Source organism: Ostrea edulis, chromosome 10, assembly GCF_947568905.1.
Source record: "Ostrea edulis chromosome 10, xbOstEdul1.1, whole genome shotgun sequence".
Lineage (NCBI taxonomy): Eukaryota > Metazoa > Mollusca > Bivalvia > Ostreida > Ostreidae > Ostrea > Ostrea edulis.
In genome coordinates this window covers 47,348,302-47,925,017 of record NC_079173.1, presented here as the reverse complement: position 1 = coordinate 47,925,017, position 576,716 = coordinate 47,348,302, and the positions used below count along the sequence as shown (strand labels likewise).

The 576,716-nt window shown below is 36.1% G+C and overlaps 7 protein-coding genes and 4 long non-coding RNA genes across 35 annotated transcripts; 8 read left to right on the top strand and 3 right to left on the bottom strand.

Annotated features, from left to right (window-relative positions):
- Window positions 1–31,817: 31,817 nt before the first annotated feature.
- LOC130050721 (kinase D-interacting substrate of 220 kDa-like) lies at window positions 31,818–33,465 on the top strand. The gene is made up of 3 exons (XM_056150967.1): window positions 31,818–32,130; window positions 32,214–32,458; window positions 33,289–33,465. Exons 1-3 carry the CDS (start codon window positions 31,818–31,820, stop codon window positions 33,463–33,465), a joined length of 735 nt encoding a protein of 244 aa, XP_056006942.1.
- A 708-nt stretch (window positions 33,466–34,173) lies between these two features.
- Window positions 34,174–56,367, top strand: LOC125665455 (uncharacterized). Its single transcript, XM_056151575.1, has 5 exons — window positions 34,174–34,494; window positions 43,828–44,438; window positions 47,202–47,555; window positions 47,907–47,939; window positions 49,319–56,367. The coding sequence occupies exons 1-5, from the start codon at window positions 34,451–34,453 to the stop codon at window positions 52,450–52,452; spliced, it is 4,176 nt and encodes a 1,391-aa protein (XP_056007550.1). The 5' UTR covers window positions 34,174–34,450; the 3' UTR covers window positions 52,453–56,367.
- A 7,034-nt stretch (window positions 56,368–63,401) lies between these two features.
- LOC125666237 (ceramide kinase-like protein) lies at window positions 63,402–94,950 on the top strand. The gene is made up of 13 exons (XM_048899379.2): window positions 63,402–63,786; window positions 66,294–66,560; window positions 67,235–67,366; window positions 69,853–69,916; window positions 72,043–72,185; window positions 72,824–72,898; window positions 74,043–74,226; window positions 75,855–75,932; window positions 78,176–78,282; window positions 80,096–80,310; window positions 82,543–82,830; window positions 84,240–84,496; window positions 88,634–94,950. Exons 1-13 carry the CDS (start codon window positions 63,606–63,608, stop codon window positions 88,722–88,724), a joined length of 2,082 nt encoding a protein of 693 aa, XP_048755336.2. The 5' UTR covers window positions 63,402–63,605; the 3' UTR covers window positions 88,725–94,950.
- A 4,517-nt stretch (window positions 94,951–99,467) lies between these two features.
- On the bottom strand, window positions 99,468–107,161 carry LOC125666263 (tomoregulin-2-like). The gene is made up of 4 exons (XM_048899469.2): window positions 106,926–107,161; window positions 101,953–102,151; window positions 100,432–100,749; window positions 99,468–99,601 (listed from the first exon to the last, which is right to left on the bottom strand). Exons 1-4 carry the CDS (start codon window positions 106,963–106,965, stop codon window positions 99,496–99,498), a joined length of 663 nt encoding a protein of 220 aa, XP_048755426.1. The 5' UTR covers window positions 106,966–107,161; the 3' UTR covers window positions 99,468–99,495.
- A 21,987-nt stretch (window positions 107,162–129,148) lies between these two features.
- Window positions 129,149–150,746, bottom strand: LOC130050827 (uncharacterized). Its single transcript, XR_008799100.1, has 2 exons — window positions 150,557–150,746; window positions 129,149–130,622 (listed from the first exon to the last, which is right to left on the bottom strand). It is a non-coding gene; the product is annotated as an uncharacterized LOC130050827 (long non-coding RNA).
- Window positions 150,747–151,803: 1,057 nt separating this feature from the next.
- On the top strand, window positions 151,804–208,131 carry LOC130050824 (uncharacterized). Its single transcript, XM_056151599.1, has 8 exons — window positions 151,804–152,165; window positions 158,131–158,316; window positions 167,119–167,298; window positions 183,152–185,914; window positions 187,917–187,977; window positions 192,866–194,675; window positions 207,036–207,183; window positions 207,467–208,131. Exons 6-7 carry the CDS (start codon window positions 192,899–192,901, stop codon window positions 207,179–207,181), a joined length of 1,923 nt encoding a protein of 640 aa, XP_056007574.1. The 5' UTR covers window positions 151,804–152,165; window positions 158,131–158,316; window positions 167,119–167,298; window positions 183,152–185,914; window positions 187,917–187,977; window positions 192,866–192,898; the 3' UTR covers window positions 207,182–207,183; window positions 207,467–208,131.
- Window positions 208,132–240,391: 32,260 nt separating this feature from the next.
- LOC130050823 (protein PFC0760c-like) lies at window positions 240,392–342,157 on the top strand. 19 transcript variants are annotated; one of them, XR_008799091.1, is made up of 8 exons: window positions 296,914–297,119; window positions 308,160–308,223; window positions 311,008–311,094; window positions 313,068–313,128; window positions 320,464–322,267; window positions 339,602–340,397; window positions 340,611–341,175; window positions 341,865–342,157. XR_008799091.1 is itself a non-coding variant. In XM_056151584.1 (7 exons), the coding sequence occupies exons 5-6, from the start codon at window positions 320,497–320,499 to the stop codon at window positions 340,372–340,374; spliced, it is 2,544 nt and encodes an 847-aa protein (XP_056007559.1). In that variant the 5' UTR covers window positions 290,383–290,562; window positions 308,160–308,223; window positions 311,008–311,094; window positions 313,068–313,128; window positions 320,464–320,496; the 3' UTR covers window positions 340,375–340,397; window positions 340,611–342,157. The 19 variants fall into 19 exon arrangements, 17 of the variants coding, with proteins under 17 accessions (XP_056007551.1, XP_056007559.1, XP_056007567.1 ...); XR_008799092.1 differs by having other exon boundaries at window positions 308,160–308,230; window positions 311,008–311,091; XM_056151584.1 differs by lacking the exon at window positions 296,914–297,119 and adding an exon at window positions 290,383–290,562 and having other exon boundaries at window positions 340,611–342,157.
- LOC130050825 (uncharacterized) lies at window positions 250,777–252,741 on the top strand. Its single transcript, XR_008799095.1, has 2 exons — window positions 250,777–251,521; window positions 251,929–252,741. It is a non-coding gene; the product is annotated as an uncharacterized LOC130050825 (long non-coding RNA).
- A 662-nt stretch (window positions 342,158–342,819) lies between the features above and the next one.
- Window positions 342,820–350,827, bottom strand: LOC130050826 (uncharacterized). Of its 2 annotated transcripts, none has more exons than XR_008799096.1 (3): window positions 350,558–350,827; window positions 344,734–346,187; window positions 342,820–344,571 (listed from the first exon to the last, which is right to left on the bottom strand). It is a non-coding gene; the product is annotated as an uncharacterized LOC130050826 (long non-coding RNA). The 2 variants fall into 2 exon arrangements; XR_008799097.1 differs by lacking the exon at window positions 350,558–350,827 and adding an exon at window positions 347,669–347,687.
- A 21,136-nt stretch (window positions 350,828–371,963) lies between these two features.
- LOC125666209 (uncharacterized) lies at window positions 371,964–509,276 on the top strand. 5 transcript variants are annotated; one of them, XM_056151597.1, is made up of 6 exons: window positions 371,964–372,407; window positions 379,820–382,570; window positions 384,743–384,803; window positions 392,478–394,113; window positions 501,773–502,106; window positions 508,445–509,276. In XM_056151597.1, exons 4-5 carry the CDS (start codon window positions 392,511–392,513, stop codon window positions 502,102–502,104), a joined length of 1,935 nt encoding a protein of 644 aa, XP_056007572.1. In that variant the 5' UTR covers window positions 371,964–372,407; window positions 379,820–382,570; window positions 384,743–384,803; window positions 392,478–392,510; the 3' UTR covers window positions 502,105–502,106; window positions 508,445–509,276. The 5 variants fall into 5 exon arrangements, with proteins under 5 accessions (XP_056007572.1, XP_056007573.1, XP_056007571.1 ...); XM_056151598.1 differs by lacking the exons at window positions 501,773–502,106; window positions 508,445–509,276 and adding exons at window positions 408,327–408,441; window positions 408,668–412,081 and having other exon boundaries at window positions 371,969–372,407; XM_056151596.1 differs by lacking the exons at window positions 371,964–372,407; window positions 379,820–382,570; window positions 384,743–384,803; window positions 392,478–394,113 and adding exons at window positions 478,651–479,076; window positions 482,200–482,260; window positions 487,963–489,775.
- LOC125666215 (uncharacterized) lies at window positions 437,852–477,138 on the top strand. Of its 2 annotated transcripts, none has more exons than XR_008799099.1 (6): window positions 437,852–437,894; window positions 443,552–443,656; window positions 444,365–444,468; window positions 451,152–451,256; window positions 451,964–452,067; window positions 476,698–477,138. It is a non-coding gene; the product is annotated as an uncharacterized LOC125666215 (long non-coding RNA). The 2 variants fall into 2 exon arrangements; XR_007366591.2 differs by lacking the exon at window positions 476,698–477,138 and adding an exon at window positions 452,826–453,114.
- Window positions 509,277–576,716: the final 67,440 nt, after the last annotated feature.

Here is a 576,716-nt window from a genome sequence, read left to right as displayed (position 1 = left end):
AAGAAAGTGGTTGTAGGAACTGCAAAGTCTAAGGACTTTCTGCTTCCCTATGGAGTGCCCCAAGGGTCAGTTCTGGGACCAAGACTTTATGAAATGCTTGCAAAACCGATTGGTGAAATCTGCCGCAGACATAATATCATGTATCATTACTATGCTGATGATACCCAGGCATACTTAGTTTTTAGACCTACAGATACATGGAATGCCATCTCATCGCGGCTACAGGAATGCTTAGCAGGTATAAAATCTTGGATGAACGTCAACCTGTTGAAATTAAACGAAGAAAAAACTGAATTTATAGTGTTTACTTCGAAACATTTAAACGTTTCACCATCTTTTCAACTGTCTTTTGTAAATACCATTATTTCCAATTTGGACTGTGTTCGAAACCTTGATGTTTTCTTCGACAGTGTATTTTCTTTTAAAAATCATATTAGTTCTATCTCTCGTTCTTGTTATTATCATCTACGGAATATTGCACGGATTCGTTCTTTCATCAATGATGACGCCTGCAAGACACTTGTATGTTCTCTTGTGTTATCACGCTTACACTATGGAAATGCTCTATTTAAAGGGCTACCCCAAACAGATCTGAGCAGGCTACAGACAATCCAAAACTCAGCAGCTCGACTTGTTGCCCGGGTCAGGAAGCATGACCATATATCACCGGTGCTTGTGTCCTTGCACTGGCTTCCGGTTGATTCCCGTGTTGAATACAAGATTTTACTACACACATACAAGGCAATAAACGGATTGGCACCGGCCTATATCAGCGACCTTACCACTGTGTACGAACCAAAACGATATCTGCGTTCATGCAATTCACAATTACTAGAAAAACCCCGCGTTCGTACAAAGACCTATGGAAATCAAAGGTTTGATATGACAGCTGCCACAATATGGAACAGTTTACCGATATACATCCGTTCGTGTGGCACTGTCAAAGGTTTAAAGACAAGCCTCAAAACACATATTTTTATGAAATCTTATAACCATATTTTGTAATATATATTTTTTTTAAAGTAAAGGCTGGTTTATCGCATGAACTCGTAATGTTTAAATTGTTTTATTTTATTTGGATGTTATATTTTGTGCTCTGGTTAATCTTATCATGTTTTACATTTTACATTGTTAAAACGCTTAGAGTAATTACAAATTATATAATGCTGCACATTATCATTATTATTATTAATAAATTCGTAAAGCAGATATCCCAACCAAATCCACAGCCTCACAAATACATGCAAATATTTAATTATGAAATACATATTTCATTGAGAAAAAAATCACTTGATGAAAAATTTACTTGATCCATCTCTCATTGCACACAAACTGTGCCAAATTTTAGGGTTTGCTCGGGGCATGAACCCAAAACCTTCCAATCATGGAGCAGCCACTCTATCCACTGTGCTACCATATCCTTCTACCCATGAAACCTTTTTAAACACCTTTTTGAAAAGCATGAGTTTCATTTTCTCTGATATTTTGGTTTGAACAACTTTTATCCAATAGCATGAACTGATATGATGTGAGTCAAATAAAGCTACACATTTTATTTTATGATTACTGTTACGATATTTGATTCCAGGCTGTACAATACCCTTGTGGAGTATTTATTAGTGTATGGAGTGTCACAAGATATATATTGGTGAAACTAAAACTACATCTAGTTTTCCCAATACATTTAATTTATCTTTTGTACAGAGTTTACTTACCTTTTTCTTTTTCGAAATTGGATCCGTCTTAATTTGCAGCATCTCCTTGATGTCTACTAAGAAAATTAGTGAAATTAGCCAAACTATGGCTGGGCAAGTACACATTCAAAAATGATTTTTTATTCATTTACAATCCCAAACAAATTCCATTTTTTTTTTGGTAAAGACATGGGTATAAAAGAGTGTCTGCTCTAGTTGAAGAGAATCAACAGCACCTTTTAAACAGTAATTGATACTGCCTTAACATGATTATGTTTAATATGCGTATGCCTGTTATTATATTAAAACTACAACCGTGTTTTCAATCGTACTGTTCAATCATACTAGTTTTAATTTGATTCTACATTCAAGTATAGCATACATGTACATGCTGTTAAAATATGTGAACTGTTCTGAAGATGTCAAAGATACTAAAAATAGAAATTTCAGGGTTGAATGACACTAAATGACTGAGTTATATGACGAACAGCATAGTGAATATATACTCTCAAGATTAGTCTGATGGTCAAATAAAAACAAAACTACCAATCTCAGAAAAAACAAAATCATTAGTCGAGTCCGAAATGCAATCAGTTATACCACTAAGTCCGGTAGCATCTGGAAAAACAATTGTTGATGGCATAAAAAGGAAAACTAAAACAATGTATTCATGACTATATTATATGTATATCATTGTAGCGGTCAGCCAGGTGCGATCGCCAGTGGCTAGATAGCTTAGTTGATAGAGCACCTGACTTGAGATTCAGGGGACCCTGGTTCGAATTCGAAAATATGCAAATTTGGATAAAAACATGATTTTCAAAAACAATATTTCAACACATATGAACAAAAGACTCTGGCAGATTTGAACTAGAGATCTGCGGTTCTCCAGTCCAATGCTTTAACCACCGAGCTATGATAATAGACAAACGAATCGATCGATACAAATAAATTTACAAAACATTTAAATCGTCATCTTGTGAGTAGTGTAATAAAGAGTATAAGCTTTAGTGTAGTGAGCTACCTTATGTCAGAGGAGTTGAATTGGGATCTTTAGTGTCAAAATTATGAAAAATCAACATTTTTGTGCATTGGGAATGGTACCATTTACTGGCACATGTACTAATAAGTTACATGAACAAAACAATCAAATATCGCATATTTAAGAAGAAGCTCTGGGCCACATCGCTCAACTGAGTCATCTTATCCCATTTTCGAAGACTATCCCTCCATATTTTAATCCTATTGTGACCCAAATTTACCCCGGGGAACATTATTTTTACAAACTTGAATCTGCACTATGTCAGAAAGCTTTCATATAAATGTCAACATTCATAGCGCAGTGGTTCTTGAGAAGAACATTTTTAATGATTTTCCCTATATACTTTGATCCCCTATTGTGGCCCCATCCTACCCCTAGGGCCAGGGTTTTAACAAACTTGAACCTGCACAATATCAGAAAGCTTTCATATGAATTTCTACTTTCCTGGCAAAGTGGTGCTTGAGGAATTTTTTCCCCCGATATACTTGTGCATAAAACTTTGATTCCCTAGTTGTGGCCCAATCCTACCCCAAGGGCCATGCTTTTTACAAACTTGAATCTGTACTATGTCAGGAAGCTTTTATGTAAATTCCTACTTTCCTGGCCCAGTGGTTCTTGAGATCTTGAAAGATTTTCCCTATATAATTGCATATAAAACTTTGATCCCCTGTTGTGACCTCATCCTACCACCATGGCCATGATGTCAACAAACTTGAATCTGCACAATGTCAGGAAGCTTTCATGTAAACTTCTTTTTCCTAGTCCAATGGTTCTAGAGAAGAATATTTTAACAGATTTTCTCTGTATATTTGTATCTAAAACTTTGATACCCCATAGTGGCCCATCCTACCCCCAGGGGCCATGATGTCAACAAACTTGAATCTGCACAATACCAGGAAGCTTTCAAGTAAATTTCTACTTTCCTGGCAAAATGGTTCTTTAGAAGAAATTAAAAAAAATGTCCCTATATATTTGCCTGTGAAACTTTGATTCCCTATTGTGGCCCCATCCTACCCCCGGGGGCCATCATTTAAACAAACTCAAATCTACATTATGTAAGGAAACTTTCATGTAAATTGCAGCTTTTCTGGCCCAGTGGTTCTTGAGAAGAAGTTTTTCAAAGATTTTCCCTATATATATGTATGTAAAACTTTGACCCCTATTGTGGCCACATCCTACCCCCAGGGGATATGATTTTAATAAACCTGAATTTCCACTATGTCAGGAAGCTTCCATACAAATTTCAGCTATTCGGGCCCAGTTCTTGAGAAGAGGATTTTTAAATGACCCCACCCTACTTTTGCATTTTTGTGACTATCTCCCCTTTCAAGGGGCACGACCCTTCATTTTAACAAACGTAAAAGCCCTTTACCCAAGGATGCTTGTTACCAAGTTTGGTTGAAATTGGCCCATTGGTTCTGGAGAAGAAGTCGGAAATGTAAAAGTTTACAGACAAACGACAGACAACCGGAAAAGCTCACGTGAGCTTTCAGGTCAGGTAAGCTAAAATTGTTAAACAGGAAAATATTGTAAGTTATGTAAACACTTGGAGGGATAATACGGAAATATATGGGGTTCTTATAAAATGCATATTGACCGAGATGTAAGATGAGCCAAATATGCAATATTTTCAAGGACCCCATATACTTCCATATAACCTCTCTGATTGTCTGCATACTGATATTTTCGATGAAGTAAGAATTGCTTAGTTACATTAAGATGTCATCTGATGCTTATGTGACGTCAGTTATTAGGGTCCTTGCGAGGTCAAACATGTCAAGTGAAAGCAACATCTAAAATTTGATATTAGTCAGTAGGGTATATAGGTAACGGTATATTGATTTGATATCGAGTTAGTTGGTCATGTGGAGGGGTCATATTAACAATGTCATGTTAGTAGGCAGCATAATGGTTTTAAAAAGTATTCTTCTGGACCCTGGTATATTTGTTTCTAATCTTAATTTTGTCAGCTCATGTCATAAAGATATTGATTATGACTCTTCTTACCATGGTTCCTGACCCTCATGACTGTAGAAGAAAAATCTCAGTTTTCCTTCTTTCCTCTGCCACTGCCTTTGTTATGTTCTCCCCAGCATACTAGAGGAGAAAATCTCATCTTGCATGTGCTGTAGTGCTAAGCACGTAAGACCCTGTATAAAAATTAATATAGAAATGCAATTTCCACAGTAGGTAATACTAAGGCACAACAATTTTGTGATACAGTACACTTAGTTTATACTGAGTGCAAATGTATACAGTTGCGTTTCCTTAACCTTCTTTTTTTTTCGTGTATCATTTTATTTTTTAAATATGAAATATATGTTTTGTGCAATATTTCATAATGCTACAGCCACATTGTATATAAATCAACATTTAAAAGAATGATTTTAAAAATTTGTATTTTATAAACCGTTACACCCCTTTATGTTCTTCTGTTTATATTCCTCAATATACAGTCAGCGTAAGTGACATAATAACAAATAGAACTAGTAATCCTAATTGTTCGCGAACAATTATAGGGCTTTCCACCTACAATGATATAAAAAAGATATTTAAGAATATTTAAGATGATGTACGAAACTCAACACGACCTTGAAAATTTAATTAATAATGTTCACGATGACCTTGACCTTTGACCTTGACCTCATTTTGAAGGTCAAAGGGCATCGCTCTTAATGCAAGTGATCCCATGTCTCTATCTATATTAATGTAAAAGCTATAAGCTTAAAACATGTTAATCAAGACATTCAGGGGCAATAATTTGTTTAGGGGTTTATGGTTACTTTCGGTTAGCTTCTCAATGCTAAAAATACTTTGAAAGACCTTGAAAATGGGGAAAAATAATTTTGATGATGACCTTGACCTTTGACCTTGACCTAATTTTATACCTATATTAATATAAAAGTTATAGGCTTAGATAATGATATTGGAGACTTTCAGGGGCAATAACTATGCTTAAGGGTTTTCGTATCCCTTTGATTATTTTTTCTTTGCAAGAGGGTTTTACTGTGAATTCATTAGCGAAGGGTTCATGTCTCTATGACTTTCCGGTAAGTGGGAGTAGCGATAACAAGGTTTTCGACGCGAGTCACCGAAATTCACATAAGGGTCAAAGTTCAAAGTTGTAATGCATACTATCAAAACCAATCGAGAAGTCAATACTTACCCATATAATATTTCAACGCTATCTTCAGCAGGAAAGAAAGTATAAAAAATGCTATTTTTTCCTCTTTTCTGATGACTTTGACCTTGACCTAATTTTCAAGGTCAAAGGTCACCGATCCTATTTCAGTTGGTCCCATGTCTCTACGACAAACCGTTCTCAAGTTCGACATGTTTTACGAATAAATCGAAAAACATAAAGAGGCATTAACTCCCTTTAGGGGACACCGAATCCCTTCATTTGAATTTCTTCGCTTTTACTAATTACCCTCTATGCTTTAGAAAAGGTTTCATCCTCCTATCATTTACGGTTTAATAGTAGAAGCGCTAACAATGATTTCTGCGAAAGGTCCAATAACTCCGTAAGGGGTCAAAGTTCAATTACGCAGGGTGAACTGTATTCGTTTCTCAAGAAGTACTATATGATGGACTATAAAGTTTTTCGATAAGTCTTAAGACGAAAATTTTTTTTGACGGCAGGAAAATAATAATAATAAACAGAACAACTAGTGATCCTAATTGTTTGCGAACAATTAGAGGGCTTCCCACCTTCTAGCGGTTTTTCAGTAGTGTTCAAATGCTAAAAGTCCCCCACCCCACCCCCACCCCCCCCCCCCCCCCCCCCCCCCCACCAAAAAAAAAAAAAGAAAAAAAATTGGATTTGGCTAGAAAAGAAATTCAAATTTGCCGCAAAATTTGAGTGTTGAGGTGTGTTCAATGTTTGGTTTCGCATTAAGTACCCGTCAAATTTGAGGGAGAAAAGGGATGTGGGTGTTGGGTAGCCAGCACATATGCACATATCAGGTAAAAGTGTAATGGGACTTGTGCAGGTGTTTGGGGTGACTTTGGACCTGTTAGATAGGATATTTGGAGGTGCAAAGAAACCGGATGTAACATTTTCCTAGATTGTAGTAACTGCTGGTGCATGCTGGGAGTCTACAAGCCTCATGTTGATGTTGTGAAGATGCACTGGATTTTACCGTGTGTGTTGTGGATTGTGGAATTGAATATACAGTTTGTAATTGCTCATCCTATGTGTTCTAATTCACGGAGACAATGTCTTTTAGTCATTTCACCCAAGGAGGCATGCATATACGGATTTATAGGCTTTGACAACAAACAACCAAAATGGCGGCCGGTGAATTAGAAAGTGTCTGAGTGCATGTAGGATATCTGAACGGAGAATAGGAGTACTGCATCCCATCTGATCCTGCAGGTAAGTGTTTATTTGTTTACAATGACAGTCAGGATGGAATGTCAATGAGTTCAACTGTCAAGTAAAGTTGCATCATCATTATAAAAAAAAAACTTAGTCTTTATGTTGATGCAGGCAGACAATTGAATCTGGTCTATGTCTTTTCATGAATGTAAATGGAATTCATGTTTGATTGACCAGACAGTCAAGAAATGGGTGTAGGTCAGATGTGTAGGTGTACGTCAGATTAGCTAGAATCCTGTAATTGTTGCATGGCATGAGACCGGTCAAAATAGTGTATTGAAACAGCTGATCACAGACAGATTACTTGAAGGGTGGGGAATTTCTTCCTTGGGGACGACAGGCGTGATGGGTGGGTTGGTCTTACTCGTGGAGACTGGCCCCTGGATGCGTGACCTTGACCTTTGACCTTGACCCACTTTCAAGGTCTAACCTCAAAAATCCTGTTGTTGGGCATGAGACGGGTCAAAATAGTGTATTATAAACAGCTGATCACAGACAGATCACTTGAAGGGTGGGGGATTTCTTCCTTGGGGACGACAGGCGTGATGGGTGGGTTGGTCTTACTCGTGGAGACTGGCCCCTGGATGCGTGACCTTGACCTTTGATATTGACCCACTTTCAAGGTCAAACATTAAAAACTCATGGGAGAGAAAATGTGACCTTGACCTTTGATCTTGACCTCATTTTGAAGGTCAGAGAGGTCACGGGGCTTCGTGCCAGTGGTCCCGCATCCCTATCTCCATCCGTGAAAAAGTTATGGGCTCGAACGACGACGTCGGACACTTTCGAGGGCGAGAACCGTGCTTCAGGGTTCTCGGTTTCCCTCGGTCAACTTCTCTGTGCGAGAGTGTTTTATCTTGAATTCGTCGGTCAAGGTTTTGGGTCTCCACGACTTACGGTCTAGCAGGAGTAACGATAACGGGGTTTTCGAACTTAAGTCGCCGCCATTCGCAGAGTGGTCAAAGTTCAGAGTTGACATTCGTGATGCCGAGACCGGTCCAGAATTCCTTGCTGACCCATGTGATATTTCGATGCTATCTGAAGCATGAAAGAGCGTATAAAAAGTCAAGGTCACCCAACCCGTTCCAGTGGATTCCGTCTCTCTACGACGAAGACTTTAGGAATCGTCAATTTGTAAGGGACAAATCGGAAAACATGAGGGGGCATTAACTCCCTTTAGGGGACACCGAATCCCTTCATTTGAAATTCTTCGCTTCTACTTATTGACCTCTATGCTTCAGCAAAGGTTTCATCCTCTTATCCTTTGCGGTTGAAAAGGAGTAGCGATAACAATGATTTCTGCTAAAAGGTCTGATAACTCTGTAAGGGGTCAAAGTTCCATGACGCAGGGTGAAATGTATTCGTTTCTCAAGAAGTGCTATAGGATGGACTCTAAAGTTTTTCGATAAGTCTTAAGACGAAAATTTTTTGGACGGCAGGAAAATAATAATAATAATAACTAGTAATCCTAATTGTTCGCGAACAATTAGAGGGCTTTCCACCTACAATGATTTAAAAAAAAGATATTTAAGAATATTTAAGATGATGTACGAAACTCAAAATGACCAAGAAAATTTAAATAATAATTTTCACGATGACCTTGACCTTTGACCTTGACCTCATTTTGAAGGTCAAGGGTCATCGGTCTTAATGCAAGTGATCCCATGTCTCTATCTATATTAATGTAAAAGCTATAAGCTTAAAAAATGTTAATCAAGACATTCAGGGACAATCATTTGTTTAGGGGTTTTCGGTTACTTTCTATTAGCTTATCAATGCTAAAAATACTTTGAAAGACCTTGAAAATGGAGAAAAAAATTATTTTGATGATGACCTTGACCTCATTTTGAAGGTCATCGGTCTTAATGTAAGTGGTCCCATGTCTCTATCTATATTAATATAAAAATTATAGGCTTAGATAATGATATTGGATACTTTCAGGGGCAATAACTATGCTTAAGGGTTTTCGTATCCCTTTGATTATTTTTTTCTTTGCAAGACGGTTTTACTGTGAATTCATTAGTTAAGGTTTCGTGTCACTATGACTTTCCATTAAGTAGGAGTAGCGATAACAAGGTTTTCGACGCGAGTCTCTGAAATTCACAAGGGGGTCAAAGTTCAAAGTTGAAATGCATACTATCAAAACCAATCAAGAAGTCAATACTTACCCATATAATATTTCAACGCTATTTAAAGCAGGAAAGAGAGTATAAAAAGTGCTATTTTTTCCTCTTTTCTGATGACCTTGACCATTGACCTTGACCTAATTTTCAAGGTTAAAGGCCACCGATTGTATTCCAGTTGATCCCATGTCTCTACGACAAACTGTTCTCAAGTTCGACATGTTTTACAAATAAATTGCAAAACATAAATAGGCATTAACTCCCCTTAGGGGACATTGAATCCCTTCGCTTCTACTAATTACCCTCTATGTTTTAGAAAAGGTTTTATCCTTCTATCATTTATGGTTACAAAGTAGAAGTGCTAACAATGATTTCTGCGAAAGGTCCAATAACTCCGTAAGGGGTCAAAGGTCAATTACGCAGGGTGAACTGTATTCGTTTCTCAAGAAGTACTATATGATGGACTATAAAGTTTTTCGATAAGTCTTAAGACGAAAATTTTTTTTGACGTCAGGAAAATAATAATAATAAACAGAACACTGAAAGGTGGAAAGCCCTAATAAACAGAACAATAACAATAGGACTTTCCACTGAAAGGTGGAAAGCCCTTATAACAATAGGACTTTCCACAGAAAGGTGGAAAGCCCTAATAAGAAACATCTCATGTTTGAGTTACAACAGGAAAGAATATAGTACCTTTAGGCTAGTCTGATAATTATATACTCGATATTAAACCGTCTTTGTCTATGCCTGCTTCGCAAAACAACTTTAGCCTCAGAATCTGGTGACATCCTTCTTTTCTAAATAAAATATCAATGTCAAAAAATATATGTTTGTGGGTATGTCATTTTCATGAAAAATTTTCCATTGTACAGTTTATCAAATTTTCTTCCATTGTACAGTTAAAATTATACTGTAAGGTCAGAATATTTGCTGACCATTCATTTTTCTAATATATTTACTATGTATAACACTTTGCTTATACAGTGAATGCACTTCTTAATCTTCTGTAAATCATTTTTTTAAAATATATACAGTACATTAATAGATAACAGGGATAAGAGCAACATGGTTAAAACATGATCCTTAAATAAAAATTGGAAGGTCCAACTTTAGCAAAAACATAGTCAAAATTCTAGCTCAAAGTTATGTTATCTTGCCCACATTTAAGGGCTGTCAGGTTCTTAAACATGACTAAAATCTTTGATTCAAGAACTTTTCAATTTTGTTTTTCCAAAATGATTTTCATGGATTTATTCAGTCTTAAATCAAAAGATGGCAAGGAAATCGAAGTGTGATTACACCTGATCTTCTTACATTACGACATAGCTAAAGACAAAACCATCACTGAAGAGTGTAATATGTCTGTAACAACTAAAACATTCAACTGGATTCACTTCATCCAAGCTAAAACACTTTTTTCAGCCTAAAGTGCTATAACTAGAAACCTTCTTTCTAGACTAGAGCCCTAGTGGAAGTATATGTCATTATGAAGAAAAGGTAGTTCTAAAGAACTGTATTTGAAGAGGACCATTTTGTATTCAGGTATTGAAATCAGATTGAGTCGGACAGCTAGACAGATGGATGGACAGAAAGGCTGATCACTAAAGGGGCTAATCATTAAGATCTTTGAGATGCAAGGTGAAGATAACGAACAGTGATCAATCTCATAACTCCTATAAGCAATACAAAATAGATAGTTGGGCAAACACGCACCCCTGGACACACCAGAGGTGGGATCATGTGAATAAGAGGAGTAAGCATCCCCTGTTGACCAGTCACACCAGCCGTGAGCCCTATATCCCGACCAGGTAAACGGAGTTATCCGCAGTCAAAATCAGTGTGCCAAGAACGGCTTAACAATCGGTATGAAACACGTCAGACAGCATTTGACCCAATGCGAGGTTGTACTAACGAACTAGATCGTTATAACGACCATAGAACTTGCGAAATACTGACTTCAGTCGAGACTGTTGAAACCCCTGTATCATCAATTTGTTTGTTAGTAGCTTACCTTATTTGAAAACTGACTAAACGCAGAACAAGGGATCCAACACCAATATAAACTATATATCATAGTCAGTGTTTTCATTTTAAAAGTGATTTTTTTAAATACCAAATGAAGTTTAATTCATGATTTTTTAAATGTTTTTAAAAGATTAAAAACTAAGACTTAAAATAACTTACCCCACTTGACCCAAATATTTTTACTGTGACAGAGCCATACCATATACTGTCAACAAATGATGTCTTATATCTCAAGAGACACTCAAGTCTACTACAAAATCCATCTTTATGAACAAGACTCATCAGTCAAAATAACTCTGATGATAAAGTTAACTTGCTGGCACTTATGCATGTATTTAGAGTATTTTGAGTTAACTCAATCTAATTACAAATGAGGACAGATGCAAGATGATTGATGCATTGTATTGTATCTTAATTGCTTAACGTCTCGCTCGAGAATTTTTCACTCATATGGAGACGTCACCAAGACCGGTGAAGGGCTTCAAATTTAGGCCTATGCTCGGCGATTACGGCCATTGAGCAGTGAGGGTTCTTTAGCGTGTCACACCTACTGTGACACGGGGCATCCGTTTTGGGGGTCATCTCCGAGGACCCGCGACATTCCCACCTGATGTCGAGCGTTTGGCGATGGAACTGTCACTACTTGAATTAACGACTTAGGTCTGTCGCTACCGGAATTCGAACCCCGGCCTTCCGCATGCGGGCGAACGCTCTAACCTCTCGGCAACCGCAGCGGTTTTCTCACCGATTACTTATTCGGCTGAGTGGTTTCGCCTCCCTTCCCTGTTCGAATGCTGGACAACTCGCTTCCCCTCAGGACAACTCGCCCTCTCGCAGGACAAGTCGCCCCTTCTCTTGAGACAACTCGCCCCCAATATCATATAAATATATGATCACATTTTATTTTCATTTTGTGTGTGCAATTGTACAAAAATTTACACTTTTAAACCCTATATAGATACGTCTTATTTCATAACAGGAATGGTAAATTCTAATAGAATTATACACATATTTAATTAGTTCATTTCAGACATTTTTCATAATTCAATCTGTTAGGAAAATTATATTTACTGATGTTTTTTTTGGGGGGGGGGTGGAAGGTGTGTGCGTTTTATCAATACAGTATGTATACTACATAAGTGTAAATGTGAAGCATGAATATTCTTATACATGTAATGTGTTTCGCAAATAATTCCTGTCATGGGGAGAATGCAACAATTTTTGAAGGGGGGGGGGGGGGGTCCAGGGTGATCCCACACTCATACATAGAATCATACACACAGGGAGAGAAAAATACTACATTTAATGATTTATTTAACATAGTTCCTTCGGAAAATGGCCCGAAAACGGCAAACGAAAGTTCGATGTAATCTTCTGATAATATCAAATTGAAACATCACAGGTGACTTATCGTATAAATTGAAGTAGAATATATTTCTTTCATTCACTCGTAAATGAACATGCTTTGTGATAGACTTTTTGTTTGTAAATTTGTAAGCATTGTTGTGTGGGTAGGTAAATAGTGAAGGTAAACAGATGAAAGCAAATGAGCGAGTCTCTATCTAGCGAGTAGAATCAGTGCAGAGATTGCCGAGTATTTTTCAACTACTTTTTTATTCAAACGCATTAGACATTTATTTCATAAATTACAGTAGACTCTCTCTCTCTCTCTCTCTCTCTCTCTCTCTCTCTCTCTCTCTCTCTCTCTCTCTCTCTCTCTGTACAAAAGTGGGGCAACCCATACCTACCCTCCTTGATGTATTGCACTAAACTAAGTTATCATCACTATGGTAACTATTCGAGGGTCAATTATGCTGAAAATTAGTACATTTCTGAGTCTTCAAGCTTTATCGGACTTCTCATTTGCGCCATGGATGTTGATCAATACTGTTTATAATAGTGATAGTATGATTAGACATTACAGCTGAGTTAATGGTTATGGTTGTGAACCTTTATAGATGTGGAAAAAATCATAATTATCCTATGCCGAGAAACAATAAAAATTGCTCCGTGTACTTAAATATTTAAGTTCTATCGGACGGCCGGAGCCTGCATGTAGAAAAGGCACAAAGTGTTGTGGGTGGGGGGGGGGTACATTTTGAATAACTGTCCATCCACTTTACTAGCCGATGTCTTTGATTTTTAATTGATATTACAAATACATGTATTATTCATTATTATGATTCGCTATTTTAATGAAAAGACATGGATTGACAACAAAATCTATAGAAACAACCTCACAAGATTCATTTGCAGACTTGCAGCTGAATAAATTGAAGTTCAGAATTTCCTCTAGGCCTATGTAATACCTATATTAACCACTACAGTCTTCATTCCAAAAAAAATCAATGAGGGAAACCCTATGCACGACATACAGTGTATAAAAGGTTGATATTGTGGTCTCTCTATGAATTGATGATATGAACAATTTATATAATTTGTACTTACATTCCACTGTTTTGCTTGACTTCTAAATGATGAATTTCAAGGATTCAAGGATATGGAGGACACCCGAAAACACTCGGAACGCATTGCGCATAATTTTGTGCTTTGAAGTTGGAACGAGAAATTCTGAACCACATTTTTTTTTCGAAAAAAGATTTATTGCAAGCAGAAAATTGTAACTACGAAAAATTATTGACAAAACAATATTAAAAACTAATTACAAAGAGAAATAACTGATATATAGCAGCTCTTTGTTGTTTTTTTTTAACAATTTTTTGCCGGTCTCCTTTATGATGATATTAAGCACTTTCGGAATATACGATGGTCGTACTTTAAGATGAAATATTTACATAATCATGATTGACTGGCATGGTTTGCGTATCTGGCAAACAACTCGAGAAAAAAAGAAAAAATTTTGTCAATTCATTATAAAAAAATTACTATTTTTTTAATTACATAGAGTCAAAATGTTAAGGCGACAGATCCGTGTCACCTTAATCCAGGAGGCCACTTAATTCCAATATATCAATATGATCGGTCTATTTAATGCCACAACTATATATATAATATACTATGCTATACTATAAAGACTATGCAAGGTGAAGATAGCGAACAGTGAGCAATCTCATAACTCCTACAAGCAATACAAATTAGATAGTTGGGCAAACACGGACCCCTGGACACACCAGAGGTGGGATCAGGTGCCTAGGAAGAGTAAGCATCCCCTGTTGACCGGTCACACCCGCCGTGAGCCCCATATCCTGATCAGGTAAACGGAGTTATCAGCAGTCAAAATCAGTGTGCCAAGAACGGCTTAACAATATATATATATATATATTATATTTAAAAAAATATGAAAAGAAAACACGGAAATCCTCCGTAAAGCTTTAGCGCTTTCCTATAATTATACCAACTTAACCGGTATGCCGGGCAAACTGGTGTCCTGACGTTCAGCGCCAATACCGAAAATCCCAAGTTATGACTTTATGATATTAAGAATTTCAAGTCATCTGTATGCCCCGTATCCCTGAGATTGAATTTGGTTGTTAGTACATTCCCATGTACTCCAGGACTAAGCCTTCCCTCCTGTGTGAAAATGTGTTGGAGTCGGCACCAGGGTTGACCGATTTTTTTTACCTCAATCAAGAACAACATAATTTCCAGACATATACTGTATGAATTGATTTGTTTACCAATCAAATCCCTCTGGTGGCAGATGGGGGAAACGATCAGGCCAGACAAGTAGAAAACTTCCCAATACATCCCCTCAGATCCGCCACAGACATTGGTATAATGTACCTCCATACCAACAACCATCAACACAACCCACCACAAGTCCAAATGTGGAAATGATACAATGCATATTTCTTTGAAATGGGGGATTATACAATTCTAATGCGCAATGTACTGTTGACAAACAGGTGATATCCAACTGCCTGCGTATTGAATCTCATCGTAGGGAATCCCTTATAATGCCAATCAGTAGCCCGCCAGCTTCTAAAACTATTTGCCAAAGTAACCTGATGTGCTTGACATTGAAATTGGTTTTATAATTCTGCAATAAACTGAAACCTCTTTGCAAACGAAAATGTGAGATGACAGTGTGGTAAGTCCCTAATGCTTTGCACAAGACACATGGGAGAATGCGTTTGCCCTTGAAAGATGAGAGTGTAGAAGTCACGATCAGTGACAGTGTTATGTATTGTGTAGAAGTTACTATTAGTGACAGTGTTTTTATGTACAAGTCACGATTAGGAAGCAAAATTCTGAAAAACTCAGTAGTTTGGCATTACACGTTACAGTGGTTGGAAGATTTTGACTTGATTCAACACGTGCATCATATAACAGTTAACGAAGCTCTTTATTCCAAAGCTTCATATTAACACACAGCAATCTCCATAGTTAGTTATGAATGTACACTCAAACTTGTCTCAGCGGCGACTTGAAATCAGCGGTGATTCTCGAACAAGGGCCACTCTCAATTCCTCCCGATGATTTTTCCTATAGACAGTCAAACCTATTTTAAGAGGCCACCTTGTCCTGTAAACAGCCAGTCAATCAATATATGAACAAGTTATAAACTTGATTACGCTTCACAGAGTAAAATGGGGGGGGGGGAGGGGATTCATAAAAATACTGATCATTCATATGTACAGTATAATGTCCATATAGAAAATATCACATACACACGTGTTACTAATTAAAAAGAAAATTGTTACTCTATTTTTCAAAAAAAGTCCCCGTTACATTTATTCTACGAGATAATGTATCCTTAAACCATTCCCAACATAAACCATTTATTTCTTCATTTCCCGGAATGTGTCGTCGCTGGGTTTTCTCTGGATCCACATTATTTTCAAAATATCTTAGATATCCAGCTTTTCTTTTTAAAACTGTGTTTATCTGAGTCTTGCCAGCATTTAATTATGTTGCAACATTGCGAGACGATATACTTCTTTTATCCAGATCAATCGCTTTGATTTTTTTCAGTCACAATTAAAACTTTCCGTTTTACAGTTAGCGAAGCTATTTCAACAATGTGTTGAAAATAACAAACAACGATAACAGAGTACATCATATTCAATTTGAACACAAATCTGTTTAATAGCTTCAGGTAAACTGATCTGTATTTAATTACCTAAGAGAATGCGTGTTTTGAAATCTTTCAAAACTCTCAACTAACGTCATTGCTGATTAAATCGTGTAAACTATCACGTGATAAAGCTGCGTCGTTGGACAAAATGACCGCTTATTACATTGTAATTAAGAGCCATTCTCTGTAACCACTTAAAAAAAATTCGGCACGCTTAGTCACCGATTTTCACGAAACTCACCTGAATGAAACATCTATATAACATATTCAAGAAAATATATTTTAAAATTAGATAGTGATCATGGTTGCTATGGAAACAGGTACAATTTTATCAAGTTTGGCTATTTTCTAGAATTTGGTAGTTTTTGCACCAAAGTTGAATATAAAAGATTTATGTGAAAATAACATCCGCTTAATTTTGTTTGCACACTAACCAAATATATGCAAGGAGGGAGTTTGATTCTATTATGTGTAGCAGTATCAGAATAAGATTTTTTAATTAATGAATTCGTTTCAAAGATGTTATGGAGTTAATGATGATAATTAAGGCATATTGAAATACACATAAGTCTAGATATTATTGTAATAAATGATCCGGATAGGAAACTAATGAAATTAGATAAATGGAACATATCTTACCTGATGATGAGTTCACGTGAACATTTTCTTAACCTAATGTAAAATAAATTACATGTATCTCCATATGGCTAAACTAAATGTTCATGTGTTATTCTGTACATGTACGGCTACTTTTGTAACAGCCCCCCCCCCCCCCCCACATCCCACCCCCACACACATCATAAACGTAACTCCCTATATAGCAAAACACAAAATAAAAGTGTGAAACATGGGATTAAAATGTTTACTCACTGTCCAAAGTTGTACATGTAGCAACGCGCGTCGTCTGAAATAACGCCGCTATCCGAAGCCTGGCTACTACTGTTTTCGGCGTGTTTACATGTACATGCGGGATAATAATAACACCCACAAACAAATAATAAAAATAACAATCCGCAAACTTATAAAAGATTGTTAAAAGAAGTGATCAATATGCAACATAAACTACATGTAATATTGAAACGCACATACATAAGTCAATAGATCTTATTCGTAAGTCAACGGTTGGATTCACCATTTTTTCGTGTACATTTTAAGACCCCCCACCCCCCCCCCCCCCCGGAAAACTACCGGTATGTGCATAAATGGTTATACAGTTAAAATACTGAGATTGGGTTTATCTTCATGTCATACTTAAATAACAAAGATAAGTAAAGAGGTACTGACTTAATATTTCTTTAAAACTGTTGAATGGTTGCATATAAATAAAAATAAAAAAAATATGAAGAGAGGGAAGGAGACAGTGAGAGGAGAAAGATATATACGAGTACACTATATAGGTGTTTGTTTTAATATAAAATTAGCATAGAAAGATTTAGATATTTACTATATTATAATCAAATTGCACTGAATAGTGTTTTTGTTTCACTTTTATACCTAGTGAACTTTCATGTAAATGTACATGAAACGTTGTAAAATTGTGACGTAACGTTGCAAAATAACGACGTCAATAACAATCTAGTCAAAACAATGGGTACTTTTGTAACGTATATACCTAACAAATGATCAGAAAATCAATGAGTTCGCTTAGGTTTCCTTCCTAAGAAATTAAGTTCAATTATAATACACTTACTGTCACGTATCTATCTTCGTTGCAGACGAACAGGAACAATAACATTAACGTTAATAAATAAACCAGGATAGGCTAACTGACTAAACCCCGGAATAATATTTTCCTTGGTCCTACTTGGATGATCATTAAACAAACCATGAGCTAATAGTAAAAAATAATCAGACTAATCGAAACGAGAAATCACAAATACATGTATAACTTAAGTAGCTACAGACTGAGTGGTATAACAAACAATTCTGTTGTTTCCCGACACAGTCTGCAGCCACCTAACCTAAGCTCTCTACCGTCCTATCACCTGGAAAAGTCACCGAGACACTATCCCTGAAACAAGTCACCAAGACAGAATTCTAAAGTCACAAAGACACAAAGGACCAAGTGTAGGAGCTGAATGGCCTAGCTAACAATTCTGTTGCTTTCCGACACAACCCCAAGCTTGTCCTGAATACCATCTCAATACTACCAGTCAAAAGACCTCAATCGAGTTCGAGTTCCAACAAACTAACTGAAGATGACAGGACGGCTCTATTTATACCCTTTGGTCTTAGGTTGATCAACAATGATTGGCTACTTATACTAAGATTATGATTGGATGGCTAAACAATGCTGATTGGATAAGAATTACACCATCTGAATGGTCTATCATAAAGTATGTTTCAATCCACCCTACAATACTTTCATCACATTTTGAACGTCAATAACTAAAAAAATTGAAAAGATATCGGAAAAGGGATAACATATTTGAAAAATAGATATTCTTCGCTTCTGTCCCCGAGAATAATATCATGTTCTGACTAAGGGCCATTTTTTGGTAATTCGTGGCTCTAGTTCTTTGATGCATTGCAATTATCACCCTGGGGTAACGACAATCAATGATCCATAGACGATAGATTGTTCTGTATGTAATCTGTAGTACTGGGTTAGATCATGAAGTGTAGAACAGGGTATGTATTACGAAACACCCTGTATCATTATCTCTATAAGGAACACTCTGGTGCGCCTTTATGTTGTGTAACTTGCGAGAAATAAGTTTCACAGCACAATGCAAACAGATGTATCATTATTAAATTTACATGAAGCAACAGTGATAGCAGTTTTCGCAATTTTACACACTTTAGTTTTACAACAGGAGAATTTATTCGTATTCCTCTTTTGCAGAAACATATGTATGAACTTTACCTTTACCATTAGGAAAACGCATGCCATATTGTAATACATCGACAGGCGACGTTTAACGGTACAAACTGACACCTGGTATTATGACATAAATTCTATATTTAACTTTATCAAAATGAACCACTAACAGCACAAACAGAAATATATATTTTAAACACCAACATAAATTTATATGCAAAGCGCTTTCCCATACCAACAAATTCAATGTAAGAACAGTTATTCAAGCGTCTTTTTGAACCTTTATGAATTAGAATTATGATTTAAAATTATTACCAAAAATTTATGAAATTTGAGTATTAGTAACAAATGGAAGGTAAGAAAACGAACAGTAATCAATATCATAACTTATATAAGGAATGCAAAATGGAAAGTTTGGCAAATACGTAGCCCTGGATATACCAGAGGTGGGATCAGGTGCATATTAGGACGAGTAATGTGGTTCATTTAGTTATTTTACTGAAACAAACCTCGAATGCACTTATTGTGTGAATATCTTTATGTTCAAATACACTCAATTTAAGTAACTGAATTAATCATTTCTTTCATATACTAAAACATACATTGCCTCTTATTAATTATTGACATTCATACAGAAATTAGACAGGCGTGTAGCAACTTGATTTAGTTTTTCACTTCTTTTAATTATTAAAGTATGTTGCAGTCCCATAAACTACCAGCCGTGAAATGAAAATGTTTTATTGCAAACATTTTAACAGGGAATTCAATACCCATTTGATTTTCAAAATACAGAACACCAAATCTAAACTATTGTTGCATGGCATATATAGAACAATCAATAAAATGTTTCAAACACCTTGAGTCTTTTTAAAGGTTTATTAAAGGTATCACACCGGTAATTATTTTCACTATATATTACTATAGAGGAAAAAAATCATTAAAAATCAGTTTACAGAATTGATGCCGAATAACGCAGTCAGAAATGTTCTATGTTACCCATCTCGTCTGCCGACACCAGAAAAATACCACCCTACGCGGCATTTTCGAAAATAAATTACCCGCAAACAAGACTACCCTCAAATCCACGTGTTTTTCCCATGTGTGTAAACAGCCGGAGTACACCTCAGGAAGTAGCCTCAGCTACTAACAGCAAATAGTTCCTTTGTATACACTTGGTTATTTCTACAAATTACACAAAATTTCCTAATCAGGGGTGCAAACATTAAGAGAAAAGAAGAAGAGGAAATGAGAAAAATCGCGCAAGGAAAAAAATATTTCTTTAAATATATGGAACTACAATTGACTAAGTTCATTTTGATTGGACAATTACCGGTGTGATACCTTAAAGAGACCAGTATTTGGTATTCAAAGAAGTACACGCACGAATACGGGTCCTGTATGAGGTTAATTAATTAAAGTCTAGAAGTTTAAACCAAAACATTCTCAAAACCGACCTGTGTCCAAACGTCTTTTGAGGATCATAAGATTTTTCATTACCTTCACACACTTTCCCCTAGGGTGTCTAAATATAAATATGGAATGGATACATTTACGTTTTAACATCATTTTAAAATCTTTATGTTCTAAGGTATATACTTTCAATATTTACGCGAACAGTTTAATTTTTTAAAAAGTCTTCATTTTTTATTAACAAAGTCTTCAATATACTTCTTTATAAAAAAGTATGAATTATGAATGTTATTTTTAATGATAAATAGAAGATGGTAGATAACATAGTGCATTGCTTGTAAAATCCATGATCCCCATTACTGATTGTGACGTTTGTTGTAGTTGTTCTTTTCGAGGAAGAAATTAACAAAGATCAGTAAAAAAAAAAAAACCATGAAAGGTGAAGATAACGAACAGTGATCAAGCTCATAACTCCTACAAGCAATACAAATAGAAAGGTGGGGATCAGACAAACACGCACTCCTGGATACACCAGAGGTGGGATCAGGTGCCATATATTAAGATAATTCAGCAGAATCGATTTTAACCGGGAAGATTAGGCTGAATAGAGGATGCTACTTATAATAATGATTTCATATCATTACTTATGCATACATGTATACATCTTATCAATCTCTTTATTTGGCACAATTTAGCAGCCTCAGGTAGCTTTGTCCTCTGCATCCTCGAACCACCATTGTCCTACATTGAGGGGGCATTAAGAACGCCTTCAGATTCCCAGTTTTTGTCTACACCTCAATGATTCCCTGCCCTTGACATTTCTACCGCTTTAGCATGATTTTTTAACATGTAATCGTAGACGACTGTACCTTTAGAAATATCCCATTATCACCTGCATATGGTGTTTATATATCTCAACTGATTCGATATGCAAGAGTTTGTTCTGCGTATAGTCAGCTTTTAAATCGAGGTAAGCTACTGACAAACAAGTTGATGGTACAAGGGTTTCAACAGTCTCGATTGAAGTCAGTATTTCGCAAATTCTATGGTCGTTAGCACAATCTAGTTCGTCAATACAACATCGCATTGGGTCAAATGACGTCTGACGTGTTTCATACCGATTGTTAAGCCGTTCTTAGCACACTGACTGTGGATAACTCCGTTTACCTGATCAAGATATAGGGCTCACGGCGGGTGTGACAGGTCAACAGGGGATGCTTACTCCTCCTAGGCACCTGATCCCACCTCTGGTGTGTCCAGGGTTCCGTGTTTGTCCAACTATCTATTTTGTATTGCTTATATGCCAAGTGGGGTCACCATTAAACAGTTTGACAAAAGTAAATATAAAATATCATGAACCAACAAGGCCAAGCTATACACTCGAATTATGAACCAAATGTAGATAATCTGATGAAATATATTAAAGGGGCTTCAGCCATACCAGATAAAAGACAACAAGCTTGAATAGATAATATGTAAAAATAGTTGTATGATTTGATTAAATGCATATTGTTTAGCATCATTCTCGAGAATTTTCACTAATATGGATAATTCGCCATCGCTGGTAAAAGGCTGCACATGTTAGGCCTATGTTCGGTGCTTGTGGGCCTTTAATCAGGGGTGGTTCTTTATCGTACCACGCCTGCTATGGCACGGGGCCTCGGTTTGTGCGGTTTAATCCGAAGGACCGTCCCATTTCGTCACCTCTTACGATAAGAAAAGGGGACTTCATACCTATACTATACTAAGCTGGATTCCCATGGGAGCTGTATGAGATGAATGCACCTATGCAAATAGTGTTAATCATTCCACATAGGAACAATTGATATAAATATCAGACTGAGTAATGCTAAATTATCTTGGTTACCAAACATTAAAAACGTTGATATAATCTAAATAACACACAAGTCTATTCTTTGTACACCGGTATTTTCCTTTTATATATCTAAGTTGGCATTTTGTCTGCAAAATTGCAATACACGATTTCATGAAAACTTCCTGATACAGTGCAAATTCAAGTTGGTTAAACTCGTGGTCCCCGGGGTTAGAATGGGATAGCCATCAGGGATTACACATTTGTATGTGGATAAATATGGTAACTCTGAATATATTCTTAAGAATAACTGCCAGCAAGGTTGAAATGTACATGAAAGGTTCCAGAAATGGTGCAAATCCAAGATTGTTTAAAGCACGGTCCCAAGACGTAAAATGGAACCACAGTAGTATCTACGATGTTTGATGAACTATTGTTACATTTGATAGTAGACAGTCTGCTTATTCCTACTGTATTTTCAAATCCTGTACTATCTAAATGATTACAATAATCCTTAAAGAGAACTACAATTAAACTGTCATCACATATGTTTCATTTAAGAATAACGATGGCGTGCTCCAAATACAAGTCAACAAAAGAAACAACACATGTTGCCCGTGTCTCAAGGTCTTTAGTGGACCCTTGTACCAACCTCTTCCGGGACCTTCTCAGAAACGATATTGCAGAAATAATTTTTCCGGGAATCCTCCGACAAAAGAAACAGGTGCCGAGTCCGATTCTTAAAAACGCACATAGAGAGTTATTGTATCCAATCAAAGGATTCTTCACCGGAACGTATAATGACTTTGACTTATCTTTATTGTATGTATTGTTGAGAAACACAACGGGTATTGCACCTCACAAAAAGGGATGGGCCAAACCACCGGATCCATCAGATTGATCCCTGTCTGCGAATATTGACCGTGTAAGGGAGATACGTAACACATACTGCGGTCATGCAGCCAAGGTCTCCCTATCTAACTCAGAGTTCCAAAAGGTCTGGCAGAATCTGACCGTTATAATCGGAGAACTCTAGGGCAGTCTTCCGGGAGGATGCACAACATACACAGATGCTGCGAACCAGATAGAAACAAATACTATGGATTCTGAGCAGGAGAAGAGATATCTGAATGAAATTAATAACCAACACCAAAATATAGAAGTCCTAAAAGGTATCATGTTCTGATTCTTAGCTCACCTGAGCGAAAGGTTCCAATTTTTCTGATAAAAACTTTCCGTTGTCTGACGTTTACGTTATGATCGTCAACATTTCACATTTTCATTTTTTCTCCTGACCAACGGCTCCAATTGCAATCGAATTTAGTTAGCTGTTCTTGTTACTCTTTGTGTACAGCTTCAATCCGTTCGTGTCCCGTGGGGATCCGGGTTGTAATAGGTCCCCAGTACCCCTTGCTTGTCGTAAATGGCGATTAAATGGGGCGGTCCTTCAGATGAGACCGCAAAAACCGAGGTCCCGTGTAACAGCAGGTGTGGCACGATAAAGATCCCTCCCTGCTCAAAAGCTGTAAGCACCGAGCATAGGCCTAAATTGTGTAGCCCTTCACCGCCGATGGTGACGTCTCCATACGAGTGAAATAATCTCGAGCGGGACGTTAAAAACATTCAATCAATCCGTTCGTCAGTCTATTAGTAATATTCGACTTCTTTCCCAGAACAACAGAGCTAATTCAGTCAAACTTGCCACAAAACATCCTTGGGTAAAGAGAATTCAAAGTTGGTTAAATGAAATATCACGACTTTTCGGATGGGGAGATATCAAGAATTAGTAATAATGTTGTGGCATCTTTTTTAAAACAACGTATCTTCGCGAATTTCAATCAAACTTGGCAAAATTACCTTTGGATTAAGGGGAAATCAAGTTTCTTCAAATGAAAAGACATGTCCCTCCAAATAGACATAAAGAAGAAAAGACAAGATATAAAGCGGTTATTTAAACATCACTAAAAACCACTGGGCCAGAAAAGATCAATCTTTTATCAATGCTTGTTGACATAATGTGGATTATCATGACCTTCGGGGGTAGGGTGTGATAACAATAGGGGATAAGATTTGACCAAACTTGGCAAAACTACCCTTGGATTAAGGGGAAATCTCATGCCCCTCCAAAAAGACATAAACAAGAAAAGACAAGATATAAAGCGGTCATTTAAACATCACTAAAAACCACTGGGCCAATGCTTGTTGACATAATGTGGATTAAATTTAGTTCAAATCATGACCTTCGGGGGTGGGGTTTGACAACAATAGGGGATAAGATTTGACCATGGAGATACATAGGATAAATCTTTTTCTCAGGAATAACAGAACAATGATTAATTCTGTTGATATACAAACATTGCCAGTTATTGCAAATTGAAGTTTGTTCAAACTGAAGTCCTTTGAGTGGGATAGGGTATCAAATATTCAGAAGGGAGTGAATAGGAAATATCTTTTAAAATCTTACAAAAGGGTCAATAATTCAATTATCCCCATGTAGTGCAGTTTATAGTTTATTCAATACATGGCCTCCGGAGGTGGGATGGGGCGACGAAATAAGATTAAAGTTTTAAATGGGGATATATATTATGTAGGATAAATCTTTAAAGGTACATGGAGACAATTTTGAAATAAAAAAAAAATTCCCCATTTGTAGTGTTTACAATGATTAATTTAGGTATTTTCTAATGCTCAGCAAAAATGTTATATTAGTTGTTGAGTTCAAAATGAAAAACAGCACATGCAATTCTTTGTTAAATAAACAAGGCTTATGTCACAAATGCAATTTCAAAACTTTAAGCTCAAAGAACAACAGGGCGATGATTACTTACAGTCATATGTAAGCATCCCAGGTAGTGAAGATCCAACATTGTGGTCCCCGTGGTACGGTAATCCCACATTTGGCCGTTCTTGGCACACTGATTTTGACTATGGATAGCTCCGTTTACCCGATCAGGATATAGGGCTCACGGCGGGTGTGACCGGCCAACAGGGGATGATTACTCCTCCTAGGCACCTGATCCCAACTCTGGTGTGTCCAGGGGTCCGTGTTTGCACAACTATCTATTTTGTATTGCTTGTAGGAGTTATGAGAGTGATCACTATTCGTTATCTTCACCTTGCATGTAAATGATTTCCAGACACATACCACACCTTAGTTACCTTTGCTGTTCCTGTGAAAAGAAAATGAACCCCTATTGTGGTTCCAACCTAGCCCCAAACCAAACTTGATGATTTGATAGCAATGAACCACGTGAACGACTTTTCAACAAGACGTTAAACAACATAGCTATATTAAGGATTCCCAGAGTTTGAAATGCGTTCGAATCCCGGCCGCGACAGACCTAAGTCGTTAAAACGGGTAGTGACAGTTCCATCGCCAAACGCTCGGCATCAGGTGTGAATGTCACGGGTCCTCGGAGATGACCTTAAAAACGGATGGCCCGTGTCACCGTAGGTGTGGCACGCTAAAGAATCCTCACTGCTCAATGGCCGTAAGCGTCGAGCATAGGCCTAAATTTGAAGCCCTTCACCGGTCTTGGTGACGTCTCCATATGAGTGAAACATTCTCGAGCGAGACATTAAGCAACATACAATCAATCAATCAATCGATAGCAATGTGACTTAATTAGCCTTGTTTTTGTGTGGATCCCAGTTAGAATAGGTCCTGCTTGCCGTAAGAGGCGACATATTCTAGAAATCGAGGTCCCATGTCACAGCAGGTGTTGTACGATAAAGACTTACCTGCACACATTTTGGTAGCACCGTGTATAGGCCTATATATTGCAGTCCTTCTTCGGCAATCTAAAGTATCCATGTGCGTGAACGACTTTTCAACAAGACGTTAAACAACGCAGCTATGTTAAGGCTTCCCAGAGTTTGAAATGCGTTCAAAACATACATTGGATTGCGAGGTCGGTTTTTGGTTTTCAATTGTAATTTATATACTTAAGTACAGACAATTTATAAAGAAAGTTCTCTCGGCTATATATTAACATATCTGTTATGATATCACATGACTTCGTTGATCACGTGACGGTCATTTATAATTGTTTGAAGAGTTTCACATAAACCGCTTCAGCGCAGCTCATTTAACGATTATTTTTAACTTTTTGTTTGATAAATGAACTCACCGAATCCTTGTGTACCCGAAATGTGCTTGGGAAAATGGTAGTATTACTTGCGTACAAAATACACGTATTTCATGAAGAGTTCAACTTACTGACACTCTTACCTACACATTTGAGGGTAATCTCTATTCAAACAAAGCCATCATACATTTAACCAAGCAAGATTCGGATAGAGAACAAACTCCTCTTACAATTTCCGTAATAGATCTCAAATGAATCCTCATAAATTACCTGCGCTAGACTCTTTTATAAACACATCATAAATTCTACCTCTTATCACTGGTATAAAACAGAGTACATTTCAAAAGTATATTTTTCGAAAGTAGTGTAAACACGCTGAATTTAAATCAAGGGTAATTAAACAAACTATTTTAAAATATTCGGACATATAAGATATTAAAATACAATTCAGACACGTGAATTTTGCAATAGCGTTCTGACATCTGATAGGCAGTTTGAAATAAGGTCTAGAGTTTTTGACACTCTCCCCGTCATAACAGCTCAAGTTTGCAGTTACTTGACGTCATTTCCATTATGACGTCATATTGGTAGTTCAGAGAAATAACGGCATAAAGTGCACTGTGATATTCTATAAGGGAATCCTTAACCTACCCGCGAATATAAAACCAACTAATTTAATTCTGAAGAAGGTTAAGGTTACGCGTTCAAAGGTCAAAGTGTGACATTTCTGAAGTGCAGTGAGGAAACAAACTGCATGTATGATAGTTTTAATAAAACAAATAATAATCAAATTATTCAATGAATTGATGACCGGTCTGGTCATAATTCATTCATTCAATAACTTTTATTATTGAATTTGTATTTTTACAGAAAAAACAACAAGAAAAGATCTCTGAAGTACATAAACAGGTCACTCCGTTCCTTGGCCTACGTTAAAGCGTGGAGTTTAGGTCCACGGAGCCCGTGTTTTTTCGGGGAATATTCGTGGTCTGTACCATAACTACAAACATGTTCACTATTGGTTATTTTACCTATTGACATACCTCTAACATTTGTAGGAATGGGATACTTTCTATCAAAAATAAAAGAAAGAAAATATTCTAATTTACTCAATACCTGAGAAATATTGACATGACTTACTGACACTCTTACCTACACATTTGAGGGTAATCTCTATTCAAACAAAGCCATCATACATTTAACCAAGCAAGATTCGGATAGAGAACAAACTCCTCTTACAATTTCCGTAATAGATCTCAAATGAATCCTCATAAATTACCTGCGCTAGACTCTTTTATAAACACATCATAAATTCTACCTCTTATCACTGGTATAAAACAGAGTACATTTCAAAAGTATATTTTTCGAAAGTAGTGTAAACACGCTGAATTTAAATCAAGGGTAATTAAACAAACTATTTTAAAATATTCGGACATATAAGATATTAAAATACAATTCAGACACGTGAATTTTGCAATAGCGTTCTGACATCTGATAGGCAGTTTGAAATAAGGTCTAGAGTTTTTGACACTCTCCCCGTCATAACAGCTCAAGTTTGCAGTTACTTGACGTCATTTCCATTATGACGTCATATTGGTAGTTCAGAGAAATAACGGCATAAAGTGCACTGTGATATTCTATAAGGGAATCCTTAACCTACCCGCGAATATAAAACCAACTAATTTAATTCTGAAGAAGGTTAAGGTTACGCGTTCAAAGGTCAAAGTGTGACATTTCTGAAGTGCAGTGAGGAAACAAACTGCATGTATGATAGTTTTAATAAAACAAATAATAATCAAATTATTCAATGAATTGATAACTTTTATTATTGAATTTGTATTTTTACAGAAAAAACAACAAGAAAAGATCTCTGAAGTACATAAACAGGTCACTGGTGTACAAGAACAAGTCACTGATGTACAAGAACAAGACTCTGATGTGTAAGAACAAGTATCTGATTTACAAGAGCAAGTCTATGATGTTCAGTAACAAATCTCTGATGTACAAGAACAAGTGATTGGGTTACAGACGACCGTAGATAAACTGAATAAACCAGATAGCCTAAACAAAGATAATTCATAATTTGAGCTGATGACTCTCAAACTTATTATGAATATATCCCATTGTATTTTATATGTACAATTTCTATTTAGGCACAATATAAAGGGTTGGGCAAACACAGACCCCTGGACACACCAGAGGTGGGGTAATGTGTCAAGGAGGAGTTAGCATCCACTGTTGACCGATCACATAAATATATGATTTATTTGATCATGATAAAAACCTGCTTTCATTTTTCCTACGGGACAAACATCATATAGCAGAGACATTAAGATAGTTTCCCATGCATGCGTTGTTGCATAAAAGGGTAATTGAAAACATTTAGATTATGTCAATATTTCTCAGGTATTGAGTAAATTAGAATATTTTCTTTCTTTTATTTTTGATAGAAAGTATCCCATTCCTACAAATGTTAGAGGTATGTCAATAGGTAAAATAACCAATAATGAACATGTTTGTAGTTATGGTACAGACCACGAATATTCCCCGAAAAAACACGGGCTCCGTGGACCTAAACTCCACGCTTTAACGTAGGCCAAGGAACGTCTAAGCCAACCTGGACTCTGAAAGCATTGATTGTGTTTAGGTACACTGCACAAGTATTATTAAACATTCATAGCTTTTCAACGGAGTACACGTCTCCATTTGAATGAAAATTGTTCGAGAGGAACGATAAATAAGAGACAATCAAAGCAGCAAACATCGGTATTTCAAATCTGTAGCATTCCTATCATTCAGAAACAGGCATTCCGACCAATGCAAGTGGCCAAGCATTGTTAGCATTAAAATCGGAAACCATTCAAACTAAACAAGTACTGCTACCAATTAAAATGTACAAACACTGTTGTCATTCAAAATTTGCTACTATTCACAAATGGTAAAACAAAAATGGTAGCATTCAAAATTAACAAGCACTACTAACATTTAGAAAATGCCAACAAACATTGTAGATTTGCAAGTATTGTTAATATTGCAAATCGGCAAGCAATCTAAAAGTATTATAGACATCATGAAATAGTTCACATAATTTGATCCTTGTATTGTTTATAATGTAGTTAGTATGGTTGTCCTGTATGTACCCTAACCCTAACCGACATTTAATGATCAGGATACATAATTTTACCCGTTCTCTCCACATTCCTCATATTTACATTGCTAACAATGTTTGTAGATACTGATCTGATAGTTAGTGTGTAGCTTTATGTTGCTAGGTAACGGGTGACGTGAATGATGCCTTGTTTGATTTCACTAACATGTCTAAAGTGTTGGAATATATGTATATAGCATGATATCTTCCTAGTAGAAATTCCTTATTGAATGCGTCCCGTTGGGAGTGGTTGCAATATTTTCTTTTATTATTATGATTTCAGAGTAATATGATATTGACATTCAGAAATGGAGAGAGAAAGACAAGTTTTACTGTGAAACCCACAACTTTCCGTCAATGATGCAAAGAGTGAGGGACCAACCTTACGTAACTTTTGTTGGTGTGCCTGGATCTGGCAAGTCTGCCACGGCTCACCACATCGCCCTCAAACTCCGGGAGGAAGGTTATGAGGTTCTACCAACCAAAGACATCAGGAAGATGGAGGACTATTGTGACCTAAGGAATCCGCAGGTTTTTGTTATTGATGGTGTGGTGGGTGTCTTTGGCCTCCAAAAACGAAATTAAAGGTGCTGAATAATTATGAACAGAAAATAACACAGTCTTGCATGGTTAAGTCCAGAACATTGATGGCATGTAGAGAGGCTGTGCTCAATGAAACACTGCATCAAAAAAACATTCCTTACCAAAGAAGAGACTCTGATTACGTTACACGCTTCTTATCATGCATTAAATGACAATGACAAGAAATAGATTTTGCAGAAGTATAATTTAAACGTAGATTTAATTTCGCCTGCATTGCTGACATCAACATCAACATCTTACATGTTTCCTCTTCTCTGTGAATTGCATTCTAAGGAAACAAAATTCCAAACTCTTGGTTCAAAGTTTTTCCTGAATCCAGTCCAATGTATCATTGGTGAACTTGATGATATGCAAAGACATACCAACTGAATTATGCAACACTTGTTTTGTGTATGCTAAATGTAAACAACCTCTTATACGACATTTTGAAAGATAGGGAACATGAACATGTCATAACTATGAAAACTGATACTTTGGAAAATTACAGATTAGAGCACTACAATGATACTTTCAAGTTTATAGATGCTTTGTCAGCAATGGAGGGGACGTACACAAAACAGTGTGGTGTATGTACAATATGAATTTATACATGACTCCATGTTTGAAATATGTGCTTATCAGTATGGCACACAGTTTCCTGAACAAATGTTATAGTATAGTAGTAGTAGTTATATTGCTAATTATGTCAAACCGCAGACAAGTGAACTAGGTATTGTAAACAAACTTAAAGAGAAACAGAGTTATTCTATTGAAGAGGGAGATAGTAGCAATGATAGTGAAGACAAGGACCAGGAGAACGATGATAAAAACAATGAGAGAGATGAATCGTTTGATCTGTGTATAAGGTTGCGTAAGGATCAGTATCCACTGTTAGCAGAGAGATTGTACAGAGACATACAGAACATGGAGCTGTATGATGTGTTCAGGAATGAGGTTATAAAACATTCCCATGTGTGTCAGGCTTTTATTGGTGTGTTAGAGACAAAGTCATACACGGAATTAAAATCTGCATTCCTGTCCACTCGGGAAAACTTAGGTAAGATAATAAATAAACAAGAATGTGTGGTGAAAGAGAGCGAGGAAAGGAGTGAGGGTGATGAGCGATAGAATGAGGGAGAGTGAGCGCTGGTGGATATGAGGTATGATCGAGATGATAAGAAGGAAACGGTATGGTTCCACTGCACGTACAATATGAGAGTGATCAGCTGGGTGATTTATTACGGACATCTCCAGATTTTAAAATACTTAGTACAACAGACCGAAATAAGTGAATGATTTAGGATAACAGGAAATACTCTACAAAGATCTAAAAGCTTTATGTTTGTGATTAATAACAGAGATCAAAAGGAGACAGAGAATTTACAAGGAAGAGGGGTGTTTAGAGAACAGTTTAGATTACTTCTCTTGAGTTGTTAAAGTGGTAATATACAAACAGTCAAAGTGATTCTTTCTCATGTATATAGGAAGTCAATTAATGAGATTCATCATATCAGTGAAGGTATTAATGAGTATAAAAATCCCACTCTTACTGTTGCATGTGAGGAAGGACATGTGAGAATACTGAAGGAGCTAGTAACGGCAGGTGCAGATGTCAATCTGCATGATGATAGGGGTATACACCATTGGTTATGGCATGTAAGGAAGGGCATGTGAGAATTGTGGCGGAGCTGGTGAAGGCAGGGGTTGATGTCAATCTACATGATGATGAGGGATATACACCATTGGTAACTACATGTGAGAGAGGACATGTGAGTATAGTGAAGGAGTTGGTGAAGGTAGGGGCTGATGGCAATCTACCGGATGAAAGGGGATATACACCTCTTGTAATTGCATGTGAGAAAGGACATGCGGGTATAATGGAGGAACTGGTGAAGGCAGGGGCTGATGTCAATCTACAGGATAAATGGACGAATACACCACTGATAGCAGCATGCAAGGGGGGCATGTGAGTGTAGTTGAGGAGCTGTTGAAGGCAGGGGCTGGTGTCAATCTACATGGTGATGGGAGGAATATACCATTAATAGTTGCATGTGAGAAAGGACATGTGAGTATAGTGAATGAGTTGGAGAAGACAGGGGCTGATGACAATCTTCAGGATAAAAGGGGATATACACATCTTGTAAATGCTCGTGAGATAGGACATGTCAGTATAGCGGAGGAGCTGGTGACGGCAGGGGTTGATGTTTATCATCATGATAAAGGGAGGAATACAATAATAATAGCTGTATGTAGCAGAGGATATGTGAATATAGTGGAAGAGTTGGTGAAGGTAGGAGCTGAAGTCAATATACAGGATATAAGAAGGCATACAGGATAAATGCGTGTTTACACCACTGGTAACTGGATGTAAGAAAGGACATGTGGGTATAGTAGAGGAGTTGGTGAAGGCAATGGTTGGTGTCAATTTACAGGATAAATGGGGATATACACCACTGGTAATTGCATGTTGGGGATGACATGGTGAAGTAATAAAGGAGCTGATGAAGGCAGGGGCTGATGTCAATCTACAGGGTAAGAAGGGTTATACACCACTCGTAATTTAGTGTCGGGATATACACCACTGGTAACTGCAGTAAGAAATGGATTTATATCAATTGTAAAGGCTTAATGGAACATGGAGTTGACTGGGTTACTCAGGTTGATATATGTTTGTCACCAGTATATGTTGCATTAATGCTGAACAAAATAGATGTCATGAAATATTGCATACATGAACAAAATAAAATAATTCCCGGTAACTTTGTTGGAAATGTCCATCTATTCAACTGTCTGGTGAGCATCAGACACGCTGGATTTAAAACAGAACGCATAAATGGTGTGATGATGACAGACATATCTGTGTGGTGCATTGGTAGTAAGGGAGATTTGTGGGAGATAATCAGACGTCAAGAGTGTGATGTACTGAGACGTGTGTTATGTCTGGGTCTGGATGTTAATCAACGAATACAGTTTACTAAGTCTCGTGTAAATTCACTGTTGTATTCATTGATAGATGAGTTGTATGTTAGTAATAGACTAGAGAAAGTGAGGAGTCTGCTGGAGGCAGTGGCAGATGTCAATGTTCTGATGTAGTATAGAGAATATCCCTTTGTGTTAAAGAGAATGAGGGATAGAAAGTATGACTCTGTGTTAAATATAAAGGGTGTGTCGGCTCTAGAGAGGATCAAGCGACTGCTGTGTGAGAACAGCGAGAGTAAATATCAGCAGTACAGAGTGTTAGAGTACAAAAGAGTGATGTGTGAAATAAAGAAACATGTCAGAATACACTCTGTATAGTCCCTGATAGAATTATAGAGATATATTGTTATTGAGTACAAGAGAGCGGGGTATGAGATAAAGAAACATGTCAGAAGACACTATGTATGGTCTCATTTGATATGCCAGAAATTGAACATTGGAATATATATATATATATATATATATATATATATAGTGGTATAATTCCAATGTTATTTATTACAAGTGTTTTGATTGGACAAAAATAAAGCTGAACAAGAGTTTATACATCAATAAATCCGAAAACGCGATGTATTCCTACACGCCTGAAAACAAATAACATAGTGCGGGGAAACTATTCAAATTTTTGCAATTGTTAATGAAGTGAATGAATAATTGAAATTATAAGAATCAAACATTCTTTTTGAAGAATTTATCGATGTGTAAACTCCGGCCATTTTACTCACAAACTTAACATAAAAGTGCTTCGCACTTTTATTCAGTTTGTGAGCAAAATGTCCGGAGTTTACACATCGATGAATTCTTCAAAAAGAATGTTTAATCCTATAATAAATATTGACAACATATCTGATAAATTAACAAATGCAAAATTACGCAAATTTACAACATTTTGATTAAGTTATCCTTTAGACATAAAAGTAGTGTCTGCCAAAAAACTGATTTGTCGAGCGCCAGATAAGATATCTTTCTCACCTGACATATTAAGAGCAGGGTAAACTTTGAATGTGATAATATCTATTTAAATGCATAGCTCACTGGGATTCAAAACATGACTGTCGATACAGGTGGATATTTACAAAGGCTGAAACTGGTTTTGGCTATATTTAGCTCTAAAACTTCATAGTTATTTCGGATTTCAAACATTTCGGTTGAGCATCACTGAAGAGACATTATTTGTCGAAATGCGCATCTGGTGCATCAAAATTGGTACCGTATAAGTTTTAAATTGAAACATATCTGAGAACTAGAAAGTATTAAGAATACGTTGTCACTTACTAAGGGATGGGACTACATATTGCAGCGAATGATTATCCTTAAAGGAAAGTTTTCTAATGGACATTTCATTTCGTAAGTAGTGTTCTATTATTTTCGTCTTTGGAGAAATTGGATTCTTAGAACAGTTTCATTTCTATCCCATACAAATTTTGTAGAATAGAAATCAAGACCTAAACGGTACACTTAGTCCAGGGATATTCGTTATTCATGTTCTTGTTTTGATTCAAAATTTTAGTGCCCTCTTAACATTGCACGAGTTTCCCTTTATGCACACAAAACCTTTAAACTGTTACCATGGCCATCGTAATTACATCAACCAACTTTAGTACGATGTTATCAATACTTAATACGTTTAAGCTGCAAACACATAAATCTATTAAAAATGATAGTTTATGCAGTTTAAATTTAACTAAGATTTTATCATTCAGTGGTGATTTCCTCAATAAACTTAAGACACTACATTAAATAGGGCGTGTGTGTTTATAGAACTGTACACAGACACGTTTAGTGCTTCTTAAACACTTGTATAACTCCATAGATTCCTTGTATCTCTTCCAAGTGGGCTACTGATGCAACGGAGGGAAAACCACACATACAATACAATATAACTGCTTTATGATCTAAACGACAATATGACTACATGACGAGTGTTCCGTTATTCATTTTGGCAATTGAACTATGTTCAATCCTACTAAGTTATTACGCAACCACCACGCAGTGATTTGTTTGGATTGTAAGGGTTCTGTGTGGCCTAATTTACCTCTGTGACAACCAACAATAAACATCCGCTATGAAAATCTACGCATCGATTAAATTTGAGAATTAATCTTAAATGACTATAATCACTTCATTTTGCTCGTTTTACTCGTTTTGTGTACCGGATTTAGATCAAATGAAATATCATTGATATCGAAACTCTCGGAACATTCTGCACCCAAAGTGACATGCATCGTTTGACGCGTAACGAACAAAATATAGTTAGAATGAAAGGCGAAGATAACGAACAGTGATCAATCTCAAAACTCCAACAATGCTTTTCATAAGATTCAAAGTTATCCGTATTTCTCTAGATTTCGATATTTCAGTTTATTTTATACAATAAACGGATTTTTTCACACGTTGTAATCTCTGGGAGAAAAGATTGAAGCTAGCCAAAAAGTGATTGATAACCATTAAATTTAGGCTTCTATGTGTATTTCTATATAAATATAGTTCACGGCGGATGTGACCAGTCGACAGGGGATGCTTACTACTCCTAGGCACATGATCCTACTTATTCTGTATCCAGGGTTTGTGTTAATCCCATTCTTAGTGTTTTATTCTTTATGAGATTCATGAGATTGATCACAGATCATTAGCCAAAGCAACAACAAACGTTACAAAATTCTAGGACTAGCTTGGTTGAAATAGGGGTTAACAATTCGGAATATTTCTTTAAATTCGAGAAACACGTGTCACACATTCTGACTTGCAGCTAAAGTGTTACGTACTTTCAGAAAGTGATTGTTTTCAAAGGCCCATATCATTTATATTGAATCTGACAAGGTTCTCTATTTCTCAGCGATTTAAAAAAAAAAAACAAGAAAATTTTTTAACCCCCCCCCCCAAAATTAGATATGTCCTCACATATTTCCTGCCACCAAACTTGATATTTAATCAAAGGTTTGCATACATTCACAAAATACTTCTTTGCATATGTCAATAACATCCATATTGGGTCTGAAGAGTAATGTTAGACAAGACTTAACACAAATAAAAACCATTTCTACAGGATTTTATGAATTTGTATACAAATAATGCATAACTAAACATTATATACAATATGTTGCTAAAAACAAGAACAACATACATTGTTAGTGCGTCATGAAAGACACCAACAGATCAGGAATTGTAGTTCGTAAAGCCATACTCATTGAAATCTTTATTACCTAAATATTCTGCATATAGACTAGGTCGTACATATATGTACATGCATGTACATGAGATACGTAGGAAAATCATTGAGAAATAAAATGATAAACATGCCCCAATATGGACCCTCCGATTACACATGTTATTTGGTTTTGATAAGACAGTTCATCATCGTGTACATTGTGGAATATTGGTAAAATACAACTGATACTCAAATGTTTTATGCACACTGCAATTCTTGGAGTTATAAATTATCCTAGAATATTTTATAGAAACGGCCAGTTCTTGCAAATTGATAAAGTAATATTTTCATCAATTTTAGTAGCAAAATACTTGTCCTGTGTATCAATAATCTTTTTTTTTTTTAAATCTTATCTTGCTAAATTTCCACTGCCAGGTCTAAAATTGAAGATTCTGTATATTCCAATGATGTCATGCCATATTTATCTTTTTCTGGAATTCCATTAAGGCAAAGTCAATTTATAATGTTTTTTCTTGTGATATTTTATAAGAAAAAACAAACGAAACATTACAACGTGAAATAAAGTTTGTAGCAGGGTTTTTTTTTTTTTTGCAAACTTTCTGTAAAAGCGTAATGATATCGACTATGTAAGGTGCTAGTTAATGAACGTTTATCGATTAAAAATTGCTTAAGTTAAAAAGAATGACGTAAAACTTGAAACCATTTGTTTTGATTTCATTTAACATGTAATCAATGTATTTTTAGTTACAATGGGAACATAAAAATGTTTCCTCCTAGTAACTCGTTTGTTCCTGCACAGGATATCAGTCACTAGCATAGTCGAATGTGGACTTCCTTCATATCTGATCAATATTAATATACTGTTTTGCACTTTATCTGTTTACAAACACCGTATTTGTCATTTTGTAGGATCTGCACTTTTCTTTTCTAAAGTGTATCTGTATTTGTAGGGAGAGTTCGTGTAGCGCAGCTATGGTTTTCATTAGATGTACTAGGTTCATCTCCCTGTGATTCAGTATCAACTTCCTTTCCTAGTACATGCATACCCAAACTGAGCGATTACCGTAATGTCATGTGGAACTATTGATTGATTGTTTTATAGGGACAGTTCATGGAATAGTTGTCATTAGATGTACTAGGTTCATCTCTCTGTGATTCAGTTTCAACTTCCTTTCCTGGTATATGTTTACCCAAACTGAGATATCACCGTAATGTGTGCCAGTCTTGATATCCCTGTCATGCGGAAATATTGATTGATTGTTTTACGTCCTGTCGAGAAGTTTTCACTCATATTGATGTTGATCCCTGGAGGGACTACTTTTGATTTGATCAAATTTAAATAACGTTTCACTGATGATTTTCAGCAAAGGGATTTTATTAATTCATTTAAACAAATGATTATTCTTAAACCCCCCCCCCCCCCAAGCAGAGTTTGCTTTGTCGTTGCAATGTTAATAATTGATACATGTTAACGTTTTGCATCCATAAGTTACTGATATGCATTCTTGTGTCACCATGTTCAATTTTGAACAAACCAGTCTTTAAGTAATGGTAGTAAATACATTGTAAATAATATCAAGTATCAAAACTTTTGGCGGGAGTAAAATCCTAAAATTGAAAGAAAGGGAAGCAAAAAAACATATTCAAAACATACTATTAATCAGTGCCTAGTTTATTAGCAACGTGATTCAATACCAATCAAATAGTAACTTAAATTTTAGTGCAACCCTTGTGTAACACGCTTGTTAACTTTCAAAACAGAAAATGTGATCGGATTATCCTTATGAAGTAAAAGCGCTCGTGTGATTCAGACTTACAGACACTAAAAGAGACATACTGGCGATGCATTCAATTGAGATTTGATTTGAGGGGGGTATAACATTGCCATTAGGCCATGACGTGAAAAAGAGACTTAAGGAAAATACGATTACCGTGTGAAACGTATGGTTAATTGTTTGTAGTACTTGTTCAAAACCCCACTCTAAAACCTTGATAAAGAACGTGTGAAAAAGTTTCCGCATGCGGAAGTGGACAATCAATTTAATTCCCTTTTTTATAAAATTCTGAATAACAATGAAAATCTTCGTTTAGCAATGGAAGATTATTTCATCAAACGTTTAAACCCAAACTTCATCGTAAATAGCTTTAAATTCTATGCACATCAATATCATCATACATGTTATACTATTGTTTTTGGCGCAATAAGTGCATAATTTTGACGTTAAATCCTCAACACCGTTACCCGACATTATGACGTCACAATGAACGTTTATATTTCAACGCTACTATAAACTAACACCTTCAAGACAAACTGCCTCAAGAGTTGTACGGCGAAAATACTAGCAGGAACTGATCGTTCATTATTATTCTTACAATTATATTCTTTTGAATTATTAAACAACTGTCCCGATTTCTTCGGTCATTTTTTGTTTTTCTGTTTTGGAAGTAGAATATAGTAAAAACTTTACAAAGTGTTTTAGAGTTATATATATATATATATATATTTATATATATATATATATATATATATATATATATATATATATATATATATATATATATATGAAAAGAATTCGAAACTTGCTGCCAAAGAACTCTGTGGGAACAATTTTAAGGTACAGAAGAAATTATGGTTATGTTTATGACAAAGGAGTAACACTTGAAACTTTGTTGGGATATGAAATCATGACGTTATAAAATCCGGTAAACCCAGTTTTAGGCTTCTGTGTAATCAAATAGCAAAAATAATTGCATGACTGTATCTTGCTTAACGTCTCTTTCGGGAATTTCTCACTCATGTGCAGATGTCACCAAAACTGGTGAAGGGCTTCAAATTTAGGCCTTTGCTCGGCGCTTATGTTTATTGAACAGTGGGGGTTATTTAGTGTGTCAAATTCACTGTGGCACGGGACATCCGTTTTTAAGGTCATATCTGAGGACTTGTGACATTCACACCTGATGTCGAGCGTTTGGCGATGAGACTGTCACTACCTAATGATTTAACCCTATTGCGGCCGGGATTAGAACCCCGGCCTTCCGGATGCATCCGGGACTAACGCATTAACCTCTAGACCATTGCAAAAACAAGAAATGGATAGCTTAGTTAAAAACGTGTATATCCTGATCAAATCCCTGAGGATGAAACTGTACAGTTATACTGTGTTCTTCATTTCTTGTAAAACATTTTTTTATCAATAATAAGACCTCGACAAATCGAGGTATCACATCTTTGACAACGTCTAATTATCTTGAATCATAGATCATATCTTGTCACATATCTATCAGCAAAATGATGTCATGTACACATGTATTCAGTACTTGTTTATCTGTGAAAAGGGGAGTTGCTTAAAAAATATAATTATTCACCATGTCGACATGGAACACCTGGGTGAACGACTGTGTATGGTATATAATGTTATATGCTCTTTGATGTATTCGTAAGTTTATATACTGAATTAACTTGTATTAATCATTTGTTTCACTAGCGCCATGCTTGGATTTATCTCCACAATATTGTCATAGAGTATTGCATACATGCCCCTGCCATCAATATTAGGCAGGGGTTAAACATGCACTGAATAGAGGGCTTTATGTTTTATATACAATTATTGAAAATAAGGACACGGTACAGATAAATTAATGCATTTTAGTCTATTTTGTATTATTTAGAAACGTTATGAGATTGATCACGGTTCGTTATCTTTGACTTTCATATGGTTGAAATGTCCCCATAACGGTGTTGGACAAGATAACATTAACATATAAGTTACTAACTTAAAAAAAAGGATGTATATTTAATTGATGTTATAAATTTTAGAAATTCATTTCAAAATTAAGTATTATCTCTCTCACGCATAGCTCTTATCCTTAGACGAATTTGACTTCACTTTTTAGCACTTTGTTTTTCCCCAAACTAGCTCTACAACTTCATTGTTATTTCGGATTTCAAACATTTCGGTTGAGCATCACTGAAGAGACATTATTTGTCGAAATACGCATCTGGTGCATCAAAATTGGTACCGTACAAGTTTCACAGAAGGGGAAAATGGTCAACGTGCATTGGAGTAAGTCGAAGCTTCTTGGGCCTTTCCACCGAGTGGAGAAACAATCCCGAATGCTTAACGAAAAAACAACATATTTCATAAATTTGATTTCAGCCATTTAAATTGATACAAAAGACCCATCTGTCGGTTATATTATCTGTATCCCTTATCTTGTATGAATTTCTAACACAAAGTGACTGAAAAGTATTATTTCCTCTTGCCTGGAAGGCGCAGGCAAATCGTGATTGCAAAGATGATTTTTGGACGCGTTATGTGCAGGCTTAGGAAGTAATAACAAAAGCAATCGTCCCAGAATATATCGTGGGAGTTATGAATAATTTACGATTACAATTTACTGGAAACGAAATTTAAGCACGTAAGGTAGCGACGGATATCAACCACGTGATCAGTAAAAATAGTATATTTTCACGTGAATTTATTTTCCGGAATTCCTTACTCATTCATAGAATAGTCGAAAAACAAAAAGGGGTTCCGAAAGTATTTTGTTGCTGTGACTGACTCGCCTAGAGAAAATCAGCACATACCACATAAGTATACGTCAATGTCTGAAATAATGGTAGATCAAATGTTTCATCTGTGTGAAACTTTTTGCCAAACGAAATGTTAAACAAACCACCAATCCATATACATAGATGCTCTACGTAAACAAACTTGTTGATTGATGCATGGTAATATCTGAGTGCTGCATGATGCGAGATTAAATACTGTTGATACAGTCATTGAGAGGCTAAAATTTTCTTGTAAGAAGAGGAATTTGGACAACGAAATCATAGTTTTGTTTGGTGAGTGGTTAGCTATCAGTAGCTACCTTAAGCATTGAAGAATGTCACACTGAGTCGAGTGAACAGACAATTTCTAAATATAATAGACGATCACTCAACCAGTGATAACTGATTTCTTCCACCTCTTATAGGTGTCTGTTCTGTAAAAGAACTAAAGCACAGGAGAAAACAGCACAGACTGCTAAAGTGTGTCACGAAATCAAAAGAGTAAGAACTCGCTGAGAACACAAGTGACTATGAAATAATACTTAAAGTTCAGTGTATCAGTTTGCTTGCTACTGAAACGATGTCTTATCCAGTCTTTAAAACAAAATTATGTCCCGCCCGATGGCCGAGCAAGTCAAACTAAAGATGATATGGATATTGAGTATCATCGAATGACATCTAACTTTTTCTGAATATATAAACATGACTATCGTGTATAATTACGTAAATAGCCAGAAAGAGAGGGAGAGAGGAAGAAAGGAGAGATAGGGGTTAGAGAAAAAAGAGATATAGACCTTGCATCAATACTTAACATTGATGAATATCTATTGTTTTAGCCATTTCTAAAGGGAATTTATGGATTGGTCCACGAATAATACATGGCGAAATGTAAAATAGAAGATATTCTGCCGCTTTATATTCGACAAGGACATTCGATATCGCCAGAGTGTCATAAAATATGACAGCAGATCAGCAATTGCATTACTGAAACCCCATGTTTCCGCAAAGTGTTAGCTCACAGAAACTACTCGTATGCATTTAGTTTCCATTAAGTTTCCGCAACGTTTAAATAGGTTCCCAAAATGTTTCAGTCAAGATTTGCTTTGCATATAACATCAGTATCAAATGGTTTATACCAATGGCTCGCAATGCATAAACTGAATGGAACTTTTATAAAACATTGTCATGATTTCGACCAAGGCATATTCCTTAATGTAATTAGTTGCAGATTTAGGATTTTGTAACGGAAGGTAGGCTATCTTACCTCGTTGATGTAAAATTTAGCTGTGAATATGGGAAATGCTAAAAATTTGAGTAGAAAGTATGGAAATTGCTATACAGTTAATTCTCGAATCATTGTCCCTTAATTCATAGCCATTTTCGTTATAACGTCGCATTTTCCTAAGAACGTTTTTCCTATTAATTATAATTTTCGTTAAAACGCCAATTTCGCTATGGCCATTTGCGATGCTGTTTTTATTACCAATATCTATAGCCAAGTGTTAATCATCTTGATAAACCGCCACGGGTACACGTGATCAGTGATGCGGGAAATTGGTCATTATTGATCCCCGGTGTACACCTGGGCAGAAGGTACCCAGTAGTAAATTAACAAGATAATTACTTACTATGAACTGTAGTCTTGTTGTTTTTACCATATATCAGTTTAGCTATAGCTTCGCCACGAAAGCGGTTTCTGTTGAATTTCTAAGAAAATAAGTACAATGTAAATCATTACATACCAGGGAAACCATCTGAAATGTACACTGATGGTAGGTTGGGGCACAATTCGGATCAAAGTTTTACATGAGAATATATAGAGAGGATCTTCAGATATGATCCAAGGAGACTCAGGTGAACGATGTTGCCAATGGGCCTCTTGTATTGAAAATAAAACCTACTTTGAATTCCATTAACCGAAAAGTCTTTGGAGGAAGTTCTTTCAATAAAAGGCGGAAATTTAAAATGTATCTGACGCACCATACGTTTTAATTTTTGAGAGCAAACAAGGAATTATCAGATGCGGGAAGAGGTTTCTCTTTGTGTTAGAAACACCGCCAGGTCCTTGTTATTAGATTTTCTTACAATGCCGTCATAATCAGGATCAGAGGATTTTGGCGCGATTTCAATCTAATAATATAACTTGAATATAACCTTCGAACAATCTATATATATTATTACTTGAGAGAGATTCGATGTGAAAAAGACATAATAGATGGTTATTTTGCAAGCATTTAACAAGATTTTTTTTCACGAATACAGCCTATAACTTTATAACAGTAATAAATAACGACACCATATTATGACACTTTCCCCGCAATACAACTATAGAAACCTATTTTTGTAACACTTTCAAACATTTCTGTGTCAACTTAGTGGACTGTCATTTCTTATTTTGCCACAAAGAAGCTAGTCAGAAGGAAATCTCAATGTTGAATTTTTAAATCTTGTTAACGTACTTTTTCATTGTGATGTGATATCGTGCAAGGTGTGTACAGGGACTGCAGCATTTATATACAGAACTGGAAATATTACCTAAATTGAATATTTTACTATACGTGTAAAGTGATGTAAATGGATTCTCTAAGTCAAGACCCTATATGTGTTATATGTGCAGATGTAAGTAAGAAAGAGTAATTAACTGAAGAAAATCCAGTTAAAATAGAAGATGACAAAAATTCTGGAAAAAAAAACTTGAATTAAGATGTCACAATTTGTAGTTTATTAAGTGATTAAAGATATACTACCTCCCGTTGAAAAAGAAACCAGTTTACATTTAAAACGAAAGTAAAGTTATGAGATTGTATCTAGTATCCTAGTCCGACGGACTATTGGCACTTTTTATATTAGTAGTCTTATAATGATTAGTGTGGGATTATCGTATTTTTCAAAACCTGTATTGTCTGAATTGACAAAAACCCATCCTAAAATTAGGATTATCATTTCTGTTCTATTCAAGGATAACAATGGCGTACTCCAAATACAAGTCGACAACAGAAACAACAAATACTGCCCGTGTATCAAGATTATTAGTGGACCCTTGTACAGACCTCTTCAGGGACCTTCTCAGGGACCATATTACAGAAATCAATTTCTCAGGTGTTCTCCGACAAAAGAAATTGTTGCTGAGTCCCATTCTCAATAAAGCCCAAAGAGATTTATTGTATCCCACCAAAGGTTCTTTCACTGGAACGTATAATGACTTTGACTTATCTTTATTGTATGTATTGTTGAGAAACACAACGGGTATTGCACCTCACAAAAAAGGATGGGCCAAACCGCCAGATCCATCAGATCGATCCCTGTCTGCGAATATTGATCGTGTAAGGGAGATAAGAAACACCTATTGTGGTCATACAGCCAGAGTATCCCTATCTGACTCAGAGTTCCAAAAGCTTTGGCAGGATCTGACCGTTATAATCGGGGAACTCGAGGGCAGTCTTTCGGGAGGAGGTACAACATACACAGACGCTGCGAACCAGATAGAAGTAGATACTATGGATCCTGAGCAGGAGAAGAGATATCTGGATGTTATTGATACCCAACACCAAGACATAGAAGCACTCAAAGGTATCACTCTGTGATCTTTTCAGCTGACTGGTTCAAGTAAACGTTTCTTATTGAAACTTTCTGTTGGCGTCGTTGTCTTGTCATAATAAACTTTTCACATTTTCATCTTATTCTCCAGAACCACTTGACCAATTTTAATTGAATCTAGTACAAATCATCATTGGGGGTATTCAAATTTGTTCAAATGGAGGGCCATGCAAAAACAGGGTCAGCTCATTCAAAAATCTTCTCAAGAACCACATGACCAGAAAAGTTTAAATTTACACGAAAACTTCCTTGGTTATTGCAGATTCACGTTTCTTAAAATAATGATCCCTGGGGTAGGTTGGGGCCACAATTGGGAATCAAAGTTTTACGTGCGAATTTATTATGTAGAAGACATTAAAAAATCTTTTCAAGAACCACTGGGCCAGAAAAGTTCAAATTTACTTGAAAGGTTTCTGGTATGGTGCAGATTCAATTTTGGCGAAATTATGGTTCCCGAGAGAAGGGTGAGGCTACAATAGGGGATCAAAATTGTACATGCAAATATCTAGGGGAGATCTTTAAAAATCTTCTCAACAACTACAGTGGGGGAAAAGTTGCAATATTTCTGAAACCTTCCCGATAGAGAGTAGATCCAAAATTGTGCAATTCATAGTACCCGGGGGTAGGGTTGGACCACATAAGGGATCAACGTGTTTTACGCTGATATAAAGCAAACATCTTTAAAAATATTTCTTGCACTTGTTTACCTAGGGTTCTCATATTTTGCATATACATTCTTTACAAAGGAATCTTTATTGTGATGCAGTGGAGTGGGATTCTGTGCCCTTGACCTGGACGTTTGACCTATTTTTAATAAAAACTCTTACCTATACTATATGTCATGGATTATTTGAGATAAATCTTTCATATCTTATAGATATATCTATTATAACAAGACCTTTTATTTCCTATATTGACCTTTGACCTCGAGCTTGGAGTTTGACCTACTTTTAAGAAAACATAACCTGTTGTATATCTTCAGAATGATTCAGGGTAGGACTTTCATATTTTCTTTAGATTCTTCATGACAAAACCTTGTGATATAATTAAATTTGATCTTGGGACCTTGACATGATTTCTTTTTTTTAAAAATGAACGTATCAATATCTCCTGAACATTGAATATAAAAGATCTCCGCAAGAAAAATGAAATGTGTGAAAAATGTTTTGAAAGCGATATCTAAATGTGGGTAAGAAAATATGGCAGGCTTGCGAAAACCTCGAAAAGTTTTTAACCTGGCCTTGATATCATGTTTATTGTAAAACAGTTTTTGTGTATTAGGTCCCTGCTAAATGTATGCTATATTCATATTTCATACCGACCAAGTGTTGCTTATATTTAGCTGTAAAAGTACAAACACACTTGTAGCTAGTTTGTTGATTTTATTCCAACATCTATATAAAAATAAAACAAAGTCATACCTCGTCTGAGTTGCCTTAATTGGATGTTGTGAATTTTCAAAGAATAATGAAATCTTTTTGTCTTTTATTCCTATAGAAAATTTTGACCCCATAGTGTGGGCCCTATCTAGCCCCAAAAATTGTGACGTAACGAAATTGAAATTCACACAACATGTGGATACCTCGATACCTATATTGTTAACTTCACCTTGTTATATGAGTTAATAAAGTGCACCGCCACGGCACATGATACGCCTATCACATATTGTTAACAGTATAGATTGTACCCATTAAAACATTTTTTTATATATCACCTTAATCAAATGTCACAGTGACCTTAAAGTAGGATGCGACACACCTATTACCTAAGATGCATTAGTTGACCAGTTTTGGTGATTCTAGGTCTAATAGTTTTCAAGTTATGAGCCGGACAAGTCTTTGCCATATATGGCCATATCTTTTTAATGAAAAGTCACAGTGACCTGGTAATGTGCAACACACCTTCTACCCAAGATGTATCTACAGTCAAAGTTTGATGATTCTAGGCCTTGTAGTATTTAAGTTACGGGTCGGACACGAAAAAGCTAACAGACGGTTGGACAGACGGATATCTTCTTAATGAAAAGTCACAGTGACCTGGTTTTAATGTGCGACACACCTTCTACCCAAGATGTATCTACAGACAAAGTTTGATGATTCTAGGCCTTGTAGTATTTAAGTTACGGGTCGGACACGAAAAAACAAACAGACGGACGGACAGACGGATATCTTCTTAATGAAAAGTCACAGTGACCTGGTTTTAATGTGCGACACACCTTCTACCCAAGATGTATCTACAGACAAAGTTTGATGATTCTAGGCCTTGTAGTATTTAAGTTACGGGTCGGACACGAAAAACCTAACAGACGGACGGACAGACGGACGGACATGAACGCCATACCATAATACGTCCCGTCTTAAGACGGGCGTATAAAAACGAGACATTAAACAATATACAGATACAACCAGACAAATTTGTTCTGAAAAAAGTCAAGGTTTAACGTGCGAATGTCAGAGTATGAAACAATAAAGCACAGCGAGAAAACAATTTAAGATATTTATCATCAGACAGGTCATTACTAGAACCTATCAAACATGCTTTGCCATGCACCATGGCTGAAAATGTAAGGTTGTAAAGTTGACATTGCATGTTTGTACTTAATTTAAATTTAAATAGATTTAAATTTAAATTCCTAATAGATTAAACAAATTGAAAAAGAAGTAGTTTTGAACCCCCTAAAACATTCCACTAATATACTAAATAAATTTGAATTCATGTACTGTTTTTTTTTTTTAGAAAGAACATTTAAAGTACAAGAACAAATTAATGGACTGAAGTCTGAGGTGAAAGGACAAGTCTCTAATGTTCAAGAACAAGTCACTGATGTACAAGAACAAGTCACTGATGTACAAGAACAAGTCTCTGATGTACAAGAACAAGTCTCTGATGTACAAGAACAACTCACTGATGTACAAGAACAAGTCACTGATGTACAAGAACAAGTCTCTGATGTACAAGAACAAGTCTCTGATGTACAAGAACAACTCACTGGTGTACAAGAACAAGTTACTGATGTACAAGAACAAGTTACTGGTGTACAAGAACAAGTCACTGGGATACAGACGACTGTTGAGAAACTGAATAAACCAGGTAGCTTAAACAAAGATTATTCATAATTTGAGCTGATGAGTCTCAAACGTATTATAAATTGACCTCATCATATTTGTAAATATACATTGCTATTTAAGAATAGCATAAAAAAAACTTAGGCAAACATCAGAGGTGGGCGCAGGTGTCTAGGAGGAGTAAGCACCCCTTGTCGACTGGTCACACAAATATATGCTATCATTTTTCTTACGGGTGAACCATCACATAACAGAGACGTGAAGACAGTTTACCATCAATGCAGTGTTACATAAAAGGGACCTAGGAAACATGTAGACCATGTCAATAGTTCATGTTTATTGATTAAATTGGAATATTTTATTTGTTTTGTTGTAGATGCAAAGTCTCCCATTCCTCCAAATGTTAGAGGTATGTCAGTAGATAAACCAATATTGAGCATGTTTGTAGTAACAGTACAGACCACGAGTATGTCCCGAACAAAACGGGTGCCGCGGACTTAAATCCACTTTTTAACATAGACCTATAAAAAGATTGTACCAGCTTAGACACTGAAAAGATAGATTGTGTTTAAGTGCACTATACAAGTCTAATCTAACATTGCTAGCTTTTAAAAACAGCAAACGTCTCCGTATGAGTGAAAATTTTTCGACAGAAACGAAAAATAAAATGCAATCAAAGTAGGAAACATTGGTATTTCAAATCAGAAACAAACACTGTTAGCTAACATTCAGAAACAAACACTGTTAGCTAACATTCAGAAACAAACACTGTTAGCTAACATTCAGAAACAAACACTGTTAGCTAACATTCAGAAAAAAACACTGTTAGCTAACATTCAGAAACAAACACTGTTAGCTAACATTCAGAAACAAACACTGTTAGATAACATTCAGAAACAAACACTGTTAGCTAACATTCAGAAACAAACACTGTTAGCTAACATTCAGAAACAAACACTGTTAGCTAACATTCAGAAACAAACACTGTTAGCAACGCATATGAGGAAACATTGTTAGCATTAAAAATCATAAATCATCCAAACTCAATAAGCACTGCTACCATTAAAAATGTACAAGCAATGTTGGCATTAAAAATCTGCTACTATTTACACATGTATAAAAAATGCAAGCATTCCAAAATCAGCAAACACTGCTAACATTTAGAAAATATCAAGTATTCTAGATTTGCAAGCATGGGTAATATTGCAAATCAGCAAGCCATCTGAAAGTGATCATGAAATATGCCGCAGAATCTGATCATTGTGCTGTTTATAAAGTAGTTGGTTTAATTGTCCTGTATGCAAGGTGAAGATAACGAACAGTGATCAATCTCATAAGTCCTACAAGCAATACAAAATAGATAGTTGGGCAAACACGAACATTTAATGATCAGGGTACATATTGTTTTCCGTCCTGTCCACATACCTTGTGTTCTCTCATATTTACACTTGTCTACTAACAGTTTACAATGTTTGCAGATGCTGATCTGATAGTTAGTGTATATCTTTATGATGAGAGGTAACGGGTTATGTGGGGGATGCTTTCTTTGATTGGTATAACATGGACTTTAAGCACAAATGGCCATGTTCAAAGTGTTGTAATATATATATATATATATATATATATATATATATATAGCATACTATCATCCCATTATATAATCCATATTGAATGTCTCCCATTTGGGTATTGGTTGCAAGAGGACATTCACGGTAGCCCATCTATTGGTTTACAAAAAGAAAAATGTGATCCATTGTATTCATTTCTTTCATTAACATATAATTTCAGGGCAATATGATATTGACATTCAGGAATGGAGAGAAGAAGACAAGCTTTACTGTGAAACCCACAGCTTTCCGTCAATGATGCAGAAAGTGAGGAACCAACCTTACGTAACGTTTGTCGGTGTGCCTGGATCTGGAAAGACTGCCACTGTTCATCACATCGCGCTCAAACTTCAGGAGGAAGGTTACGAGGTTGTGCCAACCAAAGATGTGAGGAAGATGGAGGACTATGGTGACCCCAAGAATCCACAGGTTTTTGTTATTGATGATGTGGTGGGTGTCTTTGGCCTCCAAAAAAATACATTAGATGTGATGACTAATTATGAACAGAAAATAAAACAGCCTTGCATGATTAAGTCTAGAACTTTGATGACATGTAGAGAGATTGTGTTCAATGAAACACTACCATACAAAACTTTCCTTTCCAAAGAAGAGACTGTGGTTAAATTGCACAGTTCTGACAATACATTAAATGACACTGACAAAAAACAGATTCTTCAGAAGTATGGTTTAAACGTAGATTTAATATCACCTGCATTGCTGACATCAACATCTCACATGTTTCCCCTTCTCTGTAGATTATATTCCAAGGACACACAATTACAAGCTCTTGGTTCAAAGTTTTTCCTGTATCCAGTCCAATGTATCATTAAAGAACTTCATAAGATGCAAAACAATCACAAACTGAATTATACAACACTTGCTTTGTGTATGCAAAATGAAAACAGCCTCTCAAAAGACATTCTAAAAGATGGGGAAAATGAAAAGTTCTTGAAAATGAAAATTGACACTTTGGAAAATTGCCAATTAGAGCACTCCACTGATACTTTCAAGTTTATGAATGCTTTGTCAGCAATGGAGGGGACATACACAAAACAGTGTGGTGCACAATACACATTTATACATGACTCCATGTTTGAAATATGTGCTTATCAGTATGGCAAACAGTTTCCTGATGAAATGTTGCTGTATATGAGTAGCAGTTATATTGCTAATTATGTCAAACCACAGAGTAGTGAAGAAGATATTGTTAACAAAGTGAAAGAGAAACAGGGTGATTCTCAATCTGTTGAAAAGGGAGAGAGTATCAATGATAGTGAAGGATTAAAGAAGGAGAGCGATGATAAAAACAATGAGAGAGAGGAATCGTTTGATCTGTGTATAAGGTTACGTGAGGATCAGTACCCACTGTTAGCAGAGAGATTGTACAGAGACATACAGAACATGGAGCTGTATGATGTGTTCAGGAATCAGGTTTTAAAACATCCTCAGGTGTGTCAAGCTTTTATTGGTGTGTTAGAGACAAAGTCGTATGCAGAAGTAAAAAACCTATTTCTTTCCACTAAGGAAAATGTAGATAAGATGGTGAGTAAACAAACATGTGTGATGAAGGAGAGTAGAGAGTGGGGTGAGTGGAGGAGGCAGAATATACTGGTGGATCGCAAGTATAAACGAGACAATAAAACAAAAATATTAAATGAATCACTCATGTACAATATAAGAGTGATCAGCTGGGTGATTTCTTACGGACATCCTCAGATTCTACAATACTTAGTACAACAGACTGAACAGCACAATGAAATAAATGAATTATTTAGGATAACAGGAAATCCTCTACACGGATCTGAAAGCATTATGCTTGTGAATGATAAAAGAGATCAAAAGGAGAGAGATATTGTGAGGTCACAAGGGAGAGGCGTGTTTCTTGAACAGCATAGGTTACTTGTTTTGAGTTGTTATAGTGGTGATGTACAGACAGTCAAAATTGTTCTGTTTCATGTCTGTAGGAAGTTGATTAATGGGCTAGATAAGGTCCATGGAGGTATGTTTGCTAGATCGCCTTCTGATTTTCCTCTGATAGTTGCATGTGAGGAAGGGCATGTGTCCATAGTGAAGGAACTAGTGAAGGCGGGGGCTGATGTTAATCTGCGTGATTTCAGAGGAAATACACCACTAAAAGCAGCAAGTGAGGAAGGACATGTAAGCATAGTGAAGGAGCTTGTAAAAAAAGGTGCTGATGTCAATATGCAAAATGAAAGCGGTGATACACCGCTGGTAATTGCATGCAGGAAAGGACATGTGAGCATAGTGAAGGAGCTTGTGAAGACAAGGGCTGGTGTCAATTTACAGGATTATAGGGGGAATACACCATTGATAAATGCATATAAGAAAGGACATGTGAGGATAGTGGAGGAGCTAGTGAAGGCAGGGGCTGACGTCAATGTAAAGGATGAAATGGAAAATACACCACTGATAACTGCATGTGTGTATGGACATGCGAATATAGTGGAAGAGCTTGTGAGGGCAGGGGCTGGTGTCAATGTGCAGGATTACAGGGGGGATGCACCATTGAAAATTGCATATAAGAAAGGACATGTGAGAATAGTGGAGGTGCTAGTGAAGGCAGGGGCTGAGGTCAATGTAAAGGATGAAATGGGGAATACACCACTGATAACTGCATGTTTGTATGGACATGTGAATATAGTAAAGGAACTAGTGAAGGCAGGGGCTGACGTCAATGTAGAGGATGAAATGGGATATACACCATTGCTAACTGCATGTATCTTTGGATGTGTCAATGTAAACGGTGAAATTTATCACTGTTGGTGGCCTTCACCTTTCATGTGGAATGCACCACTGAGGAATGAATGTTGTTATGGACATGTGAATATAGTGGAGGAACTTGTGAGAGCAGGGGTTTGTGTCAATCTACGGGATTACAGGGGGGATACATCACTTGTAACTACACGTGAAAAAGGGCACGTGAATATAGTGAAAGAGCTAGTGAAGGCAGGGGCTATAGTCAATGTAAAGGATGACATGGACAATACACCACTGCTAATTGCATCTGTGTGTGGACATGTGAATATAGTGAAGGAGCTTGTGAGGGCAGGGGCTGACGTCAATATAGGGAATTCCCATGGGATTACACCACTGAAAATTGCATGTAGGCACGGATATGTGAGAATAGTGAAGGAGCTTGTGAGGGCAGGGGCTGATGTCAATATAGGGAATTCCCATGGGATTACACCACTGAAAATTGCATGTAGGAACGGACATGTGAGAGTAGTGAAGGAGCTAGTGAAGGCGGGAGCTGTCGGCAATGTAAAGGATGAAATGGGGATACACCACTGGTAATTGCATGTTTGTATGGACATGTGGGTACAGTGAAGGAACTTGTGAAGGCAGGGTCTGATATAAATCTACAAAATAAAAGTGAGAATACACCACTGATATAACTGCAGCAAGAAACTGTCAACATATCAATGGAAAAAAATATTTAGTTGACCATGGAGCTGACTGGGTTGCTCAGGTTCATATCTGTTTGTCAACAATATATAGAGCATTACTACTAAACAAAGTAGATGTAACGCAACATTGCATACAATAACAGAATAAAATCATCCCTGGTTTTAACGGCCATGTATAGCTATTTATGGTGGACATCAGACATGCTTGAGTTAAAACCGACAGTAAGGATGATGTGGTGATGACATATACATCGATGTGGTGTATAGATAGAGAGAGGATAGCGAGGATAATGAGGGAAGGAGACTATGATTTACTAAGTCATCTGTTGTGTGTGGGTCTGGATGTTAGCCAACGGATACAGATTACTAAGTCTGATCCGAAACTTCTGTTGCATTCACTGATAGATGAGTTTGATGTTAGTTATAGACTAGAGAAAGTGAGGGTTCTGCTGGACTGATAGATGAGATTGATGTTAGTTATAGACTAGAGAAAGTGAGGGTTCTGCTGGACTGATAGATGAGTTTGATGTTAGTTATAGACTAGAGAAAGTGAGGGTTCTGCTGGACTGATAGATGAGTTTGATGTTAGTTATAGACTAGAGAAAGTGAGGGTTCTGCTGGATGTGGGGGTAGTTGTCAGTGTTCTGATTAAGTATAGGACGGATAGCTATGCTATGTTAGATAGGGAGGGTATGTCTACTCTGGAGGAGAGGAGGCAACTGCTTTGTAAGTACAGTAATAGTAAAGATTCGTTTGACATATACAGTCTGCAAGAGCACAGGAGAGTGATGCACTCGATACATAAACATGTCAGAGGACACTCTGTATAGTTTCTGGTAGAATGTTAGAGATAATTTGTGACTGCGTACAAAAGATGAATGTGTGAGATAAAGAAACATGTCAGAAGACACTCTATATAGTCCCTCATAGAATTGTAGTGATACATGGCAATACTGAGTACAAGAGAGATGTGTTAGATAAAGAAACAAGTCAGAAGACACTCTGTATAGGGTTCGATAGCTGTATGTGATGCAATATACTGCTTTATGACGTACTGTTATTTTTATCAGTAGATTTACTGACTATACAACCTTATAAGTTACTAAACATACATGTGTACATTCCACCTTTCAATAAATTGTTCTGCACCTCGTTATTATTGTGAAGTTTCTGTGGGATTTTTATTTTATTTTTTAAATTGTTGTGCTCTATTGAATTGTAGTGTAAACCATTGAAAGAATTGTAGTGTAAATCATTGATAGATTCTGAACATGGGTGTATTGTATTGATTGTATTTTGTTTAATGTCCCTCTCTAGAATGCTTTACTCTTGTGGAGACGTCATCATTGCTGGTGAAGGGCTGCAAAGTGTAGGCCAATATTTGGCGCTTATTGTGTATTGCTTAATGTTGTTTTAAGTCACCTGAGTCACACTTGATCAGCATGTGTTAACAATTGAACATTTTAATTTATTGATAACCATCCTTCCAATTCTTTCCAAATTCGGTACGAATTATATCCGGGGTAAGGGGCCATAAATTGTAATTTGCAGGACTCCTGCTTCCCTAGGAATTTAGGTGCGAAGCGAAAACTGCCAAACAATTTGAATTTTTCAAAAAATATTCCTTATTACAACCGCACATTTGTAATAAAAACTATATGCCTAGTCATTTAGTGGAGGATAGCCTCTACCAAAGTTTTTGATTTGGTAAATCCCGTGGTACAGGTTCTGTCTCCAAGGTGGTGCAAAACTTGGTGTATATTACTAATGTGTAAAATATTTGAATAAAATCTTCTTTATTGTTATTGGAACTAAAGTGAAAGTAAATTGATATATGAATTTAAAAGGAGTGGGAAGCTCTTTACCAAAACTATTATTCATGATCCCGGGGGTGCGGGTTAGAATTTATTATAGTGATTGTTATATCTTTGAATTACTGATAATGTCGCTGTATCAAAATAAATGCATTTTTGGGAAGACCAGAATAAACATACAAAAAATGCGATTTCATTTCACAAACACAATGTTCTGAATTTAGGGGTGGGTGCAAAATTGTCATATAGTGTTAATTTCAAATATTTCATGTGATCTTTCATCAATGTGAACAAGTTATGGGACACTTTTGTTTTGAAAACACATCTTTGTTTTATACTTCTGATGAATGTTAAGATTTAGCTCAGATATGCAGACCTGTATATATATATATATATATTGATTTCCTAGCCCCTGGAGCTAGAAATACTTTTGCATGCTCAGAAGACCGATTTTGTTCATGATAGTAAATTATGTTTAGGATTGTAAATTATGTTTAGGATTGTAAATTATGTTTAGGATTGTAAATTATGTTTAGGATTGTAAATCATGTTTAGGATTGTAAGTCATGTTTAGGATTGTAAATTTTGTTTATGATTGTAAATTATGTTTAGGATTGTAAATGTTACGTACTCATCTCAGTACTAACTAGGTATTTCTCTATATACTATTCTTTTTTGTGTGTATATAAACTGTACTATATTTGTTATCAAAGGAAATAATACCTGTATTTCGTACTTTTGTCAGATGTTAGTACATGTTATTAGTACTTTTTCATTAGTTAGTATGTGTATTTAGTATTTTTTTAACATCTTCTTACATGTATTTATTACTTTTGTCACAGGTCAGTACATGTATTTAGTACTTTTGTTCCCTTCTAGTACATGTATTTAGTACTTTGTCACCTGTTAGTACACGTATTTAGTACTTTGTCACCTGTTAGTACATGTATTTAGTACTTTTGTCACTTGTTAGTACATGTATTTAGTACTTTTGTTCTCTTTTATTACAGGTATTGAGTACTTTTGTCACTTGTTACAACATGTGTGTAGTACTTTTTGTCACCTGTTAGTACATGTATTTAGTACTTTGTTACCTGTTAGTACATGTATTTAGTGCTTTTGCCACCAGTAAGTACATGTATTAACTACTTTTGTTACCTGCTAGTACATGCATTTATTACTTTTGTCACAGGTCAGTACATAGTACTTTTGTCACAGGTCAGTACATAGTACTTTTGTCACCGGTTAGTACATGTATTTAGTACTTTGTTACCTGTTAGTACATGTATTTAGTGCTTTTGCCACCAGTAAGTACATGTATTAACTACTTTTGTTACATGCTAGTACATGTATTTAGTATTTTTGTTACCTGTTAGTATATGTATTTAGTACTTTTGTTTTTTGTTAGTATTTGTATTTAGTAATTTTGTATCCGGTTAATGCATGTAATTAGTACTTCTGTTACCTGTTAGTACATGTATTTAGTACTTTTTTTCTCTGTTAGTACATGTATATAGTACTTTTGTCACCTGTTAGTACATGTGTCTAGTATTTTTGTCCCCTATTAATGCATGTATTTAGTACTTTTGTCAATTGTTAGTACATGTATTTAGTACTTTTGTCACCTGTTAGTACACATATTTAGTACTTTTGTCACCTGTTAGTACATGTATTTAGTACCTTTGTCAATTGTTAGTACATGTATTTAGTACTTTTGTCACCTGTTAGTACACATATTTAGTACTTTTGTCACCTGCTAGTACATGATTTAGTACTTTTGTCACTTGGTACATATTATCTAGGGCAGTTGAAATAATTCATCATTAAAAGATTTTCCAGGAAAGTATTAAATCCTCGACCGTACGGATAATTAGATATGAATTGAATGTTCTGATAATACTGATACACTTGTGGTGTGACTTAAATTATTTTTTGTTGTTGATATGTTTGATGTTGAATATCACATATAATAAAGAAGGCGATACGTACTGCTCTCAAGGTTTGTTTGTACATGGCGTGGATCCAGATCATGTGAATGCTGGGACACTATGGAACTCTATTATTTGTGTGTCTATATTAGTCGAGCAAGTCTATCATATTTAGCTTCACCAGAGTTTAAAGCTCAAATGAGCTTTTCTGTTTACCGTTTGTCATTTCAAGAAGAACTGGGCCAGGAAAATTGAAATCTACATGAAAGCTTCCCGACATGAGATGAATCACATGTGTTTAGATCATGATCCCCAGGGATAGGGTGGGACCACAATAGGGGTAACAATGTTAAATTCAGATATAGAGAGAAATATCTTAGAATCATTTTTTTTTTCAAAAACCATGATTAATCAGGTTCATATGCAAGCATCCCTAGGGAGTCAGATTAAACTAAATTCAAATTATGGTCCCTGAAGTAGGATGGGGCCGGAAAAGGGGATGGGAATTTTGCATGAGAATTTATAGAGATGTATCGTTTAAAATCTTTATCTCCAAAATAGGTTCATGATTAGTCATACTGCTCTGATTTTGAAGTTCATTTCAGGTTCCTCAGGGGTAGGTGGGGCCACTATATGAGATTCAAGTTATATATGGAGAAATATAGGAACTTAGCTAAGATAAAATCCTTTCGAGAGTAGCAGGGTCATACTAAATCATATTGAAATGCAAATCTTTCCCACCTGTATGAATTGAAGTTCTTCATGCGGCTAAAATTAAAGGTTTTATTGCTCTGTTCTTATCTGTCTGTCGAAAAACATTGGTATTTCTCATAACGTTTGCATTGTCTGTGAGAACTCAGATTTCAAATGCATATTTCATGTGACAAGACATTTTCTTTTGTAACGAAGTTTTTAACCTTTTAACTTTTGAGCTTGACAACTTTAAAGAAGTTTAACTTACATGATGCCTTCTGTATTGCGGTATCCGTATGGGAGTAAGGACGTACAAACTTTCTGTATGACTCGATATACATAATGTATATATATTGGTTAACGATGTAGAAACGTTCTGTATGACGGTATATATGAGAGTGAGGGAGTAGAAACGTTCTGTATGACGGTATATATGAGAGTGAGGGAGTAGAAACGTTCTGTATGACGGTATATATGAGAGTGAGGGAGTAGAAACGTTCTGTATGACGGTATATATGAGAGTGAGGGAGTAGAAACGTTCTGTATAACGGTATATATGAGAGTGAGGGAGTAGAAACGTTCTGTATGACGGTATATATGAGAGTGAGGGAGTAGAAACGTTCTGTATGACGGTATATATGAAGTGAGGGAGTAGAAACGTTCTGTATGACGGTATATATGAGAGTGAGGGAGCAAAAACGTTCTGTATGACGGTATATATGAGAGTGAGGGAGTAGAAACGTTCTGTATGACGGTGTATATGAGAGTGAGGGAGTAGAAACGTTTTGTATGACGGTATATATGTGAGTAAGGGAGTAGGAACGTTCTGTATGATGGTAAAAATGAGGGTAAAAGAGTAGAAACGTTCTGTATGACGGTATATATGAGGGTGAGGGAGTAGAAACGTTCTATATGACGGTATATATGAGGGCGAGGGAGTAAAATCGCTCTGTATGACGGTCAACGTATGATTCAACGAAGGAACAATCTGAAGTTATTTTGACGTCTTAGGGAAATCCTAAGTACTCGGCTATTTCCGTAACCACAAATAAACCTCATACATGTATGTACATACTGCAGATTCCTCTGAATATTTTGCTTGGCTGTATCTGTTTGTGCTAAAAGCATATGTCTTATAGTGATCAGGCTGTGCGTTAGTGCAAACGTTTTTCCGAACTTTATAAGCTGCTGTCATTCCAGCTTTTAAATTTCAAATTTATGATTAATGAACGTACATCAGTTGGTACAGCTGTGCTTTGTTGGTTTATTTTTGATAAAGTTGTGAACCTTGAACTTTCCATATATCGCCGCATTGCGGGACCCTTCTCTGATGGTTGACATCACAATGATATCTACATGTAACTTTTATTATTCAGATAACGCTGCTATTTGTATGGTTTATTTAGTGTTTTTGTATTTATTCTCTTCTTATTTTGCTCTCCGTTGAGATTTTTTTAGTATTTATGTGTGTTTAAACTATAAACACTGCTATGTATATTTCCACGTAACAGTGTATATATATATATATATATATATATATATATATATATATATATATATGTGTGTGTGTGTGTGTGTGTTTCTTGTGTTGTATCCCATACGAGAATAGTCAACTCTTTTAGTGACGTCAGCAGCCGTAGAAATGCATTTAGTTCGTAAATTCCGAATGTATATGATCATTATCTGTGTGTATTTGTCATTATAGATTTTGATCATTACCTGTGTATATGTATCATCCACAATTACACATTTGTTTTCCATCGCATTGGGGCGTTGAATGTCGGTCTCGTGTTGGGCACCACGCCCCCGCGATAAAGTCCCCGTTGAGTTTTAAAAGGAATGGACCCACCGTGGCTGCTACCGAGACATTACGATTTCAAACCGGTCCGTTCCCAGGGGCGGATTCTGACAACTTTAAAAGAAGGGGGCGGAGTGACCAAAGTTTGTACCTTCTCCATCTTAAAAAGGGTGGAGTGGAGTAAAAAGTCCAAACGGATAAAACAAAATAATTCTAAAGATAGCTCCTATCGTATACCATCAGTGTATTAAATAGTTATTTGATTTTTTTTCTGTGGATATACCATTTTTTATAAGCATGGTCGTTTATCTATACTGTGTTCTTTATATATATGCAATAAGATATGTTTTAACCAAAACGATTTCATAAATGGTTACAGCTGATGTCATGCTTAAGATTCATTGATTGAATGAATATTGTTTAACTCCCGCTCGAGAATTTCTCACACAGTTTGTTATGCATATATCTGATTGTATTCTGTGTGTATCTTGTTATATCTGATTGTATTCTGTGTGTATCATGTTATATCTGATTGTATTCTGTGTGTATCATGTTATATCTGATTGTATTCTGTGTGTATCATGTTATATCTGATTGTATTCTGTGTGTATCTTGTTATATCTGATTGTATTCTGTGTGTATCATGTTATATCTGATTGTATTCTGTGTGTATCATGTTATATCTGATTGTATTCTGTGTGTATCTTGTTATATCTGATTGTATTCTGTGTGTATCATGTTATATCTTATTGTATTCTGTGTGTATCATGTTATATCTGATTGTATTCTGTGTGTATCATGTTATATCTGATTGTATTCTGTGTGTATCATGTTATATCTGATTGTATTCTGTGTGTATCTTGTTATATCTGATTGTATTCTGTGTGTATCTTGTTATATCTGATTGTATTCTGTGTGTATCATGTTATATCTGATTGTATTCTGTGTGTATCATGTTATATCTGATTGTATTCTGTGTGTATCTTGTTATATCTGATTGTATTCTGTGTGTATCTTGTTATATCTGATTGTATTCTGTGTGTATCTTGTTATATCTGATTGTATTCTGTGTGTATCTTGTTATATCTGATTGTATTCTGTGTGTATCATGTTATATCTGATTGTATTCTGTGTGTATCATGTTATATCTGATTGTATTCTGTGTGTATCTTGTTATATGATCATGGTGATCTATTTATAGTACGTGTTTTGTATATTCTGCAACAAAATATGTTTGAACCAAAAATTAATTTTGTAATTTTCTAGAGCTAATTGCTGTAGAAGATATTTATGGACGAGAAATGTTGCAGACCAACACAGATTTGAGAACCTGTTTAGTCTAAAGCATTACAGAAAATAGAAAGGGACGGTGCTATAGGATCTGAACAGCATATTCCTCAATGTAGATCTTTATCAAATTAAACTTTGCCCATGATAGAAATTTATCTTTCAAAGGAATTTGAATCACTGCATAAAATAAAAAAAATTGTAATCTATTGATACTGAAAAAGTTTATATTTTCCATAGATAATCAATTCTTTGTAATTAAAAAAATGTTGGCAAGGGCAATAACTCCTATGCTGGTATTTCTTTTACTGCATGTCTATTATACATGATTTCCCTATCATCCACAATTAATTTACATGTATGAATATCAATAAATCAACAGTTTTTTCTAAATTGTTGATATTTAAAATTTTTCATTTCAACAAGTTTTTGGTTTTTTCTTTTTTGGTTTTTTTTTTATCTATTTTAATTATGCTGTATAACGAAAATGTGTGATTTTCTGATGTTAACATATATTTTCATTTTGGTATGTCTGACATCTTTAAAAATGTGGCAACATACACATTTTCTTTCGTTATTGATTAAATTAACTACAGTGTATATTGAATGGAAAGTCATACATTTTTTATTTTTTTTTTTGCACTTTTAACCATTAATATTGATAAATCACACGAGGATCGATCCACCTTTAAGTTGTGATTTTTATCTTTACGTTTATTGGTGCATACGTTTAATAGAACAACTAATCAAATGAAAATGGGTTACATTCATTTCATAACTAATATTTTTGTAAACATGGAGGGTGAGGGGTTACATTCCTGTCTACAAGCACCCGTGGTCTAGGTTAGAGAAGTTATCATTATTTTAGTAATATTATTATCATTACGTTTATTGGTGCATGCGTGTAATAAAACGAGCAATTAAATGAAAATGGGTGATATTTATTTCATCACTAATATTTTTAATAAACGAAAGATGGGGGGGGGGGGGGTATATATAGCCACGCATGCCCACAGACACTTGCGGTCTGGATTATCAGCCGCGAAGCTAGCCCTGTTTGGAAGTACAAGCCCATACAGGCGAGGGGTCTGGGGCAGAGCCCTGGGGTGGGTTTTGAGGGGAGGAGGTGTTTCCTCCCCCCTCGACAGAAAACGATTTTAACAAAGCAGGGTCCCCTAAAATGCATTTACAAAGCTTCTTTTTAAACAAAATATATGTAATAATTGCCCTCCCCCCTCTTTTTTTTTTTTTTTTTTTTTTTTTTTTTTTTTTTTTACTAAGTATCGTTTTAAGAATCACTGAAGAGACATGCGTAATGGAAATTAGATTGCTCAATGTATCACACCGACGCTGGCGATGACCATCAATTTAATCATTGTCATCACATATCTGTGATATATCTGTAAGTTTATCTTTAATTTACATAAGGCCACCATATACGTGGCTTTCAAATAATTAATCTATTGCAGTCTCTCTCTCTCTCTCTCTCTCTCTCTCTCTCTCTCTCTCTCTCTCGCTCGCTCGCTCGCTCGCTCGCCAACGCATACCTACATGGTATGGACATTGTCTTTTCTTACCCATCTCTCACCGCCGCAACTTTTTCTCCCCCCCCCCTTTTTTTTAAAAATATTTTTTTGGTCACCGAATAGTGTGCACCGAATAGTGTGCAAGCCCGGGCTTACGGGCTTACAGAGCAGCTACGCGCTAGACTATATAATGAAAATTTAACTTATATTTGATTATATTACAAACGAAAATGAGTCAATTTTGAAAATGATACGTGGATTAATTCATATCCAAATACTTTGGGTACACTACGATAATACTGAATGTGTTTGTGTTGATTGATAGGTTTAAAAATGATCTACATGTATTTGAAAATTCAAATTACTTTGAAATTGTAGTACACATAATGGTACAAAATAGAACTTCAAAATTTATCATTGAAAGTTAATGTCTTTAGGGAATATTTTGACTTTTGACTTTGTTTTCTGAATTACCTCTTTTCCGAAGGTTAATTGTAGCGTGTAGTGCCATAAATGAATCGACTTAGAACTATCTATTCTACGTAGAAAAGTGGTTGTTTTCAGTGAATTTTATAGCACTATACAATTAATTGAAAACAGCCACTTTTCTAAATCATTTTCATATAAATTTATCAAGATTCAATTATATTGCAACCTTTACACCAATACCAGTGTAATATAACACACTGTGTCATTTTTATTGTGTGCAGCGCTTTAGAGTGGTTATTTATAGTCATATAGGGCGCTATATAAATAAATATTATTACACCAATACCAGCACACATGTCTGCATTTTATGGTCTCGGTGTCTTTTTCCCCTATCAACTGCCACCACATTGTGACTACAGGTAAGAACATCACACTCAAGGTTTTTGTCCCACTATTACAAATGCAATCTGCAGGGCCGTAAATTAACCCTCAATTTGGAGGAGGCAGGAAATTAGGCGGGGGTCTGGGGGCCGCCCAGGCCCCCAGACGCTGAGCACATTTTGTGCACACTGAACACGTTTCGTGCAAAATCCTTGATTCTAGGGCCTTCTAAGATGTTACTTGACTAACTCATTCTAAAAGAAAGATTTGGAATGCTTTTTAAGGGAGGTATCATGTTCTTAGTTATTGGAAACAACATAAATTCTAATGAACTTTAAATTTAAATTTTTTTTTGGCTCAAAAGTTGGAGGAGGCAGCTGCCTCCTCCGCCTCCATGTAATTTACGGCCCTGATCTGATTAAAATCAGCTCCTCGATCCGCTCCTTTATTTCTTTTGATTTGTCGCTACTCGAGTTGCGACAAATCAAAAGAAATAAAGGAGCGGATCGAGGAGCTGATTTTAATCAGATTGTTACAAATGATAAGTCCTATATAAGGGAATGGAATGCTACATGTAAAATTCAGCTGGACATCATTTAAAATTCTGCAAACATTTATATGATATATCCGGATGTTTTGTAAAAAAAAAAAAAAAAAAAAAAATGTTTTAGATTTCATAAAAGTTCAAGCAAAAATGAGTTTAGAACAAACAAAGACTATTTTTTAATAAAATAGGCCGGCCTAAAACACAAAATTAATCAATTAAGTTGACTCCTTCATAAATGGTACTGCGTAGAGAGTGCTTTTTTTTCATGAAGCTGGAGTAATCAATGGCATAGTTCAGAAGACCAGTAATTATGATTCATTTGTTTACAACTTCACGTTCTAAATATTATCGACCCGGGCTCCGGTGTTTACATCAGTCCCATGACGACGACGCTATTACCTATTTTTATCCAATCAGATCGCAAATAAATCACATCTCCGATAAATCGGGGCACCTGACTTCCTGTGTTTACAAAATTCACGGAACGCTGATTTAGTTGATGGTTTCGGGACAAAATATCGTTATGATTCAGCATGGTGTATTAGAAATAGTCGTGAAAACTTCGCAAGTGGAATAATTAAGGCAGATTCCGGACTTTACGAGGGTATATTTTTTGTGGTCTATAGATTCGGACAACATGGTGGATTACACCTATGACGTTGACGGTAACCCTGTCCGGCGTGTACAGGACTGTTATGAGGACGCGTTCTGTGACTATGAAGACCTCGTCAACCCTTTTGTTCTCAAGGGAGACGGATTTGACGTCACGCTATCTATGGCCCGGGGGATGCTCAGCTGGACTTCAGTCAGTCCCAAAGGTATATTGATGACACGGCCCGGGGGGTACCCCATAGGCAATTGTTTCATACATGGTCCCCCCCTACTTAATAATACTGGTATTTCTATTGTAGTGGATGGAGTACGAAGGGGGGGGGGGGGGTCATGTGTGGTTTATAATCTGTAGTTCATCCAATAATCTACAGATTAGGTATTCTCTTTAGAGAAGTCGAGAGGCATAGCCTTCATCGACTTCTCTTCGCAAGCATTCATATTTTGATTCTGGAAAATGTGTAAATGTCGGAGTCGGTGACGGTTTATGCTTTGACCGACGTTTCGACTCAGATGTGCCTGTCTCAGGTTTACGTTAACTGGTCTTGGGAGCTGTCACAATTTAATAGGGGACCAGTTATGAGAAAAGCAGGCTGACGTAATCAGAGTTGTGATTTAAACCTGGGACAGGGGCATGTTGAAAATAGATTAAAAGCAAGTAAGTGTTGATTTCTTTGTGACGGTTTTGTGCATTGCTGTTAAATGTTTGAAAACAACTTGTCTATTGCGTAAATCCAGGCACATCTGAGTCGAAACATTGGTTGAAGCATAAACAGTCACCGACTCCGGCATTTACATGTTTTCCAGAATCAAAACATGAATGCTTGCGAAGAGAAATCAATGAAGGCTATGTCTCTCGACTTCTCTAAAGAGAATACAGATTAGGGAGGGGCGCCCTATTTGTTCATGTTGTGTATACAGCCCTTTCTAAAAGTTGGGGGAGGGGGTTGTTGTTGTTAAACAATGAACCAGAGGTTAATAACAGACCCAACGTGAGTGTCGGGTGATCACGTGTGTTTTACTGTGAATACAAATAACAAAACCCAGCAGAATGAGAAGGGATGCCCCTCTGGTTGTTTATGATGCAGCAGTTTGTTGTCGTTGTTTATCAAAATAAGAAGGGATGCACCTCTGGTGGTTTATGATGTAGCAGTTTGTTGTGGTTGTATATCAGAATAAGAAGGGATGCCCCTCTGGTGGTTTATGATGCAGCAGTTCAGGGCTTGAAGCTAACTTTTTATGTCACCAGTCCAGTTGGACTGATGGGGTATAATTTCAACCAGTCCGCAGAAAATTTTACCAGTCCAACAGAGTTTTCCAGAAATAATTAAACATATTTCATTAATGTTATTAAAATGAAATTAAACTCAATATGTCTCAGATAATATTGTAACACTTAAATGTGGGATTTATATTTATGAATCAGATTCGTCTGATATCTACAGATCGAAGCATGCCAAATGTGTGTATAAAATTTCATAAGTATATTTTCCAAAATGATGCTTTAGAAAATTAACCAGTCCCATCGGACTGATTAGAACAAATGTCAGTCAGTCCGCCAGACTTTTAACCAGTCACAGACTGACGGGCATATGTTAATTTCGAGCCCTGGCAGTTTGTTGTGGTTATTTATGCTGCTGTAAAATTCGGCCCCTGGTCGCCAGTGCTAAAGAGCAGGTGTTTTTCCCAAAATGATGCCTTAAAATCCCCAAATGATCCCCATTGGATGCTTTGATGAGAATGTGCCATGAGGCGCCATCCAACCTTGCAGGTGCCACTTTGTTGCAAAACATTTTTGACAGTTTTTTCTCTGCCAAAGTACCGGAAATCAAAGCTTGTTTAAACCACATTAATAATGAAATATCAAATGATTAACTTTTTGCTTGTTTTTCTTATTTGTATGAAACAAATTTCCCAATTTCAATCAAATATCTTTATTTTTCCCAAACTTGAATGCCCTGGCCCCTGAATTCAAGGGATAAAAAAATCCCTGTAAGCTGAATATATCATGTCCGACAAATAATCAAAAATCTGTCATTCTTCCTACATATCTAACTTTCTTCTCTTTAAGCTCTTAAAATTTTTGACTATATTCTTAGATCTAAACCATCTATAGAATTGATATGCATCTTTGTCCAACTGTACCCAAACTATTCACATCAAACTTATTTTTCTAACAAACATGTTTTTGCCAGTTTATATTATTGAGAAAAGTGCAAGTTAAATTGAGCCGTTCCATAAAAAAAAAGACCCTCATCTTATCCAACAATGTTTTTCAGAAAACGTCATAATGAAAAAACATAACGTCATTTTTTTGCATACTTGTAAAGAAAAAGGTCATGATTACCAATGACAAGTTGGAAAATCATCTTTGATTGACTGTAATATTTTAACGACAATCAACATTGCTCTAATATTTTGAGGGATAATTGTTCATGTTTTAGCACTAAAATACTTAAGGGCACTTTTTGCTAGGAACGGCCCAATTGGTAATTTTTGGGAGGGGAAAGGGCCGATATTTGGATCTAGAATGGATCTTGAAAATAAATTGCTTTGAATTTTAACGTTTGTTTCCTAGCAATAATTGTTTTGAAAACTGTCTGCACAACCGCTTATGGCTGAAAGTGTTCGCAGTAATTAACTACCGGTGTAAAAGAAATCGTCAAAAGTTGTCGTATTTAGCCTGGCATCACACATTCTACTTTTTTATCTCCAGTGAAGAAGAGCAAATTCCCGATGCCGGGAACGGCCACATTATCCAAGGGAACAGTCGACCTGCCATTGAAGGACATCTATGGGGTCACGATTAAACGGAAACGGGCCAAAGGTCAGCTCGAGGGCGAGGGACTGTGCCAGGGTTTCTCGGTGTATACATACTATGAGTTTGGACCGAACTGTTGGAGGGACCTGACCCTCGACTTCGAACATCCGAGCGAGTCGCTCTGTAATAAATACTACGACAGGATCAGCGAATTCATTAAAGGTAAAGTTCCTACAAACATCCGAGCGAGTCGCTCTGTAATAAATACTACGACAGGATCAGCGAATTCATTAAAGATAAAGTTCCTACAAACATCCGAGCGAGTCGCTCTGTAATAAATACTACGACAGGATCAGCGAATTCATTAAAGGTAAAGGTCTGATCATTTACAGGGTTCACACAGACCTTGAAATGGGGTTGAATTTTAAACATCAGTCATGCTGGAAAAGTTCTAGAATTTTGAGCATCATATCTCTGTAATCCATATATCTCTCTCTGAGGTGTTTGAAATTATTAGCGTTGTGTCTTTGTAAATTTCATGAAATTCTGAGCAGAGCATCAATTATTTATATTTCTTTGTAAATTGCTTGAAGTATTGAGCAGAGCATCATGTCTGTGTATTAAATTGATCACATCTAGTTCTTTGATCTGATCCTTATTTTACAGATTTCCCGGGTCAACCTGTCGTTTAATCCGATTCTTATTTTACAGATTTCCCGAGTCGACCTCATTCGTTAATCAGATCCTTATTTTACAGATTCCCCGAGTCGACCTCATTCGTTAATCTGATTCTTATTTTACAGATTTCCCGGGTCGACCTCATTCGTTAATCTGATCCTTATTTTACAGATTTCCCGGGTCGACCTCATTCGTTTAATCTGATCCTTATTTTACAGATTTCCCGGGTCGACCTCATTCGTTAAAGTTTTTCATGCAGACACACGCAGGCGGTAGAACAGGAAGTCAGCTGTACCGAAACAAGATATTGCCAATGCTGAAGGCCGCCAATCTCAGCGTCGATTTCCTGGGTAATATACAGATTGTTGTTGTCGTTGTCGGTTCCTGGGTAATATACAGATTGTTGTTGTCGGTTCCTGGGTAATATACAGATTGTTGTTGTCGTTGTCGGTTCCTGGGTAATATACAGATTGTTGTTGTTGTCGTCAGTTCCTTTTTATTTCCGTGCAGAATTACGGGTATATGTCCACACTAGTGGGCCCCCTTCCAGGTATCTGGCTAGCTGCACGCATAGCAGATCTCGCCTCAGATCTCCATTTTTTCTGGTCATGAGGGTCGGCAGTAGAGAGCTTCCATTCTCTACAATATTTTTCCGTTATAACATTTCTCCATGATAATATTTCTCCATGATAACATTGAAAAATGTAAATAAATATATCTCAGCGTCGATTTCCTCTGTGAGTAATACAGCATCTGTTGACATAGTGAAGAAAAGTGTAAATAAATAAGTTTCAGCGTCGATTCCCTGGGTGTGCAATACAGCATCTCTTAACAATAGTGAAGAAAAATGTAAATAAATAAATATCAGCGTCGATTTCCTCGACAATATACAGATTTGTTAACGTTAGTGAAGAAAAATGTAAATAAATAAATATCAGCGTCGATTTCCTCGACAATATACAGATTTGTTAACAATAGTGAAGAAAAATGTAAGTAAATAAATCTCGGTCGATTTCCTCAGTGAGCAATACAGCATCTCTTAACAAGAGTGAAGAAGAATGTAAATAAATCTCAGGGTCGATTTCCTTGGCAATGTACAGATTGTAATAGTGAAGAAAAATGTAAGTAAATAAATCTCAGGGTCAATTTCCTCGGTGAGCAATACACAGTATCTGTAGCGTTAACAGTGCTAATTGGTGAAGAAAAACGTAAATGAATAAATATCAGTGTCGAAGAAAAATGTAAATAAATAAATATCAGCGTCTATTTCCTCGACAATATACAGATTTGTAGCATTAACAGTATGGTGACCTTATAGGGAAGATAAATGTAAATAAATAGACAGATGATGGAGGGAAGAAATTAGACAGAATTTGTAGTTCAATCATTTGAGATATAGATATTGCAGTTTTATTCAACTATTAAAAAATACTGGAAGGAATAGAAAAATAGATCATGAATATGAAATAGGGGTAAATATTACAAGAAAAAAGCATTCAAAAGTATTCACTACATAGAAGTATTGCAGGTTTAGAATCTTTACATCAATTAACACCTCAGTTACAATGTTAAGTTTCTAGAAAATAAATATATTATACAATAATTATAGGTTATAGACTTTGTATGGGAAAATATGACGACCGAGTTTTTTGGCGCGTAGATGGACCGAGCTTTTTATTATATACTTTCAAACTAACAATAATTTTATTTCTAACAATAACGTTATCAGTTTAACTGAGTAAAAGATGAAAAACACGAAAAATTTGAAAATTAACGGCGTAAAAATTTGATTGTGACATAATGTTTGCGGGCCGGAATGTTTCCGGGCATATATCATGTGATATATGCCCGCAAACTTTTAAAGAAAAAAGGAGAGATGAAATTGAAAGTATACAATAATACACAATACAATATACAAACTGAATTTCATTAGATAGCTGTACCGAGGAACCTTACTTAAACGGATTCTGATTGGATGCTTGTACTAAGGGATTTTTTAAAAAACTGATTCTGATTGGATACTAATTGTATAAGAGATTTAATTTAAACCGGCTAGTAGTGCTTAAGTAAGACGACTAATGCGTGACAGGGGTGTACAAACCGATCAGTGATTGCAGACTTCATGACGACATCAAATATCATTTCATTCCATAAAGTTATTATAATGATTTTCAGATAATTCGTAAGATTTACGGATCAGTCGATAAATTTCACAGACAGCACGATATACAAGTAGACGAAATTTATGATGCAGAACAGCACTATAAGGAAAGGAAACGAACTGAACCGTAGCTTATAGCGGTCAAACACAGTTTAGCTTATAGCAGTCAAACACAGTTTGCATTCTTTCAGTCCTCAGCCTATGTTTTTTTTTAGTTATTACTTTACACAATATTTTAGGAAAGCATATGAATATTTATATTGAGCATTTTTTTACTTTGATGAATGACGTATTTGATAAGTATGTTATATAATTTTTGAAAATATTGCAAATGAAATAATTGTATATATTTGTGTGTATACAGCATATTTCGAAAATTCTGTCTATAGATATGTTTATTTACATGCATTTGCGTATCATCTTTTCTCCCTAGCTTTGTTTCACAGTTTTAATAATTTAATCAACCCAAAATTACTTGATGCAAATTCTATAATATGTTAAATTAAAAGATGATTGTATTTCGTACTTAATTTTGTAGAGATTCAGCATTCAGAACATGTGATACAAATTCTATAATATGTTAAACTAAAACTATAAGATGATTGTATTTTACAAATTCTATAATATGTTAAACTAAAACTATAAGATGATTGTATTTCACAATTAATTTTGTAGAGATTCAGCATTCGGAACATGTGAAACAGGAAATGGTGCATATCAATATCGACGATTACGATTGGTGAGTTCCATAACTCAGTCTCCATGGCAATTCGTGTGACACTCACTGCTTTGATCAGTATTATTGTGATTTTGACCTGAAATCTGCTCAAATATTTTGGGATTCCAAAATTAAAGTTGGAAAAGCTAAGATTTACATCAGAAATTCCAAGATTAAAGTTGGAAAACTCAAGATTGAAGTTGGAATTTCCAGATCGAAGTTGGAAATTTCAAGATTTTAGTTGGAAAAGCAAATTTTAGGTTTGGAAAAGCCAAGATTAAAGTTGTAAATTCCAAGATTAAAGTTTGAAAAGCTAAGATTTAAGTTAGAAATTCCAAGATTAAAGTTAGAATTTCAAGATCTACATGTAATAAGTTAGAAAAGCCAAGCTTTAAGTTGGAAAAACTAAGATTTAAGTTAGAAATTCCAAGATTGAAGTTGGAAATTCCAAGATAATTATTCTAAGTTAGAAAAGCCAAGATTTAAGTTGGAACAGCTAAGATTTAAGTTAGAAATTCCAAGATTAAAGTTGGAAAAGCTAAAATTCCAAGATTAAAGTTGACCTTTTGAGAGAAAGATAAATGATGTGGCCCTTATATGTTTCCGCAGTTTTCAGTCGTCGCAGATTTAATCACGGTTAAGGTATAGTCATTAGACTCTGTGTTATACAGTCCTGAAAACCTTCACAATCAATAGTCTCATTGGTGTGTGTACGTTCTAGTCTCATGCATAATTAACGCAATCAGGTGATCCTCTACACTACAGAATGGAACACATGATCTGATGATGTAATCAACGCTACAGTGAAAAGGACAGCGTAGTACACACAAAATCAATGATGTGGTCATTTAATTAGGACAGCGTAGTACACAAAATCAATGATGTGGTCATTTAATTATGTTCTGATTGAAGTTGTCACTTATTGATTTTTTGCTGCAGGATTTCTGCGTTGTAACAGTTTGAGAATAGCCTGGCTGGGCCTTCAGATACTGGAATTAAATCCCACTAAAAATAAAATATATATATAGAACGAGTCAACACTGGCAAGCTTCAAGAGCTAGTCCTTTTTAGAGTCAGCATTTCACGAAATATGTCACATTTTTGCTAGTCAATGTGATTGGCTGAATTCAAGGATCATAATGTAATAGTGCAAGTGATTAGCTGAGATCTAGTAACAGTGCCTCTGATTGGCTGAAATAAAAAAAATAACTCTTGCAATTGGCTGAAATCAAGTGAAAGTGCTACTCTGATGACAGTAAGCGAATCAGACACTTGGCTAATAAAAATGAAACTGCCGTTGTTGATATTGTTTGCAGCAGGTCGATAAGTCGAATGTTGTCTGACACATTTCAGAAATTTCATGCCTATTGAGACTTTAACATCCAATGATGAAGTGTCTCTAGAGATCACTTAATGTTATAGTTACATGAATGGCTTGTTTAGGTTTATATTTCAGAGTTCATTATGAATTAGAACATCTTTAGATGGTGATGATTGGTTGATTATTGTTTAACGTCCCGTTCGAGAATATTTCACTCATATGGAGACGTCACCACTGCTGGTGAAGGGCTGCCAAATTTAGGCCTATGATGGCGCTTATGGCCATATTTTTTAGCAGGGAGGGATCTTTATCGTGCCACACCTGCTGTTACATGGGACCTCGGTTTTTGCGGTCTCATCCGAAGGACCGCCCCATTTAGTCACCTCTTATGACAAGCTAGGGGTACTGAGGACCTATTCTAACCCGGGTCCCCATGGGATGCCAAAAGCATCAAAATATAGACCACCAAAAATGTACACAAAACAGCAAACTGGGGAAATTGCTAAGATAATTTAGATATCATTTTAGTGTTCACTGTTAAGGATTTTGCCCAAAACTGGAAATTCATTGTGAATTTAAATCTGACAGTTAAATTTCAATTTTGTGTGAAAATTGATATGAAAACAAATCTGAGGTCTGTAAATTTTAAGATGAAATCAAATTTGAATATTTGTAAAACCTAAACTGGCTATATTGGTTGAAATTGAGTAATGTGATGCTTTTTTCATTGGTTGATAGTCAGAGTTATGTAATGCTATTTTTCATTGGTTGATATTGAGTATGTAATGCTATTTTTCATTGGTTGATAGTGCTTTTTCTTTTTCAGTATGGTCGCAATGGGAGGTGACGGAACAGCCTCGAAGGTTGTGTCAGGGTTGCTAATGGCAACACAGAACAGAAACGAGGTGGAGATTCGTCAGGGATTTACGCCAGTCCGCCCCACGATGCCTGTCGGAATCATCCCCACAGGTACAAACTCTAACTCAATATCCCGCGATGTCAGTCAGAATTATTCCCACAGGTACAAACTGCAACTCAATATTTCTTCTCCTTTACCTTTCTGTGGATGCAGTTTAGGGGAGGGTCACCAGTCCATGTCTGTCTGTATGTCTGTCTGTCATGTGTCATCTGCCAATATTTTTTGTCCAGTCTTGACCTTTGTAACAGAGGGTTAGTAGAAGCTTTTCTTGGCATGGAGGTCACGTGTGGACAAAGGATATTCCACAACCCTAAAGGAAAGGTCATGAGGTCAAGGTCATTATATGAAAGTTTGAAATATTTGTCCAGGTCAGGTTTTTGTAATGGAGATAGATTAGAAGTTTGTACTTGTCACTGCCATAACTCAAGTTCATTTTGTCAAGGTCACTGGAAAATTAAAAAATTGTCAAGGTCACATTAAACTTCGCAATGGAGAGACATCAAAATCACATTTTAGCACAGAGTTGCTTACAGCAGAATGTTGTGTCATGAACTTGAACAAAGGTCAAATGTTACTGGTAGATCAACATGGACACCCAGAAATGAAATTTGAAATGAGAAGTCATCAGAACCTCATGCTCAGCATCAAGCTTGCTTATAACCAGATGAAATGTTTTCTGTTTTCATAGGAACTACCAATCAAATTGCTCGTTCTGTTATTGGTTTGGCGGACCCCATCACAGCTGTTCTTTACATTTTACTGGGTGAGTTATCTTTGCATGCAATAAGTTGTTGAGTTGCCAGTCACGATAGGCTATTCGTTACTAGGGGGATCAATTTCGATTCTCGAAACCAATGCTGTCACAAATCTAGATTTTCAAATTCAGCAAACCATGCTTTATAACAAAGTGCAGTGGTCAATCAATTTCGATTTGCTATAAATGGATGTGTTTATATCCAGTAAATATGTGATTTCTTTTAAAACTACAGGTAATGAAAATCACTTTGCTTTAAGTGTGAATTTATCATAAGTGCGTGCTGTAACAGTGTTTGACTCCACAATACAAATTTCATGCTGTTTACACTGTTCTGCGAAATATTGATTGAATTCTGTAGATCGTCACTACGTTTGATTTAATTCTGTAGATCATCACGACGTTTGATTTAATTCTGTAGACCATCACTACGTTTGATTGAATTCTGTAGATCGTCACTACGTTTGATTTAATTATGTAGACCATCACTACGTTTGATTGAATTCTGACAATGATCACAAGTACTGGTGATAAATTGAACCAACCACCAGTACATGTACTTTTAATCACCAGTACTTTTAATCACCAGTACTTTTAACCACCAGTACTTTTAACCACCAGTACTTTTAACCACCAGTACTTTTAATCACTAGTACTTTTAATAGTCACAGGTAACCCATGTATTCATTGAATTCAGTTCATCACAAAAACTAACATTTCAATATGACCAATCACAAGTTCAGCATTTAGTACTTGAATTAAGCTGATCTCAAGCACTTTCACATGATTTCAGCCAACTGTAAGAGTTATTTTTTAATTTCAGCCAATCAGAGGCACTGTTACTACAACTCAGTTAATCACTTGCACTGTTACATTATGATCCATGAATTCAGCCAATCACATTGACTGATACATTTTGCAGGTTACAGTGTACCGGTGGATGTGTGCTCAATCTTCAGTGATGACAAGCTTATTCACATTGTCTGATACATTTTACAGATTACAGTGTACCGGTGGATGTGTGCTCAATCTTCAGTGATGACATGCTTATTCACATTGTCTGATACATTTTGCAGGTTACAGTGTACCGGTGGATGTGTGCTCAATCTTCAGTGATGACAGGCTTATTCATATTGTCTGATACATTTTACAGGTTACAGTGTACCGGTGGATGTGTGCTCAATCTTCAGTGATGACAAGCTTATTCAGTGGAATTTTGCCTGTCAGTATGGCTTTGGTGCAAACGCACTCCGATACGCCAACAACTTCAGAAACAATCTTCTGCCTAAAAGCATCGATGCTTCCATTTTTAAAGCTGCCTCTAAGAAAAAACTCAAGTAAGCGTTTAACTCTAGATAAAATAAGAAGAAGAAAATCATTATTATTATTACTATTCCAGCAAAAAAACATATGGGGGTGGGGGGGGGGGGGTCAGTTAATATTGTTTTGAATGGGTGGTGATGATTTGGAAAAGTGTATTTGTATGGGTAATGGTGAGTTGGGAAAATGTATTTGTATGGGTGGTTGTTTTCTAGGTTAAAAAAATATGGGTGCTAGTGAATTATGATAAAAATGAAGACATTGCAGAGTCTGTATCATGTTGCATTTCATTTATTTTGAAAGAAGAGGAAGAAAAGTCGAGCCATCCTACATTGTATATTACGTACGAAAAAAGATTGATAAATAGGCAGATAACTCTATTGAAAGTAAATGTTTCAGTTCGTGTAGAAATGACAACAATAATAAATGAATAAATGAAAACGAAATGTTTTCTGTTGGAGTGACATGATTAGGAGTAACATCATCTCCAGATATGATCTATTAAGTGATATTTTTAGCCAACCTGGAAGGGAATGAGAAGAAAATTATATACGAGTTAAGAAAGAAGTTGCAGCCATAAGCCCACCGAAACGTGTTTCCACATTTTTATCAGCCAATGACTTTGGCAATTAATGTCAGGTCTTTCAAGGTAATAATGATATCTGCATTCATGTAAAAAAAAATTAAAAATACCCGAATTTTCTCGGAATGTTGTGATGTGCCACACGTGTCTGAAACACCAACATGTACAACCTGTTATAACACATAGGCCTATGTCAAGGGCAAGGTTCGAACCTACAACACTGCTAGAAGACCAAATGCTAAACACTAGACCACTACGGTAGTGTAATAATTTGGTATGATTCTCTGTTAACGATTAAAATCAACATACTTAGGATGACATTACAGGTTTAGTTTGGCTTGAGAATGGATCACAAATTACAATATCAACATTTGAATATTTATTCACATTAATGTAGTCAAAATTCATTTAAATTCGGGTAATTTGTTCATATAAATCACCACAAATTCTGGCTTATCTGGAAAATAGTTGTATGCACATAGGATTAAGACAAATATGAACTTGTTGAAACTAAACTCTACCTTTAAAGGAAAATCTTGTTATACAGATGATTTCAGTATTGAATTCTTAATTTTATTTGTATGGGTGGTGATGGCAGGGGGGAATATAATTGTAGGGGTGGTGGTAGCAGAGGAAAATTTAATTGTATGGGTGGTTGTCTTAAAAATAAAGTGCCTTCCCTCCCCCCAGATTTTTTTTGCTGGAATAGCCCTAAGCGTTTAACTCTAAAATAACTGATTTAATATGATTGTTTAATTTATTTTTTTTCAAAACACAAAACAATTTTTTTAATAAATAAGTTTAGAATTTAATTTGCCTGTCAGTGATTATGATTAAAATTTAGTTTGCCTGATTATGATAATGCCACATTGTCGACATTCACAAGGAAATGGCTATCATTTAAAATGGTAAAGACATTGAAGGTAAAAACAATGGAAATAAAATGAAATTAAAAAGTTTTGGTCTCCATAGTTATGAGGCTAATTGTTGATTGTACTGAATGTAGGAATGAAGCATGATTCTTGAGTGTAGAAGTATTGATGTGAATTTTGAAATTTTCAGACCGTACGACTGCGACATTGAGTATATTCCGTCAGAAAACCCACCTAAACATGAACCGCCCACTGTGTGTTATAGAGGGTAAGGCTTAACATTATTTAGGGGAAATTTTTCCCAAATGAAAAGATGTCTATGATTATGTAAAGGATTTCGAATGGTAAATGGACATTTTAACCCATAAGATTCATTTGCAGATAATTCTTACAATGGATCAATTTTAAATGATGATTGGACTTTTCTGTCTACTGAATATTTTATAAAGTGTTGTTTGGTCTGTCCATCTGTCTGTGGTAACCTTAATATTGACATTTGATCTACTTTTAGATAATTCATTCACACATTTCCAGCAATACTTGATTTGTTGACCTTTTGACCCTGATAGTGACCTTTGATCTAGTTTTTTGAAAATTTCAAAAAAACTGTAACTGTGGTCATATCTTTTACAGCATAAAAGGTAGACCTTTCATATTTGGAATATGTATTCCTTGTGGCAATAGCTTTCCATTGATACCAAAGTCTTTGACCTGGTGACCTTTACATTGACCTCTGACCTACTTTTAGAAAATTTGAATATAAGCTGTATATTTCAAATCGTAAGAGGTTCTGTTTTTATCTCCTTTGAGAAAACCTTTTCAACGATGCCAGATTTGTTGACTTGAGACATTGATCATTGAATTAGTTATTAGAAGTGATAAGGAAAAAAAAGATGTCTGACATCTCCACTTTGTTGTAATCAGGGGGCATCAGTGTTTCACGAACACATCTTGTTTTTATATGATCTACATCCCTGGAGAATTTTTCACTTATATCAAGATGTCGCCAGCTGTAAGTGAAGAACCACACAAATTCAGACCTATTCTTTGTACTTAACAGTGTAGGTTCTTTATCCACTTGATTTAACACAATGCATCAGATTCATTTCAAAATTAAGGATTATCTCCCTCATGCATAGCTCTTATCCTTGGACGAATTTGGCTCCACTTTTTTGGCACGCTGTTTTTGGCTATATTTAGCTCTAAAACTTCATAGTTATTTCGGATTTCAAAGATTTCGGTTGAGCATCACTGAAGTGACATTATTTGTTGAAATGCGCATCTGGTGCATCAAAATTGGTACCGTATAAGTTTTACATTATGAATGAAGTTCCTATGCTTGAAAATATCTTGGTCTTTATGCATTTTGTTTTGTGATTTTGGTTTACCATTCCTTACACTGTGTAAATGAAGGAAAACTTGGTAAAGGGTGCAATTCTACATGCACCATACAATTAGTATACATGCATGTGTTGCAAAACAAAATGTACATGTAATAACCAGACATGTATCGTCATTTTTCATGGGGGGGGGGGGGGGGGGGGGGGGAGGGGGTACAACAGGGGGAAAAATACATCTAAGACATATAACATTATCAGTGACTGCTCCTTCACCAATTGTCTGGCATCAGAAGGAAAGACCTTTTAGGTATGATGGATTCAGCCTTAAAACAGGGGGTCTCATCACACAAGCACCGGCATGATAAAGAACCCTTACTGCTACAGTCCTGATAAAGAACCCTCACCGCTACGGCCCTGATAAAGAACTCTCACTGCTACAGCCCTGATAAAGAACCCTCACTGCTACAGCCCTGATAAAGAAACCTCACTGTTACAGCCCTGATAAGGAACCCTCACTGCTACAGCCCTGATAAAGAACCCTCATTGCTACAGCCCTGATAAAGAAACCTCACTGTTACGGCCCTGATAAAGAACCCTCACTGCTACAGTCCTGATAAGGAACCCTCACTGCTACAGCCCTGATAAAGAACCCTCACTGCTGCAGCCCTGATAAAGAGCCCTCACTGCTACGGCCCTGATAAAGAACCCTCACTGCTACGGCCCTGATAAAGAACCCTCACTGCTACAGCCCTGATAAAGAACCCTCACTGCTACAGCCCTGATAAAGAACTGTCACTGTTACGACCCTGATAAAGAACCCTCACTGCTACGGCCCTGATAAAGAACCCTCACTGCTACCTCCCTGATAAAGAGCCCTCACTGCTACAGCCCTGATAAGGAACCCTCACTGCTACGGCCCTGATAAAGAACCCTCACTGCTACAGCCCTGAGCATTCAGCATAGGTCGAAATATGTGGCACTTCGTCTAAATCTGGTGACTTCTTTACCTGAGTGAAAAACTCCCGAATGGGATATTTAAAAAAAGAAACGTAGAAATAAAACAAATGAAATCTTGTTTCTGTAACGGGACGTTAAAAACAATGTAGAAATGAAACAAACGAAAATTTGTTTATTTAATGGGACGTTATTTATTTGTTTATTTTTATCACAGATGTAATGTTTGTTGGACGGAGGAAGTTAAAGAGGAAGAACAAGAGGAGTGTATCGTGCAGCCATTTAATGCTCTCAACACTTCTAATAATAGCGATACATTTGTAGGTAAGAGGAGTGTATCGTACAGCCATTTAATGCTCTCAATACTTCCAATAATAGCGATACATTTGTAGGTAGATGACTTAATGCTCTCAATATATCCTAGTTAATTAATGATTTACTTAATAAATAATCCATTCAGTAAGATATGTACAATATGTAATATATATGATATCCTAGTTGCTTAATGATTTACTTAAAGTTTCCATTCAGTAAAATATGAATTAATGTGAAGGTATTGTCAGAAAATTAGAAAATTTTCCCAGGGTGCATAGTTCAATTACGATCATCAAGTGAAGATGTAGTACCAATTACTCCTGACTCAAGAAGAAAATATTTCAAATTTGCATGACACCACGTTTCAAATGGGAGACAACTCTATACAAAACTTTGATTTACATGGCGTATTATGTACCACTGGCGATACTCTTGTTAGATATCACTCCTAATCTTAGGCATTCGTTCACTTCCATTTAAATGTCTGCGGATGAGAAATATTGAAGACGACTATCTGCTATTGTAAAGTGGGTGGATACAGTGAATTTAAGCTATGATTCTTAGACTTTGTAATAGACAGAAAGCATTCACTGATTTCTTGATGTAAGTCTTTTTCAAGATGAGAATTCCTGTTGGGAGTGTACCTCTAATTTACTTACACTCTATATTGTTTTACCTTCGTTATCTTTACCAGCTGTAATGATCCATATAGCTAATGAGTCTGTGTTTAAGGATGATTAAACTGTTGAGACTGTAGCTTTACAACATTATGTAGGTCTGTGTGTAAGGATGATAAGACAGTAGCTCTACAACATTGTGTAGGTCTGTGTCTAAGGATGATTAGAGTGTTGAGACAGTAGCCCTACAACATTATGTAGGTCTGTGTGTAAGGATGATTAGAGTGTTGAGACTGTAGCTCTACAACATTATGTAGGTCTGTGTTTAAGAATGATTAGAGTGTTGAGACAGTAGCTCTACAACATTATGTAGGTCTGTGTGTAAGGATGATTAGAGTGTTGAAACAGTAGCTCTACAACATTATTTAGGTCTGTGTGTAAGGATGATTAGAGTGTTGAGACTGTAGCTCTACAACATTATGTAGGTCTGTGTGGTAGGATGATTAGAGTGTTGAGACAGTAGCTCTACAACATTATATAGGTCTGTGTCTAAGAATGATTAGAGTGTTGAGACTGTAGCCCCATAACATTATGTAGGTCTGTGTGTTAGGATGATTAGAGTGTTGTGACAGTAGCTCTACAACATTATGTAGGTCTGTGTGTTAGGATGATTAGAGTGTTGAGGCTGTAGCTCTACAACATTATGTAGGTCTGTGTCTAAGGATGATTAGAGTGTTGTGACAGTAGCTCTACAACATTATGTAGGTCTGTGTGTTAGGATGATTAGAGTGTTGTGACAGTAGCTCTACAACATTATGTAGGTCTGTGTGTTAGGATGATTAGAGTGTTGAGACTGTAGCTCTACAACATTATGTAGGTCTGTGTCTAAGGATGATTAGAGTGTTGAGACAGTAGCCCTACAACATTATGTAGGTCTGTGTGTAAGGATGATTAGAGTGTTGAGACAGTAGCCCTACAACATTATGTAGGTTTGTGTCTAGGATGATTAGAGTGTTGAGACAGTAGCCCTACAACATTATGTAGGTCTGTGTGTAAGGATGATTAGAGTGTTGAGACAGTAGCCCTACAACATTATGTAGGTCTGTGTGTAAGGATGATTATACTGCATTTAGTTTGGTGATTTGAATCTAAAGATAATTTGCTGTGTAGATTGTATTTCCACTGTCACCGTTTTCTTGTTGTAGATCTGTCGAAGGATGAAAGTCCGTGGAAAGTGTGTAAAGGTTCATTCCTACAGGTCGGACTTTTCTGCATCCCAGCACGAAGTGAAATAGCCCCAGAGGGACTACACAAGTTTTCTCATCTTAATGATGGGAATATGGAACTCGTGCTTGTGAAAAACACAAACAGGAAGGACTTTGTACGCTTCCTGAAGCGCCATGGCAACAGCAAAAACCAGGTATTTTAAACATTCAATCGAAAGGCTTGTTGTCTAGAGATCCATATTAGAATATATGTATGATCCTTTTTACATCAGATCAACTTTTGTCATCTTTTGGGGGAAAAATCATGTGGGTCGCTAAAGGAAATGGTAAAGATTTTGATGGAGGAAAGGGAAAAAACGAATAAAGAAAATCTAATTAAGAGTGTTGCTCGATTAATGACGATGAGATGGTCTGAGGTAATTTACTCAGCTTTGAGCTGTTGCCAGATGTTTAAGTGGTTTACAGGATTGATTCGGCCTTCCTGAACTTATCCTAACCGATGTTGAAAATGATGAAACAAGAGCAAATTTGATTAAGGATGTGTAACACATGGTAGGTAAGGATGTGTAACACACTTGAAGTTAAGGATGTGTAACACACTTAAAGTTAAGGATGTGTAACACACTTAAAGTTAAGGATGTGTAACACACTGGAAGTTAAGGATATGTAACACACTGGAAGTTAAGGATGTGTAACACACTTAAAGTTAAGGATGTGTAACACACTGGAAGTTAAGGATGTGTAACACACTGGAAGTTAAGGATGTGTAACACACTGGAAGTTAAGGATGTGTAACACACTGGAAGTTATGGATGTGTAACACACTGGAAGTTAAGGATGTGTAACACACTGGAAGTTATGGATGTGTAACACACTGGAAGTTATGGATGTGTAACACACTGGAAGTTATGGATGTGTAACACACTGGAAGTTAAGGATGTGTAACACACTGGAAGTTATGGATGTGTAACACACTGGAAGTTAAGGATGTGTAACACACTGGAAGTTATGGATGAAAAGTGAAGGATACGCAAAGTAATATTTTGAGAAAAAAAATAGTTTGTAATGAATAGAAAGGTCGCCAGAAAAAAATATAATCCTTACGAGACTCAATCTCATGATCTACAGACCGATTACCTCTGTCAAATATTAACTCACTGTCAGATGGGCAACATCACTGTCAGCTGGGCAACAACTAAATGTTAACTCACTGTCAGCTGTACAACAACAAATTGTTAACTCACTGTCATCTGTGCAACAACAAAATGTTAACTCACTGTCAGCTGGGTGACATCACTGTCAGCTGGGCAACAACACTGTCAGCTGGACAACATCACTGTCAGCTGGGCAACATCACTGTCAGCTGGGCAACAATATGTTACTCACTGTCAGCTGTGCAACAACAAAATGTTAACTCACTGTCAGCTGGGCAACAACAAAATGTTAACTCACTGTCAGCTGGACGACATCACTGTCAGCTGGGCAACAACAAAATGTTAACTCACTGTCAGCTGGGTGACATCACTGTCAGCTGGACAACATCACTGTCAGCTGGGCAACAATATGTTACTCACTGTCAGCTGGGCTACAGAATGTAAAACGACAAAGGGATATATTGCTGATATTAATGATTCCATTTGTGTTTTGAAATATAGGTAGCCATTTAAATCGTTTCTATGTCTCCCCTTCCCATCCCTCCCTCCTCGCCCCCTCCCCCCTCCCTCACCCCACTTGGAAAAAGGGGATATAATTGGCTTACACCTGTTAGTAGTTCAGTGTGTAAATCAGTCAGTTGGTTGATAGGGTTTTCATATTCCACATGTGTATTTCTCTTGACAAGACCTCTCTCTATATATTCCACATGTGTATTTCTCTTGACAAGACCTTTCTTTATATATTCCACATGTGTATTTCTTTTGACAAGACCTTTCTTTATATATTCCACATGTGTATTTCTCTTGACAAGACCTTTCTTTATATATTCCACATGTGTATTTCTCTTGACAAGACTTTTCTTTATAGTAAAGTTTTTAACCTTGTAATCTTTACCTTGGAGGTTGACCTACTTTTGAAAAACTTTAACCTTGCCATATTTTTTTTATGATTAATGCCAGGACTTTCATATTTCACATGTGTATTCTGTGTGACACGATCTTTATGTAGATAACAGAGTTACTCTATTGTCATACAGGGGCATCACTGACATTACATATTTCCGAAATACGGGGGCATCAGCGTTTCACAAATTTATTTTGTTCACTAACGTTACATATATCCTAATACGGGGGCATTGCATGATCAGCGTTTCACGAATTCATTTTGTTTACTAACATTACAATCATATCCTAAATTTAAAGTTCATTCTTTTCAATATCAAGAATATTGCCACATGTTTCTAAAACTTTTCTCGTTTAATTTTCAATCAGTTTGATTTTCCATTCGTGGACGTCATTCGGGTGAAGGAGGTCAAGTTCCGCCCACGTCTCCCCACCGGATGGAAACACACTGACCGTCAATTTCACGAGATCCAGTATCGCATGTCAAAGGTACAACGAGAGAGGTCGAAAGGGAGTCAGATTCTGGAGATCGATGATGTCGATGACAAAAGCGATGTGGGCGAATTTGGTAGTCCTCTAGATGATATGAGTGATGAGGAGGAGGAGGAGGAGGAGGAAGATGACACTAAAGATTCCAGTCTTAGTGGTAGTAGAAAGGTGAGGAAGGAGGCTATCAGAGAATTATGTCTCCCCTCTTTCAGGGGGATACATATCGTTTTTGTACATTCTGTTCGTCCGTCCGTTTGTGTGTTACAAAATCTTGTGAACGCTTCTCCTCCTATATGACTTGTTGGATAGACTTGAAACTTGATACAATGCTTCATTGCATTTATAGATGTGCATACTGTCAGGACAGGAGGATCCAATTATTTTCCTAAAAGTTATAGTGGATCTTAGAGGGGTGGAGGGGTGGATGTAAAATAGCTTATGAATGCTTTTCCTCCTATATGGCTTATCTGATAGATTTGAAACTTTGTTCAATGCTTCATTACCATTTGTAGATATGCATATTGGTAGGATGGGAGGATCCAATCATTTTCCTATAAGTTAAGTGGATCTAAGAGGGGTGGAGGATGTAAATAGCTTGTGAACACTTTTCCTATATGGCTTATCAGATAGATTTGAAACTTTGTACAATGCTTCATTGCCATTGTTAGATGTGCATTTTGTTGGGACAGGAGGATCCAATCATTTTTCTATAAGTTAAGTGGATCTAAGAGGGGTGGATGATGTAAAATAGCTTGTGAAGACTTCTCCTATATGGCTTATCCGATAGACTTGACATTTTGTACAATATTTCCATGCCATTTGCAGATGTGCATTTTGCAGGGACAGGAGGATCCAATTGTTGTCCTTAAAGTTATAGTGGATCTGAGGGCTGGGGGTTGTAAAATAGTTTGTGAACACTTCTCCTATGTGGCTTATCGGAATTCATAATGTCTATGTTCCTGCTCATGCTTTCTTCTCCGTACCATGCAGTACATTAAGGGGAAGAGATTTCATTTAGAACACTTCCAATTTGGGGAGCTGGGGAGACATTTGTTTTTTTCATGAAAACAATCTCTAGTTTCTACATTTTTGGGATATTCAGTTTTTTAGAAGGAGTGGGGTGTATTTAAGTTTTTTGGAAGGGAGATATTCAAGTTTCTTGGAAACAGGGTGTTCAGGTTTTGGAAGGGGGATATTCAAGTTTTTGAAATGGGTGGACTAAAATTTTTGAAATGGGGTATTCAAGTTTTTTGGAAGAGAATATCTAAGTTTTTTGGAAGGGGGATATTCAAGTTTTTGGAACAACAATGGAATAATTTCTGCATAATGAAAGGTGAAGATAACAAAAAGTGATCAATCTCATAACTCCTACAAGCAATACAAAATAGATAGTTGGGCAAACACGGACCCCTGGACACACCAGAGTTGGGATCAGTTGCCTAGGAGGAGTAAGCATCCCCTGTCAATAATCTACTTCCATTATCTTTAGAACCTGATGACACAAACTGAACATGTGATTGAAAAGAGTAAAAGTATATGGTAAAATCTTCCTTTTCCATTCAATTTGTATGATCCAGAGTTCGGCGGACAGCAACAGAAGTTCGGAGCCGAAGCAGTACATCAACAACAACAACGTCATCGTGAACTCCGCCCATCAAGATCGTGTTCTGATTGGCCCGCAGTATCGCATGACCTTCGCAGACATTGACCGAATGAAGCGTAAAAATAAACAAATAAAGAAAGAGGACAAAGCAAAGGCACGAGAAGAAAGACAACTCCGGACAAAGTGGAACTTGGATAATGAGCTCATTAATAAACATGAGCTGGACTTCAGGTAGGTTTTTGAATGAAATCTGCATATTTAGTTTATGAATACACATAAGCTGGACTTTTTTAGGTAGATTTGAATGAAATCTGCATAATTATATAGTTTATGAATACACATAAGTTGGAGTTTTTTTTAGGTAGATTTGAATGAAATCTGCATATTTAGGTTATGAATACACATAAGCTGGACTTTTTTTTAGGTAGATTTGAATGAAATCTGCATATTTAGGTTATGAATACACATAAGCTGGACTTTTTTTTAGGTAGATTTGAATGAAATCTGCATATTTAAACAATAAATGCTTTCTTTGTTGTTTCATCAGGGGATGAAGGTACATGTAGCTAGCAGTGCAGAAAAAGTGCATAGCCCACTTATGCGGGTTATGCACATATTTTTTACAATGATTGCTGCCTTCATCATCCGATGAAACAACAAAGAAAGATATTTCATTATTTATATTTTTATATATTTTTTTAAAATATGACCTGAATTATGTTCAAAGATATTGACATATGGTTGACCCATTTGTTACATTAAACGGAACAGCCAATGCACCCTTTTGACCTTGATGACGCTCCATATTTGGCAATGATTACGGAGACAGGTGGTACTAAAAACTGGATCGAACTAGTTTGCAACAAACATGTATTCATTGTATGATGAAAGCAATGTCAATTTCAAAAGAAATAAGAGAGAAAAGATTCAGTGAATGTAAATATAATAAAGAAACATAAGCTGGACTGTTTTTAGGTAGGTGTGAATGAAATCTGCATAAGTATGAATACATATGAGCTGGAGTTTTATGTAGGTTTGAGGTTGTTAGAGACATCAAAATGACAATTTGTCTTCCACAGAAGAAGGGCATATTGCTGCTTGGTCAATCTGTCTGTAGACCACATATTGTCGCTCGGTCTGTCTGTAGACCACATATTGTCACTCGGTCTGTCTGTTTGTCTGTCTGTCAACACATTGTTGCTCGGTCAGTCTGTCTGTAGACCATATATTGTCACTCGGTCAGTCTGTCTGTCTGTAGACCACATATTGTCGCTCGGTCTGTCTGTCTGTAGACCACATATTGTCGCTCGGTCAATCTGTCTGTAGACCACATATTGTCACTCGGTCTGTCTGTCTGTAGACCACATATTGTCACTCGGTCAGTCTGTCTGTCTGTAGACCACATATTTTCACTCGGTCAGTCTGTCTGTAGACCACATATTGTCACTCGGTCAGTCTGTCTGTCTGTCTGTAGACCACATATTGTCACTCGGTCAGTCTGTCTGTAGACCACATATTGTTGCTCGGTCTGTCTGTCTGTAGACCACATATTGTCGGTCGGTCACTCTGTCTGTCTGTAAACCAAATATTGTCGCTCGGTCTGTCTGTCTGTCTGTAGACACATGTTGTCGCTCGGTCAGTCTGTCTGTAGACCACATATTGTCCGCCTAATATCTTGAAAACGACACACTTGATTGTAATATTTCATATGCAGTTTGGTTATGTCCATATTGATTTTCAGGTTAAAAGGTCAAGGGTTATTCCATTCTTGACATAGGAAGATACTGTTCACTCAATATCTTGAGAACCCTTTCCTTGACAAACATTAAACTTGGTACGCTGGTACATCTTAAAAAGTTAATGACCCCTATCAATTTTTAGCTCACCTGAACCGAAGGTTCAAGTGAGCTTTTCTGATCACATTTTCTCCGTCGTCTGTCTGTCTGTCCGTCTTTCTGTCTGTCCGTCTGTAAACTTATCACATTTTCGACTTCTTCTCCAGAACCACTGGGCCAATTTCAACCAAACTTGGCCAAAAGCATCCTTAGGTGAAGGGCTTTCAAGTTTATTCAAATGAAGGGCCATGTCCCTTTCAAAGGGGGGGGAGGGATAATCACAAAAATAGGGTGGGGTCATTTAAAAATCTTCTTCTCAAGAACCACTGGGCCAGAAGAGCTGAAATTTACCTGAAAGCTTCCTGACATATTGCAGATTCAAGTTTGTTCAAATCATGGCCCCCGGGGGTAGGATGGGGCCACAAGGGGGATCAAAGTTTTACATACAAATATATAGGGAAAAACTTTAAAAATCTTCTTCTCAAGAACCACTAAGCCAGAAAAGCTGAAATTTACATGAAAGCTTCCTAACATAATGCAGATTCAAGTTTGTTCAAATCATGGCCCCCGGGGGTAGGATGGGGCCACAAGGGGGATCAAAGTTTTACATACAAATATATAGGAAAAATCTTTTAAAATCTTCTTCTCAAGAACCACTGATCCAGAAAAGCTGATTTTTACATGAAAACTTTCTGACATAGTGCAGATTCAAGTTTGTTCAAATCATGGCCCCCGGGGGTAGGATGGGGCCACAAGGGGGATCAAAGTTTTACATACAAATATATAGGAAAAATCTTTTAAAATCTTCTTCTCAAGAACCACTGATCCAGAAAAGCTGATTTTTACATGAAAACTTTCTGACATAGTGCAGATTCAAGTTTGTTCAAATCATGGCCCCCGGGGGTAGGATGGGGCCACAAGGGGGGATCAAAGTTTTACATATAAATATATAGGGAAAAACTCTAAAAATCTTCTTCTCAAGAACCACTAGGCCAGAAAAGCTGAGATTTACATGAAAGCTTCCTGACATAATGCAGATTGAAGTTTGTTCAAATCATGGGCCCCGGGGGTTGGATGGGGCCACAATAGGGGATCAAAGTTTTACATACAAATATATAGGAAAAATCTTTTAAAATCTTCTTCTCAAGAACCACTAAGCCAGAAAAGCGGATTTTTACATGAAAACTTTCTGACATAGTACAGATTCAAGTTTGTTCAAATCGTGGCCCCCGGGGGTAGGATGGGGCCACAAGGGGGGATCAAAGTTTTACATATAAATATATAGGGTAAAACTTTAAAAATCTTCTTCTCAAGAACCACTAAGCCAGAAAAGCTGAGATTTACATGAAAGCTTCCTGACATAATGCAGATTCAAGTTTGTTCAAATCATGGGCCCCGGGGGTTGGATGGGGCCACAATAGGGGATCAAAGTTTTACATACAAATATATAGGAAAAATCTTTAAAAATTTTCTTCTCAAGAACCACTGAGCCAGGAAAGCTGATTTTTACATGAAAACTTTCTGACATAGTGCAGATTCAAGTTTGTTCAAATCATGGCCCCCGGGGGTAGGATGGGGCCACAAGGGGGATCAAAGTTTTACATACAAATATATAGTTAAAATCTTCTTCTCAATAACCACTGAGTCAGAAAAGCTGATATTTACAAGAAAACTTTCTGACATAGTGCAGATTCAAGTTTGTTCAAATCATGGGCCCCAGGGGGGTAGGATGGGGCCACAAGTAGGGGGAGGGGTCAAAGTTTTACATACAAATATAGGAAAAATCTTCTTCTCAAGAACCATTGGGCCAAAGAAGTTGACATTTACATGAAAGCTTTCTGACGTAGTGTAGATTCAAGTTTGCAAAAATTGTGGCCTCCAGGGGTAGTTGGGGCCATAATAGGGACTAATGTTTTTACATGCAAATATATATGGAAAGTCTTCAAATATGGGCCAAAGTGACTCAGGTAAGCGATGTGGCCCATGGGTCTCTTGTTATGTCATATGGTCAAAAGTCAATGGTGAAACTGGACATAGAAATCTACTGATCACTCAATCTTGAGAATACTTTGCTTGACAGACACCAAACGTGGTACACTGGTGCATTCTTAGGACTAGAGGACCCCCTATTTATTTTAAGGTCACATGGTCAAAGGTCAAGAGTTAAAACTGGAGATATGAAGATACTGTCTACTCGATATCTTGGATTGATTTGACAATACTATCAATTAAATAATGCATGTGTATAATCCTTTTCACATTTGCACCATAGGGCCAGGGGCATATATATTTTACAAACATCTCTTGTTTTTAGCAGGGTTCATCACTGTCTATAATATCGCTTTTTATACCCCCCATCAAAGAAGAGGGGCATACTGCTTCAGGGTTGTTGGTTTTTTTTTTTTTTGTCCTTACAGAATTCATCACGATCTAATCTCGCTTTTTGTTTTTACAGAGTTCATCATGGTCTAATTTTCTATTTTTTTGTCTTTACAGAATTCATCACGGTTTAATCTCGCTTTTTATTTTACAGAGTTCATCACGGTCTAATCTCGCTTTATGGAAGAGGTGTAACCCCCAATTCTGTGTTCCAAGAGTACGGCTGCTTGCCAATAGCCAGATGATTGCCCTACCTACTCCAATCAGAAGCCTCATCGACTAGCTTGATCATTACCATAGCAACACTAATCAGATGCCATGGAAACCTCTTTGTCTTGGTTGTTTACAGCATTTTACAGTAACTGCATTTAAAAATCTGGGTCATTTGGAAGTTCGTAATAGAAGAGGCATGATGCATTAGAGCAAGTGTTAAAAAGACGATGTATGACAATTATAGCATTTTTTCTTGATGCCAGGGGAACCCAAGAATTCTGAAGCTTTAAAAACAGATGTTTTCTTTTCCTTTCGTAAATTCATGAATGGGTGCATGTGTACTGCATTTTTCACTGAATGTCTCTGATATTTATCATCATTTGGAGTACATGTAACATCATTAGTGACAGTATTTCTAATTTTTACTCAAATTTAGTTTCGATGCTAATTTTTGTGAAAAAATTTCTACAGAAAACATTGGACCACGGCTTTGTTTAAAAAAAAATGAATTCTGCATGTCTAGTGGTTAAACCTATCATGTCAATATAAAACTTGCCCAAACCAGCTTTTGTAGGGAAAAAAGAAACTGCGAAAAATAGCTCTTTCATCATATGTCAGAATACTGAAAATGTGTCATTTCCTATCAGATTTAGAATAATATCTGAATTACTTTGAGATTATTATGCAAAAAACAATTAATTCTGAAACAAGAGCATCTCTATCAAATTTGATGGGTAAATGAAGATTTTCATTTTGAATAAGGCTTTCGAAGGTTTCATGAGTTTCTGTCTCAATGTCTAGTTGTTTGCCCTACAAAACATTTGATCGCCCGCTGATCGTGAATAATGGAGATCATGTTCGTAGCTGAATCCACAGGCAATTGTACCCCTTGAGTTCGAATTTACCATTAAATGATAAATTCGAATTCCAGCGATATAATTGCCTGTGGCTAAATCCGTCCTTTATATGTTTCATAATCATTTTCATTTTGTAGCTGTTGAGCTGTTTTAACTAATCTTCACAGTGAAGACCAGCATTTAGATAGATTCAAAGCGATATTTGCTCAAGACAATACAAGTGTCAAAAAAAATATTTCAATGTCAAACAGTATTACATGTATGGAATATTCTACTGACCTGCTTAAATATTAGCTGACTTTAAACCTTAACACAGACTTAAACATTACTGAGTTAAACCTTAACACAGACTTAAACATTACTGAGTTAAACCTTAACACAGACTTAAACATTACTGAGTTAAACCTTAAAACATTTACTAAGTTAGATACTAGCACAGACTTCAACATTTACTGAGTTAGATACTAACGCCTTAAACATTTACTGAGTTAAACATACCGAATTAAACAGTTACTGAATTAAACATTCACTGAGTCAAACATGTACTGAATTAAACATTTTACTGAGTTATATTCTTACTAAGTTAAACATTTACCGAGTTAAATTCGTACTGAGTTAAACATTTACTGAGTTAAACATGCCGAATTAAACTAAATTAGATTTGCTTCAGAATGCGAATCTTACGCAATGATGCAACAAATGAAAGCCTCGATAATTTTGTTGATGGTAGATTTCATCATCCGTGCTGCTGAGTATTCTAGACTTTGATGACGTCTACTGGTTAATGCCAGAAACTTACAGCGTTTAGTAGCGTAGTGTTCTTCAGAAATGTGTAGCGTTTAGTGATGTTTACTGGCTAATTATCTTCAGAAACTTGTAGCGTTAGTGATGTTTACTGGCTAATTATATAAATGTGTAGCGTTTAGTGATGTTTACTGGCTAATTATCTAAATGTGTAGCGTTTAGTGATGTTTACTGGCTAATTATCTAAATGTGTAGCGTTTAGTGATGTTTACTGGCTAATTATCTTCAGAAACTTGTAGCGTTAGTGATATTTACTGGCTAATTATCTAAATGTGTAGCGTTTAGTGATGTTTACTGGCTAATTATCTTCAGAAACTTGTAGCGTTAGTGATGTTTACTGGCTAATTATCTAAATGTGTAGCGTTTAGTGATGTTTACTGGCTAATTATCTAAATGTGTAGCATTTAGTGATGTTTACTGGCTAATTATTTTCAGAAACTTACAGCGTTTGATAGTATTCCACTGGTTAATAATCTTCCGAAACGGGTAGCGTTTTGTAGTGTAGCGTTTACTGTTGATAATCATCTTCAGAAACATACAGCGTTTAGTAGCGTGTACTTGTTATAATTATCTTCAGAAACATGTAGCATTTGGTAGCGTCCATTGACTGCTTAATTATCTCAGAAACATGTAGCATTTGGTAGCGTCCATTGACTGCTTAATTATATCAGAAACATGTAGCGTTTGGTAGCGTCCATTGACTGCTTAATTATCTCAGAAACATGTAGCATAATAAACTTTTTTTCTTTGATCTGCATACAGCATTGATAGTTTAAAGAACCTGGGTGGCTTAACAGGAGAAATGCCCTATAGTTATGTTCATCTTTACTAGCCAGGGATCCCACGTTCTGTCATTGCTGATAGATAGGAAATTAGCCCACATATCTAGTAACTTGTAGGTTTGTTCCAGTTCTATACATGCGACATGTGTCATGTGTCGAGCTGTGTATTGAACTGGTTTCAATTGATGACGGTGCAATGAAGGAAAAGCAATGATTTGATTGGTACTCACTATGTAGTAAGGTTAGTGTTTAGAATGATAGATTAATTTAATAACATTTATAGTATTACACACTGCAGGTGCTAAATAGCGAAAAAGAACAGTGGGGGGGATATGTCAGGAGTTTAATTAAATTTTGTTGTTGTTGTTGCAAGTAGACCTTGAAACGCCCTTAGTTATAGCTCAGTTACACCCACAACATTCCACATGCTTGATTATGATATTTTTGGTTGATGCTGTTCATAGCTGAACAGATTGGACGGTCCAGGATGTTTGATTGTGCTGATGCCGTTGATGCATCATGTTATGAGGTCACAACTTACACGCCAAGTTATGATGTCACAACTTACACACCAAGTTATGATGTCACAACTTACACACCAAGTTATGATGTCACAACTTACTCAGACATCGAGTTATAACATCATAACTCGCATTGAATTAACAAGTCTTATATTTATACTAGGGTATTTCTGGATTTGAATGACATCTTGTTCAAGTTAAAAACTCATTTTTTGAATTCCCATTAATTTTTGGAATTTCATGTTGGTGCTTATTTACTATGATGTAAAGCATTTTCAGTTTTGATCATTTTTTTTTTTTTTTTTTTTTTTTTCAAGCGTTCTTGATATTTAAAATACAACCGTATAAAAGATCTGAAGGTTATAATATGTCAGATCATGCTTACATTGGAAAGTTTCAGATCTGATTAAAATCTTAAACACAAAAATGATATCTTCACCTTTCATAGTAGAGCTACTGTTTACCAATTATTATTTGTGGCAAAAATTTGTGATATTCAGAAGCACCGCTTTATCACAAACATTTCTTTCATTGTGAAATATTTCATACACAAGGTGTGTAGTTGTGAATATCATTAATCATTATTGATTCCAATCAGCAGTTCATAGATAAAAGAACTCATGAATGAAATTTGTTTTACAGTCAATACATTCCAAGAGTACAAGTGACCATGATTACTGAAATTTGTTTTACAGTCAATACATTCCAAGAGTACAAGTGACCATGATTACTGAAATTTGTTTTACAGTCAATACATTCCAAGAGTACAAGTGACCATGATTACTGAAATTTGTTTGACAGTCAAAACATTCCAAGTATAAGATTTATTATAATATTTACATTTTCAATGTTTTTGCCTTTGATATCTTTACCAATTGAAATGATTGCCATTTCCTCATGAATGTAAACAAGTGCGTATAAATATGTTATGACAATTGTGACGTGTAACGGCTGGGAATTTTAACAGAAATGAAAGTACAATGTAAATATTAAAAAAAAAATAATTTCATTTTTGAAAATACGTGAGGATAAATTTGAAAATAAATAGACATTTTTTGATACGCTGTGTGAAGTATGCTGGCATACAGCATCACTCGATCGTAGCTCATAAAATAGTCCAGCGTAAAGCAGTTCAGTTAATGCCATCATGTACTTTCAGAAACTGAAATTTATTTTTTAGATATATTTAGTAGACTTTGTTTGAATCTAAGACCATATTTAGTGTGAAATGTATTTGTAATAGTTATTGATAGGACTATGTGTTGCCGCGATGCCTGGCATCAATAGACTGTGTTGCCGCGAGGTCTGGCATCAATAGACTGTGTGTTGCCGCGAGGTCTGGCAAAAATACATGTACAAGCTGTGTTCGTTTGTTGCTTTTATACTGTCATTTACAGTTTGCAGATGTGCTGACGATGTATTTTATGGATGTAATCTGGTTTTTTTTATTTTTCACAGTAATTATGTATTACCCACAATCCGTCCTATAAATGTGATTTTCATTGTTTTATTATAATACATTTTTTCGGTTTTTTTTTTTTGTTTGGTTATTTGTTTACTATGCATACTATGCACGTAGTTAAGAGATATTACATATATATTGTACACTGTAACATCAATTGTACATTATCACTGTACATGATTATCATTATATTGGTATATATTGTAATAGTGTAACATCAATTGTACATTATCACTGTACATGACTATTATCATTATACTGGTATATATTGTACACTGAGTGTATTTGATTTTACATACATATGTATTTATATCCTGTGTGTATATTTGATGAATGTAGTAAATTTTAACCCTAAATTCCCTCCTCCTACTGAAGTGAAAATAGGAGATATTACTCTGTAGGTCTGTTCCGCTGTCTGTCGCAGATGCATGGTCAGCAACTCATGTTTTACTCGTAAAAGTATCGTATGTCAAAATAGCGATTGAACTCTATCTACTTTTGACACATATGCTTTTTGGGGTCAGGTTGAAATTTAAGGTCAGTAGGTCACATTATGACATGGGGGGGGAGTGGGTCTATTCCTTTTAATATTTCAAATTGAGACTGTTTGATAGTTTGTATCACTTAAGAATGACCCTCGTTTTTATTTATTTATTTTTTTCCTCTTCTTTAGGTCACAGGTCAGAATTACTAGGTCACTGGTGTAAGAAATGGATTGTAAGTTATCTCAAAAAAAATTTTTGTGAAATTTGGTATGAAGGCTGTTCACGACTTCTCGATCACTGTTATTGATTTGCGACAGACGTTCATAGTAATTTTACGCCCATCGGGTCTGGTGAAAAATGATTTGCAGATGATAATCTCAAACACTGCTTGTGAACTAAAGAATGGAATTTCGCATGACAATTTTGAGAAATTTCAGATGAGGAGGAGGGGGGGGGGGGGGGGGGGGTACTTCTGATATATACAGGGGGACAGAGTTTGATGAACCCTAAGTATACCAATAGGTATGTTTATTGTAACATAACTTTCAATTGGATGAAATTTTGTAAGTATTTAGAATGTTGGTGTATTTTTGTGGTGTTTCCCTCCTGAGTATGAAATTCCAACCCCTGCTGTATAGTTATGGTGATTATTAGCCATTCATAACGGAAGTTTAAATCAAAACTAATGAAAATGAAAGTCACCTCAAAATTTGATTCCTGTCAAACTTCTAGGAGATTTTAAGGAGGTATACTACATCATCATAATGGCTGACTTCCTCTTAAAACAGAATCCGCAATATTTGTGTATTCCATTTAAATTTGATATTCCCTACTTTGATTAACGTGTCAACTTCTGAAGTTTAAATACCGGGTTTTAGTCCATTAAGTTTTTTAGGTTTTTTTTTTTTTTTGTTGTTTTTTTTATCGGATGACTTTCTACTGAAATTGCATTTTTTGGAGGGGGGGGGGGTTACTAAATAAAGTAAATTTGAAAGATTTTAGTTTTGAAATATTGTACACCTCCACTTTTCATCCTGGATACCATATTCCTCTGGTGTATTATCCCTCCTTAATTTTTCTCTGTTATTCCTCCTTAACGTCAGCGGATCCTCATGATACTGGTAGTACGGAACAAGTGTGACTGTAAATTCTCTCATCATTAAGTTAATGCGACAGTGAATGCGGCACTGTTGTAAGATTATAAACTTCTGTTAATTTTCTGATTTGTTAATCTGATGTGATTCGTGTTTTTATTGTATGTATGAATGTAATTTAAACAGTATATGGAAGAACAAAATCATGTGAATTTGTATTGATTTGAAAATAAATGTGTATTCTATGCATGTATGGGCAGTCATTATAATTTATCATCTTGATGGTACAGGGGTTTCAACAGTCTCGATTGAAGTCAGCATTTCGCAAATTTTATGGTCATTATAACGATCTAGTTCGTCAATACAACCTCGCATTGGGTCAATTGCTGTCTGACGTGTTTCATATGGATTGTTAGGCTGTTTTTGGCACATTGATTTTGACTACGGATAACTCCGTTTACCTGATCAAGATATAGGGCTCACGGCGGGTGTGACCGGTCGACAGGGGATGCTTACTCCTCTTAGGCACCTGATTCCACCCCTGGTGTGTCCAGGTGTCCCTGTTTGCCCAACTTTCTATTTTGTATTGCTTATAAGATTTATGAGATTGATTACTGTTCATTGTCTTCATATTACTTGTAAATTCGTTATTTTGTGAAGGGATTGATGTAACATTTTTGGCAGGGCTAGTTTCCATACTGTATAAAGTCTAGCTGAGCCTAAATCTACATGTATGGTGACTGATTTGTGCCACTTCGTGTTTCGTTATTTCAAGGTGAATAAACTACCTAACTAAACGATGCCAAAACAATAATTTAGCGACTTTTCGCCCCGAAAAGATGACAACATAGTAATGATCGATCTTTCCCTTTTTTTTCCTTTTTTTTGTAATTTCGAGGCGAAAAGTCACTAATTATGATTTTGTCGTCATTTTAGCCAGGAAAAAAAAAACGAGCAGACGACAAATTATAAAATGACACAAGTCAGCCACCATACTTTAAAGAAAAGAGTTAAGTAGATAATTTTATCATCGTTTCGTTTCACCTGTGTTTACATATTATCAAAATATGAGTTTTCTTTATGGAACATCGGTGGTATTGACTGTTAGTGAAATGACATGGCTGTTGTTTATGGAACATCCGGTGGTATTGACTGTTAGTGAAATGATATGACTGGTGTTTATGGAACATCCAGTGGTGTTGACTGTTAGTTAAATGATGACATGACTGTTGTTTATGGAACACCCCGTAGTATTGACTGTTAGTGAAATGATGATATGACTTGTTTATGGTACATCAGGTGGTATTGACTGTTTGTGAAATGATGATATGATTGTTGTTTATGGAATATCCGGTGGTATTGACTGTGAAATGATATGACTGTTGTTTATGGAACATCCGGTAGTATTGACTGTTAGTGAAATGATGATATGATTGTTGTTTATGGAACATCCGGTAATATTGACTGTTAGTGAAATGATGATATGACTGTTGTTTATGGAACATCTGATATTATTGACTGTTAGTGAAATGATGATATGACTGTTGTTTATGGAACACCCCGTAGTATTGACTGTTAGTGAAATGATGATATGACTGTTGTTTACGGAACATCCGGTGGTATTGACTGTTAGTGAAATGATGATATGACTGTTGTTTATGGAACACCCCGTAGTATTGACTGTTAGTGAAATGATGATATGATTGTTGTTTATGGAACATCCGGTGGTATTGACTGTTAGTGAAATGATATGACTGGTGTTTATGGAACATCCGGTGGTATTGACTGTTAGTGAAATGACATGGCTGTTGTTTATGGAACATCCGGTGGTATTGACTGTTAGTGAAATGATATGACTGGTGTTTATGGAACATCCGGTGGTATTGACTGTTAGTGAAATGATGATATGACTGGTGTTTATGGAACATCCAGTGGTGTTGACTGTTAGTTAAATGATGATATGACTGTTGTTTATGGAACATCCGGTGGTATTGACTGTTAGCGAAATGATGATATGACTGTTGTTTACGGAACATCCGGTGGTATTGACTGTGAAATGATATGACTGGTGTTTATGGAACATCCGGTGGTATTGACTGTTAGTGAAATGATGATATGGCTGTTGTTTATGGTACATCAGGTGGTATTGACTGTTTGTGAAATGATGATATGATTGTTGTTTACGGAACATCTGGTGGTATTGACTGTTAGTGAAATGATGATATGATTGTTGTTTATGGAACATCCGGTGGTATTGACTGTTAGCGAAATGATGATATGACTGTTGTTTACGGAACATCCGGTGGTATTGACTGTGAAATGATATGACTGGTGTTTATGGAACATCCGGTGGTATTGACTGTTAGTGAAATGATGATATGGCTGTTGTTTATGGTACATCAGGTGGTATTGACTGTTTGTGAAATGATGATATGATTGTTGTTTATGGAATATCCGGTGGTATTGACTGTGAAATGATATGACTGTTGTTTATGGAACATCCGGTAGTATTGACTGTTAGTGAAATGATGATATGATTGTTGTTTATGGAACATCCGGTAATATTGACTGTTAGTGAAATGATGATATGACTGTTGTTTATGGAACATCTGATATTATTGACTGTTAGTGAAATGATGATATGACTGTTGTTTATGGAATATTCGGTGGTATTGACTGTTAGTGAAATGATGATATGACTGTTGTTTACGGAACATCCGGTGGTATTGACTGTTAGTGAAATGATGATATGACTGTTGTTTATGGAACACCCCGTAGTATTGACTGTTAGTGAAATGATGATATGATTGTTGTTTATGGAACATCCGGTGGTATTGACTGTTAGTGAAATGATATGACTGGTGTTTATGGAACACCCCATAGTATTGACTGTTAGTGAAATGATGATATGACTGTTGTTTATGGAACATCTGATAGTATTGACTGTTAATGAAATGATGATATGACTGTTTATGGAACACCCCGTAGTATTGACTGTTAGTGAAATGATGATATGACTGGTGTTTATGGAACATCTGGTGGTATTGACTGTTAGTGAAATGATGATTCGATTGTTGTTTATGGAACATCCGGTGGTATTGACTGTTAGTGAAATGATGCTATGACTGGTGTTTATGGAACATCCGGTAGTATTGACTGTTAGTGAAATGATGATATGATTGTTGTTTATGGAACATCCGGTGGTATTGACTGTTAGTGAAATGATGCTATGACTGGTGTTTATGGAACATTCGGTGGTATTGACTGTTAGTGAAATGATGATATGATTGTTGTTTATGGAACATCCGGTTGTGTTGACTGTTAGTTAAATGATGATATGACTGGTGTTTATGGAATATTCGGTGGTATTGACTGTTAGTGAAATGATGATATGATTGTTGTTTATGGAACATCCGGTGGTATTGACTGTTAGTGAAATGATGCTATGACTGGTGTTTATGGAACATTCGGTGGTATTGACTGTTAGTGAAATGATGATATGACTGGTGTTTATGGAACATTCGGTGGTATTGACTGTTAGTGAAATGATGATATGACTGTTGTTTATGGAACATCCGGTGGTGTTGACTGTTAGTTAAATGATGATATGACTGTTGTTTATGGAACACCCGGTGGTATTGGCTCTTAATCATAACGCAAGACAGGATATCCTCGATATTAGAGACAGGGTAGCATATAACACCTGATCAGCTGTTCATCACCAGCCAGACACAGGCACTCGACATTTTAATATCTATAATAAAAAAGAAATTGTCTTCCTGTAAACATAATTATGTTACAGGAAGACAATCTATTTATCATAGATATTTAAAACGTGGAGTGCCTGTGTCTGGCTGATAATCGAACGTTCATGTTTAACTTAGAGTAACAAATACACTCTACAGTTTAGACATTAACTTTTCTCCTCGGTTCGGATTTTAACGCTAAGGTTTCGTTGCTTTGAGGGGTGGGGGGGGTACACCTGTCCGATTGGGCGACTCCACTACTCACTCACGTACATCCGGATCGAACAGGTTTGAACCACTTTGCTACGAGGACATTCATAATACTGTCTTCTGACTGACGTTGACTAATAGAAGTAAAATGCATGGAATTTTCGCAGAAATCGATGAAGTTGAACGTTAACACCAATCTTGGTTACACTTAATTTTATTTTGATGGTAATTGAGTTCTATATTTCAAGATTTATGTTTTAACAATTATGCATAAAAGTAGAAATGAATACGTCAAAATAGAGAAATCCTCTTAAAACTGGCTGAAAAAATTAAAACGCAAGACACATTTAGGGTAGTGATGTTATCTTAAACCATGGAAGAGAAAATGAGGTTAGAGAAGAATGGTTCGGCTTTTCGTTTTCGCATTAAAATGTTGTACAATTGTTAAGTTGTACGTAAAGAAGATTAGCACCAAATCTCTCACTTGCAAATAACAGCATTTCCATCAATAATGATATTTAAAATTTTTTTACATCGTGTATTTTCCATCAAGTTGAATAATCCAAGGAAATGCACAGTATGTAGACAGACAAAAGATGTATTATATACAGTAAAACTCACTTGTAGCGAATTGCTTGGACGAAGAATTTTTATACGTATAAACGTACTTCGGATTCAATAAGTTTATCGTTTCTTAAAACTGCAGAAAATGGAAATCACTTCATTGTAAGCGTGAATTCAATATAAACATGTTCGCCATAACCGTGTTTTACTGTATAAGATCGTTTTCCACAGCATTAACAGGAAAAAGAGGTGGATATAAATCGGATGTTTTAATGAGTCTATCCTACAATAGGAGCCACAGAGACGGGCGTGGTCAGTCCACACGTGCTTCCGTCCACGGTGTGTAGGTCATGGTTATCACAGCGAGCCTTTGACAGGTGACAACTAGAGGAAGACACAAAAACATAGATAAAGTCGGCTTAATAAGGAGATGGTGGTAAAAGTATTATATATATAATGGCGAAAAGGACGGATCCATAAATTGTGGAGGGGGGAGGCGAAATGAAAGACCCCCCCCCCCCCCCTGAAAAAATCTGTCCCTGGAAAATGATAATAAAAACCAATGGCGCATTCAGATGATGATATACATGTATAATGACTGACACTAAAAACGTTATTGTTGACAGGTCCATCAGACCAACAGAGTGAAGCTATTACCTGATAGCGGGATTTTTTCCGTGGGTTTAAAATTTGGCATTTTGCTGGTTCAAAGGTGTGCTAAATTCTAGCGGAATGGACTTTGGTGTACAGAGAATTTTTATCGCTTACATACAAATAATGAAATCACAATTGAGTGCATATTTGGTGGGTGAAATTTTGGCGAAAAGTTATCTAATCCCTAACATAGACCAAATTTATCAAAAACCCGCTATATGATATCTGCTATTGTTAACTTTAGACGGACAGAGCGGCGCTACCACCTGTTATTGTAGACGGTTTCGTCAGATCAACTCAGAGGGTCACTACAGACAGACACGGCGGGGTCACTACAGACAGACAGACACAGTGGGGTCACTACAGACAGACACACAGAGGGTCACTACAGACACGGCGGGGTCACTACAGACAGACACACACACAGAGGGTCACTACAGACAGACGGACACACAGAGGGGTCCCTACAGACAGACACACATACACAGAGGGTCACTACAGACAGACAGACAGACACACATAGCGGGGTCACAGACAGACGGACAGAGCGGCGCTATTACCTGCTGTTATAAACGGTTCCGTCGGACCCACACAGAGGGGTCACTACGGAGGGACACATTATGGAATCCTTATTTCTGCAGAACACATTCTGGAAGGCAATGACCTCCGGACTTAAGGTGGTGGTGGGGGGTGAGGTGGGTTGAGTACTGCCAGCCATAGTGGTCTGTGCACCGGTGGCGGCACTCCCCATGTTGTTTCCGGCGGTGGTTCCTGCGGGGGCTGAGGTGGATCCTGCGGCGACGGTGGTGGAGGAACATGCCCCAGTGTGTGCGACTGTTAGATGAACGAACATACAGGCCGCATGGACGTACTTACAACTTGAAATAAAAAAAATATATAGTGTTTCAGACAAACAATTGAGAAATGAAACAGTTGCACTTAGATGAACGATCAACGGGGTCAAAATTTCATCCGTATGACTAAGCATCATTCGTTTAACGTAAATATAGAAACATTAAATGTGAATGTAGAAATGTTAAATGTAGAAATGTTAATTGTATAAATGTTTTGTTAAATGTAGAAATGTTAAATGTAGAAATGTTCATTGTAGAAATGTTAATATTATGTTAAATGTAGAAATGTTAATTGTAGAAATGTTAATTGTATAAATGTTATGTTAAATGTAGAAATGTTAAATGTAGAAATATTATGTTAAATGTAGAAATGTTAATTGTAGAAATGTTAAATGTAGAAATGTTAATTGTAGACATGTTAATATTATGTTAAATGTAGAAATGTTAATTGTAGAAATGTTAATTGTATAAATGTTATGTTAAATGTAGAAATGTTAAATGTAGAAATATTATGTTAAATGTAGAAATGTTAATTGTAGAAATGTTAAATGTAGAAATGTTCATTGTAGAAATGTTAATATTATGTTAAATGTAGAAATGTTAATTGTAGAAATGTTAATTGTATAAATGTTATGTTAAATGTAGAAATGTTAAATGTAGAAATATTATGTTAAATGTAGAAATGTTAATTGTAGAAATGTTAAATGTAGAAATGTTAATTGTAGACATGTTAAATGTAAAAATGGTAATTGTAGAAATGTTAAATGTAGAAATGTTAATTGTAGAAATGTTATGTTAAATGTAGAAATGTTAAATGTAGAAATGTTAAATGTAGAAATGTTAAATGTAAAAATGTTAAATGTAAAAATATAACTAGAAATGTTAGATATGGGATAATTAGACGTTAAATGTCAATGCAAAAATATTTAAGGTAAATGCAAAAATGTCCCGTGCCGTCTCCCCCCCCCCCTCCCCCCTTCCCATTTTTCTTTGCTCTCCGTCTCTCCATGTTAAATGTAGACGTAGAAATGTTAAATATGGGATAATTAGATGTTATATGTCAATGCAAAAGTATCCAATGTAAATGTAAAAATGTCCCATGTCGCCCCCCCCCCTCCCATTTTTCTTTGCTCCCCGTCTTTCCTGTTCTCTGTCTTCTCCCCCCCCCCCCTCCCCCCCCCTCTATTCGGCCCGTCTCTACGGTTTCATGTTGTTTCGTCTCCTTACTGGTTGTCATAGGTCACTCCATTACTGCCACAGATCATCTCGTCTCCATTTGTCACGTGATGCTGACAGTCCACTAAGAGGAGATCCAGACATTGATGCTTCCCGAAGTGGACGTTCATATTCTCAATCTCAGTGTCGATGTGAGTCTGCGAATCTGGATGATAACTTCCGCCATTATGTCCGTGTCCGTGCTGGGCACCTGTTATTAAAAAAATCAAAGTACTAAAAGTACTGACAGAGTAAACACGAGTTTTCAACTGTTACACGTTCTCTCTGGTGCTTCACCATCTTCTGATAGGTGAAATTTAAATTCATCGGTTACAAAAACACCGCAAAATCTTCCAAACCTGTTTTGTTCAGTTTATATTTTTTGACGTGCAAAATTTTCGAGAACTACTCACATGCATAGAGTCATTTTGACCTCTATATGACACTTAGCGTCGTTGCCATCATGGTATATTTACCGTGCGACACAGATCCATTGTTTTAATGTTTCAATTCAATGTTGAGGCTTGGTGAAAAATAGTCAATATGTAGTTTAAAAGTTTTATATTTCAAGCGATCGTTGGACTTAAATTTCTAACCCGTAACATTCAGTTGCGAAGCAAGCTCTCCAACCACTCTCTTACCGGAACCGGTTACTGTAATTCAAACGGAAAAAAACACCTGTTCACTCCTCAACATGTCATGGAAACCGGATATTGCAGAGTGATGATAGTGTTGCCACATCCTTGGAAATTGATAGAATCTAGGCGTTTCCACAGAGGAAACCTAATAGAAATTTGGTTTTACTTTTTATGTTTCGATCGTATTTTTACACTGTAGACACCTGCTTTTTAGCCATTGAGTCTTAGATCACGTGACACTCACGGTGAGACCTATAATGTGAGACTTAGATCAATATATGAAAGGTGAAGATAACGAACAGTGATCAATTTTGTAAATCCTACAAGCAATACACAATAGAGAGTCGGGCCCTGTTGACCGGTCACACCCGCCGTGAGCCCTATATCTTGAACAGGTAAACGGAGTTATCCGTAGTCAAATCAGTGTGCCAACAATCGGCATGAAACATGTCAGACAGCATTGGACCTAATGATTGGTTGCATCGGCGAACTAGATCGTTATAACGACCATAGAATTTGCGAAAAGCTGATTTTAAACGAGACTGTTTGAACCCCTGTACCATTAACTTGCTTGTTACTAGCCTGCTTTGATTTAAAAACTGACCATACGCAGAACAAGCTCTTGCGTACCGAATCAGTTGAGAGATGTAAACACCACATGCAGATGATAATGGATTATTACTACATAGATATGGGAAGTTGCCGATGGAGAAGCTGATATCATCCCGTTTGTCATACAGATGAGTCGTCAGTTTGCCGTTAATGTCTACCTTCAATAAAACATCCAAGTATGAAGCAGAAGTGGACGACCTTGTGATGTCTTTATTTGGAGCTCACAGGGATATATCGAATCGACATATGAATGAAAGTTATTGTTAATAGACAAAATTGTGCAGCCCTTCGCCAGCATTTATGATGTATCTGTGTTGGTGAGGGATTCTTGAGCAGGACGTAAAACTATATACAACCAACATCCACTAGAAAATCGCCCCCCCCCCCCTACATTGAGTAGACCAGTACTCCCCCACCCCCTTACATTGAGTAGACCAGTACCCCCCCTCTTACATTGAGTAGACCAGTACTCCCCCCTCTTACATTGAGTACACCAGTACTCCACCCCCCCCCTTACATTGAGTAGACCAGTACCCCTCCCCCTTACATTGAGTAGACCAGTACCCCCCCCCTTACATTGAGTACACCAGTACCCCCCCCCCCTTACATTGAGTAGACCAGTACTTTCCCCCCCCCCCTTACATTGAGTAGACCAGTACTCCCCCCCTCTTACATTGAGTAGACCAGTACTCCCCCCCTCTTACATTGAGTAGACCAGTACCCCCCCCCCCCTTACATTGAGTAGACCAGTACTTCCCCCCCCCCTTACATTGAGTAGACCAGTACTCCCCCCCTCTTACATTGAGTAGACCAGTACCCCCCCCCCCCCCCTTACATTGAGTAGACCAGTACCCCCCCCCCCCTCCTTACATTGAGTACACCAGTACTTCCCCCCCCTTACATTGAGTACACCAGTAACCCCCCCCCCCCTTACATTGAGTAGACCAGTACCCCCCCCCCCCCCCTTACATTGAGTAGACCAGTACCCCCCCCCTTACATTGAGTAGACCAGTACTCCCCCCCCCCCTTACATTGAGTAGACCAGTACTCCCCCCCCCCTTACATTGAGTAGACCAGTACCCCCCCCCTTACATTGAGTAGACCAGTACCCCCCCCCTTACATTGAGTAGACCAGTACTCCCCCCCTTACATTGAGTAGACCAGTACTCCCCCCCCCCTTACATTGAGTAGACCAGTACCCCCCCCCCCCCTTACATTGAGTAGACCAGTACTCCCCCCCCTCTTACATTGAGTAAACCAGTACCCACCCACCCCCCTTACATTGAGTAGACCAGTACCCCCCCCCCCCCTTACATTGAGTAGACCAGTACTCCCCCTCTTACATTGAGTAGACCAGTACTCCTATAATCATAAAAAATTACACGATCTGCTCTTCAACATCGAACAAAATACTGTTTAATACGGCACATATATACCTCTAAAATTCGTTCATTCGTTCCCTTTCTGCTTAGTGGCCATAAGTGCCGAGCATAGGCCTAAATTTTGCAGCCCTTCACCGGCAATGGTGACGTTTCCGTATGAATGAAAAGTTCTAGATCAGGACGTTAAACACTATACAACCAACCAATCAACCATCATCGGCTAATGATGTAGATAATAAATTATGAAGTACCAGTAACAGTTTATCAAGATAAATTTCATTTCTGAAAATTTACCGGCGTATGAACTTCTACACTTCACACCAGCACAATACAAAAAGCGGTTAACAGGCTAAAGGAAGTATGCTGGCGCGAAGCGTTGCTATTCACACACTCATGCATTTTCAAAACTGATATTCAGTTTTTGTATAATTATATTTTGCTTTCATTTCTGTAGGAATATCTCTCGCAATTTAAAACCGTCGTACTATATTTATCAAGATTCATACTCGCATTGTTCACATTGATTGGTGAAGATATCAAAAGCAAAAAGCATTGGAAAGGTAAATATCAAAGAATAAGACTGGGCCCTTAAATATATTAGTTCTAAAGTGTGAACTACAGAGAACATCTCTCAAAATATTACAGCAATGTCGATTGTTGTTAAAATATTTAAGTCAATCAAAGATGACAACCAACTCGTGATTGGTAATCGTGATCTTTGTCTTTACAAGTATGCAAAAAAAAAAAAAAAAAAAAAATACGTCACATTTTTTCATTATTACGTTTTTTGAAAAAAAAAAACATTTTTGGATAAGATAGGGGTCCATTTCGCTAGGAACAGTGATGAAATCGGTCGATAACAGGGCATGTCATTTATCTGTCTATTGAGAGCGTCCATCAGCAAGTAATATCCCACTGAACGCTCAGCATCAGGCGTGAATGTCACGAGTCCTCGGAGATGACCTTGAAAACGGATGTCCTTGTGTCACAGAAGGTGTGGCACGCTAAAGAACCCCCATTGCTCAATGGCAGTAAGCGCCGAGCAAAGGCCTAAATTTGAAACCTTTCATCGGTCTTGGTGACGTCTCCACATGAGTGAAAATTCCTCGAGAGAGACTTTAAACAAGATACAATCAATCAATCATTACGATAAAAATGACACGAAACGACAAATCTGCTGAAACCAGGTTCCATGACAATAAATTGAGAATAGGATTAAGGTAAATAATGTTTAACGACTACACTTCATATTTAGGTGATGGGATTTTTGTAATCATGTTATCATTTTATAAAGTTTGTCAAATAAAAATAATCCACCATAGGAAATTTCAAAATTTGGTTTACCGCTTGACTTATTTCACCTAGAATTTAACATTCAGGTTTATTGGAAGAACATGTTTTATTGAAATATTTTGAAAACAAATTATCATTGTTCATACAAATCTCTAGGTAGAAAGTTGCATACACTTTCTCTCTACGAAAATATATAATAAAATTAACCATTTACCAGACACATTTCTAGAAAATTAGTTTTATTTCATTTTTACAAAAGGCATGTAGCTCTTCAAAAGAAAAGTGCAAAAAGGTCAGGTTTTAATCCCTTACAAAATATGTGTACTTCAATTTCATCATCATTTACATGTAACAATAAACATTTATGCTGATTTAAAACATCCAAAAAATTTCAGTATTCTTTCATTATACATTGAATACCTTAAATCAAACATTAAATTTTGCATTTACCCTTGACTTGTTAAAATCACACAGATATTTCATTGACTTTTTGAATAATATTCAAAATCTAATTATGATTTTTGTTATCTTCAACGTGTTTATATTTTAATGGATCAGAACTAGTTGAAAATTAAAAGTTTTCAGTATATGATCGTGATGCTTGTTACTAAAATCATTAAATTTGTTCCATTTAGCCACCAAGGTCTTTCGGTATCCATCAGTTGGAAGCAATACTTTCCATTGTATGGAACTTTCAAAATGTAACAGAGGTTATTTACGCTGGGGGTCAGGTATGCATTTTCTTCCACGTCCAACATTGTACATGGGGAAAAGAATATAATATACATTATATCAAATATCTATAACTATCTGCGTGGGGTAAATTAACATGCTTATTCATAACTGCGTAATTAGTGCGAATTTTTCCCGCGCTTAATTTCTTTTTACTTGGATCAGTTATTGAAATCATCCAATTTCCGATCAAGGACTTTCGGTATCCGTCAGTTTCAGGCAAACAATATACCGGTACACTGTATACTATTCTATAAAACGTTCAAAAGAACATGAACAAAATGTTTTACTGAGATCAGTTATAGAAATGATTCAGTTTAATACTTACTGGCGAATCCGATACACAGAATAACGAGACAGATCTTCATAGCTGTATTACCGTGACTGGGGACTTGTTACGATGGGCTGGAATGAGGGCGCTTGATATCTTATCGCTGTTGAAGGACACGGCGTGATGAAAGATCATTCCTACAGCTCAAAGCCTGTATCGTGTTTTCTGTTCATATATTGAAGGGGGAAAAAACCTAGCCCGTTCATATTTCACAAGTTAAAAGCACACCTTTCACTTTATGGTCACGGCATACTCACTGAAATCAAAGTACGAAAAGTACTCCTGGTAGTGAACTTGGTCACGCATTCAAAGAAAAAATAATGTATATGTCAAAGCCATTGTGCTGGGTTTATTTCTATAATTCAATATTAATTTATTTTCCCTCTGTGTAGTTGACATTTATTTAATGAATTTTTATATTATATGCAGATATACTGGTCCGATGTAGTTATGTATACATTTATTTACTATATATAGAGGCTCTGATTAATTTATATATACATTTATTTACTATATGTAGAGACCGTGATTAATTTATATATTCATTTATTTACTATATATAGAGGCTGTGATCTGATTAATTTATATATACATTTATTTACTATATGTAGAGGCTGTGATCTGATTAATTTATATATACATTTATTTACTATATGTAGAGGATGTGTTTTGATTAATTTATGTAAGCATTTATTAACTATATGTAGATATTCAGACTTGGTGCGTATGCCTTAAACCTTGGACATACCAATGGCTGATAGAAATCAATAAGTTGCTGTCAGCAAAATTATCATAAAAAGGCGTTGCCGTTTTTGAGACGTTTGTGGACGATGTCGGATAAAAATCTTAATCTAAATAGTTGGGGGGGGGGGGGGGGTGTAAAGACTCCTACAAGTATCAGTCATCCGACATCGATTTTATAATACACGCGAATACGAATGATTTTGGTCCGATTTTAACTTTTCTAAGCGCTTACATTCTTCGTCAATAAAACGTTTTTGTCGCAGCTATCGCGTTGTGTACGATGTATACGCATTTTGTTAGGGGGTTGGGGGGAATGGGGGGGGGGGGGGGGACAGCTATCGCGTAATACACGCATTAATCAACATTGACTGAGTATATATATATAGAGTCACATTGATGGGAGGGGTGTCTTAATAGAAATTATGTGAACTAAGTGGGGTTTTTTCTATCAGACATTGAACTTCTGATCTCGCTCTTTAAACAATCGAATTTCCAGGGTGTCGTTTCATTTCTGTGTACGATAAGAGGTGGATGTGTTTGGGTTTATGGAGGAGTGGCTGCTTACCGAGGAATATCGCTGGTTGACATTGAAAGGAATCTCACGGGATTTCTCCAAATTTTATCCGCACACCATCCCTTGTATTCATAATACCCTTCAGTAAGACAACGCAAGGTCATAAGTACACATGTTGGTAACTTTTCCCCCAAGAACGTGATGTCATAACATTGTCTGAACAATCATCTGCTGGTTTTTTTTTGTTTTTTTTTTTTGTTTTTTTTTTTTTTATGAATAGAACACCTATAGAGTGAAATGGCGCAAGTTTTAAGTCTGAATTCTCATACAATGCTAAATGAGCGGTGCCGAGTACGTTAACGCATATGGCAGAAACATGGGTATTTCTTTCCTCTTCATTTGATCAACTCAGAACGTCGTTCTTGTCAATGTGTAGCATGTAATGTTAAAAATAGCAGATACAAAATACAGATGACGTGCAATAACTTAGAAACCTTCTCTCTCCATCCTGTCTGATTCTGACGTCAGTCACTTACAAGCCTTCTCTCTCCATCCTGTCTGAGTCTGACGTCAGTCACTTACAAACCTTCTCTCCCCATCCTGTCTGATTCTGACGTCAGTCACTTACAAACCTTCTCTCTCCATCCTGTCTGATTCTGGCATCAGTCACTTACAAACCTTCTCTCCCCATCCTGTCTGATTCTGACGTCAGTCACTTACAAACCTTCTCTCCCCATCCTGTCTGATTCTGGCGTCAGTCACTTACAAACCTTCTCTCCCCATCCCGTCTGACGTGATTCTGACGTCAGTCACTTACAAACCTTCTCTCCCCATCCTGTCTGATTCTGACGTCAGTCACTTACAAACCTTCTCTCCCCATCCTGTCTGATTCTGACGTCAGTCACTTACAAACCTTCTCTCCCCATCCTGTCTGATTCTGACGTCAGTCACTTACAAACCTTCTCTCCCCATCCTGTCTGATTCTGACGTCAGTCACTTACAAACCTTCTCTCCCCATCCTGTCTGATTCTGACGTCAGTCACTTACAAACCTTCTCTCCCCATCCTGTCTGATTCTGACATCAGTCACTTACAAACCTTCTCTCTCCATCCTGTCTGAATCTGACGTCAGTCACTTACAAACCTTCTCTCTCCATCCTGTCTGAATCTGACGTCAGTCACTTACAAACCTTCTCTCCCCGTCCTGTCTGATTCTGACGTCAGTCACTTACAAACCTTCTCTCCCCATCCTGTCTGATTCTGATGTCAGTCACTTACAAACCTTCTCTCCCCATCCTGTCTGACGTGATTTTGACTTCAGTCACTTACAAACCTTCTCTCCCCATCCTGTCTGATTCTGATGTCAGTCACTTACAAACCTTCTCTCCTCATCCTGTCTGACGTGATTCTGAAGTCAGTCACTTACAAACCTTCTCTCCCCATCCTGTCTGACGTGATTCTGACTTCAGTCACTTACAAACCTTCTCTCCCCATCCTGTCTGATTCTGACGTCAGTCACTTACAAACATTCTCTTCCCATCCTGTCTGATTCTGACGTCAGTCACTTACAAACCTTCTCTCCCCATCCTGTCTGATTCTGACGTCAGTCACTTACAAACATTCTCTCCCCATCCTGTCTGATTCTGACGTCAGTCACTTACAAACCTTTTCTCCCCATCCTGTCTGATTCTGACATCAGTCACTTACAAGCCTTCTCTCCCCATCCCGTCTGATTCTGACGTCAGTCACTTACAAACCTTCTCTCCCCATCCAATCTGACGTGATTCTGACGTCAGTCACTTACAAACCTTCTCTCCCCATCCTGTCTGACGTGATTCTGACGTCAGTCACTTACAAACCTTCTCTCCCCATCCTGTCTGACGTGATTCTGACGTCAGTCACTTACAAACCTTCTCTCCCCATCATGTCTGACGTGATTCTGACGTCAGTCACTTACAAACCTTCTCTCCCCATCATGTCTGACGTGATTCTGACGTCAGTCACTTACAAACCTTCTCTCCCCATCCTGTCTGATTCTGATGTCAGTCACTTACAAACCTTCTCTCCCCATCCTGTCTGACGTGATTTTGACTTCAGTCACTTACAAACCTTCTCTCCCCATCCTGTCTGATTCTGATGTCAGTCACTTACAAACCTTCTCTCCTCATCCTGTCTGACGTGATTCTGAAGTCAGTCACTTACAAACCTTCTCTCCCCATCCTGTCTGACGTGATTCTGACTTCAGTCACTTACAAACCTTCTCTCCCCATCCTGTCTGATTCTGACGTCAGTCACTTACAAACATTCTCTTCCCATCCTGTCTGATTCTGACGTCAGTCACTTACAAACCTTCTCTCCCCATCCTGTCTGATTCTGACGTCAGTCACTTACAAACCTTCTCTCCCCATCCTGTCTGATTCTGACGTCAGTCACTTACAAACCTTTTCTCCCCATCCTGTCTGATTCTGACATCAGTCACTTACAAGCCTTCTCTCCCCATCCCGTCTGATTCTGACGTCAGTCACTTACAAACCTTCTCTCCCCATCCAATCTGACGTGATTCTGACGTCAGTCACTTACAAACCTTCTCTCCCCATCCTGTCTGACGTGATTCTGACGTCAGTCACTTACAAACCTTCTCTCCCCATCCTGTCTGACGTGATTCTGACGTCAGTCACTTACAAACCTTCTCTCCCCATCATGTCTGACGTGATTCTGACGTCAGTCACTTACAAACCTTCTCTCCCCATCCTGTCTGATTCTGACGTCAGTCACTTACAAACCTTCTCTCTCCATCCTGTCTGATTCTGGCATCAGTCATTTACAAACCTTCTCTCCCCATCCTGTCTGATTCTGGCGTCAGTCACTTACAAACCTTCTCTCCCCATCCTGTCTGATTCTGACGTCAGTCACTTACAAACCTTCTCTCCCCATCCTGTCTGATTCTGACATCAGTCACTTATAAACCTTCTCTCTCCATCCTGTCTGAATCTGACGTCAGTCACTTACAAACCTTCTCTCTCCATCCTGTCTGAATCTGACGTCAGTCACTTACAAACCTTCTCTCCCCGTCCTGTCTGATTCTGACGTCAGTCACTTACAAACCTTCTCTCCCCATCCTGTCTGATTCTGATGTCAGTCACTTACAAACCTTCTCTCCTCATCCTGTCTGACGTGATTCTGAAGTCAGTCACTTACAAACCTTCTCTCCCCATCCTGTCTGATTCTGATGTCAGTCACTTACAAACCTTCTCTCCTCATCCTGTCTGACGTGATTCTGAAGTCAGTCACTTACAAACCTTCTCTCCCCATCCTGTCTGACGTGATTCTGACTTCAGTCACTTACAAACCTTCTCTCCCCATCCTGTCTGATTCTGACGTCAGTCACTTACAAACATTCTCTTCCCATCCTGTCTGATTCTGACGTCAGTCACTTACAAACCTTCTCTCCCCATCCTGTCTGATTCTGACGTCAGTCACTTACAAACCTTCTCTCCCCATCCTGTCTGATTCTGACGTCAGTCACTTACAAACCTTTTCTCCCCATCCTGTCTGATTCTGACATCAGTCACTTACAAGCCTTCTCTCCCCATCCCGTCTGATTCTGACGTCAGTCACTTACAAACCTTCTCTCCCCATCCAATCTGACGTGATTCTGACGTCAGTCACTTACAAACCTTCTCTCCCCATCCTGTCTGACGTGATTCTGACGTCAGTCACTTACAAACCTTCTCTCCCCATCCTGTCTGACGTGATTCTGACGTCAGTCACTTACAAACCTTCTCTCCCCATCATGTCTGACGTGATTCTGACGTCAGTCACTTACAAACCTTCTCTCCCCATCCTGTCTGATTCTGACGTCAGTCACTTACAAACCTTCTCTCTCCATCCTGTCTGATTCTGGCATCAGTCATTTACAAACCTTCTCTCCCCATCCTGTCTGATTCTGGCGTCAGTCACTTACAAACCTTCTCTCTCCATCCTGTCTGAATCTGACGTCAGTCACTTACAAACCTTCTCTCTCCATCCTGTCTGAATCTGACGTCAGTCACTTACAAACCTTCTCTCCCCGTCCTGTCTGATTCTGACGTCAGTCACTTACAAACCTTCTCTCCCCATCCTGTCTGATTCTGATGTCAGTCACTTACAAACCTTCTCTCCTCATCCTGTCTGACGTGATTCTGAAGTCAGTCACTTACAAACCTTCTCTCCCCATCCTGTCTGACGTGATTCTGACTTCAGTCACTTACAAACCTTCTCTCCCCATCCTGTCTGATTCTGACGTCAGTCACTTACAAACATTCTCTTCCCATCCTGTCTGATTCTGACGTCAGTCACTTACAAACCTTCTCTCCCCATCCTGTCTGATTCTGACGTCAGTCACTTACAAACCTTCTCTCCCCATCCTGTCTGATTCTGACGTCAGTCACTTACAAACCTTCTCTCCCCATCCTGTCTGATTCTGAGATCAGTCACTTACAAGCCTTCTCTCCCCATCCCGTCTGATTCTGACGTCAGTCACTTACAAACCTTCTCTCCCCATCCAATCTGACGTGATTCTGACGTCAGTCACTTACAAACCTTCTCTCCCCATCATGTCTGACGTGATTCTGACGTCAGTCACTTACAAACCTTCTCTCCCCATCCTGTCTGACGTGATTATGACGTCAGTCACTTACAAACCTTCTCTCCCCATCATGTCTGACGTGATTCTGACGTCAGTCACTTACAAACCTTCTCTCCCCATCCCGTCTGACGTGATTCTGACGTCAGTCACTTAAAAACCTTCTCTCCCCATCCTGTCTGATTCTGACGTCAGTCACTTACAAAACTTCTCTCCCCATCCTGTCTGATTCTGACGTCAGTCTTTTTATTATAATAATGCATTTCATTTTGTAGGCCTCATCAGTAACAATGATCACTCTCAGAATGCAAAATTAAGAATAGGGCTAACACAGACCCCTGGACATATCAGATGTGGGATAAGGTTCCCAGGGGAAGTAAACATTGCCTGTCGACCGGTTACACCCGCCGTTAGGTAAAGATACCAATCCGTAGTTAAAATCAATGTTTAAAAATTAATTTCAAAATTAAGGATCATCTCCCTCATGCATTGCTCGTACAAGTCTACTGTTATTTCAAGTTTCCAAAATTTCGGCTTGAGTATCACCGAAGAGACATTATTTGTCAAAATGCGCATCTGGTGAATCAAAATTGGTACTGTATACGTTTTACATGTAAAGAGCGAACTAACAATTCATAAGAAACAAATCAGACGCTCTTTCATTGGATAAAACGCATCACGTGATAGTCATTTGATATCACATTAAAATACAAGTAGTAAAATATTGCCGGCAAAACGGCGTCCGATCCAAACCGTCTGTTTAATGTTTAAGCAAATAGATAAATATATATCGTACCACGGATGTTTTTTACGATTAGAAATTTTGCAATTTGATCCGTAAATAGTAGATTCTGCATTTCCATTTTCTTGGTTGTATTATACCTATCTATATTTATAGGTAACGACGTACCGGGTATTTTTTGCAATAGTATATAGACTTTTCCTATCCGCAAAATTCCGCTAAAAGAAAAGGACAACGGAATAAAATAGCAGTTATACGGGAAATAGATACTTTTTTTCCGGAGAAGTGGCAAACATAATAAGTTATTACCTTACACTAGATATCGTTAAACCAATATACTAGCCAATCTAGTTATCTGTATTATCTTAGACCTTCTAATTAACAGTGTACTAACCACTCTAACTATGTGTGTTATCTTAGACCTTCTAATTAACAGTGTACTAACCACTCTAGTTCTGTGTGTTATCTCAGACCTTCTAATTAACAGTGTACTAACCACTCTAGTAATGTGTTTTAATTCAGACCTTCTAATTAACAATGTACTAACCACTCTAGTTCTGTGTGTTATCTCAGACCTTCTAATTAACAGTGTACTAACCACTCTAGTTCTGTGTGTTATCTCAGACCTTCTAATTAACAGTGTACTAACCAGTCTAATTATATGTGCTATTCTAGACCTTCTAATTAACAGTGTACTAACCACTCTAATTATATGCGCTATTCTAGACCTTCTAATTAACAATGTACTAACCACTCTAATTATATGTGCTATTCTAGACCTTCTAATTAACAATGTACTAACCACTCTAATTATATGTGCTATTCTAGACCTTCTAATTAACAATGTACTAACCACTCTAGTTCTGTGTGTTAAGTTACACCTTCTAATTTCTAAGATTAAAAAAACTTGCAATAGGTATAAAAAGTTTATTCTTTCATATTTCCGATAAAAAAAATCATTTTTCGAATCGGTATGATATTCAGTAATGACGTTTTGAAATAATGAGTGAAAAAATCTTTGAATTTGATACTTGTAATCCAATCTCTATCGCGGAACCTCCAAACTGTGACATCCCAATATAACACTTTCTACAAGTATGCGTCATGTCTGGCGCCTCTAAAACTCAGAGGAACCCGATCGCGAGCAACCACGCCTAATCCGTCTGAATCTTCTGTAAACTTTGGATCTCTGGTTTTCATTTATGCATATCAATAATTTTTAAATGACGAAAATGGAAGCATACCTTTAGAATTGGAAACTACATCAGAAATCAACAAGGGCGGAATATCTAGATACGGAATGTACATTGAGAGGATTATACTAAATAAGAAATCAGCGACAGCAGAATATTTAAATACGGAATATACACTGAGAGGCATATATTGAAATCAGTGAGGTCTGAATATCTAAATACGGATTACACCTTGAGAAATATATACTAAATCAGAAACCAAGAGGGACAGCATATCAAAATACGGAGCGTATAGACAACGCAAGCTACTGTCAGGTTAGTACTAATGTCATTATTTACAGGGGAAAGTGAAAAGAAAAAATATAAAGAGGTTTAACGGATTACATTACAACACTGTATGCCCGTACTTATTGTAGTTAAATACTCTGAAGGTTAGAGGACAATATTCTGAAGGTTAGAGGGAAATACTCTGGAGGTTAGAGGAAAATATTCTGAAGGTTAGAGGGAAATACTCTGAAGGTTAGAGGAAAATATTCTGAAGGTTAGAGGGAAATACTCTGAAGGTTAGAGGAAAATATTCTGAAGGTTAAAGGAAAATACTCTGAAGGTTAGAGGACAATATTCTGAAAGTTAGAGGGAAATACTCTGAAGGTTAGAGGGAAATATTCTGAAGGTTAGAGGGAAATACTCTGAAGGTTAGAGGACAAAAGGACAATATTCTGAAGGTTAAAGGAAAATATTTTGAAGGTTAGAGGAAAATATTCTGAAGGTTAAAGGAAAATATTCTGAAGGTTAGAGGAAAATATTCTGAAGGTTAGAGGGAAATACTCTGAAGGTTAGAGGACAATATTCTGAAGGTTAAAGGAAAATATTTTGAAGGTTAGAGGAAAATACTCCGAACGTTAGAGAAACCCCTGAAAGTTAGAGAAAACTATGAAAGTTAGAGGAAAATTATCTTAAGGTAAGAGGAAAAAACTTCTGAATGTTAGAGGAAAATATGCTGAAGAATAGAGGGAAATACTCTGAAGGTTGAATGGAAATACGTTGAAAGGTAGAGTGAAATACTCTGAAAGTTCATGGAAAAGTTAGAGGAAATTCTGAAGGTTAGAGCAAAATATACTCTGAAGGTTAGAGGAAATACGGTAAAAAGTAGAGGGAAATACTCTGAAAGTTAGAAGAAACTCTGAAGGTTAAAGGAAACTATACTCTGAAGGTTAGAGAAAATACTCTGAAGGTTACAGGAAAATACTCTGAATGTTACAGGAAAATACTCTGAAGTTTAGGTGGAAATACATGCACGATGAAAGTTAGAGGGAAATACTCTGAAGGTAAGAGGAAACTCGGGGAGTTAGAGGAAAATACTCTGAGGGTTAGAAGAAAATCGGGAAGTTAGAGGAAAATACGCGGAAGGTTTGAGGAGAGGCACAGGGTGATACTTCTGCACAATACGATCAACCAGAATAGTAAATGTATAATTACGTCATTTCTGATTTACTCTTTTCGTCGTTCATGAATTAATCATTGCAGGGTCACAACAGTTTCTTCTTCTTTTTCATCACCCTTTTTAAAAAAAATATCTTTGCACAATCAGTTAATCATTTACCTATTATCTCATTTTGATTTATCGTTGTATGGGAAAACACGGTTATAGCGAACCTCCAGGGCCATCAAAAACAATTCATTATAATCAAATCTCATTATACAATAAAACACGGTTATAGCGAGCCTCCAAGGCCAACACAAAAACCAGTTCATTATTATACAGTAAAACACGGTTATAGAGAGCGAAACTCTTCCTAAAGGTAACACCTATATATGAATGTTTAAAGGGAAAATCTAGAAAACTAATGAAAAATTAAACCATACCCATGGAACTTGAAAATTTTGGTCCAAATGGCGTCAATTCAAATACTAGCACATGGTCATGTGGTTCTCCATATTGAATCTCGTGCACTTAAGTTCACGTCGTCGATTAACGCGATTGTACCATGTGTCCTATGTCTGTGAATTTTGCTAAACACCGACATTGAATGTAATGTCACAATGCACTGTTTACATCAATTACGTTATGTTTCCCACGTCCAATGAATAGGCGGATCAAATGCGTATCAAAGTTAGGAGGATGTTTCGATAGAGGGTTATAGGTGCTAACTTCGGGATATGTTTTTGTTTCGGTAATGTACATAGATTCTATAGATGCCAACACTTTTTGTTTCGCCCTCAAAAAACGGTCACGCCGTGAGACATTATAGCGAACCTGCAGGACCAGAGGGAAAAGTTCGCTATAACTAAACTTTGTTACAGTAAACTTCGAATTTAGCGAACACGGATATATCGAATTTACGGATATAACGAAGTAAATTTCTATTCCCCTTGAATTAAAAATGAACGTACAATCACCTTTTATAACGATTTTTTTTTTTCATTTTAAACATTATATTCAATTCAGTTTTTGTCATTTTCCTTTCATAGAGGACTAGACATAACTTGGTAATAAGCCTGAATTCGTAATTAACGTGCTTTTCTGCACATGCATCATTACACTTTTATTATCTTTTCTCTGTCAGTAAGGATGTACATCACTACCTGTCAATCATTCCTACCCTGTCTACTCAAAGTGGTCAGTTTACACGCGGCCATCGGAAGTTCATCAAGACTACAACTTCTGCACAAAAGACACGACGAAGTTCGCAATAAGTGGTACTTCGAGAACTCCCACCCGAGCACGATGTTTTCATCACGCGATGATGCTGAATTTCCTCCTAACAAAGTGTCGCCTCGGTCTTATTTGTCTGTCGACATTGCTGTGAACGATCTCACCAGGATTTTGGAAGCATCACGTGACAACCGTGTTGCAGTTAATTGGATGTCATTTAAAAGGTCAGAGGCCATACCAAAGTTCGACAATCTTAAAAGGTCGGAGATCATACCAAAGTTCGACAACCTTGGAAGATCAAGGGTCATACCAAAGTTCGACAACCCTAGAGGAAAGGGCACGATGAGAGGTGAATATTCATTTTAGATGATCATTGTTTTGTAAACAGCAGCTGATGAGAAATAATGGATAATGGTCAATGAAATGAATCTTATATAAAGAATAGAAACATTGAATGTAGGAAATACATAGATCCCTGCAAATACCAAAGGTGGGAAACGTATAAAACGCTTTTGTTCAAGTAGTTTGGGCAAAACACCCAACCGAACAAACAGACAGACAGACAGACAAACAAACAAACAACAACCGGAATTTACTTGTACGTAACATAAATGTCAAGAATTAGATATGGTATTAAGGAGATATACTATTATATTATATTCTATTTTTCCATTTTCATTATTTACAATGCTTAATTATTTCTAATGGTCAACCAAAATTTGAATATCATGCAGTTGTTGAGTTACAAGTGAGATACAGCACTCACAATTCTTTGTTATGTAAAGAAGGTTCGTGCCATGTTTTTTTCACATTGTGCTTGAAATAATCTGCAATGTTCAACGAGATAAAGTAGATTTAAATGTCTTCAATCTAAAAATAGTATCGTATGTATCCTCTAACCAGCTGAAAATTTCACGGTTTCAAAAGGTTTTTCCAAAAAATAAATAATGCAGTTTTATATTATACGAATTATGGATTTCATCTTGGATCTCAATAAAATGCATGTAAAACTTTAATTTTTTTTCTTCTGTATTTTCCTTGAGAAAATGAAATTTCAAGGTGATATTATGATACCAAATCTAACAGTATAAAAGAAATAACAAAAATTGGTATCTTATTGAACAAAACTAAATAAGTAGATTATTATTCTGGACAGCTAGATTCTTAGGATTTTAAAATCTCAACACAATTTGTTAAGGTTCTATCGGGATTTCATTTCGTTTAAGGCATTCAATTTCTTTTCACTTTTTCGGAATCATAAGGGTAAGTATGGAGATTGTAGATAACAGAACACTGAACGTACCTCCATCAAAGAAGAGCTGGTATCTCGGAAGCTGCGTATCATTGATATTGTAGATAACAGTCTGTGTTTGTTCACATTTGATTTCGCCGAGTAAGAAGTCGAATTCAACAACTGTACTGTGGAAAAAAATAATCAATGTGGGAATTTTTATATACAAGTTACGTAAAAGACCGTGCATAGAAACGTTTTCACGCTGTGAAAGATAATGCTTTGCGATTCCCCATAAAAATAAGTTATTCTTCAGAGAAAATGTCTAGGTGGTCTAGTATTGATATAGACACTTTTAGATGCACACATGCATATCGTAGCTCATGAAAACTTGTTTTCGTTGAACGTGAAAAGACACATTACATTTGTACATGTATGTTAAAATATTTGGTTGTAATATTTTGATCTTTTACATCTATTCTTTTTAAATATTTCATTTGTATTTGTATAATTTTCATTTATATTGTACATTTGTATAATGTTTCGTTTGTATTGTAAAGGTTTACCTTGTATTTGTTTAATTTCTATTTGTATTTTATGTTTCCCGTTTCTATTGTATAATTTTTCTTATTTGCATTGTATCCGTGGGATGATATACAATTTTGTTTTCCTATGATGAATTTCATTGGTTCAGGTTTAACCTGTTCGTGTTAAAAATAAGTGAGGCGAGTTCTTCCGAATGCTCAAGTACATTGGTTGATTGTACATATTGTTTAAGGTTCCGATCGAGCATTTTCCACTCATATGGAGACGTCACCATTGTGGGTAAACGACTGCAAAATTTAAGCCTATGCTCGGGCGCTTAGGTCGCTTACGGCCTTTGAGTTTCACACCTGCTGTGGCACGGTGTCTCTATTTTTGTGGTCTCGTCCAAAGGACCACCCCCATTTAGTCGCCTCTTACGACAAGAAAGGGATACTGAGGACCTATCACAGCCCGGATTCCCTAAGGACGCTCAACTACAAGATAAACTGATCCCCTATCTCCGTACAGGGCTTGTTAAACGCGAGGTTGATGAGCTGGGGAGGCTCAGCAGAAACTACTTGTTTGTGAACAATAGTTATGAACAAGATATAGTCTATGGCGTGATAATCTAGTCATGGTTTAATCCAATGAAATCCTTTGTAACTAACCAAAATAGACAATCCCTCGAATTCAGTACAAATGAAAAAAAAAATGCAATGAAATTAAAAGTTTACGACAAACATGAAAATTACACAACACAAATGGAAACTTTCACAATGCAAATTAGAATTTTGGAATACAAATGAAAAATTATACACATTACACTAAAAATGGAAAAGATAAAATATTGCCGAGATTAACATGTCATACATTTTTCGATTTTCAGAGTTTACCGTCCTACTTGTCTGCATGGATGACGATTTCACAACACCGGAGAAAAATATCGACGTCAGTCATCACGTGACATGGGCACCGCACAGAAGCCATGCCTTTGGCGATACAGTACTATTTCGTCACAGGGTCCTGAGAAAGTAAACGAGGTTACAAATTCGCTTTATTTTGGAAGTGTAACCCCCCCCCCCCAAGTTGTGTAATGTTTAGGGCTAACTTCATGTTGAAAATCAGCACTTAATCACTCAGAGCTACGTACAGCATTGTTACATTAGTGTCCAATGCTATTCCACCATTGTTGTGGGAGTTATGAGATTGATCACTGTTCGTTATCTTCACCTTGCATATGTTTAGCTTGTATCCAAATCTCCATTTTCCGATCTCCACCTGTAGCCCAATGTCCACTTGTTTAATTAATATTCAACCTAGACATTTCCCAATATTCACTTGTTTACTCAATCTCCACTTATTTTTCAATATCCACATACATCCGAATTACCCTATCCTATGTACTCCACTGCTATCTCAATCTCCATTATCTCAATCTCCACTGCTATCTCAATCTCCACTGCTATCTCAATATCCACTATCTCAATCTTCACTGCTATCTCAATCTCCACTGCTATCTCAATCCCCACTGTTATCTTAATCTCCACTGCTATCTCAATCTCCACTGCTATCTCAATCTCCACTGTTATCTCAATCTCCACTATATCAATCCCCACTGCTATCTCAATCTCCACTGCTATCTCAATCTCCACTGTTATCTCAATCTCCATTATCTCAATCCTCACTGTTATCTCAATCTCCACTGCTATCTCAATCTCCACTGCTATCTCAATCTCCACTGCTATCTCAATCTCCATTATCTCAATCTCCACTGCTATCTCAATCTCCACTGCTATCTCAATCCCCACTGTTATCTCAATCTCCACTGCTATCTCAATCTCCACTGCTATCTCAATCTCCATTATCTCAATATCCACTGCTATCTCAATCTCCACTGCTATCTCAATCTCCACTGTTATCTCAATCTCCACTGTTATCTCAATCCCCACTGTTATCTCAATCTCCATTATCTGAATCTCCACTGCTATCTCAATCTCCACTGCTATCTCAATCCCCACTGTCATCTCAATCCCCACTGTTATCTCAATCTCCACTGCTATCTCAATATCCATTATCTCAATCTCCACTGCTATCTCAATCTCCACTGCTATCTCAATCTCCATTATCTCAATATCCACTGCTATCTCAATCTCCACTGCTATCTCAATCCCCACTGATATCTCAATCTCCACTGCTATCTCAATCTCCATTATCTCAATCTCCATTATCTCAATATCCACTGCTATCTCAATCCCCACTGCTATCTCAATCTCCACTGCTATCTCAATCTCCACTGCTATCTCAATCTCCACTGCTATCTCAATCCCCACTGCTATCTCAATCTCCATTTTTTCCAATAATCCGCTTATTTTTCAATCTCCACTTTTCTTCCGATCTCCATTTTCTTCCCAATCTACACAGACTTTTCCCCCTTTTTACTTATCTTCTTTATCTTTACTTATCTTCTTTATCTTTATTTGAAATTTATTGTCCATGTATTTTCCATTGTACACATGTGTATATTGTAATATGTTGATTTTTATGAAATAAATATCGTCTAAACTTGATTTTTTAAAAATATAGAAAGTTGATCAATTGATTGATTTATTTATTGTTTGCTGTTTTCTTTTCCGCCACACTCAACAATTTTTCAGTTATCTGGTGGCGCCCAGTTTTTATTGGTGAAAGAGAGAACCCAGATACAATGTACCTAGGAAGAGACCACCGACCTCCCGCAAGCAAACTGGGAAATTTTCACACTTACCGGGGCGAGCGGGATTTGAACCCGCGCCGAACAGAGGTGTGAGGTCGTGTAATGTTGAGCGCGATGATCTAACCACTCAGCCACGGAGGCCCATATACAAAGAAATCTAATATTGACAACACGGTATTGGTGTTACGAGACAAATATAACATCAGTGTTTATTCACCATAGTTTCGTATTTTTTCACGGAAGACAAATTTTCTTCTGTTTTTTTTTTGCGTGGAAGGCCGTGACACCACGTGATCATTGATTTTATTTGTAAATGAATAACACAGAGAAGCTTTCCTTGAAATGACGTATCAACAGAACTGTTTTTACAACTACACGACATCCAGTGCCTGTGAAAACTGACAGTGACCTGGGTCTAGTTCAGTCAGGGTAGATGTCTAGTCGACTTCCTAAACTCGCCTAGTTCAGTCATGGTAGATGTCTAGTGGACTTCCGAAACTCGCCTAGTTTGCTTCCGGACCTTCAATGCGCATGTCTGCTTACTAAAGTTTAATCATTCTGTAAGCATGGGTTGCTGTTTGGTAGACCAGATATGCGCAGTAACACCTTTTCCGGTTACGACCATAGGCAGTTCGAGCGTACTATGGTTCAACTTTAGTTACTATTGTTTATGACCGAACTAGGCCCTGCTAAATACTATGCAGGTCACTCATAGATTCAAACACTATCGTACCTGAATATCAGTTACCTTCAGTCGCATGGTAGATAACGCAATTTGTTATGCAAAAGATAACGTCCCTCTGAAAGGAAATATTAGTGTATATATATATATATATATATATATATATATATATATATATATATATAGTTTGTAAATAAAGAATTCGGTATTTGATACAGTAAATACATCCAATAATAAAAGTCAAAAAACACAAAACTCGAATAACATTTCACTGTTAGCGCTTTCGGCTTTAATGCCTCTTCAGACAGTTATAAAATGAAATAATATTGCTAAGTAACGTCAACATATCACGACGTAAGTAATTGTCCTTTGTGACGTCATAATAAATTACACTGGTAGCGGTATAATACACACAATATTAGACAAAACTGGGAATCAATTACAGATTTCAGTTCAATGTAGTTTCAATTTTACACAGTTATTTTCTATTAAGTTTGGGATTAAACAATTTTATAAAGTATTCCTCCTTTGTAACTCTGGAAATTTCGCAGTCATTATACATTTTATAAAATGGAAATATGTTGAAATCTCCATGACCACAATTGGCAAAATGTTCGGAACATGGCGAATTTCTGATACTTGGATCGCGAATTTGCTGCTTGTGGACGCGCACACGGGCGTTCAGTTTGTTGGTTTGTCCGATATAGTTTTCATTACAGGTAGGGCAGGTCATACAATATATTACATTTTCGGATTTGCATGTCATGTTAGAATTTGGTGTTAATTTTTTGCCGCATTTAAGAGTCATATAATTATAAGATCATTGATGACTGTATCACTAAGGATAAATAAAATTTCAGCATAAAACATTCATGCAGAATATTACGATCTACAGAGAAAATGTTTAATCCCCCGTAAATAATATCTGCAACAAAGTCGTCATCTGATATCTGTGAAGTCGGACTGAAATGTTATTCGAGTTTTGTGTTTCTTGACTTTTATTATTGGATATATATATATATATATATATATATATATACCTACAGTACACGACACGAGTTTTATGCGTGTTCCACGCAACGCGGTGGAACAAATTTGCCCCAAACACGGTGGACCTTTAAAATTGTCGGCACCTTTGAAGTCCTATTTTTCCGCGCGAGCTAGACATTGAAGTCCACGGAGGATCTCCGTGGATGTCACCTGTACCTCCGTCGATGACACCGTGTACCTCCGTGTGATAAAACAAAGAAATAATTTCCGAAATGATTCACCCAAAAAACCTTTTCGCTTGGCCAGCATACATGCCCTCACCCCATTACTTATTTAGAAATTAGCTATAAATCATTCAATTCTTGTAATTGTTGTTTAATGATACGTTGGTGTTTTCGGTTCATATCCGTATGTAGACTTCCCTGCAGACGTTCACACCTTTTTATGAAACGCCCAAATTCTCGACATCCTGTATATAAACACCTGTGTTATTCCTACCACTCATCGGTACATTGTTTCACGGCACGTGCAGCACAATTTCACCAAATAAAAGAAGGGTCATGAACAACGACAATCACATGCCAGTAATTTCAATTTGATAAACAGCAGTTCAAAGAAATGTGTACCATAAGCAATAGTTTATTTTTACGTAAGGTTTTCATTGTAATTAGGAATATGTGATTAAGGTCAGCTATATACATGTACATGTTTACATTGGATATGAATTTCATTGTGTACTCAACTGTGAAGCAATGTGAGCAAAGAATCAAATTTTTATCACTTAAACAAATAAATATTAAAACTATCTTTACTTTTAAACAAACCTTTAGAAAACTCCGTACTTTCATTAGGAAAATTTCATTAGAATGCCCATACTTCACATTAATAATAACACGTTTTTTTTTTAGGTTTTTTTTCTAACTCGATAAATACTTTATTACACGCATGTATTATTTACTAAATGTATATATAACAGCTTTTTGTCTTTATATTCTATATACCATTGCATAATGGTGATGAGATCCAATAAATTGAATTGAGTACATGTAGTCTTGAAATATCACAAAGTATAGAGTTGACAACGATTGAAATAAAAATGCAGACGTTTTCTCGTTTATTCAGTAACTCAATAACTTGCGCGTCTTCTGAATGAAAGTTGTAAAACAAACGTACTAGGTTTTGGTCAGTTATAACATATTACGGGGGTAAAATTCATCTAATCTCCGCTAGGGATGGGTTTTGAGTCAACTGTGCCTTCGTGCACGAATAATCTCGGCTAACGAAGGTGAAAAAAAAACAACTATTTTTTTTATGATTAGCAATGCTCTCTCTCTCTCTCTCTCTCTCTCTCTCTCTTGCTTTCATTATCTAATGCATCTAAAGATTAAATTAATGATTTTAATAATCGATAGCGTATATGAATAAAAGCAAATAATCGTTAAGTCATTTCTGTTTATATTTATATTAGTTTTTTTTTATGAACTAGTTGCATTTGACACCGAGGATTTACATCCTTAAATATTGATTACAAGCACGTAGAATCGGAGAGGGTGTACTTTGAAAACTTGAAAGGTTTTCGTAATCGGACAATTTAAGCACCATTTTTGTTGTTATTTCATTGCTTGTCAAGAAATTTACACAACTTAACCGGCAACATACCCCTTCTGATACATTGAAAAATATAAGTAATGTTAGCACGGGGCTCTATAAAGTTCAATCTGCTGTTTGGTCATACTTCGTCATTCAATAACTTATTCAAAATAAAAAAAATATGTTTGTCGGGTTAGCGGCACTATGATGTATGACTATAACAATGACCTGTGTATAACTTGTACATTCCATGCAAATTCGAAGGGGTTTTCGCCTCAGTAGAACAATGGGAGTCAGCTAATCCGTGTATTTGAAATCAACAGAAGTGCTTAGCTTCTTGCGGAAAGTGTGAAATATATTGGGTCGGCGTAAGATACCCGTGATCTTAGACTAGATCTGATATCGCGCCGACCCAATATATTTCACACTTTTCATGAGAAGTCAAAACCCAAACTAGCTAACCGTAATTTAGTTATACTGTGAGAAAGACCCTAGGAATTTGCATGGTATGTACTTATTATACAAAAATCATTGCATTATCCAGACACTCCCGATGAACATTTTTTTTTATAAAAACCTCTATCAAAGTACATCGAACATAAGTCTCGGTCAAATGTAATTAACTCGGGATTTTAAAAATAAATCATTCGATGGTTTGTATTTTTGCTTCTATTAATTACGTAATAAATTAATTCCAATTTGTTAATCATCGACAATGCTCTAATTTCTATATTGGATAAAGTTATATTTGTCAAGATGCATATCAACACAATATGATGGAGGTAATTATGTTAAACAGCGCATTTGTCACAGAGAGAGAGAGAGAGAGAGAGAGCACTCGGTAATTATTAAATATCCCTATCACATGTTGTACATGTATGTTTTTCATTTACTGAATATACTAATTCGCATTCAAAACAGGAATTGCCTGCAAGTACGCATTATTTAAACATAGAATTTAAGAATATTTTAATGAAGAAAGAAGACTAAAAGAAAAAAAGTCAAAACCAGGTTTTCTTAAAAACATAATATATAGTGTTTGGTATCGTTGGAATCGGCTCAATATGCTGAAAAACAATATAAGTATCAGGGGGGAAAATATTGACATTTTTTCTTTTCTTAAAATTCCACCCTTATCTTGATTATTTGGCCTGCGGCACATTTTCACATCTCCTGCAAGGCGCCCGGGCCGTGGCCAGAACAAAGCTCTTATCAGCTGTGTGTATTCGCAAATAACACACACCGTGGAACACGGAGGACACGGTGTCTCTCCGTGGATTTTCCTCCGTGGTCTTTCCACGGTGGGGTGTATAAAACTCGTGTCGTGTACTGTACCTATCTACATACATACATACCTACCTACATACATACCTACCTACCTACATACATACATACATATATACATACCTACCTACCTACCTACCTACCTACATACATATATACATACATACATAAATACCTACATACATACATATATACATACATACATACATACATACATGCATGCATACACATACATACATATATACATACATACATATATACATACATATATACATACCCACCTACCTACATACATACCTACCTACCTACATAAATAAACATGTAGATACATACATACAAACATACATACAGATATACATACCTACATACATACATACATGTATACATACCTACCTACCTACCTACCTACTTATCTACATACATATATACTTACATACATACAAATATATACATACATGATACCTGGCTTAAACGCCATTTGACTTGAAGTAACAATGGGGAATTGCTATACGCACTATTCCGGAATTACGCCATTTCAAAATGCATTTAAGTGTGCATTTCTTGCCGAAAGCATCTGCATACCTCCCACCCCCCATTGTAGCGTTATATGAAATAAATATATCTGACAAGATCACGTGGTGTGGGATAAAAGATTGGTGTATATACTGTACAGATGAGTCTTACGTCTTTCAGGAAGATTATTATTTAAATACACTCACCTTTCCGTCCTTATATATGCCGTCTGGTACTAAAACAAATCAAGGCTGGAGATCTATATAAACCCGGCCGTATCTATGTGTATACACGGGCGGTCATGGTTTCTGATATTCCGCAAAAATACCAGGAGTTGTAGAACTTTACTTAAGGTAGTATCAACCATCAACAAGCTGCGACACATGCTAACGTGATAACACGTGGTAACGTTTGTAATAAAAGAAGGTCAGCTAAATGAAGGTCAGCAATATGTTACCCGGTCATTTAGAAGTAACAGTTCACGCCTAGTCAGGGTAGTTTATTCGATAAACAGGTTAACCTATAATTAGGTGGATCATAGGGTTGAACATTTATTACACCATATTATATGGATGTAATATTATCTTTTTATCGTTTGTATCATGCATTTTTGGGGTTCTCTTAAACCCCTCTCAACAAGATATATATATATATATATATATATATATATATATATATATATATATATATCCAATAATAAAAGTCAAGAAACACAAAACTCGAATAACATTTCACTGTTAGCGCTTTCGGCATTAAAGCCGAAAGCGCTAACAGTGAAATGTTATTCGAGTTTTGTGTTTCTTGACTTTTATTATTGGATGCATTTACTGTATCAAATACCGAATTCTTTATTTACAAACTATATATATATATATATATATATATATATATATATATATATCACCCGCCATGAGCCCTATGTCCTTATCAGATAAACGGAGTTATCCGCAGTCAAAATCAGTGTGCCAAGAATGGCTTAACAATCGGTATGAAACTATGCAATGTTATTTAATTGTTATTTACCGCGCTTGTTAGTCTTCATCTAGTACCGGTATATTATACATGTATGTTCAGTTACAGCACCCCCCCCCCCCCCCCCCCACACACACACACACACGTAATGTTGGGCGTGAAAAAAGCGTACTTAACCCTCGGCGTAAATAACCACTTGTACTGTCCATGTCCATCTGATGGTAGAACTACATTTATCGTGACTGCTGAAGATCACTGGTACCTTGTTGCCCACTGCATCAACGCTGCATAAAACAACTCCAAGCAGCGGTGTTGAAAAAGCGACATGAAAGATGTGAAATTTGCATACTTTATTTAGGACTGAATCTGGTTTTTATATATACGCTTTCCATTCTTAGTATTCTATATTCCATCTTGTATTACCACCGCCTCGTTAGTTTTGGAGAACTTGGAAACTACACAGTGTCCCAATCTAATGTAGAAGAAAAAAAGGGTGGATTTGATACTACATAAAATGGGTTTAATCGATTAGAGAAAATATATAGATGAATAGATACATGAAGATGGAGAGAGAGAGAGAGAGAGAGAGAGAGAGAGAGAGAGCGATCAGAACAATATCTAGTCAATGTGAATAAATGAGTACAATCCAAAACACACATGCAAACCACATTCATTAAACACACACTGGGCGGATCCAGGAATTGTGGATATGGGGGGGGGGGCACTTTATGAGGCTTGGGGTCTTAGATTTTATAGGGCTTGAAATATGTCTCCTATTTAGTCAGTTGTACTATTTTATATCATTTCTAATAAGGTGAAAATAATAAAATGACGTAAATTCTAAGGGTTTTTTTGGGAAAAAATTAAGTTCTCCCAAAAAATTTTTAGTCATTTATTTCTCCAGGAGTGGAAGAAATTATTGCTTCTTTTATCGTTTAGTACATTTCTCTAAAGAAGATACCACAACTTACCTTAAATTTGAAAATTTTAGGGGGGGGGGGGTCGACTGCGTCCCCCTTTACATCCGCCACTGATACATGCAATTTTACAGCCATCATAAAAGTTTCGTTACATTGACGATGGTAGATGGTACAGGGATTGCGATTGGCTGAAATATTTTCGTTGATGCCTATATTACCTGACGTCATAGTGATGTTTAAAAGCAGCGTTACGTTATGGTAGCGCGTGCAGATCGTAATATTGTCATGTTACAGATCAATCGTTTAGAAATCAACTGAGAAAACCATGAAATGGAAAATATTTTATTTCATCCAAGTAAGGGCCTTCAAGTGACAGCATGAAAATACATGCAAATATTGTATATATATACATACATGACTGTAGAAAGAAGTGATTACATAATATATAGTTACATGTAAATACAATGTCATATATTGTTCAAATTAAATTTTCCAGTTATATTTAGAATAGATGGCTCTTCAGAACATAATTGTAATTGGATTTTTGTTCATCATTGATTTTCGCAAATATCTTTACTGTTTTTATCATAATATCACCCCAAAAAATTCTTTCATTTAACAAACTTTTCACATTTAGCAAAAAATTGAATACATTAAATTACCATTTACCATATCAATCAAACTGACGGACATCTTCTGCGCTACACGACTCGATGCAGTAATCCGCCGATCTTTCATTTTTCAGTTTTATTTTGTGACGAATCATCCGAAGATAAAAGGAAAACGGAGACATCCTGAGGTTTTCTTCAGCAGACGTTGTTTCTGTGGAACCATCATTGTTCGTGGGGGATTGATGTTCACGGATTTCGTGGGTCACTCTTACTCACGAATTCACGTGTCCTCGAACAATTTTTTTTAACCAAGTAGAGTTATCTCTCCTAGGGACATCGCATCGCTTACCCACGAAATAACGTCCCCACGAACCAGCACAATTTTGCTTACCCACGAAGATTGGTCCCCAAGAATTCATAAAATTGTTACCACAGTATTCTCCGCGCTGCAGATTCAGCACGAGAACATAATTATCGCTGCTTTATTTGCCAAGTTCGATCAACATGTTCGCTATTTTCGATTGATTGTAATCATTGTATTTCTGGCTAACACGCGCCTTGTAATCCGCCCCCGTCGAAGACATTGGTTTAGATCCATACAACGTTTTGATCCGCCTCTGTATATCCTTCAGCAATCTGAATCTAGGCGAAAAATGACATATTTTAGGAGAAAGTTTTCTGGATTTTTCCAGAATCTTCGATAGAATTTGAAGATCGTGGTTAATAGATAAACCTCGTTTTTGCTTTGAACTTTGAACTTTGATCAAAGGATCTACGTTTTGTTCCCTCATGAATCTTGTATTTGAACAGTCTGCATTGCAATCTAAAAGTTGTGCAGTTGTTTTTATATACGGTTTCGTCGACAGACCCTTTGTGGTTGAATGATGTTGTTTAGATTTTTCAAACTCAGTGAGAGAGTTTACGTCATCATGTCGTTCGCGCATTCCAGAGGAGCGCGGTAACCCGTATCGCAAAATCAGGAAATACGCCGAAAGTAGTCCCGCTTTCGTTAACATTAAAGGCTTTTCCGGCTGTGAACCGGCCTGCGATAAAGCTTTGATGTTCGTGTTTCTCCACAGATATTGGGTAGCCGGGTTGTTAGCGGGCAGCGGCGGTAGTGCAATCACGTGACTCTTCATGACCGACATAACCGCCATCCAAACGCAGATCATTACCTGTTTTCCCATTAGTCTGAAAATAGAAAAGTGAAAACAGAATGCGCAAAGTTTACATTTCTAATGTGTTTGCCTTTGATGTAGTTACCGGATGTAGTTACCGATTGTAATGGTACTATTTCTCCATGAATGCAGTACAGTTGTGAACAATGGGCGTATGAATCTTGGTATGTATAGTACGTTTCTTTTAACGGCTGGTAAAATGAAATTATAAAAAAATCTGAAGTGTAGAATTGATGGGTGGGGGTGGGTAAATTAATATGAGCTTACAGCTGGCCCTTTTCGGGATTCCACTGTCTATCCTATTTAGCGTTACATGTAACTGCTGTTCGTACAACCTATTTAATTCTAATAATGATAAGACCGCGCTCGTGAGTTGACTTACAAGTAGTTCATGTAAATTGACAGGTGTTTTTAATTCGTTGTTGCATGGGAGCGAGTAGAATACATGACGTCATGTGATAATTGATAAAAGATATACAGAGCTTTTGTTCCGGGTAGTAAGCGCATTTATATGGAATATTTGGTCTACGAAAAGTTAAAGATCATGTTTTATAAAATTGGCATGAACAGAAAAAAGCTGCTGATTTTTTCCATTCGTTCTTGAATGAAAAATGACGATAACATGCGTTGTCATTGATATTTTTACAACTACAACATCCCTACATTTGCGTAGCATAAGAGTCTCGTGACAATATATCCAAATATCATATACTTCAGAAAAGGTAACAGCAAATACGTTTTCTTTGAATATCGATTCATTTGTATTACATTGATTAAAAATTAGTAATATGTCTTTTTACTTTGAACCCATAAATACCGCGATTCACATAGTAAATTTTGAATTTACCGGTAGTAGTAAGTAGAACCTCTTGTCACATTGTAATTTACCGGGTAGTAGTAAATATAAACTCTTGTCACATTGTAATTTACCGGGTGATAGTAAATATAAACTCTTGTCACATTGTAATTTACCGGGTGATAGTAAATAGAAACTCTTGTCATATTGTGATTTACCGGGTAGTAGTAAATATAAACTCTTGTCACATTGTAATTTACCGGGTGATAGTAAATATAAACTCTTGTCACATTGTAATTTATCGGGTAGTAGTAAGTAGAACCTCTTGTCACATTGTAATTTACCGGGTGATAGTAAATAGAAACTCTTGTCACATTGTAATTTACCGGGTGATAGTAAATAGAAACTCTTGTCACATTGTGATTTACCGGGTGATAGTAAATAGAAACTCTTGTCACATTGTAATTTACCGGTAGTAGTAAGTAGAACCTCTTGTCACATTGTAATTTACCGGGTAGTAGTAAATATAAACTCTTGTCACATTGTAATTTACCGGGTGATAGTAAATAGAAACTCTTGCCACATTGTAATTTACCGGGTAGTAGTAAATATAAACTCTTGTCACATTGTAATTTACCGGGTGATAGTAAATAGAAACTCTTGTCACATTGTAATTTACCGGTAGTAGTAAGTAGAACCTCTTGTCACATTGTGATTTACCGGGTGATAGTAAATATAAACTCTTGTCACATTGTAATTTACCGGGTGATAGTAAATAGAAACTCTTGTCACATTGTGATTTACCGGGTAGTAGTAAATATAAACTCTTGTCACATTGTAATTTACCGGGTGATAGTAAATAGAAACTCTTGTCACATTGTGATTTACCGGGTGATAGTAAATAGAAACTCTTGTCACATTGTAATTTACCGGGTAGTAGTAAATATAAACTCTTGTCACATTGTAATTTACCGGGTGATAGTAAATAGAAACTCTTGTCACATTGTAATTTACCGGGTAGTAGTAAATATAAACTCTTGTCACATTGTAATTTACCGGGTGATAGTAAATAGAAACTCTTGTCACATTGTAATTTACCGGGTAGTAGTAAATAGAAACTCTTGTCACATTGTAATTTATCGGTGGTAGTAAATATAAACTCTTGTCACATTGTAATTTACCGGGTGATAGTAAATAGAAACTCTTGTCACATTGTAATTTACCGGGTAGTAGTAAATATAAACTCTTGTCACATTGTAATTTACCGGGTAGTAGTAAATAGAAACTCTTGTCACATTGTAATTTATCGGTGGTAGTAAATATAAACTCTTGTCACATTGTAATTTACCGGGTGATAGTAAATAGAAACTCTTGTCACATTGTAATTTCACGGGTAATAGTAAATATAAACACTTGTCACATTGTAATTTACCGGGTGATAGTAAATAGAAACTCTTGTCACATTGTAATTTACCAGGTAATAGTAAATATAAACACTTGTCACATTGTAATTTACCGGGTGATAGTAAATAGAAACTCTTGTCACATTGTAATTTCACGGGTAATAGTAAATATAAACACTTGTCACATTGTAATTTACCGGGTAGTAGTAAATAGAAACTCTTGTCACATTGTAATTTACCGGGTGATAGTAAATAGAAACTCTTGTCACATTGTAATTTACCGGGTGATAGTAAATAGAAACTCTTGTCATATTGTAATTTACCGGGTGATAGTAAATAGAAACTCTTGTCACATTGTAATTTACCGGGTAGTAGTAAATATAAACTCTTGTCACATTGTAATTTACCGGGTGATAGTAAATAGAAACTCTTGTCACATTGTAATTTCACGGGTAGTAGTAAATATAAACTCTTGTCACATTGTAATTTACCGGGTGATAGTAAATAGAAACTCTTGTCACATTGTAATTTACCGGGTGATAGTAAATAGAAACTCTTGTCACATTGTAATTTCGCTAGTAGTAGTGAGTAATACGAAATTGTTTTTCATACTGTAAATTTTGTGTTTATCAGGTGGCAGTAGATACGAAATTAATGTCACATTTTACATTCTCATTTTATCGGGTGGTAGTAGCTACGATATTGTTGTGAATAGCCACTCGATAGATTTAGTATGTACAACATGTCAATGGAATTTTACCTTAAGTAATCTCCGGGTTATAATGAATGTGTAGTCTCCCTTGCTCGTCGTAAGAGGCGACCAAAAGGGGCGGTCATTCGAACGAGACCGCAAAAAACCGAGGTCCCGTGTCGCAGCAGATGTGGCACGATAAAGATCCCTCCCAGCTTAAAGACCGTTAGCGCCGAGTATAGAACATAGGCGTAAATTTTACAGCCCTTCACTGGTAATGTTGACGTTTCCATATGTTTACATAGCGATCGTCTCCGGGGAGGAACTCACTTGATTCAGCTTCAAACAGTTTGCTACATGATGGGTATTTCACAGGCTAAAGTGGGTTACGTTAAAAGAGGCTCAAAAACCACACACAAGTATATTACTTTCCTGAGAGGAAACGGTAACTACCTTCCGAATTGCAAATATAGTTGAATAAATAATACTAAGTAAGAATCGTTACCTTTAGAGCATGGTGTCAATGTTAAACATTTATTTCTTGCACGATTTTATCAAATAATCATCTGATAATCTCTGTTGCTGATAAGGTATTTGAGAGATATGATAATAAAAATGTAATAATGTTCTAACGATTTTCCGTGATTTGGGGGGGGGGGGGGGGGGGGGGGGGCTCAGAGTGATCTGAATGATAGCAATAAATCTCATAACCCAAGATCTGAGAGCATGTAGTGGATATCCAGACAATTTCTAAAATTTGTTTGAATGCAATACCTTCAGGAATTAGTTGTTGTTTTTAAGTCGTTTTTATAAATTGTGATTTTCAAAACAAGGGTAAGTTTTTTTTTACAACACTAGTGTTCACATTTTATTGAAAAAGTACACAGTAAAAGTATAAAATAAATGTACAAAAATATTCTTTTCATTGATACTCCCTAATATTACAAAATAATATCTTTTGGGTATATTTTAATGTTCAACATACAGACTATGGGCCAACAATTACAATTTCGTGTTTTTGGTGGGGTATGTATACAAAAAAACGTAAATATTCTAAATCGCACCTGTTCCCGCAATGTCATCATGAATTTCCATTATCTAGAGATACCAGGGAAAGATTTTATCTGCATATGTATGAGGACAAATCGTTTACTTCGGGTCTGAGTACCCCCACCAAAGAGTGAGGCCTGCCGTTAGACTATACTACCGATATTATAGTAGAAACATACCGCCAGGGAAATATTGGCGACGAGAGCGACAACATTCCAGATGTAAATGTAACATACACTCAACCTCAACCTCAAAATAGTATTTGTAGATTGAAAAAAAAAAGGAATTACAAGTTATCAAAACTGAATTTGTTTTTCAAATAAATATATTAAGTGGACTAATACATTCAATTTCTGATATGGTCGACATTTCTGATTTCGCTTACCGGGTTATTTTTGAACGTCGGTTATATTGAAAAAGAAAACTCGGTCCCCTGAATACCAATATATCCGGAGGAAGCTGTACAACCCACCAACCTTAAGTAATCTAACGTCACACGGTAAACAAGATGAAATAACACATACCTTAAAGAATACCTCCGACAAACCCAAATAAACTTTTGCTCCGCTGATCTAGAAGAAAACCGTTTTTTAACTGAGTATTGGTATATCTTTCGCCTCGCCTATTGTTTGATTAAATATTTAATTCTAGAATAAGAAAAGAAAGACATGATGTGGTGGTTTTGATTCCTTTGACATTCATTAAAAACTAATCACGTACCGTTATCTCTCTAATTGTAAGGATGGAAACCATACATTTGATCTGAGTTTTATACACGCCAAGAAATAACCAATTAAAAATGTGTATAAAGGGTTTTATATGGTTTCCTAGCGACCAGTTCCAGACACGTCCAGCTCGTTATTCACTGTTAATCACGTGATATATGAGTGCATACAGGTTTCATTTTGTTTCACTCAAATCACGTGATAAATAAGGCAATGCCTTATAAAATACATTCAAAAGATCAAGCAGGATTTTTGTATGTACAGTATATGACACGAGTTTTATGTGTGTTCCACGCAACGCGATGGGGGAAAAAATGCCCCAAACACGGTGGACCTTTAAAATTGTCGGCACCTTTGAAGTCATATTTTTTCCGCGGGAGCTAGACATTGATGTTCACGGAGGATCTCCGTGGATGCCACCGCGCATCTCCGTGTATGTGACCTGCACCTCCGTTGATGTCACCGTGTACCTCCGTGTGATAAAACAAAGAAATGATAATATCGAAAATAAAATTTCCGAAATGATTCACAAAAAAAAAAAAGTTTCGCTTAGCCAGCATTCATTCCCCCACCTCATTCATTATTTAGAAATTAGGTATAAATCATTCAATTTCGTAATTGTTGTTGAATGAAACGTTGGTGTTTTCGGTACGGTATCAGGACAACTCGCCTCCAAGACAATTCGCCCTCAAGACAACTCATCCCATCTTCGGGACAACTCGCCCCTTCTCTTAAGATAACCCTCCCCTTCATATCACACATGTTTACAATTATTATTTTTGGTCTAAATCCAAGAGGTGTATCAGCAAAAATTGATAAATCTCTTATAGATAGTATATGCATCATAGACCAAAAAAGACATGTTCACATAAACACCGAACTTTTTTATGCGAGACGAAATATTTTAGTGAAAATCAAGTGTTTGGGTTCAAATTCCTCATCACTTTTATGTACATGTAAACTATGTAATTTCAGCAGAAGCAAGTAAGCGTTTGGTAGGGAGAGTATTAATTAGCTTGGTCTACGACTGACGTCCTATAATTATATATAATCTGCATCTGTTGTTAAATCTAATTGTTTGATGTTCCCGAAGCTGTTATCAATTTACTTTAAACGTTGAGGTACTCATCATCAGAGTACTTTTCACTTTGAAATCGCCGCGTAAAAAGAATCAGTAAAGTGAAGCCGTTATAAAATTTCTAACATGGGGATGTTATGATTTTTCAACGGGAATTAGTTGAGAAACGCATTAAAAGATTATTACATGTATCAGAATATTCATCCATCACATTTACACTTAAGTATATACTATATCGATATAACACACACACACACAATGAAAATATAATGTGATAATATATTTATATATAATATTGGGGGCGAGTTGTCTCAAGAAAAGGAGAGACTTATCCTGAGAGAGGGCGAGTTGTCCTGAGAGAGGTCGAGTAGTCCTAAGAGTGGGCGAGTTGTCTTGGGGACAAGTTGTCCAGCATTCTTTGATACATATCCGTATGTAGACTTCCCTGCAGACGTCCACACCTTTTAATGAAACGCCCTAATTCTCGACACCCTGTATATAAACACCTGTGTTATTCCCACCACTCGTCGGATGAAACGCCCTAATTCTCGACATCCTGTATATAAACACCTGTGTTATTCCCACCACTCGTCGGATGAAACGCCCTAATTCTCGACATCCTGTATATAAACACCTGTGTTATTCCCACCACTCGTCGGATGAAACGCCCTAATTCTCGACATCCTGTATATAAACACCTGTGTTATTCCCACCACTCGTCGGATGAAACGCCCTAATTCTCGACATCCTGTATATAAACACCTGTGTTATTCCCACCACTCGTCGGATGAAACGCCCTAATTCTCGACACCCTGTATATAAACACCTGTGTTATTCCCACCACTCGTCGGATGAAACGCCCTAATTCTCGACATCCTGTATATAAACACCTGTGTTATTCCCACCACTCGTCGGATGAAACGCCCTAATTCTCGACATCCTGTATATAAACAGCTGTGTTATTCCCACCACTCGTCGGATGAAACGCCCTAATACTCGACACCCTGTATATAAACACCTGTGTTATTCCCACCACTCGTCGGATGAAACGCCCTAATTCTCGACATCCTGTATATAAACACCTGTGTTATTCCCACCACTCGTCGGATGAAACGCCCTAATTCTCGACATCCTGTATATAAACACCTGTGTTATTCCCACCACTCGTCGGATGAAACGCCCTAATTCTCGACACCCTGTATATAAACACCTGTGTTATTCCCACCACTCGTCGGATGAAACGCCCTAATTCTTGACACCATGTATATAAACACCTGTGTTATTCCCACCACTCGTCGGATGAAGCGCCCTAATTCTCGACACCCTGTATATAAACACCTGTGTTATTCCCACCACTCGTCGGTATGTTGCCTCACGGCACGTGCAGACCAATTTCACCAAATAAAAGAAGGTTCGTGAACAACGACAATCACATGCTAGTAATTTCTATTTGATAAATAGCAGCTCAAAGAAATGTGTACCATAAGCAGTGGGTATTTTTTAAACGTAAGGTTCCCATTGTAATTGGGAATACGTGATTAAGATCTGCTATATACATATTTACAATGGAGATTAATTTCATTATGTACCATCTGTGATGCAATGTGAGGAAAGAATCAAATTTTTATCACCTAAACAAATAAAAAGTTAAAGATATCTTTATTTTTAAACAAACCATGTCTAACAACAAATGCTGGGTTTTTTGTTGGTTGTATGTTTGTTTTTGTTTTTTTTAGGGGGGGGGGGGTGTTTTTTGTTGTTGTTGTTTTTGTTTTTTATTTGTTTATTTTTAAAGAAAACTCTATACTTTTATTTAGAAAATAAATAAAATGTGTTGCCCTACCTAGAATGCCCATGCTTCACATTAACAGTTTTTTTTATAACTTGATATATACTTTATTACACGCATGTATTATCTACTAAATGTATATATAACAGCTGTTTGTCTTTATATCTCTGCATACTATTGCATAATGGTGATGAAATCCAATGAATTGAATTGAGTACAAGTAGTCTTCAAATATCACAAACTTTACAGTTGCCAATGATTGAAATAAAAATGCAGACGTTTTCTCGTTTATTCAGTGACTCGCAAACTCCTCTGTCTTCTGAATGAAAGTTGTAAAACAAACGTACTAGGTTTTGGTTAGTTACAACATAAAACGCGTCTGTACTAAAAGTAGGGAGTATGTCTATTGTTACAACGCGAAAACTGACCCAACCCAGGTTAAACTCGTATAATTTGCCCCATAATTAAAGTCATTCCTTATAATTTAATGCAAGAAACAAAGATACTAACCTTCGTTTATCAAAATGTACATAGACTCGGAAAAATACAAATCAACTGAGCTACGCAATGTTTCACTTAGCAATTAACAACGATGAAGCGTCTAGCTGTGAAGGTCGCCATCTTTATCATTAGTTCTAGGGAGCCTAGCCTATTTATCAAAATACTGTATCGAAGGTTGTCATGATAGAAACTATGTGTAGACTAATCATACAGTGCGTATTAGAGATAGAGATCGGCTATGAAATCGCTCATCTTCGACAGGTTGAGAAACTACGTGAAATTGCATCGATTAGGCCTACTCAAAGTAAATCTTCAAATGTTAGAAAATGCAATAATTTGCGGCTTTTAACTCTTTGGAAATTTCTACAACTTGAAAACTTAGCCTTGCATGCATACTATTCCCTAATAGTAAAATGTCTACAACTTGAAAACTTAGCCTTGCATGCACACTTGTCGCTAATAGTAAAATGTCTACAACTTGAAAACTTAGCCTTGCATGCACACTTGTCGCTAATAGTAAAATGTCTACAACATGAAAACTTAGCCTTGCATGCACACTTGTCGCTAATAGTAAATCCAACACAAGAAACATGTACGAGCAAGTGACAAATCCTGATCCATATGTCAATGTGACCGACGCCATGTGATAAAATGTGACGTATGAATTTGTGTTTGTCTGAAAGGCGGTTCAAGCAATGAAACACCCCCGCCCTTTCCCCAATGAGAAATGTATTTCAAAATTAACATGGTAAATCATTAATTCGAATATAACATATTTGTTTTAATATATTATTCGATCATCATGCAGAGAAAGATGTTTTACAACAGTGATTTGCGCACAAGTAGATGAAAGGTGAAGATACCGAACAGTGATTCATCTCATAACTTCTATAAGCAATACAAAATAGATAGTTGGGCAAACACGGACCCCTGGACACACCAGGTGGGATCAGGTGCCATGCATGCTTTTAATTTACTGAATATACTAATTCGCATTCAAAACAACACGAATCGTTCTGTATGTGGTATCGCACATTACAGAAGTGGCGGCTCCGGTATCGATCTTAAGTTAACGAGTGTGCCACAAATATTCAAATCCGCACTCCATGCTTCCTCATCACCGTTACATGTAACGGAGCCTAAAATCACAATTTTATCCGACTGACGGAGTTCATGTACACTGGGACGGTTGCAGCATACCGCAAGGTGATCGTATCCGTTACAACGACGACACTGGTTCCCTTTATTGACTCCCTTTAGCGAATCACCTACCCGGGTTATGACACAGGTTGCACTTATTAGAATTATCATGATTCTGTCCTCGACTACCGCCATGACATGGACTATGAGAATTGCAAGGCCCTCTCCTACGCTCCCCGGTTATTTACTGAAGCCCTTGGTAGGTTGTGACTCTGGGTCTGTGCTCCTGTACCATTCCTGCGAACTGCTTCCAAATGCGAATGTGACAAACTCTGATCTTTGATTTGTGACTTGACTATTTCTGCCTGATATGCCATCTTAACTGCCATTTCTAACGTAAAATCTGCTCTAAGTTGTAACTTCTGCGACATATCCCTGTCTATGATGCCAATTCTGTTCATTTGAATCTGAAAATCCATAATTCTCTACTATCTTGTGCAGGGATCGAACAAAAGTTTTAACACTTTCACCCGATTTCTGAGAACGCTTGTGAAATTTAGCCCTCTCGTGTATCTGATTTCTTTTTGCGACGAAATATCCATCACATTTCTCTAACACTTTGTCATAAACTTTCCCACCTCCCTCGCCAAATACAAAGCCTTTAGCGATTTCGTTTTGCAATTTCGTGGCGATCCTGAAACATGAAAAGCGTTGCTTCCAATCCGTCCATTCTGGTGGATTATTAAAATTAAAGTTCTCTGGTGGTTTGAATTTCGGTATTAGTGCTATCCTGACACTTCTGACACCATGCTAAGCCCGTACTAACTCATGAATAATGAGGGCGCTGTGAGCGCGGACAGATCACTGACGCACGTGTTAACTGAACGACATTTAACTCATCTACACAAAAATCAGTTACATCACAACCTACACTGAAAATGTCACATGATACACAAAACTGGTACACATGTACAAAGAGGGATAACTCTAACTGATTTCGTTAACAAGGTTGATCGATGCTGCATTCGTTCAGTTTCATTCATTACAAAAAAGTTTTCCATTTCGTTGCATCACAAAAAAATGTTCAACCCACAGTCAGAAGACACTGACGGCACCACAAAAGGCACACGCCATGGTGATACGGTAATCACGTGTGCTGTTTAGGACACTGTGAATGCTATACACATCTTAAGATGTTGTGAGAAAATATAGGAGATACAAATCTAGGGATATTGTGTGTTATATCTCACGTGTCCACGTTATCAGTGTGTTTCAGTATCAGTGCCGGGTGCTTGTCTTAGGGTCATACTTCTTTTATCAGTATAAAATAACTTAGTCACTCTCTTTGACTTTGATATACATTTACTTGTGGGACATATTGCTTGCATTTGGGTAGTTTAAATTTCCGCCCTTCTTTTATATAGACACGTTGATAATTAAAGAACTACTTTTCACCCAGTACTTAAATGTATATAATATAGCAGATGTGTCTCTGTCATTACGTATTTCTGAACTTGTTCACTCAAAATTACTGGTAAAATTACCTCAGTACAGGTCAATCACAAGTACCAATGAGAGTTTGATATTTGACCACATGACCACTAATTTTGTGGGGTGGATCTATAAATTAAAATTTGTATATTTGCATAACAGATTTTATCACAGTATATGATAAATTAGAATAAAAACACTTTACCACATAACGATAATGCTTGGTAATGGGGTATACCATGTGATTTGCAGATGTTCTTAAATATCGAAATATTTTCTGAAATTTGAAAATGATATAACCCCGGGAAGTGTCTCATTTCGGTCCACTCATTCACACACTATAGACATGAAAATCAGCGTTATATCAACGGGAAGTTAAACTTTGTTGGAAATAAGCTATTTTAAAACTGTTGTGTATGTCAAACTTTATATCGCACATAAAATACAGTGTAGTGTGGAAAAGATCAGCTTAAGCAAGTAGGGTTGTATCATCAGAACAAGGTAACCAGGTTTAAATAATGGATATATACCCTACTAGTAGTAAACATACATTGCATTAACAACATTGTAAACTCCTCAGTTAATTATTCTCTGTGTGTGTAACACCTTCACTAGTGTAATTAGTAGAGAGAATGACAGTTAATTAGTATGTGTTGCGTAACACTCTCACTAATGTGATTAGCAGAGGGAATGACAGTTAATTATTTCCTATGTTGTGTAACACCTTCACTAGTGTACTTAGTAGAGATAATAACAATTAATTAGTGTCTCTGTTGTGTAACACATTTGCTGGTGTATTTAGCAGAGTGAATAAAGGAGCTGTTCAAAACTGTATTTATTTTCAATGTCAGACCCGACTCATAAAGTACATCGAGTTGTTCGTGAGTACAATTTCATTCCCAAAATATATCGCTCTGTGAGAAACAATCGAGTGCTTTATCATACAATCAGTGTTGTTGCAGATTCACATAACAAATTGATCTGTTACAGCAACTTCAGACTCATACAGGAATTTAATGTAGAAAAATGTCTTAGTGGCAGTGAAAAAGAATGAATATTACTTTAATTCTGTTCCATAAAATAAAGCGTTATATTTTCATAAAATGTGAGATTGAAGATAAAACTAAATAATGAAGTATGTGGTTTATAATCACTTATTCACACGAATTTGGATATTTAAGCGATAAGTTGAAAAATGAAACTTGGCAGGAAATACATCTTAAAATTGTTTACAGGGTCATAGACTACGGGAATCAAAAGATAGCGTGCAGTGTGCAAAACAAATTAAAGCGGAAGGAAAGTACAGTCACAACGTCGTTAAGATATCCACACTTTTCATTGGCGAGTTTGTATGGGATTCGATGATTACTATCTTTCTATCGTTGAATGAAATTGTATTTTTGCCGTTTAGAACTCTTTATCACCCCCTCTTTCGTTAAAAACGTGCAAACTAGAGTGCCAAAAACTGGAGCCAAATTCGTCCAAGTATCAGAGCTATGCATAAGGGAGATAATCCTTAATTTTAAAAGGAATTTCTAAATTTTATCAAAGCAATTAAATATACATCCGTATTTTAAAGCTAGTAACGAAGTACTGATACTGGGCTGTAGAGACCCTTGGAGATTAACAGTCCGCCAGCAGAGGCCTCGACCCAGGGGTCATAATGTAAAACTTACACGGTACCAATTTTGATGCACCAGATACGCATTTCAACAAATAATGTTTCTTCAATGATGCTCAAGCTGACATTTTGGAAGTTCAAAATATCAATTAACTTCTAAGACCTAAAAGGAAAACTAGAGTGCCAAAAACAGGAGTGTGTTTCAATGTCTGTACCGGGTGCTTGTCTTAGGATCATACTCCTTTCATCAGTATAACATAACCCAGACACTCTCTTTGACTTTGATATAGATTTAGAACCCATTGCTTGGTTTGGATAATTTAAACTTCCGCCCTTCTCTTATGCAAACATGTTGATAATGAAATAACTACTTTGCCCACAGTACTTAAATGTATATAATATATCAGATGTCTCTCTGTCACTACGTATTTCTGCATTTGTTCTCTCAAAATTTCTAGTAGAATTACTTCAATACAGCGCAATCACCAGGACCAATGAGAGTTTGATAATTGACCACGTTTTGGGATGGATCTATCAATCAAAACTTGTATATTTGCATAAATGATTTTATCACAGTATATTATAAATTAGGATAAAAACACATTACCACACAACGATGATGCATGGTAATGAGGTGGGTCAAGTGTTTTCCAGATGTCCTTAAACATCGACGTATTTTCTGAATTTTGAAGATAAAATGACATTGAGAAGTGTCTCCTTTCGGTCCACTTATTCACACACTATAGACATGGAAATCAGCGTTATATCAACGGGAAGTTAAACTTTGTTGGAAATCAGCTATTTTAAAACTGTTGTGTATGCCAAACTTTATATCGCACATAAAATATAGTGTAGGGTGGAAAAGATCAGTTTAAGGAAGTAGGGTCGTATCATAAGAACAGGGTTAACCAGGTTTAAACAATGGATATATACCCTACTGTTAGTACATAGTCACAAACAATAGATCTATACCCAACTATTAGTACATAATCACAAACAATAGATATATACCCTACTATTAGTACATAGTTACAAACAATAGATCTATACCCAACTATTAGTACATAGTTACAAACAATAGATCTATACCCAACTATTAGTACATAGTTACAAACAATAGATCTATACCCAACTATTAGTACATAGTTACAAACAATAGATCTATACCCAACTATTAGTACATAATCACAAACAATAGATATGTACCCTACTATTAGTACATAGTCACAAACAATAGATCTATACCCTACTATTAGTACATAGTCACAAACAATAGATCTATACCCAACTATTAGTACATAGTTACAAACAATAGATCTATACCCAACTATTAGTACATAGTTACAAACAATAGATCTATACCCAACTATTAGTACATAATCACAAACAATAGATATGTACCCTACTATTAGTACATAGTCACAAACAATAGATATATACACTACTATTAGTACATAGTCACAAACAATAGATATATACACTACTATTAGTACATAGTCACAAACAATAGATCTATACCCAACTATTAGTACATCGTCACAAACGATAGATCTATACCCAACTATTAGTACATCGTCACAAACAATAGATATGTACCTAACTATTAGTACATCGTCACAAACAATAGATATGTACCTAACTATTAGTACATCGTCACAAACAATAGATATGTACCTAACTATTAGTACATCGTCACAAACAATAGATATGTACCTAACTATTAGTACATAGTCACAAACAATAGATCTATACTCTACTATTAGTACATACTCACACACAATGAATAAATACCTTACTATTAGTACTTACTCACAAACAATACCCTACAACTAGTACATACCGAAAACAATGAACTTAAACCGTAATATTTATACATACTCACAAACAATTAATCTATACACTACTATTAGTGCATACTCACAAACAATGGATATATACCCTGCTATCAGTAAACATACATTGCAATAACAATATTGTACACTTCTCATTTCATTATTCCCTGTGTTATGTAACACCTTCACTAATGTACTTAGTAGAGAAAATAACAGTTAATTATTATCTGTGTTGTGTAACACCTTCATTTGTGTACGTAGTAGATATAATGACAGTTATTCATTATCTGTGTTGTGTAACACTTTCACTAGTGTATCTAGTAGAGAGAATAACAGTTATTTATGTGTTGTGTAACACCTTCACTAGTGTATTTAGTAGAGAGAATAACAGTTAATTATTTATGTGTTGTGTAACACCTTCACTTGTGTATTTAGTAGAGATAATAAACAAGCTGTTCAAGATTGTATTTATTGTCAATGTCAGACCCGACTCATAAGAATAAATATTATTTTGATGTGTTCTATAGAATAAAGCGTTATATCTTCCTTAAGTGTGAGACTGAAGATAAAACTAAACAAGGAAGTGTGTGGTTTAGACTCACTTATTCACACAAATGTGGATATTTAAGCGATAAGTTTGAAATCAAACTTGTCTGGACATACATCTTAAAACTGTTTACAAGGTCAGAGACTACGGGAATCAAAAGATAACGTGCTGTGTGCAACAATTTTAAAAGCGGAAGGAAAGTGCAGTCACAACGTCGTTACGATATCCACACTTTTCATTGGCGGGTTGTATGGGATTCGGGGATATTTTTTTCTATCGTTAAATGAAACTGTCCTTTTGCCATTTCGAACTCTTTACCCCCCCCCTCTTTCGCTAAAAACGTACAAACTAGAGTGCCAAAAACTGGAACCAAATTCGTCCAAGTATCAGAGCTATGCATGAGGGAGATAATCCTTAATTTTGAAATGAATTTCTAAATTTTATAACAACAATTAAATATACATCCGTATTTTCAAACTAGTAACGAAGTACTTAGCTACTGGGCTGTAGATTCCCTCGGGGACTAACAGTCCACCAGCAGAGGCTTCGACCCAGGGGTCATAATGTAAAACTTATACGGTACCAATTTTGATGCACCAGATGTGCATTTCGACAAATAATGTCTCTTCAGTGATGCTCAACCGAAATGTTGGAAGTTCGAAATAACAATGAAATTGTGAGATATAAAAGAAAAACTAGAGTGCCAAAGAGTGTGTTTCAATGTCAGCGCCGGGTGTTTGTCTTAGGGTCATAGTTCTAATGATAAATTAGAATAAAACCACATTACCACACGACGGTGATGTTTGGTAATGGGGTTTGCCAAATGATTTGCAGATGTCCTTAAACATCGACACTTCTCGGGAAGTGTCTCCTGTCGGTCCACTCATTCACACACTATAGACATGAAAAATAAGCCTTATATCAACGGGAAATTAAACTTTGTTGGAAATAAGCTATTTTAAAACTATCGTGTATGCCAAACTTTATATCGCACATAAACTACAGTGTACTGTGGACAAGATCAGCTTAAGCAAGTAGGGTTGTATCATCAGAAGAGTGTAACCAGGTTTAAACAATGGCTATATACCCTACAAGTAGTAAACATGTATTGCATTTACAATATTGTAAACTCCTCAGTTCATTATTATTTGTGTTGTGTAACACCTTCACTGATGTACTTAATAGAGAGAGTAACGGTTAAATATTATTTGTGTTGTGTAACACATTCACTGGTGTACTTAGTAGAGAAAATAACAGCTCATTATTTCCTGTGTTATGTAACATATTCAATAGTGTACATAGCAGGGCGAATAACAGTTAATTATTTCCCGTGTTGTGTAACACCTTTACTGATGTAATTAGTAGAGAGAATAACAGTTAATAATTATCTGCGTTGTGTAACACCTTCACTAGTGCACTAAGGATAGAGAATAGCAGTTAATCATTCTTTGTGGTGTGTAACACCTCACTGGTGTGATTAGTAGAGAGAATAACAGCTCATTATTTTCTGTGTTGTGTAACACCTTCACTAGTGTACTTAGTAGAGAGAATAACAGCTCATTATTTTCTGTGTTGTGTAACACTTTCACTAGTGTACTTAGTAGAGAGAATAACAGCTCATTATTTTCTGTGTTGTGTAACACTTTCACTAGTGTACTTAGTAGAGAGAATAACAGCTCATTATTTTCTGTGTTGTGTAACACCTTCACTAGTGTACTTAGTAGAGAGAATAACAGCTCATTATTTTCTGTGTTGTGTAACACTTTCACTAGTGTACTTAGTAGAGAGAATAACAACTCATTATTTTCTGTGTTGTGTAACACTTTCACTAGTGTACTAAGTAGAGAGAATAACAGCTCATTATTTTCTGTGTTGTGTAACACTTTCACTAGTGTACTAAGTAGAGAGAATAACAGCTCATTATTTTCTGTGTTGTGTAACACTTTCACTACTGTACTTAGTAGAGAGAATAACAACTCATTATTTTCTGTGTTGTGTAACACTTTCACTAGTGTACTACGTAGAGAGAGTAACAACTCATTATTTTCTGTGTTGTGTAACACTTTCACTAGTGTACTTAGTAGAGAGAATAACAGCTCATTATTTTCTGTGTTGTGTAACACTTTCACTAGTGTACTTAGTAGAGAGAATAACAGCTCATTATTTTCTGTGTTGTGTAACACTTTCACTAGTGTACTAAGTAGAGAGAATAACAGCTCATTATTTTCTGTGTTGTGTAACACTTTCACTAGTGTACTTAGTAGAGAGAATAACAGCTCATTATTTTCTGTGTTGTGTAACACTTTCACTAGTGTACTTAGTAGAGAGAATAACAGCTCATTATTTTCTGTGTTGTGTAACACTTTCACTAGTGTACTTAGTAGAGAGAATAACAGCTCATTATTTTCTGTGTTGTGTAACACTTTCACTAGTGTACTTAGTAGAGAGAATAACAGCTCATTATTCTCTGTGTTGTGTAACACTTTCACTAGTGTACTAAGTAGAGAGAATAACAGCTCATTATTTTCTGTGTTGTGTAACACTTTCACTAGTGTACTTAGTAGAGAGAATAACAGCTCATTATTTTCTGTGTTGTGTAACACTTTCACTAGTGTACTAAGTAGAGAGAATAACAGTTATTTATTCTCTGTGTTGTGTAACATCTTCATTAGTGTACTTAGCAGCGAGAATAACAGTTACTTATTCTCTGTGGTGTGTAATACCTAGCTGTTTTACTTAGTAGAGAGAATAACAGTTAATTATTCTGTGTGGTTTGTAACATTTTCTCTAGTGAACTTAGCAGAGAGTATAAACGAGATGTTCAAGACAGTATTTATCATCAACGTCAGACTCCAGTTATAAATTACATCCATCCAGTTGTTCATGAGTAAAATTGTACAATTGTATTCTTATTCCGAATATATATCGCTGTATGATATACAAGTTCGTGTTTTATTTCATGATTTGTGTTGTAACAGATTCACAGGAAAAAGTTATCTGTTACAGCAAATTCAGACTCATACTGGAATTCAGTGTAGAATAAAGTGTCAATGGAAATGAAAATTAATGAATATTATTTTGATATTGTTCTATAAGATAAAGCGCTATATCTTCCTTATATCCGAACACACTGGTAATGTTTCTGCAAACTGAATATAAAGCTACACAAGGAAGTATATCGTTTATATCCACTTATTCACACAACATAAGTTTGGAGATTTAGGCGACAAGCGAGAAATGAAACTGTGCAGGAAATACGATATCTTAAAACTCTTTACACAGCCAATTACTCCGGAAGCAAAAGATAAAGTACCATATGCAAAAATCTGGAAAAAAGAAGGAAACTACAGTCAGATCTGTGTTAAAATATCAACACTTTTCAGTGGCGGATCTAAAGGATGTTATAGGATTACAATATTATAATACCACTTTGGTTGAATATCTTCACAAAATTGTATTTTGCCGTTTCGAACTCGTCAACCCCCACCCCTCAGCGCTTTCGCGGAAAACGTGAAAACTTCTATAACACAAACTTTATAATGAATTATGAATATGTCCCTTCTATTGTTGAAATGATAGTTAGAGCACCACGACATCTCATGACTATGTAAAACTTATACGGTACCAATTTTGATGCACCAGATGCGCATTTCGACAAATAATGTCTCTTCAGTGATGCTCAACCGAAATGTTTGAAATCCGAAATAACTATGAAGTTTTAGATTTAAATATAGCCAAAAACAGCGTGCCAAACAAGTGGAGCCAAATTCGTCCAAGGATAAGAGCTATGCATAAGGGAGATAATCCTTAATTTTGAAATGAATTTCTAAATTTTATAACAGCAATTAAATATACATCCGTATTTTCAAGCTAGTAACGAAGTACTTAGCTACTGGGCTGTAGAGACCCTCGTGGACTAACAGTCCACCAGCAGAGGCCTCGACCCAGGGGTCATAATGTAAAACTTATAAGGTACCAATTTTGATGCACCAGATGCGCATTTCGACAAATAATGTCTCTTCAGTGATGCTCAACCGAAATGTTTGAAGTCCGAAATAACTATGAAGTTTTAGATCTAAATATAGCCAGAAACAGCGTGCCAAACAAGTGGAGCCAAATTCGTCCAAGGATAAGAGCTATCCATGAGGGAGATAATCCTTAATTTTGAAATGAATTTCTAAATTTTATAACAGCAATTAAATATACATCCGTATTTTCAAGCTAGTAACGAAGTATAAAAATATAGAGATAGAGCAACACGCCATCTCATGACTGTTAATACACTTATAGACAGAGCAACACGCCATCTCATGACTGTTAATACACTTATAGACAGAAAATCACGCCATCTCATGACTGTTGATACACATATAACAGAACAAAGCGCCATCTCATGACTGTTAATACACTTATAGACAGCACGCAATCCCATGACTGTTAATATACTTAAAGACAGAAAATCACGCCATCTCATGACTGTTGATACACTTATAACAGAACAACTCGCAATCTCATGATTGTTAATACATGTACACTTCTAGACAGCACGCCATCTCATGACTGTTAATACACTTATAGACAGAGCAACACACCATATCATGACTGTTAATACACTTATAGACAGAGCAACACACCATCTCATGACTGTTAATACACTTATAGACAGAGCAACACACCATCTCATGACTGTTGATACACTTATAGACAGAGGAACACACCATCTCATGACTGTTAATACAGTTATAGACAGAGCAACACGCCATCTCATGAGTGTTAATACACTTATAGACAGAGCAACACGCCATATCTTGACAGAGCAACACGCCATCTCATGACTGTTAATACACTTATAGACAGAGGAACACACCATCTCATGACTGTTAATACACTTATAGACAGAGCAACACGCCATCTCATGAGTGTTAATACAGAGCAACACACCATCTCATGACTGCTAATACACATATAAACAGAACAACACGCCATCTCATGATAAATACACTTATAGACAGAACAACACATCATCTCATGACTGTTAACGTGGGCGCCATTGTAACCGTCATGTATTTAAATTAAAACACACTGGTGGTTCGGGTTCTAAAGTTATTTATTGTTATATCCTAATTCTGGAGGATGATCTAAAAATATGTAAAATACATGTAATTAAGTTCTCTCTCACTCTATCACTCACACTTTTAGTTATATTAGAATAATGATTTCAAAATATTTATAAATTAATGTAATAGATAAATATTTACGAATAGAGTAAATTCAAACTCTTACCGTAAACTCGGAAGAGCAGAAACTGCTGTAAAACTTAGTTTCTTGATATGACAATACGTGAATAATAAGTCATTCAGTCCGGGTATGGAGTGTTGCTGGGTTAGTTTTCTGGAATTGGCGAGAATCTTGCTTATATAGCACCAAACCAGTAAAACAACTCACAAGATACCCACAACCACATACAAACCATACTGACCTTTCACACTCCTCTCTCTACCAATCAGCGTTTATCCCCATGAATATGAATGAAATGAAACGACTTACGATGAAATGAGTAACGTAATGAAATTATATTAGTATGTTAAATATGAATTATTTCATCCTGTGACACACATATAGATAGAGCAAAACACCATATCATGATTGTTAATACACGTATAAACAGAACAACACGCCATCTCATGATTGTTAATACACTTATAGACAGAGCAACACGCCATCTCATGACTGTTAATATACATATAGACAAAACAACACACCATCTCATGACTGTTAATATACATATAGACAGAACAACATACCATCTTAAGACTGTTAATGCACATATAATCATAGCAACACACCATCTTTAAATTATAATACATTCAGGATAAGGCAGCAACTATCAATAAATGGTTTGGTGTGTTTTTAAAGCATACGATAACTAGTAATGAGTGTCATTAACCATTAACAGATAACATTACTAATGATATGATAAATACTTATCATATGATGATAACCAGAATGAAACAAGGATTGATAAGAGTACTTATAATGATGTACTATCAAATGCATGTATCAACGAAATTCACAAGTGATGTCACAAATCACCTACCAAAAGTATCCATGATATAAGTCACTGAGTTAAAGTACACGAAATAGCTGTACTAACAAAAATTACAATTACTTATTACGAGTTCATGTCTTTAAACATTGAAAGGATATGTCTGCGCTGATTTATTCATTAAACATACATGTAAATATTTACACCATGTTTCTTAAACCCATTAGATAACTTATATTACGTGCTCCTTACTTCTCCCCATTTAGAATTTATAAGTTAACTGTATTGTGCTTCACTAATTCAAATCGTGTCATTTCCACTTAATTTTACTACAAAATTAGTACTACAAACAAAAGGTACGATGTCGAAATGACTGTCATTTTTCTCTTCCTCTGAACATGACAGACTCTCTGTGACTCATTAACTGATGATGTGTATGGTGAATTGAGAAATCAGGAAAACCCATGGTAAAAATTCTATTTCAAGTATCCTTAAGTAGGACCGGAATTGTTGTCACTCTGTGCATGCGCGTGATCACGTGAACGGGGAAGAACAGTGATCAGTATTTACTATGACTGATTGCCTTGTAAACGCAGATCGAAAGAGTAGTTGAATATATGAAGATGTGATTCCTGATGTGTTCTAATTTGTGTATAGACTGACAGATGATCCTATGATATTGATTATATATCGTGTCAAAACTCTACACAAACTCCGACAACAACGGAAACACACGAAGTATTCCGATTGCAACAACGCTGTGTGGTGTTGTTGTACACACATGGCAATTTAAACGTGTAGCATGGGATAAAATACAGGGATTCCAGGTCATTCCGAAAGTTTCAGGTAATTATATTCTTATATCACTCCAAGGTAATTATATTCTAATATCACTCCCAGGTAATTATATTCTTTTATCACTCCACGGTAATTATATTCTTATATCACTCCAAGGTAATTATGTTGTAAAATCACTATCAGGTAATCATATTGTAAAATCACTTTCAGGTAATTATATTGTAAGATCACCTCCAAGTAATTATTTTTAATTCACCTCTGTAATGCCAGAGGACCGGTTATTTGATTTACTTGATTTACCAAACCTATCCCAATCTCCTCTGCTGTCATGTAGGTATAATCATGTTATTCGATCCGCGGACTTAAAAATACCGTTATCATGGTTATATGTATAAAGATATATAATTATAGATGGCCGGCACAGACTAGTTAGTTACTAGTATTTATATATTTTACTCATGTTAACTAATGATTTGATTTATTTTGTTTTTAAAAGTCACATTTACGGAATGAATGCTATTGTAAAGTCCACAGATCGAATAGCATGATTATGCCCAAGTAACACGCATTCGCGCTCTCACGTCAACAACCAACGCACTCTCGCGCAGACAAGCAACGCAACTTCGCGCTTTCAGCCCAATAAGCAACGCGCCATCGCACCGTCACGCCTACAAGCAACACGGCGCGAAGGTATATTGCTTGTTGGCGAGGCGGTGCGAAGGCGCGTTGCTTGTTGGCGTGATGGCGCGAAGGAGTGTTGCTTGTTGGCGTGAGAGCGCGAAGTCGCATTGCTTGTTTGTACATATCACAGTTCGTGTGTACAATTCTGACGACGCGGCATTCGTGTCCATGTACATGCTACGGAGCGGTAAAAATAAATGAATGCAAGGTGAAGATAACGAACAGTGATCAATCTCATAACTCCTACAAGCAATACAAAATAGATAGTTGGGCAAACACGGACCCCTGGACACACCAGAGGTGGGATCAGGTGCCTAGGAGAAGTAAGCATCCCCTGTTGACCACTCACACCCGCCGTGAGCCCCATATCCTGATCAGGTAAACGGAGTTATCCGCAGTCAAAATATATAGAGATAAATAAGGACCATCGTGTACCAACACGTCTGATGACTGTGGTACTGTCATTTGATGGCCGGACACATACATGTGGCCATAAATCATAATGAAATAAAGAAGTAGCTTATATTTATTAAAACTAAATAAAAAGTAAAAATTAATAAAATTAATTATATTTTTTTATTTATTTAATACCTTTTATTTTTTTTCTTAATTTAATCTATTAAATAAGTAGATTAGAATTTTAAAAAAAATAATAAGTAAATTAAAATTAAATATTTAAAATATTTCTATTTATTTGGAGATTAATAGAAGGCAATAATTAGTAATATTAGTAACAGGTAAAAGTAATAGGGGTGTAGGTGTGTATATACATGTGAAATAACTAAAATATATAAAGAAAAGAATAGCGTCGCCAAAGAAAATGTTGGTAATAGAGTGCCACTAGTTATTAGTTCGTAATTATAAATCATTAAGTCAACCCAATCAGCTGATTAAAAAAAAGGAACTATCTTTGTGTTTGGTGAATTTCACACCAATTTTAGATTGGTAATCAAAAACATTTAAATCTAAAAATACTTTAATTAACAAAGCCTACTATTCATACATGCAAAACTTCCTCACGTACCGTATTATTATTATTATTAAATAAATTATATAAAAAATTATTACTAAAATTAAATAAAAATTATTATTAAAATTACTAAATAAATTATTAAAATTATTAAAATAAATTATTAAATAAATTGAATAAAAATTTGTATTGATAATAACAATTATTATTAATATTTTGATTTAAATAAAACTTATTAAATATATTTCAAATCATAAAATTATTAAATAAATTATAAAATTAGATAAAATAATAAATATTAATTTTCATTTTATTACTTATTTATAATTAAATATCTGTATCAATTTATATATATATATAGATAGATAGATAGATAATAAATATAATTTACTTCTTTATTTCATTATAATTTATTACCTATGACCGCATGTATGTGTCCGGCCATCAAAAGACAGTACCGCAGTCATCAGACGTGTTGGTACAAGATGGTCCTTATTTATTTATTTTTAAAACATGGGACAACCCATTCGTCCCATACGGAGCATATGTATGTTACTACAACACACTTCAACTTCACTATGTTGGTGCATTTGGGAGGTGTTGGAGGGTGAGGCTGGATCGCAATGAGATGGATAGTATTATGGCTGGTAATACAGTCATCAATCGGTTAACGATATATAGTTAACCAGTAGTAGGAATATCAAACAAACAAATTTTAGATTGGTAATCAAAAACATCCAAAGCTAGATGATATCCTAATTAACAAAGCCTACTAAATGTAAATATCCGTATAACTTAAGTTCTGAAATCACACGTTCGCTATAAAAAGAAAAAAAATGACCTGAGACGGGAATTCCCTATTTTTCAATACACAATATGTCATATAACATCGACAAAGCACAAAAACATACAGACCTGCAAAACGTTCTCACTTACCGGCGCGAGCGGGATTTCAACCCACGCCGACAGAAGTGAAAGGCCGTGTGATTTTAAGCGCGATGCCCTAACCACTCGGGGCCACGGATTCCCTTGTAATATCAACAACGCACGACAAAACACAAAAACATACATACATGAAAAAGGAAACACTACAATTGTAAACAATATACACAAAAAATGCACAAGTAACAGATGCACGTATAATATTCAGTTTACAGTACCTTTACACTGGCGGATTTACACATGTAGAGGGGCGTGGCGGCGCACCTCCCCTAAAATTTTCAAAGTTTAGGTTACAAATCAGTGCGTACTATGAAAAGAGGGAAAATCAAATCATATCTATAAGAAGTGATTCTAAAAGATGAATGTCAAAATACATAAAGTCACTTTCGGGAAACTCTGTGATTCTGACGTCATTATTTTTCATGCTGAAAATCTACAATGAAATGCCGATAAGTTTTAGGCCTAACAGTCAATTCAATTTTCTGAAAATAAATAGTGGCGGTTCCAGAATTTCCCGTGGTTGGGTGGGGGTACATTTATGTGAAAATCAAGTACTCAGTCATTTGGGTGCCAAATCTAGAGTTTCATTCACCTTAGTTCTGATTTCAATATGTTCTATGGAGGGCTTGATTGTTTCCAACTTCTTTATCTGTATATGTCAGTAATACCATTTAAGTAAATTTGTGGCGAAAAGACGGGGGGGGGGGGGGGGGGGGGGGGCTCTACATCCGCTGATAAGGATATGGTCTTTGTCCAAAAAAAAAAAAAATGGGGAGTGTAACTTATCGTTAAAATTTTTGAATTTAGGTACCTGTAAGTGCTATATATATTAAATATTTTTCCCCTAAACCAAATTTAAAAAAAAAAATCACCCAAAACTGCATAATTTTGTAATTTTGATAACGTGTTGAACAAGATACGATGTTGGTGACGTCATTTCTCTATAACGTAATACACCTCATTTGGACCCAAAGTCTCATGATGCGTCACATATGATCTTTGTCAGAATAAATAAGGAGTACAACCTAACCCCCCCCCCCCCCTCATAACGTACATTCTTACTTTACAATGAAGAACATCCACAACTTACACAAAACTGTTACGATCTGTATCCAAATTATACTTCTAAAATAATGTGACATTTACTAATCATCATGACATGTAATATTGTGTTTGAATTGTGTCGAATGGATGCAGAAAGGCAAATTATGGTCAAAATTGTTCTATGGGTGTTGTTACTTAGCAACCAAAATTATTCATTTCTTACTAAGATTGATCCACTTGCTTGTAATGTTTTTGTAATATTTTAAAAGACATGAACGCAACCATTTAGAATTTCCTACTTTTGACTGTAATCTAGTGAGAGGGGTCGTACTGTGTATACTTCAGATTGAATATCTAATATTGTTAAAATACGTTCCTCTCGAAAATATTTCACTCATATGGAGACGTCACCACTGCCGATGAAGGGCTGCGAAATTTAGGCCTATGCTCGGCGCTTATGGCCATTCAGCAGGATTGAGCAGGGAGGGATCTTTATCGTGCCACACCTGCTGCGACACGGGACCTCGGTTTTTACGGTCTCATCCGAAGGACCGCCCCATTTAGTCGGCTCTTACGACAAGCAAGTGGGTGCTGTTGACCTATTCTAACCCGGATCCCCACAGGGTCATGTATGCTTCAGGGAAAAGGGTGAAATAATATGTACTTATATGACCTTGAACCCCGTAGGCCTCTTTGGTTTCATGGGATACCATGCCAAACTTTATTTGAAAAGAAAATGTCCCCAGTCTAAGTCCTAAAAAATTATTTGTAATTTCCCTAACCCAGAACGGTGTATAAACATATTTAAATTGATTAGAAATATTGTCATTTAGTATTTAAAACCGGTTACCTGTAAAATGCGAAACGAAATCAAAACGAACTCTACCGAAACTAAACGAAGTCCGCTCAAACGAAATGAAATGCACCGAAACGAAAGATAACGAAACAGATTGTATAACCGAACTCGAATGATTATTCAATATTTCAGGCCCCTGTGAAGGTTATCAAGTATAAATGAAATTCGCTTCCCCTTTGATGTAGTATTTCGTTTTGACTACGTTGGACCCCCCCCCCCCTTTTTTTTAAACCTACGAGGGGGAGGGGGTCACCGATATTGGTTCTCCCTAACAGAATTCATGTTTGAATTAAAAAGTCATCTCATTCTTAATCTAAATCAGAAAATACCAATAGTTCTATAAGGAATCATCTGCTAGAAGACAGGGACGGATCCAGGAATTGTGGTTACGGGGGTGCCACTTTATGAGACAGGGGGTGTGGGGGGGGGGGGGGCGAAGCCCTGGGGAGGGGGAGGAGCGGGGCAGGGGGCGAAGCTCCTGGATTTTACAGATTTTATAGGGCTTGAAATATATCTCCTATTTAGTCTTTTGTACTATTTTCTATCATTTTTTAGGTGGTGACATTAATGAAATGACGCAAATTTTAAGGGGTTTTGGACAAATTAAGTTCTCCCAGTAAAGTAATTCAAGAAATCAATAGATTTTGTCATTCATTTCTCCGGGAGTGGAAGAAATTATTGCTTTTTACATTGTTTTGTAATTTTTTCTAAACAAGATACCACGATTTACGTTAAGTTTGAAAATTTATGGGGGGGGGGGGGGGGGGCTGTGCCCCCCTTAAATCCGCCACTGGAAGCTCGCTATATTATTTAATATTTTTAAGGCGTAATGCCGCTTTTGATTCGCGTGATGACGAATTTGGATTAGTGCTATTCTACTTTTGAGGTATTGTTACGCATTTTCAAATGGCATTATTATAGAAATATATGTACGTAGTTAAGGGTAACATTGAAAATTTTCACCCCCAGAAAATCATTGTCAACCGATGCGTAAAAATGCCAATGTTACCCTCAACTACATGCAATATTCGGACGAACAGCATCTTCTTAATGCCAAGGGTTTGTCATTACGCACCCTCCCTATTTATGTGGCAGGTACGCGATCACAAAACCTTGACATTGTGAGAATGGAGGAAAAGTAAAATTGACGTGCGAGTCCTTATTAATGAATAAACACCATCTTTTCTGTGGAAGTTGACAGTTTTATTAACTTTATCAAAATCTTGGCATAATATAGTAGTTTTACAGACTTAAAGAGTATGGTATCTTCAAGATTTTTTAATTCCCCTTTTTTCCTCTTAATTTTTGAATATCTAATTAGACTACATCCTGAGATGCACCCAGGCGTGTAGCGATAGTAGATGAGCGGATCATACGATCTAATTTTAATTAGACTGCAAACATGTGAAGAGCACTTGGTTATGGGGTCAGTCTTGTTTGCAGGTAAAAATAAACAGAAAATATTGTGGTCGGGTTCGATGTTGGAGATGAAAATAAGCGATAAATCCTATCTGTTGAAGGAACTTCGCGCCATTGCGAACAGGAACATTAACATCAAGGCCAGGCGCAGCAGACGACAGGGCTGAGATTGTAGGCCTAGTTGGCTTTCACCGATTTTCTTCGTGTGTGTAATACATGACTGCTAAACTCAACATTGCCAGCAGAGACGAGGGAACTAAGACTACGGATAAAAGTACCTAAACGTGGTAAAGTAAGAATGTTGATGATTGTCAAACGCAGGTCTCCTTTATTCAGAATTTCCTTTGATCACTCTAGGTCTGCTTCCCGAGACGACATTACACTTACCCCGGCAACGGGAACTCGTAATTATTGATATATATATCCTTTAATAGCGACAGGGGGAGATTCTTAAAAACAATATAATTTCAACATTTTGATCAATATTCCACTTAATTTAAATGCGCTGATTTCAAAATTAATAAGTATTTTAAAATATCCCTTTTCCCTGCATCACAATTGACAGGTAAACACGAGTACCTTCACATATTTCCATGAAGTTATTTTTCTGACTTGTGTAAATATTTGACCTCAAGTAATATTGGTGAAAATAGACCAAACAGAAATTAACTTGATGCCTATTCTACCATTTTGGGGTGTGCAAGATGTGACTATTGTACTGTCCGTAATTGTCGTGCTCCAGACACTCATAAGAGGAACGCGTCTGTCCAATTCAACTCTTTAATTCTAAACTACATAACTAAGCAATTTCACAAACCGCGTGGCTGAGGCTGTCAACATCAATTACTGACTTAATACTAAATATATAGCTTTCGCTGATAGAGCACATTCCTAAGTGTGGGAAAACATTTAATCTGAATGAACTATTTAAGATATAGACATTACATCCCTCTTCACCTTAGACAAAAGCAAATTTTTAAAATTTTAGAAATGACAGCCTGTTGATTTAAATTTTAAAATGCTAACAAACTCATTTTTATAACATCAAAACAAAATTATTATAATCTAATAACTAATCTAAGAAGTCAGAAAATTATAATCTAATAATAATAAGTCAGGTCCCTTTTTTCCTCAAGTGGTCACATAGTCTCTTAGATACGCAGGTGGCTTGTGTTCCCGGGATGGTCTTACGGTATCTGTGACAGAACGGTCTTTATCAGATTCATCTCCGGATTCTTCTGCGCTAATTTCCGGTTCACGCGATTCTGTTTCATTTTCGCGGTTCGATATGAATTTCTTTACAGCTGTGCAGTTTCGCTTTACTGATGATCCATTTTCATCTTCGAGTGTCATTGCATTCCTGCATTTCTCCCTCACGACAAACTTTTCAGGCGCGAACTCTGTTGACAGCTTATCGCACATAGGCTGACGTTGTACAACTGTGTCGCCAATTTCAACTTTGGACTCTACGGCGCCACGCCTCTCGTCCGTCCTTCTTTTGAATTTTAATTTCTGTCTCGCATCTGTTTCTCGTAATTCTTGGTGATCGATCCTTTTACTCATCTCTGGTAACTTGGTATGGATTTTCCGGTTATACAATAACTCTGCAGGGCTTTTTCCAGTTGTAGAATGCGGGGTCGTGCGATACGCAAGTAAGAACTTTGGTAATTCTCGTCTCCAATCTTTACGTTCCGCGTTTGCCGCCTTTATAGCTTTTAGTAATGTTCGGTTTTGCCTTTCTACTTCCCCATTCCCTTGCGGCCAGTATGGTGTGGTCCGAATGTGTTTGATACCATTTAAATCCAGGTATCCCTTAAACGGACGAGAGGCGTGGCGCCGTAGAGTCCAAAGTTGAAATTGGCGACACAGTTGTACAACGTCAGCCTATGTGCGATAAGCTGTCAACAGAGTTCGCGCCTCCACGGTACGAAATTTTGGACTCAGACGGCCGTTCCCCGTCTTGACCTTCCTCATAATCTCCGCGAGTTCTGGGTCCTCCGATGTTTTCTGACGAACTTCTTGGATGGTCAGTGCTTTTGGTACAGCATTTTCTGCGATGAAATACGCGTACTCCTCTGCAATGTGGCGTATTCGGCCAACCCGATTTCGGCTCAATCTCGATAGAGCATCAGCAGCATTCTTTGGTCCAGGTATGTAGACGATCTTATACTTATAAGGCTGTAGTCGCAAAATCCATCGCTCGATCCTGGCTGGTGGTTTTGACTTTGGAGAGTAAATGTAGGTCAGTGGCTTATGATCAGTCCAGATTTCGAACTCTAGTCCGTATATGTACATGTGGAACTTTTCACAACCGAACACTACACCCAGCGCTTCGCGCTCAGTCTGTGAGTATCTCTGCTCTACATCGGTTAGAGATCGACTTGAATATGCAATTGGTTTAAACAATCCGTCTGGTTGTTTCTGTGCTAGTATGGCTCCCAGTCCTACGGGACTTGCATCCACTATTATCCTCGTCTCGGCTTTTGGGTTGTAGTATGCTAGTGCTTCAGCACTTACAAGGGCTTTTTTAAGCATGTCAAACGCATCCTGGTGTTTTTGCGTCCACCTCCAGTGCGTGCTCTTCCTTGTTAGCTCGCGTAGTGGGGCTGCAATCGTCGAAAAATTCGGTATGAAACGCCCGCAGTAATTAGCTAGTCCAAGAAAACTCCTTATTTCAGAACTATTCGTCGGCGTCCTGGTCTCTGATACTGCTTGGACCTTTCCTTGGTCAGGCCGGATTCCTTCTGACGAAATCACGTGTCCGAGGAATACAATTTTCGACAGACCGAATTTGCACTTTTCTCTATTTAGAGTCAGTCCCTTCTCTGCCAATCTGTCAAGCACTTTTGTAAGCTTCCTGTTATGGTCCACCTCGTCTGTTCCGTAAACAATTATGTCATCAGACAAATTTCGGACTCCTTCAATTCCTTGAATGACTTGCCCTATCACCCTTTGGTAGATTTCGGATGCTGAGGAAATTCCAAACATGAGGCGCTTATAGCGATAGAGGCCCTCGTGTGTCACAAACGTAGTTATCTCCCTTGATTCCTCGTCCAGCTCTATCTGGTGGTATCCCCAACGTAAATCAAGCTTGGAGAACACCTTGCTGCCATTCATGTCTTCCAGCATTTCGTCCACCGTCGGGATCGGGTATCGTTCACGTTGAACTGCAGTATTGGCCCGTCTCATATCGACACAAATTCGAATTTCCCCGTTTTTCTTTGGCACAACGACAAGTGGTGATACCCAAACCGTGGGGTTGTTTACCTTCTCAATTATGTCCATCTTCTCCAGCTCTTCAAGCTTCTTGTTCACGCTTTTTCTTACATTAAATGGTAAGCGTCGTAGCGGTTGTGCTACTGGAGTCACGGTTTTGTCGACATGAATTCTAAGCTGAAAATTTTTAAGCTTCCCTACTCCATCGAAAACAGTATTCCTTGAGGCAACGATCTTATCTATTTCGCTTATAACAGAACAAAAGTCTGACCCCTCGACTCCAATACGTAGAACTCCTAGCTCGACTGCTGTATCCTTCCCTAGTAAGGAAATATAATCACCTTTAACGACAGCAAATTCTGCAGATGTTTCACGTAACCCATACTTTGCAACTGTCTGAAAAGTTCCTAGTATTTGTAGTGGTTCCTTTGATCCGTAAGAAAACAATCTTTTGGTATTTCTCGATAGGGACATATTCTCGTTGTTAGCGCGGATGGCGCTCCATATATCGGAGTTTACGATGTTGCAGGTAGCGCCAGAGTCGATTAGCATTTGCACTGTAGCTCCGCCCACATTAATGTCTATCATGCCATTCGTATACTTGTCGTGCACGGCAAGCGCGAACTCGTCCTCCGAAGATTCGCTCTGTACTAAATGAACATGTTTTGTACTGCGGTCCCTACCTGGTTTTGTGCGTGGGGTATCCGATTTCGTTTTACACACTTTTGCGAAATGTCCCTTATTTCCGCACTTATTACAATTTTTGTCCTTAGTGATTGTACAATTCCTTGCAATGTGGCCCTTGCGCCCGCAACGGAAACACGTGACATCCCTTTGTGAACTTTTCTCACTCCCGTACCTTTTTGGGTGATTCACCGACGGTCTGACAGTATTAACATCAGAGTTTGAAAACGTTTCACTGCCCTTAAATCTGTCTGCTTGCTCGTCTACAATTTCGCCAGCTCGGGCTATATCCATCGCGTTTTTCAAAGTTAGTTCCTTTTCCTTTAGGAGCCTTTTCCTTAATTTTGACGATTTGCACTTTTCAACGATTTGGTCGCGAATATTGTCATCTGGCTTTTCAAACTCGCAGGTCACGGCCAACTTGCGCAGCCTAGTCACAAAACTGTCGATTTTCTCTGTTTCACCTTGTGCCGCATTTCTGAACAAATGGCGCTCGAACACTATGTTCCGTTTTGGTTGAAAATACTCATCCAATTTCGTTTTAGCGCCCTCCAAGTCGTCTCCCGTATCACCGAGGGTATCGAATATTTCCTGAACTTCACTTCCCGCTGAATGCAGAAACAGAGCCCTTTTTTGCGCTTTATCTGTAATGCCGGACGCTGTTAGGTAGAATTCAAAAGTTTTCTTCCATTTATCCCACCTTTGTGAGACACTGGTTTGGTCACCATTTACATCAAACGGACTTATTGCAGGTAACTGCAATGCCTTTGCCATTGTGCAATTTTTTTTTTATCCTCGTCGCCAATGTACTGTCCGTAATTGTCGTGCTCCAGACACTCATAAGAGGAACGCGTCTGTCCAATTCAACTCTTTAATTCTAAACTACATAACTAAGCAATTTCACAAACCGCATGGCTGAGGCTGTCAACATCAATTACTGACTTAATACTAAATATATAGCTTTCGCTGATAGAGCACATTCCTAAGTGTGGGAAAACATTTAATCTGAATGAACTATTTAAGATATAGACATTACAACTATGACGTTATTTTATTGAAAATAAGTATCGATATTGCTTCAAAACGCTAATAAACATACCTACCCTCAGTCATTTTAGCTACCGGACGAGGAAAATGATAGTATTTCTGTATGAAATTCTTCACAAATATCATTGTATCGATTACATATACTCATATCTTAAAGAGACACTACGGCTCATTTTGCGCAAAAATCATGAAATGACAATTTTCCTAGCGCTTTCTCAATTTTTGTTGCATTATTGAAAGTATGAACTTTGCGAAAATAACACTTATCTAAAGTTAAAAATTATCGTTTTAACGTAAAAATTAATACTTTTTGATGGCCTATACAAAAAATATCGAGTCTCCTCCTTTCAGTCTTCAGACGCATGCGCATAGACAGTAAACAGTGCAGCATGTCGTCCAGTGAGAGAAAGTGTAGTTGATAGATCTAGAATTTTGACAGATTCTGTGAGAAAAGAGGTAAAAATAGAATGAGATAAAACTCATACGTGAAATAAAATTTACCATGGTATCAGTTTGACCGTTGGAAAACAAAGAGTTCGGAGAAACCCATGTAACTCAGTGGCGGATCTAGGATTTCCGAAGGGGGTGTGAAAGTCAAAGATTAGTCACAGTAATCGGCCATTCTGGTGCAAAATATGGATTTTCATTCAAAATCTGTGGCGTAAAAAGGGAGGGGGGATCCTGCCCCCCCCCCCCCCCCCCCCCTAAATCTGCCATTGAGATTAGCTGCGAAGACACTGCTTTTAAAAGTAAGTGCTATTTTTATCTGAACACGACACGTGTTAGTTGTAAAATCATAGGTCAATGGGAACATGGAAGGGTTTCTGTTGAAATAATGATTGATATAATTACTTATTTTAAGGAGCAGGGAATACTCTTATACTTGAAAGGTGAGTGTGGACCTCCTTGAAGGGGAATTTAAATAATAACATCTAATTTTAATTAGATTGCACAACACCTTTGCTGTCATTCAAAACCACGTGATGTAAATAAGCATTCAAAAGTCCGAGTCAGAATGAAGAAACCTTTGAATTCCGAACGATCTTCAAAGCGCAATTGAGAGTAAATTGATGCATCCCAATTGTTCAAAATTGTCAGTATCGATATGAATTTTATCATTTTATCAATACATGTTTTAAAAAACACTTTATTAAAATGTGGAAAATGAGCTGTAGTGTCTCTTTAATTGTTGTTTATCAATATCCTTGATAGAAAAGATTATAAGATTGTACCAAAGCCACTAGTGAGAGTAAAACAAAGCAATTATGCATGCTGGAAAATAGCATGCCAGTTGGTTCTGTGCCTTGCGAAAGATCATTTTCTGCAATGAGACATCTTAAGAATTGGAACAAAGATGGGCTGGTCGGTCTTAAATTGCTATGTTATTTATTCTTCACACAACCCCTCCACCCCCACCAGGGCTCTGCCCTGGATACCGCTTGTGGCCTCAGCCAAGGCGGTTCTAAAAAAAACAACTTTTGTTTATGCCGCGAGCGCCACCTACTGACGGTACAGTATCAATTTGCAAGGTGAAGTACAAAATCTAGGATAATTATGTATCTTTTAAAATAAACATGACAATTTGATAATGGGAAACATCATTGAATCACATATATTGGCAATTTATTGCGGACAATGAAGTGCACATGATTTATTTTCCCTTTGTTTCCGATTACAAATATTAGAGTTATCGTTTTTGTAAATTCTACCCATCAGGTTGAAAAAATTATTTTACCACATTCTCTGGACACGTTGAAAATGATTACTGAGGGCTACAAAACTATTGTAATTTTTATCCAACCCAGGTTTATTATTTACACTTAGTCACACTTGACTTCTTTAATACAGTAGGACTTCGACATCTTTGTCACTTGTAAACACGCTTGGGGAAAAAATCGCGGCTGGGGGAAAAGTTGTCTGTAGCTAAAAAAAATAACCAAGTTTTCTGCACAAAAAATAAATGCATTTAATCGATACATCTTTCAGCTAATGCATCTATAAATATTTCTTCCGTGAATGCATTATTGTAGTTGAGATGCCTTACCAAAGGGACACCATCTGTTTGTCCAATTCCGGATCAGTCGTGTCAACTATATACACAATAAACTATTTTTTTTTCCAATTACCAAAATGGATACCCCCCCCCCCCCCCGTAAATACATTACAATAAGAACATCAGGACATTAAATATACTATGATTTTGTAAATTCTACCCATCAGGTTGAAAAAATTATTTAACCACATTCACATTATGTTCAGACATATACGCATATCTCAGTGTTGTTTAAAGAAAAAGGAAGTTCAAATTATTTAAATATCACCGTAAAATCTGCGTATATGGCCGATTTCTGGTCTTGCTACTTATTTTCTCACTTCAAAATACCGACAAAATGTCATTTTGTACCACATGCTTTCTATATCACCATATACATAAACTTTGAACTCCTTACTTTCGTTTCACATTAATCATGTTAATACTTTCGTATTTTAACCTCGGGGTTTATCATATAAAACGATGAAAAGTACCTAGCGCAGTGAGGTCAACTTTTTGTGATTGCGGGAAATGTTGCCGCCAGCGCCACCTACCGACGGCACCCAATGCTACTTTGATCACTCTAGGTCTGCTTCCCGAGACGACATTACACTTACCCCAGCAACGGGGACGCGTAATTATTTATATACATAATAATATAATTATTGCCTTTTTTCTTAATGTTTGCTTGTAAGAGTTCTCGCTCCTTTCGCTGAAATACATGAATACATTTACATTGGCCTGATCGGGCAAAAAAATATAGTATGTTGGTTTCCACTTTCAAGGTTTTTTCATCTCAATTTTTTATAGGGACATTTTCTAGGGTAGGTAGGGAGAGTGGAAGCCAACATATATTGTTTTTGGCCTTGGATATGAATTCGCTTAGCAATACATGTACAGCCTAATCGGTTGTCGTCCGTCGTGCATGAACAATTGTTTATTTTTAACTTCTTCTTGAAAACTACCTGTCGAATTCTCTACGAATTTGGTATGAAGTATTATTGGGACAAGTGGGACGTAAATTGTAAATTTTAGGTCTCCAGCACCCCTGTAAAACACTTAAATAACACTTAAATAACATCTTCTTTATTGCTGTTGATACTGAATTGAAACTAAATGGATAAAGCAGGTAGTCTTTTACCAATATTGTAAATTTGATGATCCCCAGAGTAAGGGTTCTGACCCCAGAGTGGGGCCAAACTTAGTATATAGTATTCATGTGTAAGTTTGCTGATACATATGTACTGTATAAGAAAATCTAAATGCATACTTAGGAATTAGCAGAAAAGGATGTACAAAAAATTGTGAATTTCAATCAAAACCCAGGGTTAAATGACTTATGACCGAGGTTTTCAACCGGTCGGTTTTCCTCAGGTAAGTTAAGTGCAGGGCGGAGCTAATTTAAGGCAGGTGTGAAGACCCGAGCTGAGGGAACCCTGCTAGCTTGTATATACCGTTCCAAATACACAGGATGTTATCTGTGTTACCTGCATTACCCAGGGCTCGAAATTAACATATGCCGTCAGTCTGTGACTGGTTAAAAGTATGGCGGACTGACTGACATTTGTTTTAGTCAGTCCGATGAGACTGGTTAATTTTCTAAAGCATCATTTTGGAAAATATACTTATGAAATTTTATACACACATTTGACATGCTTCTTTCTGTAGATATCAGACGAATCTGATTCGTAAATATAAATCCCACATTTAAGTGTAACAATATTGTCTGAGGCATATTGAGTTTAATTTCATTTTAATAACACTAACGAAATATATGTTTAATTATTTCTGGAAAATTCTGTAGGACTGGTAAAATTTTCTGCGGACTGGTTGAAATTATACCCCATCAGTCCGACTGGACTGGTGACATAAAAAGTTAGCTTCAAGCCCTGTTACCTATACGTTTTTGTAAGATTGAAAAATTCATGACTAGTCATTTTTCTTGTGCAGGTTAATCGAAACGTTGAAAATAAATCTATTGAATCAAACATGTAAAAAGATTTTAAAAAGCTCGATAAATCTATCTTATATAAATGAGAACGTTAGCCATTGAAAACTTAGACAGATTATTTTTTATTCCAAGTTGTATCCATTTGACTGTCTCCTTCAGATACCTGGTATCCGACGATGTTTTCCATAACGCATGGCCTACAGAAACAGTAAGGACATTCGGATTTTCCGACAGCTCCTTTGATAACTGGTCCAGACGAAGAATTCGTTCTTCCTCTGGATCCCAATTCCAACCATTATATGCAAGAAAGGGCCATTATAGCGGCTAACTTCTCTTCTGGTAAGTTGATAGTTACATCAATCTAATTAGAATTAGATATTAGATCCGCTCGCGTACTCGCCTACATATGTACCCGAACACGCAATCGGATCTAACATCTAATTTTAATTAGTTTGCAGTTACCGTATATACTCGCCTATAAGTCGGTCCGCCCATAAGTCGGTTGTATTTTTAGGTTACAAAAAGTCTACAAGCCCATCAGACTTCCTGATTTTTAGGTCACCTGAATCATTCAGGTGACCTATTGCTATCTGTTTTTGTCCGTCGTCGTGCGTTAACATTTGAACATTTTCAGCTTCTTCTCTGAAACCCCTGAACCAATTTCAACCAATTTTGGCATATAGCATCTGTGGGTGGAGGGGAACAAAAATTGTGAAATTCGTGGTCCCTGCCCCCCTGGGGGCTGATGGGTGGGGCAAAAACCATCAAAATGAGTGTAATTTTAAAAAATCTTCTTCTTTACTCCTGGACATCAAGAAGCCAAACTGTGGGCATAATTATAATGAGCGTTGAGCCCTCTACCAAAATTGTGAAATTCATGGCCCCTGGGGCAGGGGTTCTTGTGTTAGGGTGGGGCTCTATTGGTCATATAGTGAAAATGTAGAAATTCTTTGAAAATGTTCTTCTCTGTCTCTGGGTATTAAGTAGACAAACTAATAGCATGTTAATGATGAGCAAGGATGCCTCTTTATATCCCCCGCAACAAGTTGTGGGGGGGGTATAATGGAATTGGGTTGTCCGTCTGTCCGTCCGTCTGTAGACGCAATGGTTTCCGGGCTCTAAAGCATTATATCATATACCTAGTAGTGTATCAGCCCTGATACACCTATCTTGGCTAGGGTGAGACAGCTGCAAGTAGGTAGGGCTGTCTCACCCTAAGGGCCGAGATATCTCTGTCTCGGCCCGTTGTCAAGGGGCTGTCTCGCCCTCAAATTTCAAATGGCTATATCTTCTTTAATCTTTTGAAATCTAACATAACTACATGAAAAAATGATGTTAGACACAATTTTTTTCAAACATAATACTTTCTTCCACGACAAAATTTAAATTTAAGCAGAAAAATTAAATAAAAATGTTTTCAAAAACGGCGCTAAATTGTAGCGAGTATCTAAGCAAAGGGGGGTAACCCAAGTAACAATTGTTTATTTAGAACAATAACATGTTTAACTTCATTTAAAAGCAATCAATGTTCAAGGCGACAGAAAACAGTAGGAGGATTATGGAGTGTGACACTGAAGCATTTTCAGAAATTCCCGGTCCTAATGGAGATAAAGTGTTAATTTACGGCAATTTTGATGTAGAAAACTGCTTTAAAGTTTAAAACGATTTCTGAAATCTAAAATCCCGAGGACTTGGCAATAAAACGAGAGAAGCAGAACCATTGTTTACCGACGTATTTCAACGACTTATAGATGCTAAACAGATGGGAAACGGTAAAAAAAAAAACTTACTTCAGTATAAGGTAACAATCCCTAAGCAAAGAAATAGCAGCATCAGATCTGTAAACATTCCCGTTCATACGATGACGCCACGTAAGCAAAGTTCTACAACTCTTACAAATTACATGAAATATTGAAAACGGGCGAGTTTGGTAAATCCGAAAAAATAAATAAAAATAATTCACTTATTTCCAATTTTAGTATCAATTAACAAGCCCCTAAGAGCTGCTTAAAAGAATATACATGTACATGAACAACACAGCGATAGATATGACGAGTTTCTCAGCCAAGCAGTAATTCAGTTAATTCTAGACCACATGAGGGGATGTCCATAATTAATCATCCAATTATCGTGACCAGCAATGGAATAAAGCTACAAAACCCAGACTTTAGCATGTTTCACAATGCCAATAGTACTGGAAACATAACAATTAAAGTAAACTCACTGAAGGAATGAAATAGTCAAATATCGTTGTACAGTATACCATGTATTTATGTTTGGGTCAATAACCAACCCCCACCCCAATTTTTAAAAAAATGTTTATCAACTTGTTGTGTTTTAGGTATATGATATAAACAATATCACACTCTAATGTTGATCTCCGACCTGGGATTGCCCCTCGAGTGATCTCGGTGCCAATCCCAGGTCTGAGATCAACATTAGAGTGTGATATTCTATATATCTTTCCACCTACCATCACCATATCATATATATGGACTACCCATGGGATGAAGATGTTCCCTATCGATTTTGGGTCAAAGGTCAAGCACACTGGACATCGAAGTAGCAATATGGTTTCCGGGCTCTAAAGCGTTATCCTTTCCACCTACCGTCACCATATCATACATATGGACTACCCATAGGATGAAGATGTTCCCTATCAATTTTGGGGTCAAAAGGTCAAAGGTCACGCGCACTGGACATTGAAGTATAGGGGTGGGACGATACAGCATAAAGCAGATCCGATACGTATCACGATACCATAGACACGATACGATATATATCGCGATACTTTTCATGTTAGTAAAAGACTGTAAAAAGAGTTTCAAACTTTCAAATTTAATAAGGGAAAAACAAATTCACAATACAGCTGAGGAATTATTTTATCAGAAAAGTGCTTTCTGGTAGGTAAAGAATACCTTGGGTCTAATTCCGTGACAAACTCTCGGAAATGCTTATTGTCGACAATTGACAGGGGCCTCAAATCCTTGGCAATAAACGCCCCAACTTTTCTGTTTTATGCCTTAGCCCGGGTCGAATCCGAGGAATATTTTGTGTGTTTCTTCAGGTCTGTCAAAAGTAATTGTCCCGATGATGATGCTCGTGGCAAATCAGTGTCATTCTCTTTTTTTATGTTGGTTGACTTTGTTCCGCCGCATGTTGGAGACAACATAGCAGACGGGTGATGTCTGCTAAGATGCTTCATCATGTTCGTCGTATTCCCATTGTATTTCAGTTGAATATCACAAACTTTACAGATTACCTTTGATTTATCTGTGGTTCGAACCCCATTTTTCTCATAAACGGGTAGCCCGAATGAATCCCAAACCGCAGATTTAGCGCCAGTTGGTATTACTAATTTGACGAAGTCCTGCTTCGCCGCCATTTTTGACAATCATATCGTACTTTTACTTTCACTTTCGAGTGTAAAATAACTGAATTCTTCCGTTCGGATTTTTTTGGATTAAATGGAAGTATCGTTATTTCAGTGGGTGTATCGATACGTAGATCATCAGAAAAAATATCGCGATGCATCGGTGCACCGATGTATCGTCCCACCCCTATTGAAGTAGCAATATGGTTTCCGGGCTCTAAAGCGTTATCCTTTCCACCTACAGTCACCATATCATATATATGGACTACCCATGGGATGAAGATGATCCCTATCGATTTTGGTGTCAAAAGGTCAAAGGTCACGCGCACTGGACATTGAAGTAGCAATATGGTTTCTGGGCTCTAAAGCGTTATCCTTTCCACCTACCGTCACCATATCATACATATGGACTACCCATGGGATGAAGATGTTCCCTATCAATTTTGGTGTCAAAAGGTCAAAGGTCATGCACGTTGGACATCGAAGTAGCAACACTAAGAAAAGAGGTAGTTTATACCTATTACCAACACCCTTTGGGAGATTGGGGTAAGCGGGGGGTATTCTTAGTGAGCATTGCTCACAGTACCTCTTGTTGAAAATTGTGAAATTCATGGCCCCTGGATCAGGGGTTCTGGTGCTAGGGTGGGGCTCTAAGTCATATAGTGAAAATGCATTATTTCTTTGAAAATCTTCTTCTCTGTCCTTGGGTATTAAGTAGACAAACCAATAGCATGGTTATGATGAGCAAGGATGCCTCTTTCAAAATTGTGAAATTCATGGGTCAGGGGTTCTGGTATTAGGGTTGGGCCCTATTGATCATATAGTGAAAATGCATTTTATTTCTTTGAAAATCTTCTCCTCTGCTGCTGGGTATTAAGTAGACAAACTAATAGTATGATAATGATGATCAAGGATGCTTCTTTCAAAACTGAAATTTATGGCCCCTGGGTCAGGGGTTCTGGTGCAAAGGTGGGGCTGACCACATAGCTATTCAATGTTTCTTCCATCCAAAAGTAAAATTCTTATATTTAAACACAAACCTAATTCAAACATTGGAAGGTTGTTACATGATACTCAGGTGACCTATAAGGCCCCTGGGCCTCTTGTTTAAGGTTATTTTGTAGGAATTTGCCATTGACCCGCTTATAAGTCGGTACACGTTTTTGTCAGAATCGGTTGACAATTTCAAGTCAATGCTCTAGTGTTTTTACCTATGTTCGTTGGAACACCTTTTCTGAAAATATTTAGTTGTTACACTTCCCCAAAAATTTCCGGCCCATAAATTTGGTGCCTACACAAATGCTTCTTCTTATTATTGATGATGCATGGCTGTTTTACACCCCCCCCCCCCTCCCCCCCCGTGGTGAGAATAGATGATCGGATCATAGGATCTAATTTTAATTAGATTGCAAACATGTGAAGAACACTTTGATATGGGGTTAGTCTTTGTTTGAAGGTAAAAATAAACAAACTATTGTGTAGGGTGTTGTTTTAAAATCTTAAAGACATGTGGTATCTATAATCGGGTTCGATGTTTGAGACAAAAATAAGCGATAAATCCATTGTCGAAGGGAATTTCGAGCCGTTGCTGCTGCGATTAGCGACATCACATCAAGGCATAGCAGTTGAGCAGACGACACGGCTGAGATTATAGGCCTAGTTGGCTTTGACAGTTTTTCTTTGTGTGTGTAATGCATGACTGCTAAACTCAAGACTGCCAGCAGAGACGAGGGAACTAAGACTACGAGTGAAAGTATCTAAACGTGGTAAAGTAAGAATATGTTGATTATCAAACGCAGGTCTCCTTTGTTCAGAATTTCCTTTGATCACTTTAAGTATGCTTCCCGAGACGACATTACGCTTACCCCGGCAACGGGAACGCGTATATCTAGACCCTGGTAAAGTAAAGTAAAGTAAAGTAAATTTTATTTAAAGTCGGCACTATATACATTCAACATGTCAAACACAAGCTCTGTAGAGCTTTTTAACCGACTATCACATTCAAGTATATCAAGGACAAAGACACATAGCATGCATGTACACATATACACAGACATATCACAGATTAACAAAAGAATACAAAATAAAAGAAAACTTTCATGCAAGAATACACAAGAATATACAGATACGAAAGCATAAAACTATGAGGAAGAAATAAAATACTACAAGCAAGAGTATATGTATAAAAAGCATCATTAAATTTCAAACCAATTAGCTATGTTTGCTGTTTCAAGTAAAAGCTGTATATTATAAGAGTTTTTGAAAATAATTTAAATATAATTAAAATAATGATGGTAGTAAATTAATCATGTAAATATTTAAAATTACATTGCTGATGGAATTTACTAAAAAATAAATAAAAAAGTGAAAATAGAAAAGAAAGGTCTATTGAGCCATGCAGACACACACATAAACGCTGCATAGATAAAAAGAGCAGAAGCAACATATAAAGCCATATACAATGGACCTAAGATCTGCATGATTTACACTTACATGTGGGGCCAGACCAAGTGGAAATAAAACTTTTAAATTGATTTAAGGTGGTAAGATGCCTAGCTTCATTTGGCAAAGAGTTCCAGATCTTAGGAGCACTGTACCTAAAGGATTGCAACCCATACCTGGTTGTCCTGACACTGGGTACAATGGCAGTGTTTGTGTATCTAAAACTGTAAGAGTGATCTTTAAATGCAATGATGTCATGAAGAAACATAATCCACTATGTTTTTTATGTAATTATATGGTAATTACATAATGGTAATTATTTATATATACAGCCGTTTGCCCAGTTCCGGATCATTACCAGTTCCGAATCACTTTATAATTATCATTAAAAATATTCAATTAATGAAATGATTTTACTTATAAAGGTAAATCACGTTTAAAATGATTACTGAGGGCTACAAAACTATTGTAATTTTTATCCAACCCAGGTTTATTACTTGTCACACTTCTTTAATAGATGTTTTGCACACTCTAACGTCATGCTAGGTCAAAAGGTCATAGGGAAAAAAAATCTTACATGCGGGTCCTTTGACAGTGTAGTGAAATTGGGTTTCTGGATTGGTATAGGGGCGAATTGCCAGGGGGCCTTGTTCCCTTTTACCGGAAACGGGGACCCCAAAATCTTTCTCTCGATTCCGGGAACTCAAAGTGTAAGTTGTGTATTTGGCCAGTGTGCATAATTGTCACCTTTATTGTTAATTTCTGCTGATTTGTTTATTACAATTGATTTAACCAAGTGATCAGGTGTTAGTGTCGATTTATCTCACTCCGGGGATCACTTTAACAGCGAACGACGACGGCTGCTCACCAACATTTTACGGTTGAGACATACTTTGTTTAAGCATGTAAGATGATAAAAATATAACATTCGTAAAAAATACAATTTAAAGTTACCACTAAGAGTTGCAGATTAGAATGTTTCATTCACATTTGTTTAATTTGAGCTGGTGAAGTATAGGTTGTTTGTGTCTGCTCGCTACTTTCACTTGCGATGTTTTCTATCGAATTACAGTCATTAGCTCTCTAAAATTAACCCAGTGAAGTAGTACATTGCATAGAAAAGTGATAACAGTTCAATAATTTTATTGACAATCTGTCTTTTTTCTTTTAAAATGACAAAGTGGTTTGATTTATCGGCATACCCCCCTCCTCTTCTCTCTCTCTTCTGTGGTATGCAGTACTGAGTAGTAATTAAGTTTGAACCTATTAATTAAGTTTGAACCTATGAATTAAGTCACCCCTCACACAATTACGGATTTTGAAGTTTGGATTGAATTAAGTTTTACGAGTTGTTTGGTTGTTTTTTAAAGTGTCTATCAGCATCATTGTCGTGCCAATCATTTTCAATATTCGCACGACGGTCGCGCTTATATTAGAGCTCCTATCCGCACGATATTCTTTTCCCAATTATAAATTTCTTCTACTTGCCCATGAGACAGAGTGAGATATATATTTCATTTGTATGATTTTAAATCTTATAAGCTTCTGACAATTTAAAAAAAACAACGAGATGTCTACACAATTATTTAATTTATCTCTAACTTTGACAAATGACCAGTTCAAAGTTCACTTTTAGGTATAACATATGTAGGCCTATATATATTATAGCTAGAAACTTTATTGCAAATAATAAGGATACTAATTATAAACCAGGCAATTTAGGTTCACCACCCAATACCCAACTGTTAGTCTATCCATTTTCAGCAGTCTGATTTAAACAACCGACTACTCTTTGCGAGTGTAAGGAGAAAGGGATATGTAAGACAAGTGTAAGGAAAAGGAGGGGGAATTTGACGATTCTAAGAAAGGAGGGTTTGTATTAGACGAATGTAAAGAGATGGAGGTATATTTAACGAGTGTAAGGAGAGAAGGGGGTTGGAAAAGCCCTGAATTATTCCTGACTTTCACTAACTATATAGACTACAAGTGATTTTCTAAATTTGTCGTCGTGCGTATAATCTCGCCCCCCCCCCCCCTTTTTTTTGTAAAATTTCCTTTTTAAAAATATTATCTGTATAGATCGTAGTAGTTGTCAATATTTATATTTTGTACCCCCCTCCCCTTGATAAGGGACGCTATGATGTGCCTGGATAATACTGCCGTGATTTGTTGTAATGCATTATAATCTATTTTCTTTGTAAAATTACCATTAATAATGAATACCCCCCTGTCCCTAAAAACATCACAATACAATGGGTCCAGTAGTGGGTAAAGGGGTAGACTCTATTATCGAAATTTTACATTTTTGTGCCATTCAGAATTAAGATTTTTAGTGTAAAAATGATTGTTTATTATGAAATGGAATCTTCAAACATGGGTATGAAAAGCAACTTTAGTGCCAATAAATAGTTTCTCATAGAATTTCTAGAAAGGAACTTTTCCATAAAAGATATGCTAAAGTAAACCTTTGGTCCTCTTTATCTATTATGTAAACAAATTCTATCATAATATAAGAGATGAATCATTAAAAACTTTTTGGGGAAAAGCATACATCGTTGATTTGTCAAAAGGCTACGTCCATGGTTACGTCGTTTTTCCCCTATGACCTTTGACACGCATATATAATTAGGTAATTAAATATGGCGGCACCGAGTGTGCAAAACATCTATACATTAGGACTTCGACATCTTTGTCACTTACACGCTTGGGAAAAAAATCGCGGCTGGGGGAAAAGTTGTCTGTAGCTAAAAAAATAACCAAGTTTTCTGCACAAAAAATAAATGCATTTAATTGATATATCTTTCAGCTAATGCATCAATCAATATTTCTTCAGTGAATGCATTATTGTAGTTGAGATGTCTTACCGAAGAGACACCATCGGTTTATTCAATTCCGGATCAGTCGTGTCAACTACTGTCATATGCGACTTGTTGAACTTGGTTTTAAACTTTGAGCAATATCTCAGTTCACATTAAATGCACTGTTCGATTTATAGAAGTAGTGTCAGATATAATACGCACACATTTTTTTTCATAAACACATTACACTATTTTTTTTTCTGATTACCAAAATGGATACCCCCACTCCCCACCCCCCCACCCCCCCCCAACCCCCCACCCCCCACCCCCCGTAAATACATTACAATGAGAACATCAGGACAGTAAATATACTATGTATTGCATCTAGATTTACATCTTGAAATTGATATTTAAAAAGTATAGGCCTACTGTAGTCAATTCAATTTTAAGCATATTGATATACATGTATGACTGTATTTTTTCTTTCCAACTCCACAAGAAAATGCCGAAGGATTGTTATCCCGGGTATATATAAATGTAGTGGTCAGCTGGGTTCGATCGCCGGTGGCCAGATAGTTCAGTTGGTAGAGCACCTGACTAGAGATTCAGGGGGCCCGGGTTCGAATCCCAGTCTGGTCCATTGCATTTTCTCCCTTCCTGTTACATAATGTTAGATCATAACCACACTCAGAAAAAGATAATTATTTATAAATGTTGATTAAGAGAAGTTTTAATGCCGCAGTTTTGGCTATGTTAATGCCTAAATGACATATTCCACCAAATTAGCATAAAATGTCCGTCAATTTTTTTTCCCTCCGTATTTAAAAATAAATATGCTTAAAAAGTAAAGAATGTTTATAATTACAAACTTGAATGGACTAGAGTTAATTATAAAATCAAAAATATTTTGCCACACATAAATTGTTAAAATTATTTTGGTATGTGAATGTTCAAAATATGAGGAAAAATTGACAGAATTAACTCCCGTGAGAAGTGGTACCCAACTTCTCAGGTACTTTATTTCAACTTATATAAGAAAACAAGGGGCGAAAAAGATGTAACAAAATGTATGTACTTTTACTTGATTTTTATTTTAAAAAATTGCAACCTATTTATGAAAACAAATTATACAAAAGTAATTTCAAAGTAAGCAGTTTTTGTAACTTTCGTTCTGTCAAACATATTGACGTTAGCACTAATGTACATAGAGATGTACTGCAAAACAATTTGCTTTGATTATTTTTCTGGAATTGAGCATTAAAAGTCATAATCTAATGTGTGGAACAGATTTTATCTTCTCTAAACAAAATATTTAACTTAAGAAATTACATTGATATTTGGTCTAACATCATTCTGTCAAACTCTACTCGACACAATGTGACATTAGCATGTACTTTTTTACCAAACCATTGTAAGAGTTGTGGTTCTTTGTTATTATTACAACTCTCCCTGCAAGGGGCGTTGTAATGGGATTTTCCAATGGAATGGCAGGTTGAGTGAATGAGGTATCTAGACTTACGTAAAACTTCAAGCGATAGACTTTCTGTCAAAATTACTGATGTTAGCAACATGTAACGTTAGCATAAGAAATCATTCTATTTGTACTAAATCGTACGTCAAACTACCGGTTTATGAATTCAAAGACTATTTTATTGCAATAAAAACTCATCATGGGAAACTATTTATACTCTATCATGATTTACATCACTGTGAAAAAGTTCCGCAAGATTTTGTTCCGTCAAACAATAACATTAGCATAAAAAAAGTTCCGTCAAGAACTGACATTAGCATTGACAGAAAATAAAAGATTCGGGGTCATTATTAAAGCACAACAAACATTGGTCTCGATGTAATGTATATAGATTACATTTAAACATTTCATTAAGAGAGCCATGTAGTTAAATAATTTCATAACTTATTTAGTAAACAGAAGATTTATTAATTGCCAATTCATTTTCCGGTAAGTGTTCCGTCATAAAAATGTGACGTTAGCAACCGTTTAAAAAAAAATGAAATTAAAAGTGAAAGAATACTTTTATAAATTTTTTTTTACATTTTCTTGATCCTGAGTGTTAATATTTTTAGTTACCACAAAAAATTACCACAGTTTGGCACTTTGAAAAGACATTCCAAATGGGAGTCAATACAAGCCTTTTTCATGGAACATGTCAAATGTGAAGCTTTGAATATAATTGTTCAATATATATAACGTCAATAATGTAAAGATTAATTTAAACTAGTGTTTGATTTTATTTTATTTCTACAAAAACTAGGTATATATTAAGCAATATACAGTCCCTGAAACGTTCTACTTTACCATTTTTCCGTTCGTTCACCGTGCGCCCTCCGTTCATATTTTTGCGTTCAGCGTGCGCTCACCGTTCGTTCATCGTTCAGTTTTTTCATTGTCATTCGGAACACCAAAATGAAAGGACCAATCTTGATAGCAAGGCGAAAATGAAAATTGAACGTGTGCGTAAGAGTGGAAGGATACTTTCCTACTATATCAGAAATTTAATTTTGAAGTACAAAATGTCAGGGTTATCCACTGTGAATGCCGAAAGGTTCATTTGAGGTTTGGTTAAAACAATACTAAATGAGAGACGAATATAACCCAAGTTAAAAAAATAAGGCAGTTTCAGGTAATGAAAACCTCTTCTCCTGTGTTCACGATTTAGCATTTACAAGTTCAGGCACAAATTATTATAATTATTTTGCATTGCTTGACAAGAGTTTTAAACAAGTCACCCCTCCCTACCCGGAAAAATAAAAACAAACAAACGATGCTACATAATGTACCGTATGTACGTGTCAGAATGTCAAACTGATATGGCTATTTTTACGCCTATATTTATGAAAGACATTGTCATTACTACTCTTGCCAAATTTGAAACTTTTGTAAACATTTGTCCTTAATGCAAAGATGTAATCATTTATCTGGTACGTTTCTGCATTAGCCTTTAAACATTCTACGGGTAGTTCAGTATATTAAACAGTTTTATCTACATCAAATATATACAAATGTTGCACGATCTAACTACAATCTATGGTCACATCAATTATAAAAATAGAAAGTTTTGTACTGGTTATTTCCTTGGGTCGATGTAGCTGTGACAAATGAATGACACAAAATTTAAGTAGGAATATTTAATATGGTTAGGAGTGTTAAGGTGTTGACACAGGGTATACCGTCCGTATTGTTTATTTACTGCATCTATCTTGACTTCTTTCGGGGGTGTTTGTTAATTACAGGTTTCTCAAACGATCGAGCTCGTAAAGTTTGAAGCCATACATGAACACCTGTTAATTCTGGATGTCACTACACATGTAGACTATTATATAGTGTTTTCCTTTTCAAATGCATTGTTTATATATTATACCCATGCATTAAATGTATCTACATGTAATGGTATACACAATGTACATACGAAATTTGCTTTTGTTTGTGTATGACTGTTGCGTGTATTAATGTACAATTTGCGATAATTTCATAAAATACATAAATGTAAACTCGGTACTTGTACAAAAATATATTAAAAAAAAATATATATTGTAAAAATCATGGCCCCCGAGAGTAGGTTAGGGCCACAATAGGGATCAAAGTATTACAAGTGAATATATCGGAAAAATCTTTAAATATTAACCAAGGTGCCTCAGGTGAGCGATGTGGTCCATGGGTCTATTGTTTAAAGTCGCGATTAAACTTAAATTTGTACTTAGTATATGTATATATGTGTTATTGAAGTCACAGCTAGGAGTCAGCAGTTTTATCAATTAAGTAGAAATAAATGAGAAATGAGCATAAATACTACCACTGAGCTCGCTGTCAGACTCCTGTGATTGACGCTAGGCCAAAAAGCTCGTTTACATGCATTTTTTGTGTAATGTTGAGGTCTTATATCGCTTCTTGCAAATCGGTTCAAAATTCTAATATTTGTACATGTATGTAACATTGAAATAAAATCAAAATCCTCACACAATATCCCACTACACCTGTACACATGTGTAAAACATGCCTTCAATAACTAGCTCCATGCGAACTGAAAACACACAGCTTCAAAACATTTATATAACTGATGTAACCAGTGAAAGAGACTTTTCCTCTAGCTGACCCCCCCCCCCCCCCCCACCCCCACCCCCCGATTGAATATAATATGTTGGATGAAAAAGTGAAATTAAGGAAGAGTCAGCGATCTTATATATATAAATCCTATAGATGAAGAATACAAAAGACTTTTGTACGTTAAGTGTATGGCAAATACGTTCCCTGGAAACACCAGAGGTATAATCACTGAAGGTCTGAACAAATACAATTATCACTTGCTTCTACTTTTCTCCTTATTGAATGTGTATCTGGGGCAGATTTAGGGGGGGGGGGTGCAGCTGGCACATGACACCCCCGCCCCAACTGAAATTTTCAAGGTAAATGCTGTTCACTTGTTTAGAAAAATCATAATGTAGACTAGTGATGAAATGATTGTTGTCAATGATTGATTGTCAGTCGTTTAGAGCTCTGTGTTGCTACTAATCGATTGCGAAACAAAAGTCACCAATATCGCCGACTAAAACACAAATAATCCGGAAATCATTTAAATTTTGTTCAGATTAAACTCAAGTGACCTGTCAGTATTGCAATCGGTTGTCGTCCATCGTGCATGAACAATTGTTTATTTTTAAGGTGGGTCGATCCTCATGTGACTTATCAATATTAATGGTTAAAAGTGCAAAATCTGTATTAATATCCATTCAAAATAGATAAATTTAATCAATAACCAAAGAAAATGTGTATGTTGCCACATTTTTAAATATGTCAAGACATAAAAAATCGGAAGTATATGTTAACATCAGAAAATCACACATTTTTGTTATACAGAATAATTAAAATGGATAAAAACTTTTAAATGTCAACAGTTTAAAAAAATGTTAATTCATAAATCTGTATAAATTAATTGTGGATATTAGGGAAATCATGTAAAATAGACATACAGTAGAAGAAATACCAGCATAGGAGTTATTGCCCTTGACAACATTTTTTTAATTAGAAAGAATTTATTATCTACAGAAAATATAAACTTTTTCAAAATCAATAGTTTACCAAAATTTTTATTTTATGCAGTGATTAAAATTCCTCCGAAAGATATATTTCAATCATGCACAAATTTTAAATTGATAAAGATTTTTGCAAATACCTATGACATCACACGAGGATCGATTAACCTTAACTTCTTGAAAACTACCAGTCCAATTCTTTTCGAATTTGGTATGAAGTATCATTGGGACAAGGGGGACGTAAATTGTTTCTCCATATTTAGATACTTAATTAAAATGACAAACGTTAACTTTCAACTAAAACATATTTAATTGTCTCAAAAAAATCTTTAGTCTCGTCATTCAATTTGATGTTTTTATTTTCAAACGCATTTTCTGTTTCTTTAAATTCTACCCGGCACAGAAATTTGTTAGTCAATTTATTAGAATAAAATGCCCTCAACCGCCTTTTTAAAATTTCTATTTCATAAGCCCTGCTTTGTTTCTTCCCAACCTATTCCTTTTTAATCTGAATCTCTCGGGACATCTTTCCTTGAGGACGAAAAGTCGTATTTGAATATAGAGACATCTCCGCACATGTGTCGACACCGAAAAATGGATGTTTACGATGTAATTTATTAATTTTATAGACGCATTCTTATCTTCAATTAAAATAAACTGTCTTTTTTTTTCAAATGAAAATAAATTCAGTTTATATCTATTTATCCGCAACATAACTTTACACACATTAACATCGACTAAATTTCGTAAAACATCACTTCCGACAGCGACTATTTATTAGAACTAAAAATAGAGATGAAGTCATCACGCGGTTCAATGTTCCTTGTTAACTCTTCACAGTGATTTTCTTAGTTAAGAATAAAATATATTATTGTTTATAATAAAGTTTCTTGTTTATTTTGTCAACACGACCAGTCAGACTAGTAAATCGACAATTTACCCGACTGGAACTATCATCTAGTAGACTCGGTCGGTCGGACGTGCCTTAGTGTCAAACCCTGTACATGTATGTCAAACTGGATCAAAGGTTTTAGCACAAACAAACAAAATGGTGAGAGAATTAATGGTAATAACAACGACATTCAACAGTCAGATAAAGGAGTCGGACTTTGATAACTTTCAGACATTGTGATTATAAATAAATTCTGTAGGGAACAAAGAAGAATTCAAATGTTGTTTCCATATGTTTAATGATTCTGCTATCTATGATCAATCTATCGTTCCCACTAAGGTCCACAAACACCTCTGTTAACGTCTAAAAAGCATATCGAAATATACTATAACTGACTTAGCATATCAAACCGTAATGATCTAAACAAATCAAACACTTGTCTGAATTTTATAAAAGCAGAAGATAATAAATATGAGACACCGGAGCGAATAAAACGGTTTTAAATAGATATTCATTCATTCAATAATTTAATAGTAAAATAATCATGACATGGAATTTGTTGTTTTTTGTGAACCTACTGTAAGATTTAAATCTTAAAACTAAAACTTGTAAACTTATCGTTTATGATGCAATAGGTAATAATAAGTTTTGGCAATAAATCTTTGACATTTAGACGTTGACAGAGGTGTCGTCGCATATCTCAGCATTTAAAAGTTAGGATCGCAGGTTTTTCAGATGAAATGTGAATATTCATGTAAGAATGGACTTTAAAATCAGAGGTCCCGTGTCACGACTGACATTGGCACTTAAAAGCTTCTTCACTACTACTGCCCTGAGTCTAAATTCGTGGGACTTCTGCCACTGGTGAAGTCTCAATATGAGTGTAAAGTTATTGACGGGACGTAAAACGCACACTGTTTATTATTCTCATGTAAAATGGTAAAAATAACGAAGAGTGGTCATAATTCTCTATATTATTTCACACAAAATGTATCAGTAGAATTCTCTATATTATCTCTACACAAAATGTATCGGAATAATTCTCTATTTTATCTCTATATACAAAATGTATCAGAATAATTCTCTATATTATCTCTATACAAAATGTATCAGAATAATTCTCTATATTATCACTATATAAAATGTATCGAAAGAATTCTCTATATTATCTATCTACAAAATGTATCAGAATAATTTTCTATATTATTTTTACACAAACTGTATCAGAATAATTCTCTATATTATCTCTATACAAAATGTATCAGAAGAATTCTCTATATTATCTCTACACAAAATGTATCGGAAGAATTCTCTATATTATCTCTATACAAAATGTATCAGAATAATTCTCTATATTATCACTATATAAAATGTATCGAAAGAATTCTCTATTTTATCTATCTACAAAATGTATCAGAATAATTTTCTATATTATCTCTACACAAACTGTATCAGAAGAATTCTCTATATTATCTCTACACAAACTGTATCGGAAGAATTTTCTATATTCTACACAAAATCTATCGGAAAAATTCTCTATATTATCTCTACACAAAATATATCAGGAGAGTTCTCTATATTATCTCTACACAAAATGTATCAGAAGAACTCTCTATAGCTTAACTTGTTTTCCTACAGGTGAGAAGACTTGGATGAATTGACATCACAGAGAAGGAAGAACGGAAGCCATTGTTATATGGTGGTACAATGTATCAGTTCTATCACTTCATGCATATCGAGATTTCAGATAAGATACACCAGAATTCATAGCTTAAGCAATGTTCTCTTTGACATTCAATTTTATTACTGATAACCCTATGTTATTGTAAATTCATTCATTTTCCTCCAAAGGTGTACAAATGTTAAATTCTTTATTGCTTGTTTAGCTCACCTGAGTCGATGGCGAGTTTTTCTGAACAAAATTTGTCCATTGTCCATCGTCTTTTCCAGAACCACTGGGTAAATTTCAACCAAACTTGGCACAGCACCTTTGGGTGAAGGGGATTCAAATTTTTAAAATGAAGGGCCGTGCCCCTTCAAAAATGCAAAAATATGATGGGGTAATTTTAAAATCTTCTCAAGAACCACTGGGCCTGAAGAAATAAAATTCATATGAAAGCCTATTGACATATTAAAATTTGTTAAATGTGTGCCTCCCCCCACCCTCCCCAGGGATAGCATGGTGCACAAAACGGGATAAAAAAATACATGCAAATATATAGGGAAATTTTTTAATGTCTTCTGAAGAGGCACTGGCCAGAAAAGTACAGATTTACATCAAAGGTTTCTGATATAATGCAGATTAAAATTTGTTAAAATCATAGCCCCAAGGGGTTGGATGGGGCCGCAATAGGGGGTAAAAGTTTCACCTACAAATATAATCCAGATATTTTTGAAGATCTGATGAAGAACCACCGTACCAGATATGTTTATGTTTACATGAAAGTTTCCTGACATAGTGCAGATTGAAGTTTGTTAAAATCATGGCCCCGGGGTGTAGGGTGGGGCCACAATATGGGAACAACGATTTACATGGGGGAAAATGGGCAAATCTTCTCAAGAACCACTGAGCAAAAAAAGTTGCCAAAACATTTCTTTTAGTGATGTAAGCAGTGAAAATAGACTTTTCTTCTAGCTGCCACCACCACCCCCACCCCCCCCCCCCCCTCCACTGCAGGGGATCAAAGTTTTGCATACAAATATACACTGGACCAGAAAAGTTTACATTTACATGTAAGCTTTCTGACATAGTACTGATTCAAAATCTCCCTGGGGCTGGGGTGGGTTTAGGTGGGAGCCACAATAGGGATTAAAGTTTTACATTCGAATAATTATGTAGGGGAAATCATTCTGAGAATTTCACTTTTTAAATGGCATAAATAGTAGGTTTATGTCTTTTTGATGCGGCATAAACCTATAGCATTTGGCATACACCTGACCAAAACTCCTTGCAGGGAGTGCACCACATTTCTCTCCCCTCAAAATTCAACCATACTCGTCTGTTCAGCCATTGTGGTTTGAATTCACGTTTTCTTTTTCTTCTTTTTCATATAGCTTGCGTTTTTCTTGTTCTGATTTTTTTGTTTGTTTGACACCATTTGGTTTAATACCGGGCTTTACGTGCCTTCAGAATATTTTAACTGCAGAACCATTTACACGTCATTTGTTGACGTTCACCTCAAATTATATTTGCTAAGTAAGAAGTATATTATTTTCTTTTAACATTCTTGCAATATTTGAATAGTTGCGAAATAAAGAAGAAAGGACAACTCTTGTTATATTGTTAGGGAAAATTTCAATTTAAAAATCGATCCGAATAAAATTCATCAATGCAGATAAAAAAAAAAGCATCGACATTTAAAGACATACGAATCATACGCTGAACAATTTGTCTAGAACACGTCATAATCTTCAAACCACTTACACACTTAAGTCGTATATTTTAAAATCAATGGGAGCACAATCCACGTCCCAAAATAGATTTTGACGATTGTAAGGGAAAATATTTATTATACCCCCCGCAACAAGTTGTGGGGGGGGGGGGGGTATACTGGAATCAGGTTGTCCGTCTGTCTGTCCGTCCGTCCGTCCGTCTGTCCGTCCGTCCGTCTGTAGACACAATGGTTTCCGGACTCTAAAGCATTATCCTTTCCACCTACCGTCACCATATCATACATATGGACTACCCATGGGATGAAGATGTTCCCTATCGATTTTGGGGTCAAAAGGTCAAAGGTCAAGCGCACTGGACATCGAAGTAGCAATATGGTTTCCGGGCTCTAAAGCGTTATCCTTTCCACCTACAGTCACCATATCATACATATGGACTACCCATGGGATGAAGATGTTCCCTATCGATTTTGGGGTCAAAAGGTCAAAGGTCACACGCACTGGACATCGAAGTAACAATATGGTTTGGTTTGTCATGCCATTTGTTTTTTACACTCAGAAAAGAGGTAGTTTATACCTATTACCAACACCCTTTGGGAGATTGGGGTAAGCGGGGGGTATTCTTAGTGAGCATTGCTCACAGTACCTCTTGTTTTAAGTGCATTATCACACACGTAGCATAATTATTTCTTTGTTTCTTGGAATTTGGCATAGACAATTCGGGATATCTTATTTGCACATGACATGGTACAACCTCATTTGGCATAGCCGCGGTCTATCGGTTAAATTCTGAGACTGGAAAATCTTTAAATATGGGTTAAGGTGACTCGGGTGAGCAATGTGGCTCATGGGCCTCTTGTTTTAAATATCCTACAGTTGCCATATCACTGCATAGATGAATTCAATACTATAGTTTTTCCACAGGTGATAGCAGTTAGATTTATCAGCATCACAAGATAACAGCTAGATATAGCAGCATCACAAGGAGAGAAGAATGGAAAACATGTGGTGGTAACAATAGTAACATTGATAGATAGGAACTGATATTGTTTAGTATAGGTTTATCCTCAAATCAAACTAAAAGCCCAGCTGAAGTTTGCTTTTTTAATCAAGAGTTTTAGGTCATCTGAGTCTTTCAGGTGACCTAATAACATTGATCATCGTCCGTCGTCGTGTGTCGTCCGTTATCAAATTTACATTTTAACTTCTTCTTGAAAACTACAGTGCTAAATGTTACCATTTTTGGTGTGGAACATCTTTAGGATCAAAGGAAAATAAATAATTGACTGTAAAATTTATGACCTTGCCACTACTGGGGCCTCATGGATGCATGGGGCCAAATATTCTTTATGAGACTATATATGAAAAATCATCTTCTCTACTCCCACAGATGGGGGATAAAAACTAAATGCATAATTATGATATCCATAAAGCCTGAAATGTGTGGAGAAAACCATTGCAGTTGATGAAATCTTGAAAAATCTTCCTCCTTGACACCAAAGAGTCAAACTATTTAGCATGATTATGATATGTACACATTATAAACAATATATGAGTCCTTTACCATAACTGTGAGTTGATAACCCTTGGGATCTGGAAATCGTCTATCAAAATACCTTAGTGTTCTTTACTTTTGGACAGAAACCGTCAAATGGTTGATATAATTTAAAACTTGTGTAATGCGATAACACTGACTGAAAAATAAACTTGTTGAAAAAGCATTTTTTAAAAAGATCCTTACTCCTGAACTTCAATAGGACAAACTGCTTGCATAATAACTTTTAGTTATATCAATATATCTATACCTATAGCAAGCAACTAGCCCTGATCACCTTTAGCGAACTATTAGTTATACATATGTAATTACTCATAACGAGCATCTAGTTATAATTAACTAAAGAAAACAACTAACCATTGTAATTACCTAAAACAAACAACTTGCCGTCATTACCTATAACGAGCAACTAGCCATTATAATTACCTATAGCGGGCAACTAGCCATCATTACCTATAACGAACAACTAGCCATCATTACCTATAACGAGCAACTAGCCATTATAATTACCTATAACAAGCAACAAGCCACAATTACATATAGCAAGCAACTCGCCATCATTACTTAGAGGAAGCAACTAGCCATTATAATTACCTATAGCAAGCAACTAGCCATCTTTACCTATAGCAAGCAACAAAGCGTTAATTACCAATAGTGAGTAACAAGACATAATTACATATAGCGAGCAAATAGCCATCATTACCTATAGTAAGCAATCAGCTATCAATACCTTTAGCGAGCAATTTGCAATCATTACTTACAGCAAGCAATTAGCCATAATTACTCCTAACAAGTAACTATCCACCATTACCTGTAGTGAGCAATAAACCATAATTATATATAGCGAGCAATTACACATCATTACCTAAAGCGAGCAAATAGCCATCATTACATATAACATGCAGCTAGTCATTATAGTTACCTATAGCGATCAACTAGCCCTAACTACTAATAGTGCACAACTAGCTTTGATTACCTATAAAGAGCAATTAGCCATCATTACTTACAGAATTCTTAGAAATATTCTCCTCTACACCCGAGCAAATAGAAAACATATTGTAGTTGTTAGTGTATAGCACCTGTAAACAAAATTATATAAAAATCGCCATGTCTGTCTGTCTACATGTCCATCTTCTGTCCTTCCCTATTAATCTGCATCAGGGAGACAACTTGTAATAATAACATTTAATGATCAGTCAACATATTTGAAATCCTTCTGTTCCTCAAGATTGAAAATTGCAATCATTGAACCATCAATGTACAACACTTGCAACAGACATTTAAGGATTTCCTGTGCGATACTCAGGTGACTGTTTCTGTCCATCGGTCAGTAACCTAAATGTTGAACTTTAATAGATTGATATATCAGTAGTTATAGTTTTTTCTAAGAAACTGTTTCAATAAGATTAATGAGAATTTATCACCACGTTGATATTGTGATTTCTTGATTTTTGACAGGTTCATACTGGACTTTCATGAGGTCTTGCAGAACTGAGAAAAGGAAGTCGACGTCAAAGTGGTAATGTTCCTATCACACATAAAGTGGTAATGTTCCTATCACACATGAAGTGGTAATGTTCCTATCACACATAAAGGGGTAATGTTCCTATCACACATAAAGTGGTAATGTTCCTATCACACATAAAGTGGTAATGTTCCTATCACACATAAAGGGGTAATGTTCCTATCACACATAAAGGGGTAAAATCAGAGTCAAATTTGCTAATAGCATACATGGTTGTGTAAGGGTAGTCTTAGTGCATTGTTGTTTCAGTTCCATTGCTGTAAGCTGACGAGTCACTTTAAGATATAATTTTCATTTTGATGTTACACGAAGGTATGAATTGCGATATTTCACATCAGCATTCTTCATGAAGCATTCTACAGTGTTTTATGAATGGTATATGCTGACGTGAAGTGTTGCAGTTCATACCCTCATGTATTTTCAAAAATGAAAGTTATTTTAGCTCATCTGAGCTGATTGCTCATTGATCTTTTCTGATCACGTTTTGTCTGTTATTTGTCTATCTGCGTGCTGCCTGTCCATCCAGCCCTAAAATTTTAATATTTTTTACTTCTTTGGAATCACGAAGCCAATTTCATATAAACTTGTCATAAAGCATCCTTGGAAGAAGGAAATATACATTAAGGACCATGTCCATTTCAAAGGGGAGATAATTAACAAAAGGCAAAGATAGGTTAAGTTCATTGTAAAAAATTTCCTTTTAGAACCACTGGGCCATAAGAGTTTAAATTTGCATGAAATATCCATGACATTGTGTAGATTCAAGTTTATTCAAATCAAAGGGGATAAGAATAGGGCCACAATAGGGATCATAGTTTTACATAAAAATGTATAGGTAGGAAGGGAACAATCTTTAATAACCTTGTTTTCAAGAGCCACTTGCCCAGAAAAGTAGAAATTTACATGAAGGCTTTATGAAATCAAGCAGATTTTATTTTGTTTAAACCATTGTGGGGCAACACTGGGTTAGGCTTGTTTTAAGGGGTATTGTGAGGGCACACTGGGTTAGTCATGTTTTAAGGGGTATTGTGGGGCTACACTGGCTTTGTCATGTTTTAAGGGGTATTGTGGGGCTACACTGGGTTAGTCATGTTTTAAGGGCTATTGTGGGACTACACTGGATTAGTCGTGTTTTAAGAGGTATTGTGGGACTACACTTGGTTAGTCATGTTTTAAGGGGTATTGTGGGGCTACACTGGATTAGTCATGTTTTAAAGGGTGTTGTTGGGGCTACACTGGATTAGTCATGTTTTAAGGGGTATTGTGGGACTGCACTTGGTTAGTCATGTTTTAAGGGGTATTGTGGGGCTACACTGGATTAGTCATGTTTTAAAGGGTGTTGTTGGGGCTACACTGGATTAGTCATGTTTTAAGGGGTATTGTGGGGCTACGCTGGATTAGTCATGTTTAAGGGTTATTGTGGGGCTACACTGAGTTAGTCATGTTTTTAGGGGTATTTTCGGGCTACACTGGGTTAGTCATGTTTTAAGGGATATTGTGGGGCTACACTGGGTTAGTAATGTTTTAAGGGGTATTGTGGGGGTACACTAAGTTGGTCATGTTTTAAGGGTATTGTGGGGCTACACTGGATTAGTCATGTTTTAAGGGGTGTTGTGGGACTACACTGAGTTGGCCATGTTTTAAAGGGTATTGTGGGACTACACTGCAATAGTCGATGTTTTAAAGGGTATTGTTGGGCTACACTTGGTTACCCTTGTCTTAAGGGATTTTGTGGGGGTACACTGGGTTAGTCATGTTTTAAGGGGTATTGCGGGGTTACACTGGATAAGTCATGTTTTAAGGGGTATTGTGGGGCTATACTGGGTTAGTCATGTTTTAAGGGGTATTTTGGGGGTACACTGGGTTGGTCATCTTCTATGGGGTATTGAGGGGCTACACTGGATTGGTCATGTTTTAAGCGATATTTTGGGACTACACTGCAATAGTCGATGTTTTAAGGGTATTGTGGGGCTACACTGGGTTAGTCATGTTTTAAGGGGTATTGCGGGGCTACACTTGATTGGTCATCTTTTAAGGGGTGTTGTGCAGTTACACTGAGTTGGCCATATTTTAAAGGTTATTGTTGGACTACACTGGGTTAGTCATGTTTTAAGCGGTATTTTGGGGGTACACTGGGTTGGTCATCTTCTATGGGGTATTGTGGGGGTACACTGGATTGGTCATGTTTTAAGGGGTATTGTGGGGCTACACTGAGTTGGCCATGTTTTAAAGGGTATGGTGGGAGTACACTGGATTAGTCATGTTTTAAGTGGTATTGTGGGGCTATACTGCGTTAGTAATGTTTTAAGAGGTATTTTGGGGGTACACTGGGTTTGTCATCTTCTATGGGGTATTGTGGGGCTACACTGGATAGGTCATGTTTTAAGGGGTATTGTGGGGCTACACTGAGTTGACCATGTTTTAAAGGGTATTGTTGGACTACACTGCGTTAGTCATGTTTTAAGCGGTATTTAGGGACTACACTGCAATAGTCGATGTTTTAAGGGGTATTGTGGGGTTACACTGGGTTAGTAATGTTTTAAGGGGGTATTGTGGGGCTACACTGGGTTTGTCATGTTTAAGGGGTATTTTGGGGTTACACTGGGTTAGCCAAGTTTTAAGGGATATTGCCGGGCTACACTTGGTTTCCCTTGTTTTAAGGGAATTTGTGGGGGTACACTGGTTTAATCATGTTTTAAGGGGTATTGCGGCGCTACACTGGATAAGTCATGTTTTAAGGGGTATTGTGGTGTATAGTAGGTTAGTCATGTTTTAAGGGGTATTGTGGGGGTACACTGGGTTGGTCATCTTCTATAGGGGATTGTGGAGCTACACTGAGTTAGTCATGCTTTAAGGGGTATTGTGGGGCTACACTGAGTTGACCATGTCATAAAGGGTATGGTGGGACTACACTGGGTTAGTCATGTTTTAAGGGGTATTGTGGGGCTACACTGGAATAGTCATGTTTTAAAGGGTAATGTGGGATACACTGTTTTAGTCATGTTTTAAGGGGTATTCTGGGGCTACACTGGGTCAGTCATGTTTTAAGGGGTATTTTTGGACTACACTGGATTAATAATGTTTTAAGGGGTATTGTGGGTGCACACTTGGTTAATAATGTTTTAAGGGGTATTGTGAGGCTACACTGAGTTTGTCATGTTTTAAAGAGTATTGTGGGTTTACACTGGGTTAGCCAAGTTTTAAGGGATATTGTTGGGCTACACTTGGTTACCCTTGTTTTAAGGGATTTAATGGGGTACACTGGGTTAGTCATGTTTTAAGGGTATTGTTGGGCTACACTGGATTAGCCTTGTTTTAAGTGGTATTGTGGGGCTATACTGGGTTAGTCATGTTTTAAGGGGTATTTTGGGACTACACTGGATTAGTCATGTTTTAAGGGTATTGTGGGACTACACTGGATTAGCCTTGTTTTAAGGGGTATTTTGGGGTACACTGGATTAGTCATGTTTTAAGGGTATTTCGGGGCTACACTTGATTAGTCATGTTTTAAGGGGTATTGTGGGGTACACTGGATTAATCAAGTTTTAAGGGGTATTGTGGGGCTACAATTAAGGATTGAAGTATTACGTGCAGATATAAAGGGAGAATATATAAAATTGTTATTCTCAAGAAAAACAGCTCCATGATTAGTCATATTGATTTTCAAGCATCCCTACGTAGTGAAAATGCAGGTTGGTTCAAATCAGTCCCAGGTGCTCCCCTACCCCAAAGTATTGTGGGGAGACAAAAGGGGATCAAAGTGTGACATAAGTGTTGATAGGGAATTTTTTTTGAGAATATTCATCTCACCAACAGAAGGGTAATGATTAGTCATGTTAATATGCAATTATTTACACGCAGTTCAAATTCAAGTTTGTTCAAGTCAGGGGCCCTAATGGTAGGGTGGGACCACGATAGGAGATAAACGTTTTATATGAGAATATGCAGACACTTAATTTAAAGGAATTTTTTCAAGAGGAACAGAGCCACATTAAATCCATCTAAATGCAAATGCTCCCAAGTTGTGTTGATTCAATGTTCCCATTTCCCTGTGTGGGGGAGGGGGGGGGGCATTGTTTTTTGTCCTGGATATAGGTCTTTGCATAATTCTAATTTAACTTTTGAATAGTGAGTTATAAGACCCCCATTTTTCATATTTCCATTCTTTGTGACAAGACCTTTTTATGGCAGAGTTTGTTTGTGACCTTGACCTTAGAGATTGGTCTCCTTTTCAGAAAACTCAAATGTTTCCTGACGTTTCTCAGAAAAAAATCATGCTTGTTTTCTATATACATGTAGATATCCTTTGACAAGACCTTAGAGAAAAACTTATTGTTAAGAAAACCTAACCTACTCAATATTTCCTAATATCAGTTAAGATAAAGCTTTCTTATTTTCTACATACTTGTAGATATCGTATGGAAAGACGTTTCATTTCAAAGAATGATATCTGACTTTGTGACCTTGACTTTCTCCACAATAACAAAGTCATATTATCACATTATTTTTGTATTGGTATCGAGGCATCCCCATGTTGTGTGAATTCAAGTTGGTTTTGTCATGATCCTTTGGGGCTAAGTTTGGGTCGACTATATGATAAAAAAAGCTTAGAAAAAAAATCATAACCGCTTAACAACAGCAGGGCCAGGGTGACTCAGGTGAGCGATGTGTGTCATGGTGCCTCTTGTTTATGCAGAAAAGGGGTCAATTAAAATTATTCAGTAAATTATGTAGATCTATTTAAATGTATTAATTACATGATGGGAATGTTTATATCCAAAATGATGTAACTCTTGTAATATGTATTATGTAAAAATGAATGTAAATTCAATGATTGCTACTTTCCAGTTTCTCTAGCTTTATACTGTGTGTTTAATTTCAGATTGTATTCCTAAAGACCCCGACCCTCCACATCATGGACACACTAGGACTCAGTACTCAGCTAAAAGTACGACAATGTTCTCAATGTCAGAGGGACACTGAATTTTACTGTAACACATGTAAACGTGATCTGTGTTTACAGTGTAAAAAGAAACGTGTTACAGAAAATAACACCAAATATCACAATGTAGTGTTCTATATAACTCGTCATACTGAGAGGAGTTTTACCACACAGTGTAAACTACGACAGTGTTCTCAATGTCAGGGGGACACTGAGTTCTACTGTAACACATGTAAACGTGATCTGTGTTTACAGTGTAAAGAGAAACATGTCATTGATCTACATACCAAACACCATGATGTTGTGATTTACCGTGAGAAGTTTAATTGTTTCCCTTTACGAGAGACCTGTGTCAGACATCCAAAGAGAAAATACAGAATGTTCTGTGATCAGTGTAACTATTCCGTGTGTAAGTGCTGTACAGACCACAGAACACACGCGCTGGTGGATCTTAGAACAGCCTATCAAACAAAGCGACAACAACACAGAGAAATCATTGACAACATCAGAAGTGAGACTCTCTATAACTGTCGTGTTCTCCTGACAGGAATCCAAACTGATATCCAAACTTGTCCCCCACAAATCTGTCACCGTCAATCACAGATGTCAACAAAAGCCCAGAGACTGAAGGATCTGATTGACACTGTGGTATGTGATGTTAAAACAAGATACCGAGGTTTATTGATTGATAGAATACAACAACAGAAGAGAAAAATGAACAGACAACTTGTTCACCTACAGAACTATGAAGACAGATATGAACAATCAGCAAACAGAGCGGTACAATTCCTCTTGTTTATAAAGACCAGTCGTGTCCCCCAGATAAAGAATAGTCCTAGTCAGTTATTGAGTGTCATCACAGAAATCCAAATGACAACAGGAAAACGACAAGTAGGAATAGACGAGTGTGTGAAACTGATGTCCACACCTGTATTACACACGTCTGTCTGTGTGACAGGTGTTAGTCACGGTGTGTTTCACATATCTCGTGTGATGTCAGACCGGGTCTGGGTCTCTGATTTTAACAATCTCATCTTGACAGACACAACAGGAGACACTATACACCGTGTGACAGATATAACACCATTGTTTAGAGGAGTACACACAGTGAACAGTTCTGGTGAACTGATTTATATAGACAGGAAACGTAACATCAACAAACTGTCTACAGACAATAAAACAGTCACCAGACTGATACAGAGAACATCACCATGGTATCCAGTGTGTGTGTGCTGCTCCCCGTCCACTGGAGATCTGATGGTGGCGATGTATAACACTGATACAAAGACAGGCAAGGTAACCCGGTACAACAGTAGTGGTCAACACATCCTGACCATAGAACACGACAACACAGGTCACACACTGTATAGTCAGCCTCTCTATATCACAGAGAACAATAACGGTGATATCATTGTGTCTGACTACATTAATTCTAAACGTGGTGCTGTAGTGGTGACAGAGCGCGGGGGCAGACATCGATTCTCCTACACAGAACCTCCATCAGGATCATCACTACGACCACTAGGAATCTGTACAGACGCGCTGTCACACATCCTGGTGTGTGATTATTACACAGTACAGATGATTGACAAGGACGGTCACTTCCTGTCTCTGTTACTGACACAACACGGGATAAACATACCATACAGCCTGAACTATGATGATAAAACTCACCTTCTCTGGGTCGGATCATGGGACACCAACACAGTGTCTGTATATAGATATCTACAGAGGAGGTACTCTCTGACTGGTAAGTACTAGTAGTACTGTAGTTTATTGTACTATATCAGTCAATATAAAAACACATGTTAATTACAGTGTGGGATATGATTAGATGCATTGTTTAGTTTTAATTACAGTGTGGGTTATAATTAGAGGTAGTGTTTAGTTTTAATTACAGTGTGGGTTATCATTAGAGATAGTGTTTAGTTTTAATTACAGTGTGGGTTATAATTAGAGGTAGTGTTTAGTTTTAATTACAATGTGGGTTATAAATAAAGGTAGTGTTTAGTTTTAATTACAGTGTGGGTTATAATTAGAGGTAGTGTTTAGTTTTATAATTACAGTGTGGGTTATAATTAGAGATAATGTTTAGTTTTAATTACAGTGTGGGTTATAAATAGAGGTAGTGTTTAGTTTTATAATTACAGTGTGGGTTATAATTAAAGGTAGTGTTTAGTTTTAATTACAGTGTGGGTTATAATTAGAGGTAGTGTTTAGTTTTAATTACAGTGTGGGTTATAAATAGAGGTAGTGTTAAGTTTTAATTACAGTGTGGGCTATAATTAGAGGTAATGTTTAGTTTTAATTACAGTGTGGGTTATAATTAGAGGTAGTGTTTATTTTTATAATTACAGTTTGTGTTATAATTAGAGGTAAAGTTTAGTGTTAATTACAGTGTGTGTTGTAATTATAGAGTTAGTGTTTAGTTTGCATTAACATGATTGAAAAATATCTCTACCATATTTATATATATTTGTTATAGTATTATAAATATCAAATTTATGTATATGAATGTATATCTATATGTCTTATATATTAATTTTCTTAAAAGTAATATAGTGTATGATTTAAATATATATATATGTGTGTGTATATATGTATGTGTGTGTTTATGTATATATACGTATGTAATTAGTTTTTAATTTATCGCGAGAAATGGTCGTGTAAAGTATTGAAAAGTCATACGTTTTGATGTTATTGATTTGAGAAAAGTATTGTGATTTCAAATTTATTGAAAGTTCAACGTTTTTAGAATTCACAAAAAAACATGATTAATCAGTGTGGGTTATAATTAGAGGTAGTATTTAGTTTTAATTACAGTGTGGGCTATAAATAAAGGTAGTGTATAGTTTTAATTACAGTGTGGGTTATAATTAGAGATAGTGTTTAGGTTTAATTACAGTGTGAGTTATGATTTGAGGAAGTGTTTAATTTTAATTACAGTGTGGGTTATAAATAGAGGTAGTGTTTAATTTTAGTTATAGTCTGGGTTATAAATTTATAGAGGTAGTCATGGTAGTGTTTAGTTTTAATTACAGTGTGAGTTATAATTAGAGGTAGTGTTTAGTTTTAATTACAGTTAGGGTTATAATTAAAGGTAGTGTTTAGTTTTAATAACAGTGTGGGTTATAATTAGAGGCAGTGTTTAGTTTTAATTACAGTATAGGTTATAAATAGAGGTAGTGTTTAGGTTTAATTACAGTGTGGGTTATAATTAGCGGTAATGTTTAGTACTAATTACAGTCTGGGTTATAAATTTATAGAGAATGTTGAGTTTTAATTACGGTGTGGGTTATGATTAGAGGTAGTGTTTAGTTTTAATTACAGTGTGGGTTATAGATAAAGGTAGTGTTTAGTTTTAATTACAGTGTGGGCTATAATTAAAGGTAGTGTTTAGTGTTAATTACAGTGTGGGTTATAATTAGAAGTAGTGATTAGTTTTAATTACAGTGCAGGATATAAATAGTGGTAATTAATGTTCAGTTTTAATTACAATGCATTATAATTATAGGTTGTGCTTAGTTTTAATTACAGGGTGAGTTATAATTAAATTTAGTGTTTAGTTTTATTCATAGTGTGAGTTATAATCAGAGTTACTTTTAATTGTGCTCCCTGATAAATTTCAGAATTCTTTGTTTTCTTCAGCTAAATTTATGAATTTAAGAATGAAAAAAATGATTATTTTTCACAGCTGTCAAGAATGTAAATATCAGTGATATCAACACAGCTCTGGCTTGTGACATGTTGTATATTTCTGTAAAATGTTGTGTGTTTCTGTAAAATGTTGTGTATTTCTGTAAAATGTTGTGTATTTCCCTGGAATGGCGTTAATTTCTGCAGCAGGTGTGGACAAAATCTACATTGTGTACTGTTTGACATTTAACATGTACATTACACCCAGTCTCTGTGTTGAATAGGTCCCATGATTTTAGGGGTTCTATAGCTTACAAATCTCATTAATGAGTGAATTCACATATTTTGATGAATGTCTCCCCTCCAAAAACACTTTCAAAATGAAAGTGTTTATGTGACTTTAAATGTAGATTTATGAAAGATTTGTGCCACTTACATTAGAAATTGTGTAATCAAGTATATATATTACACACCCAAGGTTCAAAATTATTTCTGCAGTGCAGTGCTAATTTTCACTATATGATTCATTGAATAATACAATTTTTAGCGGGTGCACAGTATTATCGGTATACCGGTGTACCAGTATTTTTCTGGTGTCAGAATGTACTGTGGTACAGGAGTTAAACTATCCCTATATATTAAAATCTTATAGCTATAAACAAAAACATAAAATTGAATTAAAATAAAAAAATATATATATAAAACAAAAAATAATTAAAGAAATTTGTGTACGTAGTGACTCACTTTATTAGGTCACCTGAGTTAAGTCAGGTGACTTTTTGCAAATGGTTGTCGTCCGCCGTCATGTGTCGTCCGTCATTCGTTAACGATTGAACATTTTTAACTTCTTGATAACTACCAGTCCAATTCTTTTATAAATTTGGTATGAAGCAGCTTTGGGACAAGGGGGACATAAATTGTAAATCTCATGACTCCATCACCCCTGGAGCCTTGGAGTAGGGCAAAAACTACCCAAAGTTGACAAATTTTCAAAAATCTTCTTAAGAACTGCACATGTCTACAAAAAACTAAATGCATGGGAAACTAGAGCAGGAAGGCTTCTGCCAAAGTTGTAAATTTCATGATTCCCAGGGTAGGCCAGCGGTTCTGACCGCATGGTGGGGCCAAACTTACTATATAGTGCTTATGTGCAAAACACTTAAATAACATCTTCTTTAGTGCCATTGATACTAAATTAAAACTAATTGAATAGCTAAAAATAACAAGTAGTCCTTTACTATTATTGTAAATTTGATTATCCAGGGGTAGGGGTTTTAGTATCAGGGTGGGGCCAATATTGTCAGGTATTAAATGTGTGAACAATAGACTCCATATTGAAAAATAATACATGAAAGTAAATTTTTAATATATTATTAATACAGTCATTTTTGTACTTTTTTGAATTAATACAGAAAAAATATATTATTTTTGTATCACAAAAAAAAATTTAAAGAATGGGTAACTCATTTTTGCATTAAATTCTGACTTTGATTTTTTAAAGGGTATTATTTTTGTATCATTTTGGACTTAGATTATTTTCAATATATTATTTTTGTATTTTTAGGGACTTAATTTTTTTTTTTTTTTTTTTTTTTCAAGCATATTATTTTTGTATCAAAATTAAACTTAGTCATTTTCACTGTGACAAATTCCACCAAATTAGCATAAATGTCCGTCAATTTTTTCCCCTCCGTATTTAAAGATAAATATGCTTAAAAAGTAAAGAATGTTGTTAATTACAAACTTGAATGGACTAGAGTTAATTATAAAATCAAAAATATTTTGCCACACATAAATTGTTAAAATTATTTTGGTATATGAATGTTCAAAATATGAGAAAAATTGACAGAATTAACTCCCGTGAGAAGTGGTACCCAACTTCTCAAATACTTTATTTCAACTTATATAAGAAAACAAGGGGTGAAAAAAATGTAACATAAAATGTATGTACTTTTACTTAATCTTTATAAAAAAAAATTGCAAACTATTTATGAAAACAAATTATACAAAAGTAAATTCAAAGTAAACAGTTTTTGTAACTTTCGTTCTGTCAAACATACTGACGTTAGCACTAATGGACATATGTACATAGAGATGTACTGCAAAACAATTTGCTTTGATTATTTTTCTGGAATTAAGTATTAAAAGTCATAATCTAATTGTGGAACAGATTTTATCTTCTTTAAACAAAATATCTGACTGAAGAAATTACATTGATATTTGGTCTAACATTATTCTGTCAAATTCTACTCGGCACAATGTGACATTAGCACACTTCTTTACCAAACCCTTGTAAGAGTTGTGGTTCTTTGTTATTATTACAACTCTCCCTGCAAGGGGCGTTGTAATGGGATTTTCCAATTGCATGGCATGTTGAGTGAATGAAGTATCTAGACTTGTGTAAAACTTCAAGCGATAGACTTTCTGTCAAAATTGCTGACGTTAGCAACATGTGACGTTAGCATAAGAAATCGTTCTATTTGTACTAAATCGTACGTCAAACTACCGGTTTATGAATTCAAAGACTATTTTATTGCAATAAAAACTCGTCATGGGAAAATATTTATAGTCTATCATGATTTACATCACTGCGAAAAAGTTCCACAAGGTTTTGTTCCGTCAAACAATAACATTAGCATAAAAAAGTTCCGTCAAGAACTGACATTAGCATTGACAGAAAATAAAAGATTCTGGGTCATTATTAAAGCACAACAAACATTGGTCTCGATGTAATGTATATAGATTACATTTAAACCTTTCATTAAGAGAGCCATGTAGTTGAATAATTTCATAACTTGTTTAGTAAACAGAAGATTTATTAATTGCTAATGTCATTTTCCGTCAAGTGTTCCGTCATAAAAATGTGATGTTAGCAACCGTTTTTTAAAAAATGAAATTAAAAGTGAAAGAATACTTTTATAATTTTATTTTTTACATTTTCTTGATCCTGAGTGTTAATATTTTTAGTTACCACAAAAAATTACCATAGTTTGGCACTTTGAAAAGACATTCCCAATGGGAGTCAATACAAGCATTTTTCATGGAACATGTCCTGTATTAAAATTGTATTCCTTTTTTAAAACTTAGTAATTTTTAATCCAAATCTTTCAATGTATATGTATTAATTTTGTATTATGATTGGACTTTAAAAAATTCAGTGATTTTTCAATGTATTATAATTGTTTTTTTTTTTTTTAGTCATTTTTAATCCAAATCTTTGAATTTATATGTATTAATTTTGTATTATAATTGGACTTAAACATTTTTCCAGTGATTTTCACTGTATAAAAATTGACTAATTTTTAACTTTCTCTTGATAACTATAATTCCAATTTTTTTAGAGTTGGGTACTGCAGAAACTAAATGTACCGCGGTATACTGTGGTATTTGCAAAATACCGCGGTACATACCATGGTATACCGCAGATTTAATCTTTTAGTTTTATGATTCAATTTTAGTGGATTTTAGTTGTGATTTATTGTATATAATGAGCAGTTATTAGTTTATTGATTGTAAATTGCATTTAATTTATTCAAATATAAATAATAAGGAAACTATCCTATTTAAATCTATTTTGAAACCAGTTAACAGAACAAAAGTTTAATACAAACATAAAAGTATATCGTGCATACAATATAGCAGTGTCTCTGTATCATGAATAGAATCGACTGTGACTAGACTACTGACTGGGACGACAATCAAAATAATTAATAGGGGGAAACCTGTGGAATTTATTTGACACGATCTCAAAGTCAAGTTCTTAGAGTCGCGAATGACGAGAACTTCTACATGTAGGATATGCCTGTCCTTTTCTCTAAAGACAATAACGAGAACATGTGCGCACGAATGTGTTCTTGTTCTTCGACCACAATTCCTACATTTTTGCACCTCAAACACATTAACTCGCCGTTCAGAATTGGCAGGAATTTGTACTCGCTCGAAGAACGGTGGTTTCGAATGCACAAATCTGCATCTGCCATTTTATATTATTTTTTTAACTTGGGGTTTGCCTAATAGGCGGAAATGGTATTCGACCCACATAAACCAATTAACATAAAAACAATTTCTATAATCTACCGTATATATTAAAATAATTACTTAATGAAATGTTTTCTATCATTTTTTTTTTTTCTTTAATTTTGATTTCTTTTCATATCATTAATAATCAAATCATTGCGTTTTATACTTCGTATGTTTTACTGATTGTGTACAGTTATTAGACTTGCCTTTCATTACATCACCACGAGGGAACGATGTAAATAATGTGAGTCACTGCGTACACAAATTTCTTTTAATTATTTTTTCTTGTTTCAATTTATATATTTTTGTTAAGAGTTATCAGACTTGAATATATCGGGATTTCGCCTCGTGTACCGTGGTACATACCGGTACCAGAAAAATACCGGTATACCGGTACTACCGCACACCTAAAAAATTTTCCCCTCAAAATTTCGTATGAAGCAACTTTGGAAAAAGTGAGACATAAATTGTAAAATTCAAGATTTCTACACTCCTGGGGCCTTGAGGGCAGGACAAAAACTGTCCTCTTTTTCTAGAACGGCACATGTTTAAGTAAAACTAAATGCATTAAGATGTAAAGCAGGAAGGCTTCTACCAAAATTGTCAATTTCATGATCCCCGGGGTAAGGGTTTTGACCCCAGGGTGGGTACAATCTTAGTATTATAGTGTTTATATATGTAAGTTTGCTGATACTGTATAAAACTGTATAAAATCTGCATACTAAGGAATAGCAGAAAAAAGATGAACAACAAATGGTGAATTTCACAACCCAGGGTTTTTATTCTAGGATGGGTCCAAATTAGTCATAATTACATTTCAATATTATAATCTTATTATGCCTATTATATTGTGTGAAGCATTTCATCAGTGTATGCACTGATGAGGGCATTGAAGTTGTAAGAACACATCTTGTTTTATACTTTTGCTGAATGTTAAAATTTAGCTTAGATATTCAGAGTAGGATTTTTTTTTTCTAGATTTCATGTAGCCTTTGGGAGTATATAAAGATCATTTTTCACTAGTATGAGACACTTCGACCCATATTTTTCATTTTGCCAACATCACCCTTATTACGTTTCTTTTGACAATATCTTTCTACTGGTACCAAGATATTTGCCCTGGTGACCTTGGCCATCTTCGGAATTGGCCATTATTGGGGGCATTTGTGTTTCACAAACACATCTTGTTCATTTTGCCAACATCACCCTTATTGTGTTTCCACATTATAGTAAATTGACACTTCGGCCCAGTGACATTTCGGCCCAAACGTTAAAAATAACAACATTCATGGATCAATTTCTTTGGTTTTTATAGATCATCACTTCGGTCCAGACGTTTCAGCCCATTTTTAGGGCTCTAAAGCATTATCCTTTCCACCTATTGACCTATTGCTATCTGTTTTTGTCCATCGTCGTTCGTCGTGCGTTAACATTTGAACATTTTCAGCTTCTTCTCTGAAACCCCTGAACCAATTTCAACCAATTTTGGCATATAGCATCTGTGGGTGAAGGGGAACAAAAATTGTGAAATTCGTGGTCCCTGCCCCCTTGGGGCCTGAGGGGTGGGGCAAAAACCATCAAAATCAGTGTAATTTTAAAAAATCTTCTTCTTTACTCCTGGACATTAAGAAGCCAAACTGTGGGCATAATTATAATGAGCATTGAGCCCTCTACCAAAATTGTGAAATTCATGGCCCCTGGGGCAGGGGTTCTTGTGTTAGGGTGGGGCTCTATTGGTCATATAGTGAAAATGTAGAAATTCTTTGAAAATCTTCTCTGTCTCTGGGTATTAAGTAGACAAACTAATAGCATGGTAATGATGAGCAAGGATGCCTCTTTATACCCCCCGCAACAAGTTGTGGGGGGGTATACTGGAATCGAGTTGTCCGTCTGTAGACGCAATGGTTTCCGGGCTCTAAAGCATTATCCTTTCCACCTACCGTCACCATATCATACATATGGACTACCCATAGGATGAAGATGTTCCCTATCGATTTTAGGATCAAAAGGTCAAAGGTCAAGCGCACTGGACATTGAAGTAGCAATCTGGTTTCCGGGCTCTAAAGCGTTATCCTTTCCACCTACAGTCACCATATCAAACATATGGACTACCCATGGGATGAAGATGTTCCCTATCGATTTTGGGGTCAAAAGGTCAAAGGTCAAGCGCACTGGACATTGAAGTAGCAATATGGTTTCCGGGCTCTAAAGCGTTATCCTTTCCACCTACAGTCACCATATCATATATATGGACTACTAATGGGATGAAGATGATCCCTATAGATTTTGGGGTCAAAAGGTCAATGGTCAAGTGCACTGGACATTGAAGTAGCAATATGGTTTCCGGGCTCTAAAGCGTTATCCTTTCCACCTACAGTCACCATATCATACATATGGACTACCCATGGGATGAAGATGTTCCCTATCGACTTTGGGGTCAAAAGGTCAAAGGTCATGCGCACTGGAGATCGAAGAAGCAACACTCAGAAAAGAGGTAGTTTATATCTATTACCAACACCCTTTGGGAGATTGGGGTAAGCGGGGGGTATTCTTAGTGAGCATTGCTCACAGTACCTCTTGTTAAAAATTGTGAAATTCATGGCCCCTGGATCAGGGGTTCTGGTGCTAGGGTGGGGCTCTATAAGTCATATAGTGAAAATGCATTATTTCTTTGAAAATCTTCTTCTCTGTCCTTGGGTATTAAGTAGACAAACCAATAGCATGATTATGATGAGCAAGGATGCTTCTTTCAAAATTGTGAAATTTATGGCCCCTGGGTCAGGGGTTCTGGTATTAGGGTGGGGCCCTATTGATCATATAGTGAAAATGCATTTTATTTCTTTGAAAATCTTCTCCTCTGCTGCTGGGTATTAAGTAAACAAACTAATAGTATGATAATGATGATCAAGGATGCTTCTTTCAAAACTGAAATTTATGGCCCCTGGGTCAGGGGTTCTGGTGCAAAGGCGGGGCTGACCACATAGCTATTCAATGTTTCTTCCATCCAAAAGTAAAATTCTTATATTTAAACACAAACCTAATTCAAACATTAGAAGGTTGTTACATAATACTCAGGTGACCTATAAGGCCCCTGGGCCTCTTGTTTTTTTTAACCGAGACATGCCGGCCCATTGTACGATTTATTATTCTGCTTTATATACCACACACATTACTTTTTTAAAACAACATCATAGTATTTATAATGAAAGTTAAAGTCTCACCTGACGTCTTTCTTGTTCTAACAGCAGCTAAGGAATGGTAAGCAACGAAATTATATGGATTGGATATCAAATGGCTTCTCTCAAACTTCTTATAGTTTGCTCCCCATACTTATCTGGGGGTACACGAAGGCGCGTGCCAAACCGCGCATGTATTGGTTACGTTTGGGTTTTAATATTCAGGTAACTGTTAAGACCTGTGGGCCTCTTGTTAGTTCACATGAACTTAAGTGAGGTTTTCTGATCACCCGTTCTCTGTAAGGCCAAGTAAAATTAATTAGTAGATTATCATTCAAACTTCACAAAAAAGTGATCACCTGTTCTCTGTCATATATCAGTCTGTCTCTAAACTTTACACATTTTCAACCTCGTCTCCAGAACCACTGGGTTTCAATCAAACTTAGTACAGAAAACAGCCTTGGGTAAATGGGATCCAAACATGTGGAAATGAAGGGAATAAGTTTGCAGTTAGGTTTTTAGCTCACCTTAGCTGAAAACTCTCGTGAACTTTTCTGATCACCTGTTGTCCGTCGTTTGTCTGCCTGTCCGTCTGTTTAAACTTTATACATTTTGGATTTTTTTTTCAGAGCCACTGGGCCAATTTCAAGCAAACTTGGCCAAAAGCATCCTTGTGTGAAGGGCTTTTAGGTTTGTTCAAATGAAGGGCCATGTCCTTTTCAAAGGGGAGATAATCACAAAAATGCAGAAATAAGGTGGGGCCATTTAAAATCTTCTCAAGAGCCAGAAAAGCTGATATTTACTAGAATGCTTCCTGGCATAGTGCAGATTCAAGTTTGTTAAAATTATGGACCCTGGAAGGTTGGATGGGGCCACAATATGGGATCAAAATTTTACATGCAAATATTTTGGAAAAATATTTAAAAATCTTCTCAAAAACTACTGGGACACAGGAAAGTAGAAATTTATATGAAAGCTTCCTGACCTTGGGCAGATTTGAGTTTGTAAAAAGCATGGTCCCCAGGGCAGGATGGGACCACAAGGGGGGGGGGGGGGGGTCGTCAAAGTTTTACATAGAAATAAATAGTAAAAATCTTTAAAAATCTTCTCAAAAACTACTAGACCAAGAGAGTGGAAATTTACATCAATACTTCCTTTTTAGTAACATAGTGCAGATTGAAATTTGTTGAAATTATGGCCCTGAGGGTAAACTGTGGCGACAATATGGGATCAAAGTTGATTTACATATATATATATTTTTATATATGTGTGTAGGGAAAATCATTAAAAATCTTCTTCTGAAAAATCACTGGGCCAGAAAAGTTTACATTCACGTGAAAGCTTCCTGACATAGTCCAGATTCAATTTTGGAAAAAAAATCATGGCCGTGGGAGTAGGTTGGGGCCACAATAGTAGGGCTGCAACGGGTACCCAAAATAACCAAAAACCGTGCGGGTTGTGTTGTTTGGGTTGGGTTGGGTTCCATTTTTTTGTATTTCGGTTCGGGTTTGCTTTTTAAAATAGAATCAATATTAGAAATCCGTTGAAACGAAATGTCGTCAAAATCCTAAAGGTGGCTATATTTTGACCAATGGTCAGATGGTGGCATTTTGGACAGAACTATAAACAATGACAGTATGTAAGATATGTCAAACGCATTGAAAATACGCCACAGGTTCGAACCGACATCGTCAATGACAAAACATTGAAAACATGGAATGGAAACGAGAAATGACAATGCTGTGTCGAGTACCATGGTTGTCGAGTCTAAACCCAGTCCACGTTCCCGAGTAATTATTGTGTTAAAACAAGTTATGTAAACCGAAACCGATATATCCGAATCTGAATTTAAAAATTTAGAACCGACCCGACCTCAAATTTTTTGGATCTATGACAGCCCTACACAATAGGGATCAAAGTTTTACATGCATATATAGGAAAAAATCTTTAAATATGAGTCAATGTGAGTCCGGTAAGCCATGTTGCCCATGGGCTTCTTGTTCTTCACCAGATCAAAATCTGACTTTTGTTAGCATTTTTTTTTTTTTAGGTTTGGAGGCTGATGTCAACTGTAGACAATGTTCTTTAGTTAAAGTCATTTAGATTTTCGGATTGTTGTGAAATCGGGAAGCAATGTTCCAAAGAAGATTGTATACTTATATTACAGGGATAGTGAGTTACGACTTAATTTCAACATGGAGACGTTTTGTTTGTTATCAGCTTTTGTGGTTTACTTTAAGTGTTAATTTGCTTTTCTATTTAGTTTTCATTTTTATGTAGAAATTCTATCGTCCTGAGAAAGGGAGAGGTATACCCGATAATTTGACAATTCACTGTTGTTCGTGCTGTTGGTCATTTTTGTGCATTTTATATCCTTATTCATTTGACCTACTATTCGATCCGACACTTTGGATGTTGGGTGTTGTTGGTTTTGGTGTATTTTGTGAATATGAAGATAAAACTTGATATAACTAATTACGCATGCAATCAACATTTTTGACGTTTGATTTAATATAATGCCCTTGGTTCAACGATGATTATTTCTGAATTTTCCAGTTAGATACATTGTCATCCCAATTGTTGTCACTAAAAAATTTTGATTGCAAAGGGCAAAGGTCAACTAGAATACATTGTTAAGATTCATGTACAGCTAGTGATATGTATGTAAACACTGTGTATTTCTAATGCAATAAGTGGGTACACTGGCCCCAGGAGAATATGTCATGTGCTACAAAATAAATCTTCTCACTATACAATTATTATACTACAGTAGTGTGGATGTGAATTGAATTAAACTCCTACATGACCAATATGAATTGATGCACAGTAATGATTTTTTGTTATAAATCAAGAAGAAAAAGCTACTGTCTGATCAAGTGAGCAATGTGACCCATAGGCTTATGACCTTGAATCCTGTCATGTCATGTAATGTGTGATGAATGTGATTACATGATTGAATTTGAATAATTGATCAATCGTTAATTACATTACAATTATCAATATAGAATTGATGTTGCCCGTGGTAGGTTGGGCCCACTTCTACAATTGATCAATCGTTAATTACATTACAATTATCAATACAGAATTGATGTTGTCCGTGGTAGGCCGGGCCCACTTCTACAGGATTATGTTTAACCTCCGCCTCAGTTATAGAGAAAATTCAATAAGATTGCTAGTGATCAGTTTTCTTTTGAAGTATTGATACTTGGATGACCGAGTTGGATTTTGATGTAGGATTTGTGATTGATTGATTACCTTCTGTGTTTTGATACCTTTAGACTATCCAGACAGTGTGGACGAGGACTCCAAAGAAGAATCTGACTCTGATAACGAGGACGCCAGAGAAGAATCTGACTCTAATGAAGAGGACGCCAGGGGAGAAGCTGATCCTAAAACATGTTGCCAGCGGTGTATCTTGGTGTAGATGTAAGAATTAATTTTCCCAGTGGTGTCACATAATCTTAAAGTGAAATATGGCTTTAAGATCGTATCAAAATTTTAATATGAAAACGAACAAAACATAAACTTCAAATTTTAGTTTGTTTTTACGCTTAATGAAACGCAACATTTTTAACTCTTGTATATCTATCTATCTATCTATCTATCTATCTATATATATATATATACAATGTAAATATTACCTCTTGAGAAAAGTGTTTCTTCGCAAATTTACAGAAATGACTCAATGATGTTATTTCATGTTTTACAGATGACTTACGATTACCATTACCCTTCCTTCAGCCAATGAATCTGGTCTACATTTCCTGATCAAGGGATGGCAGACATTGCCTACATTTCCTCATCTACACTGATGGTGGACGCTCATTACATTTCCTCAAGTAGTGATGATGGACATTGATTACATTTCCTCATCTAGTGATGGCGGACATTAATTACATTTCCTCAAGTAGTGATGGTGGACATTGATTACATTTCCTCATCAAGTGATGGTGGACACTGATTACATTTCCTCATCTAGTGATGGTGGACATTGATTACATTTCCTCATCTAGTGATGGTGGACACTGATTACATTTCCTCATCTAGTGATGGTGGACACTGATTACATTTCCTCATCTAGTGATGGTGGACACTGATTACATTTCCTCATCTAGTGATGGTGGACACTGATTACATTTCCTCATCTAGTGATGGTGGACACTGATTACATTTCCTCATCTAGTGATGGTGGACACTGATTACATTTCCTCATCTAGTGATGGTGGACATTGATTACATTTCCTCATCTAGTGATGGTGGACATTGATTACATTTCCTCATGTAGTGATGGTGGACATTGATTACATTTTCATTTCAGCTCGATGTGATATATGGTTATTTTTAAGAAATATTAAATCATGTATTTTCATAGAATTTTTGTGTAGTTTGTAAATTCATGACCAGAGATTATAACTCACACTCTCTCTCGTTCTCTAATTATTCCTTATTTGAATGACAATTTTGATTATTTTTTTTTTAAAAAAAAACATGAAAATTGTGAAATCACATCCCCGCATGATAAACAACTTATCCGTGAATCAAACAGTTCTTAGTTTTTTAATGACAAAAAATGCTATTCCCTCATTTTGAATTTTTTAAAAAGCGTTGAACTTTTATATTATGATGTAATGCACTGAAATATATCATTCCACAAAAACATTACATTTGGCCGAAAAATAAAGAAAATATATATAAGTTTTCAGGATGAAACTGTGATAAAAAAATTAGGTCAAATGCTATGTGTTGAAACTTTATTTTAGGACAATTAAGAAAGAACTTTTATCAACACATCGGTTTTTTGGTTAATAGGTCGTTAATATGAGAGATGATGGAACCGTAGCATACTATATCACAATATGTCCATGGGCCACATCGTTCACCTGAGTCACGTTGGCACTGCTGAGATTTTTCAATTTCTATAAAAATCATTATGTTCATGAAAAATATTACATTACGCTGCTGTTTTCTTGAGGTCAAGGTATTGTTTAACGTCCCGTTCAATATTTTTTACTCAAATGGAGACGTGATGCCATCATTGCTGATGAATGACTGCTCAATTTAGACCCATTTCGGCACTTGTGGCCTTTGAACAGGGAGGGATCTTTATCATATCACATCTGCTGCGACACGGGACCTCGGTTCTTGTGGTCTCATCCGAAGGACCGCCCCATTTAGTCGCCTCTTACGATAAACAAAGGGGTACTGAGGACCTTTTCTAACCCGGATCCACACGGGATTATATATATATATATATATATATATATATATATATATATAGTAAAATTGCACAAAATGTCCATAATATCGGGAATAAGTAGAAAAAAATATATCCATCGATGACTAAGTACACATAACAAAAAGAGCACAATGTACTAAGTTATCGCATTGTAGTTGAGACGTCTTTTTGTTCAGCTTGTTACACCCTGAAGAGCCAAACTACACGGCGAAAGCGCTAAGTGTTATTTATTAGATGTGGATCATGTGTACTTAGCCATCATTGGATATATATATATATATATACATATATATATTATTTAGTTGGGTTTACATGTTTGTATATATATATATGTGTGTGTGTGTGTGTGTGTGTGTGTGTGAAGCACTGAAAATTTCACTTTATCTGGATACCCACTTCCGCCCCTACCCAGGGTTGAACTCACGACCTGCGGAACCAAATTTCATAGCAGCGTGTAACGAACGCTCTAGACCGCTCGACCATCTAGGCAAGTTTCGATGACGATGGAATTTTCGCCACGTTGTCACACGCTACACGGTGATGGAGAATGGAAATGGAATACACTTATTTAACGTACATTTTAAGAGGATCATACATGATACACATTGCATTCGAAGTATTTTATATATAAAGCACAGAGATAGCAATGAACTCTTAAATGAACATAACTGCCTCACAACGTGGCGAGAATTCCATATCTTATATCGTTAAGTACATTTTTCTAAACAAGACATCACGATATACTTTAAATTTGAAAATTTTAGGTGGAGGGCTGCGCTTCAGCCTTAAATCCGCCACTGGATATTGTCTTAAGTTAGGTTTTCTCCAAGGGTTAATGTCAAAAGTTTTGAAACTTGGACCAAAAAGAAATGTCTTGTCGCAAGAAATGTGCATATGATATATGATAGCCCTATCTCTTGCCATTCAAAATTTAGACAGACATTTTTATTTAAAAAAGTTATTGAATGAGAAGGTATGATCAAACTGCAGAATGGACTTGATAGAGTTCCGTGCTAACATTACTTATATTGCGAAAAGAAAAATAGATACATTCCTAAATCAGAATATAATATGTGACAAAAAGACTTAAAATTGTGAATTTATTGGATTATACTAGTTAATTAATATGGAAATAGTTGATATCTTGTCATCTTAGTAACGCTACATCTTCCATCATTCACCCTGCATTATTTTCATTTTCAAGCATTTCGTCAAAATAAAGATTATTATGAATCCCAATTTAGTAAGAAATTGAATGTATTTTTTATATTCTTGTGACACATTATCATGGTTCTTTCTCAAATTATTTCAAATCTTTAATTCAGCTCATGAAGCAAACATCCGTGCGAATTTTCGTAGGTACTCGATATTAAACACGAGTGTCTGAGAAAAGTAAAGGATGGGGCATATACTTCTGTGCGTTCCGTGCGATGTGTGTTAGACAAAGAAAACCCTCATTTATGTTGTTTTTGAGAAAAATAAATAGACCGATCGCTTCAAAAATTTAGAACCCCTGCGTTACTACATGGATCTGTTTACCATGGTCACGATGGTCCATGGTGTTTATAGAGGTCCGTGCTAACATTACCTGTACTTGTATTTCAATGTATTAGAAGGAGCATGTCGCCGGTGGTGAATTAGTGTAAAATTATTGACAAGCAATAAGATAACACCAAAAATGGTGCTTAAATTGTTCGATTATGAACACTTTAAATTGTGTACATGTGTGTGTGTGTGTGGGGGGGGGGGGGGGGGGGGGGGGGGGGGGGGCAGTAGTCTCCCTTCTTCATTCGCTCAAACGTTTCCGACTTCAATTTCATAAATTATGCAGTGGGTAGGTCGCTACAAGGACACATTTCTAACTTCCACGCTTTCATATTACCCCCCTTCCGATTCCACCTGCATGTACAATATTAAAGGATTTAAAATCTCAGCTTCAAATGCGACCAATCTAATTAAAATCAGATCCTGTGATACGCTCACAATCGCTATAATACTTACATAGAGTATACGGTGCGGATCTAATAAGTCTGATTTTAATTAGATTGCAAATGCTACTACTTCATGATAAAAACAAGACTAATACTAATGTTAACAGAAATGAATTAACGATTTGAATTTCAGCTGATTCTATTCATATACGCTATCGATTATCAAAATTTTTAATTTCTATATGACATCATTTTTAAATTTAGAAGTATCAAATAATGAAAGGAAGAGAGAGAGAGAGAGAGAGAGAGAGAGAACATCGGTAGTTATTGATTATATCTTGAATGTAAGCAGATACGGGAAGGCTACAACGTTCAGTATAAATAATGATAAGTACAATCCATCCCTTTTCATTCTGATATATTTTTTTATTTGCCAATTTATTTTCTTTACATTTTAAATATTTCGACTGGTCCGGGTTAGGACTAATGAATGAGCCCCCCCCCCCCCCCCCCCCCCCCCCCTTCAAATCGGTGCTACGTGCTTAGCTGTCTATCTCCCCCTCCGTCAAAAAATAAAATAAACACAAGCTACATGCATATTACAATTGCACTGGATTAACTGGATAATTCTTCGATTTAACTATCATAATATGTTTATGCTGACGGAATTCCATCTTCGCTAGCCAAGATTATTCTTCTACGAAGTTACAAGTTGACCCAATACCCATGACTAACGGATATAAGATGAATTTTACCCCTGTTTATGTTATAACTAACCAAAACCTAGTACGTTTGTTTTACAACTTTCATTCAGAAGACACCCAACTTTGTGAGTCACTGAATAAACGAGAAAACGTCTGCATTTTATTTCACTCGTTGTCAACTGTATATTTTGTGATATATCAAGACTACATATAAACATGTATAGAGCAGATCTTAATCACCTATTCCTAATTTACAATGGAAACGATACGTTTTTATAAAAAAAAAAAAATACACTGCTTATGGTACACATTTCTCAGTGGCGGATGTAAGGGGGCGAAACAGGTGTTGTAGAGTGAACCTTCCCCCACAATGAGCCTTCCCCCGGAAGCCTGGCTCTAGAGTGAGCCTTTCTCCGGAAGCCTGGCTCTAGAGTGAGCCTTCCCCCGGAAGCCTGGCTCTAGAGTGAGCCTTCCCCCGGAAGCCTGGCTCTAGAGCGAGCCTTCACTCTGGGGAAAGGCTCATTCTAGAGTAGGAGAACACCCAGTAGTCCAGTCATTCTAACCGGGATTTATCATTTATCTTCACACATGAAATAAATAAAAGAAACATAATTGCTATAATCATCGGGAACGATGTTACATTCACAAACTACTTTATTCAGACTAAAATTTTAAATGAATATTTTTTATGAGGCGTAAAGCCTTATTTTGGAAGAAAAATCGATGAAAATGAGAAGAGTTAATATGAAACTCGTGAACATTGATTCTGGCACAAAATGACATACTATTTATATGAGACAGTTAAAGAAGTGATAATTAATTCATAAAAATCACTTAACAGTTTGAGATTTTAAAATCATGAGTATATCAGTGACTGATTGAAGGGGACGCAGCCCCCCATCCCCCCGCCCTAAAATTTACAAAATTAATGTAAATCATAGTCTTTTGTTTAGAAAATTGTAAACGATAAAAGAAGCAATAATTCCACTCCCGGAGAAATAAATGACAGAATGTTTTGATTTATTTAATTACTTTTATTGGGAGAACTTGCACCCCCCCCTCCAAAAAAAACCTTAAAATTTGCGTCATTTTATTAATTTCACTTTCATCCTAAATGACAGAAAATGGTAAAATATTAGGAGGCATATTTCAAACCCTATAAAATCTGTAAAATCCATTCAGGAGTTCAAGGCGTCCCAAAGACCCCCGGCCTCATAAACTTGCGCCCGCCCCTCCCTGCCTAACTGCAATTACTGGATCCGCCCCTGTGTATAATGCCGTAATCGTATTTGCTTTGTTCGTTTGTTTGTCAGTCCGCAAAATGTTTAACTTTGGCCATAACATTTGAATGGTAAATGACAGTATTTTCATATTTAATATGTGTATTCTTTGTGACAAAACCTTTAGATGGTACCAAACATTTTGACATTGTGACCTTGATGATTTACCTACTTTTCGTGACCTTGGAAAAAAACTTGCTTAGGGTGTTGGGATTTGCTTACGAGTTGGAAAATTCACGTCACATGTTTAGTGATAAATTGAATCGGGTACATGGATACAAATTAGTCGGGACGAGGGTATTGTTTTTCTTTTTTCTTTTTCTTTTACCATTCCTCATTTCTTTCTCTACAAATATCTATAAGTTTCTTTGAGAAATCTACAGTTCGGATAGAAAAACCATTAACGCCACGTTTCCTATCAGAAAATTTGCACAAAATATACAGATCTTGTCGAAGTAAAAAGTAGGTGTTGTTGAGCGAAGACCGCGACTTGATCATTCATGATTAAGACTTGTAGATTTAGACACCAAATTTTCCTTTTTAAAAAAAATATTATTGTGTTGGGATTAGTGTAGTCACGGCGACATTTTTGATGCACTCTTTTGCAACGCATTGTTACAGCTGAGCAAGTCAATAATCATAGTGACATACAGGAAATCATATAAATGCGAATTCAAAAACACCCGATCCATCGGATCTAAATGTCATTGTGATAAAGAAATAATAGTAATACAAAGACAATGATTACTCATAGTGTTTTCTGTAAATCAAAGAATGTCTGTATATATAAGCGGAATGTATAAACTGGGTGGTTTGCCGTGGGAAATTTGTTAATAAAAAATAATACAATCTAAGTTGACTAAACAATGTGAGGTACAAGTAGTAAAAATATGTTCTGAGATTTAAGTATGCAGTACAAGGTAGTAAAACGTGACTCATCTTCTACACAATCTATTAAAAGTGATTGATTGTATATTGTTTAAGGTCCCTCTCGAGAATATTTCACTCATATGGAGACATCACCATTGCCGGTGAAGGGCTGCAAAATTTAGGCCTATATACTCGGCGCTTATGGTCTTTGAGCAGGGAGGGATCTTTATCATGCCACACCTGCTGTGACACGGGGCTTCATTTTTTTTCGGTCTCATCCGAAGGGCCGCTCCATGTATTCCCCCACGGAAACACAATCTAAAGAACACAATGTACATATTCTGTCTTCTAATTATTATCCTTTGTATCGCCCCGTTTCTATTCTAATTGGAAGTATACCACACCTTCATAGTGCAATTAAAGATCTTAGATATTTTGGAATGCTCGTGGAAAATTAATTTTCGGTTCTAAAATGTGTTTTAATATCTATATAAACATAACTTAATAGTTGATTTACTTTTACATGTACTAGCCACTACTTCTTATAGTTATGAAGCAACTTGATCTGAAATCACAAGTGTCACACAATAGTAACCTATTATATATTTTCTTTAGAATTTAAAGATTCAGATAATGACTTCATTTGTGATGTCCAGTTAAACTTATTATATTGATTTACTCATGTTTAGTAACGTTGCTCATTGATAGTACGTATAGTTTATACAGTGTCAGCGTTAAGGATTTTTCCATCCGAATTCGCCATTCATGTAGTGCAGGTAAAGGAATGAATCTGTGATAATGACGAAGTTCGCGATTCTGAACCATCTCAATGTTGTGGTAGTTTCGGAGACCCCATACTACACTACAATAGTTCAAAAAGAGCTACACAAATTAAGGAAAGTTTCGAAAGTTGAAATTCTTAGGTCTTTGTAAGAACGAATTTTCGAGACAATGGAGTAATTTCTGACGGCACTCGTCCTGTTCACACTTATGCTCCCCTTTTCTCTTAGTTGCACAATATATTGACTATCACCAAGATATGTATTGCAAATTCAAGTGTTCTATAACTACCTGAAAATTAAAAAGTCGATGTAATTCACTTGTGAGGGAAAAATGCCCAACGCCTGATTTATTAAATCAGCTGGAAATTAATCTCATGTATGTACAATCAAAAGCTAAATTCAAGGCCGTTCGTGTCATGGCCGCACCAAACCTAAGATGCGATTACTCTCTCACCAAACGCTCGATATTTCGAAGTGAAAATCACGGGTCTTTCGAATATGCCCTTTAAAAACGGAGATCCCGTGTTGCGACAGACGTTGACACGTTAAAAATCATTACAAGTGGTATTTCACCTACAACTACAAACATTACATAAACGTTTGAAGGAATATTGATTAATAAGAGATACGTTTTTGTTGTTCTTATGTTTTTGCGACATTTAACGCTAAACATGATCAACTAATGGCATAAACTGATTTCCATACTTATTTTGTTTTGTTGTTAGCAAGGGCTTACATATTAATATATTTTTTGTTTTGGAGAGAAGTTAAACTCCAATATTTTATATTTTTCAAATTGTAGTTCTTTGATTATATGAATTGGATGCTTCGGAACCGATCTCTGTAAGAATCAGACATAATATGGATAGTATACATAGAATATCGTATAACGTTGAACTTTTATACAAAGTCAATCTTTTTTCGTATGAAAATGCAATTAGTGGTCAAAAATTAGCACATGCCTGAAAAAAACTAGCGTTTTAGAGGATAACATTGACTTAACAGTATATATATATATATATATATATATATATATATATATATATATATATATGCAACTATGTACTACAAAGAGCGTCTACATAACTTCAATTATCTCCCTTGTAAACTTTTCTGCGTTTATGGGAGACATGCCGTAACAAAGTTTATGCTATGAAAATTTGCTAATTTAAATTAGCAAATCGACGACTTTCCCCTCTCTCGATTTTTCTCCATTTTTTATGTGATCATTATAAGCATATTCCACTACAAGTTTCGCAAAAACCATTTCTGTTGCAATCAGTTTGAGGTAAAACAGTAGAATGACTAGACTACAGGGAAGTCTCACCCTAGAGCCAGACTTCCCGTGGGAAGACCCACTTTATCACTAGTTATAGAGTCGGACTTCCTCCCATAGCAGGGTTTCCTCTTCATTTATTCCTGGTAAACTACTATCACTTTATGGAAATTGTTTTGATACCAAGACTTTTTTCAGCAGGGCATTAAATGATTTTTCTTAAGGAAGTACTCTACATCGTCATAATGGCTGACTTCCTTTGAAAACATAGATGAAAATATAAATATCAGCAATATTTGTCTAATCATTTAAAGAATTCTCACCTAGATGAGTAGCTCAGTAGGTTAACAAGTCGACTGCAATAAGAGAGAGAGAGAGAGAGAGAGAGAGAGAGAGAGAGAGAGAGTCTCACTATGGGGGGAAGTCTGGCTCTATAACACCCCCCCCCCCAATTTTCAAATTTAAGGTAAATCGTGATATTTTGTTTAGAAAAATGTATTAAACGATATAAAAGCAATAATTTCTTTTGGAGAAATAACTGACAAAATCTTTTGATTTCTTGAATTAGTTTATTTTTTCCCCAAAACCCTTAATATTTGCGTCATTTTATTAATTTCACCTTATACAATGTAAAAATGATACAAAATACTACAAATGACTACATATGAGACATTTCATAAGCCCTATAAAATATGTAAATTACGGGGGCTTCCCCGTAACCGCAATTCCTGGATCCACCCCTGTTTCTTTGAGCTGCTATTCATCAAAATGAAATTACTGTCAAGTGATTGTCGTTGTTCTGCTGCACATGCCATGAAACGAAATACCGACCGGTGGTAGGAATGACACGGGTGTTTGTATACAGGGTGTCGATAATTTGGGCGTTTCATAAAAAGGTGTGAACGTCTGCATACGGATATGCATTAAAACAACATTGTATCATTAAACAACAATTACAAGAATTGAATGATTTATAGCTAATTTCTGAGCAATGAATGGGGTGTGGGCATGTTGGCCAAGCGAAAGTTTTTTTTTTAATTCTTTGTTTTATCACACGGAGGTACACGGTGGCATCGACGGAGGTACAGGTGACATCCACAGAGATGTGCGGTGGCATCCACGGAGATCCTCCGTGGACTTCAATGTCTAGGTCGCGCGGTAAAATAGGACTTCAAAGGTGCCGACAATTTTAAAGGTCCACCGTGTATTGGGCATTTTTTTTCCAAACGCGTTGCTTGAAACAAACATAAAACTCGTGTCGTGTACTCCACCGCCACGATCACGGGGATCGGGTCGCAGCGGTGAGAAGCGAGAACGCTACCCAGACACCCAAATAGTCAAAATTAATGTGTGTTTTTTTTTAATTCTGGTCAAAGCTCAAGGTCAACAGTTCTGGTAACAAAATAAATAACTTCTAGTGAGGCATCTATAATTGAAACATCAAAGCCCTATCGCTCTTGTTTCCGAAGGTATTACCAAGAATAAGTTCTTGAACTGTATGTCAAAGTTCAGGGCAACCGTTTTTTGGTCAAGAGTCTTCTTATGTTCTTATTAGAATTCTTTCAAACGAACAAAAATTATTTACTACCTGATTCAAAATCATAACAACACTTTTGATGGGTAATTGTTCCAATACTTGCACATTTATTCATGATAAGTACATATATCACGCGATCTGTCTCACTGCCTTGAGGAATAATATCTGGAATATCTACGATGGCATATACAGTGAAACTTCTCTAAACCGGCCGGCTCTAGGACCGAAAAAAAAAAACGGCCGGTTTAGAGGGATGGCCGGTATACCGATAATTTAGCAATTATAGACGTTTTATCTCAATATTCACAAAGTAGGTACTGTTCACTTTGATCTTGTGATCTATGATCAAGTATCGGTGGAGATTAAATTAGTTCGCCTGTACCTAAAGGCAAATATGAATTACAAGAACTATTCTCGCTGAAATCATATAATTTTAAACTGAAAATCTATAACAGGATACAAAAAGAAAACACAGAGGCCTATTATTGGAATTCCGCTTGCCTTTAAAAACTTTGTTTACATTCATCGCTTATGTCATTAACAAGTTTGTGTTGACGTTTTTAAAAAGGACAATAGTAAATATGAAAATGTAATTTGAATATTTCTTTGGAAATTTAAGTCTATGGAAACCAAGAAAATTAATCTATCTTTTTAATAATTATCATTAACAATCATGGGTTTGTTCTTTATTAACTAACAGTATCAGGAGTAGTCATATCGGCACGCAAGTATCGTCATTATTACGATTTCAAGTCTGTTCAAGTCATGGGCCCCGGGATTATCGGTCTATTATAGAAAAAAGTATATACTAAAATACAGGAAATTAAATAGGTTACACACTTTTTTAACTCGGCGGGACGACTGTCCAGAAAACTATTGTCATGACCCCGGTGTCGGTTTCACACTTTGATGAAAACACTTTAACACCACAAGAGCAATGTGTAGGTAGAGAGTCGGTGGGTAGGTGTACAACGTGTGAACAGCGCAAAGTCTTGAGCTTGGATGACTGAGAAACAGAACCTGCTAATCATGTTCTACATAACCGGTCTTCATGGTATGACACACATGAATTCCTTTACGAACTATAAATAGTAACCACGTGTTCGACGTAACAGGTCATATTTCTCAACCTGCAAAAATATGTTTCCAAAGATATATCTATATGTAAAATATCAAAGCCCCTATCCGTATTGGTTCAAAAGATATATCCCAGATAAAAGTTTTTGAACAGTAGGTCAAAGTCCAAGGTCACAAGGTGAAAAGTCTTGGGTGTCGCAACAAAGTTTTCTTCATGTGGCATATGTATGTAAGGTGAAGATAACGAACAGTGATCAATCTCATAACTCCCACAAGCAATACAAAATAGATAGTTGAGCAAACACGGACCCCTGGACACACCAGAGGTGGGATCAGGTGCCTAGGAGGAGTAAGCATCCCCTGTTGACCGGTCACACCCGCCATGAGCCCTATATCCTGATCAGGTAAACGGAGTAATCCGCAGTCAAAATCAGTGTGCCAAGAACGGCTTAACAATCGGTATGAAACACGTCAGACAGCATTTGACCCAATGCGAGGTTGTATTGACGAATTAGATCGTTATAACGACCATCGAATTGCGAAATGCTGACTTCAATCGAGACTGTTGAAATCCCTGTACCATCAACTTGTTTGTCAGTAGCTTACCTCGATTTAAAAACTGACTATACCCAGAACAAGCTCTTGCATATCGAATCAGTTGAGATATATAAACACCATATGCAGGTGATAATGGAATATTGCTACATAAATGTGGGAAGTTGTCGATGGAGAAGCTGAAATCATCCCGTTTGTCATACAGTTGAGTTGTTAGTTTGCCGTTAATGTCTACTTTCAATAAAATATCTAAGTATGAAGCAGAAGTGGACGACTCTGTGGTGTCCTTTATTTCCAGCTCACAGGGATATATCAAATCGACATATGAATGAAAGCTATCATTGTTAATAGACAAAACGTCATCGATATATCTGAAAGTCGAATTGAAGGTCACAGCGAGAGATTTTTTCTTCTCACGTAGAAGTTTTTGAATAAATTCTGCTTCATATGAATATAAAAACAGGTCAGCTAACAAAGGAGCACAATTCGTGCCCATGGGAATTCCAACAGACTGTTGGAAGACCTGATCACCAAAGACCACGAAGATATTGTCAATGAGGAACTCTAGCATATTTTTTATTTCAACTTCAGAGTACTTGTGCGTGGAATCAGAGTGGTATTTAACAAAGTAAGTTTTTGAATGAATATTTCCGTTTTCCGTTTTTGTTGAAGAAGCAACTGTTGATGATGTCAAAAAGTCTAGTCTTTAATTTATCGTGAGGAATGGTCGTGTATAGTGTTGAAAAGTCATAGGTTTTAATGCTATTGATTTGGGAAAAATTCTGTGATTTCAAGTTTACCAAAAGTTCTTTAGAATTTTTTAGAATCCACATTTGATTAACACCACTTCTGGCATATGTAGTCGCACAGTAAGTTTGAAGTTTCTCCTTCACAGCTGTTAACATTTTCGTGAGGAACAAAGATAGGGGCTTGGTAGAGCACTTACTGGATCCAGCAATGTATCTTTGTTTGTAAGGGTTTTTATGTAGTTTAGGAATCCAGTATAGGTACGGTAACTCATATTCATTCGACCCATTGACTGGAATATTAAATGTGTCTAAAACTGAAGCATCTTTTTGAAGAATTTCGACTTTTGAAAGGGCAGTTGGAGTATAAGTATGATTACCAAAAGTGGAATTAATGCCAAGTTCGTTTAAAATACAGTTGTAATAATGAGCCTTACAAACAAAGACAATGTTGTTACTAGCTTTGTCAGCTGGAACCAAAACATATTCCTCATGTAACCTATCTAATTCTTTTATCACGTCTGGTTTACTAAACACAGAAGGATAGATGGTACGTGCTTTTGTTTTCATGTGTCTAATGCGGGATTTTAATATCCCTCTTATGCTTTTAACCCATTCTGACAATGTATCAAGTTCTTCTTTTTCATATCTAGCCCATCGTCTGGCATAATCTTCGACTGGACTCATAATAGCGATGGAGTTTCGTCGCCAATTAAAATACCGAGGTTCTTTGTACTTAGGACCTTTAAGAATAAGTGATTTGAGGTCCTCATTTTCAACTATATCAACATCACCAGTAATGACCATATGTGAAATATTAACCCCCCCCCCTTTATTCAAAATATATTTCCGGTTAAATTCTTAAAAGTAGGTCAAAGTCCACAGTCAAGGTCACTACGTCAAAAGTCTTCATGAAATATCGATTGGTGAAATATCAAAACCTCACCCCCTTTGTTAAAAAAGTATAGCCCAGGTTAAAGTTTTTGAATAATGGGTCGCAGTCCAAGGTCACTTGGTCAAATTTTGTATCACAACAAAGTTTCCTTCATGATGTATCTATATTTTAAATAACTCCGTTTACCTGATCAGGATATGGGGCTCACGGCGGGTGTGACCGGTCAACAGGGGGTGCTTACTCCTCCTAGGCACCTGATCCCACCTCTGGTGTGTCCAGGGGTCCGTGTTTGCCCAGCTATCTATTTTGTAATGCTTGTAGGAGTTGTGAGATTGATAGTACAGGTTAAAGTGTTTTCCTTAAAGTGTGATACCGACACCGGGGTATGACAACATCTCTCCGGACAGTCGTCCCGCCAAGTTAAAAAAAATTTGTAACCTATTTAATTTCCTGTATTTTACTATATACTTGTTTCTATCGTAGCCCTATACCCCCTTGACCCCTGATTTGAACAGACTTGAATTTGAACTGATGGAGATGCTTGCGTACCGATATAACTACTCCTGGTACTGTTTGAGAAGATATCTCCGTAAGATGTTTCCGTAATATACATGCATTCCCATATTAAACTGCCTTCATCCTCTATCGTGGCCTGGTAGATCACAATTTGAACTTTGAATCTTCACTACCTTTGAATGCTTTTATGACTGATTATGGCCCTGTTGTAGATGATAATTTTTTAAAACAAGTTTCCTATATATTCCTATGTAAAACTTTGTTCTCGTATTTTGACCATACCCTTCCCCTGGGTCCAAAATTTGAGCAAACTTCAATCTGAACTATCTGGAAATGATTGTGTTTTAATATGAGTAAAAAGAACCATGTTGATAATAATAAATAGACCCTTTTCATACACTATGTACGCTCGATGGTGTTTTACAATGCAAATATTCCTTACTACAGAATGTTATACACATAATACATAGAAAATAAATTAAACATTAAAATTCAATGATATAAAAGGCGTTACCACATGCAAGGTGAAGATAACGAACAGTGATCAATCTCATAACTCCCACAAGCAATACAAAATAGATAGTTGGGCAAACACGGACCCCTGGACACACCAGAGGTGGGATCAGGTGCCTAGGAGGAGTAAGCATCCCCTATTGACCGGTCACACCCGCCGTGAGCCCCATATCCTGATCAGGTAAACGGAGTTATTCGCAGTCAAAATCAGTGTGCCAAAAACGGCTTAACAATCGGTATGAAACACGTCAGACAGCATTTGACCCAATGCGAGGTTGTATTGACGAACTAGATCGTTATAACGACCATAGAATTTGCGAAATGCTGACTTCAATCGAGACTGTTGAAATCCCTGTACCATCAACATGTAAACAGTCCGTAGCTGTACCTATCCTGATTGTACATATAAAACATGAAAACACAAGATATACAAAATACAAGATACCATAAATATACTAGATAAGAATAAACAGTGCATATTGAAATAATAATAATAATGAAATACACACACACGCACATATGGTGGTATATTTAGGACATGCAAATCTTTTTTTCCTTCGTATGTTGGAAAATTTTATGTTAATCGAACGAGATATTATCTCGTTCACACGACTTAGTAACTTGTTCACACGACATGATATCTCGTTCGAACGACTTATTATCTCGTTCGCACAACATAATATCTCGTCTCACGAGATAATATCTTGTTCACACGAGATAATGTCTCGTTCGAATGACTTGTTATCTCGTTCACACGACATAATCTCTCGTTTGCACGATATAATATCTCGTTCGCATGAGAAAATATCTCGTTTGCACGACATAATATCCCGTATGAATGACTTATTATGTTGTTCGCACGTGAAAAGTTTTAATATTTTTTTTTATTTTACACTTATTATATCATTGACTGATCAGAGTCTATGGTATTCAGAAGTTGACTTCAGTATTTAATATAGATGAGGAAAAAGTTGGAAATTTTAATCATGTGCCTCTAATAGTACTCTTTGTGTAAATGGAATAAACTAGTTATTTCTTCGAAAAACAAAAGGACCGTTGCAAAATAAAGGAAATCATTTAAATATTTATCAAAATACGTTCTTTGATTTGTTTGAGCGAAGGTAGTGGCGTCAAAGTAAGAAACAAATGTCCTGAGAGCGTAAATTTTGCAACTTGAATTATCCTTAAAATTATTCATTCTCTGCAAAATTGATGTGCATGAATTCACTTGCAATTTCGTGGTGAACATCATAATTGACCAATTTATTGGTTATAGTTTATGTTTCTTGTCAGATTATTTCACACAAATCAACATATTTTCTGTATTTCATTACATGTATTTTGAAAGCCAACAAAACAGGAATATACTCCTTGGTACATGTAAGTAATTTAGTATGAGTCTTGCTTGGGTTTTTGCACCCTCAGTCATGGTTAAACTTATTACCTTGTTTGAATAAGAAATTACCCCCCCCCCCCCCCCGCAATGTAAAAGTCCCAAAGTTAGGTATTGAAGACTTTAAACCAATGATACATGATACCATAAAAAAGGCATTAGTATTTTATTCAAAACACAATCACAGAAAGTTGAATGTTGCTTAGCTGTTGAATGAACTAAAACCCTTAAAACCTCTTTATTATCATTTAAGTTTGAGTTTTCATGATCACATAGTGGAATTTCATATTAAAGAAATATACAATCCTGATTGGTATTTAAAAATGACTACACAAAATAAAAGTTTTAAAACATAAGGAAATTATATCGTTCCCACGAGATAAGAAGTCGTGGGAACGAGAAAATAAGTCGTGCAAACGAGATAATATTTCGTCTGAATGAGATAATACCTTGTGCGAAAGAGATAATAAGTCGTGCTAACGAGATATTATCTCGTACGAACGAGATATTATGTCGTGCAAACGAGATAATATCTCGTGCGAATGAGATAATATTTTTGCTAATAGACACGATAGATAAACCAAAATTACACATATGTGGTAGTATTTGATTTTTAGTATGCTTTTATTTCAGCCACAAAATTCACCAAAATGAATTAATTTGAATACATGTGTATTACTTTTTCTGTTATACATGGACATAGAACTACATTTATAAACAAGAGGCCCACAGGCCTTGTCTGTCACCTGTCCAGAGTATTAGTTAAAAGTATCACTAGTCCCAAGGGGTATGAAATGTAGAAAGATAAATCATATTCTGAGTATATAAGCTAAATTCTAAGGATCCAGGGAAGCAGGAATCCTGAAATACACAACTTCTGTCCCAAATTTGCTTCATACGAATTTTGAATTAGAATGGTAGATATCAAATAATTAAAAATGTACAAACGCACGACAGATGACGCACGATAACAGACACAGATCTATACAATAGGTCATCTAACAACAACTACAAACTAGTTCTAATTGCAACGGGGACCGTTACATATGTTCCCAAAACTTCCGCAAATAAAAAGGGATGTCATTGTAAACCTATAGCAAAAATAATTTTATCTTAGCCTTCAATTACACGTAATGCGTTTAATATGGTCATTTCAGTACCAAGAAATGAAAGAAAATAAGGAACGTGTATGAGTTTGCACTTTTGTTGATATCAGAGTAAAACCAATATGTTCCCAAACTTTGCTTGGGTAACATAACTAGAATTTTAATCAAATTTCAAAAGTAATACACATGAATAAATGTTTTATCTGTTTTCACTTTAACAGCGATACTTGATAAAACAACACCTACATTGATGTATTGGAAGGGTGGGTCTGGAGCAAAGAATGCTAAAGCTAAGAATCCTTACAAGAAGTCTGGACCAAATAGGAGGCTGACTCGTTTTCATGAGTTCCTCGTCACACGTTTACGACTACGCCTGGCTTCACCTACATTTGCTGATGCTGATAGCTTTGGTATTTCATGTACACAATTTTTTACAACATGGATTAATTACATGAATATTGTATTTTCACCACTTTTGAAAAGACTAAATTCCAAATGTTTGAAAAACTTTATGCCAAAATGTTTTAAATTAACTTTTCCCAAAACAGCCTGTATCATTGATTGTACTGAGTTTTTTATTGAAAGGTCATCTACACCAACAGCTCAAATAAGAACATTTAGTTTTTCTAAACAAAAATCGCATTTAATGCTTTCGTTGCTATAACTCCTTCTGTTGGTTTTATGTTTGTTTCAAATCTGTGGCAATACTTCTGACAGGTACATAACTGAACATAGTGGATTTTTAGATACATTAAAGTGTGGTGACGAAGTGATGGGAGATAGGAGTTTTTTATAGGAGACTTATTGATAAAGAGAAGAGTTGCATTGAATACACCACCATTTACCAAAAAGTGTTCATGGGGAAAGGGTAAACATCTTACTGAAAGTGATGTTTTGAAAAAAAAATATGCAAAACTTCGAATTCATGTTGAAAGGGCAATTGGCAGATGGAAGAACTATAAAATACTATCACACATTATTCCTTTAAAAATCAACCCTTTGTGTAATCAAATTCGGAGAGTGTGTGCATTCTTAAGTAATTGTCAACAACCTTTAGTGAAATAAGATGTATACGAATACATGTATAGATGAAACGACTTTGGCAGTAGTTGATTCATGTAACAACTGTACATGTATATATGTCTTATAGTCTTTATGCAATGAAATTCTACTTAGATTTGTTTTGTTTATTTTTTTAACATAAAGTCACTATCAGCCATAAAGCACAAGTATACAGGGAGTCTATGATGCATATAAGCAATGATTTTTGAATAGTTTGTTTTACACAAAGTTGTAAATCATATCAAACATAGAATAAACGTTCCTATGACCATATCATAATTCTGTAAAACACCTACCAGTGGTTACTAGTCCATTATTACTTTGGGTTTAACAGAGCAGTAATCACATACATCTGCTGCATTTTTGCACAATTTCTGAATACATTTCAGGATCAAATGTTATTATGTCAATGACAATATCCCTTCTTGTGAAAAACACAAAATCATGTCATAAAAATTAAGTATTGTATATGTCCATTTGGCCATGAATTTGAATATACCCTGGAGATATTTGTTTCAATCTTACATCATTGTTTTCATAAAGGATCATCTTTACATTCTTTTGAAGGTTCAACATTTTGATATTTAAAACTGCATTTGATTACTATAAGACCTACTCCACATTATTTTCATGTAACTTTACCATCTGGTGAAGCTCCCAGAAAAGGATAATGGTCACATTCATACATCCTGCATGTACCTGCTATTAAATTTCTGTGTAAGTTCGTGCGTAAATCAATATACTGTTGCCTAGCTGCAGGTTCATATTTCTTCCCAAATACAATTGAAGGTATCATACACCCATCACCAGAGTTGCCACGTATGTCTTTTCAAAATGTAAATTTTGGGATTTTCAGTAAATTTGAAATGCATGACAGACGGAAAAAGTGATGCAGTAATTCTTCCACATCGATTCTCAAACCAAGCAGTGTTATCATATTGACCTTGTGTATTTCATTCTATTTCTACTGGAACATCTGATGTGTAATATTTCTTAAATGATCCAAGACAGACCTATTTGATGACATAGCCAGTATAACATTTTAAAGTGTAGGAACGTTCTATTTCATCTTCAGATGAGCTGTCATCACTTGGGGGATCTAAGACTTGTACTAATAAGGAATTAATAGATTTGAACAACTTGTATACATCTTTTTCAACATATCTGCTATTGATCTCACCAAAGGGAGAGTGATTTTTAATAGTGGGTGTTATTTTTTTCTCTGTGGTGGTGTCCCTCTACAGATCAGTGCAGTCTATTTCCATTGGCTCTGATGTTTTCTTGGGGTTGTCTCAGGTACACACAGTGTCGGTGCATGTTTCTGAATAACGATCTTTGTGTCCGTTGTCGAAACTTACCAAAGAAAACAACAAGGCTATGCAATGTTTACATGTTCCATTTCCACTGAAAAATAAAATGCATTTGATTCCTGTTATCATATGCTTGTACCATTGTAATGCAAAATTTTGTTGACTAACTGATTTTTTTATCAGTTGTAATTAATCTTAATAAAATACTTGAAATGTATTTTCATAGAATACAAGTATATGATTTTGAATAAATATACACTTATTATAAATCATGACAAGTACTTTATTATCATTTATTAGTAACTGAATTGGATGATCAAAATTTATGAAATGGAGATGAATGAAAAACCATACCCAATCCATGCCAGATGAATGTTGGTTGCACGGTTATGAATTTTGAAAATAGTTACCGGCAAGTTACTAGTACGGGGTTACGTAACCGATGATGTATGAATGTGAAGTCAACGAATAAAGGATAAAAAATACTTGTTTATAATATTAAAAAAGCCTTTTAGGTACTTTTCTCATTTGCAACACAAAATAAGGATCAAACAAAATCTGAAAATGTTGGTTATGTAAAGGAAAAACAAAGACACATTTTATACAATGATCATTAGTTCATCATAATTTATTCACATTTGACAGTTGAAAGAAATAATTGATTGATGAATATCTTAGTGATATATAGCTTACACAACACGAGAACAACCTCCATTGATAATCTGCACATTGGTATTCAAAAGTACCCAAGTGGCATATAGGGCTTTTGTCTGTCTGGTTTCTGGTATACAGTTAGCCTTCACATAATAATTTGGTTTACAGGTGTCTGGTACCTCAGCTATGGCTGCATCCCTAATGTGGTTATCTAAGTGTAGCTTGTAACCAGTATCCTTCTTGTATGAAGTTAACCTAGAGGCTTCCCATCCACATTCATTTACAAGATACACCATAACATCACATGATTCAATTGGTGGTAGATGGTCAAGTTTTTAGACCGTTCAGCTATATCTTGTATTGGCAATATATCCTTTCCATTAACCATAACATATGCTGTCCTCATTCTACTTTGCAACTCATCTTGAAATTCAATAAACAAACATTTTGTTTTCTTAAGCCGTATAATCATAAGAGAACGCATTGAAGATACGGTAGAATACATTACAGGGAAATGTTTCACTCATCAATGTGGCGGTTTTCAGTGATACACCAAATTTGATGGCTTTTGTTTTCTTTACAAAGATCAGGTCCATCTTAAAAGGCAAATACTACGGGATATCAAAAACCTACATACAGAATGTATCCATCATGCTATTATCTAAATATATATTTCACTCACATTCCATCGTAGTTCTATCTATAATGTGCGAATAAACCGACACATATGAGACAATAAAGGGTAGAAACTTCAATGAGAACGTAAATTCTTTGAATGTATAACCTGATTCATCATTCAGGATCTCTAAATTCAATTCTTCTGCTAGTCCTAATAAGTGATCTTTTTTATGTGACTCCTCGATCCTGTAAAGGCAACTTTAATTCTAGTACTTTCAAACTTTCGAAATTCATGTTGAAAACCGGATATTGATGTGCCTGCGTCGAGTACAACGTAAATGTTGGAATCATGCCGGAATACGGTAACTCGTGTTTTTTGGAAACTTACAGCCTAGCATTCAATGAGTTCTACATCTGTCACAGTGTGAAAACTTCGCTTCTATCGCTAAACTTTCAGCAAAGACGCAGATGTCTGTTTTCATGTTGTCTCACAATGTACTGGAACATCAAACAACATAACGGCAGCCAGTGTACTTTGTTGATTTCTGGAACATCAAACAGCATAACGACAGCCAGTATACTTTGTTGATTTCTGGAACACCAAACAGCATAACGACAGCCAGTGTACTTTGTTGATTTCTGGAACATCAAACAGCATAACGACAGCCAGTGTACTTTGTTGATTTCTGGAACATCAAACAGCATATCGACAGCCAGTGTACTTTGTTGATTTCTGGAACATCAAACAGCATAACGACAGCCAGTGTACTTTGTTGATTTCTGGAACATCAAACAACATAACGACAGCCAGTGTACTTTGTTGATTTGCGTTATAGTGCTGTGTGTTATTTGTTTTACGCAACTGCGAATTATGTATTACATGATAAATATACCATTAATTGTTCTGAGTCATCGCGACTCAACATTTTTTTATTTAATAAATAACTGTGCGCTGGTACAGTTACGCTCTGATGCACGACTGGCTGTGAATCTCATAACGGGGCGTTCTTTAATTTTTGTCATTATTCCTACATCAGATCTGAATTCACGAAGACGTCATGTATTTTATGTACGTGATATCAGCCCAACAGTGTGTTGAGAATACATGACTATGTCAGCCCAACAGTGTGTTGATAATACATGACTATGTCAGCCCATCAGTGTGTTGATAATACATGACTATGTCAGCCCAACAGTGTGTTGATAATACATGACTATGTCAGCCCAACAGTGTGTTGATAATACATGACTATGTCAGCCCAACAGTGTGTTGATAATACATGGCTATGTCAGCCCAACAGTGTGTTGATAATACATGGCTATGTCAGCCCAACAGTGTGTTGAGAATACATGGTTATGTCAGCCCAACAGTGTGTTAAGAATACATAACTATGTCAGCCCAACAGTGTGTTGATAATACATGACTATGTCAGCCCAACAGTGTGTTGATAATACATGGCTATGTCAGCCCAACAGTGTGTTGAGAATACATGGCTATGTCAGCCCAACAGTGTGTTGATAATACATGGCTATGTCAGCCCAACAGTGTGTTGATAATACATGGCTATGTCAGCCCAACAGTGTGTTGATAATACATGGCTATGTCAGCCCAACAGTGTGTTAAGAATACATGGCTATGTCAGCCCAACAGTGTGTTAAGAATACATGGCTATGTCAGCCCAACAGTGTGTTGATAATACATAGCTATGTCAGCCCAACAGTGTGTTAAAAATACATGGCTATGTCAGCTTGTTATAGGAATTTGTGCCCAAAACTTATTATGTCACCTTAATGACGAACTCTTTATTTAAATAAGCTACTGCATGTTTTGTTCAGTTGTGTTTGACGTGCTTTGTTTAATAACAATAAATCATGAGGTATGTAGTTTCCTTAATAGCCTGTCAGCGATTTGGTTTTATGTTATTGTTAGACCAACGACATGATATCTTAAACGAGAATGTGTGAGGTTGAGAATGTGTTTTGTATGTAGCTGCGTTAGAAGGAATGTTTTTGGTGGATAGCAGTGCTATAGTGTGAATGTGTTTTATGTGTAGCTGTGTTATAGTGTGGATGTGTTTTGTGTGTAACTGTGTTGTAGTGTGAATGTGTTTTGTGTGTAACTGTGTTGTAGTGTGGCTGTGTTTTGTGTGTAGCTGTGTTGTAGTGTGGATGTGTTTTGTGTGTAGCTGTGTTATAGTGTGGATGTGTTTTGTCTGTAACTGTGTTATAGTGTGGATGTGTTTTGTGTGTAGCTGTGTTGTAGCGTGAATGTGTTTTGTGTGTAGCTGTGTCAGCATGTGTTCGTGTTTACCATAGACTGGTGTTCGTTACACCTCGTGTGTAGCTGTGTCAGCATGTGTTTATCATAGACTGGTGTTCGTTACACTTCGTGTGTAGCTGTGTCAGCATGTGTTTATCATAGACTGGTGTTCGTTACACCTCGTGTGTAGCTGTGTCAGCATGTGTTTATCATAAACTGATGTTCGTTACACCTCGTGTGTAGCTGTGTCAGCATGTGTTTATCATAGACTGGTGTTCGTTACACCTCGTGTGTAGCTGTGTCAGCATGTGTTGTGTTTATCATAGATTGATGTTCGTTACACCTCGTGTGTAGCTGTGTCAGCATGTGTTTGTGTTTAGCATAGACTGGTGTTCGTTAAACCAACGACTTGTGGTCTGTAGCTGCACTTACACGAGTTCATGTTGGTTATCACTTCATGTTATTGTACGACCGACGACGCTCTGTGTACATTCTGTGTTTACGTATATGCCTCAGCGTTGGTTATAATTTCATGTTTGTTAGATCAACAACATGTTATGTGTACTTGGAGTTGCAGTTCATGATGGCTATGATTCAATGCTATTTCAGTTTTGTTTGCATTTGCGTCAACGTGACTTAAAGTTGGTTATCAAATCACGTTATTGCTAGTCTGATGACGTTTATAATGTATGCTGTTACGAGGACCTGACTGTGTGTTGATGATAAATATTATAATGTTATTGTTAGACCCACGACATGTTGTTAGTTTGTAGAAACTTTAGCTTGACTTCGTCGGGTTATCAGTTGTTCTCTAACGTAAATAACGAGAAACATGAAATGTGAAATATTGTTCACGTACTTCCACACTCATGTGAAGTCATAGGATTTTGCAAAGTCAATGACTTAATGACAGGAACATACATTTTGTTGGAATCTGTTTCAATAGTTATTGCAAAATATCTGGTTAGCCATAAAATATTTCAAAAGTCTTTGTTATATTTGAATAGTTAATGATATGTTTCAAACTATTGAACCCAAAGACAATAACTCTGTTTTGATTAAATTATTTATCAAGTGCATTATGTGATATATTTCCTTTGTTTTTGACAAACATTTTACCAAGGTGATACGGAATCACTATCTCTGTTTTTTCATGAAATTACATAAAATTTTAATTCCGAGTGATTTTGAATAGCTCAGCTGTAATGTGGCAGACTTCAGTTTTTCATGGGGTATACATAATCTGGAAGCTATAAATTTGAAATTATTAAGGAAAGGTATGGATTTTCCCCCATAAATAACTATAACAGATGTACCTCTACTAATATAAACAGAAAAAATGATATGTAAACCATGCTATAAGGAAAATGCGTCCACATTTGTTTCTTTTTTAACATTCTGGAGAATAATGCTAATTCATTAATTTTGCACATATTATTCTAAAACTTGACGAGCATATTGAAAATGACATGTGTTTTAGTTATTGACATGTTTCCCGATAAATAAATGCAATTTAAAAAAATATTTTGTTGTTTTTATATTAAAATAGCAACAAATAACTGTGTCCAATGAATTTCATAAAAACCTACATCGGGGTACATGGCTTTAGTGGTGTATGTAATGAAAATTGATATGGAAATCCTTAACTGTTTTCCCTTTTATCGTTACTCTGAATGTTAATTTATTGATTCCAAAAAAAAAAAGCTACCTAAACCCCAAAAATCCAGGACTATGGACCCACCTTAAGTCATAGAATAACGCTATGTTGATTTAAAGTACGTGAATGGATGACGCAACGATGTTGTGTTATCTTGTGTAAATAATGAAAAAATAAAAGTGTGAGACGTTGTTAGTTATAAGAGTAACGCAATGCTTACTGATCTCTAGTGTGTGATGCTTTCTCTGCGTGAGTGTGTGATATAGTAACGCGACTGTGTTGTGTTTGCTTACGTAAATAAAGTGTCCTAAACATATCTTAAGATGTTACTTCGTGCTAAGATAGATTCGTAAATATGTCCACTGAAGTGTGAGGTATTGTTAAGTCGTAGAATAACGCGATCTTTACTTGACTGAGTGTATGTGCTAGTAACTTCACCATGTTGAGTTCCCTGATGTAAATCTTGAAAACCCGAGCTTTGAGGTGTTCTGTCGTATAATAAGGCAGTGTTTATGTTGTAATAGAAAGTTTTATGTAATAGAGCCAAGGACTGTTGTAATAGAAAGCTTTGTTTTACGTGATGAAACTAAGGACTGTTGTAATATAAAGTTTTATGTGATGAAACTAAGGACTGTTGTAATATAAACTTTTATGTGATGAAACTAAGGACTGTTGTAATATAAACTTTTGTTTTATGTGATGAAACTAAGGACTATTGTAATATAAAGTTTTGTTTTATGTGATGAAACTAAGGACTGTTGTAATATAAAGTTTCATGTGATGAAACTAAGGACTGTTGTAATATAAAGTTTAATGCGATGAAACTAATGACTGTTGTAATAGAAAGTTTTGTAGAACATACCACTATCAACTACATATTTATAGAATTCTATGGTTACGTTTAAAAACAGGGTTGGTAGTGGAAGTATGTTTACCAAAAATAAAAAGTTTGGACTTACAATACAGGTCACGAGTATTCCCCGACGCATGGTGGAAAAGACACGGTGTAAAATGGTCTATATTACATCGTGGGCACGGTGTGGCACGGTGTATGTGTATTTCAAATACACAAGAAGTTCGCCTTATCAATAGTAGTGACAGAATGTCCAACGACTACACATGCACACCTACAATACAGGTCACGAGTATTCCCAGTCGCACGGTGGAAAAGACACGGTGTAAAATGGTCCATATTACGCCGTGGACACGGTGTGGCACGGTGTATGTGTATTTCAAAGAATGTAGGACAGAAAGTCACAGGACAAAAAGTCATAGACAAAAAGTCACGGACAAAATTACCATGGACAAAAAGTCACAATAACAAATTTTGTGAAAGTAGGACAAACTGCCACAAAAAGTCACAGTTTTATAAGAACACAAGATAAAAAGTCACAATTAAAATTTTTATGAAAGTAGAACAAAATATCACAGGAGAAAAAGTCACAGTTGATAGGAAAATAAAAATATTGATTTTTCATATTTGAAAACATATATGTTCTTTTTGTAAAGTTTAAGAAAATATTTATGCAAAATTTATAATTTCTATGAGATTTTGATAATGATTACAAAATTGTTATTGCTTTTATCATATTTATTGTAAAATATTATTTTGATTTTTAAAGAGAGAAAGTTTTTCTTGAGATAAAATAAAAATAAGCTTTATGATCATTTGGTTTAGTACACTACATAGTTATGCTTGTCAAAACAAAATCTGATGGTAGAATTATTGTTGGCTTCCTTTCACTCCAGATTATTTTCAAAATAAGAAGTTAGTGAACTGTCATATAATAATTGCTATATAAACAAGTTTATGATTTTTCCTTTCTTATTATCTAATAATGAACTGAAAGTGCTAAATGTGGCAAAATAAAACACTAATAAGAATTATGACATGTATTCCCTTCTATCCCCCATTCACTGTAGGAAATGCTGGTGTCTGAACAGAAGCTTTAGTGAGCATTTGGGTACCACCTGTTATTGTTAACTTAAAGGTATAGATGGGGTCTCATTTGCTAAGTAATTTCTGTGACTTTTCCTGCCGATTTTGTGACGTGTCCAGCGACGTTTTGTCCTGTGACTTTTTATCCTATGTGATCCAAAGTGATCATTGTGACTTTTTGTCCTGTGACTTTTTGTCCTACGGATTTTGTGACTTTTTGTCCTGTAAATGTTTGTCCTGTGACTTTTTGTCCTGTGACTTTCTGTCCGTATAACATTTCAAATACACAATAAGTTCGCCTTATCTAAGGAGTTAGTCCCTAATATCCCCCGTGTCACACCGTGTCTGTATAGGATCTTAGGGAAATGATATTGAAACCTCGATTTTATGTTAGACGATGGAAATGAACCTATTAGCGGGATTTTAAAATCCTAACTTTTTGATTAAGTAATAGCGGTAAGTTAATATTGTTCATAGACTTTCCCCGTGTGTAATTGTTTTTGAAACTGTCAGTAAATGATGCAGTCAGCTTCAAAGCTTCATCACATTTTTCATCTTGATTACCAGAATGATTTTTTTTTATTTCTCAAAAAATCATATTATGAATGAATTTTGACTATACATGTAACGTGTTTAACTTTGTATACAGATAAAGAAGTCAATCATCGGAAACGTGCTTAGTTCTACACAGAAGAGTTGTAAAATCTGTATATTACATGTATAGATAATACAGTGATAATACAGAAGTAAAATCTGATTTACAAGTTTAGATGAATATCAATCAGTCAAATATTATGGGGAATTAAATTGAATTGGACTACTTAAAACTTGATTGTAATACACGAGGTCCGCGTGCTTCAATGATTGAAATTCGGTCACGGCCTCACGGGAAGCTGAGTTCATGCCTACACAATATGCATGGAGATGGAGATAAGTTGCAAAATTACTGTACATGCACATTCATTGTTACTCGTTGCTAACTCATCAGTTTTATAGATTAACAATTGACAACACAACTAACTATGCGTCATTAAGGGTATATAGGATACCCCTGTAGGATTTTGTAACACTATTTGTAAGAGTTTGAGGCATTCAATAATTGCCGATGTGATCTCTCTCTCTCTCTCTCTCTCTCTCTCTCTCGCGATGTTTTAGATTCAGTAGTGCCTTCATTACATCATGCATCTAAATAAAAAAAAAAGAAATGATTCAATATAAAAATTAAATTAGTGTTGATGATCGATAGGAAATATAAAACAAATGTAATGCAAATCACCAAGGTAAGTTTTGTTATAAAAAAGAATCATGTTTTGGTGTTTTTTTTTGTCATTGACCGATGTTTTCATCCTTCCATATTGATTGCAGAAACGGGGGGTCCCTCCCACTATTGTTGACGACGATATTAAAAATGTATTTGGTCCCCCACCAATTTTGATCACGTACAATGCATGCAATATTTATGCTGAAAGCCACGAATCTAATTCATGTAGCGACCAATCCACTTCACAAATCATCAGGGGATGAGGCTGCTTGAGTTAATTCTCCCCCGCCCCACCCACCACATGTACGAGATTTAGGGTTTTGAAGTTCTGACAAAGGCACAATGTTATGTTGCTATTGTTTTCTTTTTGAATGTTGGACAAGTCAACATGCAGCTCGTCCCCTTTCATATTAATGTAAGTAATGTTAGTACGAGGCTCTGAAATTTGGCAGCTTCGTCATTCAGCGAACAAAAAATGTTTACCAGGACTGTTTATTTTAGTTAATCTATGTATAGTGATCTATGTATAAGTTGTATATTACATGTATGGATAATACAGTGATCTATGTATAAGTTGTATATTACATGTATAGATGATTCAGTGAGCTATGTATAAGTTGTATATTACATGTATAGATGATTCATTGATCTATGTATAAGTTGTATATTACATGTATAGATAAAACAGTGATGTATGTATACGTTGTATATTACATGCATAGATAATACAGTGATCTATGTATAAGTTGTATATTACATGTATAGATAAAACAGTGATCTATGTATAAGTTGTATATTACATGTATAGATGATACAGTGATCTATGTATAAGTTGTATATTACATGTATAGATGATACAGTGATCTATGTATAAGTTGTATATTACATGCATAGCTGATACAGTGATCTATGCATAAGTTGTATATTACATGTATAGATGATACAGTGATCTATGTATAAGTTGTATATTACATGTATAGATGATACAGTGATCTATGTATAAGTTGTATATTACATGTATAGATGATACAGTGATCTATGTATAAGTTGTATATTACATGTATAGATAAAACAGTGATCTATGTATAAGTTGTATATTACATGTATAGATAATACAGTGATCTATGTATAAGTTGTATATTACATGTATAGATGATACAGTGATCTATGTATAAGTTGTATATTACGTGTATAGATAATACAGTGATCTATGTATAAGTTGTATATTACATGTAGAGATAATACAGTGATCTATGTATAAGTTGTATATTACATGTATAGATGATACAGTGATCTATGTATAAGTTGTATATTACATGCATAGCTGATACAGTGATCTATGCATAAGTTGTATATTACATGTATAGATGATACAGTGATCTATGTATAAGTTGTATATTACATGTATAGATGATACAGTGATCTATGTATAAGTTGTATATTACATGTATAGATGATACAGTGATCTATGTATAAGTTGTATATTACGTGTATAGATGATACAGTGATCTATGTATAAGTTGTATATTACATGTATAGATGATACAGTGATCTATGTATAAGTTGTATATTACATGTATAGATAAAACAGTGATCTATGTATAAGTTGTATATTACATGTATAGATAATACAGTGATCTATGTATAAGTTGTATATTACATGTATAGATGATACAGTGATCTATGTATAAGTTGTATATTACGTGTATAGATAATACAGTGATCTATGTATAAGTTGTATATTACATGTAGAGATAATACAGTGATCTATGTATAAGTTGTATATTACATGTATAGATGATACAGTGATCTATGTATAAGTTGTATATTACATGTATAGATGATACAGTGATCTATGTATAAGTTGTATATTACATGTATAGATAAAACAGTGATCTATGTATAAGTTGTATATTACATGTATAGATGATACAGTGATCTATGTATAAGTTGTATATTACATGTATATATTATACAGTGATATATGTATAAGTTGTATATTACATGTATGGATAATACAGTGATCTATGTATAAGTTGTATATTACATGTATAGATGATACAGTGATCTATGTATAAGTTGTATATTACATGTATAGATGATACAGTGATCTATGTATACGTTGTATATGCAGATTCGAAGGGTTTTTTTCGCCAGGATAGAACTAGTGGGGGTCGCGTGTATTTGCTGTTTGACTTCTAACATATTGGGTCAGCGTTTATCTGTCGTTTGATTTCTAACATATTGGGTCAGCGTTTATCTGTTGTTTGACTTCTAACATATTGTGTCAGCGTGTATTTGTTGTTTGACTTCTAACATATTGGGTCACCGTGTATTTGTTATTTGACTTCTAACATATTGGGTCAGCTTTGTAGCAGATTTGGTCGGGTCGCTTGAATTTGTTGTTTGACTTCTAACATATTGAGTCAGCGTGTATTTGTTATTTGACTTCTAACATATTGGGTCAGCGTGTATTTGTTATTTGACTTCTAACATATTGGGTCAGCGTGGTAGCAGATCTCGATCAAGTCTATCGTGAACCGACTCGATGTCATGCTTTCAGCAATAAGTCAAACAATTCTGTTAATTTCAGTTACACGGATTAGCTAAGTATTGTGACAAAGACCCTCGGAATTTGCATGGAATATACAAGTTATACACATATCCTAAATATACCACCATAAATTACGCTGTGCTTTCATTCTAAAAAAAACCAGAAACCTCATAGCGTTCCTGGTTCTATAGAGTATTTGTGTCTTCTGCATCCATTGCTCCCCTGTGACAATTCCTGGATCCACCCATATATTGTGATTATTATCTACATATTTGTGTTTTAATAATCAATGTATTTAATATATATATTCAATCTTGAAGGATCGACACTAGGATCTCGTGGAACATTGCTTTATTTCTCGACTTGATTGGAAAAGACAGCTATCAACCCATGGAAAAACCCAAATGACACGAAATAAAAGCAAGACACCCGCTGCAAAACATGATATTTTCCAAAATTATTCTATACAGACAAAGTCTTTAGCAAAAACCGAAATGAAATTTCTGATAAATTTAAAACTGTATAGATCTGCAATGTTATGAAATCTAAATGTGGCGTTTAAATGGAATTGTAATAGGCACACTCACGCTTCAGTGAGTTCAGTCGATTACACGACACAGTTACACACCTGGTTGCGGATCAATGACCTACTAAAACTACCCAAGCAGCCGCCATTATCGTGAACTGGGGAATGCGGAAGAGTCATTGAAAAGTTTGTACAAGACATTGTTTACGTGTAACTGATCTACTGGATATCTCACAGGACGCTGAGTTGTCCTTTATTTAAAACAAAACATTCAATTAGTGGTACACGTGACTAAGGTGGAGCCATTCAACGATCTGCCTGCAAATGACTGTTCTTCAAAATGCCCCCTGACCCGCAAAAGTAAGTTACCTGGTAAATATAAATCATGGGGCGCTGTATGTTTTATTTTTTATATTCAAATACACTATAACTTATGTAACGTGTTTTTATTTATATAAAACAGCGTGAATACTACCGTAATGATTTAGTACGTTTTGACACCGTGACCAACAACATGCATGACGTCACCGTGTATACAGATACATAAGTACAGCTTCATGTACCCCCGGCATGTACATAATTAGAATTTATTTAATGTAGATCAAATCAATGCATTTTAATCCAAATGTATAGATGACAGAAATCAAATGCTGAATGGTAAAACTGGATGAATATGGTTGTTCTACAACTATTAAATTTATATCAGGGGCGGATCCAGGATCCAGGAATTGCTGTTAGGGGGTGCAATTTTTTGAGACAGGGGGTCTGGGGATCAACGAGGCGAATTCCCTGAAAGCCCCTAGAGTTTAAAGATTTTATAGGACAAGAAATATGTCTCCTATGCACTCATGTTTACTATTCTCTATCATTTTTTGATAAGATGAAATTGATAAAATTGTTCAAATTTTAAGAATTTTTGGAAAATGTGTAAAAAAAAAAAGTTCCCCTAATAAAAGTAATTCAATAGATAAACACATTTTGTCTTTTTATTTTTCCGAGAGTCACAGACACTTGTTTCTGTAAATAACTTACGACCTCTGAGGTCATACAGAAACAAGTGTCTGTGCTGAGAGTGAGTGAAATTATTTATTCTTCTATCGTTTACTATTTTTCTAAACAAGAAATTACGATTTACTTTAAATTTGAAAAAAAAAACGTCAGTGGGCGGCTGTGTTAAACTTCGCTTTCTTACACCTTTAATTTGCTTTATTGTGTCTTTTAAATCCGTGTGACATGTATTACGCCTTTTTTCGCGTTACCACGCCTTTCTTTTCGTTATAATACCTTTATTTTGCGTTGCTACGTCTAAGATTCGCGTTATTACACCTTTCTATCGCATTATTACACCTTTTAAAATATTTCCTTTTGTTTCAAATGACCCAAGTAGGTTTTAGTAAATACCGCTTCAAAGAGCAAGGTACGGCTTATGCACAGTCGGAAGAAAATCATCTTCACAATGCCAAAGTTTTGTGATTACGCACCCTCCCTATTTGTGTGGCGGGTACCTTGACATTCTGGGAATGGAGGAAAAGTAAAACTGATATGCGAGTTCTTATTAATGAATAAACACATTTTTTTTTCTGCGGAAATGGAGTTTTATTGACTTTATTATTATAATTGGCCGACCCATTATATAAGTTTGGAGAAGTCGCCTGCGTTTTTGCGGGACTGGTGTCTGTTACCATGAACATTAAATGTTCTAATAAAGAATTATACGGTGGTATATTTAGGACATGCAATTTTTTTTTACTTCTTATTTTGGGAAATATTATGTCGTTTGCACGAGATATTATCTCGTTCGCACGACATAATATCTCGTTTGCATGGCATAATATCTCGTTTACACGAGATAATTATCTCGTTCGCATGACTTATTTTCTCGTTCGCACGACTTATTATATCGTGCGAACGACATAATTTCCTTATTTTTAAAAAACTTTTTGTTGTGTGTAGTCATTTTTAAATACCAATCAGGACTGTATATGTCTTTGATATGAAGCTCCTCTGTGTGATCATGAAAACTCAAATGATAATATAAAGGGTTTTGACTACAAACTTTCAACTTTCTATAATTGTGTTTTGAATTAAATATTTACATATGTTTTGCAGTAGGTGCAATATGCTTTCTGGATGACTGATACCCTTTTTTATGTTATCATGTATCATTGCTTTAAAGTCTTCAATACCCAATGGCTCTAACAAGATCTAGAAAGTCCTAACTCAGGGAATTTTACATTGTAAGGGGATAATTTCATACTCAAACAAGGTTAAGTTTAACCATGAGTGAGGTGTGCAAAAACCCAAGCGAGACTCATTTTAAATTAGTTACCAAGTTGTATATTCCTGTTGTGTTGGCTTCCAAAATACATGTAATGAAATACAGAAAATGTGTTGTTTTGTGTGAAATAATCTGACAAGAACTTATGTGTCTGGGATGTATCTCACTTGTAACTCAACAAATGATAGTCAAATTTTGGTTATGTAAAATAGAAACATTTTCAAGTTAGTTAAGCATTGTAAACACTAAAAATGAAAAAAATACAATTTTAAAAAAATCAGCTCAAATCGTTGACACGCCCCTTTAATGACACCCCCCCCCCCCACTTAATTCGTTCATCGCCGGATTGGATTAACATGTCTCTAAATTTCACCAGCCCTCACGGTGTAATTCTCTCGTGCTTTTAAAGAAAGGAATTCTTTGGAACACCTTTTCTGAAAATATCTAGTTGTTACACTTCCCCCAACATTCCCGGCCCATAAATTTGGTGCCTACACAACTACAGGAAATTAAGTTTTACTTGGGGCTATATACTGTTAATACAGGATATATTTCCAAAAGAACCATCGAGTTAGTCATGTTCTAAGGTGTAGCGTAGGGCTACAATTAAGAATCACAGTTTTAAATGCGAATATAAAGGGAAAATCTGTAAAAGTATTATCCTCGAAAACAATAGTGCAATGGCTAGTCATATTGATTTTCAAGCATCCCATGGTAGTGAACATGTTGGTCAGTTCAACCCCCCCCCCTCATCAGAAGTAGAAATATCTTTTAAAATAGTCATTCCAAAACAGAATTCAGTTAAGTTTGTTCAAGTTAGGGGCCCTTGTGGTAGGGTGGGTCCAAAAAAGGAAATCAAAGCTTTACATTGGAATATGCAGAAAATTTATTTAAACAGTATTTTCAGGAATAGCAGATTCAAACTAAATCATATCCTAATGCAAATGTTACCAAGTTGTGTGAACTCAATTTGTCATGTCTTTTTTACCAAAGTGTGTGTGTGTGTGGGTGGGGGGGGGGGGGCATTGTTTTTTTTTCTCTCTGGATGTCTGTCTCTCCACATTTCTAACTTTGTTCATAACTTCTGAATGGTGAATGATAAGGCCCTCTTATTCCATATGTGCATTCTTTGTGATAAAACCCTTTTATAGCAAATTTATTTTTGACCCTGACTGAAAATATTGGTGTCCCTTTAAGAAAACCTAACATGTTTAATATTTCCTGACCCTTTCAAGATAGAACTTGCATGTTTTCTATATACATATAGATATCCTTTAGCAAGACCTTAAAGAAAGGCTTACTGTTAAGAAAACCTAACGTACTCAATGTTTCCCAATACCAGTTAAGATAGAGCTTTCTTATGTTTTCCATACTTGTAGATATCCTATGGAAAGACGTTTCATTTCAAAGAATGATATTTGACTTTGTTACCTTGACTTTCTCCACAATAACAAGGTCATATTATTTTCGTTTTGGTATCGATGTATCCCTATGTTTTGTGAATTCAATTTTGGTTTTGTCATGACCCTTTAGGGCTAAGGTTGGGTCTACTATATGATAAAAAAAGCTTAGAAAAAAAAAACAATAACCGCTTAACAACAACAGGATCAGGGTGACTCAGGTGAGCGATGTGTGTCATGGTGCCTCTTGTTTATGCAGAAAAGGGGTCAATTAAAATTATTCAGTAAATTATGTAGATCTATTTAAATGTATTAATTACATGATGGGAATATTTATATCCAAAATGATGTAACTCTTGGAATATGCATTACGTAAAAATGAATGTAAATTCAATGATTGCTACTTTCCAGTTCCTCTAGCTTTATACTGTTTGTTTGATTTCAGATTGTATTCCTAAAGACCCCGACTCTCCACATCATGGACACACTAGGACCCAGCACTCAGCTAAAAGTACGACAATGTTCTCAATGTCAAGGGGACACCGAATTCTGCTGTAAAACATGTAAACGTGATCTGTGTTTACAGTGTAAAAAGAAACATGTTACAGAAAATAACACCAAATATCACAATGTAGTGTTCTATATAACTCGTCATACCGAGAGGAATTTTACCACACAGTGTAAACTACGACAGTGTTCTCAATGTCAGGGGGACACTGAGTTCTACTGTAACACATGTAAACGTGATCTGTGTTTACAGTGTAAAGAGAAGCATGTCATTGATCTAGATACCATATATCATGATGTTTTGAGTTACCGTGAGAAGTTTAATCGTTTCCCTTTACGAGAGACCTATGTCAGACATCCAAACAGAAAATACAGAATGTTTTGTGATCAGTGTAACTTTTCCGTGTGTAAGCGCTGTACAAACCATAGAACACACGCGCTGGTGGATCTTAGAACAGTCTATCAAACAAAGCGACAACAACACAGAGAAATCATTGACAACATCAGAAGTGAGACTCTCTATAACTGTCGTGTTCTCCTGGCAGGACTCCAAACTGATATCCAAACTTGTCCCCCACAAATCTGTCACCGTCAATCACAGATGTCAACAAAAGCCCAGAGACTGAAGGATCTGATTGACACTGTGGTATGTGATGTTAAAACAAGATACCGAGGTTTATTGATTGATAGAATACAACAACAGAAGAGAAAAATGAACAGACAACTTGTTCACCTACAGAACTATGAAGACAGATATGAACAATCAGCAAACAGAGCGGTACAATTCCTCTTGTTTATAAAGACCAGTCGTGTCCCCCAGATAAAGAACAGTCCTAGTCAGTTATTGAGTGTCATCACAGAAATCCAAATGACAACAGGAAAACGACAAGTAGGAATAGACGAGTGTGTGAAACTGATGTCCACACCTGTATTACACACGTCTGTCTGTGTGACAGGTGTTAGACGTGTGTTACACATATCTCGTGTGATGTCAGACCGGGTCTGGGTCTCTCATTACAATCTCATCTTGACAGACACAACAGGAGACACTATACACCGTGTGACAGATATAGGATGGTATACAGGAGTACACACAGTGAACAGTTCTGGTGAACTGATTTATATAGACAGTGATTATAACATCAACAAACTGTGTACAGACAATAAAACAGTCACCAGACTGATACAGAGAACATCACCATGGTATCCACGGTGTGTGTACTGCTCCCCGTCCACTGGAGATCTGATGGTGGCGATGTGTAACACTGATACAGAGACAGCCAAGGTAACCCGGTACAACAGTAGTGGTCAACACATCCTGACCATTGAACACGACAACACAGGTCACACGCTGTATAGTGGTCCTCTCTTTATCACAGAGAATAATAACGGTGATATCATTGTGTCTGACTGGATTAATTCTAAATGTGGTGTTGTAGTGGTGACAGAGCGCGGGGGGAGACATCGATTCTCCTACACAGAACCTCCATCAGGATCATCACTAACACCACTAGGAATCTGTACAGACGCGCTGTCACACATCCTGGTGTGTGATGTTTACACTGACACAGTACAGATGATTGACAAGGACGGTCACTTCCTGTCTCTGTTACTGACACGACAACACGGGGTAAACAGACCACACAGCCTGAACTATGATGATAAAACTCACCTTCTCTGGGTCGGATCAGGGGACACCAACACAGTGTCTGTATATAGATATCTACAGAGGAGGTACTCTCTGACTGGTAAGTACTAGTAGTACTGTAGTTTATTGTACTATATCAGTCAATATAAAAACACATGTTAATTACAGTGTGGAATATGATTAGATGCATTGTTTAGTTTTAATTACAGTGTGGGTTATAATTAGAGGTAGTGTTTAGTTTTAATTGCAGTGTGGGCTATAATTAGAGGTGGTGTTTAGTTTTAATTACAGTGTGGGTTATAATTAGAGGTAGTGTTTAGTTTTAATTACAGAGTGGGTTATAATTAGAGGTAGTCTTTGGTTTTATAATTACAGTGTGGGTTATAATTAGAGGTAGTGTTTAGTTTTAATTGCAGTGTGGGCTATAATTAGAGGTGGTGTTTAGTTTTAATTACATTGTGGGTTATAATTAGAGGTAGTGTTTAGTTTTAATTACAGAGTGGGTTATACTTAGAGGTAGTCTTTGGTTTTATAATTACAGTGTGGGTTATAATTAGAGGTAAAGTTTAGTGTTAATTACAGTGTGTGTTGTAATTATAGAGTTGGTGTTTAGTTTTCATTAACATGATTAATCAGTGTGGGTTATAATTAGATGTAGTGTTAAGTTTTAATTACAGTGTGGGTTATAATTAGATGTAGTGTTAAGTTTTAATAACAGTGTGGGTTATAATAAGAGGTAGTGTTTAGTTTTAATTATAGTGTGGTTTATAAATACAGGTAGTGTTTAGTTTTAATTACAGTGTGGGTTATAATTAGATATAGTGTTTGGTTTTAATTACAGTTTGTGTTATAAATAGAGGTAAAGTTTAGTGTTAATTACAGTGTGTGTTGTAATTATAGAGTTAGTGTTTAGTTTTCATTAACATGATTAATCAGTGTGGGTTATAATAAGAGGTAGTGTTTAGTTTTAATTATAGTGTGGTTTATAAATACAGGTAGTGTTTAGTTTTAATTACAGTGTGGGTTATAATTAGATATAGTGTTTGGTTTTAATTACAGTTTGTGTTTTAAATAGAGGTAAAGTTTAGTGTTAATTACAGTGTGTGTTGTAATTATAGAGTTAGTGTTTAGTTTTCATTAACATGATTAATCAGTGTGGGTTATAATTAGAGGTAGTGTTTAGTGTTAATTACAGTGTGGGTTATGATTTGAGGAAGTGCTTATTTTAATTACAGTGTGGGTTATAAATAGATGTAGTGTTTAATTTTAATTATAGTCTGGGTTATAAATTTATAGAGGTAGTGCTTAGTTTTAATTGCAGTGTGGGTTATAATTAGAAGTAGTGATTAGTTTTAATTACAGTCTGGGCTATAATTAGAGGTAATGTTTAATTTTAATTACAGTGTGGGCTATAATTAAAGGTAGTGTTTAGTTTTAATTACAGTGTGGGTTATAAATAAAGGTAGTGTTTAGTTTCAATTACACTGTAGGTTATAATTAGAAGTAGTGTTTAGTTTTAATTACAGTGTGGGTTATAATTAGAGGTAGTGTTTAGTTTTAATTACAGTGTGGGTTATAAATAAAGGTAGTGTTTAGTTTTAATTACACTGTAGGTTATAATTAGAGGTAGTGTTTAGTTTTAATTACAGTGTGGGTTATAATTAAAGGTTGTGTTTAGTTTTAATTACACTGTGGGTTATAATTAGAAGTATTGTTTAGTTTTAATTACAGTGTGGGTTATAATTAAAGGTAGTGTTTAGTTTTAATTACAGTATAGGTTATAAATAGAGGTAGTGTTTATTTTTAATTACAGTGTGGGTTTTAGTTAGAGGTAGTGTTTAATTTTAATTATAATGTGGGTTATAATTAGAGGTAATGCTTAGTTTTAATTACACTGTGGGATATAATTAGTGGTAAAGTTTAGCAACAAGTTGTGGGGGGGGGGGTATACTGGAATCGGGTTGTCCGTCTGTTCGTCCGTCTGTAGATGCAATGGTTTCCGGGCTCTAAAGCATTATCCTTTCCACCTACAGTCACCATATCATACATATGGACTACCCATGGGATGAAGATGTTCCCTATCGATTTTGGGATCAAAAGGTCAAAGGTCAAGCGCACTGAACATCTAAGTAGCAATATGGTTTCCAGGCTCTAAAGGGTTATTCTTTCCACCTACAGTCACCATATCATAGATATGGACTACCCATAGGATGAAGATGTTCCCTATCGATTTTGGGGTCAAAAGGTCAAAGGTCAAGTGCACTGGACATCGAAGTAGCAATATGGTTTCCGGGCTCTAAAGCATTATCCTTTCCACCTACAGTCACCATATCATGCATATGGACTACCCATGGGATGAAGATGTTACCTGTCGATTTTGGGGTCAAAAGGTCAAAGGTCAAGCGCACTGGACATCGAAGTAGCAATATGGTTTCCATTTAAATTCTTTAATGGCTTTTTTCATCGCATGGATATCCTGTGTTCTTAGATACATTTTGAATCATAATACTGAAGTTTTACCTATTACCAACACCCTTTGGGAGATTGGGGTAAGCGGGGGGTATTCTTGGTGAGCATTGCTCACAGTACCTCTTGTTACAGTCTGGGTTATAAATTTATAGAGAGTGTTTAGTTTTAATTACAGTGTGGGTTATGATTAGAGGTAGTGTTTAGTTTTAATTACAGTGTGGGTTATAATTAGAGGTAGTGTTTAGTGTTAATTACAGTGCAGGATATAAATAGTGGTAATTAATGTTCAGTTTTAATTACAATGTGTTATGATTAGAGGTTGTGCTTAGTTTTAATTACAGTGTGGGTTATAATTAGAGGTAGTGTTTAGTTTTAATTACAGTGTAGGTTATAAATAGAGGTAGTGATTACAGTGCAGAATATAAATAGTGGTAATTAATGTTCAGTTTTAATTACAATGTGTTATGATTAGAGGTTGTGCTTAGTTTTAATTACAGTGTGGGTTGTAATTAAATTTAGTGATTAGTTTTATTTACATTGTGAGTTACAATCAGAGTTAGTGTTTAATTTTAATTATGCTCCCCGAAAAATTTCAGGATCATTGTTTAGAATTTTTTGTTTTCTTCAGCTAAATTTATCAATTTAAGAATGATAAAAATGATTATTTTTCGCAGCTGTCAAGAATGTAAATATCAGTGATATCAACACAGCTCTGGCTTGTGACATGTTGTATATTTCTGTAAAATGTTGTGTATTTCTGTAAAATGTTGTGTATTTCCGTGGAATGGCGTTAATTTCTGCAGCAGGTGTGGACAAAATCTACATTGTGTACTGTTTGACATTTAACATGTACATTACACCCAGTCTCTGTGTTGAATAGGTCTCATGATTTTAGGGGTTCTATAGCTTACAAATCTGATTAATGAGTAAATTCACAGATTTTGATGAATCCCCCCTCCAAAACACTGTGATTGTTGTCAAATACTAATGATAGAGTGTTTCTACTGGTTATTTCAAAATGAAAGTGTTCATGTGACTTTAAATGTAGATTTATCAAAGATTTGTGCCACGTACTTGAAAGAAGATTTCTTATTGATCTCTTGATTTTGCCCCTTATATATATATATATATATATATATATATATATATATATATATATATATATACACCCAAGGTTCAAAATTATTTCTGCAGTGCAGTGCTAATTTTCACTATATGATTCATTGAATAATACAATTTTTAGCGGGTGCACAGTATTATCGGTATACCGGTGTACCAGTATTTTTCTGGTGTTGGTATGTACTGTGGTACAGGAAGCAAAATATCACTATATATTCAAATCTGACAGCTATAAACAAAAATATAAAATTGAATTAAAATCAAAAATATATATAAAACAAAAATAATTAAAGAAATTTGTGTACGCAGTGACTCACTTTATTAGGTCACCTGAGTTAAGTCAGATGACTTTTTGCAATTGGTTGTCGTCTGCCATCATGCGTCGTCCGTCACTCGTTAGCGATTGAATATTTTTAACTTCTTGATAACTACCATTCCAATTCTTTTTAAATTTGGTATGAAGCATCTTTGGAACAAGGGAGACATAAATTGTAAATTTCAGGATTTCTTCACTCCTGGGGCCTTGGGGGCAGAACAAAAACTGCCCAAAATTGACCAATTTTCAAAATTCTTTTTCTAGAACGGCACATGTTTTTAACTAAATGCATTAAGTATGGTTCCATGTAAAAATCAGGCAGAGGGTGATAAGTCGACCGTCAGGGATCGAGCCGATACTTATATATATAGTAACATTGTTTATAGGAAATCATTCGGTGATAATAATTTTTTCATATGACGCACCTTCACAGAGCTGTGTTACTAAAAATAGAATACCCATGTTTTGACCAAAATTGACTCATAAAAATGCTATATATTCTTAAAGGTTTTGTTAAATGAAAAGATCATACATTTTCAAATGGCTTATATAAAATGAAGAAGAAGGCTACTGTTTACGAATTTCTGTTGTCATAGTGAGTATTTGTTATGTGTTACCATGGTAACCGTTCCTGTAGTTAACGAAAGGATTTTCTAACGGAAAAACATTCCAACTTTAAGACCATTTTTCTCGAAACAGCAAACCCTTTCAAAAAAGTTTTATAATTAGACGGATGAAGTACATGCTATTGAATAATTTTTACTCAATATTTTTTTTGAAAGTTTTTACTGTACTCGGAAAAAAAATATATGAAGATTGTGAAAAATGGCGGGAAAATAATTTATTTTCATGTTTTTAAATTTTCTTCTACTTATATACAAACTATTCAACAAGCACACTTTTTTGTCATGTTCTAGTAATTATCATATTTATAAATATCTAAAATGATCTTCTTTATGTGTTTACATACCATAATGATATGTTTATAGATGTAAATGCAAGAAACGACCCATACCGAAAAAAACTATAACTAAGTTATAACTTTGTAACTAAGAAAAGTTACAAAAAAGTTATAACTAAGTTATCGGAGTTTGGAACCACTTCTTCAAATAAAGTTATACTTTACTTATAACTCGGGTACAAAAAAGTTATACTCATGTATAAGTTCTCATCTTTTATTTCAACATGAATACAACAAGTGCATAAAAGTTATCAAAAAGTTATACTTCAAAAAAGTTATACTTCACAAAAGTTATCAAAAAGTTATACTTAAGTTATGGAAAAGTTACAAAAAAGTTATACCCAACAAAAATTGTGGAAAAGTTACAAAAAAGTTATACCTGACAAAATTTATGGAAAAGTTACAAAAAAGTTATACCTGACAAAAGTTATGGAAAAGTTACAAAAAAGTTATACCCAACAAAAGTTATGGAGAAAGTTACATAAAAGTTATACCCGACAAAAGTTATGGAAAAGTTACAAAAAAGTTATACCCGACAAAAGTTATGGAAAAGTTACAAAAAAGATGGGGATAATAAGACATTACCGATTATAAACAGCGACTATTATTGGTATATTAATTTCATTTATAAAGGTGGCCGAGTGGTTAGAGCATCGCGCTCCAAATCACATGGCCTCTCACCTCTGTCGGCGCGGGTTCGAATCCCGCTCGCGCCGGTAAGTGAGAAAGTTTCCCAGTTTACTTTCGGAAGGTCGGTGGTCTCTTCCAAGGTACATTGTATCTGGGTTCTCTCTTCCACCAATAAAAACTGGGTGCCACCAGATAACTGAAAAATTGTTGAGCGTGGCGGAAAACATCAAACAATCAATCATTTATAAAGTTTGGCACAAAAATATAAATAAAATATTCATCACTAACTCTTTGTACATATTATCACATTAAAAATTGGACAATCCCTTATGAAGGGAATCCCATATATATATATATATATATATATATATATATATATATATATATATATCATTACTGAATGTATAAAAGCTAGGTCTGTTTCATGTTCTGGAGGCTGACTTGGGAACTAATCTTGGTCCTCATCGAAAACTTGACAATGGCCTCTGAATCCCGGCATCGTCTTTAAATAAAAAAGAAAATACTCTAGTAACTAACTGTCATTGATTCTCCAATTTAAAAGATGGATGTCAGAAATTACAAGTTTTTTTGTTTTCACCTTTTAAATACATCTTCACAAATTGAAAGAAATGTGGGCGACTGATTATTCTTATTCGAAGTTAAACAATTTGTTATTAGTGTTATATAAAGAATTTATTAATTAGATTATAATCTCTTACCAAGAATAGTGTTTAAAATGGTCTTTTCATTTGCACCAGTTAGGTTCCCCCTCCTGAAAAGTTCCACTTGTTGTTTTTTTTTTTTTTTGGCTTATATAAAGCTTGTATATCTTTGGGATAAATGTAGATCCCACTACCAGACATCAGCTCCATCATCTAGAATAAGAAAAAGAAGCCAAGATAAAAGAAAATCACAATCCATTTATTTCAAAGCTTTATTATTATTATTAAAAATAAAAAAAAAAGACTCGAAAACTTTTTTAACCTCCAGTTAACATTTTTTTTATTACTCATTCCGAAATTTTCTTATCTAATTTATAGCTTTTTTAACTTCATGTGAATAAAAAAGAATTTTCTCCCTACTTTCCTACTCGACCCTTTTTATCCCTAGTCGGGAGAGGCCTAGAGGGCAAGCAAATATTTTCTTAAAGATATGGCCTAATAAATATTTTTTTCAGTATTAGGGAAGGGAAATTCTATACTATTATAAACACATTTTCTTATTTCTAAATCATGTAAATTTTCATAATCGTACTTTTATTATTTAAAAATGTTTGTCCACATAAGAATATGTATTTTGTCAACAAAATGGAGGGAATCAAGAAGGGCTAATATGTAGGACTGTATAGTCCAACTGCAGTTTTAATTATCCTCAAGTTAAAATAAACTTAATACATTCTGACAAAATTTGTGTAAATATTGTAAACAGAAACTTGCTTGAAAAGGCCTACCTAAGATCTTGGCGGGATGCACGCCAGAAAAGCCATGGCAGCTGACTTTCACCAAATCCCCAACTTTATACTGGCAAAACTCCTTTCTTGGATCTTTGATGCGTGATATGGTTATGATGCTGACCTTTTCTTCCTCTATCCACTCCATAAGGGCATACATGGTTCGTTGAACAAAGTAATAATAGAACCTTTCAACTTTCACCTTCTTGAACCGACGCTATCTTGTTTGAAAATGGAGAGCGGAGCCGATTTGACCAATCAGCGATTAGAGGAAATACCAGAATCAAGGAATTCAAAACCTTTATGACTTCAAATGATTAAAAATCGTAAAGTATATACGTGAGATTTTTTTTAGTTATTCATCAGTTTTGCTGAAATTGATCAGGAACAATCAAACGTATTTTTATTTTTACGTAAATACCCGATTCGCACATTTCCGGTTATTCCGTATGTAAACGAAGAAGGCGCCATTTTAAAAACAAAGATTGAAATAAAAGCGAAACACTCGTCACTGCTCCGAAGCTATGTACCCTCACAAACGTGGTAGCTACCAGGTTTTCCATGCCGATAAGTCTAATCCAACACTCAAAGTATCCCTTTGGCGAATGCAACAAGGAAAAGACAACATTTCATCAGAAAATTTCGACAATCGAAGTGTGGCGTGTGAAACTGCTGGCCCTGTCGCCATTATGATTATCGATGCCTTTCATGAGAAATCATTTAACCAGGTTAGTTTTCGTTACGATTGTGTACCGTAACTGTTGATGTAGTTGAAAGGTAACAAGTTCCTAGATTTCGTTTTATGCATTATATTCTGATGCTTGTAAATGATCCAATATTCATAATCGTAAGTTACAAGCCCGGCATGTAGCCATTATTTTATTTATTACATTTCATTTGTGAATTTTTATTTCCCCTCAGAAATGACTTCAAATTGTAAAATGTTTAAATGCAATGTCAAGCAGATTTATTTACTTATTTCTTTTTTACGTCATCAGTCACATTGTGATTTATAGATATCATAGGTTATATGATCGATATATATAATAGCCTATCAAATGACATGTTGCACCGAACATTATATAGAAACATTTGTGCTATTTATGTACTTTTACAATATTTGTTTTGTTTTTAGTTGCTTCAAGATGTTGCTGAAGAACCTGCTTTCTTACCATATCATATATGTTGACGGAGATTCAGAATGAGACAAAGAGTTTGATATATGATCCTACACCTGACAGAAAAAGTTGAGGATCTTGGACCACTTTGGTGCTCATCTTGTTTCTATTTTGAGGATTGTAGTGGATAATTGAGATGCTTTTTCCATGGCATCCAACATATTGAAACCCAAATAGCATTTGCGGTTAGTGTTCATCAGCAGCTACTGACGTTGTCCCAAGCTCTGAAGTTTGACAGCAGTGAAAGGGAACAGACAGGGTTGCTGTTATTGGAGCCTATGTAAAAGACCTTTGAAATCTGAGGAACAGGCAGTCCTTTTGACCTTAGCTGGAGAGTAGGTCCGTGTGGTTTTCTTCAAAAGACTACTTGTGGACGAACAGGTTGAGACAACAAAATAATTCGATTCAAGGAAACGTTCATTGGGAGATTAGAAACTTTTGTTAAAGTAACAGGACATGACTACAAATGAAAAACTTTGTTTTGTTTTCACAGTTCCTAACAGGATTGAACAGGAATATAACATGAACATGTTCAATGTCCAGAACAGAGACATCATTTAACAGTCATACCTTGTTTTGTGTCACATTTACCAATGAGATTTGAATATAGAAATATTTTTTGATACTTTTTTGGAAAAGACGTTTTTATAGATATGCCTTAATTTGATTTTGATAGACTATGCATACCTAAATTGATGAATAGTGTCTCTTTTAACATGGAACAGAAGTCCATATGGACTTATTTTTAATAAATACTGTGACATATCTCATACATGTGTTCAGTTCATTATTCGTTTCAATTAAACAATTTGACCTGCCATTCTCCATAAATAGCACCTAGTGGTAATTGATCAACAATCATCATACATGGTGTTTTGAATTCTCACGTGTTGTATCAGCGTATAAAGTTCATTAAAAATATAATATATAGAATGTTTTATTGATCGTACAATGCATTTATTATTCTATAAGTAAGGATCCTGGATTTTGTAATTTTTCCATGCAATTTCTAATCAATTCCTTAATCATCCCCCCAAAAGAAAAAGATTTAAAAATTCAACATTGAAATTTCCCTCTGACTAGCTTTTTTGTGGCAAAATAAGAAATGACACAGTTCACTGAAGTGTTTGAAAGTGAATAATCACTAAAAATTTACAGAAGTCAATCCAGTTAAAGACCCAATTTTAAGATAATGCCCCAAAATTGTAAACTGCCTGTCAATCAAACATTTAACAATAGATCTCAGGTGGAGGGACATCTGCAGACACTGGTCTCCAGCTACCCCAGAGAGGTGTTTTGATAACAATAACAGCCAGTATCTACAGGCATTCTTTAGATCTTGAGGAAGCCCAGTATACCAGAGTTTTGATAGCATTGACCTGTCCACAACTGCTATTTTCTTGTAATTCAATTGTTTTTAAAAAGACCTCTGAACACTGGAATTTCAATAGTATTTTTTCCCCCTTTATATACATGTATTATAAATTACACAATCAGAAATCAAACAATAATTTGCACAATAATTTCTAAAACTTATAACTTATTGAAATAATTTATGTCATGAATTTTTTATACCTCTATATTTATAACAGAAATTATTCATTGAGTCAATGACTGAGAGAGAGGGGGTGGGTGTAGAATGTGTGTCATCTACCCTTACATGTAGGAATACAACCATTATTCAAACACTATGACCACAGAAACTCTGCAGAGGTCCCTGAGACAGGTCCTGCGTATATCAAGACAGCATGGACAGGTAGATTTCTACCATGTTTTGTCTGTATTTCTTAGAGTGTCATGGGATATAGCAATTAACACCTTGGTAGACCCTGGCCACTCCAGGTAAATAACATCTGTTTAGATTGGACTCCACCTACATTTTCACAGACCAAAGGGTCATGAGATAGGTCTTTAACATTCAGTTAATTACTATGAAAGTGTCAAAAAGTATTGGTAACCCCCACCCTCAAATGACAAAGTCCCAAAACTGGTACATAAATATTGGATATGCTTGAAAATGGCTAAGTCCAGAAAAGTTACATTTTAGTTATACATGAAAATGACAAAGTTCAAAAAGTTACATTTTAGTTATACATGAAAATGACACAGTCCAGAAAAGTTACATTTTAGTTATACATGAAAATGACAAAGTTCAAAAAGTTACACTTTAGTTATACATGAAAATGGTTAAGTCCAGAAAAGTTACTTTTTAGTTATAACTTTTTTGTACCTCAAGGCCTAGGTATAATTAAGTTATACTTTAGTTATAACTTAGTTATAACTCATTTCGGTATGGGGATGCATAGCATTTTGGGTCGGGATCGAAAGTCCGTTTATCATTAACCCATTTCTTTCAGACCTGTCTTTATAGGATATTTTGCACTGAATGGGGAGTTTAACTTGCAAGTATTTTTGGCTGGATAGTTGTGAGTTTGTGGGTAATTAACAGATTAAAGAAAAAATGCTTGGTTGGCAATTGTTTTTCATTTTGAAATTCACCTATCAACAACTCTTGTGAGGCTGGTCAACGACGTACGTTGTAGGTTGCTCGAATAACAAGAGATTGCCATTTTAGTCCCAAGTATAAAGAGAATGAATGCCCATGTTCTTTAAAAACGTATATCTTTAGAAAAACAAACTGAAAATACATTGAACACATGTTCAAGGGAATCCTATGATAAAACATTAAGGCATAATTTATCAACTTTTGTGTTTTACCCAAATAATTCATTGAAAATATCTTTTATTTGAAAAATCATTTTGAATTCATTTTTGCTCTGTGTAATATGAAATTTAATACATTTATTACAAAGCATCTGGACATTTTAAACTTTGGCTAACAATTCTAGAAACATGATATGGCTCAAATTTTAAAATAAAACTTTTTAGCACTTGATTTCCTTATGAATCCTTTGTAAGAGTGGAACAAAAACTTTTAGTGAAATGTACGTTTTTACAGTCGTATAATATATATGTTTGTTCAGGAAAAAATAAAATCAGAACAGAAACTGCAGACATTTGTGTCATTAATATTGTAAAATTTGGACAGTTTATATTGACTTTATATAATTTTATGAAAATACATGTAATGTAGAAATGGGATTGTTTTGAAATTCAATAATGTAGTTTAAAAAATGTAAGTTGACTCATTTATCATGTCTATGGCACTATCTTTTACCAAGTATGATTACAGGTTGCTTTCAGATGACAAAACAACTGTTTTACATAATCCATGTAGATATTAGTGTCTGTAAAGTGAATTGAAAATGAATTCTTAATTGTTTCATCAATACATTCCATTATCTATAAGATTTTTTAACAGTTGCAACTTGTAAGTTTAGATCCTTTATAAACTGTATACTGAAAGATGTACACGGAAGAGTTCTTTGAAGGTTAAAAATTTTATTTCAAAATCATACTTTTTTAAAAGTGTAACCCCAAACAAGGCATAAACATGATAAAGGAACAAATGAGCACAGAAATATATTTGTTACGAACATATTTACAAAACGGAGGCAGATCCAGAAAAAAATATAAGGGTGGGAATGGAGGTTTTGTGACTCGTGTATTTACCTTCTCCATCCAGAAAGGGGTGGGTGAAGAGCCCAATAATTGCATAAAATAGACCATTTGAGCTATTCTATGATGCATCACATTATACATGTATTTTTGCATGTCAACACAACTTCATTACACAATTCAACCCATTGGTGTTTAATTTTTTCATAAGTTGTTTCCCTTTCGAATTTAGGTACATTAGGAATTTCAGTTGAAATAATTTGAATAAAACACCATATATAAGAATGCTTTCATGTTTATTTGACAATTTGTCATTTATTTCTTCATAGAGTTTTGATATTTTGTTTGGATTCAATATTTTAGACTGTCTTGATGTTCAACATTGAATTTATGAACTCCTTTGCTTTCCTTTTGTAATAGTGTCTTGTACTTTCACTTGGTTTGATTGATTTTGCTCCTGTTACCACTTTAAGTATATCCTTGGGTTTTGCAGAGACCTACAATACAATAAGATAGACACTGATTTTCAGGACACAAGAATTTACTTATTTTTCTCTCCTCAATATACATGTATATAATATATATTTCTCTAGTTTTTGAGAATGTTTGAACATTTTATATCAAAAAACTTTCAATAAAGTACACGACTCAGAGCCTAGTAGTCATAGTACACATTGATTTTTAAATTATACATGTAGTTAGAAAGAATAAAATACTAAAATAGCATATAAAACTTTTGAAAACAAGAAATGCTTAAAGAAACGTGTATATGGCATTGAGAAGGTGTTCCAAATATTCTAAATCAGTGACAAGTAGGTTCGGGTATTAGTCAGGGCAACAGCTGTATCAGGTTTTGAGTCTGGTTTCTGAGTGACCAATATTTTCCTATAATGGTGGGTTGGGGGTTGGTTGACTTTGACCTCATTATCAGAAGGGGTCATATAGTGCTTGTATATCAGGATTATTATATAATATTATACTGCTCTACCAAGTTTGAGGTTTATAAAACATTTACACTTTAGATTCATTGGTACATATGTGCTACATGTATTTACCACAGAGGTTTCCAATGCATGTAGTGATGGTAATGACACTCCATGATGCTGGTATGAAAACTTTAAAGAAATATACATTAACTAAATGACTTTATCTTTGTTATATTTATATATTATTATTAGAAATATAAATTCAAGAACCCATACATTAACCAGTCCCCATGACCATATCAGATTGAGGCAGACTTTAAATAGTAATATAATAGATATCTAATAAAAATGTCAAGATATAATTAACATGAATTGTTTTACAATGAAATGGAATTCTTTAAAAAACTACAGACCCTAAATATTTTCTTTGATATGTCTAATAGTATGCATATGTTTTTAAAATATGAATTCCGATTTGTCAAGAGCTGAATGGTGACCACTAAAAGAAATGATTTTGTACATATGAAATAATATTTGAAAAATTTGTGAAAAATTTGTGTGTGTTTATATAGAACACCTTGAAGGAAAAAACAATGATGTGTATATAAAATAAATTGAATAAAAAAAATCCCATCCCTTCTGAGATTTGAACCCGGTACCTCCGGCATGCTAATCCGGATACCTATAACCACTTAGCTATCTGTGACTTGTAAAGGATATGATCACATTATATACTTAACATTGCATCTCACAAAGTTATATCATGTCTTAAATTTTTATATGCAAATTTGACTGAAATCTACATGTAGTACATAAAACCACACTCTTTTGAGATGATACCTACTCCTACTGATCCTCAGTTAGGCATAATCTACATTTCTATCTGAGACAAGAGGCGTTTTGGAGGATACGTAGATGTCTGCTATTATTGCAGACCATTACAAATGAAACATGCCGTCGACTAGCCTAGGCCTAAAACATATCATAGCGTAACTGTTGAAAGTATGACTTTTTGAAACAAGGGAGTGGGTGTCATCTGCACACAGTCGTCTCATACAATGCTACATTGTATAATACAACATTCGTTATGATTTTTATGCTAGTAATAACATGAATAATAAATATTGCGAATTTTGACTTATTAAATATGTAAATCACACCATTTGAAATTACCGGAATGCGCCGACTTGGTGACATGTCATATAAGATATGTTGCTCGGTCTTCGTTGTCGGCTGCTCCACACACGTTCTATCTTCAGTGACGCCATATACATCAATGTATTTCTGACACTCTCCGAAGGTAAATATATTCGTTTCCTTTAGAGGAGGCTTGAGGGTAGTTCACACTCTGTCGGAATATTGTCCTACACGGCATTCAGTTTTGGATCCGCCATATTCCGCGCACTTAGTGTGTTGACAAAGCAGCGCCCCTAGCGATCATCGAGGTTAAATTCAAGAACGATAACCGAAATTGCATTAAAATCGAAACATTCAGAGAGGTTTTAAAATGTTATATTGAAACTTTCAAAAATAATATTTATTTCAGAGCATGCCTTTTTTATTTGTTTAATGTTATATAATGATATATTTTCACACCTGCTTTGCTGTTTTTAGATTTCAAAGGGATTACAAGTAGTGTTTTGTATAGATTTGCACTAAGCGTGAATTCTCCATGTTCATAATTATCTGTCCATAATTTTGGAACAAGGCGAAATAAATCAAAACTACTTTGTATATTTGCCAAACATATTACGGTGAGTTAGTATGCTAAGTTTGGGTTCATTTCGTGAACATGGACTTATCATGAAAATGCGATTTTGCCTGATTTTTACGTGGAACCATACTTAAGATGTAAAGCAGGAAGGCTTCTACCAAAATTGTCCATTTCATGATCCCCGGGGTAGGGGTTTTGACCCCAGGGTGGGTCCAATCTTAGTATTATAGTGTTTATATATGTAAGTTTGCTGATACTGTATAAAACTGTATAAAATCTGCATACTAAGGAATAGCAGAAAAAAGATGAACAAAAAATGGTGAATTTCACAACCCAGGGTTTTAATTCTAGGATGGGTCCAGATTAGTCATAATTATATTTTAATATTTTAATCTTAATACACCTATTATATTATGTGAAACATTTCATCAGTGTATGCACTTATGAGGGCATTGAAGTTGTAAGAACACATCTTGTTTTATACTTTTGCTGAATGTTAAAATTTAGCTTAGATATTCAGAATAGGAATTTTTTTTCTAGATTTCATATAGCCTTTGGGAGGATATATATAGTGATAATTTTTCACTAGTACTCGGGCGACCGATCAGCTTTAAAAAGCGATAATTTTATCATCAATGATATGAAAACATCAAAATAAAAAAAAAGAATAATAGAAAACATTTCATTAAGAAAACATTTAATATATGGTAGATTATTTTGAAAAGTCATAAACATATGCACAAAACATTTCATATTGAGGCTTATAAATGTGAATGCAAGGTGAAGATAACGAACAGTGATCAATCTCATAACTCCTACAAGCAATACAAAATAGTTAGTTGGGCAAACACGGACCCCTGGACACACCAGAGGTGGGACTCCTTGTATTGGTTACGTATGGATTTTAATATTCAGGTGACTGTTGAGGCCCGTGGGTCTCTTGTTAGTTCACATGAACTTAAGTTTCAAGGTTTTCTGATCACCCGTTCTCTGTAATATATCAGGGTCCTTCTCAGATATTAGGAAATTTTATTTGGAATTTTAAATGGTCCTGGAATTACTTCATTTTTATTGTAAACATGCATTTCACGAAAGCCTAATTTTTCAGAGAATAAAAGGGAAAAGATAGTTGAAAGCATATTTTCTTAATTATTCACATTTTAAATCAAGTGTCCAAAAAGTGATGCCTGTTACATTGACATACAATATATTCCATTTTTGTGTAATTGGTGAGTTTTTAACAGTCATAATCATGTTTTCATAAAGCAAATTTCTTTCCCAAACAATAAAATAAGAATTCTAGAGTAAAGAAATGGCGAAATGGTTTTAATTGTTCGTTTACAAAAAGTGATGGATATTAATGATAAAGGGGGCAATATTTTTTTTATCAAAAATGTTTCACATAATCATGATGGTACAAAGATTCAAAACAAAAATTAAGTAATATTTGCAAGGTCTTTAAAAAAGATTCTGTTCTCTATACATAGTTGAAATAATAAATATTATGCATTAATCTGTACTTTGCGTGTTTGGATATTACTATTGACAATTATCATTTTTCGTGATGTCTATTACTTAAAACACTTTGACAACTACCATGTTGTGCTGCCTATTTCTTTTGAAATGCTTTAATTACACTGCCAGAAGAAAGAATGATACAAAATATCAGTACAGGACAAATAGACGAAAACAAACAAATGTTTAACTGTTTTAATTTTTAAAAAAAATGCTTAATGTCACAAATTTCTTCATTTGATCCTCACGAATCTGAAATATAAAAAAGTTTCAGTATTGTTAACTTCAATGATCCATTCAAGCAGAAAAGGAAATGTGTCTAAATTGATTTCATTTGTAAATTAACAAGTATTTATTGTTTTCTCAACACTCGTTTGTCCATTATATTTGACGTATTTTTGTTGTCATGCTTACTCTGTCAAAACATACTTTCCAAAAATAATTTTGTAATGCCACTCTGGCACACTCGCTACACACATTGCAATACGTGAATCTGCAACTAGTGATCAAAAATCTTATATTACAAATAACTTTATATTCCGTTAAGTTTGAAATTTAAAGATATCAATAAAACATGTACGGATATTACTTCTAAAATGTCAAAGGATAATGTACGTGAACATCTGTGTCAAACAATAATTGCCGTTCTCTGACTTATCTTGACATACTCTCGAAAGTGACGAAGAAGAATATTTTTCTCTGCTTCTTTTCTATGAATAAATCCTTTAGCAATCGAAACTTCAAATATTGCATAGACACTGTCTTATTGTTAAAACTATCTATCACATTTTTGTGTGACGGCAATTACTTTGCTGAAAAAGTTGACCGACACAAAACTTACCTCCATAACTTTCTGCTAAACCAAGGTTGACAGGTTTCGTTGACGGATTTGGCAACAGATACAAACAACCTCCGGATAGTTTGGAAGAATTATGACTATATATATGCCTATCACGGAATTCACCGACACTGGGGTTCACCATGAAGAATTTTAAATGTATCCAGCTTATAGTCCTAGGTTTTTTGGTGATGATTGTGTTCTATATTGAGATCAAAACTTTTGCTGACATACTTTTGTTTTCTTTATCATCATTCAAACAAATAATGTCTGGGACGTTCAGAATGTGTGAATGAGCTAGTGATTAACGCTTGTTTTTACCTTTATTAAGATGAAAGTGATTATGAAGAAGTAAAAGAATCAGAATTGGGGGATTCTGAAGATAATGAGCTAGTGAATATACCCTTCTTTTTACCTTCAGTACGATGAGAGTGATTATGAAGAACTAGAAGAATCAGAATTGGAGGATTCTGAAGATACTGACTGAAATGACAGAACTAGAAGTTAAAAGAAAGCTTAACCTGTTTGTTATACTTATTAAAAATGTTTAAACTTGAAAATTCTCATCATCTTGAATCATTCCTACACAGCATTTGGGCTAGTAAAATCTCATTTGGGCTACCAAATTTTGTACTCTCACTTGCCCTATAGGCTTTTAGTCAGAAACATTAAGCGCAAAGACTGAATTTTGCATATTAGAAAATTTGGTCTGGTAAAATTATTTTTCGTCTGGTAAAGCTAGATTGTTTACCAGACCGAATGTCTGGTACAATTAAAAATCATTCGCGTACACTGCGAGTCCGGTAAGCGATGTTGCCCTTGGGCCTCTTGTTCTTCACCAGATCAAAATCTTGACTTTTGTAAGCATTTGTTTAAGGTTTGGAAGCTGGTGTCGACTGTAGACAATGTTCTTTAGTTAAAGTCATTTAGATTTTCGGATTGCTGTGAAATCGGTTCAGCAATGTTCCAAAGAAGATTGCATACTTATAGTACAGGGATTGTGAATTACGACTTCATTTCAACATGGAGACGTTTTGTTTGTTATCAGCTTTTGTGGTTTACTTTAGGTGTTAGTCATTTCTAGTGCTTTTTTTTATCCTTTTTATTTGACCTCATATCTCCTATTAGATCTGACACTTGGATGTTGAGTGTAGTTGGTATTGGTGCATTAGGTGAAGATGAAGGTAAAACTTGATACAGTAAAACTCTGATATATAACGATTTTCTGCGGACATTCTATAAAAATTCGTTATAAGCGTAATTCGCTATACGTTTATAGCGAATTCATAATTCAAATATAACAAATTCGTTATAAAACTGATTTGTTCTACATGTATATCAGTTGTACAAGAAAGCGGCAATTGATATTCTTGTGTTTGTATTGTCTCTAAGAGAACTCAAGCCTGTATATTTTCGAGAAGAAATATTTTTATACAAAAAATATACACATTATTTATATATGATAATTTATCTTGATTGATTATTAAGTCACGCAAGAACATGTCAAGAGAGAAATGTTAACAAAAGTATGTGCAATACATACATGTACAAAAAGTCTATTGCAGTTGTCATATAGGCCACTGATAAAATATGTTGTGTTTCCGCTAACCCGACCGACCCTAAATTATAGCCCCGACTCTAGAAATTTTTTCCGCTAATTTGAAAAAAAAAATCGTCATTTTTCCGGAAAAAATATATTCTCGGTTCTTGGTTTTCCTTTTAGTTAGACATTGGGATGAAGTCATTCAAACGCTTTAACGATGTACAAAATTACATGGTATTTGGCTCCACTTGTTTGGCACACTGTTTTTGGTTATATTTAGATCTAAAACTTCATAGTTATTTCGGATTTCAAACATTTCGGTTGAACATCACTGAAGAGACATTATTTGTCGAAATGCGCATCTGGTGCATCAAAATTGGTACCGTATACGTTTTACATGGTATTGTGTCAAGCGTTTAAACAACATTGATAATGTTTATAACTAACAGCATGGCATGATGGTTGACCTAGTACTGTACCTCCATGCTTGCCTCACGCAACGGTGCTTTGACAATTGAAGTGAACAGACGACCGAGAGACTTTGCCAAGTGTCATGTTTCCATAGAAGACTTTCTTTTGTTAGAATTGCCAACTCCTATGGTGTTTTCATAAATAGCCACCGTCTTGTGCTATTGCTTTCGCGGGCATTGTTTATATGGAGGTCATGGTGCAGAGTGACAGACGTTATATAGTGCACTTGAATGTCCAGTCTATCAAATTTGTATGCACATCCATGGTTTCTGCTGCAGTTCTAACTGAATACACTATGAAAAAGGCCACAAATAAAGCAGTGAACGCATCCGAGTTGTCGATGGCTGTTGAGAGCCGAGGGGGAAAAAGATGTGCAGACTTTTTTTTAAAAATAAAAATTTATGTCCGGTAAAAAGTTTTAGCTGGAAGAGAGTTGGATCCCATTAGAATAAGTGGGATCTGCCCAGACTGTCTTCCTACCCTTGTTCCATTTAGATTGTGAAAGTGCATTCAGAAATGAATTAATAAACTTAAAATATGTTAATGATGTTGATATTTTGGTGATGATTTCATATTTTTATCAAAATCATCACATTATTTTCCTGTCAAACATATCCAATAGTAGTATTGCTTTGACAACCAATCTCAATGTAGAAACAATATATCTGGTACTTGTATAGCATAGGGGCATAAAGGAGTTCACTTTAATTTGTGTTTTATGCTATATGTTTCATTGAAAAATATTGTTTCTTCTAAAACATCTGGAAATAATCCTCAGCCAGTAACAAGTGAAATGATAAGAATGAAAATTTACTTGCAATGCAATTTAAGCAAAATTTTATATTGAAAGTATAAAATTCAATAGATCATTGAACTTGTTAGACTTTACAATGTTTTCGCATACTTTGAAAAATTAAAATTTAAAAATAAAATAAAATTTATTTCCTACCTACCTACCCTATTTTTCTCTGGAACGTTAGCGGAAACTCAACAATTTTTGTCGTTCGCCTTACTTGTTGCTTTACACAAATAAAGGAGTGTTCGATAAAATAAATGTAATCAAATTTCAAATTTGATTAGGCCAAGTCAACTTAATTAGTAAATTATCATCCAGGGTCAGCAAAAAGTATAGGGAGGGTGGGAGGATTTTATTTTTTAATTTTTATTTTCTGAGATAAATGTTAAAGACAAACGTTTTTGCTTTTTTTTTCAACAGATCCGCATCATTTAATGCAAGATGGATATCAATCTATGCTATTTTCATAGACTAATTCCAGGTTAAGCTTTAATCTAAGGATGTAACATAAATATACCTAACTTCTTCAAGATTAAATGCCGGTAAGAACGCAAGAAATTAAGAAAACCATATCGATCTATTTTCTTCACGTGGGTTTTCACGTTGCTATACCGGAAATGTAAACTTAAATGTAAATACCGGAGTCTGACATGATTGATTGATTGATTTTTGATGTTTTCCGCCACACTCAACAATTTTTTAGTTACAGTGGAGCCTCGGTAATCCGGACGCCATTAATCCGGACGCTTCACCTTCCGGACGATTTTTCTAGGGAACGGAATTTTTATACGTTATTTTGCATCACTAATCCGGAAATTCGCGTTCCGGATCCGGACGGTCACTTTTTACTACAAAACGCTATAGTGCATTGAAAATTGTACCGTTAATCCGGACGGTAATTTTGTTTAGGGGAGGTCTGTGTTGGACAATTTTAACAAGGCGTAAATTATTAAGAAAACAAGCCAAACTGTCTAATTGAAGCGATTACCTGTACCCTGTCAACACCTCCCTATAATTAGGTGGTGTGTTATGATATGTCAATTAGATAGCACGTGCTGATCGAGACATTGTATTGCCAATTTTCGCACATAAGATCTTTATTGCGTGTAGTGTTGAATTTTGTATATAAATCTGTAGCATATTATTTTATACTCTTGATCAATAGCCTAATAGTATTAATAAATTAAACATCATGCCGTAATGATAATTTTGTTAACTGCTAAATGTGCTACACATATCAGTTGTACTGATTCGTAAATTGATTATCGGCTTATGCAAATCTAAAGGGTGTAGATTATACTTCTAGATTCTGGATTTTATACTGTTGATTGGCTTGAAATATATATGTATGTTCATGCACATGTATACGTAGTAAGTTTTTAACGTTTAGAATGTCACGCATGTAGAATGTACCTGTGTACGATTGATTCTTGTTACAATGTTGTAGAGCTTTATTGCTTTCAATTTTTTAAACTTTGGGTAGAAGTGAGAAAATTACCATTTTAAGGACAATGACAATTAAATGTTGTATGTACCCGTAATGTTAGTTTCACCCGAGTTTTGTTCCGTTATTATCGCATCATGAAAATAATAGGTGCGCGTAGCTAGATCAAAGCAGTAGTAGGTCTTGATATTACGAGCTTAAATGATTTGTGTTCTCCCGATATTGTCTTGGATAATTATAGAATAAGAAATAAAAACTCTGGCAGATGGAATTTTGGTTAAAGAATGTTGTCCACTGACATGATAATCACGAAATTCTTATACATGTATCAACTTTGGACAATGAAGATTGTTTTAACAGACCGTCGAACCCGTGAATCGTGACAGATGGAAATTACCGGCCTCTTTAAGAAGTAAAAGTGTGATGAAATGTTTAAAGTGTAAATGATTATGTTAGTTACTAATGATTCATTTACTTATAGTTAAATGAAGTGCTTCATTATTTGTTTTAGTACATACGGCACACATTTTTGTATATTTATTTGTAGGGCTCATATCTATGTACAATATAAACACAGGCAAATGCACTGAACACGTATTGAATTTTAGTGTTTTGAAATACATGTAAATGTTAACATTATCATAATTTATTTACTAATGCAAATTGTCAAATCCAATGATAGAATGTGTTTAATTCATTATGCATCAATAATGTAGACATATATTGGTTACTTATGTAAAGATAGAAAATATGCGATTCAATTATCCGGACGCTTCATTTATCCGGACGATTTCGCTGGGAACCAAAGTGTCCGGATTAACGAGGCTCCACTGTATATGGTGGCAGAGAGAACCCAGATACAATGCACCTGGGAAGAGACCACCGCGACCTTCCGAAAGTAAACTGGGAAACTTTCTCACTTAACGACGCGAGCAGTATTCGAACCCGCGCTGACAGAGGTGAGAGGCCGTATGATTTTGAGCGTGATGTTCTAACCACTCGGCCACGGAGGCCCCAGTCGGACATGAAAATAATCCGGAAATCGCAATTTTCGCAAAATAAAAAAAAATTCGGGGCGTGCCAATTCTTGAGGGGCGGGCGGGGATGATAATCTATCAATTAAGTTGAATTGGCCTTAGCGAGAATAGTAAACAATATCGACAATATATTTGCTAAACGTATGTGTAAGTATTGTTTTGCGTTAACAACCTTTTTCTTTTTAAAAAAAAAAATACAAACAGAAATTTCGTAATAAGTGTGGATCCTTTATGGCAATGGAAAACCATTTTTAAAAATCGCAAGTGTAAAAAAAAGAAGTAAATTCGTTATAAAAGGTGATTTATACGTTCATTTTTAATTCAAGGGAAATAGGAATTTACTTCGTTATATCCGTAAATTCGCTATATCCGTTTTCGTTATAAACACAGATTTTTATATAGAATATATAAAAAATTTGCCGTTGAAATCGATTTCACTTTGCTATAGCTATAATTTCGCTATATCCGTGTTCGCTATATTCGAGTTTTACTGTATAACTAATTACACATGCAATCAACATTTCTAACATTAGATTTAATATAATGCTCTCGGTTCAACAATTATCATCTCAGAATTTTCCAGTTAGATACATTGTCATCCCAATTGTTATCACTGAGAAATTTTGATTGCAAAGGGCAAAGGTCAACTAGAATACATTGTTAAGATTCATGTACAGCTAGTGATATATATGTAGCACTGTATACTTGTAATACAAGAAGTGGGTACACTGGGCCCAGGAGAATGTCATGTGCTACAAAATAAATTTTCTCACTACACAATTATTATACTACAGTAGCGTGAATGTGAATTGAATTAAACTCTTACATGACCAATATGAATTGATGCACAGTAATTATTTTTTGTTTTAAATCAAGAAGAAAAAGCTACTGTCTGATCAGGCTTATGTTTGTTTGTTTTGATGTTTTCTGTCACACTCAACAATTTTTCAGTTATATGGTGGCACCCAGTTTTTATTGGTGGAAGAGAGAACCCAGATACAATGTACCTGGGAAGAGACCACTGACCTTCCGAAAGTAAACTGGGAAATTTTCTCACTTACCGGCGCGAGCGGGATTCGAACCCGCGCCGACAGAGGTGAGAGGCCGTGTGATTTTGAGCGCAATGCTCTAACCACTCGGCCACAGAGGTCCCCATAGGCTTATGACCTTGAATCCTGTCATGTCATGCAATGTGTGGTGAATATGATTTAAATGATTGAATGAATTTAAATAATTGATCAATCATTAATTACATTGATCAATATAGAATTGATGTTGTCTGTGATAGGTTGGACCCATTTCTACAAGATTAAATGTTTAACCTCTGCCTCAGTTATAGACAAACTGTGACGAGATTGCTAGTGATAAGTTTTCTTTTGGAGTAGTGATACTTAGATGACCGAGTGGGCATGTTGGTATCTTGGCATGTGATGTAGGATTTGTGATTGATTACATTCTGTGTTTTTTATACCCTTAGACTATCCAGACAGTGAGGAATACGACACCAGGGGAGAATCTGACTCTGATGACGAGGACGTCAGGGGAGAATCTGACTCTGATGACGAGGACGCCAGGGGAGAAGCTGATCCTAAAACATGTTGCCAGCGGTGTATCTTGGTGTAGATGTAAGAATTAATTTCCCAGTGGTGTCACATAATCTTAAAGTGAAAAATGGCTTTAACATTGTATTAAAATTTTAATATGCAAACGTACAAAAGATCAATTTCAAATTTTAGTGTGTTTTTACGCTTAATGAAATGCTAATTTTGTGACTCCTGCATTCTTTAAAAAAGTGTTTTCTCGCAAGTTTACAGAAATATGTCTTAATCATTGTATTTCATGTTTTACAGATGACATACAATTACCATTAACATTCCTTCAGCAAATAACACTGATCTACATTTCTTAATCTGGTGATGGTGGACACTGATTACATTTTCTCATCTAGTGATGGTGGACACTGATTACATTTCCTCATCTAGTGATGGTGAACATTGATGACATTTCCTCATCTAGTGATGGTGGACACTGATTACATTTCCTCATCTAGTGATGGTGAACACTGGTTACATTTCCTCATCTAGTGATGGTGGACACTGATTACATTTCCTCATCTAGTGATGGTGGACACTGATTACATTTTCTCATCTAGTGATGGTGGGCATTGATTACATTTCCTCATCTAGTGATGGTGGACATTGATTACATTTCCTCATCTAGTGATGGTGGACATTGATTACATCTCCTCATCTAGTGATGGTGGACACTGATTACATTTTCTCATCTAGTGATGGTGAACACTGATTACATTTCCTCATCTAGTGATGGTGGACACTGATTACATTTCCTCATCTAGTGATGGTGGACACTGATTACATTTCCTCATCTAGTGATGGTGGACATTGATTACATCTCCTCATCTAGTGATGGTGGACACTGATTACATTTCCTCATCTAGTGATGGTGGACACTGATTACATTTTCTCATCTAGTGATGGTGGACATTGATTACATCTCCTCATCTAGTGATGGTGGACATTGATTACATTTCCTCATCTAGTGATGGTGGACATTGATTACATTTCCTGATCTAGTGATGGTGGACATTGATTGCATTTCTTCATCTAGTGATGATGGACATTGATTACATTTCCTCATCTAGTGATGATGGACACTGATTACATTTCCTCATCTAGTGATGGTGGGCATTAATTACATTTCCTTATCTAGTGATGGTGGACATTGATTACATTTATCAGTCAGTGATGACAGACATACATTAAAGTTGATCATTGTGTCAAGTATTCGTGATTTTGTGTTGATTATAACCTCCATGTGATTCATTGATCAAACCTTCATTTTCACACTTTATTTATTACATTTGTATGTATTGACTTGATGAGATACATGTGTATGCCCCCTTCAAAGAAGAGGGGCATATTGGTTTGTACCTGTCGGTCGGTCGGTCGGTAGACCACGTTGTCCACCCAATAATGATATTTCATATGTAGGTTGGTTATGAAAAGAAGAGGCCCCCTATTGTTTTTCAGGTCAAAAGGTTAAAGGTCAAGGGTCAGTCTACTCTGGACATAGGAATATACTGTCCGCTCAATATCTTGAGAACCCTTTACTTGACAGACATCAAACTTGGTACACTGGTATATCTTTAGAAAAAGATTACCCATATTGAATTTGAGGTCCCATGGTCAAAGGTAAAGGGTCAAACTGGACATTCGGATTCACTGTCCTCTCAATATATTGAGAACCTTTGCTTGATATATACCAAACTTGATACACTGGTACATGTTCAGGAGTTGATGACCTCTATTGATTTTTAGGTCACATGGTCAATCCACTCTTGATATAGGAAGATATTGTCTGCTCAATATTTGAATTAATGATACTACTCTCATTTAAATGATGTGTGTATAACCTTTTTCAATTTTGCACCATGGGTGGGGAGTGGCATATTCGTTTTAGAAACATCTTATGTCGATATAAGTTTTATGATGTATTTTTTAGCTCACCTGAGCGGAAGGCTCAATTGAGCTTTTCTGATCACATTTTGTCCGGCGTCCGTTTGTCTCTCTGTCCGTCTGTCTGTAAACTTTTCACATTTTCGTCTTCTTCTCTTGAACCACTGGGCCAATTTCAACCAAACATGGCCAAAAGCATTCTTGGGTGAAGGGCTTTCAAGTTTGTTCAAATGAAGGGCCATGTTCCTTTCAAAGGGGAGATAATCACAAAAATGCAAAAATAGGGTGGGGTCATTTAAAAATCTTCTTCTCAAGAACCACTGGGCCAGAAGAGCTGAAATTTACCTGCAAGCTTCCTGACATATTGCAGATTCAAGTTTATTCAAATCATGGCCCCCGGTGATAGGATGGCGCCACAAGGAGGATCAAAGTTTTACATACAAATATATAGGGAAAAACTTTAAAAATCTTCTTCTCAAGAACCACTAAGCCAGAAAAGCTAAGATTTACATGAAAGCTTCCTGACATAATGCAGATTCAAGTTTCTTCAAATCATGGGCCCCTGGGGTTGGATGGGGCCACAATAGGGGATCAAAGTTTTACATACAAATATATAGAAAAAATCTTTTAAAATCTTCTTCTCAAGAACCACTAAACCAGAAAAGCTGATTTTTACATGAAAACTTTCTGACATAGTGCAGATTCAAGTTTGTTCAAATCATGGCCCCCGGGAATAGGAGAGGGCCCCAAGGGGGGATCAAAGTTTTACACACAAATATATAGGAAAAATCTTTTGAAATTCTTCTTCTCAAGAACCACTAAGCCAGAAAAGCTGAGATTTACATGAAAGCTTCCTGACATAATGCAGATTCAAGTTTGTTCAAGCCATGGGCTCTGGGGGTTGGATGGGGCCACAATAGGGGATCAAAGTTTTACATACAAATATATAGTTAAAATCTTTTTTTCAATAACCACTGAGTCAGAAAAGCTGATATTTACAAGAAAACTTTCTGACATGGTGCAGATTCAAGTTTGTTCAAATCATGGTCCCCGGGGGGTAGGATGTGGCCACAAGTGGAGGGTGAAAGTTTTACATACAGATATAGGAAAACGCTTTAAAAATCTTCTTCTCAAGAACCATTGGGCCAAAGAAGTTGACATTTACATGAAAGCTTTCTGACATAGTGTAGATTCAAGTTTGCAAAGGGTAGTTTGGGCCATAATAGGGACCAAGGTTTTACATGCAAATATATATGGAAAGTCTTCAGATATGGGCCAAGGTGTCTCGGGTGAGCGATGTGGCCCATGGGCCTCTTGTTTGCAAAAGAAGTTTCAATCATATAAATGTTTTAGATATTTTCTATCTGTATTATGCATGTCTGTTAAAATAAAAAGAAACGATTGTGTACATACAAAGACCCAAAGTGTTGTCTTGTTTTAGATGTGTCTTGAATCAAGTTTGACCTGTGTTTTGAATAAGCTTAACATGTCAAGTATACTATCTCAACTTAAAGCATTCAATGTATAATGACCACATTTCATATCTAACATTCTAATTATTGGATGGTGGAATATTTGTAATCATGGTATCATTTTGAAGGGTTCATCAAATAAAAATAATCCACGATAGGTATTTTCAAAATTTTGTTGACTGTTTGATTTATTTCACCTAGGATTTAACATTGAAGTATATGGGGAAAACATATTTTATTTCAATAATTTGAAAACAAATTATATTTTCATACTAATCTCTTGGTAGAAAGTTACATACACTTTCTTTTTATGAAAATATGAAATAAAATTAATCATTGACCACACACATTTTTAGAAAATGTGATTTTTCTTATTTTTTTTTTACAAAGGGTAGACAACTCTTCCAAAAAGTCTTAAGTGCAAAAAGGTCAGCTTCTAATCATTTACCAGTCATGTGAATTTCATCTGTTCACTTTCATCATTATTTAACAATAAACTTTTATGTTGATCTAAATCTTTCAAAATTGTTCATTATCCTTTCATTATACATGAAATACCTTAAAACTATTTCTTATTTCATAGCTTTATTATGTCATGAATGAAAGTTTGTCCTACCTCATTTTTCAAAAAGAGCTCGATAACTGTTAAATTTGATCCAGATTATTGCTTAGGAAAAGGTGTCACAGCCGTCGAGCATAATGCAATTTATACTGTGTATTAAGAAAAGACGAAAAATGAATTCTAATATGAAATTTCTGAAAGGAAACCCCCCATAATAATTTTTTCCATTCATTTTCGCAATTTTGTGTCAACTTCACGCTAAAGTCATACCACACAAAGCAATTTTGGATCAAATTAAACGTAGGTTGGATTTGTTTATACATTGATTTTGACTGCGGATAACTCCGTTTACCTGATCAGGATATGGGGCTCACGGCGGGTGTGACCGGTCAACAGGGGATGCTTACTCCTCCTAGGCACCTGATCCCACCTCTGGTGTGTCAAGGGGTCCGTGTTTGCCCAACTGTCTATTTTGTATTGCTTGTAGGAGTTATGAGATTGATCACTGTTCGGTATCTTCATCTTTTATGTCATGTACATTCCTTATTTGAATGCCAGATGTTGGGACTCCTACTCAAATAATCTATTTTCTGGGTTACATGACTTTAGAAACTCTACATACTTTTTTAACAAAACCAATCTTTTTACCAAATTCGACACTGAGCAGTAAAGTATCAGATAGGGACTCAATTCTATTTATCCAGGGGTTCAGTTAATCCTTTTTCAAAATTGCCATATAGGGCTTATTTTTAAAAAGAATTAACATTCCCTTTTTTACGAGAATTCATTTTTTCAGGTAGAGCAGGGTTTTTCAGCATAGAGGGAGTAAAACTAACGTAGAGTTGGGAAACGGTCCTTAGAGTTAGATTGTTCTAGACAGAGTCGAGGTTTACTTTGGTTCAGAGGACGTATTATGTTATGGCGTTGTCCGTCTGTCCGGGGTCATGTATTCCGGACTTTTTTCCGTAACGTGCATGTAATTTGAAATTTGGTCACAATATGTCCCTCAAGAATTGTAAGAGTGAGTTTGCATTTCAGCTGGATTGGTCCATCGTTGACCTACTTTTATTAGGGCTATAAGTAGGTCAAACAGTTTTCCGCACTTTTTTGGTTACAGATGCAGATATTGCCCTGCAATTTACACAAAGGCTTCCTCTCAGATGGATACAAGTTTACATTTCTGCTGTATTGGCCCGTCCAAGACGGACATTAGGATTGATAGTAGGTCAAATAGTTTTCCGAGCTATTTTTTTTTATTATGGATACAGATATTGCCCTGAAATTTAGTCAGGGGCTTCCTTTTGGAGGAATACAAGTTCAATTTGCATTTCAACTGGATTGGTCTATCTATGACCTACTTTTAAACTGAAAATAGATGGAACTGTTTTCTGGGCTTTTTTTTTCATTACAGATATTGCCCTGATATTTAATCAAAGACTTCCTCTCAGAGGAATACAAGTTGAGTTTGCATTTCAGCTGGATTGGCCCATCCTTGACCTACTTTTGGACTAAAAATAGGTCAGAGTTTTCCAGGATTTTTTTTTCATTACGAATACAGTTATTGCCCCGATATTTAGTCAAATGCTCATTGCCCGATGGGCGTATATTGTACCGTTTGCGCTACCCTTGTTTTGTGGGGGGTGGGGGGTGGTGTAAATTTTACATTCCTCCGAGATTATATCCATTCATTTTCATCAAGAAGTTTATCATTTGATATCAACTACTCTTAAACTTTACTTATTTATGCTATAATAAATTTGTAAACTTTACAGGTCTTTTCATTTCAAACAAGGTGTTGAACACAATCTAGGAATAACAACTGAACATGGATACAAAAGAAAACACTGTGTTCCATAATGTCTGTAGTATGATAAGTCTTCTGATCCCAAGTACTAGTGAGCGGAATCTTTTTAAAACACAATATAATTTGTACTTTGGGAGTAGCTAGACTTATTTCAATCCCAGCATACACACAGGCTTCCTGTTATTTTTTTTTTTTTGGTGCATGGACCAGGATCTACGCTACATTTTCCTTCCCATTACATTCACGAAACAAAGAAAACATGATAAAGTTTAAAGTATTTCGATTGTTTAATGACCAATTCAAACATATATTCCAAATAACATACATTACAGATGACACTAATGAAATTCATTCAAATAGCATGTGACTAATTCAAATGTTTGTTTGTTTGTTTTGATGTTTTATACCACACTCAACAATTTTTCAGTTGTATGGTGGCGCCCAGTTTTTGTTGGTGAAAGAGAGAACCCAGATACAGTGTACCTGGGAAGAGACCACCGACCTTCCGAAAGTAAACTGAGAAACTTTCTCACTTACCGGCGCGAGCGGGATTCGCTAATTCAAATTTGACAGTAGCACATCACTAGTGTACAGGTACCGCACATATCAAATGAGAGCTTTTTTAAAAACAGTTTAGAACATGATGCTGATACTGATCAAAACAATTATATACTACTCATAAAACTAATTAAACAATAACAACTATTAGTATTATTTTTTTAATTCCAAAATCCTTAAAATCTTTAAAAAGATTGAATAGAAATCCAAGAAAATATTTACAAGGAGCAGATTTTCCTGCACATCACTTTATAATAAGATATTCTCACTTCCCCTGATACTTATGGTGTCCATTTTATTCAGAGTTATTTCCCTTTGTGTCATTAAAATCGAAGGTGAATTTGTCACTTGGGTATTCTGAAACAGAGTATAAAAAGAAGCAACCTTTTCGTCAATAGACTGACAAGTGGACGAGTCTTCCGTAGACTGTTTTAGTCATCACAGCACTAGCAGACTAGTGTATCATAGTAAAATCAACGATAAACCTCAGCAGAGAACAAAACTCACACACACATTATTTCTAATATCATAAAATATTGCTATATTGTTTGCATAATGGTCACCGTTAATGGATTACGTTCAAAACAATACGGGGAAAATGGTTAATCAACTAAAGTAGAAACATTCTTCTCAAACATGAGGATTTTGGTGAATAACACAGATTTCTGAGAGTAAATGTGATCAAATGATTTGTTCCCATGTCAACATTCCTCACACTTGATTCAGTTACTGCTGTCTTTGCACATGTCATGATTTTCAAAATTTCAAGAATTGTCACAAAAGTTTGCGTGAAACAAAGATGTTTTCTTTGATTTTTCATTGATTGCCGTAAAATAAAGGATTTTGTAAATGCTGCTCTTGGAGGTCAAGGTGACAGTGACATCACGTAAATGCTGAGGTGATTATGTTTAATGTTCTATCTCCGTGGATACGACCTTGACTTTGGTGTACCTACAAAAACAGAGTTCAAAGATCAACAGAAGTATCAGGAAATCATTAAGCATAATCTAGTTTTATTTGATACAATCTGCAATCCTATATGCAATTGATTTACATATAAAGGAGCAATAATATATTGTGTTGAATGATTGAATAGTTTAAATAACAATATATAAAGAGACAGCTCATTTCTATATGAATGAAAGACATTCATAGTAACAGTGAACACCATAACCTTCTTAACATGGGGACATAAGTTATTTATTCAATAGATATCTTAAAAATATAATTCCATTACAAGGACATTAAAGTTTATAGGCTGAAAACTGAATATATAGCACAGCAAAATCCCACACCATACTGAAATCACTGTAAACAGAACCCTGGACGGTAAAGCACCTGTATGTAAAAGTATAAAAAATTTCTACGATTAACAGCGACTTCTAACAATGACTACGACGGAGAACAAAAATGACATCCCCGCTTTAAATGTTTTGCCTTTGACGTGACATCACGAATGTGGGAGGAACAAGTAAACAAGACACCCATGGGCCACATCGCTCACCTGACTCACCTTGGCCCATATCTAAAGATTTTCCAGATATATTCGCATGTAAAACTGTGATCCCTATTGTAGACACAACCTACCTCCGTGGGCCATGATTTTTACAAACTTGAATCCGCACTATGTATATTTGTAATTTCCTAGTCTAGTGATTTTTGAGAAGATTTTTAAATATTTTCCTTTTAAATCTGTATATAATTTTTTCATCTCCTATTGTTGCCTCATCCTACCCAAGGGTACCATGATTTAAACAAAATTTAAGCTGCATTATGTCAAGAAGATTCAATGTAAATTTCAGCTCTTATTGTTTAGTGGTTCTTGAGAAGATTTTCGAATGACCCCATCCTATTTTTGCATTTTTGTGATGATCTCTTTGAAGGGTGCATGCCCCTTTACTTGAATAGACTTGCAAGTCCTTTACCCAAGACGCTTTTTGCCAAGTCTGGCCCAGTGTTTTTGTAGAAGAGGTCAAAAATGTAAACAGTTTACAGACAGAGAGACAAAACGTAATCAGAAAAAAGCTATGTTAGGCGAAAAGGGTGAAGATAACGAACAGAGATTAATCTTATTACTTTAATGAAGAACAAAAAATTAAGAGTCGGGGAAACATGGACTCATGGATATACCAGAATAAATATTGCATGTCATGAATACATATGTTTCAATTAATCACCACTTTGTCTGTTTATACTTTGCTCTGCAAAAGCATGCATGTTCCTTTTCCATGAAAATAAATCATAAGTAAGTTCTCTTTATGAAAGAGGTGTAGCTGTGATTTGAATGATATGATTTTTTTTAATTTATGGAAAACACCACATGTTAAAGGATCTAATCACAATGTTGACAAGCTCCAAATTAACACAGATTACTATGGACGTCACAGACAAATGAATAAAACGCCCACCAGACCTGGACTACTAAGCTTACATGTTAATCACAAAATATCTCCCAATTGCTCTTCATCTGTGGTGAAAGAAAACAAAACGTAATTGGTGCAGATGTACTTAGTATTATGAAGGGTGACTGTGCAAAAATACTGAATTATGAATGTCTTGGTACATAAATAGATATGAAAATGTAAATTCGAAAATGCATGTAACTAATTATGATTGATTGATTGAATCTTGTTCACCGTCCCTCTCGAGAATGTTTCACTCATATGGAGACGTCACCGCTGCCGGTGAAGGGCTGTAAAATTTAGACCTATGGTCAGCGCTTATGGCCATTGAGCAAGGAGGGATCTTTATCGTGCCACACCTGCTGTGGCACTGGACCTCGGTTTTCGTGGTCTCATCGGAAGGACTGCCACATTTAGGCGCTTCTTACGACAAGCAAGGGGTACTGAGGACCTATTCTAACCCGATCCCCACAGGATGTAAGTAATTATGTTCCACATCTAACCTGGAAGAGGTTATGTCATAATGAATATGTATGTCACACAAATATGCATGATTTACATTACATATTTGTAACATGCAAACCATGTTATAAGGAACATTTAGTAATTATTGTTACTTATGTAAACATGAATTGTCAGAAACAGTGTCGTCCAATCTCCAAGAAGGCACTACAGAGGGTGTCTCAGTGAAAAAACATGCAAAATGCTCCCCTATTCACGTGACTAATTATGTTTAGTACACTGTGAAGGGTAGATAAGTATATAGATGTTTATGTGATGATGTTTAACACACTATGAAAGGTAGATAAGTTTAGAGATGTTGTATGTGATGATGTTTAGTACACTGTGAAGGGTAGACAAGTGTACAGATGTTGTATGTGATGATGTTTAGTACACTGTGAAGGGTAGACAAGTCTAGACATGTTTATGTGATGATGTTTAGTACATTGTGAAGGGTAGACAAATCTAGACATGTTTATGTGATGATGTTTAGTACACTGTGAAGAGTAGACAAGTCTAGACATGTTTATGTGATGATGTTTAGTACACTGTGATGGGTAGACAAGTCTAGACATGTTTATGTGATGATGATGTTTAGTACACTGTGAAGGGTAGACAAGTCTAGAGATGTTTATGTGATGATGTTTAGTACACTGTGAAGGGTAGACAAGTCTAGACATCTTGATGTGATGATGTTTAGGATACTGTGAAGGGTAAACAAGTCTAGAGATGTTTATGTGATGATGTTTAGTACACTGTGAAGGGTAGACAAGTATATAGATGTTTATGTGATGATGTTTAACACACTATGAAAGGTAGATAAGTCTAGAGATGTTGCATGTGATGATGTTTAGTACACAGTGAAGGGAAGACAAGTCTAGATATGTTGTGTGTGACGATATTTAAAAATTTAGTATGTAATGCTTTACGTGTCCTGGTTATGTGTAATGTATGTGTTCTGGTTATGTGTGATGTATGTGTATGTGTCATGGTTATGTGTGATGTATATGTCCTGGTTATGTGTGATGTGTGTGTGTATCATGGTTATGTGTGATGCATATGTCCTGGTTATGTGTGATGCATGTTTCCTGGTTATGTATGATGTATGTTTCCTGGTTATGTTTGATGTATCTGTATGTGTCCTGGTTGTGTGTATGTGTCAAGGGGGTGTGTCCCCATACCAAACCAGGTTATACAAAAATAATTTGCGTTCCTCAATTGGAATTTGACCAATCAGAGACAAGAATACAATAAGAATTAAATTATGTGTGATGTATATGTTCTGGTTATGTGTGATGTATGTGTCCTGGTTATGTGTGATGTATGTGTCCTGGTTATGTGTGATGTATGTGTCATGGTTATGTGTGATGTATGTGTCCTGGTTATGTGTGATGCATGTGTATGTGTTTTGCTTATGTGTGATGTATGTGTACATATCCTGATTATGTGTTATGTGTGTGTCCTGGTTATGTGTGATGCATGTGTATGTGTTTTGCTTATGTGTGATGTATGTGTACATATCCTGGTTATGTGTGATGTATGTGTATGTAAATATTGGTGTGCTCTCTGTCAACTAGAAAATCGCAACATTTTCTAATAGTGTCTGTATGACTGACCCATATATAGTTTTCATCTAGTTCAGAATAGTATGCCACGTGCTCTATATACACTATTCAAACCATGTGCTCAATCTTCAATTCACTCTTTCGTCTATATACCATTTGCAAATACTTAAGAAATTAATTGGATTTTAATTTTAATGTCTGCTGACATGAAGCACAGCAATCCATATCCTAATTTCTTTAAGAAAAATATTTGCTTATGTTTACATTTTACTTTTATTTCCGCATTAATAAAAAATCAAAACTAAACATAAAATCTGCCAATGTAAAGCAGAATATTTAATATCAGCCTATTTTGTCACTGTTGATTACATTTGCTAAGCATGAGCTTTCTGCTAACAAGAAACGCAGCAATTTATATCATCATTTCTTCAAGATAAATATTATTCATGCTTACAATTTACTTTTATTTCCGCATTGATATAAAATCAAAACTAAACATAAAATCCGTTAATGACAAGCAGGACATTTAATATCATCCGATTGTGTCACTGTTACTTACTCATACTAAGCAGTAACTCTCTGTATACTGATTTTCTGAGGAAATCTATTTTGCTAGAACATTTACATAATTATCTAAATGGGAATCAAATGAAGTTTGCCTGTAAGGAGATTTGAATCCGGATCTTCACTCACCAGAATCCATTCCACTGAGACGCTGTTGTAGATTTTCTAATCGACTGATGTAGTCATCATGTAACGATGAGGGTTCCGATATTCTTACAGGACGGACGGGCGACGATGAGAAATCAGGATTTAATGGAGGAGAGGAGGCTAAAAATTCTACAATCTAAAGTCGCTAAAAATATTTCAGAGCGGAATTTATCAAAACATACATATTGATCGTTTGTCAGTAAAAATCGTATATTTAACTGTATTTTTTATATAAAACATGACCGACAAAGGGATATAACGCCATGGAACACCATCTAAAAACACCAACATTTGATATCCATGTACAGTTTGTTTGTTTTGTTTTTTTTATGAAAAAATGGAAATAACAGGCAATGAGTAATTTCAAAATCCTATAATGAATGGACAATTTAGAGTAGGATAAACAATAAACACTAAAGGTGGGATGACATGCAGATAAGGTGTGGGCATCCACTGTCGACCGGTGACATCTACCGTGAGCCCTGTAGACTGATCAGGTACGATAAAAAAGTGACCTCCGTAATGAAACGGAGTAATCCATGTGTAAAATTTGTCAAATCGATTTTGATAATTGTAGACTTTCTTTTAAATATATGTAGATTCCTCAGAGGACACCTGTTGTTTGGAGAGGGATCACTGCTTGTCTGTTCTGTCTGGACGTGATCAGTTTACACGCAATCTCTCACCCACCACCACGGTGACAGGATCGATATTTCTTATCATCTCCACCTGAAATGTTGTTATTTGTCTGTGAACTATCGACCAGACAGAGTATTCAAAATATCCGGTAGTATCCCTGGTAGAAAAAAAAAACAAGACCATCACCATGGCAATTATCAGGCGAAGTTCTAAATTATGATAGCATGTGTTTGCATTCATACATTTTAAGATTTAACAATTTACATAGTTAGCTGTTCCTGGCCAGGTGAGACTCAACCATTTAAACAGGTATGCATCACTTAAATGTACTGAATATACATGTATATAATAATTTTGACTTACCCAGCACATTCTTCCTTTAATATATGTGGCTGTGTAATATGTTAAGTAGTTATAAAAATATCGAGTTGTGCACCGGTGTCGTGTGTAAATTGTTGTGTGAAATTGTAAGTAGTGCATTGCATAAAAAGATGACATCAATCAAATAATCTGTGTCATCCCGAATGAGCATTATCTAACAATTAAACAATTATGTGCGGCACAATGACACTGTGTTGTTTGGAATTACGTTAAACGAATGTGTGTTGTTTGTAATTGTATTAGCGTGACTGCGTATTGTTTACGATAAACCATGTGGTGTTGTATGAAGTACCGTTAGCGTGTTGTTTATTGAGTGATGTTAAACCATTGAGTGTTGTGTGTAGTACCGCTATCGTGTCGTTTATTGAGTGATGTTAAACCATGGAGTACTGTGCGTAGTACCGTTATCGTGTTGTTTATTGAGTGATGTTAAATCATTGAGTGTTGTGTGTAGTACCGTTATCGTGTTGTTTATTGAGTGATGTTAAATCAAGGGGTGCTGTGTGTAGTACCGTTATCGTGTTGTTTATTGAGTGATGTTAAACCATTGAGTGTTGAGTGTGATACAGTTAGGGTATTGTTTACAGTGCTATTAAACCATTGAGAGCTGTATGTAGAACTATTACCGTGTTATTCACAGTGGTGTTAAACTATGGAGTATAAGGTGTAGTATCGTTTGTGTGTTGTTTATTGAGTGACGTTAAATAATGGAGTATTAAGTGTTGTACTATTATTGTGTTATTCACTGAGTGACGTTAAATCATGGAGTGTTAAGCGTTGTACTATTAATGTGTTGTTTACTGAGTGACGTTAAATCATGGAGTGTTAAGTGTAGTACTATTATTGTGTTATTCACTGAGTGACGTTAAATCATGGAGTGTTAAGCGTTGTACTATCAATGTGTTGTTTACTGAGTGGCGTTACATCATGGAGTGTTAAGTGTAGTACTATTATTGTGTTGTTTACTGAGTGACGTTAAATCATGGAGTGTTAAGTGTAGTACTATTATTGTGTTGTTTACTGAGTGACGTTAAATCATGGCCTAATGAATGTAGTACCATTAGCGTGTCATTGACTGAGTGATGATAAATCCTGGAGTGCTGTGTGCGTAGTACCGTTTATGTGTTGTCTATAGTTATGCTAAACAGTTTGTTGAGTTTAGTTGCATGAACTTTACTCCGGTTTTTTTTGTGGTTATGTTCTTGTTCTTGTTATGTCAATGGTGACTAGAGTATAGCTGCGGCAGTGTGAATTTGTGTACATTATAATTAAGTGGTTATTAAATCAACGACATGTTGTTTGTATCTGCGTTTGCACGTGTCCGTTTGGATATCACACCTTGTTATTGGATACATTACATGCGGAGTGTTTTGGTTCTAATTTACAAAGCTTGTAACAACATTATCTTTGTTGGTAAGGCTCATTATTACAACTGAATTGTAAACGAACTTGGCATTAATTCCTCTTTTGGTAATCATACTTATACTCTAATTTTCCCATCAAAAGATGAAACTCAAAACCCTGCTTCACTTTTAGATACATTTAATAGCACAGTCAATATGTCGGATGAATATATATGAGTTACCGTACTTATACTGGATTTCTAAACTTCATAAAATCCCTTACAAAGACACATCGCTGGATCCAGTAAGTGCTCTACCAAGCCCCTATCTTTGTACATCACGTAAATATTTACAGCTGTGAAAAAGAACCTTCAGACTTACTGGGCGGCTACATATGTGGGAAATTGTTTAAATCAAATGTGGATTCTAAAAAAATCTAGAGAACTTTTAGCTAACGTAAAATCGCAAAACTATTCTCAGATCAACAAAATCAAAATCTATGACTTTTCATCACTCTACACGACCATTTCTCACGAGAAATTAAAGACTAGACTTTTTGACATCATTCACAGTTCTTCAACAAAAATGGAAAACGGAAATATTAATATTTAGTGATCAATCATCCTAAAAATCAATTTGTTAAACAGTGCTCTGATTCCACGCATAAGTATTCTGAATTTGAAATTTAAAAAATGTGCAAGGGTTCCTCATTGACAATATATTTGTGATCTTTGGTGATCAGGTCTTCCAACACTCTGGTGGAATTCCCATGGACACTACAGGTCGACAGGAGGTGTTTACTCCTCCTAGGCAGTTGATCTCATCTAGTGTGTCCAGCGGTCCGAGTTTGCCCAACTATCTGTTTTGTTTATAGGAGTTATGATATTGATCCAATGTTCGTTATTTTCACCTTTCTAGTTCTATTTGTTTTGTGTATAGGAGTTATGATATTGATCCAATGTTCGTTATTTTCACCTTTCTAGTTGAATGACAGAAATGTAAGGTTTATAAACAGAATGTTATTTTTAAACCGTTAACGTGACAATTGCCTTGTTTGTTACTTAGATATATTCCGTGTATATTTTTTTTCCTTCAAAATATAATGCGGAAAATCTCGGGAGGAAATCTGCATATCGAGAAATTTGAATATAGTCGTTTCCAACATTGAATACAACGCAAATTGTTTCGTTTAAGCCACATTTAAAACTATTTTTTATTTGAGAAGAACTGATTTTGTGAAAAAAAAAGACCTTTTGTAACATGATATATGCTCTTTCAGTTGTTCGATATGTGTATGCTTAAACCTACTCCATACGTTTTACTGGGGTTGAAAAAAAATCTAACTGATCAATATTATATGTTGGACTTTATTTAGAGACATCTGAAGACAAGTGAAAAAAAAATGGATAGTGATCAAAGTCATAAATCTTATGGAGAATACAAAATACAGATCTGAGCAAACAGGAATCCCTTGACATACCTGGGGTAGGATCGGGTTACTTGGAGAAATTAACAAATTGAGGAATTTTGCTAAATTGTAGAAACCTCAGGAGATACCTGTGTGGAGAGATATCACTCTGCCGTTATATACGCACTATCACCCACCAACACCATGACAAAATAAAAATGTCTCATTATATCTACCTGGAACTGTTATCTGCTAAAAAAAAAATATCGGCCAGACCGAGTACTTAAAATACCCGGTAGTGTCCTTGTTAGAAAAACCCCAGACCATCACCAAGGTAATTATCAGGCAAAGCTCTAAAGTTTGACAGCATATATTAGTAGTCAACCGGGTGCAGTTTTGCCATTTAACGAAATACGTAGTTAGGTAATCCTGACCAGATGATACCCAGCCAATTAAGGAGGTATGTACGACTGAAATAATACTGAATATATTGTATATAAGAATTCTGACTTATCCGGCACATTCTTCCTTTGATATATGTAGCTCTGTCATGTGCTAAATAGTTATAAAACTGGATATTTAACGATGTACATAGTTAACTGTTCCTGACCCTGTGAAACGCTTAAGGTTTACAGTGAACACCATCAGTCATTTATCCTGGTATGTACCTGTGTAATATGCTATATATTTATAGAAAATGATGTCTTAGCGAACGCATTCTTCGTTTAGAACACTTAACTTCTAGCATCCTAATCACGACAAGGAGGGCAGAGATCTCTATAACTCACAGTGTATTGGAGTACGCTTTTCACAGAGGAATGTTGTGAAGATTGAACGTTTTATATTGTTTTGATATCGTTAGGAATTCAATCATTTCACTCTCTAAACTACATAAACGGTACAAAATACGTAATATATACAATAAATGTTACGATTATGTCCTATCTCAACCATCTACATCCTACTTAAACCATTGATAAAAGTTTATGATATGTATAGGTGTATTGTTCTCTCTCTCTCTCTCTCTCTCTCTCTCTCTCTCTCTCTCTCTCTCTCTCTCGATATCGATATATATCACTAGACAATTCAAAAAATAATTGTAATGCATGTCTTACATGATAAATTTTCACAATATGTATGTCAAAACTTTTGTCAGTATGATGCAGTTTGAATTGTGCTTAATTGTTGAAACATTTATTGCATGTAAAAGAAAGTTAAAAAATATTCCGGAAGTAGGTATCACAGTGAGTGAAGCAGTTATATCCTTGGTATGTTCCATTCCTCACAATTATATTTGTTACACTAAATTTTCATAATGCATATAATTCTGTTTATTTAACTCAGTAAACATTGTATAAATGCAATTAGATATACTACAGACTTGGATGTTTGGACTGTATCAAAAACAAGAATGTTTTATTGCGAGATATGATGGTATATTGGTTTGTGTTCATCATAAAAATGCGAAGGTCATATGTGAGTATTTAAGCATAGCTCTGAAATGAAAGGAACATTTAAATTTCTGACCGACGTTTTATGAATTGACGGTTTTATATCAAATCCACCTGGAGGGAGATGTAGGGGTATCATATTTATTGTCACGTGTCCAGGATTCCATACATGCTCTACTTTTGATTTTGTATCGTGAAATTGATCAATGTTTTCATTGATCCATCAGCGATTGGCAGTTAGTTCCCAGCCTTTCAACTATAGACTAACAGCGTAATATTGAAATGTTAAAGAGTTTAAGTGTGGCACTGTGATATCTGTGGCCACATCATCAGAAATAATTCATGTGAATGTATAGCTACATATATGACAGTTTATGAAGTTGAGCTACCTATTTGGATTTTAAACTTATCTATAGTGAAGTGTACAGTGATCAGACGTTGTCCTTGTACATGTACACGTTTAGAGCCTTAGACATGAACAGGATTCCTCTCACTATATTGAAAAGGGTTGTTATTTAAAGCGTAAATATGTATCACGTGTAACATGTGACACCGTTAAGTGAACAAAACGAACAAATGAGACATTGACAAGGATTGAAATCATTAACAGTCGTATTTTGTTATCGCGGTAAGCCTTACGTGTTATAAAAAATCATTAACAGTCGCATTTTGTTATCGCGGTAAGCCTTACGTGTTATAAGAAATCATTAACAGTCGCATTTTGTTATCGTGGTAAGTCTTACGTGTTATAAGAAATCATTAACAGTCATATTTTGTTATCACGGTAAGCCTTACGTGTTATAAGAAATCATTAACAGTAGTATTTTGTTATCGCGGTAAGTCTTACGTGTTTTAAGAAATCATTAACAGTCATATTTTGTTATCGTTGTATATTACATGTATATGTGATACAGTGATCTATGTATAAGTTGTATATTACATGTATAGATATTAGAGTGATCTATGTATAAGTTGTATATTACATGTATATGTGATACAGTGATATATGTATAAGTTGTATATTACATGTATATTTGGTACAGTGTTATATGTATAAGTTGTATATTACATGTATAGATGATACAGGGATCTATGTATAAGTTGTATATTACATGTATAGATAATACAGTGATCTATGTATAAGTTGTATATTACATGTATAGATGATACAGTGATCTATGTATAAGTTGTATATTACATGTATATGTGATACAGTGATATATGTATAAGTTGTATATTACATGTATAGATGATACAGTGATGTATGTATGAGTTGTATATTACATATATAGATGTTACACTGATCTATGTATAATTTGTATATTACATGTATAGATGATACAGTGATCTATGTATAAGTTGTATATTACATGTATAGATGATACAGTGATCTATGTATAAGTTGTATATTACATGTATAGATGATACATTGATTTATGTATAAGTTGTATATTACATGTATATATAATACAGGGATATATGTATAAGTTGTATATTACATGTATAGATGATACAGTGATCTATGTATAAGTTGTATATTACATGTATAGATGATCCAGTGATCTATGTATAAGTTGTATATTACATGTATAGATGATACAGTGATCTATGTATAAGTTGTAAATTATATGTATATATAATACAGTGATCTATGTATAAGTTGTATATTACATGCATAGATAATACAATGATCTATGTGTAAGTTGTATATTACATGTATATGTGATACAGTGATCTATGTATAAGTTGTATATTACATGTATAGATTTTACAGTGATCTATGTATAAGTTGTATATTACATGTATATGTGATACAGTGATATATGTATAAGTTGTATATTACATGTATATTTGGTACAGTGTTATATGTATAAGTTGTATATTACATGTATAGATGATACAGGGATCTATGTATAAGTTGTATATTACATGTATAGATAATACAGTGATCTATGTATAAGTTGTATATTACATGTATAGATGATACAGTGATCTATGTATAAGTTGTATATTACATGTATATGTGATACAGTGATATATGTATAAGTTGTATATTACATGTATAGATGATACAGTGATGTATGTATGAGTTGTATATTACGTATATAGATGTTACACTGATCTATGTATAATTTGTATATTACATGTATAGATGATACAGTGATCTATGTATAAGTTGTATATTACATGTATAGATGATACAGTGATCTATGTATAAGTTGTATATTACATGTATAGATAATACAATGATCTATGTATAAGTTGTATATTACATGTATAGATGATACATTGATCTATGTATAAGTTGTATATTACATGTATATATAATACAGGGATATATGTATAAGTTGTATATTACATGTATAGATAATACAGTGATCTATGTATAAGTTGTAAATTACATGTATAGATAATACAGTGATATATGTATAATTTGTTTATTACATGTATAGAGGATACAATGATCTATATATAAGTTGTATATTACATGTATAAATAATACAGTGATCTATGTATAAGTTGTATATTACATGTATAGATGATACAGTGATCTATGTATAAGTTGTATATTACATGTATAGATGATACAATGATCTATGTATAAATTGTATCTTACATGTGTAGATGATACAGTGATCTCTGTATAAGTTGTATATTACATAAATAGATAATACAGTGATCTATGTATAAGTTGTATATTACATGTATAGATGATACAGGGATCTATGTATAAGTTGTATATTACATGTATATGTGATACAGTGATATATGTATAATTTGTATATTACATGTATAGATGATACAGTGATCTATGTATAAGTTGTATATTACATGTATAGATGATACAATTATATATGTATAAGTTGTATATTACATGTGTAGATGATACAGAGATATATGTATAATTTTATATTACATGTGTAGATAATACAGTGATCTATGTATAAGTTGTATATTACATGTATATATAACACAGCGATCTATGTAAAAGTTGTATATTACATGTGTAGATGGTACAGTGATCTATGTATAAGTTGTATCTTACATGTGTAGATGATACAGTGATCTATGTATAAGTTGTATATTACATGTATAGATAAAACAGGGATATATGTATAAGTTGTATATTACATGTGTAGATGGTACAGTGATCTATGTATAAGTTGTATATTACATGTATAGATAATACAGTGATCTATGTATAAGTTGTATATTACATGTATAGATAAAACAGGGATATATGTATAAGTTGTATATTACATGTATAGATGATACAGTGATCTATGTATGAGTTTGTATTACATGTTTTGATGATACAGTGATCTATGTTTAAGTTGTATATTACATGTATAGATGATACAGTGATCTATGTATAAGTTGTATATTACATGTATAGATGATACAGTGATCTATGTATAAGTTGTATATTACATGTATAGATGATACAGTGATCTATGTATAAGTTGTATATTACATGTATAGATAATACAAGGATCTATGTATAAGTTGTATATTACATGTATAGATAATACAAGGATCTATGTATAAGTTGTATATTACATGTATAGATGATACAGTTATCTATATATAAATTGTATATTACATGTATAGATATTACAGTGATATATGTATAAGTTGTATATTACATGTATAGATGATACAGTGATCGATGTAAAAGTTGTATATTACATGTATAAATAATACAGTGATATATGTATAAGTTGTATATTACATGTATAGATGATACAGTGATTTATGTTTAGTTGTATATTACATGTGTAGATGGTACAGTGATCTATGTATAAGTTGTATATTACATGTGTAGATGATACAGTGATATATGTATAAGTTGTATATTACATGTGTAGATGATAGAGTGATATATGTATAAGTTTATATTACATGTGTAGATAATACCGTGATCTATATATAAGTTGTATATTACATGTATAGATGATACAGTGATCTATGTATAAGTTGTATATAACATGTATAGATGATCCAGTGATCTATGTATAAGTTGTATATTACATGTATAGATGATACAGTGATCTATGTATAAGTTTTAAATTACATGTATAGATGATACAGTGATCTATGTACAAGTTGTATATTACATGTATAGATAATACAGTGATCTATGTATAAGTTTATATTACATGTATAGATGATACAGTGATCTATGTATAAGTTTATATTACATGTATAGATGATACAGTGATCTATGTATAAGTTGTATATTACATGTATAGATAATACAGTGATCTATGTATAAGTTTATATTACATGTATAGATAATACAGTGATCTATGTATAAGTTTATATTACATGTATAGATGATACAGTGATCTATGTATAAGTTGTATATTACATGTATAGATAATACAGTGATCTATGTAGAAGTTGTATATTACATGTATAGATGATACAGTGATCTATGTATAAGTTGTATATTACATGTATAGATAATACAGTGATCTATGTAGAAGTTGTATATTACATGTATAGATAATACAGTGATCTATGTATACGTTGTATATTACATGTATATATAATACAGTGATCTATGTAGAAGTTGTATATTACATGTATAGATAATACAGTGATCTATGTATAAGTTGTATATTACATGTATAGATGATACAGTGATATATATATAAGTTGTATATTACATGTATAGATGATACAGTGATATATGTATAAGTTGTATATTACATGTGTAGATAATACAGTGATATATGTATAATTTGTTTATTACATGTATAGAGGATACAATGATCTATGTATAAGTTGTATATTACATGTATAAATAATACAGTGATCTATGTATAAGTTGTATATTACATGTATAGATAATACAGTGATCTATGTATAAGTTGTATATTACATGTATATATAATACAATGATCTATATATAAGTTGTATATTACATGTATATATAATACAATGATCTATGTATAAGTTGTATATTACATGTATAGATAATACAGTGATCTATGTATAAGTTGTATATTACATGTATAAATAATACAGTGATCTATGTATAAGTTGTATATTACATGTATAGATGATACAGTGATCTATGTATAAGTTGTAAATTACATGTATAGATAATACAGTGATATATGTATAATTTGTTTATTACATGTATATATAATACAATGATCTATGTATAAGTTGTATATTACATGTATAGATAATACAGTGATCTATGTATAAGTTGTATATTACATGTATATATAATACAGTGATCTATGTAAAAGTTGTGTATTACATGTATAAATAATACAGTGATCTATGTATAAGTTGTATATTACATGTATAGATGATACAGTGATCTATGTATAAGTTTATATTACATGTATAGATGATACAGTGATCTATGTATAGGTTGTATATTATATGCAGATTCGAAGGTTGTTTTTTTTCCCGCCATGATAGAACTAGTGAGGATCGCGTGTATTTCCTGTTTGACTTCTGACATATTGGGTCAGCGTGTATTTGTTGTTTGACTTCTAACATATTGGGTCAGCGTGTATTTGTTATTTGACTTCTAATATATTGGGTCAGCGTGGTAGCAGATCTAGATCAAGTCTATCGTGAACCGATTCGATTTCATGCTTTCGGCAATAAGTCAAACAATTCTGTTAATTTCAGTTACACGGATTAGCTAAGTATTGTGGCAAAGACCCTCGGAATTTACATGGAATATACAAGTTATACACATATCCTAAATATACCACCATAAATTACAGCGTGCTTTCATTAAAAAAACAACAACCCAGAAACCTCATAGCTTTCCTGGTTCTATAGAGTATTTGAGTTTTCCCTGTGACAATTCCTGGATCCACCCATATATTGTGATTATTATCTACATATTTGTGTTTTAATAATCAATGTATTTAATATAGATATTCCGTTGTCAGTCTTGAAGGATCGACACTCGGATCTCGAGGAACATTGCTTTATTTCTCGACTTGATTGGAAAAGACCGCTATCAATCCCTGGAAAAACCCAAATGACACGAAATAAAATCAAGACACCCGCTGCAAAATATAGTATTTTCCTAAATTATTCTATACAGACAAAGTCTTTAGCAAAAACCGAAATGAAATTTCTGATAAATTCAAAACTGTATAAATCTACAATGTTATGAAATCTAAATGTGGCGTTTAAATGGAATGTCGATAGTCACACTCACGCTTCAGTGAGTTCAGTCGATTACGCGGCACAGTTACACACCTGGTTGCAAATATATGATCTTTAAAAGACCTACTAAAACTGTCCAAGCAGCCGCCATTATCGTGAACTGGGGAATGCGGAAGAGTCATTGACAAGTTTGTACCAGACATTGTTTACGTATAAATAATCTACTGGATATCTCACAGGACGCTGAGTTGTTCTTTATTTAAAAACAAAACGTTCAATTAGTGGTACACATGACTAAGGTGGAACCATTCAACGATCTGACTGCAAATGACTGTTCTTCAAAATGTACCCTGACCCACAAAAGGGTAAGTTACCTGGTAAATATAAATCCTGGGGCGCTGTGTTTTATTTTTTATATTGAAATACACTATATCATAACTTATGTAACGTGTTTTTATTAATATAAAACAACGTGAATAATAGCGTAATGATTTAGTACGTTTTGAGACCGTGACTAACAACATGCATGACGTCACAGTGTATACAGATACTTAAGTCTAGTTCATGTACCCACGCGTCGTGTACATAATTAGTATTCATTTAATGTAGATCAAAGCAATGCGATTTAATCCAAATGTAGATGATATAAACCAAATGCTGAATGGTAAAACTGGATGAATATGGTTGTTCTACAACCATTAAATTTATATATCAGGGGCGGATCCAGGAATTGCGGTTAGGGGATGCAACTTTTTGATACAGGAGGTCTGGGGACCGACGAGGCCAATTTCCTACAAGCTCCTAAAGTTTTTATAGATTTTATAGGGCAAGAAATATGTCTCCTATGCACTCATGTAAACTTATCATTCTCTATCATTTTTGATAAGGTGAAATCAATAAAATGGTGCAAATTTTAAGAAGATTTGGAAAAGTAAAAAAAACAAACAAAAAGCATGCAAGTTTCCCTAATAAAAGTAATTCAATAGATTAAAAGATTTTGTCTTTTTATCTTTCGGAGAGTCACGGGCACTTGTTTCTGTAGATAACTTATGACCTCTGAGGTCGTATTTACCGAAACAAGTGCCTGTGCTGAGAGTGAGCGAAATTATTTATTCTTCTATCGTTCACTATTTTTCTAAACAAGAAATCACGGTTTTACCTTAAATTTGAAAAAAAAAATCAGGGGGCGGCTGAGTTAAACTTCGCATTCTTACACCTTTAATTTGCTTAATTACGTCTCATGCAAAGTCGGACGAAAAGAATCTTCATAATGCCAAGGGTTTGTGATTACGCACCCTCCCTATTTATGTGGCGGGTACGCGATCACAAAACCTTGACATTGTGAGAATGGAGGAAAAGTAAAATTGATGTGCGAGTCCTTATTTGTGAATAAACACCATTTTTTTTCCTGCGGAAATTGAGTTTTATTGACTTTATTATTATTATGGGCCGACCCCTTATATAAGTTTGTAGAAGTCGCCTGCGTTTTTGCGGGACTGCTGTTTGTTACCATGGAAATTAAATGTTCTAATAATGAATGATACGTTGGTATATTTAGGGCATGCATTTTTTTTTTTTTTTTACTTCTTATTTTGGGAAATATCATGTCGTTCACACGAGATAATTATCTCGTTCGCGTGACTTATTTTCTTGTTTACACGACTTATTATATCGTGCGAACGACATAATTTCCTTAATTTTTTAAAACTTTTATTGTGTGTAGTCAATTTTGAATACCAAACAGGATTGTATATTTCTTTAATATGAAATTCCACTGTGTCATCATGAAAACTCAAATGAAAATAAAAAGGGTTTTAATTAGCAACATTCAGCTTTCTATAATTGTGTTTATAATTAGGTATTTACATATGTTTTACAGTAGTGCTATATGCTTTCTGGATGACTAATACCTTTTTTATGTTATCGTGTATCATTGGTTTAAATTCCTCAAAACCCAATGCCTCTACCAATACGTAGAAAGTCCTAACTTAGGGAATTTTACATTGTGGGGGGATTTCATATTCAAACAAGGTTAAGTTTAACCATGAGTAAGGTGTGCAAAAATCCAAGCTAGACTCATTTTAAATTAGTTACCAAGTTTTATATTCCTGTTTTGGTGGCTTCCAAAATACATGTAATGAAATAAAGAAAATATGTTTTTTTGTGTGAAATAATCTTATAAGGGACATACACTTTAACCAATCAATTGCTTAATCATGATATTCACCATGAAAGCGCAAGTGAATTCACGCACATCTTTTATGCAGAGAATGAATAATTTTAAGGATATTTCAAGTTGCCGAATTTACACTCTCATGCAATTTTTTTTTTTTAACTTTGATGTCACCACCCTTGCTCAAAGAAATCAAAGAACGTATTTTTAATAGATATTCAGATTTGTCCATGTAGTTTATTTCTTTTATTTTGCAAAAGTTCTTTGTTTTTCGAAGAAATAACTTGTTAATTCCACTTACACAAAGAGTACTATTAGAGGCACATGGTTGAAATTTACAACTTTCATCCATACTAAATACTGAAGTCAACTTCTGAATACCATAGACTTTGGTCAGTTAATTATATAGTAAGTGTAAAGTAAAAAAAATAAAATACAAAACTTATCTCGTGCAAAAAACATAATAAGTCGCGCGAACGAGATTTTTATGTCGTGCCAACGAAATATCTGTTAAATGCACATAATTTTCCTTAACGCCCCACCACTTTCAAACTAAATTTGATGAATGTTGAATATAATGAAAATCAGTGTGTGAAAATCAATGTCGGATCGCGTAAACTTACAGGAGTTTACCCCTTCCCCAAACTATTTAAATTTAGATCTTTTATCCTATAATCAATTTGATGCAGTAATAATGTTCGGGGAAAAAATTAAGTACCATATTCTGATATATCTCTTTCTTTCTGTCGCGCTCTCTTTCTAAAACCAAAGTCAAAGGGGCCTGTGTGTTGCAACATCAGTAGGCCCACCCCTCTAGATCAGCTGATGTAATGTACATGCGTTGTTGCACATATAACATCTGGTCGTCCAAAATATTGAACATTAATAATGAAGAATTGATGATATGCTAAAGATGTCTTGACCCGGATCTAAATAAATAGACGACTAATATTTACAGAATTTGTGACATCATGACCCAACGCAGCCTAAAAAACAAAAATCACACAATCAACATTTGAATAAAATCAGAGACTTAAAACATTTGACAGTCACATATTAGTTTTAATGAATTGAGGACCGCATCGTGTTGTGTGTCCTCTGTATTTAGGGGAAAGTAACTCCCGCTGCATTGTGAAACATGTATTCTATTTAGAGATTTTTTATTCAAATATAATATTTTTTACCATTTTAACGTGCAACGTCACGGAAAAGAAATTATATTTAGTCGATGTGAAGTACAAGTATATATCCTGTTTTTTGTTTCGATCGATCGGACATGCGTAAACTCTCTCTCTCTCTCTCTCTCTCTCTCTCTCTCTCTCTCCTGAATAGTGCAGGGCAGAGTCCCGGGGGGACGATTATAGCAAATCAGGGCCCCCCTAAAGCATTTAAAAAGCTTTTTTTAAACAAAATATATTTAATACTTGACCACAGTTTTTGTTTAAACATGATTTTAAGAATGAGTTAAGATACGTGACTTTCAAAAATGGACCCCGTGTGCAATCTTTACATAACACGTAATGTGACGGCGTAATGTAAATTAAATTACAGAATGTATCACAGACGATGACCATCAATTTAGTTGGCATCATATAACCACCTCTCAGCATCTGTAAGTTTATCTCTAATTTACATTAAGCCACCGTATAAGTTGTGCCTTTAAACTTAATGATTTGGAATTGTTGCAGTTTCACACACTCTCTCTTTCTTATCTTTCTCTCAATGACGCAATTTTTTCTATATTTGTTTTGGTCACAGAATAATGTGCAGCATGGACACGATTTAAGCTGAACATATTCAATTTTTTTTTTTCATTTTTAATGTTTAGGATGCTTAACTACGGTATTTCTAATAGTCAGCAAAAATTTGAACGTCAGCTGTCGAAGTATATGGGGGATACAGAGCTCACAATTCATTGTTATGATTGATTGATTGTTTTGATGTTTTTCGCCACATTCAAATTTGTTTAATTATATAGTGGCGCCCAGTTTTTATCATGCAAACAAAGCTCGTGCCATGCTTTTGTTTACATGTAGGTTAAATATGCTAGCAACAGTTTCTTAGAGCTGATTTTTTTTTCCATTTTCAAGTTATATCTTAACACAATTGAATAGTTTCTAGTGTTTGGTACATCTCATTTTGTTTTCTATCAAGCAATCTATATGCAAGGTGAAGATAACGAACAGTGATCAATCTCATAACTCCTACAAGCAATACAAAATAGATAGTTGGGCAAACACGGACCCCTGGACATACCAGAGGTGGGATCAGGTGCCTAGGAGGAGTAAGCATCCCCTGTTGACCGGTCACACCCGCCGTGAGCCCCATATCCTGATCAGGTATATGTAAACAAAAACATGACACGAGCCTTGTTTACATAACACAATATTGTGAGTGATGTATTTCACTTGTAATTCCACAGCTGATATTCAAATTTTGAATAATATAAATATTTTCAAGTTAGTTAAGCATTGTAAACACTAAAGATGAAAAAAATAAAAAATTTAAAAAATCAGCTCAAATTGTGGACACGCCCTTGAACGACCCCCCCCCCCCCCCCCCCCCCCCCCCACTTAATTCATCCATTGGATCAACATTTTTCTAAATTTTACCAGCCCTTGTAGTGTAATTTTCTCGCGCTTAAGAACAGAATTCGTTGGAACACCTTTTCTGAAAATATTTAGTTGTTACACTTCCCCAAAAATTTCCGGCCCATAAATTTGGTGCCTACACAAATGCTTCTTCTTATTATTGATGATGCGTGGCTGTTTTACAACAACCCCCCCCCCCCCCCCCCTGTAGTGAGAATAGATGATCGGATCATAGGATCTAATTTTAATTAGATTGCAAACATGTGAAGAACACTTTGATATGGGGTTAGTCTTTGTTTGAAGGTAAAAATAAACAAACTATTGTGTAGGGTGTTGTTTTAAAATCTTAAAGACATGTGGTATCTATCATCGGGTTCGATGTTTGAGACAAAAATAAGCGATAAATCCATTGTCGAAGGGAATTTCGAGCCGTTGCTGCTGCGATTAGCGACATCACATCAAGGCACAGCAGTTGAGCAGACGACACGGCTGAGATTATAGGCCTAGTTGGCTTTGACAGTTTTTCTTTGTGTGTGTAATGCATGACTGCTAAACTCAAGACTGCCAGCAGAGACGAGGGAACTAAGACTACGAGTGAAAGTATCTAAACGTGGTAAAGTAAGAATATGTTGATTATCAAACGCAGGTCTCCTTTATTCAGAATTTCCTTTGATCACTTTAAGTATGCTTCCCGAGACGACATTACGCTTACCCCGGCAACGGGAACGCGTATATCTAGACCCTGGTAAAGTAAAGTAAATTTTATTTAAAGTCGGCACTATATACATTCAACATGTCAAACACAAGCTCTGTAGAGCCTTTTAACCGACTATCACATTCAAGTATATCAAGGACAAAGACACATAGCATGCATGTACACATATACACAGACATATCACAGATTAACAAAAGAATACAAAATAAAAGAAAACTTTCATGCAAGAATACACAAGAATATACAGATACGAAAGCATAAAACTACGAGGAAGAAATAAAATACTACAAGCAAGAGTATATGTATAAAAAGCATCATTAAATTTCAAACCAATTAGCTATGTTTGCTGTTTCAAGTAAAAGCTGTATATTATAAGAGTTTTTGAAAATAATTTAAATATAATTAAAATAATGATGGTAGTAAATTAATCATGTAAATATTTAAAATTACATTGCTGATGGAATTTACTAAAAAATAAATAAATAAGTAAAAATAGAAAAGAAAGGTCTATTGAGCCATGCAGACACACACATAAACGCTGCATAGATAAAAAGAGCAGAAGCAACATATAAAGCCATATACAATGGACCTAAGATCTGCATGATTTACACTTACATGTGGGGCCAGACCAAGTGGAAATAAAACTTTTAAATTGATTTAAGGTGGTAAGATGCCTAGCTTCATTTGGCAAAGAGTTCCAGATCTTAGGAGCACTGTACCTAAAGGATTGCAACCCATACCTGGTTGTCCTGACACTGGGCACAATGGCAGTGTTTGTGTATCTAAAACTGTAAGAGTGATCTTTAAATGCAATGATGTCATGAAGAAACATAATACACTGTTTTTTATGTAATTATATGGTAATTACATAATGGTAATTATTTATATATACAGTCGTTTGCCCAGTTCCGGATCATTGCCAGTTCCGAATCACTTTATAATTATCATTAAAAATATTTAATTAATGAAATGATTTTACTTATAAAGGTAAATCACGTTTAAAATGATTACTGAGGGCTACAAAACTATTGTAATTTTTATCCAACCCAGGTTTATTACTTGTCACACTTCTTTAATAGATGTTTTGCACACTCTAACGTCATGCTAGGTCAAAAGGTCATAGGGGAAAAAAATCTTACATGCGGGTCCTTTGACAGTGTAGTGAAATTGGGTTTCTGGATTGGTATAGGGGCGAATTGCCAGGGGGCCTTGTTCCCTTTTACCGGAAACGGGGACCCCAAAATCTTTCTCTCGATTCCGGGAACTCAAGGTGTAAGTTGTGTATTTGGCCAGTGTGCATAATTGTCACCTTTATTGTTAATTTCTGCTGATTTGTTTATTACAATTGATTTAACCAAGTGATCAGGTGTTAGTGTCGATTTATCTCACTCCGGGGATCACTTTAACAGCGAACGACGATGGCTGCTCACAAACATTTTACGGGTGAGACATACTTTGTTTAAGCATGTAAGATGATAAAAATATAACATTCGTAAAAAATACGCTTTAAAGTTACCACTAAGAGTTGCAGATTAGAATGTTTCATTCACATTTGTTTAATTTGAGCTGGTGAAGTATAGGTTGTTTGTGTCTGCTCGCTACTTTCACTTGCGATGTTTTCTATCGAATTACAGTCATTAGCTCTCTAAAATTAACCCAGTGAAGTAGTACATTGCATAGAGAAGTGATAACAGTTCAATAATTTTATTGACAATCTGTCTTTTTTCTTTTAAAATGACAAAGTGGTTTGATTTATCGGCATACCCCCCTCCTCTTCTCTCTCTCTTCTGTGGTATGCAGTACTGAGTAGTAATTAAGTTTGAACCTATGAATTAAAGGACACATCTCGTGTTTTCAAAGTATACAGAATTATATGCATTTTGTCTTCCTTATGCTTATAGAAATTAATTGTAATAGTTCGTTCGCTGAAGTATTCCGATAATTAGCCACAATACGGACTTAAATCTAAGCCCCGATTTCAAAAAGCCTAGTTAATTAGATAGGTAGTCACGTGGTACAGTGACGTCATATGCGACCTTCGTCGATCAACTTGTTGTAACAGTAGTGTTAGATATTTTTAAAACTCGGGTTTTAGGGGCCTAATTTATTTACCATGGATAACATTTATTTCGATGTTGACAAATTTCCAGAGTCTTATATCTTTTAGCCACCAGTGCATACAAATAGCGACCCAAATGTAGCGAGAAAAGCGAGTATGAAATCTGCTTAAATTTGCGAGTAAATAATGTTTACATCGGATCCCTGTCTAAACACAATTTGGTAATGCCATTTCTGTAAACAACTGTAATTAGCGTTGTTGCTTTTCTAAAATAAACAGTGCAATTATTATTAAATTTATTTTTGGAGAAGTTAGATAGGCCTAAATTATGATACGATTATGTATCATTGACAACTAGGCCTACTGTCACGGGTGCATTTCGAAAAAGAAAAAATAATAATAATGATCAAACTTATTGTGAAAATCACAATACTTTTAAATTATTTTATTAAAGCAATTTTATTAGGCCTAATCATTAATTTTTGTTACGTAGGAAGTGGGAGCGTGGCGTGCTGTTGTTGTAAACACGTACATGTACGCGTTCCTTAAAAAAAATGAAAGCATTATAATTCAATTCAAAGTCGGGAAATATTATATTTTATTATTTATAATTGAAAGTTCAATTATCTTTTATCTTTAAATTTCTTTTTTAAAACTACCAGTTGGTAGACACTGCTAGCAAAGTTCTGCTTATGTTGTTACAAGGTGAAGGTCAGTTGGTGCGAGTGTGTATTGAATTCGAGAGCAGAACGGAAAGCATATGCCGTAGGCCTATATGTTACAGTGCGTAGCTTCGATAGAACCACTTTCTCGCAGTTTATCTACGTATTTGTCCAAGTGCTTGTTAGAAAAAGTACAGGGACAAATTTTACTGGGGGGTTTTATGGCAAAGTCGTTGTGCCGACAAAAAATATTCACGTCTTGTCCCTCATACATTCCTTCGAAAATTGATAAAAACACAGTCCAAATCCTCTCTACTGACAGCAAGTACATCCTTAAACGGCACAAAACACCCTAATGCAGCGTTATTTACAAGCTGTTATTGTGATAATTGTTTGTTTGTCAATTAAATCTAATCTGTTTATGAAATGGCTATCAACTGTTTTCAAATCTTCTCGCTCGAGGTCGCATATGACGTCACAGATAATGGCGCGTAAAATATCGAAGAAAATATGCATATCGCAAGATTTGAATTTCATCGCTTTCAAACTCGAAAACTACGCAAACTGTTTCATTTAAAACACACGTAAAGTAGTTTTAGGCATGAAATGAATTAATTTTACTGAAAAAATTAAAAGGTTTAAAAACATGCGATGTGTCCTTTAAGTCACCCCTCACACAATTACGGATTTTGAAGTTTGGATTGAATTAAGTTTTACGAGTTGTTTGGTTGTTTTTTAAAGTGTCTATCAGCATCATTGTCGTGCCAATCATTTTCAATATTCGCACGACGGTCGCGCTTATATTAGAGCTCCTATCCGCACGATATTCTTTTCCCAATTATAAATTTCTTCTACTTGCCCATGAGACAGAGTGAGATATATATTTCATTTGTATGATTTTAAATCTTATAAGCTTCTGACAATTTAAAAAAAAACACGAGATGTCTACACAATTATTTAATTTATCTCTAACTTTGACAAATGACCAGTTCAAAGTTCACTTTTAGGTATAACATATGTAGGCCTATATATATTATAGCTAGAAACTTTATTGCAAATAATAAGGATACTAATTATAAACCAGGCAATTTAGGTTCACCACCCAATACCCAACTGTTAGTCTATCCATTTTCAGCAGTCTGATTTAAACAACCGACTACTCTTTGCGAGTGTAAGGAGAAAGGGATATGTAAGACAAGTGTAAGGAAAAGGAGGGGGAATTTGACGATTCTAAGAAAGGAGGGTTTGTATTAGACGAATGTAAAGAGATGGAGGTATATTTGACGAGTGTAAGGAGAGAAGGGGGTTGGAAAAGCCCTGAATTATTCCTGACTTTCACTAACTAGATAGACTACAAGTGATTTTCTAAATTTGTCGTCGTGCGTATAATCTCGCCCCCCCCCCCCCCCCCTTTTTTTTTGTAAAATTTCCTTTTTAAAAATATTATCTGTATAGATCGTAGTAGTTGTCAATATTTATATTTTGTACCCCCCTCTCCTTGATAAGGGACGCTATGATGTGCCTGGATAATACTGCCGTGATTTGTTGTAATGCATTATAATCTATTTTCTTTGTAAAATTACCATTAATAATGAATACCCCCCTGTCCCTAAAAACATCACAATACAATGGGTCCAGTAGTGGGTAAAGGGGTAGACTCTATTATCGAAATTTTACATTTTTGTGCCATTCAGAATTAAGATTTTTAGTGTAAAAATGATTGTTTATTATGAAATGGAATCTTCAAACATGGGTATGAAAAGCAACTTTAGTGCCAATAAATAGTTTCTCATAGAATTTCTAGAAAGGAACTTTTCCATAGAAGATATGCTAAAGTAAACCTTTGGTCCTCTTTATCTATTATGTAAACAAATTCTATCATAATATAAGAGATGAATCATTAAAAACTTTTTGGGGAAAAGCATACATCGTTGATTTGTCAAAAGGCTGCGTCCATGGTTACGTCATTTTTCCCCTATGACCTTTGACACGCATATATAATTAGGTAATTAAATATGGCGGCACCGAGTGTGCAAAACATCTATACATTAGGACTTCGACATCTTTGTCACTTACACGCTTGGGAAAAAAATCGCGGCTGGGGGAAAAGTTGTCTGTAGCGAAAAAAATAACCAAGTTTTCTGCACAAAAAATAAATGCATTTAATTGATATATCTTTCAGCTAATGCATCAATCAATATTTCTTCAGTGAATGCATTATTGTAGTTGAGATGCCTTACCGAAGAGACACCATCGGTTTGTTCAATTCCGGATCAGTCGTGTCAACTACTGTCATATGCGACTTGTTGAACTTGGTTTTAAACTTTGAGCAATATCTCAGTTCACATTAAATGCACTGTTCGATTTATAGAAGTAGTGTCAGATATAATACGCACACATTTTTTTTCATAAACACATTACACTATTTTTTTTTCTGATTACCAAAATGGATACCCCCACTCCCCCCCCCCCCCCCCCCCCAACCCCCCACCCCCCGTAAATACATTACAATGAGAACATCAGGACAGTAAATATACTATGTATTGCATCTAGATTTACATCTTGAAATTGATATTTAAAAAGTATAGGCCTACTGTAGTCAATTCAATTTTAAGCATATTGATATACATGTATGACTGTATTTTTTCTTTCCAACTCCACAAGAAAATGCCGAAGGATTGTTATCCCGGGTATATATAAATGTAGCGGTCAGCTGGGTTCGATCCCCGGTGGCCAGATAGTTCAGTTGGTAGAGCACCTGACTAGAGATTCAGGGGGCCCGGGTTCGAATCCCGGTCTGGTCCATTGCATTTTCTCCCTTCCTGTTACATAATGTTAGATCATAACCACACTCAGAAAAAGATAATTATTTATAAATGTTGATTAAGAGAAGTTTTAATGCCGCAGTTTTGGCTATGTTAATGCCTAAATGACATATTCCACCAAATTAGCATAAAATGTCCGTCAATTTTTTTTCCCTCCGTATTTAAAAATAAATATGCTTAAAAAGTAAAGAATGTTTATAATTACAAACTTGAATGGACTAGAGTTAATTATAAAATCAAAAATATTTTGCCACACATAAATTGTTAAAATTATTTTGGTATGTGAATGTTCAAAATATGAGGAAAAATTGACAGAATTAACTCCTGTGAGAAGTGGTACCCAACTTCTCAGGTACTTTATTTCAACTTATATAAGAAAACAAGGGGCGAAAAAGATGTAACAAAATGTATGTACTTTTACTTGATTTTTATTTAAAAAAATTGCAACCTATTTATGAAAACAAATTATACAAAAGTAATTTCAAAGTAAGCAGTTTTTGTAACTTTCGTTCTGTCAAACATATTGACGTTAGCACTAATGTACATAGAGATGTACTGCAAAACAATTTGCTTTGATTATTTTTCTGGAATTGAGCATTAAAAGTCATAATCTAATGTGTGGAACAGATTTTATCTTCTCTAAACAAAATATTTAACTTAAGAAATTACATTGATATTTGGTCTAACATCATTCTGTCAAACTCTACTCGACACAATGTGACATTAGCATGTACTTTTTTACCAAACCATTGTAAGAGTTGTGGTTCTTTGTTATTATTACAACTCTCCCTGCAAGGGGCGTTGTAATGGGATTTTCCAATGGAATGGCAGGTTGAGTGAATGAGGTATCTAGACTTACGTAAAACTTCAAGCGATAGACTTTCTGTCAAAATTGCTGACGTTAGCAACATGTGACGTTAGCATAAGAAATCGTTCTATTTGTACTAAATCGTACGTCAAACTACCGGTTTATGAATTCAAAGACTATTTTATTGCAATAAAAACTCATCATGGGAAACTATTTATACTCTATCATGATTTACATCACTGTGAAAAAGTTCCGCAAGATTTTGTTCCGTCAAACAATAACATTAGCATAAAAAAAGTTCCGTCAAGAACTGACATTAGCATTGACAGAAAATAAAAGATTCGGGGTCATTATTAAAGCACAACAAACATTGGTGTCGATGTAATGTATATAGATTACATTTAAACATTTCATTAAGAGAGCCATGTAGTTAAATAATTTCATAACTTATTTAGTAAACAGAAGATTTATTAATTGCCAATTCATTTTCCGTTAAGTGTTCCGTCATAAAAATGTGACGTTAGCAACCGTTTTAAAAAAAATGAAATTAAAAGTAAAAGAATACTTTTATAAATTTTTTTTTTACATTTTCTTGATCCTGAGTGTTAATATTTTTAGTTACCACAAAAAATTACCACAGTTTGGCACTTTGAAAAGACATTCCAAATGGGAGTCAATACAAGCCTTTTTCATGGAACATGTCAAATGTGAAGCTTTGAATATAATTGTTCAATATATATAACGTCAATAATGTAAAGATTAATTTAAACTAGTGTTTGATTTTATTTTATTTCTACAAAAACTAGGTATATATTAAGCAATATACAGTCCCTGAAACGTTCTACTTTACCATTTTTCCGTTCGTTCACCGTGCGCCCTCCGTTCATATTTTTGCGTTCAGCGTGCGCTCACCGTTCGTTCATCGTTCAGTTTTTTCATTGTCATTCGGAACACCAAAATGAAAGGACCAATCTTGATAGCAAGGCGAAAATGAAAATTGAACGTGTGCGTAAGAGTGGAAGGATACTTTCCTACTATATCAGAAATTTAATTTTGAAGTACAAAATGTCAGGGTTATCCACTGTGAATGCCGAAAGGTTCATTTGAGGTTTGGTTAAAACAATACTAAATGAGAGACGAATATAACCCAAGTTAAAAAAATAAGGCAGTTTCAGGTAATGAAAACCTCTTCTCCTGTGTTCACGATTTAGCATTTACAAGTTCAGGCACAAATTATTATAATTATTTTGCATTGCTTGACAAGAGTTTTAAACAAGTCACCCCTCCCTACCCGGAAAAATAAAAACAAACAAACGATGCTACATAATGTACCGTATGTACGTGTCAGAATGTCAAACTGATATGGCTATTTTTACGCCTATATTTATGAAAGACATTGTCATTACTACTCTTGCCAAATTTGAAACTTTTGTAAACATTTGTCCTTAATGCAAAGATGTAATCATTTATCTGGTACGTTTCTGCATTAGCCTTTAAACATTCTACGGGTAGTTCAGTATATTAAACAGTTTTATCTACATCAAATATATACAAATGTTGCACGATCTAACTACAATCTATGGTCACATCAATTATAAAAATAGAAAGTTTTGTACTGGTTATTTCCTTGGGTCGATGTAGCTGTGACAAATGAATGACACAAAATTTAAGTAGGAATATTTAATATGGTTAGGAGTGTTAAGGTGTTGACACAGAGTATACCGTCCGTATTGTTTATTTACTGCATCTATCTTGACTTCTTTCGGGGGTGTTTGTTAATTACAGGTTTCTCAAACGATCGAGCTCGTAAAGTTTGAAGCCATACATGAACACCTGTTAATTCTGGATGTCACTACACATGTAGACTATTATATAGTGTTTTCCTTTTCAAATGCATTGTTTATATATTATACCCATGCATTAAATGTATCTGTACATGTAATGGTATACACAATGTACATACGAAATTTGCTTTTGTTTGTGTATGACTGTTGCGTGTATTAATGTACAATTTGCGATAATTTCATAAAATACATAAATGTAAACTCGGTACTTGTACAAAAATATATTAAAAATATATTTAAAAAAAATATATATTGTAAAAATCATGGCCCCCAGGAGTAGGTTAGGGCCACAATAGGGATCAAAGTATTACAAGTGAATATATCGGAAAAATCTTTAAATATTAACCAAGGTGCCTCAGGTGAGCGATGTGGTCCATGGGTCTATTGTTTAAAGTCGCGATTAAACTTAAATTTGTACTTAGTATATGTATATATGTGTTATTGAAGTCACAGCTAGGAGTCAGCAGTTTTATCAATTAAGTAGAAATAAATGAGAAATGAGCATAAATACTACCACTGAGCTCGCTGTCAGACTCCTGTGATTGACGCTAGGCCAAAAGCTCGCTTACATGCATTTTTTGCGTAATGTTGAGGTCTTATATCGCTTCTTGCAAATCGGTTCAAAATTCTAATATTTGTACATGTATGTAACATTGAAATAAAATCAAAATCCTCACACAATATCCCACTACACCTGTACACATGTGTAAAACATGCCTTCAATAACTAGCTCCATGCGAACTGAAAACACGCAGCTTCAAAACATTTATATAACTGATGTAACCAGTGAAAGAGACTTTTCCTCTAGCTGACCCCCCCACCCCCACCCCCCCCCCCCCCACCCCGATTGAATATAATATGTTGGATGAAAAAGTGAAATTAAGGAAGAGTCAGCGATCTTATATATATAAATCCTATAGATGAAGAATACAAAAGACTTTTGTACGTTAAGTGTATGGCAAATACGTTCCCTGGAAACACCAGAGGTATAATCACTGAAGGTCTGAACAAATACAATTATCACTTGCTTCTACTTTTCTCCTTATTGAATGTGTATCTGTGGCAGATTTAGGGGGGGGGGGGTGCAGCTGGCACATGACACCCCCGCCCCAACTGAAATTTTCAAGGTAAGTGCTGTTCACTTGTTTAGAAAAATCATAATGTAGACTAGTGATGAAATGATTGTTGTCAATGATTGATTGTCAGTCGTTTAGAGCTCTGTGTTGCTACTAATCGATTGCGAAACAAAAGTCACCAATATCGCCGACTAAAACACAAATAATCCGGAAATCATTTAAATTTTGTTCAGATTAAACTCAAGTGACCTGTCAGTATTGCAATCGGTTGTCGTCCATCGTGCATGAACAATTGTTTATTTTTAAGGTGGGTCGATCCTCATGTGACTTATCAATATTAATGGTTAAAAGTGCAAAATCTGTATTAATATCCATTCAAAATAGATAAATTTAATCAATAACCAAAGAAAATGTGTATGTTGCCACATTTTTAAATATGTCAAGACATAAAAAATCGGAAGTATATGTTAACATCAGAAAATCACACATTTTTGTTATACAGAATAATTAAAATGGATAAAAACTTTTAAATGTCAACAGTTTAAAAAAATGTTAATTCATAAATCTGTATAAATTAATTGTGGATATTAGGGAAATCATGTAAAATAGACATACAGTAGAAGAAATACCAGCATAGGAGTTATTGCCCTTGACAACATTTTTTTAATTAGAAAGAATTTATTATCTACGGAAAATATAAACTTTTTCAAAATCAATAGTTTACCAAAATTTTTATTTTATGCAGTGATTAAAATTCCTCCGAAAGATATATTTCTATCATGCACAAATTTTAAATTGATAAAGATTTTTGCAAATACCTATGACATCACACGAGGATCGATTAACCTTAACTTCTTGAAAACTACCAGTCCAATTCTTTTCGAATGTGGTATGAAGTATCATTGGGACAAGGGGGACGTAAACTGTTTCTCCATATTTAGATACTTAATTAAAATGACAAACGTTAACTTTCAACTAAAACATATTTAATTGTCTCAAAAAAATCTTTAGTCTCGTCATTCAATTTGATGTTTTTATTTTCAAACGCATTTTCTGTTTCTTTAAATTCTACCCGGCACAGAAATTTTTTAGTCAATTTATTAGAATAAAATGCCCTCAACCGCTTTTTTAAAATTTCTATTTCATAAACCCTGCTTTGTTTCTTCTCAACCTATTCCTTTTTAATCTGAATCTCTCGGGACATCTTTCCTTGAGGACGAAAAGTCGTATTTGAATATAGAGACATCTCCGCACATGTGTCGACACCGAAAAATGGCTGTTTACGATGTAATTTATTAATTTTATAGACGCATTCTTATCTTCAATTAAAATAAACTGTCTTTTTTTTTCAAATGAAAATAAATTCAGTTTATATCTATTTATCCGCAACATAACTTTACACACATTAACATCGACTAAATTTCGTAAAACATCACTTCCGACAGCGACTATTTATTAGAACTAAAAATAGAGATGATGTCATCACGCGGTTCAATGTTGCTTGTTAACTCTTCACAGTGATTTTCTTAGTTAAGAATAAAATATATTATTGTTTATAATAAAGTTTCTTGTTTATTTTGTCAACACGACCAGTCGGACTAGTAAATCGACAATTTACCCGACTGGAACTATCATCTAGTAGACTCGGTCGGTCGGACGTGCCTTAGTGTCAAACCCTGTACGTGTATGTCAAACTGGATCAAAGGTTTTAGCACAAACAAACAAAATGGTGAGAGAATTAACGGTAATAACAACGACATTCAACAGTCAGATAAAGGAGTCGGACTTTGATAACTTTCAGACATTGTGATTATAAATAAATTCTATAGGGAACAAAGAAGAATTCAAATGTTGTTTCCATATGTTTAATGATTCTGCTATCTATGATCAATCTATCGTTCCCACTAAGGTCCACAAACACCTCTGTTAACGTCTAAAAAGCATATCGAAATATACTATAACTGACTTAGCATATCAAACCGTAATGATCTAAACAAATCAAACACTTGTCTGAATTTTATAAAAGCAGAAGATAATAAATATGAGACACCGGAGCGAATAAAACGGTTTTAAATAGATATTCATTCATTCAATAATTTAATAGTAAAATAATCATGACATGGAATTTGTTGTTTTTTTGTGAACCTACTGTAAGATTTAAAGCTTAAAACTAAAACTTGTAAACTTATCGTTTATGATGCAATAGGTAATAATAAGTTTTGGCAATAAATCTTTGACATTTAGACATTGACAGAGGTGTCGTCGCATATCTCAGCATTTAAAAGTTAGGATCGCAGGTTTTTCAGATGAAATGTGAATATTCATGTAAGAATGGACTTTAAAATCAGAGGTCCCGTGTCACGACTGACATTGGCACTTAAAAGCTTCTTCACTACTACTGCCCTGAGTCTAAATTCGTGGGACTTCTGCCACTGGTGAAGTCTCAATATGAGTGTAAAGTTATTGACGGGACGTAAAACGCACACTGTTTATTATTCTCATGTAAAATGGTAAAAATAACGAAGAGTGGTCATAATTCTCTATATTATTTCACACAAAATGTATCAGTAGAATTCTCTATATTATCTCTACACAAAATGTATCGGAATAATTCTCTATTTTATCTCTATATACAAAATGTATCAGAATAATTCTCTATATTATCTCTATACAAAATGTATCAGAATAATTCTCTATATTATCACTATATAAAATGTATCGAAAGAATTCTCTATATTATCTATCTACAAAATGTATCAGAATAATTTTCTATATTATTTTTACACAAACTGTATCAGAATAATTCTCTATATTATCTCTATACAAAATGTATAAGAAGAATTCTCTATATTATCTCTACACAAAATGTATCGGAAGAATTCTCTATATTATCTCTATACAAAATGTATCAGAATAATTCTCTATATTATCACTATATAAAATGTATCGAAAGAATTCTCTATTTTATCTATCTACAAAATGTATCAGAATAATTTTCTATATTATCTCTACACAAACTGTATCAGAAGAATTCTCTATATTATCTCTACACAAACTGTATCGGAAGAATTTTCTATATTCTACACAAAATCTATCGGAAAAATTCTCTATATTATCTCTACACAAAATATATCAGGAGAGTTCTCTATATTATCTCTACACAAAATGTATCAGAAGAACTCTCTATAGCTTAACTTGTTTTCCTACAGGTGAGAAGACTTGGATGAATTGACATCACAGAGAAGGAAGACCGGAAGCCATTGTTATATGGTGGTACAATGTATCAGTTGTTCTATCACTTCATGCATATCGAGATTTCAGATAAGATACACCAGAATTCATAGCTTAAGCAATGTTCTCTTTGACATTCAATTTTATTACTGATAACCCTATGTTATTGTAAATTCATTCATTTTCCTCCAAAGGTGTACAAATGTTAAATTCTTCATTGCTTGTTTAGCTCACCTGAGTCGATGGCGAGTTTTTCTGAACAAAATTTGTCCATTGTCCATCTTCTTTTCCAGAACCACTGGGTAAATTTCAACCAAACTTGGCACAGAGCACCTTTGGGTGAAGGGGATTCAAATTTTTAGCCCCTTCAAAAATGCAAAAATATGATGGGGTAATTTTAAAATCTTCTCAAGAACCACTGGGCCTGAAGAAATAAAATTCATATGAAAGCCTATTGACATATTAAAATTTGTTAAATGTGTGCCTCCCCCCACCCTCCCCAGGGATAGCATGGTGCACAAAACGGGATAAAAAAATACATGCAAATATATAGGGAAATTTTTTAATGTCTTCTGAAGAGGCACTGGCCAGAAAAGTACAGATTTACATCAAAGGTTTCTGATATAGTGCAGATTAAAATTTGTTAAAATCATAGCCGCGAGGGGTTGAATTGGGCCGCAATAGGGGGTAAAAGTTTCACCTACAAATATAATCCAGATATTTTTGAAGATCTGATGAAGAACCACCGTACCAGATATGTTTATGTTTACATGAAAGTTTCCTGACATAGTGCAGATTGAAGTTTGTTAAAATCATGGCCCCGGGGTGTAGGGTGGGGCCACAATATGGGAACAACGATTTACATGGGGGAAAATGGGCAAATCTTCTCAAGAACCACTGAGCAAAAAAAAGTTGCCAAAACATTTCTTTTAGTGATGTAACCAGTGAAAATAGACTTTTCTTCTAGCTGCCACCCCCCCCCCCCCCCCCCCCTCCACTGCAGGGGATCAAAGTTTTGCATACAAATATACACTGGACCAGAAAAGTTTACATTTACATGTAAGCTTTCTGACATAGTACTGATTCAAAATCTCCCAGGGGCTGGGGTGGGTTTAGGTAGGAGCCACAATAGGGATTAAAGTTTTACATTCGAATAATTATGTAGGGGAAATCATTCTGAGAATTTCACTTTTTAAATGGCATAAATAGTAGGTTTATGTTTTTTTGATGCGGCATAAACCTATAGCATTTGGCATACACCTGACCAAAACTCCTTGCAGGGAGTGCACCACATTTCTCTCCCCTCAAAATTCAACCATACTCGTCTGTTCAGCCATTGTGGTTTGAATTCACGTTTTCTTTTTTTTCTTTTTCATATAGCTTGCGTTTTTCTCGTTCTGATTTTTTTGTTTGTTTGACACCATTTGGTTTAATACCGGGCTTTACGTGCCTTCAGAATATTTTAACTGCAGAACCATTTACACATCATTTGTTGACGTTCACCTCAAATTATATTTGCTAAGTAAGAAGTATATTATTTTCTTTTAACATTCTTGCAATATTTGAATAGTTGCGAAATAAAGAAGAAAGGACAACTCTTGTTATATTGTTAGGGAAAATTTCAATTTAAAAATCGATCCGAATAAAATTCATCAATGCAGATAAAAAAAAAAGCATCGACATTTAAAGACATACGAATCATACGCTGAACAATTTGTCTAGAACACGTCATAATCTTCAAACCACTTACACACTTAAGTCGTATATTTTAAAATCAATGGGAGCACAATCCACGTCCCAAAATAGATTTTGACGATTGTAAGGGAAAATATTTATTATACCCCCGCAACAAGTTGTGGGGGGGGGGGGGGGGGGTATACTGGAATCAGGTTGTCCGTTTGTCTGTCCGTCCGTCCGTCCGTCTGTAGACACAATGGTTTCCGGACTCTAAAGCATTATCCTTTCCACCTACCGTCACCATATCATACATATGGACTACCCATGGGATGAAGATGTTCCCTGTCGATTTTGGGGTCAAAAGGTCAAAGGTCAAGCGCACTGGACATCGAAGTAGCAATATGGTTTCCGGGCTCTAAAGCGTTATCCTTTCCACCTACCGTCACCATATCATACATATGGACTACCCATGGGATGAAGATGTTCCCTATCGATTTTGGTGTCAAAAGGTCAAAGGTCAAGCGCACTGGACATCGAAGTAGCAATATGGTTTCTGGCCTCTAAAGCGTTATCCTTTCCACCTACAGTCACCATATCATACATATGGACTACCCATGGGATGAAGATGTTCCCTATTGATTTTGGGGTCAAAAGGTCAAAGGTCATACATATGGACTACCCATGGGATGAAGATGTTCCCTATCGATTTTGGGGTCAAAAGGTCAAAGGTCACACGCACTGGACATCGAAGTAACAATATGGTTTGGTTTGTCATGCCATTTGTTTTTTACACTCAGAAAAGAGGTAGTTTATACCTATTACCAACACCCTTTGGGAGATTGGGGTAAGCGGGGGGCATTGCTCACAGTACCTCTTGTTTTAAGTGCATTATCACACACGTAGCATAATTATTTCTTTGTTTCTTGGAATTTGGCATAGACAATTCGGGATATCTTATTTGCACATGACATGGTACAACCTCATTTGGCATAGCCGCGGTCTATCGGTTAAATTCTGAGACTGGAAAATCTTTAAATATGGGTTAAGGTGACTCGGGTGAGCAATGTGGCTCATGGGCCTCTTGTTTTAAATATCCTACAGTTGCCATATCACTGCATAGATGAATTCAATACTATAGTTTTTCCACAGGTGATAGCAGTTAGATTTATCAGCATCACAAGATAACAGCTAGATATAGCAGCATCACAAGGAGAGAAGAATGGAAAACATGTGGTGGTAACAATAGTAACATTGATAGATAGGAACTGATATTGTTTAGTATAGGTTTATCCTCAAATCAAACTAAAAGCCCAGCTGAAGTTTGCTTTTTTAATCAAGAGTTTTAGGTCATCTGAGTCTTTCAGGTGACCTAATAACATTGATCATCGTCCGTCGTCGTGTGTCGTCCGTTATCAAATTTACATTTTAACTTCTTCTTGAAAACTACAGTGCTAAATGTTACCATTTTTGGTGTGGAACATCTTTAGGATCAAAGGAAAATAAATAATTGACTGTAAAATTTATGACCTTGCCACTACTTGGATGCATGGGGCCAAATATTCTTTATGAGACTATATATGAAAAATCATCTTCTCTACTCCCACAGATGGGGGATAAAAACTAAATGCATAATTATGATATCCATAAAGCCTGAAATGTGTGGAGAAAACCATTGCAGTTGATGAAATCTTGAAAAATCTTCCTCCTAGACACCAAAGAGTCAAACTATTTAGCATGATTATGATATATACACGTTATAAACAATATATGAGTCCTTTACCATAACTGTGAGTTGATAACCCTTGGGATCTGGAAATCGTCTATCAAAATACCTTAGTGTTCTTTACTTTTGGACAGAAACCGTCAAATGGTTGATATAATTTAAAACTTGTGTAATGCGATAACACTGACTGAAAAATAAACTTGTTGAAAAAGCATTTTTTAAAAAGATCCTTACTCCTGAACTTCAATAGGACAAACTGCTTGCATAATAATTTTTAGTTATATCAACAGTGATCAATATATCTATACCTATAGCAAGCAACTAGCCCTAATCACCGTTAGCGAACTATTAGCTATACATACGTAATTACTCATAACGAGCAACTAGTTATAATTAACTAAGGAAAACAACTAGCCATTGTAATTACCTAAAACAAACAACTTGCCCTCATTACCTATAACGAGCAACTAGCCATTATAATTACCTATAGCGAACAACTAGCCATCATTACCTATAACGAGCAACTAGCCATTATAATTACCTATAACAAGCGACAAGCCACAATTACATAGAGCAAGCAACTCGCCATCATTACTTAGAGGAAGCAACTAGCCATAATTACCTATAGCAAGCAACTAGCCATCTTTTCCTATAGCGAGCAACAAACCGTTAATTACCAATAGTGAGTAACAAGACATAATTACATATAGCGAGCAAATAGCCATCATTACCTATAGTAAGCAATCAGCTACCAATACCTTTAGCGAGCAATTTGCAATCATTACTTACAGCAAGCAATTAGCCATAATTACCCCTAACAAGTAACTATCCACCATTACCTGTAGTGAGCAATAAACCATAATTATATATAGCGAGCAATTACACATCATTACCTAAAGCGAGCAAATAGCCATAATTACATATAACATGCAGCTAGCCATTATAATTACCTATAGCGAGCAACTAGCCATAACTACTAATAGTGCACAACTAGCTTTGATTACCTATAAAGAGCATATAGCCATCATTACTTACAGAATTCTTAGAAATATTCTCCTCTACACCTGAGCAAATAGAAAACATATTGAAGTTGTTAGTGTATAGCACCTGTAAACAAAGTTAGATAACAGTCGCCATGTCTCTCTGTCTACATGTCCATTTTCTGTCCTTCCCTATTAATCTGCATCAGGGAGACAACTTGTAATAATAACATTTAATGATTAGTCAACATATTTGAAATCATTCTGTTCCTCAAGATTGAAAATTGCAATCATTGAACCATCAATGTACAACACTTGCAACAGACATTTAAGGATTTCCTGTGCGATACTCAGGTGACCGTTTCTGTCCATCGGTCAGTAACCTGAATGTTGAACTTTAATGGATTGATATATCAGTAGTTAAAGTTTTTTCTAAGAAACTGTTTCAATAAGATGAATGATAATTTATCGCCACGTTGATATTGTGATTTCTTGATTTTTTACAGGTTCATACTGGACTTTCATGAGGTCCTGCAGAACTGAGAAAAGGAAGTCGACGTCAAAGTGGTAATGTTCCCATCACACATAAAGTGGTAATGTTTCCATCACACATAAAGTGGTAATGTTCCTATCACACATAAAGTGGTAATGTTCCTATCACACCTACATAGAGTTTTATCCTTGGATTCTGGTCTGTCTGTCTGCAACTTTAATTTGATCTGATCCTCTGAATTTTACAAGATATAGATTTTATACTTGAAAAACTAAAAAGTCAAAGTGATTTAACTGATTAAGATCAAGGCCATTATTCAAAATCCGAGTCAAATTTGCTAATAGCATACATGGTTGTGTAAGGGTAGTCTTAGTGCATTGTTGTTTCAGTTCCATTGCTCTAAGCTGACGAGTCACTTTAAGATATAATTTTCATTTTTGAAGTTACACGAAGGTATGAATTGCGATATTTCACATCAGCATACTTCATGAAGCATTATACAGTGTTTTATGAATGGTATATGCTGACGTGAAGTGTTGCAGTTCATACCCTCATGTATTTTCAAAAGTGAAAGTTATTTTAGCTCATCTGAGCTGATTGCTCATTGATCTTTTCTGATCACGTTTTGTCTGGTATTTGTCTATCTGTGTGCTGCCTGTCCATCCAGCCCTAAAATTTTAATATTTTTTACTTCTTTGCAATCACTAAGCCAATTTCATTTAAACTTGTCATAAAGCATCCTTGGAAGAAGGAAATTTACATTAAGGACCATGTCCATTTCAAAGGGGAGATAATTAACAAAAGGCAAAGATAGGTTAGGGTCATTTTAAAAATTTCCGTTCTAGAACCACTGGGCCATAAGAGTTTAAATTTGCATGAAATCTCCATGACATAGTGTAGATTCAAGTTTATTCAAATGAAAGGGGATAAGAATAGGGCCACAATAGGGATCATAGTTTTACATAAGAATGTATAGGAAGGAAGGGAACAATCTTTAATAACCTTGTTTTCAAGAGCCACTTGGCCAGAAAAGTAGAAATTTACATGAAGGCTTTACGAAATAAAGCCGATTTTATTTTGTTGAAACCATGGTCCCTGGTGGTAGGGTGTGGCCACACTTGGTGATCAAAGTTTTACATGCAAATATATCGGGGACATCTTTTTACAAGTCTCCTTAAAAAGAACAGCGTCATGATTAGTCATACTGATATGCAAGCATCCTTAGGCATGTTAGGTAGTGCAGATTTTAGTACATATGTTCAAATTATGATCCCTGGGGATAGGTTGGGGCCAGGTGATGAGATCAAAGTTTGACAACAGAATTTATAGCGAAAAATCAAAGGAAGGGAAGGGAAACATCTTTAAAAATCTTCTTCTCAAGAACCATTTGGCCAAAAAAAAAGGAATAAAAATTCAGAAGAAGGCTTCCTTGCATAAAGTAAAATTTGTTCAAATCAAGGCTGTTGAGGGTAGACTTGGGTCACAACAGGGAATCAGAGTTTTATATTGGGATATATTCAGGATAAATCTTCAGAAATATTCTCAAGAACCACTGGGTTAGTCATGTTTTAAGGGGTATTGTGGGGCTACACTGGGTTAGGCTTGTTTTAAGGGGTATTGTGGGGCTACACTGGGTTAGTCATGTTTAAAGGGGTATTGTGGGGCTACACTGGATTAGTCATGTTTTAAGGGGTATTGTGGGGCTACACTGGGTTACCCTTGTTTTAAGGGGTATTGTGGGACTACAATAGGTTAGTCATGTTTTAAGGGGCATTGTGGGGCTACGCTGGGTTAGTCATGTTTTAAGGGTATTGTGGGGCTACATTGGGTTAGTCATGCTTTAAGGGGTATTGTGGGCTACACTGGGTTAATCATGTTTTAAGAGGTACTGTGGGGCTACACTGGATTAGCCATGTTTTAAGGGGTATTGTGGGGCTATCCTGGATTAGTCATGATTGAAGGGGTATTCCAGGGCTACACTGAATTAGTAATGTTTTAAGGGGTATTGTGCGGTACACTGGGTTAGTGATGTTTTAAGGGGTATTGTGGGACTACACTGATTAGTCATGTTTTAAGGGTATTGTGGAGCTACACTGGGTAAGCCATGTTTTAATGGGTATTGTATGGATCCACTGGGTTAGTCATATTTTAAGGGGTGTTGTGTGGCAACACTGGGTTTGGCACACTTTATAAGTCATGTTTTATGGGGTATTATTGGTCTACACTTTGTTAGTCATGTTTTAAGGGATATTGTGGTCCTACTCTGAATTAGTCATGTTTTATTTAAGGGGTATTGCGGACCTACACTGGATAAGTCATGTTTTATGGGGTATTATGGGGCTACACTGGGTTACCCATGTTTTAAGGGGTATTGTGGGGCTACACTGGGTTAGTCATGTTTTAAGGGGTATTGTGGGGCTCCACTGGATAAGTCATGTTTTATGGGGTGTTATGGGGCTACACTGGGTTACCCATGTTTTAAGGGGTATTGTGGAGCTACACTGGGTTAGTCATGTTTTAAGGGGTATTGTGGGGCTCCACTGGATAAGTCATGTTTTATGGGGTGTTATGGGGCTACACTGGGTTACCCTTGTTTTAAGGGGTATTGTGGAGCTACACTGGGTTAGTCATGTTTTAAGGGGTATTGCGGGCCTACACTGAATTAATCATGTTTTAAGGGTTATTGTGGAGCTACACTGGGTTAGTCATGTTTTAAGGGGTATTGTGGGGCTACACTAGGTTAGCCATGTTTTAAGGGGTAATGTTGGGCTACACTGGGTTAGTCATGTTTTATAGGGTATTATCGGGCTACACTTTGTTAGCCATGTTTTAAGGGGTATTGTGGGGCTACTCTGAATTAGTCATGTTTTAGGGGGTATTGTGGAGCTACACTGGGTGAGTCATTGTTTGAGAGGTATTTTGGTGCTACACTGGATTAGTCATGTTTTAAGGGGTATTGTCGGGGTACACTGGGTTAGTCATGTTTAAGGGGTATTTTGGGGCTACACTGGGTTGGTCATGTTTTAAGGGATATTCTGAGGGGTACACTGGGTTACTCGCGTTTTAAGGGATTTTGTGGGATACACTGGGTTAGCCATGTTTTAAGGGATATTGTGGGGCTACACTGGGTTAGTCATGTTTTAAGGGGTATTGTGGGGATACACTGGGTTAGTCATGTTTTAAGGGGTATTGTGGGGATACACTGGGTTAGTCATGTTTTAAGGGATATTGTGGGGCTACACTGGGTTAGTCATGTTTTAAGGGGTATTGTGGGGATACATTGGGTTAGTCATGTTTTAAGGGGTATTGTGGCGGTACACTCGGTTGTCATGTTTTAAGGGGTATTGTGGGGCTACATTGGGTTAGTCATGTTTTATGGGGTATTGTGGGACTACGCTGATTAGTCATGTTTTAAGGGGTATTGTGGGGGTACACTGGGTTAGTCATGTTTTAAGGGGTATTGTGAGGGTACACTGGGTAACTCACGTTTTAAGGGATATTGTGGGATACACTGGGTTAGCCATGTTTTAAGGGATATTGTGGAGCTACACTTTGTTAAGTCATGTTTTAAGGGGTATTGTGGGGCTACACAGGATTAGTCTTGTTTTAAGGAGTATTGTGGAGCCACACAGAATTAGTCATGTTTTAAGGGATATTGTGGGGCTACACTGAATTAATCATGTTTTAAGGGGTATTGTGGAGCTACACTGGGTTAGTCATGCTTTAAGGGGTATTGTGGGGCTACACTGGATAAGTCATGTTTTATGGGGTATTATGGGGCTACACTGGGTTACCCTTGTTTTAAGGGGTATTGTGGAGCTACACTGGGTTAGTCATGTTTTAAGGGGTATTGTGGGGCTACACTGAATTAATCATGTTTTAAGGGGTATTGCGGAGCTACACTGGGTTAGTCATGTTTTAAGGGGTATTGTGGGGCTACACAGGATTAGTCTTGTTTTAAGGGGTATTGTGGGGGTACACTGGGTTGGTCATGTTTAAGTGATATTGTGGGAATACACTAGGTTAGCCATGTTTTAAGGGGTAATGTTGGGCTACACTGGGTTAGTCATGTTTTATAGGGTATTATCGGGCTACACTTTGTTAGCCATGTTTTAAGGGGTATTGTGGGGCTACTCTGAATTAGTCATGTTTTAAGGGGTATTGCGGACCTACACTGAATTAGTCATGTTTTAGGGGGTATTGGGGAGCTACACTGGGTGAGTCATGGTTTGAGAGGTATTTTGGTGCTACACTGGATTAGTCATGTTTTAAGGGGTATTGTCGGGGTACACTGGGTTAGTCATGTTTAAGGGGTATTTTGGGGCTACACTGGGTTGGTCATGTTTTAAGGGATATTATGAGGGGTACACTGGGTTACTCACGTTTTAACGGATATTGTGGGATACACTGGGTTAGCCATGTTTTAACGGATATTGTGGGATACACTGGGTTAGCCATGTTTTAAGGGATAATGTGGGGCTACACTGGGTTAGTCATGTTTTAAGGGGTATTGTGGCGGTACACTCGGTTGTCATGTTTTAAGGGGTATTGTGAGGGTACACTGGGTAACTCACATTTTAAGGGATATTGTGGGATACACTGGGTTAGCCATGTTTTAAGGGATATTGTGGAGCTACACTTTGTTAAGTCATGTTTTAAGGGGTATTGTGGGGCTACACAGGATTAGTCTTGTTTTAAGGGGTATTGTCGAGCTACACTGGGTTAGTCATGTTTTAAGGGATATTGTGGGGCTACACTGAATTAATCATGTTTTAAGGGGTATTGTGGAGCTACACTGGATTAGTCATGCTTTAAGGGGTATTTTTTGGCTACACTGGATAAGTCATGTTTTATGGGGTATTATGGGGCTACACTGGGTTACCCTTGTTTTAAGGGGTATTGTGGAGCTACACTGGGTTAGTCATGTTTTAAGGGGTATTGTGGGGCTACACTGAATTAATCATGTTTTAAGGGGTATTGCGGAGCTACACTGGGTTAGTCATGTTTTATGGGGTATTGTGGGGCTACACAGGATTAGTCTTGTTTTAAGGGTATTGTGGGGGTACACTGGGTTGGTCATGTTTAAGTGATATTGTGGGAATACACTAGGTTAGCCATGTTTTAAGGGGTAATGTTGGGCTACACTGGGTTAGTTATGTTTTATAGAGTATTATCGGGCTACACTTTGTTAGCCATGTTTTAAGGGGTATTGTGGGGCTACTCTGAATTAGTCATGTTTTAAGGGGTATTGCGGACCTACACTGAATTAGTCATGTTTTAGGGGGTATTGGGGAGCTACACTGGGTGAGTCATGGTTTGAGAGGTATTTTGGTGCTACACTGGATTAGTCATGTTTTAAGGGGTATTGTCGGGGTACACTGGGTTAGTCATGTTTAAGGGGTATTTTGGGGCTACACTGGGTTGGTCATGTTTTAAGGGATATTGTGAGGGTACACTGGGTTACTCACGTTTTAAGGGATATTGTGGGATACACTGGGTTAGCCATGTTTTAAGGGATATTGTGGGGCTACACTGGGTTAGTCATGTTTTAAGGGGTATTGTTGGGCTACACAGGATTAGTCTTGTTTTAAGGGGTATTATGGAGCAACACTGGGTTAGTCATGTTTTAAGGGGTATTGTCGGGCTACACTGGGTTAGTCTTGTTTAAGGGATATTGTGGGGCTACACTGGGTAAGCCATGTTTTAAGTGATATTGTGTGGCTACACTTGATTAGTCATGTTTTAAGGGATTTTGTGGGCCTACACTGGGTTAGTTATGTTTTAAGGGTATTGTGGGCTACACTGGGTTAGTCATGTTTTAAGGGGTATTGTGGGGCTACACTGGGTTCGTCGTGTTTTAAGGGGTATTGTGGGGCTACACTGGGTTCGTCGTGTTTTAAGGGGTATTGTTGGGCTACACAGGATTAGTCTTGTTTTAAGGGGTATTGTGGGGCTACACTGGGTTCGTCATGTTTTAAGGGGCATTGTGGGGCTACACTGGGTTAGTCATGTTTTAAAGGGTATTGCAGGGGTACACTGGATAAATCATGTTTTATGGGGTATTATGGGGCTACACTGGGTTACCCTTGTTTTAAGGGATACTGTGGGAGTACACTGAATTAGTCATGTTTTAAGGGGTATTATGAGGCTACACTGTATTAATTATGTTTTAAGGGGTATTTTGGGACTACAATTAAGGATTGAAGTAATGCATGGGGATATAAAGGGAGAATATACAAAAGTGTTATTCTCAAGAAAAACAGCGCCATGATTAGTCATATTGATTTTCAAGCATCCCAACGTATTGAAAATGCAGGTTGGTTGAAATCAGTCCCAGCCGCTCCCCCACCCCAAAGTATTGTGGGGCTAGAATAGGGGATCAAAGTGTGACATAAGTGTTGATAGGGAAATATTTTTGAGAATATTCATCTCACCAACAGAAGGGTAATGATTAGTCATGTTAATATGCAATTATTTACACGCAGTTCAAATTTAATTTTGTTCAAGTCAGGGGCCCTTACACGATAGGAGATAAACGTTTTATATGAGAATATGCAGACACTTAATTTAAAGGAATTTTTTCAAGAGGAGCAGGGCCACATTAAATCCATCTAAATGCAAATGCTCCCAAGTTGTGTTGATTCAATGTTCCCATTTCCCTGTGTGGGGGAGGGGGGCGGGCATTGTTTTTGTCCTGGATATAGATCTCTGCATAATTCTAATTTAACTTTTGAATAGTGAGTTATAAGACCCTCATTTTTCATATGTACATTCTTTGTGACAAGACCTTTTTATGGCAGAGTTTGTTTGTGACCTTGACCTTAGAGATTGGTCTCCTTTTCAGAAAACTCAATGTTTCCTGACGTTTTTCAGAAAAAAAATCGTGCTTGTTTTCTATATACATGTATGTATCCTTTGGCAAGACCTTAGAGAAAAACTTATTGTTAAGAGAATCTAACCTACTCAATATTTCCTAATATCAGTTAAGATAGAGCTTTCTTATTTTCTACATACTTGTAGATATCGTATGGAAAGACGTTTCATTTCAAAGGTATCCCCATGTTGTGTGAATTCAAGTTGGTTTTGTCTTGACCCTTTGGGGCTAAGTTTGGGTCGACTATATGATAAAAAAGGCTTAGAAAAAACCCATAACCGCTTAACAACAGCAGGGTCAGGGTGACTCAGGTGGGCGATATGTGTCATGGTGCCTCTTGTTTATGCAGAAAAGGGGTCAATTAAAATTATTCAGTAAATTATGTAGATCTATTTAAATGTATTAATTACATGATGGGAATGTTTATATCCAAAATGATGTAAGTCTTGGAATATGTATTATGTAAAATTGAATGTAAATTCAATGATTGCTACTTTCCAGTTTCTCTAGCTTTATACTGTATATTTGATTTCAGATTGTATTCCTAAAGACCCCGACCCTCCACATCATGGACACACTAGGACTCAGCTTTCAACTAAAAGTACGACAATGTTCTCAATGTCAGAGGGACACTGAATTTTACTGTAACACATGTAAACGTGATCTGTGTTTACATTGTAAAAAGAAACATGTTACAGAAAATAACACCAAATATCACAATGTAGTGTTCTATATAACTCGTCATACTGAGAGGAGTTTTACCACACAGTGTAAACTACGACAGTGTTCTCAATGTCAGGGGGACACTGAGTTCTACTGTAACACATGTAAACGTGATCTGTGTTTACAGTGTAAAGAGAAACATGTCATTGATCTAGATACCATATACCATGATGTTGTGATTTACCGTGAGAAGTTTAATTGTTTCCCTTTACGAGAGACCTGTGTCAGACATCCAAAGAGAAAATACAGAATGTTCTGTGATCAGTGTAACTATTCCGTGTGTAAGCGCTGTACAGACCACAGAACACACGCGCTGGTGGATCTTAGAACAGCCTATCAAACAAAGCGACAACAACACAGAGAAATCATTGACACCATCAGAAGTGAGACTCTCTATAACTGTCGTGTTCTCCTGGCAGGAATCCAAACTGATATCCAAACTTGTCCCCCACAAATCTGTCACCGTCAATCACAGATGTCAACAAAAGCCCAGAGACTGAAGGATCTGATTGACACTGTGGTATGTGATGTTAAAACAAGATACCGAGGTTTATTGATTGATAGAATACAACAACAGAAGAGAAAAATGAACAGACAACTTGTTCACCTACAGAACTATGAAGACAGATATGAACAATCAGCAAACAGAGCGGTACAATTCCTCTTGTTTATAAAGACCAGTCGTGTCCCCCAGATAAAGAACAGTCCTAGTCAGTTATTGAGTGTCATCACAGAAATCCAAATGACAACAGGAAAACGACAAGTAGGAATAGACGAGTGTGTGAAACTGATGTCCACACCTGTATTACACACGTCTGTCTGTGTGACAGGTGTTAGTCATGTGTTACACATATCTCGTGTGATGTCAGACCGGGTCTGGGTCTCTGATAACAAACTCATCTTGACAGACACAACAGGAGACACTATACACCATGTGACAGATATAGCACCATGGTATAGAGGAGGACACACAGTGAACAGTTCTGGTGAACTGATTTATATAGACAGGAAACATAACATCAACAAACTGTCTACAGACAATAAAACAGTCACCAGACTGATACAGAGTACATCACCATGGAGACCAGTGTGTGTGTGCTGCTCCCCGTCCACTGGAGATCTGATGGTGGCGATGTATAACACTGATACAGAGACAGCCAAGGTAACCCGGTACAACAGTAGTGGTCAATACATCCTGACCATAGAACACGACAACACAGGTCACACTCTGTATAGTTATCCTATCTATATCACAGAGAATAATAACGGTGATATCATTGTGTCTGACTTGTCACGTGGTGCTGTAGTGGTGACAGAGCGCGGGGGCAGACATCGATTCTCCTACACAGGACCTCCATCAGGATCATCACTAGAACCACGTGGAATCTGTACAGACGCGCTGTCACACATCCTGGTGTGTGATTATAACACCTACACAGTACAGATGATTGACAAGGACGGTCACTTCCTGTCTCTGTTACTGACACGACAACACGGGATAAACACACCATACAGCCTGAACTATGATGATAAAACTCACCTTCTCTGGGTCGGATCATGGTGGACCAACACAGTGTCTGTATATAGATATCTACAGAGGAGGTACTCTCTGACTGGTAAGTACTAGTAGTACTGTAGTTTATTGTACTATATCAGTCAATATAAAAACACATGTTAATTACAGTGTGGGATATGATTAGATGCATTGTTTAGTTTTAATTACTGTGTGGGTTATCATTAGAGATAGTGTTTAGTTTTATAATTACAGTGAGGGTTATAATTAGAGGTAGTGTTTAGTTTTAATTACAGTGTGGGTTATAATTAGAGATAGTGTTTAGTTTTATAATTACAGTGACGGTTATAATTAGAGGTAGTGTTTAGTTTTAATTACAGTGTGGGTTATAATTAGAGGTAGTGTTTAGTTTTAATTACAGTGAGGGTTATAATTAGAGGTAGTGTTTAGTGTTAATTACAGTGTGGGTTATAATTAGAGATAGTGTTTAGTTTTAATTACAATGTGGGTTATAATTAGAGATAGTGTTTAGTTTTAATTACAGTGTGGGTTATAATTAGAGGTAGTGTTTAGTTTTAATTACAATGTGGGTTATAATTAGAGATAGTGTTTAGTTTTAATTACAGTGTGGGTTATAATTAGAGGTAGTGTTTAGTTTTAATTACAATGTGGGTTATAAATAAAGGTAGTGTTTAGTTTTAATTACAGTGTGGGTTATAATTAGAGGTAGTGTTTAATGTTAATTACAGTGTGGGTTATAATTAGAGATAGTGTTTAGTTTTATAATTACAGTGTGGGTTATAATTAGAGGCAGTGTTTAGTTTTAATTACAGTGTGGGTTATAATTAGAGGTAGTGTTTAGTTTTATAATTACAGTGTGGGTTATAATTAGCGGTTGTGTTTAGTGTTAATTACAGTGTGGGTTATAATTAGAGATAGTGTTTAGTTTTAATTACAATGTGGGTTATAATTAGAGATAGTGTTTAGTTTTAATTACAGTGTGGGTTATAATTAGAGGTAGTGTTTAGTGTTAATTACTGTGTGGGTTATAATTAGAGATAGTGTTTAGTTTTAATTACAATATATTAATTTTCTTAAAAGTAATATAGTGCATGATTTAAATATATATATATGTGTGTGTATATATAATTGTATATGTGTGTTTATATATGTATGTGTGTGTTTATGTATATATACGTATGTAATTAGTTTTTAATTTATCGCGAGAAATGGTCGTGTAAAATATTGAAAAGTCATACGTTTTGAGGTTATTGATTTGAGAAAAGTATTGTGATTTCAAATTTATTGAAAGTTCAACGTTTTTAGTATTCACAAAAAAAAAACAAAAACAAAAAAAACATGATTAATCAATGTGGGTTATAATTAGAGGTAGTATTTAGTTTTAATTACAGTGTGGGCTATAAATAAAGGTAGTGTATAGTTTTAATTGCAGTGTGGGTTATAATTAGAGGTAGTGTTTAGTTTTATAATTACAGTGTGGGTTATAATTAGAGGTAGTGTTCAGTTTTAATTACAGTGTGGGTTATAATTAGAGGTAGTGTTTAGTTTTATAATTACAGTGTGGGTTATAATTAGAGATAGTGTTTAGGTTTAATTACAGTGTGAGTTATGATTTGAGTAAGTGTTTAATTTTAATTACAGTGTGGGTTATAAATAGAGGTAGTGTTTAATTTTAGTTATAGTCTGGGTTATAAATTTATAGAGGTAGTCATGGCAGTGTTTAGTTTTAATTAGAGTGTGGGTTATAATTAAAGGTAGTGTTTAGTTTTAATAACAGTGTGGGTTATAATTAAAGGTAGTGTTTAGTTTTAATAACAGTGTGGGTTATAATTAAAGGTAGTGTTTAGTTTTATTTACAGTGTGGGTTATAAATAGAGGTAGTGTTTAGTTTTAATTACAGTCTGGGTTATAATTAGAGGTAGTGTTTAGTTTTAATTACAGTCTGGGTTATAATTAAAGGTAGTGTTTAAGTTTTAATTACAGTGTGGGTTATAATTAGCGGTAATGTTTAGTACTAATTACAGTCTGGGTTATAAATTTATAGAGAATTTTGAGTTTTAATTACGGTGTGGGTTATGATTAGAGGTAGTGTTTAGTTTTAATTACAGTGTGGGTTATAGATAAAGGTAGTGTTTAGTTTTAATTGCAGTGTGGGCTATAATTAAAGGTAGTGTTTAGTGTTAATTACAGTGTGGGTTATAATTAGAAGTAGTGATTAGTTTTAATTACAGTGCAGGATATAAATAGTGGTAATTAATGTTCAGTTTTAATTACAATGCATTATAATTATAGGTTGTGCTTAGTTTTAATTACAGGGTGAGTTATAATTAAATTTAGTGTTTAGTTTTATTCATAGTGTGAGTTATAATCAGAGTTACTTTTAATTGTGCTCCCTGATAAATTTCAGAATTCTTTGTTTTCTTCAGCTAAATTTATGAATTTAAGAATGATAAAAATGATTATTTTTCACAGCTGTCAAGAATGTAAATATCAGTGATATCAACACAGCTCTGGCTTGTGACATGTTGTATATTTCTGTAAAATGTTGTGTATTTCTGTAAAATGTTGTGTATTTCCGTGGAATGTTGTTAATTTCTGCAGCAGGTGTGGACTAAATCTACATTGTGTACTGTTTGACATTTAACATGTACATTACACCCAGTCTGTGTTGAATAGGTCTCATTATTTTAGGGGTTCTATATCTTACAAATCTGATTAATGAGTGAATTCACATATTTTGATGAATGTCCCCCCTCCAAAAACACTTTCAAAATGAAAGTGTTTATGTAACTTTAAATGTAGATTTATGACAGATTTGTGCCACTTACATTAGAAATTGTGTAATCAAGTATATATATTACACACCCAAGGTTCAAAATTATTTCTGCAGTGCAGTGCTAATTTTCACTATATGATTCATTGAATAATACAATTTTTAGCGGGTGCACAGTATTATCGGTATACCGGTGTACCAGTATTTTTCTGGTGTCGGAATATACTGTGGTACAGGAGTTAAACTATCCCTATATATTAAAATCTTATAGCTATAAACAAAAATATAAAATTGAATTAAAATAAAAAAATATATATATAAAACAAAAAATAATTAAAGAAATTTGTGTACGTAGTGACTCACTTTATTAGGTCACCTGAGTTAAGTCAGGTGACTTTTTGCAAATGGTTGTCGTCCGCCGTCATGTGTTGTCCGTCATTCGTTAACGATTGAACATTTTTAACTTCTTGATAACTACCAGTCCAATTCTTTTTTAAATTTGGTATGAAGCAGCTTTGGGACAAGGGGGACATAAATTGTAAATTTTATCTCATGACTCCAGCACCCTTGGAGCCTTGGAGTAGGGCAAAAACTACCCAAAGTTGACAAATTTTCAAAAATCTTCTTCTTAAGAACTGCACATGTCTACAAAAAACTAAATGCATGGGAAACTAGAGCAGGAAGGCTTCTGCCAAAGTTGTAAATTTCATGATTCCCAGGGTAGGCCAGCGGTTCTGACCGCATGGTGGGGCCAAACTTACTATATAGTGCTTATGTGCAAAACACTTAAATAACATCTTCTTTAGTGCCATTGATACTAAATTAAAACTAATTGAATAGCTAAAAATAACAAGTAGTCCTTTACTATTATTGTAAATTTGATTATCCAGGGGTAGGGGTTTTAGTATCAGGGTGGGGCCAATATTGTCAGGTATTAAATGTGTGAACAATAGACCCCATATTGAAAAATAATACATGAAAGTAAATTTTTAATATATTATTAATACAGTCATTTTTGTACTTTTTTGAATTAATACACAAAAAAATATATTATTTTTGTATCACAAAAAAAAATTTAATAAATGGGTAACTCATTTTTGCATTAAATTCTGAATTTGATTTTTTAAAGGGTATTATTTTTGTATCATTTTGGACTTAGATTATTTTCAATATATTATTTTTGTATTTTTTTTTTTTCAAGCATATTATTTTTGTATCAAAATTAAACTTAGTCCTTTTCACTGTATTAAAATTGTATTCCTTTTTTAAAACTTAGTAATTTTTAATCCAAATCTTTCAATGTATATGTATTGATTTTGTATTATAATTGGACTTTAAAAAATTCAGTGATTTTTCAATGTATTATAATTGTGTTTTTTTTTTTTAGTCATTTTTAATCCAAATCTTTGAATTTATATGTATTAATTTTGTATTATAATTGGACTTAAACATTTTTCCAGTGATTTTCACTGTATAAAAATTGACTAATTTTTAACTTTCTCTTGATAACTATAATTCCAATTTTTTTTTAGAGTTGGGTACCGCAGAAACTAAATGTACCGTGGTATACTGTGGTATTTGCAAAATACCGCGGTACATACCATGGTATACCGCAGATTTAATCTTTTAGTTTTATGATTCAATTTTAGTGGATTTTAGTTGTGATTTATTGTATATAATGAGCAGTTATTAGTTTATTGATTGTAAATTGCATTTAATTTATTCAAATATAAATAATAAGGAAACTATCCTATTTAAATCTATTTTGAAACCAGTTAACAGAACAAAAGTCTAATCCAAACATAAAAGTATATCGTACACACAATATAGCAGTGTCTCTGTATCATGAATAGAATCGACTGTGACTAGACTACTGACTGGGACGACAATCAAAATAATTAATAGGGGGAAACCTGTGGAATTTATTTGACACGATCTCAAAGTCAAGTTCTTAGAGTCGCGAATGACGAGAACTTCTACATGTAGGATATGCCTGTCCTTTTCTCTAAAGACAATAACGAGAACATGTGCACACGAATGTGTTCTTGTTCTTCGACCACAATTCCTACATTTTTGCACCTCAAACACATTAACTCGCCGTTCAGAATTGGCAGGAATTTGTACTCGCTCGAAGAACGGTGGTTTCGAACGCACAAATCTGCATCTGCCATTTTATATTATTTTTTTAACTTGGGGTTTGCCTAATAGGCGGAAATGGTATTCGACCCACATAAACCAATTAACATAAAAACAATTTTTATATTCTACCGTATATATTAAAATAATTACTTAATGAAATGTTTTCTATCATTTTTTTTTTCTTTAATTTTGATTTCTTTTCATATCATTAATAATCAAATCATTGCGTTTTATACTTCGTATGTTTTACTGATTGTGTACAGTTATTAGACTTGCCTTTCATTACATCACCACGAGGGAACGATGTAAATAATGTGAGTCACTGCGTACACAAATTTCTTTTAATTATTTTTTCTTGTTTCAATTTATATATTTTTGTTAAGAGTTATCAGACTTGAATATATCGGGATTTCGCCTCGTGTACCGTGGTACATACCGTTACCAGAAAAATACCGGTACTACCGCACACCTAAAAAAATTTCCCCTCAAAATTTCGTATGAAGCATCTTTGGAAAAAGTGAGACATAAATTGTAAAATTCAGGATTTCTACACTCCTGGGGCCTTGGGGGCAGGACAAAAACTGTCCTCTTTTTCTAGAACGGCACATGTGTAAGTAAAACTAAATGCATTAAGATGTAAAGCAGGAAGGCTTCTACCAAAATTGTCAATTTCATGATCCCCGGGGTAAGGGTTTTGACCCCAGGGTGGGTACAATCTTAGTATTATAGTGTTTTATATATGTAAGTTTGCTAATACTGTATAAAACTGTATAAAATTTGCATACTAAGGAATAGCAGAAAAAAGATGAACAACAAATGGTAAATTTCACAACCCAGGGTTTTTATTCTAGGATGGGTCCAAATTAGTCATAATTACATTTCAATATTATAATCTTATTATGCCTATTATATTGTGTGAAGCATTTCATCAGTGTATGCACTTATGAGGGCATTGAAGTTGTAAGAACACATCTTGTTTTATACTTTTGCTGAATGTTAAAATTTAGCTTAGATATTCAGAGTAGGATTTTTTTCTTCTAGATTTCATGTAGCCTTTGGGAGTATATAAAGATCATTTTTCACTAGTACTCGGATGACTGATAAGGCCTGTGGGCCTCTTGTTTATATCGTACCTTCTGGGCTTCATTGTAATGTAATGGAAAGTAAATATAATACGTGTACACGATCGGTAAAATGAATGTCAGACATTTCGGCCCATTGACATTTCAACCCAAATTTTTGAGACACTTCGGCCCAAAGACATTTCGGCCCAAGATATTTCCGTATGAGACACTTCGGCCCATATTAATTACAGTGTGGGTTATAATTAGAGGTAGTGTTTAGTTTTAATTACAGTGTGGGTTATAATTAGAGGTAGTGTTTAGTTTTAATTACAGTGTGGGTTATAATTAGAGGTAATGTTTAGTTTTAATCTCACTGTGGGTTATAATTAGTGGTAAAGTTTAGTACTAATTACAGTCTGGGTTATAAATTTATAGAGAGTGTTTAGTTTTAATTACAGTGTTGGTTATAATTAGAGGTAATGTTTAGTTTTAATTACAGTGTGGGTTATAATTAGAGGTAGTGTTTAGTTTTAATTACAGTGAGGGTTATAATTAGAGGTAGTGTTTAGTTTTAATTACAGTGTTGGTTATTATTAGAGGTAGTGTTTAGTTTTAATTACACTGTGGATTATGAATAGAGGTAGTGTTTACTTTTAATTACAGTGTGGGTTATAATTAGAGGTAGTGTTTACTTTTAATTACAGTGTGGGTTATAATTAGAGTTAGTGTTTAGTTTTAATTACAGTGTGGGTTTTAATTAGAGGTAGTGTTTAGTTTTAATTACAGTGTGGGTTATAAATAGAGGTAGTGTTTAGTTTTAATTACAGTGTGGGTTATAATTAGAGGTAGTGTTGAGATTTAATTACAATGTGGGTTATAATTAGAGGTAGTGTTTAGTTTTAATTACAGTGTGGGTTATAATTAGAGATAGTGTTTAGTTTTAATTACAGTGTGGGTTATAATTAAAGGTATAGTGTTTAGTGTTAATTACAGTGTGTGCTGTAATTAGAGGTGGTGTTTAGTTTTCATTAATGTGTTATAATTAGAGGTAGTGTTTAGTTTTATAATTACAGTGTGGGTTATAATTAGAGGTAGTGTTTAGCTTTAATTACAGTGTGGGTTATAATTAGAGGTAGTGTTTAGTTTTATAATTACAGTGTGGGTTATAATTAGAGGTAGTGTTTAGTTTTATAATTACAGTGTGGGTTATAATTAGAGGTAGTGTTTAGTTTTAATTACAGTGTAGGTTATAAATAGAGGTAGTGATTACAGTGCAGGATATAAATAGTGGTAATTAATGTTCAGTTTTAATTACAATGTGTTATGATTAGAGGTTGTGCTTAGTTTTAATTACAGTGTGGGTTGTAATTAAATTTAGTGATTAGTTTTATTTACAGTGTGAGTTACAATCAGAGTTAGTGTTTAATTTTAATTGTGCTCCCCGAAAAATTTCAGGATCATTGTTTAGAATTCTTTGTTTTCTTCAGCTAAATTTATGAATTTAAGAATGATAAAAATGATTATTTTTCGCAGCTGTCAAGAATGTAAATATCAGTGATATCAACACAGCTCTGGCTTGTGACATGTTGTATATTTCTGTAAAATGTTGTGTATTTCTGTAAAATGTTGTGTATTTCCATGGAATGTCGTTAATTTCTGCAGCAGGTGTGGACAAAATCTACATTGTGTACTGTTTGACATTTAACATGTACATTACACCCAGTCTCTGTGTTGAATAGGTCCCATGATTTTAGGGGTTCTATATCTTACAGATCTGAATAATGAGTAAATTAACAGATTTTGATGAATCCCCCCTCCAAAACACTGTTTGTTGTCAAATACTAATGATAGAGTGTTTCTACTGGTTATTTCAAAATGAAACTGTTCATGTGACTTTAAATGTAGATTTATGAAAGATTTGTGCCACGTACTTGAAACAAGATTTCTGATTGATCTCTTGATTTTGCCCCTTATATATATATATATATATATATATATATATACATATACACACACACACACCCAAGGTTCAAAATTTTTTCTGCAGTGCTAATTTTCACTATATGATTCATTGAATAATACAATTTTTAGCGGGTGCACAGTATTATCGGTATACCGGTGTTCCAGTATTTTTCTGGTGTTGGTATGTACTGTGGTACAGGAGGCAAAATATCACTATATATTCAAATCTGACAGCTATAAACAAAAATATAAAATTGAATTAAAATAAAAAATATATATAAAACAAAAATAATTAAAGAAATTTGTGTACGCAGTGACTCACTTTATTAGGTCACCTGAGTTAAGTCAGATGACTTTTTGCAATTGGTTGTCGTCGTCCGTCATTCGTTAGCGATTGAATATTTTTAACTTCTTGATAACTACCATTCCAATTCTTTTTAAATTTGGTATGAAGCATCTTTGGAACAAGGGAGACATAAATTGTAAATTTCAGGATTTCTTCACTCCTGGGGCCTTGGGGGCAGAACAAAAACTGCCCAAAATTGACCAATTTTCAAAATTCTTTTTTTAGAACGGCACATGTTTAAGTAAAACTAAATGCATTAAGATGTAAAGCAGGAAGGCTTCTACCAAACTTGTCCATTTCATGATCCCCGGGGTAGGGGTTTTGACCTCAGGGTGGGTCCAATCTTAATATTATAGTGTTTATATATGTAAGTTTGCTGATACTGTATAAAACTGTATAAAATCTACATAACTAAGGAATATAGCAGGAAAAAGATGAACAAAAAATGGTGAATTTCACAACCCAGGGTTTTAATTCTAGGATGGGTCCAGATTAGTCATAATTATATTTTAATATTTTAATCTTAATACACCTATTATATTATGTGAAACATTTCATCAGTGTATGCACTGATGAGGGCATAGAAGTTGTAAGAACACATCTTGTTTTATACTTTTGCTGAATGTTAAAATTTAGCTTAGATATTCAGAATAGGAATTTTTTTCTAGATTTCATATAGCCTTTGGAAGGATATAGTGATAATTTTTCACTAGTACTCGGGCGACCGATAAGCATTAAAAAGCGATAATTTAATCATCAATGATATGAAAACATCAAAATTAAAAAAAAAGAATAATAGAAAACATTTCATTAAGAAAACATTTAATATATGGTAGATTATTTTGAAAAGTCATAAACATATATATGCACAAAGCATTTCATATTGAGGCTTATAAATGTGAATGCAAGGTGAAGATAACGAACAGTGATCAATCTCATAACTCCTACAAGCAATACAAAATAGTTAGTTGGGCAAACACGGACCCCTGGACACACCAGAGGTGGGACTCCTTGTATTGGTTACGTATAGATTTTAATATTCAGGTGACTGTTGAGGCCTGTGGGTCTCTTGTTAGTTCACATGAACTTTTAAGTCTCAAGGTTTTCTGATCACCCGTTCTCTGTAATATATCAGGGTCCTTCTCAGATATTAGGAAATTTTATTTGGAATTTTAAATGGTCCTGGAATTACTTCATTTTTATTGTAAACATGCATTTCACAAAAGCCTAATTTTTCAGAGAATAAAAAGGAAAAGATAGTTGAAAGCATATTTTCTTAATTATTCACATTTTAAATCAAGTGTCCAAAAAGTGATGCCTGTTACATTGACATACAATATTATATTCCATTTTTGTAATTGATGAGTTTTTAACAGTCATAATCATGTTTTCATAAAGCAAATTTCTTTCCCAAACAATAAAATAAGAATTCTAGAGTAAAGAAATGGCCAAATGGTTTTAATTGTTCGTTTACAAAAAGTGATGGATATTACTGATAAAGGGGGCAATATTTTTTTTATCAAAAATGTTTCACATAATCATGATGGTACAAAGATTCAAAACAAAAATTAAGTACACTTGTAATATTTGCAAGGTCTTTAAAAAGATTCTGTTCTCTATACATAGTTGAAATAATAGATATTATGCATTAATCTGTACTTTGCATGTTTGGATATTACTATTGACAATTATCATTTTTCGTGATGTCTATTACTTAAAACACTTTGACAACTACCATGTTGTGATGCCTATTTCTTTTGAAATGCTTTAACTGCACTGCCGGAAGAAAGAATGATATAAAATATCAGTACAGGACAAATAGACGAAAACGAACAAATGTTTAACTGTTTTAATTTTTAAAAAAAAAATGCTTAATGTCACAAATTTCTTCATTTGATCCTCACGAATCTGAAATATAAAAAAAGTTTCAGTATTGTTAACTTCAATGATCCATTCAAGCAGAAAAGGAAATGTGTCTAAATTGATTTCATTTATAAATTAACAAATATTTATTGTTTTCTCAACACTCGTTCGTTCATTATATTTGACATATTTTTGTTGTCATGCTTACTCTGTCAAAACATAATTTCCAAAAATAATTTTGTAATGCCACTCTGGCACAATCGCTACACACATTGAAAAACGTGAATCTGCAACTAGTGATCAAAAATCTTATTTTACAAATAACTTTATATCCCGTTAAGTTTTGAATTTAAAGATATCAATAAAACATGTACGGATATTACTTCTAAGATGTCAAAGGATAATGTCCATGAACATCTCATGTGTCAAATAATAATTGCCGTTCACTGACTTATCTTGACATACTCTCGAAAGTGACGAAGAAGAATATTTTTCTCTGCTTCTTTTCTATGAATAAATCCTTTAGCAATCGCAACTTCAAATATTGCATAGACACTGTCTTATTGTTAAAACTATCATATTTTTGTGTGATGGCAATTACTTTGCTGAAAAAGTTGACCGACACAAAACTTACCTCCATAACTTTCTGCTAAACCAAGGTTGACAGGTTTCAGTGACGTAGTACACAGAAAATGGGACTCGGACGGATTCGGCAACAGATACAAACAGCCTCCGGATAGTTTGGAAGAATTATGACTATATATACGCCTATTACGGAATTCACCGACACTGGGGTTCACCATTAAAATGAAGAATTTTAAACGTATCCAGTTGATAATCCTAGGTTTTTTGGTGGTGATTGTGTTTTATATTGATATCAAAAGTTTTGCTGACATACTTTTGTTTTCTTTATCATCATTCAAACAAATAAATATCATGCCTACAAAATGTATCATTTTGACAGACATTGTAATAGGCGTATGCATCAGTTTTGACCAGGTTTTTCTAAAGTAATGGTAACAGATCTGTTTTTTTTTTTTTACAATGAAATTGAAAAGAAATTATTTATGAAATTAACTACTCAAAACTCTTTTTTTTTAAAAACTCATTAAATATGGAAAATTTGGTCATGATTGAAGTGCACTCATTTGCAACCAAAAATGGCTGCCGATATTCCTTGACAATTCAAGTTCAAATTAAACTTTTGTACACTATTTTTGATACATAGAGTATAATATTATGTTTTTTTGTCAGCATAAATAAATACAAACATATTAAAAACAATTATTAAATTTTACACATATTCTATGAAATAACTAAATTCAAAAAGTGATGGCAATTATTATTTCCAAATATCTGAGAAGGACCCATCAGTCTATCTCTAAACTTTACACATTTTCAACCTCGTCTCCAGAACCACTGGGTTTCAATCAAACTTAGTACAGAACAGCCTTGGGTAAATGGGATCCAAACATGTGGAAATGAAGGGAATAAGTTTGCAGTTAGGTTTTTAGCTCACCTGAGCAGAAAATTAGTTAACTTTTCTGATCGCCTGTCTGCCTGTCCGTCTGTTTAAACTTTTTACATTTTCGACCTTTTTCCCAGAGCCACTGGGCCAATTTCAACCAAACTTGGCCAAAAGCATCCTTGTGTGAAGGGCTTTCAGGTTTGTTCGAATGAAGGGCCATGTCCTTTTCAAAAGGGAGATCATCACAAAAATGCAGAAATAAGGTAGGATCATTTAAAAATGTTCTCAAGAACCACTGGGCCAGAAAAGCTGATATTTACATGAATGCTTCCTGACATAGTGTAGATTTAAGTTTGTTAAAATCATGGCCCCCGGGAGGTTGGATGGGGCCACAATATGGGATCAAAATTTTACATACAAATATATAGGATAAATATTTAAAAATCTTCTCAAAAACTACTGGGACAGGAAAGTGGAAATTTATATGAAAGCTTCCTGACCTTGTGCAGATTCGAGTTTGTAAAAATCATGGTCCCCGGGGCAGGATGGGGCCACAAGGGGGGGGGGGGGGGGGTTCAAAGTTTTACATAGAAATATATAGTAAAAATCTTCTCAAAAACTACTAGACCAAGAAAGTGGAAATTTACATGAAAGCTTCCTATTTAGTAACATGGTGCAGATTGAAAGGACAAGGTACGGTTTTAGCCAAAATCTGCCCTGTCAAGGAAATTCACCAAAATACTAAATCTGGTATTTGAGAGTGTGCCATTTATGAAAATGACCATTGTTATTCTTTATCTACCATAGTAGCTGTAATATATTCAACGGAAAACTTTATATTAACCTGACGACGTCACTAAATTTGACGTTAATTTTGACGTAATATACGAGAGTTCTCCCCAAGCGATGTTTTGAGTAGGAAAACACACATAGAAGTATTAATTCTTAATAAATGCGAAATTATTGGTTTTTGTACTGATTTGAATGGGTATTAAATGGAAATTGAAACCACATCAGATATGCTGCACAGGGGCAAAAACTGCAGGTATTCGCAGAAAGCTTTTCTGGTGCAGAAATATAATGGTTTGATCACCAAATTAATTAAAGAAGCATTTATATACTGGTAACAGTGATTTCTTATTTCTGTCTCCAACTTGGCGAATTTTAAGATTTTTTTTTATATTTGTTAGGGTCTCGCCTGCATTCGGAAAAAAAATTATGACATCAAAGGCAGCTCAAATTCAAATCACTGAATTTTATGCAAAGTTTGGGTTATCACCAATGTAATTCTTCACGAATAGGAACACAATAGAATTCATCGGTATTTGTTTTTAATTGGCATACGCAATATTCCATATATGTATATTCTCAATATTATATGCGTGGTATTAAGTTGGAGCAAAATGTCATTTCATGGGTATACTCAGGAAAAAACGCAGTGTTTCTGAGAAACTAGAAACACAACTTCAAAGGGAAGATAATTATGAAACGGTTACGGTTATCAGTGGTAGGGCATTCGCTTCGTAACCGGGAGGTATAGTTTGTTCGAACCCCGCTCATGACATGCCACGTCGAACCTGAGACGTAGACATACATGTGCTCTTCGACAAACGCTCGACAAAAGTGAGAATCACGGGTCTTTCAGATAGGCACCTGATGCCACCTCGACTGTGTCCAGGGGTCCGTGTTTGCCCTACTCTTTATTTTGTATTCTTTATAGAAATTACGCAAATTCGAATTCATCACTATTCGATATCTTCAACTTTTCGTGACCTTAAAAAAGGAGGCCCTGTGTCACAACAGGTATTGGCACGTTAAAAAAAATCAATGCTATAGCCTTAAATGCTAATCATAGGTTTTATATGTGGTACGTCACATACAGCTGATGATTTCTCAATTTGAGAGAAAAGTTCTCGAAAGGACGTAAAATAAACAAACAAAACATGAAAAACTTTTTAAGTCAAACTCTCTCTGTCTTTTCTTTCTCTCTCTCTCTCTCTCTCTCTCTCTCTCTCTCAAACTCAAATATACCATGCCTCAAACAGACCGTCTCTTATGCACATATTCACACACACTCTCACTCACCACTATCAGGCTTCTCCACAAAAAATCGTCAATGTGTTCGGTACTGTACAACTGAGCGATACAAAGCTGGTACACCCCAACACTTGGTTTGCGCAATTTAGTGTCATTGTATCCACTTTTGCTCAAAGAAACCCTCTTAAAAGTTGTAAAATACAAAAATCATTCGATAGTTTATACAAGAGAAATAAAACTTAAGACTTGCTAACCAACCCCTGCCCCATGATAAAAGAAAACCATTCAAATCTAAACTGCATTTTCTCATTATGCAAGTATATACATACATCGTATATTTATCTCGAATGGAGAAAAACAAAATTTTGACGGAATGCTCGATACTGCAAGTCTCAATATTATATTTATATATAGATCTACCCATATGTTGTGTATTCGCTTTGTGTAACCCCCCTCCCCCGGACTGTATTTTATAGTAGTAGAGAACGATAGATGAAATGTAATTGTAAGTGCTACATTGGATACATGTAATCAACCCACTCCAATGCTACCAAAATCCCTATTTTTGTGTTTGTCAATGTTTTCGAGAAGTCACCCCCCCCCCCTTTAAAAAAAAGAAGAAGATATATGCGCCTATAATCTATTTCAATCATTGTAAATTAAAATACATATAGTAATACGAGTAACACATATGGAGCAAATTATCTTTCAGGCACCTCAATTTAAAAATAATTTTAATGAGTAACATATATTCCTTAGTAAAAAGTGCCTTGCAAGAAATGTATATTAATCCCTATCTTAGCTACACAAACTTTTTTGGTTTTGTATTGTGTTTTCAAAAATGAAAGTGAATTAGTGTTCCCCAAACAATGAAATAGTTTTGTAACCATTGCAGATATACTAGAACACTGAAGACCCCCAGTGCCATATTGTGACACCGATCATCCGGTGTTAAGGTCATCTCCAAAGACCCGTGACATTGACACTTGATGCCGAGCATTTTGGCGATGAAAATGTCACTACCTGATTTAACGACTTCGGTCGTTCGCGGGCGGGATTCGAACCCCGGGCCTTCCGCATGCGGGGCGAACGCTCTAACAGCTCGGCCACCGCGATGGTGTATATTTATAGATAGTGTGCTTAAAATTTTATATTTGTGAATAACCATCGTAAACTTTCTGACAAATAAATTGTTGTCTTTGAAAAATATAAAATGTTACACTCGCGCTAAATACGTCACTGATGTACGTACGTACCTAGGTGGATATTGTCGTCTGCTGTTACATGCCGTTTCCCATTTAATCAAATGAATGGTAAAAAATAATGCTTGAATCTTCAAGGAATTTATTATTTATTAAAAGAATCGCCCATCGTTATATAAACTATTTAAATGTAGTTTGCCTGGTATGTAACATGAATTCTCACGAATCGTCGGTTGGTGCTATTTATATACCGTTCTGTTTACACTATAGTCATAACAACAAAAATGGCATCCGGTCTGTAAGATAGGCTTAAATTTATCCGGATTTTCTATTATTATTATGATGATTTTATTAAATGTCAATGTGTTTAAATAAATAACTATATGAGCATATATTATTTGAAAATATATTTACTACTCAAATAATTCTCGTTTCCTCTTCAACCGCCACGATCAACGCAAATTGCGTCACGATGGCGAATTTGTTAGCATCTTTCAACTGATATTTTAACCCCTCTTCCATCGTCGCCCGGGATGAAACTAAGAGGAATTGTAAGTTATTTAGTAAATTTTTAATCCATATAAAAATTATTCCGGGCGACGAGGGAAGAGGTGTTCAATTTCACAAGTTTATCAATACAAAAACCATGAAAACACCACAAATAGCCTGAAAGCCCTTACTTTATTTGATAATGTACTACTCATGCGCGTAGATGAGTTGATTTCCACATGCTTTTGAGAGTTACTCTTTTAGGAATTTGACAGGAAAATATCTGCAACGCAAAATAATTTTCCTCCATAAACGCCGGGCAGAATTTGGCTAAAACCGTACCTTGTCCTTTGTTAAAATTATGGCCCTGAGGGTAAAATGTGGTGACATTAGGGGATCAAAGTTCTACATATATATATATATATAGGGATGGCATTTTGGACAAAACTATAAACAATGACAGTATGTAAGATATGACAAACACATTGAAAATACGCCACAGGTTCGACGTCGTCAATGACAAAACATTGAAAACATGGAATGGAAACGAGAAGAACTGACAATGCTGTGTCTAGTACCATGGTTTTCGAGTCAAAACCTCAGTCCACGTCCCCAAGTAATTATTGTTACACAATACAATAATCGTTTTTAATTTTAGCTGTATATTAGATTTTTAAAACAAGTTATGTAAACCTAAACCGATATACCCGAATCCGAAGTTAAAAATTTAGAACCGACCCAACCTGAACATTTTTGGAACTATGACAGCCCTCCACAATAGGGATGAAAGTTTTACATGTGAATATATAGGGAAAAAATCTTTGAATATGAGCCAATGTGAGTCTGGTAAGTGATGTTGCCTTTGGGTCTCTTGTTCTTCACCAGATCAAAATCCAACTTTTGTTAGCATTTTTTTTAGGTTTGAAAGTTGATGTCGACTGTACACAATGTTCTTTAGTTAGAGTCCTTTAGATTTTCGGATTGTTGTGAAATCGGGAAGCAATGTTTTACAGAAGAGTACATACTTATATTACAGGGATTGGGAGTTACGACTTCACTTCAACATGGAGACGTTTTGTTTGTTATCAGCTTTTGTGGTTTACTTTAAGTGTTAGTTTACTTTTCTATTTAGTTTTCGTTTCTATGTATAAATTCTATCGTCCTGAGGAAGGGAGAGGTCTACCCGAGAATTTGACAATTCACTGTTGTTCGTGTCGTTGGTCATTTCTAGTGCTTTTTATATCCTTTTTATATGACCCCGTATCTTCTATTAGATCCGACACTTTAGATGTTGGGTGTTGTTGGTTTTGGTGCATTGAGTGAAGATAAAGGTAAAACTTGATATAACTAATTACGCATGCAATCAACACTTCTAACGTTAGATTTAATATAATGCTCTCGGTTCAACAATTCTCATCTCAGAATTTTCCAGTTGGATACATTGCCATCCCAATTTTTGTCACTGAGAAATTTTGATGGCAAAGGTCAACTAGAATTATTTAGATTCATGTATAACTAATGATATGTATGTAGCACTGTATATTTGTAATGCAGTAAGTGGTACACTGGCCCCAGGCGAATGTCACATGCTACAAAATAAATCTTCTCACTATACAATTATTATACTACAGTAGTGTGGATGTGAATTGAATTAAACTCCTACATGACCAGTACGAATTGATACACAGTAATGCTTTTTTGTTATACATCAAAAAGAAAAAGCTACTGTCTGATCAAGTGAGCAATGTGACCCATAGGCCTATTGCCTTGAATATCAGGTCATGCAATGCATGATAAATGTAATTAAATGATTGAATCAATTTAAATAATTGATCAATCATTAATTACATTGATCAACATAGAATTGATGTTGTCTGTGGTAGGTAGGACCCATTTCTATAGGATTAAATGCTTAACCTCTGCCTCAGTTATAGACAAACTGTGACGAGATTGCTAGTGATCAGTTTTCTTTTGGAGTAGTGATACTCAGATGACCGAGTGGGCATGTTAGTCTCTTGGCATGTGATTTAGGGTTTGTGATTGATTACAATCTGTGTTTTTTTATACCCTTAGACTATCTAGACAGTGAGGAAGAGGATGCCAGGGGAAAATCTGACTCTGATGACGAGAACACCAGGGGAAAATCTGACACTGATGACAAGGACGCCAGGGGAGAATCTGACACTGATGACAAGGACGCCATGGGAAAATCTGACTCTGATGACAAGGACGCCAGGGGAAAATCTGACTCTGATGACAAGGACGCCAGGGGAAAATCTGACTCTGATGATGAGGACGCCAGGGGAGAATCTGACTCTGATGATGAGGACGCCAGGGGAAAATCTGACTCTGATGACAAGGACGCCAGGGGAAAATCTGACTCTGATGATGAGGACGCCAGGGGAGAATCTGACTCTGATGATGAGGACGCCAGGGGAAAATCTGACTCTGATGACGAGGACGCCAGGGGAAAATCTTACTCTAATGATGAGGACGCCAGGGGAGAATCTGACACTGGTGACAAGGACGCCAGGGGAAAATCTGACTCTGATGACAAGGACTCCAGGGGAAAATCTGACACTGATTACAAGGACGCCAGGGGAAAATCTGATGACGAGGACGCCAGGGGAAAATCTGATGACGAGGACGCCAGGGGAAAATCTGACTCTGATGACAAGGACGCCAGGGGAAAATCTGACTCTGATGACAAGGACGCCAGGGGAAAATCTGACACTGATTACAAGGACGCCAGGGGAAAATCTGACTCTGATGATGAGGATGCCAGGAGAAAATCTGACACTGATGACGAGGACGCCAGGGGAGAAACTGATCCTAAAACATGTTGACAGCGGTGAATCTTGGTGTAGATGTAAGAATTAATTTTCCCAGTGGTGTCACATAATCTTAAAGTTAAAAATGGCTTTAAAATTTTAATATGCAAACGTACAAAACATCAATTTCAAATTTCAGTGTGTTTTTACGCTTAAGGAAACGCTAATTTTGTGACTCCTGCATTCTTTAGAAAAGTGTTTTCTCGCAAGTTTATAGAAATGATTTAATGATTGTATTTTATGTTTTACAGGTGACATACGATTGCCATTACCATTCCTTCAGCCAATAAATCTGATCTACATTTCCTCATCTAGTGATGGTGGACATTGATTACATTTCCTCATCTAGTGATGGTGGACACTGATTACATTTCCTCATCTAGTGATGGTGGATGCTGATTACATATCCTCATCTAGTGATGGTGGACGCTGATTACATTTCCTCATCTAGTGATGGTGGACGCTGATTACATTTCCTCATCTAGTGATGGTGGACGCTGATTACATTTCCTCATCTAGTGATGGTGGACGCTGATTACATTTCCTCATCTAGTGATGGTGGACGCTGATTACATTTCCTCATCTAGTGATGGTGGACACTGATTACATTTCCTCATCTAGTGATGGTGGACGCTGATTAAATTTCCTCATCTAGTGATGGTGGACACTGATTACATTTCCTCATCTAGTGATAAGGAAAATTGATTACATTTCCTCATCTAGTGATGGTGGACACTGATTACATTTCCTCATCTAGTGATGGTGGACGCTGATTACATTTCTTCATCTAGTGATGGTGGACACTGATTACATTTCGTCATCTAGTGATGGTGGACATTGATTACATTTCCTCATCTACTGATGGTGGACACTGATTACATTTCCTCATCTAGTGATGGTGGACACTGATTACATTTCCTCATCTAGTGATGGTGGACACTGATTACATTTCCTCATCTAGTAATGGTGGACCTTGATTACATTTCAGCATCTAGTGATGGTTGACACTGATTACATTTCCTCATCTAGTGATGGTGGACATTGATTACATTTCCTCATCTAGTGATGGTGGACACTGATTACATTTTCTCATCTAGTGATGGTGGACACTGATTACATTTTCTCATCTAGTGATGGTGGACACTGATTACATTTTCTCATCTAGTGATGGTGGACATTGATTACATTTCTTCATCTAGTGATGGCGGACACTGATTACATTTCCTCATCAGTGATGCCTGACATTAATTACATTTCCTAATCTAGTGATGGTCGACATTGATTACATTTCTCAGTCAGTGATGGCAGACATACATTAAAGTTGATCATTGTAGCAAGTATTCATGATTTTGTGTTGATTATAACCTCCATGTGATTCATTGATCAAACCTTCATTTTTACACTTTATTTATTACATTTGTATGTATTTGCCCCCCCCCCCCCCCCCCCCCCCCCCCTTCAGAAAAGAGGGGCATATTGGTTTGCACTTGTCGGTCGGTCGGTAGAGCACATGTTGTCCGCTCAATATCTTGAGAACCATTCACTTAATCGTAATGATATTTCATATGTGGGTTGGTTATGAAAAGAAGAGGACCCCTATTGTTTTTCAGGTCAAAAGGTTAAAGGTCAAGGGTCAGTCTACTCTGGGGCATATGTGTTTTACAAACATCTCTTGTCTATACAAGTTTTATGATTTTTTTGTAAAAGAATTTTCAATCATGTAAATATTTTAGATATTCTCTATCTGTATTATGCATGTCTGCTAAAATAAAAAGAAACGATTGTGTACATAAAAAGACCCAAAATGTTGTCTTCTTTTAAATGCGTCTTGAATCCAGTTTGATCTGTGATTTGAATAATCTTAACATGCCAAGTATACCGTCTCAGCTTTACGTTATTTCTTATTTCATAACTTTATTATGTCATGAATGAAAGTTTGTCCTACCTTATTTTTCAAAAAGAGCTCGATAACTGTTAAATTTGATCCAGATTATTGCTTAGGAAAAGGTGTCGCATCCGTCGAGCATAATGAAATTTATACTGTGTATTAAGAAAAGACGAAAAATGAATTCTAATATGAAATTTCTGAAAGGAAAACCCCCTGAATAATTTTTCCCATTCATTTTGGCAATTTTGTGCCAACTTTATGCTCAAGTCATACCACACAAAGCAATTTTGGATCAAATTAAACGTAGGTTGGATTTGTTTATACATTCCTTATTTGAATGCCAGATTTTGGGACTCCTACTCAAATAATCTATTTTCTGGGTCAGATGACTTTAGAAACTACTTTAGAAACTACTTACTTTTTTTAACAAAACCAATCTTTTTACCAAATTCGACACTGAGCAGTAAAGTATCAGATAAGGAATCAATTATATTCATCGAGGGGTTCAGTTAATCCTTTTCAGAATTGGCATATAGGGCTTATTTTTAAAAAGAATAAACATTCCCTTTTTTACAAGAATTAATTTGTTCAGGTAGAGTAGGGTTTTTCAGCATACAGTGAGTAAAACTAACGTAGAGTTGGGAAACGGTCCTTAGAGTTGGATTGTTCTAGACAGAGTCGAAGTTTACTTTGGTTCAGAGGACGTATTATGTTTTGGCGCTGTCCGTCCGTCCGGGATCATGTTTTCCGGACTTTTTTCCGTAACAGATGCATGCAATTTGAAATTTGGTCACAATATATCCCTCAAGAATTGTAAGAGTGAGGTTGCATTTCAGCTGGATAGCTCCATCGATGACCTACTTTAGGTCTATAAGTAGGTCAAACAGTTTACCGCACTTTTTTGGTTACGGATACAGATACATTGTCCTGAAATTTACACAAGAGCTTCCTTCAGAGAAATCCAAGTTCAGTTTGCATTTCTGCTGTATTGGTCTGTCCGTCTGCGACGCACATTAGGACTGATAGTAGGTCAAATAGTTTTCCAGGCTTTTTTCCATTATGGATACAGAAATTTAGTCGGGAGCTTCCTCTTGGATGAATACAAGTTCAGTTTGCATTTCAACTGGATTGATTTATCCGTGAACTACTTTTAAACTGAAAATAGATCGAACAGTTTACGGGCTTTTTCCATTACATTTTCAAATATTGCCCTGATATTTAGTCATAGGTTTCCTCTCAGAGGAATAGAAGTTCAGTTTGCATTTCAACTGGATTGGTCCATCCTTGACCTACTTTTCAACTAAAAATAGGTCATACAGTTTTCCGGACTTTTTTTATGCCAACAAGATCGAAGATAGGGGGGGGCATATTGTTTTTGTTCTGTCTGTAATTCTGTCAGAAACTTTAACCTTGCTAATAACGTTTTAACAGTATGTGATAGAGCTTTGATATTTCTCCTGAGTATTCCTTGTGACAAGACCTTTCCGTTTGTACTAAACCTTTTGACCTTGACATTTGACCTACTTTTTAAAAAGATGTCATTAGTCATAACTTCTAAATGATAAATATTAGAGCTTTCATATTGTACATGAGCATTTCCTGTGACAAAATCCTTCTTCTGCTACCTTGGCCATCTTCGGAATTGGCCATTATCGGGGGCATTTGTTTTTAACAAACACATTTTGTTTTTATTATGGATACAGATATTGCCCTGAAATTTAGCAAGAGGCTTCCTCTAGGGGGAGTACAAGTTCAGTTTGCATTTCAGCAGGATTGGTCTATCCTTGATTTTTTTGTCTTTTTTTTTTTTTAGGTCAAACACTTTTCCGGGCTGTTTTTTTTGTTCATTAGGGATACATATTTTGCCCTGATATTTAGTCAAAGGCTTCCTCTCAGAGGAATACCAGTTGAGTTTGCATTTCAGGTGGATTGGCCCATCCTTAACCTACTTTTGGACTAAAAATAGGTCTGGCAGTTTTCCAGGCTTTTTTAATTACGGATACAGATATTGCCATATTTAGTCGAAGGCTCATTGGCCGACGGGTTTATGTTGTACTGTTTGTACTACTCTAGTTTGGGGGTGGGGTTAAATTTTACATTCCTCCGAGATTATATTCATTCATTTTCACGAAGTTTATTTGATATCAACTACTCTTAAACCATACTTACTTATGCTAAAATAAATTTATAAACTTTACAGGTCTTTCATTTCAAACAAGGTTTTGAACACAATCTAGGAATAACAACTGAACCTGGATACAACAAGGAAACACTGTGTTCCATAATTTCTGTAGTATGATAAGTCTTCTGATCCCAAGTACTACCTGTAGCGAGTTCTTTTTCTGTAGTATGATAAGTCTTCTGATCCCAAGTACTACCTGTAGCGAGTTCTTTTTCTGTAGTATGATAAGTTTTCTGATCCCAAGTACTCCCTGTAGCGAGTTCTTTTTCTGTAGTATGATAAGTTTTCTGATCCCAAGTACTACCTGTAGCGAGTTCTTTTTAAAACGCAATATAATTTGTACTTTGGGAGAAGCTAGACTTATTTCAATCTCGGCATACACAAACGCTTCCTGTTACTTCTTTGGTGCATGGACCAGGATTTACGCTACATTTTGCTTCCCATTACATTCACAAAACAAAGAAAGCATGATAAAGTTTAAAGTATTTTGATTGTTTAATGGCCAATTCAAACATATATTCCAAATTATATACATTATACATGACACTAATGAAATTCATTCAAAATATCAAGTGACTAATTCAAATGACACAGAATGTTAATATACATGTATATATGGTTTAAAATAAATCAATTTTATTTCCATTGCAGTGTGTGCTTCTCTTTTCACTGATTGATGTTCACTTCTTGAAATATTTCTGGAAATATGAATCAAAGTTTCCCTTTAAACAAACATCTGGATTTGACAGTAGCACATTGCTATTGTACGAGTACCGCACACATCAAATGAGAGCTTTCCTTAAACAGTTTAGAACATGATACTGATCAAAACAATGATATTCAACTCACAAAACTAATTAAACAATAACTATTGTAAACACCAACTATTAGTATTTTTGTTTTAAAAATACCAAAATCCTTAAAATATTTAAAAAGATTGAATAGAAATGAAGGAAAATATTTACAAGGAGCAGATTTTCCTACAAATCACTTTATAATAAGATATTCTCACTTCCCCTGATACTTATACAGTGTCCTTTTTATTCAGAGTTATTTCCCTTTGTGTCATTAAAATCAAAGATGATTTTGTCACTTAGATATTCTGAAACAGAGTATAAAAAGATGCAACCTTTTCTTCAATAGATTGACAAGTGGACGAGTCTTCCGTAGACTGTTTTAATCATCACAGCATTAGCAGACTAGTGTATCATAGTAAAATCAACGATAAACCTCAGAACAAAACACACACACACAATATGTTCACCACTATTGCAACACAACTTTTTACATATGTGTGAAACATACATTTAGTAATATTATTTCTAATATCATAAAATATTGCTCTATTGTTTGCATAACGGTCACCGTTAATGGAATACGTTGAAAAAAATACGGGGCAAATGGTAAATCAAATAAAGTAAAAACATTCTTCTCAAACATGAGGACTTTGGTGAATAACACAGATTTCTGAGAGTAAAATTAATGTGATAGAATGATTTGTTCCCATATCAACATTCCTCACACTTGATTCAGTTACTGCTGTCTTTACACATGTCATGATTTTCAAAGTTTCAAGAATTGTCACAAAAGTTTGCGTGAAACAAAAATGTTTTCTTTGATTTTTCATTGATTGCCGTAAAATAAAGGATTTTGTAAATGCTGCTCTTGGAGGTCAAGGTGACAGTGACATCACGTAAATGATGAGGTGATTATGTTTAATGTTCTCTCTCCGTGGATACGACCTTGACTTTGGTGTACCTACAAAAACAGAGTCCAAAGATCAACAGAAGTATCAGCAAATCATTAAGCATAATCTAGTTTTATTTGATACAATCTGCAATCCTATAAGCAATTGATTTACATATAAAGGGGCAATAATTTATTGTGTTGGATGATTGAATAGTTTAAATAACAATATATAAAGAGACAGCTCATTTCTATATGAATGAATGACATTCATAGTAACAGTGAACACCATAACCTTCTTAACATGGGGGACATCAGTTATTTATTCAATAGATATCTTAAAAATATAATTCCATTACAAGGACGTTAAAGTTTATAGGCTGAAAACTGAATATATAGCACAGCAAAATCCCACACCATACTGAAATCACTGTAAACAGAACCCTGGACGGTAAAGCACCTGTATATAAAAGTATAAAAAATTTCTACGATTAACAGCGACTTCTAACAATGACTACGACGGAGAACAAAAATGACATCCCCGCTTTAAATGTTTTGCCTTTGACGTGACATCACGAATGTGGGAGGAACAAGTAAACAAGACACCCATGGGCCACATCGCTCACCTGACTCACCTTGGCCCATATCTAAAGATTTTCCAGATATATTCGCATGTAAAACTGTGATCCCTATTGTAGACACAACCTACCTCCGTGGGCCATGATTTTTACAAACTTGAATCCGCACTATGTATATTTGTAATTTCCTAGTCTAGTGATTTTTGAGAAGATTTTTAAATATTTTGCTTTTAAATCTGTATATAATTTTTTCATCTCCTATTGTTGCCTCATCCTACCCAAGGGTACCATGATTTAAACAAAATTTAAGCTGCATTATGTCAAGAAGATTCAATGTAAATTTCAGCTCTTATTGTTTAGTGGTTCTTGAGAAGATTTTCGAATGACCCCATCCTATTTTTGCATTTTTGTGATGATCTCTTTGAAGGGTGCATGCCCCTTTACTTGAATAGACTTGCAAGCCCTTTACCCAAGACGCTTTTTGCCAAGTCTGGCCCAGTGTTTTTGTAGAAGAGGTCAAAAATGTAAACAGTTTACAGACAGAGAGACAAAACGTAATCAGAAAAAAGCTATGTTAGGCGAAAAGGGTGAAGATAACGAACATAGATTAATCTTATTACTTTAATGAAGAACAAAAAATTAAGAGTCGGGGAAACATGGACTCATGGATATACCAGAATAAATATTGCATGTCATGAATACATATGTTTCAATTAATCACCACTTTGTCTGTTTATACTTTGCTCTGCAAAAGCATGCATGTTCCTTTTCCATGAAAATAAATCATAAGTAAGTTCTCTTTATGAAAGAGGTGTAGCTGTGATTTGAATGATATGATTTTTTTTAATTTATGGAAAACACCACATGTTAAAGGATCTAATCACAATGTTGACAAGCTCCAAATTAACACAGATTACTATGGACGTCACAGACAAATGAATAAAACGCCCACCAGACCTGGACTACTAAGCTTACATGTTAATCACAAAATATCTCCCAATTGCTCTTCATCTGTGGTGAAAGAAAACAAAACGTAATTGGTGCAGATGTACTTAGTATTATGAAGGGTGACTGTGCAAAAATACTGAATTATGAATGTCTTGGTACATAAATAGATATGAAAATGTAAATTCGAAAATGCATGTAACTAATTATGATTGATTGATTGAATCTTGTTCACCGTCCCTCTCGAGAATGTTTCACTCATATGGAGACGTCACCGCTGCCGGTGAAGGGCTGTAAAATTTAGACCTATGGTCAGCGCTTATGGCCATTGAGCAAGGAGGGATCTTTATCGTGCCACACCTGCTGTGGCACTGGACCTCGGTTTTCGTGGTCTCATCGGAAGGACTGCCACATTTAGGCGCTTCTTACGACAAGCAAGGGGTACTGAGGACCTATTCTAACCCGATCCCCACAGGATGTAAGTAATTATGTTCCACATGTAACCTGGAAGAGGTTATGTCATAATGAATATGTATGTCACACAAATATGCATGATTTACATTACATATTTGTAACATGCAAACCATGTTATAAGGAACATTTAGTAATTATTGTTACTTATGTAAACATGAATTGTCAGAAACAGTGTCGTCCAATCTCCAAGAAGGCACTACAGAGGGTGTCTCAGTGAAAAAACATGCAAAATGCTCCCCTATTCACGTGACTAATTATGTTTAGTACACTGTGAAGGGTAGATAAGTATATAGATGTTTATGTGATGATGTTTAACACACTATGAAAGGTAGATAAGTTTAGAGATGTTGTATGTGATGATGTTTAGTACACTGTGAAGGGTAGACAAGTGTACAGATGTTTTATGTGATGATGTTTAGTACACTGTGAAGGGTAGACAAGTCTAGACATGTTTATGTGATGATGTTTAGTACATTGTGAAGGGTAGACAAGTCTAGACATGTTTATGTGATGATGTTTAGTACACTGTGAAGAGTAGACAAGTCTAGACATGTTTATGTGATGATGTTTAGTACACTGTGATGGGTAGACAAGTCTAGACATGTTTATGTGATGATGATGTTTAGTACACTGTGAAGGGTAGACAAGTCTAGAGATGTTTATGTGATGATGTTTAGTACACTGTGAAGGGTAGACAAGTCTAGACATCTTGATGTGATGATGTTTAGGATACTGTGAAGGGTAAACAAGTCTAGAGATGTTTATGTGATGATGTTTAGTACACTGTGAAGGGTAGACAAGTATATAGATGTTTATGTGATGATGTTTAACACACTATGAAAGGTAGATAAGTCTAGAGATGTTGCATGTGATGATGTTTAGTACACAGTGAAGGGAAGACAAGTCTAGATATGTTGTGTGTGACGATATTTAAAAATTTAGTATGTAATGCTTTACGTGTCCTGGTTATGTGTAATGTATGTGTTCTGGTTATGTGTGATGTATGTGTATGTGTCATGGTTATGTGTGATGTATATGTCCTGGTTATGTGTGATGTGTGTGTGTATCATGGTTATGTGTGATGCATATGTCCTGGTTATGTGTGATGCATGTTTCCTGGTTATGTGTGATGTATGTGTCCTGGTTATGTGTGATGTATGTGTCCTGGTTATGTGTGATGTATGTGTATGTATCCTGGTTATGTGTGATGTATGTGTCCTGGTTATGTGTGATGTATGTGTCCTGGTTATGTTTGATGTATCTGTATGTGTCCTGGTTATGTGTATGTGTCAAGGGGGTGTGTCCCCATACCAAACCAGGTTATACAAAAATAATTTGCGTTCCTCAATTGGAATTTGACCAATCAGAGACAAGAATACAATAAGAATTAAATTATGTGTGATGTATATGTTCTAGTTATTTGTGATATATGTGCCCTGGGTATGTGTGATGTATGTGTATATATCCTGGTTACATGTGTGTATATGTATGTGTTCTGGCTATGTATGTGTATGTGTCCTGGTTATGTGTGATGTATGTTATATGTCCTGGTTATGTGTGATGTATGTGTCCTGGTTATGTGTGATGTATGTGTCCTGGTTATGTGTGATGCATGTGTACATATCCTGATTATGTGTGATGTGTGTGTCCTGGTTATGTGTGATGCATGTGTATGTGTTTTGCTTATGTGTGATGTATGTGTACATATCCTGGTTATGTGTGATGTATGTGTATGTAAATATTGGTGTGCTCTCTGTCAACTAGAAAATCGCAACATTTTCTAATAGTGTCTGTATGACTGACCCATATATAGTTTTCATCTAGTTCAGAATAGTATGCCACGTGCTCTATATACACTATTCAAACCATGTGCTCAATCTTCAATTCACTCTTTCGTCTATATACCATTTGCAAATACTTAAGAAATTAATTGGATTTTAATTTTAATGTCTGCTGACATGAAGCACAGCAATCCATATCCTAATTTCTTTAAGAAAAATATTTGCTTATGTTTACATTTTACTTTTATTTCCGCATTAATAAAAAATCAAAACTAAACATAAAATCTGCCAATGTAAAGCAGAATATTTAATATCAGCCTATTTTGTCACTGTTGATTACATTTGCTAAGCATGAGCTTTCTGCTAACAAGAAGCGCAGCAATTTATATCATCATTTCTTCAAGATAAATATTATTCATGCTTACAATTTACTTTTATTTCCGCATTGATATAAAATCAAAACTAAACATAAAATCCGTTAATGACAAGCAGGACATTTAATATCATCCGATTGTGTCACTGTTACTTACTCATACTAAGCAGTAACTCTCTGTATACAGATTTTCTGAGGAAATCTATTTTGCTAGAACATTTACATAATTATCTAAATGGGAATCAAATGAAGTTTGCCTGTAAGGAGATTTGAATCCGGATCTTCACTCACCAGAATCCATTCCACTGAGACGCTGTTGTAGATTTTCTAATCGACTGATGTAGTCATCATGTAACGATGAGGGTTCCGATATTCTTACAGGACGGACGGGCGACGATGAGGAATCAGGATTTGATGGAGGAGAGGAGGCTAAAAATTCTACAATCTAAAGTCGCTAAAAATATTTCAGAGCGGAATTTATCAAAACATACATATTGATCGTTTGTCAGTAAAAATCGTATATTTAACTGTATTCTTGATATAAAACATGATCGACAAAGGGATATAACGCCAAGGAACACCATCTAAAAACACCAACATTTCATATCCATGTACAGTTTGTTTGTTTTGTTTTTTTTATGAAAAAATGGAAATAACAGGCAATGAGTAATTTCAAAATCCTATAATGAATGGACAATTTAGAGTAGGATAAACAATAAACACTAAAGATGGGATGACATGCGTATAAGGTGTGGGCATCCACTGTCGACCGGTGACATCTACCGTGAGCCCTGTAGACTGATCAGGTACGATAAAAAAGTGACCTCCGTAATGAAACGGAGTAATCCATGTGTAACATTTGTCAAATCGATTTTGATAATTGTAGACTTTCTTTTAAATATATGTAGATTCCTCAGAGGACACCTGTTTTGTGGAGAGGGATCACTGCTTGTCTGTTCTGTCTGGACGTGATCAGTTTACACACAATCTCTCACCCACCACCACGGTGACAGGATCGATATTTCTTATCATCTCTACCTGGAATGTTGTTATTTGTCTGTTAACTATCGGCCAGACAGAGTATTTAAAATATCCGGTAGTATCCTTGGTAGAAAAAAACAAGACCATCACCATGGTAATTATCAGGCGAAGTTCTAAATTATGATAGCATCTGTTTGCATTCATACATTATCGGGTGCGGTTTAAGATTTAACAATTTACATAGTTAGCTGTTCCTGGCCAGGTGAGACTCAACCATTTAAACAGGTATGCATCACTTAAATGTACTGAATATACATGTATATAATAATTTTGACTTACCCAGCACATTCTTCCTTTAATATATGTGGCTGTGTAATATGTTAAGTAGTTATAAAAATGTCGAGCTGTGCCCCTGTGTCGTGTGTAAATTGTTGCGTCCAATTGTAAGTAGTGCATTGCATAAAAAGATGACATCAATCAAATGATCCGTGTCATCCCTAATGAGCATTACCTAACAATTAAACAATTATGTGCGGCACAATGACACTGTGTTGTTTGGAATTACGTTAAACGAATATGTGTTGTTTGTAATTGTGTTAGCGTGACTGCGTATTGTTTACGATAAACCATGTGGTGTTGTGTGAAGTACCGTTAGCGTGTTGTTAACTGAGTGACGTTAAACCATTCAGTGTTGTGTGTAGTACTGTTAGTGTGTTGTTTAATAAGTGATGTTAAATCATTGTATGTTGTGTGTAGTACCGTTAGTGTGTTGTTTAATGAGTGATGCTAAACAATTAAGTGTTGTGTGTAGTACCGCTAGCGTGTTGTTTACGGAGTGATTTTAAACAATTAAGTGTTGTGTGTAGTACCGCTAGCGGGTTGTTTATTGAGTGACGTTACATCATGGGGTGCTGTGTGTAGTACCGTTATCGTGTTGTTTATTGAGTGATGTTAAACCATTGAGTGTTGAGTGTGATACCGTTAGGGTATTGTTTACAGTGTTATTAAACCATTGACTGTTGTGTGTAGTACTATTACCGAGTTATTCACAGTAGTGTTAAACCATGGAGTATAAGGTGTAGTATCGCTTGCGTGTTGTTTATTGAGTGACGTAAAATAATGGCGTATTAAGTGTTGTACTATTATTGTGTTATTTACCGAGTGACGTTAAATCATGGAGTGTTAAGTGCAGTACTATTATTGTGTTGTTTACTGATTGACGTTATTTGTCGAAATGCGCATTTGGTGCATCAAAATTGGTACCATATAAGTTTTACATTATGACCCCTGAGTCGAGGCCTCTGCTGGTGGACTGTTAGTCCACGAGGGTCTCTACAGCCCAGTAGCTAAGTACGTCGTTACTAGTTTGAAAATACGGATGTATATTTAATTGTTGTTATAATTTTAGAAATTCATTTCAAAATTAAGAGTATCTCCCTCATGCATAGCTCTTATCCTTGGACGAATTTGGCTCCACGTGTTTGGCACGCAGTTTTTGGCTATATTTAGATCTAAAACTTCATAGTTATTTCGGATTTCAAACATTTCGGTTGAGCATCACTGAAGAGACATTATTTGTCGAAATGCGCATCTGGTGCATCAAAATTGGTATCGTATACGTTTTACATTATGACCCCTGGGTCGAGGCCTCTGCTGGTGGATTGTTAGTCCCCGAGGGTCTCTACAGCCCATTAGCTAAGAACTTCGTTACTAGTTTGAAAATACGGATGTATATTTAATTGCTGTTATAAAATTTAGAAATTCATTTCAAAATTAAGGATTATCTCCCTCATGCATAGCTCTTTTCCTTGGACGAAATTGGCTCCACTTGTATGGCACGCTGTTTTTGGCTATATTTAGATCTAAAACTTCATAGTTATTTCGGATTTCAAACATTTCGGTTGAGCATCACTGAAGAGACATTATTTGTGGAAATGCGCATCTGGTGCATCAAAATTGGTACCGTATACGTTTTACATTATGACCCCTGGGTCGATGCCTCTGCTGGTGGACTGTTAGTCCCCGAGGGTCTCTACAGACCAGTTGCTAAGTACTTCGTTACTAGTTTGAAAATACGGATGTATATTTAATTGCTGTTATAAAATTTAGAAATTCATCTCAAAATTAAGGATTATCTCCCTCATGCATAGCTCTAATCCTTGGACGAATTTGGCTCCACTTGTTTGGCACGCTGTTTTTGGCTATATTTAGATCTAAAACTTCATCGTTATTTCGGATTTCAAACATTTCGGTTGAGCATCACTGAAGAGACATTATTTGTCGAAATGCGCATCAAAATTGGTACCGTATACGTTTTACATCATGGAGTGTTAAGTGCTGTACTATTATTGTGTTGTTTACTGAGTGACGTTAAATCATGGAGTGTTAAGTGTAGTACTATTAGTGTGTTATTTACTGAGTGACGTTAAATCATGGAGTGTTAAGTGTAGTACTATTAGTGTGTTATTTACTGAGTGACGTTAAATCATGGAGTGTTAAGTGTAGTACTATTAGTGTGTTATTTACTGAATGACGTTAAATCATGGAGTGTTAAATGTTGTACTATTATTGTGTTGTTTACTGAGTTTACGTTAAATCATGGCCTATTAAATGTAGTACCATTAGCGTGTCATTGACTGAGTGATGATAAATCCTGGAGTGCTGTGTGCGTAGTACCGTTTATGTGTTGTCTATAGTTATGCTAAACAGTTTGTTGAGTTTAGTTGCATGAACTTTACTCCGGTTTTTTTTTTTTTTGGTTATGTTCTTGTTCTTGTTATGCCAATGGTGACTTGAGTATAGCTGCGGCAGTGTGAATTTGTGTATATTATAATTAAGTGGTTATTAAATCAACGACATGTTGTTTGTATCTGCGTTTGCACGTGTCCGTTTGGATATCACACCTTGTTATTGGATACATTACATGCGGAATGTTTTGGTTCTAATTTACAAAGCTTGTAACAACATTATCATTTTGGTAAGGTTCATTATTACAACTGAATTGTAAACTAACTTGGCATTAATTCCTCTTTTGGTAATCATACTTATACTCTAATTTCCCCATCAAAAGATGAAACTCTTCAAAACCCTGCTTCACTTTTAGATACATTTAATAGCACAGTCAATATGTCGGATGAATATATATGAGTTACCGTACTTATACTGGATTTCTAAACTTCATAAAATCCCTTACAAAGACACATCGCTGGATCCAGTAAGTGCTCTACCAAGCCCCTATCTTTGTACCTCACGTAAATATTTACAGCTGTGAAAGAGAACCTTCAGACCTACTGGGCGGCTACATATGTGGGAAATTGTTTAAATCAAATGTGGATTCTAAAAAAATCTAGAGAACTTTTAGCTAACTTAAAATCGCAAAACTATTCTCAGATCAACAAAATCAAAATATATGACTTTTCATCACTCTACACGACCATTTCTCACGAGAAATTAAAGACTAGACTTTTTGACATCATTCACAGTTCTTCAACAAAAATGGAAAACGGAAATATTAATATTTAGTGATCAATCATCCTAAAAATTAATTTGTTAAACAGTGCTCTGATTCCACGCATAAGTATTCTGAATTTAAAATTTAAAAAATGTGCAAGGGTTCCTCATTGACAATATATTTGTGATCTTTGGTGATCAGGTCTTCCAACACTCTGGTGGAATTCCCATGGACACTACAGGTCGACAGGGGGTGTTTACTCCTCCTAGGCAGTTGATCTCATCTAGTGTGTCCAGCGGTCCGAGTTTGCCCAACTATCTATTTGTTTTGTTTATAGGAGTTATGATATTGATCCAATGTTCGTTATTTTCACCTTTCTAGTTCAGTGACAGAAATGTAAGGTTTATAAACAGAATGTTATTTTTAAACCGTTAACGTGACAATTGGCTTGTTTGTTACTTAAATATATTCCGTGTATATTTTTCTCTCTTCAAAATATGATGCGGAAAATCTCGGGAGGAAATATGGAGAAATTTGAATATAGTCGTTTCCAACATTGAATACAACGCAAATTGTTTCGTTTAAGCCACATTTAAAACTATTTTTTATTTGAGAAGAACTAATTTTGTGGAAAAAAGAAAGACCTTTTGTAACATAATATATGCTCTTTCAGTTGTCCGATATGTGTATGCTTAAACCTACTCCATACGTTTTACTGGGGTTGAAAAAAAAATCTAACTGATCAATATTATATGTTGGACTTTATTTAGAGACATCTGAAGACAAGTGAAAAAAAAATGGATAGTGATCAAAGTCATAAATCTTATGGAGAATACAAAATACAGATCTGAGCAAACAGGAATCCCTTGACATACCTGGGGTAGGATCGGGTTACTTGGAGAAATTAACAAATTGAGGAATTTTGCTAAATTGTAGAAACCTCAGGAGATACCTGTGTGGAGAGATATCACTCTGCCGTTATATACGCACTATCACCCAACAACACCATGACAAAATAAAAATGTCTCATTATATCTACCTGGAACTGTTATCTGCTAAAAAAAAATTCGGCCAGACCGAGTACTTAAAATACCCGGTAGTTTCCTTGTTAGAAAAAACCCAGACCATCACCAAGGTAATTATCAGGAAGAACCCTAAAGTTTGAAAGCATATATTAGTAGTCAACCGGGTACAGTTTTGAGATTTAACGAAATACGTAGTTAGGTCATCCTGACCAGATAATACCCAGCCAATTAAGGAGGTATGTACGACTGAAATAATACTGAATATATTGTATATAAGAATTCTGACTTATCCGGCACATTCTTCCTTTGATATATGTAGCTCTGTCATGTGCTAAATAGTTATAAAAATTGATATTTAACGATTTACATAGTTAACTGTTCCTGACCCTGTGAAACTCTTAAGGTTTACAGTGGACACCATCAGTCATTTATCCCGGTATGTACCTGTGTAATATGCTATATATTTATAGAAAACGATGTCTTATCGAACGCATTCTTCGTTTAGAACACTTAACTTCTAGCATCCTAATCACGACAAGGGGGGCAGAGATCTCTATAACTCACAGTGTATTGGAGTACGCTTTTCACAGAGGAATGTTGTGAAGATTGAACGTTTTATATTGTTTTGATATCGTTAGGAATTCAATCATTTCACTCTCTAAACTACATAAACGGTGCAAAATACGTAATATATACAATAAATGTTACGATTATGTCCTATCTCAACCATCTACATCCTACTTAAACCATTGATAAAAGTTTATGATATGTATAGGTGTATTGTTCTCTCTCTCTCTCTCTCTCTCTCTCTCTCTCTCGATCGATCGATCGATCGATCGATATATATCACTAGACAATTCAAAAAATAATTGTAATGCATGTCTTACATGATAAATTTTCACAATATGTATGTCAAAACTTTTGTCAGTATGATGCAGTTTGAATTGTGCTTAATTGTTGAAACATTTATTGCATGTAAAAGAAAGTTAAAAAATATTCCGGAAGTAGGTATCACAGTGAGTGAAGCAGTTATATCCTTGGTATGTTCCATTCCTCACAATTATATTTGTTACACTAAATTTTCATAATGCATATAATTCAGTTTATTTAACTCAGTAAACATTGTATAAATGCAATTAGATATACTACAGACTTCGATGTTTGGACTGTATCAAAAACAAGAATGTTTTATTGCGAGATATGATGGTATATTGGTTTGTGTTCATCATAAAAATGCGAAGGTCATATGCGAGTATTTAAGCATAGCTCTGAAATGAAAGGAAAATTTAAATTTCTGACCGACGTTTTATGAATTGACGGTTTTATATCAAATCCACCTGAAGGGAGATGTAGGGGGTATCATATTTATTGTTACGTGTCCAGGATTCCATACATGCTCTACTTTGATTTTGTATCGTGAAACTGATCAATGTTTTCATTGATCAATCAGCGATTGGCAGTTAATTCCCAGCCTTTCAACTATAGACTAACAGCGTGATATTGAAATGTTAAAGAGTTTAAGTGTGGCACTGTGATATCTGTGGCCACATCATCAGAAATAATTCATGTGAATGTATAGCTACATATATGACAGTTTATGAAGTTGAGCTACCTATTTGGATTTTAAACTTATCTATAGTGAAGTGTACAGTGATCAGACGTTTTCCTTGTACATGTACACGTTTAGAGCCGTAGACAAGAACAAGATTCCTCTAACTATATTGAAAAGGGTTGTTATTTAAAGCGGAAATATGTATCACGTGTAACATGTGACACCATTAAGTGAAGAAAACGAACAAATGAGACATTGACAAGGATTGAAATCATTAACAGTCGTGTTTTGTTATCACGGTAAGCCTTACGTGTTATAAGAAATCATTAACAGTCATATTTTGTTATTGCGGTAAGTCTTACATGTTATAAGAAATCATTAAGAGTCGTATTTTGTTATCGCGGTAAGCCTTACGTGTTATAAGAAATCATTAACAGTCATATTTTGTTATCGTGGTAAGCCTTACGTGTTATAAGAAATCATTAACAGTTGTATTTAGTTATCGCGGTAAGCCTTACGTGTTATAAGAAATCATTAACAGTCGTATTTTGTTATCGCGGTAAGCCTTACGTAGGATTGAAATCATTAACAGTCGCATTTTGTTATCGCGGTAATCCTTACGTGTTATAAGGAATCATTAACAGTCATATTTTGTTATCACGGTAAGCCTTACGTGTTATAAGAAATCATTAACAGTCGCATTTTGTTATCGTGGTAAGCCTTACGTGTTATAAGAAATCATTAACAGTCATATTTTGTTATCGTGGTAAGCCTTACGTGTTATAAGAAATCATTAACAGTCGCATTTTGTTATCGTGGTAAGCCTTACGTGTTATAAGAAATCATTAACAGTCGTATTTCGGTATGGCGGTAAGTCTTACGTGTCATAAGAAATCATTAACAGTCGTATTTTGTTATATCGGTAAGCCTTACGTGTTATAAGAAATCATTAACAGTCATATTTTGTTATCGTGGTAAGCCTTACGTAGGATTGAAATCATTAACAGTCGCATTTTGTTATCGTGGTAAGCCTTACGTGTTATAAGAAATCATTAACAGTCATATTTTGTTATCGTGGTAAGCCTTACGTGTTATAAGAAATCATTAACAGTCGCATTTTGTTATCGTGGTAAGCCTTACGTGTTATAAGAAATCATTAACAGTCGTATTTCGGTATGGCGGTAAGTCTTACGTGTCATAAGAAATCATTAACAGTCGTATTTTGTTATCGTGGTAAGCCTTACGTGTTATAAGAAATCATTAACAGTCGCATTTTGTTATCGTGGTAAGCCTTACCTAGGATTGAAATCATTAACAGTCGCATTTTGTTATCGTGGTAAGCCTTACGTGTTATAAGAAATCATTAACAGTCATATTTTGTTATCGTGGTAAGCCTTACGTGTTATAAGAAATCATTAACAGTCGTATTTCGGTATGGCGGTAAGTCTTACGTGTCATAAGAAATCATTAACAGTCGTATTTTGTTATATCGGTAAGCCTTACGTGTTATAAGAAACCATTAACAGTCATATTTTGTTATCGTGGTAAGCCTTACGTAGGATTGAAATCATTAACAGTCCCATTTTGTTATCGTGGTAAGCCTTACGTGTTATAAGAAATCATTAACAGTCATATTTTGTTATCGTGGTAAGCCTTATGTGTTATAAGAAATCATTAACAGTCGTATTTTGTTATCGCGGTAAGCCTTACGTAGGGTTGAAATCATTAACAGTCGCATTTTGTTATCGTGGTAAGCCTTACGTGTTATAAGAAATCATTAACAGTCATATTTTGTTATCACAGTAAGCCTTACGTGTTATAAGACGTATATGTTTCTGTCACACACGAAGAGTCTTGAAATTAACTTCTAATGTCGGGAAATTTTGGGGAAAGACACATATTTAGCTAATTCCCTGACGTCGAACCAATGTTGGTCCCTCGTTAACTTGAAAACATTTGATGTTGTTTTAACACATGCCTTTCTACGGTTTTCTAACAGGCCTATGTTGGACCAACGTTGGCCCAACATGTTGGGCAAAGGAAGGGCCACAATGCACTTAGTTGTTGGGCAAACGTTGGTAAACAACATTGACCCAACGAAAGTGTACAGCATTGGAACAACTTTTGGTAAAATAGTCATGCTATCTGGACATCCCTAAAAATGTGATTTCTCACAAATAACTATAAGCAGAGTAGAACAAAACATAGCTTGTATAGCATACACTAGCTTAGGGATATCCAAAATATCATTAGTTTGTTGACTTTTAAAAAAACCTTAGTGTTTGAAGCATTTCTCTAACATTTGATTGGCCTCGATATTCACGTAAATTAAAACATTAGGAAAGCCAAGTTCATATGAGTGTTTATTTCCACAAGAAAAAACTTTATTAGAAACCATTGACTGCTATCAACGTGCGGGCGCGTGGAGTACATCAACGTGGAATACATCAATCTGAAGCAGATGAAATGATAGTCTGTGATGTTAACATGTTTTCTTCATATCATTTTCTTCTTATTCTTCTTCTTATTCTTCTTCTTCAACCAAATTTTGCCCGGGCCCTAACTAGAGAACCCTTTGACTTTAAGACTTCAAACTTGGAACATAAGGAGGTGATATGGAGGAGGGGTGCCTTTATAAAGTCAATGTCGATCTTTTACGTCAACATATAGTCCAGGCCAATAGCTGAGAACCCTTTGACATTACGATTTCAAACTTGGAACGTGGCAAGAGGACATATATACAAGGTGCAGCTTTTTTTTACCTCGACCCCTTTCTTCATTCAAGGTCAAATTAAGAAAAATATGAATATACCATAACTTTATAACCCTTTGACATTAAGACTTGAAACTTCGAATATGAGAAGGGGGAATGAGGAAAGGCGGAATTCCACCAACATTTTTGACCACGACCCATTCATAAAGTCAGAGCATATTTTTATGTCAAAATATTGTGCAGACCAAAAGCTGACTTGACAACCATTTGACATTAAAACTTCAAACTTGGAATATGGAGAGGTGACATAGAAGAGTACACCATTTTTTTTTTACCTTGACCCCTTTCTTCACTCAAGTTCAAATTAAGAAAAAACATGAATTGACCATAACTTTAGAACGCTTTGACATTTAGACTTCAAACTTAGAATATGAGAAGGGGGGGATGAGGTAAGGCGGGATTCCACCAACATTTTTTACCTTGACCCATTTATAAAGTCAAGGTCATTTTTATGTCAAAATATAGTCCAGGTCAAAAGCTGACTTGACGATCGTTTGACAATTTTAAACTTGGAATATGGAGAGGTTATATGGAAGAGGTGTGTACACAAAAACATTTTTGACCTTCATCCACTTACAGTGTCAATGTCACTCTTTTACATCAAGATTATAACCTGAGAACTATTTGACATTAGGATTTCAAACTTACAACTTAGAAAGCAGATATTAAGACAAGATGTACTACACCAACATATTTGACCTTGACCCATTTCTTCATTCAATGCCACTCTTTTACATCAAAGTATACTCACGACTATAACCTGAGAACCCTTTGACATTAGGATTTCAAACTTAAAACATGGAAAGCAGACATTAAGACATGATATACTGTCCAAAATTTTTGACCTTGACCCATTTCTTCATTTAATGTCATGTTTAAAAAAGCTTGATGATTTCATAACTAAGATTTGTTTGACATCAAAACTGCAAACTTGTGATATGGAAAGGCAATATTGAGGAGGGGTGCATATCACCAACATTTTTACCTTGACCTACTTACATTGTCAATGTCAGCCTTTTACATCAAAGTATAGTCTAGACCATAACCTGAGAGCCCTTTGACATTAGGTTTTCAAACTTACAACATGGAAGGCAGATTTAAGACAAGATGTATTGTACCATAATTTTTTACCATAACCCATTCATTGGAAAGCAGACATTAAGACTTGATGAGATCATTGTTAAAGGAATTGCAGGAAATTTTTATCTTGACCCATTATTGTTGCCCCGGTTATTAGACAATCAAACTTTGCAGGAGAGAAATCTGTTTTTTGTTGTTTTGTTTGTTTGTTTTTTGTTTGTTTGTTTGTTGTTTTGTTTTTGTAAAAAACAATACCCACTAGTTTATAATATGTCTTTTTGGGGACGAATCAAAACGTACTGGTAACATGTTAACGGTGTCACCGTTTGAGCACAGCTACATGTATATACATATTGTGTTATGTCCATGATTTGACCAGGTTAAATTTAAACAATATCTATTTGTCAAATACTTATTACATGAATGGAATTAGGTAGTTGAAACAGATAGCCCGTTTTAGTTTTCTTCCAGGGTTTTATATTAAAACTCATTAAAACGTGTATACATGAATGTGATTGAAATATTTTTATGCAATAAATGCATTTTCTTTCTGCTGCCTTCACTGTGACTTGCTACTGTCTCTACTTTCTTTTTACTACTCTCAATCTGTTCATATTACTAATTGTATGATGGAAATGCCCAAATCTTTGAAGTTTGTATAACTGTTTAAACAGGACAGCACTGCCTTTGAACACAAAACGTATTTAAATATGATGGTAATTTTAAATTAATCGGTAAATTCAACTATTGGGTATGTGTATCCGCGGACAGTAAGCTTTTTCTCCCCTTCTTACATTTTATCTATGTATCCGTTTCCAGTTCTATTACTAGAATTCTCTTGCTTATCTAGAGCTAGGAATGCTTATTATTTTTTTTTACATTTTGAGCAGGGTCTTGTGTATCATGAACAATCATCATCTTATGATTTTTTTAAATAGGAAATTATTCAAATCGTGTAATGATATATCAAAACTCCTTCAGACATCTCAAGTCTTTATCATTATGCACTAATATCTAATTTTTGAAATAGTGAAGTTGGGAAGAAGTTGTTTTATTAACTTTAAAAAAATGAATTTAAATAAACGAGAAAAAAAAATACTTTATTTGTACAGTTCATAGATTTTACTTTTCAGATATTTTAATTATATATCTTTTAGTCGACTTTTTACGAAAAATCCTAATGAATATCATTAGGATTTTTCGTAAAAAGTCTTTTTTGGAAGCATATTGTATTTACAATATGTATTTCAAAGTTTTGAGCTTGTGAATATAACTTCAGCATCTCAAAATAATAATAATAATAATAATATTCGTTTGTTTTATGAATAACGTAGTCTTGATGAGCGCATAACTATTTCATTAAAATATAACAAATGAAATCCGAAAACTGGAGGGGGAAATTCTATATCAGGGCGGTTTTACCGCCCAGGGGAAACTCTATAGGGGAAATTGGGGTAACTGGTACATCGGGGTAACTGGGACAGGTAATATTTTTCATCGGTAGTTAAAAAATCCTTTATAGCCCTAGTATGAAATTCTTCTGGTGAAAACATTACCTCAGTGTCGTCTTCTAAAAAGCGAAATTTGGCAGCTGAGGACGAAATAAACAAAACAATTATCGGGTCTTTGATCCGAAAGGTAAGCACATTTTGCGTATGTTACGCAATAAGAAGGGGGGTTGTCGATGTAGATATTATAACTGTTATCATACACATTATTTAACAATTTGATTTGTTAAAATTATCTGGATAAACGTTTTTATCACTTTTCAATACCCCGATTTGTAAAACGTAACAAACAGACGCAAAAAATGTTGGGTACCATGCAATTTATCAATGACTCGTTGAATTTCAGAATAAGAAATTTCTTCGAGATAAAAACACCATTTATTTTCATGACGGCTTTTACAAAATACAACCAAGCACCTTATAAAATACTTAGAAGCGGGAGATTGCATATGTTGATATTGATATAAACATTTTATGCAAAGTATTTATATCTTATCATATTCAAATTGATTAGAGTATTTACGAAAATTGAATTAATATACGACATCATACCGGATGCTGTGGTCCGAGATATTGTGACGTTAAAATTTATAATTTTGATAAACACATTGTGCAATTAAATAATTGCGAGTGGGGGTTTTCTCAATCATTTCTGTTAAAACCACTGCTGTTTCCAAATCTTTGTTATTCATTTAAGGTGTTGGTAGTAATGCCAGTACAATAATTACAATAATAATTAAATGTATATTATTCTCCACATGACTATTTCCTTTTTGAATTGGGGTAAGTGGGACAGGTGTTCAAGTTGTAATTTAGTTTCAGATTTTATGCATTTCAAATAAAATGATATCCTTAGAACTGGTGAATGGTGCAGGATTTTGGATAGTTCATAATGTTTAAAGGACAAATAATAAATCTATAATTCTCTATTTTATTCAGATTTGATTCAATTAATAATCTTAGATTTCAAACATAATAAAGGTCGTTTTAATTTGCTTATGATTACATGTATATGGTATATGTGCATGTTTGAACAAGTGTTTTGAATAGGTGTAATGGCAAGGCGAAAGAAAATCCAAAACCCCAAACAAGTAAAGTGGTCTTAATCGTCTATGAAAAAAGCAGTAAAAAATAGGCCAACATGTGATAAACTAAGCTTTCGCAGAGCTGCAGAATTACTGTACGCAGTACCAAAATCTACGCATGAAACGAGTGTGAAATGAGAACAAGATCCTGATGCCCCAGCCTCCCGACCAACCGTGTACTTAACATCGGATCAAGAGAATCAGATTGTTGGTCATATTCTAGAAATGGCTAACTGTGGATTTGGGTTGACAATTGATAGGAATATAATTGAAGTTATGCTCGATATCTAATAGATAATCGAATCTGAAGCACTTTGCCGGTTTTACCTGTGTTTAATGTCAAGATTGATCGGGAAAGGAGGGGCGGGATGAAGGATCGAGGGAGGGAGGAAAACGGGCTGGGGAGAGAATTTAAGGGTGTTGAACAAGATGGGAGGAGGGGGGATTAGGAAAACGGGTTGGAGGGAGTGGGGGAACCCCTTGTTAGTCTTTGTTCCCACTTAATCTTCTAACTTTATGTATCAACACTGTTGTCCCAGTTACCCCATTACAGAAGGGCAATTGGGACACTCAGCAGTTATACGATTTGTCTCCCTTCTTTTGGAGTGGTGCTTCTGAAAGCATTTCATACCTGAGAAATGAAATTTAACATATCTATCTTTTATTGCATGACATTAAACTTTTATAAATACACCTCTATTAGAATGGAACATCAAAAATAATCTAAAGTGTCCACTTGCCCCAATTTCCCCTACTGACTTTGTACATAGGGGAAAATATATGATGGAGCGTTTTTCTCCCTATGGGGAAAAGCTATCCCAGGCCCATTTTTCCAGGGGGGGGGGGATTTATGCTACTATACCGGTAAACTGGTTCCCCGCTGATTGATGCTACACACAGACAACGGATAAGCGGTACTTTGATTAGCCAAATACGCAAGTTCCGAGTTACACAAAAATATTTCCCTTTGTCGAACTTTTTCGCATTTTATGATGTATGGTGGGTACACAATGTATACATTATATCGTAGACTGGCATTGTACATAACGATTACATACGATTAATGTAATAAAAGCGTAACTTTTGTTTAAATCAATCACTGGTATAAATATTCTGGCCATATCAAGCACAATCTGTTTGAATAAGATCATCAAATTGGCTATTAAATAATTATTCGTTTCCTCTTCTACATGAGTGACGCTTTTTTCAAAGAAAGATGGCAATTAACAGTATTTGTTTGAGCCATTTTGTTATCCAATACTCATAAACTCACTAAAGTTGCCTTTCCCCTGAGATAGGATGGTCTCAGAAACTCTGAATATCATCTTTTAAGAAATAATACAACGATAGTAATTAGCAAATGTACCCACTGTCATCATATTTTACGTCATAGTTTATGGAAGAGTTCGACAAAGGGAAATAACTCTTGGGGAACTCGGAACTTCCGTATTGAGTCGATTTCATTGATCAATTGATTTTAATGTCGCACTGGAGAGATTTCAAATGGTAGCACTCTAATATTAAATTCAGTCTCCCTAGAGCCGGGCCGTATACTCTTACGCGCGGATCTAAGAAGTCTAATTTCAATTAAATTGTGTAGCGCCGTTGTAGCTTGAATTTCGCGCCTCATATTCGTAACGTAATGTAGTCGACTATGACGTCATCGCTATGGTCGTTGTCGTTTTGAAATGAACTCTCGTCACAAGCGTGAGATAACCATATAACCCATACTCAGGCTGTCAAAAATTGGCGCTTACCTGTTGTACACGAGAGAAGCGAGGTTAACTGGGTACCAGTTTACAACACCGGCAGTATAACTTTTACGATGGAAATAACAAGTACGTATTTAGATCCCAATCGGAACTCTTCGAATATCCCGATCAATCGTAACTACTCGGCTATTTCCGTAACCGCAAATGAACCTCGTATGTGGATCGACGCCATCAGAGTTGGTTGTTACGTATACATAAACGTAACTTTGACGTCACAGTCGTACGTTACACTGTGAAACGTGAATTTTCAAATTCATCTAAGATATTATACACATCTAAGGTATTGTACCACTATCAATTTCCACTTACATGTTACGTATTAGAGTGAATAAGAAGTTAATGATACCAAAACTGAATCTATGGTGAAAATGTAAATAACATATTATTCAGGGATTCGGTTCTGGCCTTTTAACACTCATCCACGGGCGCGCTTCCGGCGAAGAAATGCATCGATTTGATGCAATTCTTGCGCCGATCCACGTCCGAGTCTTCTTACCGGTTACGGAAAAGGACGAGCGCGTGATCCGATTGTGTCCCGATATGTCAAGTGTGCGAAACATTCGAGGAGTTCCGATTGATTTAGATCCACCACTGTCAGTTTTATTATGATCTACGTCAAAACGTAAACATGACATCACACATCATTTTAGCCTGCCTTTCATAAGCATTGCACTTCTTTAGATATATCGTCTAATGGTGCACTGATTTTTGAAGGTAGGAGACCACAAGATTGGGATGGTAATCCACGTAAGTTCACAATCATATTTCACTGCGTGACTTTGCAAAATATAAGCCATTTTTGACAAGGGACTTCTGAGATTGGCGTCAACAATTTCTTTGTTAGAGTTTTAGATTTAGCTCGGATTATTTCCCGCGCTGTAGTCATTAGAGCTCGCAGTACCAGCCAGCGAAGATCGCGGGTATATCATTTGTGTCCTGTCTGTCCTTTTGGGGATCCGGGTTAGAACAGGTCCTCAGTACCCCTTGCTTGTCGTAAGAGGCGACTAAATGCGCCGGTCCTTCGGATGAGAGTGCAAAAACCGAGGTCCCGTGCCACAATAGGTGTGGCACGATAAAGATTCTTCCCTGCTCTAAGGCCGTAAGCGCCGAGCATAGGCCTAAATTTTGCAGCCCTTAACCGGCAGTGTGACGTCTCCATAGAAGTGTAATATTCTCGAGGGGGACGTTAAACAATATTCAATCAATCAATCTAACACGTAATACAAACAAGCAATCATTCTGTCATTCTGTCATCAGTCATTCTGTCATTCTGTCATTCTGTCATTCTGTCATCAGTCATTCTGTCATTTTGTCACTCTGTCATTCTGCCATCAGTCATTCTGTCATTCTGTCATCAGTCATTCTGTCATTCTGTCATCAGTCATGCTGTCATTCTGTCATCAGTCATTCTGTCATCAGTAATTCTGTCATTCTGTCATCAGTCATTCTGTCATTCTGTCATCAGTCATTTTTTACCCTTGACCTTAGAGTTTGACTTACTTTTGAAAAAAAAACGACATTTGTCATAATTTCTAAATGATAGATATCAGAACTCTGATATTGCACATGGGCATTTCTTGTGACAATATTTTCTACTGGTACCGATATATTTCTCCTTTTGACCTTGGTCATCTTTGAAATCGACCATTATAGGGGGACATTTGTGTTTCACAAGCACATCTCGCTCCAAGTGTTATTTACAGTACTGAATTGGTTTAATTCAGCTTCCTATCTCGTCTTCATTGTGTGTGCCTCTGACATCAGGTAGTAATCCTTTAATATGTTTTCTGGTATTTATGGCTTGATTGTAGACTAATATGACATACATCGTGATGAAACAACCATTAAGCAACGAAATAGAAATAAAATGGTAAAATGTTTTAAAAGGTTTACAGACCTTTCTATGTCACTTGACAACCCCACCTGAAAATCTGACCGATGCACCTACCGCTCTGTGAAAATTGTTTTTCATTCAAAAGCACCGTTTTCATTTTTAGTAGATACGTCTTCAAATACCATTGTTTTAACGATAGCGACACTGTTTTCCATTAGATTATACAGAAATTAATAGTGACTGATTTTAATCATTGCATAATTAAACTTAAAATATACATAATTTAGTGCCGCTCATCTTGGTAATTTTGATATCAAAGCGAACAAAAATGAATTTAAAAATATTTATGAAAAATGATGATGGAGTAATCGAGTTCGTTTTTATTTTTTAAGAAAAAGATGTCAAAGTTTGATTAAAACCATGCACCAAAGCAACAGTTTTTAACAAATAACATTACAAATATTCGCGACGTCATTCAACAACGTTATTCGTTTTCATGCAACACTTCAAAAAGAACTCAAAACAATGTTATTTGCTCCAGGTTTTGAAGGGGAATCCAAATACAGTGTATATTTGTATTTGTTTTACATGATGACATCATTAATAAAGCTTATACGTTCAATGTTTTGAATATATAATATTGACAATAATTAATGCAGTTAATCTTCAGATTCTAATTGCTTTGTACGTATGTTAGCCTCGGCTGAAAATATCTTCTTTTCCGAACATGACGATGCGCGGAAAAAGTGTATTGCTCGGCAGTTTCCGTAAAGTCACATGGTAAAAGAATCCTTTCCACGACATATGCGCGGTAAAGAAAACTGTCCTCGTAAAGTCATGTGGTAAATGTCTACGCTAATGCTGTATGCCTATACACCTTAAAAAATGATCAATAGCATATTATTTCATTAGATGTGGGTTTTTTCCTTTCTAAAGTGCTCACTTGGCCTACAACTAATTCCACACCCACACCCACACACACACACACAAAGAATGAGTTGTTGAAATACAGAAAGTTTACTTTGCTGAACCCGATTCTTTTGTAAAAATTGTGATATCCTGATATTGTTTATTCAATATTCTATCAAGTTTAATTAGCACTATTTTTCTACTTTAAAAAGTTCCAGAATTTCCCGAGGTTGGTTGGGGGGGGGGGGGGTATCTATGTGAAAATCAAGTACTCGGCCATTTTGGGTGCCAAATCTAGAGTTTTACTCACCTCAGTTCTGATTTAAATATGTTCTATGGAGGGTTTGATTGTTTTCAACTTCTTTATCTGTATATGTCAGTAATACCATTTAAGTAATTTTTGGCGAAAAGACGGGGGGGGGGGGGGGGGGGGGGGGGGGGGGCTCTACATCCGCTGATAAGGATACGGTCTTTGTAAAAAAAAAATGGGGGGTGCAATTTATTTTTAAAATTTTTAAATTTAGGTACCTGTAAGCGTAACCGGTCTTGGGTTTAAAGATAATCCACAAGATGGTTAAGGTCGTGGATTCGTTTACTTTTGGAAAACAATGAAAACAAACCCTATAACAACAATAAAAACATATAAGGACAAATACAATACAAAGACAAAAGACACTATCGAACATATGATATATGTAACAATACAAATATATATTGGTCATCATTTTATCGTCAAGGACATAACTCTCTGAACCATCAATTATAAGTAATTGATATTACAAAAAATGAATATAATGCACTGCAGTGAATTGAATATGTACATGTACATACCAGTTTATGGAACTGGGCTACAGCTTCCGAAATCAAGGTGAAACTGCTTAAAACTCTTATGATGACCTATTGAATAATTTACTAAAATACTAAATTCTGTACACATATATCACTCTGCGCATTTAAATTACTTAAAACTCATTATTTACTTAAAGAACAGAAATTATGTTTTTCCACAATTCTACTTTCAGTAAATCTTTCACTCATGACTTGCACACAAGTTTTATGAATAAAGAAAAGTTTAATTACTTATTTAAATTCATTACTTGCTTTTAATCATATAGTAAAACTATCAGCTACTTACAGTTGTTGGTGTTAGCAAATCCTCTATAAATTAAATATATACTTTATGCTTTTTTAGAACTCAATAGTGGTAACACCCTTTGGAATCTCTTTCAAAACTAGATTTTCCTGAACTATTTCATAAAAAGAACTCAGGAATTCCCGCCAGGAATTCCTATTGGCTAGAACAAAATACTAAGACCAATCAGATGACAGAACAAGTATGACACCTAAAAGATACATGAACTAATCCGAGTTATGTTCTAACCGGACCCTTACGGATTAAACCATTATATTTAAAAGGAGTGTTTAGATTTCTTTAACACACAACACAAAGTTAGTAAGTAGCGCAGCGCAATATGTATTGAAGTGAATGAATGTGAATGGCAATATAAAAATATAAAACTAAACTAAGTAAAACTACCACATAAGTACTATATATATATTAAATATTTTCTCTTAAACCAAAAGAAAAAAAGAAAAGAAAAAAAAAATCACAACAACTGCATAATTTTGATAACGTGTTGAACAAGATACGATGTTGGTGACGTCATTTCTCTATTACGTAATACACCTCATTTGGACCCAAAGTCTCATGATGCGTCATATATATATGGTCTTTGTCAGAATAAATGGGGAGTACAACCTATCAGATCGAGGTATAAACATATTTAAATTGATTAGAAATATTGTCATTTAGTGTTTAAAATGCGAAACGAAATCGAAACGAACTCTACCGAAACTAAACGAAATCTGCTCAAACGAAATGAAATGCACCGAAACGAAAGATAACGAAACAGATTGTATAACCGAACTCGAATGATAATTCAATATAAGGTTATCAAGTACAAATGAAATTCGCTCCCCCTTTGATGTAGTATTTCGTTTTGACTACGTTGGACCCCCCCCCCCCTTTCTTTTAAGGAGGGGGTCACCGATATTGGTTCTCCCTAACAGAATTCATGTTTGAATTAAAAGTTCATCTCATTCTTAATCTAAATCAGAAAATACCAATAGTTATATAAAGAATAATCTGTTAGAAGCCAGGGACGGATCCAGGAATTGTGGTTACGGGGGGGGGGGGGGGGCGCCACTTTATGAGACAGGGGTGTGTGGGGCGAAGCCCTGGGGAGGGGGGAGGGGCAGGGGGCGAAGCCCCCGGAAGCTCCTGGATTTTACAGATTTTATATGGCTTGAAATATATCTCCTATTTAGTCTTTTGTACTATTTTCTATCATTTTTTATGTGGTGACATTAATGAAATGACGCAAATTTTAAGGGTTTTTGGACAAAATTAAGTTCTCCCAATAAAGTAATTCAAGAAATCAATAGATTTTGTCATTCATTTCTCTGGGAGTGGAAGAAATTATTGCTTTTTACATTGTTTTATAATTTTTTCTAAACAAGATACCACGATTTACGTTAAGTTTGAAAATTTTAGGGGGGAGGGGGGGGGGGGGCGCAGGCTGCGCCCCCCTTAAATCCGCCACTGGAAGCTCGCTATGTTATTTAGTATTTTTAAAGCATAACGCCGCTTTTGATTCGTGTGATGACGAATTTGGATTAGTGCTAGTCTACTTTTGAGGTATTGTTACGCATTTTCAAATGGCATTATTATAGAAATATATGTAGTTAAGGGTAACATTGAAAATTTTCACCCTGAGAAAATCATTGTCAACCGATGCGTAAAAATGCCAATGTTACCCTCAACTACATGGAATATTCGGACGAACAGCATCTTCATAATGCCAAGGGTTTGTGATTATGCACCCTCCCTATTTATGTGGCGGGTACACGATCACAAAACTTTGACATTGTGAGAATGGAGGGAAAGTAAAATTGACGTGCGAGTCCTTATTAATGAATAAACACCATCTTTTCTGTGGAAGTTGACAGTTTTATTAACTTTATCAAAATCTTGGCATAATATAGTAGTTTTACAGATTTAAAGAGTATGGTATCTTCAAGATTTTTTAATCCCCCTTTTTTCCTCTTAATTTTTGTGTATCTAATTAGACTACATCCTGAGATGCACCCAGGCGTGTAGCGATAGTAGATGAGCGGATCATACGATCTAATTTTAATTAGACTGCAAACATGTGAAGAGCACTTGGCTATGGGGTTAGTCTTGTTTGCGGGTAAAATTAAACAGAAAATATTGTGGTCGGGTTCGATGTTGGAGATGAAAATAAGCGATAAATCCTATCTGTTGAAGGAACTTCGCGCCAAATGTTGCGAACAGGAACATTACATCAAGGCCAGGCACAGCAGACGACAGGGCTGAGATTGTAGGCCTAGTTGGCTTTCACCGAATTTCTTCGTGTGTGTAATACATGGCTGCTAAGGTAGCAGGGGACAGTTTCGCACCATAGGCCCGGTCAACTTTTTCAAAAAATGGAATTACCCCGTATTTGAAGTGATATTACATGTGTAAAAATGTATACAATAATTTTAGGATGCATGTCAAATGTAGCTGAGTGCTTAGTAAAAATGTTGATATACAACATGTAGGTGTCACCATGATTCCTAGCATATAGATGGGTGCAAATACGAAACTAAGACACGTGGTCAGTTGCTGAAGAAATTCCGGTGAAAACATGCAGGGTCTAGCAAAAGGTCTGTAGCTGTGAGGGAAGGTGGATGGCCCCATATGAGAGGTAGATTTTTGAGAAGGGCAGATAGGGTTCTTGATTGTGCACAGTGTCTAAATCCCCATGTTTGGTACTGTGATGGTGTGGGGGTGGTGCGGATTAGCCCAAATGAGGGAAAATCAAAGCAAAAAAGGGGAACCTGCTCAGAGCATGTTTTGTGCACCAGCACCAGTATTTATAGATTACATGTAATTTAGGGTCATAATTTATTAACTACACTAATATGAAATACAAGTATGGACATAAAAGGGAAATATGATTTTTCATTAGTCTGTCATAATCTGACTTTGGTGTATACCCCCTATCCACATGTTTCAAAACCAAAGAAACTGTCCCCTGCCACCTAAACTCAACATTGCCAGCAGAGACGAGGGAACTAAGACTACGGATAAAAGTATCCAAACGTGGTAAAGTAGGAATGTTGATGATTGTCAAACGCAGGTCTCCTTTATTCAGAATTTCCTTTGATCACTCTAGGTCTGCTTCCCGAGACGACATTACACTTACCCCGGCAACGGGAACGCCTAATTATTTATATGTACATCCTTTAATAGCGGCAGGAGGAGATTTTTAAAAACAATATAATTTCAACATATTTTGATCAATATTCCACTTAATTTAAATGCGCTGATTTCAAAATTAATAAGTATTTTAAAATATCCCTTTTCCCTGCATCACAATTGACAGGTAAACACGAGCACCTTCACATATTTCCATGAAGTTATTTTTCTGACTTGTGTAAATATTTGACCTCAAGTAATATTGGTGAAAATAGACCAAACAGAAATTAACTTGATGCCTATTCTACCTTTTTGGGGTGTGCAAAATGTGACTATGACGTTATTTTATTGAAAATAAGTATCGATATTGCTTCAAAACGCTAATAAACATACCTACCCTCAGTCATTTTAGCTACCGGACGAGGAAAATTATAGTATTTCTGTATGAAATTCTTCACAAATATCATTGTATCGATTACATATACACATATCTTAATTGTTGTTTATCAATATCCTTGATAGAAAAGATTATAAGATTGTACCAAAGCCACTAGTAAGAGTAAAACAAAGCAATTATGCATGCTGGAAAATAGCATGCCAGTTGGTTCTGTGCCTTGCGAAAGATCATTTTCTGCAATGAGACATCTTAAGAATTGGAACAAAGATGGTCTGGTCGGTCTTAAATTGCTGTGTTATTTATTCTTCACACAACCCCTCCACCCCCACCAGGGCTCTGCCCTGGATACCGCTTGTGGCTTCAGCCAAGGCGGTTCTAAAAAAAAAAACTTTTGTTTATGCCGCGAGCGCCACCTACTGACGGTACAGTATCAATTTTCAAGGTGAAGTACAACATCTAGGATAATTATGTATCTTCTAAAATAAACATGACAATTTGATAACGGGAAACTTCATTGAATCACATATGTCGGCGATTTATTGTGGACAATGAAGTACGCCTGATTTATTTTCCCTTTGTTTCCGATTACAAATATTAAGAGTTATCGTTCTTGTAAATTCTACCCATCAGGTTGAAAAAATTTATTTAACCACATTCACATTATGTTCAGACATATACGCATATCTCAGTGTTGTTTAAAGAAAAAGGAAGTTCAAATTATTTAAATGTCACCGTAAAATCTGCGTATATGGCAGATTTCTGGTTTTGCAACTTATTTTCTAACTTCAAAATACCGACAAAATGTCATTTCGTACCACGTGCTTTCTATATCACCATATACGTAAAGTTTGAACTCCTTACTTTCGTTTCACGTTAATACCTTCGTATTTAAACCTCGGGCTTTATCATATTAAACGGTGAAAAATACCTAGCGCAGTGAGGTCAACTTTTTGTGATTGCGGGAAATGTTGCCGCCAGCGCCACCTACCGACGGCGCCCAATGCTACTTTGATCACTCTAGGTCTGCTTCCCGAGACGACATTACACTTACCCCGGCAAGGGGGACGCGTAATTATTTATATATATACATTGTAATAATATAATTCAGGGTTTGACATTTACTTTCTTGAGCACTAGACCAGTCGGGCTACTTCAAATGATATTTACTAGACCTGACCTTACATCCACTAGCCCTGACCAACTTTCCAGAGAAAAGAAACCCTGATGGTTTCTCCATATTGAAGTACTTAATTCAAATGACAAACGTTAAGTTTAAACTAAAACGTACTTAATTGTCTCAAAAACATCTTTAGTCTCGTCATTCAATTTGATGCTTTTATTTTCAAACTTCCCAACCTACTCCTTTTTTTTTCTTGGAACATCCTTCCTTGAGGACGAGAAGTCGAGACATTCCCGCACATGTGTCAACAACGAAAAATGGCTATTTACGATTTAATTTATTCATTTGATAGACACTTTCTTATATTCAATTAAAATAAACTGGTTTTTTTTTTCAAATGAAAATAAATTCAGTTTATATATATTTATCCGAAATATAACTTTACACCCATTAACAAAGAGTAAATGTCGTAAACATCACTTCCGACAGCGACTATGTATTAGAACTAAAAATAGAGATTTTGTCATCACGCGGTTCAAAATTGCTCGCAAACTCTTTACAGTTATTTTTTAAAGTTAAAAATAAGATATCTTGTGGTTTAAAATAAAATTTCTTGTTTATTTTTTCAACACGACCAGTCGGACTAGTAAATCGACATTTTACCCGATCGGACCTATCATTTAGTAGACTCGGTCGGTCGGACGTGCCTTATTGTCAAACCCTGTAATTATTGCCTTTTTAGCTCACCTGAGCTGAAAGCTCAAGTGAGCTTTTCTTTCTGATCACCCGTATTCCGGCGTCCGTCTGTCCGTCCGTCTGTAAACTTTTCACATTTTCAACTTCTTCTCAACAACCACTGGGCCAATTTCAACCAAAGTTGGCACAAAACATCCTTAGGTAAAGGGAATTCTAAATTGTTAAAATAAAGGGCCAGGCCACCTTCCAAGGGGAGATAATCAAGAAAAGGTAAAAATAGGGTAGGGTCATTAAAAAATCTTCTTCTCAAGAACCACTGGGCCAGAAAAGATGAAATTTATATGAAAGCTTCCTTATATAATGCAGATTCTAAATTGTTAAAATCATGACCCCCGGGGGTCGGATGGGGCCACAATAGGGGATCAAAGTTTTACATACAAATATATAGGGAAAATCTTTAAAAATCTTCTTCTCAAGAACCACTGAGCCAGAAAAGCTGAGATTTATATGAAAGCTTCCTTATATAATGCAGATTCTAAATTGTTAAAATCATGGCCCCCGGGGGTCGGATGGGGCCACAATAGGGGGTCAAAGTTTTACATACAAATATATAGGAAAAATCTTTAAAAATCTTCTTCTCAAGAACCACTGAGCCAGAAAAGCTGAGATTTATATGAAAGCTTCCTTATAAAATGCAGATTCTAAATTGTTAAAATTATGGCCCCCGGGGGTCGGATGGGGCCACAATAGGGGATCAAAGTTTTACATACATATATATAGGGGAAATCTTAAAAATCTTCTTCTCAAGAACCACTGAGCCAGAAAAGCTGAGATTTATATGAAAGCTTCCTTATATAATGCAGATTCTAAATTGTTAAAATCATGGCCCCCGGGGGTCGGATGGGGCCACAATAGGGGGTCAAAGTTTTACATACAAATATATAGGAAAAATCTTTAAAAATCTTCTTCTCAAGAACCACTGAGCCAGAATAGCTGAGATTTATATGAAAGCTTCCTTATATAATGCAAATTCTAAATTGTTAAAATCATGGCCCCCGGGGGTTGGATGGAGCCACAATAGGGGGTCAAAGTTTTTTTGTTTTTTTTTTTCGGTTTTTTTGTTGTTGATATAGTGCAGATTCAAGTTCATTAAAATCATGGACCCCGGGGATTGAATGGGGCCTCAAGGGGGTCATCAAAGTTTTACATACAAATTTATAGGAAAAATCTTTTAAAATCTTCTCAAGAACCACTGAGCCAGAAAAGCTGAGATTTATATGAAAACTTCCTGATATAGTGCAGATTATAAATTGCTAAGATCATGCCCCCTTGGGGGTCGGATGGGGCCACAATAGGGGGTCAAAGTTTTACATACAAATATATAGGAAAAATCTTTAAAAATCTTCTTCCCAGAACCACTAAGCCAGAAAAGCTGAGATTTATATGAAAGCTTTCTGATATAGTGCAGATTCAGGTTTGTTGAAATTATGCCCCCCTGGGGTAGGATGGGGCCAGAATAGGGGATCAAAGTTTTACATACAAATATATAGGGAAAATCTTTAAAAGTCTTCTTCTCAAGAACCATTTGGCCAAAGAAGTTCATATTTACATGAAAGCTTTCTGACATAGTGTAGATTCAAGTTTGCAAAAACCATGGCCTTCAGGGGTAGGTTTGGGGCCATAATAGGGACTACGGTTTTACATGCAAATGCATGTAGATATGGAAAATCTTCTGATATGGACGAAGGTGACTCAGGTGAGCAATGTGGCCCATGGGCCTCTTGTTTCTTAATGTTTGCTTGTAAGAGTTATCGCTCCTTTCGCTGAAATACATGAATACATTTACATTGGCCTGATCGGGCAAAAAAATATAGTATGTTGGTTTCCACTTTCACGGTTTTTTCACCTCAATTTTTTATAGGGACATTTTCTAGGGTAGGTAGAAAGAGTGGAAGCCAACATATATTGTTTTTGGCCTTGGATATGAATTCGCTTAGCAATACATATACAACCTAATCGGTTGTCGTCCGTCGTGCATAAACAATTGTTTATTTTTAACTTCTTCTTGAAAACTACCTGTGAAATTCTTTACGAATTTGGTATGAAGTATTATTTGGACAAGGGGGACGTAAATTGTAAATTTCAGGTCTGCAGCACCCCTGGGACCTTCAGGGCAGGGCAAAAACTGCCCAAAATTGACAACTTTTCAAAATTCTTCTTAAGAACCGACCACGTGTAAAAAAAAAATCATTAATGGGTGGTGAAGGAGAGCAGGAAGGGTTATACCAAAATTGTAAATTTCATGATCCCCGGGGTAGAGGCTCTGACCCCAGGGCATGGCCAAACAACTATATAGTGTTTATGTGTAAAACACTTAAATAACACTTAAATAACATCTTCTTTATTGCTGTTGATACTAAATTGAAACTAAATGGATAAAGCAGGTAGTCTTTTACCAATATTGTAAATTTGATGATCCCCAGAGTAAGGGTTCTGACCCCAGGGTGGGACCAAACTTAGTATATAGTATTCATGTGTAAGTTTGCTGATACATATGTACTGTATAAAAAAATCTAAATGCATACTTAGGAATAGCAGAAAAGGATGTACAAAAAATGGTGAATTTCAATCAAAACCCAAGGTTATGACTTAAAGACCGAGGTTTTCAACCGGTCGGTTTTCCTCAGGTAAGTTAAGTGCGGGGCGGAGCTAATTTAAGGCAGGTGTGAAGACCCGAGCTCAAGGGAACCCTGCTAGCTTGTATATACCGTCCCAAATATACAGGATGTTATCTGTGTTACCTGCATTACCTGCACGTTTTTATAAGATTGAAAAATTCGTGGTAGTCATTTTCTTGTGCAGGTTATTTCATGTATTTCTGTTATCAATAAATGTTTATCAAAATACATTTGTAAATCAATTTTATTGTCTTCCCTCTTTTTATAAATGAACTGTCCATTATTTGAAGAGTTTTAAAGAGAAACTAATCTTTTGCAAATTGTTTAAGCACATCTTATTTGAATAACTACACTGTCATGAAACCATATATATGAATGCTTTGGACAGACATTCAATTAGGAAAAAAAAATCTACCGACCGACCCATGTTGAAAATGGCGGGTTGAGTGCGGGAAACGAAGATATTTTTAAGGATGACCTTACCTATGAACAAAAGGAACAAAGAAGAATTTAAATGTTGTTTCCATATGTTTAATGATTCTGCTATCTATGATCAATATATCGTTCCCGCTAGGGTCCACAAATACCTGTTAATGTCTAAAAAGCATATCAAAATATACTATGACTAACTAAGCATATCAAACTGTAATGATCTAAACAAATCAAACACTTGTCTGAATTTTATAAAAGCAGAAGATAATAAATATGAGACACTGGAGCGAATAAAAAAGTTTTATATAAATATTCATTCATTCAATAATTTAATAGTAAAATAATCATGACATGGAATTTGTTGTATTTTGTGAACCTACTGAAGATTTAAAGCTTAAAACTAAAACTTGTAAACTTATCGTTTATGATGCAATAGGTAATAATAAGTTTTGGCAATAAATCTTTGACATTTAGACATTGACAGAGGTGTCGTCGCGTATCTCAGTATTTAAAAGTTAGGATCGCAGGTTTTTCAGATGAAATGTGAATATTCATGTAAGAATGGACTTTAAAATCAGAGGTCCCGTGTCATGATAAAAGCTTCTTCACTACTACTGCCCTGAGTCTAAATTTGTGGGACTTCTGCCACTGGTGAAGTCTCAATATGAGTGTAAAGTTATTGACGGGACGTAAAACGTAAAATGCTTATTATTCTCATGTAAAATGGTAAAAATAACGAAGAGTGGTCATAATTATCTATATTATCTCACACAAAATGTATCAGTAGAATTCTCTATATTATCTCTACACAAAATATATCAGTAGAATTCTCTATCATCTCTACACAAAATGTATCAGAATAATTCTCTATATTATCTCTATACAAAATGTATCAGAATAATTTTCTATATTATCACTACATAAACTGTATCGGAAGAATTCTTTATATTATCTCTACACAAAATGTATCAGAAGAATTCTCTATATTATCTCTACACAAAATGTATCAGAATAATTATACCCCCTGCAACAAGTTGTGGGGGGGTATACTGGAATCGGGTTGTCCGTCTGTCTGTCCGTCCGTCCGTCTGTAGATGCAATGGTTTCCGGGCTCTAAAGCATTATCCTTTCCACCTACCGTCACCATATCATATATATGGACTACCCATGGGATGAAGATGTTCCCTATCGATTTTGGGGTCAAAAGGTCAAAGGTCACCGCACTGGACATCTAAGTAGCAATATGGTTTCCGGGCTCTAAAGCATTATCCTTTCCACCTACAGTCACCATATCATATATATGGACTACCCATGGGATGAAGATGTTCCCTATTGATTTTGGGGTCAAAAGGTCAAAGGTCACCGCACTGTACATCGAAGTAGCAATATGGTTTCCGGGCTCTAAAGCGTTATCCTTTCCATCTACAGTCACCATATCATACATATGGACTACCCATGGGATGAAGATGTTCCCTATCGATTTTGGGGTCAAAAGGTCAAAGGTTACGTGCACTGGACATCGAAGTAGCAATATGGTTCGGTTTGTCATTCCATTTGTTTTTTACACTCAGAAAAGGGGTACTTTATACCTATTACCAACACCCTTTGGGAGATTGGGATAAGCGGGGGGTATTCTTAGTGAGCATTGCTCACAGTACCTCTTGTTTTCTATATTATCACTACACAAAACGTATCGGAAGAATTCTCTATATGATCTCTACACAAACTATCGAAAGAATTCTCTATATTATCTCTCTACAAAATGTATCAGAATAATTCTCTATATTATCTCTACACAAAATGTACCAGAAGAATTTTCTATATTATCTCTACACAAACTGTATCGAAAGAATTCTCTATATTATCTCTCTACAAAATGTATCAAAATAATTCTCTATATTATCTCTACACAAAATGTATTAGTAGAATTCTCTATATTATCTCTACACAAACTGTATCAGAAGAACTCTCTATAGCATATCTTGCTTTCCTACAGGTGAGAAGACTTGGATGAATTAACATAACAGAAGGAAGACCGGAAGCCATTGTTATATGGTGGTATAATGTATCAGCTGTTCTATCACTTCATACATATCGAGATTGCAGATAAGATATTACCTCATCAGAATTCATAACTTGAGCAATATGTTCCCTTTGACATTCAATTTTATTACTGATAACCCTATGTTACTGTAAATTCATTCATCTTCCTCCAAAGATGTACATGTTAAATTCTTCATTGCTATTTTAGCTCACCTGAGTCAATGACAAGTTTTTCTGATCAAAATGTGTCCATTGTACATCGTCGTTGTTTGCATTCTCCTCATCATAAACTTTCCTCATTTTCATATTCTTTTCCAGAACCACTGGGCAAATTTCAACCAAACTTGGCACAGAGCACCTTTGGGTGAAGGGGATTTAAATTTTTAAAATGAAGGGCCGTGCCCGTTCAAAAATGCAAAAATATGATGGGTAATTTTAAAATCTTCTCAAGAACCACTGGGCCTGAAGAAATAAAATTCATATGAAAGCTTATTGACATATTAAAATTTGTTAAATGTGTGCCTCCCCCCACCCTCCCCAGGGATAGCATGGTGCACAAAACGGGATGAAAAAAAAATACATGCAAATATATAGGGAAATTTTTTAATGTCTTCTGAAGAGGCACTGGCCAGAAAAGTACAGATTTACATCAAAGGTTTCTGATATAGTGCAGATTAAAATTTGTTAAAATCATAGCTCCGAGGGGTTGGATGGGTCCACAATAGGGGGTAAAAGTTTCACATACAAATATAATTCGGATATTTTTGAAGATCTTCTGAAGAACCACCATACCAGATATGTTTATGTTTACATGAAAGTTTCCGGACATAGTGCAGATCGAAGTTTGTAAAAATCATGGCCCCGGGGTGTAGGGTGGGGCCACAATATGGGAACAACGATTTACATGGGGAAAAAATGGGCAAATCTTCTAAAGAACCACTGAGCAAAAAAAGTTTCCAAAACATTTCTTTTAGTGATGTAACCAGTGAAAATAGACTTTTCTTCTATTCTTCTGTAACCAGTGAAAATAGACTTTTCTTCTATTCTTCTAGCTGCCCAAAGTTTTGCATACAAATATACACTGGACCATTTACATTTACATGTAAGCTTTCTGACATAGCACTGATTCAAAATCTCCCAGGGGCTGGGGTGGGTTAAGGTAGGAGCCACAATAGGGATTAAAGTTTTACATTCGAATATGTAGGGGGAATCATTCTGAGAATTTCACTTTTTAAATGGCATAAATAGTAGGTTTATCTCTTTTTGATGCGGCATAAACCTATAGCATTTGGCATACACCTGACCAAAACTCCTTGCAGGGAATGCACCACATTTCTCTCCCCTCAAAATTCAACCATACTTTTCTGTTCAGCCACTGTGGTTTGAATTCACGTTTTCTTTTTTTTCTTTTTTTTCATATAGCTTGCGTTTTTCTTGTTCTGATTTTTTTGTTTGTTTGACACCATTTGGTTTAATAACGGGCTTTGTGCCATCAAAATATTTTAACTGTAGAACCATTTACACGTCATTTGTTGACCTTCACCTCAAATTATATTTGCTAAGTCAGATGTATATTATTTTCTTTTAACATTCTTGCAATATTTGAATATTTGCGAAATAAAGAAAAAAGGACAACTCTTGTTATATTGTTAGGGAAAATTTTAATTTAAAAATCGATCCCAATAAAATTCATCAATGCAGATAAAAAAAAAAAAAACATCGACATTTAAAGACATTCGAATCATACGCTGAACAATTTGTCTAGAACACGTCATAATCTTCAAACCACTTACACACTTATGTCGTATATTTTAAAATCAATGGGAGCACAGCGATTTTTTTCTACCCACTGGTACTGGTACCGGTACCCATTCAGTTGGGAAAAATAGCGTCAAAATGGAACAAATTGGGAATTTTCTAACAATGTATCGGCAAATGATTTCAACTAAAAGAAAAGAAAAAAGAGAACAAAACAAGAAGTAGTCATGTCTTTACAAACTTTTTTACGCTAATATTTGCTGTTGTGAGATATAAGGAATCGTCATAGGCTCGTTTTAGAATTGTTGTAGTTCTACAAAACAACCGCACTGCCATGATCTGTACTTTCGATTTAATACCAGAAGTGGACATTTTAGTTAACTTCTACAACGTTTCAGACTAAGTAAATTACGATTTTTCGGCAAGTGAATTGGGAAATTTTAGTCTCAAAATTGGGAAAAAGCAATGGTTTTTGGCATTGGGAATGGTACTGTTTATCGGTACCAGTTATATAAGGAAAAAAATCGCTGGAGCACAATCCAGGTCCCAAAATAGATTTTGACGATTGTAAGGGAAAATATTTATTTTAAGTGCATTATCACACACGTACCATAATCATTTCTTTGTTTCTTGGAATTTGGCATCTAGACAATTCGGGATATCTTATTTGCACATGACATGGTACAACCTCATTTGGAATAGCCGCGGTGTATCGGTTAAATTCTGAGACTGGAAAATCTTTAAATATGGGTTAAGGTGACTCGGGTGAGCAATGTGGCTCATGGACCTCTTGTTTTAAATATCCTACAGTTGCCATATCACTGCATAGATGAATTCAATACTTTAGTTTTTCCACAGGTGATAGCAGTTAGATTTATCAGCATCACAAGATAACAGCTAGATATACCAGCATCACAAGGAGAGATAAAATGGAAAACATGTGGTGGTAACAATAGTAACATTGATAGATAGGAACTGATATTGTTTAGGGTAGGTTTATCCTCAAATCAAACTAAAAGCCCAGCTGAAGTTTGTTTTTTTTAATCAAGAGTTTTAGGTCATCTGAGTCTTTCAGGTGACCTAATAACATTGATCATCGTCCGTCGTCATGTGTCGTCCATTACCAAATTTACATTTTAACTTCTTCTTGAAAACTACACTGCTAAATGTTACCACTTTTGGTGTGGAACATCTTTAGGATCAAAGGAAAATAAATAATTGACTGTAAAATGTATGACCTTAATTGCCACTACTGGGACCTCATGGATACATAGGGCCAAATATTTTTTAAGAGACTATATATGAAAAATCATCTTCTCTACTCCCACAGATGTGGGATAAAAACTAAATGCATAATTATGATATCCATAAAGCCTGAAATGTGTGGAGAAAACCATTGCAGTTGATGAAATCTTCAAAAATCTTCCTCTTTACTCTTAGAAACGAAAGAGTCAAACTATTTAGCATGATTATGATATATACATGTTATAAGCAATATGAGTCCTTTACCTAAACTGTGAGTTGATAACCCTTGGGATCTGTAAATCATCTATCAAAATACCTTAGTGTTCTTTACTTTTGGACAGAAACCGTCAAATGGTTGATATAATTTAAAACTTGTGTAATGCGATAACACTTACTGAAAAATAAAACTTGTTGAAAACGCAATTTTTTTAAAAAAGATCCTTACTCCTGAACTTCAATAGGACAAACTGCTTGCATAATAACTTTTAGTTATATCAGTATATCTATACCTATTGCAAGCAACTAGCCCTAATCACCGTTATCGAACTGTTAGCTATACATATGTAATTACTCATAACGAGCAACTAGTTATAATTAATTAAAGAAAACAACTAGCCATTGTAATTACCTAAAACAAACAACCCGCCGTCATTACCTATAACGAGCAACTAGCCATCATTACCTATAGCGAGTAACTAGCCACCATTACCTATAACGAACAACTAGCCATCATTACCTATAGCGAGTAACTAGCCATCATTACCTATAACGAACAACTAGCCATCATTACCTATAGCGAGTAACTAGCCATCATTACCTATAACGAACAACTAGCCATCATTACCTATAGCGAGTAACTAGCCATCATTACCTATAACGAACAACTATCCATCATTACCTATAGCGAGCAACTAGCCATCATTACCTATAATGAGCAACTAGCCATCTTTACCTATAACGAGCAACTAGCCATTATAATTACCTATAACAAGCGACAAGCCACAATTACATAGAGCAAGCAACTATCCATCTTTACCTATAGCGAGCAACAAACCGTTAATTACCAATAGTGAGTAACAAGACATAATTACATATAGCGAGCAAATAGCCATCATTACCTATAGCAAGCAATCAGCTAGCAATACCTTTAGCGAGCAATTTGCAATCATGACTTACAGCAAGCAATTAGCCATAATTACCCCTAACAAGTAACTATCCACCATTACCTGTAGTGAGCAATAAACCATAATTATATATAGCGAGCAATTACACATCATTACCTAAAGCGAGCAAATAGCCATCATTACATATAACATGCAGCTAGTCATTATAGTTACCTATAGCGAGCAACTAGCCCTAACTACTAATAGTGCGCAACTAGCTTTGATTACCTATAAAGAGCAATTAGCCATCATTACTTACAGAATTCTTAGAAATATTCTCCTCTACACCCGAGCAAATAGAAAACATATTGTAGTTGTTAGTGTATATCACCTGTAAACAAAATTATATAAAAATCGCCATGTCTGTCTGTCTACATGTCCATCTTCTGTCCTTCCCTATTAATCTGCATCAGGGAGACAACTTGTAATAATAACATTTAATGATCAGTCAACATATTTGAAATCATTCTGTTCCTCAAGATTGAAAATTGCAATCATTGAACCATCAATGTACAACACTTGCAACAGACATTTAAGGATTTCCTGTGCGATACTCAGGTGACCGTTTCTGTCCATCGGTCAGTAACCTAAATGTTGAACTTTAATGGATTGATATATCAGTAGTTATAGTCTTTTCTAAGAAACTGTTTCAGTAAGATGAATGATAATTTATCACCACGTTGATATTGTGATTTCTTGATTTTTGACAGGTTCATACTGGACTTTCATGAGGTCCTGCAGAACTGAGAAAAGGAAGTCGACGTCAAAGTGGTAATGTTCCTATCACACATAAAGTGGTAATGTTCCTATCACACATAAAGTGGTAACGTTCCTATCACACATAAAGTGGTAATGTTCCTATCACACATAAAGTGGTAATGTTCCTATCACACATAAAGTGGTAACGTTCCTATCACACATAAAGTGGTAACGTTCCTATCACACATAAAGTGGTAATGTTCCTATCACACATAAAGTGGTAATGTTCCTATCACACATAAAGTGGTAATGTTCCTATCACACATAAAGTGGTAATGTTCCTATCACACATAAAGTGGTAATGTTCCTATCACACATAAAGTGGTAATGTTCCTATCACACATAAAGGGGTAATGTTCCTATCACACTTACATAGAGTTTTATCCTGGGATTCTGGTCTGTCTGTCTCCAACTTTAATTTGATCTGATCCTCTGAATTTTACAAGATATAGATTTTATACTTGAAAAACTAAAAAGTCAAAGTGATTTAACTGATTAAGTTCAAGGTCATTATTCAAAATCAGAGTCAAATTTGCTAATAGCATACATGGTTGTACAAGGGTAGTCTTAGTGCATTGTTGTTTCAGTTCCATTGCTCTAAGCTGACGAGTCACTTTAAGATATAATTTTCATTTTTGAAGTTACACGAAGGTATGAATTGCGATATTTCACATCAGCATACTTCATGAAGCATTATACAGTGTTTTATGAATGGGATATGCTGACGTGAAGTGTTGCAGTTCATACCCTCATGTATTTTCAAAAATGAAGGTTATTTTAGCTCATCTGAGCTGATATCTCATTAATCTTTTCTGATCACGTTTTGTCTGGTATTTGTCTATCTGCGTGCTGCCTGTCCATCCAGCCCTAAAATTTTAATATTTTTTACTTCTTCTTTTTACTAAGCCAATTTCATTTAAACTTGTCATAAAGCATCCTTGGAAGAAGGAAATATACATTAAGGACCATGTCCATTTCAAAGGGGAGATAATTAACAAAAGGCAAAGATAGGTTAAGTTCATTTTAAAAAAAATTCCTTTTAGAACCACTGGGCCATAAGAGTTTAAATTTGCATGAAATCTCCATGACATAGTATAGATTCAAGTTTATTCAAACCAAAGGGGATAAGAATAGGGCCACAATAGGGATCAAAGTTTTACATGAAAATGTATAGGTAGGAAGGGAACAATCTTTAATAACCTTGTTTTCAAGAGCCACTTGGCCAGAAAAGTAGAAATTTACATGAAGGCTCTATGAAATGAAGCAGATTTTATTCTGTTTAAACCATTGTGGGGCTACACTGGGTTAGGCTTGTTTTGAGGGGTATTGTGAGGTCACACTGGGTTAGTCATGTTTTAAGGGGTATTGTGGGACTACACTGGATTAGTCTTGTTTTAAGAGGTATTGTGGGAATAGACTGAGTTAGTCATGTTTTGAGGGGTATTGTGGGACTGCACTTGGTTAGTGATATTTTAAAGGGTATTGTGGGGCTACACCCGATTAGTGATGTTTTGAAGGGTATTGTGGGGTTACACTGGGTTAGTCATGATTTATGGGGTATTGTGGGGGTTCAGTGGGTTAGTTATGTTTTAAGGGGTATTTTGGGGATACACTGGATTAGTCATATTTAAGGGATATTGTGGGGCTACACTGGATTAGTCATCTTTTAAAGGGGTATTGTCGGGTTACACTGGGTTAGTCATGTTTTATGGGGTATTGTGGGGGTTCACTGGGTTGGTCATCTTTTAAGGGGTGTTGTCGGGCTACACTGAGTTGGCCATGTTTTAAAGGGTATTGTTGGACTACACTGGGTTAGTGATGTTTTAAGCGGTATTTTGGGACTACACTACAATAGTCGATGTTTTAAGGGGTAATGTGGAGCTACACTGGGTTCGTAATGTTTTAGGGGGTATTATGGGGCTACACTGGGTTTGTTATGTTTTAAGGGGTATTTTGGGGTTACACTGGGTTAGCCAAGTTTTAAGGGATATTGTTGGGCTACACTTGGTTACCCTTGTTTTAAGGGATTTTGTGGGGGTACACGGGGTTAGTCATGTTTTAAGGGGTATTGCGGGGCTGCACTGGATAGGTCATGTTTTAAGGGGTATTGTGGGGCTATACTGGGTTAATCATGTTTTAAGGGGTATTTTGGGGGTACACTGGGTTGGTCATCTTCTATGGGGTAAGGAGGGGCTACACTGGATTGGTCATGTTTTAAGGGGTATTGTGGGGCTACACTGAGTTGACCATGTTTTAAAGGGCATGGTGGGACTACACTGGGTTAGTTATGTTTTAAGGGGTATTGTGGAGCTAGAGTGGTTTACTCTTGGTTTAAGGGGTATCGTGGGGGGTACACTGGGTTAATCATGTTTTAAGGGGTATTATGGGGCTACACTGGGTTTGTCATGTTTTAAGGGGTATTGTGGGGTTACACTGGGTTAGCCAAGTTTTAAGGGATATTGTTGGGGTACACTTGGTTACCCTTGTTTTAAGGGATTTTGTGGGGGTACACTGGGGTTGTAATGTTTTAAGGGGTATTGCGGGGCTACACTGTATAAGTCATGTTTTAAGGGGTATTGTGGGGCTATACTGGGTTAGTCATGTTTTAAGGGGTATTTTGGGGGTACACTGGGTTGGTCATCTTCTTTGGGTTATTGTGGGGCTACACTGGATTGGTCATGTTTTAACGGGTGTTGTGGAGTTACACTGAGTTGGCCATGTTTTAAAGGATATGGTGGGACTACACTGGATTAGTCATGTTTTAAGGGTGTTGTGGGGTACACTGGATTAGTCATGTTTTAAGGGTATTTTGGGGGTACACTGGGTTGGTCATCTTCTATGGGGTATTGTGGGACTACACTGGGTTAGTCATGATTTAAGGGGTCTTGTGGGGCTACACTGGATTAGTCATGTTTTAAGGGGAATTGTGGGGTACACTGGGTTACCGTTGGTTTATGGGGTATTGTGAGGGCACACTGGGTTAGTCATGTTTTAAGGGATATTGTGGGGCTACACTGGCTTTGTCATGTTTTAAGGGGTATTGTAGGGCTACACTGGGTTAGTCATGTTTTAAGGGGTATTGTGGGGCTAGAGTGGTTTACTCTTGGTTTAAGGGGTATTGTGGGGTTACACTGGGTTAGCCAAGTTTTAAGGGATATTGTTGGGGTACACTTGGTTACCCTTGTTTTAAGGGATTTTGTGGGGGTACACTGGGGTTGTCATGTTTTAAGGGGTATTGCGGGGCTACACTGTATAAGTCATGTTTTAAGGGGTATTGTGGGGCTATACTGGGTTTGTCATGCTTTAAGGGGTATTGTGGGGTTACACTGGGTTAGCCAAGTTTTAAGGGATATTGTTGGGGTACACTTGGTTACCCTTGTTTTAAGGGATTTTGTGGGGGTACACTGGGGTAGTCATGTTTTAAGGGGTATTGCGGGGCTACACTGTATAAGTCATGTTTTAAGGGGTATTGTGGGGCTATACTGGGTTAGTCATGTTTTAAGGGGTATTTTGGGGGTACACTGGGTTGGTCATCTTCTATGGGTTATTGTGGGGCTACACTGGATTGGTCATGTTTTAAGGGGTATTGTGGAGTTACACTGAGTTGGCCATGTTTTAAAGGATATGGTGGGACTACACTGGATTAGTCATGTTTTAAGGGTTGTTGTGGGGTACACTGGATTAGTCATGTTTTAAGGGTATTTTGGGGGTACACTGGGTTGGTCATCTTCTATGGGGTATTGTGGGACTACACTGGGTTAGTCATGATTTAAGGGGTCTTGTGGGGCTACACTGGATTAGTCATGTTTTAAGGGGAATTGTGGGGTACACTGGGTTACCGTTGGTTTATGGGGTATTGTGAGGGCACACTGGGTTAGTCATGTCTTAAGGGATATTGTGGGGCTACACTGGCTTTGTCATGTTTTAAGGGGTATTGTAGGGCTACACTGGGTTAGTCATGTTTTAAGGGGTATTGTGGGGCTAGAGTGGTTTACTCTTGGTTTAAGGGGTATTGTGGGGTTACACTGGGTTAGCCAAGTTTTAAGGGATATTGTTGGGGTACACTTGGTTACCCTTGTTTTAAGGGATTTTGTGGGGGTACACTGGGGTTGTAATGTTTTAAGGGGTATTGCGGGGCTACACTGTATAAGTCATGTTTTAAGGGGTATTGTGGGGCTATACTGGGTTAGTCATGCTTTAAGGGGTATTGCGGGGTTACACTGGGTTAGCCAAGTTTTAAGGGATATTGTTGGGGTACACTGTATAAGTCATGTTTTAAGGGGTATTGTTGGGCTATACTGGGTTAGTCATGTTTTAAGGGGTATTTTCGGGGTACACTGGGTTGGTCATCTTCTATGGGTTATTGTGGGGCTACACTGGATTGGTCATGTTTTAAGGGGTATTGTGGAGTTACACTGAGTTGGCCATGTTTTAAAGGATATGGTGGGACTACACTGGATTAGTCATGTTTTAAGGGTTGTTGTGGGGTACACTGAATTAGTCATGTTTTAAGGGGTATTGTGGGGTACACTGGGTTGGGTTACCGTTGGTTTATGGGGTATTGTGAGGGCACACTGGGTTAGTCATGTTTTAAGGGGTATTGCGGGGCTACACTGGATTAGTCATGTTTTTAGGTGTATTGTGGGGGTACACTGAGTTAGTCATGTTTTAAGGGGTATTGTGGGGCTACACTGGAATAGTAATGTTTTAAGGGGTAATGTGGGGTACATTGGGTTTTTCATGTTTTAAGGGGTATTGTGGGGATACACTGGAATAGTAATGTTTTAAGGGGTAATGTGGGGCTACATTGGGTTTTTCATGTTTTAAGGGGTATTCTGGGGCTACACTGGGTGAGTCATGTTTTAAGGGGTATTTTCGGGCTACACTGGATTAGTTATGTTTTAAGGGGTATTGTGGGTGCACACTTGGTTAATAATGTTTTAAGGGGTATTGTGGGGCTACACTGGGTTTGTCATGTTTTAAGGGGTATTGTGGAGTTACACTGGGTTAGCCAAGTTTTAAGGGATATTGTTGGGCTACACTTGGTTACCCTTGTTTTAAGGGATTTTGGGGTACACTGCGTTAGTCATGTTTTAAGGATATTGCAGAACTACACTTGGTTAATCATGTTTTAAGGGGTAGTGTGGGGGTACACTGGGTTAGTCATGTTTTAAAGGGTATTTTGGGGCTACACTGGGTTACCCTTGTTTGAAGGGGTATTGTGGGGACACACTGGATTGGTCATGTTTTAATGGGTATTGTGGGGCTACACTGAGTTGGCCATGTTTTAAAGGGTATTGTTGGACTACACTGGGTTTGTCATGTTTTAAGGGGTATTGTGGGGCTACACCGGGTTTGTCATGTTTTAAGGGGTATTGTGGGGTATACTACGTTAGTCATGTTTTAAGGGGTATTGTGGGGGTACACTGGGTTGGTCATTTTCTATAGGGGATTGTGGGGCTACACTGGATTAATAATGTTTTAAGGGGTATTGTGGGTGCACACTTGGTTAATAATGTTTTAAGGGGTATTGTGGGGCTACACTGGGTTTGTCATGTTTTAAGGGGTATTGTGGAGTTACACTGGGTTAGCCAAGTTTTAACGGATATTGTTGTTCTACACTTGGTTACCCTTGTTTTAAGGGATTTTATGGGGTACACTGGGTTAGTCATGTTTTAAGGGTATTGCGGGACTACACTGGGGTAATCATGTTTTAAGAGGTATAGTGGGGGTACACTGGGTTAGTCATGTTTTAAGGGGTATTTTGGGGCTACACTGGGTGACCGTTGTTTTAAGGGGTATTGTGGGGCTACACTGGGTTCGTCATGTTTTAATGGTATTGTGGGGCTACACTGGATTAGTCACGTTATAAGGGGTGTTGTGGGACTACACTGGGTTAGTCATGTTTTAAGGGATTTTGTGGGGCTACACTGGATTAGTCATGTTTTAAGGGGTATTGTGGGGCTACACTGGATTAGCCTTGATTTAAGGGGTATTGTGGGACTACACTGGGTTAGTTATGTTTTAACGGGTATTGTGGGACTACACTGGATTAGTCATGTTTTAAGGGTATTGTGGGGCTACACTGGATTAGCCTTGTTTTAAGGGGTATTTTGGGGTACACTGGTTTAGTCATGTTTTAAGGGTATTTCGGGGCTACACTGGATTAGTCATAATTTAAGGGGTATTGTGGTTTACAATGGATTAGTCATGTTTTAAGGGGTATTGTGGGGTACACTGGATTAGTCATGTTTTAAGGGGTATTGTGGGGTACACTGGGTTAGTCATGTTTTAAGGGGTATTGTGGGGCTACACTGATTAGTGATGTTTTAAGGGGTATTGTGGGGTACACTGGATTAATCATGTTTTAAGGGGTATTGTGGGGCTACAATTAAGGATTGAAGTATTACGTGGGGATATAAAGGGAGATTATATAAAAGTGTTATTCTCAAGAAAAACAGCGCCATGATTAGTCATATTGATTTTCAAGCATCCCTACGTAGTGAAAATGCAGGTTGGTTCAAATCAATCCCAGCTGCTCCCCCACCCCAAAATAGTGTGGGGAGAGAATAGGGGATCAAAGTGTGACATAAGTGTTGATAGGGAAATATTTTTGAGAATATTCATCTCACCAACAGAAGGGTAATGATTAGTCATGTTAATATGCAATTATTTACTCGCAGTTCAAATTCAAGTTTGTTCAAGTCAGGGGCTCTAATGGTAGGGTGGGACCACAATAGGAGATAAACGTTTTATATGAGAATATGCAGACACTTAATTTAAAGGAATTTTTCAAGAGGAGCAGGGCCACATTAAATCCATCTAAATTCAAATGCTCCCAAGTTGTGTTGATTCAATGTTCCCATTTCCCTGTGGGGGGGATTGTTTTTGTCCTGGATATAGGTCTCTGCATAATTCTAATTTAACTTTTGAATAGTGAGTTATAAGACCCTCATTTTTCATATTTACTTTCTTTGTGACAAGATCTTTTTATGGCAGAGTTTGTTTGTGACCTTGACCTTAGAGATTGGTCTCCTTTTCAGAAAACTCAATGTTTCCTGACGTTTTTCAGAAAAAAAATTGTGCTTGATTTCTATATACATGTAGATATCCTTTGGCAAGACCTTAGAGAAAAACTTACTGTTAAGAAAACCTAACCTACTCAATATTTCCTAATATCAGTTAAGATAGAGCTTTCTTATTTTCTACATACTTGTAGATATCGTATGAAAAGACGTTTCATTTCAAAGAATGATATCTGACTTTGTGACCTTGACTTTCTCCACAATAACAAGGTCATATTATCACATTATTTTTGTATTGGTATCGAGGCATCTCCATGTTGTGTGAATTCAAGTTGGTTTTGTCTTGACCCTTTGGGGCTAAGTTTGGGTCAACTATATGATAAAAAAAGCTTAGAAAAAAAATCATAACCGCTTAACAACAGTAGGGTCAGGGTGACTCAGGTGAGCGATGTGTGTCATCCTCTTGTTTATGCAGAAAAGGGGTCAATTAAAATTATTCAGTAAACTATGGAGATCTATTTAAATGTATTAATCACATGATGGGAATGTTTATATCCAAAATGATGCAACTCTTGGAATATGTATTATGTAAAAATGAATGTAAATTCAATGATTGCTACTTTCCAGTTTCTCTAGCTTTATACTGTGTATTTGATTTCAGATTGTATTCTTAAAGACCCAGACCCTCCACATCATGGCCACACTAGGACTCAGTACTCAGCTAAAAGTACGACAATGTTCTCAATGTCAGAGGGACACTGAATTTTACTGTAACACATGTAAACGTGATCTGTGTTTACAGTGTAAAAAGAAACATGTCATTGATCTACATACCAAACACCATGATGTTGTGATTTACCGTGAGAAGTTTAACTACATCCCCAGACAAGAGATCTGTGTCAGACATCCAGACAGGTTCTATGAAATGTTCTGTCAGTCGTGTGAACTTTCTGTCTGTTTCCGATGTTTAGAGCACCGAAAACACCAAATACTGGATCTTAGAACAGCCTATCAAACAAAGCGACAACAACACCGAGAAATCATTGACAACATCAGAAGTGAGACTCTCTATAACTGTCGTGTTCTCCTGGCAGGAATCCAAACTGATATCCAAACTTGTCCCCCACAAATCTGTCACCGTCAATCACAGATGTCAACAAAAGCCCAGAGACTGAAGGATCTGATTGACACTGTGGTATGTGATGTTAAAACAAGATACCGAGGTTTATTGATTGATAGAATACAACAACAGAAGAGAAAAATGAACAGAGAACTAGTTCACCTACAGAACTATGAAGACAGATATGAACAATCAGCAAACAGAGCGGTACAATTCCTCTTGTTTATAAAGACCAGTCGTGTCCCCCAGATAAAGAACAGTCCTAGTCAGTTATTGAGTGTCATCACAGAAATCCAAATGACAACAGGAAAACGACAAGTAGGAATAGACGAGTGTGTGAAACTGATGTCCACACCTGTATTACACACGTCTGTCTGTGTGACAGGTGTTAGTCGTGTGGTACACATATCTCGTGTGATGTCAGATCGGGTCTGGGTCTCTGATTATAACAATCTCATCTTGACAGACACAACAGGAGACACTATACACCGTGTGACAGATATAGGATGGTATAGAGGACACACAGTGAACAGTTCTGGTGAACTGATTTATATAGACAGTGATTATAACATCAACAAACTGTCTACAGACAATAAAACAGTCACCAGACTGATACAGAGTACATCACCATGGTATCCACGGTGTGTGTACTGCTCCCCGTCCACTGGAGATCTGATGGTGGGGATGTGGAACATTGATACAAAGACAGGCAAGGTAACCCGGTACAACAGTAGTGGTCAACACATCCTGACCATAGAACACGACAACACAGGTCACACACTGTATAGTGTTCCTCTCTATATCACAGAGAACAATAACGGTGATATCATTGTGTCTGACAGGATTAATGATGACCGTGGTGCTGTAGTGGTGAAAGAGCGCGGGGGGAGACATCGATTCTCCTACACAGAACCTCCATCAGGATCATCACTAGCACCATGGGGAATCTGTACAGACGCGCTGTCACACATCCTGGTGTGTGATGATAACACCCACACAGTACAGATGATTGACAAGGACGGTCACTTCCTGTCTCTGTTACTGACACGACAACACGGGATAAACACACCATGGAGCCTGAACTATGATGATAAAACTCACCTTCTCTGGGTCGGATCATGGTACACCAACACAGTGTCTGTACATAGATATCTACAGAGGAGGTACTCTCTGACTGGTAAGTACTAGTAGTACTGTAGTTTATTGTACTATATCAGTCAATATAAAAACACATGTTAATTACAGTGTGGGATATGATTAGATGCATTGTTTAGTTTTAATTACAGTGTGGGTTATCATTAGAGGTAGTGTTTAGTTTTAATTACAGTGTGGGTTATAATTAGAGATAGTGTTTAGTTTTAATTACAGTGTGGGTTATCATTAGAGATAGTGTTTAGTTTTAATTACAGTGTGGGTTATAATTAGAGGTAGTGTTTAGATTTAATTACAGTGTGGGTTATAATTAGAGGTAGTGTTTAGTTTTAATTACAATGTGGGTTATAAATAAAGGTAGTGTTTAGTTTTAATTACAGTGTGGGTTATAATTAGAGGTAGTGTTTAGTTTTATAATTACAGTGTGGGTTATAATTAGAGATAATGTTTAGTTTTAATTACAGTGTGGGTTATAATTAGAGGTAGTGTTTAGTTTTAATTACAATGTGGGTTATAATTAGAGGTAGTGTTTAGTTTTATAATTACTGTGTGGGTTATAATTAGAGGTAGTGTTTAGTTTTATAATTACAGTGTGGGTTATAAATAGAGGTAGTGTTTAGTTTTAATTACAGTGTGGGTTATAAATAGAGGTAGTGTTAAGTTTTAATTACAGTGTGGGCTATAATTAGAGGTAATGTTTAGTTTTAATTACAGTGTGGGTTATAATTAGAGGTAGTGTTTATTTTTATAATTACAGTTTGTGTTATAATTAGAGGTAAAGTTTAGTGTTAATTACAGTGTGTGTTGTAATTATAGAGTTAGTGTTTAGTTTGCATTAACATGATTGAAAAATATCTCTACCATATTTATATATATTTGTGATAGTATTATAAATATCGAATTTATGTATATGAATGTATATCTATATGTCTTATATATTAATTTTCTTAAAAGTAATATAGTGTATGATTTAAATATGTATATATGTGTGTGTCTATATATGTATATGTGTGTATATATATATATATGTATGTATATATGTGTGTTTATATATGTATGTGTGTGTTTATGTATATATACGTATGTAATTAGTTTTTAATTTATCGTGAGAAATGGTCGTGTAAAGTATTGAAAAGTCATACGTTTTGATGTTATTGATTTGAGAAAAGTATTGTGATTTCAAATTTATTGAAAGTTCAACGTTTTTAGAATTCACAAAAAAACAACAACAAAAAAACATGATTAATCAGTGTGGGTTATAATTAGAGGTAGTATTTAGTTTTAATTACAGTGTGGGCTATAAATAAAGGTAGTGTATAGTTTTAATTACAGTGTGGGTTATAATTAGAGGTAGTGTTTAGTTTTAATTACAGTGTGGGTTATAATTAGAGATAGTGTTTAGGTTTAATTACAGTGTGAGTTATGATTTGAGGAAGTGTTTAATTTTAATTACAGTGTGGGTTATAAATAGAGGTAATGTTTAATTTTAGTTATAGTCTGGGTTATAAATTTATAGAGGTAGTCATGGTAGTGTTTAGTTTTAATTACAGTGTGAGTTATAATTAAAGGTAGTGTTTAGTTTTAATTACAGTTAGGGTTATAATTAAAGGTAGTGTTTAGTTTTAATAACAGTGTGGGTTATAATTAAAGGTAGTGTTTAGTTTTAATTACTGTGTGGGTTATAATTAGAGGTAGTGTTTAGTTTTAATTACAGTATAGGTTATAAATAGAGGTAGTGTTTAGTTTTAATTACAGTCTGGGTTATAATTAGAGGTAGTGTTTAGTTTTAATTAGAGTGTGGGTTATAATTAAAGGTAGTGTTTAGGTTTAATTACAGTGTGGGTTATAATTAGCGGTAATGTTTAGTACTAATTACAGTCTGGGTTATAAATTTATAGAGAATGTTGAGTTTTAATTACGGTGTGGGTTATGATTAGAGGTAGTGTTTAGTTTTAATTACAGTGTGGGTTATAGATAAAGGTAGTGTTTAGTTTTAATTGCAGTGTGGGCTATAATTAAAGGTAGTGTTTAGTGTTAATTACAGTGTGGGCTATAATTAAAGGTAGTGTTTAGTGTTAATTACAGTGTGGGTTATAATTAGAAGTAGTGATTAGTTTTAATTACAGTGCAGGATATAAATAGTGGTAATTAATGTTCAGTTTTAATTACAATGCATTATAATTATAGGTTGTGCTTAGTTTTAATTACAGGGTGAGTTATAATTAAATTTAGTGTTTAGTTTTATTCATAGTGTGAGTTATAATCAGAGTTACTTTTAATTGTGCTCCCTGATAAATTTCAGAATTCTTTGTTTTCTTCAGCTAAATTTATGAATTTAAGAATGATAAAAATGATTATTTTTCACAGCTGTCAAGAATGTAAATATCAGTGATATCAACACAGCTTTGGCTTGTGACATGTTGTATATTTCTGTAAAATGTTGTGTGTTTCTGTAAAATGTTGTGTATTTCTGTAAAATGTTGTGTATTTCCCTGGAATGGCATTAATTTCTGCAGCAGGTGTGGACAAAATCTACATTGTGTACTGTTTGACATTTAACATGTACATTACACCCAGTCTCTGTGTTGAATAGGTCCCATGATTTTAGGGGTTCTATAGCTTACAAATCTCATTAATGAGTGAATTCACATATTTTGATGAATGTCCCCCCTCCAAAAACACTTTCAAAATGAAAGTGTTTATGTGACTTTAAATGTAGATTTATGAAAGATTTGTGCCACTTACATTAGAAATTGTGTAATCAAGTATATATATTACACACCCAAGGTTCAAAATTATTTCTGCAGTGCAGTGCTAATTTTCACTATATGATTCATTGAATAATACAATTTTTAGCGGGTGCACAGTATTATCGGTATACCAGTGTACCAGTATTTTTCTGGTGTCGGAATATACTGTGGTACAGGAGTTAAACTATCCCTATATATTAAAATCTTATAGCTATAAACAAAAATATAAAATTGAATTAAAATAAAAAAATATATATATAAAACAAAAAATAATTAAAGAAATGTGTGTACGTAGTGACTCACTTTATTAGGTCACCTGAGTTAAGTCAGGTGACTTTTTGCAAATGGTTGTCGTCCGCCGTCATGTGTCGTCCGTCATTCGTTAACGATTGAACATTTTTAACTTCTTGATAACTACCAGTCCAATTCTTTTTTAAGTTTGGTATGAAGCAGCTTTGGGACAAGGGGGACATAAATTGTAAATCTCATGACTCCATCACCCCTGGAGCCTTGGAGTAGGGCAAAAACTACCCAAAGTTGACAAATTTTCAAAAATCTTCTTAAGAACTGCACATGTCTACAAAAAACTAAATGCATGGGAAACTAGAGCAGGAAGGCTTGTGCCAAAGTTGTAAATTTCATGATTCCCAGGGTAGGCCAGCGGTTCTGATCGCATGGTGGGGCCAAACTTACTATATAGTGCTTATGTGCAAAACACTTAAATAACATCTTCTTTAGTGCCATTGATACTAAATTAAAACTAATTGAATAGCTAAAAATAACAAGTAGTCCTTTACTATTATTGTAAATTTGATTATCCAGGGGTAGGGGTTTTAGTATCAGGGTGGGGCCAATATTGTCAGGTATTAAATGTGTGAACAATAGACTCCATATTGAAAAATAATACATGAAAGTAAATTTTTAATATATTATTAATACAGTCATTTTTGTACTTTTTTGAATTAATACAGAAAAAATATATTATTTTTGTATCACAAAAAAAAATTTAAAGATTGGGTAACTAATTTTTGCATTAAATTCTGACTTTGATTTTTTAAAGGGTATTATTTTTGTATCATTTTGGACTTAGATTATTTTCAATATATTATTTTTGTATTTTTAGGGACTTCATTTTTTTTTTTTTTTTCAAGCATATTATTTTTGTATCAAAATTAAACTTAGTCATTTTCACTGTATTAAAATTGTATTCCTTTTTTAAAACTTAGTAATTTTTAATCCAAATCTTTCAATGTATATGTATTGATTTTGTATTATAATTGGACTTTAAAAAATTCAGTGATTTTTCAATGTATTATAATTGTTTTTTTTTTTTAGTCATTTTTAATCCAAATCTTTGAATTTATATGTATTAATTTTGTATTATAATTGGACTTAAACATTTTTCCAGTGATTTTCACTGTATAAAAATTGACTAATTTTTAACTTTCCCTTGATAACTATAATTCCAATTTTTTTTAGAGTTGGGTACCGCAGAAACTAAATGTACCGCAGTATACTGTGGTATTTGCAAAATACCGCGGTACATACCATGGTATACCGCAGATTTAATCTTTTAGTTTTATGATTCAATTTTAGTGGATTTTAGTTGTGATTTATTGTATATAATGAGCAGTTATTAGTTTATTGATTGTAAATTGCATTTAATTTATTCAAATATAAATAATAAGGAAACTATCCTATTTAAATCTATTTTGAAACCATGCAGTTAACAGAACAAAAGTTTAATCCAAACATAAAAGTATATCGTACATACAATATAGCAGTGTCTCTGTATCATGAATAGAATCGACTGTGACTAGACTACTGACTGGGACGACAATCAAAATAATTAATAGGGGGAAACCTGTGGAATTTATTTGACACGATCTCAAAGTCAAGTTCTTAGAGTCGCGAATGACGAGAACTTCTACATGTAGGATATGCCTGTCCTTTTCTCTAAAGACAATAACGAGAACATGTGCGCACGAATGTGTTCTTGTTCTTCGACCACCATTCCTACATTTTTGCACCTCAAACACATTAACTCGCCGTTCAGAATTGGCAGGAATTTGTACTCGCTCGAAGAACGGTGGTTTCGAACGCACAAATCTGCATCTGCCATTTTATATATTTTTTTAACTTGGGGGTTTGCCTAATAGGCGGAAATGATATTCGACCCATATAAACCAATTAACATAAAAACAATTTTTATAATCTACCGTATATATTAAAATAATTACTTAATGAAATGTTTTCTATTATTTTTTTTCTTTAATTTTGATTTGTTTTCATATCATTAATAATCAAATCATTGCGTTTTATACTTCGTATGTTTTGCTGATTGTGTACAGTTATTAGACTTGCCTTTCATTACATCACCACGAGGGAACGATGTAAATAATGTGAGTCACTGCGTACACAAATTTCTTTTAATTATTTTTCTTGTTTCAATTTTTATATTTTTGTTAAGAGTTATCAGACTTGAATATATCGAGATTTCGCCTCGTGTACCGTGGTACATACCGGTACCAGAAAAATACCGGTATACCGGTACTACCGCACACCTAAAAAAATTTCCCCTCAAAATTTCGTATGAAGCATCTTTGGAAAAAGTGAGACATAAATTGTAGAATTCAGGATTTCTGCACTCCTGGGGCCTTGGGTGCAGGACAAAAACTGTCCTCTTTTTCTAGAACGGCACATGTTTAAGTAAAACTAAATGCATTAAGATGTAAAGCAGGAAGGCTTCTACCAAAATTGTCAATTTCATGATCCCCGGGGTAAGGGTTTTGACCCCAGGGTGGGTACAATCTTAGTATTATAATGTTTATATATGTAAGTTTGCTAATACTGTATAAAACTGTATAAAATTTGCATACTAAGGAATAGCAGAAAAAAGATGAACAACAAATGGTGAATTTCACAACCCAGGGTTTTTATTCTAGGATGGGTCCAAATTAGTCATAATTACATTTCAATATTATAATCTTATTATGCCTATTATATTGTGTGAAGCATTTCATCAGTGTATGCACTTATGAGGGCATTGAAGTTGTAAGAACACATCTTGTTTTATACTTTTGCTGAATGTTAAAATTTAGCTTAGATATTCAGAGTAGGATTTTTTTTCTTTCTAGATTTCATGTAGCCTTTGGGAGTATATAAAGATCATTTTTCACTAGTACTCGGATGACTGATAAGGCCTGTGGGCCTCTTGTTTATATCGTACCTTCATTGTAATGTAATGAAAAGTAAATATAATACGTGTACACAATCGGTAAAACGAATGTCAGACATTTCGGCCCATTGACACTTCAACCCAAATTTTTGAGACACTTCGGCCCAAAGACATTTCGGCCCAAGATATTTCCGTATGAGACACTTCGGCCCATATTTTTCATTTTGCCAACATCACCCTTATTGCGTTTCTTTTGACAATATCTTTCTACTGGTACCAAGATATTTGCCCTGGTGACCTTGGCCATCTTCGGAATTGGCCATTATTGGGGGCATTTGTGTTTCACAAACACATCTTGTTCATTTTGCCAACATCACCCTTATTGCGTTTCCACATTATAGTAAATTGACACTTCGGCCCAGTGACATTTCGGCCCAAATGTTAAAAATAACAACATTCATGGATCAATTTCTTTGGTTTTTATATATCATCACTTCGGTCCAGACGTTTCAGCCCATTTTTAGGGCTCTAAAGCATTATCCTTTCCACCTATTGACCTATTGCTATCTGTTTTTGTCCGTCGTCGTTCGTCCTGCGTTAACATTTGAACATTTTCAGCTTCTTCTCTGATACCCCTGAACCAATTTCAACCAATTTTGGCATATAGCATTATATTATTATAGCATCTGTGGGTGAAGGGGAACAAAAATTGTGAAATTCGTGGTCCCTGCCCCCCTGGGGCCTGAGGGGTGGGGCAAAAACCATCAAAATGAGTGTAATTTTTAAAAAAATCTTCTTCTTTACTCCTGGACACCAAGAAGCCAAACTGTGGGCATAATTATAATGAGCATTGAGCCCTCTACCAAAATTGTGAAATTCATGGCCCCTGGGGCAGGGGTTCTTGTGTTAGGGTGGGGCTCTATTGGTCATATAGTGAAAATGGCAAAAACCATCAAAATGAGTGTAATTTTAAAAAATCTTCTTTACTCCTGGACATCAAGAAGCCAAACTGTGGGCATAATTATAATGAGCATTGAGCCCTCTACCAAAATTGTGAAATTCATGGCCCCTGGGGCAGGGGTTCTTGTGTTAGGGTGGGGCTCTATTGGTCATATAGTGAAAATGTAGAAATTCTTTGAAAATCTTCTCTGTCTCTGGGTATTAAGTAGACAAACTAATAGCATGGTAACGATGAGCAAGGATGCCTCTTTATACCCCCCGCAACAAGTTGTGGGGGGGTATACTGGAATCCAGTTGTCCGTCTGTCCGTCCGTCCATCTGTAGACGCAATGGTTTCCGGGCTCTAAAGCATTATCCTTTCCACCTACCGTCACCATATCATACATATGGACTACCCCTAGGATGAAGATGTTCCCTATCGATTTTAGGGTCAAAAGGTCAAAGGTCAAGCGCACTGGACATTGAAGTAGCAATCTGGTTCCCGGGCTCTAAAGCGTTATCCTTTCCACCTACAGTCACCATATCAAACATATGGACTACCCATGGGATGAAGATGTTCCCTATCAATTTTGGGGTCAAAAGGTCAAAGGTCAAGCGCACTGGACATTGAAGTAGCAATATGCTTTCCGTGCTCTAAAGCGTTATCCTTTCCACCTACAGTCACCATATCATATATATGGACTACTAATGGGATGAAGATGATCCCTATCGATTTTGGGGTCAAAAGGTCAAAGGTCAAGTGCACTGGACATTGAAGTAGCAATATGGTTTCCGGGCTCTAAAGCGTTATCCTTTCCACCTACAGTCACCATATCATACATATGGACTACTAATGGGATGAAGATGATCCCTATCGATTTTGGGGTCAAAAGGTCAAAGGTCACGCGCACTGGACATTGAAGTAGCAATATGGTTTCCAGGCTCTAAAACGTTATCCTTTCCACCTACAGTCACCATATCATACATATGGACTACCCATGGGATGAAGATGTTCCCTATCGACTTTGGGGTCAAAAGGTCAAAGGTCATGCGCACTGGACATCGAAGTAGCAACACTCAGAAAAGAGGTAGTTTATACCTATTACCAACACCCTTTGGGAGATTGGGGTAAGCGGGGGGTATTCTTAGTGAGCATTGCTCACAGTACCTCTTGTTAAAAATTGTGAAATTCATGGCCCCTGGATCAGGGGTTCTGGTGCTAGGGTGGGGCTCTATAAGTCATATAGTGAAAATACATTATTTCTTTGAAAATCTTCTTCTCTGTCCTTGGGTATTAAGTAGACAAACCAATAGCATGATTATGATGAGCAAGGATGCCTCTTTCAAAATTGTGAAATTTATGGCCCCTGGGTCAGGGGTTCTGGTATTAGGGTTGGGCCCTATTGATCATATAGTGAAAATGCATTTTATTTCTTTGAAAATCTTCTCCTCTGCTGCTGGGTATTAAGTAGACAAACTAATAGTATGATAATGATGATCAAGGATGCTTCTTTCAAAACTGAAATTTATGGCCCCTGGGTCAGGGGTTCTGGTGCAAAGGCGGGGCTGACCACATAGCTATTCAATGTTTCTTCCATCCAAAAGTAAAATTCTTATATTTAAACACAAACCTAATTCAAACATTGGAAGGTTGTTACATAATACTCAGGTGACCTATAAGGCCCCTGGGCCTCTTGTTTTTTTTTAACTGAGACATGCCGGCCCATTGTACGATTTATTATTCTGCTTTATATACCACACACATTACTTTTTTAAAACAACATCATAGTATTTATAATGAAAGTTAAAGTCTCACCTGACGTCTTTCTTGTTCTAACAGCAGCTAAGGAATGGTAAGCAACGAAATTATATGGATTGGATATCAAATGGCTTCTCTCAAACTTCTTATAGTTTGCTCCCCATACTTATCTGGGGGTACACGAAGGCGCGTGCCAAACCGCGCGTGTATTGGTTACGTTTGGGTTTTAATATTCAGGTAACTGTTAAGACTTGTGGGCCTCTTGTTAGTTCACATGAACTTAAGTGAGGTTTTCCGATCACCCGTTCTCTGTAAGGCCAAGTAAAATTAATTAGTAGATAATCATTCAAACTTCACAAAAAAGTGATCACCTGTTCTCTGTCATATATCAGTCTGTCTCTAAACTTTACAGTCACATTTTCAACCTCGTATCCAGAACCACTGGGTTTCAATCAAACTTAGTACAGAACAGCCTTGGGTAAATGGGATCCAAACATGTGGAAATGAAGGGAATAAGTTTGCAGTTAGGTTTTTAGCTCACCTTAGCTGAAAACTCTCGTGAACTTTTCTGATCACCTGTTGTCCGTCGTTTGTCTGCCTGTCCGTCTGTTTAAACTTTATACATTTTGGATTTTTTTTTCAGAGCCACTGGGCCAATTTCAACCAAACTTGGCCAAAGGCATCCTTGTGTTAAGGGCTTTTAGGTTTGTTCAAATGAAGGGCCATGTCCTTTTCAAAGGGGAGATAATCACAAAAATGCAGAAATAAGGTGGGGCCATTTAAAATCTTCTCAAGAACCACCGGGCCAGAAAAGCTGATATTTACTAGAATGCTTCCTGGCATAGTGCAGATTCAAGTTTGTTAAAATTATGGACCCTGGAAGGTTGGATGGGACCACAATATGGGATCAAAATTTTACATGGAAATATTTTGGAAAAATATTTAAAAATCTTCTCAAAAACTACTGGGACACAGGAAAGTAGAAATTTATATGAAAGCTTCCTGACCTTGGGCAGATTTGAGTTTGTAAAAAGCATGGTCCCCAGGGCAGGATGGGGCCACAAGAGGGGGGGGGGTCATCAAAGTTTTACATAGAAATAAATAGTAAAAATCTTTAAAAATCTTCTCAAAAACTACTAGACCAAGAGAGTGGAAATTTACATCAATACTTCCTTTTTAGTAACATAGTGCAGATTGAAATTTGTTGAAATTATGGCCCTGAGGGTACACTGTGGCGACAATATGGGATCAAAGTTGATTTACATATATATATTTATATATATGTGTGTAGGGAAAATCATTAAAAATCTTCTTCTGAAAAATCACTGGGCCAGAAAAGTTTACATTCACATGTAAGCTTCCTGACATAGTCCAGATTCAATTTTGGAAAAAAAATCATGGCCGTGGGAGTAGGTTGGGGCCACAATAGTAGGGCTGCAACAGGTACCCAAAATAACCAAAAACCGTGCGGGTTGTGTTGTTTGGGTTGGGTTGGGTTCCATTTTTTTGTATTTCGGTTCGGGTTTGCTTTTTAAAATAGAATCAATATTAGAAATCCGTTGAAAAGAAATGTCGTCAAAATCCTAAAGGTGGCTATATTTTGACCAATGGTCAGATGATGGCATTTTGGACAGAACTATAAACAATGACAGTATGTAAGATATGTCAAACGCATTGAAAATACGCCACAGGTTCGACATCGTCAATGACAAAACATTGAAAACATGGAATGGAAATGAGAAGAAGTGATAATGCTGTGTCTAGTACCATGGTTTTCGAGTCTAAACCTCAGTCCACGTCCCCAAGTAATTATTGTAAGAAATACAATAAAGGTTTTTGATTTTAACTGTATATTAGATTTTTATGCCCCCCTTTGAAAAAGAGGGGGCGTATTGTTTTGCAACTGTCAGTCGGTCGGTCTGTAGACCATGTGTTTCCCGCTCAATATCTTGAGAACCATTCACTTGATGATAATGATATTTCATATGTGGGTTGGTTATGAGTAGAAGAGGACCCCTAGTGTTTTTCAGGTCAAAAGGTCAAGGGTCAATCTACTTTGGACATAGGAATATAATGTCTGCTCAATATCTTGAGAACAATTTGCTTGAAAAACATCAAACTTAGCACACTGGTACATCCTAAGGAGCAGATGACGCCTATTGATTTTGAGGTCATATAGTCAAAGGTCAAGGGTCAAACTGGGCATAGAAATATACTGACCATTCAATGTCTGGAGAACCCTTTGCTTGACAGACATTAAAAAATGGCACACCAGTACATCTTCAGAAGAAAATGACCCCTATTGATTTTGAGGTCGCATGGTCAAAGGTCAAGGGTCAACCTGGACATTCGAATATACTGTCCGCTCAATATCTTGAGAACCCTTTGCTTGACAGACATCAAACTTAATACAGTGGTGTATATTCAGGAGGAGATGACTCCTATTGATTTTGAAGACACATGGTCAAAGGTCAAACTGAACATAGTAATATACTGTCCACTCAATATCTTGATAACCCTTTTGCTTGACAGGCATCAAACTTAGTACACTGGTACATCTTCAGGAGAAGATGACCCATATTGATTTTGAGGTCAAAAGTCAATTGTTGAACTGGACATAGTAATATGCTGTCTCCTATATTTTAAGAATTATTTGCTTGATTGACACCAAACTTGGTACACTGGTACAGCATAAGGAGTAGATGACCCCTATTGATTTTTAGGTCACATGCTCGATTCACTCTTGACATAAGAAGATATTGCCTGCTCAATATTTTGAATTGATGATACTACTATCAATTAAATGATGTTTATGTATAACCCTTTTCAATTTTGCACCATGGGGGGCATATGTGTTTTACAAACATCTCTTGTTAAAACAAGTTATGTAAACCCAAACCGATGTACCCGAATCCAAAGTTTAAAATTTAGAACCGACCCGACCTGAAAATGTTTGGAACTATGACAGCCCTACACAATAGGGATCAAAGATTAACAGGCTAATATATAGGAAAAAATCTTTAAATACGAGCCAATGTGAATCCAGTAAGCGATGTTGCCCATGGGCCTCTTGTTGTTCACCAAATCAAAATCTGACTTTTGTTAGCATTTTTTAGCTCACCTGAGCTGAAAGCTCAAGTGAGCTTTTCTGATCACCCGTATTCCGGTGCCCATCCGTCGGTAAACTTTTCACATTTTCAACTTATTCTCAACAACCACTGGGCCAATTTCAACCAAAGTTGGCACAAAACATCCTTAGGTAAAGGGAATTCTAAATTGTTAAAATAAAGAGCCAGGCCACCTTCCAAGGGGAGATAATCAAGAAAAGGATGGGGCCACAATAGGGGATCAAAGTTTTACATACAAATATATAGGGAAAATCTTTAAAAATCTTCTCAAGAACCATTGGGCCAAAGAGGTTCACATTTACATGAAAGCTTTCTGACATAGTGTAGATTCAAGTTTTCAAAAACCATGGCCTCCAGGGGTAGGTTTGGGGCCATAATAGGGACTACGGTTTTACATGCAAATAGATATGGAAAATCTTCTGATATGGACCAAGGTGACTCAGGTGAGCGATGTGGCCCATGGGTCTCTTGTTTTTAGGTTTTTAGGTTTGGAGGTTGATGTCAAATGTAGACAATGTTCTTTAGTTAAAGACATTTAGATTTTAGGATTGTTGTGAAATCGGGAAGCAGTGTTCCAAAGAAGATTGTATACTTATATTACAAGGATTGTGAATTACGACTTCATTTCAACATGGAGACGTTTTGTTTGTTATCAGCTTTTGTAGTTTACTTTAGGTGTTAGTTTGCTTTTCTATTTAGTTTTCATTTTTATGTAGAAATTCTATCGTTCTGAGGAAGGGAGAGGTCTACCCGAGAATTTAACAATTCACTGTTGTTCGTGTCGTTGGTCATTTTTAGTGCTTTGTATATCCTTTAATATTCATTTGATCTCATATCTTCTATTAGATCTGACACTTGGATGTTGAGTGTAGTTGGTTTTCGTGCATTAGGTGAAGATGAAGGTAAATCACGCATGCAATCAACACTTCTAACGTTAGATTTAATATAATGCTCTCGGTTCAACAATTATCATCTCAGAATTTTCCAGTTGGATACATTGCCATCCCAATTTTTGTCACTGAGAAATTGTGATTGCAAAGGTCAAAGGTCAACTAGAATACATTGTTTAGATTCATGTATAACTAGTGATATGTATTTAACACTGTATATTTGTAATGCAGTAAGTGGTACACTGTATATTTGTAATGCAGTAAGTGGTACACTGTATATTTGTAATGCAGTAAGTGATACACTGTATATTTGTAATGCAGTAAGTGATACACTGTATATTTGTAATGCAGTAAGTGGCACACTGTATATTTGTAATGCAGTAAGTGGTACACTGTATATTTGTAATGCAGTAAGTGGTACACTGTATATTAGTAATGTAGTAAGTGATACACTGTATATTTGTAATGTAGTAAGTGATACACTGTATATTTGTAATGCAGTATATTTGTAATGTAGTAAGTGGTACACTGTGTATTTGTAATGTAGTACGTGGTACACTGTATATTTGTAATGTAGTAAGTGATACACTGTATATTTGTAATGTAGTAAGTGGCACACTGTATATTTGTAATGCAGTAAGTGATACACTGTATATTTGTAATGCAGTAAGTGGTACACTGTATATTTGTAATGTAGTAAGTGGTACACTGTATATTTGTAATGCAGTAAGTGATACACTGTATATTTGTAATGCAGTAAGTGGTACACTGTATATTTGTAATGTAGTAAGTGGTACACTGTATATTTGTAATGCAGTATATTTGTAATGCAGTAAGTGATACACTGTATATTTGTAATGCAGTAAGTGGTACACTGTATATTTGTAATGCAGTAAGTGGTACACTGTATATTTGTAATGTAGTAAGTGGTACACTGTATATTTGTAATGCAGTAAGTGGTACACTGTATATTTGTAATGTAGTAAGTGGTACACTGTATATTTGTAATGCAGTAAGTGGTACACTGTATATTTGTAATGTAGTAAGTGATACACTGTATATTTGTAATGCAGTAAGTGGTACACTGGCCCCAGGGGAATGTCACATGCTACAAAATAAATCTTCTCACTATACAATTATTATACTACAGTAGTGTGGATGTGACTTGAATTAAACTCCTACATGACCAGTATGAATGGATGCACAGTAATGATTTTTTGTTATGAATCAAGAAGAAAAAGCCGCTAGTGTCTGATCAAGTGAGCAATGTGACCCATAGGCCTATTGCCTCGAATATCAGGTCATGCAATGCGTGATTAATGTAATTAAATGATTGAATCAATTTAGATAATTGATCAATCATTAATTACATTGATCAGTATAGAATTGATGTTGTCTGTGGTAGGTTGGACCCATTTCTACAAGATTAAATGCTTAACCTCTGCCTCAGTTATAGACAAACTGTGACAAGATTGCTAGTGATAAGTTTTCTTTTGGAGTAGTGATACTTAGATGACCGCGTGGGCATGTTGGTATCTTGGCATGTGATGTAGGATTTCTGATTGATTACATTCTGTATTTTTTATACCCTTAGACTATCCAGACAGTGAGGAAGACGACACCAGGGGGAAATTTGACGTTGATGACAAGGACGCCAGGGGAGAAGCTGATCCTAAAACATGTTGCCAGCGGTGTATCTTGGTGTAGATGTAAGAATTAATATTCCCAGTGGTGTCACATAATCTTAAAGTGAAAAATGGCTTTAAAATTGTATTAAAATTTTAATATGCAAACGTACAAAAGATCAATTTCAAATTTTAGTGTGTTTTTACGCTTAATGAAATGCTAATTTTGTGACTCCTGCATTCTTTAGAAAAGTGTTTTCTCGCAAGTTTACAGAAATATGTCTTAATGATTGTATTTCATGTTTTACAGATGACATACAATTACCATTACCATTCCTTCAGCCAATGAAACTGATATACATTTCTTAATCTGGTGATGGTGGACACGGATTACATTTTCTCATCTAGTGATGGTGGACACTGATTACATTTCCTCATCTAGTGATGGTGGACATTGATTACATTTCCTCATCTAGTGATGGTGGACATTGATTACATTATTCCCATCTAGTGATGGTGGATACTCATTACATTTCCTCATCTAGTGGTGGTGGATATTGATTACATTCCTTAATCTAGTTATGGTGGACATTGATTACATTTCCTCATCTAGTGATGGTGGACATTGATTACATTTCCTCATCTAGTGATGGTGGACATTGATTACATTTCCTCATCTAGTGATGGTGGACATTGATTACATTTCCTCTTCTAGTGATGGTGGACATTGATTACATTTCCTCATCTAGTGATGGTGGACATTGATTGCATTTATCAGTCAGTGATGGCAGACATACATTCAAGTTTATAATTGTGGCATGCATTCATCGAGTTGTGTTGACCATAAACTTCATGTAATTCATTGATCAAACTTTCATTTTCACACTTTATATATTATGTATTGACTTTATGAGATACATTTTTTATAGAAGTTTTATGATGTATTTTTGTAAAAGAATTTTCAATCATGTAAATGTTTTAGATATTTTCTATCTGTATTATGCATGTCTGCAAAAAACAAAACAAGGTACGATTGTGTACATAAAAAGAACCCAGAAATGTCTCTTGTTTTTAAATGTGTCTTGAATCAAGCTTGATCTGTGTTTTGAATTAGCTTAACATGCCAAGTATACCATTTCAACTTAAAGTTATTTCTTATTTCATAGCTTTATTACGCCATTAATGAAAGTTTGTCCCGAATTATTTTTCAAAAAGAGCTTGATAACGTTAAATTTGATCCAGATTATTGCTTAGGAAAAGGTGTGCCCATCCCTCGAGCATAATAAAATTCATACTGTGTATTAAGAAAAGATGAAAAATGAATTCGAATATGAATTTGCTTGATTCATAGGCTGTATGTTTTCCAAAAGGAAAACCCCCTGAATAAATGTTTTTTCATTGATTTTGCCAATTTTCTGCCAACTTCACACTCATGTCATACAACACAAAGCAACTTTGGATCAAATTAAACGTAATTTCGATTTGTTTATACATTCTTTATTTAAATTTCAAATTCTGGGACTACTACTGAAATCATTTATTTTCTGGGTCAGATGACTTCAGAAACTCTACATACTTTTTTTTTAAAAACCAATCTGTTTACCAAATTCGACACTGAGCAGTAAAGTATCAGAAAGGGACTCAATAATATTCAATAATATTCGAGGGGTTCAGTTAATCCATTTCTAAATTGCCACATAGGGCGTATTTTTAAACAAAAAATAAACATTCCTGTTTTACAAGACTTCATTTCCTCATGTAGAATAGGGTTTTCAGCATACGGTGAGTAAAACTAACGTAGAGTTGGGAAACGGTTCTTAGAGTTAGATAGTTCTATAAAGATTCGAGGTCCACATTGGTTCAAGTTAGAATGAGTTATGTTTAGGCCATCGCAGTGTTTACATTTAGTCTTGAGCGGTATTACTTTGAGGTTCATGCTGGTGTAGTAAAATGTTTGTTTTTGACAATACATGTATATGGAACCTCATTGTTGTCCTAACTTTAGATTTTCTTATCATTTCTGTACATCTGTTGTGTAGTTATGGTTTTTATTATCGCCCGTCATTAGACGGGACATATTATGTTACAGCGCTGTCTGTCCGGCTGACTGTCCGTCCGTCTGTCCGTCCCGGGTCATGTTTTCCGGACCTTTTTTCCGTAACGGATCCATGTACAACTTTGAAATTTGGTCACCATATCTCCCTCAAGAATTGTAAGAGTGAGTTTGCATTTCAGCTGCATTGGTCCATTGTTGATCTACTTTAGGGCTATAAGTAGGTCAAACAGTTTTCCGGGCTTCTTTTCTTTGTTCGTCAATACAACCTCGCATTGGGTCAAATGCTGTCTGACGTGTTTCATACCGATTGTTAAGCCGTTCTTGGCACACTGATTTTGACTGCGGATCACTCCGTTTACCTGGTCAGGATATGGGGCTCACGGCGGGTGTAACCGGTCAACAGGGGATGCTTACTCCTCCAAGGCACCTGATCCCACCTCTGGTGTGTCCATGGGTCCGTGTTTGCCCAACTATCTATTTTGTATTGCTTGTAGGAGTTATGAGATTGATCACTGTTCGTTATCTTCACCTTGCATACAGATGTTGCACTGAAATTTCCACATAAGCTTCATTTCAGAAAAATGCAAGTTCAGTTAGCATTTCTGTTCCGTGACGTACATTAGGACTGATAGTAGGTCAAATAGATTTCTGGGCCTTTTTTTTTTTTATTACGGATACAGATATTGTCCTGAAATTAAGTCGGAGGCTTCCTCTTGGAGGAATACAAGTTCAGTCTTAATTTCAGCTGGATTAATCTAAGCTGAAAGTAGGTCAAACAGTTTTCAGGGCTTTTTTCATTACAGATACAAATATTACACTGATATTTAGTCATAGGCTTCCTCTCGGATGAATACAAGTTCAATTTGCATTTCAGTTAGATTGGTCTATCCTTGACCTACTTTTTGGGAAAATAGGTCAAACAGTTTTCCAGGCTTTTTATCCTTATAGATACAGATATTACCCTGATATTTAGTCAAAGGCTTCCTCTCAGAGGAATACAAGTCCAGTTTGCATTTCAGCTGTATTGATCTATCGTTGACATACTTTTGGACTAAACATAGGCCATACAGTTTTCCAGACTTTTTGTCATTATGGATACAGATATTGCCCTGAAATTTAGTCAAAGGCTCACTGGGAGACGGGCGTATATTGTACTATTTGTTCTACTCTTGTTTTGTTGGAGGGGTGAGTAAATTTTATATTTCTTAGAGATTATTATATTCATTCATTTTCATGAAGAAGTTTATCATTTGAGATCAACTACTCTGAAACCATACTTATTTATGCTATGATAAATTTGTAAACTTTACAGGTCTTTTCATTTCGAACAAGGTGTTGTACACGATCTAAGAATAACATCCGAACCTGGATAAAACAAGTAAACAGTGTAGTATGATAAGTCTTCTGATCTCAAGTACTAGTGACAGCGAGTTGTTTTCATACACAATATAATTTGTACTTTGGAAGAAGCTAGACTTATTTCAATCCCAGCATACACACAGGCTTCCTGGTACATTTTTTGGTGCATGGACCAGGATTTACGCTACATTTTGCTTCCCATTACATTCAGAAAACAAAGAAAACATGATAAAGTTTAAAGTATTTTATTGTTCAAAATATCATGGGACTAATTCAAAGGACACAAAATGTTAATATACATGTATATATGGTTTAAAATAAATCAATTTTATTTTCATTGTAGTGTAAGTTTCTCTTTTCACTGATTGATGTTCACTGTTTGAAATATTTCTGGAAATATGACTCAAAGTTTCCGTTTAAACAAACATCTGGATTTGACAGTAGCACATCACTATTGTACGAGTACCGCACACATCAAATGAGAGCTTTCTTTAAACAGTTTAGAACATGATACTGATCAAAACAATGATATTCTACTCATAAAACTAATTCAACAATAACGATTATTGTAAACACCAACTATTAGTATTTTTGTTATAAGAATACCAAAATCCTTAAAATCTTTAAAGAGATTAAATAGAAATCAAAGAAAATATTTACAAGGAGCAGATTTTCCTACACATCACTTTATAATAAGATATTCTGACTTCCCCTGATACTTATACAGTGTTCTTTTTATTCAGAGTTATTTCCCTTTGTGTCATTAACATCGGAGATGATTTTCTCACTTGGGTATTCTGAAACAGAGTATAAAAAGATGCAACCTTTTCTTCAATAGATTGACAAGTGGGGGAGTCTTCCCTAGACTGTTCATCACTGCATTAGCAGACTATTGTATCATAGTAAAATTAACGACAAACATCAGCACAGAACAAAACTCACGCACACAATATGTTCACCACTATTGCAACACAACTTTTTACATATTTGTGAAACATACATTTAGTAATATTATTTCTAATATCATAAAATATTGCTATATTGTTTGCATAATGCTGACCATTTATGGATTACGTTGAAATCAATACGGGGCAAATAGTAAATCAATTAAAGTAGAAGCATTCTTCTCAAAAATGAGGATTTTGGTGAATAACACAGGTTTCACAGATTTCTACGAGTAAATGTGATCGATTGATTTGGTCCCATGTCAACATACCTTGCACATGATTTAGTTACTGCTGTCTTTACATGTCGAAAATGCAAAAACTTCACAGACAGAGAGACAAGAAGCAATCAGAAAAAGCTCACGAGGTTCCAGCTCTGGTAAGCAAAAAAGGTGAAGATAACGAACAGAGATTAATCTTATTACTTTAATGAAAAACACAAAATTAGGAGTAGGGCAAACATGGACTCTTGGATATACCAGAATAAAGGTGATGTATGTGTATGTGCCTTGGTTATGTGTGATGTATGTGTATGTGTCCTTGTTATATGTGATGTATGTGTCCTGGTTATGTGTGACGTATGTGTCCAGGTTATGTGTGATGTAAGTATCCTGGTTATGTGTAATGTATGTGTCATGTTTACATGTGATATATGTGTCCTGGTTATGTGTGATGTATGTGTCCTGGTTATGTGTGATGTATGTGTATGTATCCTTGTTATATGTGATGTATGTGTCCTGGTTATGTGTGACGTATGTGTCCAGGTTATGTGTAATGTATGTGTCATGTTTACATGTGATATATGTGTCCTGGTTATGTGTGATGTATGTGTCCTGGTTATGTGTGATGTACGTGTCCTGATTATGTGTGATGTATGTGTCCTGGTTATGTGTGATGTATGTGTCCTGATTGTGTGTGATTGAAGTGTCCTGCTTAAGTGTGATGTACATGTCCTGGTTATGTGTGATGTATGTGCCCTGGTTAAGTGTGATGTACATGTCCTGGTTATGTGTGATGTATGTGCCCTGGTTATGTGTGATGTATGTGTAGGTGTCCTGGTTATGTGTGATGTATGTGTCCTGATTATGTGTAATGTATGTGTCCTGGTTATGTGTGATGTATGTGTCATGTTTATATGTGTTGTAATTGTCCTGGTTATGTGTGATGTATGTGTCCTGGTTATATGTGATGTATGTGTCCTGGTTATGTGTGATGTATGTGTCCTGGTTATGTGTGATGTATGTGTCCTGGTTATGTGTGATGTATGTGTCCTGTTTATGTGTGGTGTATGTGTCCTGGTTATGTGTGATGTATGTGTCCTGTTTATGTGTGATGTATGTGTCCTGGTTATGTGTGATGTATGTGTCCTGGTTATGTGTGAAGTATGTGTCCTGGTTATGTGTGATATATGTGACCTGGTTAAGTGTGATGTATGTGTACATGAATATTAGTGTGCTCTCTGTCAGCTAGAAAATCACAACATTTTATAATTATGTCTGTATGACTCACCCATATATAGTTTTCATCTAGGTCAAAAAAGTATATCACGTGTTTCATCTACACTATTTAAGTGATGTGCTCAATCTTCAATTCACTATTTCGTATATATAGCTATTGCAAATGCTTAAGAAATTAATTTTTAGTTTTAATTTTCATGTATGCTGACAAGAGGCGCAGCAATTTACACTATCATTTCTTTAAGAACAATATTTGTTGTGTTTACATTTTACTTTTATTTCTGCATTGATCAAAACTAAACACAAAACCTGCTAATGTAAAGTAGGACATTTAATAGCAGCCAATTTTGTCACTGTTAATTACTTATGCTAAGCATGAGCATTCCGTAAACTGATTTTCTGAAAAAAATCTATTTTGCTATATCATTTACATAATTATTTAAATACGAGTCAAATGAAATTTGCCTGTAAGGAAATTTGAATCCGGATCTTCACTCACCAGAATCCATTCCACTGAGATGCTGTTGTAGCTAAAAATGATATATCTAGATATGAAATATCGCAATAAAGATGACCTACAGTTACACATCACACACCTGAATGATACAGTCTTACAGTTACACATCACATACCTGAATGATATAGTCCTAGAGTTACACATCACATACCTGAATGATATAGTCCTACAGTTACACATCACATACCTGAATGATATAATCCTACAGTACACATCACATACCTGAATGATACAGTCTTACAGTTACACATCACGTACCTGAATTATATAGTCCTACAGTTACACATCACATACCTGGATGATACAGTCCTACAGTTACACATCACATACCTGAATTATATAATCCTAAAGTTACACATCACATACCTGAATGATATAGTCCTACAGTTACACATCACATACCTGAATTATATAGCCACACGGATAAAGAAGAGGGTATTTCTGTCGATGAAGACGTTGACAAAGTCACAAATTTCCTGTCATGTATTAGATTTAGAAATCCAGAATCCCATGCATTGCGTTCTTAAATGACCACAAGCACATTCTATATGCTGATTGTTTGTGTTGTTGTCTTTAAAATACAAATCATGACGTCCGATCCGATCTTTACCCATTAGTGCATGCTTAATGTCCTTCATCAATACATTTTCCGTTCGCCGGCCACCCTGCACAAACGACATCCAATAAATTAGCACTGACCTCTATATAGTATCCAGCAATACCGCTTCATCTGCTATAAGGTTTGTAACATTTAACAAAATATTAGCAATGCGCCCACTGATTTCAAAACCAAAAGACATGGTTTAATCGTAGCCATCCAAGTGTCAGACATATTTATGGGACAGAGGAAAATGTCCGTGTCTGTGAAGTCACCGTTGGTTCCTGGAATAAATTTATCAATATTTGTTTGAAATAAATACTGTACCGGGCATTTCACACGCTAAATTACCCACGTTTATAGCTGTGGGTATTTACCCTGATAGTTCCGTTAATACAGAACGTTATAAGTGTAAGCTTTACATAAACATGCTTATGAATACAAGATATAGCTACATACATATCATTCACAACTCTTGGATTGGTTATAAGTAGACCACAAGATTAAGAATAAATAATACAGTTATAAGTAGACCACAAGATTAAGAATAAACAATACCGTTATATGTTAGTCTTATTAAACGGAAATTTATTGGAGGTGACTATTTGTTACCTAATGGCAATTGTAAAGTATCATATTTTTTATTTTAAAAATTAACAACATAGGTATCATATTTTTTATTTTAAAAATTAGCAACAAAACATATACAATTTATCATTCGGTCGAATATTCTCTGACATGTTTTATACCGATTGTTAGGTCGTTGTTCGCACACTAATTTTGCCTACGGATAGCTAAGTTTACCTGATCGGGATATAGGGCTCACGGTGGGTGTGACCGTTCGACAGGGGATGATTACTCCTTCTAGGCACCTGATTCTATCCCTGGTGTGTCCAAAGGCCGGTGTTTGCCCAACTATCTATTTTGTATTGCTTATAAGAGTAATGATATAGATCACTGGTTGTTATCTTCACCTGTATAGCATCACATCTTAAAGTTCATAGTTAATCCTTACATACGGATAACTCCGTTTACCTGATCAGGGTATAGGACTAACGGTGGATGTGACCGGTCGACAGAGGGTGTTTACTCCTTCTAGGCACCTGACCTCACCTCTGGTGTGTCCATATGTCTGTGTTTGCCCAACTATCTCTTTTGTATTGCTTATAGGAGTAATGAGATTGATCAAGGTTCGTTATCTTCGCCTTTCATATGTGTACTTATAAAACTCACAATCTCACCAATACCGTTGAAAAAAAAAGTTTTTTTCTGTAAGCCCCAAGTAGTGATAATATCCTTATTACGTCACCCAAATTCCATTAAAGATCATTTTCTAAACATCAAAATATTTTAAGATATTTCAAAATCCAAAGTATGCTATCATTTGATGCATTATCAAAAGGTAAACATGATGAATGGTATAAAGATTACCACAATAAGAATAAGGCAAACACGGACCTCTGATCACACCAGGGGTAGGATATGGTGTCTAAATGAAGTAAGCATCCCGATTGGTCACAATCACCGTGAATCTCATGTTTTGAAGAGGTAAACGGAGTAGTCAACATCGGTGTGCCAAGAACAGTCCACCAATCGGTATGGATTCTGAGATCATGTAAATAGAGTAATGCAAGGTGAAGATAACGAACAGTGATCAATCTCATAACTCCTACACGCAATACAAAATAGATAGTTGGGCAAACACGGACCCCTGGACACACCAGAGGTGGGATCAGGTGCCTAGGAGGAGTAATCCATGTACAAAATCAGTATGGAAAGAACGCATTCTCTACCCGGAGTTCCGTGTGCTACTCGCACTATACCTTTGTCAACGCTCAACTGACATAGATTTTGTAAAAGTTTCTAATATCCAACATTTATGTTTTGGTATAAATATTTAGCCATACTATGGAATGTTTTCTTGCAATTAAATTGATGCTTTGTGTCAATTGTTTAAAATCGCTGTTTTCTTCGTGTTATGTGTATGAATATAGAACATCCACGTGGCGGATATTAATTGTAAACATGGACTGAAAAGTAAGAAAGGCTGTGAAAAATACGATTAATCTTGCAAAATAACTAAATGGCAAAATGTACTTAAAAAGTGTCAGTGGGCTATGCAAAGAGCCTGACGTACATGCATCAACTGTTGCCAGAACTTTTAAAGGGAATGGAAACAACAATTACTGTTTATATCATGCGATTATTTTGTCACATGATGTCAAGCGTTGCGAGGGGTGTATGTTAAGCTTGCGTAACACGCCCTCTTGTGAAAAAAAAATGGGTAAGAACGGTCTAAAAATTCGGCAGAAACATGCCAGTCCGTCACCATTTGATTCAAATGACAGGCTTTATTTGTAATTTTCATCGTCTGCATTGCCTTCACTTTTGATAGAATACAGCCAATTAGCCAGTTTCATTTAGTTGACCACAAACACTTCATATATATGCACGGATTCTAAAACAATGCATGCGTGTCCCTGTTTCAGTGGGTATGCATATGTGTATTTACGTATGTGTGTGTATATATAGTAACAAAAATACATTAAACAAATACAAACATATAAATACAATGAATTTCAAAGTCGTAATAAACTACACTAAACAAATAGAAACATGTAAATAAAATGAAATTCAGTCATAATAAATTACACTAAGTAAATACAAACATATAAATGAAATGAAATTCAAAGTCAAAATGAAAACGTAAATTATGTTAAGTCACGCTACTACTAAAAATAGACGCCGGTAAATTCGTTACGTTTAAAGAACAAACGAACTTTTCAATGTTATCTAAAGCTGACATTAATTAATAAATATAGTAGAATTTTATGTGTCCGCCATATTTCTCTGCTTATTCGCCATATTAGTTGGGTGTTCTATTGTTATGTGTATCAGGGTTCGCATGGTATATACGGGGACGAGTTTTGCTACGCTTCACTTCACATCAGCGTCTTCGATTTACCTGTGTGAGTAGCTTCGACAGGTAACACGTATACCTCCGATAGTAATTTATAGGACATCAATAAGAAATTAAATCAAGGTTTGGAAACCCATGCATTGCTCAAAATTAAAATAAACATATCGTACAGTAGTAAATCAATCTAAAAGCTTTAAATAAATCAATTTAAAATGGCTTGTTTTTACGTAAATGTACGTACATTTGTAGTACATATGTCAAAACTATACAACAAGCGTGGAGAAATATTCCATGCATTATCTATTGATAAAATGGAATAAACAAGTATACCATTCACACTTACTTCAAGCAAAATGCATGTACATACATGTAAATACCACTGTCCTTATGCGCATGCCATATATGGTCGCCATGAAAAAGCATCGAATGCGGACAACTATTTACTTGGGTCTACTCGTAATACCTGTAAAGTACCGTAGATGTACATGTACACTTGTCGAAAATACTGTAAGTAGTAGTAAAACTCCCTTTATTAGCATAATCCATGACACAAAACGATAAACTCCATTTGTCTCCCAACAGTAAACAACATTGTCCATTGTACAGACTGCGAAACATTTACCCGCGCCGACCAATTATCTTCACTCAGGGGAAGTATCGGAGTATAATAGTTACCTTGTATTGCGTATGAATCCTTATACCTCGTTCTCATTAAGACAAATGATATTTGCTTTTTTTAAATTCAATAAAAGGGACCAGTAACTCAATATTGCTCTCATTAATCAATATTATTTAATGCATATCAAATAGTCCACAATTAATTAAGATTGGCTAATGCAGTTCGTACCGTTTACGAAATAAACCTGCTTCGAACTATCTCGCCGCATACACAATTCCGCTTAAAGGGGAACGAGTTAATTTTTCATTCTGCTCAAACTTTAGATTCAAAACATTGTAAAAAATAATCATCATAAAGACAACCCATTGCCATCGAGTTAATTTATTCACATCAAACAATCGTACACGCAGCCAAACAATCCTTTACCAGTGCAGCGACAGGATGAAGCCAAAAAGGGACAGATGGAAGGAATACTGATTGATTGATTTTTGTTTTGTTTGTTCCATGGGGAAGATAACGAACTGTGACCAATATCTTAATTCCTATAAGCAATACAATAAAACGTCTTTTCCAATAATGGAATCGTCACCACTGTCAGCGATGGGTTGCCAAACTTAGGCCTACGTTCGGCGTTTTTTCGGCCGCTTAGCAGGGAGCTTCGGCCTTAATGATTTTTTATCGTGTTACCGCCCCACCTGCTGTGATTTGGACCCTCGGTTTAATTTGGTGGCCTGTTACAACCAGCAATGAATGCTGTGGACCTTTCTAACCCGGATCCCCACGGGACTTGAGTCTGAGACTAGGAGGACATGCCAGCCAAGGCAGTGAAGCACGGCAACGTCATGGTCACACACCCCTTTCGATGCAGGAGGTACCCATTCAGCCGGTGATAGAGGTTTAAGACCGAGCGAACGCCACTCTCCTTTATCAAGGTCAACCTGAATAGAATCGTCACCACTGTCGGCGATGGGTTTCCAAACTTTGGCCTGTGCTCGGCGCTTTCGGCCGCTTTGGGGGATTTTTATCGTGCCACCACTCACGCGTGCTGTGATTTGGACCCTCGGTTTAATTTGGTGGCCGCTTACAGCAAGCAAGGGGTGCTGCGGACCTATCTAACCCGGATACCCTCGGGACTGGAGCTCGAGACAAGGACGGCATGCCAGCCAGGCAGTGAAATAGAGCAGCTCTGGTCCCCCTCCCCCCCCCGAAGCAGGATGTACCCATTCAGCCGGTGATAGAAGTATAACCCCAGACGAACACTACTATCCCTGCTCAAGGTCAACCTGGTGAGTCGCTGCTTTTATTTGATATTCCTTATGATATTCACTAGTTCAAATACTACCGGCAGTTCCGCCTTCGTAAAGCATTCGCATAACACAGTCCGTAGAGCATACCAATACCCAGACTTAGTTTCTGTATACATTTTCTGTCAGCCACCATATGTAAATTCATACCCGGGTCAAATCCTACACCACATAATAAACCTAGCATCACCGGTGCTTTATTGGAGCAAGCCTATGACATAATTTTCATTGCATCTATTTGGCCAATACCATTTTTGATTCAAGGTACTTATTTAACGTAGGTTTCATGACCTTTCAATCGGCATGGCTAGCGAGTCGGTCAAGCAAAGGGCACCAGATAGTCAGATCATGCTACCAATTCCAATGCTTGCTTACTCTTCAGTCGTCCCATTCTGTAAGTAGTCCGTTATGTCGCGTTACTTTGTATTCATTCTTTCGTCATACACATGTGTACCTGGATAACGTTCAGGTATACCTGATTGTGCCAAAAATGTCAACACAGCACAAACCAGGGGCTCGGACCTCAACCTACCACGAGGTTCAATTTGCAATGTGGCCAAGCACTCATTATCTCGTCAGGTTTACTTGATAGGCATTATTGGGCCCAACAGTTTCAAGGTAGGCATTGCTATTCACGGCCACAGGGGTTCACGGGTTTTACTACATCACGATCACAATTTTGGGTACGAAGGACCTCACAGGTGTCAATTTATGCAGTTATTAACTCCATAGTACGTATCTATTCTTAACAGTATTCATGCAATTGCGTGGTATTACTTGCTATTTCAGCAATTTGCGTCTTTTTTATATATGTAGTTTACAGATGATTTCGATAACGTAAGTGAGGTGGAGTGCTATATGCTATTTCGTACACACGTTTCCGGTTTGTGTTAGAACAATCCTTACAGCGTACGAGTCGCAGTATATTCTCGCCTTACTTGTCGTTCTTTGGATCTTTAGCACCTTCCACAGCACAGAGACGCTAGTTCCAGATCATTGACTGGTTTTGTCTCAAATGTATTCGGCGTTGACTTTTTTCATAATTCATTCAATGGGCATTTATTGGAGTTTGTCTGGTTCCAGCAGTCAAAAAACCACGTCAGAAAGTGTCATGTTTTGTTATCCAACTTTCGTCCTACGTTTCTAACCTTTACGTAATGTTTTAGTATAAATCGGGGATCTGGAGACGCTCGCTCTCTGCTGCTTAGGACTTGCTCCGAGGAGACGTACTTTGAGAGCATAGGCCTACTAGTGTTAATGGGCTGGGTAATTTTCGTATTTTGCCTCGAGTAATCAGTCTTTAATTCCAATTCTTAGCTGAATTCGGGTTAATTATCAGTGGCTTTGGAACGTTTGGACTAGTTTGACGAATTTATTAGGAATTTCCGGTCTAAAAAGTTTGATCCATTACAGTTTATTGTTTTATCTTAGGAATTGTCAAAATTGGTATTTAGCATTGTGCCATTCTGCTAGCATTACCTTAGTTTTTAAGGAAGTTTTTGGGACTTGTGTTAGATCTTTTTTGACGGAATTCAGACTTCAAAGTCATTCTAGAATTTTCTGCTGAAACTCTTCAGAATCAATCGGAATCCTTTAGAGGTATATCAGTTTCAGTTGTGGGACGTAACTTTCTTCCAGTAGGACTGGGAGATGGTTTTCTAAGTCGGTGTTAGGAAATTGTCAAATTTTTGTTTTCCATCAGAGGAGTTGTTCAGAGCTGACAAGTCTTACGGTCGGCCTGAACTGCGAATACTTTGTTGTTAATTTATTACTTTTGAGATTACACATTTTGAAATGGTCATTTCAGAATTGAATCTAATTTGTGATCAGGAATCCTGAAGTTTTAGATATTCCCGTGAAAAATGCAATAAATTCAGATAATTTACAAAAATTTGGTGATACCTGTGACCTCTTTGTTAATTAACCATTGTTTGAGAGTTTGCAAGGGGGTTCGAAGGGGGTAGCATAGAGATAAAGGCTCTCCCTTCGTGCCTGCAGGGGGGCCTGGGTGACGGACGAGGGTGCACGTCGCCAACCCAGCAGAATTGAGACTACCTTGTTGTTAACTTTTTATCTTTGACATTACACTCTTTGCAATGATCAACTTCAGACTTCAATTTAATTACTGGTCGGGAATCCTGAAAGTTTTAGATATTCCCATCAAAATTACAGGAAATTCAGGTAATCTACAAGTTCAGAGTGATTATCGAAATGTGTCAATTTGGTGATACCTTGGTCATAAGTAACCATTGCTTGAGAGTACGCAAAGGGGTTCGAAGGGGGGAGCATAGAGATAAAAGTTCTACCCTCGTACCTGCGGGGGACCTGGGTGACGGACGAGGGTGCACGTCATCCACCCCACTATGTAAAGTGCATCCAATTTTAAGTATGCATGGTGAAAGAAAAAAGGAAACAATTCAGAAAAACTAAACAAATATCAAATTTGTTGTGGGGACATTTTCCAAATGTCTGTGGCGGACTGGGGCAGTTGATCACTAATTCTACGCCAAAATCGGCTCTCCTCCCACCTACTACTAAAGCAGGGACAGGTATTTCACGTGTACTCTCCAGACCACCACTAAAGTAGGTCAAGGGTCTGTGGATATTCATAGAAAGTAATAATTTCTTGCATAAGTTGCTAAAGTTTGATTCGTGGGGCTCTCAGCTAGTTCATAGATGCGCAAAAATAATCTACCTCCCTTACAACGTGGGGACCCGTTCATGTTCGAGCACCTATATCCACATATGGCCCACTGTGTTGTCCCTACTTTGGTAGTCAAACTGGCACACTGGCCGCCTCCCCAGCTCCCCACAACAAATTGGCATGCGACCCTTTCCACCATATATGTAAATTGCATCCTGTTTTTTATTACAATTAATAAATATCAAACTTGTATCACTCTTGTTAATCCAGTTGCTAAGTAGCCTATGACGAATTGCAGGGCAGCCAGTTAAGCTTCGACACACCTATTGGTATATTCAGATATTAGGTCAAGGTCATTATTCAATTCAGGCAGTAGGTCAAATGTTTTGCGGCTGGTTGTGCTGTATGTTAAGTTTAATTTAGCACAATAGCTCCTCTAAGAAAATTTAACATACATATGTACCCTAGGTCAGGTCATGGTCATGAAGCCAATTCTTTTATTAATTGATAGTATAAATTCGCTTGATTCATTCAAAGAACACAATACTTAAAAATTAAACATATCATTAAATAATGCTATTTTCAATTACTTAATTTTATGCTAATTTGGCGCTCAATAGATTATTACATTATTGCGTTGAACTCGACGGAACTTATGCTAATGCAAAATGTGATAATTTAGTTTATTATAAAATTCACCGTTATCAGGCACATAGAATCAATGGAAGGGAACAAGAGGGTATGTCCCCAGCCATTATCAACAATATCCATTATTTGTTATTTTATTACAAATAAAAGATGTATTGGGTTATCACCCACTTGACCCCAGCTTGAAAGTTATGATATAATAGTAATCGACACACACCATCACCGATTAAGAAAAAGGACGATATGATGAGTCACTCAGAGTAGAAGACTCTAACCATCCCATCCAACCCAAAACCATTGAAGAAAATGAAGTGTTGGGGAAATCATTTAGACAGTCAAAGTAAAAGACTTTTAAAGCCCCTCCCACTCTTGAATTAGGACTTTAATCATCAGACAAATCTTTTTTATTGCTGATTTCGTTCATCTTTTCTATCATTATTGGCAATGGAATTTTGAAGAAATCCAATTTTCCATTATTTTCTTCCTGTTGTACTCCCTTCCTTGTCAAATGACGATGCATGCCTGGTTATTACAATTTGCTTTGTAACACATGCATGCATACTAATTGTATGGTGTAGAATTGCATCCTTTACCAAGTGTTCCTTCATTTACACCTTGCTCAATTGAATTAAGGCGCCCCATACAAAAATAAAGCACAATAGGTGCATTAAATGGTCTTTAGTATTTTATATGGATAATATTTAATGAAAGATATCCGAGAACGAAACGACGTTTAAACCGATACTTAGTAGGCTTCCATACTTTTCATCGAGATGGTAAATTAATCTTCATATATCCCTCAATATCATGCAACAAATGTATATTATTGCAGCAATGATTATGGAGAGTAAATACAGTGCTAATCGGAATCAGGAAAATGCGATTTCAAGGTAACAATATAAATTGAACATCACCTTCGCACAAACTAGATATGATAAATGTTTGTGATTTAATATGAAATAGAAATAATGTATGATTTTATGACAAGCATTTGACAAGGAATGTTTCCGTGTATACTGCGTATCACTAGATAACGGTAATAAATAACGACATACTATTATGACATTTTCCCCGGGATACAACTGTAAGACGTCGTGTTTATTGTGACGTCGTGTTTATTGTGACGTCGTGTTTATTGTGACGTCGTGTTTATAGGGTGCGAGGTACACTTATGTACATTGATATACACCACTGTGATTGTTCTTGGGAAGCCTTAACTGAACTGAGTGTAGGGAATTGTAAACGGAAATCACAAAAGAAAATACATAAAAACCAAGATATGTTTAAGCGTAGGAACTTTATTCACGAATACATATATACATGTATTCAGAAAAATTGGAAGCATGCATTTTTTGTTTTAACTTTTCTGTAACATGTCATGATGATTACTTTCTGGTCCATTGGATCTATACTGAAAATAGATATACCATTGTATGTCTAAATTTCAAATTCAAATGTATTCGATAAGATGGTACGAGTCATAAATCAGTAAAAGTCGTTTGATATCATGCAATGTCAATATACTATACAGTACACGACACGAGTTTTATGCGTGTTCCACACAACGCGGTGGAACAAATTTGCCCCAAACACGGTGGACCTTTAAAATTGTCGGCACCTTTGAAGTCCTATTTTTCCGCGCGAGCTAGACATTGAAGTCCACGGAGGATCTCCGTGGATGCCACGACGCATCTCCGTGGATGTCACCTGTACCTCCGTCGATGCCACCGTGTACCTCCGTGTGATAAAACAAAGAAATAATTTCCGAAATATTCATCCAAAAAACCTTTTCGCTTGGCCAGCATACATGCCCCCATCCCATTAATTATTTAGAAATTAGCTATCAATCATTCAATTCTTGTAATTGTTGTTTAATGATACGTTGGTGTTTTCGGTACATATCCCTATGTAGACTTCCCTGCAGACGTTCACATGTACATGTATATACCTGACCTTAATCACATATTCCTAATTAGAATGAAAACTTTACGTAAAAATAAACCAATGCTTATGGTACACATTTCTTTGAACTGCTATTTCTCAAATTGAAATTACTGGCATGTGATTGTCGTTGTTCATGACCCTTCTTTTATTTGACGAAATTGTGCTGCACGTGCCGTGAAACAATGTACCGACGAGTGGTAGGAATGACACATGTTTACATTGGATATGGATTTCATTATGTACTCAACTGTGAAGCAATGTGAGCAAAGAATCAAATTTTTATCACCTAAACAAATAAATATCAAAAATATGTTTACTTTTAAACAAACCTTTAGAAAACTTCTTACTTTCATTAAGAAAATAAGAAAATAAAATGTGCTCCCCTACCTATAATACCCATACATGCATTATTTATTAAATGTATTTATAAAAGCCTTTTGTCTTTATATTTTTGTGTACCATTGCATAATGATGATGAGATCCAATAAATTGAATTAAGTATCTGTAGTCTTGAAATATCACAAAGTATACAGTTGACAACGATTGAAATAAAAATACAGACGTTTTCTCGTTTATTCAGTAACTCAATAACTAATTGCGCATCTTCTGAATGAAAGTTGTAAAACAAACGTACTAGGTTTTGGTCAGTTATAACATAATACAGGGGTAAAATTCATATAATCTCCGCTAGCAGTGGGTTTTGAGTCAACTGTACCTTCGTGGACGAATAATCTCGTCTAGCGAAGATGGAAAACAAATCCTAAATAGTCCGCTTGCATTAACATGTATTATGAAGATGAAATCGAAGAATTATCCAGTAAATCCAATGGTGTTGCAGTATGTATAGCATGTATTTATTTTATTTTTGACTGAGAGGGAGATAGACAGCTAAGCACGTAACATCGTTCTAGAAGAAGGGGGGGGGGGCTCATTCATTAGTCCTAACCCGGACCAGCCAAAAAATTTAACATGTAAAGAAAACAAAATGGGAAATAAAAAAATATATATCAGAATGAAAGGGGATGAATAATTAATCAGAAAGAAATTATACTTTCAAGATTTATACTGAACGTATTAAACTTCCCGTATCTGCATACATTCATGAATATTATAATCAATGATTACCACTTGAATTCTCTCTCTCTCTCTCTCTCTCTCTCTCTCTCTCTCTCTCTCTCTCTCTCTCTCTCTTGCTTTCATTATCTAATGCATCTAAAGATTAAATTAAAGATTTTAATAATTGATAGCGTATATGAATAAAAGCAAATAATCGTTAAGTCATTTCTGCTTATATTGATATTAGTTTTTTTTTCATGAACTAGTTGCATTTAAGGTATTCAATGTATAATGACCATATTTCATATCTAATAAATGGATGGTGGAATTTTTGTAATCATTGTATCATTTTGAAGGGTTCATCAAATAAAAATAATCCACCATAGGAAATTTCAAAATTTTGTTTACTGCTTGATTTATTTCACCTAGAATTTAACATTGAGGTATATGGGAAAAGCATGTTTTATGACAATATTTTAAGAAGATATTATATTTTCATACAAATCTCTTGGTAGAAAGTTACATACACTTTCTCTTAATGAAAATATGAAGTAAAATTAATCATTGACCACACACATTTTTAGAAAATTAGATTTTTCTTATTTTTATAAAGGGCAGACAACTCTTCAAAAAAGTCTTAAGTGCAAAAAGGTTAGTTTCTAATAATGTACCAGTCAGGTGAATTTCATCTGCTTTACTTTCATCATTATTTAACAATAAACATTTATGTTGATCTAAATCCTTCAAAATTGTTCTTATCCTTTCATTATACATGGAATACCTTAACACCGAGGATTTATATTCTTAAATATTGATTACAAGCACATAGAATCGGAGAGAGTGTACTTTGAAAACCTGAAAGTTAAGGATTTAGCCGTGTAGCTTAATAGCGACCTACCCACTGCACGATTTAAGAAATTGAAGTCGGAAGGGGAAATTGAGACAGTTTCAGACTACCCCCCCCCCCCCCCACACACACACACACATGATTTTCGTAATCGGACAATTTAAAGGACACAACGCATGTTTCTAAACTTCTTCATTTTTTCAGCAAAATTAACTCTTTTTATGCCTAAAACTACTTTAAATGTGTTTTAAATGAAATATTTTGCGTAGTTTTCGAGTTTCAAAGCGATGAAATTCAAATCTTGCGATATGCATATTTTCTTTCGCTAGTTTACGCGCCATTTTGTGTGACGTCATATGCGCCCTCGGGTTTGAAAACCTCTATTAGCCATTTCATAAACAGATTAGGTTTAATCGACAAAAAACCAATTGTCACGTTAACGGCTTGTAAATAATAATGCATTAAGATGTTTTGTACCGTGCTCGAGTGTACTAGTTGTCGGTAGAAAGGATTTAGACTGAGTATTTTTCAATTTTGCGAAGGAAGGTACGATAAAAAAGACGTGGATAATTTTTTTGTTGGAGCAACAACTTTACCTTAAAAAACACACCCAGTCACCTTTTCAATCATCGCTTGGACAGAGACCCTGATAAACTGCAAGAAAATGGATATATCGAAGCTATAAGCACTGGTAGGCAGGGCCGTAAATTAACCTTCAATTTGGAGGAGGCAGGAAATTAGGCGGGGGTCTGGGGGCTGCCGAGGCCCCCAGACACTGAGCACATTTTGTGCACACTGAACACGTTTCGTGCAAAAATCCTTGATTCTAGGGCCTTCTAAGATGTTACTTGACTAACTCATTCTAAAAGAAAGATTTGGAATGCTTTTTAAGGGAGGTATCATGTTCTTAGTTATTGGAAACAACATAAATTCTAATGAACTTTAAATTTTAATTTTTTTGGCTCAAAAGTTGGAGGAGGTAGCTGTCTCCTCCGCCTCCATGTAATTTACGGCCCTGGTAGGCCTATAGCATACATTCTGATTTGCTCTTCAAATTCAATACACACTCGGATCAACTGACCTTCATCTTGTAACAACATATATTGACGATACAATGCAACTTCTACCAACTGGTAGATTTACAACAACAAAAAATAAAGATACAAAATAATTGAACTTTTAATTATACAAATAATAGAATATTGTATTTCCTAGCTTTAAATTGAATTATAAAATTATTTCTTTATTGAAATCTACATCTTGAGTGCGTCAGTAGGCTATAACGCCGTGCTCCCACTTCGTACTTCCTAAAGACGTGCAGATCACAATTCAAAAATAGTAATACGATTGCTTTATCAAAATAAAATAATGTGATTACCACTTTAAATTTGAATATTTTTATTGATTTGTGTGTGTTGTCTTTTTCTTTCTTTCCGAAATGCACCCGTGACAATAGCTTGGCCTAGGACCTAGTTGTCAACAATTTAACGTATCATAATTTGTCTAATCCAAAAATAATGATTGCACTGTTTATTTTAAAAAAAAACAGTACCAATTACAGATGTATAAAGGAATAACATCCCCAAAACAGTTTGTAGACAGCGACCCATGTAAACATTATTTACTCACAATTTTGCCGATTTCATACACGCTTTACTCGCTATATTTGGGTATTTACATCGTTATATGTGTGCACTGGTGGCGAACACATATAAAACTCGGACAATTTATCAACATCGATTTAAATGTTGCCCATGGTAAATGAATTAGGCCCCTAAAAGTTGAGTTTTTAATAATATCTCACAGAACTTTCACAATCCGAAGGGCGCATGTGACGTCACTGTACCACGTGACTACCTACCTAATTAACTTGACTTTTTGAAATCGGGGCTTAGATTTAAGTCTGTATTGTGGTTAATTATCGCAAAATTTCGGCGAACGAACTATTAGAATTAATTACTATAAGCATAAAGAAGACAAAATGCATGTAATATTGTATACTTTGAAAACATGAGATGTGTCCTTTAAGCACCATTTTTGTTGTTATTTTATTGCTTGTCAAGAAATTTACACAACTTAACCGACAACATTTCCCTTCTGATACATTGAAAAATATAAGTAATGTTAGCACGGGGCTTCATAAAGTTCAATCTGCAGTTTGGTCATACTTCGTCATTCAATAACTTATTCAAAATATAAATAAAAATTTTGTCGGGTTAGCGGTACTATGATGTATGACTATAACAATGACCTGTGTATAACTTGTACATTCCATGCAAATTCGAAGGGGTTTTCGCCTCATTAGAACAATGGGGATCAGCTAATCCGTGTATTTGAAATCAACAGAAGTGCTTAGCTTCTTGCGGAAAGTGTGAAATATATTGGGTCGGCGCAAGATACCCGTGATCTTAGACTAGATCTGATATCGCGCCGACCCAATACATTTCACACTTTTCATGAAAAGTCAAAACCCAGACTAGCTAACCGTAATTTAGTTATACTGTGACAAAGACTCTAGGAATTTGCATGGTATATACTTATCATACAAAAATCATTGCATTATCCAGACACTCCCGATGAACATTTTTTTTTTATGAAAACCTCTATCAAAGTACATCGAACATAAGTCTCGGTCAAATGTAATTAACTCGGGATTTGAATCATCGGGAAGATGAATCATTCGATGGTTTGTATTTTTGCTTCTATTAATTACGTAATAAATTAATTCCAATTTGTTAATCATCGACAATGCTATAATTTCTATATTGGATCAAGTTATATTTGTCAAGATGCATATCGACACAATATGATGGAAGTAATTATGTTAAACAGCGCATTTGTCAGAGAGAGAGAGAGAGAGAGAGAGAGAGAGAGAGAGAGAGAGAGAGAGAGCACATCAGTAATTATTAAATATCCCTATCACATGTTGTACATGTATGTTTTTCATTTACTGAATATACTAATTCGCATTTAAAACAGGAATTGCCTGCAAGTATACATTATTTAAACATAGAATTTAAGAATATTTTAATGAAGAAAGAAAACTAAAAGAAAAACATTCAAAACCAGGTTTTCTTAAAAACATAATATATAGTGTTTGGTATCGTTGGAATTGGCTCAAAATGCTGAAAAACAATGTAAGTATCATGGGGGAAAATATTGACATTTTTTTCTTTTCTTAAAATTCCACCCTTATCTTGATTATTTGGCCTGCGGCACATTTTCCCATCTCCCGCAAGGCGCCCGTGGCCAGAACAAAGCTCTTAGCAGCTGTGTGTGTTCGCAAATAACACACACCGTGAAACACAGAGGACACGGTGTATCTCCGTGGATTTTCCACCGTGGTCTTTCCACGGTGGGGTGTATAAAACTCGTGTCGTGTACTGTAGAATGCATAAATAAGATTTGCAAAAAACAAGGGTATAAACATTTCATTTTTTTTTTCATTAGTAGTATCAATATCCATATGATCACGAAAGAAAGTAATTTAATTTATATCCAGATTCTTATACCGATTTAGATATCAATAAAACCAAAGTTGACATAGTTTGGGGGAGGGGGGATCTATGTAGATGTACTTTAAAATCAACTGATTTCTGCTCTGACTGAAAACATGTTTCTTAAATTTCAAAAACGAATCTTGCATACAAAATAATTAATAGGGGAACAAATAAATTCGAGCTGCTTTGCAATTTAATGGAATTTTCTTTCAACACGAATTGAACTTGTGTAAATCTTGTATCAGGCACGGGGGTTGGGGTGGGCAGGGGGGCTGGTCTACTCTTCCCAATTTTTGGACAATTTACTTTTTTCAGTTATTCTAACATATACAGTCAGTATTTTCTACATGAACATTTTAAACTCATATTTAAAAAAAAACCAAATTGTAATGAATACAGTTATCAGCATCAACTCCTGTAAGTTTCCAATATTTGGCATTCACAAAGTTTAAAATAGCTGAATTTTTAAGGCCTGTAAGCTTCCATTATATCAATGATCAATTTTCTTTCCTTCTGCGAAATGATACATGTATTGGACATCGAAGTAGGATTTTTCTCTCTCTCTCTCTCTCTCTCTCTCTCTCTCTCTCTCTCTCTCTCTATTTAATCAGGGAATATGGACATGCAGATACTGTAAATACTTATATGGTTCCCCAAAAGACAATAAAACTACATTTATATTTCCTTTATACATTTCCTTTATATATGTCTTTGTGTAATCAACTGTTTATTATGGATTGCAAATGTAATACCCGTATTTTCACACAGATCTATATTTCCGATAATTATTCCCTTATTTATATATCCAAATTTGTATATGATCATCGATAGAGTTTTAATTGTCACACAATAAATCCAACCAGATGTTCAGTGTGTATATACGTGCATGCTTAGATTCCCGATTTATATAAACTGCAAAACCCCTGACCAGACGGGCATTCAGTACAATGCAGGGAAGTTTTCGATTCTAAAATTTCCTCTGATTGAAGGCACATTGTCATTTTCTTTCGTGGATTTATCAGAATAAAGAAAATCTAATATTTTCAGTAAGTGCATATTTGCGATATCTGTCGAAAATATGTCCGTATTTGATACTATTTTGGGCGAGTATGTCATGTGCATTACATATCATGCAAGAATTGGTATAGATATTATAATCCATGTTCTTTGCTTATTCCATTCTATCAGTATGTAATTGGCAAATGATTTTTCCTCATTTATTTCATAAGAAACTGTAAATACTTGCATGCACTTGAAAGTAAGCAAGACAAACTTTTTGTGTTTTTGTCTAAATTATCAAAACTCTCAGATTGTTTCATTGGTATACAATGGATATTTTATAATTTTGAGCAAAGCATAATGTTTTATAATGTGATTTTATTTATTTCTCACTCCCTCTCCCTTTACATTCCTATCGGAGATGTGCGCTGGTGAAGTCCACCTAGAAAAATCACTCAGGTGTGACAAACATATTTGGGGTATATATGGTTGGAGAAATTTAGGCTACCTCAGAGAAATATGGCAGATAAGATGAGAAAAGTGTACGTAGGTGTAACACAGCAAATTTTACTTTGTCATAAACAGCAGATACGAGCTAATGGTCAGTGCACTAAAATCAAACGAGAGAATATGATCATAAACATGATACAAACAATGACAACATGACTCAGCTATTCAAAATCATGCATTTGTCAATGTTTAAAGACCCCGAATGTAATCATAAAAACTATAAGATGAATGCACGACATTACATCCTCATATCTAATAGCATCTGCCAAAAAGTCATGTAGACGTTTTATTTGTTAAATAAAAAAATATATATAAGATGGTTTTTACCTCATTGCTACAACATGCATAACTGTGTTTGGTAGAAATACATATCTTGTTAGTGAAAATCGTTTTCATGATATTTTGAGACTGCAGAAAATAAGTAATGCTTGCTCAGTCTCCTAAACACTGAACCGTCATTGTCATTAAATCTGTTTGTCAGTCGACAGGACATGTCTACATCTGATTTCTGATATCGATTATTGTCTTTATCTTCCAATTCATTTGAATTGTTTTAAATTCTACAAGCTACATTTGTAACCTATGAAAGGTGAAGATAACGAACAGTGATCAATCTCACCACTCCTATAAACAATACAAAATGCATAGTTGAGAAAACAAGGATTTCTAGTTATACCAGTGGTGAAATCAGGTACCTATGAGGAGTATGCACCCCCTGTCGACCGGTCACACTTTTGTATTGATCAATTAAACGGAGTGATCCGTAGTCAAAATTATTATGTTAATAACGGCATAAGAATCGGTATGAAACAAATCAAACAGCATTTGACAAAACGATAGGTTGTATTAGCAAACTAGATCATTTGGTCGTTACAACCATATAATTTGCGAAATGTTGATTTTAAACGAGATCGTTGCAACCTCTGTATCATCAACTTCTTTGCCAGTAGCATGCCTTGATTTAGGAAAATGATCATACGTACAACAAGCTCCTGCGTATCGAATCAATTGCGAGATATAAACACCATGGAGGTGATCAGGGAATATTGCTACATGAATAGGAAAAGTTGACGATGGACGCGGGTCGGTTAAGGAATCCCTTATAGAATATCACAGTACACTTTATGCCTTTACTTCTCTGAACTACCAATATATGACGTCATAATGGAAATGACGTCAAGTCACTGCAAACTTGAGCTGTTATGACGGGGAGAGTGTCAAAAACTTTAGACTTTATTTCAAACTGCCTATAAGATGTCAGAACACTATAGCAAAATTCACGTGTCTGAATTGTATTTTAATATCTTAAATGTCCGAATATTTTAAAATAGTTTGTTTAATCGCCCTTGATTGAAATTCAGCGTGTTTACACTGCTTTCGAAGAAGAACTGAAGGTCACAGGGAGATATTTTTTCTTCGTCTTAAAAATATGAAGATAGTGTCAATCATATGTAGGAATACTATGACGTTATACGTCTACCAGAAACCTAAGATTTTACATAAAGGTTTGGATGGTAGAGAATTTACATGATTTTACTACATTTGAAACGTCATGGTCATTGTAACAAATGCCCATTAGAACTGATTGCACAAACGATACGTCTATATAACCATGGTCCTCTATTATCAAGTGATGGCTTCATGTATAAACCGTAGAAGTGAAAACATCATTGCCTTCATTTCCTACTATCAAACTGAAAGAATTTGATTATGATTATTTCGACCGATTCTATAAACTTTAAACACAGCACTCGTCGTTCTAGACAAGGCTGGTAGTTTGTACCAACTTGGATGGGTAAAGTAAACTACGCAGTGTTGGACGTCAGATGATCAGAGTTCTATAACCTCCCTGGGTTAACTATTTGATGGGTATGCAGTCAATCCATTTCAGTAAGTCATAATAAAGTTATCATATTATGCGATCATTGTGTGTATTGACATAAAGATTTGGCTGTGACAAAATCATGAGATGTAAATGAAGTGTCGCTTACCAAATGGTTCAACATAAGTTCCTTTCTAAGTATCGTATGCATTTAAAAATCCTATCCAAAACAACACGACACAGATATATGGAATTGTACTCGTTTTTTATAGAATATTCTGAGTGACACAGGAAAATAGCTCTACATTATAGCTCAGATAAATGTTAATATGTGAACTGTAGATACAGAATGAGAGACCGAGGAGAAAGATTCAGAAACAGAGCTTAAGAGACCTGCAGTTTTGTGAAACGAGGGAGGGGAAGACATACTTAAAATGAGAGAGTAGAGCGACTCTAGAAGAACGTGAAAGATATTCAGTGTTGTGAAACGAGAACGGGAGAAAAATACTTAGGAGAGAACGGGATAGGGAGGTCGAGAGGGAAAGAGAACGGAAAGAAAGATTCAGAAGAAAACAAGGAAGGGAGAGAGAGAGAGAGAGAGAGAGAGAGAGAGAGAGAGAGAGAGAGAGAGAGAGAATCCTACTTCGATGCCAAATACATGTATCATTTCGCAGAAGAAAAGAAAATTGATCATTGATATAATGGAAGCTTACAGGTCTTAAAAAATCCAGCTATTTTAAACTTTGTGAATGACAAATATTGGAAACTTACAGGAGTTGATGCTTTTAATTGTATTCATTACATTTTTTTTTAAATATGAGTTGAAAATGTGCATGGAGAGAGAGAGAGAGAGAGAGAGAGAGAGAGAGAGAGAGAGAGAGAGAGAGAGAGAGAGAGAGAGAGAGAAGAGAGAGAGAGAGAGAGAGAGAGAGAGAGAGAGAGAGAGAGAGATGAAGAATACAGAAGGGGAGTGAATGGAAGAGAAAATCAGAGGAGGCAACATCTATGTAGAGCTGAGAAACGAGAAATACTGGGTGGCATTATTGTGGACAAATGACGACAGGTTGTTGAGTTCTTTGAAATTATTTCAAGGCAAAATCAATAGAAAAGAAACATGACGTTCGTATACTGATAATAAAAAAAATATTTTAATTAAAATATATACATTTGAGACGTCCATATTACTTTAGCTTTAAAGTTTATGAATGTATAGAAAATAATACTGGCGTTTCATGATTCAATGGATAGAAAACAAATAATCAGAAACATCTGTAAAAAGTATCATATTCCACATTGAAGCTTCGTAATTAATTTATACAACATAAAAATCTGAAACAGGTGTATAAAGTATTCTAGGCTACATTGTAATTCCGTGAAATTGATAGAATGCAATATATGCTATATTTTGTATTGTTTATAGGAGTTATGAGATTGATCACTATTCGTTATCTTTACCTTTCATGTTAACGATAACTGTAGACATGTGTGCATCATGATTTAAATTGTAAATGTTTTATATATATCATTAGTATGACACGTGTTTTTAAACGCAACACATTCATTAAGATCCAATATTACAGAAGGAATCCAGACATAGGGGTGAGTGTCTTAGAGGAGTAAACATCCTCTGTGGACCAGTTACATCTATCAGTGTGTAAAAACAGCCTAACAATTGGTATGAAACATCCTCTGTGGACCAGTTACATCTATCAGTATGTAAAAACAGCCTAACAATTGGTATGAAACATCCTCTGTGGACCAGTTACATCTATCAGTATGTAAAAACACCCTAACAATTGGTATGAAACATCCTCTGTGGACCAGTTACATCTATCAGTATGTAAAAACACCCTAACAATTGGTATGGGACATCCTCTGTTGACCAGTTACACCTATCAGTATGTAAAAACAGTCTAACAATTGGTATGAAACATCCTCTGTGAACCAGTTACATCTATCAGTATGTAAAAACACCCTAACAATTGGTATGAAACATCCTCTGTTGACCAGTTACATCTATCAGTATGTAAAAACAGCCTAACAATTGGTATGAAACATCCTCTGTTGACCAGTTACATCTATCAGTATGTAAAAACAGCCTAACAATTGGTATGAAACATCCTCTGTTGACCAGTTACATCTATCAGTACGTAAAAACAGCCTAACAATTGGTATGAAACATCCTCTGTGGACCAGTTACATCTATCAGTATGTAAAAACAGCCTAACAATTGGTATGAAACATCCTCTGTGGACCAGTTACATCTATCAGTATGTAAAAACAGCCTAACAATTGGTATGAAACATCCTCTGTGGACCAGTTACATCTATCAGTATGTAAAGAACAGCCTAACAATTGGTATGAAACATCCTCTGTGGACCAGTTACATCTATCAGTATGTAAAAACAGCCTAACAATTGGTATGAAACATCCTCTGTGGACCAGTTACATCTATCAGTATGTAAAAACAGCCTAACAATTGGTATGAAACATCCTCTGTGGACCAGTTACATCTATCAGTATGTAAAAACACCCCAACAATTGGTATGAAACATCCTCTGTGGACCAGTTACATCTATCAGTATGTAAAAACACCCCAACAATTGGTATGAAACATCCTCTGTGGACCAGTTACACCTATCAGTATGTAAAGAACACCCTAACAATTGGTATGACACATTCTCTGTTGACCAGTTACATCTATCAGTATGTAAAAACAGCCTAACAATTGGTATGAAACATCCTCTGTGGACCAGTTACATCTATCAGTATGTAAAAACAGTCTAACAATTGGTATGAAACATCCTCTGTTGACTAGTTACATCTATCAGTATGTAAAGAACAGCCTAACAATTGGTATGAAACATCCTCTGTTGACTAGTTACATCTATCAGTATGTAAAAACAGCCTAACAATTGGTATGAAACATCCTCTGTGGACCAGTTACACCTATCAGTATGTAAAGAACACCCTAACAATTGGTATGAAACATCCTCTGTGGACCAGTTACATCTATCAGTATGTAAAAACAGCCTAACAATTGGTATGAAACACATCAGGCAACATACCACCTTACAACATGTCATTTTTTTTTTTTTGTAAATTAATTATCTAACTACCACCGAATAGCCAGAGATGGAATATTGACACACATAGATATACAGGGCAAATGGATGTGATCGATCAAAATGTTGATGATCTCTGGCGACATAGTATTCCTTAAATTTTAATATATTGTGTTCACTGACAATTTGCAATTTTAAGTGTTCATTTTATGTTTAATTAAGATCCCGTCAAATCAGATATATATTTCACATTTATATTACAGAATCGAAGAACATATCAATCTCACAATGGAATCCATTCAGAAGGATATTTTTATCAGACTCCTAAACATTGGTATTGATATTTCTTTAGTTCAGAGTTCAAACTTTAATCAATAAGTCTAAAGTTTGTGTCTTCAGTAGTATCACCCCCTGTTCAATGACGTCTTAAATCAGTTCTCTCATTACAATAGAGAACCTGTCTGGCGCTAAACTGATTAACGTTAATTAACAAATTAACAAGGATCAATCATGCAATACTGTTATCAGATGTCGATGTCATCTTGTGCGCTGTGAACAATGAAATCAGTTGACAGGACATTTAATTAAGCATAATACTCAGGTCTATCCCATAGTTCTCTTTGTTTTATCAGTTTAAATACACATGCCAACATTGAAATAACTTCATTGCATGCCTGTACTTTGACAGAGTATCTTAACAGTTCTAAGGAGAAGAACTAAAAAGCCAGGTAAGATCTGACTTATCTATAGCTATGTCTTACGTATTTGTGTTATTTTATGCCATTCTCATGTTCTCCAGTAAGCGCATAAGATATGACATTGATATAGTGTGTATACTGGTATCAATGGAGATGCAATACTGCGAAGCAAAACTATTCCATTCAATCTGAGATTGTGGAACATTTAAATTTGCATTTTCTGTGAACGAGTGATTCTCGGCATTACTTTGGATACTCGTGAACCAGTGTACAGCGATACGCCTGCGAATAATTTCATAAATTTATCTACGGATTTTAATTCCCTTTGAAAATATACAGTTTCCAAAGTCCGACAAGTCATGTTTGCCTAAAATGATAATAGCAGTGATCGACTTTGTTGTCTATGTTTGTGTTAAATGTCAATAGTGGTGTTTAAGTTGTGCTTTTTTGCGTCCCATTGATATTTTTTTCAATCTCAATGAGTAGCTACCAAGTGTAGTTGATATACAATAAGGTTAGACCTTGCTAAATATTTGAGTACGGAGTATCAATTACCAGTAACATTGTAATACATTCCCACACATTGTACTATACTCCCACACATTGTACTATACTCCCACACATTATAATATGCTCCCACAAATTATAATATACACCCACACATTATAATATACTCCCACACAATATAATATACACCCACACATTATAATATACTCCCACACATTATAATATACTTCCACACATTATAATATACTCCAACACATTATGATATACACCCACATATTGTAATATACTCCCACACATTGTAATATACTCCCACACAATATAATATACTCACACAGATTGTAATATACTCCCACACAATATAATATACTCCCACACATTATAATATATTCCCACACATTGTAATATACTCCCACACAATATAATATACTCCCACACATCAACATCTATCTCGCCTTTTGTGTTTCATCCAAACATTTATAAACAATCATCCTGGAAACATAACGTTCTTTAGGTTGTTACAGATATAGCAGCTAGCGAATGAGTTTAATAATGGTTGGAATCTGTTCAAACTCATTTGAATTTGAATCATTGAATAAAACTGCAAATGAGGCGATCGACTACAAGTCATCGCAAATCTAAAACCTATCTTCTTTTGTTTCTTACCCAACAGTGTTTATGTCCAAATATACCTTGAGATATGTCTTGGTAGTCACGTGATTCGCATCAAATCAATGTAAAACAAATTTCGATTTGCGAATGTAATGGGTACAAAGCTATATATTAAAAAAGACAACTCCTGCGCATTGTACTATTACATACAAGTTCAATCTTGTCCCCTTTGCAAATACGCATTTATACTGCGACAAATGGAATGTCGGACACATAGTGGAGAGAGGAAGAAGGTCAATAAATATCACGTGATTCTTGATATACAATGCATTGGATCGGTATCAAGACACAGAGTTTCAGGAAAGCAGTCGTTCTCCTGGCTACAAATATCAAATAATAAACATATATGAATATAAAACAACAATGCTAACTCGGGTAGAATACATATATAGAATTTGGTATATCTTATTGCATAATGCGTTCAGAATAAGATCAAATCATGACACGTATATCATAGAATATATCACTTCTTTTTATATCAAGCACCATATTTTGTAAGACAATGACACACATCGTGTGAACTTGATTAAAATTTGAACCAATTATTTGGATGGCAGAGAAACTACAGAAGCTGTGACGTCATAGTAACATATAACCATAGTCTGCAAATTATAATGACCTAATTCCACAAAGATACAGAGTCTCGAGAACTCCGGTAACTACTAGAGGGCTGACATTAATCCCGAGAACTCCGTTAACTACTAGAGGGCTGACTTTAATCCCGAGAACTCCGGTAACTACTAGAGGGTTGACTTTAATCCCGAAAACTCCGGTAACTACTAGAGGGCTGACTCTAATCCCGAGAACTCCGATAACTACAAGAGGGTTGACTTTAATCCCGAGAAATCCGGTAACTACCAGAGGGCTGACTTTAGTCCCGAGAAATCCGGTAACTAGTAGAGGGCTGACTTTAATCCAGAGAACTCTGGTCACTACTAGAGGGCTGACTTTAATCCCGAGAACTCCGGTAACTACTTGAGGGCTGACTTTAATATGTAATAGTCTTCGTGCTGTAAAATGTTATTAATTCTGTCAAATTGGAGAACATTTGTCATGATGTAAACTTATGGGAATTTCCTTACTACCGATTTTATGCAACTTTGTAACACAACATTCGCCGTTAGAGAGAAAACTGGTGGTTTATAACAAAACATAGCACATATTTAGATCAAGGCAGTCTTGAGTATCAATTGATCAGAGTTCTAACACCTCCTGGGGTAACTATTTGATAGCCAGGGTATGGAATCAGACCAGAGTAGTCGATAATAATACAGATTTCAGACATTGAAATCATGTTGTGCATTGTCATAAAAATTTTGCTCATGACAAAGCCCTGGGATTTAAATGCAGTGTTTCTTACCGAATGGTTAACCACAAGGATATTTTTAGGTATCGTACTGATTTTTAAAGTCCGATCCAAAACTTAGAGAGACGGGGTTGCAATGGTTTGTTATTGTAAATTATGGGTGAGACAGGAAAGTCACTGGGAATTATAGTTTGCCTAATGCCTCTAAATGTCTTGTGAATGTTGTTATTAAATTTCACTCAATGACTTGTTATCATGCAAACTGTAAGTTAAGAATGAGAGACTGCGGGGAGAAAGAAATATTAAGGTTAGTCCCCATACCACGTCAAATAACGTTAGAAACATCATTCACGAGTCATGAGCGCTGCCACTCGTTCAACAAACCTGGTGGCATTTTGGCGAATGTTGTAGACCGTATTCTTGTGCATTGAGACTTATTGTTTGAAAGCAAAATTTAAATTAAAAGAACAAAATACATAAGAATGACAATATTACAAACAAACTATTATAAAATTATACAAAATAACACTCGGGACAGTCAATGATTACTGATATACATAACAAACTATTATAAAATTATACAAAACAGCACTCGGGACAGTCAATGATTATTGCTATACATAACAAACTATTATAAAATTATACAAAACAGCACTCGGGACAGTCAATGATTATTGCTATACATAACAAACTATTATAAAATTATACAAAATAACACTAGGGACAGACAATGATTATTGTTATACATATCAAACTATTATAAAATTATACAAAATAACACTCGGGACAGACAATGATTATTGTTATACATATCAAACTATTATAAAATTATACAAAATAACACTCGGGACAGTCAATTATTATTGTTATACATCGCAAAGTGTAAACTCTTTATCCACAATGTGTTACGATTGAGTCGTTTGGTCATTTCCGTGATATTTCTGTAAATGTTACATAATAAGATATTAAATCGTGTTACCAACCTTGACTGTATGTATTCAAGATCAGTTTTAGTGTGATTGCGGATCATTAATGACGGGTGTAATATCGAATCTTCTACAACAAAATGCTATTTTTTTGTGATACATGTACTGACAGTCAAATATTTTTGTTCCGCTTTCTGATGAATTATTTAAACCTAAAAGAATACGATGTCACCGTGACCTTTAAATATAACCACATTTTAAAGCTATATGACAGTGTGACCCCCCTAGCCAAATATACATTTTGATATTCATTTATATGACAAACATTGCCTCCGAAGCCTTCCGAATCCATAATAATTGTGTATATGTACATATCTATGATGTGTCTAATGATTTCAGGGCATTCAACTAGGCCTAGATCATACGTTGACAGATTTATACCATTTTTCTCTAGGTATCATTTCAGTCCTTGTACGTATCCGTGAGCGATTTCTTTTCTGGCCGGGCTTAACCTTCATTGATGTTTTAATCAAGTATGTTTGATTAAAACGCATCTGCATATACCCGGTACTACATCTCGTTCACACTCACATTGCATGTTTGTATCGCATTCTTAAAAACACGTACAAGGAATTAAATATTACCTAGGTGGCGAGAAATGCAAAGTTTGAGTGTTTTGAAATATTTGAATTTCCCCAAATTTGTAACACTACCCTACGTTAAAATGAAGTGATTGAACGTTGACAAATGTAAAAAAAAAAAATATTCCCGATCTACATGATTATACTTGCATGTTTGATAGATAACTAAAGCAACGCAGTCCTTGATATCAAATGATCAGAGTTCTATGACCTCCTGGGGTAAACAGCCAGGGTATGAAATCAGACCAGGGTAATCGATCATAATAAAGCTATCAGATACCGAGATCATTTTGTGCATTGTCATAAAAATCTGGCTCCTGACAAAGCCTGACATTTAAAGGCAGTGTGTGTTACCGAATGGTTAACCATAAGGTTTTGATGGTGTGTCGTTCTGATTTAAAAGTCCGATAGAAAACAACAGAGACATAGAGATATAATTGCGATAGTTCATTGTGTTTAATTATGGATGATACAGCAACGTAACTGTAAATTATAATTCGCTCAATGACTATTCAATTTGAAATCAATGTTACTATACAGCCTCTAATTTAGAATGAGAGACTGAGAGAGAGAGAGAGAGAGAGAGAGAGAGAGAGAGAGAGAGAGAGGGGGGGGGGGGGGAGAGAGTTGTGAAATGTGAATGGGGAAGGTATATTCAGAAGGAAGGAGTGGGTGACAGATTATGACGGAGAGAGCGATAAAGAGAGATTTAGAGATTTAGAACGAGAAAGTGGGAGAGTGAGAAATATCAGAGGAGGAAATTGTGTGTAGTGCTGTGAAGCGAGGAATTCACTTTATGGAGGAAAGACAACATGTTAATAATTTCTTTTACTTTTTTTTTCAAAAGAATTGCTAAAGAAAATAAATGTGACGGTCTGATACAGAAAATTATAAAGATATCAGAAGTCGATCATTTTAACTGAAATGTAAGCATTCAAAACGTCCAGGTAGCTTACTCTAGCTTGAGTGTTTTTGAATTGATAGGAAGTAGTTTGGAGTTTCATGTTTCATTGAATAAAAAAAAAAACAGGAATGGGAATAGAAATCACTATAGTATGCATTGCAGTTCCATGGTTTTGATACAATACAATACATGCTAACAATAATTGTTGACATGCCTGCATTAAAATTTCAATGATATATTTTTTGTAAGCTCATTAGATGATATTCGCTTTGAAACACAGCATATTCATTAAGATCTCATCAAAACAAAATACATATTGGAGGATGAATTCAAAGGTAAGATCAAAAGCCCAGGAGGAGTAAGCTTCCCCTGTTGAGCAGGTACACCCATTGTGAGCCTTATATATTGATCAAAGAAACAGATCAAACAAACTTAACACAGGCTGTTAATATTTGTATGAAACGAACCACACAGCATACCACTTAATAACTAGTTATGTTTTTAAATTATATCTTCATACGGATCACTGAATTTGCCATAGATGGAATGCTGGCATATCTAAGTAAACATGACAAATGAATGTGATTGATCAAAATTTATATTATATTTTACGACCTAGTATTTCCTGATTTTCATTTTGTTTTGTTAACAGAAGATTTACAATTCTGAGTGTTAAGTTCATGTTTAATTAAAATCCATTCAAATAAGACAACTATTTCACATTTTTGTTACAGAATCGAGGGAAATCTACATCCACAGAAGCCAAGGAAATGAAGGACATTTTGAACAATATATGTAGCTGAATTTCAAGACGTATTTAGCATCGCGAAGTAGATAGGGTAAATCAGTATGACAATTTTAAATCAATGAAATGCATTTAGTAAAAGATATATTTACGACTTTTAAACATCGGTATTTCTGTTTTTCAGTTTAGAGATTGCACTTTTATCAATAAATCTAAAGTATGTCTTCAATAATAATATTCCTTCTGTTCAATAAGATCTTAAATGAGTTCTATAATTACAATAGAGAACTTGTCCAGCACTGAACTAATTAATATAAATGAACCAGGATCAGTCATACAGTACTGTTATCAGATGTTGATGTCATTTTGTGCGCTATAAACAAAGAGATCATTTGAAAGAACCTTTAATTACGGAATGCTCAGGTCTACCCCTTTGTTCTCTTTGTTTTTCTCAGCTTAAATACACATGCCATCAACGAAATATTTCCACGTGCTATCTGTACTGTAAAACATTATGATCATCGTTCTAAATGAAAAAAGAAGCGAAGACGATAAGATTTTATTTATCTACAGCTATATCTCATCGATTTTTGTGGAAATAGACTGTTGTCAAATTTCAACTCAGAGCAGTTTATAAGCAGTTAAACGAGCAGAATGATATCCAGTCGTAAGAGAAATATAATACTTTTTTTAATGGGCAATTATAGAATAGCTAAATAAAACTATTTTATTCCATTCCAGATTGTGAAACAATTGAAACTTGCATTTTCTGTGAACTAATGAATCTCCACATTCACTTCAGATACCCGTGAATCTGTGTTCAGCCAACAAACCCGAGGTTACCTATATAAATCTATCTACTTATTCCAATTCCTGCTGTAAAAGAAATCCAGTTACCAGCTTCCGGTAAGTCATGTTTTGGTGTCTTTTGATTGGTTGGCTGGTTGTTTGTTGTATGTCCGATTGAGAGTGTTTCATTCTTGTTGAGGCGTTAGGAGTTGTATTAAAAGTACCACAGATTTACACATTGCTTAGTGTTTAAACATTCATCGCTAATGGCATCATGTCATGGTGCGCTACTTTTTCCGTTGATCTTAACCATACTTTAAATCAGACAGAAACATTTGGCAAAAACCCAACGTACAATAACTTCCGGGGGGGGGGGGGGGGGGGGCTTAGCGGTACAATACCTTCCACGGAACCATACTACAACTTCATAACTATGAACATAGAAAATGTCAATTTTATAACATTAATCAATGATGAAAACATAAGGAATGCAACATATAAATAAATTAACCATAATTGGTGTGTTCTACTAACACACACAGTGTCGGATCCAGGAATTCTCAAAAATAAGACTTTTTTTATTTTAGCCAATATACTGATACATTTTGGGTGTTAAACTATGAGTTTTACACGCATTATATCCGATTTCAGTATGTTCAGTGCAGAGTTTGTTTTGACAAACTAGATCGTTATAACGACCATATGATTTGCGAAATGCATCGAATATATATATGATTAGGTTGAAAGTATTAAAATTCTGCATAAAGCATACTGAAATCAGATACACTGCGAGTATGTCTAGGTGTCCGTGTTTCTCCAACTATTGATTATGTATTGCAAAAGCACGTGCTGTATTTAGCTAAAGTTTCAGTAGTCACGTGATTAACCAAGTTAAAAAAAGTAACTTTCACTTCATGACGGGTTAAACCACTGCTGTGATGTGTTAACAGCTGTATGTGATAAAGACAAATTGCACTATTTTCATATGCATAGCAAACCTTTTACTGTTCTCAGATGAAGGGGCACGAAAACGAGATTATAACGAAGACTGTTCAATCTGATCAATTCAATAAAGAATACAAAAGTAAGAATAGGGCAACTATAGTAAGACCGCGAAACATATCAACTGGACACAACAAAATAGGGACCAGATATCTAGTCTATACTAAACATATCAACTATTGGACACAACAAAATAGGGACCAGATATCTAGTCTATACTAAACATATCAACTATTGGACACAACAAAATAGGGACCAGATATCTAGTCTATACTAAACATATCAACTATTGGACACAACAAAATAGGGACCAGATATCTAGTCTATACTAAACATATCAACTATTGGACACAACAAAATAGGGACCAGATATCTAGTCTATACTAATATGGGAAGCAAATTATTACAGGGCAGAACATCCCGTTATTATGATTAACAAGATAGCTGAGGAAATAGCATTAATATGTTAATACTATGGCGCGACCATTGTCACAAACCACGGTTATGAGTCCACACATGTTCCCTTGCTGATGTAGAGAATCTATTAGAAACACCTGTGGTTAACCGACGATGTGGCTTGACATGCCTAGCCGAGACTAGATTTTTAAATACCTGTTTGTATGGCTCAAGGCGGATATGACAGGAAATGCTTACTTCTCCTCTGCACCTGACTCGACCTTTGGTATGTCCTAGGGTCCGTGTTTGTCCAGTTCTTAATTTCGTTGTCCTTATTTGAGTTATGAGACTGATCACTGTTTGTCATCTTCACCTTTTCATAGTAAAGGGATTACAGCATTTTACTGTGTGCAGCGTTATAGTCGTAGTAAAAAGTAATCATAGTATGTAAGTCATAAGGAATTAATTGTACAAAGAAACAATTGTAGCCATCTAATATCTGTTATTTGGTTCAATATGAAATAACCTTAGCAGTGGGAAGGTGTGTGTATTAATTTCCTTTAAGTTGTTACATATATAGCAGCTAGTGAATGAGTTTAATAATGGTTGGAATCTGTTCAAACTCATTTGAATTTGAATCATTGAAAAGAAAGGGAATTGCAAATGAGGCCATAAACTACCTATAATTTCAACTCATCGCAGATCTAAAACCTATCCTTTTTTCTCTTTATTTCCCTTACCCAACAGTGGTTATGTCACTATAGACCTTGCGAATATAATGGGTACAAAGTTATGTGTTAAAAAATGCATAGTTCCACCTCATCGCAAATCTAAAACCTTTTTTTTTCTTTATTACCTTTACCCAATAGTGTTTTTGTCACTATAGACCTTGAGATGTGTCTTGGTAGTCACGTGATCCGCATCAATTCAATGTAAAAGCATAAATTTCGATTTGCGAATGTAATGGGTACAAAGCTATACATTAAAAAAGACAACTCGTGCACATTGTACTATTACATACAAGTTCAATATTGTTCCTTTTGCAAATGCACATTTCTATTACGACAAATGGAATGGCGGACACATAGTGGAGAGACGAAAGAAGTTCAATAAATATCACGTGTTTCTTGATATACAATTCATTGAATCAGTATCAAAACTCAGAAATTCAGGAAGGCACTCGTTTTCCTGCTTACAAATATCAAATAACAAACATATATTGAAATAAAATGAATACTGACTCGAGTAGAATACATATGAGAATTTGCCATGTTTCATTGCATAATACGTGTAGAATAAAAACAAATCGTGCAACGCATCTCATAGAATACAACACTATAGGGTTATTCAACCTATATTGGTGAATATTGGCACCAGTTGGTTGTGAAAATGCACGAACTTGCGAGTCGTGCCAATATAAGTTCAATAACCCTTTTATCATGTAGCTAAAGTATTTAGTTATGAAATTGTACCCCTTTTCACTCAAACTACTCCAAAATAGACGAGAATCCATCAATATTAGCATCTAAACTGAAAGTGTGCAATAACAACATGCATTCCTTAACTGTCCAATATTTAACCCGTCATTAATGCATGAAGCAAACTGATTTTGTAAATGGGACATCATAATTTATGTACAGTAAAACATTTTGCTTCAGTAAATATCAAATACCGGCTCTGTCAGATTTGGAGGAGCGTCGTCTGCCATTTGGCTTGCTTACGTCGTTACAGTAACGTCAATATTGAACGCTCATACTCGAATATTCCGGGCGCATACAATTTACGCAATAATTTAGCGTTCAATAAATTATCAGGATATTGAACGATAGCATTTTCTAGACTTTACGCAGATTTTATATTAGACTATTAGCTATATTATAATACTTTTTATTCAAGCACTATATTTTGTAAGAAAATGGCACACATCGGGTGAACTTGATTAAAAATTGAACCAATTGTCTGGATGGCAGAGAAACTACAGAAGCTGTAACGTCATAGTAACATATAACAATAGTCTGCAAATTATAATTAACTAATTCCACAAAGATACAGAATCTCCAGAACTCCGGGAACTACTAGAGGGCTGACTTTAATATGTAATAGTCTTCGTGCTGTAAAATGTAGTACCATCATTTACTTCTATCAAACTGAATAGAATTGGACATGGTGTAAACTTATGGGAATTTCCTTACTACGGATTTTATAAAACTTTGTGACACAGCATTCGCCGTTATAGAGAAGGCCTATGGCCTATAACAAAACATAGCAGATATTTAGATCAATGCAGTCTTGAATATCCCTTGATCAGAGTTCTAACACCTCCTGGGGTAAACAGCCAGGGTATGAAATCAGACCAGAGTAATCGATCATAATACAGCTATCAGACATTGAGATCAGTTTGTGCATTGTCAAAAATTTGGCTCATGAAAAAGCCCTGAGATTTAAATCCAGTGTTTCTTACCGAATGGTTAACCATACGGTTCTTTTTGTGTATTGTACTGATTTAAACGTCCGATCCAGAGCTACCGATATAGAGAGATAGAGTTGTAATGGTTTGTTATTGTAAATTATGGGTGAGACAGGAAAGCCACTGGAAATGATAGTTTGCTCCATGACTTTAAATGTTATGTGAATGTTGTTATTAAATTTCACTCAAAGACTTGCTATTATGCAAACTGTAAGTTAAGAATGAGATACTTAAGAGAGAAAGAAATATTAAGGTAATTCCCCATACCACGTCAAATAACGTTAGAAACATCATTCACGAGTCATGAGCGCTGCCACACGTTCAACAAACCCGATAACATTTTGGGGAATGCTGGAGACCATATTCATATATATTGAAACTTATTGTTTGAAAGCAAACAGCCAAAATTGAAATTTAAAAAAACAACATACATACGAATGACAATATCATAAAAAAAAATTATAATAAAATTATACAAAATAACTCTCTGGACAGTCAATGATTATTGTTATACATAATAAACTACTCTAAAATTATACAAAATAACACTCGGGACAGTCAATTATTATTGTTATACATAACAAACTATTATAAAATTATACAAAATAACACTCGGGACAGTCAATTATTATTGTTATACATCGCGAAGTGTAAACTCTCCATCCACATTGTTACCATTTAGACATTTGGTCATTCCTGAGATATTTCTGTAAATGTTGCAGAATAAGATGTTACATTGTGTTGCCAACCTTGACTGTATGTATTCAAGATCAGTTTTTGTGTGGTTGCAGATCATTAATGACGGGTGTAATATGGAATCTTCTACAACAAAATGTAATTCTGTGTGTGATAACTGTAGTGACAGTCAAATATTTGTGTTCTGGTTCCTGATAAATTATTTAAACCTGAAAGAATACGATGTCATCGTAACCTTTAAATATACCAACATTTTAAAGTTATATGACAGTGTAACCCCCTAACCAAATAGACATTTTGATATTCATTTATACGACAAACATTGCCTCCGAAGCCTTCCGAATCGACAATAAATGTGTATATGTACATATCCATGATGTGTCTAATAATTTCAGGGCGTTCAACTTGGCCTAGATCATTCGTTGACAGATTTATAACATTTCTCTCTAGGTATCATTTGGGTTCTTGTATGTATCCATGAACGTTTTCTTTTCTGGCCGGGCTTGACCTTCACTGATGTTTGGTCAAGTCTACTTGATTAAAACGTCTCTACATATACCCGATACTACTTCTCGTTCACACTCACATCGCATGGTTGTATCGTATTGTTAAAAAAGTACAAAGAATTTAATATTACTATGTGGCTAGGAATGCAGAGTTCGGGTGTTTTCAAATATTTGAATTTTCCCAAATTTGTAACACGAGCCTAAGTTAAAATGCGCTGACTGAACGTTGAGAAATGTAAAAACAAAAATATCCCCGATCTACAAAACTATACAAGCATCTTTGATAGATAATTAAACAACGCAGTCTTTGGTATCAAATGATCAGAGTTCTATCACTTCCTGGGGTAAACTATTTGATAGCCAGGGTATGAAATGAGACCAACGTAGTCTATCATAATAAAGCTATCAGATACCGAGATCATTTTGTGTATTGTCATAAATATTTGGCTCCTGACAAAGCCCTGGCATTTAAAGGCAGTGTCTGTTACCGAATGGTTAACCATAAGGTTTTGATGGTGTATCGTTCTGATTTAAAAGTCCGATCAAAAACAACAGAGACATAGAGATATAATTACGACAGTTTATTATGTTGAATTCTGCATGATATAGCAAAGTAACTGTAAATTATAATTCGCTCAATGACTATCTAATAGAGAGAGAGAGAGAGAGAGAGAGAGAGAGAGAGAGATGTATAGAATTGTGAAATGAGTACGGAAAAGAAATATTCAGAAAGAAAGAGTGGTTAAAAGATTTTGTAGGAGAGAGCGATAAAGATAAATTTAGAGATTTAGAAGGGGAGAGTGGGAGAGGGAAGAATCCAGAGGAGGAGATACCGTGTAGTGCTGTGAAACGAGGAATACGCTTTATGGAGGAAAGACAACATGTTGATAATTGCTTTGAAAAAAGAATTTCTAAAGAAAATAAATGTGGAGGTCTTACACAGAGAAATATTAAGTTATGAGAAGTCGATCATTTTAACTAAAATATAAGCATTCAAAACGTCCACGTAGCTTTCTCTAGCTTGAGTGTTTATGAATTTATAAAAAGTACTTTGGAGTTTCAGGCTTCATTGAACACAAAAAACAGGAATAGGAATATAAATCACTATAGTATACATTGCAGTTCCATGGTTTTGATACAATACAATATACATGCTAACAATAATTGTTGACATGCGTGCAAAAAAATTTCAAGGATATATTTTTGTAAGCTCAATAACATGATATTAGTTTCAAAACACAGCATATTAGCATAGTCATTAAGATCTCGTCAAAGCAAAATATACCACTTAATAACTAGTAATGTTTGTAAATTGTAAATTAAGTTATTTCGGATTTCAAACATTTCGGTTGAGCATCACTGAAGAGACACTGTTTGTCGAAATTCGCATCTGGTGCATCAAAATTGGTATCCTATAAGGTTTATATATCTTCATAAGGATCACGTACTTTGCCATCTTGGCACACTAATTTTGACTGTGGATAACTCCGTTTACCTGATCAGGATATAGGGCTCACGGCGGGTTTGACCGGTTAACAGAGAATGCTTACTCCTCCTAGACACCTGATCCCACCTTTGGTGTGTCCAGGGGTCCATGTTTGCCGAACTATCTATTTTGTATTGCTTATAGGAGTTTTTGTTTTGTTCACTGAAGATTTACAATTCTGAGTGTTGAGTTCATGTTTAATTAAAATCAATTCAAATAAGACAACTATTTCACATTTTCGTTACAGAATCGAGGGAAATCTACATTCACAGAAACCAAGGAAATGAAGGACATTTTGAACAATATCTGTAACTGAATTTCAAGACGTATTTAGCATGCAGAAGTAGATAGGGTAAATCAGTATGGAAATTTCAAGTCAGTGAAATGCATTTAGAAAGAGATATATTTAGGACTTTCAAACATCGGTATTTGGGTTTTTCAGTTTAGAGATTACACTTTTATCAATAAATCCAATATATGTCTTCAATAATATATTCCTCTCGTTCAACAAGGTCTTAAATGAGTTCTATAATTACAATAGAGAACCTGTCCAGCACTGAACTAATTAATATAAATTAACAAGGATCAGTCATGCAATACTGTTATCAGATGTTGATGTCATTTTGTGCGCTATAAACAAAGAGATCATTTGAAAGAACCTTTAATTACGGAATGCTCAGGTCTACCCCTTGGTTCTCTTTGTTTTCCTCAGTTTAAATACACATGTCAACAACGAAATATCTCCATGTGCTATATGTACTTTAAAACCATTATGATCATCGTTTTAAATGAAAAAGAAGCGAAGACGGTAAGATCTTATCTACCTATAGCTATTTCTCATCGATTTTTGTCGAAATCGACTGTTGTCAAATTTCAACTCAGAGAAGTTTATAAGCAGTTAAACGAGCAGAATTATATCCAGTCGCAAGAGAAATATAATACTTTTATTAATGGGCAATTGTAGAATAGCTGAATAAAACTGTTTCATTCCATTCCAGATTGTGAAACATTTGAAACCTGCATTTTCTGTGAACTAATGAATCTCCACATTCACTTCAGATACCCGTGAATCTGTGTTCAGCCAACAAACCAGAAATTACTTCTATAGATCTATCTACTTATTCTAATTCCTGCTGAAAAAGAAATCCAGTTACCAGCTTCCGGTAAGTCATGTTTCGGTCTTTTGATTGGTTGGCTGTTTGTTTGTTGTATGTCTGATTGAGAGTGTTTCATTCTTGTTGAGGCGTTAGGAGTTGTATTAGAAGTACCACAAATTTACACATTGCTTAGTGTTTAAACATTCATCACTAGTCACATCATGTCATGGTGCGCTACTTTTTCCTTTGATCTTAGCCATACTTTAAATCAGACAGAAAACATTTGGCAAAAACCCAACGTACAATATAATAACTTCCAGGGGCGGAGCTTAACTGTACAATAACTTCCACGGAACCATACCACAACTTCATAACTATGAACACAGAATATGAAAATTTTGTAACATTAATCAATGATGAAAATAAAACAAATGCGACATATAAATAAATTAACCATGATTGATATGTTCAACTAACACACACAGTGTCGGATCCAGGAATTCCGGAAAAAAACTTTGTTTTAGCCAATATACTGAGACATGTTGGGTGCTAAACTATGAGTTTTACACGCATTATATCTGAGTTTAGTATGTTCTGTGCAGAGTTTGTATTGACGAACTAATCGTTATAACGACCATAGAATTTGCGAAATGCATCGAATATAAATATGATTAGGTTGCAAGCATTCAATTTCTGTATAGAGCATACTGAAATCAGATACACTGCTAGCATATCTAGGTATCCGTTTTTGCCCAACTATCTATTATGTATTGCTTAGGAGTTATGAGATTGATCACTGTTCGCTATCTTTACATTTCATGCAGTACTACCTTGTAAATTCACGGCGAGGAGATGGGATGGGACTTTCGATCCGCCACTCACGCATGAACACAACTGTATATAATAACTCTGTTTTACAGTGGAATTGATTCTCAACCGCAAAAAGCACGTGTTGTATGAAACTAAAGTTTCAGTAGTCACGTGATTAACAAAGTTAAAAAAGATAACGTTCATTTCATGATGCGTTAAACCATTGCTGTGATGTGTTAACAGCTGTATGTGATAAAAACAAATTGCACTATTTTAATATGCATAGCAAACCTTTTTACTGTTCTCAGATGAAGAGGTACGAAAACGAGATTATAACGAAGACTGTTCAATATTATCAATTCAATAAAGAATACAAAAGTAAGAACAGGGCAAATATAGTAAGACCACGAAACATATAAACTACTGGACACAACAGAGTAGGGACCATATACTTAGTCTATACTGATATGGGAAGCAAATTATTACAGGAAGAACATCCCGTTATTATGATTAACAAGATAGCTGAGGAAATAACTTTAATATGTTAATACTATGGCGCGGCAATTGTCACAAACCACGGTTATGAGTCCACACACGTTCCCTTCATGATGGAGATGATCTATAAGAAGCACTCATGGTTAACCGACGATGTGGCTTGACATTCCTAACCGGGACAAGAATTTTAAATACTTGTTTATATGGCTCACGACGGATGTGACACGGAAATGCGTACTTCTCCTTAGCACCTGACCCGACCTTCGGTATGTCCTAGAGTCAGTGTTTGTCCAGCTCTTAATTTCATTGTCCTTGTTTGAGTTATGAGACTGAGCACTGTTTGTCATCTTTACCTTTTCATGGTAAAGGGATTACAGGAGTTTGCTCTGTGTAGCGTTATAGTTGTAGTAAAAAGTAATCATAGTCTGTAAGTCATAAGGAATTAATTGCACTATGAAACAATTGTAGCCATCCAATATCCGTTATTTGGTTGATTTTCAATATGAAATAACCTTAGCAGTGGGAAGGTGTGTGCATGAATTTCCTCCTATCACACTGAATAAAATTGTTCATGATATAAACATGTGGGTATTTCTTTACTACCGATTTTATTAAACTTTCAACATAGCTATAGCACTCTTCGTTAATGGCAGATCTGGTGGTTAATAACAAACTTAATAGATAATCAAAACAACACCATCTTCAAAATCAGTTCATCAGAGTCTCATTACCTCTCGGGATAAACTATTTGATAGTTGGGGTATGGAATCAGATTAAGGATTATCTCCCTCATGTATAGCTCTTATCCTTGGACGAATTTGGCTCCACTTTTTTGGCACCCTGTTTTTGGCTATATTTAGCTCTAAAACTTCATAGTTATTTCGGATTTCAAATACTTCGGTTGACCATCACTGAAGAGACATTATTTGTCGAAATGCGCATCTGGTACATCAAACTTGGTACCGTATAAGTTTTACATTATGACCCCTGGGTCGAAGCCTCTGCTGGTGGACTGTTAGTCCCCGAGGGTCTCTACAGCCCAGTAGCTAAGCTTCGTTACTAGCATGAAAATACGGATGTATATTTAATTGCTGTTATAAAATTTAGAAATTCATTTCAAAATTAAGAGACATTATTTGTCGAAATGCGCATCTGGTGCATCAAAATTAGTACCGTATAAGTTTTACACAATGGTAGTCAATCATAATAAAGCTATCAGATACCGATATTATTATGTGCATTGGCAAAAAGATTTAGCAGTGACAAAACACTGGGATTTAAATGCAGTGTATCTCACTTAATGGTTAACCATAGGGTTCTTTGTATGCCCTACTTAAAACAATCAGCATGAAACATGCAGGACAACATTTGATCCAACCATAGGTTGTATTTGTAAATTAGATCATTATAACGACCATATAATTTGTAAAATGCTGACTTTCAACGAGACTGTTGAAACCCTTCTGAATTCATCGTTTCAATTTAACACTTCCACTACATATCAATAATACTATCAAAATAAGGGGGGTAAAACTACCTTAAATATCAAGAATTGCACAGAGCTAGACAATTTTACACATACAAAAAAATAAACGTTCCTTCTCGAAAAGAGAGGAAGGGGAAAACACCCTAGCCTGGTGATAAAATGCTTTGGTTAATTATTACAGGGTAACACCACAACGCTATTGTCACGAACTTTAGTACCTGACCGAGGCTATATACGCCTTATTAATTGAATTACATGCATGTGTTTTATATCAAAGGATTCGTGTTTGTCCCACACCAAATCTTGTATAGGATTGGTGATATTGATCCCTACTGCTAAAACATCGTGGTTTTGTTGCTGAAACGTCTTTGTTCCGAAACTTCCACTGGAAGTGCTGGAACGTTCTACATCAAAACATCCCCAAGTCAGAACATCGAACACCCTTTTCCGTTAAGTCGACTAATTGCCACAGAACTGGTGTTTCTAAAACGCGGAATGTAAATCGGAACGGACAATTAAAAACACATATCAGGATATAGGGCTCATGGTGGGTGTTTGAATTTCAATATACGAAGAGTTTAAGGAAGTAAGTTTACATTATAATGTATTGTTCGAGTTTGTGTTCAAATGGAGTTTTTACAAGTATAATTACACCTTATCATAATTTGCTATGGAAAAATAAACATACCAGCCTAGTGGCCTCTTCCCACTTTTACTGATTGGAAATTTTAAGCAGAATAAATGGTCAAATATTGAAGAGAACGATTTCCCGGTTTAAGAAAATTGAGCTTGCGAAACTAAACCTATACGTTAAAAATCCTCCCTCCATTCTTTGTGACATCAGTGGTAAACTAAGTGAGTATCTTATTTACATATATATCTTAGGTTTCATTTTTGCAGTTACTCCCTTTACATCCCATGTTGGGGGCAAGTTTATCGATGCGGTCCTAAACTTTACATAAGATGAAGGGAGTGGCGGGTTACAGCTGTATTTTATCTATTTCTGTCCAAGTTGCAATATAATGAATCCCGAGAATTTCAGAAAATGTGATATATGACGATATAAATATAATCAGGCTCGTTCCATCATTTTTTTAACCGGGGGGGGGGGGGGGGTCACAATTGTCTGAAAATATTTATCTTTTCAAATACAAATTGGAATCAAAGCTCTAAATCCTGAATATTGTGTATAAGGGGACAAGGATTAATGTTTTATTTCAAATCTTGGTTAAATTTAATTATATTTACACTACAACTCGCTATTATTATTTAAAACAGAAGGTTGGGAACCAGCCTATAGATCGAACATTAAACCTGACCAAGGTTCCCTGTAACAATAGCGGAGAGAGAACGTGTGGGGCTAGTCCCCGCCGTCATCCTCTATTGCTACATGTACGTTAACGACAATGCAGGTCGAACTGTGCAATGTATCAAAGCTGATTGGAATAAAAATTTATTTTCAAAATATTGAATCGTACATGAAGAAACAAAAACCAACCCAGATTTCTACAGAAAGATTAAACATACGGATTCGATATACACGTACATGTTTTTAACATTAACCAGGTGCAGACCGAAAACAAATTCAAATGGGAGGGGGGTGAACCAGAGGATTGAGTAGATGATATCATAATACATGTATGCATTTTGTACATTTTTATCGTCTTCATGGGGTTTTATAGGTTAATCAGGGGCGGATCCAGGAATTGTGGTTGTGGGGGACGCCTCATAAAGTGGCGTCCCCCCACTTTGAAAATTATAGTGGGAGGTGCCTTTCCCATTAAATCCACCACTGTTGCCAAACAAAAGCAAAAAACACCTAAGAAAGAAATTTAAAATGACAAACGAGTTTACAGCATTTATTGCTGAGGGATGCGATCATATGTGGAATGTCTGACAAAAACACTGAATTCACATAGCTTTCATCGACACCCCCTACTTCTCAAAACTGATGATTGTTGAAAATAAGAAAAAACTAAGCATGAAAATCGATGCCCCATGGCATAAATTACAGAGCCCCCCCCCTCACCTTTTCTCTAAATTTTTATTCGACAATCAATGTATACAGCGATGATGTTCCGCCCAACATTGATACTTTACCCTGACATATATATCTATCTTTCTCTTGCACTTTACTTAAAACTAAAAATAGAGGTATGTACGTATTATCACATCCGTACACCTAAATTCGTCAAGATATAATGCACATGCATTGGTTGCGCATAAAATGTCGGGCACCTGTAAAATGCGAAACGAAACGAAATCTACCGAAACAAAACGAATCTGGCTGAAACGAAACAAAAGGAAATCTACAGAAACAGAAGGAAACGAAACTGTTAAACCGAACCCCTTAATTGCAATAAAAATGGTATGGACGAGCAAACAAAAGTTATCACATATATATATTATCAATATCGTGGGGTTGACTGATACATTTTTGAGCGGTCCATCGGTGACCATCATACATTGTTTGAAGAAACTGGTGTCTGAGAAAGTTGAAAAGCTGGAAGACTTGTACATGTAGCATCTTATTTTATCTTTAACTGCTTAGATGCGAATACTTTCAATTATGAAAAGATTATATGGTACCAATTTATCGGGGCGGATCCATTAATTTAGGCTAGGGACGCAAATTCATAAAACAGGGATCGGGAGTGACTTAAGGCCCCAAGTGGGTCCAGGCAATTATATCGCTAGAGTTCAAATTTACTATTAAAGAGTACATTTGTAATTTGAACCCAAGTGATACAACTGGCCGTGGGTCCTGGGGGCGAAGCCCGCGGAAGCTCGTAGATTTTACGGATTTCATAGGGCTTGAAATATGTCTCCTATGTAGTCATTTTTACTATTTTCAGTCATTTCTAATGATATGAAATTTAGAAATGACACAAATTTGAAGGGTTTAAAAAATGAAAGTACATGTAACTCAATAAAGTAAAATATCTTGTTTCGTTTTTTTTTTCTGAACAAGAGAATATGATTTATCTTAAATTGGAAAATGATAGGGGAGCCTCCGGGTACATCCCCTTAAATGATAGGGGAGCCTCCGGGTACATCCCTTTAAATGATAGGGGAGCCTCCGGGTACGTCCCTTTAAATGATTGGGGAGCCTCCGGGTACATCCCTTTAAATGATAGGGGAGCCTCCGTGTACATCCCTTTAAATGATTGGGGAGCCTCCGGGTACATCCCTTTAAATGATTGGGGAGCCTCCGGGTACATCCCTTTAAATGATTGGGGAACCTCCGGGTACATCCCTTTAAATGATTGGGGAGCCTCCGGGTACATCCCTTTAAATGATTGGGGAGCCTCCGGGTACATCCCTTTAAATGATAGGGGAACCTCCGGGTACATCCCTTTAAATGATAGGGGAGCCTCCGGGTACATCCCTTTAAATGATATGGGAGCCTCCGGGTACATCCCTTTAAATGATTGGGGAACCTCCGGGTACATCCCTTTAAATGATAAGGGAGCATCCGGGTACATCCCTTTAAATGATAGGGGAGCCTCCGGGTACATCCCTTTAAATGATTGGGGAGCCTCCGGGTACATCCCTTTAAATGATATGGGAGCCTCCGGGTACATCCCTTTAAATGATAGGGGAGCCTCCGGGTACATCCCTTTAAATGATAAGGGAGCATCCGGGTACATCCCTTTAAATGATAGGGGAGCCTCCGGGTACATCCCTTTAAATGATTGGGGAGCCTCCGGGTACATCCCTTTAAATGATATGGGAGCCTCCGGGTACATCCCTTTAAATGATAGGGGAGCCTCCGGGTACATCCCTTTAAATGATAGGGGAGCCTCCGGGTACGTCCCTTTAAATGAAAGGGGAGCCTCCGGGTACGTCCCTTTAAATGATAGGGGAGCCTCCGTGTACATCCCTTTAAATGATTGGGGAGCCTCCGGGTACACCCCTTTAAATGATAGGGGAGCCTCCGGGTACGTCCCTTTAAATGATAGGGGAGCCTCCGGGTACATCCCTTTAAATGATTGGGGAGCCTCCGGGTACGTCCCTTTAAATGAAAGGGGAGCCTCCGGGTACATCCCTTTAAATCCGCCAGTGATTATCTGATTACAACTGGGTTAGAAATTATTATTGATATGCAGTAAGTCTAGAGACAACTCTATGTATTTGGGGTGTTGCTAAAACAGACAACGGAACGGAACACGGAACATATTTTATGTAAGAATATATTGAAAATAGGTCAGTATTTGTAAAACCAAAGACCCTTTCAACAAGGAAAGCAGAACATACAGAGAGAACGGGACGTCATGCTCAGAATCCAACGTTTCATATACTTCATACAAATGTATATATGTGTTTGATTGATTGATACGATATTATTTAAAGTCAATCTCTAAAAACTTTCACTCAGATGGAGACGTTGCCATTGTCGGTGAAGGGCTGTACACTTTTCTCCTATTTTCGGCGCTTACTTTATTTGAGCAGGGAGGGATCTTTATTGTGCCACACCTGCTATGACACGGGAGCTCGGCTTTCGCGGTCTCATCCGATGAACGGCCCCATTTAGTCGTCCCTTACGACACGCAAGGGGTACCGAGGATCTATTCTAACCCGAATCCCCAAGGGAACATGTGTGTTTGAAGACCACCGTAATCTATTATGAGAAAAATATAGTAAACAAGTGTATTTGTGTGCCTTACCCCTCCTGTATTTGCCATTACTATTTTTACCCCCTCCCTCTCCCACCGAGTGTGATAGTATGTTGTAAAAAACAAATATACTACAAAGAACTTGAATTATAATTCAACTTTTCAAATTTTCTTACGTTCTACTGGCCACCATAAATGACGATTTTATAAACTCAACCAATGGAGAGATTTCCAACCCACCCCGTTCCCCAGCCCATGGGAACAACATTGAAAAATACGAAAAATCATGCATAGCAATGTTCTCAACAATTTTCCCTTAAAGCAATTTTAAATCGGACTTGCAGTTGCTCGGACTTTACATTTCTTTGCAGTCATTTTACTTTTCATTTAACTACAGAAAAATCCCTTAAATGACACCTATAATTACAATAAGATATAGTAAATGCTTATATTGGCCCTATGAATTGAGAACAGCAACGTGCTCCCTTGTATTCAAGGGGAAATAACTCGTGCTGCATTTTGAGAAAATGTTTCCCATTTAGAGGACTTCCAAATGTAAGACATTTTACCACGTGACTTTACGGAAACTGCTAAGATCAGAAATTTTCACGTGCTCTAGTTTTATAAGTTTAGAATAAGCAAGTGATTACAGTACAATAATGTTACTTTTCACTCAAAGTCAATAAAAGCGTGCAATCGATGTCGCCGGCACTTTATTAGAAAATAAGCTATATCAAATCATATATACTGTGTGCTCTACATTCATTGACCCATAGCCTCCCTAGGCGTGGTACACTTTTTATTTCCCCTTTACTTATAAACTTTTACAAACAAAACCGAAGTGAATAAAACAAAATTCTTTAATCTTTTTCAACTGAATTCATTGATGCAATAGTTGCACCCAATTTTATATTCACCCCGGGGTTAAGTTGTCTCGAGTAAAGTAACAAGTAATAACAGCATATTCAAATTAATGTATGATTCTTCTAAGCGTCGCAGATTTTTATGCTTCGTTCGCACGAAGAATTTGATTCGCATTAAACGTAATTAATGCGAATTAAATCTGAACCACGTCCACAGAGAGATTCTAATGTGTATTACTTTACTTCGAATTAAAATCTATGTCGTGATTTAATGCGCATTAGATTTATTTCGCATTAGCTCCGTGTGAACGCTAAGACGTCGTGCACGCTGTTGGTGTAAAAACGTATTTCATAGCATTACGGTAGTATATACGCTGTTTTATATTAATAAAAACACTTTACTCTACGAAAGTTGAACATCATTTTCACAATTTTACGTTCTATCCATTGGATATCAATACATCTGATCAAAATGCGAATCATTAAATTGTATTAGCTTGGATATTCTGAAATTTACGTAAATATTGCATGTAGACAGGTAATGACGGTGTCGCACACACTTTACCAAAATGTTAATAGCTTTCCTAAAACTAGTGATACAAACATAAAATTTTGTAGAATAATTTAGATGGTAATGTTGATAATATAACTTATTAAAATTATGATGTCACCTAATATGTACGCTGTAGACGATGATCTACAATGCAAGAATGGATGTGTAGATAAGCCTTAACGTTAGGAAAATAAACCATGTCAATGACACATTTTGTAAGTACATTGAATATTTGAGAGAATTCTGAATTATTTATTTAAAATTTGAATTAATATTTGGATACGTGATTTTAATATGAAAATAAATATACTTAAGAAACGGTGAATATTGTATTATAGGTGTTTGATATGTGGATTATTCATTGCGGTTATGCTCATTAGACTATGTGTCACAACGTCTTAAGTCACAATTTGAAATTGTCTGTTAATAGAGTTTTTGGGTTATATTGAGTTAACGGTCTGTGTTAAATAAAAACGATTTTAGAAATAGGTTTTTATATTTTTTTAAACATATTTTTGACCAAACTTTTAACATGACATGTAGATTATTGTAAAAGTTAAAATGGTATGGAATGTATAGCTATGTGTCACAATGATAATTTGACGTTCAAAACGTCACAAATAAGTAAGATATTTATTGAATTGAAGTTATTTAAGAATGCAATTTTAGTAATGTGCACCATTTGAATATCATTTACGGAATGTGCAAATGAAAATGTCATCGTAACAACAAATTTGAGTTTGAAACAATCTACGGAGTCAACACTGAATGTCACACCTTGCTGTAATCGTATTGAATAACTGTTTCAAAATCAATCATCCGTATAGATTGATTTTAGCAAAAATTAAGAAATTAAGAAATTTTATGATTTTTAATGAATGTGCATCTCTTGAAAAAGTGTTTTCTTTAATTTAAGATATATGCAGTCTAATAATTACAAAATTCCAACAAAAAGCAAATGTCACAGACGTAAAAACATGACCGTTTTGACGTTACGATGAACATGTTGCTTGTAATTACATCCCAATACACGTATATCAAAAGAAATATCGGTTCTATAACTACACAATGCAGCATTGTTGTGATAGAGTTAATACATATTATACAACATAATAATATTTAACATGAAATTTAAAAATATATTTGAATTTAGATAAATTCAAAATTTTTTATAATGCATTGGTTATGTATACAAGTATATTTTCGTGCTATATTTTCATAATACAAGAGACACAATGACATGCACAATGACAGCGTCTGATCGGATACGAATGAGTAAAGAGTAAAGAATAAATAAGGGAGGGGGATGCAACAAACAAAATATACATGTAAGAAAATAAAAGAGGACCTAATACAGATCCTTTGAGGGATTCTAGCATGTAAGTTTGAATTATCAAACATGTGTTTTTATGCAATATACCATTTCATTTCTGTTTAGATAACTTTAGAACAGTTTTAGCAATTTATCACTAACTCTAAATTTGTATCTTAATAAGAAACCCCTTATGCCATGCATGATTAAATGCCTTTGACAAATCACCATAAACCATGTACATGTAGCAATGTTTCCTTTTAGCTTCTACAAATTGAATCCTAATTGCTCGGTTAACTTAGGAATGGACCGGGGTAACTATTTATTTAAGGCCCACGATATCAAGCTGCATAGACAATTTTCGTTCATGCTAATCATATGAAATCAACAAGTAGGGAGCATCATTCTAGTCCGGAGGCGGATTTGTTCGTGGAAAATACTTTGTTCAATGCTGGTGTTGTATCATAGAATTTCCCCCTGCATATACTTTCCACCCGCAGAAACGGGCCCGGAATAGACATCCCCTCCCGGAAAGATGGGCCTGGTTGAGATTTCCCCCCTTAGGAAGAATTAACCCAGACCCACCCACCCCCACCCCCGCCTAGGAAAAACCGCCACGGTATAGAATTTCCCCCTAAATGACAGGTACGCTTTTTCCCCTTCTTACATTTTAGTTATGTGTCCGTTTCCAGTTCTGTTACTAGAATTCTCTTGCTTATCTAGACCCAGGAATTCTTATCATTTTTTTTTTTAATTTTGAGCAGGGTCTTGTGTATCACAATCATCATCTTGTGTTTGTTTCTTTTAAAGGAAATTATTCAAATCGTGTAATGGTATATCAAAATTCATTCATGCATCTCAAGTATTTGCTGTTATCTACCAGTATCTAACATCTGAAATAGTGAATTCTGGAAGATGTCAATGCCTTTTTAATTTAAAATTTCGAATTTAAATAAACGATTACTTTTATTTATACAGTGCATCTAATTTACTTTTTAGATATTTTAATTGTATATCTTTTATTCGAGTTTTTACGAAAATCCCTAATGATATTGACTATCGTTAAATTCTTTTTGGAAGCATATTGTATTTACTATACCCAATTCAAAGTTTTCGGGTAAACCCAACTTCAACATCTAAAAAAATCATTTATTTTATGAATATCGTAATATTAATGAGCGCATATATATCTATTTCATTAAACTATAACAATTTAACAGCGCATATTTGTTTCTTTTTTTAACGTTTTATTTTGAAGCTAATGCGCATTAAATGTAGACGAATGTGGGTCACATGCATCATACCGTCACGGGTCAGTTATATATATTAATGTTAGATTTGTGCGGAAAACAAACGAAATGATAATAATCACTAAAGAAAACATGGCATTAGATAATGTCAGACGTAAATGTGTGCTCTGCATACTAAGTAATACATATGGAAGGAATTGCTGTCAAATACGATAAAGCGTTTTCAAATAAGGTTATGATTTACTTTTTTTTTTTACACTTTAACAAATTTGCCACTCATAGTTAAATTGTTTTATGCAAGGTGAAGATAACGAACAGTGATCAATCTCATAACTCCTATAAGCAATACAAAATAGATAGTTGGGCAAACACGGACCCCTGGACACACCAGAGGTGGGATCAGGTGCCTAGGAGGAGTAACCATCCCCTGTTGACCGGTCGCACCTGCCGTGAACCCTATATCCTGATCAGGTAAACGGAATTATCCGCAGTCAAAATCAGTGTGATAAGAATATATGACATCATAGTAGATTTATAATACGTATTAGCAATTAAAAATTACGTCACAATGATAGGCAGCGGAATGATGAAAAAGCGGTTGCGAGGTTTTTCAAACTGGGCTCATTGTTTATAATGAATGCTGGTCGCCGGAGGAAATAACACTATAAAGATTTCCCGTATCCTGTTGGTAAAACGCCAACACAGTCATCACCCCTCATAATTGCAGTTAGGATGTCTAATTGTTCGTCCTTCAGTCTCTTTACTTCAAATTTGTCTTTCACTCGCTCAAATGCCGCTGCAATGCTTGATCTAGACGCCATTTTTAAATATCCATCAACAACGCGGAGAAACGAATTTTGTGATTGGTTGATTTTTTTTTTTACCCTTTATGTAAATTACTCAGGTGACTGAACACGACTCTTTGTGGGTCGTTGTTAGATCTTTGTGTAGCGATTGCATGAGCGGATCAAATATCTAATTTTAATTAGATTGTGGGTGGGTAGGAGTTACTTTGTTCCTTGGAAAACCAGAATCATAAGATGTGAGGTATAGAGAACATTTAAGCGTTCAGGGCTGATGGCACATTATTTAGAAATGTCAGGATATCTTGAGTGCGCTGTGGTATACTTATGATAATCAACAAAGCTTAAACACTCTTTCTTTTTATGGCAATTTTCTGGGTCCCTTGAATGCGTTTCTCAGCTCGTCATTCGCAGTTAATAAATAGCATGTACATTTGAATATCGATAAATTTAACTTAATTAAATATTAAAACAAGCAGTGCATTGTGAAAGTGTCAAACAAATGTAGAAAGAATAAGATTTGCTAAAGAGTATACAATACTATTATAATAAACATAATGGTCGGTTTTGGTGTTTTTACCGAAGCATTCTGTATATTTATTTCGGTCCAATTTCTGTAGTTGGAGTTGATCCCTTTAAATTGTAAAAGTCAGCCGTCGATTGTAAAAGTCAACCTCTTAGTAAAACTCCTATGACACTTCTGTTGCCAATTGTGAAGAATCGACAACAACATATTGAAGAACACTGCTTTCTTCTCTGCTTGATTGGAAAAACCGAGAATATTATCAACGAATCAACCCCTGGAAAAAAACCTAATGTCACGAAACAAAAATAAAACACCCACCGCAAAATATTGTTTCCCCCCAAAACCATTCAATACAGGCAAAGTCGTAAGCAAAACGCCCATGATAATTTCTGACTAATTCAAAACTGCATAAATTTTCATGTTTATAAAATCTAAATGTGACGTTTAAATGGAATTTTGATAGGCACACACAAGCTTCAGTGGATTACATGACACAGTTGTACACCTGGTTGCGGATCAATAATCTTTAAAAGACCTACTTTAAGACTACCCAAGCAGCCGCCATTAGTGTGAACCTGAGGAATGTGGAAGAAACATTGAAAAGTTTGTACAAGACACTCTTTACGGGTAAATTATAAACTGGATATATCACAAGGACGCTGAGTTCTCCATTATTTAAAAAACAAAACATTCAATTAGTGGTACAAGTGATAAGGTGGAACCCTTCAACGATCTGACTGCAAATGACTGTTCTTCAAAATACCCCCTGAACCGCAGAAGGGTAAGTTACCTGGTAAATATAAATCCTGGGGGGGGGACTGTGTTTTATTTTTTTATATTGAAATACACTAGAACTTATGTAACGTGTTTTTATTCATATAAAACAGCGTGAATACTACCGCGATGATTTAGTACGTTTTGAGACCGTGACCAACAACATGCATGACGTCACAGTGTATACAGATACACAAGTCTAGTTCATGTACCCACGCGCCATGTACATAATTAGTATTCGTTTAATGTAGATCAAAGCAATGCGATTTAATCCAAATGTAGATGATAGAAACCAAATGCTGAATGGTAAAACTGGATGAATATGGTTGTTCTACAACCATTAAATTTATATATCAGGGGCGGATCCAGGAATTGCGGTTAGGGGATGCAACTTTTTGACACAGGAGGTCTGGGGACCGACGAGGCCAATTTCCTACAAGCTCCTAAAGTTTTTATAGATTTTATAGGGCAAGAAATATGTCTCCTATGCACTCATGTAAACTTATCATTCTCTATCATTTTTGATAAGGTGAAATCAATAAAATGGTGCAAATTTTAAGAAGATTTGGAAAAGTAAAAAAAAAAAGCATGCAAGTTTCCCTAATAAAAGTAATTCAATAGATTAAAAGATTTTGTCTTTTTATCTTTCCGAGAGTCACGGGCACTTGTTTCTGTAGATAACTTATGACCTCTGAGGTCGTATTTACCGAAACAAGTGCCTGCTGAGAGTGAGTGAATTTATTTATTCTTCTATCGTTCACTATTTTTCTAAACAAGAAATCACGGTTTTACCTTAAATTTGAAAAAAAAAATCAGGGGGCGGCTGAGTTAAATTTCGCATTCTTACACCTTTAATTTGCTTAATTGTGTCTTTGAAATCCGCGTAACATGTATTACGCCTTTTTTCGCGTTACCACGCCTTTCTTTTCGTTATAATACCTTTATTTTGCGTTGCTACGTCAAAGATTCGCGTTATTACACCTTTCTATCGCATTATTACATCTTTTAAAACAGTTCTTTTCGTTTTAAATGAACAAAGTAGGGTTTCATAAATAACGCTTCAAAGAGCAAGGTACATCTCATGCAAAATCGGACGAAAAGAATCTTCATAATGCCAAGGGTTTGTGATTACGCACCCTCCCTATTTATGTGGCGGGTACGCGATCACAAAACCTTGACATTGTGAGAATGGAGGAAAAGTAAAATTGATGTGCGAGTCCTTATTTGTGAATAAACACCATTTTTTTCCTGCGGAAATTGAGTTTTATTGACTTTATTATTATTATGGGCCGATCCCTTATATAAGTTTGTTGAAGTCGCCTGCGTTTTTGCGGGACTGCTGTTTCTTACCATGCAAATTAAATGTTCTAATAATGAATGATACGTTGGTATATTTAGGGCATGCATTTTTTTTTTACTTCTTATTTTGGGAAATATCATGTCGTTCGCACGAGATATTATCTCGTTCGCACGACATAATATCTCGTTCACACGAGATAATTATCTCGTCCGCGTGACTTATTTTCTCGTTTGCACGACTTATTATATCGTGCGAACGACATAATTTCCTTAATTTTTTAAAACTTTTATTGTGTGTAGTCAATTTTAAATACCAAACAGGATTGTATATTTCTTTAATATGAAATTCCACGGTGTGATCATGAAAACTCAAATGATAATAAAAAGGGTTTTAATTAGCAACATTCAACTTTCTATAATTGTGTTTATAATTAGATATTTACATATGTTTGCAGTAGGTGCTATATGCTTTCTGGATGACTAATACCTTTATTATGTTATCGTGTATCATTGGTTTAAAGTCTTCAATACCCAATGCCTCTACCAATGCGTAGAAAGTCCTAACTTAGGGAATTTTACATGGCGGGGGGAATTTCATATTCAAACAAGGTTAAGTTTAACCATTAGTGAGGTGTGCAAAAACCCAAGCGAGACTCATTTTTCATTAGTTACCAAGTTGTATATTCCTAATACATGTCATGAAATACAGAAAATATGGGTTTCCTTTGTGTGAAATAATCTTATAAGGGACATAAACTTTAACCAATCAATTGGTTAATCATGATATTCACCATGAAAGCGCAAGTCAATTCACGCACATCTTTTATGCAGAGAATGGATAATTTTAAGGATATTTCAAGTTGTCGAGTTTACACTCTCATGCAATTTGTTTTTTAACTTTGATGTCACCACCCTCGCTCAAAGAAATCAAAGAACGTATTTTTGATAGATATTTAAATGTGCCCATGTAGTTTCTTTCTTTTATTTTGCAGAAGTTCTTTGTTTTTCGAAGAAATAACTAGTTAATTCCATTTACACAAAGAGTACTATTAGAGGCACATGGTTGAAATTTCCAACTTTCATCCATACTAAATACTGAAGTCAACTTCTGAATACCATAGACTTTGGTCAGTTAATCATATAGTAAGTGTAAAAAAAAATACAAAACTTATCTCGTGCAAAAAAAGATAATAAGTCGTGCGAACGAGATTAATGTCGGGTGGCGTAAACTTACAGGAGTTTTCCCCTTCCCCAAACTATTTAAATTTAGATTTTTTATCCTACAATCAATGTGATGCAGTAATATTGTTCGCGGAAAAATTTAAGTACCATATTCTGATATCTCTCTTTCTTTCTGTCGTGCTCTCTTTTTAAAACCAAAGTCAAAGGGGCATGTGTGTTGCAACATCAGTAGGCCCACCCCTCTAGATCAGCTGATGTAATGTACATGCGTTGTTGCACATATAACTTCTGGTCGTCCAAAATATTGAACATTAATAATGAAGAATTGATGATATGCTAAAGATGTCTTGACCCTGATCTAAATAAATAGATGACTAATATTTACAAAATTTGTGACATCATGACCCAACACCGCCTAAAAAACAAAACTCACACAATTAACATTTAAATAAAATCAGAGACTTAAAACATTTGACATTCACATATTAGTTTTAAGGAATTGAGGACCGCATCGTGTTGTGCGTCCCCTGTATTCAAGGGGAAATAACTCGCACTGCGTTGTGAAACATGTATTCCATTTAGAGATTTTGTTTTTTATTCAAATATAATAATTTTTACCACGTGACATTACGCAAACTGGCAAGATCGGGAATTTTAACGTGCAACGTCACGGAAAAGAAATTTATTTAGTCGGGCTAGGTATAGTGGCTGATTTGAGCCATTTTACAATGTGTTACCTTTTCGGGTTTTTTAGGGGGAGTTGCTAAATTTCGTTTTGTTGGGGTTTTTTTCGCCTCAAAATAACAAACAGACGATGAGGTATAAAATGACAGAAATCAAGCACCATGTACAACCCCTAGACTAGCCGCTACGATCTTGAACGTAGTCTGCTGTTGACCTTGGTATTGTGAATTAAGTTAAAATCGTATACCACTAGTTTCCTTATTGAGCTACCAGTCAGGCGCGTAGCTAGCCCTGTTTGGAAGTGCAATTTAAGCCGATATGGGCGAGGGGGCGTCCAGGGCAGAGTCCCGGGGGGGGGATTATAGCAAATCAGGGTCCTTAAAACATTTAAAAAGCTTCTTTTTAAACAAAATATATTTAATACATTACTTGACCACAGTTTTTGTTTTAGCTTGATTTTAGGAATGAGTTAAGATACGTGACTTTCAATAATGGACCCCATGTCCAATCTTTACATAACACGTAATGCGACGGCGTAATGTAAATTAAATTACAGAATGTATCACAGACATTGGCGATGACCATCAATTTAGTTGGCATCATATAACCACCTCTCAGCATCTGTAAGTTTATCTCTAATTTACATTAAGCCACCGTGTACGTTGTGCCTTTAAAATTAATGATTTGAAATTGTTGCAGTTTCACACACTCTCTCTTTTCTTATCTTTCTCTCAATGACGCAATTTTTTCTATATTTGTTTTGGTCACAGAATAATGTGCAGCATGGACACAATTTAAGCTGAACATTTTCAAATTTGATCTTTTTTTTCATTTTTAATCTTTAGGATGCTAACTACGGTATTTCTAATAGTCAGCAAAAATTTGAACGTCAGCTGTCGAAGTATATGGGGGGGATACAGAGCTCACAATTCATTGTTATGATTGATTGATTGTTTTGATGTTTTTCGCCACATTCAAATTTTTTTTAATTAGATAGTGGGGTCCGGTTTTTGTTGTGTAAACAAGGCTCGTGCCATGATTTTCTTTACATGTTGGTTAAATATGCTAGCAAAAGTTTCTTAGAACCGATTTTTTTTCCATTTTCAAGTTATATCTTAACACAATTGAATAGTTTCTAGTGTTTGGTACATCTCATTTTGTTTTCTATCAAGCAATCTATATGTAAACAAAAACATGGCACGAGCCTTGTTTACATAACAAAATATTGAGAGTGATGTATCTCACTTGTAACTCAACCACTGATATTCAAATTTTTGTTAAATGATAGAAACATTTTCAAGTTAGCTACGCATTGTAAACACTAAAAATGAAAAGAAAAAAAAAGAATTTAAAAACAATTCAGCTCAAATCGTGGACACACCCCTTTAATGACCCCCCCCCCTCCCCCAACACACACACACATTTAATTCGTTCATCGCCGGATTGGATTAACATGTCTCTAAATTTTACCAGCCCTCAAGGTGTAATTTTATCGCGATTTTAAAGAAGGGAATTCTTTGGAACACACCATATTTGATCTCCCCCCTCCTGTAGCGATAGTAGATGAGCGGATCATAGGATCTAATTTTAATTAGATTGCAAGCATGTGAAGAACACTTAGATATGGGGTTAGGTTTGTTTGCGGGTAAAAATAAACAGAAAATAGTGTGTAGGGTGTTGTTTTAAAGTCTAATGACGTGGTATCTATAATCGGGTTCGATGTTTGAGACGAAAATAAGCGATAAATCCAATTTGTCGAAGTGAATTTCGCGCCGTTGCCGCTGCGATTAAAGCGACATCACATCAAGGTGCAGCAGACGACAGGGCTGAGACTATAAGCCTAGTTTTTCTTCGTGTGTGTAGATCTAATACATGACTGCTAAACTCAACATTGCCAGCAGAGACGAGGGAACTAAGACTACGGATAAAAGTATCTAAACGTGGTAAAGTAAGAATGTTGATGATTGTCAAACGCAGGTCTCCTTTATTCAGAATTTCCTTTGATCACTCTAGGTCTGATTCCCGAAACGACATTACACTTACCCCGGCAACGGGAACGCGTAATTACTACACTTGTTTGGCACGCTGTTTTTGGCTATATTTAGATCTAAAACTTCATAGTTATTTCGGATTTCAAACATTTCGGTTGAGCATCACTGAAGAGACATTATTTGTCGAAATGCGCATCTGGTGTATCAAAATTGGTACCGTATAAGTTTTACAAAAAAATATAGTATGTTGGTTTCCACTTTCACGGTTTTTTCACCTCAATTTTTTATAGGGACATTTTCTAGGGTAGGTAGGGAAAGTGGAAGCCAACATATATTATTTTTGGCCTTGGATATGAATTCGCTTAGCAATACATGTACAGCCTAGCCCTTGGCATTATATCCAAACACTACATCGAAGGCACCACAGATTTTCTAAAAATCACAAATGCAAACATACGAACATTTCTTGTAAATCATTTTAGCTCACCTGAGCTTTTCTGATTGCCTGTTGTCCGTCGTCTTTCCGTCTGTAAACTTTTTACATTAAGAGTTTCAACTTCTTCTCCAGAACCACTGGGCCAATTATAACCAAACTTGGCCAAAAGCATTCTTGGATAAAGGGCTTTCAAGTTTGTTCAAATGAAGGGTCATGTCAAATTCAAAGGGGAGATAATCACAAAAAAGGCAGATATATGGTTGGGTCATTTAAAAATCTTCTCAAGAACCGCTGGACTAGAAGAGCTGAAATTTGCATGAAAGCCTCCTGACATAGAGCAGATTCAAGTTTATCAAAATCATGGCCCCAGGGGAATGAATGGGACCACAATAGGGGATCAAAGTTTTATTTTAAAAAATATAGGAAAATCATTAAAAATCTTCTCAAGAACCAAGGGGCCAGTAAAGCTGAGATTTACATGAAAGCTTCCTGACATAGTGCAGATTCAATTTTGTAAAAATCATGGCCCCCAGGGGTAGGTTAGGGCAACAATAGGGATCAAAGTTTTACATGCAAATGTATAGGGAAAATCTTTAAATATTAGCCAAGGTGACTCAGGTGAGTGATGTGGTCCATGGGTCTCTTGTTTAAAGTAGCGATTAAACTGAAATTATATACTTAATATGTATATATATGTGTTATTGACGTCACAGCCAGGAGTTGGCAATTTTTATCTATAAAGTAGAAATAAATGAGAAATGAGCATAAATACTACCACTGAGCTCACTGTCAGACTCCTGTGATTGACGCTAGGCCAAACAGCTCGTTCACATGCATTTTTGCATAATGTTGAGGTCTTATATCGCTTCTTGCAAATCGGTTCAAAATTCTAATATTTGTACATGCATGTAACATTGTAACATTATCACCTGCATATGGTGTTTATATATCTCAACTGATTCGATATGCAAGAGCTTGTTCTGGGTATAGTCAGTTTTTAAATCGAGGTAAGCTACTGACAAACAAGTTGATGGTACAGGGATTTCAACAGTCTCGATTGAAGTCAGCATTTCGCAAATTCTATGGTCGTTATAACGATCTAGTTCGTCAATACAACCTCGCATTGGGTCAAATGCTGTCTGACGTGTTTCATACCGATTGTTAAGCCGTTCTTGGCACACTGATTTTGACTGCAGATAACTCCGTTTACCTGATCAGGATAAGGGGCTCACGGCGGGTGTGACCGGTCAACAGGGGATGCTTACTCCTCCTAGGCACCTGATCCCACCTCTGGTGTGTCCAGGGGTCCGTATTTGCCCAATTATCAAATTTGTATTGCTTGTAGGAGTTATGAGATTGATCACTGTTCGTTATCTTCACCTTGCATTGAAATAAAATCAAAATCCTCACACAATATCCCACTACACCTGTACACATGTGTAAAAACATGCCTTCAATATAGCCCCATGTGAACTGAAAACACACAGCTTCAAAACATTTATATAACTGATGTAACCAGTGAAAGATAGACTTTTCCTCTAGCTGTCCACCCCCCCCCCCACCCCCCGATTGAATATAATATGTTGGATGAAGAAGTGAAATTAAGGAAGATTCAGCGATCTTATATATATAAATCCTATAGATGAAGAATACAAAAGACTTTTGTATGTTAAGTGTATGGCAAATACGTTCCCTGGAAACACCAGAGGTATAATCACTGAATGTCTGAACAAATACAAGTATCACTTGCTTCTACTTTTCTCCTTATTGTATGTGTATCTGTGGCAGATTTAAGGGGGGGGGGGTGCAGCTGGCACATGACACCCCCTCCCCCTGCCCCAACTGAAATTGTCAAGGTAAATATTGTTCACTTGTTTAGAAAAATCATAATGTAGACTAGTGATGAAATGATTGTTGTCAATGATCGATTGTCAGTCGTTTAGAGCTCTATGTTGCTACTAATCACACATTTTTGTTATACAAAATAATTAAAATAGATAAAAACTTGTTGAAATGACAAATTTTAAATGTCAATAGTTTGAAAAAATGTTAATTAAAAAATCTGTATAAATTAATTGTGGATATTAGGGAAATCATGTATAATAGACATACAGTAGAAGAAATACCAGCATAGGAGTTATTGCCCTTGGCAACATTTTTTTAATTAGAAAGAATTGATAATCTATGGAAAATATAAACTTTTTTCAAAATCAATTATTAGTTTACCAAAATTTTTATTTTATGCAGTGATTAAAATTCCTTCGAAAGATATATTTCTATCATGCACAAATTTTAAATTGATAAAGATTTTTGCAAATACCTATGACATCACACGAGGATCGATTAACCTTAACTTCTTGAAAACTACCAGACCAATTTTTTTCGAATTTGGTATGAAGACATTGGGACAAGGGGTACGTAAATTGTAAATTTCAGATCTCCAGCTCTCCTGGGACCTTAGGGAGCAGGGCAAAAACTGCCCAAAATTGACAACTTTTCAAAATTCTTCTCAAGAACCGCACACGTGTAAGAAAAACTAATTCATTAATGCATGGTGATGGAGAGCAGGAAGGTTTCTACCAAAATTGTAAATTTCATGATCCCGGGTTAGAGGTTCTGACCCCAGGGCATGGCCAAACTTGTTATATAGTGTTTATGTGTAAAACAATTAAATAACACTTTAATAACATCTTCTTTATTGCTGTTGATACTAAATTGAAACTAAATGGATAAAGCAGGTAGTCGTTTACCAATATTGTAAATTTGATCCCCAGAGTAAGGGTTCTGACCCCAGGGTGAGGCCAAACTTAGTATATAGTATTCACATGTAAGTTTGTTGATACATATGCACTGTATAAAGTCTAAATGTGTTCATAGGAATAGCAGAAAAGGGTGTACAAAAAATGGTACATTTCACAACCCAGGGTTAGGCAAATTCAACTTAATTAGTAGATTATCATTCAGGGTCAGCAAAAAGTATTGGACGGATGGACGGATTTTATTTTTTATTTTTATTTTATGAGAAAAATATTGAAGACAAACGTTTTTTGGTTTTTTTTTCAACAGATGCGTATCATTTAATGCCAGTGGATATCAATCTATGCTCTTTGACAGACGAATTCCAGGTTAAGCTTTAATTTGAAACAGAAATATACCCAACTTCTTCAAGATTTACGCCTGTAAGAACGCGAGAAATTAGGAAAACCATATTCTTCAATTTTCTTCCCGTGGCTTTTTACGTTCCTCTACCGGAAATGTAAACAAAAAGTGTAAAGTCCAGAGTTGGAGATGAAAATATTCCGGAAATCGCAAGTTTCGCAAAATAACAAAAATTCGGCTCGGGCCAATTTTGGAAGGGCGGGCGGGGATGATAATCTATCAATTAACTTGAATTAGCCTTATGACTTAAGGATGAGTCTAAATTAGTCATATGTTTTGATGTTTTAATGTTAATACACCTATTATTTAAAGCCTTTCATCAGTGTATGCACCTAAAAACAAATAATCCGGAAATCATTTAAATTTTGTTCAGATTTTCTTTTATATGTACATCAGGGTTTGACATTTACTTTTTTGAGCACTAGACCAGTCGGGCTACTTCAAATGATTTTTACTAGACCTGATCTTACATCCACTAGCCCTGACCAACTTTCCAGAAAAAAAAACCCCATTGATTGTTTCTCCATATTTAGATACTTAATTAAAATGACAAACGTTAAGTTTCAACTAAGACGTATTTGATTGTCTCAAAAAAATCTTTAGTCTCGTCATTCAATTTGATGTTTTTATTTTCAAACGCATTTTCTGTTTCTTTAAATTCTACCCGGCACAGACATTTTTTAGTCAATTTATTAGAATAAAATGCCCTCAACCGCTTTTTTTTTTGAAATTTTTATTTCATAAACCCTGCTTTGTTTCTTCCCAACCTTTTCGTTTTTTTCTGAATCTCTCAGGACATCTTTCCTTGAGGACGAAAAGTCGTATTTGAATATAGAAACATTTCCGCACACGTGTCAACACTGAAAAATGGCTGTTTACGATGTAATTTATTAATTTTATAGACCCTTTCGTATCTTCAATTAAGATAAACTTTCCTTTTTTTTCAAATGAAAATAAATTCAGTTTATATCTATTTATCCTCAATATAAGTTTATACACATTAACATCGAGTAAATTTCGTAAAACATCACTTCCGACAGCGACTATTAATAGAACTAAAAATAGAAATTGTCATCACGTAGTTCAATGTTGCTTGTTAACTCTTCACAGTGATTTTTTTTTAGTAAAGAATAAAATATCTTATTGTTTATAGTAAAGTTTCTTGTTTATTTTGTCAACACGACCAGTCGGACTGGTAAATCGACAATTTACCCGACTGGAACTATCATCTAGTAGACTCGGTCGGTCGGGCGTGCCTTAATGTCAAACCCTGTACATGTATGTCAAACCGGATCAAAGGTTTTAGCAAACAAACAAAATGGTGAGAGAATTAACGGTTATAATAACAACGACATTCAACAGTCAGATAAAGGAGTCGGACTCTGATAACTTTCAGACATTGTGATTATAAATAAATTCCATTAGGAACAAAGAAAAATTCAAATGTTGTTTCCATATGTTTAATGATTCTGCTATCAATGATCAATCTATTGTTCCCGCTAAGGTCCACAAATACCTGTTAATGTCTAAAAAGCATATCAAAATATACTATGACTAACTTGGCATATCAAACCGTAATGATCTAAACAAATCAAACACTTGTCTGAATTTTATAAATGCAGAAGATAATAAATATGAGACACCGGAACGAATAAAAAGGTTTTATATAAGTATTCATTCATTCAATAATTTAATAGTAAAATAATCATGACATGGAATTTGTTGTTTTTTGTGAACCCACTGAATATTTAAAGCTTAAAACTAAAACTTGTAAAAGTATCGTTTATGATGCAATAGGTAATAATAAGTTTAGGCAATAAATCTTTGACATTTAGACGTTGACGGAGGTGTCGTCGCATATCTCAGCATTTAAAAGTTAGGATCGCAGGTTTTTCAGATGAAATGTGAATATTCATGTAAGAATGGACTTTAAAATCAGAGGTCCCATGTCATGTCTGACATTGGCACTTAAAAGCTTCTTCACTACTATTGCCCTGAGTCTAAATTTGTGGGACTTCTGCCACTGGTGAAGTCTCAATATGAGTGTAAAGTTATTGATGGGACGTAAAACGCACACTGTTTATTATTCTCATGTAAAATGGTAAAAATAACGAAGAGTGGTCATAATTCTCTATATTATCTCACACAAAATGTATCGGAAGAATTCTCTATCATCTCTACACAAACTGTATCGAAATAATTCCTATATTATCTCTCTACAAAATGTATCAGAATAATTCTCTATATTATCTCTACACAAACTGTATCGGAAGAATTTTCTATATTATCTCTACACAAAATCTATCGAAAAAAGTCTCTATATTATCTCTACACAAAATATATCAGGAGAATTATCTATATTATCTCTACACAAAATGTATCAGAAGAATTCTCTATATCATTTCTATACAAAATGTATCAGATGAACTCTCTATAGCTTAACTTGTTTTCCTTTAGGTGAGAAGACTTGGATGAATTGACACCACAGAGAAGGAAGAACGGAAGCCATTGTTATATGGTGGTACAATGCATCAGCTGTTCTATCACTTAATTCATACATATCGAAATTTCAGATAAGATATTACCTCACCAGAATTCATAACTAAAGCAATATGTTCTCTGACATTCAGTTTTATTACTGATAACCCAATGTTACTGTAAATTGATTCATTTTCCCCCAAAGGTGTACAAATGTTAAATTCTTCATTGCTTTTTTAGCTCACCTGAGTCGATGGCGAGCTTTTCTGATCAAAATGTGTCCCTTGTCCATCGTCGTTATTGACGTTCTCCTCGTCGTAAACTTTCCTCATTTTCATATTCTTTTCCAGAACCACTGGGCAAATTTCAACCAAACTTGGCACAGAGGACCTTTGGGTAAAGGGGATTTAAATTTTTAAAATGAAGGGCCGTGCCCATTCAAAATTGCAAACATATGATGAGGTAATTTTAAAATCTTCTCAAGAACCACTGGGCCTGAAGAAATAAAATTCACATGAAAGCCTATTGACATATTAAAATTTGTTAAATGTGTGCCTCCCCCACCCTCCCCAGGGATAGCATGGTGGACAAAACAGGATAAAAAAATACATGCAAATGTACAGATTGACATCAAAGGTTTCTGATATAGTGCAGATTGAAGTTTGTTAAAATCATGGCCTCGGGGGGTAGGGTGGGGCCACAATATGGAAACAACGATTTACATGGGGAATTAATGGGCAAATCTTCTCAAGAACCACTGAGCAAAAAAGTTTCCAAAACATTTCTCTTAGTGATGTAACCAGTGAAAAATAGACTTTTCTTCTATTCTTCTAGCCCCCCCCCCCCCCCACCCCTGCAGGGGATCAAAGTTTTGCATACAAATATACACTGGATCAGAAAAGTTTATATTTACATGTAAGCTTTCTGACATATCACTGATTCAAAATCTCCCAAGGGCTAGGGTGGGTTTAGGTAGGAGCCACAATAGGGATTCAAGTTTTACATTCGAATATGTAGGGGAAATCATTCTGAGAATTTCACTTTTTAATTGGCATGAATAGTAGGTTTATGTCTTTTTGATGCGGCATAAACCTATAGCATTTGGCATACACCTGACCAAAACTCCTTGCAGGGAATGCACCACATTTCTCTCCCCTCAAAATTCAACCATACTCTTCTGTTCAGTCAGTGTGGCTTGAATTCATGTTTTCTTTTTCATATAGCTTGCGTTTTTCTTGTTCTGATTTGTTTGTTTGTTTGACACCATTTGGTTTAATACCGGGCTGTGTGCCTTCAAAATATTTTAACTGCAGAACCATTTACACGTCATGTGTTGACCTTCACCTCAAATTATATTTCAGGGCCGTAAATGAACCTTCGATTTGAAGGAGGCAGGAAATTAGGCGGGGGTCTGGGGGCCGCCCAGGCCCCCAGATGTTGAGCACATTTTGTGCACACTGAACACGTTTCGTGCAAAATCCTTGATTCTAGGGCCTTCTAAGATGTTACTTGACTAACTCATTCTAAAAGAAAGATTTGGAATGCTTTTTAAGGGAGGTATCATGTTCTTAGTTATTGGAAACAACATAAATTCTAATGAACTTTAAATTTCAAATTTTTTTCGCTCAAAAGTTGGAGGAGGCAGCTGCCTCCTCCGCCTCCATATAATTTACGGCCCTGTATTTGCTAAGTCAGACGTATATTATTTTCTTTTAACGTTCTTGCAATATTTGAATATTTGCGAAATAAAGAATAAAGGACAACTCTTGTTATATTGTTAGGGAAAATTTCAATTTAAAAATCGATCCCAATAAAATTCATCTCTGCAGATAAAAAAAAAGCATCGACATTTAAAGACATACGAATCGTACGCTGAACAATTTGTCTAGAACACGTCATAATCTTCAAACCACTTACAGACTTAAGTCGTATATTTTAAAATCAATGGGGGCACAATCCAGGTCCCAAAATAGATTTTGACAATTGTAAGGGAAAATATTTATTTTAAGTGCATTATCACACACGTAACATAATTATTTCTTTGTTTTTTGGAATTTGGCATAGCCAATTCGGGATATCTTATTTGCACATGACATAGTACAACCTCATTTGGCATAGCCGCGGTCTATCGGTTAAATTCTGAGACTGGAAAATCTTTAAATATGGGTTAAGGTGACTCGGGTGAGCAATGTGGCTCATGGGCCTCTTGTTTTAAATATCCTACAGTTGCCATATCACTGCATAGATGAATTCAATACTTTAGTTTTTCCACAGGTGATAGCAGTTAGATTTATCAGCATCACAAGATAACAGCTAGATATACCAGCATCACAAGGAGAGAAGAATGGAAAACATGTGGTGGTAACAATAGTAACATTGATAGATATGGACTGCTATTGTTTAGAATAGGTTTATCCTCAAATCAAACTAAAATCTCAGCTGAAGTTTGTTTTTTTAATCAAGAGTTTTAGGTCATCTTAGTCTTTCAGGTGACCTAATACCTTTGGTCATCGTCCGTAGTCGTGTGTCGTCCGTTACCAAATTTACATTTTAACTTCTTGAAAACTACACTGCTAAATGTTATCATTTTTGGTGTGGAACATCTTTAGGATCAAAGGAAAATAAATAATTGACTGTAAAATATATGACCTTGCTACTACTGGGGCCTTGTGGATGCATGGGGCCAAATACTCTTTATGAGACTATAGATGAAAAATCATCTTCTCTACTTCCACAAATGTGGGAGAAAAACTAAATGCATAATTATGATATCAATAAAGCCTGAAATGTGTGGAGAAAACCATTGCAGTTGATGAAATCTTCAAAAATCTTCCTCTTTACTCCTAGAAACGAAAGAGTCAAACTATTTAGCATGATTATGATATATACATGTTATAAGCAATATGAGTCCTTTACCATAACTGTGAGATGATAACCTTTGGGATCTGGAAATCGTCTATCAAAATACCTTAGTGTTCTTTACTTTTAAACAGAAACCGTCAAATGGTTGATATGAGTTAAAACTTGTGTAATGCGATAACACTTACTGAAAAATAAAACTTGTTGAAAACGCAATTTTTTTAAAAAGATCCTTATTCCTGAACTTCAATAGGGCAAACTGCTTGCATAATAACTTTTAGTCATATCAATGTATCTATACCTATAGCAAGCAACTAGCCCTAATCACCGTTATCGAACTATTAGCTATAGATATGTAATTACTCATAACGAGCAACTAGCTATAATTAACTAAAGAAAACAACTAGCCATTGTAATTACCTAAAACAAACAACTCACCGTCATTACCTATAACGAGCAACTAGCCATTATAATTACCTATAGCGAGCAACTAGCCATTATAATTACCTATAACGAACAACTAGTCATTATAATTACCTACAGCGAGCAACTAGCCATCATTATCTATAACGAACAACTCGTCATCATTACCTATAGCGAGTAACTAGCCATCTTTACCTATAACGAGCAACTAGCCATTATAATTACCTATAACAAGCGACAAGCCACAATTACATATAGCGAGCAACTAGCCATCATTACCTATAACGAACAACTAGTCATCATTACCTATAGCGAGTAACTAGCCCTCTTTACATATAGCGAGGAACTAGCCATCATTACCTATAACGAGCTACTAGCCATTATAATTACCTATAACAAGCGACAAGCCACAATTACATATAGCGAGACACTAGCCGTCATTACTTAGAGGAAGCAACTAGCCATAATTACCTATAACAAGCAACTAGCCATATTTACCTATAGCGAGCAACAAACCGTTAATTACCAATAGTGAGTAACAAGACATAATTACATATAGCGAGCAACTAGCCATCATTACCTATAGTAAGCAATCAGCTATCAATACCTTTAGCGAGCCATTTGCAATCATTACTTACAGCAAACAATTAACCATAATTACCCCTAACAAGTAGCTATCCACCATTACCTGTAGTGAGCAATAAACCATAATTATATATATCAAGCAATTACACATCATTACCTAAAGCGAGCAAATAGCCATAATTACATATAACATGCAGCTAGCCATTATAGTTACCTATAGCGAACAACTAGCCATAACTACTAATAGTGCGCAACTAGCTTTGATTACCTATAAAGAGCAATTAGCGATCATTACTTACAGAATTCTTAGAAATATTCTCCTCTGCACCCGAGCAAATAGAAAACAAATAGAAGTTGTTAGTGTATAGCACCTGTAAACAAAGTTAGATAAGAATCGCCATGTCTGTCTACATGTCCATCTTCTGTCCTTCCCCAGTGCTTCCCAAGGTCTTCTTGTACTTACTGGACATTTGGTCCAGTAATGTTTGAGATATTACTGGACCAAATCACATTTTACCAGACCAAAATTTTATATGTAAATTAATCCCCTATTGTGGCCCCATCTTACCCTTGGAGCCATAATTTTGACAAACTTGAATTTACACTATATCATCAGGAAGCTTAACATTTCATGTAATTTGGCCCAGTGGTTCTTGAGAAGATTTTAATATGTTCCCTATATATTCCCATGTAAATCTTTGATCGCCTATTATCGCCTTATCCTACGCCGGGGGCCATGATTTTAACAAAATGTGAGAAAGCTTTCATGTAGATTTAAAATGTCTGGCCCAAAATGGCATCGGCGATGTTCTTTATTAGCCCAAGCATTTCACTTCAGATTCATCAGGGGAGTAAACTTATCTAACCCGTGTTCAACACAAGTGTTGTGAAATACACGTGGGTTTTTTTTTAAACTCGAGCAATTCGCGCAACTCAAATGCAAATTGTTCAATCAAACATGCCTGTGTCGTTCAAGTACTTCTTAATCAGAGTACAGTTTAAACGCTTTAGGTACAAGTTATTTATTACCTAATTCAAACGCTTCAAAGAAATCTGTATTTTCACGGGATATTGCTCACTCGTATCATCACCCACTCGGGGGAATTGAAGATGATTGCAAGTTTGACATCTCTTTGCAATGACTAAAGAACAGGATAAATATTGGGACATGCTGTTAAAATTGAAAATTTATCTAATCATGTATTTCATTGAGAAAAAAGTATCGGACACTTGGTCTGGCCAATAGGTGATATTGATCGGACCAACACAAAAATTACAAGACATTTGCCATTATCTGACGGACCTTCAGAATCGCTGCTTCCCTATTAATCTGCATCAGGGAGACAACTTGTAATAATAACATTTAATGATCAGTCAACATATTTGAAAATTGCAGTCATTGAACCAGCAATATACAATACTTGCAACAAACTTTTAAGGATTTCGTGTGCGATACTCAGGTGACCGTTTCTGTCCATCGGTCAGTAACCTGAATGTTGAACTTTAATGGATTGATATATCAGTAGTTATAGCCTTTTCTAAGAAACTGTTTCAATAAGATGAATGAGAATTTATCGCCACGTTGATATTGTGATTTCTTGATTTTTTTTACAGGTTTATACTGGACTTTAATGAGGTCCTGCAGAATTGAGAAAAGGAAGTCGACGTCAAAGTGGTAATGTTCCTATCACACATAAAGTGGTAATGTTCCTATCACACATAAAGTGGTAATGTTCCTATCACACAAAAAGTGGTAATGTTCCTATCACACATAAAGTGGTAATGTTCCTATCACACATGAAGTGGTAATGTTCCTATCACACATAAAGTGGTAATGTTCCTATCACACGTACATAGAGTTTTATCCTGGGATTCTGGTCTGTCTGTCTGCAACTTTAATCTTGATCTGATCTTCTGAATTTTACAAGATATAAATTTTATACTTGAAAAACTAAAAAGTCAATGTGATTTAACTGATTAAGTTCAAGGCCATTTTTCAAAATCAGAGTCAAATTTGCTAATAACATACGTGGTTGTACAAGGGTAGTCTTAGTGCATTGTTTACTCAGTTCCATTGCTCTAAGCTGACGAGTCACTTTAAGATATAATTTTCATTTCTGAAGTTAAACGAAGGTATGAATTGCGATATTTCATATCAGCATACTTCATGAAGCATTATACAGTGTTTTATGAATGGTATATGCTGACGTGAATTGTTGCAGTTCATGCCCTCATGTATTATTAAAAATGAAAGTTATTTTAGCTCATCTGAGCTGATGGCTCATTGATCTTTTTTGATCACGTTTTGTCTGGTATTTGTCTATCTGCGTGCTGCCTGTCCATCCAGCCCTAAAATTTTAATATTTTTTACTTCTTTGGAATCACTAAGCCAATTTTATTTAAACTTGTCATAAAGCATCCTTGGAAGAAGGGAATTTACATTGAGGACCATCTCCATTTCAAAGGGGAGATAATTAACAAAAGGTAAAGATAGGTTAGGGTCATTAAAAAAAATTCCCTTCTAGAACCACTGGGCCATAAGAGTTTTAATTTGCATGAAATCTTCATAACGTAGTGTAAATTCAAGTTTATTCAAATCAAAGGGGATAAGAATAGGACCACAATAGGGATCATAGTTTTACATAAGAATGTATAGGAAGGAAGGGAACACTCTTTAATAACCTTGTTTTCAAGATCCACTTGGCCAGAAAAGTAGAAATTTACATGAAGGCTTTACGAAATAAAGCGGATTTTATTTTGTTTAAACCATGGTGGTAGGGTGTGGCCACACTAGGTGATCAAAGTTTTACATGCAAATATATCGGGGACATCTTTTTACAAGTCTCCTTAAAAAGAACAGCGTCATGATTAGTAATACTGATATGCAAGCATCCTTAGGAATGTTAGGTAGTGCAGATTCTAGTACATATGTTTAAATTGTGACCCCTGAGGATAGGTTGGGGCCAGGTGAGGAGATCAAAGTTTGACAACAGGATTTATAGCGAAAAATCAAAGGAAGGGAAGGGAAACATCTTTAAAAGTCTTCTTCTCAAGAACCATTTGGCCAAAAAAAAAATTAAAATTCACAAGAAGGCTTCCTTGCATGAAGTAAAATTTGATCAAATCAAGGTTGTTGAGGGTAGACTTGGGTCACAACAGGGAATCAGAGTTTTATATGGGGATATATACAGGATAAATCTTCAGAAATATTCTCAAGAACCACTGGGTTAGGCTTGTTTTAAGGGGTATTGTGGGGCTTCACTGGATTAGTCATGTTTTAAGGGGTATTGTGGGGCTACACTAGATTACTTTTGTTTTAAGGGGTAATGTGGGGCTACACTAGGTTAGTGATGTTTTAAAGGGTATTGCAGGGCTACACTGGATAAGTCATGTTTTATGGGGTATTATCGGGTTACACTTTGTTAGTCATGTTTTAAGGGGTATTGCGGGCCTACACTGAATTAGTCATGTTTTAGGGGGTATTGTGGAGCAACACTGAGTAAGTCATATTTTAAGGGGTATTGTGGTGCTACACTGGGTTAGTAATGTTCTAAGAGGTATCGTGGGGCTACACTGGGTTAGTCCCGTTTTAAGGGGTATTGTGGGGCTACACTGGGTTACCTTTGTTTTAAGGGGTAATCTGGGGCTACACTGGGTTAGTCATGTTTTAAAGGGTATTGCAGGGCTACACAGGATAAGTCATGTTTTATGGGGTATTATCGGGCTACACTTTGTTAGCCGTGTTTTAAGGGGTATTGTGGGGCTACTCTGAATTAGTCATGTTTTAAGGGGTATTGCGGGCCTACACTGAATTAGTCATGTTTTAGGGGGAATTGTGGAGCTAAACTGGGTAAGTCATGCTTTAAGGGGTATTCTGGTGCTACATTGGATTAGTCATGTTTTAAGGGGTATTGTGGGGGTACACTGGGTTAGTCATGTTTAAGGGGAATTGTGGGGCTATACTGGGTTAGTCATGTTTTAAGGGGTATGGTGGGGCTACACTGGGTTACCTTTGTTTTAAGGGGTATTGTAGGTCTACACTGGGTTAGTCATGTTTTAAAGGGTATAGTGAGGCTACACCAGTTTAGTCATGTTTTAAGGGATATTGCAGGGCTACTCTGGATAAGTCATGTTTTATGGGGTATTATGGGTCTACACTGGGTTACCCTTGTTTTAAGGGGTATTGTGGGAGTACACTGAATTAGTCATGTTTTAATGGGGTATTGTGGGGCTAAATTGGATTAATCATGTTTTAAGGGGTATTGTAGGGGTATACTGGGTTAGTCATGTTTATGGGATATTGATGGGCTACACTGGGTTAGTCTTGTTTTAAGGGGTATTGTGGGGCTACACTGGATTAGTCATGTTCTAAGGGGTATTGTGGGAGTACACTGGGTTAGTCATGTTTAAGGGGTATTGTTGGGCTACACTGGGTTGCTCATGTTTTAAGGGATATTGATGGGCTACACTGGGTTAGTCTTGTTTTAAGGGGTATTGTGGGGCTACACTGAGTTACCTTTGTTTTAAGGGGTAATGTGGGGCTACACTGGGTTAGTCATCTTTTAAAGGGTATTGCAGGGCTACACTGGATAAGTCATGTTTTATGGGGTATTATCGGGCTACATTTTGTTAGCCATGTTTTAAGGGGTATTCTGGGGCTACTCTGAATTAGTCCTGTTTTAAGGGGTATTGCGGTGCTACACTGGATTAGTCATGTTTTAAAGGGTATTGTGGGAGTACACTGGGTTAGTCATGTTTAAGGGGTATTGCGGGCCTACACTGGGTGCTCATGATTTAAGGGATATTTTGGGGATACACTGGGTTAGCCATGTTTTAAGGGATATTGTGGGGCTACACTGGGTTAGTCATGTTTTAAGGGGTATTGTTGGGCTTCACCAGATAAGTCATGTTTTAAGGGGTATTGTGGTGCTACACTGGATTAGTCATGTTTTAAGGGGTATTGTGGGGGTACACTGGGTTACTCATGTTTAAGGGGTATAGTGGACTACACTGTGTTGGTCATGTTTAAAGGAATATTTTTTGGATACACTGGGTTATCCATGTTTTAAGGTATATTGTTGGGCTACACTAGGTTAGTCATGTTTTAAGGGGTATTGTTGGGCTACACTGGGTTAATCATGTTTTAAGAAATATTGCTGTGCTACACTGGATAAGTTATGTTTTAAGGGGTATTGTGGGAGTACACTGGGTTAGTCATGTTTAAGGGGTATTGTGGGGCTACACTGGGTTGCTCATGTTTTAAGGGATATTTTGGGGATACACTGGGTTAGCCATATTTTAAGGGATATTGATGGGCTACACTGGGTTTGTCATTTTTTAAGGGGTATTGTTGGACTTCAGCAGGTAAGTCATGTTTTAAGGGGTATTGTGGGGGTACACTGGGTTACTCATGTTTAAGGGGTATTGTGGGGTTACACTGGGTTAATAATGTTTTAAGGAATATTGTGGGGCTACACTGGGTTAGTCATGTTTTAAGGGGTATTGTGAGGCTACACTGGGTTAGTCATGTTTTAAGGGGTATAGTGAGGCTACACCAGATTAGTCATGTTTAAGGGATATTGTGGGCCTAGACTGGATTAGTCATGTTTTAAGGGGTATTGTGAGGGTACAATTGGTTAATCACGTTTAAGGGATATTGTGAGGCTACACTGGGTTAGTCATATTTTAAGGGATATTGTGGGGATACACTGGGTTAGCCATGTTTTAAGGGGTATTGTAGGGTACACTGGATTAGTCATGTTTTAAGGGGTATTGTGGGGCTACACTGGATTAGTAATGTTTTAAGGGGTATTGTGGGGCTACACTGGATTAGTCATGGTTTAAGGGGTATTGTGGGGCTACACTGGATTCGTCATGTTTTAAGGGGTATTGTGGGGCTACACTGGATTAGTCATGTTTTAAGGGGTATTGTGGGGCTTCACTGGGTTAGTCATGTTTTAAGGGGTATTGTGGGGATACACTGGATTAGTCATGTTTTAAGGGGTATCGTGGGGCTACACTGGATTAGTCATGATTTAAGGGGTATTGTGGGACTACACTGATCAGTCATGTTTTAAGGGGTATTGTGGGGCTTCACTGGATTAGTCACTTTTTAACGGGTATTGTGGGACTACACTGATCAGTCATGTTTTAAGGGGTATTGTAAGGCTACACTGAATTAATCATGTTTTAAGGGGTATTTTGGGGCTACAATTAAAGGTTGAAGTAATGCATGCGGATATAAAGGGAGAATATATAAAAGTGTTATTCTGAAGAAAAACAGCGCCATGATTAGTCATATTGATTTTCAAACAGAAGGGTAATGATTAGTCATGTTAATATGCAATTATTTACACGCAGTTCAAATTCAATTTTGTTCAAGTCAGGGGCCCTAATGGTAGGGTGGGACCACGATAGGAGATAAACGTTTTATATGAGAATATGCAGACACTTAATTTAAAGGAATTTTTTCAAGAGGAGCAGGGCCACATTAAATATATCTAAATGCAAATGCTCCCAAGTTGTGTTGATTCAATGTTCCCATTTCCCTGTGTGGGGGAGGGGGGGCATTGTTTTTTTGTCCTGGATATAGGTCTCTGCATAATTCTAATTTAACTTTTGAATAGTGAGATATAAGACCCTCATTTTTGATATGTACATTCTTTGTGACAAGACCTTCTTATGTCAGAGTTTGTTTGTGACTTTGACCTTAGAGATTGGTATCCTTTTCAGAAAACTCAATGTTTCCTGACGTTTTTCAGAAAGAAATCGTGTTTGTTTTCTATATACATGTAGATATCCATTTGCAAGACCTTAGAGAAAAACTTATTGTTAAGAAAACCTAACGTACTCAATATTTCCTAATATCAGTTAAGATAGAGCTTTCTTATTTTCTACATACTTGTAGATATCGTATGGAAAGACGTTTCATTTCAAAGAATGATATCTGACTTTGTGACCTTGACTTTCTCCATAATAACAAGGTCATATTATCACATTATTTTTGTATTGGTATCGAGGCATCCCCATGTTGTGTGAATTCAAGTTGGTTTTGTCTTGAACCTTCTGGCTAAGTTTGGGTCGACTATATGATAAAAAAGGCTTAGAAAAAAAATCATAACCGCTTAACAACAGCAGGGTCAGGGTGACTCAGGTGAGCGATGTGTGTCATGGTGCCTCTTGTTTATGCAGAAAAGGGGTCGATTAAAATTATTCAGTAAATTATGTAGATCTATATAAATGTATTAATTACATGATGGGGATGTTTATATCCAAAATGATGTAACTCTTGGAATATGTATTATGTAAAAATAAATGTAAATTCAACGATTGCTACTTTCCAGTTTCTCTAGCTTTATACTGTGTGTTTAATTTCAGATTGTATTCCTAAAGACCCCGACCCTCCACATCATGGACACACTAGGACTCAGTACTCAGCTAAAAGTACGACAATGTTCCCAATGTCAGAGGGATACTGAATTTTACTGTAACACATGTAAACGTGATCTGTGTTTACAGTGTAAAAAGGAACATGTTACAGAAAATAACACCAAATATCACAATGTAGTGTTCTATATAACTCGTCATACTGAGAGGAGTTTTACCACACAGTGTAAACTACGACAGTGTTCTCAATGTCAGGGGGACACTGAGTTCTACTGTAACACATGTAAACGTGATCTGTGTTTACAGTGTAAAGAGAAACATGCCATTGATCTAGATACCATATACCATGATGTTGTGATTTACCGTGAGAAGTTTAACTACATCTCCAGACAAGAGATATGTGTCAGACATCCAAAGAGAAAATACAGAATGTTCTGTGATCAGTGTAACTATTCCGTGTGTAAGCGCTGTACAGACCACAGAACACACGCGCTGGTGGATCTTAGAACAGCCTATCAAACAAAGCGACAACAACACAGAGAAATCATTGAAAACATCAGAAGTGAGACTCTCTATAACTGTCGTGTTCTCCTGGCAGGAATCCAAACTGATATCCAAACTTGTCCCCCACAAATCTGTCACCGTCAATCACAGATGTCAACAAAAGCCCAGAGACTGAAGGATCTGATTGACACCGTGGTATGTGATGTTAAAACAAGATACCGAGGTTTATTGATTGATAGAATACATCAACAGAAGAGAAAAATGAACAGACAACTTGTTCACCTACAGAACTATGAAGACAGATATGAACAATCAGCAAACAGAGCGGTACAATTCCTCTTGTTTATAAAGACCAGTCGTGTCCCCCAGATAAAGGACAGTCCTAGTCAGTTATTGAGTGTCATCACAGAAATCCAAATGACAACAGGAAAACGACAAGTAGGAATAGACGAGTGTGTGAAATTGATGTCCACACCTGTATTACACACGTCTGTCTGTGTGACAGATGTTATTTATGTGTCACACATATCTCGTGTGATGTCAGACCGGGTCTGGGTCTCTGGTTATGACAATCTCATCTTGACAGACACAACAGGAGACACTATACACCGTGTGACAGATATAATAACATGGTATGGAGTACACACAGTGAACAGTTCTGGAGAACTGATTTATATAGACAGTGACTATAACATCAACAAACTGTCTACACACAATAAAACAGTCACCAGACTGATACAGAGTACATCACCATGGTCACCAGAGTGTGTGTGCTGCTCCCCGTCCACTGGAGATCTGATGGTCGGGATGTATAACACTGATACAGAGACAGGCAAGGTAACCCGGTACAACAGTAGTGGTCAACACATCCTGACCATACAACACCACAACACAGGTCACACGCTGTATAGTCGTCCTTATTATATTACAGAGAACAATAACGGTGATATCATTGTGTCTGACTGGATTAAATATAAGCGTGGTGCTGTAGTGGTGACAGAGCGTGGGGGGAGACATCGATTCTCCTACACAGGACCTCCATCAGGATCATCATTACGACCACGTGGAATCTGTACAGACGCGCTGTCACACATCCTGGTGTGTGATTTTAACACCCACACAGTACAGATGATTGACAAGGACGGTCACTTCCTGTCTCTGTTACTGACACGACAACACGGGATAAACACACCACGCAGCCTGAACTATGATGATAAAACTCACCTTCTCTGGGTCGGATCATACATCACCAACACAGTGTCTGTATATAGATATCTACAGAGGAGGTACTCTCTGACTGGTAAGTACTAGTAGTACTGTAGTTTATTGTACTATATCAGTCAATATAAAAACACATGTTAATTACAGTGTGGGATATGATTAGATGCATTGTTTAGTTTTAATTACAGTGTGGGTTATAATTAGAGGTAGTGTTTAGTTTTAATTACAGTGTGGGTTATAAATAGAGGTAGTGTTTAGTTTTAATTACTGTGTGGGTTATAAATAGAGGTAGTGTTTAGTTTTAATTACAGTGTGGGTTATAATTAGATGCTTTGTTTAGTTTTAATTACAGTGTGGGTTATAAATAGAGGTAGTGTTTAGTTTTGTAATTACAGTGTGGATTATAAATACAGGTAGTGTTTAGTTTTAATTAAAGTGTGAGTTTTAATTAGAGGTGGTGTTTAGTTTTAATTACAATGTGGGTTATAAATAAACGTACTGTTTATTTTAATTACAGTGTGGGTTATAATTAGAGGTAGTGTTTAGTTTTGTAATTACAGTGTGAGTTATAATTAGAGGTAGTGTTTAGTTTTAATTACAGTGTGGATTATAATTAGAGGTAGTGTTTAGTTTTAATTACAGTGTGGGTTATAAATAGAGGTAGTGTTTAGTTTTAATTACAGTGTGGGTTATAAATACAGGTAGTGTTTAGTTTTTATTCCATCGTGGGTTATAATTAGAGGTAGTGTTTAGTTTTAATTACAGTGTGGGTTATAAATAAAGGTAGTGTTGAGTTTTAATTACAGTGTGGGCTATAATTAGAGGTAGTGTTTAGTTTTGTAATTACAGTGTGAGTTATAATTAGAGGTAGTGTTTAGTTTTAATTACAGTGTGGGTTATAATTAGAGGTAGTGTTTAGTTTTAATTACAGTGTGAGTTATTATTAGAGGTAGTGTTTAGTTTTGTAATTATAGTATGGGTTATTAATAGAGGTAGTGTTTAGTTTTAATTCCATCGTGGGTTATAATTAGAGGTAGTGTTTAGTTTTAATTAAAGTGTGGGTTATAATTAGAGGTAGTGTTTAGTTTTAATTCCATCGTGGGTTATAATTAGAGGTAGTGTTAAGTTTTAATTACAGTGTGGGTTATAAATGGAGGTAGTGTTTAGTTTTGTGATTATAGTGTGGGTTATAAATATAAGTAGTGTTTAGTTTTAATTACAGTGTGGGTTATAAATACAGGTAGTGTTTAGTTTTTATTCCATCGTGGGTTATAATTAGAGGTAGTGTTTAGTTTTAATTACAGTGTGGGTTATAAATAAAGGTAGTGTTGAGTTTTAATTACAGTGTGGGCTATAATTAGAGGTAGTGTTTAGTTTTGTAATTACAGTGTGAGTTATAATTAGAGGTAGTGTTTAGTTTTAATTACAGTGTGGGTTATAATTAGAGGTAGTGTTTAGTTTAAATTCCATCGTGGGTTATAATTAGAGGTAGTGTTTAGTTTTAATTACAGTGTGAGTTATTATTAGAGGTAGTGTTTAGTTTTGTAATTATAGTATGGGTTATTAATAGAGGTAGTGTTTAGTTTTAATTCCATCGTGGGTTATAATTAGAGGTAGTGTTTAGTTTTAATTAAAGTGTGGGTTATAATTAGAGGTAGTGTTTAGTTTTAATTCCATCGTGGGTTATAATTAGAGGTAGTGTTAAGTTTTAATTACAGTGTGGGTTATAAATGGAGGTAGTGTTTAGTTTTGTAATTATAGTGTGGGTTATAAATATAAGTAGTGTTTAGTTTTAATTACAGTGTGGGTTATAAATACAGGTAGTGTTTAGTTTTTATTCCATCGTGGGTTATAATTAGAGGTAGTGTTTAGTTTTAATTACAGTGTGGGTTATAAATAAAGGTAGTGTTGAGTTTTAATTACAGTGTGGGCTATAATTAGAGGTAGTGTTTAGTTTTGTAATTACAGTGTGAGTTATAATTAGAGGTAGTGTTTAGTTTTAATTACAGTGTGGGTTATAATTAGAGGTAGTGTTTAGTTTAAATTCCATCGTGGGTTATAATTAGAGGTAGTGTTTAGTTTTAATTAAAGTGTGGGTTATAATTAGAGGTAGTGTTTAGTTTAAATTCCATCGTGGGTTATAATTAGAGGTAGTGTTTAGTTTTAATTACAGTGTGAGTTATTATTAGAGGTAGTGTTTAGTTTTGTAATTATAGTGTGGGTTATAAATATCAGTAGTGTTTAGTTTTAATTACAGTGTGGGCTGTAACATGTGTAATTAGATGTAGTGATTAATATTAATTACTGTGTTGGTTATAAATTTATAGAGGTAGTGTTTAGTTTTAATTACAGTGTGGGTTATAAATAGTGGTAGTGTTTAGTTTTAATTACAGTGTGGGTTATAATTAGATGCTTTGTTTAGTTTTAATTACAGTGTGGGTTATAAATAGAGGTGGTGTTTAGTTTTGTAATTACAGTGTGGATTATAAATAGAGGTAGTGTTTAGTTTTAATTACAGTGTGGATTATAATTAGAGGTAGTGTTTAGTTTTAATTACAGTGTGGGTTATAAATAGAGGCAGTGTTTAGTTTTAATTACAGTGTGGGTTAAAAATAGAGGTAGTGTTTAGTTTTAATTCCATCGTGGGTTATAATTAGAGGTAGTGTTTAGTTTTAATTACAGTGTGGGTTATAAATAAAGGTAGTGTTTAGTTTTAATTCCATCGTGGGTTATAATTAGAGGTAGTGTTTAGTTTTAATTACAGTGTGAGTTATTATTAGAGGTAGTGTTTAGTTTTGTAATTATAGTGTGGGTTATAAATAGAGGTAGTGTTTAGTTTTAATTACAGTGTGTGTTATAATTAGAGGTAGTGTTTAGCTTTAATTACAGTGTGGGTTATCATTAGAGGTAGTATTTAGTTTTAATTAAAGTATGGGTTATCATTAGAGGTAGTGTTTAGTTTTAATTACAGTGTGGGTTATAATTAGAGGTAGTGTTTAGTTTTAATTACAGTGTGGGTTATAAATAAAGGTAGTGTTTAGTTTTAATTACAGTGTGGGTTATAAATAGAGGTAGTGTTTAGTTTTAATTCCATCGTGGGTTATAATTAGAGGTAGTGTTTAGTTTTAATTACAGTGTGAGTTATTATTAGAGGTAGTGTTTAGTTTTGTAATTATAGTGTGGGTTATAAATATAAGTAGTGTTTAGTTTTAATTACAGTGTGGGCTGTAACATGTGTAATTAGATGTAGTGATTAATATTAATTACTGTGTGGGTTATAAATTTATAGAGGTAATGTTTAGTTTTAATTACAGATTGTGCTATAATTAGAGGTAGTGTTTAGTTTTAATTATAGTTTGGGTTTTAATTAGAGGTAGTGTTTAGTTTTAATTACAGTGCGGGTTATAAATAAAAGTAGTGTTTAGTTTTAATTACAGTGTGGACTGTAATTAGACGTAGTGATTAATATTAATTACTGTGTGGGTTATAAATTTATAGAGGTAGTGTTTAGTTTTGTAATTACAGTGTGGGCTATAATTAGAGGTAGTGTTTAGTTTTAATTACAGTGTGTGTTATTATTAGAAGTAGTGATTAATTTTAATTACAGTGCCGGATATAAATAGTGGTAATTAATGTTCAGTTTTAATTACAATGTGTTATAATTATAGGTTGTGCTTAATTTTAATTAAAGAGTGGGTTATAATTAAATTTAGTGTTTAGTTTTATTTACAGTGGGGGTTACAATCAGAGTTACTTTTAATCATGCTCCCAGAAAAATTTCAGGATCATTGTTTAGAATTCTTTGTTTTCTTCAGCTAAATTTATGAATTTAAGAATGATATAAATCATTATTTTTCACAGCTGTCAAGAATGTAAATATCAGAAATATCAGTGATATCAACACAGCTCTGGCTTGTGACATTTTGTATATTTCTGTAAAATATTGCGTGTTTCCGTAAAATGTTGTGTATTTCTGTAAAATGTTGTGTATTTCCGTGAAATGTCATTAATTTCTGCAGCAGGTGTGGACAAAATCTACATTGTGTACTGTTTGACATTTAACATGTACATAACACCCAGTCTTGTTGAATAGGTCTCATGATTTTAGGGGTTCTATAGCTTACATATCTGATTAATGAGTAAATTCACAGATTTTGATGAATGCCCCCCCCCCCCCCCTCCTCCAAAAACACTGTGATTGTTGTCAAATACTAATGATAGAGTGTTCCTACGGGTTATTTCAAAATGAAAGTGTTAATGTGACTTTAAATGTAGATTTATCAAAGATTTGTGCCACTTACATTAGAAATTGTGTAATCAAGTATGGTACTTGAAACAAGATTTCTTATTGATATCTTGATTTTGCCCCTTATATATATATATACAAGGTTCAAAATTAAGGTTCAAAATTATTTCTGCAGTGCAGTGCTAATTTTAACTATATGATTCATTGAATAATACAATTTTTAGCGGGTGCACAGTATTATCGGTATACCGGTGTACCAGGACTTTTTCTGGTGTCGGTATGTACTGTGGTACAGGAGGCAAAATATCCCTATATATTCAAATCTGATAGCTATAAACAAAAATATAAAATTGAATTAAAATAAAAAAATATATATAAAACAAAAAATTATTAAAGAAATTTGTGTACGCAGTGACTCATTTTATTAGGTCATCTGAGTTAAGTCAGATGACTTTTTGCAAATGGTTGTCGTCCGCCGTCATGCGTCGTCCGTCATTCGTTAACGATTGAACATTTTTAACTTCTTGATAACTACCAGTCCCATTCTTTTTTAAATTTGGTATGAAGCAGCTTTGGGACAAGGGGGACATAAATTGTAAATCTTAGGACTCCAGCACCCCTGGAGCCTTGGGGTAGGGCAAAAACTATCCAAAGTTGACCAATTTTCAAAAATCTTCTTCTTAAGAACTGCACATGTCTACAAAAAACTAAATGCATGGAAATGTAGAGCAGGAAGGTTTCTATCAAAGTTGTAAATTTCATGATTCCCAGGGTAGGCCAGCGGTTCTGACCGCATGGTGGGGCCAAACTTACTATATAGTGTTTATGTGCAAAACACTTAAATAACATCTTCTTTAGTGCTATTGATACTAAATTAAAACTAATTGGATATCTAGAAAGAACAAGTAGTCCTTTTCTAATATTATACACCCGTCTTAAGACGGGACGTATTATGGTATGGCGTTCATGTCCGTCCGTCTGTTAGCTTTTTCGTGTCCAACCCGTAACTTAAATACTACAAGGCCTAGAATCATCAAACTTTGTCTGTAGATACATCTTGGGTAGAAGGTGTGTTGCACATTAAAACCAGGTCATTGACTTTTCATTAAGAAGATATCCGTCTGTCCGTCCGTCTGTTAGCTTTTTCGTATCCGACCCGTAACTTAAATACTACAAGGCCTAGAATCATCAAACTTTGTCTGTAGATATATCTTGGGTAGAAGGTGTGTCGCACATTAAAACCAGGTCACTGTGACTTTTCATTAAGAAGATATGGCCATATATGGCAAAAACTTGTCCGGCTCATAACTTGAAAACTATTAGACCTAGAATCACCAAAATTGGTCAACTAATGCATCTTAGGTAGAAGGTGTGTCGCATCCTACTTTAAGGTCACTGTGACATTTAATTAAGGTGATATAAAAAATGTTTTAATGGGTACAATCTATACTGTTAACAATATGTGACGGGTGTATCATGTGCCGTGACGGTGCACTTTATTGTAAATTTGATGATCCAGGGGTAGGGGTTTTTGTATCAGGGTGGGGCCAATATTGTCAGGTATTAAATGTGTGAACAATAGACATTTTTAACTTCTTCTTGATAACTATAATTCCAATTTTTTCCCCTCAAAATTTGGTATGAAGCATCTTTGAAAAAAGTGAGACATAAATTGTAAATTTCAGGATTTCTGGACTCCTGGGGCCTTGGGGGCACGACAAAAACTGCCCAAAATTGACCCATTTTCAAAATTCTTTTTCTAGAATGGCACATGTTTAAGTAAAACTAAATGCACTAAGATGTAAAGCAGGAAGGCATCTACCAAAATTGTCAATTTCATGATCCCCAGGGTAGGGGTTTTGACCCCAGGGTGGGTCTAATCTTAGTATTATAGTGTTTATTTGTATGTAAGTTTGCTGATACTGTATAAAACTGTATAAAATCTGCATACCAAGGAATAGCAGAAAAAAGATGAACAAAAAACGGTGAATTTCACAACCCAGGGTTTTTATTCTAGGATGGGTCCAAATTAGTCATAATTATATTTTAATGGTTTAATCTTAATACACCTATTATATTATATGAAGCATTTCATCAGTGTATGCACTGATGAGGGCATCGAAGTTGTAAGAACACATCTTGCTTTATACTTTTGCTGAATGTTAAAATTTAGCTTAGATATTCAGAGTAGGAATTTTTTTTCTAGATTTCATGTAGCCTTTGGGAGTATATAGTGATTATTTTTCACGGGGGGGGGGGGTATCGTTTTTGTCCTTTCTGTCATTCTGTCTGAAACTTTAACCTTGCTAATAACTTTTGAATAATAAGTGATAGAACTTTGATATTTCACATGAGTATTCCTTGTGACAAGACCTTTCCGTGGGTACCAACATTTTTGACCCCTTGACCTTGGAGTTTGACCTACTTTTTGAAAACTTAAACCTTGCTAACAACTTTTAAACAATAAGAGATAGAGCTTTGATATTTCACATGAGTATTCCTTGTGACAAGACCTTTCCGTGGTTACCAACATTTTTGACCCTGTGGCCTTGACCTTGGAGTTTAAGCTACTTTTTGAAAACTTTAACTTTGCAAATAACTTTTGAACAGTATGTGATAGAGATTTGATATTTTACATGAGTATTCCTTTTGACAAGACCTTTCCGTGGGTACAAACATTTTTGACCCTGTGACGTTGACAATGGAGTTTGACCTACTTTTTGAAAACTTTAACCTTGCTAATAACTTTTAAACAGTAAGAGATAGTTCTTTGATATTTCACATGAGTATTCCTTGTTACAAGACCTTTCCGTTGGTATTGAACCTTTTGACCTTGACATTTGACCTACTTTAAAAAAATTTCATTGGTCATAACTTCTAAATGGTATATATTAGAGCAAACTGGCTTCATTTCTAATAGGTATATAGGAGAAAATACTCGACTAATATATGATATTATGCAGTATACTGAAGAAGAAGAAATCCCAGGTCTTTTACTACTTATTGACTTTGAGAAAGCCTTTGATACCCTCTCATGGAATTTTATACAAAAGACCTTAACTTATTTTAAGTTTGGACCTGATATTCATGAATGGGTGAAATTATTCTATCATAACATCATATCTACTATTAACCAAGGTGGCAATCTCTCGGCATCTTTCAACATTCAAAGAGGATGTAGACAAGGTGATCCTTTATCACCTTATATTTTTCTTCTTTGTGCAGAAATTTTAGCTATACAAATAAGAGAAAATAAAAGTATTAAAGGTATAACTATAAATAACAATGAAAAGAAAATTTCACAACTAGCCGATGATACATGAATTATACTTGATGGTAGCAAGGAATCTCTTCTAGAAACAATAAAAGTATTGCGACACTTCTCTGAAATGTCAGGACTAAAAGTTAATTTTTCAAAAACCAATACAGTATGGATTAGATAAAAAAATATAGTCAGGATACCCTTTCTAAAGACTTTCATCTGAATTGGGGGACTTGTAAGTTTACTCTACTTGGAATTAATTTTGATTTAGAATTACAGAACATGTCAAAACTAAATTATCAGCCAAAGCTAAGCAGAATAAAATCAATCTTAAATCAATGGGAGAAAAGACATTTGACACCAAAAGGAAAAATTACTGTTATCAAAACTCTGGTCTTGCCTCTATTAAATCATATTTTTATGGCAATTCCAAATCCTGATGACAGCTATTGTAAAGAATTAGATAAACTATTCTTTTCTTTCTTGTGGAACCATTCTCAACATAGAATTAAAAAAGAGGTAACCATAAAGCAATATGAGGATGGTGGGTTAAAAATGACCAATGTAAAGGCTTTTATAGCCTCTTTAAAATTGTTTTGGATGAGACAACTCCTTTTTTCAGATAGGGGTTTACATAATTTTATACCAAATTTAGATCTTAATAAAGTTACTACATGTGGAATAGAATACATAAAAAACATTAAGACATCTCTGAAAAACAAATTTTGGGTTGATGTATTTGATTCTTGGATTGAGCTACAGCTTAAACAAAATCCATTTACAGTAACAGTTGATACTCCAATATTTTACAATTCTAACTTTCTTGTGGGTGGGAAAGCATTTCTTAATAAATCCATGTTTCTCAATAATATTAAATACCTTAATGACCTTATTGATGAAGTGGGTTTGTTCCTGACTTATGAATCTTTCTGTAACATTTATCCAAAAGTAAAAATCAATTTTTTAGAATATATGAGTGTCATAAATGCTATTAAAGCATGGATGAAAAAAGTCAAGTTTGATAAAAAATTAATTAAATTAACAAACCCTCTGATTATGTCGAATATATACACTCTTCTCTGATGCAAAAAAATCAAGACAATTTTATACTCTTCTCAATCAAAACTGCACAGAACCTACTGGTAAAAGAAAGTGGAATGAAATATTTGAATTAAATGACACAGAATGGAAAATGATCTTCAGACTGCCCTTTAAAGTTACAAGTAATTGTAAACTGCAGTGGTTTCAATACAGAATTCTGAACAAAATTTTAGCTTCAAACTCATACTTATTCAAAATCAAAATTAGAGATAATAAGAATTGTACATTCTGTCAGATAGAAGAAGAAACAATTGAACATTTATTTTGGGAATGTGATAGTGTTCAGCATTTCTTAAGAGAATTTGAAGTTTGTTTTGAACATAAGACCAATCTTCAAATATCAATAACAAAAAATAATTTTATTTTTGGAGTTTTGGATGAAAAGAAAACTATACAAAATAATCTTGTTCTTTGGCTGAAATATTATATCTATACTATGAGGTGTAAAGGGAAGACACTGAATGTAAATGTTGTGATATCGCTAATGAACACATTTTATGAAACTTAAAGACATATTGCATATAAAAATGGTGAAAAAGATTTGTTTCACACCTGCTGGAACCGCTGGAATCAATTATTTCATTGAGTGTTTGTTTGCTGTTGTTGTTTATTTATTTATTTATTTTTTGAAAATTATCTTTTTTATAAATTTCAATATATATGTACCCTTTTAAAATATATTAAATAATGACTGAACTTATCTCTCTCTCTCTCTCTCTCTCTCTCTCTCTCTCTCTCTCTCTCTCTCTCTCTCAGAAAATAATATATACATATACCTCTGATAGTTCTTATAAACATTCTGTACAAGTTTCTTTGCAGAATGTATGTATATATATACTGTGTGTATGTTTAAAAAAAATAAATATAAAAAAATATATATATATATATTAGAGCTTTCATATTGTACAGGAGCATTTCTTGTGACAAGATCTTTCTACTGGTACCAAGATATTTGTCCTTGTGACCTTGGTCATCTTTGGAATTGGCCATTATTGGGGCATTTGTGTTTCACAAACACATCTTGTTCATTTTGCCAACATCACCCTTATTGCGTTTCCACATTATAATAAATTGACACTTCGGCCCAGTGACATTTAGGCCCAAATGTCAAAAATAACGACATTCATGGATCAATTTCTTTGGTTTTTATATATCGTCACTTCGGTCCAGACGTTTCAGCCCATTTTTTTTAACTGAGACATGCCGGCCCATTGTATGATTTATTATTCTGCTTTATATATCACACACATTACTTTTTAAAACAACATCATAGTATTTATAATGAAAGTTAAAGTCTCACCTGACATCTTTCTTGTTCTAACAGCAGCTAAGGAATGATAAGCAACGAAATTATATGGATTGGATATCAAATGGTTTCTCTCAAACTTCTTATAGTTTGCTCCCCATACTTATCTGGGGTATACGGAGGTGTGTGCCAAACCGCGCGTGTATTGGTTACGTTTGGGTTTTAATATTCAGGTGACTGTTAAGACCTGTGGACCTCTTGTTAGTTCACATGAACTTAAGTGAGGTTTTCTGATCACCCGTTCTCTGTCATATATCAGTCTGTCTCTAAACTTTACACATTTTCAACCTCGTCTCCAGAACCACTGGATTTCAATCAAGCTTAGTACAGAACAGCCTTGGGTAAATGGGATCCAAACATGTGGAAATGAAGGGAATAAGTTTGCAGTTAGGTTTTTAGCTCACCTTAGCTGAAAACTCTCGTGAACTTTTTTGATCACCTGTTGTCCGTAGTTTGTCTGCCTGTCCGTCTGTTTAAACTTTATACATTTTGGATTTTTTTCCAGAGCCACTGTGCCAATTTCAAGCAAACTTGGCCAAAAGCATCCTTGTGTGAAGGGCTTTCAGGTTTGTTCAAATGAAGGGCCATATCCTTTTCAAAGGGGAGATAATCACAAAAATGCAGAAATAAGGTGGGGCCATTTAAAAATCTTCTCAAGAACCACTGGGCCAGAAAAGCTGATATTTATATGAAAGCTTTCTGATATAGTGCAGATTCAGGTTTGTTAAAAGCATGGCCCCCTGGGGTAGGATGGGGCCACAATAGGGGATCGAAGTTTTACATACAAATATATAGGGAAAATCTTTAAAAATCTTCTTCTGAAGAAACATTGGGCCAAAGAAGTTCACATTTACATGAAAGCTTTCTGAGATAGTGTAGATTCAACTTTGCAAAAACCATGGCCTCCAAGGGTAGGTTTGGGGCCATAATAGGGACTACAGTTTTACATGCAAATAGATATGGAAAATCTTCTGATATGGACCAAGGTGACTCAGGTGAGCGATGTGACCCATGGGCCTCTTGTGTTAGGTTTGGAGGCTGATGTCAATTGTAAACAAAGTTCTTTAGTTAAAGTCATTTAGATTTTCGGATTGTTGTGAAATCGGGAAGCAATGTTCCAAAGAAAATTGTATACTTATATTACAGGGATAGTGAGTTACGACTTAATTTCAACATGGAGACTTGTTGTTTGTTATCAGCTTTTGTGGTTTACTTTAAGTGTTAATTTGCTTTTCTATTTAGTTTTCATTTTTATGAAGAAATTCTATCGTCCTGAGAAAGGGAGAGGTCTACCCGAGAATTTGAGAATTTACTGTTGTTCGTGCCGTTGGTCATTTTTGTGCATTTTATGTCCTTATTCATTTGACCTACTATTCGATCTGACATTTTGGATGTTGGGTGTTGTTGATTTTGGTTTATTTTGTGAATATGAAGGTAAAACTTGATGCAATCAACATTTTTGATGTTTGATTTAATATAATGCCCTTGGTTCAACAATGATGATTTCTGAATTTTCCAGTTAGATACATTGTCATCCCAATTGTTGTCACTTAGAAATTTTGATTGCAAAGGGCAAAGGTCAACTAGAAAACATTGTTAAGATCCATGTACAGCTAGTGATATGTATATAACACTGTGCATTTCTAATGCAATAAGTGGGTACACTGGCTCCAGGAGAATGTCATGTGCTACAAAATAATTTAAATCTTCTCACTATATAATTATTATACTTCAGTAGTGTGGATGTGAATTGAATTGAACTCCTACATGACCAGTATGAATTGATGCACAGTAATGATTTTTTGTCATCAATCAAAAAGAAAAAAGCTACTGCCTGAGCAATGTGACCCATAGGCTTATGACCTTGAATCCTGTCATGTCATGTAATGTGTGATGAAGGTGATTACATGATTGAATTTAAATGATTGATCAATCGTTAATTACATTACAATTATCAATATAGAATTGATGTTGCCCGTGGTAGATTGGGCCCACTTCTACAGGATTATATGCTTAACCTCTGCCTCAGTTATAGAGAAAATTCAATAAGATTGCTAGTGATCAGTTTTCTTTTGAAGTATTGATACTTGGATGACCGAGTTGGATTTTGATGTAGGATTTGTGATTGATTGATTACCTTCTGTGTTTTTGATACTTTTAGATTATCCAGACAGTGTGGACGAGGACGCCAAAGAAGAATCTGACTCTGATAACGAAGATACCAGGGGAAATTCTGACTCTGATGACGAGGACGCCAGGGGGAAATTTGACACTGATGACGAGGACGCCAATGGAGAAGCTGACACTGATGACGAGGACGCCAGGGGGAAATCTGACACTGATGACGAGGACGACAGGGGAAAATCTGATGACAAGGACGCCAGGAGAAAATCTGATGACGAGGACACCAGAAAAGAATCCGACTCTGATGACGAGGACGCCAGGGGAGAAGCTGATCCTAAAACATGTTGCCAGCGGTGTATCTTGGTGTAGATGTAAGAATTAATTTTCCCAGTGGTGTCACATAATCTTCTAGTGAAATATGGCTTTAAGATCGTATCAAAATTCTAATATGAAAACGAACAAAACATAAACTTCAAATTTTAGTTTGTTTTTACGCTTAATGAAACGCAACATTTTTAACTCTTGTATATGTATCTATCTATCTATCTATCTATCTATATATATATATATATATATATATATATATATATATATATATACAATGTAAATATTACCTCTAGAGAAAAGTGTTTCTTCGCAAAGAACATGACCCACGAACCATGAATAATGGCCTAGCCTAGGATATTGATAATTTCTGTATATAATAATCTTCGGGATATAGGCTTTCTAGAAATGTTTTTCTTTTTTTCATATCTTCTATACTTTTTTGTTAATATGACGTTGAATATTGTGGTATTTAATGTTAAAAAATTAACATTTCGGGATACACGTCACAACAATAAACCTCCAATGACCATGTACAATGTACATGAACCTATAAATCTCTGAATATATCAAGTTATATGCACTCAAATAGCTAGAATGGCTTATTCAATGATCATAATAAGCATTTTTGACCAAATTTGGGAAATAGAAATAAGAAATATTTTGGAAATGATGTTCAAAGCCGTGATTGTTCAACTTTACTTTTGAATTATTTTTACTTGAATTTTAAAATACTGAAATAAAAAGAATAAATATAGTATGTAGTCTATTTACATGGTGAAAGAAGTGAATCATTGGAACAATTCTGTTTCATATCATATTCCATAGTTGTTGTTTTTTTTTTTTGTTTTTTTTTTGTATTAAAACGACCGAGTATCGATATCAATTGTAACGAAATAAGTTGACACCACGTCTCGTCAAAACATGTTCAATTCGAATTTACTCGGAATTACACGTTCAACAAGCATTTCCTGTGAAACCTGATTAAAGAAAAATTACTGTAGACACCTAATAGTAAGTATCAAATGATCTTTTTTGTTACATGTACATGTAGATTTCATAGCGTGAATAATAACAACATAACACCGATATAGGGGATCAGAGTCAGTATATTATTAACTCTGAAAATACGATTTGAGAAATGATACTGTATAAATTTTATTGTAATTATTTTTATCAATAATTGTATATTCCTGTACGTATTAATCATGTAAAGATACTGAGGTCTTTTAACCAACAATTTTAAATGTTTGTGCAATACATTATTGACTGACAGAACGTAATTCATGAGCTGTGATCTAAAAATCGTTCAGGCATTAATATATATTTGAATAGAATTACATCTAGATACATATTTGAAATAGAATATATCCTAAGGAACTGTAGCTTTAAATTGTTTGGATTATATTGCATTTACATGTAATTTATACATGCTTGTAAATGCCACAGAATGAGAAATAATCTAAATTGGCCTATTTTCATAATGTTCCCAAAATAGAAGTATCATGTAGATCTTTACAGGAAATAACATTTACAAATCATGTTTGTTGTTTGTTATTTGCCAGTTAAGTTTCATAATGATAATACTAGTAGTTTATAATAAGTAATTATTCTGCTATTATCAAATACCGTTTTATTGTCAACAAATACACCACTGGTAAAAAGGTTATAAAGCTTTTATCTAGCACAAGTTTCCATATTCTACAGGTTTATATATGTCAGCAAGTCCTCAAAAGCAGCTTTAGGGGTTCCCAGGAGATTCTGATGCTCACTGTGAGACTTTTACTGTTGTCAAAATCCAACCTTATTTTCTTTTTTCTCAAAATTTCAGCTCTTAAAAACTTGATTGATTAATTATGTCACTCCTGTTTTGTTGAACATGGTGTTGTCAGCAATAGGTTCAAGTTCTTCTATGTCTTATTGTAGGTGATTTGTACAGAAGCGAGCCCCGGCAGGAATGATGGCCTCTTTTGAAATGAAGATGTCATGCCTTACTCCTACTGGGACTACAACTAACTTTGGACCTGGTCACTCGCAGATACAGCATGAAGTGTGCCCTCTTGATGTACATGGGGATGGGAGTGATACAGAAGGGGGACTAATTGGAAGAACTGCTGCTGCTGGTGGTGGTGCTGGACTGTCTTGCATATGTGGCCTAACCGAGTTGATATTCTTCTGTTTAATATGGGAGCAACACACACACTCTGGCATCTATTGCACAGAAATTCATGATCAGATGGTGCCCTCCCTATCAGAGTGGTGATCACTGTCCTATATTTCTTTGAAATCCTGGATCTGTGTTTTGGTTTTACTCTCCATGGACAGTTGAAACAGAGAAAGAATTAGGGACCACTCCTTGGCATATCTGAAATATTTATGTCATATACATGTAATTAAAATATACAATTTGGGTTGGATGAAAATCTTATCTTCATGTTAAAACCCTTTAGCCTAGGTTATTTTTCCTAAAATCTGATTATAAATCAATTAACTTGTTAATTAATGCTTGGTGAATCAATTAATAAATTGTATTCAAAAACTCAGAATTATTTTTTTTCCCACAAATAAACTGAATATGTGTATCTTCAAATGTTTTGTTGATTAATGTCAGTGTGAAATATAGAGGGGGTATGGGGTTTACAACAATGTATATTACATGGTTAATTTATTTCTATTATGTAGTCCATGGAAATTTCTGTGGAAATGAGGAAGTTATTTATATTTGGTCTTTCCTATCCCGGGGTAGGAAAGACCGAATATAAATAACCCCCTCGTTTCCACGGAAATTAAGTCCATGAGAGCCTGAAATCTCCCAATCTGGGCCTGTTTAATGGACCCTTCCAAAGTCCTTTTTTAAGGAAAAGGTAAACCATTTTCCTAATCCAACAAGAAAACTGGTGCAAAAACCATGAACATTTCCATACATGAAATAACAGAAAAATTATCATTAGTATTGCAATACATTTTCGGGGGGGGGGGTTGTTGTTTCACCTTTATAGATTGTTTTTTTTCCCTAACATTTAAAACATACCTTTTCAATATAAATTTTGTCTATAGCACAAAATAAAAATTCTAAAATCAATTAAAGCATTTGATATACGTGTGTATATATAAAACAAAACGAAAGAAAAAAAAACTAGGATCCACCACTAGTAAACTGTTTTCCATTTAGAGTTATTGCCCTTCAATCGAAAAAAAAATATAATTAAGTGAATATTCTACATTTCAACACAAGTTATGTCAAATATTATTTAACAAGATATACTTTGATATGTATTTAAATTGACCTACTTCATTAAAAACAAACTCTCTGTGTGTTTTTGTAGGTTTCTTTCCACGTATATACTAGGGACTTATGAATTTACGAACTTAAATAGTTAAATTTGAAAACAAAACGATATTCGTTTTTTTCCGTTCGATGTATGAATATTGTGCGTTCAAATTCTCAAGTACAAATATAAAATAGATAAAACTAACAGCCGTGTTTGAAATTGCCGTGATGTGCGGACATTTGTTAGTGTAACACGTTGCTACAACTTTACAGTTACGATGGACAGACTTCATATTTTATAAGAAACTTTGAACTAATTAAACGTACACAATTTGTAAAAATTGTGAGAACCAATGGACAAATTCATACGATAGAACATACTGTCTGAATATATATCGCACATGTCCATGCGTAATACATGTGTATTTGCTGAGCCTGTGTAATTGAAATGTTTACTGGGGTATTCCTAGATGGAATGTTCTATCGTTAAAATGATAATGTCCTACGGACCGATTGTGGTGAGGGCCACATGGGCTCCGTTGTCAGATATTGAAGTTTTGTATTATTTGTTCCCGAATAATAAATTGAAGTTTTGCATGATTTGTGTCCGAATAATAAATTATATAAATAAAACCCACCACCAAAATCCGCCTTTTTCGAGGTTTTAAAAAAGGTGTATCATGTGTACATTTAAAAAAGTAAAGGGACGACACTCGCCATCTTGGATTTCTGGGGGGCCCTCGATTCACGGCTTGTTTTTAACAATTTCTACTCTCTGCCTACCGGTTTCTGGCGAGATCTACGTTGGAAAAAGATCCAACGACTTCTCCCTATCGTCTGCTTATGTCTACATGCCGTATTAAAGATCCAGTGACCCGAAACATCCTCGATACCTGCCCCTACTTATCGAAAGCAACGGAAGTTTGCATCGAGTGACACGACGCCTACCGGAGCTCTCCATATAATCACTGGGGTGTTCTGGATGTATACGATAAATCTAGAGAAGTCTAAGTTGAAATAAGCACTAATATTTAAATTGAATTTAGTAAACGAAGGTTTTCCACGGAAGAACAAAGAATTCAGACAATGTCGTAGCATAGTAAGCTGTAAATAGAAAACTATGTAATTTATGGGAGAGATTTTATATACCAATAACTAAATGATTAACTTACGCACAAAGTACCACAGGGGCACATGATCAAAAGAAGACCTGTTTATCCACACATTGCTATATAAATATCAAATTGAAAGCCAATATACCATACACGTATTGTAAGTATATTGTCGTTAACTCATCAGTGTTCGTTCGATTACACAAACACAAGTTGCAGGCCCATAGAAGGCCCCCCGCCGGGGGGGGGGGCATGCAAACTTCCACCTTCCTCCATTTCAACTTATCTTGACCAATTATATGTAAATCCACTTTTTTCCCTATCATTAAGGGAAATTGATTAAGAGTAATCTCCCTCCCCCCTTATGGGCTGTATATCTCCTGCTTTAGCCTTTTAAGAAGAGAAATGAAAATCCCCCTCCCCCATTTAGAATAATTCTATGGGTCCGATATGCAAAACTGTACACTGTGCGCATTGTTTATTTTCAAAGTTTTAAAAATGTTACAATTCAACTTAAATACGACGTGCAAGAACTTTATTCAAAATAACGAAACAAAATTCTATCATATTTTAGGCTTCTCCAAAATATCAGTAAATGTGAAAATGGAAACATCCCATTGTCAGCAGCTTGGCCGTTTATCAATGAATTGTGACCATTCTAAAGCAAAATCAACATTTTAAAGATCTGTTGTTTTGGCGGTGTTGATTTCTCTGGACTTATCGTATACATTCGGAACACCACAGTGATTATATGGAGAGCTCCGGTAGGCGTCGTGTCACTCGATGCAAACTTCCGTTGCTTTCGATAAGTAGGGGCAGGTATCGAGGATGTTTCGGGTCACTGAATCTTTAATACGGCATGTAGACATAAGCAGACGATAGGGAGAAGTCGTTGGATCTTTTTCCAACGTAGATCTCGCCAGAAACCGGTAGGCAGAGAGTAGAAATTGTTAAAAACAAGCCGTGAATCGAGGGCCCCCCAGAAATCCAAGATGGCGAGTGTCGTCCCTTTACTTTTTTTAATGTACACATGATACACCTTTTTTAAAACCTCGAAAAAGGCGGATTTTGGTGGTGGGTTTTATTTATATAATTTATTATTCGGACACAAATCATGCAAACCCTCAATTTATTATTCGGGAACAAATAATACAAAACTTCAATATCTGACAACCGAGTCCCTGTGGTGAGGGCCTGTCCCAAGACACAATTAGATTATTCTAACTAGGGTATTCCGTATGGCTGTATAAGTTTGTACTGTACGTTTGATTCGAACATTCATTCTGTTTCGAACAATATCATTTTTAAAGTAACAAAAGGTAGGGAAATCGGTACTTTTAAAGCCATCCGAACGGACTTCGGAATCAAACATACACGATAGGTGTAACAACCCCCCCCCCCCCCCGCCCCTCCTCTCCCCTGTACCTTTTTACCATAGGCTATGACTCTCATATTTACTTGTTTAGATATTGATTTTTTTATTTTTAAAAATATATAACAACATAAAAACTCACCTCTTTGCTGTTTCTTTTTTTAGTCGTATCAACTGCGTTAGATGTATGTATTGACTGCCGTGGAATCTGACGTTTCCAGACGACACTTTTGTTATTATTTTTTTTTTCGACATGTCCGCATTGATTACGAGTTAATTTTTTAATGGAAAGTGTTAGTCTAACTTTGCATTTTAATTTTAGTTTACAAAAATGAGTCGTGAGTAATGTGGCCCATGTGAATTTATAAACTGAAGTTGGCAAATTTATGCGATTTTCCCGGAAAACGTGAAACTGCGGTAGGTTTGGGCATTTACTTGAGTGCTTTAAACATCCGGTGTGAGGAAACGATTGCGCAATACAACTTGGTTCATGTTATGGATAAAAAATATAATCTTAGATTTATTCTAAAGTGTTCTTTAATTTTTCCAAATTTGGTAGGCCAAAACTAGCATATTGTGGGTCATGTTCTTTACAGAAATGACTCATTGATGTTATTTCATGTTTTACAGATGCCATACTATTACCATTACCCTTCCTTCAGCCAATGAATCTGGTCTACATTTCCTGATCAAGTGGTGGCGGACATTGCCTACATTTCCTCATCTACTGATGGTGGACATTGATTACATTTCCTCATCTAGTGATGGCGGACATTAATTACATTTCCTCATCCAGTGATGGTGGACACTGATTACATTTCCCCATCTAGTGATGATGGACACTGATTACATTTCCTCATCTAGTGATGGTGGACATTAATTACATTTTCTTATCTAGTGATGGTGGACATTGATTGCATTTCCTCATCTAGTGATGGTGGACACTGATTACATTTCCCCATCTAGTGATGATGGACACTGATTACATTTCCTCATCTAGTGATGGTGGACATTGATTACATTTCCTCATCTAGTGATGGTGGACACTGATTACATTTCCCCATTTAGTGATGATGGACACTGATTACATTTCCCCATTTAGTGATGATGGACATTGATTACATTTCCCCATTTAGTGATGGTGGACACTGATTACATTTCCTCATCTAGTGATGGTGGACACTGATTACATTTCCCCATTTAGTGATGATGGACATTGATTACATTTCCTCATCTAGTGATGATGGACGCTGATTACATTTCCTCATCTAGTGATGGTGGACGCTGATTACATTTCCTCATCTAGTGATGTTGGACATTAATTACATTTCCTCATCTAGTGATGGTGGACATTGATTACATTTCCTCATCTAGTGATGGTGGACATTGATTACAATTTCCTTTCAGCTTGATGTGATGTATGGTCATTTAAAAAAATATTAAATCATGTATTTCCATAGAATTTTTGTGTAATTTGTAAATTCATGACCAGAGATTATAACTCACACTCTCGTTTGTTCTGCAATTATTCCTGATTTGAATGACAATTTCGATTTTTTTAAGAACATGAAAATTGTGAAATCACATCCCGGCATGGTAAACAACTTATCCGTGAATCAAACAGTTCTTAGTTTTTTAATGACAAAAGGTGCTATTCCATCATTTGATTTTTTTAAAAAGCGTTGAACTTTGATATTATGGTGTAATGCACTGAAACATATCATTCCACAAAAACATTACATTTGGCCAAAAAATAAAGAAAATATAGATGAGTTTTCAGTGTGAAACTGTGGTATAAAAATTAGGTCAAATGCTATGTGTTGAAACTTTCATTTAGGATAATTAACAAACAAGTTCCACAACTTTTATGAACTGTAATTTAGGACAATTAAGAATGAACTTTTATCAACACATCGTTTTGTTTTTGGTTAATAGGTCGTTAATATGAGAGCTGATGGAACCGTAGCATACTATATCACAAAATGGCCATGGCCACATCGCTTACCTGAATCATGTTGGCACTGCTGAGATTTTTCAATTTCTATAAAAATCATTTTGTTCATGAAAAATATTACATTACGCTGTTGTTTTCTTGAGGTCAAGGTCAAAGATCATAACATGAATCGTGTATTGTTCAATATTTTTTTTACTCAAATGGAGACGTGATGTTATTATTGCTAATAAATGGCTGCACAATTTAGACCCATTTCGGCACTTGTGGCCATTGAGCAGGGAGGGATATTTATCATGCCAAACCTGCTGCGACACGGGACCTCGGTTTTTGTGGTCTCATCCGAAGGACCGCCCCATTTAGTCGCCTCAAACGATTAACAAGGGGGTACTGAGGACCTTTTCTAACCGGATCCACACAGGATTATATATATATATATATATATATATATATATATATATATATATATATATTATATATATAGTAAAATTGCACAAAATGTCCATAATATCGGTAATAAGTAGAAAAAAATATATCCATCGATGACTAAGTACACATAACAAAAATAGTACAATGTACTAAGTTATGACATTGTAGTTGAGACGTCTTTTTGTTCAGCTTGTTACACCCTGAAGAGCCAAACTACACGGCGAAAGCGCTAAGTGTCATTATTTAGATGTGGATCATGAGTACTTGGCCATTACACATGAAAACCCAACTAATTATTCAGGAGATATAATTCAGGGGCGAATCCAGGCATTGCGGTTACTGGGGGCAGCACTTTATCAGGCTGGAGGCGGCCTTTAGAAGCCCCCGGAAGCTCCTGAATTTTATAGGGCTTGAAATATTTCTCCTATTTAGTCATTTGAACTTTTTTCTATCATTTTTTATAAGGTGAAATTAATAAAATGACGCAGATATTAAGGCGTTTTGGACAAAAATAAGTTACCCCATCAAAGTAATTCAAGAAATTAAAAGATTTTATCATCTATTCTCCGGGAGAGGAACAAATTATTTCCTCCTATATTGTTTAGTACATTTTTCTAAACAAGACATCACGAGTTACCTTAAATTTGAAAATTTTAGGTGGGGGGGGGGCTGCGCCTCAGCCTTAAATCCGCCACTGGATATTGTCTAAGTTAGGTTTTCTCCGAGGGTTAATGTCAGAGGTTTTGAAACTTGGACCAAAAAGAAATGTCTTGTCGCAAGAAATGTGCATATGATATATGATAGCCCTATCTCTTACCATTCAAAATTTAGAGCTTGGTGACAGACAAGATGAAAACAAGAGGCTCATGGGCCGCATCGCTTACACAAGTTATATTGACAATGCATGCTGTTCTGTAATTTTTAATGGAATTTTTGCAAAATTGTCTTCCCACAAAAAGGTTTGACCTCATATTCTGGCCCCGACTTAGCCATGATACAACGACACAGGGAGGGGGATCATGGTTTGAAGAAACTTGGATCCTCTTCACCCAAAGATAATTCGTGTCAATAATGGTTGTAATTGGCAAAGTGGGTTATAGAAACTGCTGTGTCGGAGTGGGCACCTGCCATACCCTCTCACATGCATGTACAGTACACGACACGAGTTTTATGACCCCACCATGGAAAGACCACAGTGGAAAATTTACGGAGATACACAGTGTCCTCCGTATTGAACGTTGTGTGTTATCTGCGAATACACACAGCTTCAAGGAGATTTTGTTTTGGTTATGGGCGCCTTACAGGAGGCGTGAGCATGTACCGCAGGCTAAGTAATGGTGCGGAATCTTAAAAAAAGAAATACTATCAATACCCCCCCCCCGATACTTATATTGTTTTTCAGCATTTTAAGCCAATTCCAACGATACCAAACACTATATATTATGTTTTTGAAAAGACCTGGTTTTTATGGTTTTCTTTTAAATCTTGTAGTTCCTTTCTTCATTAGAATATTCTTAAATTCTATGTTTAATAATAATGCTTACAGCAGACGATTCCTGTTTTGAATGCGAATTAGTATATTATCCAGTAAATGAAGAGATTATGTGTACAACATGTAAAAGGGATATTCAATAATTACCGATGTGCTCTCTCTCTCTCTCTCTCTCTCTCCCTCTCTCTCTCTCTCTCTCTCTCTGACAAATGCGGTGTTTAAGGCACATACTATGTAATATTACTTCCATCATATTGTGTTAATATGCATCTTGACAAATATAACTTGATCCAATATAGAAAATGATTAGAATTAATTCATTACAAAATTAATAGATACAACAATACAATCCATCGATTGATTTATTTTTAATATCTCGAGCTAATTACGTTTGACCGAGATTTATGTTCAATGTACTTTGATAGAGATTTTCATGAAAAACAAAATGAAGAGCTTATATGTACAACATGTAATAGGGATACTCAATAATTATCGACGTGGGCTCTCTCTCTCTCTCTCTCTCTCTCTCTCTCTCTCTCTCTCTCTCTCTCTCTCTCTCTCTGTTTCTCTTTCTCTCTCTTTCTCTCTCTCTCTCTCTCTCTCTCTCTCTCTCTCTCTCTCTCTCTCTCTGTGTGTGTGTGTGTTTCTCTCTCTTTCTCTCTCTCTCTCTATGTGTTTCTCTCTCTCCTCTTCTCTCTCTCTCTCTTCTCTCTCTCTCTCTCTCTCTCTCTCTCTCTCTCTCTCTCTCTCTCTCTTCCATCATATTGTGTTAATATGCATCTTTACAAATATAACTTGATCCAATATAGAAAATGATTAGAATTAATTTATTACAAAATTATTAGATGCAACAATACAATCCATCGACTGATTTATTTTTAATATCTCGAGTTAATTACGTTTGACCGAGATTTATGTTCAATGCACTTTGATAGAGATTTTCATGAGAGAGAAAAAAAATGTTCATCAGGAGTGTCTAGATAATTCAATGATTTTGGTATAACAAGTATAATAAGATCTTTATCACAATAACTGGAACTAAATTATGGTTAGCTAGTTTGGGTCTTGACTTCTTACGAACAGTGTGAAGCATATTGGATTGGCGCCATATCAGATCTAGTCTTGTACCATAGTTTGGCGTGCTTTCTTTTGTTAAAAGTGTGGGTTATCTGTACATAACCCACACTTTTCTTCAAACCCCGCCCACATTCTCGAAAAAACAAAAACAAAACATCACTGTCCACTGTATGAAGATCAAAATTGCACATATCAAACACGGATAACTGACTCAGACTAAGTTCTCCAAATACATTATATATATTCGCACTGAATATCACTTAAACCTTGATGCAAGATAATATCGTCAATGGTCTCGTTCCAAAGACTTTCTAGTTCCATATTCTCCTCAAGTCGAGAAACACATGTAAGTAGAAATACGGGTATCATTTATAAAGAGTTTTATAGAAGACCCAGTCACATGATAAGAACGCGTTGGAGAGATAAACTTGTTTAGCGGACAGAGTGAATTAGACTTGTGTTTCTTTTATGGTTTCGCGTCTTACAATTCTTTTTTTTTTCTCTTATGGTTTCACCATTTTTTTTTTTAAATCTATTGTATATACATGTAAACGCTTTTCCATCCAATTTAGTCAAAATATGTATTAAAATAAAAATATTAAAACCAACAGTCCAAACATTTATATGCACTTTAAAAACGGCTTTTTAAAAACAATTAATGAACATACATTTGTCGGTGATAGAAAGTCAATATGGTGTTCAAAGTGTAATGTAAAGACATACCAATTGGCATCATATTGTAAACAGGCGACCGCGCTTCCGAAAGCTAAATTAAAGTATAACTATGGTACAAGTCACTTACCCCATATACTATTGTTGATTATGTACAGATACCCGATGGGCGTGGTCATAATGACACTCGGGAGCTACGCTCCCTCGTGTCATTATGACCACACCCATCGGGTATCTGCACATAACCAACAATATCATATGGGGTGACTACTACTAAGATCACGGGTATCTTGCGCCGACCCAATATATTTCACACTTTCCACAACAAGCCAATCACTTCTGATGATTTCAAATACACGGATTAGCTACCCCCAACTGTTCTACTGAGGCAAAAACCCCTTTGAATTTGCATGGAATGTACAAGTTATACACAGGTGATTGTTTTAGTCATATGTCATAGTCTCTCTAACCTGACAAACATTTTTTTTTATTTAAAAAAGTTATTGAATGAGAAGGTATGATCAAACTGCTGAATGGACTTGATAAAATTCTGTGCTAACATTACTTATATTGCGAAAAGAAAAATAGATACATTCCTAAATCAGAATATAATATGTGACAGAAAAACTTAAAATTGTGAATTTACTGGATTATACTAGTTAATATGGAAATAGTTGATATCTTTTTATCTTAGTAATGTTACATCTTCCATCTTTTCACCTTGCATTATTTTCATTTTCAAGCATTTCGTCAAAATAAAGATTATCATGAACCCCAATTTAGTAAGAAATTGAATGTATTTTTATATTCTTGTGACAGATTATCATGGTTCTTTCTCAAATTATTTCAAACCTTTAATTAAGCTCATGAAGCAAATATCCGTGCGATTTTTCGTAGGTACTCGATATTAAACACGAGTGTCTGAGAAAAGTAAATGGTGGGGTATATACTTCTATGCATTCCGTGCAGTGTGTGTTAGACAAAGAAAACCCTCATTTATGTTGTTTTTAAGAAAAATAAATAGACCGATCGCTTCAAAAATTTAGAACCCCTGCGTTACTGAATCTTTTCACCATGGTCACGATGATCCATGGTGTTTATAGAGGTACGTGCTAACATTACCTGTACTTGCATTTCATTGTATCAGAAGGAGTATGTCGCCGGTGGTTAATTAGTGTAAAATTATTGACAAGGAATTAGATAACACCAAAAATGGTGCTTAAATTGTTCGATTATGAAAACTTTAAATTGTGTACATGTGTGTGTGTGTGTGTGTGTGTGTGTGTGTGGGCGGGGGGGGGGGTAGTCTCCCTTCTTCATTCGTTCAAACGGTCTCAATTCCCCCTTCCGACTTCAATCTCATAAATTATGCAGTGGGTAGGTCGCTACAAGGACACATTTCTAACTTCCACGCTTTCATATTACTCCCCTTCCGATTCCACCTGCATGTACAATATTAAAGGATTTAAAACCTCAGCTTCAAATGCGACCAATCTAATTAAAATCAGATCCTATGATACGCTCACAATCGCTATAATACCTACGTAGAGTATACGGTGCGGATCTAAGAAGTCTGATTTTAATTAGATTGCAAATGCTACTACTTCATGATAAAAACAAGACTAATACTAATGTTAGCAGAAATGAATTAACGATTTGAATTTTAGCTACTTCTATTCATATACGCTATCGATTATCAAAAATTTTTAAATTTCTATATGACATCATTTTTAAATTTAGAAGTATCAAATAATGAAAGGAACACATAAAGAGAGAGAGAGAGAGAGAGAGAGAGAGAGAGAGAGAGAGAGAGAGAGAGAGAGAGAGAGAGAGAGAGAAAATCAGAGAGAGACAACAGAGAGAGAAAGAGAGAGAATTACAGAAAAAATCAGAGAGAGAGAGAGACAACACAGAGAGAGAGAGAGAGAGAGAGAGAGAGAGAGAGAGTACAGAGATAGAGAGAAAACATCGGTGGTTATTGATTACATCTTGAATGTAAGCAGATACGGGAAGGCTACACACAATGTTCAGTATACATAATGATAAGTACAATCTATCTCCTTTCATTCTGATATATTTTTTTTTATTTGCCAATTTGTTTTCTTTACATTTTAAATATTTCGACTGGTCCGGGTTTGGACTAATGAATGAGCCCACCCCCTTCAAATCGGTGCTACGGGCTTAGCTGTCTATCCCCCCCCTTCCGTCAAAAAAGAAAATAAACACAAGCTACACGTATATTACAATTTCGTTGGATTTATTGGACAATTCTTCAATTTAACTATCATAATATGTTTATGCTGACGGACTTCCATCTTTACTAGCCAAGATTATTCGTCTACGAAGGCACAAGTTGAGCCAATACCCATGACTAACGGATATAAGATGAATTTTACCCCTGTTTATGTTATAACTGACCAAAACCTAGTACGTTTGTTTTACAACTTTCACTCAGAAGACGTCCAACTTTGTGAGTCACTGAATGAACGGGAAAACGTCTACATTTTATTTCACTTGTTGTCAACTGTATATTTTGTGATAGATCAATACTACGTATAAACATGTATAGAGCAGATCTTAATCACCTATTCCTAATTACCATGGAAACCATACGTTTTTATAAAATAAAATAAAACACTGTTTATGGTACACATTTCTCAGTGGCGGATTTAAGGGGGCGAAACCGGTGTTGTAGAGTGAGCCTTCCCCCCACAATGAGACTCCCCGTAAGCCTGGATTTAAAGTGAGCCTTCCCCCGGAAGCCTGGCTCTAGAGTGAGCCTTCCCCCAGAAGCCTGGCTCTAGAGTGAGTCTTCACCCTGGGGAAAGGCTCATTCTAGAGTAGGAGAACACCTAGTAGTCCAGTCATTCTAGCCAAAAATATAGCGTAACCTCAAACTAATTGAAACAGAAATGTTTTTGTTTTCAAACGGTGAGTCAAGGAATGCTCTAGCGTATATAAAAATTCGAGAGCACAACACAAAGGGGAAACGTGTATTTTGGGGGCAAAATCGTACATTTTGATAAAAATTCACCGAAAACCGGGATTTATCATTTATCTTCACACATGAAAGAAATAAAAGAAACATAATTGCTATAATCATCGAGAACGGTGTTAACATTAACAAACTACTTTATTCAGACTAAAATTTTAAATGAATTTTTTTTATGAGGCGTAAAGCCTTATTTTGGAAGAAAAATCGATGAAAATGAGAAGAGTTAATATGAAACTCGTAAACATTGATTCTGGCACAAAATGACATACTATTTATATGAGATAGTTAAAGAAGTGATAATTAATTCATAAAAATCACTTAACAGTTTGGGATTTTAAAATCAAGAGTGTATCAGTGACTGATTTAAGGGGACGCAGCCCCCCCCCCCCCCCCCCCCCCGCCCTAAAATTTACAAAATTAATGTAAATCATAGTCTTTTGTTTAGAAAATTGTAAACGATAAAAGAAGCAATAATTTCTTCCACTCCCGCAGAAATAAATGACAGAATGTTTTGATTTATTTAATTACTTTTATTGGGAGAACTTGCATCCCCCCTTAAAAAAACTTAAAATTTGCGTCATTTTATTAATTTCACTTTTATCCTAAATGACAGAAAATGGTAAAAATAACTACTTAAGCATATTTCAAACCCTATAAAATCTGTAAAATCCATTCAGGAGTTCAAGGCGGCCCAAAGACCCCCTGCCTCATAAACTTGCGCCCGCCCCTCCCCACCTAACTGCAATTACTGGATCTGCCCCTGTGTATAATGCCGTAATCGTATTTGCTTTGTTCGTTTGTTTGTCAGTCCGCAAAATGTTTAACTTTGGCCATATCATTTGAATGGTAAATGACAGTATTTTCATATTTAATATGTGTATTCTTTATGAAAAAACATTTAGATGGTACCAAACAAAAAAATCACACATTATGAAATGTTGGACGTTTTATAAATATCGGCAATGATGAAAAATTTGGGTACTCAACAATAATGGGTATCGACACATCAACAATTAAAAAGAGACATTAAGGGCATGATCAAACGTTTAATGTTTGATAAAAACAAAATTAATTCACATAGTTTTCATCAAGACCCCCTCCCCCTTAAAACTTAACATGATGAATGTTCACCCAAATCGATTATCATGCAATAAAACAATAGAGCTGAATAACAATATATACATTTTCTAATGTTTATTAACAAATGTAGTTTTTAAATGTCACTTTAAATGTTCATTAAAGTGTAATAAATGTTATTTCTAAACATATGGGTCACTTCAGTCTTGTTCGTTGTGCTGCAATATTATTCATGCATTATAATAAAATTGATATTCGATGACAGTATTTTCATATTTAATATGTGTATTCTTTGACACATGAAAACAAAAGTACGTACCATCTATCCTTCTGTGTTTAGTAAACCAGACGTGATAAAAGAATTAGATAGGTTACATGAGGAATATGTTTTGGTTCCAGCTGACAAAGCTAGTAACAAGTTTGTCTTTGTTTGTAAGGCTCATTATTACAACTGTATTTTAAATGAACTTGGCATTAATTCCACTTTTGGTAATCATACTTATACTCCAACTGCCCTTTCAAAAGACGAAATTCTTCAAAACCATGCTTCAGTTTTAGACACATTTAATATTCCAGTTGATGGGTCGAATGAATATGAGTTACCGTACCTATACTGGATTCCTAAACTACATAAAAACCCTTACAAACAAAGATACATTGCTGGATCCAGTAAGTGCTCTACCAAGCCCCTATATTTGCTCCTCACGAAAATGTTAACAGCTGTGAAGGAGAAACTTCAAACTTACTGTGCGACTACATATGCCAGAAGTGGTGTTAATCAAATGTGGATTCTAAAAAATTCTAAAGAACTTTTAGTAAACTTGAAATCACAGAATTTTTCCCAACTCAATAGCATTAAAACCTATGACCTTTCAACACTATACACGACCATCCCTCACGATAAATTAAAGACTAGACTTTTTGACATCATAGACAGTTGCTTCTTCAACAAAAACGGAAAACAAAAATATTCATATTTAGTGATCAGTCATTCAAAAACTTACTTTGTTAAACATCACTCTGATTCCACGCACAGGTACTCTGAAGTTGAAATAAAAAATATGCTAGAGTTCCTCATTGACAATATCTTCGTGGTCTTTGGTGATCAGGTCTTCCAACAGTCTGTTGGAATTCCCATCGGCACGAATTGTGCTACTTTGTTAGCTGACCTGTTTTTATATTCATATGAAGCAGAATTGATTCAAAAACTTCTACGTGAGAAGAAAAAATTTCTCACTGTGACCTTCAATTCGACTTTTAGATATATCGATGACGTTTTGTCTATTAACAATGATAGCTTTCATTCATATGTCGATTTGATATATCCCTGTGAGCTCGAAATAAAGGACACCACAGAGTCGTCCACTTCTGCTTCATACTTAGATATTTTATTGAAAGTAGACATTAACGGCAAACTGACAAATCAACGGTATGACAAACGGGATGATTTCAGCTTCTCCATCGTCAGCTTCCCACATTTATGTAGCAATCTTCTCTATTGAAGTCAGCATTTCGCAAATTCTATGGTCGTTATAACGATCTAGTTCGTCAATACAACCTCACATTGGGTCAAATGCTGTCTGACGTGTTTCATACCGATTGTTAAGCCGTTCTTGGCACACTGATTTGACTGCGGATAACTCCGTTTACCTGATCAGGATATGGGGCTCACGGCGGGTGTGACCGGTCAACAGGGAATGCTTACTCCTCCTAGGCACCTGATCCCACCTCTGGTGTGTCCAGGGGTCCGTGTTTGCCCAACTATCTATTTTGTATTGCTTGTAGGAGTTATGAGATTGATCACTGTTCGTTATCTTCACCTTGCATGGTACCAAACATTTTGAGATTGTGACCTTGATGATTGACCTACTTTACGTGACCTTGGAAACAAACTTGCTTAGGGTGTTGGGATTTCCTTACGAGTTGGAAAATTCACGCTACATGTTTAGTGATAAATTGAATGGGGGTACATACAGATTAGTCGGGACGAGGGTATTGTTTTTTTTCGTTGTTTTTTTTTTTTTTTTTTTTTTTTTTTTTTGCCATTCCTCATTTCTTTCTTTACAAATATCTATAAGTTTCTTTGAGAAATCTACAGTTCGGATAGAAAAACCATTAACGCCACGTTTCCTATCAGGAAATTTGCACAAAATATACAGATCTTGTCGAAGTAAAAAGTAGGTGTTGTTGAATGAAGACCGCGACTTGATCATTCATGATTAAGACTTGTAGATTTAGACACCAAATTTTCCTTTTAAAAAATATTATTGTGTTGGGATTAGTGCAGTCACGGCGACATTTTTGATGCACTCTTTTGCCACGCATTGTTACAGCTGACCAAGTCAATAATCATAATGACATACAGCATATCGTATAAATGCGAATTCAAAAACACCCGATCCATCGGATCTATATGTCACTGTGATAAAGAAATAATAGCAATACAAAGACAATGATTACTCATAGTGTTTTCTGTAACTCAAAAAATGTCTGTAAATATAAGCGGAATGTATAAACTGGGTGGTTTGCCGTGGGAAATTTGTCAATAGAAAATAATACAATCTAAGTTGACATACACAATGTGAGGTACAAGTAGTAAAAAATCTGTTCTGAGATTTAAGTATGCAGTACAAGGTAGTAAAACGTGACTCATCTTCTACACAATCTATTAAAAGTGATTGATTGTATATTGTTTAACGTCCCTCTCGAGAATATTTCACTCATATGGAGACATCACCATGGCCGGTGAAGGGCTGCAAAATTTAGGCCTATATACTCGGCGCTTATGGTCTTTGAGCAGGGAGTGATCTTTATCATGCCACACTTGCTGTGACACGGGGCCTCATTTTGTTCGGTCTCATCCGAAGGGCCGCTCCATTTATTACCCCACGGGAACACAATCTAAAGAACACAGTGTACATATTCTGTCTTCTAATTCTTCTCCTTTGTGTCGCCCCGTTTCTATTCTAATTGGAAGTATACCACATCTTCATAGTGCAAGTAACGATCTTATATATTTTGAAATCCTCGTGGAAAATTAAATTTTGGTTCTAAAATGTGTTTTAATATCTATATGAACATAACTTAATAGTTGGTTTACTTTTACATGTACTAGCCACTACTTCTTATAGTTATGAAGCAACTTGTTCTGAAATCACCAGTGTCACACAATAGTAACCTATTATGTATTTTCTTTAGAATTTAAAGATTCAGATAATGACTTCATTTGTGATGTCCAGTTAGACTTATTATATTGATTCACTCATGTTTAGTAACGTTGCTCATTGATAGTACGTATAGTTTATACAGTTTCAGCGTTAAAGATTTTTCCATCCGAATTCGCCATACATGTAGTGTAGGTAAAGGAATGAATCTGTGATAATGACGAAGTTCGCGATTCTGAACCAGCTCAATGTTGTGGTAGTTTCGGAGACCCCATACTACACTACAATAGTTCAAAAAGAGCTATACAAATTAAGAAAAGTTTCGAAAGTTGAAGTTCCTAGGTCTTTGTAAGAACGAATTTTCGAGACAATGGAGTAATTTCTGACGGCACTCGTCCTGTTCACACTTATGCTCCCCTTTTCTCTTAGTTGCACAATATATTGACTATCACCAAGATATGTATTGCAAATTCAAGTGTTCTATAACTACCTGAAAATTAAAAAAGTCGATGTAATTCACTTGTGAGGGACAAATGCCCAACGCCTGATTCACTAAATCAGCTGGAAATTAATCTCATGTATGTACAATCAAAAGCTAAATTCAAGGCCGTTCGTGTCATGGCCGCACCAAACCTAAGATGCGATTACTCTCTCACCAAACACTCGATATTTCGAAGTGAAAATCACGGGTCCTTCGAATATCACCTTTAAAAACGGAAATCCCGTGTCGCGACAGACGTTGGCACGTTAAAAATCATTACAAGTGGTATTTCACCTACAACTACAAACATTACATAAACGTTTGAAGGAATATTGATTAATAAGAGATACGTTTTTGTTGTTCTTATGTTTTTGCGACATTTAACGCTAAACATGATCAACTAATGGCATAAGCTGATTTCCATACTTTTTTTGTTTTGTTGTTAGCAAGGGCTTACATATTAATATATTTTTGTTTTGGAGAGAAGTTAAACTCCAATATTTTATATTTTTCAAATTGTAGTTCTTTGATTATATGATTTAGATGCTTTGGAACCGATGTCTGTAAGAATCAGACATAATATGGATAGTATACATAGAATATCGTATAACGTTGAACTTTTATACAAAGTCAATCTTTTTTCGTATGAAAATGCAATTAGTGGTCAAAAATTAGCACATGCCTGAAACAAACTAGCGTTTTAGAGGATAACATTGACTTAACAGTATATATATATATATATATATATATATATATATATATATATATATATATATATGCAACTACGTACTACAAAGAGCGTCTACATAACTTCAATTATCTCCCTTGTAAACTCTTCTACGTCTATGGGAGACATGCCGTAACAAAGTTTATGCTATGAAAATTTGCTAATTTAAATTAGCAAATCGACGACTTTCACCTCTCTCGATTTTTCTCCATTTTTTATGTGATCATTATAAGCATATTCCACTACAAGTTTCGCAAAAACCATTTCTGTTGCAATCAGTTTGAGGTAAAACAGTAGAATGACTAGACTACAGGGAAGTCTCACCCTAGAGCCAGACTTCCCCGTGGGAAGACCCACTTTATCACTAGTTATAGAGTCGGACTTCCTCCCATAGCAGGGTTTCCTCTTCATTTATTCCTGGTAAACTACTATTACTTTATGGAGATTGTTTTGATACCAAGACTTTTTTCAGCAGGGCATTAAATGGTTTTTTCTTAAGGAAGTACTCTACATCGTCATAATGGCTGACTTCCTTTGAAAACATAGATGAAAATATAAATATCAGCAATATTTGTCTAATCAATTAAAGAATTCTCACCTAGATGAGTAGCTCAGTAGGTTAACACGTCGACTGCAATAAGACAGAGAGAGAGAGAGAGAGAGAGAGAGAGAGAGAGAGAGAGAGAGAGAGAGGCACGTTAACTGCTGAACTGTAGATCGTGTGTTCGAGTCTAGCATGTTTTTAATTTTTTCTCAGATTGCTTTATACTAAAATTGCATTTTTGACTAAATAAAGTAAAAAATCTAGGTACGGTAGGAAGCAAAATCGGCCCTGTCTACAGATTTGATCAAATTAAACACATAAGACGTCCAAAATATGCCATTGTCAGAACACATTAATTTTTCCCTATGTCTCTTGTCGTTTTCTTGTAAGCGTTAGTTAAATATAGCGTTGTTTCTAACAAAAACCCGCACATAACGTCAAGACGTTGACGTTTATGAACAACGTTTTGGAAGGCAAAAAAGAACTACTTCGAATTATCCGACCCTTAACGGAAAAGAAAGAAATCTACAAAATAGAAGATAAGTGTGTTTAGTTTTAACCGTGGAATTAAAAACTAGGCTAGACCATGTTTTTGTAACATATCATTACCAATTATTGCCGAAAATGTGTGAATGTTGGCACAAAGAGAATCAATGTGAGCTATTACCTATGCCTATAGTCAACAGTTTTTTTTTTTATTTTTCATAAATTCTTTTTAAAATATATTTTGCGCTTAGTGTACGTTGTACGGGTCTTCCATATTTGATTGACATTTACAAATTTTGTCATACCCTTTTACCCATCTGAAAAATACATTATAAGGAAAGTGACTGGAATTAAAATAATCTCTGATTGCCCTTTATAAGTCGTTTTGATATTTTTAAAACAAGTTGAATTCTTTTAATAGAAAATTGAAAGAATGTGTAATTCTCCTTTGTCATACCGAGGATATTAAGGAATCACACTGGTACATGTAATTGTCCAATCAAAATCAAGATGAACTTGGTGTATTTTAGTTTCACATATTCAAAAGAAATTTTCTTACATGCGGGATTTTCTCATTTGCTTTTCAATCTAATTAGAATTAGATCTTCCATCTGTTTCTCGGTTTCCTATGGTCGCGACGCATCGAGAACCGGGGAAGATCTAATTTTAGTCAGATTGATTTCCTTTTATTCTTTTCTCTAAATTTTTGCATCCGGATTAGGAAATCCTGGGTAATTGTAGTTTACTAAGGATTTATTTGATGTTGGTAACTGATGCTACTTCTTGGAGTGCAATCAGGCTGTTTACACACATGTGAAAAACACGCGGATTTGCTTACGTTTGCGGACAGAAAAAAATTAGAAAATTCCGTGCAGGGTGTTGGGACCGGTAACATAGAACTTTTCTGATTGCCGTATTTGGCATCAATTTAGAAAACTGATTTTTGATGTTTATTTTTCCCATATAGGAGGCCGAATTAATATACCGTGATTTTTTCTTGATTTCTTTTTTTATTTACCAACGACGAGTCCATTTTTAATCAACATTAGGATTCAATTTTTAAAATATGAAATAATAAACAGTGTAATTATAAGATGTATAACGAATTTAACTCGGAATATTCTTTTTTTCCTCTACCGCTCTTGTTTAATCTCTCTCTCTCTCTCTCTCTCTCTCTCTCTCTCTCTCTCTCTCTCTCTCTCTCTCTAGGTTTGTCTATTTCTTTAACTTAGAATGCACAAGACCCAAAAATTAGAAAAATTAGATGAATGAATAAGAATATGAAAATGGTATTGTTTCACTGAAGATAATCATCAAATCACAAAGCAAGCTATTTAAAGTTTTCCATGCCATAGCTTTGAAGTAAACTGTTCATTCACCTAACTTCATTTTACGATGATAGAAAGATGCTTAAATTTTTATTTGATTATAATGAAAGCATTTGCGCAGACCTACCCTTCTTATAGAACTACAGCTATGATTTATGGTAGTCATATTATTTAGTAAATATCATGGATAATTAATTAGTATTACGACAAGAATTTTGATAAGGAAAAAAAATCACACATTATCAAATGTTGGACGTTTTATAAATATCGGCAATGGTGAAAAATTTGGGTACTCAACAATAATGGGTATCGGCACATCAACAATTAAAAAAAAACATTAAGGTCAAGGTTAATGTTTGATAAAAACAAAATTAATTCACATAGTTTTCATCAAGACCCCCTCCCCCTTAAAACTTAACATGATGGATGTTCACCCAAATCGATTATCATGCAATAAAACAATAAAGCTGAATAACAATATATACATTTTCTAATGTTTATTAACAAATGTAGTTTTTAAATGTCACTTTAAATGTTCAATAAAGTGTAATAAATGTTATTTCTAAACATATGGGTCACTTCAGTCTTGTTCGATGTGCTGCAATATTATTCATGCATTATAATAAAATTGTTATTCGATGACAGAAACTTGTGGGAGTTTTTTAACACACACACCCCTTACCTCAAAATATTTGAATTAAGCTTTTTATCAGACATTTTTTATCTTGTCCCAAATATCTAAGATCGAAACCTGGCATCCTAAAACGAAATTATCACTTTCGATATCGATAAAGTTTCTCTCTGTTTATGTGTCTCTGAATCTGTCTTTCTTTCCCATCCTCATGATGGATACTTGAAAATCGTTTTGCCTGTCATATTTCATATTTTGAATATGAAATACTTGGATTATTGATTCTTACCTCACCGATTATTTATGATAATAGTACATTTTACCAACCATATTGGCGAATGGCAGTATGATCCATTAATTTAAAATAATATACCCCCCCCCCCTTTCTTTAGAATTCTATAATTGTTTGAAAAAAAAAAGAAATTACGTACTCATCAAGTATATATTTATAATATTTCAAGTAGATTTATAACTATTGATTGTGACGGTAATTTCCAGTAATCATGCATAATTATTTTATTTTTTTACATAGTTGTAAGGCCTAAACGTTGCTAAAACAGTAATTCATGAACCTAAGAGAAGACTTGAACATTCTATCAAATATGACAGTTACTTGTGATTGATAATCATGACGTCTTTCTTTAAAAGTATGCAAAAATGACGTCACATTTTCACCATGACGTTTTAAAACTGATTTGCTTGGAACAACTTTTGTTGGTCCGTACTGTACGTTGTCAATGTAAACAAGGTTCAATACTATTTTTAGATGATGTGTATTGAACTGTTGGATTAACCAATTTACCTTTATATTGGCATTATCATTGCATATTTACGACAGGAACATTTTATTTGTACACATTTATAGAGATTAAGACAAGATTTGGTGTACAACTGTGCATCATAGCCGGTCTAGTACTGCATTTTATTCGGTCCGGTTGCTTTTTTGCATTTCAATGACCCGAACTGGATTTGCTCATAAACTGGTATTTCTTAGATTGTAATTATTATATCCTTGTGGTCGCTAAAACAATAACAAGTACAGTAATGTTGTGATTAATTTTCTTATATCACTGTACATGTATGTACAATTCGTTATTATGCGCTACATGGCGATCCGCCTGTGTACAAACGTCAAAACCAGACGCATTACAATTTCAAAATATTGTTATACATATCCTCCACTTTTTATCCATATCAAATGTCTCTGGTGTAGCATACATCCTTAAGTCGTTCTTTAACCTCAAGAGAGAAAAATGGTGAATAATACACATTGGAATCGATAAGTCATTTTATTTTACCCATAGACCTTAAACTTTAACCCACATAATACCTATGCCTTGGTAAGTTTTAGAAGTTTGAAAAATCCTTTGTTTGAAATGAGGAAATTTCAAATTCATGTTTCTTCTCATCTGCGTACAAATATCGGTTATGCTTTTAAACTTGTACAACTTCAGGTAGGTAGGTAGATATGTAGGTAGAAAGGTTAGGTAGGTAGGCAAGTCGCTGTCCGATAAACTATAATTTATTTCATAGTTTGCACAGGAGGGGGTGAAAGCGGGGGTGTCCCTCTAGAGCGAGACTTCAAGAGGGTGTTATGGCTCTAGAGCGAGTCTTTCCCCTGGGGGTAATGTTTATTCTAGAGCAATTCTGCTGGGGGGAAATACTCACTCTAGAGCCAGACGTCCGGGGGGAAGGCTCATTCTAGAGCCAGCTTCCGCGGAGGGGGGTGTCTCACTATGGGGGGAAGTCTGGCTCTATAACACCCCCCTCCCCAATTTTCAAATTTAAGGTAAATTGGGATATTTTGTTTAGAAAAATGTATTAAACGATATAAAAGCAATAATTTCTTTTGGAGAAATAAATGACAAAATCTTTTGATTTCTTGAATTAGTTTATTTTCCCCCCAAACCCCTTAATATTTGCGGCATTTTATTAATTTCACCTTATACAATGTAAAAATGATACAAAATACTACAAATGACTACATATGAGACATTTCCTAAGCCCTATAAAATATGTTAATTACGGGGGCTTCGCTTCCTGGGCCCCGAGACCCCTTGCCTCACAAAGTGGCACCCCCCGTAACCGCAATTCCTGGATCCACCCCTGTTTCTTTGAGCTGCTATTCATCAAAATGAAATTACTGGCAAGTGATTGTCGTTGTTCTGCTGCACATGACATGAAACGAAATACCGACCGGTGGTAGGAATGACACGGGTGTTTGTATACAGGGTGTCGATAATTTGGGCGTTTCATAAAAAGGTGTGAACGTCTGCATACGGATATGCATTAAAACAACATTGTATCATTAAACAACAATTACAAGAATTGAATAATTTATAGCTAATTTCTGAACAATGAATGGGGTGTGGGCATGTTGGCCAAGCGAAAGTTTTTTTTTAATTCTTTGTTTTATCACACGGAGGTACACTGTGGCATCGACGGAGGTACAGGTGACATCCACAGAGATGTGCGGTGGCATCCACGGAGATCCTCCGTGGACTTCAATGTCTATCTCGTGCGGTAAAATAAAACTCGTGTCGTGTACTGCACCGCCACGATCACGGGGATCGGGTCGCAGCGGTGAGAAGCGAGAACGCTACCCAGACACCCAAATAGTTAAAATTAATGTGTGTTTTTTTTAAATTCTGGTCAAAGCTCAAGGTCAACAGTTCTGGTAACAAAATAAATAACTTCTAATGAGGCATCTATAATTGAAACATCAAAGCCCTATCGCTCTTGTTTCCAACGGTATTACCAAGGATAAGTTCTTGAACTGTATGTCAAAGTTCAGGGCAACCGTTTTTTGGTCAAGAGTCTTTTTATGTTCTTATTCGAATTCTTTCAAACGAACAAAAATTATTTACTACCTGATTCAAAATCATAACAACACTTTTGATGGGTAATTGCTCCAATACTTGCACATTTATTCATGATAAGTACATATATCACGCGATCTGTCTCACTGCCTTGAGGAATAATATCTGCAATATCTGCAATGGCATATACAGTGAAACTTCTCTAAACCGGTCGGCTCTCGGACCGGAAAAAAAACGGCCGGTTTAGAGGGATGGCAGGTATACCGATAATTTAGCAATTATAGACGTTTTATCTAAATATTCACAAAGTAATTACTGTTCACTTTGATCTTGTGATCTATGATCAATTATCGGTGGAGATTAAATTAGTTCGCCTGTACCTAAAGGCAATTATGAATTACAAGAACTATTCTCGCTGAAATCATATAATTTTAAACTGAAAATATATAACAGGATACATAAAGAAAACACAGAGGCCTATTATTGGAATTCCGCTTGCCTATAAAAACTGTGTTTACATTAATCGCTTATGTCATTAACAAGTTTGTGTTGACGTTTTTAAAAAGTACAATAATAAATATGAAAATGTAATTTGAATATTTCTTTGGAAATTTAAGTCTATGGAAACCAAGAAAATTAACCTATCTTTTTAATAATTATCATTAACAGTCATGGGTTTGTTCTTTATTATATACCCATCAATGTATCGCTCTTTGATACTGTGGATTTGACAGCGTGTGATCCAGTTTTCCGGATCACCACACTGTGGTTTTCTGATTCCGTATCAGTATCCTCTGAAACTGATGCCGTCACAATGACGTCACAATGCATCAACGCAACGTTATTTGTGGAAAATATTGACCGTGTCACAAAACAAAACTACGTACACAAAACATAATTTCATGGTATGTCTGTTTTTGATAATTTGGATTACATTTATCATCTTATAAATGTGGATTTAAAATGCAGAAGGGGGTATATAATAAATTTATCATTACTACAGTAACTTGATCCGAAGAGTTGGGATCACGTCTCGTTGACAGGCGCGGATCATCAGATCAAACACGACGCTTCGCGTCTCGTGTGATCTGATGATCCGCGCCTGTCAACTCGACGTGATCCGACTCTTCGGATCAAGTTACTGTAGTAATAATATATATTTATTAACTAACAGTACCAGGAGTAATCATATCGGCACGCAAGTATCTTCATTATTACGATTTCAAGTCTGTTCAAGTCAGGGGTCCCGGGAATATAGGTCTATTATAGAGAAAAGTATATAGTAAAATACAGGAAATTAAATAGGTTACACACTTTTTTAACTCGGCGGGACGACTGTCCAGAAAACTATTGTCATGACCCCGGTGTCGGTTTCACACTTTGATGAAAACACTTTAACACCACAAGAGCAATGTGTAGGTAGAGAGTCGGTGGGTAGGTGTACAGCGTGTGAACAGCGCAAAGTCTTGAGCTTGAATGACTGAGAAACAGAACCTGCTAATCATGTTCTACATAACCGGTCTTACTGGTATAACACGCATGAATCCCTTTACGAACTATAAATAGTAACCACGTGTTCGACGTAACAGGTCATATTTCTCAACCTGCAAAAATATGTTTCCAAAGATATATCTATATGTAAAATATCAAAGCCCTATCCGTATTGGTTCAAAAGATATATCCCAGATAAAAGTTTTTGAACAGTAGGTCAAAGTCCAAGGTCACAAGGTGAAAAGTCTTGGTGTCGCAACAAAGTTTTCTTCATGTGGCATATGTATGTGAAATATTAAAACCCTACCCCCACCCCCACCCCCTTGATTCAAAATATATTTCCAGTTAAATTCTTAAAAGTAGGTCAAAATCCACAGCCAAGGTCACTACGTTAAAAGTCTTCATGAAATATCTATTGGTGAAATATCAAAACCTCACCCCCTTTGTTAAAAAAGTATAGCCCAGGTTAAAGTTTTTGAATAATGGGTCGCAGTCCAAGGTCACTTGGTCAAATTTTGGTATCACAACAAAGTTTCCTTCATGATGCATCTATATTGTAAATACCTCCGTTTACCTGATCAGGATATGGGGCTCACGGCGGGTGTGACCGGTCAACAGGGAATGCTTACTCCTCCTAGGCACCTGATCCCACCTCTGGTGTGTCCAGGGGTCCGTGTTTGCCCAACTATCTATTTTGTATTGCTTGTAGGAGTTTTGAGATTGATCACTGTTCGTTATCTTCACCTTGCATTAAAACCCGATCCCCTTGGTTCTAAAGATATAGTACAGGTTAAAGTATTTTGCTTAAAATGTGATACCGACACCGGGGTATGGCAACATCTCTCCGGACAGTCGTCCCGCCGAGTTAAAAAAAAAAGTGTGTAACCTATTTAATATCCTGTATTTTACTATATACTTGTTTCTATCGTAGCCCTATACCCCTGGACCCCTGATTTGAACAGACTTGAATTTGAACTGATGAGGATGCTTGCGTACCGATATAACTACTCCTGGTACTGTTTGAGAAGATATCTCCATAAGATGTTTCCGTAATATACATGCATTCCCATATTAAACTTCCTTCATCCTCTATCGTGGCCTGGTAGATCACGATTTGAACTTTGAATCTGCACTACCTGTGAATGCGTGTATGACTGATTATTGCCCTGTTGTAGATGATAATTTTTTTAAACAAGTTTCCTATATATTCCTATGTAAAACTTTGATCTCGAAATTTGACCATACCCTACTTTTTGAGCAATCTTCAATCTGAGCTATCCGGAAATTATTGTATTTTAATATGAGTAAAAATGACCATGTTGATAATAATAAATAGACCCTTTTCATACACTATGTAGGCTCGAAGTGTTTCACAATACATATATACCTTACTACAGAATGTTATACACATAATACATAGAAAGTGAATATAACATTAAAAAGCAATGGTATAACAGGCGTTATCACATGTAAACAGTCCGTAGCTGTACGTATCCTGATTGTACATATAAAACATGAAAACACAAGATACACACAATACAAGATACCATCAATATACTAGATAAGAATAAGCAGTGCGTATTAAAATAATAATAATAATGAAATACACACACACGCACATACGGTGGTATATTTAGGACATGCAAATATTTTTTCCCTACGTATGTTGGAAAATTTTATGTCGTTCGAACGAGATATTATCTCGTTCACACGACTTATTAAATCGTTCGCATGATATGATATCTCGTCCGAACGTCTTATTATCTCGTTCGCATGACATATCTCGTTCGTATGAGAAAATATCTGGTTTGCACGATATAATATCTCGTTTGCACGAGATAATATTTCGTTTGTATGACATAATATCTCATTCGTATGACTTATTATGTTGTTCGTATGAGAAAAGTTTCGATATTTTTTTTTATTTTACACTTACTATATCATTGACTGACCAGAGTCTATGGTATTCAGAAGTTGACTTCAGTATTTAAAATAAATGAGGGAGAAGTTGGAAATTTTAATCATGTGCCTCTAATAGTACTTTTTGTGTAAATGGAATAAACTAGTTATTTCTTCGAAAAACAAAACGAATGTTGCAAAATAAAAGAAATCATTTAAATATCTATCAAAACTCGTTCTTTGATTTGTTTGACAGAGGGTTAAAAAAAATCATGAGAGTGTAACTTTTGCAACTTGAATTATCCTTAAAATTATTCATTCTCTGCATAAAAGATGTGCGTGAGTTCACTTGCACTTTCGTGGTGAACATCATGATTGACCAATTGATTGGTTATAGTTTATGTCCCTTATAAGATTATTATAATACTTATAAGATGATTTCACACAACGTGATTGTTATAGTTTATGTTATAAGATGATTTCCCACATCATGATTGTTATAGTTTATGTTATAAGATGATTTCACACAACATGATTGTTATAGATTATGTTATAAGATGATTTCACACATCATGATTGGTTATAGTTCATGTTATAAGACTATTTCACACAACATGATTGTTATAGTTTATGTTATAAGATTATTTCACACAACATGATTATTATAGTTTATGTTATAAGATGATTTCACACATCATGATTGTTATAGTTTATGTTATAAGATGATTTCACACAACATCATTGTTATAGTTTATGTTATAAGACTATTTCACACAACATGATTGTTATAGTTTATGTTATAAGATGATTTCACACAAAACAACATATTTTCTGTATATTTCATACATGTATTAGGGAAGCCATCAAAACAGGAATATACACCTTGGTAACTAATTTAGATTGAGTCTTGCTTGGGTTTTTGTACCCTCACTAATGGTTAAACTTATTACCTTGTTTAAATAAGAAATTACCCCACCCCCCGCAATGTAAAATTTCCAAAGTTAGGACTTTCTACATATTGGTAGAGGCATTGGGTATTGAAGACTTTAAAGCAATGATACATGATAACATAAAAAAGGGTATCAGTCATCCAGAAAGCATATGGCACCTACTGCACACATATGTAAATATATAATTATAAACACAATCATAGAAAGTTCAATGTTGCTATAGCTGTTGAATGAATTAAAACCCTTAAAAGCTCTTTATTATCATTTAAGTTTGAGTTTTCATGATCACATAGTGGAATTTCATATTAAAGAAATATACAATCCTGATTGGTATTTAAAAATGATTATACAAAATAAAAGTTTTAAAAAAATAAGGAAATTATGTCGTTCCCATCAGATAATAAGTCGTGGGAACGAGAAAATAAGTCGTGCAAACGAGATAATTATCTCGTGTGAACGAGACATTATGTCGTGCGAACGAGATAATACGTCGTACGAACGAGATATTATATCGTGTGAACGAGATAATAAGTCGTGCTAACGAGATATTATGTCATGCAAACGAGATAATATCTCGTACAAACGAGATAATAAGTCGTTCGAACGAGATAATATTTTGTCTGAACAAGATAATATCTCATGCGAACGAGATAATAAGTCGTGCTAACGAGATATTATCTCATGCAAACGATATATTATCTTGTGCAAACGAGATAATATATCGTGCGAACGAGATAATGTTTTTGCTAATAGACATGATATATAAAACAAAATTACACATATGTGGTAGTATTGGATTTTTAGTATGCTTTTATTTCACCCACAAAATTCACCAAAATGAATTAATATGAATATATTTGCATTACTTTTTCTGTTATACATGGAAATAGAACTACATTTATAAACAAGAGGCTCACAGGCCTTGTCTGTCACCTGTCCTGAGTTTTAGTTAAAAGTATCACTAGACCCAAGGGCTATGGAATCTAGAAAAATAAATCATATTCTGAATATCTAAGCTAAATTCTAAGGATCCAGGGAAGCAGGAGTCCTGAAATACACAACTTATCTCCCAAATTTGCTTCATACGAATTTTGAATTAGAATGGTAGATATCAAAAAAATAAAAATGTACAAACGCACGACAGATGAAGCACGATAACAGACACAGATATATGCAATAGGTCATCTAACAACAATTACAAACCGTTACATATGTTCCTAAAACCTCCCCCAAATAAAAAGTGATGTCATTGTAAACCTATAGCAAAAATCATTTTATTTTAGCCTTCAATTACACGTAATGCGTTTAATATGGTCATTTCAGTACCAAGAAATGAAAGAAAATAAGGCACGTGTATGACTTTGCACTTTTGTTGATATCAGAGTAAAAATTAATATGTTCCCAAACTTTGCTTGGGGAACATAATTATAATTTTAATCAAACCTCAAAAGTAATACAAAAGGATACTATGTCACACATGAATAAATGTTTTATCTGTTTTCACTTTAACAGCAATACTTGACAAAACAACACCTACATTGATGTATTGGAAGGGTGTGTCTGGAGCAAAGCATGCTAAAGCTAAGAATCCTTACAAGAACTCTGGACCAAATAGGAGGCTGACTCGTTTTCATGAGTTCCTCGTCACACGTTTACGACTACGCCTGGCTTTACCGACATTTGTTGATGCTGATAGCTTTGGTATTTCATGTACTAGGGTGTCACAAATTTTTACAACATGGATTAATTACATGAATATTGTATTTTTACCACTTTTGAAAAGACTAAATTCCAAATGTTTGAAAAACTTTATGCCAAAATGTTTTAAATTAACTTTTCCCAAAACAGCCTGTATCGTTGATTGTACTGAGTTCTTTATTGAAAGGTCATCTACACCAACAGCTCAGATAAGAACATTTAGTTCTTCTAAGCAAAAATCGCATGTAATGCTTTCGTTGTTATAGCTCCTTCTGTTGGTTTTGTGTTTGTTTCAAATTTCTGGGGAGGCAATGCTTCTGACAGGTACATAACTGAACATAGTGGATTTTTAGATATATTAAAGCGTGGTGACGAAGTGATGGGAGATAGGAGTTTTTTTAATAAGAGACTTATTGATAAAGAGAAGAGTTGCATTGAATACACCACCATTTACCAAAAAGTGTTCATGGGGAAATGGTAAACATCTTACTGCCAGTGATGTTTTGAAAAAAAATGCAAAACTGCGAATTCATGTTGAAAGGGCAATAGGCAGATGGAAGAACTATAAAATACTATCACACACTATGCCTTTAAATATCAACCCTTTGTGTAATCAAATTCGGAGAGTGTGCATTCTTAAGTAATTGTCAACAACCTTTAGTGAATGAGATATATACGATTACATAGATGAAATGACTGTGTCAGCAGTTGATTCATCTAACAAATGTACATGTATACATGTCTTATACTCTTTATGCCTGTGTCAGCTGTTGATTCATGTAACAACTGTATATGTCTTATAGTCTTTATGCAATGAAATTCCACTTAGATTTGGTTTGTTTATCTTTTAACATAGTCACTATCAGCCATAAAGCACAAGTGTACAGGAAGTCTATGATGCATATAAGCAATGATTTTTGAATAGTTTGTTTTACACAAAGTTGTAAATCATATCAAACATAGAATAAACGTTCCTATGACCATATCATAGTTCTGTAAAACACCTTCCAGTGGTTACTAGTCCATTATTACTTTGGGTTTAACAGAGCAGTAATCACAAACATCTGTTGCATTTTTGCACAATTTCTGAATACATTTCAGGATCAAATGTTATTCTGTCAATGACAATACCCCTCCTTGTGAAAAACAAAAAAATCACACCATAGAAACTAAGTCTTGCATATGTCCATTTGGCCCTGAATTTGAATATACCCTGGAGATCTTTGTTTCAATCTTAAATCATTGTTTCCATAAAGGTAGAGATCATAATGATCATCTTTACAATCTTCTGAAAGTTCAACATCTCAATATGTAAAACTGCATTTGATTTCTATAAGACCAACTCCACAACATTTTATGTAACTTGATCATCTGGTGAAGCTCCCAGAAAAGGATAACGGTCACATACATACAACCCACATATATCTACTTTTAAATTTCTGTATAAGTTCTTGCATAAATCATTATACTGTTACCTAGCTATTTTTTATCAGCTGTAATTAATCTTCATATAATACTTGAAATGTATTTTCATAGAATACAAGTATATGATTTTGAATAAATATACACTTATTATAAATCATGACAAGTACTTTAATATTATACAAATATTGCCTGTAGTTGAGGGTAACATTGAAAATTTTCACCCCGAGAAAACCATTGTCAACCGAGGCGTAGCCGAGGTTAACAATGATTTCTCGAGGGGTGAAAATTTCGATGTTACCCTCAACTACAGGCAATATTTGTTTTATTATACTGAATGCTATGTAAACATGGATGCAGAAAAGCTTACCTCTGTTAACATTTGATCAATCACTGTCATGCAATATTTCGTATATCGATGCGGGTATTCCCGTTTATTACAAACGCTCAAATGACGTCGTCTAACAATATACGGCGAACCGTACGCGCATACATTTGACGCATGTGATAATTTTTTATAATATCACCCGTTGTCAAGTACTGTTATCCGTTGCTAGATATTATCACCCTGGGGTGCGTGCTTTCTGTTCTCAGAGGGTAACAATATGTTTTTTCAAATGTTTCTCGACCAATCAGATTCGAGTATTTTACATGAAAGTATAATATCATTTATTAGTAACTGAATTGGACGATCAAAACTTATGAAATGGAGATGAATGAAAAACCATACCCAATCCATGCCAGATGATCGTTGGTTGCACGGTAATGAATTTTGAATATAGTCACCGTCAAGTTGCCAGCACTGGGCTAGGTAACCAATGATGTATGAATGTGAGGTCAACGATTAAAGTACAAAGAAGACTTGTTTTTAATATCAAAAAGCATTTTAAATAACTCTGCGTTGGTAGAGTTACGTTCTGATACACGATAGTTTGTGTTTAGCTGCATTATAGCGTGAATGTGTGTTGTGTTTAGCAGTGTTATAGCGTGAATGTGTTTTGTGTGTAGCTGTGTTATAGCATGAATGTGTTTTGTGTGTAGCTGTGTTATAGCGTGAATGCGTTTTGTGTGTAGCTGTGTTATAGCGTGAATGTGTTTTGTGTGTAGCTGTGTTGTAACGTGAATGTGTTTTGTGTGTAGCTGTGTTATAGCGTGTCTGTGTTTCATGTGTAGCTGTGTTATAGTGTAAATGTGTTTTCTGTGTATCTGTGTTGTAGCGTGAATGTGTTTTGTGTGTAGCTGTATTATAGCGTGACTGTGTTTTGTGTGTAACTGTGTTATAGCGTGCATGTGTTTTGTTTGTAGCTTCATTGGAATCAATTTTTGTGTGTGTAGCTGTGTCATAGCGTGACTGTGTTTTGTGTGTAGCTGTGTTATAGCGTGAATGTTTTTTGTGTGTAACTGCGTTATAGCGTGAATGTGTTTTGTGTGTAGCTGTGTTATAGCATGAATGTGTTTTGTGTGTAGCTGTGTTATAGCGTGAATGTGTTTTTTGTGTAGCTGTGTTATAGCGTGAATGTGTTTTGTGTGTAGCTGTGTTGTAACGTGAATGTGTTTTGTGTGTAGCTGTGTTATAGCGTGTCTGTGTTTTGTGTGTAGCTGTGTTATAGTGTGAATGTGTTTTCTGTGTAGCTGTGTTATAGTGTGAATGTTTTTTTGTGTATAACTGCACTATAACGTGAATGTGTTTTGCGTTTAGCTGCATTATAGCGTGAATGTGTTTTGTGTGTAGCTATGTTGTAGTGTGAATGTGTTTTGTGTGTAGCCGTCTTATAGCGTGAATGTGTTTTTTGTGTAGCTGTGTTATAGCGTGAATCTGTTTTATGTGTAGCTGTGTTATAGCGTGAATGTCTTTCGTGTGTAGCTGTGTTGTAGTGTGAAAGTGTTTTGTGTATAGCTGTGTTATAGCGTGAGTGTGTTTTGTGTGTAGCTGTGTTAAAACATGTATGTGTTTTTTGTGTAGCTGTGTTATAGCGTGAATGTGTTTTGTGTATAGCTGTGTTATAGCGTGAGTGTGTTTTGTGTGTAGCTGTGTTATAACATGTATGTGTTTTGTGTCTGGCTGTGTTATAGCGTGAATGTGTTTGGTGTGTATCTGTGTTGTAGCGTGAATGTGTTTTGTGTGTAGCTGTATTATAGCGTGAGTGTGTTTTTTGTGTGTAGCTGTGTTATAGCGTGAATGTGTTTTGTGTGTAGCTGTGTTATAACATGCATGTGTTTTGTGTGTAGCTGCATTGGAATCAATGTGTTTTGTGTGTAGCTGTGTTAGAGCGTGAATGTGTTTTGTGTGTAGGTGATTTATAGCGTGAATGTGTTTTCTGTGTAGCTGTGTTATAGCGTGAATGTGATTTGTGTTTAGCTGCATTATAGGGTGCATGTGTTTTGTGTTAAGCTGCGTTATAGCGTGAATGTGTTTTGTGTGTAGCTGTGTTGTAGTGTGAATGTGTTTTGTGTTTAGCCGTGTTATAGCGTGAATGTGTTTTGTGTGTATCTGTGTTATAGCGTGAATGTGTTTTGTGTGTAGCTGTGTTTTAGTGTGAATGTGTTTTGTGTTTAGCCGTGTTATAGCGTGAATGTGTTTTGTGTGTATCTGTGTTATAGCGTGAATCTGTTTTGTGTGTAGCTGTGTTATAGCGTGAATGTGTTTTGTGTTTAGCTGTATTATAGCGTGAATGTCTTTCGTGTGTAGCTGTGTTGTAGTGTGAATGTGTTTTGTGTATAGCTGTGTTATAGCGTGAGTGTGTTTTGTGTGTAGCTGTGTTATACCATGTATGTGTTTTGTATGTAACTGTGTTATAGATTGAGTGTGTTTTGTGTATAGCTGTGTTATAGCGTGAGTGTGTTTTGTGTGTAGCTGTGTTATAACATGTATGTGTTTTGTGTCTGACTGTGTTATAGCGTGAATGTGTTTTTCTGTAGCTGTGTTATAGCGTGAATGTGTTTGGTGTTTATCTGTGTTGTAGCGTGAATGTGTTTTGTGTGTAGCTGTGTTATAGTGTGAATGTGTTTTGTGTGTAGCTGTGTTATAGCGTGAATGTGTTTTGTGTGTAGCTGTGTTATAGCGTGCATGTGCTTTGTGTGTAGCTGCATTGGAATGAATGTGTTTTGTGTGTAGCTGTGTTAGAGCGTGAATGTGTTTTGTGTGTAGCTGATTTATAGCGTGAATGTGTTTTGTGTGTAGCTGCATAAAAGCGTGGATACGTTTGTGTGTAGCTGTGTTATAGCGTGAATGTGTTTTGTGTGTAGCTGTGTTATACCGTGAATGTTTTTTCTGTGTAGCTGTATTATAGCTTGAATGTGTTTTGTGTGTAGCTGTATTGTAGTGTGAATGTGTTTTGCGTATAGCTGTGTTATTGCGTGAGTGTGTTTTGTTTGTAGCTATGTTATAACATGTATGTGTTTTGTCTGTAGCTATGTTATAGCGTGAATGTGTTTTGTGTGTAGCTGTGTTATAGCGTGAGTGTATTTTGTTTGTAGCTATGTTATAACATGTATGTGTTTTGTCTGTAGCTATGTTATAACGTGAATATGTTTGGTGTGTATCTGTGTTGTAGCGTGAATGTGTTTTGTGTGTAGCTGTATTATAGCGTGACTGTGTTTTGTGTGAAACTGTGTTATAGCGTGCATGTGTTTTGTTTGTAGCTTCATTGGAATCAATGTGTTTTGTGTGTAGCTGTGTCATAGCGTGACTGTGTTTTGTGTGTAGCTGTGTTATAGAGTGAATGTATTTTGTGTGTAGCTGCGTTATAGCGTGACTGTTTTTTGTGTGTAGCTGTATTATAGCTTGAATATGTTTTGTGTGTAGCTGTATTGTAGTGTAAATGTGTTTTGTGTATAGCTGTGTTATTGTGTGAGTGTGTTTTGTTGTAGCTAAGTTATAACATGTATGTGTTTTGTCTGTAGCTGTGTTATAGCGTGAATGTGTTTTGTGTGTAACTGTGTTATAGCGTGAATGTGTTTTGTGTGTAGCTGTGTTGTAGCGTGAATGTATTTTGTGTGTATCTGTGTTATAGCGTGCCTGTGTTTTGTGTGTAGCTGCATTATAGCGTGAATGTGTTTGATGTGTATCTGTGTTGTAGCCTGAATGTGTTTGATGTGAATCTGTGTTGTAGCGTTAATGTGTTTTGTGTGTAGCTGTGTTATAGCGTGAATGTTTTATGATGTGTATCTGTGTTGTGGCGTGAGTGTGTTTTGTGTGTAGCTGTGTTATAGCGTGAATGTGTTTGTGTGAAGCTGTGTTATAGCCTGAATGTGTTTTGTGTGTAGCTGCATTATAGCGTGGATATGTTTGTGTGAAGCTGTGTTATAGCCTGAATGTGTTTTGTGTGTAGCTGCATTATAGCGTGAATGTGTTATGTGAGTAGCCGTGTTATAGTGTGAATGTTTTTTGGATGTAGCTCTTTTTTATTTTGACTGTTTTGTGTGTATATGTGTTATAGCGTGAATGTGTTTTTGTGTAGCTGTGTTATAGGATGAATATGTTTGGTGTGTATCTGTGTTGAAGCGTGAATGTGTTTTGTGTGTAACTGTATTATAGCGTGACTGTGTTTTGTGTGTAGCTGTATTATGACGTGCATGTGTTTTGTTTGTAGCTTCATTGGAATCAATATGTTTTGTGTGTAGCTGTGTTATAGTATGAATTTGTTTTGTGTGTAGCTGTGTTGTAGCGTGAATGTGTTTTATGTGTAGCTGAGTTATAGCCTGAATGTGTTTTGTGTGTAACTGTATTATAGCTTGGATATGTTTTTGTGAAGCTGTGTTATAGCCTGAATGTGTTTTGTGTGTAGCTGCATTATAGCGTGAATGTGTTTTGTGTGTAGCTGCATTATAGCGTGAATGTGTTATGTGAGTAGCCGTGTTATAGCGTGAATGTGTTTTGTGAGTAGCCGTGTTATAGTGTGAATGTGTTTTGTGTGTAGCTGTGCTATAGCGTGAATATGTTTTGTGTGTTACTGCGTTAACGTGAATTTGTTTTGTGTGTAGGTGAGTTAGTGTGAATGTGCGTGACAGTTACGTTTAACCACTTAATGTTGCGTTCAGTTGCACGGGTTTATCTGTGTGTTGATTGTTTGTTGTGTGTAAATACATTAGTGTGATTGCGTGTTATTTACTTTTACATTAAAGCATGGAGTTTTATGAGCAGTACCTTTTGCGTGCTGTTTAGGGTGCCATTAAACTATGGAGTGTTTTTGTAGTATTACTAGTTTGTTGTTTTCAGTTAGTTAAATCACTGTGGAGTTTAGTTGCGTGAGCTTGACTGCGTTTGGGTTGTTTTCAGTTAGTTAAATCACTGTTGAGTTTAGTTGCGTGAGCTTGACTGCGTGTGGGTTGTTTTCAGTTAGTTAAATCACTGTTGAGTTTAGTTGCGTGAGCTTTACTGCGTGTAGGTTGTTTTCAGTTAGTTAAATCAGTGTTGAGTTTAGTTGCTTGAGCTTGACTGCGTGTAGGTTGTTTTCAGTTAGTTAAATCAGTGTTGAGTTTAGTTGCGTGAGCTTGACTGCGTGTAGGTTGTTTTCAGTTAGTTAAATCACTGTGGAGTTTAGTTGCGTGAGCTTGACTGCGTGTGGGTTGTTTTCAGTTAGTTAAATCACTGTGGAGTTTAGTTGCGTGAGCTTGACTGCGTGAGGTTATTTTCATGTTGTATTGCTATATACGTCTCGTGTTTATCATAGACTGATGTTCGTTACACCTCGTGTGTAGCTGTTTTAGCATGTGTGTGTGTGTTTATCATAGACTGGTGTTCGTTACACCTCGTGTGTAGCTGTGTCAGCATGTGTGTGTTTATCATAGACTGGTGTTCGTTACACCTCGTGTGTAGCTGTGTCAGCATGTGATTATCATAGACTGGTGTTCGTTACACCTCGTGTGTAGCTGTGTCAGTATGTGTTGTGTTTATCATAGACTGGTGTTCGTTACACCTCGTGTGTAGCTGTGTCAGCATGTGTTTCTGTGTCAGCATGTGTTTATCATAGACTGGTGTTCGTTACACCTCGTGTGTAGCTGTGTCAGCATGTGTTTATCATAGACTGGTGTTCGTTACACCTCGTGTGTAGCTGTGTCAGCATGTGTTTATCATAGACTGGTGTTCGTTACACCTCGTGTGTAGCTGTGTCAGCATGTGTTTATCATAGACTGGTGTTCGTTACACCTCGTGTGTAGCTGTGTCAGCATGTGTTTATCATAGACTGGTGTTCGTTACACCTCGTGTGTAGCTGTGTCAGCATGTGTTTATCATAGACTGGTGTTCGTTACACCTCGTGTGTAGCTGTGTCAGCATGTGTTTATCATAGACTGGTGTTCGTTACACCTCGTGTGTAGCTGTGTCAGCATGTGTTTATCATAGACTGGTGTTCGTTACACCTCGTGTGTAGCTGTGTCAGCATGTGTTTCTGTGTCAGCATGTGTTTATCATAGACTGGTGTTCGTTACACCTCGTGTGTAGCTGTGTCAGCATGTGTTTATCATAGACTGGTGTTCGTTACACCTCGTGTGTAGCTGTGTCAGCATGTGTTTATCATAGACTGGTGTTCGTTACACCTCGTGTGTAGCTGTGTCAGCATGTGTTTATCATAGACTGGTGTTCGTTACACCTCGTGTGTAGCTGTGTCAGCATGTGTTTATCATAGACTGGTGTTCGTTACACCTCGTGTGTAGCTGTGTCAGCATGTGTTTATCATAGACTGGTGTTCGTTACACCTCGTGTGTAGCTGTGTCAGCATGTGTTTATCATAGACTGGTGTTTGTTACACCTCGTGTGTAGCTGTGTCAGCATGTGTTTATCATAGACTAGTGTTCGTTACACCTCGTGTGTAGCTGTGTCAGCATGTGTTTATCATAGACTGGTGTTCGTTACACCCCGTGTGTAGCTGTGTCAGCATGTGTTTATCATAGACTGGTGTTCGTTACACCTCGTGTGTAGCTGTGTTAGCATGTGTTGTGTTTATCATAGACTGGTGTTCGTTACACCTCGTGTGTAGCTGTGTCAGCATGTGTTTATCATAGACTAGTGTTCGTTACACCTCGTGTGTAGCTGTGTCAGCATGTGTTGTGTTTATCATAGACTGGTGTTCGTTACACCTCGTGTGTAGCTGTGTCAGCATGTGTTGTGTTTATCATAGACTGGTGTTCGTTACACCTCGTGTGTAGCTGTGTCAGCATGTGTTGTGTTTATCATAGACTGGTGTTCGTTACACCTCGTGTGTAGCTGTGTCAGCATGTGTTTATCATAGACTGGTGTTCGTTACACCTCGTGTGTAGCTGTGTCAGCATGTGTTTATCATAGACTGGTGTTCGTTACACCTCGTGGGTAGCTGTGTCACGGTGTGTTTATCATAGACTGGTGTTCCTTACACCTCGTGTGTAGCTGTGTCAGTGTGTTTATCATAGACTGGTGTTCCTTACACCTCGTGTGTAGCTGTGTCAGCATGTGTTGTGTTTATCATAGACTGGTGTTCGTTACACCTCGTGTGTAGCTGTGTCAGCATGTGTTGTGTTTATCATAGACTGGTGTTCGTTACACCTCGTGTGTAGCTGTGTCAGCATGTGTTTATCATAGACTGTTGTTCGTTACACCTCGTGTGTAGCTGTGTCAGCATGTGTTTATCATAGACTGGTGTTCGTTACACCTCGTGTGTAGCTGTGTCAGCACGTGTTGTGTTTATCATAGACTGGTGTTCGTTACACCTCGTGCGTAGCTGTGTCAGCATGTGTTTATCATAGACTGGTGTTCGTTACACCTCGTGTGTAGCTGTGTCAGCGTGTGTTTATCATAGACTGGTGTTCGTTACACCTCGTGTGTAGCTGTGTCAGCATGTGTTGTGTTTATCATAGACTGGTGTTCGTTACACCTCGTGTGTAGCTGTGTCAGCATGTGTTGTGTTTATCATAGACTGGTGTTTGTTACACCTCGTGTGTAGCTGTGTCAGCATGTGTTGTGTTTATCATAGATTGATGTTCGTTACACCTCGTGTGTAGCTGTGTCAACATGTGTTGTGTTTATCATAGACTGGTGTTCGTTACACCTCGTGTGTAGCTGTGTCAGCATGTGTTTATCATAGACTGGTGTTCGTTACACCTCGTGTGTAGCTGTGTCAGCATGTGTTTATCATAGACTGGTGTTCGTTACACCTCGTGTGTAGCTGTGTCAGCATGTGTTGTGTTTATCATAGATTGATGTTCGTTACACCTCGTGTGTAGCTGTGTCAGCATGTGTTGTGTTTATCATAGATTGATGTTCGCTACACCTCGTGTGTAGCTGTGTCAGCATGTGTGTGTGTTTATGATAGACTGGTTTTTGTTACACCTCGTGTGTAGCTGTGTCAGCATGTGTTTGTGTTTATCATAGACTGGTGTTTGTTACACCTCGTGTGTAGCTGTGTCAGCATGTGTTGTGTTTATCATAGATTGATGTTCGTTACACCTCGTGTGTAACTGTGTCAGCATGTGTTTATCATAGACTGATGTTCGTTACACCTCGTGTGTAGCGGTGTCAGCATGTGTTTATCATAGACTGGTGTTCGTTACACCTCGTGTGTAGCTGTGTCAGCATGTGTTTTTCATAGACTGGTGTTCGTTACACCTCGTGTGTAGCTGTGTCAGCATGTGTTTATCATAGACTGGTGTTCGTTACACCTCGTGTGTAGCTGTGTCAGCATGTGTTTATCATAGACTGGTGTTCGTTACACCTCGTGTGTAGCTGTGTCAGCATGTGTTTATCATAGACTGGTGTTCGTTACACCTCGTGTGTAGCTGTGTCAGCATGTGTTTATCATAGACTGGTGTTCGTTACACCTCGTGTGTAGCTGTGTCAGCATGTGTTTATCATACACTGGTGTTCGTTACACCTCGTGTGTAGCTGTGTCACAATGTGTTTATCATAGACTGGTGTTCGTTACACCTCGTGTGTAGCTGTGTCAGCATGTGTTTATCATAGACTGGTGTTCGTTACACCTCGTGTGTAGCTGTGTCAGCATGTGTTTATCATAGACTGGTGTTCGTTACACCTCGTGTGTAGCTGTGTCAGCATGTGTTTCTGTGTCAGCATGTGTTTATCATAGACTGGTGTTCGTTACACCTCGTGTGTAGCTGTGTCAGCATGTGTTTATCATAGACTGGTGTTCGTTACACCTCGTGTGTAGCTGTGTCAGCATGTGTTTATCATAGACTGGTGTTCGTTACACCTCGTGTGTAGCTGTGTCAGCATGTGTTTATCATAGACTGGTGTTCGTTACACCTCGTGTGTAGCTGTGTCAGCATGTGTTTATCATAGACTGGTGTTCGTTACACCTCGTGTGTAGCTGTGTCAGCATGTGTTTATCATAGACTGGTGTTCGTTACACCTCGTGTGTAGCTGTGTCAGCATGTGTTTATCATAGACTGGTGTTCGTTACACCTCGTGTGTAGCTGTGTCAGCATGTGTTTATCATAGACTGGTGTTCGTTACACCTCGTGTGTAGCTGTGTCAGCATGTGTTTCTGTGTCAGCATGTGTTTATCATAGACTGGTGTTCGTTACACCTCGTGTGTAGCTGTGTCAGCATGTGTTTATCATAGACTGGTGTTCGTTACACCTCGTGTGTAGCTGTGTCAGCATGTGTTGTGTTTATCATAGATTGATGTTCGTTACACCTCGTGTGTAGCTGTGTCAGCATGTGTTGTGTTTATCATAGATTGATGTTCGTTACACCTCGTGTGTAGCTGTGTCAGCATGTGTGTGTGTTTATCATAGACTGGTTTTTGTTACACCTCGTGTGTAGCTGTGTCAGCATGTGTTTGTGTTTATCATAGACTGGTGTTTGTTACACCTCGTGTGTAGCTGTGTCAGCATGTGTTGTGTTTATCATAGATTGATGTTCGTTACACCTCGTGTGTAACTGTGTCAGCATGTGTTTATCATAGACTGATGTTCGTTACACCTCGTGTGTAGCGGTGTCAGCATGTGTTTATCATAGACTGGTGTTCGTTACACCTCGTGTGTAGCTGTGTCAGCATGTGTTTTTCATAGACTGGTGTTCGTTACACCTCGTGTGTAGCTGTGTCAGCATGTGTTTATCATAGACTGGTGTTCGTTACACCTCGTGTGTAGCTGTGTCAGCATGTGTTTATCATAGACTGGTGTTCGTTACACCTCGTGTGTAGCTGTGTCAGCATGTGTTTATCATAGACTGGTGTTCGTTACACCTCGTGTGTAGCTGTGTCAGCATGTGTTTATCATAGACTGGTGTTCGTTACACCTCGTGTGTAGCTGTGTCAGCATGTGTTTATCATAGACTGGTGTTCGTTACACCTCGTGTGTAGCTGTGTCACAATGTGTTTATCATAGACTGGTGTTCGTTACACCTCGTGTGTAGCTGTGTCAGCATCTGTTTATCATAGACTGGTGTTCGTTACACCTCGTGTGTAGCTGTGTCAGCATGTGTTTATCATAGACTGGTGTTCGTTACACCTCGTGTGTAGCTGTGTCAGCATGTGTTTCTGTGTCAGCATGTGTTTATCATAGACTGGTGTTCGTTACACCTCGTGTGTAGCTGTGTCAGCATGTGTTTATCATAGACTGGTGTTCGTTACACCTCGTGTGTAGCTGTGTCAGCATGTGTTTATCATAGACTGGTGTTCGTTACACCTCGTGTGTAGCTGTGTCAGCATGTGTTTATCATAGACTGGTGTTCGTTACACCTCGTGTGTAGCTGTGTCAGCATGTGTTTATCATAGACTGGTGTTCGTTACACCTCGTGTGTAGCTGTGTCAGCATGTGTTTATCATAGACTGGTGTTCGTTACACCTCGTGTGTAGCTGTGTCAGCATGTGTTTATCATAGACTGGTGTTCGTTACACCTCGTGTGTAGCTGTGTCAGCATGTGTTTCTGTGTCAGCATGTGTTTATCATAGACTGGTGTTCGTTACACCTCGTGTGTAGCTGTGTCAGCATGTGTTTATCATAGACTGGTGTTCGTTACACCTCGTGTGTAGCTGTGTCAGCATGTGTTTATCATAGACTGGTGTTCGTTACACCTCGTGTGTAGCTGTGTCAGCATGTGTTTATCATAGACTGGTGTTCGTTACACCTCGTGTGTAGCTGTGTCAGCATGTGTTTATCATAGACTGGTGTTCGTTACACCTCGTGTGTAGCTGTGTCAGCATGTGTTTATCATAGACTGGTGTTCGTTACACCTCGTGTGTAGCTGTGTCAGCATGTGTTTATCATAGACTGGTGTTTGTTACACCTCGTGTGTAGCTGTGTCAGCATGTGTTTATCATAGACTAGTGTTCGTTACACCTCGTGTGTAGCTGTGTCAGCATGTGTTTATCATAGACTGGTGTTCGTTACACCCCGTGTGTAGCTGTGTCAGCATGTGTTTATCATAGACTGGTGTTCGTTACACCTCGTGTGTAGCTGTGTTAGCATGTGTTGTGTTTATCATAGACTGGTGTTCGTTACACCTCGTGCGTAGCTGTGTCAGCATGTGTTTATCATAGACTGGTGTTCGTTACACCTCGTGTGTAGCTGTGTCAGCGTGTGTTTATCATAGACTGGTGTTCGTTACACCTCGTGTGTAGCTGTGTCAGCATGTGTTGTGTTTATCATAGACTGGTGTTCGTTACACCTCGTGTGTAGCTGTGTCAGCATGTGTTGTGTTTATCATAGACTGGTGTTTGTTACACCTCGTGTGTAGCTGTGTCAGCATGTGTTGTGTTTATCATAGATTGATGTTCGTTACACCTCGTGTGTAGCTGTGTCAACATGTGTTGTGTTTATCATAGACTGGTGTTCGTTACACCTCGTGTGTAGCTGTGTCAGCATGTGTTTATCATAGACTGGTGTTCGTTACACCTCGTGTGTAGCTGTGTCAGCATGTGTTTATCATAGACTGGTGTTCGTTACACCTCGTGTGTAGCTGTGTCAGCATGTGTTGTGTTTATCATAGATTGATGTTCGTTACACCTCGTGTGTAGCTGTGTCAGCATGTGTTGTGTTTATCATAGATTGATGTTCGTTACACCTCGTGTGTAGCTGTGTCAGCATGTGTGTGTGTGTTTATCATAGACTGGTTTTTGTTACACCTCGTGTGTAGCTGTGTCAGCATGTGTTTGTGTTTATCATAGACTGGTGTTTGTTACACCTCGTGTGTAGCTGTGTCAGCATGTGTTGTGTTTATCATAGATTGATGTTCGTTACACCTCGTGTGTAACTGTGTCAGCATGTGTTTATCATAGACTGATGTTCGTTACACCTCGTGTGTAGCGGTGTCAGCATGTGTTTATCATAGACTGGTGTTCGTTACACCTCGTGTGTAGCGGTGTCAGCATGTGTTTTTCATAGACTGGTGTTCGTTACACCTCGTGTGTAGCTGTGTCAGCATGTGTTTATCATAGACTGGTGTTCGTTACACCTCGTGTGTAGCTGTGTCAGCATGTGTTTATCATAGACTGGTGTTCGTTACACCTCGTGTGTAGCTGTGTCAGCATGTGTTTATCATAGACTGGTGTTCGTTACACCTCGTGTGTAGCTGTGTCAGCATGTGTTTATCATAGACTGGTGTTCGTTACACCTCGTGTGTAGCTGTGTCAGCATGTGTTTATCATACACTGGTGTTCGTTACACCTCGTGTGTAGCTGTGTCACAATGTGTTTATCATAGACTGGTGTTCGTTACACCTCGTGTGTAGCTGTGTCAGCATGTGTTTATCATAGACTGGTGTTCGTTACACCTCGTGTGTAGCTGTGTCAGCATGTGTTTATCATAGACTGGTGTTCGTTACACCTCGTGTGTAGCTGTGTCAGCATGTGTTTCTGTGTCAGCATGTGTTTATCATAGACTGGTGTTCGTTACACCTCGTGTGTAGCTGTGTCAGCATGTGTTTATCATAGACTGGTGTTCGTTACACCTCGTGTGTAGCTGTGTCAGCATGTGTTTATCATAGACTGGTGTTCGTTACACCTCGTGTGTAGCTGTGTCAGCATGTGTTTATCATAGACTGGTGTTCGTTACACCTCGTGTGTAGCTGTGTCAGCATGTGTTTATCATAGACTGGTGTTCGTTACACCTCGTGTGTAGCTGTGTCAGCATGTGTTTATCATAGACTGGTGTTCGTTACACCTCGTGTGTAGCTGTGTCAGCATGTGTTTATCATAGACTGGTGTTCGTTACACCTCGTGTGTAGCTGTGTCAGCATGTGTTTATCATAGACTGGTGTTCGTTACACCTCGTGTGTAGCTGTGTCAGCATGTGTTTCTGTGTCAGCATGTGTTTATCATAGACTGGTGTTCGTTACACCTCGTGTGTAGCTGTGTCAGCATGTGTTTATCATAGACTGGTGTTCGTTACACCTCGTGTGTAGCTGTGTCAGCATGTGTTTATCATAGACTGGTGTTCGTTACACCTCGTGTGTAGCTGTGTCAGCATGTGTTTATCATAGACTGGTGTTCGTTACACCTCGTGTGTAGCTGTGTCAGCATGTGTTTATCATAGACTGGTGTTCGTTACACCTCGTGTGTAGCTGTGTCAGCATGTGTTTATCATAGACTGGTGTTCGTTACACCTCGTGTGTAGCTGTGTCAGCATGTGTTTATCATAGACTGGTGTTTGTTACACCTCGTGTGTAGCTGTGTCAGCATGTGTTTATCATAGACTAGTGTTCGTTACACCTCGTGTGTAGCTGTGTCAGCATGTGTTTATCATAGACTGGTGTTCGTTACACCTCGTGTGTAGCTGTGTCAGCATGTGTTTATCATAGACTGGTGTTCGTTACACCTCGTGTGTAGCTGTGTTAGCATGTGTTTGTGAATATCATAGACTGGTGTTCGTTACACCTCGTGTGTAGCTGTGTCAGCATGTGTTTATCATAGACTGGTGTTCGTTACACCTCGTGTGTAGCTGTGTCAGCATGTGTTTATCATAGACTGGTGTTCGTTACACCTCGTGTGTAGCTGTGTCAGCATGTGTTTATCATAGACTGGTGTTCGTTACACCTCGTGTGTAGCTGTGTCAGCATGTGTTAATCATAGACTGGTGTTCGTTACACCTCGTGTGTAGCTGTGTCAGCATGTGTTGTGTTTATCATAGACTGGTGTTCGTTACACCTCGTGTGTAGCTGTGTCAGCATGTGTTGTGTTTATCATAGACTGGTGTTCGTTACACCTCGTGTGTAGCTGTGTCAGCATGTGTTGTGTTTATCATAGACTGGTGTTCGTTACACCTCGTGTGTAGCTGTGTCAGCATGTGTTTATCATAGACTGGTGTTCGTTACACCTCGTGTGTAGCTGTGTCAGCATGTGTTTATCATAGACTGGTGTTCGTTACACCTCGTGTGTAGCTGTGTCACGGTGTGTTTATCATAGATTGGTGTTCCTTACACCTCGTGTGTAGCTGTGTCAGTGTGTTTATCATAGATTGGTGTTCCTTACACCTCGTGTGTAGCTGTGTCAGCATGTGTTGTGTTTATCATAGACTGGTGTTCGTTACACCTCGTGTGTAGCTGTGTCAGCATGTGTTGTGTTTATCATAGACTGGTGTTCGTTACACCTCGTGTGTAGCTGTGTCAGCATGTGTTTATCATAGACTGTTGTTCGTTACACCTCGTGTGTAGCTGTGTCAGCATGTGTTTATCATAGACTGGTGTTCGTTACACCTCGTGTGTAGCTGTGTCAGCACGTGTTGTGTTTATCATAGACTGGTGTTCGTTACACCTCGTGCGTAGCTGTGTCAGCATGTGTTTATCATAGACTGGTGTTCGTTACACCTCGTGTGTAGCTGTGTCAGCGTGTGTTTATCATAGACTGGTGTTCGTTACACCTCGTGTGTAGCTGTGTCAGCATGTGTTTATCATAGACTGGTGTTCGTTACACCTCGTGTGTAGCTGTGTCAGCATGTGTTTATCATAGACTGGTGTTCGTTACACCTCGTGTGTAGCTGTGTCAGCATGTGTTTATCATAGACTGGTGTTCGTTACACCTCGTGTGTAGCTGTGTCAGCATGTGTTTATCATAGACTGGTGTTCGTTACACCTCGTGTGTAGCTGTGTCAGCATCTGTTTATCATAGACTGGTGTTCGTTACACCTCGTGTGTAGCTGTGTCAGCATGTGTTTATCATAGACTGGTGTTCGTTACACCTCGTGTGTAGCTGTGTCAGCATGTGTTTATCATAGACTGGTGTTCGTTACACCTCGTGTGTAGCTGTGTCAGCATGTGTTTATCATAGACTGGTGTTCGTTACACCTCGTGTGTAGCTGTGTCAGCATGTGTTTATCATAGACTGGTGTTCGTTACACCTCGTGTGTAGCTGTGTCAGCATGTGTTTATCATAGACTGGTGTTCGTTACACCTCGTGTGTAGCTGTGTCAGCATGTGTTTCTGTGTCAGCATGTGTTTATCATAGACTGGTGTTCGTTACACCTCGTGTGTAGCTGTGTCAGCATGTGTTTATCATAGACTGGTGTTCGTTACACCTCGTGTGTAGCTGTGTCAGCATGTGTTTCTGTGTCAGCATGTGTTTATCATAGACTGGTGTTCGTTACACCTCGTGTGTAGCTGTGTCAGCATGTGTTTATCATAGACTGGTGTTCGTTACACCTCGTGTGTAGCTGTGTCAGCATGTGTTTATCATAGACTGGTGTTCGTTACACCTCGTGTGTAGCTGTGTCAGCATGTGTTTATCATAGACTGGTGTTCGTTACACCTCGTGTGTAGCTGTGTCAGCATGTGTTTATCATAGACTGGTGTTCGTTACACCTCGTGTGTAGCTGTGTCAGCATGTGTTTATCATAGACTGGTGTTCGTTACACCTCGTGTGTAGCTGTGTCAGCATGTGTTTCTGTGTCAGCATGTGTTTATCACAGACTGGTGTTCGTTACACCTCGTGTGTAGCTGTGTCAGCATGTGTTTATCATAGACTGGTGTTCGTTACACCTCGTGTGTAGCTGTGTCAGCATGTGTTGTGTTTATCATAGATTGATGTTCGTTACACCTCGTGTGTAGCTGTGTCAGCATGTGTTGTGTTTATCATAGATTGATGTTCGTTACACCTCGTGTGTAGCTGTGTCAGCATGTGTGTGTGTTTATCATAGACTGGTTTTTGTTACACCTCGTGTGTAGCTGTGTCAGCATGTGTTTGTGTTTATCATAGACTGGTGTTTGTTACACCTCGTGTGTAGCTGTGTCAGCATGTGTTGTGTTTATCATAGATTGATGTTCGTTACACCTCGTGTGTAACTGTGTCAGCATGTGTTTATCATAGACTGATGTTCGTTACACCTCGTGTGTAGCGGTGTCAGCATGTGTTTATCATAGACTAGTGTTCGTTACACCTCGTGTGTAGCTGTGTCAGCATGTGTTTTTCATAGACTGGTGTTCGTTACACCTCGTGTGTAGCTGTGTCAGCATGTGTTTATCATAGACTGGTGTTCGTTACACCTCGTGTGTAGCTGTGTCAGCATGTGTTTATCATAGACTGGTGTTCGTTACACCTCGTGTGTAGCTGTGTCAGCATGTGTTTATCATAGACTGGTGTTCGTTACACCTCGTGTGTAGCTGTGTCAGCATGTGTTTATCATAGACTGGTGTTCGTTACACCTCGTGTGTAGGTGTGTCAGCATGTGTTTATCATAGACTGGTGTTCGTTACACCTCGTGTGTAGCTGTGTCACAATGTGTTTATCATAGACTGGTGTTCGTTACACCTCGTGTGTAGCTGTGTCAGCATCTGTTTATCATAGACTGGTGTTCGTTACACCTCGTGTGTAGCTGTGTCAGCATGTGTTTATCATAGACTGGTGTTCGTTACACCTCGTGTGTAGCTGTGTCAGCATGTGTTTCTGTGTCAGCATGTGTTTATCATAGACTGGTGTTCGTTACACCTCGTGTGTAGCTGTGTCAGCATGTGTTTATCATAGACTGGTGTTCGTTACACCTCGTGTGTAGCTGTGTCAGCATGTGTTTATCATAGACTGGTGTTCGTTACACCTCGTGTGTAGCTGTGTCAGCATGTGTTTATCATAGACTGGTGTTCGTTACACCTCGTGTGTAGCTGTGTCAGCATCTGTTTATCATAGACTGGTGTTCGTTACACCTCGTGTGTAGCTGTGTCAGCATGTGTTTATCATAGACTGGTGTTCGTTACACCTCGTGTGTAGCTGTGTCAGCATGTGTTTCTGTGTCAGCATGTGTTTATCATAGACTGGTGTTCGTTACACCTCGTGTGTAGCTGTGTCAGCATGTGTTTATCATAGACTGGTGTTCGTTACACCTCGTGTGTAGCTGTGTCAGCATGTGTTTATCATAGACTGGTGTTCGTTACACCTCGTGTGTAGCTGTGTCAGCATGTGTTTATCATAGACTGGTGTTCGTTACACCTCGTGTGTAGCTGTGTCAGCATGTGTTTATCATAGACTGGTGTTCGTTACACCTCGTGTGTAGCTGTGTCAGCATGTGTTTATCATAGACTGGTGTTCGTTACACCTCGTGTGTAGCTGTGTCAGCATGTGTTTATCATAGACTGGTGTTCGTTACACCTCGTGTGTAGCTGTGTCAGCATGTGTTTATCATAGACTGGTGTTCGTTACACCTCGTGTGTAGCTGTGTCAGCATGTGTTTCTGTGTCAGCATGTGTTTATCATAGACTGGTGTTCGTTACACCTCGTGTGTAGCTGTGTCAGCATGTGTTTATCATAGACTGGTGTTCGTTACACCTCGTGTGTAGCTGTGTCAGCATGTGTTTATCATAGACTGGTGTTCGTTACACCTCGTGTGTAGCTGTGTCAGCATGTGTTTATCATAGACTGGTGTTCGTTACACCTCGTGTGTAGCTGTGTCAGCATGTGTTTATCATAGACTGGTGTTCGTTACACCTCGTGTGTAGCTGTGTCAGCATGTGTTTATCATAGACTGGTGTTTGTTACACCTCGTGTGTAGCTGTGTCAGCATGTGTTTATCATAGACTAGTGTTCGTTACACCTCGTGTGTAGCTGTGTCAGCATGTGTTTATCATAGACTGGTGTTCGTTACACCCCGTGTGTAGCTGTGTCAGCATGTGTTTATCATAGACTGGTGTTCGTTACACCTCGTGTGTAGCTGTGTTAGCATGTGTTGTGTTTATCATAGACTGGTGTTCGTTACACCTCGTGCGTAGCTGTGTCAGCATGTGTTTATCATAGACTGGTGTTCGTTACACCTCGTGTGTAGCTGTGTCAGCGTGTGTTTATCATAGACTGGTGTTCGTTACACCTCGTGTGTAGCTGTGTCAGCATGTGTTGTGTTTATCATAGACTGGTGTTCGTTACACCTCGTGTGTAGCTGTGTCAGCATGTGTTGTGTTTATCATAGACTGGTGTTTGTTACACCTCGTGTGTAGCTGTGTCAGCATGTGTTGTGTTTATCATAGATTGATGTTCGTTACACCTCGTGTGTAGCTGTGTCAACATGTGTTGTGTTTATCATAGACTGGTGTTCGTTACACCTCGTGTGTAGCTGTGTCACAATGTGTTTATCATAGACTGGTGTTCGTTACACCTCGTGTGTAGCTGTGTCAGCATGTGTTTATCATAGACTGGTGTTCGTTACACCTCGTGTGTAGCTGTGTCAGCATGTGTTTATCATAGACTGGTGTTCGTTACACCTCGTGTGTAGCTGTGTCAGCATGTGTTTATCATAGACTGGTGTTCGTTACACCTCGTGTGTAGCTGTGTCAGCATGTGTTTATCATAGACTGGTGTTCGTTACACCTCGTGTGTAGCTGTGTCAGCATGTGTTTATCATAGACTGGTGTTCGTTACACCTCGTGTGTAGCTGTGTCAGCATGTGTTTATCATAGACTGGTGTTCGTTACACCTCGTGTGTAGCTGTGTCAGCACGTGTTGTGTTTATCATAGACTGGTGTTCGTTACACCTCGTGCGTAGCTGTGTCAGCATGTGTTTATCATAGACTGGTGTTCGTTACACCTCGTGTGTAGCTGTGTCAGCGTGTGTTTATCATAGACTGGTGTTCGTTACACCTCGTGTGTAGCTGTGTCAGCATGTGTTTATCATAGACTGGTGTTCGTTACACCTCGTGTGTAGCTGTGACAGCATGTGTTTATCATAGACTGGTGTTCGTTACACCTCGTGTGTAGCTGTGTCAGCATGTGTTTATCATAGACTGGTGTTCGTTACACCTCGTGTGTAGCTGTGTCAGCATGTGTTTATCATAGACTGGTGTTCGTTACACCTTGTGTGTAGCTGTGTCAGCATCTGTTTATCATAGACTGGTGTTCGTTACACCTCGTGTGTAGCTGTGTCAGCATGTGTTTATCATAGACTGGTGTTCGTTACACCTCGTGTGTAGCTGTGTCAGCATGTGTTTATCATAGACTGGTGTTCGTTACACCTCGTGTGTAGCTGTGTCAGCATGTGTTTATCATAGACTGGTGTTCGTTACACCTCGTGTGTAGCTGTGTCAGCATGTGTTTATCATAGACTGGTGTTCGTTACACCTCGTGTGTAGCTGTGTCAGCATGTGTTTATCATAGACTGGTGTTCGTTACACCTCGTGTGTAGCTGTGTCAGCATGTGTTTCTGTGTCAGCATGTGTTTATCATAGACTGGTGTTCGTTACACCTCGTGTGTAGCTGTGTCAGCATGTGTTTATCATAGACTGGTGTTCGTTACACCTCGTGTGTAGCTGTGTCAGCATGTGTTTCTGTGTCAGCATGTGTTTATCATAGACTGGTGTTCGTTACACCTCGTGTGTAGCTGTGTCAGCATGTGTTTATCATAGACTGGTGTTCGTTACACCTCGTGTGTAGCTGTGTCAGCATGTGTTTATCATAGACTGGTGTTCGTTACACCTCGTGTGTAGCTGTGTCAGCATGTGTTTATCATAGACTGGTGTTCGTTACACCTCGTGTGTAGCTGTGTCAGCATGTGTTTATCATAGACTGGTGTTCGTTACACCTCGTGTGTAGCTGTGTCAGCATGTGTTTATCATAGACTGGTGTTCGTTACACCTCGTGTGTAGCTGTGTCAGCATGTGTTTCTGTGTCAGCATGTGTTTATCACAGACTGGTGTTCGTTACACCTCGTGTGTAGCTGTGTCAGCATGTGTTTATCATAGACTGGTGTTCGTTACACCTCGTGTGTAGCTGTGTCAGCATGTGTTGTGTTTATCATAGATTGATGTTCGTTACACCTCGTGTGTAGCTGTGTCAGCATGTGTTGTGTTTATCATAGATTGATGTTCGTTACACCTCGTGTGTAGCTGTGTCAGCATGTGTGTGTGTTTATCATAGACTGGTTTTTGTTACACCTCGTGTGTAGCTGTGTCAGCATGTGTTTGTGTTTATCATAGACTGGTGTTTGTTACACCTCGTGTGTAGCTGTGTCAGCATGTGTTGTGTTTATCATAGATTGATGTTCGTTACACCTCGTGTGTAACTGTGTCAGCATGTGTTTATCATAGACTGATGTTCGTTACACCTCGTGTGTAGCGGTGTCAGCATGTGTTTATCATAGACTGGTGTTCGTTACACCTCGTGTGTAGCTGTGTCAGCATGTGTTTTTCATAGACTGGTGTTCGTTACACCTCGTGTGTAGCTGTGTCAGCATGTGTTTATCATAGACTGGTGTTCGTTACACCTCGTGTGTAGCTGTGTCAGCATGTGTTTATCATAGACTGGTGTTCGTTACACCTCGTGTGTAGCTGTGTCAGCATGTGTTTATCATAGACTGGTGTTCGTTACACCTCGTGTGTAGCTGTGTCAGCATGTGTTTATCATAGACTGGTGTTCGTTACACCTCGTGTGTAGCTGTGTCAGCATGTGTTTATCATAGACTGGTGTTCGTTACACCTCGTGTGTAGCTGTGTCAGCATGTGTTTATCATAGACTGGTGTTCGTTACACCTCGTGTGTAGCTGTGTCAGCATGTGTTTATCATAGACTGGTGTTCGTTACACCTCGTGTGTAGCTGTGTCAGCATGTGTTTATCATAGACTGGTGTTCGTTACACCTCGTGTGTAGCTGTGTCAGCATGTGTTTCTGTGTCAGCATGTGTTTATCATAGACTGGTGTTCGTTATACCTCGTGTGTAGCTGTGTCAGCATGTGTTTATCATAGACTGGTGTTCGTTACACCTCGTGTGTAGCTGTGTCAGCATGTGTTTATCATAGACTGGTGTTCGTTACACCTCGTGTGTAGCTGTGTCAGCATGTGTTTATCATAGACTGGTGTTCGTTACACCTCGTGTGTAGCTGTGTCAGCATGTGTTTATCATAGACTGGTGTTCGTTACACCTCGTGTGTAGCTGTGTCAGCATGTGTTTATCATAGACTGGTGTTTGTTACACCTCGTGTGTAGCTGTGTCAGCATGTGTTTATCATAGACTAGTGTTCGTTACACCTCGTGTGTAGCTGTGTCAGCATGTGTTTATCATAGACTGGTGTTCGTTACACCCCGTGTGTAGCTGTGTCAGCATGTGTTTATCATAGACTGGTGTTCGTTACACCTCGTGTGTAGCTGTGTTAGCATGTGTTGTGTTTATCATAGACTGGTGTTCGTTACACCTCGTGCGTAGCTGTGTCAGCATGTGTTTATCATAGACTGGTGTTCGTTACACCTCGTGTGTAGCTGTGTCAGCGTGTGTTTATCATAGACTGGTGTTCGTTACACCTCGTGTGTAGCTGTGTCAGCATGTGTTGTGTTTATCATAGACTGGTGTTCGTTACACCTCGTGTGTAGCTGTGTCAGCATGTGTTGTGTTTATCATAGACTGGTGTTTGTTACACCTCGTGTGTAGCTGTGTCAGCATGTGTTGTGTTTATCATAGATTGATGTTCGTTACACCTCGTGTGTAGCTGTGTCAACATGTGTTGTGTTTATCATAGACTGGTGTTCGTTACACCTCGTGTGTAGCTGTGTCACAATGTGTTTATCATAGACTGGTGTTCGTTACACCTCGTGTGTAGCTGTGTCAGCATGTGTTTATCATAGACTGGTGTTCGTTACACCTCGTGTGTAGCTGTGTCAGCATGTGTTTATCATAGACTGGTGTTCGTTACACCTCGTGTGTAGCTGTGTCAGCATGTGTTTATCATAGACTGGTGTTCGTTACACCTCGTGTGTAGCTGTGTCAGCATGTGTTTATCATAGACTGGTGTTCGTTACACCTCGTGTGTAGCTGTGTCAGCATGTGTTTATCATAGACTGGTGTTCGTTACACCTCGTGTGTAGCTGTGTCAGCATGTGTTTATCATAGACTGGTGTTCGTTACACCTCGTGTGTAGCTGTGTCAGCACGTGTTGTGTTTATCATAGACTGGTGTTCGTTACACCTCGTGCGTAGCTGTGTCAGCATGTGTTTATCATAGACTGGTGTTCGTTACACCTCGTGTGTAGCTGTGTCAGCGTGTGTTTATCATAGACTGGTGTTCGTTACACCTCGTGTGTAGCTGTGTCAGCATGTGTTTATCATAGACTGGTGTTCGTTACACCTCGTGTGTAGCTGTGTCAGCATGTGTTTATCATAGACTGGTGTTCGTTACACCTCGTGTGTAGCTGTGTCAGCATGTGTTTATCATAGACTGGTGTTCGTTACACCTCGTGTGTAGCTGTGTCAGCATGTGTTTATCATAGACTGGTGTTCGTTACACCTTGTGTGTAGCTGTGTCAGCATCTGTTTATCATAGACTGGTGTTCGTTACACCTCGTGTGTAGCTGTGTCAGCATGTGTTTATCATAGACTGGTGTTCGTTACACCTCGTGTGTAGCTGTGTCAGCATGTGTTTATCATAGACTGGTGTTCGTTACACCTCGTGTGTAGCTGTGTCAGCATGTGTTTATCATAGACTGGTGTTCGTTACACCTCGTGTGTAGCTGTGTCAGCATGTGTTTATCATAGACTGGTGTTCGTTACACCTCGTGTGTAGCTGTGTCAGCATGTGTTTATCATAGACTGGTGTTCGTTACACCTCGTGTGTAGCTGTGTCAGCATGTGTTTCTGTGTCAGCATGTGTTTATCATAGACTGGTGTTCGTTACACCTCGTGTGTAGCTGTGTCAGCATGTGTTTATCATAGACTGGTGTTCGTTACACCTCGTGTGTAGCTGTGTCAGCATGTGTTTCTGTGTCAGCATGTGTTTATCATAGACTGGTGTTCGTTACACCTCGTGTGTAGCTGTGTCAGCATGTGTTTATCATAGACTGGTGTTCGTTACACCTCGTGTGTAGCTGTGTCAGCATGTGTTTATCATAGACTGGTGTTCGTTACACCTCGTGTGTAGCTGTGTCAGCATGTGTTTATCATAGACTGGTGTTCGTTACACCTCGTGTGTAGCTGTGTCAGCATGTGTTTATCATAGACTGGTGTTCGTTACACCTCGTGTGTAGCTGTGTCAGCATGTGTTTATCATAGACTGGTGTTCGTTACACCTCGTGTGTAGCTGTGTCAGCATGTGTTTCTGTGTCAGCATGTGTTTATCACAGACTGGTGTTCGTTACACCTCGTGTGTAGCTGTGTCAGCATGTGTTTATCATAGACTGGTGTTCGTTACACCTCGTGTGTAGCTGTGTCAGCATGTGTTGTGTTTATCATAGATTGATGTTCGTTACACCTCGTGTGTAGCTGTGTCAGCATGTGTTGTGTTTATCATAGATTGATGTTCGTTACACCTCGTGTGTAGCTGTGTCAGCATGTGTGTGTGTTTATCATAGACTGGTTTTTGTTACACCTCGTGTGTAGCTGTGTCAGCATGTGTTTGTGTTTATCATAGACTGGTGTTTGTTACACCTCGTGTGTAGCTGTGTCAGCATGTGTTGTGTTTATCATAGATTGATGTTCGTTACACCTCGTGTGTAACTGTGTCAGCATGTGTTTATCATAGACTGATGTTCGTTACACCTCGTGTGTAGCGGTGTCAGCATGTGTTTATCATAGACTGGTGTTCGTTACACCTCGTGTGTAGCTGTGTCAGCATGTGTTTTTCATAGACTGGTGTTCGTTACACCTCGTGTGTAGCTGTGTCAGCATGTGTTTATCATAGACTGGTGTTCGTTACACCTCGTGTGTAGCTGTGTCAGCATGTGTTTATCATAGACTGGTGTTCGTTACACCTCGTGTGTAGCTGTGTCAGCATGTGTTTATCATAGACTGGTGTTCGTTACACCTCGTGTGTAGCTGTGTCAGCATGTGTTTCTGTGTCAGCATGTGTTTATCATAGACTGGTGTTCGTTACACCTCGTGTGTAGCTGTGTCAGCATGTGTTTATCATAGACTGGTGTTCGTTACACCTCGTGTGTAGCTGTGTCAGCATGTGTTTATCATAGACTGGTGTTCGTTACACCTCGTGTGTAGCTGTGTCAGCATGTGTTTATCATAGACTGGTGTTCGTTACACCTCGTGTGTAGCTGTGTCAGCATGTGTTTATCATAGACTGGTGTTCGTTACACCTCGTGTGTAGCTGTGTCAGCATGTGTTTATCATAGACTGGTGTTTGTTACACCTCGTGTGTAGCTGTGTCAGCATGTGTTTATCATAGACTAGTGTTCGTTACACCTCGTGTGTAGCTGTGTCAGCATGTGTTTATCATAGACTGGTGTTCGTTACACCCCGTGTGTAGCTGTGTCAGCATGTGTTTATCATAGACTGGTGTTCGTTACACCTCGTGTGTAGCTGTGTTAGCATGTGTTGTGTTTATCATAGACTGGTGTTCGTTACACCTCGTGCGTAGCTGTGTCAGCATGTGTTTATCATAGACTGGTGTTCGTTACACCTCGTGTGTAGCTGTGTCAGCGTGTGTTTATCATAGACTGGTGTTCGTTACACCTCGTGTGTAGCTGTGTCAGCATGTGTTGTGTTTATCATAGACTGGTGTTCGTTACACCTCGTGTGTAGCTGTGTCAGCATGTGTTGTGTTTATCATAGACTGGTGTTTGTTACACCTCGTGTGTAGCTGTGTCAGCATGTGTTGTGTTTATCATAGATTGATGTTCGTTACACCTCGTGTGTAGCTGTGTCAACATGTGTTGTGTTTATCATAGACTGGTGTTCGTTACACCTCGTGTGTAGCTGTGTCACAATGTGTTTATCATAGACTGGTGTTCGTTACACCTCGTGTGTAGCTGTGTCAGCATGTGTTTATCATAGACTGGTGTTCGTTACACCTCGTGTGTAGCTGTGTCAGCATGTGTTTATCATAGACTGGTGTTCGTTACACCTCGTGTGTAGCTGTGTCAGCATGTGTTTATCATAGACTGGTGTTCGTTACACCTCGTGTGTAGCTGTGTCAGCATGTGTTTATCATAGACTGGTGTTCGTTACACCTCGTGTGTAGCTGTGTCAGCATGTGTTTATCATAGACTGGTGTTCGTTACACCTCGTGTGTAGCTGTGTCAGCATGTGTTTATCATAGACTGGTGTTCGTTACACCTCGTGTGTAGCTGTGTCAGCATGTGTTTATCATAGACTGGTGTTCGTTACACCTCGTGTGTAGCTGTGTCAGCATGTGTTTATCATAGACTGGTGTTCGTTACACCTCGTGTGTAGCTGTGTCAGCATGTGTTTCTGTGTCAGCATGTGTTTATCATAGACTGGTGTTCGTTACACCTCGTGTGTAGCTGTGTCAGCATGTGTTTATCATAGACTGGTGTTCGTTACACCTCGTGTGTAGCTGTGTCAGCATGTGTTTATCATAGACTGGTGTTCGTTACACCTCGTGTGTAGCTGTGTCAGCATGTGTTTATCATAGACTGGTGTTCGTTACACCTCGTGTGTAGCTGTGTCAGCATGTGTCTATCATAGACTGGTGTTCGTTACACCTCGTGTGTAGCTGTGTCAGCATGTGTTTATCATAGACTGGTGTTCGTTACACCTCGTGTGTAGCTGTGTCAGCATGTGTTTATCATAGACTGGTGTTTGTTACACCTCGTGTGTAGCTGTGTCAGCATGTGTTTATCATAGACTAGTGTTCGTTACACCTCGTGTGTAGCTGTGTCAGCATGTGTTTATCATAGACTGGTGTTCGTTACACCCCGTGTGTAGCTGTGTCAGCATGTGTTTATCATAGACTGGTGTTCGTTACACCTCGTGTGTAGCTGTGTTAGCATGTGTTGTGTTTATCATAGACTGGTGTTCGTTACACCTCGTGCGTAGCTGTGTCAGCATGTGTTTATCATAGACTGGTGTTCGTTACACCTCGTGTGTAGCTGTGTCAGCGTGTGTTTATCATAGACTGGTGTTCGTTACACCTCGTGTGTAGCTGTGTCAGCATGTGTTGTGTTTATCATAGACTGGTGTTCGTTACACCTCGTGTGTAGCTGTGTCAGCATGTGTTGTGTTTATCATAGACTGGTGTTTGTTACACCTCGTGTGTAGCTGTGTCAGCATGTGTTGTGTTTATCATAGGTTGATGTTCGTTACACCTCGTGTGTAGCTGTGTCAACATGTGTTGTGTTTATCATAGACTGGTGTTCGTTACACCTCGTGTGTAGCTGTGTCACAATGTGTTTATCATAGACTGGTGTTCGTTACACCTCGTGTGTAGCTGTGTCAGCATGTGTTTATCATAGACTGGTGTTCGTTACACCTCGTGTGTAGCTGTGTCAGCATGTGTTTATCATAGACTGGTGTTCGTTACACCTCGTGTGTAGCTGTGTCAGCATGTGTTTATCATAGACTGGTGTTCGTTACACCTCGTGTGTAGCTGTGTCAGCATGTGTTTATCATAGACTGGTGTTCGTTACACCTCGTGTGTAGCTGTGTCAGCATGTGTTTATCATAGACTGGTGTTCGTTACACCTCGTGTGTAGCTGTGTCAGCATGTGTTTATCATAGACTGGTGTTCGTTACACCTCGTGTGTAGCTGTGTCAGCATGTGTTTATCATAGACTGGTGTTCGTTACACCTCGTGTGTAGCTGTGTCAGCATGTGTTTCTGTGTCAGCATGTGTTTATCATAGACTGGTGTTCGTTACACCTCGTGTGTAGCTGTGTCAGCATGTGTTTATCATAGACTGGTGTTCGTTACACCTCGTGTGTAGCTGTGTCAGCATGTGTTTATCATAGACTGGTGTTCGTTACACCTCGTGTGTAGCTGTGTCAGCATGTGTTTATCATAGACTGGTGTTCGTTACACCTCGTGTGTAGCTGTGTCAGCATGTGTTTATCATAGACTGGTGTTCGTTACACCTCGTGTGTAGCTGTGTCAGCATGTGTTTATCATAGACTGGTGTTCGTTACACCTCGTGTGTAGCTGTGTCAGCATGTGTTTATCATAGACTGGTGTTTGTTACACCTCGTGTGTAGCTGTGTCAGCATGTGTTTATCATAGACTAGTGTTCGTTACACCTCGTGTGTAGCTGTGTCAGCATGTGTTTATCATAGACTGGTGTTCGTTACACCCCGTGTGTAGCTGTGTCAGCATGTGTTTATCATAGACTGGTGTTCGTTACACCTCGTGTGTAGCTGTGTTAGCATGTGTTTGTGAATATCATAGACTGGTGTTCGTTACACCTCGTGTGTAGCTGTGTCAGCATGTGTTTATCATAGACTGGTGTTCGTTACACCTCGTGTGTAGCTGTGTCAGCATGTGTTTATCATAGACTGGTGTTCGTTACACCTCGTGTGTAGCTGTGTCAGCATGTGTTTATCATAGACTGGTGTTCGTTACACCTCGTGTGTAGCTGTGTCAGCATGTGTTTATCATAGACTGGTGTTCGTTACACCTCGTGTGTAGCTGTGTCAGCATGTGTTGTGTTTATCATAGACTGGTGTTCGTTACACCTCGTGTGTAGCTGTGTCAGCATGTGTTGTGTTTATCATAGACTGGTGTTCGTTACACCTCGTGTGTAGCTGTGTCAGCATGTGTTGTGTTTATCATAGACTGGTGTTCGTTACACCTCGTGTGTAGCTGTGTCAGCATGTGTTTATCATAGACTGGTGTTCGTTACACCTCGTGTGTAGCTGTGTCAGCATGTGTTTATCATAGACTGGTGTTCGTTACACCTCGTGTGTAGCTGTGTCACGGTGTGTTTATCATAGATTGGTGTTCCTTACACCTCGTGTGTAGCTGTGTCAGTGTGTTTATCATAGATTGGTGTTCCTTACACCTCGTGTGTAGCTGTGTCAGCATGTGTTGTGTTTATCATAGACTGGTGTTCGTTACACCTCGTGCGTAGCTGTGTCAGCATGTGTTTATCATAGACTGGTGTTCGTTACACCTCGTGTGTAGCTGTGTCAGCATGTGTTTATCATAGACTGGTGTTCGTTACACCTCGTGTGTAGCTGTGTCAGCATGTGTTTATCATAGACTGGTGTTCGTTACACCTCGTGTGTAGCTGTGTCAGCATGTGTTTATCATAGACTGGTGTTTGTTACACCTCGTGTGTAGCTGTGTCAGCATGTGTTTATCATAGACTAGTGTTCGTTACACCTCGTGTGTAGCTGTGTCAGCATGTGTTTATCATAGACTGGTGTTCGTTACACCCCGTGTGTAGCTGTGTCAGCATGTGTTTATCATAGACTGGTGTTCGTTACACCTCGTGTGTAGCTGTGTTAGCATGTGTTGTGTTTATCATAGACTGGTGTTCGTTACACCTCGTGCGTAGCTGTGTCAGCATGTGTTTATCATAGACTGGTGTTCGTTACACCTCGTGTGTAGCTGTGTCAGCGTGTGTTTATCATAGACTGGTGTTCGTTACACCTCGTGTGTAGCTGTGTCAGCATGTGTTTATCATAGACTGGTGTTCGTTACACCTCGTGTGTAGCTGTGTCAGCATGTGTTTATCATAGACTGGTGTTCGTTACACCTCGTGTGTAGCTGTGTCAGCATGTGTTTATCATAGACTGGTGTTCGTTACACCTCGTGTGTAGCTGTGTCAGCATGTGTTTCTGTGTCAGCATGTGTTTATCATAGACTGGTGTTCGTTACACCTCGTGTGTAGCTGTGTCAGCATGTGTTTATCATAGACTGGTGTTCGTTACACCTCGTGTGTAGCTGTGTCAGCATGTGTTTATCATAGACTGGTGTTCGTTACACCTCGTGTGTAGCTGTGTCAGCATGTGTTTATCATAGACTGGTGTTCGTTACACCTCGTGTGTAGCTGTGTCAGCATGTGTTTATCATAGACTGGTGTTCGTTACACCTCGTGTGTAGCTGTGTCAGCATGTGTTTATCATAGACTGGTGTTCGTTACACCTCGTGTGTAGCTGTGTCAGCATGTGTTTATCATAGACTGGTGTTTGTTACACCTCGTGTGTAGCTGTGTCAGCATGTGTTTATCATAGACTAGTGTTCGTTACACCTCGTGTGTAGCTGTGTCAGCATGTGTTTATCATAGACTGGTGTTCGTTACACCCCGTGTGTAGCTGTGTCAGCATGTGTTTATCATAGACTGGTGTTCGTTACACCTCGTGTGTAGCTGTGTTAGCATGTGTTGTGTTTATCATAGACTGGTGTTCGTTACACCTCGTGCGTAGCTGTGTCAGCATGTGTTTATCATAGACTGGTGTTCGTTACACCTCGTGTGTAGCTGTGTCAGCGTGTGTTTATCATAGACTGGTGTTCGTTACACCTCGTGTGTAGCTGTGTCAGCATGTGTTGTGTTTATCATAGACTGGTGTTCGTTACACCTCGTGTGTAGCTGTGTCAGCATGTGTTGTGTTTATCATAGACTGGTGTTTGTTACACCTCGTGTGTAGCTGTGTCAGCATGTGTTGTGTTTATCATAGATTGATGTTCGTTACACCTCGTGTGTAGCTGTGTCAACATGTGTTGTGTTTATCATAGACTGGTGTTCGTTACACCTCGTGTGTAGCTGTGTCACAATGTGTTTATCATAGACTGGTGTTCGTTACACCTCGTGTGTAGCTGTGTCAGCATGTGTTTATCATAGACTGGTGTTCGTTACACCTCGTGTGTAGCTGTGTCAGCATGTGTTTATCATAGACTGGTGTTCGTTACACCTCGTGTGTGGCTGTGTCAGCATGTGTTTATCATAGACTGGTGTTCGTTACACCTCGTGTGTAGCTGTGTCAGCATGTGTTTATCATAGACTGGTGTTCGTTACACCTCGTGTGTAGCTGTGTCAGCATGTGTTTATCATAGACTGGTGTTCGTTACACCTCGTGTGTAGCTGTGTCAGCATGTGTTTATCATAGACTGGTGTTCGTTACACCTCGTGTGTAGCTGTGTCAGCATGTGTTTATCATAGACTGGTGTTCGTTACACCTCGTGTGTAGCTGTGTCAGCATGTGTTTCTGTGTCATCATGTGTTTATCATAGACTGGTGTTCGTTACACCTCGTGTGTAGCTGTGTCAGCATGTGTTTATCATAGACTGGTGTTCGTTACACCTCGTGTGTAGCTGTGTCAGCATGTGTTTATCATAGACTGGTGTTCGTTACACCTCGTGTGTAGCTGTGTCAGCATGTGTTTATCATAGACTGGTGTTCGTTACACCTCGTGTGTAGCTGTGTCAGCATGTGTTTATCATAGACTGGTGTTCGTTACACCTCGTGCGTAGCTGTGTCAGCATGTGTTTATCATAGACTGGTGTTCGTTACACCTCGTGTGTAGCTGTGTCAGCGTGTGTTTATCATAGACTGGTGTTCGTTACACCTCGTGTGTAGCTGTGTCAGCATGTGTTGTGTTTATCATAGACTGGTGTTCGTTACACCTCGTGTGTAGCTGTGTCAGCATGTGTTGTGTTTATCATAGACTGGTGTTTGTTACACCTCGTGTGTAGCTGTGTCAGCATGTGTTGTGTTTATCATAGATTGATGTTCGTTACACCTCGTGTGTAGCTGTGTCAACATGTGTTGTGTTTATCATAGACTGGTGTTCGTTACACCTCGTGTGTAGCTGTGTCACAATGTGTTTATCATAGACTGGTGTTCGTTACACCTCGTGTGTAGCTGTGTCAGCATGTGTTTATCATAGACTGGTGTTCGTTACACCTCGTGTGTAGCTGTGTCAGCATGTGTTTATCATAGACTGGTGTTCGTTACACCTCGTGTGTAGCTGTGTCAGCATGTGTTTATCATAGACTGGTGTTCGTTACACCTCGTGTGTAGCTGTGTCAGCATGTGTTTATCATAGACTGGTGTTCGTTACACCTCGTGTGTAGCTGTGTCAGCATGTGTTTATCATAGACTGGTGTTCGTTACACCTCGTGTGTAGCTGTGTCAGCATGTGTTTATCATAGACTGGTGTTCGTTACACCTCGTGTGTAGCTGTGTCAGCATGTGTTTATCATAGACTGGTGTTCGTTACACCTCGTGTGTAGCTGTGTCAGCATGTGTTTCTGTGTCAGCATGTGTTTATCATAGACTGGTGTTCGTTACACCTCGTGTGTAGCTGTGTCAGCATGTGTTTATCATAGACTGGTGTTCGTTACACCTCGTGTGTAGCTGTGTCAGCATGTGTTTATCATAGACTGGTGTTCGTTACACCTCGTGTGTAGCTGTGTCAGCATGTGTTTATCATAGACTGGTGTTCGTTACACCTCGTGTGTAGCTGTGTCAGCATGTGTTTATCATAGACTGGTGTTCGTTACACCTCGTGTGTAGCTGTGTCAGCATGTGTTTATCATAGACTGGTGTTCGTTACACCTCGTGTGTAGCTGTGTCAGCATGTGTTTATCATAGACTGGTGTTTGTTACACCTCGTGTGTAGCTGTGTCAGCATGTGTTTATCATAGACTAGTGTTCGTTACACCTCGTGTGTAGCTGTGTCAGCATGTGTTTATCATAGACTGGTGTTCGTTACACCCCGTGTGTAGCTGTGTCAGCATGTGTTTATCATAGACTGGTGTTCGTTACACCTCGTGTGTAGCTGTGTTAGCATGTGTTTGTGAATATCATAGACTGGTGTTCGTTACACCTCGTGTGTAGCTGTGTCAGCATGTGTTTATCATAGACTGGTGTTCGTTACACCTCGTGTGTAGCTGTGTCAGCATGTGTTTATCATAGACTGGTGTTCGTTACACCTCGTGTGTAGCTGTGTCAGCATGTGTTTATCATAGACTGGTGTTCGTTACACCTCGTGTGTAGCTGTGTCAGCATGTGTTTATCATAGACTGGTGTTCGTTACACCTCGTGTGTAGCTGTGTCAGCATGTGTTGTGTTTATCATAGACTGGTGTTCGTTACACCTCGTGTGTAGCTGTGTCAGCATGTGTTGTGTTTATCATAGACTGGTGTTCGTTACACCTCGTGTGTAGCTGTGTCAGCATGTGTTGTGTTTATCATAGACTGGTGTTCGTTACACCTCGTGTGTAGCTGTGTCAGCATGTGTTTATCATAGACTGGTGTTCGTTACACCTCGTGTGTAGCTGTGTCAGCATGTGTTTATCATAGACTGGTGTTCGTTACACCTCGTGTGTAGCTGTGTCACGGTGTGTTTATCATAGATTGGTGTTCCTTACACCTCGTGTGTAGCTGTGTCAGTGTGTTTATCATAGATTGGTGTTCCTTACACCTCGTGTGTAGCTGTGTCAGCATGTGTTGTGTTTATCATAGACTGGTGTTCGTTACACCTCGTGTGTAGCTGTGTCAGCATGTGTTGTGTTTATCATAGACTGGTGTTCGTTACACCTCGTGTGTAGCTGTGTCAGCATGTGTTTATCATAGACTGTTGTTCGTTACACCTCGTGTGTAGCTGTGTCAGCATGTGTTTATCATAGACTGGTGTTCGTTACACCTCGTGTGTAGCTGTGTCAGCACGTGTTGTGTTTATCATAGACTGGTGTTCGTTACACCTCGTGCGTAGCTGTGTCAGCATGTGTTTATCATAGACTGGTGTTCGTTACACCTCGTGTGTAGCTGTGTCAGCATGTGTTTATCATAGACTGGTGTTCGTTACACCTCGTGTGTAGCTGTGTCAGCATGTGTTTATCATAGACTGGTGTTCGTTACACCTCGTGTGTAGCTGTGTCAGCATGTGTTTATCATAGACTGGTGTTTGTTACACCTCGTGTGTAGCTGTGTCAGCATGTGTTTATCATAGACTAGTGTTCGTTACACCTCGTGTGTAGCTGTGTCAGCATGTGTTTATCATAGACTGGTGTTCGTTACACCCCGTGTGTAGCTGTGTCAGCATGTGTTTATCATAGACTGGTGTTCGTTACACCTCGTGTGTAGCTGTGTTAGCATGTGTTGTGTTTATCATAGACTGGTGTTCGTTACACCTCGTGCGTAGCTGTGTCAGCATGTGTTTATCATAGACTGGTGTTCGTTACACCTCGTGTGTAGCTGTGTCAGCGTGTGTTTATCATAGACTGGTGTTCGTTACACCTCGTGTGTAGCTGTGTCAGCATGTGTTGTGTTTATCATAGACTGGTGTTCGTTACACCTCGTGTGTAGCTGTGTCAGCATGTGTTGTGTTTATCATAGACTGGTGTTTGTTACACCTCGTGTGTAGCTGTGTCAGCATGTGTTGTGTTTATCATAGATTGATGTTCGTTACACCTCGTATGTAGCTGTGTCAACATGTGTTGTGTTTATCATAGACTGGTGTTCGTTACACCTCGTGTGTAGCTGTGTCACAATGTGTTTATCATAGACTGGTGTTCGTTACACCTCGTGTGTAGCTGTGTCAGCATGTGTTTATCATAGACTGGTGTTCGTTACACCTCGTGTGTAGCTGTGTCAGCATGTGTTTATCATAGACTGGTGTTCGTTACACCTCGTGTGTAGCTGTGTCAGCATGTGTTTATCATAGACTGGTGTTCGTTACACCTCGTGTGTAGCTGTGTCAGCATGTGTTTATCATAGACTGGTGTTCGTTACACCTCGTGTGTAGCTGTGTCAGCATGTGTTTATCATAGACTGGTGTTCGTTACACCTCGTGTGTAGCTGTGTCAGCATGTGTTTATCATAGACTGGTGTTCGTTACACCTCGTGTGTAGCTGTGTCAGCATGTGTTTATCATAGACTGGTGTTCGTTACACCTCGTGTGTAGCTGTGTCAGCATGTGTTTATCATAGACTGGTGTTCGTTACACCTCGTGTGTAGCTGTGTCAGCATGTGTTTCTGTGTCAGCATGTGTTTATCATAGACTGGTGTTCGTTACACCTCGTGTGTAGCTGTGTCAGCATGTGTTTATCATAGACTGGTGTTCGTTACACCTCGTGTGTAGCTGTGTCAGCATGTGTTTATCATAGACTGGTGTTCGTTACACCTCGTGTGTAGCTGTGTCAGCATGTGTTTATCATAGACTGGTGTTCGTTACACCTCGTGTGTAGCTGTGTCAGCATGTGTTTATCATAGACTGGTGTTCGTTACACCTCGTGTGTAGCTGTGTCAGCATGTGTTTATCATAGACTGGTGTTCGTTACACCTCGTGTGTAGCTGTGTCAGCATGTGTTTATCATAGACTGGTGTTTGTTACACCTCGTGTGTAGCTGTGTCAGCATGTGTTTATCATAGACTAGTGTTCGTTACACCTCGTGTGTAGCTGTGTCAGCATGTGTTTATCATAGACTGGTGTTCGTTACACCCCGTGTGTAGCTGTGTCAGCATGTGTTTATCATAGACTGGTGTTCGTTACACCTCGTGTGTAGCTGTGTTAGCATGTGTTGTGTTTATCATAGACTGGTGTTCGTTACACCTCGTGCGTAGCTGTGTCAGCATGTGTTTATCATAGACTGGTGTTCGTTACACCTCGTGTGTAGCTGTGTCAGCGTGTGTTTATCATAGACTGGTGTTCGTTACACCTCGTGTGTAGCTGTGTCAGCATGTGTTGTGTTTATCATAGACTGGTGTTCGTTACACCTCGTGTGTAGCTGTGTCAGCATGTGTTGTGTTTATCATAGACTGGTGTTTGTTACACCTCGTGTGTAGCTGTGTCAGCATGTGTTGTGTTTATCATAGATTGATGTTCGTTACACCTCGTGTGTAGCTGTGTCAACATGTGTTGTGTTTATCATAGACTGGTGTTCGTTACACCTCGTGTGTAGCTGTGTCACAATGTGTTTATCATAGACTGGTGTTCGTTACACCTCGTGTGTAGCTGTGTCAGCATGTGTTTATCATAGACTGGTGTTCGTTACACCTCGTGTGTAGCTGTGTCAGCATGTGTTTATCATAGACTGGTGTTCGTTACACCTCGTGTGTAGCTGTGTCAGCATGTGTTTATCATAGACTGGTGTTCGTTACACCTCGTGTGTAGCTGTGTCAGCATGTGTTTATCATAGACTGGTGTTCGTTACACCTCGTGTGTAGCTGTGTCAGCATGTGTTTATCATAGACTGGTGTTCGTTACACCTCGTGTGTAGCTGTGTCAGCATGTGTTTATCATAGACTGGTGTTCGTTACACCTCGTGTGTAGCTGTGTCAGCATGTGTTTATCATAGACTGGTGTTCGTTACACCTCGTGTGTAGCTGTGTCAGCATGTGTTTCTGTGTCAGCATGTGTTTATCATAGACTGGTGTTCGTTACACCTCGTGTGTAGCTGTGTCAGCATGTGTTTATCATAGACTGGTGTTCGTTACACCTCGTGTGTAGCTGTGTCAGCATGTGTTTATCATAGACTGGTGTTCGTTACACCTCGTGTGTAGCTGTGTCAGCATGTGTTTATCATAGACTGGTGTTCGTTACACCTCGTGTGTAGCTGTGTCAGCATGTGTTTATCATAGACTGGTGTTCGTTACACCTCGTGTGTAGCTGTGTCAGCATGTGTTTATCATAGACTGGTGTTCGTTACACCTCGTGTGTAGCTGTGTCAGCATGTGTTTATCATAGACTGGTGTTTGTTACACCTCGTGTGTAGCTGTGTCAGCATGTGTTTATCATAGACTAGTGTTCGTTACACCTCGTGTGTAGCTGTGTCAGCATGTGTTTATCATAGACTGGTGTTCGTTACACCCCGTGTGTAGCTGTGTCAGCATGTGTTTATCATAGACTGGTGTTCGTTACACCTCGTGTGTAGCTGTGTTAGCATGTGTTTGTGAATATCATAGACTGGTGTTCGTTACACCTCGTGTGTAGCTGTGTCAGCATGTGTTTATCATAGACTGGTGTTCGTTACACCTCGTGTGTAGCTGTGTCAGCATGTGTTTATCATAGACTGGTGTTCGTTACACCTCGTGTGTAGCTGTGTCAGCATGTGTTTATCATAGACTGGTGTTCGTTACACCTCGTGTGTAGCTGTGTCAGCATGTGTTTATCATAGACTGGTGTTCGTTACACCTCGTGTGTAGCTGTGTCAGCATGTGTTGTGTTTATCATAGACTGGTGTTCGTTACACCTCGTGTGTAGCTGTGTCAGCATGTGTTGTGTTTATCATAGACTGGTGTTCGTTACACCTCGTGTGTAGCTGTGTCAGCATGTGTTGTGTTTATCATAGACTGGTGTTCGTTACACCTCGTGTGTAGCTGTGTCAGCATGTGTTTATCATAGACTGGTGTTCGTTACACCTCGTGTGTAGCTGTGTCAGCATGTGTTTATCATAGACTGGTGTTCGTTACACCTCGTGTGTAGCTGTGTCACGGTGTGTTTATCATAGATTGGTGTTCCTTACACCTCGTGTGTAGCTGTGTCAGTGTGTTTATCATAGATTGGTGTTCCTTACACCTCGTGTGTAGCTGTGTCAGCATGTGTTGTGTTTATCATAGACTGGTGTTCGTTACACCTCGTGTGTAGCTGTGTCAGCATGTGTTGTGTTTATCATAGACTGGTGTTCGTTACACCTCGTGTGTAGCTGTGTCAGCATGTGTTTATCATAGACTGTTGTTCGTTACACCTCGTGTGTAGCTGTGTCAGCATGTGTTTATCATAGACTGGTGTTCGTTACACCTCGTGTGTAGCTGTGTCAGCACGTGTTGTGTTTATCATAGACTGGTGTTCGTTACACCTCGTGCGTAGCTGTGTCAGCATGTGTTTATCATAGACTGGTGTTCGTTACACCTCGTGTGTAGCTGTGTCAGCATGTGTTTATCATAGACTGGTGTTCGTTACACCTCGTGTGTAGCTGTGTCAGCATGTGTTTATCATAGACTGGTGTTCGTTACACCTCGTGTGTAGCTGTGTCAGCATGTGTTTATCATAGACTGGTGTTCGTTACACCTCGTGTGTAGCTGTGTCAGCATGTGTTTATCATAGACTGGTGTTCGTTACACCTCGTGTGTAGCTGTGTCAGCATGTGTTTATCATAGACTGGTGTTCGTTACACCTCGTGTGTAGCTGTGTCAGCATGTGTTTATCATAGACTGGTGTTCGTTACACCTCGTGTGTAGCTGTGTCAGCATGTGTTTATCATAGACTGGTGTTCGTTACACCTCGTGTGTAGCTGTGTCAGCATGTGTTTATCATAGACTGGTGTTCGTTACACCTCGTGTGTAGCTGTGTCAGCATGTGTTTATCATAGACTGGTGTTCGTTACACCTCGTGTGTAGCTGTGTCAGCATGTGTTTATCATAGACTGGTGTTCGTTACACCTCGTGTGTAGCTGTGTCAGCATGTGTTTATCATAGACTGGTGTTCGTTACACCTCGTGTGTAGCTGTGTCAGCATGTGTTTCTGTGTCAGCATGTGTTTATCATAGACTGGTGTTCGTTACACCTCGTGTGTAGCTGTGTCAGCATGTGTTTATCATAGACTGGTGTTCGTTACACCTCGTGTGTAGCTGTGTCAGCATGTGTTGTGTTTATCATAGATTGATGTTCGTTACACCTCGTGTGTAGCTGTGTCAGCATGTGTTGTGTTTATCATAGATTGATGTTCGTTACACCTCGTGTGTAGCTGTGTCAGCATGTGTGTGTGTTTATCATAGACTGGTTTTTGTTACACCTCGTGTGTAGCTGTGTCAGCATGTGTTTGTGTTTATCATAGACTGGTGTTTGTTACACCTCGTGTGTAGCTGTGTCAGCATGTGTTGTGTTTATCATAGATTGATGTTCGTTACACCTCGTGTGTAACTGTGTCAGCATGTGTTTATCATAGACTGATGTTCGTTACACCTCGTGTGTAGCGGTGTCAGCATGTGTTTATCATAGACTGGTGTTCGTTACACCTCGTGTGTAGCTGTGTCAGCATGTGTTTTTCATAGACTGGTGTTCGTTACACCTCGTGTGTAGCTGTGTCAGCATGTGTTTATCATAGACTGGTGTTCGTTACACCTCGTGTGTAGCTGTGTCAGCATGTGTTTATCATAGACTGGTGTTCGTTACACCTCGTGTGTAGCTGTGTCAGCATGTGTTTATCATAGACTGGTGTTCGTTACACCTCGTGTGTAGCTGTGTCAGCATGTGTTTATCATAGACTGGTGTTCGTTACACCTCGTGTGTAGCTGTGTCAGCATGTGTTTATCATAGACTGGTGTTCGTTACACCTCGTGTGTAGCTGTGTCACAATGTGTTTATCATAGACTGGTGTTCGTTACACCTCGTGTGTAGCTGTGTCAGTATGTGTTGTGTTTATCATAGACTGGTGTTCGTTACACCTCGTGTGTAGCTGTGTCACAATGTGTTTATCATAGACTGGTGTTCGTTACACCTCGTGTGTAGCTGTGTCAGTATGTGTTGTGTTTATCATAGACTGGTGTTCGTTACACCTCGTGTGTAGCTGTGTCAGCATGTGTTGTGTTTATCATAGATTGATGTTCGTTACACCTCGTGTGTAGCTGTGTCAACATGTGTTGTGTTTATCATAGACTGGTGTTCGTTACACCTCGTGTGTAGCTGTGTCAGCATGTGTTTATCATAGACTGGTGTTCGTTACACCTCGTGTGTAGCTGTGTCAGCATGTGTTTATCATAGACTGGTGTTCGTTACACCTCGTGTGTAGCTGTGTCAGCATGTGTTTATCATAGACTGGTGTTCGTTACACCTCGTGTGTAGCTGTGTCAGCATGTGTTTATCATAGACTGGTGTTCGTTACACCTCGTGTGTAGCTGTGTCACAATGTGTTTATCATAGACTGGTGTTCGTTACACCTCGTGTGTAGCTGTGTCAGCATGTGTTTATCATAGACTGGTGTTCGTTACACCTCGTGTGTAGCTGTGTCAGCATGTGTTTCTGTGTCAGCATGTGTTTATCATAGACTGGTGTTCGTTACACCTCGTGTGTAGCTGTGTCAGCATGTGTTTATCATAGACTGGTGTTCGTTACACCTCGTGTGTAGCTGTGTCAGCATGTGTTTATCATAGACTGGTGTTCGTTACACCTCGTGTGTAGCTGTGTCAGCATGTGTTTCTGTGTCAGCATGTGTTTATCATAGACTGGTGTTCGTTACACCTCGTGTGTAGCTGTGTCAGCATGTGTTTATCATAGACTGGTGTTCGTTACACCTCGTGTGTAGCTGTGTCAGCATGTGTTTCTGTGTCAGCATGTGTTTATCATAGACTGGTGTTCGTTACACCTCGTGTGTAGCTGTGTCAGCATGTGTTTATCATAGACTGTTGTTCGTTACACCTCGTGTGTAGCTGTGTCAGCATGTGTTTATCATAGACTGGTGTTCGTTACACCTCGTGTGTAGCTGTGTCAGCACGTGTTGTGTTTATCATAGACTGGTGTTCGTTACACCTCGTGCGTAGCTGTGTCAGCATGTGTTTATCATAGACTGGTGTTCGTTACACCTCGTGTGTAGCTGTGTCAGCATGTGTTTATCATAGACTGGTGTTCGTTACACCTCGTGTGTAGCTGTGTCAGCATGTGTTTATCATAGACTGGTGTTCGTTACACCTCGTGTGTAGCTGTGTCAGCATGTGTTTATCATAGACTGGTGTTCGTTACACCTCGTGTGTAGCTGTGTCAGCATGTGTTTATCATAGACTGGTGTTCGTTACACCTCGTGTGTAGCTGTGTCAGCATGTGTTTATCATAGAGTGGTGTTCGTTACACCTCGTGTGTAGCTGTGTCAGCATGTGTTTATCATAGACTGGTGTTCGTTACACCTCGTGTGTAGCTGTGTCAGCATGTGTTTATCATAGACTGGTGTTCGTTACACCTCGTGTGTAGCTGTGTCAGCATCTGTTTATCATAGACTGGTGTTCGTTACACCTCGTGTGTAGCTGTGTCAGCATGTGTTTATCATAGACTGGTGTTCGTTACACCTCGTGTGTAGCTGTGTCAGCATGTGTTTATCATAGACTGGTGTTCGTTACACCTCGTGTGTAGCTGTGTCAGCATGTGTTTATCATAGACTGGTGTTCGTTACACCTCGTGTGTAGCTGTGTCAGCATGTGTTTCTGTGTCAGCATGTGTTTATCATAGACTGGTGTTCGTTACACCTCGTGTGTAGCTGTGTCAGCATGTGTTTATCATAGACTGGTGTTCGTTACACCTCGTGTGTAGCTGTGTCAGCATGTGTTGTGTTTATCATAGATTGATGTTCGTTACACCTCGTGTGTAGCTGTGTCAGCATGTGTTGTGTTTATCATAGATTGATGTTCGTTACACCTCGTGTGTAGCTGTGTCAGCATGTGTGTGTGTTTATCATAGACTGGTTTTTGTTACACCTCGTGTGTAGCTGTGTCAGCATGTGTTTGTGTTTATCATAGACTGGTGTTTGTTACACCTCGTGTGTAGCTGTGTCAGCATATGTTGTGTTTATCATAGATTGATGTTCGTTACACCTCGTGTGTAACTGTGTCAGCATGTGTTTATCATAGACTGATGTTCGTTACACCTCGTGTGTAGCGGTGTCAGCATGTGTTTATCATAGACTGGTGTTCGTTACACCTCGTGTGTAGCTGTGTCAGCATGTGTTTTTCATAGACTGGTGTTCGTTACACCTCGTGTGTAGCTGTGTCAGCATGTGTTTATCATAGACTGGTGTTCGTTACACCTCGTGTGTAGCTGTGTCAGCATGTGTTTATCATAGACTGGTGTTCGTTACACCTCGTGTGTAGCTGTGTCAGCATGTGTTTATCATAGACTGGTGTTCGTTACACCTCGTGTGTAGCTGTGTCAGCATGTGTTTATCATAGACTGGTGTTCGTTACACCTCGTGTGTAGCTGTGTCAGCATGTGTTTATCAAAGACTGGTGTTCGTTACACCTCGTGTGTAGCTGTGTCACAATGTGTTTATCATAGACTGGTGTTCGTTACACCTCGTGTGTAGCTGTGTCAGTTTGTGTTGTGTTTATCATAGACTGGTGTTCGTTACACCTCGTGTGTAGCTGTGTCACAATGTGTTTATCATAGACTGGTGTTCGTTACACCTCGTGTGTAGCTGTGTCAGTATGTGTTGTGTTTATCATAGACTGGTGTTCGTTACACCTCGTGTGTAGCTGTGTCAGCATGTGTTGTGTTTATCATAGATTGATGTTCGTTACACCTCGTGTGTAGCTGTGTCAACATGTGTTGTGTTTTTCATAGACTGGTGTTCGTTACACCTCGTGTGTAGCTGTGTCAGCATGTGTTTATCATAGACTGGTGTTCGTTACACCTCGTGTGTAGCTGTGTCAGCATGTGTTTATCATAGACTGGTGTTCGTTACACCTCGTGTGTAGCTGTGTCAGCATGTGTTTATCATAGACTGGTGTTCGTTACACCTCGTGTGTAGCTGTGTCAGCATGTGTTTATCATAGACTGGTGTTCGTTACACCTCGTGTGTAGCTGTGTCAGCATGTGTTTATCATAGACTGGTGTTCGTTACACCTCGTGTGTAGCTGTGTC

Coding starts and splice junctions, on each gene's coding strand:
- LOC130050721 (XM_056150967.1), top strand. CDS start 31,818: ATGGCATGTAAGGAAGGGCATGTGAGAATTGTGGCGGAGCTGGTGAAG. Junction 32,131..32,213: donor GATAGCAGCATGCAAGGGGG/GCATGTGAGTGT, acceptor TACCATTAATAG/TTGCATGTGAGAAAGGACAT. Junction 32,459..33,288: donor TAGTGGAAGAGTTGGTGAAG/GTAGGAGCTGAA, acceptor TTTGTGTTAAAG/AGAATGAGGGATAGAAAGTA.
- LOC125665455 (XM_056151575.1), top strand. CDS start 34,451: ATGATTATCCTTAAAGGAAAGTTTTCTAATGGACATTTCATTTC. Junction 34,495..43,827: donor TCTAATGGACATTTCATTTC/GTAAGTAGTGTT, acceptor GTTCTATTCAAG/GATAACAATGGCGTACTCCA. Junction 47,556..47,906: donor TGAGAAACTGAATAAACCAG/GTAGCTTAAACA, acceptor GTTTTGTTGTAG/ATGCAAAGTCTCCCATTCCT.
- LOC125666237 (XM_048899379.2), top strand. CDS start 63,606: ATGGTGGATTACACCTATGACGTTGACGGTAACCCTGTCCGGCGTGTA. Junction 63,787..66,293: donor GACTTCAGTCAGTCCCAAAG/GTATATTGATGA, acceptor TTTTATCTCCAG/TGAAGAAGAGCAAATTCCCG. Junction 67,367..69,852: donor TCTCAGCGTCGATTTCCTGG/GTAATATACAGA, acceptor TTAATTTTGTAG/AGATTCAGCATTCGGAACAT.
- LOC125666263 (XM_048899469.2), bottom strand. CDS start 106,965: ATGAAGATCTGTCTCGTTATTCTGTGTATCGGATTCGCCA. Junction 100,750..101,952: donor GGAGTGACCTATGACAACCA/GTAAGGAGACGA, acceptor TTTTATTTCAAG/TTGTAAGTACGTCCATGCGG. Junction 99,602..100,431: donor GGAACCGTTTATAACAGCAG/GTAATAGCGCCG, acceptor GTCTTCCTCTAG/TTGTCACCTGTCAAAGGCTC.
- LOC130050824 (XM_056151599.1), top strand. CDS start 192,899: ATGGACACACTAGGACTCAGTACTCAGCTAAAAGTACGACAATGTTCT. Junction 194,676..207,035: donor GAGGAGGTACTCTCTGACTG/GTAAGTACTAGT, acceptor TGATACCTTTAG/ACTATCCAGACAGTGTGGAC.
- LOC130050823 (XM_056151576.1), top strand. CDS start 242,172: ATGGACACACTAGGACCCAGCACTCAGCTAAAAGTACGACAATGTTCT. Junction 243,949..339,601: donor GAGGAGGTACTCTCTGACTG/GTAAGTACTAGT, acceptor TTATACCCTTAG/ACTATCTAGACAGTGAGGAA.
- LOC125666209 (XM_056151596.1), top strand. CDS start 487,996: ATGGACACACTAGGACTCAGTACTCAGCTAAAAGTACGACAATGTTCC. Junction 489,776..501,772: donor GAGGAGGTACTCTCTGACTG/GTAAGTACTAGT, acceptor TGATACTTTTAG/ATTATCCAGACAGTGTGGAC.